The sequence below is a fragment of the Meriones unguiculatus genome, chromosome 9 (assembly GCF_030254825.1).
Source record: "Meriones unguiculatus strain TT.TT164.6M chromosome 9, Bangor_MerUng_6.1, whole genome shotgun sequence".
In the NCBI taxonomy this organism is placed as follows: domain Eukaryota; kingdom Metazoa; phylum Chordata; class Mammalia; order Rodentia; family Muridae; genus Meriones; species Meriones unguiculatus.
In genome coordinates, this window is record NC_083357.1 from 75,165,003 (window position 1) to 75,695,383 (window position 530,381).

The 530,381-nt window shown below is 42.7% G+C and overlaps 2 protein-coding genes, 1 long non-coding RNA gene and 4 pseudogenes across 3 annotated transcripts; 3 read left to right on the plus strand and 4 right to left on the minus strand.

Moving 5' to 3' along the window:
- Positions 1–25,132: 25,132 nt before the first annotated feature.
- On the minus strand, positions 25,133–27,725 carry LOC132656645 (uncharacterized). Its single transcript, XR_009594363.1, has 3 exons — positions 27,636–27,725; positions 25,848–25,902; positions 25,133–25,472 (listed from the first exon to the last, which is right to left on the minus strand). It is a non-coding gene; the product is annotated as an uncharacterized LOC132656645 (long non-coding RNA).
- A 1,765-nt stretch (positions 27,726–29,490) lies between these two features.
- LOC110565924 (retinal guanylyl cyclase 2-like) lies at positions 29,491–89,863 on the minus strand (annotated as a pseudogene).
- Vwa8 (von Willebrand factor A domain containing 8) lies at positions 89,724–422,564 on the plus strand. Its single transcript, XM_060391483.1, has 45 exons — positions 89,724–90,021; positions 108,641–108,718; positions 139,231–139,361; positions 142,973–143,083; positions 158,464–158,631; positions 164,336–164,500; positions 164,955–165,004; positions 165,558–165,666; positions 167,512–167,616; positions 181,661–181,792; positions 184,101–184,235; positions 184,320–184,397; positions 215,899–216,059; positions 219,833–219,946; positions 228,602–228,770; positions 230,309–230,386; positions 237,072–237,187; positions 245,679–245,785; positions 247,654–247,760; positions 253,061–253,132; positions 270,046–270,122; positions 288,627–288,702; positions 290,436–290,571; positions 292,510–292,629; positions 295,877–296,082; positions 298,144–298,295; positions 316,341–316,449; positions 318,049–318,187; positions 322,452–322,651; positions 330,502–330,612; positions 331,740–331,804; positions 332,231–332,356; positions 333,507–333,610; positions 334,259–334,413; positions 337,209–337,404; positions 343,557–343,638; positions 346,891–347,095; positions 394,147–394,255; positions 397,384–397,540; positions 401,761–401,869; positions 406,875–407,000; positions 409,112–409,270; positions 417,542–417,640; positions 418,690–418,928; positions 421,341–422,564. The coding sequence occupies exons 1-45, from the start codon at positions 89,862–89,864 to the stop codon at positions 421,447–421,449; spliced, it is 5,712 nt and encodes a 1,903-aa protein (XP_060247466.1). The 5' UTR covers positions 89,724–89,861; the 3' UTR covers positions 421,450–422,564.
- On the plus strand, positions 222,550–224,169 carry LOC132656516 (heterogeneous nuclear ribonucleoprotein A3-like; annotated as a pseudogene).
- LOC110566965 (ribosome biogenesis protein NSA2 homolog) lies at positions 225,235–225,879 on the plus strand (annotated as a pseudogene).
- LOC110564546 (small ribosomal subunit protein eS24-like) lies at positions 281,178–281,551 on the minus strand (annotated as a pseudogene).
- Positions 422,565–505,591: 83,027 nt separating the features above from the next.
- On the minus strand, positions 505,592–517,805 carry Rgcc (regulator of cell cycle). The gene is made up of 5 exons (XM_021642808.2): positions 517,634–517,805; positions 516,861–517,046; positions 508,800–508,907; positions 507,177–507,239; positions 505,592–505,955 (listed from the first exon to the last, which is right to left on the minus strand). The coding sequence occupies exons 1-5, from the start codon at positions 517,680–517,682 to the stop codon at positions 505,948–505,950; spliced, it is 414 nt and encodes a 137-aa protein (XP_021498483.1). The 5' UTR covers positions 517,683–517,805; the 3' UTR covers positions 505,592–505,947.
- Positions 517,806–530,381: the final 12,576 nt, after the last annotated feature.

Sequence of the window (530,381 nt, forward strand, 5' to 3'; positions counted from 1 at the left end):
TTTCTTTGCTAGTCTTAGATAATTCCCTCTGATAGATTACCAAGTTCCCTAATTTTATCTGCAGCTATGTCTAGTGGTCTGTTACCAGTGTTGCTCCTTTGTCTTTCTTGAGGTAAGGTTTTGCTATGTAGCTCTGGTGGTTGGCCCACCACTCTCTCCTTAGCTCAGCATGGCTTCAAACTTGCCTCTGCCTCTCAAGTGCTCATTTTAGCCTGCTTCTTAATATGACTGTTGAGTTTTCATTTGTTTATTTTCCTAGAATCTCATTTCATCCTTTTTTTAAGTTGTTGGTTCTTTTTTTTTCATATTTTTTTTTCCTTTTTTGGCCTCAAATTCACAGATTATCCACCTGCCTCTGCCTCCCAAATGCTGGGACTAAAGGCACGTGCCACCACGCCCAACATCTCATTGAATGTTTTAAGCACATTTATTTAGACATGTTTCATTTATTTATAGCCGCCTGAATAAACTCTCCCATTTGTGCACATATGGGCCCCATTTGTGTCAGCATTTGTGTGCTTGCTTCCTTGCACGCTCTGTCGTGTTTTGCTGGGCAGTTCTCTTCAGAGGAACTCGTTTGCTTTAGGTTTTGGTTTTGGGTGTTTGGGTTTTTTTATTTGTTTATTTATTTATTTTGCAGGGGGCGGGGTTGGGGGAGTAGATCGTACACTATGGAGATGCTGACCCTCACAATGAAAATTTTTACACGGAAGGTCAGGTGTTCCAAAGTCTATGTTGAGAGAAAGAGAGGCAGGCCCAAACTGTATCCTTTCTATGAATTCTCCTCAAGTCACATAGGATCACTGTCACCAAATGAGTTGGCTGGGCCTGTCACAATACCCTTCCCAGACTAAAGGGGCCAGGACACACACCCTTCTATAAAAATTGTAAAATGAACATGTATATAACACACACAACACGTTTTTTTAGAACAATCTGCCACAACGCTCTCTGTATCGATACGTACTGATACCCATTCTTTGCACAGATTACAATGTGGGCTATTTCTTCCCTCTGAAGCAGCACCTGGAGAGCATGATAAGTGTCACCCTCCAGGATAGAGGCATGTGCATCTCACATCAGAAGAACAAAGAACAGCAGTTTCCGACTGCTCCAGCCAAACCTCAGTGCACGCTGGAGACTAACACTTTCCCATAGGAAGAATCTGATAAAGAACTTCACATGCCCTTTTAGGAAGCTCATCAGCAGATCGCATCTCAGTAATGATACATCCGAAGCAAGAAATGAGGATTCTGGTGTAGGTCCCACTTTACGAACCTCCTGGGGAGCACACGAAGAGGATCAGCAATGCTTCAGCTATATAGGCTGAGATCAGTCCTGTGGCCTTCCTGAGAGTGGTGCTTTTCCTATGTCTTTCTCTCTTCCTATGTACTGAGACTACATGTATGTTACCACACCATACCAGATCCACCGTGTTGCTTACGGCTCACAACTCAATGTGCAAAATTCTACAAAGTATCTTATTTTTCTCTACTGTCCTCATCTCACATAATAACCAAGAGAAAAAAACTTAAATGTCACTTTTTAAAAATTAACCTTGGCTATTTCCTAGTAGGGATGCTTGAGTGAAAGGCAGATTTACAAACAAATAAACAAAAAAAACCCACAATATAAGGTTGCTTAGATTGCTCAGCAGGTAAAGGCACTTGCCACACAAGCCTGGGGACATCAGTTAGTTACATCCCTAAATCCACATGAAGGTGGAAAGAGAAAACTAATTCTACAAAATTGTCCCCTGACCTTCACATGTATATGGCATGTACACTCACACACACACACACACACACACATGCACATGTATTAATAATAGGAAAAAACTATTATTAAAAATAATAAAATGATGAGTGCTCTCTGTCATGAACAATTCCACATTTGGCTAAGGCTGAGGATCTGGCTTGCTTCCATGTATGTGGACCTATCTGCATTGCCCCCGTGGCACGCCTGGGTTGGCTACCCAGAGGCTATTTAAGCTGTGGGCTGGCTTTCCCCGGGGTCCGAGGATTGTTCAATGTTCCTGAATAAACTGCATTGAAAAAAAAAAAAATAATAATAATAAAATGAAATATTTTAACTATGTAAATCCAAATGTGTAAAAATATGATAAAATAAAAAATTTTTATTTGTAGTTACTGGTTATTAATATGCAACAGTCAGGATTCCCTGACTGTATGTATTTTTTTTGTTGTTGTTTGATGTATGGTAAGATCATGCTTTTTTTTTTTTTTTTTTCCTCTGCACAGTGTTTGGGGCTTGTGAGAGAAGAAAATGATTAATAACTTCCCAGGATTAGGCTAACAGAGAGATTAGTATAGAGAAAATACATTTCAGGACTGCGGCGTGTGACTGTTCATGACGCAGAGGAAAGAATGAACTAACATGAGGTCTGCTCTCTACAGAAAAAGGATAAACGATTGAGTCCGAGATTGATATAAAATGCGGCTGATTTAGTTGTTCTTCTAGAAACGGCCCATTCAGGGCTGGAGGGATGGTTAATGGTTAAGAGCCGGCTGTCTTCCAGGGGACCCACCATGGGATTCCAGCACTCACCCAATGGCTAACACCTGTCTGTAACTCCAATTCCAGAGGATCTGACATCCTCTTCCGGCCTCCGTGTACACTGTACATAGGCAAAGACACATATTGTGGGCAAAACCCTCATACACATAAAATAAACTTAAAAATAAATAGTGCGTGTTTGTTTTTTTAATGAAAAGTGTGAGGTGCCCGCCACATGTGTAGGAGAAACATGGGAAGGCTAGATTCCCTGAGGGTACTTTTAGCAGAACTCTAGACTGTGGTGGGACCCAGCCACTTCAGACTGCAGCTTAGGGCTCTAGATCTAAGAGACAGAGCTGCCAAGAACTGAGGAGAAACAATCAACCCACGTCCAGGTGCTGGGACTCAGAATAGTCACAGAAGGAGACCTGAAGGTAGGCGTAGGTGGCTCAGGAGCCAGCACGACAGCCGCCAGGAAGATAGGAGTCCAGGAGGTTAGAGAGGACATTTGAGACCTGAGGCCTGAGGAAGACACTTCAGCAAATGCCCCCAGGGCCACCCTGTCCTACATAGTAATGGCAGTCGCAATGGAAGACATACATTGGCAACTGTGCCACCTCCAAGAACTTCTACTGGAGTGAAAATGAAAGTCTTCTCTTCTCTTCTCTCTCTCTCTCTCTCTCTCTCTCTCTCTCTCTCTCTCTCTCTGTGTGTGTGTGTGTGTGTGTGTGTGTGTGTGTGTGTGTGTTTTCCAGACAGGGTTTCTCTGCGTGTAGCTCTGGCTGTCCTGGAACTCACTTTGTAGACCAAGCTAGCCTTGAACACACAGAGATCCACCTGCCTCTGCCTCCCAGGTGCTGGGATTAAAGGTATGCTGTGCATGACCACACTTGGAGGAAACTGGGACTCTTATACCACAGAAAAGAGTATGAATCTGTATGAAGCAAAATTGGAGTTTATTGAGAATTGGGGTTTCTTTTAGCGGGGAATAGTTGTACACATGGCTATCTTAGTTACTTTTCCATTGCTGTGAAGAGACACCATGACCAATAAAACTTATTAAAAAATTTTTACTGAGGCTCATGGTTGCAGAGGGCAAGTCCATAACCGTCACGGTGAGGGGAGCATGGCTCAGGCAGGCAGGCATGGTGCGGGAGCAAGAGCTGAGAGCTTACATCGGATCCACAAGCAGGAGGCAGGAAGGGCTAACTAGGAATGTCGTGGGCTTTTGAAACCTTAAAGCCTAACCCAGGTGACGACCCCCACCCCACAAAGGGCCACACCTCTTAATCCTTCCCAAACTAGGAACCAAGTTCTCAAACATGTGAGGGGCATTCCCATTCGAACTACCACAGTGCCCATGGGCCGCTCAAGGGAGAAGGTATCAAAGTCACATCCAAATGTCTTAACAATAAACAGACCACACCACGCACATGCACACACGCATGCGGACACACACGGTATTAGTGACTTTTGAAACAGGGTTTCCTGTAGCTCAGACTGGTCTTGAACTTGCTCTGAAGCTGAGGATGTTGAACTTCTGCCTCCTTCTCCCTTGTTCATGCCAGGAAAGTACTCTACAACTGAACAAATGCCCATATACCAAACATTTTTTGTCTTCTATTTATTTATTTATTTATTTATTTCTTGAGATGGTCTCATGTAGCCCAGGCTGTCATTGGACTTGCAATCTTCCTGCCTCTCTTCTCTGACTCCTGGGATATCAGGCATGCTCTCTCACATCTGACTTGAAGAACTTTTCTTTAGCAAATGAGATCATAAAGTGGTTTGTGAGGTAGATTGTTCATGTTTAAAGGCTGATAAGAGAGACATAGGCCAGAAAAGGTCAAAGGAATTGATATTCTCCTTAGGGTTACAACGTCAAAGCCTGTTTGGTGTGCGTGTGTAACTCTGTGTGTATGCATGTGTACAAGTGTTTGAACTTCTGCAGAGGCCAGAAGACATCCTTGGGTATCATGCCTCAGGTACCATCATCCTTTTTTTTTTTTTACAGAATCTCTCACTGGCCTGGACCTTGCAGAGCAGGCTAGGCTGGCCAGCAAGTCCCAGGAATCTACTTGCCTAAGGATCTCCAGTGCAGATTCTGGGTATCCATCTCTGATCCTTGTGTTTTTGAGACCAGGATTCTGGGGACTAAACTAGCTCCCCAGTCCAAGGCAGGTGTTTCAGCTGTAAACATGGGTCATAATCTTGTTTGTGAACTTTTTCTCAGAAAATGAGTTATAGTTCTTTGCAAGCAATTTGGTCTCAGCCACCAGAGGATATAAAATGGTCCCAAGGCTGAAGGGCTTCTTTTCTGTCTCATGTGCCTTTAATATCCTTAGTCTTTCTATCCTGCCTCAATGACACTTGTTGGAGAATCAGAACAGAATAAATAATGTGCTAAAAATAAAAGTACCTGGTCCAGGGTATGTGCTTTTTCCAGACTAAGGGCTCCAGAAGAAAAGAAAAGAGATTGTGTTTTAGTTGGGGTTTCTATTGATGCAAGAAGAAGCACCGTGACCACTTACATGGCCACATCACTGAAGGAAGTCAGGACAGCAACTCAAACAGGCCAGGAACCTGGAGGCAGGGGCTGATGCAGAGGCACCGGAGGGGTGCTGCTCACTGCCTTTCTCCCCATGGTTTTCTCAGTCTGCTCTCTTACAGAACCCAGGATAGGAAGGGAGAGCACCACCCACAATGGACTGGGCCCTCGCCCATCAATCACTGATTCAAAAAATACCTTACAGCCTTGCCTTCAGCCTGATCTTATGGAGGCATTTTCTTAATTGAGGTTTCCTCCTGTCAGATGGCTTCAGGTTGTGTCAAGTTGACATGAAACTCACCAGCACTGATTTTCTATTTTTTTGTCCCACAGATAAGCAGAGAGCAGTGTTCCTCATGATAAACGAAGGAAGCCATATACATTTTAAAATTGGAAAAAAAATGGACTGACATGTTTGACATAAAGCTCCGTTTTGAAGGACACCAGTTTGGAATCATCACAGCAGCCAGGTGAGGTTATCATTATTATCCCCTCTTACAGGAGAGGATGTTAAAGTTTGGGGATCAGGTAGGGAGCCCCCACAGCACGTAAGACACAGTGCTGGTTTGTAGAACTTTCAGCACGCCAAAAGAGAAAAGGACCAGGAAAGAAGCCTGGTCTAGCAGGTATATGACTAATCTCAGCACTGGGAAGACTGAGGCAGGAAGATCACAAGTTCAAGCCCAGCCGGGGTTATGTAACTAGACAGTGAGACCCTTCCTCAAAACACGTTTCCAGAAAGGACCAGGAATGTCCTCTGCACAGGTTAACTTAAAGAAAACTTAAAAAAAAAAAAAATGTTTCTTGGGAGCCAAGAATAAAAAGACAAGAAAGACACACCCACCATGCTGTCAATGTCAACTGTTGTCAGGACTGGAATCCAGGACCAATGTGTGTTTTCTCTGCTGTAGCCCCAGGATACAGCAGCTGCCTTCAGTACAAAGGTCTCAAACTGGCCAAGTCCAGTCAGTTCCACCCTTCTCCCGGCTTCCTGCACAAGGCACCCCATTTCCAAGACTGTCTGTCCTTCATGCTGGCCTTTGACTCTACCTCCTGGGCTGCTGTTTTCCTATGCACAGGGCCCTGGCAGGTCCCCATGGTGGTTTTCTCTCTCTCCCTTACCTCTTTGCCTGCTTAACCTGGAAGGGAACCTGGGAGGCCATCATGTGATGGGCAGATGGACAATAGCACGACCTGATCCGGTTGGCATTCCTTCTCACCTCTGCTACAGGTGGGTTGGGTTCCTCTGCTTTTCTGTGACATCAAGGAAGTGTCTCAACACCTTAAAGTATGACGTCTTCACTAGTAAAAAGCCATCGAACGGCTGCGTTGTGGGAATCATTAAGTTTGCCTTGCTCAGAACTTGCGCTCAACAGTTTTCATAGCTTGTCCCGCGTCACAGGATGAGAAGCCTTGAGAACGCGACTAACTGAGACACCAAACCTAATGTGGTCATTCATTTAGTGTCCCCTTTCCGTGGTTTATTTTATCATGTTATTATTTTAATGGCTGCATTCCCTGCATGTCTGTCTGGGCACCACATGTGTGCTTGGTACCCTGGGATTTTCTGGAACTACAGTTGGAGACAGTTGTGAGCTGCCATGTGGGTGCTGGGACTTGAACCTAGGTCCTCTGGAAGAACATCCAGTGCTCTTACCCTCTGAGCCAACTCTCTAACCTCATTCTTTCCATAATTTTAAAAAACTGTGCTAAAGGATCTGGGTGTGGTATCATGTATCTTTAATCCCAACACTCAAGGGGCAGAGGCAGGTAGATAGATCTCTGTGAGTTTGAGGCCAGTCTGCTCTACATACTGAGTTTCAAGCCAGCTAAGGCTCCATAGTGAGAACCCATCTCAAGAAGAAGAGGAGAAGGGGAGATGGGAGAAGAAGAGGAGGGTGACAGAAGGTAGTGTTGGTAGTGTTTTGGGACAAGGTCTCATGAAGCACCTAGGTTGGCCTTGAACCTGTGATCCTCCTGGCTCAGCCTCCTTGCCAATCAGTCTTGGCAGCTATAGAGTTCTGTGGTACAATGGGTAACAGGACATGGAGAAAGGATGCTTCAGGGGCAAAAACACCTAATTATTTGTAAATACCAAGAAGTAAAAGAGAACTCTTCTATTTCTTTCAAGTGATACATGAAAAAATATATACAAATTTTTTTTATTTGTTTTTTGAGATATGGTTTCCCTGTGTAGCCCTGGCCATCCTGGAACCTACTGTGTAGACCAGGCTGTGCAGTCTCGAACCCTCTGCCTCCCAAGAGCTGGGGTTAAAGGCATGTGCCACCACTGCACAGCTTAAAAATTGTTTATATATAATTTACATTATATCATATATAATATACTTATTATATATACATATATAATATGTAATATGATTATTAACCACAGCATGAAGGGGTGAGTGTAAGCAAGGGCACAATGAAACCACCAAATTGAACCATTCTGAGGGTAGAAAGAAAGGTTTATTAGGGATCAAACTGCTAAGATCAAACTGCTCAGGGTTGGGAAAAGAGAGAAGCAAAATGACATGAAAACAAGCAGCTATTGTATGAGAGTCAGTAGGGTGGGGGAATATGAGCTGATAAAGGCTGTTCGGACTGACAACTAGATGCCTTTGCCCAAGATGGTTGCCCTTTAAGGGTGTAAATCAAAGCCTACAGGGATGGTTCAAGGGAGGTTCCTGGGAAAACAGAAAACAGGCTTCTGTTTCTCCAGCCAGAGTACTTCTGTTTAGGACATGGTCATCAGCACTGCCATTTTGGTGGAGTGAAGGACCACTTTAACTTTTAACAGTGAGGAAGAACTAAGCCTCAAGGAAAGAAAATGTGTGTGTTTGGGGAGGGGGCCTTCACAAAGCAGCAAACACTGTTCCCATCTTCAATTAAATTATCATAGAGAGCAGTGAACTCATCATCGGATCTTTATCAATTCCTGCAGCCAAGTGAAGTTCATGACAACTTATTCTTTTCCATCCTCAATATTATGTCTCCAAAACCCAAGTCATGTAGACACCATTTTATTTTATTTTATTTTTATTAATTACAGTTTATTCACTTTGTATCCTCCTTGTACCTCTCTCCCCCCCCTCCCCTCCCAATCCCACCCTCCCCCTTCTTCACCTGTGTCCCTCTCCCAGTCCACTGATAAGAGAGGTCCTCCTCCCCTTCCCTCCGATCCTAGTCTATCAGGTCTCATCAGGAGTGGCTGCATTGTAGACACCATTCTTAAAGGATCTACTTTTCTCTCTTTCTCTCTCTCTCCCTTCCCCTTCCCCACCTCCTCTCAGCGGTGGGGAATCACAGAAATGATGTTGAAGAGGGGAGACATTTTGAATGAACTTGAGGTCTCTGAGTAACCAGTTTAGCCTCTAAAATGGTAGAGTGCAGAAGGCAAGGTACAGGCTTCAACATTTGGGGAGAATTTGGAGGATGAGGCTGGAAACTGAATTCAAACACATTGTTTTTGTTCTTTGGTTTTTAAGGAACTGCTTTGCCTAAGGAAATGAAAGGAACTAAACAATTGCAGACTCAACTAGCTCATTGTTAGAAAAGGATATTCTTGCCTCACAGCCCATAAATTATATTATCTATAACTAGACATCAAATGAATGTGCATACCAAATGAGCTTTTCCTAAAGAGAAATTTCTTGTTGGAATTGGTGACTAGACCACAGAATTAGTCATGTTGTTAAATTGGTTTAAGCATCTCATTAACAAGATTAGAGCTTTCCAAAATCTTGGGGTGAAAGTAAAGGGCCATTGACATTAAATAACCATGTAAAAATGATTTATAAAATGAGTATATTGATTACTTCTTGTTGGTATTAAAATAGTCCAGGTTGGGTTTCTAGATAAACATAAACATAACATATAGATAAACACCTAAATTGCAACAGATTGGATTGCGCCTGCTATGGGCAGCCTTTCCCAAAGTTCTCCCCAAGGAGCTGTGAAGTAAGCCTCTGGATTGTCTTATGGGGATGGCAGTGCTTTGATGCCGTCTCTGACTGAGCTGGGCTGAGGTGGTCTCTTAAGAATGACTACCCTTGTTCTCTCTGTCTTGGAAGTAGAAAAGGTTTTCCTTTGATCCTTCCCTTTATTATTCCAGTCTCAAAAGAGCAGCACAAAAGGCCATAGTCACCAGTCTTCCCCCGAAGTCTCTGAATCTCATCCATCACCAAGTCTTTATGTCTTCCCAACCATAGCAGGCAGGCTCCCGAAAGGTCACGAGCATCTTCCTGGTTGTCAGCCTGGCGACACTTTTCTGTCCTCAACCGACTTAACTTTTCCACAATAGCTGACAGGGTTGCCTTTGACCACGCCTTCCCCTTTGAAATACTTTCTTCTCTTGAGCTCTCTGTTTACAAAGAAGAGTGAGCCTGTAGCCATCTCTTCTTCCTTCCTCACTGGTTCCTTCTCTGATCCCTCAGCTCAGTGTTGGACTGTTGCTGTGACCCGGGACCTCTTCTCTGTCTACTCTTCAGGGTTCTCTCATTGCCTGCAGTTGTACTCCAGGCTAACTCTAGTGTGACCTGAGTTTCTAATCCTGTCTTCCTTCACTCAGAGTCCTCAGGTATTTGATGAGAACAAGAGATAGAAACTGGTCTGGCAGTTCAGCGATAAGAAGCAGGAAATGTCCTTGGTTTTGTCTTGGTCAGAAGCCAAAAATACCAGAAAGGGGCTTTGGTTCCTGCCCTGAGGGCTTGTTATCTCTACTCTCCTTTCATTCGCCCAGATGAGCAACACTATCTAGGATCTGTATGTAGGGATGTGACTGAAATTGAGAGGCAGGTGGACACAGCATTGGTGAGCCAACCGGACTGGCCAGCTCACCTTCCCATGCCCCTAGACTAGCAGTTAAATGGGAACCCACTTCCAGGAACCCCCACCCACCACTCAGGAGCTCTGTTTGCCAGCAGTGCTCACCCGAGGGCCTATGATACTCTGTCCTAACATTTGTTGAGCTTCAGACCCACGACAAGGTGCCTTTTTTTTAACCAGGTTCTCCCAACATCCGTCAGTCCCTACCTGCACAGAGCGTGCTGATATATCCTGTCCTCTACCCTGAACTTTCTAGCCCAGGGCCTGAGGTGGGGGCTTCTCCTCCCCCCAGAGGTTCTTCATTATATACCCCAGACATTTTGGTTCCCTTCTCTCTCTCTTTCTCCATCTCATTTCCTCTCTGTCTGTCTGTCTGTCTCTCTCTCCATGCATACTTTCTTCTCTTGGCTCCCCCTCTCTGCTTTTCTAACTCCCCCCTGCATGGCAGCTTCCCTGGCCCTAGTGAACTTGATGACAACAGCCCCCCTAAACTTCCATTTAAATATTTAACCTCTCTTGGATTAGCTCATTTCACAGGCAGAAGAATGCTTATCAATATTCCCCCTCTGTGCTCTGTGAATTTCATTCTTCTCACTGTGAGTTCTGTGTACCTAGAGGAGAGAGCCCCTGTTGCTCTCTTCCCTTGTATGCTTGACCCCACTAGTAACATGACAAACAGGGGTATTAAATTTAGCACGCTTTAAGAAGATAGCCACACAACTTGTTTCTCAGTTTCTCCATAGTAGTAAAAGAGTTATCAGGCTGGCGAGGTGACTCAGCAAGGCAAGGCACTTGCTGTCAAGCCTGCGTATACAATGCTCTGTCTGCCTGTACACCTGCAGGCCAGAAGAAGGCCCCAGATCTCATTGTAGATGGTTGTGAGCCACCATGTGGTTGCTGGGAATTGAACTCAGGTCCTTCTGGAAGAGGCGCCAGTGCTCCTAACCTCTGAGCCATCTCTCCATCCCCGAATCAGTGTCCTTTTATCTTCTATCCCTACATCCACTCTGAGGTGGGTTACACATGTATAGGGAAGGAGGGAAAAAAACATAACGGCTTGAGGCTGATGCAGCCCCAGGGCCGGTGCAGCAGAGGCTTCCAAACCCAGCTGGGAGCAACTCGGTTAACCAGACAAAACCCAATATGCTTTACTTCAGTATAATGGGGTCTCCGTATCATTCACTTTGCAAAATTGCCTGCTCCCAAGGCTCATCCCATCTGAAAAAATCCTATATGAGGACAGATCCCAGGGACACCTTTCAGAACGCCACTGACCTGACTTTTCCAAGAGAGCTGACATACTTCCAGGAAAATCAGATCTCTTCTGGGAATTCCTTGTCTTGCCCTGCCTGCAACCTTAGCTCATTAATCATCCTCCTTCCATTAAAGTTTGTCCCCAGATTCCTGGCAGCCACCATGCTCTTGAGATGTTCCTTGAGTGTGTATTTCATCGCATTATAAAACTTCCTCCTGATTCCTTACTTTGTGTTGTTTCTGAGTTTTTTTTTATCCCATAGTGATAAAAATCTGGAATCCCAGGTTGGAGCTTTAGTCTGAGCTCCCTGGGCCCCTCCCTCTCCCCTTCCATCTTCCCTATTGGCAACAAAATAATAGCAAATGTTGCCAACTTGATCTCCAAGTAGTGTCTAACCACTCCAGTGCTCTCAAACGCCACTAAGGTGGGAGTCTCCATTTCTATTCTAGGAACTAATATTTCTGTTTCCTCACTGGGCTTCTGCTCTCACTATTGTCCACCCCCCCCCCCCATAAACTTCATGGTCCACGAGGCAGTCTGTCTTAGTCTTCTGTTGTCGTGAAGAGACTCCATGGCCACTGCAGCTCTTACAAAGAAAACCCTTTAGTTGGGACTGGCTCACAGGTTCAGACATTTAGTCCACTATCATTAGGAGGGTAAGCACGTTGGCACACAGGCAGATATGGTGCTGAGAGTTCTGCGTCTGGATCTTCAGGCAGCAGGAAGAGAGAGAGAAAAAAGTGAGCTATGGGGCCTGGCTTGGGAATCTGAAACCTCAAAGCCCACCCCCAGGGACGCACTTCCCCCAAGGCCACGCCTCCCAATAGTGCCACTCTCTATGAACCTATGGGGGGCCATTTTCATTCAAACCAGCATACAGTCAGAGCAAGATGTCAAAAGCATAAGTCAGATCATTGTCCGTTATCTCATTAACATTTACTAACCACTCAATGTGTTTCTGAGGTTATCTGAAATTCTTCCATTACAAAATTCTCCAGGTCTGTCAGGCTCTGTCCTTACCTACTCCGACCTTATTACACACACTCTATTTCCTGGGCTCTAATCACAATGGCCTTTATGTTCTGCTGATGTGCCAAGCATCTCCCTGGCCTGCATACGGTACAGGCTGTTCCCCTTGCCGGTGAGGCTCCTTTCCCAGCTCAGGGGGTTGCCCGCTTCCATTCAGCACATCTCCCCAAGAGGCTGTCTCGACCATTCAAACGAAACCAGCCGTTCTCCACCACTCATCCCTTACTTCTACTCTCCATACTATCTAATCCTATGCTGTCTTCTTGCTTATTCATTACGTTAACAGCGTCTTCTGGTGCAGAACATAAGCACCACATCAACAAATGCCTGGCTTTGTTTGCTGCCTAATTCTCAGTGAGAAAAACAAGCTTACGGCAGGGTCTGGGGAAGGGCCTGCTGTGGTCTCCCAGCACACAGGTAGTGGAACCATCGCCAGGCTAGAATGCTCAGCTGCTGCCAGCCTTCTGGACAGATACCAGGTTGCCAATTCCTTTCCTTGAAGGAACAACCCCATGTGCTGACATTCCAGGTTCCCCTAGTGCTTACGTGTGAGCACAGGAACCTCCATGCCTGCCCAACAGCGCATCCCTGTAAACTCAGCACTTAGGAGGTTTGAACAAGAAGGATCCCCATGAATTTGAGGCCAGCTTGGGTTACATCATTCTGGCTGTGCTTTTTTTTAAAAAGAAAAAAAAAAAAAAAAAACCTCAAGTGCACAGGACAGTGTTTGCACAGCCCTGCCACTCTCCATCCCTGATGGGGACGGAGAATAAGCGCCAGCTCCCTGCGGCACTCCTGCATATTGATCCCAGGTGTGTCCCCCAGGACCTGTGATGGATTGGCTGTCTGAGTCTTTGCAAGCTGTTACAACAAAACAGCATGGACTAGGGGTTTACAGACAGTAGGAATTGGTTTCTTGCCCAACCAAAGGCTGAAGAGTCCAAGGTCAAGGTGGTCTGGTAGTTAGCAGGGGATAGCCCGCTCCTGCAGACAGGGTTACAGAGCAGAAGGGCTACAGAGCATCCTTGAGCCTCTGACAGTGTAAAGGAGCTAATCCCATCATGACGACTGTTTGTTTGTTTTTTTTTCCCTAAGGGCCCTGTCTCCTCATACATCACATTGAAGATTGTAGGTCAACATATGAGTTTGGATTGGGCACAGATTTTCAGATCCTAGCAGGGAGACTTACTCAAGTCTCTTAGGGGACTAAGTCCCAGGTGACTTTGTTTTTTCTTTCTGGATTCAGTGTTCAAGCGCTTCTCATCTATTTGGGGAGCAGGGTCCCTGTCAGCAGGGATTCTACACAATCTGTTCTCTGAGCTCTTTTGTCTGCTTCTAACCAGTCCTGAACTTGCAGCAAACTTTCTCACCTGCCCAGCCCCATGCGCGACACTAATTACATCTTTGCTCCTTTCCTGTGGCCCTTCTCTGACCTCTTCGACCTTTTTCATGGCCTTTCCTCTTTCGGCATGTGGAATCATATAGATCTAAGACTGGACAACATCTGTAATCACCTGGGTTGCTCTTTTGGGCCACCAAATGTCACAAGTTTCCGAGTCAACCTGACAGATCAAAGCCCTTCAGGCACAGGTGTGTGTGAGTGTGTGTGTATGTGTATGTATGTGTAGTGTATGTGTATATGTATGTAATTGCGTGTGTGTGTATGTTCAGCACTGCTGATGTTTGGATTTTGGTTGTTTAATTTATTCTTTCCTCTGCCAGAGGAGAAATTTTGGCTAGATCTGTTTCCTGTCCAACTTCAGCACCCCAGTGTAAGAAATATCAAATAAAAGCCTTTCCTCTCAAATCCTATAAAACTTGTGTTTAGGACAAAGAATTCAAATCTTCGTATCCCCTCCCTACCTTGCAAATGTTTTAGTCTCTCCATCACTCCACACAGTACAACATTTGTTTACATAAAAGTCCACTAGTGTATTCCAGAAATTTGATGGCCTAGATCAGCGACCCTTTTCTTTTCAGAGCAGAGCCCCCTTTCCCCTTCCTTCATTTCCTGTACACTAATTTCTTTTCAGGCTAGCCAGTTAAGCTAAGACTGTGAAGTCAGTTACCAACCAACAGAAAAAAGACACAGTTATCACCTGAGTTCGAACAAAAACCAAACTCGTTTCCTGTCTGTCTCTGTGTTCATTTCCCAGGACACACTCTTGATCAAGAGTAAAGTTTTCCTGACTCTCCAGGTGGAATCGCATTCTCTTTCTTTGCAATCGGACCCTTGGAGTTCTAGCTACATCTAGGTTTATGTAACACACCTGGGACTGTCCAGGAGTCCTGTCGTCAAACCACACACAGACCGCTGTGCCTGGTCACTGTGCTTCCTTCTCTGACTACCTTCCCACAAAATTATAGGGAGCAGAAATCTGTGACTGCAATCAACCTGGCGAATGTAGTCAAGAATCCAGAGAGGCTGCTGGTGGCCCACAGACCGGCCCACAGACCTTCCCACAGTGGAACGGCACCCTGGCTCCTGTCTGAAGCCTGGATCTGCTCATGTTGCTGCCAATGGTAGGAGGGGTATTTATAGAAAGGAGCGTGGCCCGGGGCAACTAGGCTACAGCTAACAATTAAAAAGCCACAATTCTCATACACACGGACATCTGAGGGAAGCTCTTGTCAGTCAACTTTCAGTTAGCGTAAAATAAAAATACCCAAGGTAATTAACTTAGAAAGAGAAAATGTTTATTTTGGCCTGTAGTTTGGAAGATTCTAGGTCATCACCAAAAGGCGCTATTGCTCTGGGCCTGTGGCAGTACCGTGATGGTAGAGCAAGCCTACTCCCCTCAAGGCTGGAATGAACAGAGAAGGGAAGAGACTGGGATCCCACAGCTCTCACAGGGACACCCACAGACGTTTGTGCCTCCCAGTGGGCCCAGCAACCTAGAATGTCCCTAATGTTACAATGTTATCTTGTTTTATTTTGGATTTGGGGGCTTTGTTTTGTTTTGTTTTGTTTTGTTTGTTTGTTTTTTCAAAAAAAAACAAAGTAGCCTTGGCTGTCCAAGAACTCACTGTGTAGACCAGGCTGGCCTCAAACTCAGAGATCCAGCCGCATCTTCTTCCTGAGTGCTGGGATTAAAGGTGCACAGCACAATCCTTGGCTCCAACACTGCCATTCTAAGGAGCAAGATTTCAGTGCATAGGCCTTCTGGTAGCAAGGAGGACCAAACTGTAGTGTCCCCTTCAGTAGCCATGTTTACTATCACCATTTTTTCATTGTGGCTGCTATTTCCTCCTTATTCACGGCATTCTTTCTGACATGGTTTTCTCATATGTCATAGGCCACCAGCAGTACATAAAGCTCAAGGAGAAAAGGAAAACTTGGAGGGAAAAAAAAACGCTCCAAAAAACTAGAAGTCAGTTTAATTCTGCCTGTGGGAACAGATATCAACATTTCTCACCTGTTCTGCACAGGGGCAGTGTCTTTGGCATTGGTATGTATCTGGTGACATTTCCTTCTTCCACTAGAATGCACCATCACCTACAGAATAGAGTTCAAGCACATTGCATGTAGTGTACAAGACCCTCAGCAATTGAACTCGACTTGTTCCTTTCCCCATGTGTGCATTCATGTGTGTGCATGTATGTAGAGACCATCAGTCAACTTTGACATCTTCCTCAATCGCTCTCTACCTTAGTTTTTGTTACCTTTTCCAGACAGTGCCTCTCAAAGAGTCTGGAGTTCCCAAATCATGTACATTAGTGAGCCCCGGGGACCAGTCTGCCTCCATCCCCTCAGCACTGGGATTACAGCCTGTGCAGCCTGCCTAGCTTTCTATGTGGGTTCTGGGAATCTAAACGCAGATCCTCATGCTGGTGTAACGTGGCGGCTTGGAGGAGAAATGCTCCCAATAGGCTCACATGTTTGAACAGTTGGTCTTCAGTTGGTGGAGGAAGGGCATTACTGGAAACAGGGCTTTGAGAATTCATAGCCTTACCCCACAACCTGTGTGGGTGAACTGTGATTTCTCAGCTGCCTGCCACCATGGCTTGCTTGCCATGATGGGCTCTCCCTTTAGAACCAGAAGGCAGAATAAGCTTCCCTTCTTAAGTTGCTTCAGTTGTGGAATTCTATCACAGCAACAAAACATAACTTACACATATGGCAAGCCCTTCACCAAATGAGCCAGATCCCCAGCTCTTTTTAAGGATTTGTTCATGTAGTTTCTAGACCCAGAGGGCTCCAGTAGTGTTGGGGGCGTGGGATGGCTTTATCACGGGTATTTAGAGGCAACAATTTTAGTCCCTATTACTTTTCATAGATGCTGTAACTTTTGTCCCAATGATATTGTTTTCATTTACTGCTTGTTTGACTATCAATACTTGTGTTCTAAGAACCAAGTGTAACATGTATACATGGATTTCTTTTAATAGCACACCCTCCTGGAATTGTTTACTTAGCTTTTCTTCCTCATGTAGAAATTTGTAATTTATTCTTTCATTTTGTTGTGAGGTATCAACCAGAGAAGACTGCTTGGACATGGGTGTGAGCCAAAAGGAAGTCTTTTTAGCCAGACAGTGACAACGTTGCTGTTCGGGATCCTAGGGTAGGCTCAGCCTTTCTCAGGGTGAACTTTTAAGAAAAGAAGAAGAGGAAGAAGAAGAAGAAGAGGAGGAGGAGGAGGAGGAGGAGGAGGAGGAGGAGGAGGGGAAAAGGAAAAGGAAAGGAAAAGAAAAGAAAAGAAAAGAAAAGGAAAATGTGTGGGTTGCTATACTTCAGTTAACAAGAACAGTGAGCCAGAAACAGAACTACAGAAACAAAAAAGCAAGGTTGGTACATTTAGAGACTTTCCCAGCACTATGGACTTTGATGAATTAGGTCTTTGTTTTCATTTTGGCAGGTGGTGCTGTGTACGTGCAGAGTTTCATGGCCTGAATGGTATTTCCATCATGGACACAGTTCTGCTAAGGTCTGGGCCTCTGCTAAGGTCTGCAATCTTGAGGAAGACATGATAATTGCATACATTTTGGGTGTACAATGTGATGTGTCCCCTTTTTTACACATTCTGTAATGATCCAGTCAAAGTAATTCATCCCTCTGCCACCTCAAACATTCATCATTTCTTGGCTAATCAAGGAGGTCTCCTTTTATCTGACCCTCCCTGAGGGTTAGACAGAAGTTGGAACTTTACATCCAGCTTGGGAGACTTTAAACACCCTGAAAGATATCTCATCTTTCTCTGCTATTGTGAGTAGATGTATTTTGCAATATGATGTCAAAGTTGACTTGAGATATTTATAATTTATATTGATAGATGTTCTATAAAGATCATAAAACTCTTCTTTGTGCATATACTTGTAAGTGGCTTTACCATTTGTTAGCAGAGATGAAAATATTGCCCAGAATAACTTTAAAGGCCTTCCTCAACAAATATAATCTCATATAACTGATGATTCCACACTACTAATAAGATCCAGTGTTAGGTGAGGTAGTGCCTGCCTATGCTGTCAGCACTCAGGAAAATGAGGGGGGGGGGGAAGATGCAGTTTGAGCCAGCGTGAGCCTCATAGTAAATTGGAGCCTTGCCCTGGCTCTTTGACGAGAACTCATCTTAGAAAAACAAAAGCAAACAAGAAGACACCCGAGATCATGACTGAATCGGTGTTAGATCCTCGCGGTCCAGCTTCGTTAGAGGCCAGCGCCGGGACTGGCTCAACAAAAACCCTCACAGAACATTGATTCAACCCGTTGCTCAAAAGCACCCAACTTAGAAAAGGTGGTTTCCTGCTTGCGGATGGCATCAGAGCCAATAATGGAAAGGATTGGGAGCCTGCAGAAAAACTGCTGGGCAGGGGTTATTAATCAAAGAAAAGTTCTAAATACACTTTCTTAACTTTTTTTTTTTTTACTTTAGGGACTGGAAAGACAGCCCAGAAGTTAAAAGCGCTTCCTGCTCTTTCAGAGGACCAGCGTTTGGTTCCCAGACCCGTATCAACACCTCACAGCTGCCTATACACCAGCTGCAGGGCACCGGACACTGACACCCTCTTCTTGCCCCTGAAGGCATCTACACATGGGGCACACATTCACATGCGTGTGCCAGAAATTAGAAATAAGTCTTTACATTTTTCACATAAATTTAGTTACGTGTGCCCACGTATGTGTGTGTGTGTGTGTGTATGTGTGTGTGTGTTTGAAAGAAAGAGGGCGAGAAAAAGAGAAGAGAGGACAACTTACAGGAATTGACTCTCTCCTTCTACCATTAGGTCAGGCTTGGCAGCAAATGTGTGAGAGAGATTTTATATTACCTATCTTCTTGTGTCTCTTTTATTTATTTATTTATTTATTTATTTATTTAGACTCATAATATTTTTTTAGGTTAATCCACCTTGTCACAAATGCCAGAATCGCATTTTCATGGTTGGATACTATTCTATGCCAGAGGATATCGTGTTTTCTTTATCCATTCATCTGCTGACGGGCTCAGTTGTTTGTTTGTTGTCCTAATTTGCATTCTATTGCTATGATAAACAACAGGACCGAGAGCAGGCTCACGTTTGAACGCTTGGTCCGCACCCCTACCCCTTTAGAGGAACTGTTTGGGAAGGATTAGAGGTGTGGCTTTGTGGGAGGAAGTGTGTCAAGGGGAGTGGGGGGATCAGTTTTAAAGTTTCAAAAGTCCAAGTCTGGCTCAATCTCATTCTTTTTCTGCCTGAAGATCAGCATGTTTTTAAGCTCTTAGCTACTGCTCTAACACTGTGTCTGTCTGTCACCTGCCATCATGTGCTCCCCATCACGATGATCATGGACTCTATGATCAAGCCCCTAATTCAATACTTTATTATATAAGTTGCCTCATTTATGGTGTTTTGTTGCCTTGTTTACAGTGTTTGATCATAGCAGTAGAACAGTACCCAAGATAAAAGGAACCAGTTTACTTCAGACTATAGTTATAGACCATAGTGAATTGAATTAGGGCCATAGAAGGATGCTGCTTACAGGCTTGCCCCTCATGGCTTGCTTCACCTGCTTTCTTCTACCACCCAGGACCATCTGCCCAGGGATGGCACCTCTCCTCGTGACCTGACCCCACCACATCACTCCTTAATCAAGAAAATGCTCCACAGATTCTCCTATAGGCCAATCTGATGGAGACAATTTCTCTTCACTTTCTTGTTTGTATCAAGCTAACAACAGCAACAACAACAAAATAACCAGAGCCAGGTGCGGTGGTGCACACCTATAAACTCAGTACTCAGTGAGACAGAGGCAGGCAGATCTCTGTGAATTCAAGGCCAGCCTGGTCTACAAGTGAAGTCTAGAAGAGCCAAGGCTACACAGAGAAACTCTTGTCTCGAAAAACTGAAAACCAAACCAAACTAAACAAACAAAAAGACAAACAAACAAAAAACGTGACCAGAATACATAGCACAGCTGCTGTGACTGGTGTTGTAATCAACATGGCAGTACAGATGTCTCATTAAGATGCTGATTCCAATTCTTTTCTATATGTGTCCAGAAGTCGTTAACGCACCACTCAGGGAGGCAAGTGGATCTCTGTGGATTCAAGGCCAACAAACACCTCGTAAGCTAGCTAGCTCTATTTTTTATTCTCTTGAGGAACCACCCTGTTGTTTTGCACAATGGCTCGACCATTCTACACTCTCACCCAGAGTGCACAAAGGCTCCCCTTGCTACACACTGCCGCCAGCGCTTGATCCCTCTTCTCTGTGCTCACAGGGGTGAGGCAGTATGTCACTCTGGGTGATTTGCACTTCCTTGGAGCTTAGTGCTATCAAACATCTTTTCATATAAATGAACATTTAGAGTCCTACTTACAAATCATGTGCAAACATACATCCCATTAGAGTTACTAGTTGGATATGTGAAATGAAAAAAAAATTTTTTTAATTGGAATTTGTCAGTTAGGGTTTCTATTGCTGCAATAAAACACCGTGACCAAAATAACCTGGGGGAGGAAAGGGTTTGTTTGGCTTATGCCTCCACATAACTGTTCATCATCTAAGGAAGTCAGGGCAGAAACTCAAACAGGGAAAGAACCTGGAGGCAGGAGCTCCTGCAGAGGTCGTAGAAGGGTGCTGCTTCCTGGCTTGCTCCTCGGGACTTGCTCAGCCTGCTTTCTTACAGAACTCAGGACCACTAGCCCAGGCTGGGCCCTCCCCCATCAACCACTAATTAAGAAAATGCCATGTAGTCTTACCTACACCCTGATCTTATGGAGGCATTTTTTTTTCAATTGAGGTTCCCCCCTCAGATGACTTGAGGTTGTGTCAAGCTGACATAAAACCAGCCAACACAGAATTGCTCTGGCCAAGAAGCTAATTTCATAACAAAAGCAGTGTGATTCAATGTGCTCATGTCCCTAGAGTTCACTGAGATTAGCAAATGCCATCATCCAAAACCCCTTAGCAAATGCCAGGTAAGAGAGCTCTCCTAACAGTACACTCTCTGAATTAATAGTTACCGATGTGACCAATATCTGCTGGTGTTTTCCTAACACCTAAGACAGAAGACCAGGCCCACAGAACTGATCTATGGTGGGAGTCAGTCCCTAACCCACTTGCAAATGTCTGCAACTTCATAGCTCTCAGCGCAGCAGTATTTCCTTAGAGACCTACAAACCCACTGTGAGAACAAAGCTGGGAGTGGAGATTGCACCTGGTCATCCTGAGCGTCGCTGAATTCTCTGGTGGAGGAGAAACAAACAGTATGAAGTGCTTCCTCCACATCTGGTCCACAAAGAGATCAGCAAGCATCTTTAAAAGTGAACGACAATGCAAAATGAAATTTCCCAGGAAAGAAATCGCTGGAAACAATTTGTCCTTAGCCAAGAACAAGAGCTCTCCCTTGAATGTCTGGAGGACTATTGGGGATGTCTGCTTGTCACTTTCTTCAGCTTCAGAGACATGTGATAGTTAATGGAAGTAGATGATAGAAGAGAGGTGTCATTCAAAGCTTTAAAGAGCAAAAGGATTTTAATCTCACAGATGAGAATATAAGCAAACGCAAAGGATGAAAGGATGGATCCTTTAAACTGATTCTCCATTAAGTGTCATTCGTTTTGCTTGTGGCTGTGTGTAGCACAGGTGTGTCTTCTGCAAATATAAAAGCCGAAAGACCTTTTTCAGTACAATTTACAGATCCAAAAACCTTCAGCAAAGGGGCTGGAAGCTCAGTGGTAGAGCACCTGCTTGTCTAGCATAACAAGGCCCTGGGCTCCACCCTCAACACCACAGACAACATCAATAACAGCAAACCGACAACAAACGAGCAGGAAAACTACGAAGTCTAAGGCTTTAAAGTGAGACCATACATTTAGATAATTTACTGTCACAGAAAAGGCAAGTAAGCACCTTAGGTAGATATTACTGTCATGAAATCCACAGCACACAAAGATAACAATATTAAAACTGTTTATGAATAAAATTTAATATTTGTTATAATATTAACCAACACATAATATACAAATTTGCTACATAGCAAGGACCTTAATAAATGCTCATTTCTTTCCTTCTATCTACCAAAAGAATTTGGAAAAGAAAGAAAACATTATCTTTTTTTTTTTATGCACTGTTCATATAGGTCACTATGACCTCAAGCTCACTGTGCACTGAGAAGGACCTTGAACTTCTAAACCTTCTGTGTGTACTTCTGGAGTTCTGGGATTACAGGCATGAGTCATCATACCTACTTTACCAAGTACTGGGGATTGAAATGAGGGCTTTGTGTATGCTAGGAAAGAACTCTTCCAAATGAGCTACATCCCAGCCCTGGAAACACCACATTTTACTTAAAAGAAACAGAAGAAGATAGGTACATATCTAATTAGTAGGCAGCAACTTTATTACTAAGGTGAGACACGGGTTGGTTTCTTGGTTTTATTACCAAAACTGTTACCACACGAGGAAAAAAAAAAAAAAAAAAACAAGTCAAAGCTAAAGTAAAGAAGCATCTATTTTAAATAACATGGAAAAATGAAACAAGTTCAAAACAGAGTCTTAGGAAGGAAGTGTCTGGTTTGGACTCAGGAAAAAGCTTACCCAGGTACAGCCCCTTGAGTCAGCTTGGGCAAAGGAGACCTTGGTGAGTGGAGGGAGAAGAGCCTCTGAGACTCTCCCTGCAGACTCGACAGGAGAGCAGAAAAGAAATGCCTGCGTTCTGGGTCCCCGAGTTCTTGAAGAATACCAGGCCTGCAAAGGAAAACTTGGAGCCTGAACGTACAGCTCAAAGTGACAAGGCTTGCTATGATGCTGTGACAGCTGATCAAGACCCCAGTACTCATAAAAGACCACCATCTGCCTTCTTCCTGTTTTGCTCTGAATGTGGTCCAAAGATGAAGAGTGGACACTCAGGCTTGTCTGCTGGGAACGCAGCAAGGAAACTGGGTGAGATGTGGTCTATGCTGACAGCTGAAGATAAGCCTCTGTATGAGCAGAAGCAGCTGAGCCGAGGGAAATACGAAGGGCAGGATGTTGCGGGCCTCGCGGGCCTCGCACAGGGCAAAGGTGATGCAAGAAAGAAGGGCCCTGGTAGGGCAGCAGGCTCAAAGAAGAACGAAGAGAAGATGAGGAGGAGGAGGAAGAGGAAGATGAGAAAGAGGAAGAACAAATGGCTGTTCCGTGATGCCTGGGAGTGTGGGAAGGCCCAGTCAGCTGTTTCATTACAAATGTGAAATTTTAAGTACAGCTCAACACTGCCTTCTGTATAAATATTGTACAGATTTTTGTTTAGTTTATAAGATTCTTTATAGAGAAAATACACTTTTTTAAAAAATCCACATTGTTCAAAATGCTGCGAATTATAGGCTGTGAGCGTTGAGGTACAGAGGACACCTCTGTATGATCCCTATCCACTACAAGGCTCAGGGAACAGTAGTGCGGAGGTTGTGGAAAGAATGAATGTAAAACTCTGAAGCTTTGGGTGGTTTTGTTTGTTTTGTTTGTTTGTTTGTTTGTTTGTTTGAAGCAGAGTCTCCCTGTGCAGATCAAGCTGGCCTTAGACTCTCACAGACCCACCTGCCTCTGCCTCCTCAGTGAAGGATTACTGGAGTATTCCACCGTGGTCTACAGGCTGCAGCTTCTTGAGGGGCTACTGTGTAGTTAGATTTTAAAGCTTTTGACCCTGACCTTTCACAGACATTTAACAGTCTCCTTAATGTCTTGTGCGTGGTAACGCAGCAAACTTCATAGAAATTCATACTTACAAGTATTTTCTTTTTAAGGGTACTTCAGGGTTTTTAATTTGTAATAAAAATGGGCATATTAAAAATATAAAGAAATAATAAGGGACTGTCACGTATGATTTGTATACCAGTTTTTGAACTCAAATGAAAATGCCAGGTATGGAACTGACACAATAAGAAATAGAAAGCAACATGTGAGACCCCTTCTACTTTAATCTCCAAACAGTCTCTCCCTCTCTGCACACGTGAGGCCTGGTCAGTGCCTCTGTCTTTTCCCTGTGTCCTTCACTAGTTATTTTGAAGGCTCCATCCAAATCACCAGAAACTCAGTCTCTTCCCAAGAAAGGAGCTTGGCTCTCCCAGGGTTTCTGAGGTTCCTGGAAGATACTCAAGGAAGGCACAGTCCACCCAATGTGCTGACACCCTCACTCTCCAGCTCCTTAGCCCGAGCAGCTGCACATCTTGCCAAGCTGAGACTACTGATGGCCATGCTCTTTGTCCTCCTAAAGTTGAAATCTTGTCAAAACTCGTGACATGGTGACAAATCGCCTTAGAATAGTAAATGACACACTCGGCTATTTCCAGAGTTGATCAACGTCCTTGTTTCGGTTCACACGCGGGGTTCAAACCCTCAGTTACAAACCGTCTGATGTGACTGAGGCTTCTTCATATACGGGGGTTACCACACTGTGACTGCACCTTGGAGTCTCCTTGCACTCTGAGCCCCTCATTATGTTTGACTCCTTGTTAGTATGCCAGCGGCCCATATTCTTATAGTAAGCTTTCATCTCTCAGCTTAACTCCTACCCTTAAAATTTCATATCCAACAGCTCTTCATAAGGTGCGGATAGACACCCCCCCCCGGGCCCCAACTCAGCTGGAAGAAAGATGCCTCCTACACCCCATTTGAGTAACTCACCTATGAGTCAGTGGCTTCAGGCCTGAGAGATATATAAGCCACCCATTGTCTTCTATCCAAAGAATCCAAATGTCAGCTGGGATCTCGCTGATATGCCCTGTGTGCTAGTGAGGGCCCAAGTAGGAACAGAGAGCTCAGCCTGGGTACTTCAACAAGAACTGCATGGGCAGTACTATGTTCATGCAATTCTCTATAAGCCGAAAATATCACACATCACGGAAGCCATCATTAATCAAATCACCATTGAACTCCTCAAACCCGTTCTATTTCACTCAGCCAATTTCTTTGCACTATTCCAAGCTTTTGGGACAATTGCTTCTTCCTGAAGTTAATTTTGTTTAACCCCCCTCCCTTGTCACAAGTGTTTCTTTATCTCTTCAGCCACACTCTCGGGCCCATCTACTTCCACCTAACTTATCATTTAGTAAATATCAAATAAATTAAATCACCATAAGGACGGGTGGGGACACTTACAGCTTGAGAGCCACAGTACGTATTTCTTACTTGTGTTAGATTTTTTTTCATTAAAATATTTTTTAGAATATGGTGTTTAAGCACTTTATTCCAGATGGTTCACACCATATTTCTGTTCTTATTTTTAATTAAGAGGAACCCAAAAATGGGAAGTGAACTCATGCAGCATTTAAATCTATTGAGTGAGCAAATGCTGCAGCATCCTTGAGACAGACCTGACTCCTACCTCTAAGTTCTGGTTGGAATTACTAAGATTCACATGGAGGTTATAAGCCAGCAAGTACTATTTTTCATCACCTACTGTTTCTGCTTTAACAAGCTAAAGCAGAAGTGAAGAAGAAAAAGCCATACCCAGTTTATGTCATCATTTTGTTTTTAATTTGCAAACGGTTATTCCCCAGTTTTGTTTTTTTTTTTTTCAACTAGATGAAACATACATGTACAAGTAGGACAGTTTCAAAGCTGGGCAGTGATGGACTCGCCTTAAAACCCCAGGACTCAGGAGGCAGAGGCAGGCAGATTTCTAAGTTGGAGCCCAGCTTGGTCTACAGAGTGAGTTCCAGGATGGCCAGGGCTACACAGTGAAATCGTGGGTATGTGTGTAGAAGGGTGGAGGGCAGTGTCAAATTTCTTCCATGTTTCCTTTAAGATGGATGTCCTGGCTGGATTTGTGTGTCAACTTGACACAAGCTAGCGTCATCAGAGAGGAAGGAGCCTCAGTTGAAGAAATGCCTCCATGAGATTCATCTGTAAGGCAGTTTTTCAATTAGTGATTGATGGGGAAGGGCCAGTCTGTTGGAGGTGGTGCCATCCTGGGTTCTATCAGAAAGCAGGTTGATCAAGCCATGGGAAGCAGGCCAGTAAACAGCACCCCTCCAGGGCTTCTGCATCAGCTCCTGCCTCCAGGCTCCTGCCCTGTTCGAGCTCCTGTCCTGACTTTCTCCAGTAAAGGACTATGATCTCGAAGCGTAAGCCAAATAAACCTGTTCCTCCCCAGATTGCTTTTTTGTCATGGTGTTTTCACTGAAGCAGGAGAAAGCCTAAGTAAGACAGTAGGCATGAGAAATACAGTCTCTCTAGACTTTGGAGAGTAAAAGTTGCAATGAAAATGTTCAGACTCACTCTCTCTTAAGAATAAGCATAAGGAGGCATCTTGTCCAGTGGCTGCTGCCTGCTTCTAAACCAAAAGAAGAAAGGTAACTCATGGCACGAATAGTTAAGCTGTCACCTAACCTTTGCAGAGTTTGTAACTCTCATCATTTTGGACATTTTAGGAAGTGAGGTAATAGTTCCACCATGGCTATCACCCAAATACAAAACTGTTGTCTTATTTATAGGTACAGGATCCTACAAATATCTATAGGAAGGCCATGTAGCATTCGTGCTATCCGTGTAGATATTTGAATATCAATTATCTACAGTTTGTATCAAACAAAACCAAGGTATTCACAGGAAGTGACAGAGAAACCCATGCTAATAAAGGCTGAAATCCATACATTAAAAAAAAAAAAAATACTGAGCCAGGCATGGTAGCACATACCTGTGATCCCAGCACTCAGGGAGGCAGAGGTAGGTGGATCTCTGTGAGATTAAAGCCAATCTAGTCTACAAAGAGAGTCCAGGACAGCCAGGGCTATACAGAGAAACCTTGTCTCGAAGAAAAAACAAAACAAAACAAAACACTGCCATCTGTTTAGGTACCAGTCTCATGGCTGTGACAAAACACCTGACAAAAGTAGCTCAAGAAGGAAAGGTTTATTTTGGCTTACAGCCGGATGGTACAGTCCATCGTGACGAGCAAGTCACGGTGGCAGGAGCTTGAGACAGCTGGTTACAATGCATCTGAGGTGAAGAGGCAAAGAAAGATGAATGCTCCGTGCTCAGCTTGCTTTCTGTTTTCTATCCAGTCCAAGGGCCAACCTGTGGAACGGTGCCACCTGCAGCTGCGGTATTCACACCTCTGTCAACTTAATTAAGGTGATTAAGGCTTGTCTCCTAGTGATTCTAGACCTTGTCAAGCTGACAGTATTATCTATCACACTATCTCTGCAAACACCTTCAGACATTACAAATACGAGTACTTTCTGAAGATATAAACACCTCCATCAGTTGAGCAAAGTTCAAACTGAACATTTTAGCCTCACTTGAAGTATTTTACAATACGTTCATTGTAAAAATACATGTTTGCTTAAGAAAGTCCGAAGAAGATATATATGTTTCTACTTCTGTTTTCAAGTCTCATACATGTAAATTTCTTGAAAGCTATGTAAATAGTCAAGAATGTGAGGGGGGTCTTAACTAACGAACTTACAACTTATAATAGTTCATTTCAGAATTTGGAATTTTATCAACTCTGTAAAAAGGGGGCAGGTGAGATGGCTCAGTGCATAAAAGCATTCTGCCAAGCCAGAGAGCATTAACTTGATCTAGGACCCACAAGGTGGGAAGGGAGGCTCAGCTCCTAAAACTCACCCCTTCACCTCCACCTATGGGCATAAACACACACAACAAATAAGCGTAAGGGAAATCAGAAATTAAAAAAAACAAAACAAAACAAAACTTGGTAAAAAGATTTTGCTTTTAAGTGATTAGTATTTCAGAGCTTGTTCTATCAACCGAGAAACCTGGTAACATTTTCAATGCTTCAGTTCTCTTCTAAGTATTCCTTCTTTCTGCCCTCCCTTCCTCTCTTCTTCCTCTTTCTCTCTACCTCTGCTTCTCGTTGTCGTTATAGACATCTGCCATCAAGCCAGTGCTCTTATGCCAGTGCTCTTTGGATTGTTGGTAGTATTTAGTCATTTGGACCATGAATAGAAAGTAAATAAAAAAAAAAAAAAAAGAGGTGAGATGGCTCCACAATTTGATAGCAGGCCTTTGAGGCCTCTGATCAGTCCCCACCCAGCTCCTTACCTTTTTGGCTTGTCTTCCCCCGCCCCACCCTCGACCCCCTCCAGTCACAGACGCTCAAGCTGCCGTCCTCTTAGCTCTTCTCACGAGTGCCCGGCACATGGCCTTTAGACCTTCACAGGGTGATTCCTTTGCCTGGAATGTTTTGCTCAGAAAACCTCCTGACTCATGTCCTTGCCGTCGCCAAACCTTTGGGTAAAGGTCACCTCCTAGTGGAGGCCTCATCTGACTGCCTGACTAGGAGGTGACCCTTGTGACCTCCCAGGCACCTCAGCTCTACGTCTTCTGCAGCACGTCTCGTCTTCAGGTATTCAGGTAGCACTTAAGTTATTTATCTGTTTGCGTGTGTGTGTGTGTGTGTGTATGTGTGTGTGTGTGTGTGTGTGTGTGTGCGTGCACGGCGCATGTATGCACATATGGAAGTCAGTTCCTACTGTCGGGCTTTCCTAAGCCACCTCGCAGGCCCCTCATACAGCATTTATTAGATTTGTGTCAACTTTGTGGGTGTGGATAATTTGCCAAAGGACTTTAGGTTGGCCTTGGGGTGTACTGCTGGTTTTGAGGACTATGGTGAGCCCAGCCTCCTGGGGAGTATGCATTCTGTCACTCCAAGGAACTCCCAACCTTTGGGAAGAAGGAAAGACAGCTGTTATATCTGCTCCTCCTCATCCCATCACACCCACCTAAGGACCAGCACGTGCTTGTCTACATCATACAAGAAATGACAATAAAGGTAAAAGAAAAGGAAGAGAAGTCTCCGGGTAATCCTTAAATCAATAATGCTGGATATTCTTAGTCCCACTAGGCAAGAATAAGATCAGCGCCACAGTTTTGAACCAAATTCGAAGCAAGCTTTAATTAAATACTAGCCACAATGATGGACTCCAGCCAGGTCCTTGCAAGGGGTTCCCAGAAAATGGCCACAAGCTATGTGGGCCAGGTGCCTTTAAAGACAAACCCACAGGCGATGTGTTTCCAGCCTTCCTCCAATCGGAGTCAAGCATATGCCCTGACATACTTTCTGCCTACGTGGTCAAACATATCCTGTGCAGTTGGATCAACCAATCAGGATGCACAGCTTGTTACCTTATCTGAACAACAGCCTCCAGGATCTCAGGAATTATCTGTCCTTGGGCAATGGGCTTACAGGTTAAAGGCATTTTTGTTTTGTGGATCTCTTCGGCACATTAATTTAAACTTAAACCATAATTTTGGCTCTCACAGACCTTATGGTGCAATGCAGTACCTGAAAAGTATAGCAGGGGAGAGACAGTATTCAATAACAGGCATTGAAACATACAGAAAAAATAACATGTCTCAACCTTCCACCCAAACAAATTCTAGCAATTAAAATGTAAAACAGGGAACCCAAAATGTGCCTGGGGTGGTAGCATATGCCTTTTTTCTCCCCTCTCCTCCATTCTCTATATATTCCAGACAACTAAGGTCACAGTGGAAAGGGAAAACAAAGTGGCTTCTACTTTAATTGTGAAAATAGAGACCTCCTTTTCTTTATCCAAGTTGACCCTGCGGCTTTGCAATGACTAAACTTGGAGGGGGCTCCACAATCTTCCTTGGTGTTCACATTTATTTCAGCTTGCACTCAAATTGTTTTGGGGGTTTTGTTTTGTTTTTGTTTGGTTTTGGTGATAGCTTGGTAATGGACAAAGCCTGTGGGCAAAGATCCTTCCCAGGAAACCCCATACACTGGAATTGGGCTTGACTTAACCATGGAGATTTGACAACCTTGGAGAAATAATCATTCACTAATATCTTGCTCAGGCAGAACACTCTGTCTGGAATGAACTTCTCCATTGCTTTGTCAGGAGTAGATTCAAATGCTGGGGCTCTTCCTATGTTACAGTTTAACTCCCACAATCTGCCTTTCTGCTTTTCTTCTTTGGGATGCTGCAGCTTCTGCTGGTTGCAAGCCATGGCCCACTTGTTCATCTTTGCCCTCTGGTAGGGGTACAAAAAGAGGTCAGGTGAACCCTTTCTTTCCAATAAGCCAGAAGTTCTCCTCTATGCCTTTGCCTTTAAGCTCTGTTCTTCCACGAAGCTCTACTTCATAGCCTTCACTCAGAGTTCGAAGAATTGTTACTGTGCTGAGACCGACATGAATTTGGTATGGCAGCCCTGTGGATTCCAATCAAGAAGCTGTGTTCACAGTGTCTCCAAACAAGCAATATCTGGGCCCGGGGACGCTCACCACTAAAGCAACAACCAGCCCTGAGTGCAGGCCTGTTCAAATTCAGACTGGCATCTCTGGCATGTGTCACATCTTAAAGGTGCCCACAGAGCTCAGGATAGCCAGGGACATGTTGGAAATCTCAGCAGCAGGCCTACTGCCATTCCTCTTTGGGAGGCCTGAGGCCACCATGTAGGCATCTCCAATGGACTCCGCCTTATAGACGTCATGACTACCAACGATGGCATCAGAGTGTGCACAGGTCATGCAGAGGATCCACCACTTCAATGGGCTGACTCATGGCTGAGATGGTGGCGAAGCCCACACTGTCACCAAAGCACAAGGTGACCAAGTCAAATCCCTCAGGTTCAACAGTGCAGCCCTTTCTGAGGGATTCGGCAACTGATGGTGGTAGCATCTGTGTTAGGAGCTTTTCCGTTTTCTCACTTTCAATTTCCAGTTCTTCAGTTCATTCCTGGATCAGCTCTTCCAGATTGCTAGACTACTGCTCCAACATCCGAAGCACAGAATCAATAATATTAGTCTTTTCCCCATTGTTGAACATTTTAAACTGGTTAAATATTTCATCGAATGTTGGTGGTTGTTCTGCAGCCTAAACCCAGCAGTGCACCATCAGCTGGAAACACTCTGGAGGGGCACACTCAGGAGAAACCAATGGTCCTTACACAGGAGGAGGCTTTCTAAGTCCGTCGATGATTTCTTTGGCAGGCAGATCCATCATGCAGAAATGAGCACCCCGGACCACCATTTGCCATTATCCATCAGATAATGGCAAAGCTATTGACGTCTCCTGCAAATGAACCTAACCTGATGCCCCCAGGGCTCTCAACAGTTCAGGGGCCATCCACAGCAGCTAAGTCTGTTGCTCTGTCTGAAGCCATACACACAACCCACGGAGCACTCATCTGCTGGGGGCTGCCTCCTTGTTTCTTTCTCTCTGAAAGACACAGGACTGATATGAGCATATGCCTTTAATACTAGCATTCGGGAGGTTGATGTAGGCAGGTCTCTGTGGATTTAAGGCCAGCCAGGGCTGCACAGTGAGATCCTGACTCAAAACAAAAACAAAAACAAAAACAAAACAAAACAAAAAAACCAACTGACTAGCAGAAACTCAAAATGTTTACAAGATATAGATATTAACCTAATATTAGAATGGAGTAGTTCTTTATTGTGTAACATTAAAGGCAGAAAGGAATATATTTCATAAACTTATCCCATAGAATATTTAAGTTTTTATATAAAAAGACAAAGTTTAATATATGGCAAATTAGGAGGAATAGCTAAAGATCTATTTTCCTTTGCATTAGAAAGACCCTTTATAAATTAAGTAATGCAAATGTTCAATAGAAAAAGTAGTCTGAGGAAACAAATAAGCAATTTATACAAGAAGTCCTGCCTAGCATGGTGGCACACACCTTTAATTTTAGCTTTGGGAAGGCAGAGGCAGGAGGAGCACCAAGAGTTTGAGTCCAGGTCTATACAGCAGGTTCCAGGCCAGCCAAAAACACAAAAGGAGATCCTGTCTTTAATGAAACAACTCCCAAGAAACAAGAATTCTCCAGCTTGATAAATGCTCATGTTTGGTGGAAATTGGTGGACACAGCTGTCTTTATTGACTTCTTGCGAGGTATATATAAATTGATATATATTTGTAGGGATCGTGTGACCAGAAGAAACAAAACCAAAACTGGTGTATTCTGAGATGCAACATGGCTGTTCCTAGCAGAGTGTATTGTGGACAGTCTCCTTGATAAGGAAATACCTACTCTGGAGGATGTTCACTGTGGATACTTGTTTCAGAAGCAGAAACCTGACACTGCCTAAAAAAAAAAAAAAAAAAAAATGCTCATTACAGTGGATGAACTAAAACTACATTTGGAGACAATAGCCTTTATGCCACCATGGACAGGTATGAAAGACAGATGTACTGATTCTGAAAGACTGATTCTGAAAGACGACCATGTTGGTTTTTAAGCAGTAGAAAGAGAGGATTATAATTGGGGAAAAAAGGAAGAGGAAGGGGCCTGGAAAGATAGCTCAGCCGTTAAGATCACTGGCTGCTCTTCCAAAGGAGCCACATGGCAGCTCTGTATAACTGTAGTTATACAACCATGTATAACTACAGTTTCAGGGGATCCAATGCCCTCTTCTAACTTTGAAGGGCCATAGGTACACACATGGCGCACATATATACAGACAGGCAATACACTTATACATATAAAATAAAAATTAGTTTTTAAATTAAAAAATAGAAAAGGGTAGATCTAACAATACAGTGACATCAGATCCAGTGAAACGGATTTTGTTGTTTTATTTTAATTTTTTTTTTCTGAGACAGAGTCTCGAGTCCAGGTTGACCTTGAACTCACTATGTAGCTGAGGATGAACTTGAACTCTTGATCGTCCTGCACATATCGCCTGAGTGCTGGGATTAAAACCGTGTGGACCATGCGCAGTTTAATCTGAGACTAAGCAAGCACTCTGCCACTTAGCTATATTCCTAGCCCGTTTCTTTGATTTTTAAGGAGTTCTGTTACCATGGGGGAAGTCTTTGGAGTGTTTGCTAAGTAGTCTCCTCCCCTCTTCCTGCTTCCCTGCTGAGGATGTTTCTCTTTCTCTTCCACCATGGGTGGTCCTAACTGGGGCATCCAAGGCTTCAGAGGAAAGAGCAGTAATGGAACAGAGCACAAAAGGAAAAAAAAAAAATTTCTCAACCTTTTAGCTTCAAAATAGACTTTTGAAACTTCTGGCAAAGACAATAATACCTTAAACAATGGCTTTGAAAGGAGTGACTGTGGACCTGATGGCGTATTTCCTACGTGGAACAAGATGAACATTTTTGACGGGGAAGATAGGAAGAGCAGAGAGAGGGGAAATGGTGGGAGCAATATGGTGGCCGCTTTAGGCTGATCCTCTGAACAAAGCGAAGGGTTTTGAGAGCACAGAACTGTGCCCTGTTTCCTATGAGAGGCCTCTCCACAAAGCTCCTCTCGCTGTCATATGCTGGTAGAGAAGACGGACAAAGAAAGCTGGACCAGGGCCCTTAAGCTCAGCACCAGGAAGCAGGGTCTCTGAACCCAAGGCCAGCCTGGTTTACAGAGCGAGCGCCAGCACGGCCAGGAACACCCAAAGAGGAACCCTGTTTCGGAGTGTGGGAGCAGGGAACCCAACAACAACAAACAAAAACCTGACTAAGAGAATGTGGCTGGTTTTGTTTTGTTTCTCTGTCAACACTACTGGGGATGGAAAAAAAAGAAAAAAAAAAAAACCCACCACCAACAAAAACCCTGGTCCGGGCAGATGGACTTCACTGGCTGGAGCCCAGGGAACACCCTCCAGTTTCAAGTAAAAACCAACAGCTGGTTAGAACCCCTGGGCCAGGGTGAGGCAATACCTCCATCAACAGTTCGAATGTGAGCCACGTTGTCTGTGTTAATTATGTTTCTCACTGCTAGGACAAAATATCTGACCGCGGCGATTTATGGAAGAAAGGGTTGGTTTTTGCTCAGTTTGAGGGTGAAGTCCATCACCACGGAGACATGAGGAAAGATGGCCTCTGAGGCATCTGGTCCCAGCATGCGATTGTGAAGGAGAGAGAGAGAAGCAAGCTGGTGTTTGGCTCACTGTCCTCTTTTTATCCCGCCTTGGATCCCAGCTCATGAACAAAGCCATCCACATCCAAGATAGGGCACCTCACCTCAGTTAACCCAAACTGTAAACTACCTCGCAGACAGGATCCAAGGCTTGGCTCCTGGGAGATTCTAGATCCTGTCAGGTTGATCCTCAGTATCAGCCATCACCAGGCCTGTGGGAGATGCCAGTGTTGAGGTCAGTGAGAAGCGGTAGCTGCTCAGGGTAGTGGCAGTGGCACTGTAGTCAGAGACAATGTGTATCCATTTCTGCCAGGCAAGGCAGAAGAGAGGAGAGGGAGTTCCCAGCTGACTGAGAACTCTGAAATGCCTCCTTTGCATTGACAAATGCCACATTTCTGCTGTTGACAACCCTAGCCCCCAAAATAGAGATTAAGATTAATGTTACATTTGAAACTAAGAAGATAGCTCTGATCTTCACTCAGAGGTACAAACTCACACAGAGACACATGGTTACCAAAGAAAATAAAATGAATCCCTAACGTGCTACATTTTTTGCAGTCCTGAATATACCTCTTAACAATTATCATGCCTGATAGATGGAACTAGAAGAAAATCATCCTGAGTAAGGTAACTCAGACACAGAAAGAGAAATATGGTATGTACTCACTTGTAAGTGGAGATTAGCCATTAAATAAATGATAACCAAGCCACGGTCCACAGACTCAGAGAGGTTAGATAAAAAGAAAGGGTCTAGGGATGGATGCAGGGATCTCTTTCAGAAGGGGAAATAAAATAGGTTTTATAGGCAGACTGGGGTTGGGTGGGGATAGGAACCAGGGATCATGTGTGTGGGGAAAGACAGGGTGAGAGAAATGGTATTGGGGGGCATTGTGGAGTGGGGTGGAAACCTAGACAATGGAAACTTCCTGGAATCTATGAAGGTGATGGTAATGAGGATGCTTAGTAATGGGGGATACAGAACCTCAACTGACCATCTTTTGTAGCCAGGTAAGGCTTCCAGTGGTGGGACTAGGTTACATTCAATTGAGTTATGTTGAGGGTTGGTCTGGTGCTATACATTCTGATGCTGATTATTGGCCCCCAAGACCAAATGAGGAGACACTCGTATACCTTGAATGATGTTTGTAATCTCATCTAAAAACTTATTCTTGTTTGACCAATAAAAAGCTGACATACCTGGGCAGGGTGAATGGGGTAGGCATAGTTAAGGTTTGAGGGCTTGGAGGACAAGGAGAATCTTGGGAAAGAAAGAGAGGAGGAAGAAGGAAGGAGGAAACCATGACAGGTTATCATGGAAAAGGAGCCACGTGGGCTAAGAGGAAGGACTCTGAGAATGGCATAGAAAGGGAACGGACCCAGATGAAGAACACAAACAAGTATCTTGGGATTGTGGAAGGAAGGTAGCCCAGGCAGGAATGGTTAAAGCAGATGGCATGGGAGGAGGGATAGGAGATATGAGATAGCATAGGTGGAATCATCTGCCCAGCCCAAGGTGTTAAAGGCAGTTATAAAAATCTATCAGGAGTCTGTGTCCTTTATTGATTATACTAGCCAGTTAGATAACACCGCCGTAATAATCACAGGACTGGCAATAAACATTATTAGATCCCACTTATAAATTATCAGCAGCAGAGTTGTCGGCCGAGAGGTCCCAGGGAAAACCCCAGGCAACCGAAGTTGTTGCTAAGACAAAAGGTTGCGCTCTACAAACTGACAGCAGGACCTCATGGCTGAGGACAACATTCCCACAACTCATTGATCATGGAGAAGTCCAGTTGCTGTCTACATGGCGCCTTCTGCCCTACATGCTAGTGTCTTTGGTGTGGAAAGGTACTCTACAGGCTATCAAAAGAAAAACTTAGACACCAACCCAGGTCCACAGTCTGTCCTGCCTGGATAATATACTAAGGCAATGGTGCCCCAGAACTTGTGGGAATAGCCAACCAATGTCTAATTTGAACTAAGGCCTGCTCTGCTAGAAGGAACCCACTCCCAACACTGCTTGGGTAACCAAGAAACCAAGAGTCAAAGACTAGATAGCCCAGAGTCCTAGGGTAAAACCAAACACACTGATCTAAAAAAAAAAAAAAAAGTTTCCTAACAATCCTAACAATATTTTGCTATGCTCATAGGTCAGTGCCTTATCCAGCCATCATCAGAGATGCTTCCTCTGGCAGCAGATGGGAACACAGGCAGAGACCCACAGCTAGACATTAAGTGGAGAGAGAGTCTGAACTGGAGGCCTACATCAAGTCCCTCCTCTAAGAGCTCAGGGAACCCCACAGAAGAGGAGGTAGAAAGATTGCAAGAGTCAGAGGGGATGGGGGACTCCAGGAGAACAAGGCCCACTGAATCAGGTAAGGACAGTGCGTATGAGTTCACGTAGACTGAAACAGCAAGCACAGGCCTACCTGCACCTACTGCAGGTCCCCTGCGCATTGCTACCTGCATCTACTGCAGGTCCCCTGCGCATTACTACCTGCATCTACTGCAGGTCCCCTGCGCATTACAGCTGTTAACTTAGTATTCTTACAGAACTCCTGAGTGTGAGAACAAGTGGGTCTCTGACTCTTGTGCCTGCTCTTGGGACTCTTTTCCTCCTATTAGGATGCCGTGTCAAACACCACTATGATAGTTTTTGCTTCGTTTTATTATATTTTAGTTTTTATGTTTGGCTGTTAGCTCTTAGAAGTCTGTTCTTTTATATTGAGAGAGAAAGAGAATGGTTTTGGAAGGGAGGAGAGATGGGGAGAAACTGAGAGGAGTAGAGGGAGAGAAAACTGTAATCAGGATATATTGTATGAGAAAAGAATCTATTTTCAATATAAGGAAAGAAGTAAAAAAAAATCATGTAAAGATGCAAACTCTTGATGAATAGTTGATAAATAATAGAGAAATCCAGAAATTTGGCAGGAGACATCCCTGGGAGTAGGATTTAAAGAAGGAAGGCTGAAGGAGCCTTTCATTTGAGCAGTTTGTCCTTCTCTGCATGTTTCAGTTTGTAATAATTATGAATGACCTTGTTTTTAGAAAGCTCGGAGGACGTGAAGTAAGGCCTATACGACTTGTGATACAAGCCTGAGATAGCCCCATCAGTACAGTGGGAGCCTTACAAGAGTGAGGACTCGGACTTGATATCCATACAGAAATGCCAACTTGGTGGTACTCTTGTGTAATTCCAGCACTGGTGAAGCAGAGATGGGTGGATCTTTCCGCGTGGCAGCCAGCCAGTCTGTCCAGACCAATGAGTTCTAGGCCAATGAGAGAGTGTCTCAAAGAATGTGGATACCGTTACTGAGGCTGACTCTTGAGGTTGTCCTCTGACCTCAAATGCTTGTTCACACACAAGTACGCACACACACACATACACACACGTTTGAAGAAAAAACCTGAAACATAATGAGCCTCACCAGGAGCAGAGGTAAGCACAGGAGCCCAGCCTTTGAAGCCCCACGACAATTCATCATACATTGTCCCTGAGGGAACCACACTCCCACCCCCACTCCCCGACCCTGTTAGGACTGTTGCAGATAACTTCTGAAAACGTGGGGTACGTGGCAAGGATGACTCTGGAATAGAAATGACCATTTTTTTCTGGAGAGAAACCAGAAAGCCAGAAGAATTCCAGTTTTTAATCTAAATCTGGGAAAAGCAAGGGGTCCTGTGCAATTCATTTGTCTAGGTCACTTCCCCCTTTATGCTAATCCACGCAAAAACCTTCAAGTAAAACTTTTCCGAAAATCTGGTTGGAACTCGCTTTAAAAGGGGAGCAACCAAAAGAAATGATTAATGTTCTTTAAATAGTCTTCAGCATTTCAGAGCTCCATGGCAGTAGGTGTAGAGTGAAGCAGGGTGTCTGTGTCCCCAGTTTCTGAACCTACGATGTTTCATTTCTCTCTCTTTCCAGTGCTGAACAGAGTCCCCAGTTGAAACAGTGACCAGAAGGACAAAGTTTCATCCTGGTTTTTGTTGTCAGTGTTATTGTCATCCATGTTTTTCTTATTATTGGTGGGCCTGAAAAAGGGTCGTGATGGTCTTCTTGGTTTGTCAACTTGACTACATCTAGAATTAACTAAAACCCAAGAAGGTAGGTGCACCTGTGAGGGATTTTTAGTAATTAAATTACCTGAAGTGGGAAGATTTACCTCTAACCGAGACTCTTCGAGGTGGGAAGACCCCACCTTTAATCTCAGCCACACCCGCTAGCATCCCATAAAGGATGTCATAGACAGCCACTGAGTATGCGTATTCATTCTATCGGTTCTGTTCCTGTAGAGAATGCTGACTAATGCAAGGGTGACCGGAAAGATAAAAACGCCACTTGAGCAAGGTTCAGGCAGAGAAAATGAATTCCCAGATGAGGGAGTAACAGGGCCAGGCACAGGGTGAGTCTGGGGGACTGGAGGTCAGCCGGAAGTTGCTGAGGCGGGAGCCGGGAGAGTTCTCTGGTACCTAAGTTACTTGCAATCAATCCTTCCTGGCTACTGGAGTGTAGAGTGGGAAGATGGGGGAGGTGGAGGGACTATGCAAATATTTAATTTAAATCACCACTATGCTGTTATGATTGAGTGTGGAACCTTGCTAGGAAGCAGAGCTCAAAGGATTGTGCTCTCCGCGTGGGGTTTCTAAACTGCCCTGGGTGTCTCGTTCCCTCTTGTAAAAGGCAGGCTTATTGTTAAGTATAATTTAATCTCACCAAATAAAAATGTCAGGTTGGTGACAGGTGAGTGATTAGCCCATAGTATGTTTTACCCCTCCAGTGTTCGTCGTGAAGTGGCGGCTTTCTGCTGGTAATTACAGAAAGTACAGGCAGGAAATGGGCAAGGTGGCAGGCAAGGCCACTTGGATTCAGAGGACAAAGGGAACAGTTGATGGATGTGCTGGCCACAGGGGAGTCTGGGTTTAGCGAAAAAGAGAGTTGCTGCCTGGACACTGGGTTACTTGGGTCCACTCCTACCAGCTTGATTCTGCAAGCCGTGGTGGCCTTCTGTGGCGGTTCCTGGCACCAGCATGATGTTTCCAGCTACAAGATGGAATCCCAGCACACAGCAAATGATGCAGGTACTCAAGAGACTAGGAAGCTGGGCTCCCTTACAAGGAGCCCAAGGCCAGACCAACCCTTGGAAGGAATGGAACAGAAAGAGATCTCTTTCGTGATCCTCTCAGAAGGCCACCGGTGGGTGGCTTAAACAACTTCCATTCCCTCCGAGGGATGAAAATATAAACAGAGTCAGTTTCTCTCCAGGTCTGTGACTTGAGGATGGCAACCTTCTCATGTTCCCACATGGCCTTTCCTCCAACGTACTCATCTCTTTAAAAACCACATCTCCAAACCCAGTTGTATTCTGAAATATTAGAGGTCGGGTCTTCAAACATACGAAGTTTGGGGTATGTAACTAAACCTATTGCACAATAATTCTACATGTTTTTAATATCTACAAATACACACAACAGGAAACGAACTAGTATTTCAGGGGACAAGCGTAGAGAAAGATGATAGAGATGAAATTTCAGTGAAAAAAAATACATTAAAAAGGAGGGGAAATGTTTAAATAGCAAACTGAAGAAAGGCATTTCCCAAAAGAGTTAAATGATTGTCAAATCATTTCAAGCTGGTGGTAAGCTGGATTAATTGTCAAATGCTTCAGCAAGACTAGTGGGGGAGTTAACTGCAGTTATTATCTTAAAAAGAACACATTTCTTTGAAATGCCATTATGTTTCAGAAGTGCAGAAAAGGTTTCCTAGGAGAGACCCTTTTGTGTGGCAATGCAAATTGAGCCGAGAGTGGTATGCGTCATTTCTGGGTGACATCTGCGGCTGAAATCAGGAAAAAGCCAGAGGCTACCTGTGGTGGAGGAAAATGTTCTTTAGCTGGAGGAATTGAGGCAGCTTCTAAGAAGGGGGGCACATGCAGTTCAGTAAAACAGAGGTAATGAGAGAGTCTCTGGGCTTAGAGTCTTGTGTGTTCCCTGCTGTTCATAGCTCACAGATCCAAATATAGCTGGGTCTTAAGTTTTTAAAACATTCAATTTGTGTGAAAATCCTTCTCTAGAGATAGCTGAAGCCTTAGTGAAATTTGCTGGTGCAGCAGCCACTACCCAGATCTCTTTCAAAGGGAGCCATTTGCAACTAGTATCCCTGGCTAGCTGGATTTCCTGAATGTAAACAAAAGACCTTCTTAGGGGAAAGAATAGTCATAATGAAAATAATAAAACTAAAGCAGGAGGAAGAAGGGGGGAAAAGTATAATAGTCTGCTCTAATTTTTACTTCTCCTAAATTGCTGTTTATTTCCCAGAACTAATTCCCTTCGGAGACGGCGCTTCCACCTCCGTTATTCATGCTCTGTTAAAGTGATTTCTCCTGAGATTGGCATTCAGGGAGCCTGAAACAATCGAACATGTGCAGATGCCTCGGCAGTGCTTGGCTTTTTGTTTTTCATCTCTGCAAATCCATTAGGCATCTGTCTGCATTGCATTTATGAACGCGCCCTGCGTTTAATCAAGCCCCGGGTGCATCTAGCCCAGGCTGCAACCATCTGAACTACATGGGTGTCATCGGGACAGAACTTCATAATGATTATGCAACAGGATGTCATATCATTCACCAGGGAAGCATGCTCGCATTTGAAGTTGGTTTTGAAGGAATTGCTTAGGAAATTCTACTAAAAGATTCAAAAGACCTTTGAGCACCCACTCAGCCTCAGACTGCTTTGACACCCATATGGGATCCTCCATCCTCCTGAGGGAGCTGAAAGTGCCAAGAGCAGTGACTCTGCTAATGCCATTGTCATCGACGTTTCCACCTCAGGTATTTCGTCTTAATGGCGTCCTCTGAAGGACCACTGCTCTGTTGGCATGGCTGCCATTTGTTCAGTTGGAGCCTGAGCCAGTGCACCACAGTGTCTGTCAACACGGCGGCATCCAGAATTACGTGGGAGATGAGCATCTGGCCATGCCCAGGGAGATGATCATTCTTTGTTGTTTCATGTAGGGAGACCCATCCTAACTGTGATCAAGGTCATCCCCTGGCTGGGATCAGGACTGTATCGGTCAGTGGATCTCAAGCTTCCTAACACTGTTGACCCTTTAATATAGTCCCGCCTGTTGTGGTGACCCCCGACCATAAAATTACTTTCATTGCTACTGCATAACTGTAATCTTTTTCTTGTTATGAATCATAATGTAAATATCTGTGTTTTCTGATGGTGCTGGGTGACTCCTGTGAAAGGGTCATTCTACCTCCCAAAGGGGTTCCCACTCCCATGTTGAGAACTGATTGTGGCTGCAGTGCGACTCCCCTCTTCAAGTTCCTGCTGCCTTGACCTCCCTGCCACGATGCACCGGACCTTGTACTATGGGCTGAAATAGACACTTTCTCCCGTCAGTTGCTTTGAGCAGAGTACTTTATCACAGTAGGAAGGAAAAAAATTAACACAATTAAGAAGGTGATATAATTTACAAAACAATGTAACAGAGGTTGGAGAGTTGGCTCAGAGGTTAAGAGTACTGGCTCCTATTTCAGAAGACCGGGGTTCCAGTCCCAGCACCCACATGACAGTTCACAACCACCTATGACTCTAATACTAAATAAATTGACGCCATCTTCTAGGCTTTGAGGGCAACAGGCATGCACATTGCACAAAGATACGTGTGCAGGCACAACACCCATACACATAAAATAATAAAAACAAACAAAAATGTAACATGGTGTAGCTTAGCCTCATATCTCATAATCACCTTAAAATGAACTCACAAGCAAGAGTTCACTTTATGTCTTACTGTGCATATCATTTTCCAATAACATTGTGCATTTGTATAACATTATGCAAATATTATGCCTCCTCGAGTGAAAGCCACACAGTGGGAATCAGTGCACTTAGGAAATCGACGTTGGCCAAGTACCTCTCCTCTGGTCTCCTCTCTCTGTCTGTGTGATCCTGTTTTATCTACATTTACGTATTTTACACAGTATTTACCTCGATCAAATCCTGCGACAGGACACTAGGTATTAAGGAAACAACGATGAATAAATGAAACAGTCATACTAACTCACGTCAATACACGCTGACCGTGGTGTGGACTAGAGACTGTCTGAAGATGCCTTGATGTCAGCATCCCACCTAGGAAATTGAAGTCTTAAGAAAACCGTTTAGGGACGGGGAGTTTCTTTGGGTGTTCATCTAGGGAGCAGAGATGAGAAAGTGTAGAGAGTGACAAAAAGGAGAGAAAAAGTAGTGAAGGGTGGCGGTGAGCTCCTGTGGGTCTGAGGGCGTAATCCTCTTAAAGGTGCAACGAGAAACTGTGAAAGGTGACCCTTGGGGTCCAGAGGAGGAATGGTCCCCTGGAATTTAGGAGTTGCCTCTAGGGCGTTAGCTTCCTCGGAGCTTCCATGTTACTTGTGTAAGCAAGGAGATCAGCTTCCTGTGTGTTGGGGGACACTTGAGAGAGGACTTGAAGTGGGAGTGGCTAAGGCACATGGGACTTTCCTCAGGTTGCTCTAGAAAGCTGTGGCCCAAAGCAGGGGGAAACAAACCCTAGCCCAAAGTTCTAAGAAAGGAACAGGCTGCGGAGACAGGCATTCTGATATGATAGAATCACGACAGAGAACGATAAAGGGCGAGTTGGGATAATGAAAGAGAACAGAGAAAGAGAAATAAATCTAAGAAGGATTGAGGCAAGAGAAAGAAGCTTTGCATTAAGGTATAAAACTTGGTGAACATAGGAGGAAGGAGAAATAATTCTTTTATGGGGGAAATATTGTGCCCAGAAAAATCCAAAATGCCATGCTTGGACAGATGGTACAAATCCCATCAATAATTGGATGTCTAATGCATGAGCCATTAGGTCCCTAGTTTTGTTGTATTTATAAAAATCATTCTACGCCATCTGTTTAAAGCATTGGGTACATCTGGCCATGCATGAAGTGTCTCCAGGCTTGGGGTTGAGGCCAGGTCTAGATGCATAGATTTACATAAGCCCATCCTAGGGGTTACTCAAGGCACATGTAGAGGTGATGTGCTGGCTAGTTTTATTTCAACTTGATGCAAATTGGAGTTACCAGAAAGGAGGGTAACTCCAGAAAGGTGACCAGAAAGGAGGGAGCCTCAACCAAGAAAATGCCTCCATAAAAATCCGGCTGTAAGCAAACCTGTAGAACACTGTCTTAATTAGTCACTGCTAGGAGATGGCCCAGCCTATTGTGGGTGGTGCCATCCCAAAGCTGGTGGTCTTGGGTTCTGTACAAAAGCAGGCTGAACAAGCTGTAAGGATTAAGCCAGTAAGTAGCACCCCCTCCATGGCCTTTGAATCAGCCTCCAGATCTTTCCATGTTTGACTTCCTGACTTCCTTTCTGATGGAAGATGATATGGACTCATAAACCAAATAAACCCTTTCCTTCCCAAGTTGCTTTGGTCATGATGTTTCATCACAGTGTTACAGAGTTCCTAACCCCTGGAAAAAGACTATAGACTCAGTCCAGTTATAATTAAAAGATTTATTGATTACTGCTAGCAACAGTCTCTGAGCCAAACGTAAGAATTCTCTGCAAAGCAAAGAGAGGGAGAGACTTGTAAAGGCAAAACCCACGAGAAGATATTGAGTGTCTGCACAGCCAAGTCAGGAGCTGATCTGTTCTGTCAGGATTACGTCGTCAAGGTGACCTCAAATGAATCCTTGACTGCCTGCATAATCAGGCTGTAGAAGCCAAAAAAGTAGTTAGAAGATGATCATGGCTGGGTTGGGGGTCACTCAGTCAGGGTTCCTGGGAACTTATCTTCCAGGGACTGGAACCAGAGACAAATGGCTAGTGAGTACCAAGATAGATGTCTACAACCAAATGGATTTATTCAGCCATAGTAATCCTAATTAAGACATGAGAATGGGATATTGCTGTGACAGACCTTGCCATGTTTGTGGAAGGATATGGAAGGACTTTAGAATTTTGGGCTAGAGAAGCCATTGAGTGTTCAAAGCTATGTGAGCTTTGGTTCTGCAGGAGCTTAGATGACAAGAGTATTGAGAGAAATGTAGACAATGCAGGCCTGGCTGATAACGTTCCAGAGCAAAGTTTTGAGAGCCACTTTAAGACTCTACCAGGGCCATTTCGTATTTTGAGTGGCTCTGGTTAGCTGGGGCTGAGGAATCAGCTGTGATTAACAAGGGACCAGAACTGCTAAAGTGAAATTTTTGCTTTCCTTTAGCAGTAAATGCTTGTCAGCTGGAACTGAGAATTAATGGTGACTGAGAGATCCCAGGAGAGGCTGATGGTGAATGTGCAGCAGTGAGAACAGGGACTCCAGCACTTTGGAGATGCCGGTACCACAGAATTGTAGCAGGGTCGCAAATTTAGTAGGCCTTGAGACCATAGCACAACTAACTCCATGATAAAAATACCATTCAGACTGTAAAGCTCAGCATGTACATAGCATCACCTCCCAAAATGAAAACAAAGGCCTAGTCCATCAGAGCCTATAATTCTGGGAAAGTCTCTAAATGTACTAATCTTGCTTTTTAGCTTCAGTAGTTCTGCTTCTGGCTCACTGTTCTTGTTAAGTGAAGTATGTCAACCCAGAACATGGGTTTTGTGCTTAAGAGCTTGCTCTGAAAAAGGATCAGGGCTACCCTGGGATCCTGGGTACCCAGTACAGTCACCAGATAGACAATAAAGACTTTATATTGGCTTAAATCCATGTCCAAGCAGTCTTCTTTGGATGATCACCAAGAACAGTAGCTGATGGAGCAGAGCCAGCCTGAGCCTAGAAGATGAGCTCTGTGTGTGTGTGTTGCAGAAGATGGAGACTGAGAAGTAATGCAGGCCCTTTGGGGAAGCCCAGAAGACTGTGAGTGAATCCCAGATATTGGACATTGAGTGATTTACAGTGTCGGAGTCTGGCTTTGCTTTGATATGATCTCGACTGTGCCCTGGTTCTTCTCTCTTAAAGGAAAAAAGTGTCTAATGTATATATATTTTTAATTTTATAGGAGCCCATAGTTGTAGACCTTGGATTTTTGTTGTTGTTGTTGCTGGTTTTTGAGACAGGGTCTCTCTAGATCTGGCTGTCCTGTAACTCACTGTAGACCAGGCTGGTCTTGCAATCACAGAGATCGGCCTGCCTCTGCCCCTTGAGTGTTGGGATTTAAGGCGGTGTTGCTCAGCAACTTTGGATTTTAAGACTTTGAATTTTTAAGAGACTGAACTTTAAAGTGTATGAAGTCATAAAGTCTACTGTAACCTTACTTTTGGCTACTTTATTGGGTTCTTTTTGCTACCTTCCTACACTACCCCGTCCCTTCCAATGCCCAATACTAGGTAGGAGAGAAAGAAGGTTAGAGGAGAAAGGGGGCTTTGATACTGTTAGACTACTCCCTGCTGATTATGGGCATTGAGTTCCTTAGGGCAAATTTGATATTTTTTGTCAGGATATCTCCAACCAGCAATCCAGAAAACAGCAAACAGCAACAGGAACAGGAGCTGCAATAACAGGGGAGCAGCAGCCGCCACCTCTCCTGGGGCTTTGGCATCTATGTACACTTTGAAGAGTCCCCAGAATTTCAAATGTAAACTGTCCACATCTGGCAAAATCATGCCTCTGCCATGGCACGAGGCAAATCATAATCAGCTGCTTGTGGACAATTTGAAGCAGCCCCATATCCCACATCTGGGATTAAAACAAAAACATATTCATGTAACACTCCTATGTTTTCCTGAAAAAAAAAAAACAAAAAACAAAAAAAAAAACCAATCAAACAAAACCTCCAAAATTCTCACTAAACACTGTGGGACTTTCTAAGTTTGTAAAACTTTTTATATTAGGATGTTTATATTAGTGTGTGATCTTGGGGATGTGCAAGGAAGGAAAGGTTGTGGCTTTACAGTAATGTGTTTGTGCGTCAAGTTGGCAAGGTTTCTGCTGTGCTGGCTAGATTTATGTCGGTTTGACACAAGCTAGAGTCGTTAGACAGGAGGAGCCTCAGCTGAGAAAATGCCTCCATAAGGTCAGGCTGTAAGGTAAGCCTGTGGTGTATTTTATTAATTAGTGACTGATGGGCTGGTGGTCATGGGTTCTATAAGAAAGAAGTCAGAGAGACGCTTTGTTGGTGGTGGTATTCTTCTATCAGTGAGATGGCTGTCCTTTGTTCATCCTACCTTTGGCTTGGCGGCCAAAGCCGTTTTATGCCTAGGACTCATAAAAATCAAATCAAATCATCCAGGCAGTGCGATGTGGAAGGAGGAAGACAGACAGAGACCTGAGGACTGCCATGCCACCCACAGACCTGCCCTTCAGTGCACAACACAGACGGGCCATAGACACATGCTTCCTGACATGCCCTGTGTCCTGGATGGCCATCCAGGGGCCTGGCAGCCCGGCGGCCAGCCTGCAGCCGGAGCCACCAGAGTGTGCAAGTCTGCGGTGGTCAGGTGGGAGAGAAAGAGCACTTGAGCCCTATGAAGAAAGACAGAACTGGAGACTCAGGGGTTGAGAGGAGCAGCCTGTTGTGAGTGGACAGCTCTGCCACCTGGGGCCATGGCGAGGTCCCAGCCTGAGCTGCCGCCGAGGGCCATGTCTGAGTTCATGGCTACAGCACTGGCAGGGGCTGGAATTGATGTCTGTGTCTCATATTACCACTAGAGAACACAGGAATGTCCCCAATGGGGCAGCTGCCTGTGACAACCTGGATGTGCAGGGGCTGTGCAGAACTGGGGCCTCATGCAGGCAGCATAGTGGAGCTGGCCCCGATGGTGGGGGTGGTGGTGAACTGGCTCCAAGGGTGTTAGTGTGGGAGAGTTGACCCCACCACTCACCCGCCGTGGTGTAGCACAGACGCAGAGCTGATGTCTCACCACCACCACCACCTCCACCTCTGGCGGTCGGGAAAGCTGCCTACAGGGTCGTGAGCTTGGGAGAGCTAGTCCTTCTCCCCACCAGTTGCAGCACTCAGGAGAGAGGGTCCTGCACCTCACCTTGAAACACATCAGAGCTGAGCCTAGATAGATAATCGGGGGGCTGGGTGGGTGGGAAGATAGGGGAGCTGGCATGAGTGTGGGGGTGATGCTGTTCCCCGCCTCCCACCAGACGCAGCAGTTGGGAGAAGTGACCCTGGAGTCACGAGAGCCAGTTAGCTGGTCCTGTCCCTCCTGGCCCTCCACGCCTACCCCATTCTGCCCTGCCCAGGTATAGGCTACTTGATGAACCAGTCAGGCATAATGTTTTAGGCAGGTTTACACACACAAGATGGGTGTATCCGGCAGTCAGTAACCAGATCTTGAGCACTAGTAATTAGCACTAGACCAACCTCCAACACAGTGCAGTAATGGCAGTAATGGTGGCAAGGCTCAGCAAACTATGAGGAGCAAGCCAGTAAGCAGCACCCCTCCGTGGCCAGCATGCCTCCAGGAGTATCAGCTCCTGCCTCCATGTCTTGACCTGTTTGAGTTCCGACTTCCTTTGATGATGAACAATGATATGGAAGCATAATCCAAATAAACCCTTTCCTCCCCATGCTTTGGTCATGGTGTTTCAACACAACAATAGTCAACCCTAATTGTGACAGGTGAAATCAAGTAGGAGTACAGTGAAGCATATGAAGAGAGTAGAGAGCAAAGCTCTGAAGCCTGAATGGCAGGCATGGGGAGGAAGGCTGGGTCAGACGCTGAGACCTATGGTTAGAATAGAGTGAATACTGAGAAAGTAAGCTAATGAAGGCCAAGGAAAGACTGTCCGATAGCTCAGCAGGTTGCTCTTCCAGAGGACCCAGGTTTGATTCCCAGCGCCCACGTGGCATCCTCTTCAGACCTTCTCAGGCACTTCACACACACAGTACACAAACATACACGCAGGCAAAACATCCATACACGTGAAGTAAAATGAAACAGTAGCAACCATACACACACAAACTGTCAAAGAGAGGCAAATGTTAGCTGAGGCATACAGGTCAAGGAAGATAATGGTGACTAGTGTCTCTTGTGTTCAGCGACAGGAAGTTCACTGGTGAACAAACACAATGAGAAGTTGCTGTTACTCTCCCACAGCATCTCTGAGCTCTGGGCTTATTGTGTTTGCTCTCTTTTAGTTGCTCTGTGTTGAGGGATAGAGGTCTCTAGGGCAGTGGTTCTCAAATTCCCTGATGCTGAGACCCTTAAATACTGTTCCTCGTGCCGTGGTGAACCCCAACCATAAAATTATTTTTGTTGCTACTTCATAACTGTGATTTTGCTACTGTTATGAATCATAATGTAAATATCTGATATGCAGACTAAGGCTGGTGGCTGTGTGCTAAGACATGCCATGTTAAGAATTAGCTTAAGTCACTGACCGCAGATATTTGGTCCATCAGTGAATACCAAGTTTAGTGACAGTATTATAGTGTTTTGTTTCTTCTCCTTCTCCTTCTCTTTCTCCTTCTCCTTCTCCTTCTCCTTCTCCTTCTCCTTCTCCTTCTCCTTCTCCTTCTCCTTCTCCTTCTCCTTCTCCTTCTCCTTCTCCTTCTCCTTCTCCTTCTCCTTCTCCTTCTTCTTCTTCTTCTTCTTCTTCTTCTTTGGAGGGGTATATAGGGTCTCATATCCCAAGCTGGCCCTGAACTTGCTATGCAGTGTATGATGACCTTGAACTTCTAATCCTCCTGCTTCCACCTTCCCAGTGCTGTGGTTACAGTTATGCCAAACCACGCCTGGTTTATACAGTGCTAGGGACTGAACCCCTGGGCCTCAGGCATGTAAGGCAAACACTCTACCAACTGAACCACATCCTCAGCTGCTTTCTTGTTTCTTTAGAAAAAGTGTATTCAGTGCTAATGGGAATCTTTTCCTAGGAGTTTTAGAAAAGGAAATGAAAAGAATCTCTCCTTGGGCATAAGGATGCTAAGAAAGCCTGGAGCCCCCCCCCCCCCTTGGGTTAGTATAGAAAATGACCATTGCACTCATTAGAATGCAGTCAATGATCTGTATCTGTTGGGCTTCTTTCCAAGACACATCAGATGCCAGAATTTATAGAATGCTCAAGTTCCTTGTATAAAATGGTACCACAGTTCGTATAACCTCTACTATTGTCATGTTTTAAATCACTTCTAGAGTACTTATAATATGTAATCTTATGTAAATACTATATTCCTATCATTATTATATGTTTTTAAGAGAAGAATGATAAACAAAGAAAACCTAGACATATTCGGTATAGATATAATCACTTTAAAATATATTTTTTTTACTCATGGCTGAATTTATGATGCAGGAATTGTATATACAGGGGATCAAACTTAAACAATGTAAAGTATACATGCAATCCTAGAGCAAACGGGGAAATAGATACAGGACACAAATGATAGGCGATGGAGATGTCATATTTATCACTGATCAGAGCCTGTGTGCAACGCGATAATGTAGCTGGATTGTATTGCGCTCTGGACAGAAAGGGAATGACCCAACCCAGTCTTGGCTTCATGGCAGTGTTAGCTTTCTCCAGTTAGAATCTGCAAGTTACTGCCTAGAGACATAGAAAATCTGTTTCCCGAAGGCAGACCTGGTCCCGAAATGAAAAGAGGAAGAATGTAGTAGAGTCATTTAGATTCAGCCTCTTGCTCAAAACCCATAGATCTTCCTTTGTGGAGGAGCCGGCGATCCTGGCTGCAGAGGAAGCAGAGGCTTTCCTTAAAGGACGTGTTTCCATGGGAAACGTGAGGAGGGAGGGTCCCCACAGCAGCGTCAACACTCGGTTTGCTCGTCATCTATAGAAGACGAAGCTCAGCAGAGGAGAAAGAGAAGCAGAAAAACAGAAATGAGGCTGATGAGGGACTGGGAGGAGACGTGGTGTTGAGGCCTTTTCTCCAACTCTTTCTCCAGTGCAGAGTCCTGCCCATGCTGTATTTTGTGGAAACGGAAGCAAATGGAGCTCTGTTCTCAACCTTGTAATACTTGATGACCTTCTTTTCAGTCTATCTTTCCTCTAAATTGTACCTTCGTTAGAGCCGCAGTGTTCTATAATGCAGGTAGTCTTAGCCTGTGTTCTCTGCAGTGCAGTTCCTGAAGCGCACGCTTCGGTACCCGGAGTGTGACTCGGAGGTGTGTCTGAGAGGGGAGTGAAGCAGGAAAGGGATACAGGCATATCGCATCCTCTCCTAGCATGCCTGAACTACCTTCTTTTTTCTTTCTTTTTTTTTTATTTTTATTTTTTGCATTGTATTTTTTAAATTATTTTTTATCTGTTACACTTTTTTATTTTTTTAAATTTATGTATTATTTATTATAATTTATTCACTTTGTATCCCGGCTGTAGCCCCCTCCCTCATCTCCTCCTATGCCCCTCCCCTAGTCCACTGAGAGTGGAGGGCCAGTCCCATTCTCCCTTCCTCCCTCTTCTCCTCCTATGTCCCTCCCCTAGTCCACTGAGAGTGGAGGGCCTCCTTCCATTCCACTTGACCCTAAGGCTAGGGTCAGGTCTCATCAGGCCTGGATGCATTGTCTTCTTCGGTGGCCTGGCAAGGCTGCACCCTTTGGGCGAGGTGATCAGAGAGCCAGCCACTGAGTTCATGTCAGAGACAGCCCAGCTCCCCTTACTAGGGAGCCCACTTGGAGACTGAGCTGCCTGCCCCATGCTGGAAGCATTGGGCATAGCTCCAGTCCATCAAGAGTCTGGCCCTGTGCCCGCAGGTGGGTTTTTTCGCCAGAGCGTTTCCACTAACACTCTGCCTCCAAATCAACAAATAAGCCTGAGACCGCCGTGTTCCAAGGACAGATGCTGCCAGATCGTGTTTGCAGGAAACTGTAGCCTGCACACACAGAGTTGCCATGGAGGGAGCTGGACTACGAGGCAGGTGAGGCCGGGACAATCTGAATGATGCCCAAGAAACGCTGGCAGCAGGCCCTTCCCACTGTTGGAAGTAAACCGACTCCGCTGGCTCCTGCTGAAGTTCTATGCGTCTTTTTCTTTTCTTTTTTTTTTTTTAACATGCTACAGTTTGCCTTGAACATTCACCGAAGAAGAAGATGAAGAAGAAGAAGAAGAAGAAGAAGAAGAAGAAGAAGAAGAAGAAGAAGAAGAAGAAGAAGAAGAAGAAGAAGAAACCCACCCAATCCTTCCTCATTCAATTTTAAATAGACTCTCCAAAATTAAGGCATTCTTAGAGTATTTCTGGAAGTATGGTTACAGAGCTCCATCTTATGCAGGGTTTACAAAACAGGAGAGCATCGAAAAGCAGCGCAACACTGGAAAGGATTGGCAAGCGATCCCTCGCCTGGAAACACTTCGTTGTCTGATAAAATGTTTGCTAAGATGCCCACAAACTACTGTCTGTTGACCCAGTGAGAGCTCAGAAAGAGTCTAAGAGTCTAAGAGTCCAAGAGTCCTGGTTAGATCCTGGGAACTCAGGGTTAGTCTGAGGTGGTTCTTCAGCCCAGTGCTCTCTTGTCTGAACACTCTTTTTTTTTTTTCTTTTGCTTCCGTAGATGTTACTGATTTCCTAACATTGATTGCTTTTGGGTATAGATACCTTCTCCTTTAGGCTCTGCACCAGTTTTTAATCAATAGGTGTGCTATATTTATTTGAGATCCTTAGAATGGTGTCTGTTTTTTTTTTTAATCATGCAAATGAGAATTTTGCTTCCATGAATGTCTGTGCATCACCTTCATGCCTGGTGCTTGAGGAAATCAGAGGAGGATGTGCTATCCTAGGGAGCTGGGGTTACAAATCTTTGTGAACTGAACCTTAGTTGTCTGCAAAAGCTGCGTATTCTCTTATCCTCTGAAACGTCCTCCAGGTTGTTTCTGTTTTCCTAAATAGTTACTACCTAATATACAGATACTACAGGGTAGAAATGCACGTGTTCTCTCTCCTTCACCCCTCCTCTGTGTGTGTGTGTATCTGTCTGTCTGTCTGTCTCTGCACCAGGGTATTCAATCCTTTCAGATTATCAGGTTTCCCTGTTCCTTTCAAGTAACAGGATACTTTGCAGATTCACTCTATATGCTTGTCTTCAGTTACGTGATCAGAACCCAAGCAGGGATCATTCATTTGTTTCTACGTCTGTCAATCGTCCACAGTACTGCGGTTAACAGGCTGCATGCACATTTGCACGCTTGTTGAGATGGATAGGTAGGATGACATGGAATTTCTGGATTGCTCTAGAGTCACCATTTGTATTAAGGACCCCGCCTCTGCCTTGTGGCCTACTTCTGGTAACTGGGTCAGAGTTGTTATTTTCCATGTGGAAATCCTTGTCTTTCTCTCACCGATGCTCTAATCGCCAAAGAACTGAGACTGACCTTTGCTGCGATCACAGCCATACACACACAGACACACAGACCCAGATTGATAGACGAAATTAAATTATATTTAAATTTCTTTCCAGGTTCATTGCCATCTTGCCCCTTCCCAACAGATTGTACTGATGTCTGTTTAGGTCTTGAAGTGGTTTCTGTACCTCCATGCCAATTCCATGGTTTGTGTGCCTATTGGGATGTCTGGTTGTAAGCAACAAATCTCATTGTTCTTACTTGCATCTGTTGCCTGGATGTGTACACTGCCTCTTCTATGAAACGGCATTTTTTTTTATGCCTGCAGGTGACTTTCTAGAAAGTAGAGACAAGATTGCAAATGAGTTTTCATTGCAGCTTCTGCTCCCTGCCCTGTGATGAGGGCTTGATGTATGCTGTGAAGTACTTGTGTATCTGAAGACTAGGGAGGATATGGGCATTCGTATTGTCCTGGCTAGTTTTATGTCAACTTGACACAAGCTGGAGTCATCTGAAAGGAGGGAACCTCAACTGAGAAAGTGTCTCTGTAAGAATGGGCCACAGGCAGGCAAGCCTTTAGGACATTAAAAAAAAAAAAAAGTGATAGTTTGGGGAGGACCCAGCCCATGGTGGGTGGGGACACCCCTGAGCTTGTGGTCCTGGGTTCTGTAAGAAAGCAGGCTGAGAACTGCTGTAGTGGAATACACCTTTATTCTCAGCACTTGGGAGATAGGGGTAGGTGAAACTCTGAGTCCATCCTGGTCTTCATGGTGAGTTCCAGAACAGCCAGAGCTACATAGTGAGATTCTGTCTCAAAAACAAAAACAAAAAACCAACCAAACAAACAAAAAAAGGAAAACAACAAGAAAGGAAGGAAGGTTGAGCAAGCCAGTAAGCAGCACTCCTCCATGGCCTTTGCATCAGCTCCTGTCTCCAGGTTCCTGCCCTGTTTGAATTCCTATCCTGACCTCTTTCAGTGATAAGCTGTGATGTGGAAGTATAAGCTGAAATAAACCCTTTCCTCCCCAAGTTGCTTTGGTCACAGTGTTCTGTTACAGCAACAGAAACTCTAACTAAGACAAATGATTTACTAAAATTAGAAAAGAGACTTAGGATTAGGTTGGGAAAAGAGGTGACAAAGAATAAAGAAGCAGATGCTGGCAGTGTTCATATCCAATTTCATATTAAACAAAGCAGAAAGGGGGTACTTAGGCGCTGGAAGGTCATGGAGGCCAATGGTTTCATGTGAAGAAGCAGGAAATTCCCAACATCTTGGTCCTGAGGAAAGACTCAAGAAATGGCTCCTGTAACATACTGAGATCAGATCTTCATCTCCATGATGGAATCCATGTTAGGCGATCTCAGAATCCAGATAGTAAGAGGAAGACGAGCAGGGGTGGAGTATACCTGGAATCCTGTCTCTCAGGAGGCCAAGAAGGGAGTGTGTGTTCCAGGCCAGCCTGGCCCACATACTGAGAACAAAAAAAGACAGGGTTAAATGTTATTAAAAAGCCATTATATTTATCTAAGGCTACACACAGCACTTATGTATATACATGCAATTCATACATGTACATATATAAACACACAGATGTCTCTGGAAAAAAAACAGGACCCTTAGAATTATATTAATAAAGTTTCCCCCCAAAGTGAAATTCTTTTTCTTTTCTTCTTTTTTTTTTTTTTTTTAAGACAGAGTTTGTATAGCCCAGGCTGTCCTGGAACTCATTTTGTAAACCAGGCTGGCCTCCAGCTCAGAGATCCATCTGCCTCTGTCTCCTGAATGCTGATATAGGCTTGTCCCAACATGCCTGGATTTTTAAAAAACAACAACAACAAAACATGAAATTCAAGGTATATATTGAGTAAGGACTTCGGAATTTATTTTAAAACACACTATGAATTGTTGCCAATATCTTGTCCAAAATGTCATTGCTGTAAACATTTTTTGCTTGTTTTATAAACCACTGTGCCCTCTGCATGGGGCAGATCCTTTCTACGGAGAGGGAGAATTAAGAAAGTCCAAGCTAGCTGCCTCCTTGTTGCAAGCTCAATGATAGAAAGATCTTGTTTCCAGCTCCCTTGGATTGGAACTATAACAGACCCCCAGACCTTAGTATAACTGACTCCATGATGGAAGTAACACTTGGGTCATAAAACTCAGCATGTAGATATCACCTCCTGCCAAAATGAAGACAAAGGCCGAAGCCATCAAAATCCATAGTTCCGGGAAAGTCTCTAAAGCATGAAGTAACTATGATTTTTGGCTTCTGTAGTTCTGCTTCTGGCTTACTATTCTTGCTAACTGAACTGTGTCAACCGAGGATGTGTGTGTGTGTGTGTGTGTGTGTGTGTGTGTGTGGTGTGTGTGTGCTTTAGAGCTCACCCTGAGAAAGTCTCAGTGCTATATCAGGATCCTAAACACCCACTGTACATATATCTTACAGGGGACTCATATCATACGCCAGGCAAACTCTAAAGTCTAAGATATTTGGTATGAAATACATGGATACTAAGATAAAACAGCTTATAAACAGAAAACGGTGAAGCAACTGCTAAAATGGGAGGTTGCAGACATCTGCTACCATGTGACTGAAATTTTCGGACATTTTGCTAAGTGAAAGAAGCCAGCCAGACTCACTTGAGATAGTTGGAACAGTCAAAGCTGTAAACAGGAGAACAGAACTGTTAGTTGCCAGGGGGAGAGCAGAGCAGAGAGTGGATTGGCTAATGGTTAGTAGTTCACACTTAATGGCTATGGGTATCAGTTTAGGAAGATGAAGAGCTCTAAAGACAGAGAGTGGTAGCAGTTTCCATGCTGGCACACTATCATAAACACTCTTAAAACGTTACATGTTGTGGTGGTTTGACTAAGAATGGTCCCGTCGGCTTACATATTTGAATGCTTGGTCATTAGGGAATGGCACTACTTGAGAGAAATTAGGAAGTGTGGCCTTGCTAAAGGAAGTGTGTCATTGTGGGTGGGCTTTGGGGTTTCATAAGCCTGAGCCAGGCCCAGTGTCTCTTTCTTTTTCCTGCTACCTGTGGATCCAGCTCCTCTCCAGTACCATGTCTGCCTACATGCCACCATGCTTCCCACCATGATGGCAATAGGCTAAGCCTCTTAATTGGGGCAGCCCCAATTAAATCTTCTTTTTTTTTTATAAGAGTTGCTGTGGTCATGGTGTTTCTTCATAACAATAGGACACTGACTAAAAAACATTTTAGGTATCTTTTATCACAATAATAGTAATAATACTAAAAGATTTTCAAGGAGGAATGCATGAATGGAAAGTACAAGAAGTCTTCCTCGGGAGATTCTTACTGTGTCCTCATATAACTGAAGTACTTCTGAGGGAATAGAGTGTGTGTGAAAATGACTACAACTTACTATATACATGTATGAAAATGTCAAGGAATAAAATGGGGGGGGCACTCAGAGTACATTCCTAAAGAAAAAGAAAAAAACAATCTGAGTTCTTAGTTATCTTAAGAACTCAAGTCAAGTAGGAATGCAAGCACACATGTAACCCCTGAACTTGGAAAATGGAGGCAGGAAGGTCAAAAGTTCAAGCCCTTGGGGAGGAACAGGAGCCCCTCAAAGGTTTACTTTTAGGCTTCAGGTTAGAACTTAGTATTTTTGTAGTATATTTTAATAAATTTGATGATGTGTATTTTATTTTGAAATTTATTTTGGGGAAATATATTTATTTTGGGGAAAGGGTGTACCCAATGGTTTAAGTGTGGAAGTCAAAGGATAACTTTCCAGAGTCAGTTTTTTCCTCCCATCACATGGGACCCAAGTGTCAAATCAATAAGTACAACATTAGAGTGTAGAGGAATGTTAAACTAGCAACATGGCTGTTCTAGTAAGGGATCATATCCAAAGACCAAGGTCTGTGCGATCCAGCTGGAATATAGACACACCCTTAGTATATATCTTTAATCCCTCTGGCTGGACTATAATACACACTTTAATCCCAAACAATGACATATAATTGAGGGGCAGACAAAGTGGTGAATCAGAGAAAGATTTGACAAAATGGGTCAGGGATAGGATATGTCCAACTCTCAGAAACAGACAGGAAGGAGAAGCTACTTAAGGGCAGTGCAGGGAGATACCAAAGTTCATTGCGATGCAGTTTAGTTGAGTGCTGTTGAATTCATGCAGTTCAGCTTGAGGAGCTCAAGGATGGTTTTTCCAAGCAGAGCAATTCAGTGAGAAGGTGAAAGAAGCCAGTTGGAATCAGTCAGCTTGGAGAGCAGTTTTGAGCCTAAAAGGCTGAGTTGAACCAGCCAGCTAGAGTTCAATAAGAGCTAGAAAGGATGAGCTCCCTCAGTAAGTCTCAGAAGCTGAAGACAGTCTCGGCCTAGGTTAGCAGATGGAGGCTGGAAGCTAAAGCCTTTGAAATCTGGGCTTGCAAAAGATTAGATTTCACAGAGGCTAGAGACTTCCAGGCCTATGCATAGGGAAAGATAGAATAGAGGCAGAAACCCTCAGGGCTCAACACTAGCTGTGTATTATCTGTAGAGCTTGGATACGGCTTTCATCTCGTCCCCTCGTGTGCCACCACCATTACACTTTTGTCTAGGTGCCGAGTTTGCCTTGTTCCAGGTTTAAACTGGTAAGGGCTGAGTGTAGCTTATGACTGGGGTCTTCAGGAAAGAAACACTATTGGGCTTACAGCGTTCTCCATTGTTTCCTGTCTGGAAGAGCTCCAGTCACTCGTGTTAATCTCTGGCTTTCCAAAACCATCTTCCTTAAATTCTCGTGTGTACTCTTAGATTTATCAGGCTTTACTTCTGAAGCAGTTTAACCATCCCACCGCATGCTGTCTTGTTCCTTCGTAAGTCAAGTTCTCTTACCGAGCTCCACATACCATTTCCCAAACCCATCTTTGCAACACCAAGGTTTTCAGCAAAGGATCACATTTCACTGAATTACTTTTCTATAATTAAGGTGTGTAAGTGCATTTGTGTGTGTGTGTGTGTGTGTGTGTGTATGTGTGTATGTGTGTGTGTAAAAGCAGCGATAGGTTGACAGCAACCTGAAAGGAAGTATCCACCATAAATGTGAGAAGTAACAAATGTGTATAGGTTGATAATGTCTGCCTGTGGTTTTGAGGATTATTCAGCAAAATATGTTCTTCTGTTGTAAAACTATGTTCAATTTTTCTGTAAAAAAAATTACTCATTCTTTTCCCGTATCATATTTTCTGTGCTGTTCGATAAATACCTAGCCATGTCTTGTATTAGAAATGACAGAGAGCTGGGTGGTGGTAACACACACCTTTAATCCCAGCACTCTAGAGGTAGAGGCAGGTGGATCTCTGAGTTCGAGGCCAGTCTTGTCCACAGGGTGGGTTCCAACCCTGTCTGGGGTGGGGCGTAGAGCTCAACAACAACAATATTAGAAAGAAACAACAGACATCAGACACACACAACAGAGAAATGACAAACAGAATATAGGCCATAGATAATAGGCACAGACAGAAGATACAGGGAGACAAGTGGAGTATTCAAACTGAGGCTCATTCTTGGTATAAAGTACTTCAAGAGGAAAGTTCACTTTTTAATTCTATAACGCAACGTGAACATGTAATATCACAAACCTGCATGTGTTTGTGGTAAGAATTAGCCACATGCTTTCTGATTCACCATGTAGGCACATGTGGAGTCCTGGCTTGGGAGCTACTGAGCCTTACATCAGAAAGACTGCCTCTCTGAGTTAAAGTCACAGTGTGGCTGGGAGTAAAACACACACATCACTACCGCTGGTGTGCCCACCCTGTGCTCACTTTGTCACCTCCCTGAAAATACTTTATCGGTTTCAAGGCCACATTCCAAAGTATTTGATATTTCATCACACTGACTCTGCCATGACTGAAATCTCAGCTGGGCTGGTAGCCCCTTGAGACCATTGTGTTCACTGACCACGAATCCTAATAATGCAGATAATCAGAACTCAGACTCTAATTCAATTAATTGACTCCTCAAAATTATTTACCCTGTAGAATATTGTCCACAGTTACAACCCAATGATTTCTGTTGTGACTTTTTTTGCTTGGCTAAGTACCTAAGCTCCTGATTTTTGTTGTTGTTCTATAGGTGACCATGATGGTATTGTCGTATTAATTCCTGTCCAATTGTGCCGTTAAAAACAACAACAGCAACTTTGGGCTAGAGAGAAAGCTCAGTGCTTAAGAGCACTGGCTGCTCTTCCAAAGAAGCCAGGTTCAATTCCCAGCACCTCACATTAGCAGCTCACAACTGCCTGTAACTCCAGTTCTAGAGTCCCTGACACCCTCACACAGACATACAAGCAAACATCAACGCATATGAAATAAAATAAATTTTAAAAACAACTTTCTTTTTTAATGTCTTCTACAGACTGGTGTTTAATGTTTTCTTTTTTTCATGGTATGGTTTTTTTCCCTTTAAATGTGTACGGTTAATTTAAAAGGGAGAAGGGATTTCTTAAAGGCACGGGGAACGGCTAATAGGAGAGCGTGCATGTTACCGACATTTCATGCTTGACAGCTCACTTGATGTGCTTGGCTGGATAGCAGAGCTGCTGCCCTAAGAAGGGCAGCAGGTCAATGCCCTCCAAAATGTGTTCCACAGAACTCAGGTTTCATAAAATGTTCCTACTTGCTATGCCTCAAAGGGTTTCTTTATCCAAAGAGCTTGGGAAGGAGGGAGATAAAGAGAGTAAATGAGTCTATTTATAGTCTGACTGTTTTTATGTGTGTAGCAAGCAAAGAGAGGAGATTTTATCAACTCAGGCACTGGGTGTGGGAACAGATAAACATACCCTCAAGTTCATCTTCAGGATATAGACATGAGCTTTGAGTTTGGGAGGATTTGGGGCTGGTGGGGAGGAAGCATAATTAAGCAGTCTTGATCAAAGTCAAAGTTTGTTTTCATCTCCCTCCCCATCCTCCATCATCATTTTGGCTCTGGTCCTGGAAGGTGATTGGCTAAGAAACTGCTATCACTGTCATCTGTTTCCAATAAGAAGATCACTTCTGTTCCCAGGCTATCATATGGCTTATTTTTAAAAAGTGTGTGTGTGTGTGTGCATGTGTGTTGTATGTACACATATGGGAGCAGGTGCTTATGACCATATATATGAATGTCAGGGAAGACATCAATGTCCTGATCTGTGATTCTCTCACTGAACCTGGAGCTAGCTAGCCTAGCTCTTTCCTCTGACTCCCACAGCATTGGGTTTGCAGGCATTTAAGGCCATGCCTGACTTTTGAATTATTTTTATGTGTGTGCTGGAGATTTGAACTCAGGTCCTCGGGCTTGTACTGCCATCACCCCAGTCCCTATAGTATTACTCTGTAGAACCTTTACTTCAGTGCTAGCATGCATCACATAGCTCTGAAGGTCAGAAATGGCATGTGGTGTTTCCAGCATGTGCTGTGCCTCTTTCTAAGTGTCAGAGAGGAGCGGGATTGTACAAAACATACTTTGAGAAATATCCATTGGGATAGCAGGCGAGCACTTGACCCAGAAAGCATGGTATACAGTTAGGTGAGGTCATGACCTAAAATAGTTTCATGGGTTTTTCAGGTGCCACACTGAGAATCTTCATTAAAGTTTTTAATGTGTTAAACTGTCACTTTTAAATAGTATATCATTGTAGTTTGAATTGTAAACAGGCGTTAATTATGTAAATTAATCCGATTCGGCATATTTGTGTAGCTGCGTGTATGGTACATTGGGGTCCGGCCACACATCTTACACTCTCACCCCTGCTGTCCTTTCTAGACCCTAGAAGTCCCTCAGTTCCCTCCTGCCCCCTCCCCTTTAACGCTGTCATGTCTAGAGACTGCTATCCCATTCCTTACTTCCATAAATGTCAGCACATGTCATTTTTTTCCTCCTGAGACCATTTTCATGTAACACAATCAGCTTCACTTCCTTGCATGTTGTTGCAAAAAAGAGGATTTCATTCTCTTCTTTAAAATTTTTGCTGTTCTTACAAAGGGTGAGCGTGGGGAATGTGGCTGTGCATACGCCAGGGTGCCGCTGTAGAGGTCAGAGGACGATGTCCGAGAGTTGTTTCTCCTTCTCCCAGGGATGCTGGGACTTGAACTCGGGTCATCATCAGGCTTGTACAGCAAGTGTTTCATCCACTGATGGGCATTTAGGCCAACTCTATATTTTGACTGTTGTGAATGGTGCTGTAATCAACACGGAAGTTCAAGGATCTTTTGGTGTAAAAGTCATGTCTTCCTGGGTATAGCAAAGGCTGCAATTACTGGTTCACACCGCAGCCCTAGTTTATTCGATTCTTGACATGTTGAGATAGGGTCTTTCTATGTAGTCCTAGGTGATCAGGCTGGCTCCAAACTTACAATGAATGATCACCTTTCCCCTGTTTCTTGAGTGATGGATTATTAAAGTGAGTCAACACACTTGGCCAAATTTTCTATTTAGTTAGTTAAATCCATGCTGCTATTTAGACAAAGATCATGAAGGTGTGGCCCCTTCTAGAGCTTGGCTGCAAAGTGCCTACAAGTCCAAAACATGAGAGCCGCTGCTGCATGAGACCGTTTAATGAGATACACAGCAGGTGCCATTGCCAAGCTTAGTCATACACAATGGTGGGAGTGCTGACTTCCCTCGGGCCATACACAACACACATCCCAGTTGTGGCAGTGTGACTGCTAAGTGCCTGAAGTCTGGTAAAAGAGTTGGAAGTGCAAGTCTGGGGCCCCTTCTCCATCTTCCTCTGCACACACGGCTGACCTGTGTGTATGTACGGGTGATGACAGCAGCTATATGTAAATCATGAAGCAAGCAGGAAAGCAAAACCTGGCAAGCTAAGGATGGCAGGGAAAAAAGATGAAGAGCCGGGCTGGGCTTCTTTGAGCCATGCACAAGCCCTGGACTGCTTTCCTGTCAATGTTTTGTTATGAGACATAAACTATTTGCTTAAGCTATCATTCATCAGGCCTCTGGTGGTTTGCAGCTGGAGCCCAATGCTTTGTCTTGATTAGAAAAGGGCAAACCTTGATAATTTGTAGGAGGCAGGTAGACTGAAAAGCCTCGTGTCCTAACAAAGCAGTAGGATTAGCTTCCCAGAGGACTATTTTCTCTGAGCCCTGAGAAGCCTGTTGTAGTTTACAATGGACCTGTGCTGTGATAAAACTCCTTAACCAAAAGCAATTTGGGACGGAAAGAACTCGTTTCATTTTCCTGGGAAGCCAGAGCAGGACTGGAGCTTGAAACAGAAACCATGGAGGGACAGTGCTTTACTGCCTTGCTCCTGCTGGCTTTCTCAGCCACCTTTCTTACACAGCCCAGGCCCACAGCCTGCTGCGTGTGGTGTCATTACTTTATCAATTAACAAGCAAGAAAATGCTCCACAGAGACGGCCATTGGCCACGTAGTAGAGTGAGTTCTTCAAATGAGGTCCCCTTTTCCCAGGTGCATCGAGTTGGTCTGGGTCCAACCTGCAGGAAGCTGTGTTCAAAAACTAAAGCTTTGGTAGTTCCAAGAAGGTCCGTTATAGAAACAGCACTTATATATTCAAATGGTAAGAGGGTTTCTGATGTTCTTGGATTTTTTGGATTTTTTTTCGAGACAGAGTCTCTGACTGTACTGAAACTCACTCTGTAGACCAGGTTGGCCTCTAACCTGGTGTGCAACACCACTGTTCATCTTGTTTGGTTTTTGAGACAGGGTCTTATGTATTCCAGGCTAGCCCCGAACTCCCTGTGGAGCCAAAGCATTAGAAATTTCTCCTGCCTCTATCTTTCAGGTTGGGATTACAGGCAGGGGCCACCACATCCGGTTGATGCTGGGTTAGAACTCAGAACTTTGTGCATGCTAGGCACAACGGCCTAGCAGGCACCGTACCAACCGAACTGCGTCCCCAGCCCCCTTAGATCTTAATCTGAAATGTTAAACTCTGTGCTATTCAAATTTCTTTCCTGACTGAAAACCCATATGTTGTATTTTGTGCAAGTCAGACTAGGAGAAAAAAGAAAAAAGAAAAAAAAAAACGACAGAAGGTACTTAGCTTTCGCTAACGCTGAGTTCAAGCTCACCTCCCCACCCCCCCTACGAAGCGTGTCGCCCAAGAGGAGGCTCTTCCCCTATTAGTAATGCCACCGTTGCAGCACCTGGGCTTCTCAGCTCCATGGGTAGGCTGCATTAGAGGTCCTGGTGTTCTAGGAAGTTGACGGATACCAGGTGTGAGAGGCTGGTCCCTTCGGGAAAAGGGAGATTTCTTTGCAAGGGTGCATAAGGTGTTCCTGGAGGAACGCCTGGAGCATTTGTAGAAGTCTATGCAGAGAGCCGGACAGGGTAAAGTCCGTGTGTCTGAAGAAACCCGGGTAACTTAATCCCGTGTGTTTACACAATTCTATCTCTAGTTACATACCTGGACCCTCTGGAGAAGGATCAGTGCACATGGAGTCCTGCATGTTGCCTCCCCCAGGAAGGGCTCCATAGAGCTGATGGCCAAACCAGCTGTGTGGAAAGGTGGCCGGATTAGGAAAGTTGCTTTCTGCTTTCCTGTGGTTTTTCTCTTGCAGAAGGAGGCATGGCAGTGTGCGCCATCTTAGGCAACACTTGTAAAAATACAACATGTTTTTAATTCTTTGAGAATTTATACATGCATATGGTATATTTTGATCATATTCATGCCCCACTGCTCTCCCTATCTCCTCTCACATCAGCCTCCCACCCACTCTCTCCCAATGTCTTGTGTTTTCTCTCTCTCTCTCTCTCTCTCTCTCTCTCTCCATGTATGTGTGTGTCCCTGCCCCTCCCTTTTATGGTCCACTGATTCCAGTTTGGGCTTATGGGTGTGGGGCCTTCCACTGGAGCAAGGTAGACTTCCCAGGGGCCACACCTTAAAGAAAAATGAGTCTTTCCCTCCCTGCTGGAAGCCATCAGTGGTCAATAGTTCTGGAGCTAGGGGTGGTAAAGAGAGTGATATTAAGAAATTGACTGCTCAGAGCAGGCCCCAGGCTTAGAAATAGGAGAATTCCTGACTGTTAAGCTATCAAGTTCTCTAATCGTGCTCAGTAGGATAGAAAGCAGGTAAAGACACAGGATAGAAACGAGGAAAGTGTTTGTTTCCCTGCCATTTATTCTCATAAACTGCAGTGTAACAAGGGACAATCTGCTGGGCGTAGACTCATCGGAATGGATTTACTGGAGAAATAAAAAATATAAATCTAAAACCTAAATGGGAGCAAAATTGAGCTTGATTGATTTATTCTCCCCTACCAACCCTTTCCTAACATATTCATGCACACACACACACACACACACATATTTATGTGCACACATTTACTGGGCATTTCTCAACCCCACCCAGTAATACAGCTTCTTAGAAAGGAGTGGAGGGGGCAAAGTTGGGGAAAGGACAGAAAGTTTTATAGTGTGGCCTAGCAATTCTAGCCTTATGGCCTTAGTCACCTGAATGTGGGCAAGTCACTCCAGCTTCCATTTTTAGTTTTCTTACATAGAAAACACTGTCTCATACATGTGTTTTGATGGACAACTAAGATACAAGCATGTGCTGCCTAGTTCCATGTCAAGTTGACACAAGCTAGAGTTATCTGAAAGGAGGATCCTGGAGTTACAGATGGTTGTGAGCCATCTTGTGGGTGCTGGGACTCGAATTCCTGGCCCTTTGCAAGAACACCCATCTTAGCATCATCTCTTCATCTCCTGTGAATTGTTTTCCTCTTTCCGTAGTACAGATCTAGTCCCTTCTCTTCCTGTGATTGTAGCAGGTAGAAGGCCAGCACTAAACTGTGCAGCCGAACATCCAGGCAGCACCAGCTAACATATTTTTAGGGGATTACAAGCCCAACCTTTTTCTAATAAGAAACCAGCTCAGTATGCACCTGGGGAATTCCTGGAAACACCCACCTTCTGCTAATGAGATGTCTGTGTGTCTTGGCTTCTCAACCAATGACCTTTAACGGTACTTGGAGTTCTTCCCCCACCCACGGGATAATTAAGTACTGTGCTCTCCCTCTTTTGATAGGGCTGTGCTGTTCCATGTAAATGAAGTATCCCTGGTGCTCCTAGCCTCCATGAATCAAACACGTTCACCCTCAAAACCCCTCCCACTGCCCAAGGTTTATAAGTCCCCATTTCACAGAAAATAAACGCGTCAGCATCATCTATTTCACCATGACCAGTGGAGACTCGACATTTATTCTGGGGAAGGACAGGCTCCCCTTCTCCTTGAAGAATTAATCGCTGGACCCTCGAGGCATGGCTTGGTCAGTCAGCCACATGCTGCTGGCTGTCAAAAGCTTCCGCCATTCACCAGTGAGTCAGCACAGATAGCTGCTGCCATCTTTCTAGCGCTACTCTGCCCACCGAGGTGCCAGTTTGAGGGAGCAAGTGTCTGGCTGATCTAAAAGCAGCCGTTTTGTCTACTTAGACAAAACTGGGCTCCCACCTCTGCCTCTCTCAGTTTTGGAGCTCTGAGCAAGCCTCTGTTACTTGCCCAGGCGGGGCCCTCATTGCTGCCTGGCTCTGGTTCTGGAGCTCAGAGAGGCAGAGAAAGCACCAAGTTGACATTCTTACTCAGCTCACATCCCAGAAGGAAAAAGCCCTTTCTCCCTTTCCATGCTGTTTTAAATACCCTTCAAACTGAATGGCCCTGCTTACTTCTTCCTGTGCATCTCTCTCTCCATCCTCCAAACTTCCTCTCACACTTTATGGTTTGGTTTTGTTTTGTTTTTCCCATGTTCACTTTTTGTCAACTGGTTGCTTGCTCGGCCTCTTGACCTAGGGTTAACTTTATTTAATCCTGTTTATAGAAAGCTCTTGGATTAAAGGTCTGTGCTATGGCTGAGCCACACCAAAACAAGAAACAGGTTTTTCCAGGTCACAATCTCTGGGTTCACAATGTGATCAAATATCCTGCCACCGTAGGTCTTACCTGTCCTCAAAGAAATATCTCTCTGCAACAGTGGAAAACCAAAATGGATCTCTACCTAGAAAAAGTATGGTACGCAGCCCCAAGTGATATATCTACAACACATCTCCTGCACTCGGGGCTCAGAGAACAGAGTGGAAAGAGGGGTGGAAAGATTCTAAAAGCCAGAGGAATAGGAAGTCTGATGTGAAGTTGCATCTCATAGAAATAACGGAGACACGACAGCAATTATCTTACTTACTATTTTATTGCTGTAACAAAACACCATGACCAAGGTCACTTATGAAGGAAAGCTTCTCTCTCTCCATTCTGACCCTGTGTCTATTGTTTGAGTCTGAAGCTGTGCCTCCCTGTCTTGTGTATTTGTCCCATGTCTGCGTTTGTTCTTGTGTGTCTCCGTGTTTGTCCCTAACAAAGGGCTTTGTTCTCTCTTTTATTGAACAGCACAGAACAGCACAGAAAGCACCACATCAGAAAGGAATGAGGGATATTTTACAGAAACTTTTAAAGGAGTTTTAAAAAAGGGATGAAGTCACTGGTTCTGACTGACCCAGATAACAAAGAAACACACCATCCAGTACTATTGGAATGCCACTTTCAGCATTTATGATGGATGTTCACTTTTATAAGGCCACTTTCGGCCCATTTTCTATTTCTAGCAGATGCTTATCATAACACACACACAAGCACACATGCATTACTCTAGGTCAGGGGTATGGAGGAGCACATGACTTTAGATGGCAGCTATGGGTTAGCTTAGGGTGTAGAAGTTGATTACATGGGAAATCTAAGGCGGGTAAAGTTTGATGTTGCATTGTTCTCTTAACGACAGGTGAAATGGTTTGGGTACACAGCAGGATAGCAATCTTAGGTGTATTATTAACTCTGGCTGAGAGGTTTAGCAAAAGTTTCTGTCTCTTAGAATATAACAGATATATTTATCATAATGCATCTCTGCAACCACCAATAAGAGCATGGCCTGTCCTGTGTCTATTCTGACAGTCCCTCCCAAGTCCAGTACCAACATATTGCCTGAATATTGGTTATTCTATTTGCAAAGTACCACAAATCACCATTGAATCCAAATGGCCCTTTGCCAAACTCTGTATAAGCTCTGATTAGTCTTTTTTTTTTTTTTTCCTCAGAGGAGCTATAACTGAAGGATCTAGTTACATTGGTGGGCACCTTATTCAAAGAATAACTGTGTGTGAGAGGGCTTTGAGATTTACTTTCTATGTAAACACAAGAAATTCTCTTTATGGTGCCAAATATTTATGGATGAATGAGAGCATTCTTGACTGACCTCACTTTTGATTAAATGTTAACTCTCACGTGACTTCAAACAGTAATCAGTAGGAACAAAGTTTAACAGAACATTTCAAGAATTGTCTGACACACCCCCTCTCTTCTGTCTTTTGTCTTTTCCTGTTTCTCTCTCTCTTTCTGAGAAAGGCTCTGGTTATGTAGCCTGGTGCCTCAGACTCACAGACCTCTTGCCTGAATGTCCCAAACACTCGCATTACACATGCTCAGTAACATGCCAAGTCTAACTTTGTCCCAATCTGTGCTTGATATTGTTAGCCTTGAACTCAAAACAATCCTCCCCCCACCATAAAAAAAAAAAAAAAAAACTAGTTGTGAGATTTTATTTGAAGCGCAAAATCTGCTTTTAGATGGAACAATGGTATTTGCTTTCCTGGGCAAACTCACAAAAGATAAAGGTATTTCTTCTATTATAATATATACTTATTGATAATATGCATATCAAAAACACTTTCAAGTTAGCAGCTTAGTCACCTGTCTTCATAATACAATTCAATATGACTAATTAAGTATAAGAATCTCCAACTGGAAACATAAATAGTTCAAAAGAAGGAAGGATTAGGGGCTAGAGGGTGACTTGGAAGGAATAGGCTAGAGGAAGTTCTCCAGCTTTCTTTTCCAATTTTAATCCCTCCCTCTTTAATTATCTAGTCCCTTCCAGTTACCTGTTAATCCGAAACTCAGGCCGGCAGGCAAGGTGAAAAGGCAGCAACGGGAAGCTCCCCCATTCTGCCCCACCCCTTGTTCCCTCTGGTTCCACCTCTCATCTCCATTTTCTTTCTCTGTATTCCCTTCCATGCTAATCTATTAAATAACTCCTCTGGCCTTCCCTGAGGTGCATCTTCCTTCTGCGTGCGCGTGCACGCGAACAAACACACGCACACACACACACACACACGCACGCACGCACGCACGCACGCACGCACGCACGCACATGCACAAGTGTGCGCATGTATCTTCATGCGCGCTTACCCTCTATCTTGTTTTGAGGCAGGGTTCTTTTTGTTGTTTACCACTGTGTACAAAAGCAAGCTTCCGAGGATCCTCCATCCTCTGCCTTCCATCTTGCCGTAGGAGCACTGGGATTACAGACACAATTGCCTGAACCCAGTTTTCCGTGGTTTCTAGAGATTCAGACTCAGGTCCTCATGTTTGATGGAAAAGTGCCTTATCCACTAGGACACCGCCTAGTCTCTTTCTCTACGCCAGAGTGGCCATGTATTCATCACAATCCACAAGCCTCAGCCTCACCAGTGTTGGAATTACAGCTGTGAGCCACTATGTTGACTATCCATCATCTCTTATGTCATACTATTCCCATGTATACATGACTTTCACAGTTATTTCACATTTACTTGTATGAGACAAATCTGATCTCTTTACTTTCCTAACTGAATTCCCTAGTACTTTGAAGATTGAATCTAAACACCTTATGTCATGCTCTGCGTACCTCTTCAGCTCCATCTCCATCAGTTCATCTGATTTTTTTTCCTAGACTGTGGATGGTTTTAGTTATTCCAGTCTTCTTCAGATCTCTTCAGTGTCTGTCTCTCATTTAACATTTGCCATGCTTTCTCCCCTGTGTAGTACCAGACTACGAACACTTTGAAGGCAGACATTAGGTCTAATCTGTAGTAGAGATTAAATTCTTAATTCTGCTACAGAGTTAAGTCTACTGGCCAGTTTGGGATACAATGATAAGTAGAGAAAGGCAATGTTGGAATAAGTAAAGATCAGTGAGTGATCTGGGATGAGGAGCAGCTGCAGGTGTCTGAGGTGGGGTGCTCAGAGGACAGTTGATTTGCAACATCAAGGGGATCCTGCAAGGAGGGATATTCTCTGCAGCTGATGCAATGCTGGGGGGGTGCACTTTATAGTAGCCTCATGTCATACAGGACTGTCCTCGAGGCCAAACTGCTGTCATCTTTAGAAGTATGAGTTGTTTGGGTCTGCTTGCCCAAGATCATCACAGCTGGGCCCCTTGACTCTTGACAGTACCTCTTGAAAGGAGGGACCAGTAGCAATCATCAGACTCTTGCCTGAGGATTCATCTACTCTTCTCCACAAGTTGTATGCAATTCTATCCTAATATCTGGTGAACTTGGGGTCTCTGGGAAGGACTGGAGAATGTAGGTGGGGAAGGATTAGGGTAGGGACCCTATCTACAAAGCCACGGAGGAGTTTTTATCCGTGTTGGGTGGAGACCGTTTTCCAGCCTTTTGTTGTTCATGAGGGGCAACACAATCTCTTCTGTAACTGCTTTTCAGCTGAAATTAGGAAGTCGTTGTCAGTGTCTAAGAAGGCTGAAATGCCTCTGAAAGGCCAGGATAGGGAAGTTTGTCAGAAGCCTCTGGATGGCTGATCCAGCCTGAAGAGACAGGGAGCAATTACATTGACTGGACTGGTTTACATAAGCTGCAGGACCACTGGGGCTGGCGTGTTGGAAGCAGTTGTGAAGCAGTTTGCAGGTTGAAGTTGATCCCTAGATGGTGTCTGTCAGCCTAGTGGAAACCTGCTGGGACGGATATACCCTAGGGATAGAAGGTGAAGTTAAGGAGCTTAGGGGGATCTTTATCTTGGGTGTATACTTGAAACTTCTGGCTGTGGTCCTGGTTGTTGGAGCTGGTGGTAGAAAGGAGTGCCAATACCAGGGGAAGAAAAGAGCCAGCCCTCATGCAGTCAGCAGGAAAGCTGAAGCTGCTGGCTCCCAGCTGCACTCCTCTGGCGTCCATTTGACCTGTGAGAGGTGGGTCCAAATCAAGACACGCTGAAGCTTACATGAATTTTGTTAAGTTTACAAAGAGAGATGAACGTTTAAGATGTACTAGTGTGACCACTGTCTGGAATCTGCACTGACGGCCTCACTGTAGAAAAAGCTGTTAACAATGGTTTGTAAACAGCTGGACTAGATCCATGCCTTTGAGCCATAGCAAAAGCTTGAGGACTCAAAGGGATGGTTCTGAGTTTAAAAATATGAACAGTCTTTCCTCTGTCCAGAGGGATGGATATATATAGATTGGATAGAGAAGCACTTTTAAGTCTATATTTAGAAAACAACCAAAGGAAATTTACATTTTGAGCCTGTAATTACCATAACAGTAGCCAGTTTTTAAAACAAGGCTGGATTAATAGCTTATCAGAACCTCAGTGATTAATATGTTAAAATTCTGAACTTTTGAAGTCTTAACATCACGTATTATCTGTAAGTCTTATTTTTCACATATCTTAAATCACTTTCTCAGACCTTTAAAACTTGCTTTTACTTTTTTTATATCTCTTCCTTAGACCCTCACAACTTACACAAGCTTTAAACCTTCCCGCCTGATCCAATCATTTACCGGGAGACAGAGGTTGCTGGTTACTGTGTTGGTCTGAATGAGAATGGTTTGCATAGGCTCATATATTTGAACGCTTAGTCACCAGGGAGTGGGACTACTTAGGGGGACTCAGGGACTACTTAGTGTGGCCCTGTTGGAGTAGGTGTGGCCTTGAGTAGGTGTGGCCTTGTGGGGAAAAATATGTGTCACTGGGTGGGCTTTGGGATTAAAGAAGCCCATGCCAGGCCAAGCTGTTCTCTCTCTTTTGCCGATGCCTGAACATCAACCTGGTTTCCTGGGACAGTGTGGGTCACGGACATAAACATGCTTTCTGGCGGCAGCACAGACCACTGACAGCAACACAGATCGTAGACATCAAGATGGCCTCTGGTGCCAGCATGGACTACAGACATCTACAGTGCCTCCTGCAGCAGCATGCACCATGGACACCAACACTGCCACTGTGATTCCCATAGACCATGGAAGTCTTTCAAAACGAGGCTTAGTTAAGAAAATGAGCCATTGTTCATCTTGGATATCTTCTTGCTCAGAGTCAGGATAATGCTGTAGTTAGGAAGCATATCTGGGGACAGGACCAGCATAAGCTCTGGAATGCTGTGATCTCCTCTGCCCTCAGCGTCTGCTGCCCTGCTGGCACAACCAGGCATGCCCATGTTTGCATTCAGAGGGCAGCACCACAGCAGGGTGATCAGCAGCTCCATGCATGCAGGCAGGGCAGACCTGAGGGTCGAGTGGCAGCAGCAATGGCCTAGTGGGCAGAGATGGGGCAAGGCATCTTTGTGGTGACCTGCGCCTCCTGGTCTAAGGACCAGCCCTTCTTGGCAATGACATGCTCCTTTGACCATTGTGGCCACGCTCCCATATCTGTGGCTGCTGCCACTGCCTCTCTAGTTCTGCTCCTCTCTGCCGTGTGCCTGCTCCCTTCTGCCATCTTTCTCTTCTCCCTATCCATGAATTACATTTTTACTTAGCATGGCTGTAAGCACAGTTCCAAGCACACTGAAGAATCTGATCATTTATAAGGTGCCTGACCATTAACTTGTATGTCTTCCTTAGTTTACAAGTTATTAGCTTTTATAAAATTAAGATTTTTACAGTTTTGTCTTTGTTAAGTTTGAGTCTTAAAGTTTGAATTGAAGATTTAATTGAAGACACCATTTAACATCAATATAAAACCTTGAACCATAAGTACAGATTACAGAAAGATAGTGAACCTTACTTTACTGATCCTTTCATTGGGTTTCTTTACAGAATATCACAGTTTCTTGTATGACTCAGTTTATCCAAATCTCTAAAGGTTAACAAAATCAGCAAAGACAAAGAGGATAGATATACACTTTCAAGTCAGTTTCTGTTAGGAATTTATACCTTATTTATCAAACATTGTTTTGTTCATTTGTCTGTTTAAAACTTGGTATTATACTCCGTAAATCCATGCAGCCCACAGTTTGTAGTAATTTTCTGAATGAGTTCACACTGGACCACACCCTCATTAATGCAGTTCTCAGTCTCCCCCCAGGACTCTCCAGGGGCAGATGGAGTGGGCACAGCAATGCCATTCTGCACATAAGCATTAGTGAGTCTTTCAAATGAGATTAGGGGGGCCCATACCCATGGTCTTTTACTAATTAATTCACCTGAAAACAACTTCTCTAGGATTCTGGTTGTTCTTGTTTCCCAAGAAATGTACAAGAACGGGTCATCAGGAAAGACTAAAGCCTTGTACTGCTAGACAGGTGACTTGTATACTATAACTGACAGTCACTCTCTACATGTGCCTTTTACGCATCTATGGTCTCTGTAATGTCAGCTAGGACATATGCCAGGGGCTTGTCTAACACACTGACCTCATTCCTGCAGCAGTAGAGCCCCTGGTTAAAGTGATTTTGCTGTTTCCAAGGTCGTTGACTTACCATTAGAATGGAAGGGCTGTTTCCATGCACCTCAGCCCCCAGCATAGCAGAAACTCCATGGCCTAGCTTGCCAATAGTAGAGATCCATGTCCCTATCTCCTAGCCCCTCCCACACACAGACCTTGACAAAGACATCACAATATTCCTGAAGCTGGAGGAGTTTCAGGAATCTATATGGTACATTAAAGACCCTGAAATGGCCAAACTTGGTCTCTCCTATCTGTAACCCTAGCTTTCAGGGTACTGAAGCAGATTTACTGAGTTCAAGGCCAGCCTTGGCTCTCTCATCCCAACAAAACAAAACAAAACTAAGCTAAAAACAAATATATAATTTTAAGTTTCTTATTTAAAAAATCCTAGATTAAAAAAAATGATTTGAAATATTTCCAGTCTTTCTTGTTCTAATATCTCCATTTTCTCACGAATCCTTGTCCAATGTTTTCCTTTTTCAAGTTTATTATCCAAATCTTGGAAAGAATTAGTTTATAGCAGAAGTTCGAAAAAATCTGAGGCATAATAATTGAATGGTATTAAATTTTTTTTATAGTAAATGCCTTTGGGAATGTTAATTACAAATAACAGCTCAGCTTTGCTGATAACTTACTACGAATCTGGAGTTGTACTAAGGGCTTTAAAGTATTGTTCGTATGGCCTAGAAGTCCGGCCAACAAACATTTACTCTGCAGCTCAGGCAGTCCTGGAACTGAGGTCCTCCTGCCTCAGGGTCAGGAATAGCAGGGGTTTTAGACCTTCACCAGCAGACCAACTCAATAACCATATACCGAGTTTCTACTCTGAAGAAGTCGCCTTTACCATTGCTGGGACCAACACAAGGCAAAACACAGGAAGATGGAGCTTCCACCCGGAGGTCATGCCTCAGTGGAAAGACAGCTGTCGTTCAACTAATCTCACCAATGCAGACTACAGTGTTGCTTAAACTCCTCCTCTTCCTTCTTCTGCTCCTCTTCTTCCTCCTCCTCCTCCTTCTTTTGTTTTTTCGAGGCAGGGTTTCCCTGTGTAGCCTTGGCTGTGCTGGACTTGCTTTATAGACCAGGCTGGCCTCAAACTCACAGAGATCTGCTAGTCTCTGCCTCCCTGAGTGCTAGGATTACAGGCATACACCACCGCACCCAGCGCTGTTTTAATATTCTAAAGGAAAAACATCTGGTATTCTAAGATAATACAACTGGGAAGTTGACTTAGAAAAAGTCATGAATGGCTTCCCTAGGGTTGGGAGTTGGCCTGGTGTAAGAATAATGACTATGAGAGGAATATATTAATATAATGTATGTGCATAGATATCATATATGTAGATATATAAACCAAATCTATATCTTTAGTTTCTAAACCCCAGATTTCCTATATCTGAATTTTTAAAATCAATTTAGTAATTTATTATTATTTATTACAATTTATTCACTTTGTATCCCAGCTGTTGCCCTTTTCATCTCTGCCCAGTCCCACCTACCCTCCATCTTCTCCCCCTAAGCCCTTCCCCTAGTCTACTGATAGGAGAGGAATTTTCTTCTATCTGATCCTCACCTGTCAGGTCTCATCAGGGCTGGCTGCCTCATCTTCTTTTGTGGCCTGGCAAAACTGTACCCGCCAGCGGGAGGTGATCAAAGAGCTGGCCACTGAGTTCATGTCAGAGACAGCCCCTGATCCCCTTAAGGAAGGGGGAACCCACTTGGAAACTGAGCAGCCAATGGGCTTCATCTGAGCAGGGGTTCTAGGTCTTCTTCATGAATGGTCCTTGGTTGGAGTATCAATCTCTGCAGACTCCCCTGGGCCCAGGTTTTTTGGCTCCGTTGGTCTCCTTGTGACACTCCTGTTCCCTCCAGGTCTTTCTATCTCCCCCTTCTTCTATAAGGTTCCCTGTATTCTGCCCAAAGTTTGGCTATGAGTCTCAGTATCTCCTTCAATACCCTTCTGGGTAGAGTCTTTCAGAGGCCCCCTGTGGAAGGTTCCTGTCCTGTTCCCTGACTTCTCCTACTTCCTATGTCTATCCTGTTTGCCCTTCTGAATGAGGTTTCAGCCTTTTCCCTAGGGTCCTCCTTGTTGTTTATCTTCTTTAGGACTATAGATTTTAGTATGTTTATCCTATATTATATGGCTAATATCCACTTATAAATGAATATATACCATATGTGTCTTTCTGCTTCTGGGTTACCTCACTCAGGATGATTTTTTTCTAGTTCCATCCATTTGCCTGCAAATTTCATGATTTCCTTGTTTTTAATTGCTGAGTAGTATTTCATTGTGAAAATGTACCACAATTTCTGTATCCATTCTTCAGCTGAGGGACATCTAGGTTTTTTTTCCAGACTCTAGCTATTACAAATAAAGCTGCTATAAACATAGTTGAGCAAATGTCCTTATTGAATGGTGGAGCATCTTTTGGGTATATGCCCAGGAGTGATATAGCTGGATCTTGAGATAGCGCTATTCCTAATTTCCTAAAAAAGCACCAGATTGCTTTCCAGAGTGGTTGTACAGGTTTACATTCGCACCAGCAGTGGAGGAGGGTTCCCCTTTCTCCACATCCTCTCCAGCATGTGTCATCGCTTGAGTTTTTGATCTTAGCCATTCTGAGCGGTGTGAGGTGGACTCTCAGGGTCGTTTTGATTTGCATTTTCCTGATGACTAAGGACCTTGAGCATTTCTTTAAGTGTTTCTCAGCCACTCGCCATCGAGTCAGGGTTTCTCTGTGTAGCCTTGGCTGTCCTGAGAGCTCACTTTGTAGACCAGGCTGGCCTCGAACTCAGAGATCTGCCTGCCTCTGCCTCCCAAGTGGTGGGATTAAAGGCGTGCACTACCACTGCCCCACTAATCTTATGGGCATGAGGGGGAAAAAAGTGAATTATTTCATGCAATAAAAGCATAAGATTCACACTTTAGGAAGATTCTACTGAAACACATAACAGAGAATTTTTTTTTAAAAAAAAAGTCACCAGGAGTCTTCTGCAGGAAAACGAGCCCTAAACTAAGGTTTTAGCAGGGGAAGTGATTATGTGGATGTGAAAGTATTACATCTGACGGAATTTGGATGCGAGAAGTATGAACGCTGAAGGAGGGCCAAAGATTTCTAATTTGCCGAAAAAATTAAAATGGATGCTTTTGTTTTGAGATAAAAAGTCTCACTGTTTAGTGCATTTGGCTGGCCTGACACTATGTATCCAGGGTAGCTTAGGACCCAGCCACTCTTTAGACTCACAATCCTTTGGTCTCAGTCTCCTGAGTGCTAGGATTTCACATACGTGTCAGCACACTCAGTATAGCATAAGTTGCTATTGAGAAGAAAGGGAGCATTTGGAGAAAAATGAAAGAGTATGATTTGAAGGAGAACGGACGAGCTGAGTTTCCTCTTTGAGTTGGCTATACTTCCTTTAGGTTGGCATTATTCAGTGTAGAGACGCCTGACATGGTAGGTCTGCTAATTACCTTTTGAGTGGTTCAAGGCTTGTCCTCCTCACTGCAGGTTGTCTGACAGCATCTCTGACTTCATCTGCTGAGATGCCAAAAACAGCACATCCCTAGTCAGGGGCATCAAAGATGCCCGCAGATGCTGCCACATGTGCCCAAGGGTAAAATCCCCGCTCCATGTTTCAACTGTCACACTAATGACATGAGTATTTGCATCTCAGCCCACACTTTCTCCAGAGCTCTAGACTCATGCAACAAACAGCCAGATGGCTGAACAGGATGAGGATTGAGTCAATCCAGGGTGATATTTATATTCCATCTGCACTCATTCTTTTCAGGATCAGAGTCAAGGTTCTTTCAACGCATCTGGGTACACATTTCTCTCAAATTCTTATATTTGTAGAGAAGTTTCTTATAAGAAAAAGAAAAACAAGAAGAGTCAGGAAGTAGAATTGTTCCCCTTTCTACATACTGTCTTTTTGTTTTTTTCTTCCTTTTTTTTTTTTTTTTTAAAGATAGGGTCTCTTCATTAGATTCACCTGTCTCTGCCTCCCCAGTGCTGGGGTTAGAGGAATGGGCCATCACATCTGGCAGAAAATAGAATCTGTTTCTTTGGGAGTTACTTATTTTTCCCAGTAACTAACTTGGTACATCTTTTAGGATGTACGAATTCAGAAACAGACTATTCAGGTATCTGGCATTGCTCAGATAATAGATTCTCCTCAATTCATGAATTTAGAACTCAACAATTCCCTCTGTGTGGAAGTAAAACTAATGGTGTCCCTCTTGTTTTCTTATCTCCCACCCCAAAAAAAAAAAAAATCTAATAAGTGCATGCTTATAGTAGAAAAAGTCATTTTTTTTTTCATGCATGTAGGTGTGTGGTGTGTTTGTGTCCCCATGAAGGCCAGAAGAAGGTGTTAGGCCTGCTTGTTCTGGCATTACAGAGAGTTGGGAGCTACCCAGCACAGGTGCTATGAAAGAAACTGGAGACAGCAAAGTATCCTAACACAGAGCCATCTTTCCAACCCCGTAATAGAAACATTTTGAAACATCAAAAGATTTCAACAGATATTTATTCATGAATTGGCCACCCAGATGATTTTATTTTTCTGTTACATATCCTTATACATTTAAAAATTTAGAATCATGCTAGCTGTATAATTTTGTCTTTGAATACCTCAGTCATACTATTGCAAAGATTTTATGACTGAAGGAAGAATTATAAATTTACTTCAGTTAATTATTCCTATTGAACAATTTTTGGCATTTTAATGTTATAAATAATTTTGTATAAAACATTCTCATCCCAAACTTTTTAGGACATCTTTATTTCCTCTAGCTAGAGTCATAAAAGAGTATAAAATACTTCTAGGTCACTGACGACATAGGTTGTTACAGAGCATCCAAGAGTAACTACACCACTTTCCACATCCATCCTCCGCAATGTATAAGCCAATCCTCTTAGCTTGCTCTCATCTTTATTACAAAGGCATTTTATTTTTATTACGTTCTTGCTGGGGCTGCTGAGATGGCTCAGCAGGTGAAGAAGCTCGCTCTGCAGTCTTGGTAATCCCTGTAAGGAAAGGGGGAGAATCCCTCTGGTCTCTCTCTCTCACATACACCCATAACAATAACAACAGTAAAGATTGTCTGTCTGAGTGTAACAATTTTTTTGTCTTATGTTAAGCAATACAATTTGTGCTGTTAGGCATTTTCTAAGCGGTCTGCTGTTCACAGCTGTATTGGGAAAGAAAAAGTATGGGTTGATATGGTACTCAAGGAGGCCCAGACTGGGTTCTCATAGGCAAGACTTTGATAAGAGTTTGTATCTCTACCTTTTTCATGCTCAAGGGCCTCCTACAACCCTCCCTCAGAGGTCTTAAGATCTATATTATTATTATTGTTATTATTATTATTATTATTATTTTGCTACATCAAATTTTCTCTTAAGAACAAATTTGATAGATGTCGGGCATGGTTGAGTTCCTTAATTGCTGATGGACATTTAAATTTTGATTTGGTTTTACTTATTGATTCCAATGATCCGTTCTGTAAGTCTTTGAAGGGTAATGGAAGACCTTCATGTTGTGGGAGCCTGGTCTCCAGTACAGTGACATAAGAGGGATCTTTCAGAGGTATGTGTGTGTGTGTGCGTGTGTGTGTGTGTGTGTGTGTGTGTGTGTGTGTGTGTGTATTTTATTTTATGTGCATGAATGTGTACCTGCATGTGTGTATAGGTACCATGTGTGTTTCTGGTTATGGATTGTCACCATATGGGTGTTGGGAACCAAACCCGGGTCCTTTGCAAGAGCAGCTAGGGCTCTTAACCACGGAGGCACCTCTTCAGCATGTAAATCCTGTTCTTTACAAAGTGAAAAAGAGATGGGGGAGGGTGGAGGGGCAGAGATCACCGATTTAAATGGTGTTGTCTGTTTCTGAAATGGGAACACGAGAACAAAGAGGATGAATAAAGCACCTGCCACCCACAGGTGTTCAGACCTGTTTATGGAGCTGCAAATTTGTAGATTTGCTTTGTTGGGACTGTGAGTGTGGGTATGACGGTACAAGACATTCTTCCTTTTCTTCCACTTTTCTCTCTTTTCTCTTTTGAATTACAAAATTAGCACATGTTCGTTTGAACTTGTCAGTTTTGGGCTTTAATAAGATAATACTAAAGGAAAAAATGCTTTGCTTTTACCCCACCATTTACTTTTCTGAGTTACTCGTGTGAACAGTATATGGCCCTCTTACACCTTTAAATTAAAAACATTTTTTCAGAGTTTTTACATTCTAAATTTACTGATCATAATTGGGGTCTCGTGAGCATCAAGGTGACGATAAGTGATGTACTAGCACCTGGAATATGACCATCATGGAGCACTTTTTGGTTTATCATCACTGGCCACAGGGCTTGGGTGTTGCCCCCTTGTCAAGTCTTTGGCTATGTGAGGAACGCCCTTCTTCTTCTTTTTTTTTTTTTCAATGCAGTTTATTCAGGAACCTTGAACAATCATCTGGCCCTGGGGAAAGCCAGCCCACAGCTTAAATAGCCTCTGGGTAGCCAACCCCAGCATGCCACATGGGCAATGCAGATAGGTCCACATACATGGAAGCAAGCCAGATCCTCGGCCTTAGCCAAATGTGGAGTTGTTCGTGACAGAGAGCACTCACCATCAGGAAGGTGGAAGGCAGAAACCAGCTCCATCTTTAAGGCGTGGCATTACGCAGCTCTCTACAGTTCCCCCTTTTTGTTTTAGACGCATCAGGCAAGAGTAGAGGTCTGATCTCTGATATTAGAAATAAATTGGGACTTTGTACTGATGTTCATTTAGGTGTCATCCACCCAAAGAGCATCAGACCCGTCTGATACCTTTTTCTCAGAGGTGGGACCTGGGGCATCAACCCGCATGCAATCAGACATGCTCTTCTCTGGGTCCAAAGCGGCTGACCCTGAGTGCAGTGCTTAGCTTAGAATCCTGAGCGTAACATTTTAGCTTTTTATGGTAGCCAACCATGCTTGGGGAGACTGTCCTGCTTCAATGGCTGTAAAGGCCTGAATGGTCATGGCTGCATCACACTGTTGTGAGACTCTAATCTTGCATATATACCACAGGCAAACCAAGGAGACCAACACCAGAAGGCCTGCTAACGCTCCCATGCCCGCCCATTCCTTCAGATGATTCATGGCTGCAGCAATCCATGATGATAATCCTGTGGCTAGTCCTGCCTCCACTCTGGTAGAATTTACCGTGACAATGGCCACTCTCAGCTGCTCCATCGTAGTATCGAATTCTCCAGTCCAATTACCTAAAATATAGCTAGACAATTGTTTAGACAGATTTGCAGCACAGGGAAAATTCTCATGTTGTATGCTAGTGACTCAAAGTCCAGCATACTTTCATTGACAGCCAAGTTGAGCGATTTGCCATAGGGTATCAGTTTGCTCCTGCACGAGGTCAATCCTCTGATTGAACACCATCAAGCCTCCTTTTAGTTGAGCATTAATTCCTTTTTGTACATCTAAGGCATGAGCTACATTGGCTAAAAGGTTATTCAGGGTCTGAGCAGTCTGCACAGTATGACTCCTGGCTAATGCCGCGGTGGTAGCTCCAACAGCCGCCAATGAGATGGCAGTAACAATGGTGGCTGTAATTCCAAGATCCCTTTTCTGTCTGAAGAGAATCATAGTGTGAGGGGCATCAAACGGACACAGGCACCCAGCGAGGCATGCGAGTAACCAGCTAGTAAATTTACTAGCATTCCAGCATTGGGCAAAAAAGCAAGTATCATTACCACAATTACTTGGCTCTATCTGGCTAATAATGAATAAAAATGGGGGATATAAACAAACAGGTGTGGGCTTATAGGAAATATTATGGGAAGTCTTAACCCCCTCGTTGGAACATCCTGCATCAGTTCTAGAACTAGCAGTGGTGGTGTCCGAGGTCTGAGTAGGTTCAGGAGACCATTGCCCCCAGGGGCGAGACGTGCTCCATGTAAATTGACTAACTCCATGTTTTGCTCCACTTTTGAAAGTCATTTAAGGTTCTTAAATTATTTTTTTCCCTTTTTTTTAAAATTTTTCATCAATTACACTTTATTCATTCTGCATCCCCCCATAAGCTCCTCTCTCCTCCCCTCCCAATCCTACCCTCCCTCCTCCCTCTGCATGCATGCCACTCCCCAAGTCCACTGATAGGGGAGGCTCTCCTCTCCTTTCTGATCTTAGTCCATCAGTTCACATCAAAAGTGGCTGCACTGAGGAACCCCCTTCTTAGGTAGCAATTTTATTCTTGGCTCATCCTCAACAATTAAAAAGTTCACAAAAGGCCAGGTGGTGGTGGCGATTACTTTTCATCTCAGCACTCAGGAGGCAGAAGCAGAGCCAGGGGCAGGTGAATCTCTGAGTTTGAGGGCAGCCTGGTCTACAGAGTGAGTTCCAGAACAGTCAGGACTGCATAAACAGACTCTGCCAAAAAAAAAAAAAAAAAAAAAAATCATAAAAGACTATTTGCAAGAAAATATCAAAATGGATAAGATTTTAATTTCTTTGTAGTGTTTTAGAGTCAAAAAGGAAATCAGGGAGGAGGAAGAAAAATATGTCATGGGCCTTTCTTCCCCAGGACATTTTCACTGAAAGGAAGTGCATGAGGCTGTGACTGCTGTTTGGAGATGGGCTGCGTCTTTCTGATGGGCCACTGGGGAGTTTCCTGGTGTCCCATTTCTGTAACTTCCTTTGCCGGCACACTCCTGCAGGTCAGGCGATGACTGCTGAGCCAGGCAAGCCCTTTTGTCTATAAATGAACCCACACCTATCAGTTTGTTCTATATTACAACCAAAATTAGAGGTTCAAAGATCAGTTTCCTTGGTTATTTTAATTATACCTAGTTTTGACAGGAACCATCAGAATGCGTTCTTGGAGAGGATCCTGGAACTGATCTTCATTATATCCCAGTTTATCAATGATAATCATGCCAGCTTCCCAGGGCTCATTGGAAGATGCTTTGTAACAGATGCTGCAAGGACCTTTATGAACACTAACAAGGAAACAAATCAAACTATAACCTGTTACATGATTGTAATCTAGGCCACAATCTTACAAGAATATTATGAGCAGAGGAGTCTAGGATGTTCTACTTGAAAAACAACCATACTCACAACATGTGGGCTTTGAAGACATGTTTGAAGCATTTGGTCTCAGACCACAGAGATCACAAAATTTAAGGTCTGTGGCCTGGCAAGGCTGCACCCCCCAGGGGGAGGTGATCAAAGAGCTGGCCACTGAGTTCATGTCAGAGACAGCCCCTGTACCCCTTACTAGGACACCCACTTGGAAACTGAGCAGCCAATGGGCTTCATCTGAGCAGGGAGTCTAGGTCCTTTCCATGGATGGTCCTTGGAGTATCAGTCTCTCCAGGCAGCGCTGGGCCCAGGTTTTTTGGCTCTGTTGTTCTCCTTGTGGAGTTCCTGTCCCCTCCAGGAACACTTTCTATCTCCCTCTTCTTCCATAAGGATACCAACACCCTGCCCAAAGTTTGGCTATGCCAGCCTTGATGAGAGACTGATAAGGGTCTAGGGTCAGATAGAAAGGGAGGGGGTCTTCCCCTATCAGGGGGTTAAGGGAAAGGGCATAGGGGGAGAAGAGAAAGTGAGGGTGGGTGAGACTGGGAAGAAAGGAGGCAGGGGGCTGCAGAGGGGACACAAAGTGAATAAATTGTAATAAATAAATAAATAGAATTTAAGGTCTGGGTTCCATCTGTGGTTCCATCTTATATTGAGCACTCAAGTCAATGTGATACACCTTGTCTAGGGGCACGGTCCTATTAACACATAGTGAATAATGACACTGTTGGTGCCATGTTGGAAACCACTGGGTAGCTCAGGACTACAAAGTCATTCTGTTGTCTGCAACATTCCTCAGCCTTGTCAGCAGCTCAGACCTTGGTCACATCACCTTGGAGAACCTCTTTCTCCCATTAGTTGAAGAATTCACAGCATGTGACAGCATCTTTAATATAAAGTTCTCCGGATGCCTTATGAATCAGCTGCATTCTTCACGGCTTTGGCCACACAGACAGGTACTTAGGGCGTGCAGCAGTGATGAGCCTGGGGGAGGGCTTCACAGTAGTGCCGACCTCATCACCGATGCTCACTTTCTCCCTTGCGGAGTGGTTGCCATTCAGGGCATTGAGCTCTGCTCAGGAAGGGCATGTAAGGAAGCACCTGCCTCCTGGGTTCTGCCTCCAGACTTGACTCAAGAGGCAGGCGGCTGCCCCTTCACTTTAGGACTGTATAGATGGAGCCGTCGATGGCTGTAGAGGAGAAAGACACTGGGCTTTGCTCCCCATGTGGTCCTTGGAGATCACCCAGGGCAGTGATCACAGCCCACATGATGTTCTTCCTCTCGGCCATTTCTGCCTGAAGGTCCGCAACCTTCTCCTTCTTGGTAATCTGGGCACAGTATAAAGGGGGCTTGCAGAAGCATGCAGGCCAGTTTATCCAGGTTTTATCAAACATTTCTCCTTCCCGGGCATGAAGTGGTGGCTGGCACTTTCCCAGAACTTGACTCTTTTCCTCTGTGAGAGTGATCGGTGGGTCCACCCCCACCCTTCATCCTTCCTCAAGCGCATTCACCATCCAGTCCTCTTGGCTTGGTGTGTCCTCGCGTTCCGTCTTCATGAGCATCAGCTGATGTCTCTCTGCTTAGGAGCTTGGAGAGTAGAGAACATTTCAGTCTGAATGCTCCCATGCTTTTCTACAATAATTATGGTTGGCGCCTGCAGAGCCATCAGATCTGGAGACAAAGCCCACTGACAGCCACACTGAGCAAAAGAAGATGACAGCAGCCTGGGTTAGCTCTGCCACATACTCCGAGTTCCTCATGGCTCATCTTAGTTGCCAAGGCAGCACCAAAGTCACCCTTTAAGCCACTCTGCTGTCTCTTTTCACACCTTCGTCTCCTGAGGGTGTCATCTTGTCAGGTTCAATTTATTCTTAAAGTTGTCAGCTGAAAATCTTGGAGATTTGTTCTGATTCACGGTGGCTTTCTGGAGGCTGCCATTCCCAGTTATATGCCCCAGTCCATTTCAGGGAAGCATAGCCCTTCTTCCGTGCCTTTTCTCCCATTCATGTAACACATTCAACATGAGCACGGAGAGTGCAATCGTGCCGTTCCTGTCCATTGTCCTGTGTGTTCTCATTGGTGCTGTCACACCCAATACTCTGCTGCTTGCTCTGCCTTAGCCCATACCTCACTTCAAGTGATCACACATGGACTAGCTTATTCCTCTTCTCTTTAAAAATAGGCACACACACACACACACACACATACACACACCACATGACACCTCATTATTATGTACGCTGTTTGTGCTTTGTACTTAACCTTAGCTGAAATGTCAAAAGCTACCAATTTTTATGTCCTCATGTATCAGCTAGTGGCTATACTTTATTTATTTATTTATTTATTTATTCATTTTTGTGGATATTCTTTGAACAGTAAGAATAGACAACTCTCAGTAGAATAAAGAATTATTCAGCAGAGTGCAGGGAATCATATGAAAGAAGGGGGAGTTAGTATGACCTGGAGAGGACAGGAGCAACACAAGGACCAAATATATCTGGGCACAGGTGTCTTTCCTGAGACTGATTCTCCAACCAAGGATCATGCATGGATATAACCTAGAACCTCTGCTCAGATGTAGCCCATGGCAGCTCAGTATCCAAGTGGATTTTCCTAGTAAGGGGAACAGGGACTGTTTCTGACATGAACTCAATGGCTGGCTCTTTGACACCCCCCACCCCCCGAGGGAGGAGCAGCCTTGCTAGGCCACAGAGGAGGACTTTGCAGCCAGTCCTGATGAGACCTGATAAAACAGGGTCAGATGGAAGGGGAGTAGGGCCTCTCCTATCAATGGACTTAGAGAGAGGCAGGGAGGAGATGAGGGAGGGAGGGTGGGATTGGGAGAGAAAAAAAAAAAGATTGTATTTCCATGAATTAGAAGAAGAACAAGAAGAAGAAGAAGAAGAAGAAGAAGAAGAAGAAGAAGAAGAAGAAGAAGAAGAATTCACATGATACAATGGCAAACAGTCCAAGAAGCAACAGCCTATGGTAACATGATGTTAAGAAGGGTTTTTTCTCTCACTAGACTTAGAAAGTAGGATCCAGATCTGTCTAAAAAGACACCGCTAATCCTGCCAGTGTCTTGGCTAGCAGTGTCAACAGCTTCTAGTTCCCTAAAACATCAGGAGGAGGGCTGGGGACGTGAGATAAAAAAGAACAGAACAATGCCCTGGGCAAAGGCAGCTCTCTCAGGTATGCTGCCCTGACCATCCCCAAGGCCAAGATAAGGGAGTTCCCAGGGGGAGCCCAAGGAGTTGGATTGGCAATGAGTGCTGCTATAGTCACTTCCTCTTGACTGGCCAAGGATGCTAGAGTGTCCTATTAGGGTCCTGTGGTTGCATGCACCTAAACTAGAGTTCTGTGGCTATTCAGGCTGAGAAAATTCCAGCAGCAAAGGCTATGAGATGTGCCACAGATGGCAGGAACTTACAGGGGAAGAAGGCTGATAACAGCACAGTGAATCCTCATTTTAACATGGTCCATAAGGAAAGTAACGATGATCACAATTTATTAACTAGAAATAATGGCAAGCAACAGGGAGTGGATCATAACTGTACCCAGGCAAGTAAAGAGACCCATTCTCTTTGCCCCAGGAAAAACCTTATAATTTAGGGAAGGTTTGCTGTGATAGTTACTGGTCTACTGACTCCTACTGTAATGCAGTTTATACATTTTGGGGAATTTACTTCTGACACTTAATGGTCAGAGATCAGGGATGCTAGAAGACCTGCAGTATATAAGTGGCAACTCATGTCAAGACTTTTTCCATGCAACTCTTCAGTGTTCTTCCACCCATTCATACAATGGAGTAACATGTGTGTAGCTATCTGAGTCTATGACCTGTGTTTGCCATTCTATGTAGTCCAGGTTCCCCTCTGCCTACCCCTCCTGAAATATTGGGATGATGGGTGTGTCACCACTTACACATCAGTAATATTCATTAGGTAATATTATTGATCTTTAATTATTTATAAATATAATTATAACATTTACAATTAATTAGTATTAGTTAATATTCATTGTCAACTTGACTGGACTGAAAAGATGCCTAGGGGATTTGTAAGTGTATCTCTGTGTGCGACTTTGATGGTTTTCCAGAGACAACTAGATACACAGGAGCTCTGAACTAATGAAGGGGTCAACTATTTGATGGATTCCTATTATTGTGAGGTAAAAAAAATTAGGATCTGGGGCCAAGTCAGAGAAAGTATGTCACTGAGGGAGTATCCTTAGAAGCAGTACCTTGTCCCACCTCTTCCTGTATCTCTCTGGGCTCCCTGGGCTGCTCTGTTCCACTACACCGTCCCTGCCAGCATGGAGGGCTACCTCTGAAATCATGAGCTAAAAAAAAAAAAATCCTCTTTAATTTTTTCTTACATGTCAGGTATTCATTCCTAGGAAAAATAACTAACACACCTAGGCCGGCTTTCAACTTTGGGTGTTCCTTCCTCTGCCTCCTGAGTGGCAAAATTACAGATGTGTGCCACCAGGCCTGGCTTTAAGTAGAAACAGCTGAAGAGTTTCACTTAGTATTTATATGTGTACGTTAAATCTGAGGACTAAGACTTTCGTGCAGTGCTTTAACAGGTATTTAGATGTACAGTGACGAGCGGTTGTGACTTAGCATCAGTCTTCTCCAGCAAGCCTCAACTTTCAGGTAGAGAATATGAAACTCATTGTGGTATTTCTTCTGGGTTTGCAGGATTCCACTGAGTTTGTGAAATAATCTTAAGAAGTGGGATACAGGGTTAAAGAGATGGCTCGGCAGTTAGGAGCACTAGCTGCTCTGCCAGAGGATGTGGGTTCAATTTCCAGCACTTACAGGGAAGCTCACAATGGTTTGATTTTCCAGCTCCAGCGGGATCTGATGTCCTCTTCTGGCCTTTGCAGACATCAAGTATGCATGGTGCACAGCATGGAGGCAACATGCCTATACACATAAAAATAAAATAAAAATAAAAAAGAAGTGTCAGTTGTGAGCAAAGAGATATATGCTTCAGTTTCTATTTTGAGCCTTGATCATATTTCTTCTAAGTCCATCAGTAAGAAGGAAAGGGAACTATCTTGTGTTAAGAACCTGAAATAACTAATCATGCCCTTGGAGAGCCAACTTGGAGTTCTCATACTCATCCATGTCTGGAAGCTCCGTTTTCTCGATGATGAAACTGACCACCTTGACTTATCCTTCCTTCTCTGTTTCTATTCCACTCACACTTTTAGCTGCAAATGTTTTTGTTTCCAAATCAACTTTTCTCAAAGTGACATCCCTCCTCTTTGACATCTGGTTTGCTTTGAACCACAACCTTTAAATTAGCTTTGATTTTTCTTTTCATTTTTCACTTATCATCAACCACTTGATAATTTTTCATCTGTATGGCTCTTGGATTTAAACTTGTTTTCATAAAAATTGAGGCTTTAAACATCTTGGCAGCAGGTACATATGTAAATCATTTATTCCCCACAATCCTAGGTTTCCCCATATACAAAAGTATAAGACAATAAAAATAGTTTTAGCAGCTGGACAAGGTGGAGCACAACTTTAATCCCAACAATAAGGAGGCAGGCAGATCTCTGTGAGTTCAAAGCTAGCCTGGGCTACAAAGTGAGCTCCAGGACAGCCAGGACTGTTACACAGAGAAACCCTGTTTCAAACAACAACAACAAAAATAATAATAATAATAATAATTTTTTAAACAATATCTGATATATGGCTATGTAACTCCATTGATGTTGAAATCATGCTTGCAACTTGCTTTCTATATATATCCGAACCATTTTCTCTTAACTTGTATGACATTTCCTCTTACTTCATATATCATAACTTCCTGTAAACTGGCATGATGTCTTGCTTTCAGTGTTTTAACTATATTTATTTGTGTGTGTGTCTGTGTGTGTCTGTGTGTGTGTGTCTGTGTGTGTGTACATATGCTGTGGCTTATGTATAGAGATCAGAGGACAACTTGGAGGAGTCTGTTCTTTCACCATGTGTGCTCTGGGGATAAAACTTGGGCTATCATGATTGGCAACAAGTATGTTTACCTGCAGAGCCATTTCATAGGTCCTCGGTATGTTTTAGAAATTCAGCTTTAGAGACCTGGAGAGAACAGGAGTTCCACAAGGACCAAATATTTCTGGGCACAGGGGTCTTTTCTGAGAATGATTCTCCAACCAAGGACCATGCATGGATATAACCTAGAACCTATGCTCAGATGTAGCCAAGTGGGTTCCCTAGTAAAGGGATCAGGAACTGTCTCTGACATGAACTCAGTGGCTAGTTCTTTGACCTCTCCCCTCCCCCTGGAGGGAGGAGCAGTCTTGCTAGGCCACAGAGGAAGACAATGCAGCCAACCTTGATAAGACCTGATAAACTAGTGTCAGATGGAAGAGGAAGACCTCCCCTATGGCAGGGAGGAGATGAGGGAGGGTGGATGGAAATTGGGAGGGAATACAGCTGCAGCTGGGATACAAAGTGAATAAACTGTAATTAATATAAAAAAATAAAAATTTAATTAAAAAATTCAGCTTTAGTACATACTATGTCTTTTGTGTTTTTATATAAATAACCAGCAACAAATTCTCTGACTGAATATTCTGGAAAGACAGATCTATTCATGCATATTTTTGAAGAATGATTTCAAACATTTCATTCTTTGTGAAACCTGACCAGCCTTTCCAAGGTATAGCTTTGCTTGAGTGCTTTGAGCCTAATTCTTGCACACATCACTCTGTGTAAGTCTGTTGGCGTGTTTGCTTTCTATACTTGATAGGAACTCATTGTTTGACAGTACCTAGCAAGGGGCTGCTTAGAAAACAGTTACTGAATAAATGTTGCTAGACTGTCTCAATCTCTCCATTGCCTTAACTCTAAGAGCACACAGAACATTCATTTTTGTTGAACTGCTTAGGATTGTACACACATTCTGTCTGGTGTGAGCTGAGACCTTCTGAGGTTAAATCATGATGTTTTCCCTGTACTATTTAACAGACCCTCAATTTCTTCATCTCTAAAATGTAGGTGTGCTGGATAGTTTTGCATCAATTTAAGTCTCAATTGAGAAAAGCTTTAATATCATGCCGTTGGCAAGCCAGTGAAGCATTTTCTTAATTAGTGATTGATGTAAGAGAGACAACCCCATGTGGGTGAGGCCACCCCTGGTTTATAAGAAAGGCTGAGGAAGCCAGAGGAAGCTAAACAATAAATGGCATCCTTCCATGGCCTCTGTACCAGCTCCTGCCTCCAGGTTCCTGGAGTTTCTGCTCTGACTTCCCTCCGTGATGGACTGCTACCTGGAAGTAGGAGCTGAGATAAATCCTTTCCCTGAAAGTTGCATTTGGCTGTGGTGTTTCATCACAGCAATAATAACCCTAACAAAAACAGTAAGTAACAGCACCTCATATTCGTGAAACTGTGTGAAATAAGACTTAGTTAAAATGTTTTGCACAATTCTTGACATAGAGTATGTGCTCTGTACTAGTCGTGATTCTCCAGAAGAATAGAATGGATATATATTTAAGAAAGGAGATTAGACTAGTTTGTACAACAGGAACCGGGCAATCCAACAGCGGTTGTCTGCACATTGCAGAGGCTGAGAAGCTGGAAGCTGCCCAGGGTGGATTCTTCAGCATTCCCACGCTGGAGGTGAAGGCCTGGAGCATTCCTGTCAAGCCACTTGGACTTCAGTCTATGTTGGAGGACAAGAAGCCGGGTTCTGATGGCGGTGAAGTACGGCACTCGCCAGCACGAGTGAGAGGGGGAGGCAGGCAAACAAGAGCACTGCTTTTCCTTCGAACTCTTTATGCCTAAGTTTTCTTGGGAAGGTAGTTCACGCTCTGTGTGGGAGGGTCTGCCCATTTCAGTAAATCCTTCCTTGAGATGCCCTCATAGACAGCACAGAATTGTGTCTCTTTGCTGAGTCCAGATCCAGTCTAGTTGAGCATAATAAAGATCAACTATCTCAGACTCAAAGTGAGAGAAGCATTTTGTAAGTTTATATGCTGCTTACATATGTGTCATTTTCCAAAGCCACATAGGGTTTGAGTAAAAAAAAAAAAAAAAAAAAAAAAAAAAAGGAGATGACCACACCTAGGTATGATGGAGAAAGTATGAGGGAGAAAACAGGCAGTGGCAGAGGTACCTGGCAGGGTCCAGAATGGACATGACCAACTGAATGAGCCGTGTGAGGAGAGTAGGGAGGGCAGAGGGTAGAGCCAGGAGCCAAGAGCCAGGATACCCAAAGAAATCCCTAGAGTAGTCAAAATAGCTGGATTATAAAGGGAAGAGCAGCTGAGGGAAGGGAAGCTCAGCCCTTGGGTTGGAGAGTTCATAGTAGAGGGCAGGGCACCCTAGCCAGGATGATCCCATAACTGAGAGGGACTATGGTGAACTATGGTGAGCTTTGATGTGTTAATAGGCACCTCAGCCATTTGTACCGGGTTTATGACTCAACAAGAGTGGTTGTGAATAAATAGTAAACGAGAATGTATCCTCGGAATAATGTTGCTTTGACGACTTAAATACTTACTACCTTTATTTTCACTTTCTCCAAACTAAGACTTGGAAGGCCAACCCTCCATTTAAGTTCAAGTTCAACTTCCTCAGCAGGAGGCACAAAGCGCTGTTTACTCAGCCTGAATTCTGTCTCACAATATCCTCCTGGTTGCTTTCTTCTCAGCACTTAATCCAAGTTTTGGTACTTGGGAGGTGGGTGTTCAATAGAAATATAAGATACTGGTAGGTCTAGAATTGGCAAGGCCATTTTTTCAGAGTGAGGCCTGCATCCGATTTGCTTGATTTCATCATGCAGAACTTCACTGAAACTTTTTTGCTTTGGTTAGTTCACTCTTGACATTTTGGGGATGCAGTATAATCACATCAGGCTCCTTTTGCTTTATGAAAGACTGCCTCTGCTTTTGGAATGCAGGGAAGGGAGGGAGCCTTAGCCAGCGTCCTACTTTTCGCTCACTAAAGACATAAATTATGTTTATATAACTCTTGCCTTGTAGCCCGACTGTAAAGCGGTTGTTTCTGATAGTTAAACGTTTTCATGCACCATTATAATGTAAAGTTTCCATTTACAGTCTAGAAGATGATAAAACAGGAGCAACAAAGGAAGGCTAAAAAGACACAGATGGAGGCTTTCAAAGCCTGCTGTATGGAAACCCTGGGAAGATGACAACGAATTAAAACAGGTGGAATTCTATAATCTCCCGTGTACTTTCTCAATTCCAAAAAAATAAAAAATAAAAAGATTTGAAGCAGCAGCGAGGGAAAGCCCACAGTACACCATAACATACTGGGCTAGCAGCCAAGAGAGGATCAGGGAGAGCGCTGAAGTGTGCTAAAGGTCTTTGGCATCTAACCAGCTCGGGACTGTCCGGGAGGTGACCACGCCTGGGGCGGCGCGCTGGGCCCGGGTGGCCGATCCTACCGGCTGGAGCTCGACCTGCCCTCCGCCCCGGGCCGGGCCCACACCGCGGAGCCCGGCGCGCCGGGGGAAGGAGTTTCTGGCGCACCCGCCTCCCTGCCGCTTCCTGTCCCGCTCGGGGAACCGCCTCCAGCCGCGTCCCGGGACAGCGCTCGGCGCCGCAGCCCCTGGAGGTCCCCCGCAGTGCCACCTGCACCATGCAGTCCCGCCTCCTCCTCCTCGGAGCCCCGGGGGGCCTCGGCGAGGTGGCCTCGCGGCGCGTGCGGCTGCTCCTGCGGCAGGTGGTGCGCGGCAGGCCGGGCGGGGACCGGCAGCGGCTGGAGGTCAGACTGATGCACGCCGGGGTGACCGACTCAGGTAACTGGGCCTGCCGGCTTCGCTGCTGCCGCCTCCCCTCGCTGCTGTATGATGTGGGGCAAAGCGCTGGCGCCCCCTGGGCTCCACTCTGAAACCTGAGGGGTCTGGAATAAGGTCTCTGGTGTCTAGAACACTGCTTTCTTCTACCACTGGAGATTTTACCACAAGAATCCCAACTTAGATTGGAGGGCACTCAGAGGGTCTATGCAGCAGCCTTTGGGGGGCTGTTAAACTCGGTGCTTGACCTTGATCTCTGACTCCCAAGGGCTCGGTAGCCGGTTTTGTGTCATGAGCCAACTAGGGCTTGTGATGGCATAGACACGTGTACAGTCTTGTTGGAGAATCTGTGTCCATGGACCTTCCCAAGTTTAACAGAAGACGCAGTTTCAAGCATTCTTAGAGCTGAAAGTCGTAAATTAAGTTAAAACCTTAGACTATAGTTGGAGTGAATGAGTCCCAGAAAGAAAAAAAGAAAAAAAGCGCCTTGCTGACTATCACACAGTGACATTGCAATTCAAAACCTGCCTTTCCCCAATTATAACTTCAGAGTATTTACTTGTTTTCCATTCTTTTACTCACTTTTCGATTGTGTGACAGAATACAAAAATATCCTGAAACAAGGAAGGATTTCTTTTGGCTCACAGTTTCAGATGTTTCGGTATATGCTTGCTGCCTCCATTGCAATGGCCTTTGTTAACTCAGAAAATCATGGCTGCAAGCAGGCTTAGCGGTGAAGCTGTCCTCTCAGGGACGCATAGACAGGCATCAGGGATACAACCTACTTTTCAAAGACAGGTTCTACGTTGACTAACCTCCTTGTGCGTCATCTCCAGATAATGTCATCTCACCAGTTTTGAATCCATTAATCCACCAGTTTGTGGATCTACGAGGTTTTGGAGTTATATGTCCTTAAGGGCAGAAGTCAAGGGTAGAATGTGGCATAATCGAGGGTTTGGAATTGAACAGTTTTGGGTGGCATCCATTTTTGTACTCTCTAGCTATCAGAGCCAAGAGTAAGCATATAGAACATTTAAATTGAAAAAAAAAAGCATTTAAAAACTTTTTATGAAGATTGTTCTCCTTACTGTACTACATGCTGGTTGTGAAAACATTAGAAACACTATGGGTATAGATCTGAAAACTCTGTTATATAGGTAGTACAGGGTAGTTTTAAATGTCCTCAGTTTTGTGTTATATCCAACAAAGGATAGGTTTGGTTTCATGCGTGAGGCATGGGCATGCTGTGGACGGCATACCAACCTCTTAGACTCAGTGGTTGACTCTGGCAGGCCAGGCCAGAAGAAGTGCAATGTGCTAACCTGACTTGTCTTGCTATAACAAAGATTGTAACACTGAGGCTATGAGAACTCTGGGTAAATGAAGTTGTGAGTTTACCAGAGATCTGGGCATAAGGGCATAAGCCCTTATGACAAAATAAAAGGCAAACTGTTGGCTCTCCAGGTTAAGGCTTTCAAGGTTAGAGTGGCACGTCTGGAATCAGGTCATAAGCAGACAGATGTAATAGCACAGAAAGCAGCAGCCTATGATGGATTAGCGTGGATGCTGGGAAGACTGTCAGCTGTGCTCCCGCATGTGACCACACTCACAGTGTTCTCTGCTTGTAAGCTGGTAGTTGCTTCCTAGCAGTGTGACAGAACAACAAAGTGCATGAAAGACAGATGCAGGTCATATGCTTTTCTTCTCTTGCACTGTATGCCTGATGGTCTTGGTGCCTGTTAAGACTTTGTACCTAACAAGCATTAGGTGGCTTACTAGGTTAAAGTTCATGGAGAGTGTATTTGTGAGAGGTTGCAACTGCTTTGCTGGCTTTCAAGATAGCACCTTTACTAGGCCTGATAGAAAGGAGAAGAGGTCATTTATGTCAAAAAGTAGCTGGGCAAGGTGTCTCACACCTTTAATCCTGGCATTGTGAGTTCAAGGCCAGCCTGGTCTATTAGAGAGTTCCAGGCTAGCCAAGAACAACCAGTAAAATAGTTGTCTGAACCCCTCCCCACAAACCCAAACCAAAAAACAAACAAACAAACAAAAAACAAATAAAAACAAGTTGGGTGTGGTGGCCCATACCTTTAATGCCAGCACTAAAGGTTGAGGCAGAGGAAGGAGGTTCTCAGTGAGTTCAAAGACAGCCTGGTCTACATAACAATTCCAATTCCTGCCTATGTAGCTCTATGTAGAAAGATAACGTCTCAAAAAAGCTCAAACCAAACCAAACCCAAAACAAACCCAAAGCACCCCAATTAAACCCACAACCTCTTAAGCCTCCTGCTTTTTATCCTTTTCTATCATATGGTATGGACTCTATAACTTGTAAATTCTTTCTCTCTGTGGTTTCATTCGAAGCAGTGATATCTCAAGGTTTTAGAAACAAATTGTCAGTCAGCAAGGAGGTTATCACTTCACAGAGTAGACCACTCAGATCACTGTGACATCATCACGGAGCCAGCAAGCTGGTTCAGGAGGACTGGATCTTGCAAAATTATGAGCTTGGAAACCCATGGCCTTTTCTGCTTTCCTTTACCACCACTCACTGTTATGTAGATGTCGCTGCTTTTTTCCCTTATGATGTCTCGTGTGTGAAATAGATCTGCTTATAGAAACACTAACATGTTCCTGCATAAGCTATTTTTCATTTAGAAAATTGAAATATATGGACAAATCCTATCAAACGGTTCTCCCATCACTTTAATAACCATCAACTTTTTGATTTTCATTCTGTCAGGTTATAAATGTCTAACTGTACAAGTAATTATTTGTACAAATATGTGTTTGTACAAATTGGATCATATTTTTTTTGTAATTTATCATCATCACGATTCAGAACTTTAAAAAATATTGCCCTATATGCTTAAATTAGCTATTAATTTGAGACTATTCTATCATTCATCAGTTTCTCATTCTTGAACATATAAAATATTTATTTTAAATATTTTTATATAAAAGTAGTAAAAAAGATATTCATGCTTATATATGTTTTGTGACTTAAAGATTGTGTCCTTGGGCCATAATAGAAATAATTGTGTGACTTTGGAGAGTTAAAATTCAGAACTTTGGTTTCAGCTGAGAACAACTGTCATGGTTTAGTCTTATCTCTGTAATTACCAGCTATTGAACCTTGTGGAATTCATTGGCTACTTTGATCTAGAACAGTATATTTGACTCAGAGGATCTTCTGTGTATTAAGGCTTCATTGTGTGTTAAGGACTTTAAGATCTCAAACACTTGTAATCTTATGAATCATTAAGATCCATATCAGGAACACACAGACTTTAGATGAATACTGTTGATCATTTAGTTTTTTTTTTTTTTATCTGCTCTAAGTTTTGTATACTTCTTAAAAACTGGTGTGGGCTGGGGCTAGCTCGGTGAGAGAGTGCTTGCCTACCATGCGCAAGGTCCTAGCTCCAGTCTCCAGTACAAAAAGAACAAAAGGCAAAAATGACTGCACTAGACTAAACTCTTGGCCTGATGTGATTCCCCTCACCCTGAGGATTTTGGCAATACCCGAGATGAGCCGAGGGAAAGGGGTGCTACGGCAGCAGCGGGTCCAGGCTGCCCGTGCTGCTAACAGTCTATAGCACAAGATGACAATTCAAAATAAAGAAATTGTGAATTCCAAAATGTCAGTAGTATCATTGTTGAGAACCCTGAGCTGAGTCAGTTTGTTTGCTCAGCTCCTGCTAAAATAAAATCTCAAAACAATTTGAGTTTAATAGAATCGGCAGCTCAAAGCTAAGATGCTCAGACCTGCTGGACAATGTGGGCAAGCAGCTCACAGACCACAGACATAAGCTGTGGAAACAGCTCAGTTTTGTCCAGTCTTTGCTTTATTTGGGCCTGTTCTGATCAATTGACAGCTGGTGATTGAGTGTAATTAAGCTGCTGGGACTGGCTCAGATTCACGTGTTGCAAAAGTCAAGTGGCGTGGGCTTTCATTAGTGTAGAACTCAAAGTACAAAGGATCCTCAGTCCAAGTTGTTCTTAACATTACAGTTGTATCCTGAGGACGGTTCACAGAACTGAGTGCCAAGTGTGGTCAAAGTTAGCGTGCTCATTAATGGAATCGTAGTCTGTAATCTGTACAACATGCAGATTTGAGAAGGGCTACCACACAATTCCTTAAACAGCAGTTTTGAGATTGGTGAAGATCTTGAAATATTTGGGCAAAATATCCAGTTTTTTTCAGAGGTTATCAAACAATTAAATTAAAATTATCAGTTGTAGCAAGATGTTATTTATTTATTTTTGAGTCAGGGTCTCTTTATATAGTCCTGGCTGTCCTAGAGCTCCTTCTATAGACCAGAGTAGGCTTGAAGTCACAGAGAATATCCTGCCTCTGCCTCTGAGTCCTATGTAGCAACATTTTAAGGAAGCCCTTCCCCCCCCCCCAATGTATCGGTTGAAAAGTAATTATCAAAGCCGGGTACAACTTTAATAGAAGCTCTTGAGAGGCAGAGGCCCTATGGATAGCTATGAATTCTAGGTCAGCCTGATCTACAAAGTGAGTTCCAGGATAGCTAGGACTATGTAGAGAGGCCCAATCTCAAATACCAACAATAAAACAACAGCAACACCAACAAAAAGGGAGATTGTCAGTTTAAAATAAAACTGACAGCTATTCAGTGTAAAATTTTATATTGATTAAACATTGAGTAAAAGATTTCTGGAACTGGCTGGTGTTAACAGGCCAGAGCCATGGAGGACAGAAACTGGCCAAATTCTAGAGGTGGAAACATGTGACAGCTCAAATTTTTCCTCTGATATTTAATGTAAAGGGAAAAAGTATGCTATATAAAGATTAGGGAATCTTTTGCTTTAATAAATTTTGCTCTGAGATCAACTCACTGATGGAACATTTGTGAGTTATTGTATTATTTTTATTGGAATGTTTGTTTTCTGAATGTCCTCAAGGGTAACCTGGGCTCTTTTCCTTTCTGAGCATCTCTCTCTCTGTCTCTCTCCTTTTTTGAGACAGGGTCTCTCTTTGTAGCCCTGACTGTCCTGGAACTCTCTCTGTAGACCTCAGAACTCCCAGAGATCTGCCCACCTCTGTCTCCCAAGCATGGGACAAAAGGCATGTGCCACCACAGCCCTGCTTCTGAGCCATCTCTTGTCTGTAAGATGACATTGTTATGCGTTCTGGACCTGCCTTTGCCTTCCTAGAATGACAGTGACACTCAACAGCCATTGGCTTTAAGGGAAAGCAGTATACACTGAGAAGCATGTTAACTGATAGGCTTCAAGGTTGTGCTCTTTTTTTTTCTGGCCAGACTGGATACTTGGCGCTCAAATTCCATCTTTGGGCTTGTGTGCTCCCTGCGTTTCCCTTGGTTCCTGTACTTCACAGTTTCTCTTCACTAGACTCAGTTTTGCTGTATTAGTTTCAGTGTCTAGCAGGATTTCTTCCAGAAGGAACAGTGATAGCCTTACTATATTCTAGAATTGCATTGTTTTATTTTTGTTTGTTTTTAGACAAGGACTCACTAGGTTGCCCTGGCTGGCCTGGAACTCCTAGAGATCTGTCTGCCTCTGCCTTCCAGACACTGGGATCCAAGGTGTGCCACTGTGCCAGACCTGCACTGTCCTTGTATTTCAGTGTCAAAGAAACTGCCAACTATGGACAAAATTTCCAGGCTATGACAAGACGTCAGTTACCTGCTCATCTTTGAAGCATCATCTGTGGCCTGAGGGTGGGTTGTTCTGCCTATCCTTTGCAGAGACCTCATCCCTAGGGATGTAGGGTAAGGGTCAGTGTTAGGCTCTCTGTTGGAGACAGGAATTCTGATATCAAAGAATGGGTAAAAAATTTAAACACAATAGTTGTCTACTGAATAATTGGCAAAGGGATTTGTATAAGAATAATTACTTTTTATTATCTTAAACATGTAAAATAAACCTTTAAGAAATCCTTTTAAAGAAAAAATATTCTAAGAAGTAAAATTAAAAAGTCCTACTTTAAATATTTTCTAAATTTAAAACCCTTTTTGGAAGGTTTTACATTTTGGAATCTTTTAAATTAAAAATTTCAAGCATATTTCTTCCATGTCTGAATGAGACATGATAATTGACTATAGTTATCTGTGACAATATTGTTTAATACATGGATTTAGCTTCTATATGCTTTATTTGCTTTATGTATTATATAAGTGCAATTAAATACTCAGCAATTGTACTTGCACTTTTTAAACGGGCTTATTCTGGGCACTCGAATTTTTCTAGTATTTGTCACTGAGTATCATATTTAAGGCCACACCTACCCCCAAGGTTTTGTTTTTTGTTTTTGTTTTTTTGAGGCAAGTCTCATGTAGTCTAGGCTAGCTTCAAGCTTTGTATATTGCCAAGGATGTCCTTGAACTTTTGGTCCTTCAGCCTCCCTCCTTTCTTCTGTGCAGGGATGTGTCGTGATGCCTACTCTGGCTCTCTTTATTCTTGACAGGGTCTTACATAGTGATGGCTGGTCTGGAACTCATTATGCAGACCAGCCTGGCCTCAAACTCACTCAGAACTGGTTGCCTGGGACTGCAGGGATAAAAGGTGTGGCTTTCTTTTTAATTACTTGATTTTTTGATGTAAAGTTGCCTTGGGCAGCCTGGAATTTGTGGCACCCTCTAGGATTACACGAATGTGTGACTGAATCTGACTTTAAAATTTTTAACTTAGAATTAACAAAAAAGATTATTCTCAAGAGAAGCTTGCATTGGTTTCTTCTATATAAATTGTTACCCGTTGATTTTCACATTGCCCCTTAAACTGCCTCATTTAAATAAATCTGTTACAAATGGCTTGACTTGTGAGCATGTCTGTATATAGTATATATACAGATATATACACATATATATATATCACTATATCAAAAGCTGTGGAGAAACTACTATTCAGTGCTTAAAAACAATTATGTCAGAGGACAGTAGTTAATTTAAAACTAATCATTTGTTCACTTGTCAAGCATTTGTTGAATAGCTAGAGTTTGAAATACTGTATTTGGCACAGGATATAGTGATGATTGAAACATCCACCCTCTAACAAGAACAACACTCCCGAAAACTAAACAGTAGTCTCAAGTCCTTAAACATTTTTCTCATCTGTTAAAAGAATTCGCAAATATGTGTGTTTTGTATATTTTTAGGTTGCTCCCTGGAAGTTTCTTGATTGGTATGAACAGCAGCAAAGGCTGTTGTTTCCAGTGTACTGTGAACACTGACAGTTAAGAAGAACTCTGCTTCACTTTCATCTCAACAGATCTTAGTGGGAGTGGGTTACCCCCATAGCTTGTTTGCCACAGTGTTTTGAAAGACTAGAGGCTCTTGGCCATCAGATGTTTCTTACTCCTTCATCTTCTTGAGTCTGTATTTCAGCTTTACTTGTACTTTATGGTTTTATCTGAATATGCCTTTTCTTTTAAAAGTTTTATTCATATTATTTTTCTGCAACAAAAAAATCAGAATGTTTCTTTAAACTTTTTTTTTTTAGTGTATAGTTGTTCAATATGACATCGGTGTTACAAAATTTGATAACTCTTTGGAAAGGTACATTTTAATGACTTGAGCCATTCTCTCAGCTAAATATTTCTTAATACTAATTCACTAATTAATACAACTACTCTTCCTCAGTTGAATGTTAATTATTCTTAGAATGTAAGCAATTCTGTTGTAGCAATGTCAATTAGGCCTTTCCAGACTTTCTAAATTATATGTCAATAATAATATGTTGATCTGTATATTAATTGGCAGCTTGCTCAGGGCCTTATTCAATTTTGTTGGTACCAGACATCGAGCTGGTTAGATTCTGTCAAGTTGGCACAAACGAGTCACTTGGGAAGCAGCAACCTCAACTGAGAAGTTACCTTCATCAGATTGGCCTGTGGCGTTTTTTTTCTTGGTTAGTGATTGAGGGACAGCCCAGCCCATGGTGGACCCAGCCAATTGTGGACCCAATCCATTGTGCATGGTGCCACTCCTGAGCTGGTGGTCCTGTGTTCTTTAAGGAAGCAAGCTGAGAAGCCGTGGAGAGCAGGCCAGTAAGCTGTGCTCCTCCATGACCTGTGCTTGAATTTCTGCCTCAGGTTCCTGCTTGAATCTCTGCTCTTGCTTATTTCAATGATGGCCTCCAACGGGGGAGAGGCAATAAGCCCTTTTCCCCCAAGTTCCTTTTGGTCGTGGTCTTTATCACAGCGACAGGAAGCAAGCTGGGACAGACAGAAACCGCTGGCTTGCGGAAGGATGGTGTGCCTGCCTAGTGATGTCGTTTGTATCTTAATTCCTGGGAGAGTCATTAAAATCATCTCACTAAGATTTATCAAATGGCTTTATCATTCTTTTTTTGGTGGCTCCTTGTTTAGTGTGTTTTAAAAGGATTTTAAGTTCAAAATACTTTCGCTAGTACAATATTTTTTAATTTTGAGAAAATACTTTAGTCTATGACATGTTTACATACATTTTGTCAAATTCTTTAAGTTTTCACTATTAATAAAGATACCTGTCAAACCAATCACTCAAGTTAGCTTTTCTGACAGAAAAAGCTGTTACACCTTTTAGTTAAAATGAATTTATTTTGAATGAAAATTTCAAAAGATATTGAGAAATAAGTTTTGGGACATCTGTGAACTGGTTTACTAAAACCAGTAAGGGAATCTTTTGGTTATATTTGTGACTCTTTTCTCTTTTCTGCATTCATTACATTGATAACATATTTAATAATAAGTGAATTTATACCTTTGATCTTTTTAAAAAGTTGGTAAAAAGAATGCAGTATTAAGATAAGGTTTTCATGAACTAAGGATTATGGTAGAGGCATGGTGTTCTGTTAAATGTGTAGTAATGTATATTGATTGTGTTTGAGGAATAATTAGATAAAAATCACTTATAAGCATTGGAAATAAATTTGTTAATTTTTAAAGCTTCAGTGCCCGTACTTTTGATGTATTTAGTGAAGCAGAAATCTAATTGTTTCTGTGGCTGGAGTTCAACATTGTCATAATAAAAGCATGAAAATAGAATTTTATACAATGGGGAATAACTAATGGGGTTAAATATTTCATGATGTTATTTGAGAATAAGTTCTTGCCTATCTGGTTGAAAGGCACATATTTGTTCTGAAACACTTAAGTTCCCTCTGATATTTAGCCAGAGTCTTGTGAGCACTTTCTAGTGCTCTACCAGGAACTATTTGTTACATTAAATGGATCAGCATCTGTTATCAGTTATATGAAATATTTAAGTTGTTCAGTAGTACTCTTAAAAATGTATCTTATTATTACTCTTTGTGTGACTGTGAACATGTGCAAGGAGGTCAGGCCAACTTTCAGGAGTTGGCTCTCTCCGTCCACCATATAGGTCCAGGGATTGGCGTCGGTGTCAGGCTTAGCGGCAAGCACTCTCGCCACACCATGACATCTTGCTGGCCCTCAGCTGTGGTTTTATAAAAAAGAAGCAGCATGTTTTCAAGAGAAGAATTGAGACAAGCTGAACATTTAGCGTATCTTCAAGTGTGTAAAAAAAAGCTGTGTTTGAAGTTCTCTATGCTTTGCTGTCTGACATTACCCAGCTTGGTTTATTGATAATACTCACTTCTCCACTCTATAATATGCTTTATTTGACAGAAGCCAGCACAGACCAAAATAGCTCGAAAGCAAATCTTTACTTTTAGTACGAACATTAATATCTTGAGACAGTTTTATTTACATTGACTTGAGTAGTGTTATAGTGTTCAAAAAGGATGCTGGTTTTTAACCATACACATACATGTCCCTTTAGCTGATGCCCTGGCACAGGGCACTGTAGTAAAATAAGTCAGAGAAGGAACTATTTGGAACACTTGGAAGTTTGAAAATTGATTCTGAAAGACTGCTGTGTTCTGAACCTTGGAAAGTCCTCAGATAGCTTCATCCCAAGAGCGTTGTCAAATAGGAAAGCCAATAAGTACTTAATATTATATTTAACATTAATTAATTAATGTGTATTGCCTGCATATATGTATGTGTACCACTTCTGTGCCTAGTGCCCATGAAGGCCAGAAGAGGGCATTGAAGATCATGGAACTGGAGTTTAAGACAATTGTGAGCTGCCAAATGGGTACTGGGGATGAAACTTAGGGCCTCTGGAAGAGCAGCAAGTGCCAAGCTAACTCTTCAGTTTCCACTGTCAGTAATTATAATACAACTTGAGAAATGCTTCCATAAAGAAACAGGATGCTATGATCTTGAGGGAAGAGGAGATTGTGTCAGAGGAAAAGTTGGAGAAGAGTCAGTGGAGGAGATAATGCTATTTGAGGAGCAGCTGAGTACAGGAGTGTGCATGAGAGGTGTAGAAGGCAGAAGGTTCAGGTCAGTCAGCCGGAGCAGGAGTGCAAAGGCAGAGCTGGTTGGAGATGGTAGGCAGGTGAGAGTAGAGTTCCTTTCTTTTTTGTCAGATGAAGTAAAGGTGTTTCTGCTGTGCACTAGTCCACTGGCAGCTGTGCTACTCAGGAAAGTGTTGATCCAAGACAGGCATTTAGGAATTGTGTAAAGGGCAGAGCTATTGGTATGGGTTAGATGGCTCCCAAGTCTAGCACTATAGCTAAAGATGGACAAGCTCATGATTTTTAAGGCAGAAATGATTAAATACCCAGTTCACTCAATGTCATGCCTCCTCCTCTTCATTTGCAGGAGAGTTAATCTGTCCCATTTCTCAACAATTTCCACTGTAGTTTCTTCCTTTGTGTTTTAAAAAAGCCTCTATCTAGTTTGATGGTTAAATGTTTGGGGATTGTCCATTTCCTTTTTTTGTCACTGATTTCAAGTTCAATTTCATTATGGTCAAGAAGCATACTTCAGGGTTTTAACCCTTGGAAACTTACTGAGGCTTGCTTTATGCCTGTACCATATTTTGGCTAATGTTATGGATGCATTAAAAATACGAATCTCGCTGTTATTTGTATTTAGGGTTAGTACTATGAATGGGCTCAGGGCATCTCTGTCCTCAGCTCTACCCTTGGTTTGGTCAAAGGACCAGGAAGTAGCTCCTAGGTTCTGTAACCGTTTATCTTCTGCTTCTTTCTTAATTTATGGAGATGAGAATTTAAATTATCTAGGCATATTTTGGGTTTATCTGATTTCTACCTTCAGTTCTGTTGAAGTTATTAGTCCATAATAGTTATTCTCTACCTCCCTCCTTGCTATTTTCCTTCCAGAAATTTGCTGTGTTTATCCACGAAATGACACAACTGTGCCTAATTTAGGTCTGATCTGCTTGCTCTCTCCAAAGTCCCTTGGGCAGAGGGTTGGTCATGACTTTCTGTTAGTTTCAGAGTACTACATTCCCCTTGTTTTTCTTGAATTCTGCTCTCACCTTCATGTGGTTGCTTATCATAGAATGAAATTCAATAAATTGACATTTTACTGAGTGTGAGGCTCGAACTGGACAGGCTTAAAAAATAAGAGTGGAGAAGGATTTCTTATGTGCAGCAGGTGAGAACTGCATGGAGTCCCTCCCAAAGCAATGTTCTTGAGCAAAGGAAAGGAAGCATGGAGGGATTTTTTTTTCCTGGCAGTCCATTTAGTCATATAGGGAAGTATTTTGTGGATACATTCCTGAGCATGCTCACTTCATAGCTCAAGAAGGGAAGGTGGCTACAGTTTTGGGGCATTCTTAGGTTAAGGTCATGAAACACATATATGTTTGATAAGTTAAAATGGAGGACTGTTCATGCTGTAACAATGGTGGTCAAGAAGGCCTCTGGGCATGCTCACCTTGCATTCCTAAAGATGGCAGGTAGGTGTGGTGGCACAAGCCTATAGTCCCAGCACTGGAGAAATAGAGCATACGTGGTACTAGCCTCATCACAAGTTCAAGGCCAGCCTGAGCTACATAGCATGGTAAAGGCCAGCCTCAGTACCCTCCTGTCCTGGAAAGCTGGAGCTACAGTATGATGGCAGACAAATCCTGGTGAGCATGTTCGGTTTTCTCCAGAAAGTTAAAGAGCAGTTTGAAAGTATGTTAATACAGGATTTTGCCCAGAATTGTGCGTGTGACTAATGATTATGTTCTTTCAGTTCCTCATTTTGAATATAAACAGTATTCCATTTGCTCCTTGCTTGCACTCGCACAAACAGCTCTGTTTAGGGAAAGGGTTTCATTCAGTAGGAAAATTCAGTGCAAAGGCCTGAAACTGGTATAAAATGTTCAGTGTGCTGGTAGCTTTATGTCAACTTGACACAAATCATTTGGGGAGAGGGAGCCTCAGTTGAAAAAGTGCCCCCACCAGACTGGCCTGCGGTGTATTTTCTTGATTGCTGATGAAGGTGAGAGGGTGGGTGTGGGTGACCACCTCTGGTCCAGTTGTCCTAGGTACTATAAGAAAGCAGGCTGAGCAAATCGTGGGGAACGAGCCAGTGAGCAGCACTCCTCCATGGCCTCTGCTTCAGCTCCTGCCCTCAGGTTCGTGCCTGGTCTGAGTTGTTGTCCTGACTTCCTTCAGTGATGGACTAAGATGTGGACACGTAAGCCAAATGAACCCTTTCCTCCCAGGCTGGTTTTGGTCATGGAGTTTTATCATAGCAATAGAAACCCTAACAGACTTTCAGTATCCAGTGAGACCAGTGTGTCTGAAGTTGAATGTGTGTGAATCATTCAACTCCAGGTGAGATCAGAGAGGAAATGCAGGAGTCAGATTGAAAACACCCTCTCTAGGTCATTATAAAGCCCGGAGGGCTAACGAGAAGCCCAGCATGACTTGTCTCTGATTATATGTGGTTGTTCTAGTCGTTGTGTAGATGCTAGCTTGTGAAGAACCAAGCAGAAACAACAGGTCTGTGGGGATGTATGAGAGAAGGCTGCCTGGGACTATTATGAATTGGGTTGTAAGGGGGAATAGATGATACTACCACCATGGCCAACTTTATGTGGGGAAGGATGAGAGAGAGATAGAGAGGAGATGAATCCCTGGGACTTGCTGCAATGAAGGCCATTATGCGACATGCAGCACTTCAGAACTTCAGTGGTCTGCATGGAGATGCTGATTCTGCAGGTTCCACATGGTGCTGTGGATACTTCAAGAAGCCCTGTGATGAGAAGGAAGAAAAAGTTACCTGTGGAGAAGGCCTGGTGGATTATGGAGGGAGTTTGCAACCCTTACACTTTTGTTTTCGGTGTGTTTTATTTTGGCTCCTTCTGGCAGCTAATAGTAAACCTAACAAGGATTTAGCATTATGTAGAATGCTTTTCTTCTCTCAATTTATCATGTGTCTTTAATAAATTCTTTCCTCTATTAAAAAAAAAAAAAAAAAAAAACCTTTCTCAGAGTCACAGCATTTTCCCCTTTGAAAGTCTCTGCCATAGAGGGCTAGTTTGAGACTATATAAAGAATTTAGAAGGTAGTAATCATTCAGCAAGTGTTAGCTGTCTTTGTCATCACCACGGCATCAGGTCTTACTGTTCAGTGCACCTCAGCATCTCTGAGCTAGCTAGACTGAAGAATGAGCTTGAGCAGTTACTTTTGCATGCCTTTGAGACCTTTCTAGATGATGGTCTAAGATGCCAGTGGCGTCACCTGGCCAGTTTTGCTGTTGAGGAGAAAAGTAAAGGGAGATTGGGTATGGCCAGCACTGCAGAACAGTCAGATTAACCTACCCTTACAAAATAGAGTTCTGTAGAGGTTGTTGAGCACTTTCTCCACCTCTCACTTGCTTTCTCTAGAAATTCTCAGCACTTACGCCATTTGGTTTGACTTCTTTTATGACCTAGACATGTTGAATTTTGAGGGTGAGCTGCTAGAAACTGTCTTTGTAAAAATCTGAAGGATGTGAGATTCTGCCCTGCCGATGGTTTGGATGATTTCATTAGTTAATTTTTCTCTTCAATGTGATCCAGATGCCTGACCTGGGCAACCTGAGGGAGGAAAGATTTATTTCTGCTTATGACTTCGGAGGGTTCAGTCAGTCATGGTGTGGAGGCCATTAGCCCACATTGTGGTGGGTGGGAAAATAACCAGGGAAAAACACCTCATGGATGCACCAAGTAACCTATTTTCTTCTGTAAGGATTCACCTCCTACAGTTTCTAGAACTTCCCCCAAATAAGGCTATTAATTGGGGACCAAATGTTCAAATCATGAACCATGGTGAACTGTTGCAGTATATTTGATAACACTCTGAACCCTGAGATTGTGATATTTACTGGGAAAACCAGTTTCTAGTTGTGGTGTGGCTCAGCCCTAGAGCTTTCAGCCAAGAGCTTTCTGCTGAATTAAATAAAACCAGCTATAGCTCTAGAGGTGGAACAAGCAACCAATGGACAGGGAGTGAACGTAGGAAACAAGCATGAAGAGTAAGAGGAAGTCAGGAGGATGGACACACAGGAAGTAGAAGGGAGGGACTTTCCGTTTGAGGGAGAGCTTCCTTTTTCCTTCTGGAATGTTGGTTGAGGAGGAAAGTCAGCTGGGTGCTTTCTCTGCTTCTCTGAACTAGTAGGCTTTCACCCCAACATCTGGCTCCCAAATCTTTGTTGGTAAATTGAATGTTTGAGATTTTGTTGAAAACAAGTTAGCATTCCATAAGGCACTCAAACCTACAACCCTGAGATTAAGAGTTTCGGGCTCTATCAATTAAGCAAGCTGTGCTTTCACCCCAGCATCTGGCTCCCAAGTTTTTTTTTTTAATTTTTTATTTTTGTAAATGTTATTGTTAAAGTTGAATATTTGAGATTCTGTTAAAAACAACAGAGAACATTATAAGATTTCATAAAATTCAGCCTTTGGTACCCAAAAGCTTATTGCCATCTCCTGAGCACGATGTATTTAGTTAATATCCAAGAGTCCCTTCAATCTTGATGGTTGCAATATTATTCCAAATTCAAAGTCTCCTCTGATGCCCAGGGCAAACTCAGCTGTGAGTCTATAAAATGGAAAGGAAAATCATTTGCTTTTAGTATACAATGGCATATCCCAAAAGGGAGGAATAGGAGACTACCAGTGGAAGGTCAAACCATAAGTAAGATCATGTAAGTCACTTGGTGCTTACGGCAAACTCCAGTGTACTTGAGCAGCTCAACCCCGGTGGTGTCGCTGTGTGCAGCCCACTGACACATGTGGCTCAAGTGGCTCTGCTCATTGCCTGCAGGATTCCTCAGCAGACATTCCACTCCCCTGACGTCTCCAATATCCTATAGTCTTTATGACAAATAAGCTTTATCCTCATAGTTTTGTGTATTTCCTCTCAGAGAATCCCTGTGGGAAATCTTACCCTAATGCACATTGCCTAACCTTTCAGACCTAACTTAAAAATCTGGGTGGAACCTGGGTGTCCTGGCTCACGCTTGAGATCCCAATGCTCAGAGAGGTAGAAGCAGGCAGATCTCTGTGAGTTCGAGGCCAGCGTGGTCTCTAAAGTGAGTGCAGGACAGCTAAGGCTACACAGAGAATCCCTGTCTCAAAAAAATAAATCTGGGTGGAAGCCTTCAAGACCTCATAACGCTTGCATTCTGTATTTTTACAAAACAAGCACTGCCTGGGTAATGCCAAGAGCTCCCACAAGCTCAAGGAATAGCCAGGTCCATTGACTCACAGCACATTGGCTTCTGGTAACTGACCCCAGTAGTGGCTGAACCCAGAAAAACACTTCCCTAGAGTTCTGTTTAAAAATATTTTTAGGGGACTGGAGAGATGCCTCAGAGGTTATGAGCACTGGCTGCTCTTCCAGAGGACCTGAGTTCAGTTGCCAGCAACCACATGGTGTCTCACAACCATCTAGAATGAGATCTATATACATAGTAAATAAATAAATCTTAAAACAATTTTTTTAAATTAATTTTTATTTTATGTGAATAGGTGTTTTTCTTCCATGCATGTCTGTCTATGACATGCCTGGTGCCCTTGGAGACCAGAAGGGTATGTTGCATCCCCTGGAACTGGAGTTACAGATGGTTGTGAGCAGCCATGTGGGTGCTGGGAATTGAACCCAGGCCCTCTGCAAGAAGCCAGTACTCTTAGCTGCTGAGCTATATCGTCTCAGCAGCCCTGTGCCTCTACCCCCAGGTTGCTTTGTATAACCTGAGTGTCCTAGCAGCTCCATCTTCTTTAGGGAAAATCTTTCAAATGAGTTTATAGTTTAACACAGTGTAATTTAGAGAAGTTTCTCTAATTCCTGAAATGCCCTCAAGGCACTTTGGCTTTAGGTTCTTTTTAATTGTCTAAATTTCTTTAACTACTGTATTCCTGGATTGGGATAAAGCTTATTATATTCAATGCCTGGTATGAGTCCCACCTCCCTCTCCCCCCCCCGCCCCATGCTCTCTTTTGACCTATTGCAGATACCAGTATGAATGTTATACACAGGCATACATGCAAGCAAAATATCCATACACATTTTTGAGGTTATTTTTCTTTTTTTTAATTTATTTTTATTTATTAAAATTTATTTACTTGGTATTCCTCTTGTAGCCTCTACCCCTCCTCCGTTCCCAATCCAGCCCTTCCTCCCTCTTCTCCTCCCATGCCCCTCCCCAGTCCTCTGATATGGGAGGTACTCCTCCTCTTCCACCTGATCCTAGTCCATCAGATCTCATCAGGACTGTTGCATTGTCTTCATCTATGGCCTAGTAAGGCTGCACCTCCTCAGAGGGAGGTGATCAAAGAGCCAGCCACTGAGCTGGAAATACAGCTGTGTGGTAGAGTTCTTGCCCAGGTCCTGGGTTCCATCCCCAGTAGTGTTTATAGAAAGAAACAAAGCCAGCCACATTCTCCTTGTTAACATTTTTTTCCCGATACAAGATTTCACTGTGTAAAGCCCTTGTTCCTGAACTCACTCTGTAGACCAGGCTGTCCTTGAACTCACAGAGATCTGCCTGCCTCTGCCTCTCAAGTGCTGGAGTCAAAGGCATGCATCATGACTGCCTGGCTTCCTTATCAACTTTCAATATGTTCCTTTCTTGAATAAACTGCATAGTTTTGAAATCCTTACACTCTGCTTTTTCCTTCTTATTTTCAATAAAAGACTGGCTAAAGCAGATAACAATAACCGTGCCATGGCTCAAATGCTATATAACGTTTTAAAATTTCCTCTGTCAAATTAGTCTTATTTTGAACTCAGCCTCATTCAGCTTCACATTAATGCACAGAATATAGAAAACTCTTTTGCTAGTGTATAGCATGAAAACCTTGTAATCTGTTCTTGATAACGTCCTTTTCTCCATCTGAAACCTCGTGAGTGCAGTCTTTACTACGTGACTTCCTGTTGGTATTCCGGTCACCTGTGCACCCATTAGAGTTAACTGCTGAGCTCTGCTTAGAGCATCCTTGGACTTCTCTAGCCTGCATCTCCAAACTTCCTGCCCACAAACTAGTTCCAGTGACCTAAGAACTGCAAGGTCAGGTTCAGTTACCTTAGTGACCCCTCTTTTTATTACCCATTTCCTGGATCCAAGGTAAATTTTTTTTTTTCCCACAGTCTTGAAGGATTATGGGCACAGACAACAGAAGGATTGTAAGCAAACAAGATTGCTTAAAACAGCCAGGAAAATGGGTTGCCAAATAGAGTTTTGGAACAGGCATCAAAATGTCCTAGCAAATTTGGTTCCACCTATATGTAAATTAGTTATCTGGGTGGGATTATTTTGGCTGGTTAATTTGAGTGTGTGTGTATGTGTATATTCTGATTGGTTGATGGGCCAGGTGCAAGAGCACAGGTTCAGGATAGCCTGCTGGTGGGAAAAAGGTCTACCAAGAAGTGCTAAGGGGGAGGAAGAACCAAGAAGGCAAAAGAACAAAGGTTGGTGGTTGGTGGACATCTTGCTAGTCTAACTAAGGCTTTTGGGTATATGCTCATGAATTCACCAATTTTATAAAGTTAGCCATAAAACATCAGTGTTCTTGGAGCGACAGTGGATTCTAATGGGGCATGTAGACAAGTTTTTTGGGGGTCCTGTAACCTCAAGTGACTATAGAATGGGGCTGCCTTCCTCCCATCATTTTGGTGTCAATTTTGGTATCAATTACCCAACACAGACAGTTTAGAGGGGAAAACATTTATTTGTCTCATAGTTTCAGAGGGTTCAGTCCATTATGGTTGGGAAGGTATGGCACAGGGCAGTAATGTTCACAGTGGGTTTGGACCAGAGGAAGAAAGGGTCCAACCCCAGTGACCTAGTCTTCTCATCTAGGTTCCACCTACTAATGTTCCCAGAAGCTCTTAAAACACCAGCTAAGGATTGTGTGTTCACATCATGAGCCTGTGGGGGACATAGAGTCAGATCATAAAAGTAGCTGGAAATAAAATATGCTCAGGGTTAGAAAGATGGCCTTCTCACCTCCATGTGTGTACACCCTCCTCATGTAGGTGCATATATATAAAACCTTTAAAAAATGTATCTTCTGTAATGTTGTTGCCTATATTAGTATTGCTATTACCATAAAATAAGAGTTAATATGGTTTATTTGATGTGGCGGCCCAGCTCCTGAACTGTGCAGTTTCTTAGTAGTCACTTCTCTGATATAACTTACACTATTGATAGGATGTTAGACACGTGCCTGGTGCATTTGTGTGACATCCTCCTTGAAGGTCAAGAGCATCTTTGTTATCAGAGTGTTGTGGGTGTCACCTGTCTGTTGTAATGATTGCATTCCTTCTTTTTTAGGTGAAACAGTTAATATTGGAGATGTGTCCTACAAGCTGAAAACTCCCAAGAATCCAGAACTTGTCCCACAGAACTACAGTAAGAAATATTATTTGTAAATGAATACATTTTAAAATTTCATTAAAAAAACGCTGGTCTGTACTGTACACTGTTTTTCTTGGTTTCTATCCTTGGCTTTGGAATGGTAAAGCCTGGCTGAGGCATCCCCTCTCCTGTTCACCAAGTACTGTGGCTTGAGCTGGATATTAGATATAATAAAATGCACAGAATAAAAGGGAAGGTTTGTTTTTTTTGGTTTTTTTTTTGGTCAGTTTTGCTCATCTTACGAAGTTGCATGGACATCAAGATCACTCTCATCACCTCTAAATAACTCGTGTCTTTGCTTTTTCCTGCCCTAGAAACCATTGTTCTCTTTTCTGTCATAATAATCAGCTGTATTTTTTTAGCTTTATGAAAATAGAACCATTATCGTGTGTGTATGGTATTTGTGTGTGTCCGTGCGTGTTTGTGTATATATGTGTATATATGTATATGTATTGTGTGTATGTATGTATGATGTGTGTTTATGTGTGTGTGTATGTATGTGTCTGGCTTCTTTCTATTAAGAAGATGAATTTGAAATTCATCTATATTGCCGAATCTATCCATTGGTTTAAATTTTGTTTTATTGAGATTTAATTCATACACTATAAAGTTCTCATTTAAAAAGATTTATTTCATCTTATGTGTGTACCTGAATGTATGTGTGTGCACCTCATGTGAGCATGTGTCTGGAGAGGCCAGAAGGGTGTCAGATGCCCTGGACCTGGAGTTATAAATGGTTGTGTGCCATGTGATGTCTGTGTTGGGTCTGAATCTGGGTCTTCTACAAGAGCAGCAAGTGCTCTTTACTGCTGAGCCACCCCTCCAGCCTTGAAGTCCACCTTTGAAATTTAAAACCATTGCTTCCTAGTTGTTCTGAGGTGTGCAGTCCTCACCATTCTCTCACCTCAGAGCAATTTCATCACTCCTGAAAAATGAGACCATTTGACCACGAGTGGCCACTCCTTCTACTCTCTCATTTCTCCTCCTGTGTGGCTCTACAGCCGCCTGTCCTGGATGGGTCATTGGCGGTGGGGTCACATACCATATGCTTTCTCTGTCTGGCATATTAGTGGTATGTTTTACTTGTAATGTTTGATGTTGTAGCATGTGTTACCTCATTGCTATTTGTGACTGAATAATATTCCACTGTTTGGATAGTTTGCATTCATTTTACTCATTCATCAGTTGATGGGCATTTGGATGGGCAATTTTTCTATTTTGGTCTATTGTGAATAATGTTATAAAATTTTATATAAGAATGTTTTCTTTTTTGTTGTGGTTGTTGCAAGCATTCATAGGAGAGGAGTTGCTGGTCATATTGTAACCCTGTTTAACGTTTTGAGAACTTTAAACATGATTTTCCAAAGCCGTTTCACCATTATATTGTCATGAGCAGTGTATCATGGTTCCCGTTTCTCCGTGCCCTCATTAATACTTGTCCTTGTCGCTTTTGTTTGTTTGAGATGCTAGGATTGGGAGCCTGCTATGTAAGCATTGGCCATTGTGCTGCACCCCGAGCTGCCTTTAGCTGTTTAATATTTCAGTTAGTGTCTCACTAAGTTGCCCAGATGGCTTTGAACTGGCTGTGTCACTCAGCTCGCCTTTGATCTCTCTGTCTTAGTCTCTTGTATATCTGGGATTACAGGTCTTTGCCACCAGGCTCTACCTTTTTAACTATAGTCATTCACTGACATGTGGTGTGGTAGCTGTGGCTTTTTTTGTTTGTTTGTTTGCTTAAAAGATTTATTTATTATGTATACAATTTCTGCCTGTATGTATACCCGCATGCCAGAAAAGGGCACCAGATCTCATTATAGATGGTTGGGAGCCACCATGTGGTTGCTGGGAATTGAACTCAGGACCTCTGGAATAGCAGCCAATGCTCTTAACCTCTGAGCCATCTCTCCAGCCTGCTATCTGTGGTTTTGGTTGGCATTTCTCAAATGACTTTCAGTCACTTCAGTGATCAAAATAATTTCACTTTGTCTCTCAAGAATTCAGAGTAACTTTTAATAACCTGGGAAATTAAGTTGACCTTGGGAAGGTTAGTCCTTAGTTGTTTTGATCTGGCCTTAGGCTCAGTTCATGTTACCCTCATATTCTATTCTGTGTTCCAGTCTTTGTATATGATATCTGACCCTTTAAAGCAATGCTGTTCAGATTTATGCTTACTTACATAAATATACATATATGTGTTAAATATAGCCCCAATATCCAAAATACTGTCAGTCTCTTCCTTCCTACCTCTTTTGTGCTGTTACTGTCATGTGTATTACCCCCTTATCCATAAGTTTGGATGAGATGAGAACCTAGATTGTTTCTCAGAACCCACATAAAAAAGCTGGGTGTAGTGTCACGTGCTTTTGATTTCAGCACTGGGGAGGCAGAGACAAGCTGCTTCCTGGGATTGAAAGCAAGCAACCCTTACCTAACTGGTGAGTTTTAGACCAAGTCAGAGGCAGTGTTTCATAAACGAAGGACAAAAATGCTTGAGGCATGATGCCCAAGGTTGACCTCTGGCTTCCTTCCTCACACACACACACACACACACACACACACACACACACGTGTACAGAGACAGAGAGAGAAGTGTGGGTGCATACACTTCTTCCCACAGCACCCCAGAAAGTCCACAGTTTTGTCATTATTGTTTTATGAAGTTGTCTTTTGAGGCAATAGAAGGAAAGCACAGACAAAAGCATGTTTATATTGTCTTCATATTTACCCATGCAGTTTCCTTTACTAATTGTCTTTTCTTTGGATGAATTTGAATTGCTGTCTAGTGAGCTTTTATATCAGTGTGATTTTTCTTGTACCACAATTCAGCTATGGATGAATGCTCTGTTTTTGTTATCTAGAAATGTCTTAATTTCTTCTTTATGCTTTCAACAATTGTTTCACCAGATACAGATTCCTCAGTTGACAGTTTCTTTTGGGATTTTGAATATGTTATCTTGGTGCTTCCAGCCTCCCTGGTTTCTGGGGAGGTGAAGGTTACTAATCTCATCAGTAACCCTCCTTCCACCATAAGTCATTTGTCATTTTTATTAGAAAGATTCTTCATGGCTTTTGATCTTTTGACTCGGATCATCTGTCCGGCAGAGGTTCCTGCTCTAGAAGCCTGGCCTCCAGTGTGAGTGTATTGATGGGATATTGGAACCTTTAGGAGATGGGGCCTTGGCCCTGACAGTGATTCATTTTTAAAAGATCAAGACTCCTAGATCAGCTGTGGTATGGCAACTGGGGACCATGTTGTTGGCATCTTCCGTGGGTCCCCTTCTCTGTTACCTGTCAGCTGATGTAGGAGGTAACTACAGCCAGTCCCGAGCTCATGTTATAAGCTAAATTGTGTCCTCCCACCTACTCATCAATGCTGAAGTGAAATCATTGGAACAGCCTTTGATCCAGAGTGACTGGCATCCTTACCAGAAGAAATCTGGAGACAGACATAATCAGAGAGAAGACAGAACAACAATCCAGGAAGAAGACATCCTCTCCAAGCCCATGAAAGAGGGCTGCACTACCTCTCCCTTAAAGCCCTTAGCAGCAATCAACAGTGCTGACACCTTTGTTCTTGGGCTTCTAGCCTGAAGAAACAGAAGCTAGTTAGTTTCTTTTGAGTAGGTCATCTATTCTGGTACTTCATTACCAGCCTCAGTAAGCTCACACACACAGCCTCTGACAATGCTGTTATACCTCACAGCTACTTGGTGACACTTTCTGTCTTGGAAGGCTGTGCTAGCTAGTTTTATGTCAACTTGACACAAGCTAGAGACATCAGAGAAGGAGCCTCAATTGAGAAAATGGCTCCATGAGATCTAGCTGTAAGGCATTTTCTTAATTAGTGGTCAGTGGGAGAGGGCCCAGCCCATGGTGGGTGATGCCATTCCTGGGTGGTTAGACCTGGGTTCTATAAGAAATCAGGCTGAGCAAGTCATGGAGAGCAAGCCAGTATGCAGCACCCCTTCATGGCCTCTGCCTCCAGGTTTCTGCCCTCCTTGAGTTCCTGTTCTGACAGCTTTTAATGATGAATGGTTTTATGGATCTGTGAATGAAATAAACCCTTCCCCCTATACACACATACAGGATCAAGACTTGCCGTTCCCCCCAGTTTGTCTTCTCCCTATCATTGATTTCTTTCTCTTATATACTCCTACCATGATGCTTCAGGTATTTGGTTCTTTTTTTTTATTTTTATTTATTTATTTATTTATTTATTTATTTATTTTTTAAAAGCAAGCTTTATTTTCTGAGCACACAGGGAGGCTGTCAGCTCGGGTCTGAACCATGTCCCGAGGGGAAACCGTATTGCATTTTTTTTTTTAAAGATTTATTTATTTTATGTATATAAGTGTTCTATCTGAATTTACACTTGCCAGAAGAGGGAATCAGTTCACACTATAGATGGTTGTGAGCCACCATGTGGTTGCTGGGAATTGAACTCATGACCTTTGGAAGAGCAGACAGTGCTCTCACTGAGCCATCTCTCCAGCCCCCCAGGTATTTGGTTCTAACAGTGGAAAAATGACATAATACAATGTTTATGTAGTGCTAATTTCTGAGTTTATCAATTTTCAATTTGTCAAGATTTTGGTCATTTTTTTCCTGTTAATCTTCTTTTCTTCCTCCCTCCTTTCCTCCTCTGTTGTTTCTTCTCTAGAATTCTTATTATTGATATGTTGATAGACTATAATCTTTATAATTCCAATCAGCATCTGGGACTGTCCCCCTTTTTCATTTCTGTTTTGTAGGCTGGATTATAGCAGTTCGTCTGTCTTCAGGTTTGACTTGTTCCTCATCCATTCAGCACTCTTTCTTCACACCAGATGATTCTATTACTTGCTCACATCTTCTTAGCCTGTCTAGTGAATCTTTCCTTTTACTTACTGTAGCTTTCAAGTTCATAGTTTCTTTTGGGAGGTTTAAAAATAATTTTGTCTATTGACATTGTTTGTTGATGACACTTTCATGTCATGCTCTCCTTTAGTTCCTTACACAGTTTCTTTTAATTCTTAGAACGTATTTATAATGGTCAGTTGCTGGGTTTTCTTTCTATTGCTGTGATAAACACCATGAGCAAAAGCAGCTTGGAGAAGTAAGTATTTGTTTTGTCTTCCAACTTTCAGGTCACAGTCAATCTGAGGGAAGTCAGAGCAGCATCTCAGGGCAAGAATCTAGAGGCCAGAGCTGAAGCAGAGGACATGGATGTATGCTGCTCACTAGCTTGCTCAGCCTGGTTTCTTTTAACACTCAGAACCACCTGCCTAGAGCACTGCCAACATTGAACTGGTCTCCCTATTATCAACCATGAATCAAGAAAATGCCCCACAGTCTTGCCAACCTGAGGGAGGCAGTTCTCAAGGTTCTGTCTTCCCAGATGACTATAGTAGGTGTCAAGTTGACAAAAAATAGCCAGCACACATCTACAAAGTGTCTGTCTGTCTGTCTCTGTCTATCACTGAGAACAATTTCAGCCCCTCAGACAGCTTTCATTAACTTTGTATGCACATCTGAGCCATACTTTCTCATTTCTTTGTTCTAGTAGCTTCTGATTTTGAAAGTATACACTTAAAGCTGTGGAAAACAGTCATTTTTGTAGGATTTGTTGTTGCTGCTCCTTTAAGCGATTTTACTTAGCTATTTCTCTAAATTGTGTATTCTTTGCCCAAGGTTTCCCTTTAGTTTATAGTTTGGTGGTCACCTTATGGCCACACAGGTTTCTTAAATGCCCTGAAGTAGTAATTGTGTTGGTCTTTACTGAGGAGCTTTTGTTGTGAGCATGCCATTTTAGAAACAGGTTGACATGTTTGTATTGTTCCACAAAGTCAGAACATATTAACAGAAAACTCACAAGCTGTACATCAGTCTCATCAGTCTCTCCCAAGTGCTACTAAATTCACTTGATGGTCAGTCATTGGCACTCATGGGTTCTTTTGCTTCAGTATTAAGTGTATTAATTCTGAAATTATGTATTATATTTCGTATATTTGTGTATGCAAATTTCTGTGTGTGTGTCAAAATGGCTAGTAAGGGGAAGGGGATGGGGGAAAAGGGAGGGAGGGTGGGACCGAGATGAGAGGGAGGGGGCTACGATTGGGTTGTAAAGTGAATAAATTATTTTAAAAAAAAGAAAGAAAGGAAGGAAGAAAGGACTAAGGAGGCTACAGAGTTCAAACTGCCTGACTTGAAAACAGAGGCTGAGAGCTCAGACTTAGGCAAAGAAAGTGTCTGGATAAGAAATTTCACAACTTGCAGACACAAACCTGTTCAGAGCAGAGTTGCCAAATGCAGGGGCAAGGCAGGTTTGAAAGTCGGTTTCAAGTAGTCTGTGCGCCATTGGGAGGAGAAAGTGTTGGAGCCTGGGGACAGAGGTTCTTTGCTGTGGCAACTCTGTTGCGCCTTGTGAGAGCAACCAGATGAGGAGGTGTGTGCTGCTGTATCTCAGACTTCCAGGGCCAGGTGGGATGGGACTTTGCAGCACCAGGTGTGGGAGGTACACCTGGTGCAGTTGATAAGCACATGTGTTTCAGATGTTATTTGGTTGTCCATGAGTTCCTGATCTAACCCGGTAAGTCCATATTTATTCATGTGTTCGCCATCAGTCTGTGCCGTGGCGGAGCCAGACAGATGGTGGTTGTGTACTCACACAAACAAGATGCTGAGTCACTCTGCCTCAAGTTTTGTTCTCAGAATCTAGTCAATTGCTTGTGCTGATTAGTTTTTTCAACACGACACAAGACACAAAGTGGAGTCCCCTGGGAAGAGGCAACCTCAATTAAGGACTTGTCTCCATTAGACTGGCCTGTGGGCATGGTTGTGGAGTTTTGTTCTTAAATTAATGGCTCGTGTAGGAGGGGCCAGCCCACTATTCATGATGGGCAGTGGTCCTGCATTATATCAGAAAGCAGGCTGAGCAAGCCACGGACAGCAAGCCAGTAAGCAGCGTGCCTTCAAGGTTTCTGCTTCAGTTCCTGCCCTGACTTTCCTAGTGATGGAGTTGGATGTGAAAGTGTAGGCTGAAGTAAACCCTTCCTTCTGCAGGTTGGTTTGCTAACATTGTTGGTCACAGCAACAGAAAACAAACCTGGACACTGCTGTTTGAAAAGTGGAGCTACTCAAGACTAGGCTCAGCTTATAGCTGCTGCCTCAGAACAGAAGGAACGGCTTAGGTTAGTGCAGGGCTGCGCTCCACACCTTTGCTGAGCCTGGCCATGGCCTTTGCTGAGCCTGGCCATGCACCCACCCTGTGTGTTCCTCACCCTCCTGGTAAACGTGTCTTTACCTTCTGCCTACGCAGACCCTCAGGGCCAGCCAAAAGGAAGATATTAGATGTTCCTGGTGTTTGACTGGGTGTATGCTTGGCTTTCTAAGTTCTTACATATATATTGGAGCCTTGGGTGAGCATCTACTTCTTAGTTTTTAACGGTTTTTGATCATCCCCCTTTTAACTCTAATTGGTTTCTTTGCTGCAGGCAGCTGTAATGCTAAATAATTGTACTTGATTTTTTTGGGGGGAGGGTGGGGCACAGTGCTCTTTTTACACAATGAGCTTTGAGTAGGCTAAATAAGGACAAATTCTGAGAATGAACATTGTGGAGTGCTCTGCCAGACCAGCCTGAGGGATAATTCTCTGGGAATGGGCTTTTGGGGACACTCCAACCTCTTTTGTCCCCTTCAGTGACTGCTAGGTACTGGTGTTCACTGTGATGTGATGGGGCGTGGCTGGTTTACTAGATAACCATAGAGTCTGGGATGGAATAAGGGCAAGTTGAAAACACCACCAAACTCAGTTTTACTGGGGCTGTCCTATTTTCCTTGGGTTAATGTCTGTCAGACAATTGGAACCTTTTGTTAATTTCTAGAGTTTTGGAAAAAATTTACTTGAACAATTTTTTGCCAGTGTTCTCATTTGTTTTTTAAGTGGAGAGATGAATTTTCAGAGGTCCTTTCTCTGTTCTTCTAGTAGTAGACTTTTTACCAGAATTGAGCTCTCTTAGGGTTTGTTGGCTTTTCTCTGAAGAGTAATGCTGTACATGGTATTTTCTTTTACTTACTAGCCATTTTCATATTTCCACTTATGAAATGCATACCAAAGCCATTTCCCATTTGAGGATATTGAGTTGTTTGCTTTTGAAAATTAATTTCCATGAGGTTTTCGTATATTATGGCTACGTAAGTGTTAGGGTCCAGAAGACACTGAAAGAATGACCCCAGACTCAAGTAGCACGCAAGCCACAAAAGCCGTTTATTTTGCAGAAGGCAGCATGCTGGGGCCACCATCCAGGCAGAATGGCAACCCTAGACAAAGGCATGTAGGCCTTTATTGGAAATGAGGGGAATTTCAGGGGCAGTTAGGTCACCTTTATTGCGATTGGCGCAGGTCAAAACCAAGTGTGTCGATGATTGGGTAGGGCTAGCTAGGGCTTGATTAGGGTTTGGGGGCTCTCTAAACTGGTTCAAATCAGCCCAAACTGGTTGGGTGCCAGAGAAGTTACAAGGGTCAACTCCTGACTGGCTTGAATCCAGGTAGTCAATGGGCTGCATTCCTGAATATAAGGCTGTCCAGCACAGATGCCCCACCCTGAGAGAAGATACCTTCTCTTTGTGGTTATCTGCAGGCTATTCCTTGGGCAGGGAAAGTTAAGGTCTTGTTTCTGGAATTGGTGACCTATGGCATAGTTCCTGGAACTGGTGACTTTTTCTGGTGGGGTCAGGCCTGGTCCTCTCAACAGATCCCATCAATTGTGGGGGGGTGGAGAGGGAGAGAGAGGGTGAGGAACAGAGAGAGGGAAAGGAACAGGCGGAGGGAGAGGGACCTTACTTTTTTCTTAGTTACTTTGCTTAGTCATGGTTTTCATTGTTATCTTGGGTGGTAGTTTTTTTTTTTTATATTAGGTTCATTTTTGTTTGTTTTGATTTCTGCTCTTTGTGTTTCTGATGATATTTGTGCCTTTTTCTAAGAAATTTATAGTTCTGCTTTATTTCATCTTCATTTGGAAATTTGTCTTGTGCTGTCATTTTGTTATGTTGCCCAGGCTTTGAACTCTTAAACTCAGGTGATCCACCTACTTCAGTCTCCTGGCATGTGAAGACTGCAAGTGTCCCACTACCCAGGTGGCATAGAGTCTTTCAGAAGACAGTCTTCATTGTTCTTTAAATACCACAGAACATCTGTAGAGTTTAGAGAATAATTTGTGGGAGGTGGCCTTTTTCTACTGTGTGGGTCCCGGGGATTGGACTCAAATTGTCAGCCTTGTGGTAAGCCTTTACTTACTGAGCCCAGAAACAGCTTCAAAAATTAATTAATTAAAAAACAAAAATTAATTAATATGTATGGGTTGTTGTGGAAAATAAAAGGTATTGGGCTAATAATGTTTATTTTTAGCCCTATAATTATTAGGGCAGTATTATCTAACCCACTCTCATAATCAGTAAAAGACACAGATACCTGTTAGATTTTAGATTTGCCTTATTTCACCTAGGGCTAGGAAGATAATTCCACCTATGCTATCTCATTATCTTCCACTCCACATTGGATGCCATCTGCTTTAACCATTCCTATCTGGACTACTTTCCATTCACAGTCTCAAAATATTGGTTTATATTGTTCATCTGGGCCTTCCTTTCCCCACAATTCTCTGAGTCTTTTCTCCAGTACCATGTGGTTCTTTTTCTTTTTTTTTCATCTCATGGCAGCTCTGCTTCTTTCTCTTCCATCTTTCTTCTCCTTCCCATGATCCTCAGTCCTCCTGCCCCTCCACCTTAGCTCCTCCCACCTCACCTTTGCCCTGCCCAGTTGTAGGGAGTTTTATTTAGCTAATGAGGAGTGTGTGAGGGATTATTTGCACAACAGTAAGAATCTGGGGTGTGTGTGTGTGTAGGGGTAATTAATACAAAGCACCAGGCCATGCCACGCCACTTAGTGTTTTTTTTTTTTATTTTACTTTCTCTTTTCTTTTTTATTCATTCAATTTATGTCTTGGTAATAGGCGAATCCCTCCTCTCCTCTCAGCCCCATACTCCCTCCTACACCCCCTGCCCTATTCCTCAGTTTAGGGGAGCCCCTCTACCAAGACACCCCAGCTCATTTATTCATATGAGGACTGAGTTCATTTCTTCCCCTGTGGCCTGGTGGGGTACAGGGAAAGTGATCAAAAAGCAGGCAACATAGTCCATTTCAGAGATACTCCCTGCTCCTCTAACTAGTGGGCCCACACGAAGCCTACATTGCCCACTGGCTACTTATATATAGAGGACCTGGGTCCAGACCATGCATTGTCCTTGGTTGGTGCTTCAGACTCCATAGGCTCCTCTGAGCCCTGCTTGATTGGCTCTGATGGTCTTCTTTTTTTTTGTTTTCTTTATTAATTACACTTTATTCACTTTGTATCTTTCCCCTCCCCCCGTGGTTTCCCTCTCTCCTCCCAGCCCAATCCCTCCCTTCCTCCACCCTCTGCATGCATGCCCCTCCCCAAGTCCACTGATAGGGGAGGACTTCTTTTCTTTCCTTCTGATCCTAGTCAGTCTCATCAGGAGTGTCTGAGTTGAGTTGTCGTCTTCTAATTTGCAGGTAAATAGTGGGATCTGGAAAAGATCATCCTGAGTGAGCTATCCCAGAAGCAGAAAGATGCACACGGTATATACTCACTCATATAGACATATAATATAGGATAAACCTACTAAAATCTGTACACCTAAAGAAACTAATTGAGAGGGAGGACTCTTGCTAAAATGCTCAATTCCTATCCAGAAAGGCAAAGAGGCTGGACATCAGAAGAAGGAGAAAAGAGGGATCAAGTCAGGAGCCTGACACAGAGGACTTATGGGCAACCTTTGGGCAGAGTGCAGGGAATCTTAGGAAAGAAATGGGAAACAGTTAAGATCTGAAGAGGACAGGAACTCCACAAGGAGAGCAACAGAACCAAAAAATCTGAGCACAGGGGTCTTTTCCTGAGACTGCTATTCCAACCAAGGACTATGCATGGAGATAACCTAAGACCCCTGCACAGATGTAGCCCATGGCAGTTCAGTATCCAAGTGGGTTCCATCGTAATAGGAACAGGGACTGTCTCTGACATGAACTGATTGGTCTGCTCTTTAATTACCTCCCCCTGAGGGGGAAGCAGCATTACCAGGCCACTTAGTGGGTTTTGTCTGCATGTATGCTTGTGCTCTGTGCCTGTGTCTGCTGTGTGCAGACACCAGAGAAAGGCTTTGGAGCCCCAAGGCTTTGCCAGAGCTTGTTGCAGCTGATTGTGAGCCATGCTGTGGGGGTAAAAAAAAAGAAACAAAAACAAAACAAAACAAAAACTTAGGTCCTCTGAGGAGTGTCTGGTGCACTTAACCACAGAACCATCTCTCCAGCCTCCAGAAACAGCTTAGCACTGCTGATGTTTTTTCTCCATTTCTTGTGCATTTGTTATTTCATTTTTTCAAGCATTACTATTTCTTTCTTCTTACTTCAGTTTCTCTTCTTACTCCAGCTCCACAAACCATGGCTCGCCACGGTTGTTTTATAGCTTTATAGCTACCGAAGTTTGGTATTGCTGAGGACTTGTGTTTGCCCTTCATTATTGTATTCTGTGCACTGTAGCTTCTCTCTCACTTTATCCTGCTAGTACTCTGCTTCTGGAGGCCATTTCAGTGAAGGCCAAGAGGCCTCAAAGGGACTTTCACTCTCTTATTGATAAATTAATAGTTATGCTATGCATTGTCTTTAGATTTGATTTTGGTTTGCTACAGCTTTTTTGAAGAATTATAAATGGCCATGGGCCTTTCAGTTAAGCTTCCATTTAAGGAACTGTTTCTGTGTACTGTATAAAAACTCGAGTGCCTGGAGTTTCTTTGTCCTGTTGTCTGTCCCATCTCTAACATTCATGACTTGCACCAAGAAGAGGTCTTGCATGCTCCTAGAGGGGCACCCTCACCTCATGCCCAGCCTCTGTTCTTGGTGAACATCCCTTGTGCTTGGGTGTCTGGTGGGAGGGGTCAGTGGGCAGCAGACTGCCCACTCTCTGGCTGGGAGGCTTTAGTGTGTGCATTTATCTTGCCAGCTCTGGTGTGGCTATTTGTAAATTCTTAGAAATCCACATAGTTTTTCCTGACATGTCCATGGTAAATCATTTCTTCTATTATTCCAACAGGGATAAAAGTTAGCTGTGGGTCTCCCCTGTTCCTAAAACGACTTTCTTTCTTCCAGAATTTAGTTCATTTGGGTTTCTTTTTCTTTTTTCTTTTTAAGAAAACAGAGGCCAGAGAGGGCATTTTTATCCCCCAGATCTTGAGTTATAGGCAGTTGTGAGCTCCCTACATGAATGCTGGGAACTAATTTGGGTCCTATGGAAGATCAGCAAGTGCTCTTAACCACCGAGCTATCTCTCTCTCCATCTCTTTGTATTCTTAACTGTGTGATGAGTTTCAAGAAACTGATTTTTTTTTTTTTTTTAAATAGGTGAACTGTTTTGTTCTGGTTGTTAGGTTGATGTGAATTTCCCTTGCATCTCTTCATCCTAGCAGTGGGAGTCAGGAACATTTATTTTTAATGTTCATTGTTTAATGGCTGTGTCTGAGTGCATTATTGTAACAGACAGTTTTTCTTTTCTAAGAGTAAAACCAGTGACATAAATTCTTAAACAAATTGTTATACATGTCTGCAGAAAAATTAAGAAAATAGACCTGTAATACCTTACATGCCATGAGTACAAGATTATGTGAAAAAAAGGTCATTTTCTTTAATTTCTGGGTCTTTCCTTATTATGAATATAGTTCATTTTTCGTAATAAATTTGAGAGCTGAGGAATAATACGGCTTCATAATAGAAAACAGGAAAACTTATTTAGTTTCAGGTCTCAGGGAAATGCTTACTGAGGGTGAAAATTGTGTTGAAAAACTTGGCTGTGCCACTTTTCACTGTGTGAGAGTCGAGATGGTGGTTTCAGATAAGGTTTACTTGGAATGCAGTCAGATCGCAGAAGGTGAACATGTGGGATAGGGCCTGCTATTTAATGTGGTGCCTGAAGAGTCTGTGGCAGGTGCAGGTCCCTCTGTGGATGCTCAGGGCTCAAATTCTTAGAAGCCCCGTGCGGCCATCTCTAAGTTGGGTGAAAATCCTAATCTTCTGACAGCTAGTCCCTGGAGTCTGATTCTTTTCTTTTTTAATGAAATTTTTATTTTTTTATATTTATTACAGTTTATTCACTTTGTATCCCAGCTGTAGCCCCCTCCCTCCTTACCTCCCTCCCTCCCTCATCTCTTCTCATTCCCTTCTCCAAGTCAACTGGTAGGAGGGGTTCTCCTCCCCTTCCATCTGACCCTAGTTTATCAGGTCTCATCAGGACTGGCTGCATTGTCCTCTGTGGCCTGGCTAGTCTACTCCCCCTCAGTGGTCAAAGAGCCTGCCACTGAGTTCATGTCAGAGACAGTCCCTGTTCCCCTTACTAGGAAACACTTGGATACTGAGCTGCAATGGGCTACAGCTGAGCAGGGGTTCTAGGTTATCTCCATGCATGGTCCTTGTTTGGAGTATCAGTCTCAGGAAAGACCCCTGTGCCCAGATATTTTGGTTCTGTTGCTCTCCTTGTGGAGCTCCTGTTCTATCCAGGTCCCACCATCTCCCCCTTCTTTAATAGGATTCCCTGCACTCTGCCCGAAGTTTGGTTAAGAATCTCAGCATCTGCTCTTATACACTGATTCTTGTACCCTGACATTTCCTGCCTTGTGAGTGGCACTGTTGAATATGAGGATTAGTAAGGATTATTCATCTTGTTAAGATGCACGCTATAAATACTGTTGTCTTCATTTAGTCTTCCTTTAAAAAGTAAAGCTGGGCAGGGCTAATTGTAACTAAGCTCCAAAGTGTAAGTTTTCCTACATACAACAAAGTCCTCATGGTTGCTAGCTCAGAAAACCCAACACTGCAGGAGAACAGCCACCATAATATTCTTCCGTATAGCCTCCAGATTTCACCACCTCACAGAACCCTTATGGAATCATTTTTTAAAAGCTTGTTTATTTGTTGCTTGCTTTTTGAAATTTACCTGAAGCCTTTGCGGAGGCAGTAAATAGGAAGCATTTAGACCTGTTTGCATTTGCTTGTGTTTGCTGTCTCTCTGTCACTGTTCTTCATGCACAGTACCCTCACCTGGCACCTTTTGTATGTCCAGAAGGTGGTAACATATGTTTCACCCAGCAGTAAACTGCTCTATGTCTCTACTACTTCAGTTGTGTCCATTAGTCAGATAAAGATGATTAGGTGTTGGAATCAGAAAGGGAGGCGTGGCCAGGCCAACCCAATCTTAAGAAGAGTCTTCACAGGCAGAATGCAACAGCTGCAAGATGATCAGCGAAAGGGTATATTTTTGTGTGCTTGTTTATTGTATTCAAATACTGTGTTTATGAGCTTTCTCTCCCTTTCTAAGGAACGGTTCCAAAATGGGAAAATTACGGTTCTTTAGTTTCACTGCTACATAATTGATGAGAGATTATGGCTTTAGGTTTTGAGGGAATTTGGAAGTGTCCCCCCTCCCCCGGAGTTTAAAAAACATAGTCTTGGGGGCAATAGCTCTTTTGGTCAAGTGCCTGCAAGACAAACCTGAGAACCTGAGTTTGATCCCAGTACCCACATAAAAGGCAGGTGTGGTCTGAGGCCCAGTGCTGGAGAGTGTGGTGGCTGGGGATGGGTGATGCTCTTGAGCTCAGAGGCCAGCCAGTGAAGCCAGGTGCTGAGGTTCAGCTTCTCAGAGACCCTGCCTTCAAAATATAAGACAGCATCAGCCTCCAGCCTCACCTGTGCGTGTGTACACATGTACATGCTCATGCACACACGCTAATAAATACGGTGCTTTGCAAATGGCGGATGTTTTGATAGTTTCATACCTTTTTTCCCCTCCCTGTATTTGTGCATCAGTTTAGCTCATTCTAAGAATATTTGTTAACTTTTGGATAGCTAATATTTAAAATGAAGCATGGAACAGTGGGCCTTTGTTGTAGAAAGATGCCTTACCAATTATTATTCCCTCTACAGCTTTATTTAACAGCTGGGAAGTCATCAGAGGACTTGCTAATGAGCAGCAAAGCCCCGAGTTTCTGACTTCAGCTTAATTTCCCTTTTTATTCTCTTAGAATGTCTCCAATCCTCTGAAGGCACACCTGCTTTTCCTTGGAATTAATCCTGTAATGGAAGGAGGCATGATATATTGGAAAATGCATTTGGAACCAAGTAGTAGGAATGATGATGAGGAATGCTGACTTAGTGGAGTGGCAGCGCTTATTATCTCTAGAGTCCTGAGAAATGGACACACAGCAGGAGGAAGCGGAAGAAGTGCACAGAGATGTAAAAAAGCCCTGTACTGCCAGGTGGTGTAGGCCACAAGGATTCTCAATCAGAAGCCTAAAATCCCAGGGCAGTCTACAGGAAGGCAGTGTTACCTCCTCACAGTGCAATCGCTCACCTGTTGACTTCTCATCTGAGCTGTTGTGTCTTCACAGGGTGGGGCACCGCAGGACGCCTTTCTAGTTCAGCAGCTAGCCCGGGGCCTGGCCTAGCACACAGCAGTGGGAGGCTCTGCAGTGTTTTATTATGTAGGTTCTGTGGGTTCCTGCCTTTACCAGTATAACTTCCACACAGCATTTTAGTCCCTTTCTCTCACCTTTGGTGTAGGAGTTGGTAATTGAAGCCTTTTTGCTGTTTTGTGTGAAAACTGAATCTCAAGGCTTAGGTGAAGTTAGCAGTTTTTTTTTTTCTTTTTTTAAGACATTCTTTCATATTTTGTGTTTGAAGTTAAAATATTTTGTATCAAAGAAAGTGTTTCTTCCAGATCCTTTGAGGTGTGCTCCAAGGTAACAGACCTTCAAGAGATAACTCTAACCTCTGTCTGAGGTACATCCTAATTCCTTGCATAATCTTGTTACCACCTGCAGACAGTGATAGCTGATGTTTAAGGTCACTGGACACACCAAACTTTAATTCAAGCAATTAGGCCCCACAGAGATTTTCTGTAGGAGTTACATACAACATTATGCTCGCAGAATGGATCACAGGATTGAAGAGTACTTTTCCCTTTATAAATAATTCAAATGTTTGAGAAATTCATCAACGTCATAAATGACAGAATAACATGGAGAAATGATGTGATTTTTGTGTCAGTGTAAATATTGTAGAGCAATTGTTCAATTATTTGCCACCTTTAATAAACTAGTACAAAGGCTGCACACAGGACCTCTGGGGAACCATTACCTGAGCTTCTTTCTCTTAGTAGAGGCAGAGCTTGGGGGAAATGTAGAAGAAGCAAGAGAGCCGGTGCTTCAGATCTTTGTTCACTTACACTTTTAATTTATTCTTCCACAATTTCACACATGTATGAAAGACATTCCTGGTCACACTCATCATCCCACCCTCTCATATCCCCCTCCCCCCTCCTCCCACCCAACCCCCCTCCTCCCACCAAGCCCCTCTTCCTCCACCAAGCCCCCCTCCTTCCTTTTTTTTTTTTTTTTTTGTTCTGAGGCCCACAGAGTTTAACTAGGGCCACTGTTAGATTTATTATTAAAAGATAAAAAGATGAGCCTGGGAACCGATCTTCTATGCAAGAGTTTTATTACCTCTTGGGTATGGAGAAAAGGGGGGAACAGGACATGATGGGGAGAGAGAGAGAGAAAAGGGGAGGGGCCTCCCCAAAAGAGAGAGAGAGAGAGAGAGAGAGAGAAAGAGTGAGTAAGAAAGAGTAAGACAGGGAGTAAGAGAGAGAGAATAAGAGAGCGACCAATATCGGGATGTCCTTTTAAGGGGCAAGGTAGCCACACCTTCCAGGTGTGGACACATGATGACATCATAAATTGCTAGGTAACCCAGAAGCAGGTTGTGTTCCAAGATACTAACAGCCACCCCCTTGGGCAGTATTGAAGAGCTATCACCTGGAGAACAGGCAAGTCACCAGCGGCCACACTACTGAATACAAGGACTCTGCCTCTCCATCAGCCATCAGTTGCCATTAGTGGGACTAAGTCTCATGAGACCCTCCTCCATCCTGAATGTTGACAAGTCTTGCCAAGCAGCTCCTTGGGTGATAACAACAGTTATTGTCAGTTTGTGAATGTGACAACCATGTCATGAGGAGAAGACAGCACTTCATGACCCTGTTCCCATTGTTAGGCTCTACATTCTTTCTACCTCCTCCTGCATGGTGTTTCTTGAGCCTTGGAAAAGGCGATTATGGCTGCCCCATGGGGGCTGAGCACCTCAACTATATATGTTTCTCCATCAATTGCGTTTGCCCTAAGAAGGAGCTTTTGTGGCCAGGGCTGGGGCAGATGCTTTACTTTAATATTGCACAATTGCCTCTTACATAATAATTTGTTAAGCCTCTGAGGTTTTTTTTTTTTTTTTTTTAATTAGATTATTTTATTTTTGAGAAAGAGTCTCACTATGTAGCTATGGATGGCCTGGAACTTGCTTCATGCATATATCAGGCTGCCCTTGAACTCAGAGCCTCCTACCTTCTAATGAGTGGGATTAAAGGCATGTGGCACCGTTCTCAGTTATATGTATTTTTAAAAATTATTTTGTTTTTATTTTTAATTATGTGAATATGCTTGCATATATTTTTAATTGATAATTGAAATGATATGGTATTCAACATATATTTTCTTCTTTGAGTATATTGGAGAATGATTAAGTTAAACTAATTAATACATCCATTACATCATATACATTTCTTTCTTTCTTTCTCTTTCTTTCTTTCTTTCTTTCTTTCTTTCTTTCTTTCTTTTGTGAAAATATTTAAGATTTACTCTCACAGCCACAGCCATTTTCAAATATATGGTGCTGTGCTGGCTAGTTTCATGACTAGTGTTTTTTGTTTTGTTTTGTTTTTTGACAGAGGGTGGAGTAATTTGAGAGGAGGGAGCTTCAACTGAGAATTCAGAGATTGTCTTCCTAAAATGGGGCTGTAGTGAACTTGTAGGGCATCTTAAGTAGTGATTGATGTGGGCCATCCTAGCCCATCGTGGGAAGAGCCGCCCCTGGGCTGGTGGTCCTGGGTAGTATAAGAAAACAGGCTGAGCAAACCATGAGGATCAAGACAGTAAGTAGCACTCCCTTTCATCAGTGCCTGCCTCCAGGGTCCCACACAGTTTGAATTCCTTCTTTGATTTCCAACAATGTGATTCAAGATATGCAAGCTAAATAAACCCTTTCTTTCCCGAGTTACTTTTGGCATGGTGTTTCATTACAGTAACAGAAGCCCCAACTAAGACTTAATACATTGTCATCAATTATAGTTAGCATGTTTTATAACATATCTGAACTTGTCCCTCCTTATAGTTTGTACTCTTTGACCAACATGTCTCCAATGCTCTGTACCATTTTTGCCAATGCAATAGGTTAAATTGGTTTCTCTGGATCTGCCTGGCAATTTGGCCATGGGCTTAATGACCATGTTTAAATGAGAAAATGAACTCAAATAGTAAACCTTTAATTTAAAACTAGCATTTTAAATCCATATATGTGTAAGAGGATTACATATTTAGCACTCAAATATTCCTACAAATTGGTGAGAAAAGTCATGTGACCAGTAGACAGTAAGCCAAGGATTCCAGTAGGCACAACAAAGAAGAGGAATAAATGGCCAGTAGGCATGAGGACAGTGTTCTAACTCTGTGACAGCTAGTGAGCTACAAGTTTCCTTGTAAGGTGCCAGTTTTCATATATCACCTTGGCCAGAGTTGAAAACTCTGTACAGAGTGTCTAGGAAATGGCCTTCTGATATATCCCTGGCAGAAGTATTAGTTCCTGTGACTTTCCAGGCAAGTGAGATGATAGCTGTGATTAAAGTAAAAAGACAGTGCCTCTCAGACTTTCAGAGTGAGAGTAGTATCTGTTGTTACCATTTACTGAAAATGGAGCTGGGTATGGTGGTACATGCCTGTCATTACACTTACTTGGGAGTAAGAGATAGGACTAAGAGTTTGAGTTCAGGCTAGAGCCAATAATGTGGGTCTGTAATCTTAGCCAATCAGGGGGTTGAGGCATGAGGGTTCCAAGTTCAAGTCCACCTGGTCAACAGAACAACTTCAAAGACCAGCCTGGGCAACGGATGTCAACCTTGCATCAAAATAAAAAGATAAGATAGGGTTGATAGATTTGGACAGCCCTTAATGCTCATCAGAGAAGTTATTTTGTGTTGAATGATGGATAATGCAGAAACTCAGCAAGCCATCACAGTGCTATGAATAGTCATCAGTGGGATGATCAGCTACAAATGGGGTGTCTGCATCATTTCATCCCAAGGCTCAGGGGCCATCTTAGAAGAGGGGGCAGAAAGATTGTAAGGCCCAGAGATTGGAGCAAACAGTGTCTTTTGCAACACACACTTAGGAAATAGGACTCAGATGATCAGAGCTGAATCTAATCTGAAAGCTTTCTTCCTGTAGTCTCCCTTCTATTGTATAAGAAGATACTATACAAGCTGCCAAGGGAGGGAAGTAATTAACAGCCTTGCTTAGCTGCAGCACTCATGAACCACAACAATGACCACCATGGCAAGATAGTCCTAAAAGTGAAATAAGTGATACTCGCGTGTTAGTGGTAACCCATAGCCATTTAATTGGACCTTGGGCCCACTCAACAGGAGGAAAATCATGTTTGGTACTAGAAACCTAGCCAACTTTCTGGAACTACAGAGGTCATGGACTTTATGAAAGAATTTACTGTGGTTATTTTACTAAAGCAGCATAATTCCCAATTGCATTCAACATCTTATCCTTATACGACAGGTTAAGTGTAGCTATCACCCTTTATAGAACAAATGGAGACCATCACAGAAAGCCACAGCTGAACACAGTAGATCATGGGGAGCCTAGCCTGAATAGCTACAGCTCCTGCAACTTTGGGAACATTGAGAAAGAGAGGGCAGAAAGACTCTTAAGAGCCATAATGCCAACAATCTCTCAAAAATGGCTGCACAATTAAGACTGGAGCAATGCCAATATCAATAGACATGCCACCATAGAAAAGGGAGAGTTTTATGGGTTCTACAACTATAGGAAGAACCAAGAAAACTGATGATTGCTGGGAGAGGGAGAATTAGCCTCTTCCACAGATCCTCTTATTGGTTATCCAATACAGAGTGGTCATAATTGAAACCATATACACACAAACAACAACAAAAAAGACTCAGCAGGTTGTGTTTATATATTTGGGCACACACGTATGTTGTAGCAATAATAATCAGAAAAAAGCTTTCAACTTGGGAGTGGTGGGGTATAAGAGGACTGGAGGGAGGAAAGGAAAGGGGAAAGTGATGTACTGAAAAGAAAAACCAGTGTCTTCTGGACCCGACAGTAACACACACGAACTCAGAGTAGCTTTGGTAGCCAGCACAGACCTGTGCAAGATTAAGTCAACAAACCCTCTAGTGTGAGGGCTGAGAGACCAGGGGCTCTTGAACTTCAGCTTCTGAGGCTCTGTTGACAGTTGATGGCTTTTAGAGTAGGGACAGTCAGTTTTTTTTTTTTTTTCAAGGCTCCTGCCAGATCAGCAGTGCCTCAGTGGACAGCCTCACATACATGAATTTATGTTCTTGGTGGATCATGAAAAACAACAACAACAACAACAACAAAAAAAAAAACAACAACACAGGGCTGGGGAGATGGCTCAGTGATTAAGTCACTGTCTGCTCTTCCAAAGGACCCAGGTCCAATTCACAGCACCCACATGGTGGCTTACAACTGTCTGTAACTCTAGTTCCTAGGGATCTGACACCTAATAATACTTATCCACATAAAATAAAAGTTATTTAAAAAACCACATAATTGAGAAGGGATGGAAAAAAGAAGGTGGGTCTAGAAGGAGTTAGTAGTGAGGATGATTTTTTTTAAAATTCAGTTTACTTACTTTACATCGCAAGGATGCTCCTTCTTCTCCTCCCAGTTCCCCACCTTCCCTTCTGTCTCCCTTCCTTTTTCTCTTTCCCCAAGAAAAGGGGAGCCCCTCTCACCATATCAACCCTCCCCAGCACATCAGTCACATCAGGATTGAGCATATCCTCATCTCCTGGGGCCAGGTAAGGCAGTGATGCCAGGGGAGAGTGATGCAAAAGCAGACAATAAAATCCACATTAGAAACACTCCCCTCCACTTGCCAGGTGACCCACATGAAGACCAAGCTGCCCATCAGCCACATATGTGCAGGGTGCCTAGGTCCAGACTATGAATGCTCATGCTCCTTAGTTGCTGTCTCAGTCTCTGAAAGCCCCCATGGGCCTGGGTTAGTTGTCTCTGTTGGTCTTCTTGTGAGGTTCCTGTTTCCCCCAGGTTCTTCCAACTTTCCCCCAACACTTCCACAGGACCCCCAGAGCTCTGTCCCATGTTTGGCTACAAGTTCCAGCATCTGTCTCCATCTGTTGCTGTCTGGAGCCTCCCAGATGACAGCCACATATGTGCAGGGGGCCTAGGTCCAGAGGTTTTTTTGTTTGTTTTTGAGACAGGGTTTCTCTGTTTAATAGCTCTGGCTGTCCTGTCCTTTGTAGGCCAGGCTGGCCTCATACTCACGAAGATCTGCTTGTCTCTGCCTCCCGAGTGCTAGGATTAAAGGCTTGTGCCACCATGCCCGGCCCATCCTTTCATTCTTGATGTTCAACATATAATCCATCCTTGCCAAATAGGGCTGTGTGAGTGATTGTATTCTCATTTAACCACATAGCCTATGCTGTAAGTAATGAGGACTTGGGTTTGAACACATTGATTTGCATTCCCCACCTCCATGTCCTCACCTTTATTGTCACTACCTCCATGGACAGATTGACACAAGTAGGTAGGTTTTGTTTTGGTAGAGTCGACAGTTGCAGTGAGGAGGTTCTTTGTACTTCCTTTAAAATCTCTAAATATATTGGAAAATGATTGGACTCCTGGTAGGCCTGGGTTTAGGTCTTTCTGAGTAAATTTTTAAAAATATGAACGGGTGTTTTGCCTGAATGAGTGTGTGTACTACATGCATGTCTGGTCCTCATAAAAAGGCATTGGAGCTCATAGAGCTATATTTACTGATAGTTGTTAGGCACCATGTGGGTGCTGGGAACTGAATCCTGATCAAATACTTTCTTTGGAAAATGAGGAAAAGTTAGTTCCCAAAGAGTGCAAGTACCTGTCCAAGGACAGGATGAATAGCCACAACTAGGTTTGCTTGGCTCCAAATGTTTTTTTCTTTTCACTGTATTATATTGTTTCTTAAATCCCAAAAATCATCAAGAGTTTTCAAGAATTTATTGTGAGGAATTTTGATTTAATTTTAATTTTAAGTCTTTACACAGATAACAAATTGAAGTTTACATGGGGAAATTGTAATTTAGAGTGCGCTAATAAAATTAGTTTAAAGCTCTTGAATATGACAAAAAAATAATCAAAGGTAGTTAAGGTTTTTTTTTTTTTAAAGAAAAATATTAGCTAAAACTTTAGTTAGAAATGCAACTCAGTGGGCTAGAGAAATGGCTCAGCTGTTAGAGGCTAGGCTCACAACCAAAAATATAAGAAATGTAACTCAGCGTGACCCAGATGTTTTATCTTTACAGAGAGAGGACAGTAGAGCAAACCCCCCGATAGATACTGTTTTGACACTGAGCTATTCTTCTTTTTTTTTTTTTTTACATTTTAAAATTATTATCATTTATCACAATTTATTCAGTTTGTATCCCAGCTGTGTCGCCCTCCCAATCTCCTCCCAATCTGTATACTCCCCTTCTTCTTCCCTCCCCCCCCATACCCCTCTCCTAGTTCACTGATAGGTGAGGTCCTCCTCTTCCATCCACCTGACCCTAGCCTATTAGGTCTCATCAGGACTAGTTATATTGTCTTCCTCTGTGAACTGGCAAGGCTGCATCCCCCCCAGAGGGAGGAGATCAGAGAGCCTGTCACTGAGTTCATGCCAGAGAAAGTCCCAGCTTCCCTTATTAGGGAACCTACTTGGAGACTGAGTCTATGGGCTACATCTGAGTTGGGGGTTTTAGGTCCTCTCCATACATTGTCTTTGGTTGGGGTATCAGTCTCTGCAGGGCCCTCAGGGCTCAGTTTTTGTTTTTTGTTTGTTTGTTTTTGGCTCTGTTGGTCTCCTTTTGGAGATCCTGTCCCCTCCAGGTCTTTCTATCTCCCCCTTCCTTCATAAGATTACCTGCACTCTGCCCATGATTCTCAGCCTCTGCTTCCGTACCTTCATCAGTAGAGTCTTTCAGAAGCCATCTGGTAGGCTCCTGTCCTGTTCCCTATCTTCTCCTGCTTCTAATGTCTATTGCATTTGTCCTTCTGAATGAGGATGGAGCATTTTCCCTAGGGTCTTGCTTGTTGTTTAGCTTCTTTAAGAGTATAGATTTTAGTGTGTTTCTCCTATATTATATGGCTAAAATCCACTTTTAAGTGGAGTATATGCCATGTGTGGCTTTCTGCTTCACTGGGCTATTCTTAATGGACTCCTAGAAGGAAGTGGCACCTTGTGCCTGAAGGCGAAGCTAGGGGTTTCTCCCGTCACAAGCCCTGTTTATATTGTGTTGTACATGGCAGTTTGGCAGTTTATTTTTCAGATTCATAATGTGCAGTCTTAAATCTTGCTTCTATTTCTGTCATGCTTTTAAGTATGACTCATGTTTTCTTGAGGCTGTCCTAAAAATACTGCTGGTCTGAAGCATTAATGTGAAATACACCACAGGCATCACAGAAGCACTGCAGAGTACTTGCTTTCTATAGGGTAATGCAGCTCCCAACCAATTAAATGTGGAGGTGCTGTTAAGAGTGTGCTGCACTAAAAATATGAGGAAGGAAAGTAGGAATTTTATGGAAATATAATGTGCAGAAATAACAGTGACTTTCAAATTCTAATAAAGGACGAAACATATCATTAATGTCATAAAATATAACAGAAACAGGACTAATGGCCAGAACAGCATTTGTTGTAAATGCCAAATTTGATGTAACTCTGTAGTAGGAAAAGTCTTGAGCCTAATGGTGTCAAAAGCTTTTGGAGGTAGCTGGTGAGATGGCTCAGTAGGTAAAGTGCTCACTGCTGACCCTGGCAACCTGAGCTCGATTTCCTGAACCCACATAGTGGAAGTAGAGAACCTAGTCATGCAAGGAGCCCTTGGACCTCCACATGTGTGCTGTGGCATACACGCGCACACACACACACACACACACACACACACACACTCACACTCACTCTCTCTAAATAAATGTAAAAAGCTTCTGGTGGGATACATGAGATGTGTTGCCTGAGATGTAACACATCTCATTTGGACTTGAACAACTTAAGTCTAATTCAGCTCTGACTTAACCAACCTTACACAAGTGGTGCAGCTCTAACTGTGATTTTCTTTTTGCAGAAATGGAGCAAGAACATGCATAGCATTTACTTTACACACCCTCAGTCTGTGAGCTTCATTTAATTCTTACAACTCTATAAGTACAATTATATATATCTATTAAAAAGGCAGGCACACTAAGTGCATGGAGCTTAAATGATTTGATTAAGATTACACAGCTAATAAATATCAGCACTGGGAGGTGAACCCAGAAAACATGGCTCAAATCTGTTCTTACATAATGAATGCGGCCTGCTGCCTCTCAGGGCTGTTGTGAGATCTAAATGAGATAGAGTGAAGAAAAATTCTTTGTGTACTTATTTGGCACATGATGGGCAAGTAATACATTATTACTCATACATTTTGACACAAAGTTTCACACCACAGAAAATAGGGCCCTGGGAATTGCATATGCTCCTGTGAGTGCTTTTGGGAGTGTTTTCCTGGTCAGCATGATGCTTCTGTGTTGAGGACCACTGGCTTGAGAGGCAACTGCCATCTCAGTAACACTTTTATGTACTCTTGGACTCTCCAGTGGTTCTTGACACTGACTGTGCTGGCCAGAATTAACTGGCATCAAATTAACTAAGGAGGCCAGGTTACTTTTTAGCTCTTGCCTCTTTTTCCAAGTGTTGGGGAGACACAAGTATAAGCGAGCACATCAAGCCCCGTTAAAAGTAGTTATCAGGGGAAAGATAAAGGTATGTAATCATATCTTTGAGAAGATGTGCTGTTGACTAACAGTCAGACACTAGATTTAGAAGCCACTTAGGATGAGGTGAGTGATGAGAGCCCCAGTCTCAAGTCTACTGTAGCACAATACTGTGGAAGAATTTATTCACTAATAACTTGCTTCCGTAGTTGTTTCAACCTGTAGAAGGACAGGGAGACTGAGAGCAAATATATCTCAGGGCTTAATTATGATTAATTACTGAGTGGCCATTAGCAGTGCTTAAGCAAAAATAATTTTATATATATATGTGTGTGTGTGTGTGTGTATGTGTGTGTATGTGTATGTACGTAAGAGTGTCATTGGTCTCTTGGGGAGGACAGACTGTCTTGGACGTCACAGGTAGCATCACTGTGATAGTGTCCCCCCACTCCTGAAAACCTTGCAGCAGCATAAAGCATTTCCAAATGCTCTCTGGCCAGCATGGGTGATGGCAGCACAGTCAGTTTCAAGAACTGTTGGTAGTCCAAGAGTACATGAAGGTGTTGCTGAGATGCCAACTGCCATTCAAGCCAGTGGTCCTCAACACATAAGCATCGTGCTGACATGGAATACACTCACAAGCACTCACAGGAGTATATGCAATTCCCAGGGCTCTAGCTTAAATGCGTTCATGCCTTGCTTCCTTAATTAAGAGAGGACATTGGCATACAGCTTTGATTCTGCTCTAATTTAGTTTTTTTTTTTAAGAATAAAATAAATTATTCCTAAACTTGAGCAATTTAAAATAACAACTTTTAAGAGGTAAACCCTATTGATTGGTTACTTGAAAATGATTGTAGTGTCCGGACTCCAGCGGCCTGCTTTGATATTTAAATCTCAGCGGAGAGACTGCTTTTACAGGACCTTCTCTAAAGGCAGGGTAGAATTTGCAAGTCCATCTCCTTTTGTTTGTGACAGCAGGTCAGGCTCCTTATACAAATTAACCATTGTTCTGAGATGTTTCTACTCTGGCTCAGAAACTCTACAATAAAAAGACAGGCCTTGACAGGTACTGCAGAAGAAGGCTGAAAATGATGCTCCAAGCATCCTGTCTCAACTCTTGTGTAAACAGGACACAAATAAAGCAACTAGATACAATGTTGTGCAATGGGAGGAGCCAGAGGACAGGAAAGAGGGGAGGAGCCAGAAGGCAGGAGACGAGTGGGAGAAGGGGTGAGAGCAGAGTATGAGAAGAGACCATGAGGAGAGCAGAGCTGGAGGAGAGAGCTTGGAGGACGTGGAGCATGAACCAGACCTAAGATTTCACAAAAAGCAAGTATAATGTGGGAAATCTAAATGTTTAGGAAACAGAGAGGAGGAGGCAGAGACTTGAGACTTGCTGCTGGCACTGCTTGCTGCAGCAGCCTGCCTTTTGCTGTGGCTGTCGAGTCTGGACCTTTAAAAGTTTCCTGTGTGCTGTGTGTTTATTTTATTAATTTTAATCCTCACTCCCAACTCAAGAACCATTCGACTCTGCTGGCTGGCTCCGGCATTGTAGTCCCAAGATCAAGGCATTTAAAATGGATTATAACTATATAGGACACATTACAGGCCATTATACCCATTTTTGTTGTTGTTTGTTCAGGTGTGGTGCTGGGGAAGGAACCCACAGTCTCACATAAGCTACACAGTATGGTTCCCCTGAGCTACATTTTCAGCAGGAACCATGTCTGTCTGTCTGCCTGCCTGTCTGCCTATCTGTCTTCTTGCCTTCCTTCCTCTTTCTGTCTCTGTCTGTGTCTCTGTTTCTCTGTGTCTCTGTCTTTCTCTCTCTGTCTCTCTCAATTTCTCTCTCTCCCCTGCCCCACTTTATTCTTTATTCTTTCTCTACTCTTGAACATGAGACCAGCCCTGGAGTGGTTGATAAACCCAGTGTCATTCTATTGGAGAAAACCTTTTTTTTTTCCTTCTCCCAGCAGGTATGAATGACAGTTCATTTGTTAATTCTCTTACCCCAAGTTTGTTTGTTTGTTTGTTTGTTTCTTCCTCTCTTTCTTTAAATAACAAAACATGATAAAACGAGCTATCATCACGTCGATATTGAACAACTCAAACCAACAGAAGGAAAAGAACCCAAGAGAAGGCACAAGAATCAGAGACCTATTCATTCACATACTCAGGAGTCCCGTAATTACATTAAATTGGAATCCATAATATAAATTCAGAGGACCTGGTGCAGACCCATGTAGGCCCTGTGCCTACATGAACTCTCTGTGAGTTCATATTTGCTTTGCTCACGTTGATTTCGAGGGCCTTGTATTCTTGGTGTCCTCCATCCCCTCTGGCTCTTACATTCTTTCCTCCTTTTCTTTCAAGGGGTTTCTTGAGCTCTTAGGGGAGGGATTAGATGGAGATATCTATTTAGGGATGAGTGAGGTATCATGTTTTCAACCAGGTCATCATTGTTGTTTTCCTGAGGCCATTCTTCTTCATTCCACTGTTCCTCTCCATCCTCATATAAAACTTTATGCCACAGTCTAATGCTATGCTTAATGCTATGTCTGTCTATGTAGTGTCATTTTAGAGGTCTACACACCATTGTAATACCTTGGAGTTTTTCTCAAGCCCTAGTTTTTGTCCCTTTGGGAGTGTTATGCCTCCATGCATATATTAGAGAATTTGTAAAACCAAAGAGAAACCAGCACCTGTATGTGGGCAGACTCTTGGTTTTCAGACATAGGGACATTTGCTTTGGGGAAATAATAAGATGATTTAGTATGGCTCCGTTGACATGAAAAAACAATCAGTTTGCTCAGAACCTTTCCCTTGATTTACCTGCCAACATAAAGAACTTCAGAAAGCTGCTAACTTCGTTAGGGTGAGACTTCCTTAGTGAGTGTATATATGTGTGTATATAGTGAGTGTGTGCATGAATGTACATGGCAGGGTGTGTGCACGTGCCTTTGTGTGGTATGTAATATACCTTTAGTCTTAGGTAATTATTATTACTTGGATCTCTGAATTCTTCCATGACCTTGCTTAATGATTCAACAAAAATCTATGAATATGGAATATTTAGTACATGCAAAAGACTTTATGTAATGTATATCTTTTTCAGTATAAAAGGTAATGTAAGGAAACAAACACCATAACCCATGTCCATTAATAGTTATAGGTTGTGAGATGGATTGTGAGGGGCTCATGGGAGCCTACCCTTCTGTATTAGTCAGACTTCTGTAGAGTAATGGAACTTATAGAATGAATATTTCTCTACACGTAGAAAGGTGATTTATTAGAATGGCTTACACTCTGTGATCCAGCTAATTCGACAACGGCTGGCTATAAATGGAAGGGCCAAGAATCCCAAAGTTGCTCAGTCCATGAGGCTGGATGTCTCAGCTGGACTTCAGTATATGCTGAGATCCCAAAGAAGTAGACTCAAATGCTAGAGAAGGCATGGACTTGCAAGCAGGCAAAGAACAAAAGCTTCCTTCTCCTACGTTCTTAAATAGGCTTCCAGCTGAGTCCTTCATACCCATAGTACAGATTTGGGGTGAGGTTTCCCAGCTCAAAAGGCTTGCTTTAAAGGTAAGTCTTCCTGCCTCAAGATGGGGATTAGAAGTAGATCTTTTCACTTCAGATTAAGCAAAATTCCTCACAACTGTGCCTCATTTTGGGGGCACAAATTTAGTTAATTTCAGATGTAGTCATGTTGACAATCAAAAATAGCCATTATGCCTTCTGTGCTCAACTCTTGGCTACTGAAGGATTCTGGGTGATGGGGAGTATCCATTGGCTGCATTGGATATTTCCATACCCATAGGCAAATGTATGTTTTCAGTTGAATTCGTTGGTTCACAAGACAAAACAAAACAAAATGTGACATGTGGGAAAGGAACCTTTAGGAAGGATAGGAATTGGCAGGGGTGGGAAGGAGACAGAAGAAGGCTCAGGGGGTAAGAAAATCATAATGCATTACGTACTTGTATGAAATTGTCAAAGAACAAATTTAATTAATAAAGAACTAGAGTATCATTACTGCTGTTGATACTATTCATGAGACGATCTTATCCATCTCATGCCTCATTCCCAGATACCTAGTTATCTTGAATAATATCATTCCCTTGCTTTTTTGAGTACCATTTTATTACATATTTATTATATTTTATTACATATTTATTGCATATTATTACATTTATTACATATAATAAAATACATATTTTATTACATATGTATGTATTTCTAAACCATTTGCTGATGGTTTGAGCTTTATCACTACAGTAATTGATTTTTTTTTCACTCAATTACATATCTTTAAGAGTTTGGCATATTGTTAGAAATAACCATTAAATAAATTTTGCTTAAAATTTTTTTTGAGTTTTTGGTTGTGTTATAAGATATTTTGGGGGTGAGACCTGGGTCTAAGGATGAAGGTTTTATATACCCCGTATACATACAGCTTGAAGATAGTTTCAAGAGATATTTTTAGCACCTTTGCATTTGACATTGACTTGTTACATGAGGTTGGGTATGGAATTTCCCACTGTGGTGTGATTTGGTCACTTAGAAAGTTTCACATTTTGGAGCATTTACAAAAGTCTTCACGTTAAGGATCCTCAACCTTATGTGATAGTTTTTTCAGTTTTTGTTGTTATACAACTAAGCATTATGTTCCGTTTATCGGTTCTCTTGTCTTCTGTGTTGTTTAGAACTTTCTGCCTCCCCTCCCATGCCTTCCCTATCCCTCCCTTCCCCTCTCCTCTCCTCCTTTCCTGTCCCCTCCTCCACATTCTTCTCTCCTCCCCACTCACCTTACTGTGAGTAACGTTGCACCCATCACTAGTAATAAGCCTAATAGAATCATTAGTTCACCAAACCAAACTTGGATGGATCTATTCTTTTGGTCTGTTTGTTCTGTTCTATGTACTTTGGATAGACATTGTTTCCATCTTCCTGGGAAAAGCTCAAGTAATGGTGTAGAAGATGTAGAAGAATGGTGTAGAAGAATAGACGTGAATTATAGGTTTTATTGGGGTCTTCCAACCATTGGCATTTGAGATTAGAACAGACTCCAGCTTTTCATGTCTGTAACAATCTTTAGTTTTCTGGGATCATTTGGCCATGTCTCCCTTTGGAATAAAAAGGGTAGGCTTTGAAACTGATAAAATAATGACACTAGTTCTTCATTCATCCATAAAAAGCATTTTTATTCCTTTAAGGTCACCTACAGATGAGTATCCCAGTGTTCTCATGTGCTTTGAAATGTAGGGTATATGACCCTTTGATGTCTGTTTGATATTTTTTCTGTTTTAGCATTGACAATAATTCTAATATGAAACTGAATTTTGCCATCTCTCTCTCTCTCTCTGTCTCTCTCTGTCTCTCTATCATTTCTCTATCTATTCTAAACAAATACATATTTTCAATACATAGTTATATTATTTGGGATTTATATAGTTATATAGCTGAGTTATAATAGTTAAATTTGCATTTCACTGCCTTTCTTTTTCTCAAAGTTTCAGAATCTCCAGCTCAGTCCATAGTCCAGCACCTGAGATGGATAATGCAGAAGGACCTGTTGGGGCAAGATGTCTTTCTCATAGGACCTCCTGGGCCTCTGCGGCGTTCTCTTGCAATGCAGTACTTGGTGAGCAAGCAGTTCTTGTCACTTCCTAAGGGTCTTAACTTTGATGAAGGATATGATAAAATAAATGAAAGTGAAGAATTATAAAGATATCAGAAATAGCTTTGTTGGGATATGCACTGTCACCATGCAATGGCTGGTTTATAAAGGGCTTGCAGACAAGCTTGGGAAGCCCAGGTAAGCTATAATACTAGAACTTCCTACCTTTAATAGAAAAGAAATATGAATCCAGGCTGTAAGTAGTGGGTGCATAGAATCAGCAACTCTGAGATTGTAAAACCCAACACCTCTGCCCCCTTCCCATGCCCTTACTTTTACTCAGTGAACTTTTCCTTATCTCAGGTTTACAACTTAAAAACCAAAGCAGCTTCTTTGACCTTTTGAAGTTGTGTGGTTTTTAGAAGGAGCCCAAGGTATAGGGCATTTTTAATGTCATAGCTACATACTGCTTTTCCTTCTGTTTAAACAGATGACAAAACAAATGAACAAAGATTGAATAACCTATTCAGTCTTTATCTAGCTAGAAGATTATACAGTTAGACTTGAAATCCCTCTTTTATCTTTTTGACATGGTGTTCTCGAATAATTCTAGTTTTTGAGAACTGTTGTTAAGTGGATTGAAATCTTCAGCTTTCAATGGCAGTATGGATGCTTACAATCCTTTCTGCTATCCTGTAGTATTAATAGGCATTGCGCTATTGATCCAGGCAAGAATGGCCTCAGGTGAGGTTGTCTTCTGAAGACAGCTTTTTAGAATGGAGGAAAATACCCTTGCTGAAGTTTGCTTGTGTTATTTATTATCAAATAATTGACTTTTATGCTGTTGAAATATTCTTTATATATTTTATCTCAGTGGCACGTTTAGTTTATTTTTAAAAACATTTATTTTTGTGTGTTTGAGTGTGTATTTGTGTGTGTGCACACATATGTTCATCTGTGTGGATGCTACCAGCCGAAAAAAGATGCCTCAAACCTCCTAGAGCTGGGGTTATAGTAGGTTGTTAAACAACCTCATTCCTCCGTCAGAGCAGAGTGCTCTTAACTGCTGAGCCCCATCTCTGGCCCTAAATTTGCTTTAGAATTTCAGCATGTGTGAGGCAGGAATAACAAATGTGCAGTGACAAATCAGAAACGTAACTCTCACTAGCCCATAGCTTTTGCATCTTTTATTCACGTCCAGAGTCAGCTTGTGAGGTACAACTGGCCACTGTAGCAGTAGGCTTAGTTAGTGCACAAGGTGAGTGTGTCTTGTCTAGGAGTGAGGGACCAGCTACTCGGGATTCTTTGCCTTGCTCATTTCAAAGACTGTGATATCTTAGTGAGATTTTGGGGTTGGCCAGGCTTTGAAGTTGTTAGAATTGTGGAATGAGAGGAGCTCAGAGATTTGGTTAAAAAATGCAATATAAATCTACAAGTGTGAAGCTACATGACCACTACGAGCAAACTTTAAATGTAAAATAAACCTGAGTTAGCAGACATACGAAAACTCAATACCACCTTGCCATGTAAATACACAAGGACTCAACACTACCCTGCCACCAGGCAGACTCTACTGTGAGCACTATTGTCACTGGGTATAAGAAACTTTACTTGGTAATAAAGTAAAGTTATATACCTGAGTAGATATTTTTAAGAATTAAACAATGTGATAGTTTTTTTTTTTGTGATACTTAACTACATTAAAGGAGATTGTAGATTGTTTAAAACAACTCAGCTGATGTCTGCTGCCTTTTTTTGTTGCTGTATGTGAGCTTGTTCACTTTTTTTTTTCTCTCATGAAGTAGTGCTGAAGGAGGCTGTCAAGACTCAGGATAGTGACAGCATTGTCCTTAGTGTGCAGTTCAAGATTAAACAGTGGTGCTCTTTGAACATAAGGGGGCCAGGCATGGTGGTGCACAGCTTTTATTCCAGACTCAGAAGTCAGAGGCTGGAGGATCTCTGAGTCTGAAGCCAGCCTGCTCTATAGAGTGAGCAGGATAGCCACGGCCACACAGAAAAACCCTGTTTTGAAAGACCAAAAAAACAAATATAAAAAAGGCACATACAGTTTTGGCAATCATTGTAAATGAAAAGGGGTTCAGGAAGGGAAACTCCCCCAATGAAAGAAGCAGACATGACATTATTAGTGATTTGTTCTGAAAGCGGTACATGGGTATCTGCTAAAAGGAGAAAATTACTTTACCCTAGAATTGCCTCTTGCAGACAGATAATTCATTTATATTTAGGAAAACATCATTTGAAATTATCGCATTTTTTATGACTGTGCATCTTCTCTATTTAAAACTTTGACCTCTTTTTCATTGTACTCAAAACTGTGGCAATCTGGAACAAAGAAATTTCAAAGAACTGAATGACAATAAAGTATTTGTTCATCAACTTAAGACTGATAAGTTGCAAGGAAACACAGTCACCTTAAAAAAGTCTCCACCTCCAGTAATGCCATGCTCTGTTAACTTTTTTTCTTTATCCTTGATTAAATTAATTTCTGTAATTAGTAAAAGTTTATTATACCCCTTATTTGATTGGAGAATGTCACTGTTCTTAGCTCATCATTGTAAAAGCAAGAGTAATGTATCTAGCTGTTAGATTTGGGCAAAATGATTTTATTCCTAGGTAAATTGTTTTGAGATGGTATGGCTTTTGGATATGCCCCCTTTTTCTCTCATGTCACATAATGTTTTGAGGGAACTAGATAGTTTTTCCTTCTCTCTCTCCCTTTTCAGCTTCCTCCTTCTCTTTCTCTTGCTCCTTTTCATCTCCTTCAGCTGTTGGTTTTTATTCTTGGCTTCACACTTGGAAGAGTATCTAACAATGATACAGTATTCAATTGCTAGACGTTGGTCAATAGAGTAATGAATTGAAACCACACTTTTTTTAAAAAAGATAAACATTATTTACAGAAATTTACTATGACTTATAGGAAAATTGCCCAATTATTATTCATGATATTTGAAAAGGAATTCAACAGGATACATTAAGGTTTGTAGGATTCAATTTTTATTCTTATTACTTAAGTAGTAGGATAGAATGTAGTAAAAATGAAGGTCTAAGGATGTGAGTGTACATAAATCTAAGGATGTGTGAGCACAATGTGTGTGCTTGTGTGTGCGTGTCTGTGTGCGCAAATGTGTTCATGTATGTGTATGTATTTGTGTACAACTATCTGGGCATGTGTGAGCACGTGTGTTTGCATATGTGTATTTATGTGTGCAGGTATGTATGCATGTGTGTTCGTATACATGTGTGTATGTATGTGTATGCATATGTATATGTGTCTTGTTATTGTCTTGAGGGGGATGTTTTGAGACAGTGTCTCCTATGTACCCCTGAGTGACCTGCAACTTGCTATGTAGACCAGGTTGGCTTTCAATTCACAAAGATCCACCTACTTCTGTCTCCTAAGTGCTAGGATTATAGGCGTGTGCCACCATTCTTGGCATGTATATGTTTTAGTATCTAATTTACTGAATTTTCTCAAAGACAACATATTTTGAACCCATAATTACAGTTATAGTGGTCTTCTCTAGGCAGTGGTTTTGTTGAAGATGTTGTTCAAAATTGTAGGCTGGTAGTTTGATTTTAGCTCTGGAGTAACTTTACTTTGTGCTCTACAGGAACTGACCAAACGAGAGGTGGAATACATCGCCCTGTCAAGGGACACCACCGAGAGTGACCTCAAACAGCGCCGGGAGATCCGAGCTGGCACAGCTTTTTATATCGACCAGGCAAGCTCTTTCCTTCCGGTCCAGGGCTATGTGAAATGGACTTAAAATGGAAAAAAGAGTATGTCATGTGTCAGTGAAAGAAAGATGTTGTGTACTCTCTCTAGACAGAGTTGGTTCAGGGTTTGATGCCCTTATTCCTTAGAAACGTCCTGATCCAGCTCTGAACGAGAAAACTTGAACTGACTGGGGCCCATCAGCTAAGCATTAGCTGTCTCACAGTTTCCGCTCCTGTCTTGCTTATAGACATTTCATTTTCTAAAGGAGAGGTATTACGGCTGCTTGGACATAGCTTCCCTAGCATGTGAACACGAGTATTTGCAATCTAACCGAGTTATGAAAATGAGGATTAAAGCACATGAAATAAAATACTTCCAGGTGTTACCACTTTTTTAGGTGGGGATGTTGGTGGGGGAATGTCGTAGAAACTACTCATCAACTGAAATAATGTTTTATGGATATTATAAGGAAGCATATTATTTCTTTCTTAAAACATATTGCATAAATGACTAAATGTTGTTCTTTCAAATATATATGTATGCTTCATAGCACATAGTATGAAGACTATAAATATTTGTAGTGATCATTGAGTTTATGGGCTATACTTGACTTCTTCATTTACAAATCCTGCAAGATAAAACGTAAAATATTTCACTTCAAAGAATTTACTGATGTCCATTGTTAATGAGGAAGAAGTGGTGAGTAATCAGCTTTGCTCCTGGAGGCAGCAGAAATTATACAGGTCTAGATAATTTAACCCTCTCTCTCAACAAAACAAAACCCAGGAACACTGAATATATATTTAGATTCAACAGTTACATTTCCAGTATTCTATTTCTTCCAAATGTGTGAAGGCTCTCTGCAACTTCGGGAGCAGCAGAGAAAGAAGCTGTGGGAAGCAAGAAGGCACAGTATGACTCAGTAGGCAATGCTGGTTCAAACTTAAGAAGTCTGACCCCAGGCTTTTATTTTGCCATATGTAAACACAGCACAATCTGGTGAAACTATTCTTGTGATGACTAACTCCATCTTTTACGCACAACAGAGCATACCTAAGTCTCTGAGGAACAAAGTAAGTTAAGACAAAGTATTAGACATGACTACATTGAGACTCTTTGTAAAGTCCGTGTGACACCTTCCAAAATGATAGGTTCTGTAGTTTGACCGAGAAAAACAAGTTTACAGGGAGGGTCTGGAGGAGGGTCAGGCTCTGGAAAATATCCAGCCACACAGATTGCACAAAAGTCAGCAGGCTAGAATGCACATCTGTTCCAGCCTTCTGTGCAGACAACAGGTTTTGCATTCCTTCTCTTGAAGGAACAACCCAGTGTGCTTAAACATTCGGTTTCTCTAGCACATGTCTGTGAGCACAAAGACTTCTATGCCACTTACACAGATGTATTCACAAAAAACAAAGCCCAGTGATATTAGTTGTATTATTTTCAAAATCAGAAAACTAACTCAAAATAGTAATGATGCTTATTGAAGAGGTTAATGAAGTAAACCATTATAAATACTATGCTCCATAGCCATTAAAAAGAATGAAATGATGCTGAGGTGCAGCTTCATGAGAGTCATTGCCTAGCGGATCTGAGGGCCTGGGTTCAAGTCCCAGTGCACACGTGCGCATGCACAGCATAGGGTGGGGGCATCAGTCTATACTAATCAGAAGTCCAGAGTATGAGAGGAAAAAAGTGGTAGGATAGTGTGTGATCTCATCTGTGATACAAAAAAGTGTCTGTGCTTTTGTGCATATTGAGATCTTCCAGAAGGCTTTACAAGAAGCAGTTATACGTGTGAGATTAGATACCTGGACTGAGAAGAATGTGCTTCTGTGACCATGGTTTCTGAGGGTTTTCTGCCAGCCTGGCAGGGAAATCAGTGGAAACTCTCAGTCCTTGTGGTGGGAGTAGGTCCCAGAGACTGTTCCTGTGCAGACAGACCAGGAAGCAGAGAAGACAGTGGGCTGTAGTCAGGGCCTGGAGTAGAACCTTCAATTCCATGGGCCAGGCCTCATCTCCTAGAAGTTCCAGTTTCCTGAAACAGTACCACCAGCTGGGGAGAAGTGTTCAAAACATGACTTGTAGAGTCATAGCTGCTGGAAACCATAAGAGCTGGTGTGTGTGTGTGTGTGTGTGTGTGTGTGTGTGTGAGCGTGTACCCAAGTATCTGGGTTCATAAGTGCACCCACCCCAGCAGGCTCTTTGTGAAGGTTAGTTTGTTTATTTGTTTTCTAAATGGGCACATTCTTTATAATTAAGAGTGTAATGCTGAGTGGAAGATTTTTGTGGAACAGAATACTCACACCTCTTGAATTAGTTGTCCATTAATTACCAGACTAAAAATGAAAAGTGAAGCTACTTGGTAGTCACATCAAGTGATGGCAACCAAGCTTAGTAGCACTAGTGGGAAAACCCGAGACCTTCCGCTTTTTCACAATTAGGACACAACCCTTCATGGATGATGTGCATGACTGCATTTTAAAGGACTCTCTTCTGAGAACTGCCTGTGTCCTTTTATGCTATGTACAAATGCTGGTAGCTGACAGCTGTGGCTTGTGATTTCCTGCTTGACCTTCCAGTCTTAATGGTGGGTTTTAATGTTTGTTATTTTAAACGTGGATTGAAGCTTTGGTTTTTCAGACATGGAATTATTTTAGGTAGCTAAATTTACTGATTAGCTGAAGATTTTTTTTGTAAATTTTAATTATTTTTTAAAAATTGTTTCATTTGGGGCTGGGTAGATGGCTTAGTGGTTAACAGTGCTGACTTTTCTTTCAAAGGTTCAATTATGAGGACTCACAGGGCAGCTCACAATTGTCTCTAACTCCAGTCCCAGGAGATCTGACACCCTTTTCTAGCCTGTGACGGCTTCTAGCATGCATGAGGTCCACAGACATTCTAGCAGACAAAATACCTATACACATAAAATGAAATGCAAACAATTGTTTATTGATGCATATCCATTGGAAAACGTTTTATTTTCTTTTTAAATTTAAATTTATTTTATGTATGTGGGTGTTTTGTTTTGCTTGTGTGTATGACTCTGTGCCACATCAAAATAATGCCCCCAAAGGCCAAAAAAGGGTCCAGATCCCCTGGAGCTGGAGCTACAGATAGTCTGTGTTCTTTATTCTTGAATCATCTCTCCAGCCTAAAGATTTATTTCTTATGGCATAAATATAAATTATTTTCATGAAACTTTCTGCCATTCTAAAGTATGTATTTATAGACAATGCATATTTCACAGCTGCTGTATAAATGTATGTATAAATGTATGGTGTATTTTATACTCCCTATTTCATGATGCACCTTTATCATGATGCACCGTGGTTCTTAGCATTATGTAGCACATTGATACGTTCAGAGCCTGTCCTGGTCCTTTTACTCAATTGCCTCAGACTTTTGAGGTTTAAGCTATTTATTTTCTGGTAGTTAACAGGTTCTTCCTTAAAGGCATGAGATGACTTCATAATAAAAGAAATAAAACCTAAACCCTGTAACACAGCCTAACATGGCATGAGCATATGAGCTTACTGTGGCCTCCACATTTATTGTCTGTTTTTTTTTCTATTAGAATATATCTGTTTTATTCATCTCTGGCACTCAAAACTGGACTATAACTGGCACTTATATTTGATGGTAGATTATGCCTTTAAATTATGAACGTTGGTAAAATTTTAAGTAAGTTGACAAGAAAATGGCATGACTAAGAGCAGGTGGCTTTCCTGTGGATAAGTGATTGATCCTTAAGAAAAGACTTATTTTTCTCTTATGTGTATGTGTATGTGTATGCCATCTTTCTGTTTATGTGTATGATCCTCACAGAGAAGAGGATGTCAGGGCTTCTGGATCTGGAGTTACAGGTAGTTGTGAGTGTAGGTGCTGGGAACTAAGCTCAGAGCCTCTGCAATTGCAGCAAGTTCTCTTAAGTGTAGAACTGCCTCTCCATCCAAATATTGACTTTTTAAATGTCTATTTTTAAATTGTCACAAGGTATAATTTTCATTTGAATTCTAGGTAGACAAAGTTACTCACTGATTGCCTCCTAGTCACATTTATGAGACCCAAAGTCCTTTAAGAAATTTCTTTTATTTCTTTACTATTTTTAACAATTGAATTTTATTCTGGGCTGTAAAGATAGTAGCTTTAATCACCATCAAGTAATATATGTAACATGGATCCACAGATGAAGTAAAACCTGTAGCTATACATGGGTAATGGGAGAACATTTGTGGTTTTCGGTGTGGTTAACATGTTACTGATGTCCATGTTAGTACCAAGAATTTTAAGTTAATTGTTTTTTACACAACATTTTGAATACTTTCTATAGTTTTCTGCTACATGCATATGTGTTTATCAAGTAGAATGAATCATTTTTACAAAAATGGAATAACTTATATAAAATTTACAGCATTCCTTATTATACATGGTATCTTTTAAATGAGGAGACATTGGGTATTCCTTTAAAATCCTTTTTTTTTTTTAATGACTGTACAGTGTTGCCATTTTGTGTACCCTTTCATCTTGCCAGCCATTAAATTTGTTGTGGTTTTTCTGTAAAAGTAGCTTTTATTCACCTGATTAATGGTCATCTCTGAGGCTTACTGTCTCTGTCTGCTAACCTAGGTCTAGTCCTGGAAGCTCTTGGTCTCTGGGTCTCTGTATAAGCTAATCTAGGCCTAGAGTGCTCTCAACCTCTGAGACTTAGTCCTGAATATGCTCACCTTTCTAGTTCTTTCTGAACTCTTTCTGGTTGGTTCAACTTAGCTGTTGTCTCAAACACCTCTCCAAGCTGACTGATTCAATCTGTCTTCTCTCAGCTTCTGACTGAATTGTTCTGTTTGGCCTCAAAGTAACTCTAGCAATATCTCTGTTCTAATCTTTTGGCTCCTCACACAGACCTAGGTCTTCAGACATGATTTCTTGCCAAAGCAGCCATATTGCTAGATTAGAATTCCTCTCCACTTTTCAGTATTACACATGACATTTGTTAATATTTTTGTACTTAAATCTTGTTTTGATCTGATGAGATTTTAGATGTGGATCCTAGAAGTATGATTATTAATGAGTAGAGTTTCAAATTTAAACTTAAATTTTAGATTTAACTTATTTTACATCCAAGCCAGGGAGTGAGACTTAGGAGCCTTGCTAATTCATAGCCAGTTTACATTCCCACTTATGCTCTAAACAGTGCCCCGTTGCTTCATGTGGGATCATTGTCTCACAGTCTTGTCAGCTTAAGCGTTTATATGTGTTTTGCCAAACTGATAGGCTTCAATTTGCATTTTCAAGTTTTGCATGGGGTAAAATTTTTAGCATTCATTGGCTATCACTTTTATAAGCTCCCAGTCAGTGAAAAGGGAGAGTGGTCCCAACAAAGGAGGTTATAACATCTCAAGAAAGTGCTCAGCTCTGCCTCTAGGATCACCGTAAAGCATCATTTGCCCTAGTCACCTGGTCACCATGAAGCTCCTTTTATTATTTTATGGGAATCTTTTGTGATGCAATTGTAGATAAGATTGTTTCCAGTGAGAAAAGATTGTTTCCAGTAAGAAACCATTAGTTTATTTTGTTTGTTTGTTTTTACCTGTGAAGCAATAAGAAGACCATGGTCAATATTTTGTCCACAGTTTAACTTTCATTCACCTAGAAGGTAAACTAATCTTAAACAAAACAAACCCTACCCCCCAAACCCGCTCCAATTATTGTCGTAATCTTGCCAGAATTTTCTTCTGAACTTGTTAGTGTTGTCAATATTGTGATTGTCACATGACTCCAAAGAGCTGGGGGAAAAAGGCTTTTTAAGTTAGGTATGTAATTGCTTATGTTACTCAAGTACAAAGAAATATATTGTAGCCATATTACCAATAGTTTACATTTATATTTTTACCCTGGTCAAGAGGAGAGATCGCCCTTTAAGCCTTAAATAGTTTGGGTAGTAGAGGATAAGGTACAAAAGACTGAATGGCTTTTCTTTCTAAGTCAAGCACTCATTATATTGTAATTTTGTTAATTTCCTTTATGTGATGATGTGAAGTTTGATAATGTATACAATATGTATTTAGTATGAAGCACAGATTAAACAATTATATACAATTTTAATGTATTCACTTCTATTTTAGATTACTTTTGATCTTCATTGTTAATACAAAAAATACCCCAAGACTTAAAAACAAAACAAAACCCAAATCACATCACTTAAGTGGTACAGGTCATGAAAGCAACTTTTAATAAATTGAGCAACATCATTCCATCGATCAGACAATAAGTTTTATCTTGTCTAAATGACTTATATTGATTGGAGCAGATAAGGAAGCATAAACTACATCTCATTTGGGGATTCTGGAGGCATTTTCTACATATAATGATATCAAAATTATAAGGTTGTATTCTGGAGCCTCACTAACGAGTGAAATACTTGGAAATGGAAAACATCTCCACATGGAAAGAAGGTTATGAAGAGTGGCTAGGTTCTGGCACTTTTACCAGACCATTTCCAACTATAGTGTTTTGTGCTATAATTATCACAGTTTGGAAAAAATCTGTTTGGTTTTGATTCTGGCATCTGTGGCAGTCAGAGCTCAGGCCTTGGCTCCTAATTGTACAGCTCTTCCCTATCTATAGAATACAAACTGTTCGGGAGATTTGTTAAATTAAGTTTGGAAGGATCAAGGGAGATGATGATGAGGTGTTTGACTAAGGTACCTCCCTTGTGCTAGGTGCTTTATATCAGTGTTATTTAATCTTCAAAACTTCCTTAGGGAGAGATGACTTACCTGTCTTACAGATGAGATAACAGGCTTCCATGGTAAGGGTCATATAATTGACTAATAATAGAGGGGGGATTTGATTCTGTTGCTTTTCCCCAAAAGTAATGACGGTGACGATGGTGATCCCAGTGACAATTTCAGGGACTACATGCTACTGTTCATAATCTTGGCTTTAATTTTTTTATTAATAACTGAATGCCAGTGCCATGTAATTATATATTCACAGTTTATTTGGGTCGGATATTATAATCAAGGCAAATGAAATATACTCTGTGTTTGTAAAAATAGGTCATTTAGCTTGCTTGATTGGTTGTAACGAGGCCAAGGCCACAGATTTCATGGATGTGCAGACTAAGACAGTTCCTAAGGGTCTTCATGTACAAACAAGCCCTGGCCTTGTCCAGTTATCTTTTTTTTTTTTTTTTTGACAAAAGGAGGACTTTGTTTGGTAAACAGATATTAATATTAGGTATACAGACTTGTTCTAGACCCTGAAATAGAGCCATGCAGTCTATAGAAATGACAACAAACAGAATCCCCCTGGTTAGGCCCTTAGAGTCCTTCCCACTAGCTCTTTGAAACATGAAGTACAGCATCATCTGTTGTCATCCTACTGCCTGAACTGCGCTCCTTCCCAGCATATCCAGTACTTAGTGATCATCCCCTTCCTGTGCACTCCTTCCTGCTCTCTTCCCTTTGAAAACCACCAGTCAAAGATTTTAGGTTCCATGTGTAACTAAGATCTTGTGGAACCTGTCGTTCTGTGTCTGGGTTATTTAATTCAGTGATTTCTAATTCTTCCCATGTTCTTTCACTGATTGTCTGTTTTTCTGAGACAGGATCTCACTATGTAGCCCTGGCTGTTTTGGAACTCACTGTGTAGACCAGGCTAGCCTTGAACTCACAGAGATTTGCCTGCCTCTTTGTCCCAAGTGCTAGGATTAAAGGTGTGTGCCACAATGCCTAGTCACTGATTGTTTCTTAGAAACTGCCTATGTTCTAGGGATTATCTCATGTGATTTTTAAGTCCATTAGAAACAAAGGGAGACTCAAAGATGAACCTGACTAAGCTAACTCCCTCATGGCAAGGAAGTAGGAGAGTAAGTTACTGCAGTTTTGTGTTATTGTTAGCAGAATGCCGGAGGTTGCTATAATGACCAGAAACTTATTAGGCTCTGGAGGCTGGGAAGTCCAAGATTGCAATGTTCTTATTGAAGAAAAGTTTTCTTAGCAGAAAGATAGAAGGACAAAGAGCATGGAGAAGGGTCAGGAAGTAAGGAGAGGAACATAAGAGAGAGAGAAGATACAGGCCAGATTCAGCCTTTGCACAATAACTAATCCACTTTCAAGGTAATAGCATTAATGCATTCATGGTAAGTAGCTGCCATAATCTAATTACCTTCTAAAGACCCCACATCTTAACACTGTTGCACTGAGCATTAAGTATCGAATGCTAATCTTTGAGAGACACATTCACACTAGAGTAGCAAACCAAAAACCAGTATCTCCTATTTTGATATTTATTTATTTCATTCAGAAGAGAAAGGTTTTGTTCTTCAGACATTATAAAATAAAGCTTTGGGCTGGGGCGATGGTTGAGTCCTGTAAGTGCCTACTACATAAGCAGGAGGACCTCAGTTTGGTTCTCAGCACCATGTAAAGGCCAGGCAAGGTTACATGTGTGTGACCCTAGTGCTGTGGGGTGAATGGGGATGGGGCAGGACAGATGCAGGCCGAGCTCTTGAACTTGCTGGCCAGCTAGTCTAGTAGAATTTGTGAGCGCAGGGTTCACTGAGGGCCCTGTCGCAAAAAATAAAATGGAGAGCAACTGAAGAAGTCACTCAGCATTGACCGTGGGCTTCTGTCCTAGGTGTGTACTTCCATAATAGTGATGCACACACACACGTACACTCACAGAGTAAAGACCTTCAAATGTAACTTTTTCACTTTTCTACCCCCACCGCAGTACTTTTATACACCGTGGTTTTTTGAGTAAGTGAAGCTTTTTGGAATCTATTTTCATCAGTAATGATTGTATTAGCAATGATTTTCATTTTAATAATAGTATTATCTTTTCACTCTAGTCCTGCTTTGATATTTAAATTGTTAAGTTCTGGATACCCTTTGAGGATATTCTCATTTAGTAAATGAGAACACAGACATCTAGATTAATTACTTGCCTCAGGTCTTATCAAATTGGAACCAAATCTAGAACAAACTTAGTTTTTTATTTCAGGTCATGCACCTGTTTTCTTCAGACTCCTTTATGTCCACGTGTTGGGCTATTAAAGTTGAGATGTGAGACAGCTGGGTCAGCAGGATCTTGCTGTATTTTTTTTTCTGATTTTTATTTGAAAGAATTAGGTCTCTGAAGTTCTGTCACCTGATAGACAAGAAGGACTCTTTAAAGTTGGTCTAATTTCTCCTCTGAGGGACTACCACAACTTGTCAGGCCACATACCAAATGTGCGTGTACTGTTCTTTTATAGGTCTTAAGATTTCAAGAGAAACTTTGCACAGTGTTTACCAGTCTACATAGAAAAGCTTCAGAGTGTCTAGAGTAATTTTCTCAAGCTCATACTTAACCTTGTTTTGTTCTCACAGCAAGTGTAGGCATAGATAGGTGAGTCCTTCCTATATTCCCAGGCTTATGTAAGAGTTGGGTTGTTACTCCATAACTGTGAGTGGCCTGCTGCAGGCCAGCTCTGTAGCAGCTGTAGAGGGTAGGCAGGGAGATGCAGTGTGCATGAGAGAACAGGGAAGGACAGCATTGCACCTTCTCCCTTCAGCAGTGAGCAGGCATGGACGGGGGCACCAGTGAGGCGAGATGCTTGCCCTGTATTAGGCATGACATTTGTAGCATTTTATTATTCTTTCTAGCCAACTAAGTTGAAGCTTATATATGGTCTGAAACCTCGTTGATGTGTTAGAGTGCTTACTTATTGTTAAATTTTATTTACCCCTGCAGTAAATCTGATTATAGTAACAGTAGATGAAAGTACGGATGAAAGCACTTAAGTAAGTTCAAAGGTGTTTAAAGGAGGAGTCAGGAAGCAGTTTGATAACCGAGGCAGTGACTGGTACTCGATCTTTCAGTTGAGTGCTTCGGAGTCCCTTACTACAGAGGATCTGCCCAAGACCTTTTCCTGTCATCTAATATTCTTGTCTACTACCTCCAAAAGTTTTAATATGGGCCATGACTCATGAGGCTCAGGGACTTGACCTGTCTGGGGACGCAAGGGAATAAAGAAAGGACAGACACACAGACACATGTATAGAAGAGCTGGGGTCAGTGGGCTGTGCTCACTGCAGTGGAGCAGTACCCCAGTCTCAGGCTGCGTATTATGTTCAGCCCGGCGGGAGGGACCAGCTAGTCACTGGAAGTCTGTAGGCAGCAGTCTCAGGCTGCCGTCAGTCACTAGCAGGAAGCTGCAGTTGCTGGTTTTTGGACAGACAGGTCAGTCATTTATAAACATTTGTGCTTGTACACACTGTCAACATTTGTGCGTGGACCAGAGAAAGCACCATCCCTCTAAGCTTGGGGTAGAGGGAGGCTTTGCCAGTTCCGATGGGTCTGAGGTCTTTGATATGGTTATGCCCATGTCAACAAAACTTATTTGCTCAGGGCATCCTTGAGATGTGTTTAGATAAGATCTGAATGCTTCTGGTTTATAACCATATCACCCAAGGGTGCATGAGAAGTGAAAATCTTTCATGATATTTTACTTGTTGTTATTTTCTTTCTCTTCCCTTTATAGAATTCATCATTTTTAAAGATTATAATTGTGCTGGTTCATTTTTGTCACAAACTAGGGTCCCTCCACTAGATTGCCCAGTGAGCCATATTCTTGATTGCTAATCCTGTAGGAGAGCCCAAGTACCATGAATAGTACGAACCCTGTACACTTGGGTCTGTGCTATATAAGAAAGGCAGCTGAGCATGCAAGGAGAAGCAGCCAGTGAGCAGCATCCCTCTATGGCTTCTGCTCCAGTTCCTGCCTCCTGGCTCCTCTTTCAAGTTCCGGCCAGGGCTTCTGATGTTGGATGGTAAACTGTGAGCCAAACAAACCATTCCTCCTCAAGTTGATTTTTATCCTGAGGTTTATCATGCCAACAAAAAGCAAATAGAGCAGTAATTCTCTTTTTATATCCTCATGTTTGGATTCAACTATGATGTGAAGCATCCAATTAATTGCCATTTAGTAAGTAAAATTAATAAACAGCATATGAAATTAGAGAAAAGTTGGAGAGAGTTAGTATTTTTAAGTCTTGGTTGGACTATGGTCTCATAGAGATCTTACATATGCTTGCTCCAGCGCCATCAACAACCTAATCAAGTTTCATTTCAGTAATCAATTACTCTTTTTTTTTTATTATTCACAATTTCTTCCCCTCATTTCAATACACCCACATTTTGAATGATTCAATGAATGACTGCTACTACCTATGTGATGCCTAGTCATGTTCTTGCAGCAGGATTTGTCCTTCTCAACATGGCTAGTGATTTTGGAGAATGTTGCTTAGTTTTGGTTTGTCTGGTGTTTCCTTATGTTCAAAGTGATGCAGCCTCCTTAAAAATATGTAGAAGTGGGGGGCTGGAGAGATGGCTCAGAGGTTAAGAGCACTGGCTGCTCTTCCAGAGGTCCTGAGTTCAATTCCCAGCAACCACATGGTGGCTCATTTCAATCTAGAGTGAGATCTGGCATTCCCTTCTGGTGTGCAGGTACACATGCAGGCAGAATGCTGTATAAATAATAAATAAATAAATATCTTTAAAAAAAATGTAGAAGTGATGCGTCTATCCTAGCACCGTATCAGAAGCCTATTGTGTGGGCCTGGCAAAGCTCATTGCTGACAACATTGATTTTAACCACATAGTTGAGTGCGCTCTTGCAGGTCCGCAGTGTTTTGTTTTGTTTTTGTCATTTATGATTTCTCTTGGGAAGATATTTGAGTGTATAATGCCTCCTCTGTTATGATTGTTGCCCGTCACACTTACTGCTGTGATGTCTTCTGGATTTCTTTTCTATTCTTCAGCAGTGTTCCTAACTTGAGGTCCCTACCACATGATATTTGCTCTGGAGAGGTGCAGCGTAGGTGAGATTTTTCACATAAACACAGGGCACTATGTTTTCATTCACCGCTTTCACTGGCACCACCCATCCATTAGCGTGTGTGTGGCACATGTTTCTGGTCTCTGTGTGTGTTCTCTGGATCTCGTGGATGCACGGTGGGCCGTGTCTATGAGGTGAAGGAAGGTAGAGCTGCACTTTCCCCAGACGCGTGTTGTCAGATGTTGCTTTTCCTGCCCACAGTTGGTAAACTATGAAATTTGATTTGTGCGTTTCTAATTTTTTTTCTCAGCAAACAGGAATTTTTATCTCTGTGAGGCTTTTAAAAGTCAAGTACAGTACTTAATCTTATAATAAAGGCTGATAAAGATTTAGCTTAAAAAATCTTGCTACTTGTGATAGTTTATTTTTGTGAGCTTGCATTCTTGAGAAGCTAGGTCTCTTGTGAAAGCAAGCTTAATTGAAATCTCACCTGAGATTTGTTTTCATGACAGAGCACCCCAGGCCTTCTGTGCCAATTTATTGTTTTGAGCTCTGATATCCCAGAAACTATGGCTTAGTTTTGTCTTTACATTTTTAGAAGAGGTAAGATCCCTTATATCCTATTTCTTGGGGCCCCTGAAGTCACTTTGATTCATTCAATAATAATAAATACCATGAGATGATGGTCAGTTCATAGAAGAGAATAAAAAATACCTGCAATAACGATAGATTTGAAGATTATTCATGAGCTGAGCTTGTTCTTAAAATGGTATTATTATATTTAGTCTATCATAGATACCTGAAGGAAATTAACCCTTTGTTGTACAGTGAAAATTCAACAATTTATTGAGAGAAAATCCTGATTAAAAGTTTCCTATTTTTTCTTTGGTATTTTGAAAATAGATTTCTCTGGGTGTTGGGTGTGGCAGGAAGTAGAATGTGGTTAGCTCTTCTTTTGTGTTAATCACTAAAGGGAAAATTAAATTCGAGTTAAAAAGGTCATTGTAAGTAAAGACTGAGATTTTCTAGCAGAGTAGTTTGGTATGTGCACGGGAAACCACAGGAAGTTCATTGTCACTAAAGGACTGCATGAGGCAACTGACAGCAGATGTTGCAGAGGTCATATTTTTATATAGTAAATGGAGCAGCGTGGATTCTTTTTTTATTTTTTTATTAATATTTTTTATTTTTAAATAATTTTATACATTCACTTGTATCTCAGCTGTAGCCCTCTCACTCTTTCCCTCCCAGTCCTCCCCTCTCTCCCTCATCTCCTCCCTGCCCCCTTCCGAGTCTACTGGGAGGGGGTGTCCTCCTCTCCTTCCGTCTGGCCCTAGCTTATCAGGTATCTTCAGGATGGTTGCAATTCCTTATCTGTGGCCTAACAAGGCTGCTCCTCCCTCAGGGGGGAGGGGAAGCTCATGAGTTCATGTCATGAACAGTTCCTGTCCCCCTTACTAAGGAACCCACTTGGATACTGAGCTACTATGGACTATGTCTGAGCAGGGGTTGTAGGTTATATCCATGCATGGTCCTTGGTTGGATAAACAGTCTCATAGAAGACCCTTGTGCTCAGATATATTTGGACCTTGTGGGGCTCCCTGTCCCCTCTAGGATATACTAATTCCTCCTTTCTTCATATGATTCCCTACACTCTGCCGAAGGCTTGGTTATGGGTCTCAGCATCTGCTTTGATACACTGCTAGGTAGAGTCTTTCAGGTCCTTCTGTGGTAGCTCCTGTCCTGTTACTTGTCTTCTCCTACTTCCAATGTCCATCCCCTTTGTCTTTCTAGATGAGGATTGATCATCTTACCCCTGGACCTCTTTCTTGTTTATCTTCTTTAGTTGCACATTTTTTAGTATGTTTATCCTATCTTATAGGGCTATATAAGTGAGGATATACCATGTGTGTCTTTCGAGCAGTGTGGACTCTTAGGGAAGAGATCTGAGGGATAAAGAGGGCCTGAAGTAGGGTAGGGGTAGAAAGGGATGAGATAAGAAATATTCTGGCCAATCATTGTTTTTTGTGGCAGAGCAGACCCAGGCTGGCCTTCAGCTTCCTTCCTCTTGCCTCAGGTTCCTTTGTTCTTGGTTCAATTAAGGATGTTAGATAATCAGAATATGGAGATAAACTGAATGTAGAAGATGAGATACAACTTAATATGAATGGTAGTATAAGATATGTTGGTTAGTTTCTGTCAACACAATAAAAACTTCATTACTCCATTGCTACAGTCACCTGGGAAGAGGGAACCACAGTTGAGGAGTTGCTGTGTAGACATTTTCTTGCTTAATGATTGACGTGGGAGGGCCCAGCCCACTGCAGGCAGTAACTCCCTGACCTCCCCCCGCCCCCGGTAGTGGAGAAGCTGTGGAGTGGAAATCTGTGAGCATCAGTCTTCTGTGGCTTCCTCTTCGTGCCTTGAGTATCCACCTTACATTTTCTCACTGTCGTTTACCTGGAGTTGTAAGATGAGACAAACCTTTCTGTCTCAGTTGCTTTTTGTCACTGTGTTCATCACTGCTTGAAAATCAAACTAGGATGGAAATGAAGCAGATTTGGGGGAAATGGGATGTGCTCAGTATTATACGGGGAGCCTGGGGTGCTGAGGGGTCTGCTTGCCGGTGTCCATGCAGTGCAACCATGTGGATCTGAAGCTTGGGAGAGCTGGGGATTGGAAACCTGTTAGCATAGAAAAGGTACCTGGAACCGAACAATGGTGGTTACCTGGAAGCACTGTGAGCAGTTGTGAGTAGAAGCCGTGGGCGAGAGTGTAATTCTGGACCCATGTTTAATGAATAGACAGGAAGGGAGAGGTTATTGTTCTAAGAGACTCCAGTGTCGTGAAGCCACAGATGACTTGAGTGGTGATGGATTCTGTCTGTGTTGATGCAGAAAAATGTGAATTACATTTTTCTCTAAAGCTGATTTTCAGGAACTTTGATGTGAATGTTGGTGCTTAAGACCTGTCAGTTAAAGGAGACGCTTCACAGTTTTCTGGGCCATTATTATTTACTAATTTTCTTAAATCTGTGGTGATACAGTACTCATCAATTCAGCCAGCCAAATGTGTAATGTTTTCAGTATGGAACTTCACACAAAAACGGAATTTGTTTTAACAACTCATTTGCAAATGCCATAGTCTTCAAGCTTTCCTACCCAGTGTTTTGGTTCTCAAAAGCCAGGCTCTGGTACCTCCCTTTCTCTTCTCTAATTAAGGAATCTGTTTTCCTGTTTAATTATGTTACCCATTCATAGATAACTGTTAGTTTTCTATTTCATTGGCTGTAATCTAAAATGTAGTGTTTAAAAAAAAAAAAAAACCCTAGAGATCATCTCTGACTGTCTTCATTTAACAGATGAATAAGCAGGCACAAAGAGATAAAAATCATCTGCCTGAGAGCATATAGGCAGAGAAAACAAAATTAAGATTGAATTCACTTGTCCTGATTCTCAGTCTCTGTAACAGAGAGCACGTTTAGTTTCAGCGCAAGTCCCATTAGGCCAGGCTCTTCCATCCTCACTTCATTTTGCCTTTGTTTTTCTTGGAAATAGTGTGCTGTTCGGGCTGCCACAGAAGGCAGGACGCTGGTTTTGGAAGGCTTGGAAAAGGCAGAGAGAAACGTGCTTCCAGTATTGAACAACTTGCTGGAGAACCGCGAGATGCAGCTGGAAGATGGCCGCTTCCTGATGTCTGCAGAGCGCTATGACAAGCTTCTCCAAGTAAGAAAAGGAAAGCTGGCCTGCTGCTGGCTTTGCCTCCCGAGTATGGCTGTGACTTAGGACAGTGCTCAGGCGGCCCTTCTTTTTGGCAAAGTGCCTGAGTAAATCACAAGTTTATGCAGTTTTAAAAGACCTCCTGATTACTAGGGTTTCCCTTTTTCTTTGCTCACTATAAGAGCTATTCTCCTCTTACCCATGTTTCTCCTTTCTTCTTTCTTTTAACAGCTCTAAAGGCAATGACTTTAGACACAACTGAATAAAGTCCAGCTCTTAAACTCAGAAAATGCAGGGACTGACAGACGTGAATAGGATGTTAAAAAGATACTCTGGGGCTGGAGAGATGGCTCAGTGGTTAAGAGCAGGTCCTGCTTTTCCAGAGGATCTCGGTTTGACTCACAGCATCCACTTGACAGCTCACAACTGTCTCTAACTCCATTCAGTCTCAGGAGATCTGATGTTCTCTTCTGGCTTCATATGTTCACCAAGTGCACATATGGAGCACAGACAAACTTGCAGGGAAAACCGTCACACTCATAAAATAAAAAATAAATATGTAAGAAATAAACAATGATCTAAGCTACCAGCGTTTCCTGCCTGCCACCAAAGTTAACTCTGTGTCCATCCCTGTTCTCCACCTCATCCTCAACTCCCTAGTCAGTGATTGATTTAAAATGGGTCCCATACCTGTGATCCCAGCATTTTGGCAGTTGAGGCAGGAGAGTCAGAAGCTCACGGCTATTCTTCAATACCTAGTGAGCTGTAGGTCCATAGGGCTACTTATGACCTTGTTGCAAAAAAACAAAACACCCCCCCAACTCAACCAAAACAAAATAAATGAATCAGCCCCGTGCTTGTGCTCTGACCCCAGTAGCTTTCTGTTTCAGAGTAGAGCTAGGGTTCTTCCAGTGCTACAGGAGACCCACAGAATCAGGCCCTTGCCACCTCTTGCCTCAGGCCTATCGGTCTGCCTCCTTTTTGACTCTTCTCAGCCGACTAGGCACTCTTAGGTTAGACCTGCTTAGTAGGCTTCTCCCTGGTCTAGACTTTCCACTAATATTTTTTTGGCCCAGGTATTTGCTTGGCTCATTCCTACAGCCCCTTCAAGTCTTTGTATAAATGTTACATTATCGATGAAACTTACCTTGATGCTCTCACTAACTTGCAGTGTGTCCTCTAGGTCCATAGCCTCAGGATGCTTCAGTTTTTCCTGTGCTGTCTTCTAAAACAGTATATGGCTTACTTATGGTTTTGTTTAGCTGTCTACTCCCTCTATTAGTTTACAAATTTTAAGTGGGCAGGGATTTTTTCACACTCTTTGAAGAATGTTAGGCATTCTTTGTTGAATGAATAGTAAATGCGATAAATGATGTGACACAAATATGTACAAAGAAGGCAACACTTACGGACAGTTGTGAGCCATCACAGCATCATCATGCTGGGAATTAAACTGGGATCCTCTGAGAAGGCATCCCCTACTCTACCTAGCCAAGGAGGGCTCCTCAGAGGCTTTAGCAGTGAGGCAAGAAATGATGAGAAGGTTCACCCTTGGTCATTGAGCTTGAGCTGCACTGGATCTCGCTGTAGCTGCTGCAGCCAATTCTTATACATCAACACTCTGGAACTTGAAAAACTTGTATCTTTCTCATACTTTTATTTACAGATACACATGTGCTAATCTGCTACAAATTGCTCGAGGAAAGCACCATATACTGCTTATTGCATGAGTGCATGCATGCATGCATTCATGTGCATTAATGTAGGCATATACATGCTGCGGTGCATGTATGGAGGTCAGAGATCAACCTTGGGTGTTTGTTGGTCCTCGCCTTCCATGTCATTTGAGAAAGGATCTCTACAAAGAATAGCTTCATATGCCAGGCTAGTAACCTTGGCAGCCTCTAGGGACTCTTTTCTCTTTACCTCCCATCTCCCTGAAGGAGCTCTGGGGTTACAGATGCTATATGTCTGGTTTTCACATGGGTTCTGGAGATTCAAACCCAGGTCCTCAAACACTTCAAATAGTTTCATCCACTGAGCCATCTCTCTAGTCCTATGTTTTATACTTCTTGATCTCGCTCTGATACTGTTAACGTAGGCCTAGAACACACTGGGTACTAGATAATAGATGTTGATGTGGGAGGGTCTCTAGTTGAACTGATGCTCTGTCCAATTCCTTTCTTGGCAGTCTGTTTTCCTGTAACCTACCTTGCAGTGTCTATTGAAGTGCCTACATGGCGTTGTTCTAGCTCGGTAGTCATTTTCTTCTAGATAACTGTAAAAATGATCACATCCTACTATAATTAAATGATTGTGGATTTAATCAATAAAAAGGTTAAATTTATATCTTCAAGTTATTACAGTTTATTTAGTGAAATAAAGGTAAACTTTTTAGTTTGTCTTTAAGAAAAAGTGGATATCATGTAGAATACTTTCCTTTTAGCCACTTTCCAGTTGTAACTTTACACAACTACAGATTATATTACTTACATACCAGTTTAATGATTTAAAAAATTACTAAAGCACGGAATTATTTTTATAACAACAGCTTGGTATATTCGTTATTCTTATAGTAGAATTCTGTGCCGAATTACTGCATATTGTATTGCTTTGCATAGAAATGTAGGATGTGAGAGATACAAGGGTGTGCTTATCATTAAATGGGAAGGATATGATCTTCATTTTTTTTTCCCAAGTAGACGCTAACATAAGCACATACTTGTCATTCTGAGTTCTCAGGACCTCATGAATATAGACATGTGTAGGAATATATCCCTTCTAACACTTGCATCTTACGGCACTTCCTATGTATAAAAAAAAAACATTCTAATTACTGAAACTGAAGCCCCACTTTCTTTTTGCTAGGTTCAATCACTAAATTTTCATGTCTCAAGAAACTTGTGGCTAGAGAGATGGCTCAGTGGATAAGAGGGCTTGCTCTGCACATGAAGTTCAAATTCCCAGCACCCACGAAAAACTTGATCATGGCTGCATGCACCTGTAACTCAAGCATTGGATCACAGAGCTCCCTGGCCAGCCAGCCTGCCAAAAGGCTGAGCTTCTGAGTCACCAAGACATCCTGTCTCACAGCAATAAAATGAAAGTGAGGGAGGAAGATGGCAGGTGCTCTCTTCTCACCTTTCCTTCCATGCACCTGTGTGCAGGTGTTACCCAATTGTGGGTCACCACCTGTGCCCCAAGCCCCAATAAGCCACTCAAAAGAACCAAAGAGTAGAACCAGAAAAGGTACTTTATTCATGTGGCTGCATTGGGACAAACAGCTCCCCGAAACCCTTCTTCATTTTTGAGGTTCTGAGATGAACTCCAAGTTTAGATAGAGGGCCAAGGATTGAGTCCATCTGAGCAGTCCTGTCAAGGTGTTGTCCTAACCGCCATTGTCCACGGTCTCATGCTGTAAGGTGGTCTGACAAGTTTTTAGAATGGTTTGAAATCCCTTCCATGGAGACAGTTTGCCTCTCAGGCTGGTGAAACTTTACATCTCCCAGCCTGAGATCCCTGTTGAAATTATTATTTTTTTTAAAGATGTATGTATGAACATATACTTTGTTTTCATGCACACCAGAAGAGGGAATTAGATTCTACTACAGATGGTTGTGAGCCACCATGTGATTGCTGGGGATTGAACTCAGGACCTCTGGAACAGCACTCAGTGCTCTTAACTGCTAAGCCATCTCTCAAGCCCCGTGCTGAAATGATTTGTTTCGGGGTCCATTGTTTCAATAATCTTTTCGGCAGATTGAAAGATACAAGTATCTTACTAGAGTGTCCTAATTTAGTGATGCATGCATGTACCCTCAAACTCACACTACATGTACCATACATCTCCATCTCTCTTATATCTCTATCTCTGTCTCTCACTCTCTTACTGGCTTCATTTAAATGATGCTAGTAGAGTTTTATTATTGTAGAAATAACTAGTTTGTATAAACGTCATGTTTGATTATCCGTGTTTTGAGGATTTCAGACAAGTATGGATCCAAACATTTGCTTTCTAGTGTATGTGGCCTAGTGTCTTGGGGCTACTCTAGTAATGTGTGATTTGTGATTTCAGTTATGAATTATTTTAAAATTTATTCATGCAGTCAGTCCTTATGTATTGGAAAGGTAAGTTCTTTAGAGCTTGCGGTTAGCATGAAACAATCTTTTAAGGGGTAAAGGCACAAGTACAGAATGGTAAAGCTTGCAAAAGGGCCCCTAATGAGCAGGGCTCAGAAAAGAACCCATTTTTATGAAGTTGTTCTGTTGTGCCTGGAAAGTTTGTGCTTATCCTGTGCAAATGGAAGGCCATACCATTGCAGATGCATCTGCATTGGTAATGCATGCTGTTTTTGCAGAACTGCAGTTGTCAGATAAGATTGAAGCCACTGGCTCATAGAAGGTGGGGGCTGCTGAGACTGGGAGAATCAGATACAAATGGTGACAAAGAAGGTGCTGAATATCACGTTAAATATTTCTGCACTCTTACATTGCTGTACCCTCAGAAGATCCACTCTAAGCTGTGGACTTTAACCCTTAAAAGAGCAGTTCTCAACCTTCCGAGTGCTGTAACCCTTTAATACAGTTCCTCATGTTGTAGTGACCTCCAACCCTAAAATTATTTTCCTGTTACCCCATAACTGTGGTTCTGCTACTGCTGTGAATTGTAATGTAATTATCTAAGTTTTCTGATTGTCTTAGGCGACTGTGTGATTCAATATCCCCAAAGGGGTCATGACTCACAGGTTGAGAACTACTGTCTTTATACACACACACGCACACTATAAAGTGCATATATATGTGCACATTTCTGTGGATTTTGTTTACCACCAAGAGTCTTTGTATGGTTGGTGAGCCATTGATAGAGTTAGATAGGAAGAAAGGCACATTTACCAGGTATGTGCCTGGTGGATCCATGTCGACATTCACATGCATTCTCATATTTGGTTTTTGTGGCACTCAGAATCATGCAGGTTATATGACTTGTCACATTATATGTGAGAGAATTGAGGCTCCTAGGGTAGTGTTTTAGCTAGAACTTGTATCAGCTGGCTGAGTCAGGGTCTATTATGACTCCAAATTTTAGCCTGTTGCTGCGCTCTTAGCTCTGTCTTACACAGGACCATGGGTATGTCTCCGAACTCCTTTGACCTCTATCTTGTTCATTCATATAGTACTGTCTGATTGTGGCTAATTACATGAAAAATTTGTGGAATGTAGATGTGAAATTCTGGAAAGTAAAATGAGAAAATTGAGTTTTTAAAAAACTGATATTATTAGCCATTTGCCTATAGAAATATACCTCTAAGTGTAGTCTGTGTTTAATGACTCTGGGGAGCCTGACTCTGGTGATAGTCTGTGAGTCTGTTCCAGCTCCTGCTTTTTTATAATAATCTGCGGTTGGCCTCTCCTTCCGCATTATGGACTAGAGCGTGGCAGTCTGTCTTAGGCTCTTTTGTTCCTGAGTGTGTGGGCTACACTTCCCTCCTAACACAAGTCTTCAGGCTGTGAGCTTTTCTTGGCCTCTGGAGCCTCATTTATTTTGCTACGTTCCTCAATGGCTTGATTTTGAGAGAGTTCCTAAATAGTCTCAGCAGTCAGGGTATGATTCCTCCCTGGCAGCTCTTGCCTTTGAAATCTGTGTCACTTGCTCTGGCAGCTGTAGTCTGCATCACTTATGCTGTAGTGTTTTGATCTCCTGCTTTCCTAGGATCACACTAAAGAGGAATTGGATGCTTGGAAGATTGTCCGAGTTAGTGAAAATTTCCGAGTGATTGCATTGGGCTTGCCAGTGCCCAGATACTCTGGGAATCCATTAGATCCTCCTCTCCGTTCTCGATTTCAAGCCAGAGATATTTATTTTCTACCCTTCCAGGTAAGTGTGTCAAAGCCAAAGTCCTTGAAATGGTTTCTACCTATAACAAGACATTAAATTCTCTATCAATGTTAGTATGTTTTTATTTTTTATTTTGTGTGTATGAACGTTTTGCCTACATGTATATCTGTGTGCTTAGTATCTGTGGAGGCCAGAAGAAGGCATCATCTGATCCCCCAGAACTGGAGTTATAGACAGTTGTGAGCTACAGTGTTGGTGCTGGGAATTGAACTTGGGTCCTCCAGAAGAGCAGCTGGTGCTCTTAACTGTAGATCTCTCTCCTGCCCCCTGACTGTTTTTAAAGGCTGCCTTTGCCTTTATAAATAGAGTGTATCACGAAATACTGTAAATTGCAATGTCTACTTAATTAAAAGTTTGGTTGATACTCATAAAACATTTTTGTTTCATCTGTTGTTTTCATTATTAATAGGTTGTATATGTTTCTGTTATTTAGGACCAACTAAAACTATTATATTCAGTTGGAGCCAATGTTTCTGCTGAGAAGTAAGTATACTTTATAAATATTGGATGATTAAACATTTAATTTGTTTAAAAATTAAATTTGTTGTTGTTAAACTACAAGATTGTTTAATAGTTTAATTTGTTGCGTCTTTATGGAAGCTTCACAAAGGCAGGCATGTTGAAATGAATCCAAAAGCATGAGCATGCCTTTCCCAGGCAGAGAGTGAAGCAAGGATCCTCAGGATTGCTGCAGTAGAGCAGGAGCTCGTGCTGTTTCCTTAGCGCCCAGACCACTTTCAGCTCCAAGACCTTAGGTTTGAGCTTTAGGAAAGGGATGAGGCTCACTGGATAAAGCTGGACCAGGTTCTGAAGACCTCACACACTGTGATAGATTAGAGGAAATGTCTAGGTTGCTCATCAGCTTCTGAATCTTTAATGGATGATTAATTTATTGGCATGAACCATTGTTCTTTAAAAATTCATAGTATATTTTATCTTTCTTAGGCTAAAGAAATCAGCCCAACTGTTTTATACTTAACATACATTATATATGTTAAATTTAGTCAAGCAAAATTTAAAACCTGTTTCTCTCTAGGGTTTCTCAGCTCTTGTCCTTTGCTACAACTCTCTGCTCCCAAGAATCCTCTACACTTGGACTTCCAGACTTTCCCTTAGATAGTTTACCAGCGGCAGTTCAAATCCTGGTAAGCATAAAATAAATGAATGGTGGATACGTATACTGAGATGTGGCAAAGACGAATTCAAAGTTCATCATTGGAGATTAGTCACTAGAGCTGTCTTGTCATTCTTCTATAAAAGGCCTGAGATGGATGTGTGCACTGCAACAAACTGTGCGGAGACCAGTGACATGCTCAGTCTTTGGGGCTTGCAGCTTTAAAGGGTGAGGTAGGAAAGCAGCCACCTGGAGGAAAGGCAGCTTCAGGCTGATCAAATAAAAGATGCACTGTAGGGAAATAGATGCAGTGCTGACCCAGCCTGAGGCAGGGGTGCTGAGGTTTCCCATCCGAGCACCCAGCCCTCATTGGTTAGTGGTTACCCTAAAGGACTAGGTTCCTAGGTCCTGGCAGGTCTCCACACTTATGAAGAAAGATGGCTGCAGGAGCCTAACGGCAGCCTGTATCCACAAGACTGCTAGTAACTGTGGGAAGGGGAGGATGCTGGGCCACCTGTAGAGAGCATATGAGCAGATCTGAGTACATTTGCGGGGAATGCAGTTTCTTTCCCATGTGATGTCCCTTCTAGAGTGGCGGGAGAGCCTTCAGGGCAGAGGGCACATACACGATGTTCAGCCACAGATGGGCCGGAATGTTTGCAGAACGAGAACAAGTCGTATCCTTAGAACTAAGTGTTTGCGGTAGAGACAGAGGTTAGAACCCAGCCATGAGTTACTTTGTTGATGAGTAAGGCTGCCTGGATTTTTATGATGAGGGAGGAATGGCCCACCAGAGGTTGTGAAGTAGGTGGAGGGTGAAGTGATCATTTTTATGTTAGACGAAGATGCCCTTGTTAGGAGCTAGGAGAGTAGGGAGAGCCTGGTTGCATGGCAGTGAATGGGAGGAGGCTGTTGAAAGAGTGAGACTCTGCCAAGGAAGGCATCATCAGAAAGAAGACTCTTAGTTTTAAACATTTATTGCTTTCCTCCAGTGTTTGCAGTTAGTGTAGTCAGATAGCTTTCTTGCATAATGTTTACATTATTATATACATCTGGAATACTTCTTGTTTACTAAATTCTGTATATCTCTTAAATTTTCCTCTGTAGTTTTTAATTTAAAAATTCTCTAATCTGAAAAAAAAGTTTAAAAATAGGAAAACAAACATGCACAATGTCTTCAGTAAGAAGCCCCTGTGTTAACGTAATGCCACCCCTGCTTGCACATGTACCCCTCCACCCCCAGTTTTTTCTGAGCTACTTGAAGGTAAACACAGCACTTTTTAAAAGTGCAACTACTAAGAATTGGAGCACCCTGTCTGTCCTGAGCACTGTTACCACACTCCATAATGTGTTCACAGCAGTTCAGTTAAATTGTCTAATCGACAGGCCAGATGGGAATCTTCTGTTTGCTCTTGGCAGTAGCTCTTTGAATGGTTTGAATAGACTTAAGTGTGATAAGATTTGGGTGAAGAATTTGAGGCTAATGTACACTTTCTATCTTTGTAGTTATAATTGTGAGACTTGATGGCTATAGATGAGATTAACTCAGATTAGGAATAAAGGATGGAAGTGTGGTGTTTTGGGTGACTAGAGTGGGGAAATGTGTCATATCTGTATACTTCAGGGTCATGTAATAGAAAACTGAGGACTTTGATAGATAAAGATGCATACGGGCCAGCAATATAGATGAAAGATGGGAGTAAGTGCTGTTGTTCAGGGATGTGGTATAGGGTAGGAAGAAAAGAAGAAATCTCTGCCTTTTTATGTTGCTGGAAGATTTTTTTTATGCTACTGGAAAATAAAGCTTTAGCCACATTAAGATACATTTTCTGTGATTGAGATGTTGCTGACCTCTTGTATGTCTGCTTCTAAATAGGATTCCTTTCCTATGATGTCAATTGAACATGCCATCCAGTGGGTGTATCCTTACACTATTTTACTAGGACACGAAGGGAAGATGGCTGTGGAAGGTGTTTTAAAAGTAAGTGTCTGGTTTCCCTTCTTTACCATCTTCATTTCACTTTCCTTTCCACCTTTTCGTTTTTCCTGTTTCCCTCACTCTTATTTTTCTTTACTTCTCTTTTTTCCTTCCTTTGTCTTCCCTTTGTCCTCTTCCAAGATAGGAAGCACTCGGTGAAGGTTACAAGAAAGCAGTGGTGGGAACCAAGGCCTCAGGAGTGGGCATGGCTGGGTAGTTGTTATATGGGCAAATAAAGAAATACAACTGAACAAAAGAAGGAATATATGGATTGTAGTGGGAGTTAAGCATCTCACTGTGATTATGAACATGCAAGGGGAACACATGAAAGAACCCTGAGGTACTGGATTGGAAAAATGGAGATATGATGATGAATCATGTTTCTGTCATTGCATGTATATCAGCATTGTCTTTTTTTGAGAAGGTATGAGCAAATGTCTTCTTGCCCCAGATAGAGCACAAATAGCATACTAAAGAACGGATTCCAACCAAGTCTAGCTTGCTGAACCAGGGAGTTTAATCTAGGTTACTTACTGGAGAATTTACAGTTGGCAACACTGTGTACTCAGGCGTGGGTCCTGTGGGTCTAGTGCAGGGCCTTGTGAGCATCTCATACACTGCTTTGTGAGTGAGATGCCTATACACTGCCCTGTGAACTGCATTCACGAGGCAATGTTAATAAGAATTCTTATGAAAGTCTCATGTTGGTCAACACAGCCACTCTGATTTCAGTATGGCAGTGGCTATGTCAGGCTGGAAGATAACATTATGCAACATGTATGAAACATTTTTTTTTTTGTGTGGGTGTATGTGTATATATACACATATTTTCTAGTCTAACAGAGCCTAGAAACCGTGATCACACCATGTGCCTGGATGTCTAAATTCCATGTCCACTAATTTCTGAGAATTAGTGCTGAGCAGAAGATTGGACCAAGAATCAGACCAAGATTTGGACCAAGAGACTTTCAATAAATGATATTGGCACATTAAAACCACAGAAGACAGGGACTATTTCTGACATGAACTCAATGGCAGGCTCTTTCACCTCTTCTCCCCCCTGCCCCCCGAGGGAGGAACAACCCTGCTAGGCCACAGAGGAGGACTTTGCAGCCAGTCCTGAAGATACCTGATAAAACAGGATCAGATGAAAGGGGAGGAGGTCCTCCCCTATCAGTAGACTTAGAAAGGGGCAGGGTGGAGATGAGGGAGGGGAGGTTGGGATTGGGAAGGAATGAGGGAGTAGGCTATAGCTGGGATACAAAGTTAATAAACTGTAACTAATAATAAAAATTATAAAGAAAGAAAAAAAAAACCCACAGATAAGAATTATAAAGAAAGAAAGAAAGAAAAAAAAAACCCACAGAAGAGCTTGCTGATTTGAACTTAAAAATAAACAGCAATTGATGATAATCCACTGTATGAAATAGGGATCCATAAGTCCATACTGATTGAGAAAAAATTTTAAACATGTAGAACCAGGAACTCTACATGTTAATGTAGAAAGTTTACCAACAAATATAGAAGAAACCATATAAATTGAAAAATTACTGCTGGTGTGGTGGTGGCGCACGCCTGTAATCCCAGCAGGTGGATCTCTAAATTCCAGGCCAGCCTGATCTACAAAGTTAGTCCAGGACAGCCAAGGCTACACAGAGAAACCTTGTCTTGAAAAACAAAATTAAAAACAAAACAAATTACTACTAGTCTGTTGTTAGATTGATGATTGACTTAGAAAGGTATAAAGCTGGGATGTGTGTGTGTCTCTGTATGTATATGTATACTTTCATAACTGGATATTAATGTCATCTCTGAATATCTCCTTGCAAAATACTCAATTGACTAGAAAATAGGAAAGTGAAATTTTTATAGTCACCATCAACGTGACCAGGCAGAACCAACTGACACTGGCATTGTGTGCCTCTCAAGTATTGTGCTAGGAGGAGAGCATCATTCATCAGCAATCCTGCTCAGAGTTGATACAAGTTGGAATAAGAAGAAAACAGTATAGTCCTGGGTTAAGGGACACTTTATAGAAGAAAGGCAGGTCAAAAAGACAACTGAAAAACTGCCCTAGGTTGAAGGAGACTGAAGAGTGACAGTAGCTAAATGCAGTGTTTTTTTTCTTGCATTGGTTTTTTGTCACATAGAAAAAAAAGTGATGTTGTGGACACAGTTGAGAATACTGGCTATGAATTGGATAACAAGGTTGTATGAAATTGTTATTTGGCAATTTAGGCAGTGATTAAATTTGCCTCGGGTTTTTGTTTTCAAGGGAATGGTGAACTGTTAGGTTTAACATTATAGACTATCATATCTCCAGCTTGCTCTCAAATTGTTGAGGGAAGAAAGTCAGTTGATTGTGTGTATGCATGTATTAGAGTAGTAGGGAGGCCACAATACGCTAGAATGGTATTAAGGAATTTGGATGAAGGTGAAATAGATTTTTTTGGTGCAATTGTGTACTGTGATTTTTCTATGTTTGAATTTACTTCAAAATAAAAAATTTAAAATACATAGCATTTGAAATTTTAGGAACAAATATGTAATAAGAAGTTAAAATATACAACTTATTCATATCCTGGAAAGCATTTACACAATTATGAAGAGTTTTGAAATAGTCTTTAATATCTTGTTTTATCTCTGGCATAGTGTTACCATTTAAGTTTGTTTTTATTTTTTCTGAGTTGCTAATAATACTTGGGACATGCTTTTCTTTTAAAATATTTACAGCATATTTTCTCCTTATATGCCTTGCAATGGTGAGTTCTGAAGGCCAAAGATTCCCTGTGATGTTTTGTTGGTGTATATTTGTGTGTTGATCTTCAGTAGAAACTTACTGGCTTCCTGAATAGCCCCTCTTAGGAAGGATGGTTTTTCCTTCTCTTGCACAGTCTGGCTAAAGATGTAGACTTTTCTATAATAGTTAAAATGTGAATACTGTGTGGGACCTCCATTTTCTGGAGGCCAGGATTTGACAGCCTTAAGGACTGAGCAAGACTAGTATGTGCTGCTCCTTTGTTCTCTGTTCTTTATCTACTAATAGTGACAACTTCCAGGTGTGCAGCCTTATGTGGTTCACTGTGAGTTTTATGACAGTAGCTGTTCAAAGAACCCAAAGAAATATCATTTTCACTTATCAATGATAGCAGTAATAATAGTAAAATTAGAAACTCAGTTGTTTCTTATAGGTAATGAGTAGTGTAGCTATGGATAGAATTTATTTATTTATTTTTAATTTTTATTAATTACACTTGTCTGAGAAAGCTCCAGATTGATTTCCAGAGAGGTTGTACAAGTTTACATTCTCACCAGCGGGGGTTCCCCTTTCTCCCAACCTCTCCAGCATGTGTTGTCACTTGAGTTTTTCATCTTGGCCATTCTGATGGGTGTAAGGTGATATCTCAGGGTCGTTTGGATTTGCATTTCCATAATGGCTAATGAGGTTGGGCATTTCTTTAAGTGTTTCTCTGCCATTCGATATTCCTCTACAGAGAATTCTCTCTTTAGCTCTGTTCCCCATTTTTTAACTGGATTACTTGGTTTGCTGCTTTTCAGCTTCTTTAGTTCCTTATATATACTGGATACTAGCCCTCAGTCAGAAAAGGGTTGGTGAAGATTCTTTCCCAATCTGTAGGCGGTCGCTTTGTTTCAATGACGGTGTCCTTTGCTTTACAGAAGCTTTTCAGTTTCATGAGATCCCATTTATTGATTGTTGCTCTTAGAGCCTGTGTTGTTGGTGTTCTGTTTAGGAAGTTGTCTTCTGTATCAATGAGTTCTAGGGTCTTCCCCACTTTTTCTTCTAACCAATTTAATGTCTCTGGTTTTATGTTGAGGTTTTTGATCCACTTAGACTTTAGTTTTCTGCAGGGTGATAAGTATGGATCTATTTGTATTTTTCTACATGTAGACATCCAGTTAGACCAGCACTATTTGTTGAAGATGCTATCTTTTTTCCATTGTATGGTTTTGGCATCTTTGTCAAAGATCAGATGTCCATAAGTGTGTGGGTTTATTTCTGGGTCTTCTGTTCGGTTCCATTGATCCACCATTCTGTTTCTATGCCAGTACCATGCCGTTTTTATAACTGTTGCTCTATAGTACAGCTTGAGATCAGGGATGGAGATACCTCCAGAAGATCTTTTATTGTAGTGGATTGATTTAGCAATTCTGGGTTTCTTGTTATTCCAAATGAAGTTGATAATTTTTCTTTCCAGGTCTGTATAGAATTGTGTTGGTAATTTGATGGGAATTGCATTGAATCTGTAGATTGCTTTTGGTAAGATGGCCATTTTTACTGTGTTAATCCTGCCAAGCCATGAGCATGGGAGATCTTTCCATCTTCTGATATCTTCTTCTAATTCTTTCTTCAGAGACTTGAAATTTTTTTCATACAAGTTTTTGACAAGGTACTTTATGTCATTTGTGGCTATTGTGAAGGGTGTTGTTTCCCTAATCTCTTTCTCATCCCTTTTGTCTTTTGTATACAGGAGGGCTACTGATTTTTTTGAGTTAATTTTGTATTTGGCCACTTTGCTGAATGTGTTTATCAGATATAAGAGTTCCCTGGTAGAGTTTTTGGGGATCACTCACGTATACTATCATATCATCTGCAAATAGTGATAATTTGACGTCTTCCTTTCCTATTTGTATCCCCTTGATCTCCTTTAACTGTCTTATTGCTCTAGCAAAGACTTCCAGAACTATGTTGAAGAGATATGGAGAGAGTGGGCAGCCTTGCCTTGTCCCTGACTTCAGTGGGATTGCGTTACGTTTCTCTCCGTTCAGTTTGCTGTTGGCTATAGGCTTGCTGTATATTGCCTTTACTATGTTTAGATATGTGCCTTGTATCCCTGATCTCTCCAAGACTTTAAACATGAATGGATGTTGGATTTTGTCAAATGCTTTTTCAGCATCTAAGGAGATTATCATGTAGTTTTTTTTTTCTTTCAGTTTGTTTATGGATAGAATTTTTATTTTTTAATTTGAATTATTTGAGACTTCAATAAATGAGTAGTGTATTTACATCATTTTTAGTTTATCCCCTTCCAACTCTGTGTGTCCCCAACTACCCCATTAGTTAGATCTTCTGGAGTTATCTCCATTAGTTATTATTATGGTTATATAATAATAACTTTTATTATTGTTAGCTATTATACTGACTCCTTTTAGTGTTTCTTGTATATACATGTATTTATAGCTTATTCTCTACTTGGTATTGGATACCTATCAGGGGGCTCAGTATCTGGAGAAAACTGTTCCTTCCTAACTCAGCAGCTGTAGATTGCCTGTAGCTCTTCATGTGGAGGGAACCCCATTCACAATGGCATGTTGTCATTGTGCAGGTCTTGTTTAAGTTGCCATATTTGTTGAAATTTCATGGTTGCAGCAACCAAGTTATGTCTTCTGGCTCTTACAGTCTACCCCCCCCCCCCATCTCTCATGAGGATCTCTGAGCCTTAGATGTAGGGGTTGCATTGTAGATGTACTGGTTGGGGTTGGGTTGGCACCCTAAAGTTACTTATTCTCTGCATTTTGACCAGTCTTGGATCTCTGTATTAAGCCTTCATACATTGCAAAAAGGATAGTTGGTCTCTAGCTAGTGGAACTGTTTGTAAGGATTATGAAGTGTGGTCTTGTCAAAAGAAGTGTTTCACTGGGGTTTCAGAAGACTCAAGCCATTCCCATTAGCTCTCCTCCTCCTCTTGTGGATCCAGATGTGAGCTCTGAGCTGTCCGCTGCCCTTGCTCTCTTGTCATAGACTCTCAGTCTTTGGAACTGTAAGCCCCAAGTGAACCCTTCCTTCCTTCTCTAAGTGCCTTGGACATGATGTTTTATCATAGCAATATAAAACTAAGACACCCTGTTTGTAGATTTCCGTCTCCTTGCTCCTGTGGTTCCTTTCCACTTTCCTGGTTTCTATGTCTACTTCAGGTTCTGTAATCAATTCTGAAAATTCAGAGCTAGAATCCACAAGTAAGAGAACATGCAGCATGTGTCTCTCTGGGCCTTGGCTACCTCACTCAGAATATTTTCCAGTTCCAGTGGATGATTTTTTTTTTTTTGAGACAATCTTACTGTACAGCCCTGGCTGGCCTGGAAGTTGTTATTTAGACTAGGCTGGCCTCAAGCCCACAGAGATGTGCCTGCCTCTGTCTCCCAAGTGCTGAGATTAAAGTCATGTATCACCATGAACAGTTATTGATAGAGGTTTTTAAAAATGTGAAGAAATAGAAAGAAAATAAAGAGGCCAAGTGCAATAGAAGAGGTGTCAGAAAAGAAGCAGGTCACTGACCAAGCCAGGTGTAGTAGTGTACACCTTTAACTCCAGCACTGAGGAGGTAAATGCAGGTGAATCTCTGAGTTTGAGGCCAGCCTGGTCTACTTAGTGAGTTCCAGGACAGGCACGACTATATAGTGAGATGCTGTTTCAAACAAACAAACAAAGAAACAAACAGCCACTGACCAAGTGTTGCAATCCTAGAAGGTATAGGAAAATTCAGTGCCTTCTGCATACCTAGAGACAATGGGAAAATATTAAAGTGTCAAAGTTAAAAAGAAAGTATCCACAGAAAGAAGGAATGATGAGGGTTATTGTGCGAGGAGGAAGAAAGCAGAGGTGGCAGTGGCAGAGAGGGTGAAACTACTCGAAACTGTGAAAGTAGGGAAAGGTTTTGATTGGTTGAGTCAGGAAGCCGCCATGTTTGGCTATGTAGTTCGGTCACTTCACGGTTTACACTTTGAACTGGGAGAAGAAGGAGAGCTTGCCTTTGAATCAACACGTGAACATGATGGACACTGATTCAGTGATGTCACATGAGGAGCTGGTGCTTGTCATCACAGGCTTCAGCTCCACAGAGCTGCCTGAGGTCCCCAGTGCAGTGTGCATGCCATGGGAACAAGGGAACATATCGGGGAAGAAGAGGAGGAGAGTGGCACCAGGCATTCCAGTGGAATAAAGCAATGCCACGTATTTGTGTCACAACTGGGGGAAATCTTCACTGTGTAGATAATTCAGTCAGGGCAATGTTGTTCATTTTTACAGAGAAACTCCACTAAGTGTTTCTAGTCTCTAGAAACAAATTGCACAAATGATATACAATATCTAAAATACTTCTTTTCTTTTTGAAACAGGGTCTAACTGTGTAGCCCTGGGTGGCCATGAATAGGATCTGCCTGCCTCTGTCTCTAGAAAATGTTCCCATTAAAGGAGCCCCCCCCAAAGCTGTTTAAGGAGTTGGATTTCTCAAGAAAGTACTAAAGCTACTTCACTTAGCTTTACCCATGCTTTTGGCCTTCATGATAAGGGAAGCAGAAATCTACTACAAACAGAAAAATTCTAACCTTGATAGTAGGTTTGACAGTTTTGGTCACCTTAATTATCTCAAGTGTGAGTTAAATTACAGCCTTAGTGTAGCTCATCTGAACCTAAAGAGCTCTTGCTCACACTGGTGTTCTCTACACACATGAGAGCATTAAGTCCTGTCTTAGCAGTGGATCGGGCTGCACATCGCTGAAGATCTTTTATCTGCTTGCTGGTATTCTGACTTAATTGCTGCTTTAAATTTCTCTCATTTCTTCAAGGCTAATCTTAACTAATGTTCATAGCTGAATGGTATCCTCAAATAGTTTTGATAAGAAATGTGGAAGTTCGTGAACTTTGTTAAATTCAAAAAGGAGTATAATAAAGAAGTGGACATATCTGTTCTAATAGAACAAATCAAGTAGGGGTGTATTTTCTTTCATATATATCATAGAAAATAATGAGCAGATGCTTTTGAAATATATATGCATTTGAATTTTAATGTAATCATTTAATTAGACTGCACTTTAAAGGAAAACCTATTACCCACTGAAAATGCAGTCAGCTAAAACTCAGAATACGTTCCCTTTTTCTGAACCAGCTATAGAAATGGCTGGAATGACCTCATTGCCCAGATGGTGCTTGTCACATGATGCTCCTATTCTTAAAACATCTCTGTAGCCATGGAATCACTTCTAGCTTTAGTTAAGGCTTCTGAAAGAAAATGCTTTCATTCTCATTGTGCCATGCTTTGAGAATGGTATGTTTGCTCGCAGTTTAGTAACAGATGCATCCAAGCTTCTTATATCGTGACTTGGCACTCAGTCCTACTTAGGCAGGGCTCCGTTATGACAATGGCTGAATTAGAATGTTCCCTTGGAGATTTAGAAAGTGTGTGTCACTCTTGTTCATTGATAATATAGTCTGAACCGTATCTCTCTGTGTGAAACTTGGAAAAAATCTTGTGTTTAGTGTTTATTTTTTTCCAACTCAACAAACATTAATTGAACATTCATTATTTGTCAAATGATTGTCTACATAGTGCATTCTAGAGATGCAGAAACAGATGCTATCTGATTACTCCTCTTGGAAATTTACAGTCTGGTTCGGGCAACAGACACTCTAATAACATTTTATTACAGTGGCTAAAAGAGGAATGGCTCTGGTAAAAGCAATGGTTCAGTGGCAAATAGGAATAAAATAGGCATGAGAAATGCTTCAGAGGTGGAAGGAAAGATGTTACTAGTTGATAAAAATTAGTCTGAGTTCTAGGACTGAGAGCAAAAGTGAGGGATCAAAGAGAAATGAATCCCACCTTGGACAAGTAAGCTGATGGAAGGAAAGAGAAGGAAAGTTTGTGAGCAAGATGGACAGTTCTTTACAGGTGGACCTTTCTGACTTGGAGGTTTCTAGATGGATTTGTCTGGCAGTTTTTAAATTGTAAGTCAGGACTATTTTAAGAGCTATTTTGATATTAAAGGTAAATGCTTGGGGCCAGTGTGCAGGTGCAGAGTATGGGGCAAGGGTGGCCGGAGGGCTTCTTGGCAGGTGATTCCCAGGTGGCAAATGTATTTTGCTGTTTTGGGATCCCATGGCTGTCCTTCCTGGGCTTTGGGGCCCCTTGCCCATGTCAGCAGAGCAATTGAGGAAAAAAAAATACTCGGGAATCATTGCTGTATGAGTGTTAGTTGAGTTCATCCATAGGGAATTGTCCAATAAGCTCTGGGAACAAAAAGAAAAACTGGATACTGAATCCTGGAAACATCGATACTTAAGGATTAAGATGAGAAATGTGTGGAGTGTTGGAGAGAACGCAGAGAAAGGTCGGTCAATAGGTTTTATTAATCCAGTTGAGTCATTCTGGAGCTTTGTCCAGCCATGAGGTTGGTAAGAGGTAAGTGTAGGTAGGGCCAATATGATCTGCTAGTGACCTGGATACAGAGCTCAGTCGAGCAATCAAGGAATCAAGGTTTTTTGGATTGTGGAATTTTATTGATGAAGTTGAGGAGAGAAAGACGGTAGGAAATCCAGATCCCATGGTCGAGCAGATTTGATTAAGGTGCATGTTAGATATCAACATGGAGATGTCAAAGGGGCCGTAGCACAGATCAGCATTTTATAGATTGGAAAGAGAAAAGCAGGAATCATGAAATAGATCATTTATAAAATTATGTATCTGGATAAGGTAGAATTGTGTGGGTTTTTTTGTTTTGTTTTGTTTTGTTTTTTAGAATTGTTTTTTAAAATAAGAAAGGAAATGTACATATGTCCTCCTGGAAACATCAAATTTAAAAGGACCCCATTCCATGGAGGTTTTGGTATCCAAACAAACATGACCTTATCACTTTCCCATGTTAACAGATGTTAGCTCTGTACTTTTTCAATCTTGAATTAATGAACGCTTTTGCTGTCTTTTTCTCACTGCCCCAATGTAGCCTATATTCTGCTATGTTGGTAGCATTGAACACATTAATAATAAAGTCAGAGTTAACAGTAATATATTGGTGTCAAATTAGGAAAAGGAATCAAATTGCTTCCCCTTGGTATCATTTAATCAAGAGCAAGCCCAGCTTTGAATTCTCTCTGCCTGTGTGTTCCACCGTTCCTTTCTGTCTGTTGTATGAGTCTGAATCTGTCCCTGACTCAATGCTGCTTTGTGAATCTGTCCCTGTCCCTGTGTGTGTCTGTGCCACATGTGTCTCTAACAAAGGACTTTGTGCTTCTCTGCCCCCACCCCCCGCCATTGACCAGTACAGTGAGCATCACATCAGGGGAGGAATGAAGGTTGTTTTACAGAAATCTTTAACAGTTTTACAATGGACGAAGTCATTGACTCCAACTGACCCCAGCTCACCCAGATAACAGTCTTACAAACATTATTGTAAACATCATAGACTTAGCATCCTATGTCCATGTTGTATTCAGCGTTTGTGGTGGATATTCATTTTATAAGGCGACTTTCAGTCTATTTTCTGTTTCTAGCAGATGGTTATCATAACACATGTACAAACACACATATATTACCTTGGGCCGGGAACATGGAAGAGTTCATAGTTTATAGATTATAGCAATGCAGTAGCTTAGGCTGTGGAAGTTAATTACATGGGAAATCCAAAGCAAGTGAGGTTGGTTGTTCTCTTATTCTCAATGTGTGGTTTTTAACACTTGGCTATGAGGTTCATTAAAAGTTCCAGTCTCTTAGACTATAAGAAAGATCTTTGCCATAATGAATGCCATATTCTTTTAGTTCATAACTTTTGTTAAATGATCTCTTCCTCATGTGCCTTAAAGTGAAGTTGTTGGGGAAATTGAGGAGAACTTTCAGAGTAGACGGAGAAGGGAGAGATGGTAAAATAGGAACAAAATAAGTTTATAAAATTTGGTAGTTGTTTGTGGATTTGCCAGGAGCAATGTTAGTGGAGAGGGAATATAAGCCAAAATCAGAGCCAAATATTTAAGCCAAAAATAAGAGCACCAAGGAGAGAGGAAGATGGGGCAGGACGTCCTGCTAGTAAAGTGTGTTTGGGGGTGATTGAAGCAAAAGGTGGTGGGGCTCTGCAGTGATGTGAATTCAAGAAATTCTTGTTTCTTGTAACAGGACAAACATCTTTTAGGAACAAAGGTCAAAGTTCATGAGGTATATGGACTGTAAGGCTTGGGTAATGAGAGGACATTTCTAGAGCATCACTGTATCTTGCTTTGGAGTGATATAAACACCCTTTCACCCAGAGTTAGAATGTGATTTTCTTAACTTTTAATGACTTAAAATAGAAATCTTTTTTTTTTTTTTATTGAACAAGTAGGAAAAGAAGATTTTGATGAAAAAAAATACATGGATTTTAAAAAAAAGGGTTTATTTTTTAATTTTAGGTGCATGGATATTTTGCTTGCATGTATGACTATATACCACAAGCATGTCTAGTCCCTGTGGAAGCCAGAAAAGGGAACTGGAGTTAGATGATTGCTAGCTGTCATGTGGGTGCTGGAAACTGAATTTGAGTCCTCTCAATCAGATAGATGTGTATGATATTTTCCCAAAGGGTTGATGTTTTCGTAAGGCCTGTGTGTTTATCTGAAGGCTCTGTTGTGAGAGGACAGTGCCAGCTAGATTGCCTGCTGATGCACACTAGATGGGCTCCCATTGTTGACTCCTTGGGAGAGTAGCAGTTGTTTGAGTAGCTGCAGACAGGAAAAGCACCCCTTGGGAACAGGGACAGTATAAACTTGTTTGGTGGCTGATGAACATGCTCTGTGGAGCTCCTTTTTTTGTGCTCCGTAGCCCAGAAACAGGCAGGAAGAAAGAGGATCATTTAGTGCTGTGGTTCTCAGCCTTTCTGGTGCTGTGACTCTGCTGCAGTTCCTCAAACCATAACATTATTTTCATTTGCACTGCATAACTATAATTTTGCTACTGTTATGAATCTTAATGTAAATATTTGAATGTAGGAGATATGCAACCCATATGAATGGGTCTTTTGATTCCCAAAGCGGTCACTATTCACAGGTTGAGAACCACTGATTTAGTGGGTCAGGATTGGGTGTTAGGGATTAGTTTTATAGACCAACATCAGTGTAATGTATCTTATTACAGATCAGAGTGCAGTTAATGGACGCTAAGTGTTTTAGAAAATGGTATTTCTGCTTGTTTAAGTGAAATTCAGAGTTCGTAGAAAAATTATAAAGTATGATGGCAGGTATCCCTTTCTAAGATGGTAATGAATCATATCGCTTCTTCTCCGGGATTAATTCAGATTAGCAGTCCTGAGTGGCAGCTCCATGCAAGGTGAGCTTCGCTGCTATCTGAAGTGTGATCTGGCCTATGTTTCTTACTCTATTGAAACGTTTCACCTGGAATTACTTATAAGGGTATAACCAGTGTAGCAAATGGTTGAATGCATTTGTGATCGTTTCTGGACTATGCAAACTCTGACTTACACCCTTTATCACTTTGAAAACATACCACACCTGGGAGAACACACCTTTGGTTTCACCTGTTTTTTTGGAGACAATGGCTGTTTGGTTGTTGATCCAGATGAATTTCATTCCTTGGCTATGCCTTGCTCCTTTCTCTTAAGTCTCCCTTGAAATATAGTGTCACTCCCTGAAATCCATGTGTCACTTGTTCAATACGGAAGCAGTTCTCACCACACTGTTGTGTGCTATGTGGATTATGTAAAGCGTTCAACGTTGATTTTTATGGTTGCACTAATTTTTTTTTTTTTTATTTCTGGAAAGGAGTGATTGCCTGTGGGATTAGTCTCCAGAATGAAGATTTAGCTGGGCTGTTGTGTTTGAATATTGAGTTTGAACATGATTTTCTTCTGAAAGCTATTTTCTGGAGTTCCGTCATTTTTTTCAGTATCAGATGGTTGTTTGTTCATTGGTCTGTATATCTTTCATCACAGTGTTCTAAAATGAGTGTAGTTTACTTCTCTTTTTAATATTTTAAAAGCACTTTGTTTTTCATATTGAACACACTTTGAGCACAGGTTTTAATTTTCAATTAATATTTTTTGTTTTCACATATGTATCTACTCTCTGTATGGATTTTTTTATTTTTTATTTTTTTATTAGTTACATTTTATTAACTCTGTATCCCAGCTGCATCCCGCTCCCTCATTCCCTCCCAATCCCACTTTCCCTCCCTCATCTCCTCCCTGCCCCTTTCCAAGTCCACTGATAGGGGAGGACCTCCTCCCCTTTCATCTGACCCTGTTTTATCAGGAATCTTCAGGACTGGCTGCAGAGTCCTCCTCTGTGGCCTAGCAGGGCTGCTTCTCCCTCGGGGTTCGGGGGGAGAGGTCAAAAAGCCTGCTATTGAGTTCATGTCAGAAATAGTTCCTGTTCCCCTTACTAGGGTACCCACTTGGATACTGAGCTACCATAGGCTACATCCGAGCAGAGGTTCTAGGTTATATCCAAAATATATTTTTTTAAGATTTATTTATTTATTTAATGTATTGGTGCTCTATCTGCATGTATACCTGCATGCCAGAAGAGGGCATTAGATTCCGATATACATGGTTGTGAGCCACCATGTGGTTACTGGGAATTGAACTCAGGACCTGGGGAAGAGCAGACAGTGCTTGCTCTTAACCACTGAGCCATCTCTCCAGCCTCTGTATGGATTTTTAATATGGTAGCTCACATAAGGAAATGTAGTCAGTGTTAGAATGTTAAAAACTGGCTCACATCAAGAAACAAGCAGTGGTTCTGACTTTTTAATCCCAATTCACAAAACTGGGAACTGTACAGTGCTGATGGCACCATGCCAGGTGCTTTGCAAGACTGATTGCTGCAATGTGCTTTAGTCAGTTAAACTGTCTACACAAAGGGACTGCTGAATGGTGTCTGAGTTCTGTTTTCCTGAGTTTAGGGAACACAATAGCAGCAGTTGCCTGACACAGGCCTGCTGCATTTAAGTGTTGTCTAAAGTAGAATCATCCCTTTCTAGTAAACTGCAATGTTATATTATTGAGAAATGTGGATTATGAACTTGTACCAGCTCAGGAATGGAGAATTTCCACCTTTTGTTAGTAGACATTAGGGACTATTTTTGTGTCATCATTAATTAATGTTCAAGCAGAAAGGTATTACTAGAAAGTAAAATATTCTCATTAACTTCTAACCTTTGCATGTGTAAATAATATAGAATGGTTTCAGTTCTGATTAAATAGAATTTCAGCTATTTAACATTAATTCTGAAATGAAAGGTGAATTATATATCTTTCTGTTAACTTACAGCGCTTTGAGCTCCAAGGTTCTGGGAACTCCCTGCTTCCTAAAGAGATTTTAAGAGTGGAGAGGATGACTGACAACCACATTTCCCAAGCGCATGTGACAATCCAGGTCGCAGGAAAAGAGGTGACCATTAAGGTACTTCATCACTGCTTGATTCATCCTAAATCTATTGTATTCTGGCTACCTCTTTGGCCTCAGAGAAGCTTTTGATCCCCTGGTAAGTCTTGGGCTCTGCTGCCCCTCTCTAGAGCCATCATTTTGTGACTGCATCTATGTTGTAACCTGAGCTGTGTGAGAATGAAGATGGGGGCTGGAGAGATGGCTCAGAGGTTAAGAACACTGGCTGTTCTTCCAAAGGTCCTGAGTTCAATTTCCAGCAACTACCTGGGAGCTCAGAACCATCTATAATGAGGTCTGGTATACAGGCAGAGTGCTGTATAAATAACAAATAAATAAATCTTAAAAAACAAAACAAGGAAAGCCTTCCTTCACAAATGTGACGTGTACCTCTGAGAAAATCAACTGTTGTTTAGTAACAATGTTTTGTGCTTTGAGGAATAGTGCTTTCAAATGGATGCCCACTTGCAAAGGGAAAACCAGTTTCTCCAAAGCAATATCACTAGGTACATCAACCACACTCAATCAGGGGCAGGGCCCATGTCCAAAAGTAGTGGGCCAACACAAAATAAACTCTTGTGTTGTTTGTTTGTTTGTTTTGTGAGTCTTTTTTTGTTTGTTCTGGCATTTTCAAATTTTATTGTTTTTTTTTTTTTGTTTATGTTGATTTTTGTTTGTTTGAGAGAGAGAAAGAATGTGAAATTGGATGGGGAAGATCTGGGAGAAATTGGGAGAGATGCAAAACATGATAAAATATTGTATAAAAAATGAGTAAATATAAAGAAAAAAGAAATATTGCTTTCAAACATTTTTCCTAGTAGAGAACCCTGTTTTGAAGTTAAGTTTTTGCCAGCTGCAGGCACCAGTTTGAACAGGAGCTGTGCTCTTGAACAGTGCTTAGAGAGGGGATGATGTTGGTCCTAGTGCTCCAGCTGCTGCCTCTGCTGTGTTCTCTTCTTCTAACCATCGCTGTAAGGGTCTAGGGGCCCAGGAAGCAGAGCTTGACAATGCTGAGTGTAAGAAAGTAGGAAATGCTTGCTTTCTTATGTGTGACCTAGCAAAAGTCTGTTATGATAATTTACTTTAATATATTAATATTTATTATTTTATTATAACAAATATATTTATTTCATAATATTATTTTAAGTATAGCTGAACTTATCCATTCCTTGAACTAAATATCAGTCATTCTATCATGATTCAGACTTTAGTGAGTATTTTTTGTACACTAGATATTTTATTTTGTATATTAGGCTCTTATATACTAGATATAGGAAGACTGTCCTGAAAAAAACAAAAACAAAAAAAAAAAAAAACACAAAAAATGAGAAGCGTTGGAAGAAGCACACTTAATCTATGTTTATATATACACATGATGTTTATACATTCTAATGTTTAATTTATACTCTATAATGTCAGATCATCTTGGTAAAGATCCTGCAAGTTCATTGCCTCCTGCGTTCTCCAGCTAGCCCTTAGTTGGTACCAGACAATCTTATCCAAACATTACCCAACATATACGTAATATAGAAACATCACATAGTATCCTACTTATACACATGGTTTTTAAGTTTATGTATAAGTTAAAAATTAAGTTAATTTTAAAAATACCCCATAGAGCGGTAGAAGAGATAGCTCAGCAGTTGAGAGAGCTTGCTGCTGTTCCAGAGGACAGAGTTCAGTTTCTATTACCCTGGTCAGGTGGCTCAGAGCCACCTGGAGCTCCAGCTCCAGAAGATTAGACATTCTGTCTGCTCTCTGCAGCTACCTACACATGTGGTGTAGACTCACACACACATACATACACATAAGTGAAAAGTATCTCCAGAGAAGAAAGGTCCAAAGCCCAGTGAAGCTGGGGAAAAAGAAAAAAAAACAAAAACAAAAACAAAACTAAAATGAAAAAGTAGGTGAATGGGAGGAAAGATTTTTTACTTTAGAGGGAAACTAAGAAAAGTGGAGAGAATCTGGTTATGGCTTTTAAGAAAGGAATTCATTGTTGTGTGATAACTGAATTTTGTTCTATAACTGGAGTTTAAGAAAAAAATAATGTCGTACACTAGTAGTAGGTTTTTTAATGACAAGTTAAAAAGAATGAAAATGACATGTTCTAAACATGCTTGGTAGTGTGGGACTTAATTTTAGAGGGGTGACTAATGTGAACATTAGATAAGGATCATCTTGTTTGGAATGGAGAAACAATTGCATAGAGTCGAATTAAATAAGATGGTAGTAAGGGACTTCAGTCAAAATTATGTGCTGCTTCTTACTTCTATTTTGAAAAAAAATGTGTATTTTTTTTTTTTTTACCTTATTAAAACAACAGGTGCCAGCAGGAACTAGAGCACTAAATCAGCCTTGTGCACCTGACCGCTTCATCCAGACTCAGAGTCATAAGCAGCTGCTGGCTGAGATGATGCAGTCTCATATGGTGAAGGACATATGTTTAATTGGAGGAAAGGTAAGAATGGCAGCTTCACTGTAAGCCCTTGCTCGTCAGCTTTGAGTGCCCCCAGCCCTCACACAATGGTGTTTCTGTTTGTAGGGCTGTGGGAAAACAGTCATCGCTAAGAACTTCGCTGATATCTTAGGATACCACATAGAACCCATCATGCTGTATCAGGTACGCCATGGCTTTCTCAGTTTTTCAGTTTGCATACAAAGTAATGTTTTTCTGTGTAACATTTTTTGTGCATGTGTGTCACACTTCACTTTAAATTAGCCCCTTCTTCCTGACTTCACTCATCGCCTCTGACTTCATCCATTCTTTCTCTGAGTGTTCCCCTTGCTTCTCCCCTCCCCCAAATAATCCCTCCTTCTGCTTTCATGTCACAAGTATTCAGTTGCTTTTTATCCTCTTTCCTTAAGATCTTTTCTTGCCTTTCTTGATCTCATTTCTAGTTTCATGCCTACACACACAAACACACACCACACACACCATACACAACACAGAGACACCCCTTACCCCTCCCAAATAAAACACACACACACACACACACACACACACATATTTTAAAAACAAGTTAAAATGCTTATGGAAAAAATGTGGTATTTGTTTCTTGAATCTGACGTTTTTCTTAATACAATGATTTCTAGTTGCATTCATTTTCTTGAAAATGTCATGATATCATTTTTATTTATGGTGACGGTCTTAGTGGAGAGACCACGACCACTTCAACTCTTATAAAGAAAAACATTTAATTGGGACTGGCTTACAGTTTCAGAGATTTAATCCATTGTCAGCACAGTATGGTGGTGTGCAGGCAGACATGGCACTGGAGAGGGAGTCAAGAGTTCTACATCTGGATCTGTAGCCAGCTGGAAGAGAGGGACACTTGGCCTGCCTTGAACTTTTGAAACCCAGAGGCCACCCCCAGTGACACAGTTGCTATAGCAAGCCACATCTACTCCAGCAAGGCCACATGTCCTAATTCTTTCAAATAATGACACTGTCGGTTAGCCTATGGGGGTTATTTTCATTCAAGTCACCACAGTGGCACAAAGTACCACTGTGTATATGTACTACATTTTCAGTATCTGGTCATCTTTGAGTGGATGTGTAGAATGGTTCTATTTTGTAGCTGTTTTGAACAGTACACCAGTAAGCATGGATGTGTAAACAGTTCCATGGTATGTTAATTTAGATATATACCCAGCAGTGATATACCTAGGCCATGTCTCTCTCTCTTTTTTTTTTTTTCATTAACTAATTACTCTGCATCCTGATAGGAACCACCCCCATCCTTTCCTCCCAGTCCTGTCTTCACTCTCTTTACGCTCCCCTCCCTTTCTTCTCAGAGAAGGGGAGACTTGCCATGGATAACACCTGCCTTGGCATATCAAGTAGGACTGGGCCAATCTTCTTCTGTTGAGGCTAGACAAGGTTGTGCAGTTAGGGGCAAGAGATACAAAGACAGACAACAGAGTCAGAGACAGTCCCTGCTCCTGCTGTAAAAAGTCCCACATGAGGAACAAGCTGCACATCTGTTACATATGTGTGGGAGGCCTAAGTCTCACCCATGCATGCTTTCTGGTTGGTGATCCAATTTCTTTGAGAACCTATGGGCCCAAGTTACTTGATTTTGTAGGTTTTCTTCTGGTGTCCTTGAATCCTTTGAATCCTTCTTACTCCTCTTCTATAAGATTACCCCAGCTCTGACTAATGTTTGGCTGTGGTCTCTGCATCTGTTTCCATCAGCTGTTGGATGAGGCCACTCAGATGACTGTTATGCTAGCCTCCTGTCTGCAAGCATAATAGAATATTAGTGATAGTAGCAGATGTGGGCTCTCTCTTACAGAATGCTGCTCAAGTTGGGCCAATCATTGATTGGCTGGGTCGAAGGTTTTGTGAGTAGATTGGTGTAATCCTCTCTCTGCTGGAAGTCGTACCTGGCTACAGGAGGTGTCCACTTCAGGCTCCATATCCCTGCTGCTAGAAGTCTCAGCGAGGGTCACTACCATAGACTCTCAGGAACCTTCCCCATTACCCCCTACCGATTTCCATTCCCTCTCCTAGCCCTGTCTTCCCCTCCCCATATATGATCCCCACCTCCATTCCCCTCCTCACCCTATGTCCTACCTCGTTCCCTCCCTCCATCTACTTCAGATATCTATTTTATTTCCTGTTCTGAGTGAGATTCAAGCATCCTCCCTTGGGCTTTTGTTGTTACTTAGCTTTTTTGGGTCTGTGGATTATAGGATGGCTATCCTGTACTTTATGGCTAATATCCACTTATAAGTGAGTACATCCCATGTGTGTCTCTGGTTCTGGGTTACCTCACTCAGGATGATCTTTTCCATCCATTGGCCTGCAAATTTCATTATGTCCTTGTTTTTAATAGCTGAGTACTCCATTGTATAAATGTACCACAATTTCTTTATTCATTCTTCCATTGAGGGACATCTAGGTTGTTTCCACTTTTTGGATATTATGAATAAAGCTGTATGAACATGGATGAGCAAGTGTCCCTGTGTTGCAGTGCAGCATCTTTTGGGTCTATGTCTGGATTATATCTTAGTTCTACATTCAGTGTTTTTTGTTTTTCTATTAACAGTTCCTAATGGTCAAGTTAACTTGGGAGTGAAGTTTCTTTCATTATTTAAATACATAATTTTAATAGAAACAGAATTATATCACTCTCCCCTGCCCTTCACTCCTACGTCACTACAGCTGCACTCCTCCCAGCTACCCTGCTTTGACCTCCCCATGCTTCCTTCAAGCTTATTTTTTCTTTGATTATAATTGTTGCATACATATGTATCTATACACACGAATATGCATATAAATACAACCTGCTGACTATGTTTTTGTTTTTGTATATATGGTTTCAGTGCTCACCATTCTGCATTACATGATCAATAATGGGGCTCATCCCTGGGAGAGGCTCATTTTCCTCCTCCCAGCCGCTGTTAGTTGATCATAGTTCTTTGTCTGGGTATGGGTCCCCCTTCCACATTAACATGGCCATTGATATTGTCATTGTTCCAGTCTTATTTATGCAGCTCTTTCTAGGAGATGCTGTTGCAGACTTCCTCTTCTGGTCTTTCTGTCCCCCCTTCCTCAATGTTCCCTGAGCCAGAGATGTAGGAGCTGTGAGGCAGACATATCCATTGTGACTGGGCTTCCCACAGTCTTTGTCCAGTTGTGCTTTTCTGTGGTAGTCTCCATTTGCTGTAAAGATAAGATTGAAAATGTAGCAAGGGATTATTATAGTCTAGCTAAGTGGTAGTAGATTGTTTTTAGGTCTGACTTCACTGGCCCCTGCTTAGGCTTCCAGTACTAGACTAGATTTTCTTTCTGTTGAATTGGGCCACTTTTTGCACCTTTTTTCGCATCTTGCCATAGTGGTAGTTGTCATAGTTCATAGGTGTTCCAGTTGGGTAGGACTGTTTAATTGCTTCCCCTTCTGGAACCATCAGAGCTAGACCACAGAAAAGGGGCTGTAAGCTTAAATCCAGCTGAAGTCATCCAAGTTATGTGCCTTAAGTGTGTGGTGTTTCATCCGTAGGGACCCACCCTCAACACCTGGTACCATTGGTGCTACTCCTCTGTAAAGAAAAATGAAATCATGAAATTTGCAAGTATATAGATGGATCTAGAAAAGGTTATATTGAGCAAGGTGACCCAGGCCCAGAAACACAAATGTCACATGTTCTCTCTTATCTGTGGTGCAAAGCTCAAAATCTTCAGATGTTCATATACAACATGGAGTTAGCACAGAAAAGCATAAAGTAACCTTAGGTAATAGTGGGGGTTGGGAGGAAAAGAGTGGAATGTGGGAGATGGGAAGTAAAAAATGGGAATAATGGGAAAGGGAGGGAAAATAACACCAACATTGTTTGATAAGGCGTCAAGGAATGATATTAGTTTATATTTACCTAAAATTTACATACTAAATGTAAATGTGTGTGTATGTACACATATATGCACATATATATGTTTACACAATATATATTTATAATAGTACATATGTTTTAAAGGAGGTTAAGCCACTTGGAGTGACAGTGTTTCCCGTAGAACCATAGATAACCCTCAGTACTGGACATGAGAAACCTCATTTCAAAGATTTGGCCATTGTAGACCTCAGGACTCCAAAACAATATAGATATTTTCAGTTTTTTGAAGAGGCATCATACTTATCACAACTGTGGCTGGACTAATTTACATCCCACCAGCTGTGAGGAAGGGTTTTTTGTTGTTGTTATTGTTTTTCCCACTGCCTTGTCAGCATTTGTCATTACTTGTCTTGATGACAACCTATGAGAGTGACATGGAATAATGAAACAGTTTTTTTTTAATTTTAATTATTCACTGTTTATTAACTATAGATTTATGTCTGCAGTTAATCAATAATTTGTCCCTTTATTGGGTAGTAAAATAAATTTTTTTTTATTTTTATTTTTTTCTTATCAGTTACATTTTATAAATGAAACAGTTTTAATTTTCATTTATCTGATGGCCAAAAATGTTTTGGTATACTTTTCAGGTATTTGTTGGCTTTTTGTATTTCATATTTTGAGAACTGTCTGCTGAATTCATTAACCTATTTGTTGATTAGATGATTTTTGATGTGAATTTTTGCTCTTCTTCATATATTCTAGATAGTGATACCTTGTCTGGTGAGCAGTTGGGAAGGCTCCCATCCCCCAGTCTGCATGCTGTCCTTTAACTCTAGGATATATTTCTTTGCTATGCTGTGATTTTTAATTTTGCATGATTCCATTTGTCGTGTCTTAAGATCATTTCCCATGCCAACAGAAAGATCTTACTGTGTGTATTCCTGAAGTGCCCTAGAAATTTCAATGATTCAGGTACTGTATTAAAGTCTTTGACCCATTTTGAATTAATTTTTGTACAGGGTGAGTGATATCAATCTGATGTAATTCTTCTACAGGGGAATCTAATTTCCCCAGTATTATTTGTGAAGAGGCCATATTTGTTCTGGTGTCTGACTTTTTTTTTTTTTTTTTTATTAGAAATTGGGTGCTGTAACCATGCAGGTTTTTCTGGATTCTACTGGTCTACGTGTCTTTTTGAGTATGCCGTACCATGCTGGTTTGTTACTGTGGCTGGTAATGCAGTCTGAGGTTAGACTCATGATACCTTCAGCACTGCTCTTTCTGCTTAGGGTTGCTTTAGCTGTTAGTGATAGTTTGTGTTTTCATGTGAACAGTAGGATTCTTTCCTCTAGTTCTGTGAAGAGTTTATTCGAGGGTTTTTGTTTTAATTTCATTGAACAGATTTTTTTATTCTTTAGTGTTAATTTCAGTTTCCTCTGATTGGCTGATTTTTAGGTTTAGAATCTTGATCTTAAGTCAGAGTTCTTGCATGATTGTGGTCATGCTCATTGTTATTAATTTTTCCTTATCACTTGCCCTCTGTTGCTGGTATTTTTTCTTCTGCTTGTTCAAGTCATTTGTGATGTAATGTTTTTGTTGTTTGTTTGTATTTTTGTGTAGTGTGTGTACATGTTCATGTGGGTGTGTGAAAGTGTTCATTGGTATGTGTGTGCATTACTTGTGTGTATGTTGTGCCTGCCTGCTGATGGAGACCAGAGGTCACTGTCAGCTGTTATCTTCCATCTCACTCACCTTTACAGAGAAGCATCTTTTACTGAACTTGCTAGTGAGGCTTCCTAGGAAGCCCCCATGGCATCTCTTGTGTCCTCCCTTGCTACGCGTGGGGTTACGGCCTGTGCCACCATGCCTAGAGTTTTATATGGTTTCTGAGGGATTGAATTTACCTTTTCATGATTTTACAGCAGACACTCACCCACTGAGCCTCTTAGCAGCCTTTTGTCATGGTTTATGCTGTTGTCCTGTCTGTGCTGTCTTCCTTTGGCCAGCTTTCCTTATTTGCACACAGATAACCTCTGCTGGCCACAGTTAGCTCTGCACTCTGTGGGCTGACTGGGTCTCCCACCCCCTGAGACCTTTCTACATTATCCCTTCTCCAGCCAGGGAAATGGGCATAATAAACTGGGTTTATTGAACTGTATGCATTGTTTGTACATTCTCGATATAGAACCTCTTTTCAATTTGAGGATTGGCAGATGTTTTTCTCATGCTGTGGATTTTCTTTTTACTTTCTTGGTTGTGTTCATTCGTGTGCAACAGTCCTTGAATATACTGAAGTTCAATTATCATTTTCTTTTATTGCTTATGCTTTTGGTGTTATATCCAATAAAAAACTGTCAAGTCCAATGATGTGATTTTTTTTCCTAAGAATTTTACTATTTTAGGTCCTAAATTTGGGCCTCTAATCCATTGAGTTTTTAAAAATATCTTATAAGGTAGGGTAAGTTGTATCCTACCTTAAAGATACCTACCTACCTACCTTTCCCAGGTAGGTACTGCATTTTCCAGCATCAACATTTAAAAGCCCATTTTTCCTCTGTTGAACGGTTGTGGCGTTGTTATTTAGGATCAATTAATTGGATGCACAAGAGTTTTCTTCCAGGATCTCTGTTCATAGTCTTGTCTGTGAGCTTCTCTGTGCCGCATTACCACACTGCCGGATTACTTGCAGTTTCAGAGTTGAATTTTGAAATAAAGAACTGTGGGCCCTTTATCTGCTTTTTCTTTCCTTGGTCATTTGATTATTCAAGGTCCCTTAAGATTTCATTTAAGTTTTAGGATGGATTTTCTGTTTCTGTTTCTCAAGTGAGACTGAGATTCTGAGAGAAGTATTTATTCTTTTATCAAGTGGGTTAGTTTGGTTAGTATTTCATCTTGTCCAGTCCTCCAGGCAATTGAACAAAATTTCTTTTTCATTTATTTATATTTCCTTTTATTTCAGTCAGGGAAATTTTATAGTTTTGTGTATAAATCTTTTATCTCACTTAAGAGTTATTCCAAACCATTTTTAAATGGGTTATTTAAGTAGATGTACATATTGTACATTTTTATTTTTTATTTTAAAAAAATGTGCATAGCTGATTTCAGAGTGAGATCCCCTCTTAATTTTGTATTTTGTTTTGCTTTTGGAAACAGGATCTCATTAGTTTTGGTAGTTCTTAAACTCACAGAGATCCACCTGTCTCTGCCTCCCAAGTGCAGGCATTAAAGGCCATTTTGCCCAGCTTTTTAAATTTGTGTAATGCTCTCCCCAACACATTTTTATCCTGATGTTTTTTGATGATACATGTCAGTCTTTTTTTTTTTTTTTTTTTTAACTATTGTTGGTGGTGTCCTGTATATGGAAGAGTTTTTATTTTCATTCCAGGTTAGGAAGAAAATGGGATACTATTTACATTCATTTTAGGATAGCACTTGAGTTTTTCTGTTTGTTTTTTTTCTTATATAATTGTCTTTCATAATTATTTATTGTTTTTAATTTTTATTTTATGAGTATAGGTGTTTTGTCTTCATGTGTGGCTGTGTACTGCAAGTGTACGTAGGGCTGGCAGAGGCCAGAAGAGAGCATCAGATCTCCTGGAACTCAGTTATAGATAGTTGGTTGCCATGTAAGTGGTGGGGATCAAACTTGGGTCCTCTGGAAAGCATCAGGTGCTCCTAACTACTGAACCATTTCTCCAGCCCTGTAATTCAATTATTTCTCATACTAAGTATATTTATATTAAACTGTTCTTGGGCTTGGAAGATGGCTCAGGAGGTGAAAATGCTTGTCTCACAAACCCAACTGCCTGAGTTCACTCCCTGGAGCCTGCCTGAAAAGTTGGTTGTTGTGAGCCAGCATGGAGTAATCCTCACAGTGGCAGAGAACAGAGACCCTGCTTCAGCAAGGAGGAAGAGGAGAACTGACTTCCGAAGCCATTGTCTAAATGCCATATGTACACTGTGGAATGTACATGCAGCTATGCAGGCATGCATTCTATGCTCACAGTCACTTATAAAACATTCTTTATCTGAAAAGTGACATTTAAAGTAGTTAGTAGTGATGTTTGATAGAATATTTTGTGAGATACTCCCAATACAGTGCTAGTGTTAAAGATTCCTTTCATGTGCTTTAAAGTACTTCGTCCCTGTCCTCTGAATTTTATATAGTTCTCATTTTCATATTTCAAGGGCAAGAGTTAAAGGTAGGTTGGTAAAATAGGAGATGAAGGTCATTAAGATAATCTGATGGAAGAATTTAAAAGATTTAAATATTTGCTGAGAGATGAAATAAGAAATGAAGAATGAGTTAAGGTGAAGCGATTAATAGGGATAACAATGTGCTGCTTCAGTATGCTTGTTCATCTGGTCCTATTCATTCACAACTCAGAGAGTCTGAGAACAGTGCCTCACTGTCTCATCACCCAGGTCCCATCACCCTTCTAATTAATTCACAATAGAAACAACCCTCTACCAGATACCAAGGGGACACTGTTAATTGATACACTCTGCGATACATGATTTTAAATATAGAACAGTTAGTCTTCTCAAGTGTTACAAGACAATTTTAGGAAGACAGATCTTTTCTTGCTTTGGAAAAAATATTTTTATTTTTTGAGTTTATAATATAACTACATCATTTTTGCCTTCTCTTTTCTCCCTCCAAACTCTCCCATATATATCCCTTCTTGCCTTCTTTCAAATTCCTGCCCTCTTTTTTCATTACTTGTTTTACACAGAAATATGTATATGTTTATATACATACATATTTCTAAATATAACTTCAGTCTGTTATAACATTATGTTTTTGTGTGTTTTTGGGGCTGACCATTTGGTATCAGTTAACTAATTGGTTTGTTCTTCCCTGGGAAAGACTATTTCCCCAACTCTCAGCATTCCTTAGTTGCCTGTAGTTGTGCTGTGTATGGTTGAGATGTGCTAGGCTTTCCCGTCCACTTTAGCATGTCTGTTGTTGGCATCTTGTTCAGCTCATGCTGTCATATTAGCAAGACTTTGTGTGTGTAGTGTCTGACATACTAGGAGACAGAGTCACACAGCAAACTCTTGATCCTCTGGCACTTTACAGCCTTTCAAACTTAATAATATTTATAAAAGTGTCAACAATTTTTAACTTTAAAAATAAAACTCCTGTTCTAATAAAGCCGGAAATACTTTTCAGACCACATGGGTTTTTCCAAACAGTGCTTCATGTATCTGTTGTCTGCAGTCAGTTTTCACTGATAGTTTTACACTCTCTTGTTTGGTTTTTTCTGCTGTCCATTAGAAAAAGAATCAAGCAACACATAACATGTATGACTTCTCGTAATTTAGGTCTCTTAAGTATACTGGAAAACCACTCAAAGTACCCTATTATTGAAGTATTACCTTAACATAAGAAATAACTAGTTTTAGAATCTGAGAGCACATTTTTTGTATATTTTTGGAGAGTGACAGTAATCTCATAAAGATATGATATTAATGTTATTTGCTTTCCTGTTCTGTTTGTTGATAGATAGGAAGGTTCAACTTTTAACGTGGATAGCAGGCTATTCTGTTTCTTGATACACTTCTTGTACTGATAGTTTCATGTCAACTTGACCCAAGCAAAAGTAATTTTGTAGGAGGCAACTTCATGTTTCATCAGTCCTTTTTCTCTGAAAATCAATGGTGATCATAACTGAAAGGCATATAAGTTTCTCCCGATGAATGTTTGGCCTATGCTGTGCATACACTTTGCTGACTTTAGATGTTTGTTTTAGAGATGAACAAACCAGTCATACATTTTTAAAACTCTTTTCAGTTCTGTTCATTAATATTTAGAGAAAATACATGGAACAGAGCAGTTGCTACAAGTATAGAACTTGGGAAGGAATAGAAAAATTGAAGCCTGTTTTGAACTTCCTTCTTTGTCTTTGTATTGGTGCTTTCTGTGAACTGTACCAAAGCCTGTGTTGAGAATTGTATTGACATCTGTGGGTTTTGCTAATTGCTAATCAAGTGATTTTCATGGTAGAAATTAAGCTCCTGAGATCAAGCATAAAACTTTGTTTTCACTTTCATATTTTTAATAAAATTTATTGATCTTTTGGGGCAGACAAATGAATCTAAGAAAATAAAAAATCAATTTGTTTTCATAATTAATGGAAACATTTCAGGGCCCTGACCCCATGTGGAGAGCTGACTAAGAGCAACTGATGAATCCCTATAGACAGAGATGTCCTGTTCTCTGTGTCTGCGTAAAGGCGCGTTTCATCCACGTGTTTTACTGTACTTTAGATGACTATTTTTTACAACTGTCTCATAAGAAACTAAAGGAAAATTGGGTTTAGCATCAATGTGGCAGTACATAAATTATATTTTATACTTAGCTGTAAAATCTCCAATCATTTAGCTTCTGTGCAAGAGCAGAATGTTTTCTATTCTTATTCTTTGTCAGTGTTGAGGTAGTGAGTTCAGCATTGAAGAAATGTTTGTTCTTTTCCTTCCCAGCCAGAAAACTAGAATTCTCTTGACACTGTCGTTATTTGCACTGGATTTGAGATGTCCTTCTCCTAGGTGCCAGCTCGATTAAAGCAATTGTAAATTCAGTTAGAATTTTAAGAGTGTTTAGATCTATGGCCCTTGAGTGAAAATAATCATTGTATATGGCATGATCAGATTTTAGGGTGACCATCGATGCCTTAGTTAAGCTCTTCTTCCTGCACCTAAGTTGAGCTGCATCTATTCTTGTTCCTTCTTCCTTCTCTGCTGCAGTTCTTGCTTGTATTTATACAAACAGTAATTGTTGGCTTTGAACTGCTGAGGACCTTGTCATCTATTGTTAGCTGTGCTTGTGCAGCTCAGCCTTCCTAACCAACAGTGCCTTCCCGGGACTTCCATTTTTCAGCCCATGTTTTACCCAATTTTTTTCTAATACTTAATTTTGCTCTTTCTCATTCCATTTTATAACTCGTGACCACTTTTTATAGTTACCAAGGTGATATTAAACTTCTCTTACTTAGGAAAACAATCTTTTGCTTGCCTGTCCCCTCCAAGGCCTCAACCCGTGCACTGAGAGCAGCGACACTGGCTCTCACTGTTCCCTTCATGACTGTCCAAGAAGGTGGCACTGTCAGTGTCCATGTCTTCAGTCCTTTTTGTAATAGGAATGACAAGCTAAAGGCAGTTAAATTACATTTTCACTTTTGTAAATATTGTCTTTGTCCTTTTTCCCAGCTGCAGGTGATTCAGTCATAAATGAACTAGAACATACTCATTCTTTTATACATTGACTATTGAGTTAATTTATAAGGTGTGATTAAAAACTAAGTTTGGTCATGTGTATTTCCTGTTGTTGGAAGTGTGTTTTCAGGATATTGCTGCAAGTGAGATTCCTAAGTAAATCGATATGCCTTTTTGGATAAGCGTACTCTAATTTTCCTCTGTAAGAACTGTGCCGTTTTACATTTCACCAACAGCACCAAGCTAGAAAGCTGTGAGGATGCTCAGTATTCACCCATCTGACAGAATTGCATCTTAGTACAGCTTTAATTTTCTTAGCACAGAAGTTAAGTTTTCTCGCTCTCTTTTTTAATGTAAGAGCTTTATTAAGATACATTTGTTAATAAATAATCTCATATTTTAAGGGCCATTTTGATATCTTCTTTTGCCAGAGCCCACCAGTAGAATTGAACAGTTCTTGAGTCGGGAGCGAGGATTGAAAGACAAATTAATAAACCAATACACTACACATGGGATTTTTCTGAGAGGGCTCTAGTAGGAACTGGTCTCCTGTTTTATTCCAGTAATCCCTTTTTAAGTAAGAGCAAAAGCACCTCAGTACAATGAATGAATTCACAGGGAAGTCAAAACTTCTTTACCTTAACAACCTGTCTGTGTGATCTTCACACAAACAAAAGGTGTGAACTTGACAAGACATCCCACCTGCTGTCTCAAACCAAAGGAGACAGACTTGGTAGCTTATCACTGACTCCAGTGAAGGCCAGGGTGAAAACATGTCTTTCCTCTGAGATCAAAATAACAAAGCAGCCTGGCAGACCAGCGGCTCCCCACATTCCTTATAATTCATTTTATTTTGCTATTTTCTGTATCAAGTCTTTCATTAAAAAATAAATCTAAGCTTTAAAAAAGGTTTATTTTTATTAAATGTGTATAAATGTTTTGCTTGCATGGATCAGTGCTCATGGGGCCAATGAGAGTGCCAGGTCTCTAGGAATTGGAGTGCGGATGGTTGTGAGCCACAGTGTGGTACTGAGAACTGAATCCAGGCTCTCTGGAAGAGCAGCCAGTACTCTTAACAGCTGAGCCATCTATCTAGCCCCAGTTCCTGAATTTTTAATGTATTAGACATATTGGCTTCTTATATTTTCTCTTGATTTTTCACTTGTCTTCTGATTTTATGATTACTATTTTTTTTTTTTTTTTGCATGTAAAGGTTAAAAACAAACTGGTAGTTAGATTTACCATTTTTTTCTTAGTTAAAGCTGTGTTTAAATTCTGGTTTAATAAAAATCTTTATTATATTTCAAGTTATGGAGAAATTGAACTGTCTTTTTGACAGCCTCTCTATCAATTTCTTTCAAGAGAAGAGGCCTCCAAATTCTTCTTACTCTGTTTCTTTTTCTTGTCCATGAATGAGAAAAAAAATCTTCATTTTTAAAGACACAATTTATAATATAGGTTTCACTCAGATTGTCCTTCACTGAATTCAGTCTTCAGAGTTCCTTTTGATTGATGTGAGGCAGCATATTCCTAGGCTGTAGGACCTAAGTCATAGGCGTCATTCACGGTGGGAGAATAGCTGTGTGCTGATTGGGAAGAGGGAACGCCAGTTGATTTGTCTGTAGTGACATCTTCTTGGTCAGTGATAGATGCAGGAAGGCCCACATCTGCTCTGTGTAATGCCCTCGGGCAGGTGGTCCTGGGTTATAAAACAGAATTGAGCAAGTCATGGAGAGCAAGAAAGGAAGCACTGGTCCTCCATGGCCTTTGCTTCAATTCCTGCCCTAACTTCCCCACTATTGGCTTCTGACCTGAGATGTATAAGGTAAAATAAACCGTTCCTCCCCAAGCTGCTTTCGGTCATGGTGAATTAGAAAGCAAACTAGGAAGGACAATTTGCCTGCTATCTTAATTACGGTTTTAAAAGAAAGTGTTTAATTGTGTCCTTGCTTACAGTTTCAGAGGATTAGTCCATGATCATTATGGAAGGCAGCAAGGAGGCATGGAGCTGGAAGAGTAGCTGAGAGCTTTACATACTGATTGCCAGGCAGCAGGCAGAGAAAGACAGAGACAGGACAGGGTTTGTTGTTAACATTAGAAACCATACATTCTGTCCACAGTGCCATACCTTCTTCTACAAGAGCACACCTTCTCTAATAAGTCCACGCCTCTTCATCCTGCTAATCTCTTTTAAACAGTTCTCCCTGGTGACTAAGCATTCAAATATATGCACCTGTGGAGCATTCTTATTCAAACCACTATACATGTTGACCATTTTGCAAGATAACATATGACTGAGACTGTTACCATACCAAATATTTGACTTACAGACATGTATCATGTATCCATCTTTATAGTTACCATATTTATAGTAATTCTACACTTAGCTGCAAGTATCTGTCTTTATCATCATCTTTTTGTGATAGAGTTGTGTCAATATATTTGTTAAAGGATGTGTTTAACCAATGATTTTGTTTATATACAAACAAATAAGTTAGACATTGTTTTGATTTTTTTCCTTTGAAATTATATGTGTAGACTCATTGAAGTCTTGGCTTTTAAAAAGTTATAAAGCAGATGGTACAGAATAAAATAAGATTATTTGATAGAACAGAATTAAGAACCAGTGGACCAGATCAGCATGGCATACAGAGTTCAATTTGCTGAAGAATATACTTCCTTCCAAAGAGTGAGGCAGTCTAAAAATTTTGTTTTGTTTTAAATTATTTATATTTTTATAAATTACAGTTTATTCACTTTGTATCCCCGCTGTAACCTCCTCCCTCATCTCCTCCCATGCCCCTTTCCAAGTCCACTGATAGGGGAGCTCCTCCTCCCCTCCCCTCTGATCCTAGCCTATCAGGTCTCATCAGGACTGGCTGCATTGTTTTCCTCTGTGACTTGATAAGGCTGTTCCCCCAATTTTTTAAGTAGAAGAACATCTGTTTTGGTGTTTATCAGGTAGACAAATGTGCTTATTCAATTGTTATTGTCATCTTCTCATCAAACATTGACACAGTTCATTGTTCTCTAATGAGAAAAGCAGACTTATTTTGTTTAGCTGACTTCTGATCAAACACATTCATGTTTGGATAAGGCAAGCCACCCAGTTTTGAGATAATTTCATCACAAATACTACAATTTTGTTTCTGATATTTTTCAACAATAGTTTTTCAAGGTTTAATAAATTTTAAAATTTCTTTGAAGTGATAGAAGTTATTTGCCAGAATTTAAGCCTACTGGTTATTAAAGGTTAGGACAGCAAAGTGGTATTTCCTGTCTTTCAACTCTGAGGATAAGAAAATGAGGCTCTCCCTGAGAGACTCTACCTAGCAGTGTGTCAAAGCAGATACTAAGACTCATAACCAAGCCTGCGGCAGAGTGCAGGGAAACATATGAAAGAAGGGGGAGTTTGTATGATGTGGAAAGGATAGGAGCTCCACAAGGACCAAATATATCTGGGCACAGGGGTCTTTTCTGAGACTGACACTCCACCAACGACCATGTATGGATATAACCTAGAATCTCCCCGCTCAGATGAAGCCCGTGGTAGCTCAGTAACCAACTGGTTTCCCATAGGAAGGGGAACAGGGAATATTTCTGACAGGAACTCAATGGCAGGCTCTTTGACCTCCCCAACCCCCAAGGGAGGAGCAGTTCTGCTAGGCCACAGAGGAGGACTTTGTAGCCAGTTCTGAAGATACCTGATAAAACAGAATCAGATGAAAGGGGAGGAGGTCCTCCCCAATCAGTGGACTTGGAAAGGGGCAGAGAGGAGATGAGGGAGGGAGGGAGGGTTTGGGAGAGAATGAGGGAGCAGATACAGCTGGGATACAGAGTTAATAATTTGTAACTAATAATAAGAAAATAAAATTAATTTAAAAAAAGAAAAAAAGTAAAAAAAAAAAGAAAATTAGGCTCAAAGTAGAAGAGAAAATAGTTGATTAATTCATAAGCCATTTTCTCTCTCTCTAGATTGTGCATCTTTATAACAATAAGCAGCAGCCAGGTTCATTGTATGATAAGTGAGTGGGTTGAGCCCTCCCAAGTACCACACATTTGATAGGGAATATTCTTCACAGTGGCTTGATTTACCTTAGAACGCTGGTGTCTTGTGCCTCACACCTACACTTCCATTATGTTCTGATTTTGTACTTGCTTGGGTACTTGCTTGGTTTTAATAAACAAACAGTAGAATAAAGGAATGTAATTTCTTATTGGTGATCATTTTCAAATAAAGTCCATTTCAAGAATGCCTCATTTTTTTTATTTTCGGGATGTTGTATGACAGTTTGGCCTCTCATCTTGATAAAGAGAGAGACTCAAAAATTGGATGCAATGACATTTAAAGTTCTTCACTGCAACGACTTGGATCATTGATACGACAATATATATATCACATATATATGATAGTATGTAGTTATAGTGATATATTAAAAAGGAAAGATACTGGATAATGCAGCATGATTATCTTTTAAACTCTTACATACTATGTTTTCTAGAGGTGAGAGATGTCCGTTAAAGTTTAACCTCTGTAGTATTAATTTTGAGTTAACTGGCTTGTGTTGTCTTCGTTAAATGTTGTTGTTAAAAATGCTTCAAGAGGATGGAGACATGACACCATGGCTACGTGTACCTACTGCTCTTGGAGAGGACCTCAGCACCCACATCGTGCAGCTTCCCACTATCTGTAACTTCATCTTGAGAGGATGTGACGCCCTCTGTGGAGTCCTGCACCCATGATGCATGTACACACACACACACACACACACACACACACACATAAATTTTTAAAAATTTATTATTTAAAAAAACTCTTCAGATTTGGGGCTAGAGAGGTGGTTTAGCACTTAAGAAAACTTACTGCTCTTTCAGAAGACCTGGGTTAAGTTCTCAGAACTCACATGGCAGCTCACATCCCCCCTGTTCCAAGGGGATGTGACACTTTCTTCTGGCTTCCGTAGGCACCAGGCATGCATGTAGCATACAGACTTATATACAGGCAAAATACCCATATACATAAAAAATAAAGAGGAAGCAAGCTTTCTGTTTTCCAATAAAGATATAATGTGATAGTAAAATCTCATGTATATAAAACAGCTTTTAAAAAATTAAGTATACTTGTTTATATGATTAGCCATTTTGCTTAATTTCATTATTTTTATATTTTTTATTTCCCCATCTTTGAGATTTAATTAACAACAAAAATTGTCAGTTTTTATTTTAATATATGTATACATTGTGGAATGATTACCACAACCAAGCTAGCTAGCATACATATTACTTTACATAGCTGTATGTTTGGTTAGTGGAAACATTTGTCTTACTCTCTTAGTAATTTAAAGTATGATGTAAAATAGGGTTATCTGTCCTCACATGTTGTACCTTAGCTCTCCCCAACATGTTTGTCATGCCTAGCTGAGACTTTGTACCCTCTGACCAGCACTTCTCATTTCTCCATCTCCAAAGGTTGTTGACCTTAGCAAAAACCGTTATACTCTTGATGTTTTTAGCTTCTACCTATGAGTGAGATCATGTTGTATGTCTGGGCTTTTAAAAAAGAGATATTTCCTTGTTTGTTCAGTTGTCTGGTTGTTAGCCTGGATGTATGTCTGTGTCCTGTGTACCTACCTGATGGGTGTAGAGGTAGAAGAGGCTATTAGATTTCCTGTGGCTGGAGTTACAATTGTGAGCCATTATGGGAGTCTGGGAACCTCTGTCCTCTGGAAGAGCAGAAAGTGCTCTTGCCTGCTGAGCCATCTCTTCAGCCCTTCTTTCACATGTGTGCTTCTGTGATTGAAACTTACTTTACTTAGCATATTTTCTCAGCTCATCCTCGTTACATCGCCTCTTTTTAAAGGCTACATACTATTTAGTGGTGTATATACCACATTTTCTTTATTCATGTCTTGGTGGATGAGGTTTCTTACACATCCTGACTATTATGAATAAAACTGTAGTGATTATGGGACATGGAAATTATTTTGAGTTGCTGATTTCACTTCCTTTGGGTACATACTCAGAAGTGAGATTGCTGAATCATGTGGTAATTCTATTTTTATCCCTTTGAGGAACTTCCATTTTTTCCATAGGCACTGTATTAATTTACTTTTCTAACTGCAATGCACAAGAATTTCTTTTTTCTCTGTTTTAACCAACACATTTTCTTCTCCCCCTCCATCCCTGTTCCTCCATCCCTCCTCTCTTTTTATATATTAGTCATTCCTACAAGTGGGGCAGTATTTTCTTGGGGCTTTGATTTGCATTTTCTTCAGAGTTTATGATGTTGACCATTGTGTATCTTTTTTTTTTTTTTTTCCGAGAAATGACCATAACCATTGCTTTTTTAAATTTATGTTCTCTGGTATTGGTTTTAATTTTTTTTTATAAATTTGGGTATTTGATTCCTTATTATGGTATATAGTTTTAAAATATTTTTCCCTTTTGGTAGGTTGTTTCTTGAATCTATTGTTCTCATTGCTGGACAGAATTGTTTTTTAGTTTGATGTCATCCCATTTATCTAGCTTAATTCTAGTTGCCTTTGCTTTTGGTGTCTTTTAAAAAAGAATTTCCTTGTCCAGGTTAATAGAAAGAAGAGTTTGCTCTGTGATTTCAGGTCTTGGATGTGTGTTTTCAGTTCGTTTTGCTTTTCTCCGGGGTGTGAGATAAGACCGCAGTATTCCGCACCTGCATATGGACCCATGATTTCCCCAGGACTGTTGGTTGGAGAAACTGTCTGCTTCCCGCTTTGCGGGAGGCCAACTGGCCACACATGGGGATGTTTCTAGGTGTCGGATCTAATAGGCCTTTATGTTTGATTATTAAACCCTTGTAGTATATTTTGAAATCAGAGAGTGTGTTTGTTTTAGCTTTTTGTTTTGTTCAGGATTGTTTTGGATGCTTCAGGTCTTTTCTGATTTCACATGACTATTAGGACTGTTCTATTAGTTTATAAAAAGTATTCCTGGAATATTTCACTTGATCTTAGCCAAAAGGCCAAGAAGCTATATTCCTGGAATATTTATAGGTCTTGCATTGGATCTGTAGGTCATTTCGAGTAGCACGGCATTTTAATTCTTCTAATCATTGAATATATTTTTGCATTTATTTGTGTCTCTAATTTCTTTTATGGATGTTTTTACAGTTTTCAGTTTATTGATCTTTTACCTCCTTGTTTAAATTTATTCATACTTGTCTTCTGAAGATACTGTTATTTATAAGTGATACTTTTGCATATAGTTCATTGTTGATAAACAGAAATGCTGGCTTTGTGTATGGAGTTGGAATGAAGAAGTCTGTGATTTTATTCTGATAGTTAGGGAAGGTGAAATCTTAGGGTTTTCTGTACATGCATCATGTCATCCAGAAACAGACAATTGTTCCTCTTTAGATGTAGATGTTTATTATTCTTGCCTAATAAGGGTGATGGTTTTGCCAGAAATTAGTGAGGGCAATGTAGTTGTTTATCTAGAGAATCCATCTTAAGCCAATCTGTGATATATGGTGAAACACTATCTCAAAAATACGAATAAATAAAAAAATCATCCTTGTGGGAAATATAATGAAAAAGAAAATGACCAGTGGTTTTAAAAAGTATAGTTCTTTATTATTGGAGGATGCCAAACACAGGTGGAGGCCAGAGAACACTGTGTGGACTCAGTTTTCCATTTCTACTGGGACTGAACTCAGGCTGTCAGGCTTGGTGCTGAGCTCTTTTCCCACTGAGCCATCATCTCGCTGGCTTGGCTACAGCTTCAACATTCTTACGCCCTTTGTACACATCATCAGTTGTTTGAATGCGCTCCATTTGTTAGAATAAGAGGCAAAGGCATTCATCCCAGTTTTACCCTCCAGCTCTTCTAAGATTCTTAAACACCTTTCTTTTTTCTTTTTGTCCCAATTTCAATAACTATTAGGCTTTATAGCACTTTCTGAATACAGTTACTGCTGATTTACAGTTAGTCTTTTAGTCAAAATAGGATTTCTAAGATGTCTGAAATGGCATCTTTTTATTGGAACCATCATGGCAGAGCCAAAAAAAGACACAGACAGGAAAGTGCAATGCTTAATAGAACTTCCCTCATGTCTCCAGGAACTTGGAAGTGAAGACTCTTGGGACCTGAGGTGGTAGCTGCTGTCAGAATAGGTTCTGCTTCACACTCTGTTGGCTACTATTTAAAGACCCGAGTGAAGAAGGATTTTGGGCAGCTCTTTTGATGGATGCTTCCTGCTCATTTCCCGTGGTTTCCCTAAGCTTGCTCATATTCAGGAAGCCGTGGTCAGGGAGCTTCTGCACAGAGGAATTGATGCCCATGATGCTGAGGGTGGGAAGGTGGGCAGCTGGGAAAAATTGCTCTTAGTTCATCCAGCTCATTTTTCAAGGCTTCTTTCTGTGCTTATTCAGGCGGAGTCCTCACTTTCCTCCTCAACAACTCCCTGAATCCATCAGTGCTTTTCAACCCAGTAAACAGATGTTTAGCTTCCTACTAGCTCTCCCATGTTTGAGAAATTCAGGGACAGCAGCTTTAGTTTTGTGAGGAAGTTGTCAAAAGGGATACATTAAGCCAGTGAGAAAAGTTGTCAAGTGTTGAAGCTGTGGCACAAAGCTTAGATTTCCCTTCACTCCCTTCACGGCCAACAGCTGCTTGCCAATCTTCTGCCTTTATGCAGAATTTTGTGTAGGCAACAGAAATGGCCTGTAATTCAGTGCCGTCCCTGGACCCAATGAGGCCTGATGCATTTGGCAGATGGAATTTTACTTTATAATTTTGAAGAGCACATAATTTATGTCACTTGAGCATTTGTAGATATTTAATTAGAATATATTGCACTCCACAACCATTCACTATGGAGTTATGACCTTTTTAGAATGTAAATCAGACTGTTGTTTCCCTGCTTATGACTGCCAATGGTTTTCCCATGTAGTTAGAATTTTTTTAAAGAAGCCTTTTTTTCTCTGGTTTATGAGCTCTCCTCCAGTGAGGTTGCCTGTTAGAACCAGAACAAATCCTCAGAGGGACTTGAAGTAACTGATGTGAGGTGAGGTCTGACTAGAGTATTTTAAATTCTAGAAGCAACCAGGGTTGAGAAGCCCTGGTCTACCTGCCCTGCCCCTCAGTGGTCTCTCCAGCTTTTCCCCAGAGGCCCTCCACTTATTATGCTTCAGGCTCACTAGCTTACATTTGTCTGGCTTTTTTTTGTGTGTGTCAAGGCCCTGTTTACAGCCTTTTCTGTTCCCTTTCCTGGAACACCCTCTCTCTGATGTACGCTTTCTCTTGACGGTTAGATTCAATGTGAATATCCTTAGAAAAGTGTCCGTGATGCACCAGGCATTTGCTGTTGTCACCTTTTCTTATGTTGGCACTAACCATTATGTGCTGTTTTGTTATTCATGTCCTACATCCCTTGCCTGTGTTTTACCCTAACCCCTGGAATGTGAGCTACATGGTTATCTTTTTAACTGTTTTAATTGTACTCTTGGCACCTACAGTAGTGGCCTGTGTGCATAGGCTTTCAAACTGTTATATGCATATCTTTGAATGAATGAAAAATTTTCACTACTTTTATATGATCAGCTAGCCCAAATCATCCTTCTTTCATTAATATCATGGGGTGTCACAAGATACTAAACTAAATTCCTATTCCTTGGTGACATCATAACCCTCATGACATCATAGCAACATGTGTTTGTGGTGATGCTAGTGTAATCACACTGTTTATGCTTTCAGTCATTCAAGCTGTTAAACACACAGTTTTGTTCATAGTACTTGATAACAAATGGCTGTTCATTTCATGTTGATTGAACACCATGCCCTAGGAGTACATGTACCATGTATATAATAACATACAGCCTAGTTGTATGATAAGGTATCTGATTGAAGTTTGTGTAAGCACACTGGATGATATTTGTTCAATGAAATTGCTAAAGGACACAATTCTCAGAACATATATCCCTGTTGTTAAACTATACTGTAATATGTTCAAATTATAATAACATATAAGTGTTGTTTTTATGTGTTGATTCTCATTTGGCTATTTAAAAAATTCCTGTCAGTGCCAGGCATGGTCTCATTTAATTCTAAGGGTATTTTATGACACTAATAACAAGAAAGCTACAATACTAGATTGAAGCCCTACCCTAAATAGCATAATTAAAAGTCATCATTCATTCAAAGATGCTGCTTTTCACACTGGCAGACTACAGGGATGTTGGTAATATTGAGTTTGGTCAAATGATCTTTGCTGAAAACCAAACAAGCAATCACCTACTTGCATAAGTCTTAATCTTGGTTATTAGTTGACTTTGAAAACCAATCTTGTATAAAGCATCTGGTACAGATGTCTAAGCTAGAATTTGCTGGTACTTTTCCTACTTGTCTCTCTGTAAAGTTTGTAGGTGGGGCAAAGTCTGGTTCTTTAATAATTGGTCTTTCTCTTTAATGCCATCCTTAAGTTGTGGTTTTCTCTGTAGACAGAAGTAGTCATTTAGGCTGTTGCCAGAAGACATTTATCACAGTGTGTTAAGTAGGTTACACTTTAGGGAAAGACAGTTTACCCAGTCTAGAATAAGAGATGCAGGAAAGTTTCAGCAACAGCTGCCCTTAGAAGAGCAGCTGTCTCTTTGCTGGCTGCTACCTTACCTGTTCTGTAGAGCATGGCTTTCTTACCAGCTGCAAAGAAGGTAAGAAGGCGTTTTTAAGAAGGTGTTCTAGCCAGTGGAGTATAGAAAGGTTAGCAGGAGACAATTTAATTGTACATTTTCATTTAACTTGTTAAATTATTTATACCCACTCTGCCCTTGGCTGTCTACTTTATTTTGAGGCTTTAGTAATATTTGCTTTAGATAAATCCATCATTAATAAGACAGCAGACTTGATTAGCTGTAAGAAGAGAAATTTAAATTTCAATTTACTGTATATTTGCTGAGTATGCTTGTGTCACAGTGTGCCTGCATGCGTGCAACCTGTATGTGTGTGTGGCGGGGAGGGGGGAGACAATGTGAGGGAATCAGGTTTGTTTTCCCCACAGTAAGTTCTAGGTATCAAGCTCTACTTGTCAGGCTTGTAAAGCAGGTACTTTTACCCACGGAACCATATCACCAGCCCAAGAAGTTTGTCTTCATAAAGTGAATCTGCAACTACAGCAGATCATCTCCAAATAGATCTAGTGGTTTCAATGGATAGAGTTCTATGTTTCAAAATCCAATGACCACCCACAGAAGAGTAGCTGAAGCAGTCATTGCAGGCTCGTGATGCCAAGATCTCATCATGCACATAAAAGTGGACATTTACTTAATGTGACAGATGATAAGGTCTTTAGAAGAAGAACTTAAGGGAGGAGCTTGGGGAAGTTTACCAGAACTTCATAATAGATGGAAAACTAATGTTGGTGTGCCCTGTGTTCTGTTCACTGAGCTTGTTGTGTTTACACAGTCCTTGTGTAGTCTTCCATGATCATGGACATAATCAATCCCTATTGTAAAGTTTGGAGGTTTGAAGTATCAGCTAATCTTGATGTATGCCTTTATTCACTGAATCCCAAAGTTGCTTAGTATTTATATGTGTCTATAGCAGTATCTCTATCTATATTGACCTCTATGTTTATATCTAGCTATATCACTTATACTTATCTATATATCTTTATCTGTCTATACATCTATATATCTTAATGTATGACTATATATCATCTACATCTACTTCTATATCTGTATCTATCTATATCTCTATCTGTATCTATATTAAGTAGACATAGCCTACAGAATTCTAGCTAGTTTCTTTTAAAACCAAAATAGTTGGAAGCATTTACTTACCAAAATACCAAATTAAGAAATAGCAAATGCCCATTGTTAATATTTTAAGTGAATAAAAAATTATATTCACTTAAAGATATTTTTACTTTAACTAGGACATTTTAAAAGGATTCCTATATTTTTATTTTATGTGTATGAGTGTTTGCCTTCATGTGTGAGGGTATACCATATGGTATCCTGTTGCCTATGGAGGCCAGACACAGCATCAGATTCTCTGGAACTGGAGTTACAGGTGGTCATGAGCCACCATATGAGTGCTTAGAATTGAACCTGAATTCCCTGCAAGAGCTGAGAATGTTCTTAATCACTGAGTCATTTCTCCAGCTCCTAACTAGGATGGTTTTATTTCCTTGTGTATATTTAAAGAGAATCTGCAGAAGCTATGCCAAATAGATATAATTTTTTTCATTTATTTTTATTAATTCAATTTACATCTTGATCATAGGCCCCTTACTTCTTTCTTCCCGGTCCCAGCCTCCCTCCTGCATCCCCTCTCTCTTATTCTTCAGAATAGGGAAGCTCTCCTACCCAGACACCCCAGCTCATCTGTTCATGTGAGGACTGAGTTCATCTTCCTCCACTGTGGCCTAGTAGGGAAGTCCCATCAGGGTGAAGTGATCAAAAAGCAGGCAACATAGTCCATGTCAGAAATATTCCCCACTCCCCTAACTATTAGGCCCACATGAAGCCTAAGATGCCCATTGGGCTTATTTTCTTGGGCTCTCTGCATTGTAGTATAACTATCCTGTACTACATGACTAAAATCTGCTTATAAGCGAGTGTATACCATATGTGTCTTTCTGGGTCTGTGTTATCTCACTCAGGATGATCTCTTCTAGTTCCAGCCATTTGCCTGCAAATTTCATGATTTTCTTGTTTTTAGTGGTTGAGTAGTATTCCATTGTGTAAATGTACCACAATTTCTGTATACATTCTTCAGTTGAGGGACATCTGGGTTGTTTCCAATTTCTGGCCATTACGGATAAAGATGCTATAACATAGTTGAGCAAATGTCCTTGTTTTATAGTGGAGCATTTCTCAGATAAATGCCCAGGGGTGGTAGAGCTGGGTCTTGAGGTATTTCTAGTCCCATTTTCCTAAGAAAGCACCAGATTGATTTCCAAAGTGGTTGTACAAGTTTGTACTCACACAGCAATGGAGGAGGGTTCCCCTTTCTCTACATCCTTGCCAGCACACATCCTCATGTGTTGTCACTTGAGTTTTTGCTCTTAGCCATTTTGACAGCTGTAAGATGGAATCTCAGAGTCGTTTTGATTTGCATTTCCCTGATGACCAAGGACATGGAGCATTTTTTTAAGTGCTTCTCCACCATATGATATTTCTGCTGAGAATTCTGTTTAGCTCTGTACTCCATTTTTAAATTGGATTATTTGGTTTGTTGGTGTTTAATTTCTGGAGTTCTTTGTATATTCTAGATATTAGCCTTTGTCAAATATAGGGTTGGTGAAGATCCTGTCCCAGTCTGCAGGCAGTCATTTTGTCCTGATGACAGAGTTCTTTGTTTTAGAGAAGCTTTTCAGTTTCAAGAGGTCTCTTTTATTAATTGTTGATCATAGAGCCTGAGCTGTTGGTGTTCTGTTCAGGAAGTTGTCTCCTGTGCCAATGAGTTCAAGGTTCTTACCTCTTTCTCCTCTAGCAGACTTAGTGTGTCTGGTATTATATTGAGGTCTTTGGTCCACCTGGACTTTAGTTTTGTGCAGGGTGATAAATATGGATCTGTTTGCATTTTTCTTCATGTAGCCATGCAATTAGACCAGCACCATTTGTTGAACATCACAGACACTACTTTGAAATTGAGGATTTGGCTCATCAAGTGAGCCTAGGACATGTGTAGCTGGCGGCTCTTCCCTCTGAAATCTACCTGTGGGTTGATTCAAGGAGACCAGCTCTTACTGTGGAATCTCTTCTCCTAAAATCTGTTGCTGCCTTTGTGTGATATACATTTTTCTCCACAAGGTTCTAATGTATGCCTAGACTGATCTCAAACTCTAGATTCTCTGCCTCTACCACCTGATTTTGGAATCATAGGCATGTGTCAGTGTATCACCACACAAAATCTTCTGAAAGTTTTTATGTTGGATATTACACAGCTTACATTCAAATGGAATTGTTCTTGCAAGATACATTTTGTATACTTTCTTTTTCTTTTCTTAGTTTCACAGACCTATGACTAATTTTTTTTAATTTCTTGCATTTAATCTTTAGTTGTTAGACAAATATTTGGAAGTCAATTTAAACGCTTTCTGTCAGTTTCTGAGTTCATACATATGGTAAAGATATGTATTGTTTTGGTGCCAGATATGTTGGTGCACACATTTAATGCCAGTACTTGGGAGACAGAGGCAGGTGGATCTCTGACCTGAGTTCAGGGATAGCCTGAACTACATAATTGAGTTCTTTTTCAGCTGTACAGTGAGACCCTGTTGCCCCACCCCACAAAGATACTGTCTTAAACCTGATTAAGGTCCTATACTGTATGTACTTTGATATCCTACTTTTGCCAAAGTCATTTTAGTTCTTTACCAAAAATATATATATGTATGGTACTGTAAAATTTTAGTTCTGGTGTCAGTGTTTATATTTAAAGACAGGTAGTTAATTTTCCTTTATACACTAAAATACATTGTCAGTTTTTTTATGATGACATTATAACTTGCAATTAATTCTAATCTAATTTCATCTTCTCTGTAAACAGCCACGATTATCATATTGAGATAATGAATTATATCTGGACCTTTTAAGAACATGCTAGAAAAATTAGCTTAGACTATAAAAAAATTCTGAAAAGTCCGAAGCGTATTGTTACTTTAAAGTTCAAATACATGTTCTCACATACATGTAATGCAGTTACGCTTCTTAATAAGATGGATGTCATTTTCAGCAGGCTTTCCCTGCTTGAAAAGCATAGTGTAATTCCATACCTGACCTAATGATAAGGTGTTGGTGTTTCCATGAAATTTGAATGCAAGTGCTATCTTGAAGTTAGACAGTGGAAGTGTTGGACAGTGAATCTAGCTCTGAATTAGTTAGATTTCATGTCCTTCTCTAAAGCTTTTGAAGAAACTCAGAAGAAAAAAATGGCTGGTCTTTATGATATAATTAGTGCTATTTTTAGTTCAAAGGTTTCAGGGACAGTAAAAATATATGCAAAAATGGGGGCATTAATTCTTCTAATTATTTTCTTAATGTGCTTCCAAGCTTATAAAAAGCTGGTTTAAGAAATCTTCACTTTTTAACTTATTGATGTGCATTTAGGTAGGGAAAATAAAAACTTTATGTTCATATGTATATATAAATCTGTAATTCTATCCTTGAATATGTTAGGTAAAAATATTAAAACAATTACAGGGAATTAAAAGCCAAATAGACTATACATAAAAACACTTGAGGGACTCGAGAGATGGCTCAGCAGTTACGACAACTTGCTGTTCTTGAGAGGACCTATGTTTGATTCCCTGCACCCACATGGTGGCTTCTAACCATTTAGAATGCAATATGGTGCCCTCTTCTGGTTTACAGATTACAGGCAAACAAAGTGCTCATATACATGAAATACATGAACAAATAAATAGTTTTTAGAAAGAACAAGCATGTTTTTAAAAAGACACTTGAAAATTGCGTGTTTTACTGATGAGTGTATTACCTGAAATTAATTCTTATCCCAAAGCATTCAGGCTTTGCTGTTGATTAGTCATGTCCAATTCAACGGGGATTTAGTTTTCTGCCCTTGAATTTTCATGTATTTGGAAATAACACACACACACACACACACACACACACACACACACACGAATGTAACTTCTTATATTAACTATTATGGGGGAAATGGGGCCAACTATTTCCTTGAACGGCTATACTTTTGTCTTTTAATGCAGGGACTTATGAAAGTCAGCAGTACATATTAAAGGGAATATGGAGTTCTTCTTTGGAGTTTTCATTTTAAATTAATGAACAATAAGCTAGAAGTGAATGACCATGAAGGTACCCAGGAAGTTGAGATGATCAAATGAACTGAGCTATTCTGTAAACACCATTCATTCTCTGTTCTGAAGACTAAATAGAGGAAGGTTGTTTCTGGTCCATATATGTGGTTAGCAGTAAAAGCACTGAGCAATATTGATTTGTGACAACTCGTTTTGCTGTGTAGCAGGAAAGAATTACTCCATTTTTCTCCACCCACTGGAAGGGACCCACCAGCTGCCAGGTTGGAAATGGATGGTCTGTTGTGCTGCCCCTCTTCCATCTCTCGGTGAATGTTCCCTTGCATTAGTGAGGGGGCATTGTGAACAGTGTGTGAGCAACTTGATAGTAAAGTACCTTTGGATGCAGACTATATGGGAGATTTTAATATCATGCACAGGGTTCTTGGAATGTTTTAATATCATGAATAGTCATGAATAGGGTTCTGATTCAGGATATGCTTTGTTGAGAATGAAGAATTATCTCTACTGACAAAACAAATAATAATAAAGCCCCCAAGAAAAACAGTATCAGGAGTTTCTAGCTAGCTTTAATTTCTTGGGTCCCTGATCTTTTCATGCCAGTGGCATGACATTACTTGTCTCATTTTGGGGGACAAAAACAAGATTAGAGCTGAGTTGTGCCAATGTGTTACCAATTTTCAGTGTGGGCCTGGGATTTTGAAAATTGGCATCTCTTCATTTCTTTTGCAAACATGGTGCTAGGCTGCTTCCTTTCAGCTACTACCTCTCTGAAGCCAGTAGGAGTGCTTTCTGTTGTTTGTTTAGTTGTTTTCCATTCTCAAGGCAGGACCTTACAGCCCAGGCAGTGCTGGCGTCATGCATGTGTGCTTTCTGCTTCTGGGGCAAGCATTCTACCCTTTCAGCTAGCAGACTGCCAGCCAGGCCATAAGCAATGTTGAAAGGAGACAAAGCTTACTTGTTTATTTCCCTGTCTTTTAATTTATGCTATTTTCTTGTGCATTTTGTATGTCCTTGTATAACCTCTTATGTACTATTAGCAAAAGGAGGGGTTTAAGTAAATGAAGTACAGGTTCACATTAACTTGATTTTAAAAATATATATAAAAGGTTGTGTTGCCTAGGAGACATAGCAGAGCTACAAATGTAATGTTAATAAAAACAGAGGTTAGACCTACTCAGCCTGACTCTTCAGGGAGACTGGGCCTAAGCTTACATGTTTTTTTCAGAATTTTCTTAACTATTTCTGAACTATCGCCTAGGTTTTGAATCATTGGGCTAAGGCATGTGTTTATGTTGTATCTCTGGGACAGTATATCATGTAGTGAGTACACTGCAGTGAGTATTTTGTCTGGAATAACTAATGTTTAAGTTAGCTTCTGGTAATATTAAAATTTAAAATAGTTCATGAAAGTATATATTTCATATGTGTATATAGACTCATGTTTCACTTTTTAAATAATTTGAATATGAAAATGGTCTGCTGATACATTTTTGATTTATGTCTAACTTTTCCTAAACAAGAACAACTTAGCAGCCCTGAGGAGAGTCCCCTATCCCACCATGCACCATCTCACTGACAATACGGATAAGCTTAGACCTGACTGTTGTTAGCTGTCACAGACAGTATAAAGTGATACTGATCACACAGCTTGTATAAACATTTAAATTTAAAGTTAAATTAAAAAGCACTTTTACTCCTCTTCCTTTGGAAGAGGAGACACAAAGAATATAAGAGATAGGAGGGATGGAGGACACCAGGAGAACAGGCCCTCTGAATCAACTGAGCAAGAGTCATAAGAACCCACAGAGACTACTGCAGCAAGCACAGACGAGTCTGCAGCAAATCTTCTGTGAATATATTATAGTTTTCAGATTCGTACTCTGATGGTACTGCTGAGTATGTGAACAAGTGCCAGATTCTTGTGCCTGTACTTGGGGCTCTTTTCTTTCTGTTGGGTTGCCTTGCTCAGCCTTGATGTGGCAGTTTTTGTTTTATCTTACTACATTTTAGTAAACAAGAAAAAAGAAAAAAAACACTATTAACGTGCCTTTGTTTCTTTATATTGCAATGACAAAAATACTGTGACCAAGGCAATTTATAAAAGAAAGCACTCAATTAGGGGCTTCCTTATAGCTTCAGAGGGTGAGCCATGACCATCAGGGGGGTCTCAGACATATTGGGGGAGCAGTAGCTGAGAGCTTACATCTGAGCCACAAACAAGTGGAGGGGGAGGAATGGAGGGAGGGAGGGAGAGAGGGAGAGAGGGAGGGAAGGAGAACAAAAGCACAAACTGGGAATGCCTTAGGCTTTTGAATCTCCATGCTCACTCCCAGCATCACACCTCCTCCAACATAGCCACACCTCCTAATCCTTCCAAAATAATACTGCCAACTCAGAACCAAGCATTCAAATGTATGAACCTATGGAGGCCAGTCTCACTTAAACCACCACAAAGAGTAACGCCAAATGTTGATACCATGTCCAAAATAGCCTTTTAATGTTATAGGGCTTGACTGAATTTGAATGTTATGTGTAAGAATATTTTTGTGGGGCTGGAGAGATGGCTCAGTGGTTAAGAGTACTTGCTGATATTGGAGAGGACCCAGTGCCCACATAACGAGCTATGCATCATCCCACTTCCAGAGGGTCTGATGTCTTCTTTGGACATGTGAAGACATCAGGCATTCATGTGCTGACATACATACATACATGCAGACAAGACATTCATACACATAAAATACATCTATCTAAAAAAGAAATAGTCCTCACCATTTAATCCAATCCTACTAACGTTTCTGAAGCCATTTTCCTTCTTATAATAATTTTATTTATGTTTTTATTTTATTATCACGTGTAACAGTGCGTTTCACTATGACATTTTCATGTATGTATATAATTCATTTGATCACTGCCCTTGTTATCCTTTCTTGTCCCCTTCTGTCTTATGCTGATTGATTTCGTCTTCCTGACTAGACTCACTTCCACTTCTCTCTCTCTTTTGTGGGGGGTGGGAAATGACCCAAGTGAATTTCAATATGCTTTCTCCCAGGAGCATGGACATTTTAACAGTGGCTACACGACTGAAGAAAAAGTTTCTGCTTCTTGCGGCCAGGGTATATATCTTCAGGGAAGTGCGGGGTTCCATGAGAGCCCCTCCCCTAAAGCAAGATGCTAGTGGGCCTGCTCTTGTGAAGACTTTGTAAAGATGTTGTACATTGTCATCATCACAACAGCGTCATACATGGAAGTTAGCATCCCAGACCTCTTTCTTCCCACCACCCTTAATTTTTTTCTATTTTTCCTTCTGAAGTATTCCTTGAGCCTTCAATGAGTTCTGTTTATGACTGAGCAGTCAACAGTCACTTATTCTCAACACTTCAGCCAGTTATGAGTCTGCAGTCACATTGGCCACTGCAAAAAGAAACCTCTGTGACCAAGGCTCACAGATTCACTACTCAGGGCATAAGCATAGTTATTTAAGAGGCAGTTTGATGGGAGCATCATGTTTTCCCCTAAACAAACAACAGAAGTAGTTTCCCTACTATAGCCTTTAACCTCCCCAGGCTTTACAGTACCAGTTGTGAATTCTCTTATATGTAAAAGGCCCCAAGTCCGATGATGATGATGATGATGATGATGATGATGATGATAATGGTGATGATGATATAAAAGCAGTTGTTTTCCCCATAACAGACTTGCCAGTACTGCACCGGTGTCTACATCTTGCTTGGTAATCAGTAGTGTAGCATTCAGGATCTACAGCTGAGTAAGACTGCAGGTGACAATTCTCCTCCAGTAGCCTCGCAGTACCTTCTAGCTATGTGAGGGCTAGTTTCAGGGATGACGTTTCCAGCCCAGTTCCAGCTTGATTTCTCTATGTCCTGTGACCAGGCAATGAAGTGTTGAAGGCAGTACTATTTTGATAGTGAGAACATTGAAAAAAATAAGACTCACATCTTAATTTTGGTTTTGTTGTTGTTGTAAATATAATTAGTTTTCTACTTTAAGTGTTTACAATTGAACTTACAAAAGAGTATAAAAGTTTGAATAAAAGTGATGGTAATGGTTTAATTTTTGTTGGATACAGTGGCACTAAATAACCTCTGAAACTGCTAAGACATTCTCTTCAACATTAGCACATATCAGGCAATTCTATTCCTAATAAGGCACCACATTGTTTCACTATAATTTTATACAGTATAGCTCTCACTGGCTTGCTTGAGTTTGCTGCACTGTTTCAGTGCTGGTGTGTCGTATGTGGGCTCTTAATTTGCTTGTTAAGTGCTATGCTGCTGTTTTTCAGTTCCTGCACCTTACCTGGCCTCCTTCATGACTGAACCTCTGTAAATCCAAGAAGTCAATGCAGTGGCCCTCTGAGGGCTTTTTAAAGGGAAATGCATGTTCAGGATAAATTAGTCTCTGAGTGTTGCATTTGTATGGCTTCTCAGTGTGCAAAAAATACTGACATTGCGATCTCTCCAGGAGTCCCGTGATTGAGTTTGATTCCATTAAAGTCAGGTGGTGATTACTGCCTCATCCTTTTGAAGGCACAGGAGAGTACTAAATAAAAGGAGAAGAGGGGAAACCCCCTCATCCTTATAGCATGTGAATATGTAGTGTTGGGCATATTTCCCTTTGGATTTGAAAAGACTTTTTGTTTGTTATTTTAAATATGCTTTACAAAAAAAAATGCTGTATGGAGAGAAAATGTCATAAGGCTAAATAAGCATTACATAATTCTTTAACATTACGCCTACATTCTCTTTGCTGGGTGTATGTTGACCGGTTTTAGGATATGACAGCACGAGACCTGCTCCAGCAGCGGTACACTCTCCCCAATGGTGACACAGCCTGGAGATCCTCACCCCTTGTAAGTGCTGCTCGGGAAGGCAAGCTGGTCCTGTTGGATGGCATCCACCGGGTCAATGCTGGTACGCTGGCTGTATTGCAAAGGTTTGTGTCACATACTGTCTCCATGCCAACCTAAGCACTGGCTTGTGCAGATCCTGGGGAATTTACAATTCTACATCCAAGTTGAATAAAATATCACTAATATTTGTTGTTATAAACATATGACTAAAAGGCTCCCAACCCCATTTCTGTGGCAGAACTTGTTATGTAAGAGCAGAAAGATGAAGGCCTGTCAGCAGTGGTTTTAAAAGGCTTACATACATAGATTAATATGAGCAACAAGCCACACAGCCAGAGTGTCTGCAGTTCTGTCTTAACTCTACTGCTTAGAAGTTATCCCAGATCCACACTGGGGGCTGAGCTTGTTGGCATCTTTTTTTTTTTTTTTTTAAGAGAGAAAAGAACAGTATAATATGTATAAAATATAAAATGAATATTTATTTGTTTATTTCACTCGGCACAGATATGAGCATTTCTGTAACGATTTTCTTATCTTGGGTGAGAAAAAGTCATCCACACATTTCAAAAACTCTAGAATTCAAGAATTTAATGTTGGAATTTTCTCTATGTATAATTTCTGTGGAAAATATTCATAGCCTGTGTCATTTAAAAGGTTATTGATGCTTTTCATCCCTTCTCTGCTACATGACTTTTTAAATCTGACTTACGGGAAGTGTCAAATAAACGAAATAAGCCATTTCTTCAACTAGCTAACCACAGTTTTTATCCCTGACAAGATGCAGATACTGCGTGTAATGAAAGATTCCAAATGTGTTGTATTAATCTTGTTTCAGTTTGTGTGGGTTTAAAAATAGCAGTCACAAATTTTAGTGATTTACCACATTTCATAGACTTGCAATTTAATTTTTTTCTGCCAAACACATTTGTGGATACAAAATAAGAAAAGCCTTAGCCCCCTCTTGTCAGCTGCCTCTCAGACACCCGATCAGGGGAAAAGAGCAGCAGTAGCGACATATCTGCACCATGCCAGCTAAGTCTCTAGTTGTCAGCCGCAGGCCACCTGGCAGGACAGCTTTAAAAATACAAGCCTGCCTGACTTAGGACTCCACCTTGTCAGAGATACCCCCTCCCTCACTTTCTCTCTTCTCCACAGGTCTCATCTCCACCCTCTTTAAAAAAAAAACAAACAAACAACAAACCAACTTTTTAAAAAACAGTTTTTAAATTGTTACCATTTATTACAATTTATTCAGTTTTTTAATCCGGCTGTGGCCCCTTCCCTTGTCTCTTTCCATCCTACCCTTCCATTTCTCCCCCTATGCCCCTTCCTTAGTCCACTGATAGGGGAGGTCCTCCTCCCCTTCTATCTGATCCTAGCTTATCAGGTCTCATCAGGACTGATTGCATTGTCTTCCTCTGTGGCCTGGCAAGGCTGCTCCCCCCCAGGGGGAGGTGATCAGAGAGCCTCTGAAAGACTCTACTGATTGAGGTATGGGAGCAAAGGCTGGTGAGACAGCCAATCTTTGGACAGAGGGCATAGAATTCTTTTGAAAGAAGGGTGAGATAGAAAGCCTGGATTTGGGCAGGTGCTCCAAAAGGAGACAGACAGAGCCAAAACAAAGAACAAGAAAACAACAACAACAAAACTGAGCCCTGCTGAGACTGATACCCCAACCAAAGACCAAAATACATAGAGAGGACCTAAAATCCTGGCTCAGATGTAGCCCATAGATCTCCACCCTCTAAACTCTCCCTGCCCCATCTCCTACCTTGTTCCCTCTCTTCAGCCATTACCTCTGTCTATTTATCTCCCCTTCCAAGGAGATTTATGCATCCTCCCTTGGATCCTCTATGTTACTTATCTTCCTTTGGGTCTGTGCCTCATAGTATGCTTATTCTGTACTGTATGGTTAATATCTGCTTATAAGTGAGTACATAGTATGTTTGTCTTTCTGGCCTGCAAATTTCATGATTTCTTTGTTTTTGATAGTTGAGTAGTATTTCATTGTATAAATGTACCACAGTTTCTTTATCTATTCTTTGATTGAGGGACATTTAAGTTGTTTCCAGATTCTGGCTAGTGTGAATAAAGCTTCTGTGAACATAGTTGAGCAAGTGTCCTTGTTGTACAGTGGAGCATCTTTTGGATATCTACCCAGGAGTGTTATAGCTGGGTCTTGAGGTAAAGCTATTCTCAATTTTCTGAGAAAGTGCCAGATTGATTTCCAAAGAGACTCCTAGTAGCAGAGGCCATAGAGACCGAAGAGGACACCCACTAACTAACTAGACTTACCTCCTAGCAGAGAGAGGAGAATACCAACCTACCCACAAAAACTTCACCCTGCCTACAAGATGTGCAGGGATAAAGATGGAGCAGATACAGCAGAGATTGAAGGAATGCCCAACCAATGTGGGGCCCAACCCAAGACCTGCACTATTAGATAATGCCAACCCCTTACACTATGAACGATATTCCACTCAACTTGCAGATAGGAGCCTGACAGAGTTGTCCTCTGAGAGGTGCAACCTAGCAGCACCTCAAAACAGATGCGGAGACTCACTGCCAAACACTGGTTGATGCATAGGGCATCTTGTGGGAAAGTAGGGAGAAAGAGGATAGGACCTAGAAGTTACAGGAGCTCCATAAGAAGACCAACAGAGCCAACTAACCAAGGCCCAGAGTAGCTTGCTGAGACTGAAGCATCAACTAAGGACCATGCCCGAACTGGACCTACGCCCCCTACAAAGATACAGCAGATGGGCATCATAGGCCTCGTGTGGGTCCTCTAGTAAGGGAAGTGGGGACTGCATCGGACACGGACTGACTTGCCAGCCTTTGATCACTTGCCAGCTCTTTGATGGCTGGGACTGGGAGGGGAGGAGGGTTGGGGCTACAACAAGGATGTAAAATGAATAATAATAATAAAAAAGAAATGTATATAAGAAAAATACAATGCCTGGCTTCCATCTTACCACTTCTTGAAGTCATTGATCCAGGCCAGAGATTTGAACATGGACATTTTAAAATGCTGCCTAGAGATCCTGCCTTACAGTCAAGGCTGAGAGCAATGATGTTAAGCATCTATTTCATATTAATTGTTCAATTTTCACACCAACTCTATGAAGTTGGCATTGTTGTCTTAAGTATTTTTGCCTTAATTTTATGTACCCACCAGCAATGATAGGCATGGTTAAATATTTACTGAGTAATTAATTCTGTCTCTCATAATGTCATAATGACTATTCAGCAAGTAAGTGCATATTTGGAATTGAACCCAGGTCTGCCAGACTGTATCCCTGTGCCCCTAGCTTCTGAATTAGTCTTTGATCTTAGACCTTTGCAGTACCTAACGGTAGTGTCTTATGTTGTGTGGGAAGCTAGGTTACTTCAGGGCTGTCATGTGGAATGGCAACGGGGTTATTTATTTTAGAGGATTTTGATATTTTAAAACCTGAAATTACAACAGTAGACATATTTTTATAATGCATTCCCTTAAAAAGTTACAATGGATTCAGGAGTGTATGCGGACTAGCTTGCTCATGAGAGGGTACCCCGTGGTTGACCTGAGACACTCATTCAGAATTTCTTTTTGTCTCCAACCTCCTCCTTCCCTTCTTCATGCCTCTTCTCCTTCATACCCATCTCTGGCACTTGGGACCACTCTGCAGACAAAGTCCAACATGTCTGCCAGGGATAACATAATGGTACTGACCAAGTTATAGTTATGAAAAGCACCTAAAAACTGTTGGGCCCACCCACTAGCGATGATAGCCATGGTTAAATATTGACTGAGCAATTCTGCCTCTCATAATGTCATTGATTAATTTTTTCCCCCACTTCTCTTTCCCATCAGACTAATCCATGACCGGGAGCTCAGCCTGTATGATGGGTCTCGGCTGCTGAGGGAAGACAGGTACCTGTGCCTGAAGGAGGGGCTACAACTAACTGATGAGCAGCTACAGGACAGGTAATTTGTAGTACATTACTGTCAGGTTTTTTCTTTATTGTGTGTGCATGAGTATGTGGGTAAATACACGAAAACTCACATACATAAGTCAGAAGACAACTTGCGGGAGTCAGCTCTCTTCTTCCTCCACTTGGTTCTTGGGAATCGAACTCATATCCTCAGGCTTGGCAGTAAGTGCCTTTACCCTTGGAGCCATCTGGCTGGCCCTTGAGTACATTATTCTTACCATTATCATTCTGCTAAGTTGAAAGTAATGTAACATTCCTTATTTTTAGCTGAACTAGAGTCAAGCAAAACAATAACTGAATAGCTTAGTTTGGTGTCCTGGGCATGGAATAACCTGACATTTCCTAAAACCTAAGATTTTGTCCTAGCGGTACTCTATAGTCTTAGCCTGCTTTCAAATAGTTGACTCGACTGTACTTTTAAGAAGATAAACCAACCTTACTAGGAAGTCATGAGCATAACTGTAGGTGTCCCTGAGGCAGCCCTGATTTCTCTGGCTTCTTCATAGGTCTTTTTGTAGATAAAACAGTCAAATGCAATGTGTGAGATTTGTGGAGCAGGAAACAAAGTGAAATCATTTACAAAAGGCAAATAGGAAAGGTCAGGGTGGGAAAATGGCTCCATTGGTAAAGAACCAGCTGCACAGGCTGGCAGTCCTAAGTTTGGACCCCCCAAACCCACATAAAAATGCCAGGTACCATGTTTGTAGTGACTGCAACCTGGCATGAAGGGGAAGTTTGAGAACTGAGACCGGCAGATCTCTGAGGCTGATGGGCTAACTGGCAGAGGCAAGTCGGTAAGTTTCAGTTCAGTTAGAGACTCTGGCTCAAACATAAAGGTAAAAGCCTGGTGCAGATGTGCCAGGGAGGCAGGTGGAGATGAGCTCTCTGTGCTGGAGATCAACCTTATGTTTCATAGTCAATTCCATGCAGTGAGGCCTACACAGCGAGACGTTGTCTCAGAAAATACAACAAAACACTAAAAAGAAGGGATCTCTCATCATGCACTGCACTAACAAGTACACATACGCAGTACACAGCACAGGCCCAGCCCTCTCGAAAAGATTCCCATGCACTCTGCACATAGTCCCTGCCATCGAATCAATATTACTTTTCTTAAGTAGCATGATGTGTTATGACTATGAAAGGAAACCATGTGTTTGCAGGCACCGTTTATTGAGATGGAAGGGATAGATAAGCTTGTGAATGTGTCAATGAAAAAAGCACCAGAGGAAGAGAAGAGCCACTGTGAGCAAGAATGTAAACTCTCAACACTGGGAGAAATCTGAATGAAGAGTGCACGTGTTTACATATAGGCCTTTACATTTGAAGAAACATACTTTTCAGCTGCACGCCACTGTTTTCCTTAGACTAGGCTTCCTTGATATCCTTATGTCAGTACCTTCTGTCGGGGCTTCACATTTCTGGAGATTGGGACCTTGCAGGTAGGGGAAAGCCGCTACAACCATGATGACTCTTTCCTTCTTAATCTGAGTGGTGCAGCCAAAGCTTCACCTTTCCCATGCTGAAAACAAGAAAGGCCTCCAAAATCAGTGAAGTGTATGAATTATTGAGTGGACCTTTTCTTTTTGTCTTGGGAAGGAAATGTTAACTTTTGTTACCTAGACTGTTCAGAAGTTACAGTGGATTTCAGAAGTGCTTCCTGAGGTGTGCCTATCAAAGTGAGATTTGTGAAGGAGTGAATTGTCACAATTTAGTGTTTCTTTCACTAAGCCAGGGAGAACCCTCTCATTCCATCCCTTTATGCACAGCACTCAGTGTTTGTACGTTGCTTGCATGTGAATCACGGCCTTGGAAGAATACAGATTTTCAGATGAATCAAAGCAATTGAGCAAGAGCTCTAGAGCTTGCCTGGAAGTTTCCCTTAGGATGTTGGGAGCCCTGTATTTCTGCCAAATATCCAGGAAATGACAACTCTTTTTTTTTTTTTTTTTTTTTTTGTGGAAAGTACCTATGTTCTCTCTAATAGTCATACAAAGTTTTGCAAATAAAAAAACACTGAGAAACAGAGTGACCTTCAACTTCATATTGAGGGTTTGGCCCACAGTTGTCATTAGCACTTCCTTCTCAAAGGTTTCCATTATAACCTCATCAGTTTGTCTCCCACAATCATCTCTGTTTCCCAATGTCATGCTGAGAAAGTGGAGAGGTTGTGTTGGTACTTACTTTCCCTCACAGACTTAAAACAAAACAAAACAAAACAAAAAAACAAACAAAAAAAACCTTCACTATTTCCTAAGGTCAAACATACATGAGACTTGAGCCAGTTAGAAATTTCAAAGCATTTTACGAAAAACACTACTCCCCTGTCATAAATTCTCTGACTACCCCTACATGTCCCACTTCCCATTTCAATAGCTTTTTACTTTTAATACCTAGCAGGCTCTTCTGATGTTTGCCTCATATCACCAGGCAGCATGCTTCATAGATGGTCCTTGACTTGTCAGTATTAAGAATTGCCTTTCAATCCTGTACATAAAATGAGAAAGCTGGACTTTGTCTACCTTGCTTCTCATTGCACATACTTATTTCCTTCCCTTTATTCTTTTGTTGTTATTCCATTTGTTGGGAATTTTGTTGAACTTTAATTTTGTCAGGACTGTGTAGAGACTACAGCTGAGTTATTCAATATATTAAAATAGATTTCTCTTATACACCCATCTTGTTTTCCCTAATGCTAGTAATTGCCTCATATGAACGATAGAGATATTGAATTTGAGTTGGAAGAGGCAAATTCAGCTTCAAAATGGAAGGCCATGATCCAAAGGAACCAGGACAGCTAAGGAAGCTGTTTATTGATGGTCTGAGCAACCACAGATGATAGCTTAAGAGAACATTTTGAGAAATCTGAGGTAATGAGAGACCCCCAAATAAAATGTTCCCAGGGGCTTTGGTTTGTGACCTACTCTTGTGAAGAGTTCGACCTGCAATGTGTGCTCGGCCACACAAAGTGGATGGGCGTGTGGTGGAGCCAAAGAAAGCCGTGTGTAGAGAAGATTCTGTGAAGCCTGGTGCCCATTTAACAATGAAGAAAATTTTTGTTGGTGGTACCAAAGAAGATGAGAAGAATATAATCTGAGAGACTACTTTGAAAAGTGTGGCAAGATTGAAATCATAGAAGTTACAGAAGACAGGCAGAGTAGAAAAAAAGAGAAGATTTGCTCATGTAACTTTTGATGATCATGATACCGTTGATGAAATTGTTGTTCAGAAATACCACACTAGGCCTGCAGAGACTGATGCATCTACCAAGGACCATGCATGAAGAGCCCCCTGCTCAGATGCAGCCCATGGGGAACTCAGTCTCCATGTGGGTTTCCTAGTAAGGGGAGCAGGGGGCAGTCCCAGGCATAAACTTGGTTGCTTGCTCTTTGATCACCTCTTCCTGGTGAGGTAGCCTTATGAGGCCACAGGTAAAGAGGATCCAAATAGTCCTGATGAGACCTGATAGGCTAGGGTCAGATAGTAGGGGAGAAAGACCTCCCTATCAGGGAAGAGACATACGGGGGGAGAGTTGGGGAGGGTGGAACCAGAAGGAGATGAGGGAGGCGTTAAAGCCAGGACACAAAGTGAATAAATTATAATAAATAATAATAATAAAAAGGAAATAGAAATTAAAAAAAGAAATACCACACTATTAGTGAGCATAATTGTGAAGTGAAAAGGGCACTTTCTAGGCAAGAGATGCAGTCTGCTGGATCACAGAGAGGTCATGGAGGTGGGTCTGGCAACTCTGTGGTCATGGTAGAAACCTTGGAGGTGGTGGAGGTAACTTTGGTCATGGTGTAAACTTTGGTGGAAGAGGAGGTGGTAATGGTGGATATAATGGATTTGGAGGTGACGGTGGCAACTGTGGTGGTGGTGGACCAGGATATGGAAACCAGGTGGTGGATATGGTGGAAAGGAGGAGGATAGGATGGTTACAGTGAAGGAGGAAATTTTGGTAGAGGTAACTGTGGTGGTGGGAACCATGAGGACTTTGGAGTTTATAGTGAACAATGGCAATGAAATCATGGCTCCACGAAGGGAGGCAGTGTCGGCGGACGAAGCTCAGGCAGTCCCTATGGTGGTGGCTATGAATCTGGTCGGGGAAGTGGTGGATATGGTAGCAGAAGGTTTTTAAAAAACAGCAGAAAAGGCTGCAGTTCTAGCAGGAGAGAGAGCGAGGAGTTGTCAGGAAAGTACAGGTTGCTTTGAGACTGTTGTCCCAGTTACGTTAGATGAACTGTAAAAATCTGCCACAGGAGGAATGATGATCTGTAGGTAGAAAACTTACTGTAGCTTAAAAGGAAACCCTTCTTGTTCAGGACTGTCATAGCCACAGTTTGCAACAAGTACAGCTGTTGATTAATGCAGTGTAGTGTCAATTAGATGTACATTCCTGAGGTCTTTTATCTGTTGTAGCTTTTTCTTTTCATTACATCAGGCGTTTTGTCCTATAAATTGTGGTAGTGGTACCAGGAAAAAAAATTAAGGAATTTTTAACTTAAAAAAAGAAAGAACTGTAAGTAAAGACAGTGTGGTAAAACATCAGAGTGGAAATCTGTACAATAATGATGTGAAAACACTGAGGGGTAAGGGGCTCTCTTTTCTATATATACATCACTTTCTTACTCCTGTCACTTCTCTCGGTGAAATTTCTTCTCCTTGGGCACACCCTAATTCATGATTCCATGTTCTGTCAATCAGTTTCATATTCCTTACATGGCACATTCTGGACTTGTGCCTATGGAGCCCCCATAGACCTTAATCTCACTAGTTTCCCGTGCTCTCCCTTCTCTGTACTTTTCATTATTTAGATGTAGGTTGAACCTCCTGGCAAGAACTAATATTTTTCTTTTCTCTTTTATGCTCTGTCATCCATTTGTTTTGTCATTAAATTTTCAGAAGGAGGATGTTCTAACAATGATCTTTTTAAAAATCCTTCTACTGCTGAGGGGCTGGAAGGATGGCTCGGCAGAGAGGAGCATGCACTGCGAGGGCCTGAGTTGACTGGCTCACAACCACCTCTCACTCCAGTTCTAGGGGATCTGACATCCTCATTTGGCCAGGGAGGACACTGTACTAAAGTGTACAAGCCCACACTTAAAAACATACATACACATAGCTAAAAAAAATAAAATAAAATGCATCATTAAAATACTTCTTGTCGTTTTTCCCATTCTGGCCTGGACGAACTAGGCTCGTGGGCCAGTGAGACCCTGAAGTGAAGAGGTTTTCAGTACCCGGAAGGTCGTGGACAGCTGCCCCACGGCAGTCATCATGCCACAAAATGAATATATTGAATTACACCGTAAACGATATGGCTATCAATGGATTACCATGAGAAAAAGAGAAAGAAAGAAAGCCGGGAGGCCCATGAACATTCAAAGAAGGCAAAAAAAAAAAAAAGCATATATATATTGGCCTGAAGGCTAAGCTCTACTATAAACAGCACCATGCCGAGAAAATACAAATGAAAAAGCCTATCAAGATGCATGAAAAGAGAAACAACAAACAGAAGAATGATGAGAAGACTCTTCAGGGAGCAGTACCTGCCTACCTGCTTGACAGAGAGGGACAGCAAAAGTGCTTTCCAGCAGGATTAACCAGAAACGGAAAGAAAAAGTGGGAAAATGGGAAGTCCCTCTACCCAAAGTCCATGCCCAAGGAGAAACAGAAGTATTGAAAGTTATTTGAACAGGAAAGAGAAAAAAGAAGGCATGGAGAGGGATGGTTACTAAAGTCTGCTTTTTTGGTGATGGTTTTACAAGAAAACCACCTGAATATGAAAGGTTCATCAGACCAATGGGCGTGCGTTTCAAAAAAACTCACATCACACGTCCTGAGCTGAAAGCTACTTTATGCCTGCCAGTACTTGGTGTGAAAAAGAATCCATTATCTCCATTATATACAACTCTGGTGTAATCACCCAAGATATAGTTATTGAAGTGAATGTGAGCTAGTTGGGCCTTGTGACACAAAGAGGCAAGGTTATTTGGGGAAAGTATGCCCTAGTTACCAACAATCCTAGAAACGATGTGTGCATAAATGTAGTTGTGCTGGTTTGACAGCGACATCTTCCAAGTCACTCCAGCCACTATCAAAGACTACACACCAGGCAAACACCATCGCTGTGATCCTTCTGAACCATCAAGCAGCCTTATCCCATATGCAGCCATCAAGAAGTAGTTACTAAATAGTAAAGAAAAATAAAACCTGCCCAGTTAAAAAAACAAAACAAAACAAAAAACTACTTGTCAAGTCCAGAGGAATTTGGATTTAATTCTTGTTTATGAAAAATGGGACTTACTAACAGCAAACGTTATATTACAGTTATAAATTCTTGTGGCTGCAAAGGGTCTATTCAGGCTAGCAAAAACTGACTTGAAGATGTGTCTAGCCTGTTTGTCTTCACTAGCTTTAGTCTGATAAGCTGAGTCACACAAGAAGCTGTGATAGTCTATAAAAGTACAGTGAAAAGGTAGGAAAGTAATGCTCCCAGTCTCTCTGTGGACTTTATTTATGGTCTAAAGTTTTATTTTGATGCTAAAGGATCTTCAATCAGTATTTTATAACTTATTTTATTTTATGTTTGTTGGTGTTTTGCCTGCATGCATGTCTGTGAGGGTGTCAGAAGCTCTGCAGGCTGAGTTACAGGTGTGAGCTGCCATGTGGGTGCTGGAAATTGAACCTTGGTCCTCTGGTAGAGCAGCCAGTGCTGGTAATCACTGAGCCACCTCTCCAGCCCCCTTCAGTTTAAATTTTAGGGCTCAAATTTTGCAGGGATAAAACTGTAAAATTGTATTCTGATAAAAGCTACTAACTTGTTATAAACTGTTAAAAATAAAGACATGCAAGTTAATGGTCAGTCACCTTGTAAATGATCGAAGTCTTTAATGTTCTCAGAACTGTGCTTGTAGTCACTCTAAGCACAAATGTAATTATTTACAGGGACAAGCTTTAGCCTTCTGTATGTGCTGTCAAGGTTGAGCCTGAAATAAGTAACTAAAGCCATGTAAAGTTTGCTTAAAATCAGGTATACTTAATAGATGAGATGATAGCCTTTTTATCTCTAGAGTGATCTGCTTTTCCAGTAAGCATAAACATTTAGACTTGTTTACCCAGCAGCAATCCTGTTTAAGCCATTCTGTTTAGGACAGTGTCACCAGCATAGGCATTTGGGGATGGGGTTGGCCCTGACATGTCTGCACATTGAGAGTCCTTTTCCCCTTGTTTTCCCTTATCCTCCTTTGTACCCAGCAGCAGTACTTTCCTCTGATTGAAGCAGACTGGCTGGTACTGTTAACATCACAGACCGTGCTGCACACTATATAGTGTGGTCAAGTTCTGTGCCCTTTCCTGGTTCTCCTTCATTTACTGTGGCAACTCATTCCTGTCTTTCACAGTTAGGATGAGCTAGGTTCGTCGAAGTCAGTTGGCAGTATTTCTTCCAGTGCTGTGCTTCTTGAGTAACAGCATGTTTCTGTGTTTATTGTCAACAGCCTGACTCATAGGACATCAGAGTAGAAAAAGCCAGAAATTTGTACTGAGTGAGGAAAGTCAGTTGTTTCATGAGTTGCGCTTGTGAATAACTATGACTCAGTATCTAGCATGAATTGATCCTTCATGTTGTTCACATCTACCAGGCCACTCTGGGCATTATTAGCGTGTAAAGTACAAGTTCATGGTCCAAATAACCTGACTGAAATTAGATGACTGGCAGTCACAAAGCTTTTATTTGTAGCATTTAAACAACCTCAGCTTTTGTTTTATTTATACCTTACTTCCTTCTGGGAGATTTTTTTAAAGAGAAAACTATCACAGAATCAGTGAGGGAGGTTTTTCTTTTTTAATAGGAAGTATTTTGGAGGGAGGTTAGAGGTAGTGTCTCATGATAGGCAGTAGAGGAGCCACATAGCTGCATAGCAATGCACCAATAGATAAATCTATTCTGAGAACGGCGTCTACCAGTGCGGGGAGCAGTGCCTCCCAAGGAGTGGCTGTGGAGCTTCTGGTGTTGTTCAGTGTGAATGGCTTAACCCTAATGTAGATCTAACAGTATCTTTGCCTTTCAATCCAGTTCTGAAAATGCAGATAACATGTTTATAGCAAAGATGAAAGAGTAGTTAGTGTATGCCTTCAACTTTCTTTACCTTTTTAATTACTAAATATTCTCTTGCTGATCTAAGAATAAATTTAATATGACCTCGTATGCCTTACTTAAGTTGTCTATGTTTTTGAAAGTTTCTCCATCCAAATGATACTTTTTAGTTTCTCTATGATTCACACAGAGTGAGCTCCTTGAAAAGCAGGAGATTCTGAGAAGGCTTTAAGTGACCGCAAAAACAAGGACTATCTACATAATGAATATAAACTTGGTGTGGTTTCATTTGAAGGGATTTTGGAGCTCATGCATTACAGCAATGAGAACATATCAAAGCCGTGACTGGGAGAGCTAGGGTTTCACAAGGGCATGCTGTACATTTATCACTAATTATTTCATTCTCTTACTCTTAATTTCAGTCCATTCTTTGGATAATAACTTTGCCATTATTAATGGAATGACAGTTTTATTGCTAAGCTCCACATCTCATGACAGTTTTTATTGTGAATGTTTATGTTTTGTTTTTCTCCCTCCCTTCTTTAGATCCATTTTTCCTATCCACCCTTCCTTCAGAATCATCGCTTTGGCAGAGCCTCCAGTTGTCGGAAGCACAACACAGCAGTGGCTGGGGCCAGAATTCTTAACCATGTTCTTTTTCCATCACATGAAGCCACTTGTGAAAAGTGAAGAAATGCAAGTGATAAAGGAAATGGTGAGAGTGCGGCCTGCTCTAGGCTGGTGTCCATTACTGTTCTCATTTGAAGCTACCCAGACCCCTGAGGACTGTAATCCTGAGAGGACTGTAATCCTGAGTGGTCACTGGGGCTCTGTAATTTTTGTGACAGCCGTGATTTCAATGTCTGCCTTAGCCATTTGGTTTAGCCCTTAGGGAGCTCTCGAAGTATACTCTTCATTGGGGTAGCACTGCCCCTGCAAAATAAATCACTTCAAAGTTCAGTTTCTCAGCATACTTCCAGTGTTCAGTAGCTATTTGCAACTCATTTGGCTAATGTGTTAGGTGGCAAATAATAATAACTTTTTTATTATTATTATTATTATTCCGTTATTCTAGAAAGGTCTGTGCTATTCTGTATCACTACTAAGTAACATTTTACATAACTGAAACCATTGCTTGAAATACTAGAATTATGGTTTGGTTTGAAGGTCTATGCAAGCACAGTTATGAATGAAGTTATAGCATTTAAGTTTCCATACCTTACTTCTAACTGTCAAATTCTCACTGTATATTAGCTTCCAGAGCTCAAGTAGATTAGTCATGGTTTCTTCATTTGAAAATGAGAATAATTTCACTTCCTACTCTGCAAGGTTTATTTTTAAAGTAAACAGTGTAAGGTATGTATAAAATAGAATTAGAAATTTTAAAAATCCAGTTACTTAAATGGGTAAATCCATTACTTAAATGGAACCAGTACAGTTTAAAAATGCTTACATCCTGCTAGTAATATTTTTCTTTTAAAATTAAAAATATTAATTATTACTTTAATTAATTTTTTAAAAGAAAGTATTCACATTTATTAAATTTATTTATTTGCATTAAAGTTTAGTATAATTTAAAGAAATGTGTGTTATTTGTGCAAATACTCTTCAGAGTTCATTGAGGTGATCATGGCCATCAGATGTTTTATGTTTAGTTTTGTATGGAGACAGATTCTTACTTTGTAGACCATACTGGACTTGAACTCTTGGCAATCCTCTGGCCTCAGCTTCCCAAGGCATGAGACACGATATCTAACAAGTATGTGTTTCAAAAGTGTTTGAGAAAGATAAACAACTTGAACATCTGTTTTGCACACAGGAATTTTTAGGCCACTTAGTAGTTGGATGTATGCATATATATGCATGAAATTACAACAATAATTAAATAACTTGTATAAACTGGTATTCTGCTGTACACGTTTGGCTTCAGTAAGAAAATGCCTAACTTGGGTCTGAAGAATCGTGTTGAAGCTCACAAAGCAGGGACTGGTGCTCACAGCTCTGCTAGATGCCAGTTTCTTGTCTGTGATCCCATTGCAGGCAGAGAAGTCAGCTTGGTTTTACTCGCCTGCCTGTTTAATAGAATGCTGGGTCTCAGGTGTTCGCTGAAAAAATGAAGTGGCGACTTCATTTATGACCTCAACATGGACCCAATACTCAGAGACTCTCTAAAAACATTCTTCTAATATTACTTGCTGACTTGTCCTCATATCTTCCTATTTTGCTTTTTTTTGTTACTTTCCCCACAAATAGGTCCCAAATGTACCACAGGAAGCTTTGGAGAAATTGCTGTCACTTACACACAAACTCAGGGAGACTCAGGATCCCACAGTAAGTCTGGGCTTTCCCTACATGTCTTCTGTTGCTGGTTGCTGACTGCTCAGATTTTGGCTGCTGCTTTATCCATATGTGTGCTTTGCCCTGTGCACAGTGTCACCCTGCTATCAGTGCCTTGAGCACTGTTGTAACTCTTCCTGACACAGCCACGGAGAATGACAGCATCGGAGGAGTCCTTGAGGTGTATCGCTCCATCTTATTTGCTGAGGAGCACCCTCTATTCTTACAGCTTTAAGTTCTGACTTTAAGCTACTCTCTGGGCCTTCAGCTTCAGCTTCTAATTTATCACTGCTAATAGCCTGCTCCTATTTCTGTTTCAGGAAAAAGACAATTCTCTATAAAAATTAGATGTGTGTGTGTGCATATGTGGGTCAGAGGACAACATATAGGAATCCTTTCCTCCTACCATGTGGGGTTCAGGGATAGCTCTCAGGTTGTCATGCTTGGTGGCAGGCACTTTCCCACTGAGCCATCTTGCTCACCCAAGGGCAGTAATTCTGTCTTTGTTTTTAATCTGTCAAATGGGAACACTGCCATCTACTTCATAAACACGGGTGCAGTGATTAAACATAAAAGCATATATAACCATTTATATAATTCAACATATATAACCATCTATTAAATAACTATCTTCAAATATGCTTATGCACCAGAGCTAATTTACTGATAATAATATGCTGAATTGCCTGAATTTGAAACCTTTATCATTGCTGGTCCTGTGCTTTCCTGATATTATCACTTAATCTGGAAGCAGTGTAGCATCTCCAGTGTAGCATCATGGGGTTGAGTTTTCTGTTATCTGCAGTCAACAACTGTCCTGTGTCTGATTTTTATAAACTTTGTCCTGAAATATTACTTTCTCTTTATTGACCCTTCACCAGTAACTCTCTCACTCCATGGCTTTCTGTTAGTTTCCTGCAGATGTTTAGCAAATTGCTGTTACTATTTTAACAGATCATGGCTTAATAAAATAAGTTTTTGGTCTGGACAATACAATTTTGAAATCTTTATCACTGAGCCCAGTGGAAGAGTCAGCATAGCTGCACTCCTGGGAGGCTCCAGGGATAATCTACTCTTAGTTCCTTCTAATCTGGGGCGACTGCTCCCATCCTTCCTTCATTTGTGATCTCATTGTGTAACCCTTCCTCTGTATGCCCATTACCTCTGGTGTATCTGTGTTGCCCCTTTTACAGAGAAATACATGATTGCATCTAGGGCTCACCAAATTAATCCAAGATAATGTCCTTCTTTTAAAAATGCTTAATCTCATTTGCAAAGACATCTTTGCTATAGCAAGTAACATTCATAAGCTCAAGTAGTTGTAGTGTGTATGGGATGTATGGGGGGGGTCCTGGATGATTTTCCAATTGCCACAATTCTGCTAATTACCTCTGGGGCCTCATCTCACCTATCCCATTGCTCTTTTCAGCTTTGTTATTTTCTTGGCTGCTGCTAAATTTTAAAATTTATGCGTAGGCAGTTTCTTATACAATTAGTGTGTTCATATTATATCCACCTCACCCCACCCTGTACCCCCACTTACTCTCCCTTTACTCCCAATTCTTATTCCAACTTCATGTCTTTGTAATTTTTTCTCTCTTCTTCCTCTCCGCCAACTTTATAACCCAGTGAATTTAGCTAGTGCTTCCCATGTACACATGGTTTTAGGGTGTCGCCCACTGGAGCATGGGCAACCTACCTCAGGCCCCACCAATGAAGAAGAGATGTACTCTCTCTCCCAAGTGGCTATCAGTTGCCAATAGCTCCTCAGCTAGGGATAGAGCTTCATGAACCTCTTCCCTCTCTATACTGGAGTGCTGACTAGCTTGATCTTACGAAGTTCTTTTGCTTCTAGTTCAGAAATGCAAAGGTCCTTCAGACCCAGAAGACGTTATTTTTCAGCAGTCTTCATCCATTCCTGCCTCTTTCAATCTTTTTGTCTTCTCTTCTACAGTATTCCCTGAGCCTTGGGCACTGTGTGTGAGTGTGTGTGTGTGTGCGCGCATGCGCGAGTGTGTGTGAGTGTGTGTGTATGTGTGAGAGAGAGATGAGATGTCTCATTTATGGCTGAGTAATCCACAGTTACCTATTCTGTATGCCTCAAACAGTTGTGAGTTCCTATATTAACCACCATCTACTACATGAAGTTTATCTGATTCGGGATGAGGGCTGCACTTGTCTATAAATATAAGAATAAATATTTAGAAGTCAGGTTGACACTACATCCTTTTAACAAAATGGTACTAGTAGGTAGGACTTGTGACCTTTACAGTCATGAGTTCTGGCCAGCGCTACAGTACCAGGTCTGAGCTCCCTCCTGTGGAACAGGCCTTAAGTTCAATTACAACATTGTTGGTTATCCCCATAATAGCCATGCCACTACTGTATCCTTGGACATAGCTTACTCATCTGGGCATTGTAGCTTTCAGGGGTCACAGCTGGGTAAGACTGTTAATGGCTTTTCTGCTCAGTCTTCAGAGCACCTTCTGGCACTATGAAAGTAGGCAATCTTTCCTGTTCTTAAACAGACTAGTGCCTGTCTTGGGGCATTTACCTTTGTGTTTTTCTCTCCTCAGTGGCTTCAGGTGTGTTTCATTGCCCCCTTTAGATTTGCTCAGATGTCCTATTTCCAGTCGTTCTTTTCCAAGTCAGTATGATTTGGAGGCAGTTTTCTTGTCATTTCATTTTTATGTTATCTTCCTGCCTCAAGACTCTTCATAAGGCTTATGATTCTGGACATAATAGACATGCTTAGTTACTTTTTATTGTCGATTTGTCCCTTGGGGTTTTGTTTGTTCTGTGCGAATCTACAGAATTAGGATCTTTGCTTGTAATACAGTAGTTATTCAGAAAATATGTTAGGAGAATGAATACTTGAGTCTTCTGTATTGTCGTTGGAGTGATCTTTCTCAGTGAGTTTCCGAGTTCCTCCTGTTATTTTACACTATTTAAGGGATCCATTGCATTTGTCTAAGAAATGAGGACAGCATGCTAAGTGGTCGCTCGTTCAGTGACTTGGCTGTTTTGCCAACCTCGTTGCCTCAGCTCTGCCGAAGCCCATAGCTCTCCTCATACTTATTGGTGCTAGCACACATTAAAATGTGTCTGCTTTAGAAATGCCTAGAATGTGTTTTCTCTCCATTGGTTTGCTCCTCTGGGCCCCATTCTGCTAAGCTGTTTTTGTGGCCCTCTAAGCTGAAGTTGCTTGCGCCTCCCAGTCTGCTTCCATGACACTAGCAAATACTCAAGACGCTGACCTGTCACAGTTGCCTTGCAGTTTATTTTTAGCTTTCCAATTAGTGCTCAAACTCTGTAAGTCAGGGACTTGTTCAGTCTTCTACTCTAACTTCCTAACCTGGAACCTGACAGATAATAGATACTTTAATTCACGAGGAATGAATGGAAAATTAATTAGTTATGAATTTATTAAGAGATCACCTCTAGGCTCTTCTCTCCTAACATGGCTACATTTTTATACATATATGTGTGTATATATACATATATATATATATTATATACACTCATATATATATGTGTGTGTATATATATATACATATATATATATTTTATATATATATATATATAAGAAATCTTTAAGAGGGAGGAAAACATTATTTTTGTTCATTTCTTGTGAGATCTTTTGTATTTTAAGCAGTTGAAGTACTAATAATTATGCTTATATGAAAAACCTTTTAAGTATGCTTTTAACTTGCATAACCATGGTAACCAAGGGAATGTACTTCACATTCTCACCCTCCTTTCTGCAAGATAAAATTGCAGTTAAAATCTTGATATTACAATGTTAAATACACTAGTACTTTTTAAATTAAAGTATATTCTGAATTTTTAACTGACAGTCTCAGAGCAGGAGTTATTGAGCCCTTTATTGAATACAAAAATTGCTCAACATATAACTTAGTTCTGGTGTTTTTAATCACTAGATATTGTAAAGAATTTGGTGCTGTCCAGTGAAGGAATTTCTTCTTCAAACCTATGAGGAACCTTCAGGTTTTGCTGGAAGGAAGTGGGAAGCCCAATTAATACTGGCTTCCAAGACTGAGATGCGTTCTAGAAGGTTACCTCAGTTTATTGGGACTGTTAGAATAATCATGTTGGGCTGGAGAGATGGCTCAGCAGTTAAGAGCACTGTCTGAGTGCTGAGTTCAATTCCCAGATTGTGGTGCCTCACAACCATTTATACTAGAATCTGAGATGCCCTCTTCTGACAAGCAGGTGTACATGCAGATAGAGCACTCATACAGAAAATCAGTCTGTCTTTAAAAACAAATTAAAAAAAAATTTAAAAAAAGAAGAATCATGTTAGGGTCCATTTGTCAGACCTTCTGTGATTAAAATAGGAACTTTTCGGAGTCTGAGATACTAAGGATGGGGATTCCTGAATTCTCTGCTTTCTGGCATAGTTACGAGTAAATACTTAGCACAGTTCCACCTTCTTTCTTGTATGCCATTTAGCAAGTATTCATGTCATTTGCTGCCACCTTTTTCTTCCACCTTGGTGTCATAACCTTGCAGTAGAACTTTGTCTTTGGGGGAAGACTGATGAAGTAGCTTCTGTTTCTGGTCTCCGTTGTGTCTCTGTCCTTCTTTTCTGTACTATTGCAAATCGGGTTAGACCTCAGGATGGTGAAATTCTAGTTGTAAAATCCTACGACAACTTTGCACCTAACAGTGCTCTCACCTTTAAAAATGAGCCCAAAGTCACTGATGGAGTCTTTTGTGGTCCATGGTTGTTTGAGAGCAGGCCTGTTGAAGGAAAGCTTAGAGTGAGGCCTCTCACACCTCACATTCAACATGGGTTTATATTTCTTTTGCTTTCATGCCTTTGTCCATTTTCTCCTGCTCATGTGACCACTTTAAGTCATGGTATCATTTGTCAGTGCGTTTTTTAAAATTTTAGCATTAAATTACACGGTTATTTTTAATTGAAATTTATGGTTCTTTATAGTTAAATATTCTCTATGTCGAGAATGCATATTTATTGAAACAAGGAGTCACCAAATGTTTGCGTGGAAATGAGTTCTTTGAAAGTTGTTAAACAGGAAAAAAAAGTCTATGCTGTAGATGTTGGTCATATTCGTGACCTAGTCTTGAAAGGGCTGTATAACTCATATTGTAGCTGAAGCATGACACTAGTAACAGCAGACCATCACCTCATGGAGCTATAAAATGTTTGAGGATGAGGTTGTTAATGCTCTTTTTGGGGGACTCACAGAGTACTCCTCATGTCTTAGACATGTTCCCTCATCCATTTTGAATCCTTTGTTATTGCCTATGCTTCCTCTTGCCCCCAAGGTGTTCAGGATCAAGTTGCCTCATCCCTCTTTGTAACAGTTTACTCTGCCTTTCAGTGCTTTCTCAGAGGTCAGATAGCTTCAAGGGCTTCATTCCTCTGGCTTTGCTAAACAATGCTGTTGATAGGAGTTGTGAACTAGGTCAGGAATAATTTGATTCATTAAAATTGTGTTAATGACTCTGTGAGTGTGTGGCTGTGTGGGGGCTACTTTTATTGCGAGGAAGCCTCTGGCTCATGTGTCACTTTTTGACACCCTCGTCATCTCTGTCATATATGGGGCATCCTCATCACCTCTGTCATTTGTGTGGCACCCTTATTATCTCAGCCATTTGGGGAACACCCCCTTCATCTGTTTTTTGTGGGGCACCTCTATCTTGTCTGTCATTTGTAGAGTATCTTCATTATCCCTGTCACTTGTTGGATACCCCTGTCTCAGTCATTTGTGGGCTACCCCATCATCTCTGTCATTTGTGGGGTACCCCAATCATCTCTGTCACTTGCTGCGTACCCTACCATGTCTATAATTTGGGGGGGGTAGACAGAGTCCTATTTTTCTGGCCTGTGCTAAGTGCTGTAGAATCATTTTAGAATTTAATCCTCAGAACAGTTTTTGAGGGGAGAGTGCTGTTAGTGTCATCTTAAGGGAATGATGAGGAAACGGATTTGAGAAAATAATTAGTCAGTGTAACATGGCTAGTAACAACCTGACTTGTCTAACTCTACAACTAGTAAGTATTGATGTTTTACTCTGCTGCCTGCCAAGAGACTTTGAAATTCAAGTCAGCTCTGTGTTAGCAAGTGTGTTGGTGAGATTTGGTTGGCAAGTGTAAAGAAAACAAAAGGAAAGTATTCTAACAGTATTAAGGAAAGGGTTCCAAAAGCAGTCTACCTCTGAGATAATAAACTAGTTGACATCTCTGTGGTCAGCAACCTAAACTGCCCACAATTCCTTTTTTCTATTTCAGAAACCAGAGATTTGCATAGAGCTCTAAGCATATTCAGAATATCCTAACAAGTCAGCTGTGTGAAGAAGAAAAGCGAGAATAGTCAATTGTACGTAAGGGCTATTTGTGAGGCAGGTGTGACCTGCAGTTAGAACAGCCTTCCCTACCCTACCTCCCACCCCATCAAAGTCTTCAATTAAATTTAATTGATAAATGATTTCTATAGATTAGAAAAACTATCTTAAGGCTATTTTAAGTATAAATTGGATTCTGTTCATTTTTATTCATAACTCATTCCTTGCGCATATTTAAGTGTGGCCTTGGTCCCTCAGGAATAGTGAATTGTGCTGTGACATCCACCTACAGGGACATTAACAAGTTGAAGTGAGACTCTTAGCAGGCTGTTTTTGCCTTTTCATAGGCACAGTCCTTGGCAGCCTCGCTTTCCACCCGTCAGCTGTTGCGGATCTCTCGCCGGTTGTCGCAGTATCCCAGTGAAAATCTTCATGATGCCATTACTAAAGCCTGCCTTTCCAGGTAATCCTTTTCCCCTTTTGCCGGAGTCAAAATCTCTGATCCTTTGCTAGAATGGTACATGAGCTTAATTGATCGTCTCTGTTCATAGTCTGTAAGAAGTATTGTATTAACCACATAGGTGTTTCAGCCTGCTGTCAGTTATTAGAACATACTTCATATAATATATTTATTCTGGCATAAGAACAATTATTATTTCTTCTTCTTCTTCTTATTATTATTATTGTTGTTGTTGTTGTTGTTGTTGAGACTGGGATTCTCTGTGTAGCCTTGGCTGTCCTGGACATACTTTATTGACCAGGCTGTTCGTGAACTCACAGAGAACCATCCGCCTGCCTCTGCCTCCCCGAGTGCTGGGATTAAAGGTGTACGCCACCATGTTCAGCTTACAAAAGAATTTTGGTATGGCTTAGTGACAGACAATTTCCTGAGTTCAGTCATTAGTACCAAAACATAAAATAAGCATGAATTAAACATATTTCCCAAGTATTTTATAAATGAGAAAACTGTTATAGTCACTTACTTGTGTCACCCAGTAATAAGTACTGTGTCTGGTGTTTGCATGCTCATTCATGGGTCTTCTGAGCTAAGTTCTCTAAGCATTGTGGTTGCTACTTCTCTAATTTCTTCTAGAACTTTTTGTCTTGATCTGATCTTATAGCTAATTTTATAAAACTAACATCTTTTCAGTGTATACTAATAGTTTACATACCAGTTGGGAAGTGATTATAAAACATCAGTTTGCAGAATTTTCATATAAAATCATGTTTGGCTGAAATTATTTTAAAAGATTAATAAGTGCTGGAAAGATAGCTCAGTGGTTACGAGCACTAAATGTTCTTACAGAGGACTCAGCTTCAATTCCCAGTTGCAGGAGATCTAGTGTTCTTTTCTGGTTTCCTTGGACACAGTGCACACATGTGGTACATAGACAAAGACATCCAAACACATAAAATGAATAAAATTTTTAAAAGAATGATTTGCCTAAAAAATTCAAAGATTAATGACAAAAGATTAATAGTTCCCAATAGGCATAGAGAATTTTTTCTTAGATTTTTTTATATACTTTAATATTTTCATATTTTAGACTCTTGATAAGATTATTTTTAATGATATTAGTTATGCTTTTTGTTCATTTGATCCTTGATAAGAATTAAAGGAGACTCTGACCTGGCTTAGGAAAATTTGTAATTGTCCTTTGTAATTCTTCAATGTACTAGGCAACTTTTTTTTGTAAATGCTTTGTGCTTTGGCTTGAATTTTCTCTCCCTGTAGTGCATCCAACTAAGCTAAGATTCTGTCTGCATTATAATTCCTTGAATAACTCAGTTATAAGAGATACTGTTTTTGTGTTTTAAACAGAATATTAGACTTCTAAATAACTTTGAAGAAAAAAAGCCTCAACTGCATATTTTAAAGTCATAAGTTGCAGAAAGTGCAGACAGTCATCCTTGTTACTTTTAGCATATTTTGTTTTGAGCAGGATTTGAGAGCAGAGATGCGAATATAACTTCAGATAAGTTAAGAAAAGTAGGCAGTTTAGAAAACCAGGGAAAACAGTATATATAAAGAACTAAAGAAGCTGAAAAGCAGCAAACCAAGTAATCCACTTAAAAAATGGGGAACAGAGCTAAACAGAGAATTCTCTGTAGAGGAATACCGAATGGCAGAGAAGCACTTAAAGAAATGCTCAACCTCACTAGCCATTAGGGAAATGCAAATCAAAACAACCCTGAGATTTCACCTTACACCCATGAGAATGGCCAAGATCAAAAACTCAAGTGACAACACATGCTGGAGAGGTTGTGGAGAAAGGGGAACCCTTCTCCACTGCTGGTGGGAATGTAAACTTGTACAACCACTCTGGAAATCAATCTGGCGCTTTCTCAGACAACTAGGAATAGCGCTTCCTCAAGATCCAGCCATACCACTCCTGGGTATATATCCAAAAGAGGCTCAAGTACACAAAAAGGACATTTGCTCAACCATGTTTGTAGCAGCTTTATTTGTAATAGCAAGAATCTGGAAACAACCCAGATGCCCCTCAACTGAAGAATGGATGCAGAAATTGTGGTACATCTACACAATGGAATATTACTCAGCAATGAAAAATAAGGAAATCATGAAATTTGCAGGTAAATGGTGGGATCTGCAAAGGATCATCCTGAGTGAGTTGTCCCAGAAGCAAAAAGACACACATGGTATATACTCACTCATATAGACATACAACATAGGACAAACCCACTAAAACCTGTGCATCTAAAGAAACTAAGCAAGAGAGAGGACCTTAACTAAAATGTCCAATCCCCATCCGGAAAGGCAAAGAGGATGGACATCAGAAGAAGAAGAAAACAGGAAACAACCTAGGAACCTACCACAGAGGGCCTCTGAAAGCCTCTGCCCTTCAGACTATCAAAGCAGATGCTGAGCCTGATGGGCAACTGTTGGGCAGGTGAACGGAATTTTAGGTAAGAACTGGGAAATAGTAAGAGTTGGAGAGGACAGGGTCTCCACAAGGAGAGCAACAGAGCAAGAAAATTTGAACACAGGGAACTTCCCAGAGACTCATACTCCAACCAAGGACTATTCATGGAGATAACCCAGAACCCCTGCACAGATGTAGCCCAGGGCAGTTCAGAGTCCAATTGGGTTACATAGTAATGTGAAGAGGGACTGCCTCTGACATAATCTGATTGGCCTGCTCTTTGATCACCTCCCTCTGGGGGGGGAGAAGCCTTACCAGGCCATAGTAGAGGACAATGCAGCCACTTTTGATGTGAACTGACAGACTAAGATCAGAAAGGAGAGGAGAACCTCCCCTATCAGTGGACTTGGGGAGTGGCATGCAAGCAGAGGGAGGAGGGAGGGGCTTATGGGAGGATGCAGAATGAATAAAGTGTAATTGATGAAAAATTAAAAAAAAAAAAAAAGAAAACCAGGGAAAATAATACAGTGGATATGTTAGAGGAAAATAATCACTACAACCTGTAAGACAGATGTTGACTGTTGAGCCAACTTTCAGATTTTTGTTTAAGAAAGTAATTGTGTATCAAGAAATAAAAATTAATTGAAGAAATGAAGGATCTAAGTCAGGAGAATAAATATAAAGCAGATTCAAGTAGTGAGAATGTGGAAAGATAAAAATCAAATTAACCCAAATGTCCATCAACTATTAAATAAATGAATTAAATGTGAGGTATTTGAGATATGATTCTGCAGTAACACAGATAAACTAAAAATACATTGAAAACATGAACTGTCTAGAGTAGGGCAAAATATTCTGATGGTTTTCTAAAGCTCGGGGTACTGGGAAATAGAGTGCCTATGGATTTGCCTTTGAGTAAGCAAAATATTCTAAAATTGTTTGAGACAATGGTTGCATAACTGTGAACATAATTAAAACGATTGAATCATACACTTTAGGCAAATTGTGTAGGTGGAAATTTTACATCAATAGATCATCTATTAAAATAAAATCAAAGAAAGTAAAAGCAGAATAAGAAACGGCTGTCATTATGGCTGCCAAGAGGACTTTTAAATGGGATAGGGCCTAAGTGCTAGATTTTAATACCTGCTTAAGCAGATCCACGGGTCTGGATCCGTGTGAGACAGAGTACCTTCAGCAGGGCCCCTGGTGTAAAAAGTAAAGTAGAAATGTTTGCTGCCCTTTTTGACTGACGTAGTTTTGCTCATGTGACCAGAGAATGATGAGAAAGCTTGCCATCTCTTTGGAGCTTTGTGTGGGAAAGAAAGTCTTCTGTAGGAAATGCAGTACCATGTGTTGCATGATGCAAGTATGAGGTCTGTGGTGACACTGCCTGTGAGGGTGGTAACCACAGGATGCTATTTTAAGTTAACTCACTCAGAGTTCTGAATTACCTGTAGGCGTATATAGCCTAGCAACCCTAAACTCAATATACATCAATACTTTTACTATCCAAGGTACTAAGCAATCTGTCTGAATACAAGATCACAATTAAAAATGATAAGCTAGGGGCTGAAGAGATGGCTCAGCAATTAAGAGCACTAGCTGCTTTTGCTGAGGATCTGTGTTGCATTCCTAGGACCCACATGTAGGTAGCTCACAGCCATCTGTAAGTCTAGTTCCAAGGGATCCAGTACTGTATTCTGGTCTCTGTGGGCACTGGTCACATAAGGAGTAAACAGACATATAAGCAGGCAAAACACTTAGACACAATAATGTTTTAATTAAACTGTAATTGAGAAACAAATATGAAGAGAGGACTTTCAGTAACAATTCAGAAACCCAAAGTAGAACATTTAAAATTTCCCAATGGACTTACTTCAGATAGTGTAAAAAATTAGGAAGTTTAAAACTACCATAAAGGACACCTGGAGTTGGTAGATTTGAAAGAAAAACTAAACAACAAATTGTAAAAAAAAAAAAAAAATTGAACTGAAAGATTTCTACTGGGCTAATAAACAGTATTGATAGAGTTTTAGAGGCATCTAAGTGGATAGAAGCTAGCACAGCAGGTTAAAGAGACTGCAGATATGAAGGACTGTTATAAACAAAAGATAGTATGAGAAAGACTGAAATCTGCCTAATAGACCTGCTGTGGGGTTTTCTAGCAGTTGAATCTAAGGCCCTTGCTTGCTAACCTATACCCCAGACTTCTGATAGAATAAGAGGCAGGAATTATTCCATCAGATTTTAGCTAAGATTGTTCTAGAACTGTGAAATACATGTTTATAGGTTGAAATGTGTCAGTTCCCAAATGGGACAAATTAAAGCAGTTTCCTGTGGTGTGACAATACTACACAGCAATGAGGACAATCCTAAACATTTCAAAAGGAAAAACCGAAAAGGAAACAAGGATTAGACTGACTACTTGAGAACAGCAACAGTAAACTCCAGAAGAATTAGGTATTCTATTTTTAAATTACTGTGGTATAAGTGAGAAAAAGGATTTGGTGAAACCCAGTTTCCCAACCATAACCACACTCTTAGTAAGCCTAAAATACTCTTATTAAACCATGGATAAAAACAAAGTTCTTCAACGTGGTTAAGACTGCTGACTTTAAATTTACAGCAAACATTTTTCACAATAAAATACTTGGCATATTTCCTTTAGTTTTAGGGGAAATTGAATATAGCATCTTCCACACTTTTATCCAGTGCATCTGCCCAAGATTACATGCTCAGTCACAGTGAACATATTCAAGAGACAATCATGAAAATTACTAGAACAAAGGGAGTCTAATGAAGTTCTTATGTGCACAGATCTATGACATTCTTGTACTCTCCCAGCTGTGACTCAAAAGACATGCTATTATTCTGTGGAGAAGAGAATCGATCTATTGATGGTTGTCAGAGGGAAGCTGCCCTACGGTTATATAGAAGAAGAGATTTCTTGTTATAAAAATTCCCTCACAACAGTCTACATGTGTGTAGTCAGAATCCCACAAGGTAATAGTGAATCTGACAAATTCTCAGGTTACCATGGAAATAGAAAGTTCCAAAGATAGCCCCGGAAAATCTGAGGAAAGTGTATGTAATCAGATAGTGTCTGTTGTGTAGCTTCATTCCTCATAACCACGCTATTGCAAGGAGACTGAAACTATAGAAGGCTCTGTGCAGCTTTCTGTGTGTGTGACAAGTGTCGTTATTAATGTGGAAAAGGATGGACACACCAACAAAGGGTTAATTAACATGTTTTACATTGTCTTAGAAAAAAAAGACAATCTGGTTATGTGCCCAAAGACTGTAAGCTACTGTGGAAGTTAAAAGCCACCCACTAGGAACATGCTAGACGGAACTGATAATCTAAGTACAAATTAGAAAGGAAAGCAAGTCTGGCCCAGGTAGGCGAACGATTGACCAGGCATATATGCAGAGCAGGAAGATTCTAATATCCAGTTAACACTTGGCAAGATGCTGACCTCATTACTGATCAGGGAAGTGGAACTTGAAAGAAGACCCAGTTACCATTCACACTTAGCTTTTTTTTGTAATATTTTCTGGAATGTTGACCTATTTCAGTTGTTAAATGCTTGTTTTTTTACTCTCTTAAGTAGATCATAGCATGAGATAACTAATTTCCCAGTGTTATCAGAGGACCACAGTAAAGGTCTGTTTTCTTACCGCCTTGGGGTCCTTTGGAAGTGGAAGTGAACACTCAAGCAGCTGTCTTTTTCATGCATCATCTGTTGCCCTTAGCAAAGCTACAGTGGGGGCCCCTCCTGCCAGCCTCAGGGAAACACAGAGGCAGCCAGGAACCAAAAAGATTATTGGTGCATGAAGTGTTTTTTTTTTTTCTTTTTAATAACCTCTTTTCATATTGAAGCACTGAAGGAACTGAATTTCATTGGGACTTTAAGACAAAAATGAAAAGCTTCATAAGATTCCCATGATGTCTTTCATTAAGCAGATGAAATCAGGAGAAGCCAACTCAATGCTGGGCTGTCTTCTGTTCATGCTTCCCATCTGAAATACTGAGTAGCCCTTCACCCTCTGCTCTGCATACAACCCCAAGGGCTGCATCATCTGGTGTCTAGATAATCAAAACACAGGGCTGGAGCAAGGATATAGAGGCTTGGGGCATACTCAGTTTGAATTCTAAGAGTCCTCTTTTATAGGACTGAAGGCCCGTAAGAGTTCTAGTCCATTCTGTTATTTTCTACTACTTTGACTCAAGCACTTCTGAATAATTTTGGAGGAAATTATCCTTTACTGGTAAATTTTGGACAGAGCGATAGGAATCCAATCAGAAATGAAGATTAAGTGTCTCAGAAGGTAGAGAAATGAGGAAATTATTCTAGTCACCAAAAACTGAGTTATACATATATTTAAAATTTTTAAATGATATAAAATTAATACTGCACGTATGAGATTTTTACTTTGTAAACTTTTGTATAGTTAATTTTAAAAACCACAGCCTGATAACTAATTATGCCCAGCATTTCACAGTCATCAGCATGGAATTTTTATTGTCCCCAGGAACATTTTGCTTCCAGAGACTGACTCTCTAGAAACAGCTTGGTCTTAAAGACTGATTCCATTTTTTAAGGCTGTGATTAAAAATATTGAGACTTCTTAGGCTTCTCTCTTAGTTACAGTCATTAACTGTAAGCCTACTGGATCTTAATAATTGCATCTAAAGACTTTTGGGAAAAAATACCAAGTTCTGTTTGTCGAACTGCCTAAACTAAATACCTTCAAGCTTTGAACCCATATAAGTAAATTTTACATATAATAAATAGCCACATAGTACAAACTACATTTATCAGATAGGCCTTACTGTCTTAAGTCTTCTAGTACCGTTTGTAAATTTAAGAATTCTACTCACAAGTACAAATTAATTCCTTACACATTGTAAGTAAAGATTCCTCCATATGCTCTGTACCACTAAGGTGTGCTCTCTTGGGCTTTCAGCAGTGTTTCCCTTTGAAGCACTGATTAGCCTTAACTGCTGCCTTTCTGCCTCAGCCCTCCCACTGCCGGTACTACTGTATACTTCCTCATCTTTCAAACCTAGTATTAATATCTCTCTTCCGTTGTCCTCTATCCTCTAGGCTTTAGACAGAAGACCAGGAGTCATATAGGGCCACCCTGGGATGTGTTGGTAGACAATGTGGATATCAGGGCTGCCGAGAATAGCGCACAAGTCAAAACAAGTCTCATCAATCCAGGTGATCTAACAGTAGCAGCAGAAATGCCTGCGGGGGCCTGATATTCCTAGACTCTGGGCAACTGTGAGAGGAGGTTGGGCATGACGCTAGGACAAAAGCTTAAGAAACAGGACAGGCATGGTGGCACACCTTCAATCCCAGCCCCAGGGAAGCAGAGGCAGGTGCATCTCTGAGTTTGAGGCTGGCCTTGTCTACAAAAAAAGTCCAGGACATCCAAGACTACACAGAGAACTTTTGTCTCGAAAAAACAAACAAACAAACAAACAGCAACAACAAAAAGAAGAAGAAGAAGAAGGAGAAGAAGAAGAAGACAATGACGACGACGACGACGACGACAGTACACAAACCCAGTAGGGCTTTAGGAGATAAGGTGGGACTTTGGTTTTGAACAGAAAAGCAGTGATCTAAGAACTGTGATGGCATGCTCAACTGATAAGACATAATTTATGTTTAAAAAGTAAGGAAAACCTCATTAACCCACTTCTGCTGATTTAAATTTGTAATTGCCAACTTAGAGCAGGTTAGAATGTTGCTGTTTTATCTACTTAAGAAAAGTTTGAAACACCAATTACACAATAAGCATGAAATATGAGGTATGCTAAATCTACTTATGAAAGCAAAAGATTTCATCGTAATCTGCAGAATATACATAAATGAATATTGTTAATTACATATAAGCTTAGTTATTAAAGATTACACAAACATAGACTCTACAAATTCATATTTATTTACACGGTTTCTCTTTTTGGCTGTAATTAGTGAAGGTATATATGTTAAAAGATACTTAAGAACCAAAGAAAGCGTTGGGTTAATCACCCTGCCCCTCTGTTCCTCTTACTAGATTCTTACCAAGCCTTGCTCAGTCAGCGCTGGAGAAGAATCTGGCAGATGCATCAATAGAAATAAAGACTGATGGTAGCCTGGAACCAGAACTGGAGAATTACAAGTGTAAGTACTTGATTTGGCTATTTTTAGGTGACATATCAATGATTAAACATTTTCTTCTTTTAGTTTCAATAAAACTCTTTTTTAATCCATTTTGTTTTATGTATTGTACTGAACAAGTGAATCTATTCCTTTCTTCAAAAAATAGTCTGGGGCCAGACATAGTGATGCATGTGAGTCCAAGCCCGGCCTGGTCTACAAAGTGAGTTTTAAGACAGCCAGGGCTGTTACACAGAGAAACCCTGTCTCCAGGAACCAAAACCCAAAGCCAGACAGACAAACACACACCAGTCTGGAAGCCATTTTACAACTCTGCTTTTGCTGGCACTTCTTTCAGTGACTGTTAGAGAACCCCTCGCTCCCACCTTGCGGTTACACCAAGCGTCAGTCTGTTACTAAGGTTTTGAGAGATTTTATTGTACATTAGCTTGTCTGATTTTGACAAGTATATGTTTTTTTCCAAGTGTGTTTCACCACATAGACTAGAAGTTATACAACATTTGCATTTTGAGGGCTACCAGATTTCCTATGGGGCATGTCAGGGAACGTTTTCTAGAGTGACATAGACTATAATGAGAGCAGGCTTCATGCCCTCTCCCTCCAGTCCCTCTAGTCACCCGCAGTGCCAGCTCTCCTGCACAGCCAGAAGCATCAACTGGGAAGACTGAGCTTGCCTGGTCTTCGCTCAGCGCATAGGGAAATTTTCCATCTTTACTCTAAGTACTTGTCTTTCAAAGCACCAGCAAGTGACTCTTCTCCAGCAGGACTGGAATGGCTGCTTTTGTGACTGGTATTTTGCTGAACCAAGAATTTAGTATTAAACAAATTGAATGACTTTTTAAAAATAAAACTATAAATTTGATATTGATGAGTCTGAGCAGATGTGCAGAGGCCCCTTGCAGGAGGACATAATCACCCTGGGACGTGTAGAATCTTAATGTCATGTGACTGGAGCTGGTAACATTTCCAAGACAGGCAGTATCTTCAGGATGGTAGATTGCTCAGGATGGGAAAGGTCAGCGCCAGAAGCTTCCTGTAGGGGATAAGGGACCTAAATGAAGAGATTGTTCACTGGGCTGGTTTCATTCATCTTAAAAGCTACCAGTCTTGTGGAGAGTGCATTTAATTTCCTCTCCTTGTCAAGAGCGGAGGCCTGCTGAAGGATCATCTCATGAGGGCTTGGCTCTCCACGCAGGTCTCACTCTAAGTAACATGTGATGGCAATCGGAGTAGCATGGTCATAAGAAAGCAGCCTCTATACGTCAATGCCATATTCTTCAATTCAGAATCTATGTTTAATGTTTTTTTTTTTATCAGAATCTATGTTTAATGTTCTCCTGAAATTATTTTTACACTAGATTTTGATGGCAAAACCAGGCTTTGAGCCTACAAGTCTAACAGCCTTGGCAGATATACACAAAGAGTAGAACCCTATAGGACTTCTTGAAAAAGTCCTAGCCTGTTTTCTCCCAGTGAGTCCCCTTTATAGTTGAAATGTTATCACTAAACATTGATTGTGTGAACAAATTGATCTTAAAGGCCTCTATCCACTGAATGGCCATGTTCTGTAAACTGAACCCTGATGGGTGTTGTTTGACCTGCCATTGTATGTGCAAACTCAGCAGATGGGTATAGACGTTGGTTCACTGTCACACTCTTGCTCTTTTCGTTTGTGTGCTTATACTGGGTCTACAGTATAAGTTGGTGAGCTAGGTTGTTTTGGTTTATTCTCGAGATGTTTAATTAAAATCCTGAAGACCTCTCACAGGTTACAAGAGCTGCCTTGCATTGCTTGCTGGCCAGACTATGCTTCTCTGGATATTTGCAAGACATTGCTGTGACTAATCCTCTGTCCTGTATGAACTGTTCAGGTGAAGTAGTAGCCGGGTCTCTGAGGATTGGCACTGTCAGCGCACCAGTACACAATGCCCATGAGAAGATGAAAGTGCCTGATGTTCTCTTCTATGACAATGTTCAGGTAAGGGCATTGCTCTGTGGGCTTGGGCTAATCACGTCATAGTAGTCAACTCTGATCCACATGATACTGATGTTTCATTATAGTCATGATTTCCTAAGTTTAGTTCAGGTGAGGCAAAGTGAAGTGCTGAAATATTTTTAATTACAGTGATGTAAGACTTAAAATTCTTTCCAATGGTTAAAATTAGAGGAGTTACTGCTATGGATTTAAATATGTGCATGTTGTGTGCACACTTGTGTTTCATGACTGTGCATGAGGCTAGGTAAATATTTTATTGAATTAAAACAAATGGCTCTACTGGCTCTCACTTTGCCATCTAGTTAAGCCATTTCGGAAGCTCACAGACATATCCTATACATGCTTCCACCTTCTTTCCTCTACTTGCTGCGTATTCCTAGGATTCCCCCTTATTTGCTTTTCCTTTTTCTTTGGAGGGTGGACCAGAGCAGAGACTTTGCCTTCAAACCTTACCAGTGACTGTGGCCTGTTTCCAAAGAAATAAGTTTGAATTTAGGAAGCTTTATTGTGATAAGATTCATTTCTGTAAGGTTTGATTTTAGTAAAAATTTCTGAAAATGTTTCTTTTTCTATTTCTTTTAATTGCATATTTCTTTTATAATAAAAACATTTAATTTTTTAAATAGTTCTTGTTTCCTAATCTGCATGTAAATAATGGTATTTACAAATTATGTTACAACTTGCTTTTTCTTTTTTAAGGAGTTAGCAAAATTATAGTACAAATTTTCACTAATTTTATTTGTTCTTCATTGGGTATCATAATTTATGTCTCTAAGTGGGATTAATAGTGTAAAGGCATCCAGACAGATTTTTCTTAATGAAATATTTTAGTTTAAACATTTTTATATCAAAGCTATAATTATTTTTTGTTTCATTCTATAATCAGTTAACTGCTTTTTCTTTAGGACCACTGCATAATTAATACACAAAGAAGCAGAAAATGAAATTATATAGGTAGAAGGAAAATAACCTGAATAAAAGGAACAATAGTATTTCTGAGCACTGCCTTCTACATTTCACATTCTGTCCACATAGCAGAAGTGAGAACAGAAAAAAAAAAAAAGTGAGATTGTTATAACAGTGGAAAACCTCCAAAATAGTTAAGGTTGAAGAGACTTCGCAGCATATCTGAACACAGCAAGTTCAGGAGGAAGGAAACCATTGTGTCCTCAAACAGTGTCTGTTGCCATGGCATCAGTGACACAGACACTGAGGACTGCAGGTCTGCAGTGAACTTTCCACAGGCGCCCTGAGGGGCTGTGTGTAACCCATCTCCAAAGGCCCCTCCTACCCCAGAGCATAATGAATCAGCTGCTAATGAGGATTTCAGTTGCCGCAGTTCTGGGACATTGGCTTGGGCAGGTCCCTTCTGTAGTAGGCGTCACTGCTTCACATGCTGCACGTCATCTTAGACGCAGGAATCTTCAGTGTCACTGACAGATAGAGGGTACATCCAGCCCGTCTTTTCTGTGATGTCCTGTTGTTCCCTTACCACGGTACTTTGAAAATCATCTTTAAAATGTCTTTCCCCTGGTGTTTTTTTTTTGTTTTGTTTTTGTTTTTTTTAATCTGCTGTCTCCATTGAATAGCAACATTTCTAGCACATGGTAAATAAGTGTTGAGGGAATTAAAAGGGATTAATAAGATTTTGAACATTCATTCTAAGGAGTATTGTTTCATTAACTCCTTTATTATGGAATATGACACTTGGAACAGTAAGTTGGAGAAATTGTGGAATAGCGAGACTAATGGCTTTTTAATAAATCTAAGGCGCTTTAGACGTGAGAAATTATACACCACAAAGCCAGGCTTGACCCTAGGTATTGGGGTACAGAGATTAAAATATTCACATACAAGCAGGCACACCTCTAGGACTCAAATTGCTTTTTATCGATGGAAATTGCAGGATAGTAAGTATATATGGTTACTACCTAATGTGATGGAGGTACATGTAGGTTACTATGGTAACACCAATGAGGTGATTGGTGTTCACTGACTGGAAAGATCTCAGAAAATTGGTTTACTAGGCAAAGTTAGGAAAGTTATTCAGGCTGAGATGGGCATTTTCAGAGCCTTGGCTATGCATGAGAGGAACAGTCTCTCAGAAAGCCACAGGCCCTTGAACAGGTGGCAGGTTTTAAGCACATTTGTAATTTTGCTTCACCCTCCCATGTTGCTCAGGAGTCAGAAACCAGACAGAGATCATAAGGCAGTGCTTAGTAAATAGTCCAGGTCACAGTTAAGAAGGATCTGAATGATGTGAGGACATGGTGGGGGGGACACCTTACGGGGTTCCTTAGGTGGCAGAAATGGGGACTTTATATCAGAATGTCTCAGGGAGCACATCAGAGAGTGAACAGAAAGTCACCCCTGCTTATGCCCCCACTGGAAGGAGTAGGGAGTCAGGTTGGGGGAGAGCAGAGGCCAGCCTTGCAGGGAACACGAGAACTCACCACTCCCAAAGCATTCAGAGTCATCTAAGGAACTTTGAAAAAGGACTGGCAAGCCTGTGAACAAAGAAGCGGCCGTGTCTGTGCTGTGGAGAACACATTTGCCCTGAGAGAAACACAAGTTTCAGAAGCTAAACTGGCCAGTGAAATCTAGGCTGGAAATTGCAAACACCCTGAATCCCAGCTGTGGCAATAGAAAAGAAAGAATGCACTATGTGTGTCTTAGTCGCTAAGACAAGATCCCAGTAAGAGAGTAACAAGATGGGCAGAGTGGCCATGGATGTCACAGTTTGATCAAGAGAAAGAAAAGGATCCTTATTAATGGGCTGCGGGGCATAGGAGGAAGAAGAAAGTGAAGTTGAGGAAGCAAGGGCCAAGTTTTGGTTGTGTTTAGAAAACTGGGGAATGACAGTCCTCACAGAGAAAGCTTGTATACCACCTGTTTCGTGTCATAATCACCTACAGTTAAAAAAAAAAATCGTGTTTCATTTTGTTTTTACATTCTGTGAGCTTGTGTACGTATGTGGTCACACACCTACCATTCACATGTGGAAGAAAGAGGGCAGCCTGTGGGAGTCAGTTATGACCTTCTACTGTGTCCTGGGGACTGAACGTGGGTCCTCAGGCTTATAGGAGCTTTTACCTGCTGAGCTGTCTCACCAGCCTTGAAAATTATTTTATCTACACAAGAACATAACAGCTCACAAAATAAAACCTGTCTTCCGTTTGGAAGGTTTGCTCGGAGAGGGGGAGGCCCTGAGCTTTTGGAGGCCCAGCTTGCACCTTTGCTCACATCCCTTACCTGACTGTCAGGCACTAACCCGTGCTGTCATACCCTGGGCATGCAAAAGAAAGCAGCTAGGAAGACAGGGAGAAAAAGCAGGAGAAAGCCGTAGGAGAAAGGGTAGAAGGAAGAACCTGTCTGCGGTGCTACAAAGACCAAGAGACTCTTTGTTGGCCGTGACCTTAGTCTTGGCTGATGCTTGTTGGCTCGAGTTAGGCAGGCAGATGCAATGAAGGATGTGAGAGCAGTGAGGAAACAGAGTGGAGACAGAGTCGATGGTCTTCAGTGTCAGCTGTGCGTGCCCTTCTGGGGACACTTCATTCCATTCCTGGAGCTGATTTGCGCATTTGTTTCAGGAAGTACTAGTGTCTTGAATTTACCACTGAGTTTTCACTTAGTTAAAAGGAAGCAGGCTCCAGACTTTCTTAGCATCAAGACCCAGTGTAAGTGATGTCCTAGGTCTTCCTTCTAGAGCAGTGGTTGTCAACCTTCCTAATGCCGCGGCCCTTTAATGTAGCTCCTCATGTTGTGGTGACCCCCAACCATAACATTATTTTCATTGCTACTTTATAACTATAATTTTGCTACTGTATAAACTGTACTATAAATAGCTGTGTTTTACAATGGTTTTGGTGACCCCTGTTAAAGTAGTTCAACCCCAAAGTAATCAGGACCACAGGTTGAGAACCACTGTTGTAGAAGGTAGTCATATCTGTTTGCTTTTAGGATATCCCTTATTTATGCTGTTAAGACAATAACTTTTATTTTTTAGTGTTTCAGAAAGACAATAAATGAATATACTCACTTTAAGCCTTATTAAAACTTTAGTCCCCCAGTGTCTCCAACTAAGAAAACTGAGAACTACCAAAATACTTACTATTCTTGAAGGAAGGGAAAAAATAACTTTCTTAGTTTTTATTTCTAAAAGAAAAAAATGAAGGAAAATATTGCAGAATTTGACAAATTTTGAGAGTTAAAAAGTCAGTTCAAGAAAAGCAACAAGTAAAATTCTGGAAAATATCTGTAGCATGTCTGTGTTATAAAATATTAATGTGCTTTTTTTAAAAAATAGAGAATTTGAGTAACCTGAGCACTTTTGGTTGTTGACTTGATCCAGAAACCAAGAAGATGGACTTGGGGCTCAGACTGTGCTAGGACACACACAGCTCTTCCTTCAGTCCCACGAGCCTTTGTAACCTCCTTACGGGTGTCCTATTCTCAGTACACAAAGAACAGTGCAGCCCCTCTGTGGCGGCTGTGAGCAGTGGCAGACTGCTCTTTCATTGTATTGTATCATACTCCAAATGACCAGTAATGGAAGATAGAAAATGCCCATCGATTCTAAGACTACATAGTTTGGAGGTAAATGGTTGAGCTAACTGTGCAAACGAGTGGGTCTCTGTTTCTTGTGCCTTCTCCTGGGATCATTTCCTTTTCTTTGTTTTGTCCAATTAAGATGTGTTAGTTTTCATTTTATCTTATTATTATACACACACAGACACTTTTTTTTTAAATCAAAAGTGGAGTTATTTGGTTGTTTTTGATAGCATTTGTTTACTTAGGATTACAAGCATCAATTTAAATAGTACATTAAATTATAAGTCAAGTCTACAGAGTTTAAATAAAAATATTTGAGTTGAATTATAAAAGTTCTTTGAAATACTACTTGAAGTTTTCAGTATTGGTGGCTTAACTGATTACTGAACTTACTTATATCCACATCATTAAACACATTCTTAGTTATAATCAGGTGTGGTGGTGCATAACTTTAACCCCAGTACTAGACAGGCAGAGGTAGGTGGACCTCTGTGTTTGCACCTACACAGGTCTACATAGACTGCTCTGGATAGGCAGAGCTACATAGTGATACCCTGTGTTAAACAGCAAGAGCAATAATGCAATTTATTGTAATTGAATTTTAATTTATCAATATTAATTGATAAATTGTAATTTATCGCTTACTTATTTTATGATAATGTATGTTCTGTGTTCTTAGATAACACTTGTAACCTCTCCTATTTTATTTTGATTGTCCTTTTTTGTTCTAGCACATGATCGTGATGGAAGACATGCTCAAAGACTTTGTCCTTGGAGAGCACTTGCTCTTGGTCGGTAACCAGGTGAGGTATGGCTGGGGGCCAAGTGAATGCAAATGCTTTGAAGGCAGTAAGTTTCTTCTTTTGGGAACAAGAATAAGCCCTCTTACCCCTAATAAAGTGAAATATTTAAGTTTACAACATGAAACTCTTTGCTGTTGAAAAAGGAATGTATACCACCTAAGCCTTAGATTTACCCCAAGGTTAAACACCTTCACTCATCTCCCATAATGCTGACCAGTTGCCCCAAGAGTGTCTGTACCTTCCCAGCTCTGCTGCCCTGGTCCTGTTTTTCATCACCTGTCACCAGGAGTGCAGAAAAGATTTCAGACTGTAGTCACACTTCCTGAGCATGCTCAGATCCACCCAGCCAGGTCGGTCATTGTACAGCTCAAGTGTTTCCACATCTTTTTGCTGTTGCCAGCCCTTCATGGCTCCCAGATGCAGCCCATATCTTCAGCCTGCCACACAGTGTTGTGGCTTGCCACCTGTGCCCACCTCTCCAGCCCAGGCTGCTGTGTCTTTCTTTGGCTGTGCTGTTTTGAACCACCCTCACCTTCCTTCTAGGTTCTTGTCTCTTTGATGTGTGGTGCATGCCTATCCCTCTACCTGGAGTTTCCCTCCCCAGCGCCTAGGAGGGAGACTTTGCCTTGTCCCTAGGTGAGCTAGGTTCCCTTTCATCTCTTCTCCACCAGTCCTTCTTTTCAAATTAGTTTTGAGGAGCTGTAGTTCCCTTATAGTAACCGTCCTCTGAACTTGTATGTTCCACAAAAACAAGAACCATGTGTCTCTTGTCCATTTCTGTCCTGGGTTTCTAGCACATTACTACTACATTGTAGAGATCTGCATATGCTTGTGTAAGGGATGGATGGACACTCAATATTTAGAACATTCTGATAGTTTTCCTCAGTTTAACTACCAGACCCAAAGTGAGTAGCACTTTGTTTGTTTGTTTGTTTGTTTATTTGTTTTTTAAGTTGGTCTTAAGGGCAACCAGACGCTTGGCCCTCTTCTGTGTGTTTCTTGTTTTATACTTATATAATAATATAGATTCGTTAATGTCTAGCTTCTCAATCCTACTGTTAAAATTTTGTTTTATTTGCTATTATTGTGTGCATGCGTATGTCTCAGTCATGTTTGGAAGTCTGACGACAGCTTTCTCTCCTTTTACCTGCCTTTTGAGGCAGGGTCTCTCTTTAGACTCCAGGCTGCCTGCCAGCCTCTGGGTGACTCTCCACCTCCATGAAGTGAAGGAGTGCTAGGTTTACAGATGCACACTGTTTCTGCATCACTGTTTTGCACACTTGCCAGGGATCAGGCTCTGATCGTCAGACCTACTCAGCAAGCACTTGTACCTCCTGAGCCTACTCACTGGCTCAGATTTTTTAAGCACAGGTACAAATGGATTTCTAGTTGAAGGCATGAATCTGGAATTGAGTGGCAGAAGGTCTAGCAGCAGCTCTCCCACGGGAGTGGACCGTGGCAAACTGCTCAGCTTCCTGAGGTCCCACGTGGCAGTGTGAAGAGTCTGCCGTCAGCTGAGCTAATGTAAAGATGACGTGTGGTAAAGCCTTAGAAGATATCCACACAGCGCTTAGCGCCAGCTAAAAATAAAGCCCATGCATCACGGGGAAGTTTTAAAAGCATTTTTGTGTCCTCTTGGTTCATTTTTTCTAAACAAGAGTTAAACATAAAATATATAATTCATGGTTGACTTTCCCCATTTGGACTGTGCTACCTACGTCTGTTCACTGAGAGCCATTTTTCTGGTGAGTTTTTATAGGGTGATGAAGAGTGGCTGACAAGTGGCTCGGAGTCTATGGCAGTCTCATCTCACTGAAAAAACGATGGCTTAAGTCTTATAAATGTATGAAGCCCATAGTTCCTTTTTTTTTTAAGTATGGAAGTATGCCTTCATTAGTCTTTAATTTTCATTTTTTTGGAACTTTAAACGTGTGCATTACATCAGCATCCCCCCTCCTCCCTCCCTCTCACCCCAAGCTCATGAACCCAGAGGAGTTTGGGATTTTGTTTTTGAAAGAGAATCCCATTACATATCTCTGCCTAGGGTGGAATCTCTTATATAGACGAGGGTAGCCTTGAATGCTCACAGGTCCACCCACCTCTGACTGCTAGGATTATAGGTATGTATAGGTATGTATGTAGCCTGGCTCAAATCCAGAGTTTTTGTTAAACTTTGTCACTTAAATCCTGGTGCACTGGGTCCTTTGAAAATTCCTGCTGTCGAGTGAATAGCCCTAGAAACAGGCATGGCTGGCAACTCAGCAACAGATCATAATGACAAGGAGAGTAGACTGAGAATACATGGAGCTGGAGGTTGGGGGATAGTTTCTTATAGATACAAGACTATAAAACGCAGGTCTCTAGTGGTCAAAGCATGCCTGATGTACCAGCCCTTTTCATATCAGGAGGATTTTTGGTTCTTTGATTGTAAACCTAAAAGTTTATAATCACCAGCATGCATATGTATGTATATATATTTATACAGGTTTTGTGTGTGTGCGTGTGTGTGTGTGTGTAGCCTTGGCCATCCTGAAACTTGTTCTGTAGATCAGCTGGCCTTGAACTCACAGAGAAATACTTGCCTCTGCCTCCCAAAATCTGGGATTATAGGCATGTGCCTCTGTCACCATCACCACCACTACCACCTGGCTGCCTGTCTTTTAAATATTCTAAGTAGTCTGACTCCTTCAGACTGCTTTTTGATATCTCCATGTCTGATCCCACTCTTTCCAGCCTGGCATCTCATTCCTCACCTTGAAATTTGTTTTCAGATCTAAGTTAGAGTTCATTTCCTGAGTGCATCTTTTTTTTGGTTCTGTATTCCAGCCTCTGGTCTTTGCCAGTGCCTCTCCCCTTGCCAACCCCCACCCTACCTCATCCCCTTGTCTTTGGGTTTGCTTGTGCTTTTTTCCCCTTGCAATAACAATGTGTTGTCATCAGAATAAGGTAAGCAGGGAACACAGAAACCTATTGAAAGCCCGGATTTTTAGCAGTCTGAGACACTGAGTAATTTATTATCATGGCTCAGTTCCCTGTAGTGATGAAATGGCAATTTTCAAGTTTATGTCAGTCTCTGCTTATATTCACAGATTTGCCTGCCCTCTCTAACAATGCAAGTGAGCCATTGAGGGCCCTGGTTATACTGGCTTCCTCTCTGATGCTTTGTGTGCAATGTGTATTAGATATTCGAAATAGTGTCAGGTATTTGAAAAGTATCTTTGAGGACTCCGCAATTCCTACTTAGAAGACAAAGAATAACTATCAATAATTCGCAAAATATTAGAAGTAATTTGAATTTAACATTTAGATAGATTTTTCAGGAGATCTGAAAACAGTGGACTGAATTCTTCTATAAACTTGCCCCTGCTGGGTCAGTCAGAATCTAGGCAAGCACATGGCTCAGTGGCCCTTTTGCCTGAGCTATCTCAGGATCTGAGACAGGACCCCTATGACCAGAGCTGGGTGATCTTCGTATTCTGAACAGTTGCTAGCTAGCATTTAGCTATGAAGAGTGGCACCTCGTGCATGTATTAACCAATTAGAAGGTGGGAGTTGGACCAATGTGGATGGCTAAAAACCCAAATGGAACAGGGTGAACACTTGAGCCAACTGAGTTCCATTCAAACTTGTTTTCAAGAGCTAACATCTGTGTATAGAAAAGGCAAGACTCTGGTTAGCCATTCTCTGTTGCCTCCTGAGGAGCACCGAGTACTTAGTGGGTCCTTAGCAAATGGAGGACAAGGTGAGTGGCATGTACCCTTTCTCTGCTCTTTTACAGGAAGGTATCCCTTTGCAGTCTTGGTAACTAGGTCCTTTTTCAGTAGCTTTGAGCAACACCCTGTTTGTCAATCAGTGGGTTTTTGGCCTCCCAGTATTTTACATTCCTTCTCATCTGCACTGATTACTGCCTTGTAAAGCATCACCATGAGAAAAAGGCAAGCAAGTGAGAGTGCAGGCCGCAGGCTGAGGACTTTTGACTCTTAGCTCCTAGGGATGGTATAGCTACTGCTATCACTGAAACAATTGAGAAAATGCTGATTTCATCATGTTTTATTTTGAAACTAAGCAAACCATCTGTGTCAGTGATCTATCTCCTTTTCTCTAAAACAATGATGACAACTTAGGGAACAAAAAGAGTGAAGTGAAGCATTGAGGATTAAAAAGGACAGAGAAGTCAACAGTAGGATGATATAAGTATAAATATAACCAGTGTCTTTATTTGAAGGGATTATCCTTAGAAGCAGGCTGCCCAGACGTCTGATTACAAACTGGCACTGGCTGCAGTCCATGAGAACGTTTAAGTTGGGTTGGAACTTGAGGCATTTCAGAAGATTGTTGGATTACCAGCTGCATCTTTTAAGCAAGGGGAAATTAGAGGAAGTGAGTGTTGATTTTGAGGTAGCACAAAGATTTATACCTTCATTAAATCCAGTCTTACCTTTCCCCTTGTATGTAATACCTTTCCTAAGTATCTACAGTATTGGACAAAATTCCACACGTATCTGCTAGGAGGCTGAAAAGGTCCAAATACAACACTTGCCAAAATAAATGAGAATAAAGTAGCTTACATTTTATTTGACAGAGTAAGTTATTAAATTTTTGTGTTTGGTTTAGGATTCTTCTGCCAGAGTGATCTTTCTAGTAAGTGAGGCAGGATTGCCACCTTTGAACCAAAGGGGACAGGACTTACACACTTGATGGTCACTTAGGAGCCTTTGCTGCAGATGTGGGAGCTCTGCAGAACGCTGCCATGTGTCCTCCCCATTGTAACAACAGATCGCCACCGCCCCTTGAAATTAGGGGTTTTTATTTTTTCATTACTATGTAAGCAGGACATTTCACCTAACACAGAGGGTGGTCTGTTCATTTCTTAACTGGTGATGCTTTTGGAGGAGGGGAAGGGGATTCCCCAGCCCTAGGAATACAAAGAAGAAACTTATCAATGATAACTCCATTTTCTGAAAAACTAGACCATATGACACACAAATATTTATAGAAATTGAGTTAGAGAATCAGCCTACAGGTGTGCCATATCTTTTTTATTACAAAGTCCTTATACATAAATGTTTTGGGATAAGAATGCTTGGGTTTTGAGAACAGTTGCATTTAATAGATATTTGATGGGAACATATTTTTTTAATACCATCTAAAATGCTGGCTACTCTGGCATAAGAATTATTTTAAGATACTATGTTTTATTTTACAAATGAAAGTTTAATCAGCTACATAACCCGTATCATTTGGTTTTGGTATTAGGCAAAACTTTGCAGCAAGTCACCAGCATTTGGCCCATGCTTAATGGGGTGCAATTAATTATGCATAGTCACTGCTACCTGAGCAATCTGTTAAAATCATTTGTCAACATTTTTTTTCATTTTAAGCCATTTTTTATATCTTGCCAAATAATAGCTTAACATGTTTGTGTTTTATGATTCATACGTATCTTTTCCTTGTCAGGATTCCAGTGCATAAGCTGGGTATGGTGGTGTACACCTTTAATTCCAGCACTTTTGGGATGTGAGTTCAAGGTCAGCCTGGTCTACAAAGCGAGTCCAGGATAGCCCAGGCTACACAGAGAAACCCTGTCTCAGGAAAAAAAAAAAAAAAAGATTCACGTGCCTGTCATCGACCTTGTCCCACGGGACTTTTACAGAGGATGCTTCTCTCTGCCTTGTGTTCTTTATGTCTTAATATGACTCGTTCTTTGCATACCCTGTTCAGCTCCACAGCAATGTTGGATCTGTCTGCAGTAAGACAGATCTTACTTTTATTTTTCTGCTAAAACTTAACACTTAGCCTACTTACATACCAGCTAGAGTCTTCTTTATAGGGAGATACTCCAAACTCCTTTTATAGTTCCAGATTTTCCAGGTATAGCATGCCCACTTGTCCCCTCAGCCCTTTTCTGTGGGGGGGAGGGGTGCGATTTTTTTTGTACATGTTGCTGCTGTGAACATCCTCAGGCGCTTACCTCTCTAGAAACTTTCTTAGTTGGTGTCACAGAGAAATGCAAAATTACTATCCTTTGAACATCCAGGCCATTTCCTATTCCAATTCAACTTTGTGCTGTATGTTTAATTTCATCTGTAGTTGAATTATACTCATGAACAAGGACTAAAGGCAGTGATAATTGTGTGCTTTACAGTTTTTAACACTTTTAGTCATTTACTTAGTTCTACAACATTGGAGTAAGATAAAAGTTGTACTTTCTATATCTTTCCAGTAAACAGACAAGCTTAAAAAGATTCAGGTATTTGTCGGAGATCAGGTAGCTAGTTAGTGGCTGACTTAGATCTCCTGGGTCTCTATTTTACCACAATATCCCATGAGATCTAGTCTATTGATTCTAATATAGCAGCAGCAGCAGCAGTACAATGGCTGACTTTATTGAGTGATTATGATAGTCTAGATACAGATTGTACTGATACCCAGAGACATTCACGTTTTTCTTTTACATAGGAATACATATTTATTGCAGTCACCAGACAGCAACATCTTGAAAGTCTTCTATTTCGCCAGCACTTCTGTGGGTGGGGTGTGGACAGGAGATTCATGTGTTAATGTGCATGTGCACTTGTGTGAACATGCAGTGTCAGGCAACTTTCTCAACCACTTTCCACTGTAGGTTTTGAGACAGTCTCTTACTGGACCTCACTGGTTCTATTTGGCTAGCCTGTCTGACCAGCAAGCTCCAGAGATCTCTGGTCTACCTCTGCAGTCCTGGGATTGTAGGCATGTGCTGCCATGCCCTGGCTGTGACATGAGTGCTGGGAATCTGAGATCAGATTGTCATGTCTGCAAGGCAAACACTTTACTCACACCCATTTTGTATGTTATCTTGTAGTGCAGTCCCCTTCTTGCAGGTTTCTTAGTATTCGTGGGTGCAATAACTGAAATTCCATTATCATAACCTAAAAAGGCAACTTTAACCATTAATATAATCCGAAGTGGTCTCTTTCCAGTGTTCTGCAGTGGCTGCAATAGTGTTACTTCACAGTTGGTTTGTTCCAGTCAATGTTGATCAAAGTCTGGCCATTGCATTTGAGGTTCCTTCCAAGTCTGTTTGAGAAACTGTCCAATTCCATGTTTTGTCACTGAGAGAAAAGATCTAACAGGAAAGAAGAGTCCCTGTGGCTCCATATCAGAGGTCTCAGCCTTGGCCAACTGGGTCCACTTCACTGGGCCTGCAGTCAGCCTAAAACCTCATGTTGAGAAGACAAGGCAGAGGGAAAGAAGATACGCATCTCACAATGAAGGGGCTGGGGCTACATAAACCCTTCAGAGGCACCTCCCACTGACCTTCCTCCATCAGCTAGACCTGACCTTCACATCACCCATTCCACTACATCAGTTCCCTCAGTATCCAGTCACCTCAATAGTACCACCAACTAGTAACCAGCCACGTGAGCCTGGGGCCGTGTTTTATATTTCACATCATAACAGACAGGATGTTTTCTCCTGTCATCTTATCTTGAGAGATACTGGCCCACTCTTATATAAACATTCTGTATAGAATTATACTAATCTGGTGAATTTCTATTGAGGGAAATGTTTTTAGAGTTAACTTTATTAAATCAATTTAAATTCTTAATTTGCATGACAAAATTAAATTCTATTCATTTATTCTAAGCTAGACATAACCTTTTATTAATTTTGTAGCATTTTATTTATTTATTTTGCATTTACAGCCAAGTAGGCATCTGCAACCATTGTTATTATACTGTTTTCTGTATCTTCTTCCCTCTCTTAATTCAAGGTTACTGTGATCAGTTTTTCTGTGCACAGAGATTTCACAAATGCTTGTTGAGTTAATATTAAACTGCTTTACATATTATGCTGCCAAAATTAAAGAATGTGTGAATTTTGCTAACTAATTGGAAGCAGGCCTGAGCAGGTTGCTTCTGTGTCACTATGCCAATGTAATTGCCTAATATCTGAAGAGGGACTGAACAATTTGTCCAGAAATGTTCTTGTCTGTGTTTCCCAGCTGGTGGTGACAGCGGGAAACTAGATAACTAAGTGTGCCGCCTTTTCAGCAACTCCAGCAGCCTAGGGACTCCAAAGCTAGGGAATACTAGATTTCATCAAATATGCTGATGCTAACCTTTCCATTAGTATTTGGCACCTTTCCAAGCTTTTTTCGTTAGTGAAGTTGCCTGATTTATAGTCTGGAAAAAAATGCCATTCTTTCACATTCTCTCCACCAGTGTAGTTTTTTTCTGTTTTCTTAGTAAACCATTTTTTTCATATTTATTTTGTATTTGTATTTTCTTAAGGTTGATCCCCTTCCATTCATACCTCCATGGTGGTATTAATGGCTGACTACAATACCAAACTATCTTTGCTGTTCATGGTAGCAATGTATTTCCTAAGCTTATTGAAGGGATATAGATTTTATTCCTGTAAGAAAAGGATATTGGCCTCTGGCAGGAAGCTTTGTAATCATTTCTGTGGGAGCCATATATTTGAATTCTTTGTTTTATTTTGGCTGTAACAAGATCCATCTTTGTGACTATTTAGGATTATTTACTATTAATTTTCAGTAAAGTTGTTTTTCTGGTTATGTAGTCTGCTTTTGTTGAGAGCACTTGGAAAAATAAGAAATTGCCACTGATTATATAGCAGCAATCTCCTTCTTAGTCATAAGATTAACGAATACAGTAATATTTAGAAACCAATCAGTTTAAGACTTTCTATTCAGATGAGAAAACCTAGGCCCAAAGAGTGGTTAAGAAACCTCTGTGTTGAGAGCTGCTGAGGCCCAGTGTCCTGACTCCCAGTATGATATAATTTTAAGACAACTTAAGAATTTGAAGCTTCATCATTAAAGGAAAAATTTCAATTAAAAAAATACCAGGTAGAATTTTTTTTTCTGTTTATTTAGTTACTTCCCTTAAAATGGACTTAAGGTGCTATTGAAAGAAAATTTCTAAATTTCACAAAAATGGAAGCAACCTTGCACAAGTTTTTCAAGAATTAAGGGAAACTGGAAAGAAGGACAATGCAGGGCCATTGTAGAGTTGTGCCTTGCCAACAGCAAGCACTGTACCAGAACCCACTCAAAGCACCGTGGCAGAGGACAGGTCCAGGTTACCTCCTCACTGGCCACCCTCCTGACTCTTCCACTCTGACTCTGATTCCACTCAAGACATCCCCAGATACTTGTTCTGCTCAATTTTAGAATGTTAGATTGACTGAATTTTATTTGACTCCATGGCATTTTTGGCACACATCCTCCAGTAAAGCAGTTGAGGAAGCTGCCTCTTGATGTCTGTTTTGTGTGAGGAAATATAAAGTATAGCTCAAGATATTACACCAGAATGAGTTTGACTTCAAGTTCCCTTGTGCTCCAGGTTCTTCACTGCCTAGAACACAATTGAACTTGCCTTCCTCCAGAACAGACACATTATTACCTCTTTGTACATGGCTGGTATAAGCATGCGAACCATTTTGCACTGAAGGGGCATTTGTGGATGAGCAGGAACTCTGTAAGTGTTAATCTCTTCACTTTCTATACTAAGAGCATCACAAAGAATTCATCCTGGAAAATGGAAGGCACCTACAAGAGGTATCTGTCCCCTTAAGAAGAGTGAAGAGTGGAACTGGAAAGCACCTATAAGAGGTGTCAGTCGCTTTAGGAAGAGTGAAGTGCAGGGCTTCAACTTCTTCCTTTTTCCCTCCCTCTTTTTCTTCAAATTTAGTGGTTCTTTTTTAAATAATTTTTATTTTTTTATATTAATCATGGGTTATTTACTTTGTATCCCAGCCATAGCCCCCTCCCTCATTCCCTCCCAATCCCACCTTCCCTCCCTCTCTCATCTCCTCCCTGCCTCTTTCCAAGTCCACTGATAGGGGAGGTCCTCTTCCATCTGACCCCTAGCTTATCAGGTATCTTTAGTACTGGCTGCAATGTCCTCCTTTGTGGCCTAGCAAGGCTGCTCTTCCCTCGGGGGTGGGGAGGAGGTCAAAGAGCCAGCCATTGAGTTCATGTCCCTGTTCCCCTTACTAGGAAACCATGTTTTGTAGCAGCTTTGTTTGTAATAGCCAGAACCTGCAAAGAACTCAGATGTCCATCAGTGGAGGAATGGATATAGAAATTGTAGTACTTTTACACAATGGAATACTACTCAGCAATTAAAAACAAGGAAATCATGAAATTTGTAGGCAAATGATGGGATTTAGAAAACATCATCCTGAGTGAGGTATCCCAGGAGCAGAAAGACACACATGGTATATACTCACTTATAAGTGGGTATTAGACCTATAAGATAGGATAAACATACTAAAATCTGTACACCTAAAGAAGATAAAAACGAAAGAGGACCTGGGGTGAGATGATCAGTCCTCACTTAGAGAGACAAATGGGATGGACATTGGAAGTAGGAGAAAACAAGTAACAGGACAGGAGCCTACCACAGAGGGCCTCCGAAAGACTCTACCTAGCAGTGTATCAAAGCAGATACCGAGACTCATAACCAAACCTTGGGCAGAGTGCAGGGAATCATATTAAAGAAGGGGGAGTTAATATGACCTGGAGAGGACAGTAGCTCCACAAGGCCCAAATATATCTGGGCACAGGTCTTTTCTGAGATTGATACTCCAATCAAGGACCATGCATGGATATAACCTAAACCCCTGCTCTGATGTAGCCCATGGTAGCTCAGTTTTAGTGGTTCTTACCTGAAGGTTACACGTGCATCATGAGCAATAGACACCTAATGAGAGGGATGCCCACTTGCTGAGGCACCTGACGTATTACTGGTATCCTCTGTGTGGTGGCGATGTTCTAGGGAGACGGGATTGAAGGAGAGAAACGACAGAGTGGTCAGGCTAAGCTGCAGAGAAGGGAAGACATCTCACTGGAAAGCCAAGGGGTGGCTGGAAGATGGCAGATAAGACAGGATGGGCCATGTGCTTAGAAGAAATGGCATAAGCAAAGAATTAGAGGTGGTAGTCATTTTGAAGACAGGAGGCTGATACGAGCATGCACCAGTGAGACTGAGCATCAGCCTCTGGGTTTGCTTGTGTGCTGTGCAGCTTCTTCAAAGCCTGTTTGTCACTGATGCTCACATTTCAGTCTCAGGACCCAAAGCCATTTCCAGATGAATTTCCATCTGCCTGTTTTCCATTCTCTTTAGACCTTTCTTCTCTTGTCCTTTTCCCTCTGTGATAGTGTCCAGGAAGACAGCCTTAGATCCCTTTCTTCTATAAATGACTTAATTGCCCAAGGATGATAGGGACTAGCCTCAGCCAACTGTGGGTCTCAAGATTGGGAGGGATAGATCGGTGTGAGAGAAAATCAGTTCACACACACGGGCAGGTACAAGCTGACAGATGACCCATTTCAAGAGACTGTTCTTGGGAGGTAGTCTCTCTGGTGTCTGCTCATTTTTTTTCTTCTCTTTCTTCTTCTCTTCCTTTGAGCAGAGAGTCAATCCCAGTCTTTTATTGTTAAATCATTTCCTTATGCATTTTTTTCCTACATGATCAAAACCCTTTTTGTCTTTCTGCAGAATATTGGCTTTTCCCCAAAGACCCACAGATGAGAATAAACAGAATATAGCAAGTTATACTCTACATACATGGTACAGTGATTGCACCCAACAACTCAAAGAACAGAACATAGCAAGCTTTACTCCACACACACGGCACAGTGATTACATTGCAAGCAAGCAAGCATATTTAATTATTAAGTCAGTGCTTTTCTTAGGCAAACCTTCACATCATAGGTCATCTAGGCAAAATCTTGTGGTTACAATAAGTGTCATAAAAACAAAGAGATGCTAAACAAACTAGACTATTCTTAATTCTCAACTGCTGCTTGTATCTGAGCAAGATCTTTCTAAATATCTTTTGTAATAGGAGTGATCATTCAGAGGGTCTCTGGCCCCGTCGTCATAAACTATACAAAGCTCCTGTAATCTCCCTGTCATATCCCAAGAAGTCATGTCCGTATGACGAGGATTTTCTAGAAAAGGAAGTCACTATGAGTCCAGTAGTAGCTCTAGGGTCTAATTTCTTTCTGACTGCAGCAATCTGGGGGCTGAGTGTGGAAACGCACATAATTCCTGATATCGTTTGATAGCCATGAGCTGACTAAAGTTTTTCAGGAACAATTAGCACAAAAGGCCTTTATGAGTTCAATTTCTGTTCAGATAATTCAGGCTTCACTGCCTTTACAGCCGAGAGGGATGTTTCTTCCATAGTGGTTGTTTCTGAGGCATTTCCTTATCTCCCAGTCCCCCTAGAAATCTTACTAGTTGCATTGACTTGGGTTGAATTAGAGGAAAAAGATGGAGTCACAGTAAGAAACAAAGCAGGTGGACATGGAGAAAAAAGCAACCCCCTTTGTGGGCTGGTAATCCAGAGATGTTTTCTCCAGGGCGGCAGTGCTCCAGCAGCCGGAGCTGTGTCAAGCCGCTGCTTCCACAACAATGTCGTACCTGACACAAGGACACAGATTACTTTAGAGTGATAAACCTTGTAAGTTTCTGTGGTCCCCGAATGTCTCAAGAGTTTTTAAAGTCATAACCCCAGCTCTTCTCTCACAGTAACTGGAGGTGTGGGCTTCCTGCCTTTAGCTTGCTTTCTACCTACAGGCTTCACATCCTCTCTGTTACTTCCAACCCTGGAGTTAATAGAGCTTTTGACTCCTGCCCTCCTTCTAGTATGCTGTTATGAAGTGCTCAACAGGGCAGTGATTGAAAGGAAATGGCTAGTTTTATGAGATTTCCAATTCCTTCTCCTTTTAAAAAAGATTCACTCACTAAATATAATCTCGATAAATATGTAAGAGTTTATTTATGTTAATTTTATTAAAAAGAGACAAGTTGCATTTATAGAATAGTGGCTCATATGTAAAGATAAATATGCTCACGGATAAGATGAAAATATTAACAGGTAATTTTTTAACAGTTACACATTGAATACTATCTTATATTCTACATTTCCCAGTGAGGAAAGGGAGTACATGTAATTTTTATAAAAGAAAAATTAGACCTTATTTATGTACTTATCCAATTAAAGTAATCCTGAGGATTTTCTGTGCTAGACTATGATTAGAAGGAACAAATAGCTGTAATTGTTTCGTTTTGCTCAGGATATTTACAGAAATTCCTTCCTAGATTATTCTTTCAGCATTTCCTCGAAGGAACTGTGAGAGCGTCTTGAAGTGATGTAGGAAGTGACCCAATGAGATCTCTGGTTTAGAAAAGAAGCTAAACCAATTGAGGACTATCCTCTGGTGAGGGTGGAGGTGGGAAGGCAAGTGGGACCTTTTCCAGCAGCTCAGGAGGATGTGCAGCTCCAGGGCCGAGACGGGGAACTGAAGAGGAAGAAACAGATGTGGGAAACAGGCACTTCAAAATAAACATGTCCAAAATTAAACTGGCTTTGTAAACTTCCCTCCACTACCCAGCGAACCCGCAGCTCCTCCCCCATCTCTTCCTCAGTAAATGGCCTGACCTTATCACTCTCAGCCCAGGACGAAGATTGATTTCTTCATCTCCTTATCCTCCATCACACAGTGATCTTTCCTTTCTTAACTGTCTTTTAAATCTGTTGATTTCTCTTTGCTCCTTGGCTTAAGCCATCATCATTATTGAATTCATTAAAGAGTTTCTAAACTGTTTCCCTTTGCTGTCACTTCTTTCTCTCTGCCATTGCATCAGACTGGTTTTCCAGGACTGAAAATCCGATCCTATCACTCCCTAGCCTCAGTGGCTGCTTTTGGAAATAGTGCAACTCTTGGCTGCCAAGGCTCTGCCACAGTTAGAAACACCTCCCTAGATAGCCTGTTTCTGACAACTCCTTCCTCACTTACGTGGTGATCTTTGACTTCCTGCAGACCTCTGTGGATCACTAGACCTACAAATCTTCCCTAGTGCCCTCTCTACCAAAGCACCCCATTCCTCCATTTTCCATACCTCCTAATTTCATGTTATTTTAAATTAAATCTTACATGTGATAGGCCTTCCCAAGCCTTGGGTTAACTCTCAAAGCATCTTGGATGCCTCATAGAGCTACATTGACATGGAACCTTAATAATGTTCCCTTGAGTTCTGTGCTGTCTAGGAAATGACCTGTGAGAACCGAGCTTTCAGCTTTCAGTGAGTTTGTAAGTTTATAGCAAACAAAAGTAGAAGACTAAAGATAAAGTAGTGGCAAGAAGCAGCAGATAGATATCAAACCATTATCAGATCTCTCAGCCGTCTTCTCAACCTCCAGCAGAGACAACTGGAGTAGCACAATCAAGAGGGCAAACAGAAAAGATCAAAGGCAGGAGCTTACAACCACCCTCCAAAAACTGCCTAGAGAAGTGCCACTGAGGCAACCCATTGGATGCCTTGATTGAGAAAGTACCGCCTTCTGGTGAGGTTTCTTGGGAAATTTTTCAGCATATAGACTATGTCTTCACAGAACACTCTCAGTCATCTAGCAGAAACGGATCAGGGAGCCCTGAAACACAGTCATTCTGAGGTTCTGCAGAAACCAAAGGGGAAGCCCTGAGACAGTCAAGCTGGGGTTCTGGATTGAAGGTGGGCAGAGCAGTTTCTCCATGAATGAGCTTAGCCTTCTTTCTTCCGCAGAGGCATTCTGTACTGTGGGATAACCAACAACAACCCCTTTGGGGAATGGTCTACCCTCTAGCTGTTCTCAAGGACATGGTGCTTTGCCTTTGAGCCTGTTTTATTTTTCTTTTGTTACAGAGTGAGGAGTCCAGCTGTCCTCACTGGACAAGGAGGCAAAAAAGGGCCTCCTTGCTCCACCTACTTTTTAAATTTATTTATTTGCTTTGGTGTTTTTGACTTTTGAAACAGGGTCTTTCTTTCTAGCCCTGTCTGTCTGTCCTACAACTAGTTATGTAGACAAGATTGGCCTCGATCTCACAGAGATATGCCCACTTCTGCCTCTCTAGTTATAGAACTAAAGACATTCTCCACCACAATCTACTTTAAATGAGCTTACCAATAATATATTCAGCCTGTATATAATTCCCGGTAAGCTGGAAGCTGACGCATGGACAGGGGCTATATCGTAGATAGCGTCATATCTAGCTCTTCCAGGACAGTACTGTCAGCCTGTGCTCATGGATGAGAAAGGAAGAAGGAAAGGGAAATACGTGTTTTATACTAATATGCTTGTATTGAGTGCTGGAGGACATAGCGGTGCTTCATGCTGGGCATGAAAAGAAACACAGGTAGATGTGCATGGGAGTCTGATGAGTGCAGCCTCGACATCCCTTTCAGTTGGCAGGGGTGGAGGTGTCTAGCATAGTCTAGCAAAGAAGTACGAACAGCATGAAGTGATGGAGGGCGTGGGATTGAGTAGGACACCCTAGAGTGTGTAGAGCAAAATGGGAGAGGTCAGGGTTCTAGAGACCCCAAGGTTAAAGGACCCAGCAAAAAGCTGCTCTGGAGCAACTGGCCATCCCCGCTGGCCTCTGCAGCTGCACTGTAGGCTCTCCAGGCTCCGTGTTGTGGTGGCCAATGAGGAGGAAGAGGTGCTCCTGACACTTTTCAGGACTCACCGCTTTTAGGTCTTCGCCATCTCTGCTGCTACCTTGTGGCTGTGATGTTTGCTTTTCTCTGTGATTACTGAATTTAAAGAGCTGAAAATTTTAACATAGACATTTTCATCATGTGATTTTTATCTATTTTAAGTTGTATGTTTATTCCAGCCTGCCATTTAAAGCTTCCGTGGCTGTTATAATTGACATGCAAATTTGCCAATGTAATTTTTCATTGTTTGTGCTGCTGTGCTAGGCTTAAAATGTTGTAGGTGAAACCCAGCTAGATACTAAGCCAATTCCTAAAAGATGAAATAACCCCTTATTCTGGCTTCAGAGAAGTTGTCATTCTGGTTGTTCAGCTTTGATAACTTGGGGAGCTTGGGGGATGGCTTCTAGGAATGATTAAGGAAGTAACTTGAGGTTCAGATTGCCTACATGAATTTCATACTCAAAAATACAACTCATACACAGAACTAATCACACAAGCATCAGGATCAAATGCACCAAAATTGAGTCCTGGCTCTGTCATTGACTGTGACTATTGCCACCTGGCTTAACTTTCTGGGTTTGTGAGATTCGGACAATCTTATTTCCTAACTGACGATTCCACATCTATTTGGTGATTAAATGACACATGAAAACACTGAAGACAGACCCCTGAGAGTATAAGAAGTTAATGCTGTTACTGATATTTTCCACAATATCGAACTCAGCTTTTTAACTTTGGTCTTCACACACAACCCAGTGGTTAGGTTTGCGTGCCTTTATTTGTATTGAGGCGCTCAGTGAAAACTTCCAGGTAGGCAAATGACAAGGGAGCATGGTCTGCCTTACATAAAAGGTCAGTACCTCCAGCATGAGTAAGAGGGCAGGAAATGAGGGTACCTTTAAGAAGAGTGCATACCATTGGGTTATATTAATGTGACCAATGCCAGAGTTCCAGAGTTTTAAAAGATTGTAAAAAGTGCAATAAAGAAGAAAAGAGTACAGGTTTAAATCAAGAAAACAGTACAGTATTCTATTTATCTTTCTATGACTGAAAAATATATTTCTGAGGAACTGAAGAAAGACCATTATCTTTATATGTACATGATTGTGTGTGACACCATTTTGTAACTGGAAGTCCTCAGTGTCCTGTGGTGATGTGAGACTTAACTGTGAAACTTAAAGGTCAGGAGGCAGGCACTGGCATCCGGACTTCATCTCGCAAGAACAGCATGTGGTGCCATGCTGAGGAGTCAGATCCTTCAGTGGCCCCTGTGTCGCAGGAGGTGTGCTGTACTTGTGTGCAGGTTCAGTTTTTCTTACCAACAGAAGTAGTAGAACTGTGAAGAAATGGCTGCCAGAAAGTTACCTCCAGACCAAAGCTGCCATGTGCTTAATGTTGTTTATGTAATTGCAGGGTGTAGGGAAGAACAAGATCGTGGACCGCTTCCTCCACCTACTCAACAGACCACGAGAGTATATCCAGCTGCACAGGTAGGAAAGTCACAGCCCTGTGCCCGTAAGCTCTGACCAAATTCTTCCTCTCTCTCCTCCTGTGAGTTAAATATACTTCCTTAAAAGCCTGCTTCATAAATCAGCTTCTTCCCATACCTCCTACTCATGGCTTTCCTTTCCTTAGACGGTGGTGAAGAGCAATGATGGCTCAGGGGTAAGAACACTGGCTGCTCTTCCAGAAGACCCGGGTTCAGTTCCCAGCACTCACACGGTGGCTCATATAGCCACCTGGCACTCCAGTTCTAGAGGGCTTGCCATCCTCTTCTGGCCCCTGCACATGCATGGTGCCCATTCTCAGGCATACATGTGCGTGCACATGCCACACACACACACACACACACACATACACACACACACACACACAATAAATCTTTTTAAAAAGGTAATAAAACAGCACAAGATTTATTTTGTGGAGAAAGGGATGAAGCAGATCTCATTAACATCAAGATACTCAAGTGAGAAGAAATTCCCAAGGCCCTGCTCGGGTTCAGAAGCTAAGCCAGCTGGCAGCGCCACAGTGTGGGATGAGGAGCAAAGACCATGGAGGGGACATAATATCTCTTGCCTTTCTTATGACATTGTGTGGATGATTTAGTTTTGTGTGGTTGGAGTATTGATTCAGGGACAACTTTGAAGCACATGAAGTTTCCCGACATGAGTTAGTTTGAGCTTTAGAAGTGCACTGGTTCTCATTGTAGAAATAAGATGCAGGTAGTAGGTCCACCAGAAGCTAAGTACCGGACTAAATCAGGACACAAGAAATATACCAAGTACTGAGCAGTTTAAAACCAGTGTCGAGAGTTGTCGTTTTGATCCCGGTGGATAACAGACACTGTTTCCTGGAAAGAGCACTGGACTGGGTTAAAAGAATGAATATCTGGTTTGAGTTCTTCGCTAAGTAATTGTGAGTTCCTGAGAGAAAGTTTTAGGAGAGTAGAAACAGTTAGCAGGTCAAAGGACAAAGAGAAAGGACTAAAAGTTGAGGAAGGACTAAAGGAAAGTATGGTAAAAACAATAAAAACAAAGAAACCAAAACAAAAAAATCCCTCTTGGGATTTATGCCCCTGACTGGTCCTAGGCTGGGAAGAGCAGTTGACCTGGACAGACTACAAGTCCTGGGAACTGAACAGCCCTTTGGAATCTGCAAGCTCTGTGACGTCACCTGAGCCTGCTGTGGGTGCTGTGGAGATTAGACCGTAGCCTATATAGCCATATGCCTTAGAAGCAGGATTCTTTCATCCTTTCCTGAGCCACTCTGGACCCATCCTGAGGTTAACAAGAGACCATGGAGAACACAAGCTTGCTGCTGGTGGAGGTGGCGCACACCTGTTACCCGGAACTGGGAGGCTGATGCAGGAGGAGTGAGGTTGGACAACAGCCTGTTCTGCATTGTGACTGTACTCTCCAACCAGAGGAAAGAACAGAGGCATAAAAAGCAAAATGGGAAGAACCTAACTCATCATTTATATAATTTTGGAGCTTCTTTCTCATGCAAGATAACTTTAGAAATAAAAAAGATGGATATTTGGGAGGCAGTGAGGAATGCCTTGAAAAGATTGATCTTTCAACAAGTAGTTGCTGGCCATAGAAGCAAGAAAATTAATAAATGTGTTCTCACAATGATGAAATTAGCATGAAGCAATTATAAAATAGCTGCTGTAAGTATTTTCAAGTATTCTAAAAGGGAACTGAGCAAAACAAAACAGTGATTAGGAATTTTCAGCCCAGAATGACAACCTTGAAAAAGAGCAACATCATGTATCAGCAACCAGAGTCTGAGAAGTGGGAAGAGAGTAAAACAGAAAAATATTTGAAGAGATGACAGCAGCAACACCCCCAAATTTAATGTAATAGCATGAAACCACCAATGGCCCAATGAATCCCAAGCATGATAAACAGAAAATCAAAACATACCATGTCTTAATCAGAGAGCTAAAAACAAAGTAGAAATATTGAAAACCATTGAAGTTGAAAAAAAGGCACATTTCATATTGGACAACAATAATAAAAGTATTATTGACTGTTGACTGGAGCAATAAATATGAAACAGTTCAGTAAAATGATTGCTTTGTGCTAAATGAACAAAGTTTTGAATAGCACATTAAAAATACTCTTTAATATAAAGGAAAATACATTGTTGGAACAGGCTTATTTTTTTGTCAACAAACCTGCATAATGAAAGAAAATTTTAAAAGTTTATTATTTTCTATGAATAGGGATACAGAAAATTATCTTTTTTGTTTATTTGCTATTTGCTTTTTGAAACCAAGTTTCTCATGTAGCCCTGGCTGTCCTGGACTCACTCTGTAGACCAGGCTGGCCTCGAACTTACAGAGATCTGTCTGCCTCTGCCTCCCAAGTGCTGGGATTAAAGGCATGCAACACTACTGCCCAGCGCGCGGGTGCGCGCGCCCACACACACACATACACACACACACACACACACACACACACAAACCCATAATACAAAATTTAGTAGCAAATAGTAACAAATGAAATCCAATGACAGGGTCAAGAGGGTGGCTTAGTAAAGTGTTCACACTGTGAGAGCTGGAACCTGAGTCAGCCGCTGGAATCCATAAGAAACCTGGGTATAGTGGTCTGTGCTTGTTATCCAGTAGTTGGAGATGGGCAGGCAGATCACTGGGACTTCCTAGCCAGCCATCCTACTTTACAAGGCAAGCTTCATGCCAGTGAGAGCCCCGTGTTAATTAATAATAATAATAATAATAATAAAATAAAAAGCGTAAATATGTGTCAGCACACACAGATACTTTTACGCTGGCATGCACACACACACACACACATCCAACAACATGTAAAAAAGATAGCATGGATAGTATGGAGTTAAGGAGATGGCTCAGTGATTACATCATTTTATACAAGCATGAGAAGCAGAGTTGAGATCCTTGCATTCCCCAGCACCTACATAGGTGCCAGATGTGGTAGCCTACCTGTAATTCTATCCCTTGAAAGCCAGAGGCAAGAGGTGTAAATTTTCAGCTCAGTTGAGAGACCTGCCTCAATGAATAAGGTGGAGAGGAACCTAGGAAGACTACCACCATCAACCTTGGACCTCAACCAGCACATGCACAAACATACGCAACCGCAGAGTTGTGTAAACATGCACACAAAAATATGCACAAAAGGGATGGAGTGCAGCCATATGGATGTAATCCCAGGAATTTAAAGTAAATGATGGTCTCACTTTTATTCCTGTTTGTTTTGTGTTTTGAGACAAAGTAGGTCTCTGTAGCCCTGGCTCTCCGAGGACTGGCTATGTATGTAGATTAGGCTCATCTCAAACTCAGAGATCTGCCTGCCTCAGCCTCCCAGTGCACAGATTAAAGATATGTACCACCATATACAGCTAATAATCTTGTTCTACTCAACTATTTTTATTATGTTTTTCTTTCATTTTAGTAATTCCTGATTTTTTCTTTAATATTTTGTTCTTGTACTTACTTTGGGCTTGATTTATTAGTTTTTAAACTTCTGAATGCCTAAATCATTGTTTTTCAGCCTTTACATTGTAGCATGTGCATTTAAAACTTTGAGTGTACTTGGGTCTCAGGTCTCTCCCCTCTAAGTGAAGAGTATAGACACAGTATTTATGATGTCTATTTTGTCTGGTATTTCAGTATCTTCAGGGAACAAGTTGGTACTCAGGATGCTTTCAGAATCTTAAAGGAGTAGAGATAGCATTCCATACTTTCTTCCTAGGGTGCCTTTATTATCAACATTTTGTTATGAAGTAACAAATGGCCTATAAAATGGTGAAGCCTTCTGCTAGTATGTAATCTGTGGTAATTCTGACACTGGCTAACTGAATGTGTAAATATATGCTCTATGAGGAGTTTTCTAAATTCAAAATAATAAAAATTTCAAAGCTAAAGTTTATATTTTATTGCACCCATTGCTGTATAATTGATGTATGATAGTGTTGCAAACAAAATGGCTATTCATTTTATCAGGGCCTAAGTATCTACTCAACCATATTAAATGTTTTACTGACTATATAATGTAGAAGATAAAAAGGTTCAATTTAAAGTATAAATATCATAGAGTTCTCACTAGTTAGACTGCTATTCCCAATAATTTCAACATAGGGAATTTCCCCTTATATTTTCCATAGAATTTATTGTATGCAGTTGCTTTAAGAGAAACATATGTTTAAAGGATCTAAAACTAACCATCTGAAAGAATATTTAGGATTTCCTTGATGTGTGGATGATCACAGAAGCGCTCTGTTGTGCTTACTGTGGAATCCTTTTAATGGATTTCTGACAATGCCATGTAATCAGTTCCTCTTAGTTTGGTGTATGGATGTCATTTGAAGAGGTTAGTTAAAAGACCCATTCAAAACAGTTGTGATAAGTGAAGACAGGACACAGCTCTCAGTATGCTTCTGAATGTGCTCTTACGAGCTTAGATGCATTAGGTGAACAAACTAGGGAATTCATGTATTTGGTTAAAATCAAGATGTCTGAAGAATGTGACTTAAGAGATTTACAAGATTGATACATGTTATCACATTGAATGATATACATTTCAAGTGAAGAGTATAGGAGTCATATTTATGCAAAGACTTGTGATTTACCTAAGTTTATGATTTTATGTTAATTTGACATGAAAGAAGACACTTGAATATTTAACTTCTATAGTTCTTGAATAAAAGTACATATCTTTATAAAAATCAGGATTATCTAATTTTTAGGTAGGGTAAATTGTCATATTGTATTTCATTTGCTCTTTTTCAGATACAAAGATGAAGGTACAAGTCTGTGTTTGTTTGGCTTTGGCCCTTGGCTATTTTCCTCAGAGTTGTATCATAAGAAATATTTTGTGCCTCCCTGCATAGGTCTTAACCTTCTATTTCAGGAGGTCTGTACCAAGTTATGATCAACTGATTTCAGATTAGGTGATTCTATGTCCCGCTCACAAGTTTTCAACTTGAATCTATTTTCTAAAATTCCTTCATGCATTTCTGTGATCCCAGCACTCAGGAAGGCAAAGGCAAGTAGATCTCTGTAAGTTCAAGGCCAGTCTGGTCTACAAAACTAGTCTAAGACAAGGCTACACAAAGAAACCCTGTCTCAAAAAACAAAAACAAACAGACAAAAAAAATTTTCTTTATTCAGGTCCATTGGTAACTTCTTGGTTAACGTCATCTTTCGCGATGTTTTATATTGAGTATAATTGCTCCTTTGAATGCCCGTGGTAGTGAATTTGTATCATTTGATGGAAAGGATATGAGTTCTAGAGAGCAAGTCCTGTCCTTTGAAATTTTTGTGTGATCTTAAACTCCCTAAGTCCTGATTTCCCTATCAAATTATCTATCAAAATAAGATAATTTGTTTCGAAGTAAGAAGATTAAATAAGAATATGTGCAGCAGGCATACCATGGGAGTCAGGCACTTGCAAATGTTTTAACACTGAGCATTTATGCTAAACTAATACATATGGGTATTAGGTTATTGTGTAATTCAAATGGTGATTTCTGTACCCCCCCCATATCTGGTTGCAGTCCTTGTTCTGAGAATCTCACCTCTCAATGTTGTGTAAACACTGCTCCCCAGTTATCCCCTGATGGGCCATCAAAGCTGCATACAGCCAATCCATGAGCAGGGTAGAGAAGAGGGCTGGACTTCCTGCCTGCCAGGGAAGGAGTAGTTAGAAGAGGAAGTAGGGGTTTGAACTTCTGGAGAGATCCTGGAAACTTCAGGAGAGAGGAACTGGAGCAGGAAATCTACAAAGTGCAAGTGTAGTGTGTCCCTGGGTTGTGCCCTGTGAGGAAGCCAGATTAGAGAGTTAAGAGTAGAGTAATAACTGCTCAGTATGCTGTGAAGCTATCAACATAATGTAATGGAGTCTTGATTATTTGTACAAGAGCCAGGTTAGAGAGAAACTGAGCGACAAACACACTTTTATAAAATTAACTGTAACAAATAAATGTTAAGCTCTGGTTTGTATCATTCAGGTAGAATATTCCTAGTCCACAAGTCTAAAATTTGAAATGCTCCAAACTCCAGACGTTTTGAAATCAGACATGACATGACACAGTGGAGAGATTTGGAAAAGATGTCATTCACACTGAGTCTTAAGGAATAATGGGAAGTTTTCTAATTAGAAAAAGAAACAGGACATTGTGGTTATTGAAGAGAAAGCTGTCTGTGAATCTCAGAAGGACACAGCTTGGAGGAGAGAGAGAGGGTGGGGTAGGGCGGAATGTACATGAATAAATGAGTGAATATATGCGCGTACAAAAATACTGGCAGAATAGTGACCACTTACAAGGCTAGGTGGAATCTTCAGTGTGATGTGGTGAAGTTAAAGCAAGATCATTTTGACATAGTCTGTCCTTGAAAAGTCAGATAGGGATTGAGTTACAGGGAACACTGGTGGTTGATTTTGGAAATCTGGATAAAATTACTGGGACTAACCAGCCCTATTGGTGAAGAGGATAAAAAGAAGGGGCATACTGAAATAGGTTTAAGTGGCTGATTTTAGAATCCTTGATGTCTATGTAGAAGGAAATGGAAAAAGTATTTGAATGAGACTCCTTGACATGTGACCTGTGATCAAGAGGCGGACACTTCATAGAGCTCTCTATACAGAGTGGATGCAGCAAATGTTTATTAAATTCCTTAGTTTGTGCTCGTCTCATCTGAATCTTCAAGCCCCCTCTTGCCCATGATCAGCCTTCATTAACTTGAGGCACCATGGCTGTTTTAGAATTGAGTAAGAGTCAGGCATCTCCAGCAAGGGCCCTGTGACTGTGTTCTATAGATGCTGTAGCCAGCCTAGCTAATTAAAATATTGTGGCTGGTTATTTTTAAACCATTAGCCTTTCTTCCATGTGTCTTTAAATATGTCCTTTTGAAAACCAAATGAAGTTTACTTTGTAGCAAGTAGGTGTCAAATATTCCTTTTTTAATGATTTATTTATTAATGTGCATTGGCGTTTTCCCTTTGTATACGTTTGTGTGAGGGTATCAGATCCCCTGGAACTGGAGTTACAGATAGGTATGAGCTGCCATATGGATGCTGGGAACCGATCTGGGTCTTCTAGAAGAAGAGGCAGTGCTCTTAATTGCTGAGCCATCTGTCCAGCCCCCAGTAGAAGGTATTTCAACCAACAGATTTGGTATATGTTTCTGGGATCGCTCAGTGCACAGCTCTGTGAAGAACTTCCAATGAACCAGGGTATATCTATAATGTTTTGTGCTGGAAGAATCAATGGCATTGCTGAAAATCTAAAAATTACTGCTACTTTTAAACAGTCAACAACACCTAAGGTCAGGTTCTCTTAAACCAGAGATAAGATTGTTTTTGTAAGTGATTTCTGAAGGATGGTTTTTGTATGAAACCTGCAGGGAAGTGGAAAATACTGTAGAAATTTAAATAAAGGATCATGTGATAGGGAATAAATAGAAACTAATTAAGTGGAACTTAAACACTGAATTTAAACACTTCATAAATACAGTGGGATTATTCTGCATTTTGATAACTTTGTCTACGCTAGGGACTTAGTGGGTGTTGGGAATTATTCTGATGCTGGCCCTCAAGATCTGGTTACTCCTTGGATATACCTGTCCTTGTTGTGTAAACCTGCCTAAGACATACCTGATTGGATGATTAAATGGCCTGTACCTGGGCAGGGCAGAGTGGGGTAGGCATGGCTAAGGTTCCCAGGCTTTGGAGAACAGGAGAATCGTGGGGAAAAGATGGACGGGAAAGAGAGGAGGCAGGAAGACACCAGGATGGGTTAGCGTGGAGAAGGAATCACATGGGCTGGAAGAAAGGGCTCCAAGGATGGAAAAAAACACGAAGATGAAAAATATAAGCAAGTATATTGGGATTATGGTTGGAAGGGAGACCAGATGAGATTGATTAAGGTGGATGGCATTGGATGGGGGCTAGGAGATGGATAGTGGGGTTATTGAGATAGGATAGGTAGAAATATCTCCCCAGCCCAAGATAAATAAGGCAATTATAAAATCTAGCAGGTGTCTTTGTCTTATTATTTGTGATAGCAAGTTAGGTAATACCGCCACAATAATTGTAGGGCTAATACTAAATAACATTACATAGCCCAACACTTTTTATTTGCTACAAGTGGGTAAATTGATTGAATGTAGGATGGATCTTTAAGAGAATCCCTTGCCCTCTTAGTCTCAATGAAGACACAGGTTTGCCTTTGATCCCAGCACTTAGGAGGCAAAGGCAGAGGCAGGTGGATCTCTCAGAGTTTGAGGCCAGGCTGCTCTATGTAGTGAGTTCCAGGACAGCCAGGGCTATGTTAGAAAGATGCTGTCTGAAAACAAAACAAATACTTGGGCTAGTGACTGCTTAGGCTAAAGGAAAAAGGTGTGCTGCTGACATAGTAGACATTAGTTTGTTCTGTATCTCTGCCCTGGTCTGCTGGAGCCTCCTGGTTAAAAAACAGTCTCTATCCTGTCCTCCTTATACCTCCCTCACACTCTTCCAGCCAACGAAGCTGATCACTCTCTGTCCTGGCCAGAACTTTTGTGATTCTTATTCCCAGCAACAAGTCCACAAAACACCATACTTTGCTAGAGAAAAGTTCTTAATGCTTTCCTGCCCCTAGACTTTTGTGAGCAGATGCTGTTTGTATTCTCTATTCCACCATAGGCAAAGCACTTAACGTGGAGAGCAGAGCAAGCCTTGAAGAACAAGGGAGACTAAAGTGTGCATTCCCTCTCTGCACTTCTGTGCGACCTGTTCTTCAGCTGCTGATATAAACTGAATCTAAGGCTAGACTTTTAAATCACAAATAACTAAGTGTATCAGTCACATTGTACCAAAATAGCTTTCTTTAACTTTTAATGAGAACAAGACGTCTTTTTAAATTATCAACAAATAAAAGTGAAGATTATTTTAAGGTATTTTTCAGTTTTAGCTTGTGGGGTTTTTTTTTTTTGCTTCTATTTTTGTATATTTCAGAATGTGTCTTTTTTTTTAAACAACTTTTATTGATGGTAAGTTTAGGGCCACTGATCTAGGACAGGCTCCTATCGTACCTGTCATTCTTCATCACAGTTGGTTGTCCCTGTCCTGACAATCTACCCCAGCAGACAGTGAGCCCTCCTAAGGGCAGGGCTACATCAGCTGTCTGTTTCCAGCATAAAAGCCACACAACAACTAGTGTTCTGGAAATTTTTCTTCAGTGATGAGTCAGTGAGTGTCTCTTCCCACCCACTCATCTTTGTGATATCCACTTGGAGAGTCTTTCCTCTGAAATAGGTAGACATGAGACCACCTGTGAGCAGATTCTGGAATGATGTTGGAGCTGTAATCACACTGAGGATCACCCCGGCTGGCCAGCTTTCCTTCCTCCACACAGCTGCCTGCTACATGTCCGGGGCACCTAGGCATCCCCTGACTTCTCTCCCATCTTAGATGCCTGTATGTTTGTCTAGTGAACTTCCTGAAGCTTCTTCTACCCATCCCTGCCAGTACAGTCATATTCCTTATCAAGGAACTGTCTCCACCAGAATTAATGATTCTTCTAGTCTGCAATGAGCTCTGTTGTTTTTCTACTTACCTGTCCTCTTCCTCCCTCCCTTCCTCTCTCTCTTTCTTTTCTTTTCTTTTCTTTTCTTTTCTTTTCTTTTCTTTTCTTTTCTCTTCTTTTCCTTTTCCTTTTCCTTTTCCTATTCCTTTTCCTTTTCCTTTCCTTCTTTCTCAATCCTATCATAGTTGACTGGAAGTCTTGGAGAGACTCCCAGGGAGGTCAGAGAACTCAGTCCTAGGATGACACAGCTATGTAACATCATGCAAAGGAGCTGCTGTGCCTACCAGCAAAACTAGCAAATGCTGTATGCAGTCCCTTCTCAGCCTTACTCTGGACCTCCCCAAAGTGCTGACCCTCACACTGAATCGCATTGCTGATTAAGCCATTCATTTTCTTTATCTGGGGTCTAAGAAATGATATGAGAATTACTAGCAAATACACTCAGATAGTGCAGTTTTAAGATAAAACGTGACATGAAAAACAACTCACATGAATGTTGTCAGAGAACCTCTGCTTCTTTGCTCCATGATCTCCCAGAGTATTTGTACTTCTCCCTCTGCACTGAAATGCCCCAGGAACAGTGGGGCTGGAGTAGATGCTGATTTTTTGCTGCTGAAAGCAATGTCTCATCAGATCATCAAACATCAGGTAAATAAACTGGAAAACTCCACAGTGTACACTTATTTGCACACTGTCCTCTGCCTTCAGGTGGCTTTAGCCTGGTCACTTGAGACTAGCAAATGTAGAACTAGATCCATGGAATGTTTTCCAGTTCATAAACCACCAGGAGTTACGATAATAAATAATTGATGGGTTACATAGTATGTAACCAAATAATATATAAAAACACAACTGATGTAGTTATTTTAGGTACTATGTACTACATAAAATCCGTACTTCAGGTTACTAACCCAAGGAGACCCTAGCTGGCTCCACAGAGAGCATGCTAGTCTAGGAAAGCGCAGCAGGCATGTTGATCAGAGTATCTTCCCTGATGAGCAAAAGTGCTTTTTAAACTTTATTTTTATGACTGGCACATGGCAAAATCTTTTAATACTTACTGTCACATTAGACCTAGTTCATACCACCCTCAGGGAGACATAGTATTTACTATATCATTTCATTTAAAAGTACATGAAGCAAAGGAAGGAGTTTTTAACCTGGTGTGTGTGTGTGTGTGTGTGTGTGTGTGTGTGTGTGTGTGTGTGTGTGTGTCAGTGTCATGCATGTGCATTCAAGTGTAGAAGTGAGTCATCCTTTGGTGTCAACTCCTATGGTATCATCCCCCTTGCTTTTGGAGATGGGGTCCTTGTTGGCTGGAAAGTTGGCAGTTAGGCTAGGCTAGTTGGCTAGCAAGTCCTGGGGATATTCCTGCCTCTGATTCTCCAGTGCTGGGAGTATAAATGCATGCCACTTTACCAACCTTTTTGTTTTGGTTTTTGAAATTGTTATAATTTGGCTTCTCCTCAGAAATTTGCACCATCACAGAGATCAAGTCACTGCGGAATGTCTCCTCCTCTTGCTCTTACCCATTCTCTAGCTCTCTTTTTGCCAGTGCCAGTGTTGGCCTTTGCAGCCCTGCCCCCACCTTCATTCTGTTCTTATCTTCCTTTTGCTGTTTCCTAAAGGTCTTTCCCCCCTCTCTTAAAGGCCATGTCTTGTAAGTCTGTGTTTAGGGCCATTCTTCTTTCCAAAGAGTCATAAACCACGCTGAAGCCATTTATCTTACCACCACCAAAGTGGGTTCTGAAATCAAATGGCTTCTGGTGTCATCTTTATACACTGCTGCTAGCTTTTCTCAAATTTCTGTCTTTGGTACTGTTGCCTTTCTAGAGTGAAGGACATCAGTGATCATTTGTTTCCTCTGAAGAAGACATTAGTCATGAACTTCCTGGTTAGCATACTTACTGATGCCAGCCCTTGAGCAGCCATGGAGGGTGTGTGTGAGGGTTCTGTGTTATAGAACTCAGGTACTTCTGCTTGTTTGGCAAGCGCTTACCAAATGAGTCATCTACCCAGCCCACTACCTCTTTTTGTTAAAATATTCCTATACTAAAGCTACATCTACATTTACACCAATGCAGTAAATATTTTTCAAATGAAAGACTACAGAATATTATGACATGAAAATATGCTCATTTTCCCTCTTAAACTTGTAAATTAGTATATACCATATTTTCTGTTGGAGACTGTTAGGGAACAAAGCAGTCATCAGTCTTAGCCCCTGGTGCACAGCTAATCTTTGTTCTTACCCCAGCCTGTTATACGGCCTTTCTGCAGTGACTAGAAAGTAACTGTACAGTGTCTTTCATTTTTATCTGGAAAAGAGAAGTGAAGTGCCATCCAAGAGGTAAAATTGTTTTGAATTCTTAAAATTTCTCAACCAAGAAACTAGTTTTCAGAGAAAAGATCCAATTATCTACGCACCATTTGAGCCGAGTTTTTAGTTCCAAAGACTGAACAACTTGCAAAATTTTCTGAGTTTGTGGCAATACTTGTGGCTTCAGTTGAGGGGAGGATTCATTTTGGAGTAGTGTGAGTCTAAAGGACAAGGAGACATGGGAGAGGTAAACTAGGCCAATTTGAGGCGATTGACACCAGCACGTGACTGGTTTTTGTTTTGTTTTGTTTTGGCCTTTTGGTTTTTGTTTTTATTGATTGGTTGTTTATTTGTTTTATGTCTTGATGAAAACTTCCCTCTGTCCTTTCCTTCCTGTCTCCTCCACCACCCCCTCCCCATCCACTCTTCCTCCTCTTCTCCTCAGAAAAAAGGGAGGCCTCCCATGGATGTCAAACAGCCTTGGCATATCAAGTTGCCTTAAGTGTAGGCCATCTTCTTCTATTGAGGCTAGTCAAGGCCATCCATCCAGTTAGCGGAAAGGGATCCAAGGGCAGGCAATATAGTCAGAGACAACCTCTGTTCCCACTTTAGGCGTCCCACTTGAAGACCTAGCTGCACAACTGTTAAATAAGTGTAGAGGGCCTATGTCTGTCCCATGCATGCTCTCTGGTTGACAGTTCAGTCTTTATGAGCCCCTGTGGGCCCAGGTTAGTTGATTCTGTAGGTTTTCTTGCAGTGTCCTTGACTCCTCTGGCTCCTTCAATCCTTCCTCGCTCTCCTCTGCAGTGTTTTCCAAGCTCCACGTAATGTTTGGCTGTGGGACTGTGTATCAGTTTCAATCAGTTGCTGGGTGAAGCCTCTCTGATGACATTTATGCTAGGTGACTATTTTCATTTACTTTCTTCTTGCTGTTTCCAGCAAGCACCTACCAAAGAGCTGCAAAGCATTATATTCCAGGAACTTCTTTGAGAAAAATATTATCCTGCCCCACTCTTACTCCAGTCATGGTTTGTTAGGACTTTGTTTTGCATGTAGCTATTAATAAAGACTGAGTGACACTAGGTAAACTATGTATCCTCTAAGAGACTATTTTAAGAGCAAGAGTCTTTTTCAGTGTCTGGCAGGAATAATAATTAAGTTTGTTTTCTAAGGAAGTTTGTTTTCTAAGGCACTTTGCTTTTTAAGCCTTGAAAAGGCTCAAGTACTGTGGAAGTTCCCATCCCCAACCCCTACACTCATTCCTTTGTTTTCCTCTCAAATTTCATTGTTTTCTGTATTATATTTTCTCATGTATGTTAATTACTTTCTAGAGATGAACTGCCTTTAGGTGTCTGAATGGGTGACCAAGCTTGATGTGTTCAGATGAAGCCTCATTCTGTTTTTAAAATTTACATTGCAGTCATCATAGTCTTTGTTTGTTTGTTTGTTTTGTTGTTGTTTGTTTTTTCTGAGACAGGGTTTTTCTGTGTAGTCTTGGCTGTCCTGGACTTGCTTTGCAGCCTAGGCTGGCCTTGAACTCACAGCTGTGTGCCTGCCCCTGATCTGCCTGCTGCTGCGTCCCTGAGTGCTGGGATTAAAGGCATGCACTACCATGTCAGGCTCATATTCTTGCTCTTAGTTGTTGTTGTTGTTTTTTTTTTTAATTGGTTGGCAACATCGCTTTCAAAAGGACTGTATCTATTTGAAAGCCGGAGGGAATTGCTTTCCCAGTGTAGCAAGATAAATTTGCATATTACAAAGAGGCCATGTGCTTCTACTTATTTAGTAGAAGGCCAGGGTATCTCTAAATGGTTATTCCTTAAACTTATTAACATCATCTCCATACAAGTACCTCACTGTTTCGTTAATAGTTATTACTGCTTTAGTATTTGACTACTTATTTTAAAATAAGGCGGGATTTTACAAGACTAGGCCTGTCAACAGCCAGGCATGGATCAAGGAGAGACTCCCAGGGCCCTTCCTATCTCCCCTTGAACTATTGGCTACTGAAGGATTTGCAGAAGGGAAAATGGTTTCCTTCCATTGTTGTTGTATATCCACTAATGATCCTACCAGGCTCCAGTGGGCATTCCAAACCTGTAGCCACACAGATAGCTTGGTCAAAATCAGTACATCACAAAACAACTGGGGAAAGGGACCTGTAGGAAGGAGGTGAGGATGACAGAGGATGATCAGCAATGAAAGAAAACAGAATGTATCACGTGTGGAAATGATAATGAAGTCTAGTCGAAACAAAAATTATGTTCTTGCCGTCAAGACTTCACTTGAAAAATATTTAATCTCAGCTAGGCATTGTGACCCACACCTTTAATCTCAGGACTGGGGGAGAAGGGGGAAGAGAGGCAGGTGGATCTCTTGGGATTTGGGGTTTCTAGGGCAGCAAAGACTGCATACTGAGACCCTGTCTTTTGAAATAGAAAATTTTTACTCAGTAAATATATCTTATTGATAAAAATTACCATTTAGTCCTACTTCTAACTCACTCTCCTGTTTACAATGCCAAGGAAATCTGTGTTCATTGTCTCCTGAGCCTTTTGTTTTCTGTTCTTATGTTTGGCTCACATTCTCAGAGTTCTGTAGACGGTTTGGTTTCAGGAAATACCAGTTACTAAAGGAGGAGGTATCAACTTTTAAAGCTCTTATGTCTTCTCTTTTTCTTTCACCCTCAGCTTTTACTGTATTTTTCTAAGAAAAAAACTATCCTAACTCTATAGAAATGCAGCTCATTAAAATATCCACAAAATAAATACCTGCATTTTAATATTTTTTGCTCCTAGGTGAATTAGAAAACATTTTAATGTACCTGTATAAACAGCATTTCAAAACAAATTGTATTTGCTGTCCTGACCCCCTTCCCATTGTCACCCATACCCCAACAGCCCTGCCTCCTCAGAAATCCAAAATGACCCCACACACACCCCCTGCTGGCCTCATTTTAACAAAAAAACCTGTTCTGTGCATAACTTAATTGTTTTTACTGTATCTGGAGTCATTTTTAAGTTAACTACTGCATATTAACAAGTTCAACTTCAGAAAAGGATTTAAATTGCAGTTAAAAGAAAACTAGTTTAGCATACAGTTTGTTTGTGCCACCCACCTACTGACATAAACTCTGGTAGAAAACTACTTCATAAACTAGTAAGAGGCAGGGACAATTGTTAATAGCATAAGCGCCAGCAATTAGCTGAGCATTCATTAACTCAAGCATTACCAGTAACTGGAAAGCCATCTCTTAAAATTTGGGTTAAAGGAACTGAAGTTGAGATGTGGTTTAGCTTTTCTTCTCCCTAGTGTTGTTAAATTGTTGACTCTAAACTTTTATTAGCAAATATTTCAAAGCTGTTTTTGAAAGGAACAAGTCAAAACAATTATGAAATTGTTGTATTCTCTTCAGGCATTGTTTTGTATGTGCAGAATTAATATGTTTGACCCAAGATGCTCTTAAATGTGAAGCAATGATTTAAATCTAATACTCTGAAAAAAAAATCATTGTATCATTAGGAATCTGTTTCATGTGCTGTCTGTGGCCACAGTAAGTGCCTTGTTATTTACTGACGTTAAGTTTATAATAAGACATCATAGAAATCCGCCTCTTTTCTCACTGAATTACATACATGCAGAGCAGAGTGCATTGTGCTACCCCTGCCCCCAGCACACAGTGTATCAGCCACATGACTGGCCAGAATACAAGCCAAGCAGAGGTTAGGGCTCACTCTCACTGTACATGTTTTACTGGCTTCTACTTTCCCTTTGGTGTTCCAGATCAAAGTTATCAGTAGCACAATGGAGCAGGCTCTAGCTTTATCCTATAATAATTTTCTTTCTCTCATAGCCATCTTCATTGAAAGTCATGTTTCTCATTTGCATTTATCATCATTGTAGTTGCCTTTGGAGATCATCTGATTCATGTTTATTTTCTCAAAAACAAAGCAATCAAAAAAAAAAAACTTAAATGTTCTTGGAGCACCACATCTTTAATGAAATCTAATTTGACAAGTTGTTTGCTATCAGATTTCAAGCATTATAGAGCAGCTTCATCTGCCTTTTTAAAATTAGAATTCTTCTTAAATGTACTGATCCTAAGGTGCTATGAAGCACTGTCATTGTTGCAGAAACTGACTTCCCTTCCCACTGACAATGATGCAAGAGTCTCTGGTTCCTTTTTGGTGCTGGAAGGTGTCAAGTTGTTGCCCTTAAAATATGTGAGAGCTGAGGTGAGAAATCCATTATGGTGCTATAAAAATCTCTGTGAACAAGTATTTTTCCTTTCCCCACCCACCGTCTTCTCTACTGCTAGAATATTAACAGTGAATCTAAGTCAGCTAATGAAACTTTGTTCTTAATTTATTCAAAACTGAAAATTAATGTGTCATCAAAAGATAGTATAAAGTATGACTGACTGAATATATAAGACCTGTGAATACAGAAAATAGATAAAGAACCACATACCATAATGTCACACACACATACATACACACACACAGCTATTGAAAAGCACCAGTAAATTGCCAGAATGTGTTTTCACAGTTCATTACATTTCCTGGGGCATTTTAGTTTGATTTTAGTAAAGACAAACCATGATTCTTTGGGATATATTCTTTCTGAAGTGAAGTGGAGGAAACCAAGGCCATGGTCGTGATCTTAGGAGGTTGGACGATGGTCAGAATAGTGATGGGCTGGACCCAAGGGGTTAATTCAAGAAACCCATCACCTCTCAAATTAGAGAATTCTTCCTAACAAGGTGAAATGAGACAGGAAGTCTAGAAACTGTCCAGATTCGTGATTTTATTACCCATGTATCTCTTCCAGCCCTGGGTACATGGAGACTTGGGGAAGAGTTACCCAGTGCAACAGGAAATCTAAAGTGAGCTCACCTGGAAAAAAAGATGAACGTAGGGAGGATGCTTAAATCTCATTCAGAGTGGCAAACAGGATAGACACCAGAAGCGGTGGAAGAGAGGAAACAGGATCGGAGTCTACTATAAAGGGTCCTCTGAAATGATGCACCCAACAGGGGATTGAAGCAGATGCTGAGACTCACAGCCAGTCTTTAGGTAGAGTGCAGGGAGTCTTATGGAGGAAGAGAGGGTTGGGATTAGAGGTGCATGGCGGGTGGGGATAGGAGCACTATAAGGAGACCAACAAAACTAAAAGATCTGAGCCCAAGGGGTTCTGCAGAGACTGATGCAGCAACAGAAGATCTTGCATGGAGAGGACCTAGACTCCCTGCTCAGATGTGGCCGATTGACAGCTCAGTCTCCATGAGGATCTCTGAGTGAGGGGAGCAAGGGCTGCCTCTGTCATGAACTCAGTTGACTGCTCTTTGATCACTCCCCCCTGGTGATGCAGCCTTGCCAAGCCATGGAGGAAGAGGATCCAGGCATTCCTGATGATACTTAACAAGCTATGGGCAGATGGCAATAGTGGAGAACTTCCCCTTTCAGTGGACTAGAAGAAGGGGATGGGGGAAGAGGGAGGAAGGGTGGGCCTAGGGGATTTAAGAGAGGGGGCTTCAATCAGGGTATATAATGAATAAATAGTGAAGAAGAAAAAAATTAAAATTGAAAAAAAAAAGATGGACATAAACCATCAATTTTGAGTGCTATTGCTAGACAGCCTCCAGTGTACCTTGCTGATATCACTGTGCTTTCTAAGACAAACTTAAAGTCTAAGACAAACTCAAAGATCCTCAGGACCGTACCTTACCTCTGATATGCACATTGAGAATTTTTCATTTTGTAGGAAAGTACAGAGTCAAGGTGTGACGTTTACAGTACAGGCAGAGCCTTAAACACAGTAGGTGCTCAAGACTGTACAGCTGGAGCTTCGTTGTTTATTTTGAATAAGTATTAGGGTCTTTTGAAAGGTAACTTTGTATGCTAAAATATATTTTATTTTGCCTGATCCCATTGTGGAGTCAGGCTGGCCATAGGGTTTTTCATTTTTAAAAATGAAGTGTGCATAGAAAGTAAACACATAGAATTGCTTGCAATGCCGCACCCAGGTTTGGCAAAAATACCAACAGGTGACGGGAACTTCACAGCTCATCAGAAAAGAGGCTCAGAACATAGATAAGCCACGGTTGACACTTTTCAAGACCCTGACTTAAAGAAAAGCTGGATAAATGGTAAAGAGTATCTTCAAATAAAAAATAACATGGTCCAAGGCCCTGGATTTCATCTCCAAGTCTTGGAGTAATTGTGTTCTTCAAGTCGCATGATAGTCGGGGCGCTGTCCTGGACGGCAGACTGGGTGGGTAGCAAGCGTAATCACACAAGGGTTCTTTACACTATGTATTGTATAAACATCTTTGAGTAGTCTAATCATCCTCAGGAGATTCTTTTGAGTGGTGAAACCACTACAAATAAAGTTGCGGGGACAGAGGGAGAGACTGATTTGGCAACTATATTAATTTCTAAACCCGTAAGATTTACATTGTCAACAGAATGCTGTTGCTGACTGCACTTTTATTCATTACTTTGTTTTTTCCTTGGGAAAATCGGGATGATGAAGAAATGTAAAGACTTACTCATTGATTTATTTATTCATGCTCAGACTCCAGTTTATTTCCCCACTGACTGTGGCGTGTTTGGTTTGACTGTAGGGACACCACGGTGCAGGCTCTGACTCTTCAGCCCTCGGTTAAAGATGGACTGATTGTGTATGAAGACTCACCTCTGGTCAGTAAGCCAGCGATAAAGTGTTCTGAAGTGTGCTTTCATTTTACAGTTAATGAAAATGAACTGGGTTAACTGTCTGATTGGAGCACATACATGTATCACATGGATGAAAGGAAATTATTGGGAAAATAACATATTCTCTTACTGAGCTCGCTCTCCTGAGTGAGCGATTCATGGACTGACACGAATTCTCTACTTATTTTCTGAGATTTTTTTTTAATTCTGCTGCTGTTCTAAACTAACGGAACATTAACTCAGTGCCTTGGGAAGCTGAGAGGAGCCAGCCCCCACTCCAGATTCAAGTCTAAGCCTGGCCACAGAGCTTTTCAGGCAGCCAGAGTAGAGCTGCTGTGGGCCAGGCCCAAGGCTGGGGACTTCGTGATCTGTCCTTCGTGATCAAGTCCCCACGGTTGAGCAAACCCTTCTCTGAACACAGATATGTTGGGAGGTAGACATCACATCTTTTCTTTCTTTAATTTAGTTTATTTTTATCATAAATTTATTTTTAAAGTCTGTATCAAGTCTTTGAGAATACAGTATGAAATATTGTGATGAAAGGAAGCATCCTAGAGGGGAGGTGGTGTTGCACACCGTTAGTCCCAGCACTGAGGAGGCAGAGGCGGGTCTATCTCTTGAGTTTGAGGCCAGCCTGGTCTACAGAGTGAGTTCCAGAACAACCAGAGCTACACAGAGAAGCCCAGTCTCAAAAAAAAAAAAAAAAGAAAGAAAAGAAAGGAAGCGTCCTTTATCAACTTACGCTTCCTGAAAATCATTAGTTAACACTGTGCCGTCAGAATAATTTATGATATGGTCCACTACATTATGGGTTTTATGTATATTTTAGAAAGAAATTTTAGATTCATGTTGAAATGTATAGAGTATCTCCTGCCTGCCTGCTTAAAAGCATGAGGAGAAGCATGGCAAGGTAAGAGGTAAGTCCTATTTTCAGCTTCCATTTTTCTCCTCATGGCACCGTTTACATGGTTACCCAAGACCTCGTGTGCTTACATCCCTTTTCTCCCTTCCAATGCAAACCATCTATAGACTGCGCCTCTCCACAGGACCAGTCTAATACTTTCCCCCTATGTTTTTCCATACCCACTTCAGTTTTCCACACTAAGTCTATTCTGTGTATTCTGCCAAGTTGAGTAGCCCAGTGCCCCGTTTGTAATGTCAGAACTCAAACATGGGGACTTAGGTCTCATTATGTGGTGAGGTAAAGTGCATATTTCCTAGTCTGGCAACCTATTCCTTAGCAGCAGAAACCCAGCCTCCCTTCCTGCGCCTTTTCTTCCATTTACTATCCTACAGACAACGTAGGCTCTCCATGTTCACTCCTCCACAAATGCAGTTTGACCATTGATTCACTTTGCCATGAAAACCTGCCTCTTCTGATCTATTAAACTATAATAGTATTTGAAGATTCAAGTTTTCTAAAACACACAGTGGCTGTTGTGTCTAACTCCTCCCATCTTCTGTGGCACTTCATCTACTTGTCATATTCCTTTAAGTCCCCCCTATTCTAGGATGTGAACTGTTGTTGGGAATGACTCTAACACAGTGGAAAATGCAGAAATTGCTGTTATGTTTTAGTGACTCTATGATGGTTCTATGTGGTCATGTTCCTGTAACTTACAACCAGCTTGGAAAAACCAAAGCAGTGAGAGATGAGCTTTTTAATAGTGCTTACTTCAGTTCTTTTGTTGCTTATGATAAATTTTCTTTCTTCAAAGGTTAAAGCAGTAAAGTTGGGTCACATTCTAGTAGTAGATGAGGCAGACAAAGCCCCAACAAATGTCACCTGTATTTTGAAAACTCTAGTAGAAAATGGAGAAATGATTCTAGCAGATGGAAGACGTATTGTTGCACGTGAGTACTAAAAAGCAAAATTATCCTTATTATGTTTTTGCATCTTTAGTGTGTTTTGTTTGGTTGTTTTGTTTGTTTGGTGCTGAGTAGAATTGGAGCTTCAATCATGGAATTGCATGCTCTGTCACCAACCTACACCCCCAGCCCCCAGTTTTTCTTTTTGTTTGTTTTGTTTTGTTTTGTTTTGAGACAGCGTTTCTCTGTGTAGCCTTAGCTGCCCTAGCCTCACTTTGTAGACCAGGCTGGCCTCCAATTCACAGAGATCGGTCTGCCTCCTGCATGCTGGGATTACAGATGTATCCAGCTTAGTTTCCCTTTTCTATAATCAGTCTTTGAAAATTTCAATAGTACAAGTAAGACAAATTGGCTTTATACTGTTCTACTCTGAAAATGTCAATCTTGATTCTATTATTGAATTGATATCTAGAAATCTTAGAAACTCTGGGCTGTTTCTCTTGCTCATAAAACATATTTTATTATTGGCTTAGTTAAAAATCACCAATGTGAGCTGGAGAGATGGCTCGGTGGTTAAGAGTACTTGCTGCTCTTCTAGAGACTCCAGATTCCATTCCAAGCACCCCCATGTTGGCTCACAACTATCTGTAACTCTAGTTCCAGGGAATCCAATGATGTTTTCTGACTTCCATTGGCAGCAGGCACACATGGAATACATACATGCAGGCAAAATGCTGTATACATTTGAAAAATAATTGGAAGTTTTATTTAACGTGTATGTTTGTATGTATATGTACATTTTTGTGTATATATGTCTGTATGTATATCTCACTCAGGAAGAGGTATATTCTCTGCTTTGGATTTTCTTGTCTTCCTCCCCAAACACACATTCTTTTTCCAGTATTTACTAACAAAAAAAAAAAGAAAAGAAAATCTCATCAGTCTTGTCTTAGTTAGGATTTCTATTGCTGTGATAAAACAGCATAAACTCAAGCAGCTTTGGAAGAAAAGATTTATTTCAGCTTATAGCTTACTGCTTACAATGCTCCATCACTGTGGGAAGTCAGGGCAGGAACTCAAAGCAGAAATCTGGAGGCAGGAGCTGAGATAGAAATCATGGAGGAACAGTGCAGACTGTTTTGTTCCTCAGAGCCTTCTTCTTTTGCTTTTTTATATATCCCAGGACCCCGTGAGTAGGGGTGACATTCCCCACAGTGGGCTGGGCCTTCCCACATCAATCACTAAGGGAGAAAATGCTGCACAGACTTGCCTCTTCCCAGGTGACTCCACCTTGTGTCAAGCTGACCAACAAAACAAAACAAAACCTAGCCAGTGCAAGTAAATTTAGCTGCAAGGCAACTTAAGTTTGGCAAATATAATGCAAGATGTTGATTTCAGTTTTTGTCTCCTGAAACACTTGAAAAATGTATAACCACAGAAAATAGACAGCCAGTACTGTTAAAATCAGTATGGCAGAGCGCTCTGTTAGGATGGTCAGTGCCATAGATATGCTGCTCTCTGATGTTGTAGCCAGGCCCCTACTTAGCACCAGTAACAGCATTCTGTCATTCCACTCTCACAGTTTATGAAAAATGAGAATGAGCCTCAGCCTGAAGTATTGTCCCTTAACAGGATCCCTGAGCCTCTCAAGGGTCAGACCTTAGCCTGCTCCTTTGCTCTGGACATGATAGCACCACAAAGCTGGTGTAGCAAGAGGGAAGACACCAAGCTGTGACCAAGCCTGGCTGTATCTGGCCCTCTGTGTCTTCTCCTGTGATTTTGAAGGCTAGCGTAGAAGTAGAAGAACATAATAATTTTCAAACTCAAGTGTGATTTTTAAGTGGCTTTCTTTCCTGGGAGTTGAACCAGTGCCTCGTTGATACTGCTCATTTGCTCTAGCACAGCCTTGTAGATGAGGTTTGAATCAGGAACACCTGAAGCTGTTTGAGCTAAGTCTCACAAAGGACCCATTTTGTTTTTCAGATGCTGCTAATGTGGATGGAAGAGAAAACGCTATTGTGATTCATCCTGACTTCAGGATGGTGGTTCTGGCCAACAGGCCTGGCTTCCCTTTCTTGGGCAATGACTTCTTTGGAACTTTAGGTAAAAACAGCTACTGTGAAAATAGCTAATCATTTCAACAGCAATGCTGTCGTGGCCACTATTACTCAACCGTGGATGTGTCTCATTTTGACCACCTGGGGGAAAGAGAGCTTTTGACACTCACAGGGCATTTTCTGTGATCGCTTAGCTAATGAGTGGAGGAGCTGGGCTGTGTGTACCAGACTGACTTAGCACCTTTCTTCTTAAGCAGTTGTACTGTACGTCACCAGTGTTTAATACTCCATAATGATTGGCTGTTAGTGACTACTTCTATCACTTCCTCTAAAGAAAAAGACTGAGGCCAGCTGTTCGGAGTCTGGTTCATACTGAGAGGTTCTAGGAGATTCAGTGTCATCATCATCATCATAATCCGTAAAGGAGTATTCCTCTATTTTGGAATCTCATACATAGTACAAAGCAGGCCCATGTTCTTATTAGGATCATGATCTGGCCATTTCATATAAGGGATTTGTTCCAGCAGTTTACCGACATAACCATTTTAGTTCAAGGGCAGTCAGTACATTTTGTGTAACTAGAATGAAACCAACCCACTGTCCCTCCAGAGGAGACTAGATAAAGAAATTCTTCCATATCTACCCAATAGAGTAATATGCCACTATGAAGAGAAATATAAGTAACACCAGCATGCTGAAATGAAAATCAGTTGCCAGAACATTAATTGAAACACTAGGCATGGAAAGGATGGTAGTCTATATATTTGAGAAGGGACTGGTGTATACTATACAGTCACTCATGTTGTTTCTGCAGTTTTTATTTCAGATTCTTGCATTACTGCTGCTCTTACAAATGTGCTCATGTGAGCACTCCAGAGCAAGCCTGTAGTTTTCTCTATATAACAAGGTATAAGTTCTCTCCAGGCCCAGGTTCTTCATAGCTCTCACATTCATTCTAAGGCCTGCAAGGGTGCTCATTGTCTCTTCCTTCTTGGTCTGCCATTGCCATGTACCATGTAGTCACTCTCATTCCCAGCTGATTGTCTCTTTGTTCCTTGTCACCCACTCCAACCTCCCCCTCTTTTCCATCCTCTTCCCCTTCCCACTCCACTTCCCTACTTCCTCCATGTCCCTGCTCCACGGTCCCTCCCCCAGTCTTGGGTCTTCTGAATCCCTGGCCTCTTGGCACCTTAAAGTTTTTGTTTTGTTTTGTTTTGTTTTGTTTGAAACAGGATCTCTATTTATTTATTTATTTATTTATTTATTTATTGCCAACTGCTATTATTTGTTCTGCTTGCTTTGTAGTAAAACTCTGAACGTTGTTTTTGTTCAGAAGTTGCAGTTCCAATCTCTATTTCTTGTTCACTCTTCTCAAGTCTGTTCTAATCACATCTTTTCCTGAATGACCCCACAGAAGCAATTCTTGACTAAGCCATCGCCATGACTAAACCCAGGATGGGTACCCTGGCTGTGTTTTATCATCAACAGCACTTAGTACAACTTTCACTGTCCTCTCCTTACCTGACTTCTGGTCCTTCCTCAAGTGCTTTCTGGGCTTCTTCCCACACTGTTGACCATTCTTTCTCAGTTTCTTCATTGACTCCTTCCTAGAATGTTCTAACGTTTTGTCTATCTACATTCATTCCCTTGGCAAAATCAAAGTATGTCATATTACAGTACCAATTAAATGATTGTTATTGCCATGAATTTCTCTCCAGCCAGGCTCTCCAGTTCCCTGTTGAACACACTTATTTCCAACTTGCCTGTTATTAGCACCTTACTTTGGATCTAGTATTTCCACAGTATGAAATTGAATTGTTGAATGGATTTTTTTTTCTTCTTAATCCCTTGATTTAAGATAATAACTCCATCCTTCTTGACAGCAAAATCTTTCTTGACTTTTCTTTCCCTTCTTTCTCACCTACCACGAAATCTTACTGGCTCTTAAAATAGGTTTCAAATTATCTCAGCATCACCAACACTGGCCATCACTTTAGTTGGAGCCACCACCCTCTCTCACCTTGACTATTTGTAATAATAATAGGCCAATTAATGGGTTTCTTGCTTCGGATTATTTGTAATAATAATAATAATACACTAATTAATGGGTTTCTTGCTTCGGATTATTTGTAATAATAATAATAATAATACACTAATTAATGGGTTTCTTGCTTCCACTCTTTCCTGTTGTCATGATCTGTGAATGTTTTACCTTTCTTTTTTGCCCAATAAGTTAGCCTGCACGATTTCATGTCAGTTAAAAAAACTGAGCACTTTGTGCTGCACACCAGCACCAGGAGATGACCAGAGGTTTGGGAGTTCATGGTGAGCCTGGGTTAATGTCAGACCCTATTTCAAAACACTTTTTTAAAAATCAATAGTCGGTGCTCCCAAAATGCTGAGATTTCTAATATCCTATGTGATGTTTCTTACATCCTGTCTCTCCAACTCTCCTGCCTCACCCTTCTGTATGCCACATATACTTGCTTTGGCTGTACCAGCCACCTAGAATGTTCTTCCACATAGCCTCATTTTCTCAGGCTTCACCTCCTCGGTGAAGCCCACTCTCACAATCACTTGTACTGTCATGTACCATACCAGCTTATCTCCCTGTAACAGAAGGTAAACTCCACAGGGATGGAAGCTTTCTAAATCATTGATCTATCTTACCCAGGGCTGTACTTAGTGTTTGGAAGATGTTTAGTAATTATTTGATGACTGCATGGTAGGGGGACCAAGTACATTTTTACATTGAGGATAACTTTCATTTTCAATGAAAAAAAAAAAAAAACCAAAGCTACCCTGCATGTTTATATTTGAAAATGTCAGTCTGTGAGATGAAGCTTAAAGTTCTGATGCTGTCTGTTTTGTTACTTTTAAATATACACAGGCACTCTGACATATGCACACAAACAATAACTGTTTATCTAAATGGTTCCTAAATCAAAATAAGGTCTTGTTGCTGCTGGTCTAGGCTGACACATTACAACTGAGTGTTTTGCAAAGGAAAAAGGAGTCTGCCCCAGCAGGTTTTAATATCTCCCAAGAAGCATGTATTCAGGTATCACATACCTTTTAATAGAAATAAACTCATGCAGAAGAAAGCACACACCATTTAGTTTTCTTCTGGTTCAGGCATTTTCTTTTTTCTCTGGATAGTCCTGTTGTTAAATGGGCTTTCTGGGATTTTCTGAGCAGCTCCTAGCTTTTTAAACCAGCACTGCAGTTTGCTCTGCACCATTACAATGAATTGATTGCTTACTGGATATTATTCTTCTCCTGCTTTTCTGTAGGGGACATTTTTAGCTGTCATGCCATTGACAACCCCAAGCCCCATTCGGAGCTTGAGATGCTCAAGCAGTATGGCCCAAGTGTGCCTGAACCCGTCCTTGAGAAGCTTGTGGCAGCCTTTGGGGAGCTGAGGAACTTGGCTGACCAAGGGGTTATCAACTATCCTTATTCTACCAGAGAAGTTGTCAACATTGTCAAGCATTTACAGGTGAGTAGACACCTGTGCGCAGGTGTCTAGGAAAACCATTGTGTCTTCTAGACTGTACAGTCTATAACTGATGTCTCCGTTCTGTGATTGGTCAGCCAGGCAGCCTGATGTGAAGGATGCACAATGCAGGTAGTAAATCTGGAAGACCAACAGGCATTCTCACGTTAGTCTTTGAGTTGGCCTTGGCAAGGTTTTGTGCCGTGGTTATTACCAATCAGATAAAAAAATTTGATGGACTGGTTTTGGTTTGGTTTGGTTTTTGATACGTGGGCTGCATGTATGCGTGTGTACGTGTGTGTGTGTGTGTGTGTGTGTGTGTGTGTATGTGTGTGAGAGAGAGAGAGAGAGAGAGAGAAATTAAACAACAAAGAAATGTTTCCATTGTTTGGCTTTTTACAACCAGCATATGATATCTGGGTAGGAAATATTACAAGTGACATGAAGGAAAAAAGCAGAACAAGAGCTAACTGATAATATACTAATGCAACATTTGTCAGAATAAGATAAATGGTCAAGAGAATAAAGTTTCTGTGGTTGTATACAGTGTATAGTCCACTTGATAAAGAAAAGAACATGTAAACTCTGTATAGCAAATAATGATCCCCAGCCAATCCCCACAGCCTTATGACTCTTGAATTCTCTCTTCTGTGTCTAACCCTCCAAGAAAACCTTACTGAAAAAATAGGTTGCTGGAAGGTAAAAGGGAGAGAGATTTTAAATGGAGAAAAGCTTCAGTTGCAGAGGAAGACATGCTATTACACAGTACAGTGACTGAAGAGCAATTAATAATAATGGAGCAGTCATTTCAAAGCTGCTAAGAAAGCAAATTTTAAATAATTACCCCTATTTAAAGATAATTCACAAAGTGACAAAGAGGTCAGTTCACATGCTTTAATTACACTACAACATATACACATACAGGAATATCACGTTCTATCCTGAAGTCTGAGAACTGATTTGAAAAATATTTTATTATATTAAATATGTTTATTATATAATTTTATATGTATATGTTTTATATATAATATATAATATTATATATATAATAGATATATAATTATATGGGAAGGAAAAGGAGAACTTATTCTGTGTATGAGGTCTTGCTAAGTCTAGGATACCAGCTTGGGTGCTAGCACCAAAAGACAATGAAAACAGTCAGTGCAGAAACTATCAGTATATGTCTAGCTGTGCTGGCTCGTGCGTTCTTTACTTCCATGCTCTAGAGAGCAGAAGGCAGCCACCATTCTCCACTTCCTATACTTAATTTCTTCCTTCCCTCATTCATAGACTGTGAATTTTCTAGACATGTGTGCTAACATTCAACATTTTATTTAGCTGGTATGTTTAAGTTGTTTGGGCTTTATTATGAGACACTTGTGCATATACGGCATGGTGTTTGCTCTGTTCCATCCTCCCTTACTGCCCTTCCCAGTTGTTCCTCTTCTCCTCAAACTGATTCCATTCCACCCACTTGTTCCCCCTGCTTTCTTGCCATATTAAACCTCTTCCTTGTCACCTATTATCCCCCTTCCACTCTCATGTCCTCTGTGTGTTTTTTCAAAATAGATTTCACATATGAGAGAAAACACAGAATGCATGTCTCTCTGCTTCTGGCTTCCATCATGTCACATGATCTCCAGTTTCATGCATTTTCCTGCATTTTTTTTTTTTGTAGCTGCATAAAATCCTGATATATGTACACGCCCCATATTAATTCATTCGTCTCTCTGTGGGCATCTAGTTCATTTCGTGTCTTGGCAGTTGTGAATAGTGCAACAGTAAGTAGGTTTAAGAAGCCAACAAAGGATCTAAGCAGGTCCTGACACCTGAGAGGAAGAGCTGCGCCTCCACCATTTCTGTTGTATATCTCAAAAGAAAAATAAGCTGTCTCAGTCACTGCTAAACCTGAGTGTGTGTGTGTGTGTACTTCTGTCCTGCTATCAAACACAGTGCATTTGTGCTGAAGCTCATTAGCACACTGTTGTTCTGTCAGCTTTATAGACCTCTTTAATGTTGTATGCTTTATCTCATGTATAATGAGGAAATTTTTTTTCTACACAGAAATTTCCCACCGAAGGTCTCGCCAGTGTGGTTCGGAATGTATTTGACTTTGATTCCTACAACAGCGACATGAGGGAGATTTTAATGAACACTTTGCACAAATATGGGATCCCCATCGGAGCAAAGCCTACAAATGTGCAGCTGGCAAAGGAGTAAGGAAACCCACTGTTGATAACTAGTCTTGAGCATTATTCTTCTGACTCTTAGAAGCTGATGGTTTCTAATCTACTGGAGACACTACTAAGCTGAGCTGGTATGGGAAACCCTCCATGAGTAGTGTTCTTCAGGTGCTACTGTCTGCTGGCTGGTTCTCAGCTAGGTAGCGTCGGGTATAGTCCTATAAATTAAGGATTTCAGTTATTATGAACATCCCACAGTAGCTGTAACACACTCAAATAAAGGGAAATATTTGTTTCCTTATCAGTCTCTGTCCTTTTGTTGAACGACTGTGGGTCTGGTTATTTCATAATCCAATGCGAATCAATGTACAGATGTGAAAATTTCACAGAGTGATGTTCCTTCACCAAACTGCTCTGACTTCAGTCACCGTATAACTGTTTTTATGATAGGCTTCTTAACTGAGCAGATTAATGAAGATCAGAAGGTACTTATTTTAACTCTATAGATGAGAGAGGTAGTGAGAAAAATGATATTCCTAGCACACCTTTTATATGCTGAAACCAAATATGTTGTTGACCAGAAGGTAATTGGCAGAGTTTATTAACTGAAAAATGATGTCAGTGATAATGCATCTTATGCCATCTTTGTCTACAAAATGTAGATGATCATAAATTCACATAAAACAATTACAATTCTTAAAGAAAATTACTAGATAGACCTTCTTCTCTTATGGGAGGCACGATAAAGAATGAGGTTAAGTTTAAGTCAGTCATTAGTTTGGCAGTATATATTTTCCTAAGTATACATATTATCATTCTTTGAAATCATTATAAAAACATCATAATAAAAGCCAAGAAAAACAAATTACTAACATACCAAAAATTTCTCAAAGAGAAACAAATATTTCCCTTCTGTGATAAAAGCACAAGATCGTGTTACGCTAGACATTCTGAATGTACTGATTTGTCTTATTGATGAGTAATTTTCTTTCAAGAAGTACGAGTGGGAGTCAATTGCTTATGCTTGCATTTTTATATACAATATTACTTTAGTGATTGGTTAGCAGTCCTTATGGGCATTTTTGAACAAATTAATTTATTGGGTGTAACATCTCCTATATTCGGGGATGCTTCTGTCACTAACACTTTTAATATCTCTCTTACAAATGCTTATCTCTCACTTGGAGATGCGATGGTTTTATCACTGTTAACAAGTGTATGCAATTAGGATTCTAGCTCTGTGGAAAGTAGGCTTGTGAATTACAGCTAATTTCTTAATGTTTGTGTATAATCTAAAGATTAAAACATTCATTAGTTTGCCGCATCAATTGTAAGAAAACTGTTGGCAGGTTCCTCTTGGAAGGAAGGCAGAATAGTGGTTTGGCTTCCTTGTTGTCATGCTTGTTGTAAACTGCAGCTCTTGGCACAGCCTATTCAAAACTGCCAGGGAAGCGACTGTTATGTGTGGTGCGCCCGAGTGGAGGCCTGGAAACAAGAGGGTTGAACGTGACCTTAAGGTTGGGGTAGAAGCAGCCAGCCATCCACCACTGCATAGAGCTGAATATAAGCTGAGAGCAGATGTGGAGAGAAAGTCAATCTTTCTGGGGTAGAGGTGACTGTATTGTGTATATTTTGCATGGTCATTCAAAGAGGGGTTTTTATCTGTAAATTGCACTGACTTCAGTAGGTCAGTGGCGGTGGTGATGTTTTTTGGGTCCTTCCATAAAACCCATGGGTGCCAGAAGACTGTTCCTTTCAGGTTACCAGCCTTATGCTTGAGAAGACAAGTGATACAGTCAGCAAGATAATGGCTGGGAATTCAGTAGTCTGTCATCTAGTCATCCTGCATGCGTAGATCTGACACAGCTGCCCTGGGAGAGCTCCGAGTCTCACTTCAGGCATTTGAATTTGGAGAAGTTTCTTAGCTGCATGGGATCCATGCTGGGAAAAGTGAGAGGGTTTTATTATTGAAAACGTAAGAACAGAATTTGCTATTCAAATCAGGGCATTTTTGAGAATGGAAGAGGAAGTATTGGTAGCAGCTGCAAAAAGAGATCTGACTTCAGACTGGTCCAGGCTGCAATACACGCTTATCCTCACACAGCTCATCACTAGGCCTTCTGCTTGTCTAACAGCCTTTGCCCTCTAGCATATATTACTATTTCTCTTGTCTGCAAAAGCAAACAGAAACTTTGTAACAAGTAATACACATTGAGCATCCCAATCTGAAAATCCCAAATCTGAGACTTGTGAGTGTCAAAATAATGCCACAGACAGGCATGGTGGCCCACACCTTTAATCCCAGCACTCGGGAGGCAGAGAAAGTGGACACTGTGTGTTGAGAGACCCCATTTCAAACACTAAAGATACTGACATGGAAACAGTGCACACCTGAACTTAAATGGCAAGCTTCATTTGTACATCTGTGGCACACAGATGTACCACAAATGTCTAAAACGGTCTAGGCCATGTGAATAAATTATGTGTAAAGAAAATTAATGTTTGTATTAGGGCCTCATCTCTATATTGTATGTACATGCAAATATTCAAATATCTAAGTCCCCAGCTCTGTTGTCAGACCTTCACATGAAAGCTAGCCTTGGTCAATACAGCGCTTCTCCAGTTGCATAGACTTCTGAAGGCATTGTATTTCCACTTTTAAGGTAGAAGGGTAAAAATGCTCCGAATACTTTAGTATCTTTTTTCCATGAATAAACTTTCCTGTTATAACCTGTTAATTCTCTTGTTATGTAATTAACCATCATCCTGATTGGATGGGAGCTAAAGTCACACTGAGTTTAAACAAGGTGGTCATAGCTACACTGAAGATGAGGGTGGGAAGATACTTTAGCCACCTTCTCATATAGCTCAAAAGAGACAGATGCTGGAGCAGAGGAAGGTTTTTACATGGTATTGACACCCAGCCACAGCTGTCTTCCTTCCTCAATCCAAATCAGAAGACAGATGGTATGTTTAAGAGTGGTGTTGTCAAGCCAGACATTTAATAGCAGCACGTGGGAAGCAGAGGCATGTAGATCTCTCAGTTCAAGGCCAACCCTATCTATACATGAGTTCTAGGACAGCCAAGACTGCATAGTAAGAACCTATCTAAAAACAGAAACAAAGAAAAAAAAAGCTTTGTTACTTAGTGCCCTGTGGTGAAATGGTGAAATACTCAAAAGAAAAGTGCTGTCTCCCTCCTTTTTTTTTTTTTTTCCTCTTAAATAGTACAGAGTCTTTATATCCAGGCCTCTCTGTACAGCTTTTGTAAGACTAGTGTGATAAGAAGAATTTAACTGCCTTGCTTAATAAAACTTTACAAACCTGTTAGGTTTAGCTTGGGGTTTTTTTTTTTTTTTTTTTTTTGTCTTGTTTCATTACATTTTGTTTGTTCTGGTCACAATAGTCACAAATAGCCCTTTTTCTTGATCCACAAACACATTCCCAGATCCTGGCATTGGGTTAGGACTGATGCTCAGACTTCCATTTGCCCTTACCCCTTTCCACTGTGACCTTCTCAGCATGGTTTTGTTTTGGTTTTATCTGTCTCTTTTGCAGTTTCTAATACATGAGAAATGACATGTCAAAGAAATGATAAATATGATCAAATCAGTCACATTGGGAAAATTTCTTCAAAACAGAAATATGCTTCATAGGGAATTTAAATTTCATTATTTTATTTGTTCTACAGTGAAACAGTTAGTTAAGGGTAATCAGGGGTGTGTGCCATATGGAACCATACAAATTTGAGTGCTTTAGGGTCATGTGCAGACATGGGAGTATTTGGATTAAAACTAAATGCCTTAGTTTTAATTACCATTGTTTTTATGTGTTATGTGTATGTGTTGCTACTTAATTATATATGTATACAATGTATTACATACATGACAGAATTAGTTCTAAACATCCAAAGACATTCCATACCATCTGCTATAAACATAGGTACCTATGCATATAGTTACACATTTTCTAAGCATAGATTGCTTGTTTGTTCCTCAACTGAGCTCTTACTCCGAAGTCCCTTTTAAGAGTAAATAGTCTGCTACCATATCAATGCTTTCAAATTAAAGGTCTATTTTTAGATAATTTATGGTATTTCTCATGGTGGAGACATTTTTAAATGAAGGAGGGAGTCCATTTTTCAACCTCCATTTTAAATGACACACATTATTTTATACGTAAGAGTAATTAAAATGAAAGAACTGCCATTTCACAAATCTAAAATAAAATTCAAATACTGTAGAATGCAATGAGTATAGCCTTTTTATTGTCATGCTAATGTGATAATGATAATGGGATATTAGATGGTGGCCACAGATAATTGTAGATAACTGGATGCCATGTACTCCTCTAGGCAGTTTTTTCTACACGATTTAAAAGTAATTTTCATAATAAGCCTATTATACACACATACGCATATATCCACATACTATGCACAAAATTGCATTTGTAGATAAGGAACTTGAGACAGAGACTCTTAGAACAGGGACGGGGTTGCTGTCTGTGTGTGTGAGAGTGTCTGCCTGCGCCTGCATGCTGTGTATGTTTCAACTGTAATGATAATATGAAAAAAATAGTTATTAGAGGCTGAAAATTATTTATTTTTGTTTGTTTGTTAAAAAAAGGATCTTACAAAGTAAAAGCAAAGAAACATGAATTTCAAGTATTCAACTGGGAAATCACCATTGTCCAAGTTTCATATTCTTGTACTATGTACACACAGGCATATACTCATAAGTTTTTTTCTGTTCATGACATGATGGAAGATCTTAGAATAAAACCCTGAACGATAATCTCTGATCTTCTCTCTCTCCTGACTCAGAACACAAGATGGCCATGGTCATTGTGAAAAGCATAAACAGGTTACCCCAGCTCCCAGACCTAGCTTCTGCTTCTTGCCCTACCTGTGATACACAACCTTGAAACCTTAGTGGTCACTCTCTTTGATCCAGATTCATTGCCCTTGATTCAGTTTCTCTTTCCATGCCTCTTCACTTATTGTAAAGCCACTTTTCCTCTTACTAGTTTGTAGACAAATAAAATCAGAGACCGCCTTAATTTTGCCCTATAGAAATAGCTGCTTGAACCTTGTTTTCTTGTATCCCAGGCTGGCCTACTCTGGGCCATGAGCATGTGTCGCCTTGCATGGTCTATGCCATACAGGGAAGCATTCTGCCAACTGAGCTGTTTCACCAGCACCCAGAAATAACTGCACCCATGGGACCTTCTATAATCACATATGCTGTGTCATGTTACTGAGCCATCATTGTTTCCAGTCATTTTTAATCTCTCTGAGGCTTTTCTCTTAGGAGTACACATGCTCCTAAAAGATATTCCTTCTAAAACACTTCATTCTCAAGTGTCTTTGTTGAAAAATAAAAATAACACCTGGCCACGGTGGTGCAGGCCTGTAATTCCAGCACCTGGGGAGGCAGAAGCAGGCAGATCTCTGTGAGTTCAAGACCAGCCTGGTCTACAAAGTGAGTCCAGAATAGCCAAGGCTACAAAGAGAATTCCTGCCTTGAAAAAAAATTAAAAAATAAAAATAACTAAATTGAGAGATTTAATTATGTATAATATTTCCCTCCTTTTTCTTCATTTCCTTCCCTTGGCTTTTAAGCTTAAGATACTCATTCCAACCACAATGAACAGATTTGTAGGAAATGCGAGAGACTCTCCAAAGAAAAAGAAAGCCAGTTATATCAGTCCTTTGTGACTTTTTGCTTATGGCTAAATGTCATTTTTGCTTCCAGACATACACAAATGTTCTCACTAGACAGCCTGCACATCTAAAAATGACTGTTCTGTGTGACTACACTTTAGAAGTGCCCATGGCTGCTGAAGAAGCCCTATTAGAGCCTTTCAGTGACCATTCAGATGCCTTGTTGCTAGGCATTCTCCTACTACTTTCAAATGCTTTATTTAAAATATTATAAGATCTCTTTTAAGCAAAATAATATAACTTTGAGTTGGTGAGTTACAGGAGCATATTAATCCATGGTTTTATTAGGAGTTTTTGATGCTCTACACTTTAAACAATTTAAAATGCCATGGTAGCTACCTTTGATTTGAGCATGGCTTTATGTACTGTTTTAGTTTTAGAAAATATATATAATATGTATGTGATATATATTTATATTTTGTTTTTAAAGCATCTACTCTGTTAACACTAAAATTTTTCATTTTGGTTTTTTTGTTTTAAAAGTTAAGTAAAGGTCTGTTTAGAAATTGTTATTTTGGGGGACTTTCGCTTCTGTTGTATAAAACGTTGGTCAAACTACATCACCTCCTCTGAGGACAGAGTACTGACACATTGGTCTGTGGCAGAGGAGAGACCAAGCCAGCCAGGCCCTCTGTGGTGTTTCAGTAGGTTTGGGATCAGTCTGCATTGACATAGACATGTCAACTGAGGACACACAGAATCCCCCCCCAACCCTCATCCACCACCCAGAGCCTGAACCCAGGGCCTCTTGCATGCAAGGCATAAGGTCTACCACTGAGCTGCCCCACCCCAACCCCATACCACTCATCTTTAAAGCATCAAAAATGATAGCAGTAGGTATCTTTCAACTCCTGACCACATTTCCTAAGAACATTGCCAATCTCAACTCCCTCAAGCTACGTAGTGTGCATGCGTGTGGAATTTGTCTCACACATTAAGGAACCAGGGCTCAGTTCCTTAAGTAATGTGAGAATTTATGTAGCTAATAAATAGCAGGATAGGGCATTCAAACACACCCTGTCTACTTCTCAGTATCCTTTGGTTATCAAGATTTCAGAGATTTTGGAAATTTTATACTTGCCTTTCAGAATCTATTTCCGTTCACTCTGGAATGTATTCCAAGATATATGTGCATATGAATTAATATATTTTAATCAACTTCATGTTGTTTGTCATCACTTCTAGAAGTAAATAAAAGCGCCCTTTCAATAAGATACCATCAAATTCCCTTAGGTCAGGATTTTTTTTTTAACTGGCCAAGCCCACCAATTCTTCAAAATGAAGACAAAAGTTTCCTCAACATAGAATCCATTCCTCGGTACTCTGTCTTCAAAGCTACAATTAGTAAAGTAGTCATCTTTAACTGGTCAGTCTACATCACTGCCTATCATCTCTGCCTCTATGACTTGTTTCTAAGTCATTGCAGCTCAGAGAGGTAGCCTCTCTCTTGAGGCCGGGAGCGCCTGTGTGGGCCGGGGACTACCCAGGAAAGCTTCTGCCGCTTGGGTTCTGGGCAGACTTCTTTGGGGAGATACTTGAGGTTACTCAAACAGGGAGCACTAAATGAAGTAATCTTTCTGAGTCATCCAAGTCCGAGTTTTATGATTTGCTATCCCTAATTAAATGGGAAACTGAAGGGCAGAAACTCTTTGCTCTGGATCAGTCACCATAGGTCACTTTCCCACTCTAGCAGATATTAGCAATGCTTCCAGGAAAGCTTGCTCAAAGTGTCCTGTCACAAAGCCGTCTGTGTGCCATTGTGGTGTGCACTTCTGGATTGTGTTTGGTGTTTATTTCGCTTTGCAGAGCAGAGCCAGGTGTATGTACCTGCTGACAGACAGCTCCATTTCCTTTGAAGTTTTTCTTTGATAGGATATTGGTTCCCTTTGAAAGGCTGTCTGAAATTGATTTTCTGCTTTGAAGACTTATTCTGTGTAGTTGAGCTAGCAACAGCAAGTGCTGTTTCTCTAACAGAGCAGCGGCGGAGTCTTGAAAGTCCCAGAAGCATCAGAAAGAGCATCCCAGCCATGTCTGCTTTTGCAGTAGTTTGCTTTCTACTTAAGAGTTAGAATGACTGTTAACTCACTGTTTATCTCCTTTGAGGAAACCGTTCTCTGCCTACAGTTTTGAGTCCCTTTTCTTTCCACAAAGTATTAGGTAATATGTTTCTTTTATATAAGAATAGGTTTATTTGGGGGAGGGGGAAGGAGTGTTTTAAAAATAAGATCACAGTATTGACAATGGAGTTCTAATATAAGCATCTCTGCCCTCTGTGTCTGTTTTCACTCCATAGAAGAGTTGGTTAGGTTTGGTTTGGTTTTTTGGTTTGTTTGTGGGGTTTTGTTTGTGGGGTTTTTTGTTTGTTTGTTTTGTTTTTGGTTGTTTGAGACAGGATTTCTCTCTGTAGCCTTGGCTGTTCTGGACTTGCTTTGTAGACCAAGCTGACCTAGAATTCACAGTGATCTCTCTGCCTTTGCCTTCTCAAGTGCTGAGATTAAAGGTGTGCACCACCACACCTCACCATAGGAGAGTTTTTAGTTTTCAGAAAGTATAAGGTCTTACATGATGGCTTAACTTTAAAAAATTATTTTGAGATTGTAATTTATGATTTGCTCCTTCCTTTTCCTTTTTCCAACCTCCCTACCCTCCCTTCTGTCATTCAAATTCATGGCCTCTTTTTTTTTTTCTTTAATTGCTATATGTATAATATATATAATGTATATTTTATACAATATTATATATTCCAGAATACATAAATACAATCTGCTCAATCCACACGTTACTTGTATATATGTTTTCAGGGCTGGTCATTTGGTATTGGGTAACCAATTGGTGTGCTCTTCCCTGGGGAAGACTTTCTCCCACCCTAGGCATTCCTTAGCTGCCTGTAGTTCTTCGTGTAGGGTCGAGGCCTCATGAACTTTCCCCCATCCATGTTAGCATGTCTTGTTCAGCAAATGTTTAGGCAGTCATGTTGGTGAGACTCAGTAGCCAAAGCTTCTGGCATTTCTAGAAGACAGTCTCATAGCAACCTCCCTGTTTCTCTGGCTCTTACTGTTTCGCCCTCTCTTTCTGCACTGACCACTGATTTCTGTGCTGCAGGTATTATGCTGTGTGTTCACCCATAGGCACTGGGCTCCACAATAATTCATTTTGGTTGGTGTGGTTTTCTGTAATGGTCCCAATCTGATGCAATGATGAGGGGTGAGAATTAAGCATCTATCTGAGGATTTGGAGCTGAAAAGAAAAGCTTCAAATAAGAAAGAAGGTTCAGCATTTGTCTTTCTGAGTCTGGATTATCTCATTCAATGTGATCTTTTCTAGTTCTATGTATTTACCATCCAATTTCATGATTTTAGTGTCTTGACTGTTGAACAGTATTCTATAGTGTAGAGGTATCATGTTTTCGTTATCCATTCATCAGCTGAAGGACATTTAGGTTGTTGCCATTTCATAGCTATTGGGAAAAGAGAAGTAATGAGCTGAGCAAGTATCTGTAAAGCAGGATGTCAGGTCCTTAGGGTGTATGCAAGGGATGGTGTAACAGGTCACATGGTAGATTTATTTTTAGGTTTTTGAGGATTTCCTAACTGATTTTCAGAGTAGTTGGGCCAGGGAATGGAACTAGCAACAGTGAATGAGTGTTCCCTTTTCCCCAAATCCTTCCACCATTTGTTCATTTTTGTCATTGTTGTTCTTTTTTTTTTTAATTGATCTCTGCCATTCTGACTGGGATAAGATGAAATTTCAAAGTTGTTCAAAGAAATTTCCCTAATTGCTAAGGACAATGAAAATTTTTTTGAGATATTTCTTGGCCTTTGTCCCTCCCCCCCTTTTGAGATTTCTTTGTTCAAATCCCAGGCACATTTTTCTATTTTGAATGAATCGACTGCTTGATTTGTTGTTTTTGTTTTTTACCCCTTTTTATGTTAGATGTTAATACTCTGTCAGATGTATAGCCAACAAAGACTTCCTTCCGTTCTGTGGACTTCCTGTTTCCAGATTGTTTCCTTAGCTGTGCAGGTGCTGCTTAGGTTCATGAAGCCCACTGGCAGTTGTTGGCCTTCATTCTTGGGCAAACGAGTCCTACTCAGGAAGCCCATTCCCTCATCTATGTCAGGGCTACTGCCTGTTTTCTTCCAGCAGTTTCATTGGTTCAGGTTTCACATTCGCATTAAGGTTTTTTATTCACTTGGAGTTAGGTTTTGTGCAAAGTGATAGATACAGGTCTTAATTTCATTCTTCTGCATGCGGACATGCAGTTTTTCCAATACCAGTTTTTGAAGGTACTTTGGTTTTCAGTGGTTATTTTTGGCATCTTTGTCAAATATTAAATGGCTGTAACTATCTGTACTCATGTTTGGATCTTTAATTTTGTTCCATTGGTCTACATGTCTGTTTTTGTGCCAGTGTTTTTATTACTGTGGTTCTGTAATATATCTGTGATCAGGAATGGTAATCATTCCAGTATTGTTCTTTTTTTCTCAAGATTGTTTTTGCTATCTGGAGCCTTTTGTGGTTCCATATGAATTATAGAATTTTTTTTCTATTTTCTTCCAGACCTTAGAAAAGGATGTGGAGGACCTGGCTTGGTAGAGAAGTTGGATGTAGGAAGTCTAAAAGTTTTCATTCCTTGAGAACATCATGCATATATACAATGAAATGAGCATATCTGTCCTTGTGTCCTCCTTAAGCACCCCCAAGTCCCTCTAATACATGCCCCTTCTGACCTCATACATCCCTATGAGACAGGGTCTCCCCATTTAGCCCTGGAAAGCCTGGAACTCACTGTGTAAAAAGGCTGGCTTCAGACTCAGAGAGATGTGCCTGTCTGTGCTACTCAGCTGCTGATATTGAAGGCCCTACATCCAGCTGTCCCTCTTCTTTTTGAACAACCTAATAAATCCAGTCAGTGTTATCCGTCTATTTATAAATGTGAAACCAGCCACTGGAATATGGGCAACCTACCAGTAGCTAGAGAAGAATTCCTCCCTCCACCCCTCAGCTGCTGTCTGCTGCTAATTGCTCCTCAGGTAGGGGTGAGGCTTTGTGGGTTCCTACCCCATCCACGCTGGTGTTTCAGCTGTCTTGATATTGTGCAGGTAACCATAGCTACAGTTTCATGGGTACAAAAGCCATGGCATGTCCAGAAGACAGCATTGTACAGCACTCTTCCATGTCTTTTAACTTTTCTATTCTTTTCACCTCTTCTTCTGTGGTATTCCCGAGCTGGGGTGGAGTGGGGTGGGGGTGGGGGGTGTTGGTGAAGACTGCAGTCATGGCAGAGCGCTGACTGTCACTTATTCTCTCAGCACTTTTACCAGTCACATTTCCAAGGACTTTGCTTTATATTCTCTTGCTATACTATTAAAAAAAAGCTGCAGTTTTGATTCCTTTATTGGAATGGGGGAAAGAGTTAAATGTGACCAGACTCCAGAGAAATTCTGAGATGTATGCATCTTAAGTAGTGTTACATAATTACCTTTAATCCTTTAAGCTTTGTAAGTGAGGCTTTATAAAGGCCTGTCACCTGGCCAGATACAAATATTTTACAAAAAAAAGCCTGTTGTAGCCCCTTTCACATTTGATTGCAAGTGGACTGCATCCTTTGCTGAAATTCTTCCAAATGAAGGAAATGTTGAGACATCTCTTCAGAACACTGGGGAAGATTTGTCAATTGAAATCTGCCTCTGAGAAGAGAAAACAAACAGGTCAAAATAGTGGTAGCCTTAATGTATCCCTCTATTCCCTCATTTAACAGACACTTTCCAAGCTTTGCGTGGGGGTGCGGAATGGGGGTATGTGGGAGCAGGAGCTTCCAAAGTGAAGAGGACTCAATATTGTCTTCAAGGAGGTCACAGGTCACCGAGAAAGTAGTCAAGGAACGAGTGCTGTGTGTTGTGTTGTAGGTGTCTACATATCAGTGGGAAAAGGCGTGTGCCCTTCAGGCGAGTCCATGAGGGTAAGGAAGTTGAAGCTATGCAGTGTTATTCTGTGTTCTTGGATACATGCAGGCGGGGAGAACAACTCAAGCAGAGAAATTTAATAGGTTTTAAAATCACATTTTATTTCTCACACAGCTGCTGCAGAGTGTGTGTGAGTGACAGGGCGAAGTGATGGGATGCAGGGTGGTGACCCAAGACAGAAGAGCCAGTAGTAAGTTATGGCAGAAAAGGGCTCTCTTCAACTTCTGAACATGATCAGACTGGTTGGCCGTGAACCTGAGCATAGAACATCTCATTCGGAAGCAGCTGCAGGAATGCCTTCGTTAATGAAGGGCGACCTAGTTATACGTGGCAATGGAAAAGAAAGGACAGCATTGAGAGAGTGAGGTGGCAAGTCAGTGGACCCTAAATGAACTCTTCCTAATTGAATAAAGCCTATACCCTATTCAATGAATAAATCAGAAACACGTGCTATTGGCAATGTTACTTTCGGTGGGCTTCATTCTCAGTAGGGTTGTCCCTCCGTGAGTCTTTCCTGTGGGACAATCAGGAAGTTTCTACACTCCCAGTGAAGATGGCTGGAGCTTCATGCCCAGGCGTTCTCAGAGATGATTAGGAAAGAAAAGAACACGGGATTTGAAACTGCTAAGATGTAGTAAGTAGAACAGATGACAGAGGAAGGGAAAGCATTTTCTTCCCAGTGGAACTTGAAGAAAGATGAAGGAAAGTTTTTCTTATAATTTATTTTTTTTAATTTTATGTGCATTGGTGTTTTGAGTGCCAGTGTGTCTGTATGAGAGTGTCAGATCCCCTGAGAGTTTAAGGCTGCTGTAGCTTGGCAGCATCTTTGAGGAGGGAGAGAGCCAGAGAGTGTGGCTCAAGCTGTCAGCATCTGCTTTGGCTCCAGGAAGGCAGGGTCTCAGTGACCCTGAGAGCAGGAGGTGTATTAGGAAGTGCCAGCCAAAAATAGCAGCTTTACCCAAATCTTTCCATCTCGTGAAGTAAGATGACTGCACTTCTGTGACCTCAGCAGGCTCTGGGTGGCAGAGGTCCACATCATAAATGAAACTAATGACTGAATATAGAATCAGGAACAGAGAAGGAAATACACAAGCATGCTCACGTACATACTGTGTTTAGCAAAACAATGTAAACTTGCCCGAGACTTGTAGGCTGTGAGGGAAGGAGATTTTAAAGTTCTTGGCAAAGGAGGGAATTAGTACCATTACTACTATTTTATGTTTAAATAGGCTTTCTTTCTGTTGAGCATGTGACTGGAATGTGTGTGTGTGTGTGTGTATGTGTGTGTGTGCATGCAAGAGAGAGAGAGAGAGAGAGAGAGAGAGAAACTTACAATATAATATAACCCAGGCTTATCTGTAAGACTCCAGGTAGCCTGACCTAGCTCAGATTCCTGCCTTAACTTTCTCAGTGCTGAGATTGTAGGCATAGGCTACCGTACTCAGCCTTGTGTTGACTTTTTTTATTTTATTAAGTGAAAAAATATGAAAGATCTCCTAGATGTATTTCTAATCTATTCTCTCCAAAACTGTATTCTCTCTACTCCCTTAAATTAGAAAGTTAGAGACTCTATAAAGCTCTTCAGAGTTTCATATGTATAAATTTGTATAGAAACCCAGAAAGGCAAAAGGTTGGTCTCCTCACCCCACCCCCCACCCCCGCTCTGGAATGAAATATGAGGACGGACAATGCTATTTGGGTTGCGGCATAAGGAGAAGACCCTCCAAGCTGAGTGTTGGAGATACATGCTGCAACTCCAATACTTGGGAAGTAGAGGCAGTAAGATTAGGACTCAGGGTCAGCCTCTGCTCCACAGTGAGTTCAAAACTAGCTCCCTGAGACCCCATCTCAAAGGAGGAAGGGACACAGCTCACTGAAGAGGCATCTGCAGAATGGAATTCTAGAGGGAGGAGATGGCCTTGAGGAAGCGTTAAAATGCACATGTTGAGGGAATAGCAAAAAATGGTTGAAGGTAAGGCCGAGTTACAGGTTGGCCTAGAGCGAGAGGAAGGGATGAGAGCCAAGTGGGAAGTGTTTGTCAGGAATGGTCTGTGAAAGCGTGCAGTGCAGTCCTCTGAGATTTTCAGATGGTAGGGATGAGTGAGGCCACTATCATTGGAGTCGCTCTCTTTCTCCCCAAAGATGGTAATAATTGTTGAGTTTCTGAGCTGGGGGAACTACCCTGAAGGGGTCCATTATTCCCATAAACCTTGGTAGTTCTTGTGGTAAGGAAATGTCTTCGGAGTTGTTGGTAATAGGTCTGTCAACAACTCCCAATTGCATAATGGCCTTAGAAAGATCCAAATCTTTTTCATGTGTTTTCTTTCAGACTCCAGAAATAGTGTTGGCAGCGGTTCAGAGAAAGCAGACATTTGCCAAAGCATGTGCTTTTAAAACGCAGCCCCTCTCCTTTTGGAAGTTTTTCTGAGACAGCACACTCCCATCTCCTTCAGACACGGTTACCTAACTGGTGTCCATATGTATCGTGTTACGGATTGTCTGTGTGTTTAAAAACAGCAAATCCTTTTCCTTTCTCTACCATGCTCAAAGGACTATAATTTGACCCAAGTCATAATTTTGATATGCACCTTTCTCTTACTTAAAACTCTTTGTCTCTGATCTTTGTCACCGCTTCCACAAGGGATTAGGAAATATCACAACACGAGTACTAAAATACAGCATTGTTTTAAAACACATAAATTCATGAATGACACTGAAAATAAAAAGTGGTTCTATTTATAGGCCTTGAGTTCATGCTCCTCCCACTTAAAATCAAACCCAGACATCATTCCAGCCAGGACTTTAACACAGTTCAACATCACAGTGACAGAATCTTCAAATCATGGAAAATGTCATTATTGTGTCAATCAAATCAAACATAAAAACTTAAGTGTGGTTGGAATTGGATGCTGCATTTCAGTAACAGAAAAGAAGGCCGTTTTGCTAACTACTTATCAGGGTAATACCCCTGACCCCCACCCCTGCAGCCACCATTTTGTCAATTATTCCAAAGCTTGCTCATAAATCCCAAGCACAGTGCTCCCCCGTCCTCTGACTGCTAACTTACCGAAGGGAAGAAAGTTAGTATGGTCTTAGCCACATACACACAGCTTCTGAGAGCCTTCATGGGAAATAAATGAGGGGCTATGGTTTCCCAGCTATTGTCAGGGTCCAGGAACAACCAGGGAACAGGATGGTGTGTGCATGTGCAACCCCAGGACATCTGCCAATGCGACCTTCAGCTGTAGTTGACATTGCCAATAGACGATTACCATGGTTACGTGTTTCTAGATGCAGCCTTTGTGGGTTATCTAAGGGGCCATCCCATACTCTGCCAGCCAAGCAGACAGAGCTCTTTTTTTTTTTTCAGATAGCTGGGTAGGCTATGAGCTCCATGACTATTATTTAGAATGAGTTGGCAACTTCTAAGCAGACTTATGAACATCTTTGGAATTGTCTGTAGGAACTGGAATCTGAGAAAGGTCACTTTTTCTCAAATGGATTCATTTTTTTTTCTTTCTTGGCATCTGAGTATCATTTTTTAAATTATTAATGACTACATTAGTGTTTTTTTTTTTTCTTTCAAGTGCTGGATATCAAGCCAAGAGCCTTGCTTGTGTTAGGCAAACTTCTGCAATTTAGATGTAGCCCCAGCCCGGTGTGCATTTCTTATGCTGGGATACCAGTGGTTATTTTTATTAAGTAGTTCTCCAGCTATAACTATATCAAGATGTGAAACACTGTCCTCAAACAAGTGGGACTATTTAGAGACTCTTTATTTTTTGAGAAAGCAAGCCTATTGACCAAGGGACCCATCTGATTGATGGGTACAAACATTTTCATTCTGAGGGATCACTTTCACTCAAGAGTACTAAGTTAATGCAAGCCCTTTAAACTACACTGACAGTTCTGGCTTCTGGCTTCCATGATTGTCACAAATTTTCCAAGCCATAAAGACTGTATAGATCAGTCCCTTCATTATAAATGAAAACAATTAATACTGAGACATTAGCTGGGATCCATTTTCAATTTTGCATAGGTAGTTAATAAGAGAACCAGGAACAAAACCCAGATAGCTTTACATTCACCAATACTGTGCTAAGAAAAAAAACTTAATGTGTCCTTATGTTTTACCTTCTGCATTTGGAGACCGGTGAACTTCGGAGGACAATTGAAGAATATAGTTTGTTCCCTAAACTAGAAGAGATAGAAGATTCCACCCTAGGTCTGCCCTATTAGTGCAGAAATATATTTTATTACTTTATTTAAAAGAGCACAACAGTCTTCTTATTCAACTTGGCCCCTGCCACCTTCTACTCTCAATCAAGGTTTATGGTCTGGGTACTTAAAATCTATTTTATTATGTTGTTAAGATTTAGCTGCATATTTTCATTGATGTGTATGGGGACGGAGTAGCCATGGAGGTTAGAAAGGGCATTGGATCCCCTGGAGCTGAAGTTTGAGGTGACTGTGAACCAAGGTGGATGAAGTGTAACTCAGGTCCTTTGTAAGAACAGCAAGTGCTTTGAACATCTGAGTCATCTCAGTCCCTTAAAATGTATTTTAGATAACTTATTCCAATGTGTTCTTTTAAGCCAGGCATTACAGTGTCATATGCCTTAGAAAACACTCACTGTAAAGTCCCTTTCTTCCTCTCATGTTTCAAAGGGAAAAAAAGCATACTCAGCCAGAGTGCTTAGCTCCTTGTTTTATGCAAAGAGTAATCAAAGCTATATGGTTTTACTAAGCTTATGGAAATGCATATGATACTGAAAACTAAGTAACTTGTCAATACAATATGTGCTCTGCTAATGTTCGCCATTCTCATTCTAAACATAGTTTGCTTTATGGCCACATAAAGAACTTTGAACTCTTTGAGTCTTGTTTTGTTTTGTTTTACCATATCATGAATAAGAAATATGGTTAAATGAAAAGGACAGATCAGTGGTCCTGTTTTTAAAGGTTCAGGTAAAAAGGTGTGTGATTAAGAAGTGGAAGCTCTGTTCTCAAGTTCGCCTGACATTCACTTCTTTATTGCTGTCATATTCGCTTTAGCATATGAATCACTTTACTTAAATATTGCCTAAGCCAGATGTTGTATTGCATGCCTGTAAGTCCAGTACTTGGGTGGCAGAGTAGAAGGAATACCACAAGTTAGGAACAAGCTTGGTTCTAGATAGTGTAATCTAGGTCAGTCAGTGCTATTCAAGATCCTATCACAAAAAGGAAATGAAAAGTTGCTATAACAGGGCAGGGTGTCACATGCCTGTAGTATTAGTACTTGGAAGACTGAGGGAATCAAGGCCAAGCTGGACTATATAGTGAGATCCTGTCTCAAAACAAACAAAAAGTTGTATTTCTTTAAATAAAATAAAGCAGATACAAAGTATTTCCATCAGAAGTCAGGGTGTAGTTTCCATGGTAGCAGTGAAATGTGGTCTCCAGGGACTTCTGGATCCTGGTTTTTGATTATTGATTACATGGGTGTTTTCAGCACTAGGTAACACATTTATGTATCTATTTCTGTGTATATACTACATATTATCACCAAACTACAGTCTGTGGGGCTTTTCCTCTACAACATTCCAACAAGGATCTAGCGCTAGTGTACCCTGGTTGCTACTTGATTCAAAATTTAAAAGAACAGACTAAAAAAAATGAAAATAAAATGAATTGCTTCAATTTCTTTTAAGCCTTCCTGTACTCTATCAGGAATCTGCATGTAAGGTTACTACACATTTCTCAACTCCAGTGGAAAATACACTCGCCTTAACTATGGTTGTCATAAAGGTGAAATAGGTAGGGTCTCATCTTCTGAGTGTCTAAAGTGGAGTGTCTTTCTCATCCTAATGTGCATCCTAAACGTGATGTTATAGACTGCATTCTAAACAAAATGGAGCAGAACTCACTACTAAATAAAGCATTCTTCATACATGTGTGTGTTGCTGGTGATAGATGGTGAACATGTCCCCCGCGACTTGGTGTGCTGGCTGGTTTTATGTCAACTTGACACAAGCTGAAGTCACCTGAGAGGAGGGAACCTCCATTGAGAAAATGCCTCCGTAAGATGAGGCGGTAGGCAAGCCTGTAGGGCATTAAAATTAGGGATTGGTGGGGGAGGACCCAGCCCGCTGTGGATGGTACCATTCCTTGGCTGGTGGTCCTGGGTTCTATAAGAAAGCATCACCCCTCCATATCCTCTGCAGCAGCTCCTGCCTCAAAGTTCCTGTCCTGATTTCATCTAATGATGAACGGTAATGTGGAAGCCTATGCCAAATACACCCTTCTCTCTCCAAGTTGCTTTGGTCATGGTTTTTCAGCAGTAGTAACTCTAACTAAGACACTTGATGATAGGAAAAAATGCTTACTCTTTAAAATCATCTTTCACAGGTTTCCTCTACCAGAGCAGACATTCATGGGCTACTGGATAATTGGTCAGGCGGGAAATGGAATGCAAAAGATCTTGTGTCCAGCTGAAACGAATCACGTTGACATAAAGGTTGTTATCCTTATTATTTCCTCTTAACATTGAATCTTACAGGCTTTTCAAATCTTCTGTAGAAATGCTCTATACAGTCTGAGAAATGGCTTAGTGGTTGGCTGGCCCTTTAGCTTCTTTGCCAACTTAGAGTTCAATCTGACCTCCTAGGAATTCAATGTGTGCAGTTGCTACCCGCCAAACAGAACTTCCAAGAGCCGGTCTTGTGTTTCAGAACAATGAGTCGGGTATATTGTTTATTTTCCTTGCAAAGTTACTTTGTGGTATTTGTCTTTACTTAGGTTTACTAAGGAGATTAAACTGTTTTGCTTTTTTTTTTTTTTAATACCATGCATTGTTGACACTGCCTTCCTGTGGAAGGGAAAGAGTTCCTATTCATTAGTTACCATCAAAATCATTCTAAGCATTTGAGGTAGAAAGAGCCGCCCTCTAGGTAGTTAGGAACAGAAGTCAGGGACAACACTGAACTCACTGTTTTAAAATAGATGTTTTTCTATCTGCTGGCATCTACACAGACAGCAGCATCAGCAGACCTAATCTGTAAATGGCCAAAGAGTATATATAGTAGATTTTGTGGTCAATAAAGATTCTGTTGCGACTATGAAATTGTTATTGTAACACAATAACAGTCATGGCAGTACATAAACAAAAAGATGTTTTCTTCCACTAAAGTAGTATTTAGAGAATCAGGGAGCAAGTCCTAGTCAGCCAGTCCCTCCCGGGAGCATAGACTCTTCGCATTTGTCAGAGGCCCTTGTCAGAGCGGCCGCCCCTCTGCCTCCCAAATGCACCCCTCCAAGTGGGTGATCACAGAGTCTAAACCACTTCCAGAAGTGGATTTTCAAGGTTTTGAGAGGGACACTGTTTGACTTCTGTTCCCTAGGTACGATCTAGATAGGAGGGGACATGATCACCAATATCTAGCCCAAATACCCTAGGTTAAGGGCACAGACACCATTGAAAGCTTCGCTGTGCCTGTAGGATTTTCCAGGGAGCTACCCAGCACGGATACTCACAGGTTGATCAAGTTAGTTCCTTTGCTTATGTTTATGTTGAAGAGCCACAAGTGAAATATTCTACCCTTTATAAGTAGCACTAATGATTATCAGTCATTTGAGGAGCTTTTTTTGGTTTGTCTTAAAAGCACATATATATTTCTTTTAACATTTCATTTAAAAGACCAACTTCAGCCATTATATTTCAGTATAAAGATTTCACAATCTTTCTTCACAATGGAAATATATTAGTCTCTGGTTCATTAACTTATTTTATTCTACTGGTTTAGATCGCTCAGGGTCTTTTTCTTTGGAGGTCAGAATGGGTTCTTGGTTTAGGAAGAGGTTTAGGCATGAAAAATCTTATAGTGCATTATGCATGGGGTACTTCATTAAAAGGAAGTGACAAATAGAGTGAGCTACAACACATGAACGCACTCAATGACAGTGAGTATATAGTATTATTATTGTTTTAAGTTCTATGCCAAGTGACAAAGTAGAGTATGTTGAGATATTAAATATTAACGAACACGTTTTGATGTTTTGGAAGAACTGTTTTGGTTACCACCCAGACATCATCACTAAGACTGTTATTTTGTTGTAGGGTCCAGTGCTTGTGAACATTGAAGAGTACCCAATAGAAAAACATGATGCAAGATTCCTAAACTTTACTGAAGAATATACCTCTTGGAGGGTTCCAATAGATGAAGTTAATTTAATCTGTGATGTTGCTGTATCACATGGTATGTCAAATTTTTTTAGTCTTCTCTTTCTGTACTGATTTTAAAACAGGGGGATTAAAATAATCCTGAGCCATCACGAACTCTGTGAGAGTCTTGGCCAGTGACTTGGTAGATCCAGATAGCAATTATATATAATTTAGAACTAATTTTCTCTAACAACCCCACAAAATGCTATTGTGAACCCTAAGCATTGCCGAGTTGGTATGCATATGTCTGTTTCTCATTACAGTCGTAGCACAAAGTTAAACACACCCAGACGTGTGCTAAAAATAGAAGGGAAAAAGAAAAAAGGAAAAACGTTGGATTTGGGGGAGGGAGGGTGGGATTCCAGTTTCGTGACTGCGTCAACCACAGCAGTGAGGCTTAGAGAGACTTGCCATCATTAGGCCTTTCATTGTCAAGGATGCAGGTAAAGTATGGTAGTTGTCAGCTTCTGTTCTTCTGGCTGGGTGCCATTATTGCCTCCTCTGTACAGTGGACCCTGGGCCGCTTTGGACAGAAGTTCCTCCATTGATGTCAGTTACTAAACCGATATGAAGTAGCAGCTAGGGAGAAGAAAGGGGGAGCCACTAATTTGACTGAGCTGGAAATTACTGAGGGGAATGACTCAGTGTCTTGCTTCTGTTCCTGTAAATTCTGTGGATGTTATTTATTCCTTATGTCAGCTACTCTGAATAATGTAAAAGATCATATGATTGTTTGTTCGTGGTAAGGTATGGGTGCTCTCATCAGGACACACTGCGTTCAACAGGAAAGAGAGCATTTGAGGGTCCACAGATGAAGCTTAAACTTCGGCACTTGTGAGTGCACGGTGACACTCTGCCACATGTGGGAAGGACAGCAAATCACCTGTGACACTTCAAAATTTGCTCTTGGCCCCTCTGTTCTGCACACAGCACTTGAGGTTGCTCCAGCAGGCAGTCACAGTTTGCCTTGGAAAAGATGCTCTTTTGCTTTCCCAGAAAAAATGTAACCCTTTCCTCTCAGAGTGAAATCATATTTGCGACTGTTTTGTTTTATTACAATTTATTCACTTTGTATTCCAGCTGTAGCCCCTCCTTCATCCCCTCTCAATCCTGCCCTCCCTCCCTCTTCTCCTCCCATGCCCCTCTCCTAGTCCACTGATAGGGGAGTTCCTCCTCCCCTTCTATCTGACCTGAATTTATCAGGTCTCATCAGGACTGGCTGCATTGTCTTCCTCTGTGGTCTAGTAAGGTTGCCCCCTTCCCAGGGGGAGGTGATCAAAGAGCCAGCCACTGAGTTCATGTCAGAGAAAGTCCCTGTTCCCCTTACTAGGGAACCCACTTGGACACTGAGCTGCCATGGGCTACATCTATGCAGGGATTCTAGTTTATCTCCATGAATGGTCCTTGGTTGGAGTATCAGTCTCAGAAAAGACCCCTGGGCCTAGACATTTTGGTTCTGTTGCTCTCCTTGTGAAGTTCCTGTTTCCTTCAGGTCTTTCTATCTCTCCCTTCTTTCATAAGATTCCCTGCACTCTGCCCAAAGTTTGTGTATGAGTCTCAGCATCTGGTTTAATACCCCGCCGGGTAGAGTCTTTCAGAGGCCCTCTGTGGTAGGTTCCTGTCTTGTTTCCTGTTTTCTCCCTCTTCTGATGTCTATTCCATTTGCCTTTCTGAATGAGGATTGAGCATCTTACTCAGGGTCCTCCTTCTTGCTTAGCTTCTTTAGGTATACAGATTTTGGTATGATTTTTCTATATTATAGGTCTAATATCCACTTATAAGTGAGTATATACTCCAGAATATATAAGGAACTCAAGAAGCTAAACAGCAACAAACCAAGTAATCCAATTTTAAAAATAGGGTACAGAGCTAAACAGAAAATTCTCAATAGAGAATGGCAGACTAATACTTAAAAAAATGCTCAACATCCTTAATCATCAGTGAAATGCAAATCAAAACGACCCTGAGATTTTACCTTACACCTATCAGAATGGCTAAGATCAAAAACTCAAGTGACAACACTTGCTGGAGAGGATGTACAGAAAGGGGAACCCTCCTCCATTGCTGGTGAGAATGTAAACTTCTACAACCACTTTGGAAATCAATCTGGTGCTTTCTCAGACAATTAGGAATAATTCTACCTGAAGATCCAGCTATACCACTCCTAGGCATATATCCAAAATATGTTCAAGTACACAACAAGGACATTTACTCAACCATGTTCATAGCAGCTTTATTCATAATAGCCAGAATCTGGAAACAACCCAGATGTCCCTCAATTGAGGAATGAATACAGAAATTCTGGTACATTTACACAATGGAATACTATGCAGCAATTAAAAACAAGGAAATCATGAAATTTGCAGGCAAATGGTGGGAACTAGAAAAGATCATCCTGAGTGAGGTATCCCAGAAGCAGAAAGACATACTTGGTATATACTTCCCCTTTGTTTTAATTGCTCTCTTTTTAAAAATCTATTCTTCATTTTTTTCAGAGGGGGGAAAAACCCACTTTCTTGGAAGGGAGTTGGAGTTAATTATATATCTATGTATTTGAGCCAGTGACCAGACAGCACTTAATACCTGTAATATGAGAACAATTGATAATACTGTTGTTTGCATTTTTGCCAGTGTTCCTCCTGTATCCCTTCCACCCTCTCATTTGCAGGAAAGTGCTCATGAAATGTTAAATTGGACTTCTTTTTGTTCATAATGGATACATTTAAAAGGCCCACCAGTTACAAATTCTACTATTCTGTCTGGTATTTGGAGCTGCTACAGCCTAGGTTATATCATCTCTTGAACAACAGGCCAGTTATGGTGGCACACATCTTTAATCCCAGCATTCATGAGACCGAGGCAGGTGGATCTCTGTGAGTTCAAAACCAGCTTAGTCTCCATAGTGAGTTCCAGGACAGCCAGCATTATATCCTGAGACCCTATCTCAAAAGAATTAATAATAATAATAATAATACATCTTCATCTCTCTCCCTCCTCCTTCTCTTTCTCCTCCTTTTCTTTCTCTTTATTCTCTTCTTTCAGATAGGATCTTACTATTTTGTCCTGGTTAGCCTGGTATTTGTTATGTAGGCCAGGCTGGCCTCAAACTCAAATGCAAGTGCTGAGATTAAAGGCCCTGCCTGGTGTCTATGTTCTTTATTGATATTAGCTTATTTATTTAAATTAAAGATATCTTTTTATCTACTATTTATAGTGTATATCTATGTATTATATATCTGATATTTTAGGCATATTTGTATAAATATTTTAGAAATGACTCATACACATATATGATCCAGATTTTCTTGGATTGTCCCAAACTTCGATATATGTCACTGTCTTCCTTTTTATCTCAATTTGAGGTTAAGGAAATATGATTGCTGTAAAATGAATAACCGATAGACAGGCAATGCTTAAAGCACTCATCAGGCAAAAGCAGCTGTACTCTTGCCTCACGGTGTACCAAGGACTGTGGCCCAGTTAGCTCAAGGGGGAGGGGCGCTCAAACCAGCAGCCTTGGCATCCTTTTGAACTTGCTAAAAGCACAGAATGTGACAGCCTACTTGAGCTCCACTATTTCAGTGTATGTGTTTTCATTAGCTCTGCAGGTGAATGGAGTGAATAAAAGCATTGCTATATACTTTAGAAGCCAGATGTAGGCAAGTGCCTAGATTTAAGAGAGATTGCATAAGAAATTTTCAGATCTGAACATCAGTTTGGAAGCTAAAATCCATAGTGCTAGGCTATGAGGGTTTAGCTCAGTGGTAGAATTCTTCCTTAGCATGTTTATTGCCTTAAGTTAAATCTTAATAACCATATCTGGGGAAGGAGAGATGCACAGAGCTCAGATTTTTTTTAAAAATCAAATTTCTTATTTATAGCAAGAAAATCCTATAACCTAATAACTATTGAAAAGAGGAAAGCTTAGCAGATAGAAGATGCTGGCAAAGTGTCCTGAAAGAACAATAGCATGATACAGGAAAATACTGGATCATAGAACCCTTTGCTACCATATGGTGAAAATTTTCCTGACATCACAGACTGTCAAATATCTAATGGGGTTATCATGAGACATTGTGGAATTCTTTGGGAGCCCACATAGGTGCATCTTTGCTACATACATGAGTGTCACTCTATCTACATTTAGGCTAGAAGCAGAGTTTTTCAGTCATAAACCTAAAAACCATGTGCTGAGCTTCTGTCCTGAGCTCAGGCTCAAGATTCAGTTGTGCTGGAACCCTTAGCCAACCAGAAAACTGTTCGCAAACTGCACAATGAATATATTTTTGTCATTTCAGAAAATGGTGAACATATGCTGTATGTAGCTGCATGCAATCCCGTTTCTTTGTACTTTATGGATATGACTGGGAAAAACGGGTTCTCCATGGACTTCTTTGATATCTTCCCGAGAATGGCCAGTGGAGCCTGGCGTCCATTTGTGACAGTAGCACCACTGGGAAGTCCACTCAAGGGTCAAGTTGTTCTGCATGAGGAGCAGGTAAGGCACTCTAGGCATTCACAAGGTGCCATGAGAAGAGTCAACGCTATGAAGGAAACATCAAAAGTAATGTCAGCTATGATAAAAAACCTATGCTTTCATAAAGATCCCGGACAGGGCCTGGCAAAGGCCAAGGACCATACTGTACCAATATCACAAAGGTTGGCTACTGTCTTCTTAACCTGCAAGTCTGAAAACAGGTCACTGGTCAGTTTTCCACCTTAGTGCCATTGACAGTTTAGAAACTCTCCGTCTCTTTAAAGTGATAGACAAAAAACTAGTAAACAACACAATACAGCACTTCCAGGTTGTGTAGAAGCAGGGCGAGGTCAGAGAGTGTGTTGGAGATGAAGTAGGTAATGGTTCTTAAAAGAGGCAAGTTATCTCCTCTGAGGGGGACATTTTATCTGAACTCTAAGTGACATTATCCAGAGATAGCCACAGACATCCACTGGATGGAATGCACTGGGATCATTGTGTGTCTAGTAATGCTCAGGGTCTAGCCATCATGTTTACGGGTTGGTAAATTAAGCTCTCCTTAATGAGAAGCACAAATGCCTAGCTAGCTAGCGTCAGGCTAAAAGTCATTCCAAACAGAGGACATAGATAAAAGATGAGTTCTGCTTCAATTAGTGGAAATTCAAAGCTCTAATTAAGCTGCACTATACCAACAGAAAGTGCTCTGGTTTTATGTGCCTATTTTGTACCTACCGTCTGCCAGGTGTTGTACGAGGCATAGTATTCATTTTACAAATCTCATGCCTACTGCTGGGAATACCGCGAGAAACACCAAAGATGGCTTCATGGTTAAGAGCACTTACTACTCTTGCAGAGGATCCAGTTTTCCAATATGGCATCTCATAGTTGCCTGTAACTCTTGTTCCAGGGGATCCAGTGTCCTCTCCTGACCTCTAGAGGCTTGAGCATTATACACATAAACTCATGCAAGTGCACACACATGCACATAAAAGCAATAAATAAATCTTTTCTAAAAAGAGATGACAGATATTTTTGTTCTCAGTTCATGGTCTGGTCCAGGATGGACAATTAGAAACATAAATCACTAATTAAATTATATCTTGGCTTAGAGGGCAAGAAACAAGAGAAAGAGAATGAAGTTTAAAATAAAGCAGACTGAATGGCTTTACTGGCTGATGGAGGTAGACAGAGCATAGAAACCAAGAAGAAAAGAGTAGGCAAAGGGAATGATGAGTTCTAAGTCCAGAGGCTAGATCATTCCCTCTTCCTTTGTTGTTTTTAAGCTGCTGCCGCCGCCTTGGCTGTCCTGGACTTGCTTTGTAGACCAGACTGGCCTCTAACTCACAGAGATCCACTTGCCTGTGTCTCCTCAAGTGCTGGGATTATAGGTGCATGCCACCGCAAACAGCTATTCAATCTTCCCTTTAAAGATTGAATGAGGGTGAGAATGAGAAGAGGTGAAGTAGAAAGGTTATTCATCCAGTGAGTGGGAGCAGAGGAAAGGTAGAGGAGTCAGTGGGTAGCAGATTGCTTAGAGCCTTGTAGGCAATGGAAGGTTCTGGGCCCTAAGAATAAAGGGGAAGCATTGGAGAGGGCGAGCAGGGGTGTGGTCTGCCATGGTAGAAAGGGACTTCTTTGGTTGCTCTGTGTTATCTGTGAGTGATGGGGCAGAATGAAAGAGCCAGTTAAGAGCTTCTTGCAGTGAGCCATCCAAAAGATACTGGTGACTTGGAGGATGATGAAGGTCATAAGTGATCGTAGACCCTAGATGAATTTTGAAAGAAAAGGCTGCAGGACTTCCCAACAGAGCAGACATATGGGGTAAAGGAAGTTATAGCAGGCAATGCCAAAATTTAGGGGGTTAGCAATCTGGATAGAGTTCCCATCAACTAAGATGAGGACGGGAACCTTGGAAAATACTGTGCTAGACTTGAAGTGTGAGTTAAGCAACCAGGCAGAAATGAGCATAGAGTTCAGTGAAGTGGTAAGGACAGGAGATCTGAACTTGCAAGCCACTGGCATATTGGCATGTTATTTAAAGTCAGAAGACTGGACAAGGCCACCAAGGAACAGAATGTCTGTAGAGACCCTGGGAGACTGAAATACTAAGATATTGTAGAGATGAGAATGCATCACCAGCAGGAACTGAGACAGGTGGCTGGGGAAGCAGGGGACTGGAAGACAATGAGACATCCTGTAAGGCAAGTGTTCATCCCGTCCAGAAGAGGAGCCATCGCACCTGCCATCTTACACTGTTCTTCAAGCTGCCCAGTGAGTTTCTGTTCACTACATTTGTGTTGAAGAAAACCAGACTTTGAGAGTTTATTCTTGCCAATAAACATATAATAGGACTGATACCCAACCAAATTGCATCAACCCTGGCCGAATTAAACTTCATCCACTCACTCACTACACTTATAAGTTTTCTTATGACCAGTGCCCTCAACACACTAGACAAGCACTTTGCTTTAGGAGAAAAGAGTATTAGAAGCTGAAAAGTCTAAATAATTCATAACATGGCTAGCAAGATGGCTTGGTGCATAAAGATCCTTGCTGCCAGGCTTGATGACCTGAGTTTTGTCCTTAGGACCCACATAGTAGAAAGGGAGAAACAATTCCTACAGATTTTCCTCTCTCTGACTTCCATACACACATGTGTTGTGGCACACCATATGTGCGTGCATACAAACCCAATGTGCACACACTAAATGAATGTAATTTTAAAAATAATTCAGAACAGAAAATGTTAACAAAATGCAGTGCCAGTAACTGTGCTTAAAGAACCTGCTCCAAAGAAACAAAGCATTCAGGGCTGGGAAGATGGCTCAGTCAATGAAGTGTTTGTTGCATAAGTGTGAAGGCATAGTGGCACACACCTTTAATCCCAGCATTCCAGGGGCAGAGGAAGTGCATCTCTGAGTTTGAGACCGCCCTGGTCTACATAAAAAGTTCCAGGACAGCCTGAGCTACATAATAAGACCCTGCCTAAAAACAAACAAACTAAGAAACAAAATAACCCCAGTTATAGAACTGTGCATGTCTGTAATCCCAGCACTGATCAGGATAAGGAAGGATCGCTGAAGCTTGCTGGCCAGCCAGTGTAGTAAGTCAGATTGATGAGCTTGATGTCAGTGAGAGACTCTACCTCAAAAAATAAGGTGGAGAGAAATAAAAGAGAACACCCAACATCAACCTCCCCCACCCTCTCACACATCCCTACCTTCACACATGTGCACGAACACTTACACACATACATGTGCCATATATACATGTAGAAACAGTACTTCTATAGTATATCTAATCAAGAGAAACATTAAATAACATGTCCATAGTCCACTGAAGACGTCAACACGAGCTCTTACCGAAACAATTCTAAATCCTGTTTTTGTCTCACTTAGTTTTCAGGCTTTGGTTCCGCTGCTGTCTACTGGAAGCACAGTTCATCCCAAACCAGATGTTTATACAAGTTTCTCCCCAGCAAATTGGAATGAGGCTCTTACTTTGTAGATTTCCTATAAAATATCAATGCTGCCATTGATCTTGCATTTACAACCTGAAGAATCCATCATAAAAATCACCTGTCAGGGTAGATTTGAATTTAATAAGCTAATCAAATTTGGGTGAGACTCAAAATTAGAAGTATTTATTCAAACAGTCTCACCAGATTTTCAGCTTGTCACATTAACAGAAATTTACACATACAAATTCTGTAAAACTATTGGAGTATTTGGATACTAAGCGCATGTTTTATTTCTCAAAAGAGCCAATTGTTTGGCAACATTGTAAACTAAATCTCTGTTCAGCGACAATGACTTTCATTGAGGAAATGAGGTCTTCATTGTAGAGCTGAGCTTTATTCCTGTGCCTTACGGCTAGGCATTCTCAGATCCCACCTGACTTTTTTCGTCCTGAGCAGACATTCGCAGTATCCATATGCTTCCTCAAGCTGCTCTCCTCCCCTCCTCACAGAAATTATTCCAGCTGTCTCTTATAGAAGAGTCAGTCAGTCCAGGCGATGGTGATACATGCCTTTAATTCCAGCATGCTGGAGGCAAGGGCAGGCGGATCTCTGAGTGTGAGGGCAGCCTAGTCTACAGAGTGAGTTCCAGAACAGCCAGCCAGGACTACACAGAGAAAACCTGTCTTAAAAAATAAAAAAGAAAAGAAAAGAAAAAAGCTGGGGCAGTCAGGGTGATAGACATGTGGATTCATTACCAGCACTGCAAAGCTCTGCAATTTAACAAGTGGTATAAACATGTGGGCTGCCCTTTCTTCCTTCTTCCTGGTTCTGGTAGAACTGAAGACAAAGTTGAAAGGGACAGAGTGCAGCCACAAATAAATCTGTCCCTTATCATTTTAAAATAAAGTTTTGTGGTAGATGTATCCTCCTGGTTAGTTGGAAAGTTGTTCAAAAATTCCTTGCTAAAATAAAATCTTAAGTGAGGACAGGAAAACTAAAAATAAAGCCCTCCCTCTCCCCAGCCCCTTGTTCTCATGGGCTTATTTATTACATCTGCACAGCATTTAGTGTTTCAGACTTGGGGCGTAGAGGTCATCCAGAGGTTACTCTTCTCCCAGTCAGATACAAGCATAATAAAATGGCTCGGTTGCTTCTCCACCCTGCCCCCACCCCAGGCAGTGCCAAAGCCACAGTTTCTTGTACTCATGTGTGACGTGAGATTCTATTTTTAAGCACAGGCAGAATATATCATTAGTCATTTACAGAAGGAACCCATTAACATCTAAAAGGATGGAGCCACAGAGCTCCTTCCTGCTGCCAAGGGTCAGGAGAGCCCAGTCTCAGCCCATAGGGCAGTGTACTTGGGCCATGGACTATGTGTGCGTGTGTGCGTGTGTGTGAGACTCAGTGGGATGCTGCTCAGGTCACGTATGCCCCGTTAGGAGAATACACGTTTTAGAACCTAGAAAAGGAAGATAAAAGAGGACTACACTGAATTGTCTGTGTGATCATCTGTTTATTCTTCATTTTTTTAGGGGAGAGCACTATCTTAGGACTTCCTTTAATCACAGATTACTTAGGAGCTGAGGATTTATGACAGTTGAATGTATTTATATTGAGGCAGTGTCTCTCACGTGATCCAAACATGTTCATCAGGTCTAGCTGGCTAGATTGCCTGGCGAATCCAGACTCTAGCTCCTTGTGCCTGTTGACCAAGCACTCTTCCCACAGACCTGTCTCCTCAGGTTTTCACTTTTACAGAAGGAAAAGCTCTATGCTCTCACCACCGTCTTCAAAACATTCAAATACCAGTAAACAAAACTTCTTGTGCTAGATGTTTTTCTAAAGAAGATACTGAACATATATTCTTAACACAGAGTCGGAAAATGATGTGATTTTAGGCTATGCCAAGGTAAAACTATAGTTCCCATCTTAAAGAGAATAAGCGAGTTTATTCTGGAGGCATTATGGGTGACTGTGACTTGGGAACACAGATGTGGTTTTTCCAAGATTCCATGTTCCAGCATGGAAGCAGTTTCGTGACTTTTTATAGTTTTACAGAACAAAGAAAGTCATAAATCAAGACATGTTTGAAAAGCATTGGTGGGTGCAGCAGGGAAACAGGGACAGCAAGGTGCTACCTGATGATGCTCATAGCTCTTGGATGGTAGAAGCTAGTGTTCTGCTAAGTTCATAGCTTCTAAGAGATTTTTATTAATTGTTACGAGATGTTAGTCTAGAGATAGAGTGGGGCAGGGAATGGCTATTCCAGAAGCTAAAACTAGCCCAAGATAAATTAGCCTCTGAACCTGTAAAATTCCAATCTTTCCACAATTCCAATCACTCCATAAGTCTCTGCAGACACAGACTCCTTCCAGGAGGTTTATGTTCACAGCCAGACACAGTTTCTTTTCAGGAAGTTTTATTCAGAGATGTTATTTGTGAAGTGGTTAGATTTTTATCAGCATGTTTACTAAAAAATAATAACACTACAAAAAAAAAAAAAGACTGTGGTGTTCAGTAAGCTCTGAGGTAAAATTTTTGTTTTACCTCTGGGGTGCTTTAATTAAATTATCTAAATATATTTTTCTATTATTTTAAATTTCTCTGACTAGACTGCATTGTAGAGGACAGAAGCCACAACTAAATCAGAATTGTATTTTCCTTTGCTTTAAATATAAACCATCTAACTGATACTGTGGAGTAATGGAGCAAACATACCATATTTCATTATTTCTGCATCTTTTATGGTGTCTGTTGTTGTTGGGTGCTTGGTGCCTTTTTCTAAGAACTTTCAGGGACGAGGACAACTAGACCATAACTAAAACAAGGAAACTGCACTGTTATGAAACAATGAGGCCTAACTTGTAGATGTCCTTTTTACTCAGTGGCTTGCTTTTATATTTTAACTAGAAAAAACAGCTTTTTTGCAGTTCTTGAAAATATTTAATCCTTTCTAGCTTTCTCAATTTTAAATCCTTATTTTATGTGCCCAGTTCGTAAGTTCAATACTTAGGGTTCATTTCTTTTCTTGAAAAAAAAAAAATTAGTGAGAGATTGCTGCTTCATTGTGATGCCATTGGGATGGGTTCCAGGAATCCCACCCCCCACCCTCTAATTCAGAGTAAAGGGTAAGAAAAGCAGGATCTCAGCACTTGGGCAAGTTTTACTGGAAGCCTCGGCATGGTCTGCGTGCACACAGAGCAAAGCATGTAAAAGGACAGGGCCTGCTCCCCAGGGTGGCGAGGGGTCCTGAGGATGTGTCCCAGTCTCCTTAGATGTGCAGGGGAGTATGTGTGGGATGAGCTCCCACTCTCCTTTAGAATTAACGGCTCGGGTGATCACAGGTAAAACTGGGTAATACAAAGAAAGAAACATAAGCTTATAGGTTCTACCATAGGGGCCTCCAGTGCGAGATTTGCAAGTTCCTCACTCCTAATAGTTCCCTTCAGAGGGGAGAAAAAAGCCCACCAAGGCTTTGCCATACAGAGGGAGAAGAACCCAGAAGTTGGGCATCTTAAATGTTTAAGTGGAGAGTACATGAGTCTTCTTAGAGCCTCTTTTCCCTGTCTACCTGTCCACCAGGGAACTCCCTGACTTCTGTCCCTCTGTTGCCCAGCTCTTAGTGATGCTACAGAAACCTTGCTTGCATGTTATTGTAATAACAATAGTGGAAGTTCGTGAGTGGCAGGGGCAGAGATGTAGCTCTACAGGGCCCTTCCCTACAACCTGAGTTCTTGCTAAGGATCACCACTCAGACAATGCACATCCTTGGCTTCACCACAGAAAAGCATTTCAGGCCAATCCAATATTAATCAAAGCCTGGGGAGGTATGCTGGTGGTGGTGGTTTGGTTTGGTTTTAAAATTTGTGTGTGTGTGTGTGTGTGTGTTTGTACACGCACATGTGTGCACGGGCAATTCTGCATGGAGGTTTGTGTGCTGTGTGTATGGCTGGTACTCATGGAGCCCAGGTGCGGGTGTTGGACCCCTGTAACTGGAGCTGCAGGCAGTGTACACCACGAAGTGGGTGCTGGAGATCAAACCCAGGGTTTGAACCTCAGCCAGGGTTCTAATGCAGAGCCATCTCTCCAGCCCCAAGTGCAGTCTTAACTCCCTTCTGACTATAAAATAAACAGAACTGCAGAGCAGGTACCTTTGATAGGACACTCTTCAAAGAGAAGATGACATAATTACCAAATTAGAAAATCTTTAGTAAATTAACCAAAATTTTATTCTGTGTATTAACGTCACTGAGTTGCCTCGTGATACCTCCCATTTTAGCATCATTGTCTTCCCTTTAGTGTATCACAGTAACCTTCATTCTTAGATTCCTAGGCGCTGTGCGTTTTGTGGGAGGGGGTAGGAGAGTGGAACATGTCTTGACTCTCACACCGTTTTCTGTATTTCCAGAGTAACACCATCCTCTTGATAGACACCACTGGCCGCGCCATTCGCCGTCTCATCCTTCCTGGAGAAGAGTTTACATCTAAGAAATCTTCCTGGTGGAGCAAGGAGGAAGGTGTAAGGCATAACAAATTTGCCTGGCAAATTGACTGCCAGGGACTTTCCCAACTGCAAAGATGAGTGCCTGTGTATTCTTCCCAGCGCCAAACAACAACAGAAACTATAAGGCACAAAAGTTATTACGCAATTTTAGATTTTAACATGTTAAGTCTATATAGCTAGATGTACAGATAAATATCAGGAGGTCCCTTTAGTAGCCAGCATATTAACATGAAGATTGCCAGGACTGAATGATTAAGGAACGTTAGAGCTATTTGAGTGTGACAGTCATAGCAAATTCTTATTATGCGGTCAGCTTCATTATTTTCTAATCACATAGTTACACTTCGGATTTATATGTTAAAATCTTTAAGTGCAGCAACTGATTTGCCACTATTAGATAAATGTTTCAATCTATTAACTGAATTAAACCATGTAGCCTAACTCAAGGAAATATTTTTCTGCCATTTAGATATAAAGTAAAGCTTATCCAGGGCTTTGCAAATTAGCATACATAGTTCATAAAAGACTGAGGAAGTATTTTTAACTGTCATAATTGAATTAAGAGCTAAGAAACAAAGTATTTCCTGTATACTTATATTATGATATAAATTCAACAATTAACCGATAATTAGCATATTTATTTTTATCAGCATTTGGCACTTTTTGAAAGATTTATTTTTAAATGTTGGGTGTTTTGCCTGCATGCATGTCTGTACTATGTGAGTGCCTGGTGCAGAGGCCAGAAGAGGGTGTGGGAGCCCCAGGAATGGGAGTTGTAGATGGTTGTGAACAAACATGTAGGTGGTGGGAACTGAACCAAGCCCTCTGTAAGAGTGCAGGTGTGCTGCTGAGCCATCTCTCCAGCCTTGTTTGGCACTATTTAAAAATTATTCTAAAGAGGTTTTAGTAGCTTAGTGATAGACTGTTTGCCTACCAAGCACAAGGCCCTGAGTCCAAGCCTCCGTACTCAGAACAAAACCCCAAAATTGCCTAAAGAGCTTCCATATATAACATGGTATATTTTAAAATATAGTTTAATCTACCATCTCCTGAAAGTCTTGGCATGGATAAATGCCTTCTCTGCGAGTTGCATGGGTTACATAAGAGATCACTGATGTGTTTGTTTTATTTTTTTCCTTTAGGAACCTTACAGAATGTGTAAAGAATTTTCACATAAAAACTGGGTAGTATTCTACAAAGAAACAGGGTAAGCTATAGGAGATTTACTATAGAAGATTCTAAACTGGGATTCTTATTTTGTTCATTCTGTTACCTGCTGTAATTATACTTGTTTAGGATAAATGTAACAAACGAAATAATATCTTATTCTAAAAATAACCCTTTGAAAATCATAGAGTGCTGAGAAACAGGTATAAGAAATGATGTGTGATTATGTAGCAGCCCCTGCTACATGGCAGGTGTCTCTTGCTGTTTGTCTCATGCCTACCTCATACATATTGAGAATTTTGTACATTGGTTTTCTAAACTAACATGTTCCTTTATTATTGCTTAGTCTAAAATACGTTCATCTTAGGGTTGTGTATTATTGATGATTACACCACATGATTACACCACAACTACTTAGCCATTATCCTCATCATTTCCTCTCAGATATAATTTTCTTCTTTTTCAGGAATAGTTTGACTGTCCTGGATGTCTTAGAAGGACTAACTCACACCATCTCACTTCCCATCAGCCTCAACAGTGTTTTCCTTGTAGCGGAGGACAGATGGCTTCTCGTGGAGAACAAAACAAATCAGTGGGTAAACCTATATTGTCTACTAGCTCATGCAGTATGCCGAAGACCAGCTTCAGTTACTGTTGGTCTCCCTTATCTTTTAGGTTTCTTTGTTTGTCAGCCTCTCTGAATGAGGGTAGAAGAACACAGTGAGGGAAAAGTTAAAGCAGATTCTGTGTTTCTTCTCAGAGTGTGACATGGAAATTAACAATAAAAAAAGATGGCTTTTATGAATGACCCACTTGTGTTTGGGGTTTTCAGAGTAACACCTTGAGTGTTCAGTCTGTTCTTACCAGAGTCACACTTTCAGTTCATCCTCTCCCCTGAGAAGCGAAAACACCATCCTGGAGATGTTGCCATTTTGTCACAGGACCCACACCCTTGGACATGCCTTCTTTTCATCTTGTGTACTTACTGGGTATAGTTACGGTGCTGTCTGCTTCTTGGCTACACACTTCCTATGGAAGGCAGTATTCGGCACCTGCCTTATAAAGGCTGCATGGTAAATTTCACGTTCTTCTTTTATGTGCTACATTCACTAGCCAAGTGTAGTCTCTTTCTGCTGATAAGCAAAGTGGTTTCCAGAAAACGGTTTCTGGATACTGATAGATCTATGTTTTAGAAATCTTAAAAGCAAATAAAAACTCCAATAATTACACAAGCACTTCTGTTTCTCAGCTGGTCACAAATCCAAGGTCATACCCCTATTAGCCACCCAATCCAAGACTCATATCCAAAGGGAGCTCTGTTTCTGGGTATATCATTGCATACCTGAAGTCCTAGCACTCAGAATATGGAGGCAGGAAAATAAGGGGTTCATGGTCAGCCTGAGCTAATAATGTTACCAAAAACACCACAAGAACCAAAACAGAGGGGGTTCCATGGTAGTAGGTCTGTGCCTCATCACAGCTGGGTGTGCCTGGACTAGGAAATGTGATTTTTTAAAATGTGTATTTACTATGTAAGCATTTGGTATTCCTCTTTATAGTATTGTTGAAAATATTTTTTATAATTTTGGATGAAATATTTAAGGTACAAATTATGCTCATGCCTTTTTTTAAAGGTTTTGAGAGAAAAAAAAGCTAATTTTCCTCAATATGTCGTAATGATTGTTAGAAAACTTTTAACATAAATTAGATTTAATTCAGCTAGGCATCTTGTTTGTTCACAGGAAGTACATCTTGACTAAGCCTGCCCGCACTGAAGACACTGGGGCTTGCCAGCTGTATAAGTTGCAAGAAGAACTGCCTAGCACAGGATTTGGGGTCACACAAGGTAGCTGCTGTGTTGCCTGGGCTGCGGGGGTGCATACTGTAAGAGATCAGACAGATACACAGCCCTCCAGACTGACAGGGCAGGAGCATCTATCTGTGTGATAGCTAACACCAAATGAAACCTCTTAGACACTATGCCAGAAGGAGGAAATCAGACTCTTCCACTTTTAAACCTCCATCAGGAAGCCACACTCTGAAACTCTGTGTGAGATTTATGTAACTGCTAAATAGTTTTTTGTTTGTTTGTTTGTTTGTTTTCTATTTACTGTAGTTAGGTCCCATGTCTAGCCTGGGTTAGCATATTTTCCCCGTTGAGCTGCCATTTTCCCATTCATCACAGTCTGCCAAGCCTGGGTTGTGTCGGTGTCACAGCCTCGGTGCAGGGAGCTCTGGATGCAGGAGGATAGCTCCTGTTGGCAAGTGTTGGGTTGCATAAATGCTTAGAATCATGTTGGGAAGATGCTCTGATGATTAAAACCATTTTTTTGGACAAAAGTTGGCAGATGTAGTTTAAAGTATTTTTTTAAACTTTGTCCATTGTTCTTTGAGCTGTTGAGAATGAAATATTGGAAAAAAGAATAACCATGATAATAATTTCTGGAGTGTATTAGGATTATATCATGTCTAAAGTATATCTGACGTTTTTCAGAAACAGAATTGTGCATACCTCACAAAGTTTCAAGTGACCAGCTATCATCTGAAAACCTGACTTCTGCTTTGGGCCAGAAGATTGCCTCTCCAAATCGTATTCTCTCAGATGAAAAGAACCATGCTACCATAGTTGTTGGCTTCCCGGATCTCATGGTAAACACCAGCTTGTGAAATTCCTTGCCTGAACATTTCTTCTCAGTGAAGCCTAGTATATTTCAGCCCGTCTAAAGGGTAACCGAAAGTAATGTTCTGGTAAACAGTTTCAGTTAAGTCTACATTTGAAGTCAGTCACCAAAACCTTGTTCTACTTATAGCGCTTCATTTACTTTAAAAATAGCATTTAAACTGTGACGTGATATAATCTAGTAAGGGAAATGGTTGTCCACATCTGGGAGCTCACGTGACACAGTGCTTAACATAGGGAGTTTCTTATCACACCATCTTAATGTGTGCTCATGAACTCTGACAAGAGGAACAAGTTGAGACTGATCCAAGTACTGTGGCTTCTAGAATTTCTGTTTAAATTGATTTTTAGTTGTCTTTAAGTAAAAGTAGGCCCCATCTTCCCCTGGTGTAGATGTAGGGCATGAAAAGGAAAGAGTATTCCAGGACAAGTTGCAATAAGATAGTCTAAAATGTGGCTTTGTGTTGTGAGTAAACATTTAATTTAAATAATTTCCTTTGTGGCTCCAAGTTCAGCTGATAGAATCAGTTAAAGATACACATGGATGGATGGATAGATAGATAGATAGATAGATAGATAGATAGATAGATAGATAGATAGATATGGGTTCTCCTTGATGCACCAATCTCACGTGTTTCAAAGTTTTAGTTCAGCTAACAAGAGTACCTAAGAATATAAGGCATTTGAAATCCAAAACTGAGCAGATAGTATGTAGCTTAGGAGTTTGCCATATGCTTTACTAATTGTTGAGTAAAAAGCATTTGCTCCCACGTTGTGTAATTCAGACTTCAGTGTGTTGCTGCAGTGAGTGTCTACAGCAGCCTTGAGTAATAATAGAGAATAATAGAGACAAGTTGATAAGCTTTCTGCTACGCTCACTACATAAGCAGAAAAGCAGTAGAGCTTTTCTGTGAAACTGGAACTGTCTAAACACTGACTTCACCAATTTTCTCTGCTTCAAGATGTCAGTGTTAAAGTCCAGTGCAGTGCTATGGTGAAAAGGGCTAGAATGTAAAATCTGAGTATAGGTGAGGCCAGGGGGTACCCATGGATACGCGCATCCTCCTGTGGGCTGCTGCCGCCCAAGGAATAAAAGCAGGGCCTTGGCCTCAGAGGTGAGTTTACTGGTGGAGGTGGGAGACTGGCCACATACTATGGACTTGAGGAAGAAATTAAATATTGGTAGATTAATGAACTATATCAAAAATAGTTGACTGATGTATTAAGGACAAAGAAAATAGATTTCTCGCCATCAGGAAAGGGAATTGCAGATCCTGTAAAGACAGCCTGTAGATGTTGGGTTGGAATGTTATGTATTTATGTTGTAGTTTCAGTATATTTTTGTAAATTTAAAAATAAAACTAATGGTAAGTGTGAAAAGGGGGCAAAAAATCATGAAATATACTAGGTCAAAGAGGATATAGAGATAGAAAGTAAGTTTATGAAAGATTCCCGGAGTCATTATCGATTGGTAAGGAACTTGAAACCATGAAGAGATGCTACTCCAGAGCCATTGGAATAGAAATACTGACAACAGTGAGTAGGGAGTACTGGGTACCTGGTACTGAGTACGAAGGAGGCTCAGAGCCGTGCATCTCTTGTAGTCTCATAGAGTGCAAGGACAAATAGCGAAGCATGAGTGTGAAAAGCAGTTAACCAAGGCTGAGAGTATGTGTTGGCCCAGGATATAAAACACACAGCACAGTAGAATGCAGTTTCCAAACCAGGTGCATATGTTGGACTATGTTTCATGGTGGCAAGTCAGTGGGCAATGGTGTGTGGACAGTAAGTAGTCCATATGAGAAAAGGTTAAACACGAGTCCTTTCCCCACACATGTGAGTGACAGTAAATTCTTCATGAGTTCTGGACTTCAGTGCAAAGATAATACCTTAAAACCTTTAGAGAAAACAGAGGCCAAAGATAGTTTATAATCTTGGAAAGGATAAATGCATAAAGAAAAACTGTTAAGTAAAACAATGAGGGGAAAACCCCACAAAATCCCAGAGGAGCTAAATCTGGACCAGGAAGGACACTCCAGGGGCTTCAAGAGTCTAAACATACTTCTTACTTTCTGCAAAAAGTAGAGGTATAGATCTTAGTACCTCGACTTTAGATTTTCAGTTACATTGATAGTGTTCATGCATGCGCATGTGTGCACTCTAGCCTGTATGTACATGCACTGTGGACCTTCTGGCACGTGGACATCATAGGGCAACTTGCAAGACTCAGTTCTTACACCCTGAGAGTTCCCGAGATCAAACTCAGGTCATCAGGCTTGGCAACAGCTGCCTTTACCTGTAGTATAGTTATTTTTAAAAATAACTATATTGCTACATTTCCTATCAATTATAATCTAAAAAGTATCTTAAAATTTTTGTACTTGCATAGACAGTTGCAATTATTGGTAAAATACACATTCCCTCTGCCATATTTAAAAAGATTAGGGAAACCGGGCAGTGATGGCACATGCCTTTAATCCCAGCACTTGGGAGGCAGAGGCAGGCAGATCTCTGTGAGTTTGAGGCCAGTCTGGTCTACAAAGGGAGTCCAGGACAGCCAGAGCTGTTACACAGAGAAACCCTGTCTTGAAAAAAAATAGGGACTATCTTAATTTCATACCTGAAAATCATAATGTGCATAATTTACCAGCACTAGCTTAAATGACAGAAGAATTTAAGTGTTGTGCTGAATGTAATAGATGTGATTTTAGCTCTGCTTCTCCTTTTTCTTGTAATTTCTTTCTTTCTTTTTTTTTTTTTTAAGTCACCCAGTGAGGTTTATTCATGGAAGAGGTCTTCGTCTTTGGGAAAACCAAGTGTCATCAACAAAGGAATCTATGGCGGGAAGCAAACAAGTGTTACCCCAAGGCACAGCAACTGTGTGACTCTCACACACACCAACCAGGTGGTCAGGATCCTGCCTCCAGGAGAAGTCCCTCTAAAAGACATCTACCCGAAAGGTGGGCAGCCATTTCAGCTTGCCAACATGCTCAAAGGTAGCTCGCTTTTGTAGGGAGATGTTTAGCTTATCGTCATGTGCAAACCAATCTGGCAGCTAACGGAGCTAAAACCACCTCTGCATGTTGAAAGTTTGCGGACTCCACGTTGCTGCTACTTGTGGGCTTTGCAGCTGAAGCTCTGCAGCCACAGTCTTTCTGCGCCATGACCTGCATAGCGCTCGGCCTCTGAGAGCTTGCGTGCAGGGACTCAGTATGCAGACTGTGCCCTCCAAGTCACTCACGTTGAGGACCATGTAAGAAGTGTGGCACTGGTCATTTCTTGTGTCCGTCCAGTCATCTTCACCACCTTAGTGGTTTCTTCTTCACTTAGCTCGTGTTGAGACTCAGGTGTAGGAGAGAAAGTAACTAATCGGGGATCACCCAGCGGTGGCCTCGAGAGTACAGATGTGTGCCAAGGTCTCCTACGACCTATTCTACAGACTGCACTAGCATTCAGCAGGCCATTATAAGAACCATCATTTGCATGTGGTAATATTGTTATCCTGTACCCATATTTGTTTATGTTAATGTGGCCTTTCTGTATATAATGCTAAATGTATTATAACTGTTACTGAGTTTGAAAGTCCTGTTCATGCTTAGAATTTGTTTTTTCCAAACTGAAGCTCATGGAAAATAATCAACATTTCCTTAACATAGTTTGCATGGCGAAGAGGCAGCTGAATGACGTGGCAGCTGCAGTGTGTCACAGCATGTGCTATGGTAGGAATATTCACAAGGTGATATATAAACACAGAAACAGCTTATGGCCCAGGTTTGTGACAACTAAGTGATTCCTGAAAGATGTGTGAGAGCTAATGAAATGAAGGAATAATGACAGGAGAGGGGCCCTGAGTGAAAAGGGAACTATAAAGTGTTCTATACCAGAGCACAGTGCTCTTCTATCCACCCAGAAACATGTGACTCACCCTGATCCCCGCCCCCCACTGCCCATTACCCATATCTAGCCCTCCTTCATCCATCTTGTTTCTTTGACATAGTTCAGTAGTGCTTGCTATATTAGATCCTATTGACTCACCCTGATTCCGTCTTTCCCCCGCCGAGTCCTGTTGCCAGCATCCTATCCTGGATACCCCTCAAGTACTGGCATGGCCCCATCAGAACTGCTTCTTTCATTTTTGCCCTCCAAGCCTTTAGCAGAGTGATAGTTTGAATATTTGCATTCGTTCTGATTGAAGACAATAAGGCTCACAGTTTTTACTATATTGTTTTCTACAGCTGATGAATGCAAACCGTTGCTTAGCCATCGTCAACAGTTAGTAAAGAAAAATCTTCCTGGCCCACAAACCTCCATATCAGTAGTCAACCCCTCCAGCTACCTCCAGTCCCTACTGACCTAATTTCTGTCCTTAAAAATTTGCCCTTAACAGGACAGTACACTAATGGATTCATACAAATGTAGTCTTTTGAATCTGGCTTCGTTCGCTTAATAATGCCTTCAAGAATCATTTATGCTGTCTGCCCTAGTTTGGCTTTCCATTGCTGTGATAAAACATCATAAGCAAAAACAAGTAGGGAAGGAAATGATTTGTTTCACTCCACAGCGTATAGACCATCACGAAGGGAAGCAAAGGCAAAAATACAAGGCAGGAACCCAAAGTGGAGGCCATGAAGGAGTGCTGCTTACTGGCTTGCTCGGCCTGCTTCCTTATGTAACTCAGGACCAGCTGGTTAGGAATGTACTGTCTACAGTGGTCTGGGCCCTTCCACAATTGATCATTAATCAAAACAATGCCCCAGAGGATTTCTTACAAAGGCATTTTCTCAGTTGAGGTTCCCTCTTCCAAAGTGACTTGAGCTGTGTTAAGTGAAAACAACAACAACAAAAAAACAAAAAAAGCAGTATACTCTGTCTCCTTATTACAGTGTGGTAATCTATCTATCTATCTATCTATCTATCTATCTATCTATCTATCTACCTACCTACCTACCTACCTACCTACCTAATCTATTCTATCTACCACTATCATGTGAGTATGCTACCATTTGGTATCCATCCATAAATTGATAGATATTTAGATTATTTCCAGTTTTTATACAGTAATGTAATGAATAAGGCCTCTATGAACATTTGTACATATTTTTTTCAGTGGGCCGAAGTTTTTGCTTTACTTGGGTAACTACTTAGGAATGTTATTTTTGTCTTTTGTTTGTTTGATTTGGTTTTTGGTTTTTATATATATATATATATATCATACAGTAAAACTGCTACACTATTTTCTGAAATGGCCAGACCCATTCGCATTTCTCTCAGTAATAAGTGAGAGCTCCAGTTCTTCCACATCCTTGCCAGGACATGGTGCTGTCAGTTTTTCATCCCTGTGATAGATGGATAGTCATTGTTGTTATGGCTTTTAAGTTCTGTTGCACTTTTGTTCAGTGTGTGGAGGGGGCATGCGTTGTCCTTGTTGTTTATGAAGAGATCAGAGGACAGCTTGCAGGAACTTGTTCTCTCCTTCCAGACATGGGGTCTGGAAATTGAATTCAGATTTTCAGGCTTGGCAAGAAGTGTCTTTACCCACTGAACCAACTTGCCAACCCTCATTATGCTTTTAATTTTTGTTTTTTTGTTTTGTTTTGTTTTTACCACCCAACCACATTCATAAGTGTCCAGAATTTAATGTGCTCTTTATAAATGCTGGAAACAAGTCCAGTGTTAGATAAATACTTGACATATTTTCTCCTATTATAATGAAAGGCAGATGACCTATTTCCTCTGGGATTTTTGTAGCTTTGGGTTGTTTATTTAGATTTATGGTCCCTTTTGACTTAATTTTTGGTTTTTATGCAAAATGACATAAGAGAAAACACAGAAGCTCGAGTCAGGGCCCATTTGGGACCCATTTAGACAAGACTCAAAAGAAAGAACCTCAGTAGGTCCTCTCAGTCAAGGGAAGAAACTCATTGCCAGCCTGAATTTCCCTTTTATTTTCACTGCTTTGTGTGCCACAATTTAGTCATCATTTCTTTGCAAGTTCACTTTCAGTGTTTGCACTTGTTTGCTATCATACAGCGTGGTGTTGCGTAGACACTGTTTCTGCCTTTTGTGCATAGACAAGAGTGTTGGCGTACTGAAGGAGGAAATTACTGAAGTTGTTCTGTCAGCATAAAGGAGGCTCCTGGAAGCCTGGAAGGGGTGGCTCAGCCAATAAAGCCCGTGTGCAAACATGTGACCTAGTTCAGATTTCACAGCCTACACAGAGAAGCCAAACATGGTGGGACATACTCATAATCCCATACAAGGGAGGTAGATAAAGGCAGATCCCTGGGGCTCGGTTGCCAGTCAGCCTACCAGATCAGTGAACCCTAGCCAGTAAGAGATCATTTCTCAAAAGACAAGGTGGACGGGTTCTTGCCGATGACCTCCACATGCATCTGCACACGCATGCACACACACCTGTGCGCCCACACACATGAACATGCACATACACATACATACATAAAGAAGGTTACTGGAAAACATCATTCAATCAAACTTTTCACTACAGCACATAGCACTTTTAATCTGTGAATACAGATGGAAGAGCCTTAATGCTACTGGCCAACAGGTGTACCTCTAATTACATTTCCAAAAGGAGTGAATTTTGTGAAGTAACTTCTTTTGCCTTTGCAGACTCTCTTGGTTGTTTTACAGGACAGTTTTTATTTCTGTCCCTAACCTTGGCCCTGAGCATATAAACTCTCCACTCTTCGTGGGAACTCAGGGATAAACACTGTAGCAATGACTTCCCTTTAATGGTTAATGGACTAATCCCTAAACACGGTTTGTACCTATCTTTGAAATCCACCTGGGCTCTAACCACAGTGAAAATATACTGAGCCTCCATCCTCTTAAGTATGGACGTGTTTAAAATGGATGGATAAGGCTAAGTTTGGAGAGAAACCTGGCCACAGATACATTTCCTTAATCCATCCATGAATTCCACTCAGGGATAACCATAAGGCTCTTTCTGTAAATGTTTTTGTCTTCTGGTTTATTTTTAGGTCAGTAAATTTTACTCTTGATTCTTTTTAAGTGCTTATTAGCACGATTGCCACAACACTGCCAGGTACCTGTGTAACCATGGAGTCCTTTTGCTGATGCACGAAATGTCCTAATATCAGTATCAATTCTTGCTTTCTCCTTACTGAAGAGCAGACACAACCACTGCTATATTTTTATCCTCCTCTGCCTGTGGAATTAATTGCAAAGTGGACAAAAAGAAAGAGTGATGTAGAAAAATATTTTAAAACGAGTAAACATGTTGTTCTTACAGTGTTCTGCCATCAATGCTGTGTGCATTTAGTCACAGACCAAAATGTTTAGATTAGTTAGATAAGCAGCTCTAGCTTCAATAACTTGTCAGGGTCAGCCGCTTTGGACCCAGAGAAGAGCATGTCTGATTGCATGCTGGTTGATACCCCAGGTCCCGCCTCTGAGAAAAAGGTATCGGACAGGTCTGATGCTCTTTGGGTGGATGACACCTAAATGAACATCGGTACAAAGTCCCAATTTATTTCTAATATCAGAGATCAGACCTCTATTCTTGCCTGATGCGTCTAAAACAAAAAGGGGGAACTGTAGAGAGCTGCGGAATGCTGTGCCTTAAAGATGGAGCTGGTTTCCGCCTTCCACCTTCCTGATGGTGAGTGCTCTCTGTCACGAACAATTCCACATTTGGCTAAGGCTGAGGATCAGGCTTGCTTTCATGTATGTGGACCTATCTGCATTGCCCACGTGGCACGCCTGGGTTGGCTACCCAGAGGCTATTTAAGCTGTGGGCTGGCTTTCCCCAGGGTCAGATGATTGTTCAAGGTTCCTGAATAAACTGCATTGAAAAAAAAAAAAAGAAAGAAAAAAAAAACAAAAAAACGAGTAGACATGTTGTTCTTACAGTGTTCTGCCATCAATGCTGTGTGCGTTTAGTCACAGACCAAAATGTTTAGATTAGTTAGATAAGCAGCTCTAGCTTCAATAACTTGTCCTTTTTAGAAAACTAAAACAAAACAAAACAAACAAACAAACAAACAAACAAAAAAAAACTTGGTCGATAAATACGTATTTGTAGACCAAGTGTAAATTCAACTCATTTGAGCTAGCAGCAGACATTGTCAAAAATTTTCTATATAGTGCACAACTTTATCAAAGATAGGCTTTATTCCGTGGAAGTACAAGACAGACAGCCTGACTTGCGGTAAGCATGTGTGACTTGTGCAAGTGCCCCCCCCAGGACAGCTGCTCGCTGGGTGGGCAGAGTACATGTTACCCCCTTTCCTTGACCCTCCTGTCCCTGCCCCGCCTCTTCCTTTCTCTCGAGGCTTTTGCCCTAGCCCTGGCACTGTCCTCCACTCCCCACCTCTGGAATCTTCTCAGTTCCCAGAGGTCCACAGTGGCTCAAAAAGAAAAAGAAAAGACAAAGGGAAGAACTTTGCTCTTCACGCTGTGAGCTCCAGAAGCATGCCCTGCCATGCAAGTCAGCGTGTCTGCTGCAAAGTGAGCGCCCGCTTACCCTTGCAGAGTACGAAGAGGTGCGCTGAGGATTTTAGACAGCCCATTGTAGAAAAACCCTTCAACTTGAGTTTTTTAGAAAGCCTGTTTCTTTTGGTTTGTTTGTTTGTTTTTTAATTCTTCAACTGCAGACATAAACAACTGCTGTTTCTTGTTTTTGTTTGTTTTTTGTTATTGTTTTGTGAACTATACTCAATGGACACAGTGTGGACATGCTGGACATTTGGTTCTAGTCCAAACTGTAATAAAAATGATGAATGATAGGAAGATAGAAGCTAAACATGTAGTTAGACAGGCAGACAAAAATCTTTAAAAAAAAAAAAAAACACGTCTAATACAGGTGAGTTTTGCTTCACTGTGCTTTTGGGGTGTTTTGATGGCCAAGGCTTTGTTCAGTGGGGCTGTAGTTATCAAGCTCTCGAGTTTGCTGGAAGGCTAACCCCAGAATTGCAGAGACCTCGTGGCTTTTTTTCTGCTGCTACCCTGAGCCCTTCACTGTCTAGTCATGACCAGTTCTTTGCCAGGCAGTTGCCAGAGTTCCACCCTCGGGGCCACTTTGGCATCTGCACCCCTTTAACACTTGGCTTGTGTTGTGATTTCTTTACAGGGGTTACCCCACCACAGACAGCTGGCTACATAGAGGTCACTGATCTCCAAGCAAAGAAACTCCGATACCTCCCTGTCCCCAGGTAATCTATCTCACTGCTCTCCTTACCTTGGTTGGCTGTGTGAAAACAAGAGAGTTCTTCCTGTGCACTCTGAATAAATGCACGGTTTCTGCGTCTCAAAGTAGCAAGTTTTCTCCCCTCCCACTTAGAGTTGGTTTGAATTTCACCACTCTTATGCATGTGTTAATGACATTTTCATTTTGAAAAATGCTCAAATGTTTGTAAACACAGTGTGTAGGCATGAGCCCTTGGCCTCTGGCCCCCTGCTCTGCTTTGAGTACTCTGTTCTGATTCTTACTTTCTGTACCAGGGACAACACTGTCAGTACTGCAAAAATTTTAATTTAATACTGAATTAACTTCACTCATTTCCTGAAATAACAGATTCAAAATGCCCAAGGCTTCAGCCAGCATTATTATTACATTGTTTCTAAAGATGATACTGTATATTTACAGTCCTGTCAGCCCTGTGGTGGAACAATTCCCAGAGACTTAGGGTGGGACTTGTTACCACCCACGGCATCCATCGTTGTTCAGCCCTGCCAGCAAAGCCTGGAAAGCAGGGAGATGTGTGCTCTAAGCACGCATACTCTCTTCTCCACTGTGAGAACACCCGTGTGCCCGCTCGCCTGCAGCCCCGGAGGCTCTGCCTAGTCTCCCGTGTTCTAGCTGAGGCCTTGGTCCACTGTGACTATGTTCCTCTTCTGTCCTTTCTTCACTGCCAGCCCAAAGCCGCCTCCTAGTCTTTCTCCTCTACTTTAACCTAGATTAAGATCACATTCCCTCCCTCGATGTGCCTTGACACATGTGACTGACCCCTTCACAACACAGTGGGTAGAGCCTTGCCGGAAGTCCCAGTGAGAAGAATCTGGAGCCTTCTCTAGCATTAGATGGGGGTCAGGCAGGCGTGGCAGAATCTGTAGGCTACCCAGTGCAGCGCTGGGCCATGTCCCTTTACCCTCCTCCAACCCCTAAAAGAAAACAGCGAGGCATGGCAATGCAGCACTCAGCAAACGCTTCCTTTCTCGTGACCTTTAATCAGACTTGACAGCTATGAGAAATGAAATTATTATCCAGAGAGGTAATTTTACTTTCTCTAATCATATGGCTTCTTAGAATACCTTGATATTTTGGCTTAGTGGGAATTGTCTTTTAATCATTTAAGAAAATTTCTTATTCTATCTTAGTCATACTTCCGCTAAAATACACAATTAGTTCAAGAATCAAAGCAAACAATGCCCTGTAGTGTCTAGTTAGGGTTTATATTGCTGTGACAAACACTGTGACCAAAAACAAGTCTTGGGCCAATGCTCTCTCTGAGGGAAGTTGGGGCAAGAACCTGGAAGCAGGAATTGAAACAGAATCCATGAATGCTGCTTACTGGCTTGCTCTCCATGGTTTGTTCAACCTGCTTTCTTATAGAACCCAGAACCACCTACCCATGGGTGTCATCACCCACAATGGGCTGCCCCCTCCCCTTATCAATCATGAATCAACAAAATGCCCTACGGCCTTCTCTACAGGTAATCTAATGAAAGCATTTTTCTCAGTTAAGGTTTCTCTTCCCAAATGGGTCTAGGTTTGTGTCACATTGTCAAAATCAACGTTAACTACTGTTAGCATTTCGAAAGCAATGGTCATTTTTCCACTGTTCCCCATGAGCTGCATGTGTCTGTGTTCATTACATTCTGTATGAGCTTTTCATTCTACTAGCCAAGGAAGGAGGTCCTGGAAGGGCATCAGAGTGCTCAGCAAGTGCTAGCTGGGCACACAGGGCATTCCTCCCAACTGAAGCTGTCTGACCAGTGCAGTCCAGCTGATTTGATATAGTCAGAGCCACACAAAGAACATAAGCAAGGGAGTGGGGTGTACTCAGAGGCTGAGTACACGCCCTGTAATGTGCAGTGCCCAGGGTTTGGTCCCCATTACCAGGAAATAAAAAGAACGAGGTAAACTGAACTTTAATGATATATTTTGTTTAACCAATATCTCGAAGACAATATTTTTGAGATATTATTAATATAAAAATTTTAACGTAGGTTAGACATGATTGTGTGTGTCTTTAATACCAGCACTCAGAACAGAGAGGCAAGTGGGTATCTGTAAGTTTCAGGCCAGCGAGGGGTACATAGTGAGACCCTATCTCAAAAAGAAAAAAAAGGGAAAAAAGATCCTTTCTTCCTAGTACATATTTTACACCTGCAAAACATTTCACGTGTCACATAATTGAGATCATTGTTCTTACATTCTGACTTTCTGTTGAAATTAGCCATTGCTGTATTTGGTACACATTAGAGAAGAATGAACCATCTAAATTTAAGGTGATGGGTGTGTGTGTGTGTGTGTGTGTGTGTGTGTGTGTGTGTTGAATGTTCTACATGCCTTTCTTGGTTACTGTGTTTTTGCTGTGATAAAACAGCACAACCAAGACAGCTTTTGAAAGGAAGCTTTTGATTGGGGGTTTGCTTCCATTTGTACAGGGGTCAGTTCACTATCCTCATGGCAGAGAGCACGGTGACAGGCAGGCATGGCACTGAAGCTTTAGCTGAGAGCCTACGTCCTGATCTTCAGGCAGGAGGCAAAGAGAGAATGTGACTGGACTTGGCATGGGCTTTTGAAACCTCAAAGCCCACTCCCAGGGCTGCATGTCCTCCCACAAGGCCACACCTCCTAGTCCTTCCCAAACAGTTCCTCTAACCAGGACCAAGCATTCAAACACACGAGCCTACAGGGCCATTCTCATCCAAACCACCACAGCTAACGTCAAATAATACAAAACGTAGCAGAGTTGCGTAACTGCAGAGCCAAAATGAATGCATTTTTTTCCTCAAGTTTTTGTCTCATATATTTGAGTTTGATTAGGTTTTTATTTTGGGGTGCTGAGGGTTGAATATGCAGTGCTCTACCAGTAAGCCCTGCCTCCCCACAGTACTGACATGTTCTCTGCAGCTGGAATTGCGCAGGCTGCCAGCCCAGCCCACTGAAGCCCCTCCCATACCCATGCTTGCACAGCAAGCACTTTAACCACTGAGCTATCTCCTCGGCTTGTAAACTGTGTCTGTTCTTCTACCTTCATTGCATGTGTCCTTGGGATGTTCTTGTGCTGTGAGACGGGTTAGAGCAGACAGTAAACAACCATGCATTGGAGAAGAGCAGGTGCCGCTCACCAAGGCCGAAAGGACAGACTTCTGGTGGGGAGCAGCATTACACATGTTAAGGTGTCACCTGCCTGCTTTGCATGGTTTCTGATCTCTACTTTGGGCTCCTTTTTTAGTGCAGAATCTCTCTCGCCATACACCGCATGGATATCTGCTATTTCGGACACAGATGCTCTGCTGGCTGAGTGGGACAAAAATGGCGTTGTGACTGTTGATATGGGAGGGCGTGTCAGGCTTTGGGAGACTGGACTTGAACGTCTACAGCAGTCGCTCGTGGAATGGAGAAACATGATTGGACAAGACAGTGACAAACATATGCAGGTATCACTTGAATTGACCTTTCCTCTCACAAATTAATTTAGTTTTAAATGCCGCCGTTGAGGAAACTTCTGGTTTAGCTACTCCAATAGCTGCTTAAATGGCTAAAAATTATTTTTAGACTCGTAACAGAAAAAAGACAGTCTTGAGGGTGGCAAATTACGACTGTGCCTTAGTTTTCTGCCAATGCTTAAATGTCTAGGTTACCAACATCACAATATGCAAATATAATCAACTTGCAGTTTTTAGCCATAAGCATCTCTGGTTTTCTGCATCTTTCTTTCTTGTATCAGCATGGTTGTTAACATCTGTGCATGCTGCCTAGAAAAGTTAAAAAAAAACAAAAAACTGGGCCTATTGTGTACAACATATCCCTTTAAGGTCTAAGGCTCTGGACGGGAGAAAGTCAGTGAAATGTGCCTCTCATGGAGTTTGTGCCAGCACCTATTTGCCAACAGTGGAAAGCCAGCAGGCACTATGAGCAGGTGCAGCTCTGACTGAGCGATAAAGGAACAGCCCTTCTGAGCGCAAGGAAGCCCAGCTGCAGAGATGAAGCAGTCAGTGTCTGTTCTTGGTGCTGTCTAGGACTAACTAGAGGAACAAGGCAGGCTGCAGACTCATGTATGCATAAATTAACACCGTCAGCTTGCAGTTTTCAGAGCAAATCTTTTCTTGTCAAATATCATTGTTATATAGCAAAAAGAAAGGTAGGCTCCAAAATTAATTGGAGGAAGAGCAGGTTGCTACCAGCCCCATCACTCTGCAAACAGCCATTAACAAGGTAAGGCATTACCACTTATTATTCTATCAGTCATTGATTAGTTATTACTATTTTATGTGATTTTTCCTTAAAAGAGATTTAAGTATATTTGTAAATGAATAATATATAATATACCTTTCTCGTAGATTTTTTTAAAGCTTGCAGGAATCTCTTGAAAATCTCAAACCAAAATCGGCTAGTGACTTCCAGTGCTTTTGAAGAGACATAAATGTATTAATTTAGTTAGGTTGAAGCAAGTGCATTGCTCTAAACAGATGTTGGTAAGCTGGTTGCTCCACCGCAGCAGCAGAGTGACCCCTGTCCATCCGCTGTGCTTAACGATATTTAGGGAACTCATGACCTATGGTTCTGTTCAGAATTACTCTAAACGTTAGTTTGCACTCTATTTGAACTAAATTTCTTTCACTTCTGTTTTCACTGGTGCCTAACAGTTGTGTTTGAACGTCAAATGTGTTTTCTTTTGTATTTCTCACTTAATGTGGAAATCAAAGCTCATGCTTTCCCTATGGTCAAGATGTGGAGTCTAGCTGGGTATGATGAGGCATGCATGGTCACCTCGGCACTGGTGATGTGAAATCCCAACAAGGTTGAACCATATGCTGTGTTCAAGGATAATCCAGGCTCTGGAGCAAGACACTGTCTCAAATAAGAAAGAAAAGGGGGCCAGGTGTGACAGTGCAGACCCTAAACCCCAGCACTTGGGAGGCAGAAGCAGGCAGATCTCTGAGTTTGAGGCCAGCCTGGTCTACAAAGTAAGTTCCCAGGACAGCCAGAACTATACAGAGAAGCCCTGTCTTGTAAAACAAAAGCAAAAAAATAGAGAGAGAGAAGGAAGGGAAAGAAAATATTTGTGAATATAAATATTTTAATTATTTAGAATATTAAATATTAAGAATATTTAGAATATTTAGAATATTTAGAATAATTAAATATTTAGAATATTTAATACTAAATTAAGCCTCTTAGTTCTTTTTCGGAAAGAACTTTGAAAAAATGTTTACTTATCATTTTCTAATGGTTCTTGGCTGTTTAAATCTTTAACCCCTCTTTATTTGTGTCTTTATCCTGTAGCTTTTCTCTTCCCGGCACTTGTCTGAATATACTGCAGATCTTTGCTTTTCTAGCTCCCTAGTTAAGTAATGGGTACACAACAATTACTGTCTTCCTTTATGCTCAAGCTTGTATCAAGTAAATGACACTGGCAACTGAAGCTAAATAGTGACGCTAGAAATAATCAAAATTATCTCAAGAATAACCAAAATATTATCTGAACTTCCTCTAATCACACTATTTTCTCAGAAATGTACAACTCTGTCCTCAGCTCAAAGTTCAGAGCGCAGAACTAGGCAAACAGTAATAAAATAATATAAATCGAATTAAAAGGTGTTTTATTGTGTTTTATTGGGAAAACTATGTTAGTCAGCATGCTCCTTTTGCTCTGTTGTTTCTCAGTCTGTATGGTTGACACTAAGCATGGTTACTTGGATACACAGTTAGAAAAACAAATTGTGAGTATGCATCCTTATGCCAGTGGCCAGAATGAATAATCCAGATAACCTGCCATTGTTTGAACTTTTGGTCAGATCTCTTGGTAAATAACGAGGTGGAATACTGCCTACTCTATTTAGGCCTACTCATGTTGTAATTCAAGAGTAGATTGTACAGCCAAATCTTTGCAGGAGTCACTGCCAGTAACAGGAAGTGATACTTGTCCTCTGGTCAACCCTTTCTAGTCAACACTCAGTCCACCTCATTTGTGAACGCTTTACTCAGCAGTGCTCAGAAGAGTGCTGCTCCTGATTCTGGAGCTTAGGAAATCTCTCTTACAGAAGTGAGGAAAGACACCTAGTTCTTGATGCCTTATTCACATCCTGGATGCCAGCTCCTTTCACAGACTCTGGTGGAGGGGTCTGATCGCCATCTAGTGGCCATTGTGTGTACTACACATTATTGAAATGAAAGCTCACCTTTGCACCCCAGCACTTGGGGAGTCAACCCTCTGCTTGGGAGATTTCTGCAGTCTTTTATGTGGTTTCTGTTGGGTAGTGGATGCTCCTTTAGGTCAGTAGTGAAGGCTTGGGAAATAATCTTTCAAACTGTCTGCTTCATCCCTGATTCTTCTGAGTATAGCAGGCGGACTGTCCTTACACTCACGGACAAACTATGGTGTCCTTGCTGCCTTCCGCCATCTAGCAGCATTAGCATGGAAGCCATACTTACTTGAAATTTTGTTAGTGAATTCTTTGCTATGTTTTCAAATGAGAACCCAAAGGAGTACTTCCCAACTCTTCATCTAGCATACATTCATTAATTCTGACAAGAATTTGTGTTTTCCTATAGTGATCAGCCATATGAAAGTATTACCACAACTGCAGTGCCTAGAATCACTTGTTTTTACATTTAGACTATATTTTCAGAAGCACGGATTAATTATAATCCCAAACTCATCCAGTTACATTTTACAGTGTTACTTGTTTTTTTATTTTATTATTTTTATTCCTCCAAACAGTTTTTTTTTTAAGTCTGCACCCTTTTCTTCAAAACTGAAATCATCATCTCTGCAAAGCTGTCCGTGTTGTTCTCATGAGGCAAGGTTTTCTACTTACAGCAGGGGACTCAGACAGCAGATCTCCAGATGGCACTAAGAGGGGCTCTGTGGCCTGTGCGGAGCACTCCTTTAACCACATATGATGATGGACGTTCTGAATCACAGTGTGGGACTGGAACCACGTGTCCTTGCAGTGAGGGAGGCACATGGTCAGTGTAGACAGAGAGATGCATGGAAGGAGGTGCAGGTGAAAGATAACTGAGCTGCATGAAAGCACCACTGGTCCACTGTCCCTCTGAAGAAAACACTCTGGGATCATGTAGTTTACTCATAGGTACACTGATGTAGCTGTGGCACAACACCGCAACCAGGACAACTTATCAAAGAGAGGTGTTTAATTGAGCTTATGGCTCCAGAGAATTAGAGTCCATGATGCTGGAGTGAAGGCACGGTGGCAGGTACAGCTGAGAGCTCACAACTCAGACTGCAAGCCAGAGGCAGAGAGAGCGCTGCGGATGGCTGGAAGCCTTTGAAACTTCAAAGCCCAGCCCCATAACACACCTCCCCCAACTAAGCCTCACCTCCTCGTCCTTCCCAAACAGTATGTATGAGCCTCTTGCACCACTCTCATTCAAACCCCAGTCGCTAACTATGGTTGCCAGTTTGGTTTTTTTTTTGTTTGTTTTGTGAAAAAAATTAATAAAAGTTACTTTTGTATACTTTTATTATTAAAAACCATTTTAATTTAAATTTATTTTGATCATATTCTTCCCCTTCCCACGTCATTCCAGATCTTCTCCCCCTCCCTACCCACCCAACTATACTATAGCTTTTTTCTCAAAACAAACAAAAAACAATACCTCCAAAACCAAGAGAACAAAATAAAACAACACTCAAACAGAAAAATAATGCCAATAAAGTGTAACCAAATAAAAAGTACTCAAGCGCGCGCGCACACACACACACACACACACACCTGTGGACTCTACTATATGTTGTTCAACCACTCCTGAACATGAGGTCTGCCCATGTGTCCCAGAAAACAAAAACAAACTGATTTTCCCTTCCTAGCACGTATAAATGACAGTTCTGTTGTTAATGGTTGGCCTTTTCTAGCCACTAGCTCAGTCACTTTGCAGTTTTAAGATTTCAGTTGGATGATAAGGCCTATTTCAGAGTAATGCTACTCTTATATTAAACTTATTTTTTTTTCCTCCAGCATACAAGCTCTGAAGATGTTTTAGTGTTACACAGTTCTTTGTTCAGTTTTCCAAGGAAGCCTAGTCTACTTTTATGCTTTGTTCTTTGCTTTGGCCAATAACTCTGGAAACAACCTGATTCCGTGTGTCATTGTTACAGAGGAGTCAAGGCTTGTAGGATTGTTAAACATGTTATATCTTTGGGGATCTCTTTTTCCCAGAAACCCAATGCCTTTCATGAACTTTTGCAATTCCCTGCTGTATCTCTAGTCATGTACAAACACACTTGGCTTTTACTGACATGACCAGCTGTTTGCCCGTGTGATAACCCCTGGGCTATGCCTAGAATTCTTTTTCTATTGTTTATTCCCACTAGAGAAATCCACAGAAATTAATTTTGACTCTGTAAGGTTTTCAGTAGTTAACTTCTAAAAATGTAAGGCCTCCTGGCAAGTGTACCCAGGATATGCTGATAAGGCAGCTGTCATGCCGATAATTGGCAAACGGTGCTAACAATGTATACCAAGTTCTGTGGTGTAAATATTTTCTCCCTGCTGGTTTCAAGCTACCAGAGGTTAATGGTCTGCTTACAAAATTCTGGAATATTTTGCAGTGATCTCTGACAAGCTGGTAAGGTTTGGTTCCAGTGTGCCACTTGCTGAACTATCGTTATGCTCAACCCTTTGAGAACTGTGATTTTTTATTTTTAAAAAGTACAAGACTGAAAGCGTGGTGTAATGCTCTCTCCGAAAAATATAGAAACCACAGTGTGCCAGCTACAGAGAGCAATGTCTTTGGGAGGGGGAAAAGCTTTTTTTTTTTTTTTTTTTTTTTTTAATTTAGTGCTGGGGATTGAACCCAGGTCCTCAAACATGCCAGGCAACACTCTGAACTTCATCCCCAGACTATTCATGTTGTTGAAGCAACATCTGGGTTTGAGGAAAGAACTAGAAAGCAGTCTGCCTTCAGGTGACACTCCACACATTGTAGTTCAGAAACAGTTGCTACTCAAGTTTTCCATCCTTCCATCCATCATAGCATCAGAATTAGTTAAGTAGTTAAATTTAGCAGTTAGATCAACAACCACTTCTCTAAGAAAAAGAAGTAGGAAGTTGATGTTTTTGAGGGGCTCTGAGTTTTCAGTTACCCTTGTGCGTATGGATACAGCAACAGTGACAGCCATATAAGCTGTGCATATACAGTGAGAGAGAGGCAGCCATATAAACTGCATATCCAGTGAGAGAGACAGCCATATAAACTGAAAATTATGGCTGTAACAATTCTAAAGAATTATCAAAAATTGAAATCCTGTCTTGCCTCCAGACTCTGGAAAAAGCCTAAGGAAGTCTTCCTTATTTTCTCCTCAAATCACCATCAGTACTATTTCAACTCCCTTCTCTCATGCCAAGCTTTAAGACATTGTTTTATGTTGTTGCTCCCACAGTGCATATTGTTTATATTGGTAAATAAGGGAACAGTGTTAGCAGTGTTTATTAAAAGTATGAGGAAGCAGATCTAAAACATGCCTGTGATGTATTAAGGTGTCACGTAGCCTGACAGTATCCACTCTAGAAGTGTTCTGGCTGGGCATTTTTAGTATGTAGTTAATGTGGCCAGTGCATCACAGGGGCTTCAGAAATAAACTTTCTTACCATTACATTTCTAATAAAATTATTTTCTCCCATAAGTAGTATAGCCAGGTTTTTAAGAGCGTGATATTTGGAGTAGTCAAACCTGACTTAAGGTCTGTGTCTCATGTTGTGTGTGATCTTTGGCAAGTTCCCTGTGCTTTTCAAGTTTCCCCTCCTACTTGTGACAGGCTGATAATGCTGTTTGTGCATTACAAAGTTCCTGTGAGAATGAAATACTTTATTCCTGGCACAGAGTAAGTCCTCAGTAAACAGTAAGAATTAGAAACTTAGCATTTAAGTAATATTGGGCTACAGAATTGTTGAATGTTTATGTGGAGACACAGCCACTGTAAAATGAAGTGCTATTACCCAGATGCCCACTAGTGAATCACGACCCAGTGAGCTCTATAAGTCATCGTCTGCCCTGGTATTAAATGTAAGCTTTGTTTATAATCCTGCTTAGAAAAAGTTTTGTCAGGCCCAAAAAAGGAATTGAAAAAATAGTCTTTGCTTAAACCTGTCAGCTTGAAGAAGAGCAGAAAATCAATGACAGGACAATGGTCAGTAGAGGATTATACTTGTTTAGTTATTCAAGAGACGAGCTAGAGCAAGGCCAAAATGCACAGCAAAATATACAGCATGTGCCTGAGCCCAAGTGCAGGGGACAGAGAGTGAGATGGGTTCAGAACTGTGTTTTCTCAGCCCCCACCCCCTTTTTATTTAGCATTTGTCAGCTTTAGGACTTGAAGGCACTGCATAAACCTGAAGGTTGGAGTAAAAATTCGCAGCCTATACAGGGGCATTTAGTTGTAGTCCTCTTCCTCCATCTGATGCTCCCCAAAGCTGGCTCTCTGCTACCTTACAAAAGGTAGGAGTGGTCAGAGACTGGCACAGACTAAGAGAGGAATACAGGAGAATCCACCTTCTACCGGGGTCCTCAGAAGTCAGCTTCCATGCTTACATTCCTCAGACAGGAAACAGGAGAAACCCTGTCTGAAGTTGGCAGGACTGAGGAAGAATATTTGCGATGCAAAGATCTAGCAGCCCCTCCCAGAATACTGTACAAAGACCCACATGTTGGTAAATGCTAGCTTTATACAATCAAACAGACACACAGTCTCTCTCTCCCCCCTCTGTCCCTCCCTCCCTTCTTCCTCTCCTTCCCCCTTTTCCTTCTTTTCCTCCCTCCCTTTCTCCCTATTCTTCTCCCTCTCTCTCTACCTCCTTACTGTTTTACCAATGCTTTATCAATGGATCCCTCTTATCTAAAACTGGGAAATAAAACACATAAGCAAAGAAAAATAAACTTTGAAAAAAAGAGGTGCTATATACAGTGAAAAAACATATTATAGAGTGAAACCAGGAAAGTGACTCAACTCCCTTGGACCTAGGGAGGTAAGAAAAATTATGTAACAAAACAAAACTGTATCCCTGATTAACCTAGGAATCTTCAAAGACTGAGGTGATCTCTTGTGGGGGGTGTTGGCAGAAATAAAAACAGTAGAAGAGAATAGACATTAGTATCCCAGAAGAAGCTTACCATGCACACATATATACACTGAAAATAAGAAGAAAGTCAGGCGTGATGGCACACTACTTTAGTCCTTATGCTCAGAAGGCAGAGGTAGTTGTATCTAACTGGGACAGAGACAGTCAGGGCTACACAGAGAAACCCTAGCTCAAAAAAATAAAAAAACATCAAAAAATACATAACAAAACAAAGATAAGTTTTTTTCTAATATAAATTACAGAAACAGAAAATGAAAGAGCAGAAAATCACACCAAAAAGTAACTGAAGTAACTGAATATTGGCAAGTATTCAGAATAACAAATAGAAAGCACAAACTTATGTATTATCTACCTGGATGTTCAGAACCCCACGGATAATGAAACTCCTCAAAGGTTATAAATTGAGAGGAGTGGTGAGCAGAGTACATGTTTTCAAATGTGGTAGGAATCATAATGGCACTTGGCATTGAATCATCAAAGGGGAAAATTATTTCCAGTCCAGAATTTTATATCCAGCCACACTAGGAAGTAGTGGGTACTCTAAAGATATTAGCAAATGTGCAAACCTCAGAAGGTGAATTTTCAGGAAGTTACTGTGTTGTGTGTTCTCACCAAAAAGAGGGAGTGAACCTTGAAAGACTGGGTAGAAGAGACAAAGGTCACTAATGCTGGAAGTGACAATGAAGGAATGCATCAAGATAGTACTATGTAGGAGACCTGAACACAGCTAATCCAAGAGGACGTGAGAAGACAGAAAAGTATAGGAGGAATGAGAGGGAGGGAGGGAAAGAGAGGCTGATTAGTAATATGAAATGTGTAAATAGGTGCTGAAATGAATGAGCAGGTCTGATGGAGAGTCTATGGATTCATTAGTGACATACATAAAATGGCTATTTAGTAGAACAGTGGTTAGTGGGGATAGAAAAAGCAGAGTAGTAATTACACACTAGCAGTGTAGCAATACTTGTCACATTGGGACACTTGGTGAAACTGACTCCCACACAGCAATAAAAAGGTTAGCAGTGCTGCCCTCCCATAGTTCTCTCTGAGGAGAGAGATGGGGACAGTAAAACAGTCCTCAGCTGCCCTAGCAGGGAGTCAGTAGATAATGTCAGAAATTAGGAACATTAGTATGAGAATGTGGAGAAAGGGCCAGCAAGATGGCTCATCCAGTTAAGAAGGCACTTCCAGCAAGCCTCATGAACTGAGCCGGATCCCCAGGACCCACATGGTGGAAGAAGAATCAGTTCTCACAAGTTATCCTCTGGCATGTGTTCTCATGGGTGGGTGCTGACGTAACTCATGGGCTGGCGAGTTGACTCAGCCAGTAAAGGTGCTTCCCACACAAGTCTAGTGGCCTAAGTTTGATTCCCCAGGACCCACAGAAAGGAGGAAGGCTCCAGAAAAGAACAGATTCCACAGGGTTGTCCTGACCTCCACAGTAGTGCCATGGCACGTGCGCGCACACACACACACACACACACACACACACACACACACACACATGTGTACACAAAGAAATAATAGGCTGATTTTTAAAAATAATCTATCTGTCCTAGTTGTAGATGAAACACATTATACCCTGTCTTTACCGTCAAATGCAGACAGAAACCCCATACAGGTGCATACACAGCTAGTAAAGCCCCGAAAACATTACAAAAAACATTACAGGAAAGAGGCTAGGACTGAGGAGGAGAACCAGAATTTGAGCTACCACTGAGTCAGCTCTGGCCTTCCTCAAAACCCCTCCAGACCTGGCCGTGACTCAAGGCAGACTGTAAAGCTAAGGCTGCCCTCAGAAAGCTGTGAAAAGAAAGGCTCCTCTGCCCAGTAGGAGTCCGACTAGCACCAACTGTGGACAGCCAGCCCCACACTCAGTGGCAGATGGCTGAGTGCCTCTCCCCTAAGGGGGAGTACGGCACAGATGAACGTGCTCACCAAACTATCCAGTACCACACTGGAAGTGTTAGCGCCAGGAGGAAATAAACATAAGTAAAAGCCGAACTGCCTGCCTGGAAAATCCATTTTTCAATAAAAGACTTAGAACTACTAAGTTTGACAAAATTAGTTATACATGCCTGTGTCAGCAACCATCATAACAGTGCTAATCACACAACACATTTTCTAAGTGGCTGCTCTTGAGAAGGACATGCTGAGGTAAGAGTTTAACAAGGCTTGTGTATGATGTGTGTGGCAACTACTGCAAAGCAGAAAGACGAACTGAGTACGTGAAGAGATAGACGGAGTTCATGGGTCAGAATGGACATGAGGGAGGTTTCCACGTTTCTGCACGGACCTATAGATTTATGCAACTCCAAGCGCCTTTCTGCAGGACTTTTTCTAACAGCTGAAAACAAGCCAATTCTAAAATTTTTATGTAATTAACATAGCCCAGACAGACATTCTAAAGATGAATAAAACTGGGAGATCCTGTTGCCAGTTTTAAGGTTTACTGCAAAACTATGATAATGAAGGTGGTGTGATGTTGGCAAAAGGATGAGAGAACAAATCGATAGGACAGAATAGAAAGTCCAGGAATAGACCAGAGACATAACACCAATTAGTAACAGGCCCCCAAAGCACCCTAATGGAGAAAAGATGGTCAGCAAGTGCAGCCACAACTGGACAGCCTTATGCAGAACAACAGCAACTAAAAATAAATAAAGAAAGCCTGTTTTAAAAAAATTGATTTAAGGGGCTAGAAAAATAGCTCAGCAGTTAAGAGCACATGCTGCCCTTGCAGAGGACCTAGGTTCAGCTCCAGCACCCACATAAAGCAGCTCACAAATGCCTGCAAACCAGCTCTCAGGGACCTGACACCATCTTCTGGCCTCTATGGGCATCACACACTCAGATACACATACATTCATTATTTGAATGAGTAATAAAATCTTTGGGGCTGGAAAGATGGCTCTGTGATTAAAAGCAGTTACTATTCTCGCAGAGAACGTTGGTTTAGTTCCCAGTACCTACACAGCAGCTCACAAAGACCCATAATTTCAGTTCCAGGAAGGTCACTTTGAGCCTCCACAGGCACCAAGCACATAGGTGATACACATGCATGTATTCAAGCAAACACTCATACACATAAAAATAATAAAAAATTAAAACATTTTAAAATGTAGAAATAAAATTGATAGCTGCCATCTCAAAATAGCCTAGCATTGTTATCTGAAGAATATGAAGGTGGGTAGAGTCACTTGCCACCAAGCTTGACCACATGCATTCCATCCCTGCACCTGCATGCTGGAAGGGGCGAGCCAACGCCCAAGTTATCTTCTAGCTGCCACAAACCACATAAGCATCTCTGCCCCATCTCACCCCTCAGCCATGATGCTCCGCATTCCCGCACCCCAAGCACCAGAGCTAGCCAAGCACAGCTAAAACTTCCAGAGGTATGAGCTAAATAAATGCTCCTGTAAATCATTTCCCTCCACTATCCAGTCAGTGACAAAATCTCAGACTAACAGAGTTCAACATGGCACCTCAAACTTCCTGTGGCAAAGACACCAAAGGGATCGGCATTCAACCTTTAAGAGCAGTATTGATTCTCCCTCCCTTCCCAGACCCCTCGGGGCCTATCATCCCTCAGGTGCCTCACTCCCTAATACTGTTACTCCTCAAGATTGCTGTTACAGAGGAATTTAAGCCGTAACAAGTCCAGACCTGACCAGGGTTAAACTGATTTCCTAGCCATGCTTTCATGAGAGCTCAGTTTCTTCATGGTAACTCTGGAGAAGAGTTACCGGGAAGAAAATAGAAATGTGATCACTTTCAAGGTAGATGTAGCCCATGTCTCTTTAGGATCTAGAGCCAGTAGCTAAGCCACCACTGTTCTTTGCTTTCACCAAAAATCCTGCTGAAGGTGGTGGATGAGGCAGCATGAGAAGAAGAGTACGCCATGACTGGAGTGACACCCTGAGCTGCTAGATAGAGCGGGGGCCTGGCTCTGCCTCATTCTGCCTCACAGCATCTGGCCTCTCAGTCACCGGGAAGAGCTATCCTTTTCCAGAGTGCCCTGTTCTCATGATTCACTCCGATTGGTCAAGTATGGTCTTTATGCTATGCCTGTATACTCATGAAGTAGCTGACATTTAAAAGGTGGTCAACTTGTAATTATTGTCATGTGGATATAGTGAAAACTCTTGAGTACAGCTTTAGTGAAAATTGTGTGTTAATAAGTAGCTACTAGTACTCCAAACAACAGTTCATGCCAGAGATCCAAATGCGCTTATATGTAATCAGATTTTAAAAATATATATATATAGGTTCATTGTCAAAGCACCTTCTATAGGAAGTTTATTCTACATGGCTGCTAATCATAAAACAGAAGCAAGGATTTAATCCTCAGCACTTATCTTCCCCCCCCCAAAAAAAAAAAACCCAAATTATGTATTTATCACCATAAATCAGTTTTTGCTGGATAAGATGACTTCTTGTCACACCGTCACATCTGCAGTCTTAAGAGCTTAATCGTTGGACTCTCATCCTTAACCTTCTGTTAGTTTGCCCCGCCCCTGTCATGTTTCTAGTTTATTAATAACCAGACAACAACAGGGCTTGTCATCAAATCTGTCTTCAGGAAGCTCAACAAACCAGTTTCCTAAGTAGATGAATGTGATCCAAGCTGTGCCATTGGCAGGCTGTCATCCATTGACTTACAAACAATAGGTATGTGGGGCCTTTGAAACTCATTTAGCCAGCTGGTTCTGGTGAAGCACTTCCTGGGGACCCACCTTCTCTAGGAGCTTGTTCCGCACGGCCACTAATCATGGCACGGAAGCCAGGAGCCAGCTGATGCCAAACAGTACATAGTTCAGCAGTAGCTGAGGACTGCAAGTCCCGTGCGGTGTACTTCAGAGGAAAATCGTCTGTGACAGTGAGGTGTAAAAGCCAACGAGCTGACAGTTAGGCTGGGCATTTCTTGCTGCTGCTTATGGTGCTGGGATCTCAGATAAATATGCCCAGGGCCTCCTGCATGAGAGGCAAGCACTCTCTCTACCCCTGAGCTAAGGCTTGGCTTTTTAAATGGATGTGTTTGAGTAACTAGACAGAACAGTTCACTCCAGGCCTGTAAACCCCACAGGTGCAGGCATAGCTGTAAAAATTAGTATGGAGTTTTCTCTCAGCAAGAGGAAGAGCTGTGCCACAAAGCCAGGGATGGCCAGGCACAGAAGCTATGGAAGCAGAGAGCCAATGCCACAGCCAAGCACAAGGCCCAGAGAGCAAGCCCAGGTTCAGAACCAGCAATCCCGAGGAGGGATGGGAGTGTGCTGTGCACATGAGCTGAGGGATTTTAGGAAACAGTGTGGGTTAGGTTACATACAGTCTGACAAACACAGAATGTTTTTCAAAACAGTTTAAAGGAAATTCACCCTCCCAGCAGCCATTGGTTATCATTGTCTGCTTTAAGGCAAGCCTGACTCGAGCAAATGATTCCCTAACAAGTGGAGTCCAGGGCTAAGGAGAAACCAGACTGTGTGAAAGCCCTGTGAGGTTCTCAGATTCACTGAGATTGGGGTTGCAGCAGATTACTGGGTAGAGGCTGAGTGGGAAGGTGGCTTAGGTAGCAAATGGCAATGTGGGAGCAACCCCATCCAGTGAAGCCAGGCAGTCTTGAGGCCCAGGTAATGGTCAGGTGTGGGCTGATGAAGGCTGGCTGGTGAGGGTTGGGCAGAAATTACAGTTGCAGTTTGGTGTCTGACAAAATGGTACACACTGAAGCAGTGTGGATGCTGGAAATGGGGATTGAGCATTTTGAATACACTGTTTATGATGGCGAGGCTCAGGTGACAGTGTTTTGCTGTTTGAAATTAGGAGCCAGGACAGGAGCCTGTTAGAGTCTTCTAGGAGGTTGTACCCAGCAGCATCTCAAAACAGATGCTGAGACTCACAGCAAACCATTGGTTGATACTTTGGGAGTCTTGAGGAATAGTGGGGGGAAAGAGAAAAGGACCCAAAAGTGACAGGAGCTCCACAAAAGAAACAGCAGAGCCAATTAACCAGGGCCCAGAGGGACTTGCTGAGACTGAAGCATCAACCAAGGACCATGCGTGAACTGGACCTAGGCCCCCTACGAAGATGTAGCAGATGGCTTCATATGGGTCCTCTAGTAAGGGAATCGGGGACTGCATTAGACAAGGACTCACTTGCCAGCTCTTTGATCACTTTTCCCTGGCAGGACTGCCTTTCCAGGCCACAGGGGAAGAGGACATGCTCAGTTTTGATGCAGCTTGATGAGCTGGGGTGAATGGCAAAGGGAACTCCCCTTTCCTGAGGAGTAGGTGAGGGGGGGAGGGAGAGAGGGTGAGACTGGGAGGGGAAGAGGGTAGGGGTTACAAGGATGTAAAGTGAATAAAGTAAATGAGGGGGAAAATGAAAAAAAGAGAAGGATGGAAAGAAGGAAGGAAGGAAGGAAGGAAGGAAGGAAGGAAGGAAAGAGAGAGAGAGAGAGAAAGAAAGAAAGAAAGAAAGAAAGAAAGAAAGAAAGAAAGAAAGAAGAAAAGAAAGAAAGAAAGGAAAATTGGCAGCCAGAGCTTCAAGCTAGTGTGAGTTATGATCCTGACCAGGGACGTGCATTTAAAGCCACAGGGTTGTTAGGGGTTGTTAGATGCAGGGGGAGAGGCAGAGCAGGATGTGCAGGCAGTGGGAAGCTGCAGATCTGAAAGTGCCCAGTCAGCTGTTTCCAAACACGCTTCACAGGAACTGTGTCCTCTAGGGAGTCTGTGTTCCAGCCATTGCAGGACACGACAACTGAGAAAACACTCAGCGATTAAATTACAGTTAGCATATCTGCCACTGGGAATCCCCACTGCAAAGAAAACTGTTTTATTTAACCCAGCAGCCCTCAAATTTTATTTTTATTTAAAAAAATATTTTATTAAATAGCCAATTCTAGAAGGACTCTTAGAATGAGCCCTTTATGTTGGTTGTAATTATGGTTCATGATAGAGCTATGTTACATGCCACTTAGGATTTCATAGGATAAAAAAAATAGGTTTCAGCTGCTGGTTAAAACAGTTACTTGTCCTTATACATTTGAAGAGAAAAGCTATTCTCCATTGTTTCCAGGTTCACTGTGGAATCAAAAGATGAGCAAGGTGAAGGTATGGAAGCAGACACCTACATATCAGTGAGGCCAGCCTGGGCTACAGAGGGAGACCCTGTCTTACCAAAAACAAAAACAACAACAAAAGCAGAGCTGGGTGTGCTGGCATGCCTCTACTCTAGGATTTAGAGGTAGAAGAATGATCTGGAATTCCAGGCCAGACACAGTTTGAGGCTAGCCTGGACTACATGAGATCATTTCTCAGAAGGAAAAAAGGCTGAATGTAAGATGATATTTAACAGAAGCACTAGTTCAGTTCACACTAGTTTAAGTTAAAAATGGTAATTTCCTGTCTCATAGTACCAAGAAATCCCAGAGTGTGTGTATGCAGCTCTAGGGGTAAACATGATGAGTGCTGTTCCCCCTCCAGGGTAGCCCCCATGGGAAATCTCATACTTACATAGGCCTTGTGTTAACCCAAATGGAAAGCACTGTGTTCAATTGCAAGCCATCCCCTCAGCCACACTGAATTCCTTCTGGTGAAGATGTAACACCAGAAACAAACCGCTGTGTCCTACACTAGAGAGGCCCAGGGTGGAAGAACTGCCTCATGGCTACAGTAGGATCCATCATTGCAACTGTGGCTCTCTTCCTCTTTGCCTGTAGCCCAGGATTATTTAGCTGTTTAAAAAACAACAGCATGTCTCCCTTGTGCCTCCGGCTTGGTGGTAGGCATAAGCTTGGGTTTGCTGTAAAAGTATGACAGGAGCTAGCTTACCCATTCTGAAAATAGCTCATTTCTCACCAATGCCCGGCTCCAGGACAGATGGCTAATGCATGTATTCATGCGTGGATGGATGGGTGAATTGCAGCATATTTGAGTGTATTTTGATATTTATTTATATATGTGATTTTTTTTCTAAAACTCCAATAGAATTTCCTTTAAAAAATAGATCTTGAGCTTTTACCTCCAAGTTTATCACTACGTGTTCTGATCTTTGTTAAATATGAGGGGAGTCTGTGTTCATAAGACACTTCTCTAATGAAAGTGGGGCAGGGGTAGGGGTGACGCAAGCATTAGGTCGTTAGAATCTTACGTTCAAACTGTTCATGATTTCTGCCCCGTAGTAATTTAACCTTCATAAACTCTGTGTGTCTAACTCTAACTTTTTGTCTCTGTGTGTGTTGTATGTGATGCATGTGCCTTTATGTATCTTTTTAATGAACTGCTTGAGAGTAAGCTGTACATCTTCTGTTATCTCCAAGCACTCAAGTTTAGAGTGTGCCATAGGCACATGGTCCTGCGTGACCTCCATCCAGGCCTCAAACTGAGGAGCGTGAGGTTAATACAGTATGGAAGCTGCAAGCCTTGTCGCTCAGATCCGATACCCCAGTAAGAAAAGGAAGCAAGTGAAGAGTGTGCCTCTTTGGTGTCTGCCTGTCTCACCAATTCCTCATTTTTCTGACTTCCATAATTGTTTCTCCGTGGCATTTTGAAGAAGATCAAAGCCCATTGTTCAGTAAAACATCCCTTGATTTGGGGGCCAGAGTATGAACTTTCAGCAGGAATATCACAGCGTTCTTTTCCTTGTGCCCTGTCTGGCACCGACAGCTGAAGGTGAGGTGGGGGCATTCTTTCCACCTGAAGCTGCTGCTGTGTCCCTTTATGATCAGCACATACATGTGGTTGCATATTAAAAACTATCAGTGTCTTATTTGTCAATACTCACCTTTTAGTCTCGTCATCCTCGGCTTGTGCTAATCGTTACTGCAGTGGCTGCTGAGTGGCGCCATCTTATTCCGTCATTCCTCCTGTTCACCTTGGTTCACACGCTAACTTAGGAAACCCTTCTTTCCTTCTCTCTCTGTGTTATATGGCCCCTTGGCTGTCAGCTTCGGTTGACAGGCTGAGGTGTATGACTACCCTTCCTTGCTTTGAGTTATCCCTGACTTTTTACTTAAGTCAGCATTTGAGTACAAAAGAGGCATCTTAAAATTATTTTCACCGAACTGCAGGTTCACAGCTTCTCCCATAGGTGTCCTCACACCTTCATTCCAGGGCTTCTGTGTTTGGTAAGCTTCTGGTAACTCACTCTCCCCAGATAGGAATCTTATCCTTCCACGAACCAGACATGCAGAGAGTCTCAGAATGGTCTTTCTGAGAAAAGCCTAAAGTACTGGAGAACTGAAAGTACTGGAGAAAAGCCAGTGATGGTGAGGTGACTACCACACATGTTGAGTATTATTCTTAATTATGACAGAAAAGACCCAAGAAAAGCATCCATTAGCACCTCGCTGTCTCACCAAAGAGTTGAGAGATATGTTTGCCTCTAAGCACAGGCTAGAGCCTAAAATAATATGACCTCTTAAAATGTTATTTGACACTTATTTATCTTGTTATATTTAAGCATTAACTTTCAGATTTTCACTTGACTAAAGTTATTACTACTGCCGACCACATGGGGGTGTCAGTGAGCTTGGAACAGGACTATCTCAGCCAAGTCAATGTTAGGATTCCAACCGTGAGCAGTTCTTGTCATTTTAGTCTCTGAAGAACTGGACTTGGGAGAGGCTCAGCAGTCTGTCACTCCTCCCAGTGCAGCCACACTGAACAAATGCCTTTTTCTGCTTTCACGGATATCTAGGCCCCTTAGCTGTGTTATCAGGAGGGGTGCCTGAAACTGGCTTGTCGGGGCACACCTGAGGATGGTAATAATATGGCAACCGCAAAGGATTAAAAAGGGCACACTGTGGGGCTTTCTGTCACCTACAGTCAGTCGACTCCAGACACAGGGGGAGGCTCCAACAGCTTCTAGAGTTATTTTACTCTCCCGACGTTTTCCTTAGCTGGACTACGTGCACACCTCTTGCCTCCTGTTTAAGCTGCCCTTTATCAGGATCCCTGAAGACAGACTTTTGGAAGTCGTGTATCCCACCGTCCCACATCCCAGGGTGGCCACATTGAATAATGCCTTTTTTCTGCTTTTGCTATTAGTCTGGCTTCTTTAGTTGGCCAAGCATGGCTTGTTGGGTGCACAAGCCACGACCCCTAAATCCAATAACGCTTTTCCTTTGTAGCTGGGCCATTTTGAGCTGCTCACCTGCTCTAACCTGCTTCTGTCCCTTGGAAATGAGCTGTCTTTTTTGTGGGAGGTGCATATGCAAGTGTGTGCGTGTAGAAGTCAAGGTTGGATGACACAGAGAAACTGTCTTGAAAAAACAACCACAAAAATCATGACAGCCACTGCTTCAGGTGTGAGCATTTTCATTCCGACATTGGGCTTCAGTAACTTGCTCTACTAGCAAAGGACAAAGCTGTGCTTTCAGCCTGGTTCTCGCTCTACTGTAGAAGCCTGTGTGTCAGTCATGTTCCTCGTTCCTATGGCAAAATGTCTGACTTCTTAAGAAGCACCTTTAAGGAGAAGGATTTTTTGTGCTTACAGTTCAAGGGGATACAGTTGTTTGGGGGGGGGGTCATAGCAACAAGAGCATGAAGCAACTGATCACATTCAGCCCCCAGTCTGGAAGAAGAGAGAGAGAAAGAGAAGCTGTACTCAGCTTGCTTTCTCCTGTTTACTCAGTCTAGGACCTCAGCCCATGGGGTGCTGCTGCTCATGTTAAGGATAGGTCTTTCCACTTCACTTAACCAAACCTAACCAACCCCTCACAGACACACCAGAAGAGGTTTCTTCCTTGGTGAGTCTAGATCAGTGGTTCACAACCTCTGGGTCATGACCCTTTGGGGGGGTCGCATATTAAATATCCAGCATATTATATATTTATATTATATTCATAACAGTAGCAACATTACAGTTATAAAATAATTTTATGGTTGGGGTCACCACAACATGAGGAACTATGTTAAAGGGTCGCAGCACTGGGAAGGTTGGGAACCACTGGCCCAGATCCTATTGATGGTTCTAAGCATCACACCTTGTTTTTATTCCTCTCCCACCACATAGCTTCCCTAAGGCCCAAAGACTAGTGTAAGTAGAGGTGGTGCTCTCAGAGAAGACTGCAAAAGAGTCTGAGTGCGTGCACACACATTGGAATTGGTGAGATAAGTGTGGGGTACAGGCTGGGAGGGTCTCAGGCCAGCAAGACACATGTACCACCTGGAAAGAAGGAGTACTTTGGTGTTGCCATCTGAAAATGAATATCCAGTTTGTCCTTACTATTTCAAGAGAAGACTTCTCAAGAAGAATCCAGACTTTAAATGAAATTCTTTTAGATTTTGGAATGTCTGTGTAAATGATGAAGTTTCTTTGGAATGGTACTCAAATCCAAACATGAGCTTCAATTCCTGAAGGCAACTTCATACAGTAATTTTAGTGTATTGACTGTGCCCATCAATTGATTATAGCATGGAATTTTCTACCCACAGCAGCAAGCAAGTCAACGCACCAAAAAAAAAAAAAAAAAATCAGATTTGGTATTTCAGAGTTCCAGATTAGGGGTGCTAAGGTTCCCAAATACATAGATAAAAGTAGTTTTCTATGAATGGTGGAATAGCTAAGCCTTGATTGACAAGGGAAATCTGCCAAGTTTAGAGTTTCCCTCCTCTACTCTGGTCTATTAAATTGCCCAGTTCAATAACAGTAACTAGCAGCCTAAACATGCCCTTCTTCACAGGAAACCTTCAGGAACTTTATGCTGTGATCTCATGTAGCCATCAGCCTATATTACGTAGGTCTTATGGCAAACTTCATTCACTTAGGTTTTAAGGTGTGTCCATGCTATACTGCTCCAGTTTCTCTCATTTGTGAATAATGTGCCATTGCACAGGTATACCTCATTTTAGCTGTTCATTAACAGATATATGTGCTGTTTCTCCTTTGGGCCTTGTGAACATTTGTGTGCATGCTTTTGTATGCACATAGGCATTCAGTTATTTTGCATATGCACATGGGTGCTTGTAGCTGCATCATAAGGAAATTTCATGTGTAACTCTTGAAGGAGGTTGCAGACTGTCTTTCAAAACAGACATCCTGTTTTCTCTTCCCTCCACGGTATACACAGGTTCCTGTTTTTCCACATCTTGGATTGCAGTTGTTACTGTCTGTCTCATCCTTGTGTCTGAGCAGTAGTATCTCATGGTTTTGACTTGCCCTTCACAATAGCTAATGGTGTTGCACATCTTTCTTTTTGTGTATCTGTTGACTGTTTGTGTATCTTTGGAGAAATAACTGTTCAAATCCCTTGCCCATTTTTCGTTTGGTATGTCTTTTTGTTGTTCTGTTATTGAAACTCTTTATATAAAAGCTCCTATCCAGTCATGACTTGCAATACGTGTTCTCCTTCTGTGGGCTTAGTCTCACTTTCTTAGTAGTACTACAGAAGCTTAAAAGCCTCCAGTTGGATATACGCAATAGTACCTATTTTCCTTTGGTAACTGTCATAGTTAGGGCTTCTGTTGCTGCCACAAAACACCGTGACTAAAAAGCAAGTCGTGGGAGGAAATGGTTTGTTTGGCTTATGCCTCCACATCACTGTTCATCATCGAAGGAAGTCAGGACAGGAACTCAAACTGGGCCAGAACCTAGAGGCAGGAGCTGCTGCAGGGGCCCTTGGGGGATGCTTACTGGCCTGCTTCACATGGCTTGCTCATCCTGCTTTCTTATAGAACCCAGGACACCAGCCCAGGGATGGCTCCACTCACAATGGGCTGTGGTCTCCCTCATCAGTCACTAATTAAGAAAATGCTCTACAGGCCTGCCTGTAGCCTGATCTTTTGGAGGTATTTTCTTAATTGAGGTTTTCTCCTCTCAGATGACTATGGTTTGTGTCAAGTTGACATAAATTTAGCTAGCACAGTTACTTATACTTTGGGTGTCATGTTTAAAAAGCCATTGCCTCATCCCAAATTACAAATATCTATCTCTGTTTCTTCTAAGAGCTGTATAGACTTAGGACTTAGATCTACGCCTTCGACCCATTTTGAGTTAATTTTTTTTTTTTTGGTATGGTATAAGATAGGTATCCTAACTTAATTTGTTGTCTGTGGAGATCCAGTTGTCATAGCAGGTTTTGTTTTTTGTTTTTTTACCCTGTAAAAACAATTGAATTGTCTTGGTATATGTAGATGTGCAAAGCCATCTGACAATGCAGTCAAGGGGCTCTCCGCTCCATTCGGTCACTGTCTAGCCTATGTCAGTAGCACACCACGTTGATTACGGTGACTTCGTAGTAAGTTTTTAAACGAGAAAGCATGAGTCCTCAACAGTTTGGGCTGTCCTGGTTCCCTTACATTTGCATACACATTTTAGAACTGGATTATCAGTTTCTACCAGGAAGCCAGGCAGGATACTAGTAAAGATTACACGAAATCTTTAGGTCAAAGTAGAGAATATTGCTACCTTAACAACATTAACTCTTCTGATTCATGAATATGCATCTTCTTTTGCTTATTGAGGTGCTTACATTTCTTTCAAGAATGTTTGGTAGTTTTCAGAGCACAGGTTTTGTTTTATTCTTTTTAACACTGTTGGAAATGAATTCTTAAAGTTTTTATCTTTGAATGTTCATTACTAGCATATGAAAATAATGTTCCGTTTTCAGTCTTCTGTTCTGCAACAATGCTGTTCTGATAACGTGTTCTAATAGCTTTTAGTGGCTACCGTGGGATTTCTTATGTATTTGTGGTTGGTTAGTTGGTTACCTGGTTGACTATTTTGAAGGAGAATCTCACTGAAGACCAGACTGGTCTAGAACTCACAGCGGCCTTCTGCCCCAGCCTCCTGAAGGCTGGGATTACAAGCACAAGGTGCCACACACAGTGGGGACGTTCTGTTTATACCAGACTGTGCTGTGTACCTTTCTTTCCAGTCTGAACACCTCTTCTGTTTCTGCCTGGTCCTGTAAGACTCTCTAGTACCATGCTGAGTGGCCATGGTGGGAAGAGCCTCACCTTTTTCTTTGTTTTGTTTTGGTTTTAGTTTTGGTTTTTAAGACAGGGTTTTCTGTAGCAGAGCCCTGGCTGTCCTGGACTCACTTTCTAGATCAGGCTGGCTTTGCACTCATAGAGATCAACCTGCTGCTGCCTCTTCCTTTGCCTCCCCAGTGCTGGGATTAAAGGTGTGCACCACCACACCTGGTGGGAATACCCTCATCTCGTTCTTTCTCGGCAGGGGGAAGCCCTTACGCTGTGATATGGCAGCTGTTAAGTGTTATCTTTACGTTTTTCATACCTGACTTTTATTGGGTTGCTGGATTCTCTCTCATTTCTCATTTGTTGAACAGTTTCGTCAAGAATTTCTCAGATGCAATTTTTGCATCTGTTAAGATAAGCATGTATTTTTATTCTTTATTCTATTAATGTGAATTATGTTAATATATTTTTATGTATAAGCTCATCCTTTCATTCCAAGCTTAAAGCCCACTTGGTCATTATACATAATTCTGTTTTGATATATAGTGCTGGGTTCAGTTCTGTTGAAAGATTTTCATGCCTACGCTAAAAAAATGGATATTGGTCTATAGAGTTTGTTTAGTATAATGTCTTTTTCTGGTTTCAGCATCTGAGTCATATTAGCCTCATAGTTGACAAGTGCCCTCTTTCTGCTTTTTGGAACGGTTTTTAAAGACTTGTTTCTTGAATGTTTGAGAGACCTTAGAGGTGACATTATCTGGTCTTGAGTTTTCTTTGAGGAATAGGGTTTTAAACTGTGTGTGCGTGTGCGTGTGCGTGTGCGTGTGTGTGTGCGCGCGCGCGCGCGTGCACGTGTGTAAGTGCAGCTCAGGGACAGCTTGGAAATTTGGTTCTCTCCTTCTGTCACATGTGTTCTGGGGATCAAACTCAGGTTGTTAGGCCTGGCTGCAGGCACCTCTCCTCTCTGAGCAATCTCACTGACCTCTTGAAAAAGGCTTTCAGGTTGCTAGTACAGTCTCTTACGTTGTCTAGACAATTTGAGGTGTTAGGGATATATGGTGTAGGCTACGACCTAGAGCTTACCCTTTATTAATACTTTCTCTACTCAAGGAAACCGTTAAAAAAAAATAGATGATTAATCAGATGCCACTCAAAATACCAATATACTTGAATGTGTGTATTCGTAAATGAACCAGTCCTCAGTTTCTGTTAATGAAAGAGTAGAAACTGAGAAGGGGTTGGAGGGACCTAGACCGGAGAGGGCAGAGCAGGAGGAAGCATGTCTGAGTCTTCTTTATGGAGATGCGTGAGACACCTGGCTGCTCCCTTAGCCAAGGTAGACACTACCCAGGCCACGCAGTGTATGTAATACTCAGTGGTCCTGTCCTCTTGAACTGTGGAGGACAGTGGGTACTCTTGTCTTTTCACAGCCAGGCTGGCAAATCTTCCCTTCCAGATGAAGGGAGATTGGTAGACAGACTCTGAGGCCACACCTGTTCTCTCACATAGGGCACAAAGCTATACTTAGCATATGGTTTATTCTTCTAAAATCAAACCAGTCGCTCATTGTATGTCATGCCTGCTTATTACCATGAAAATCGTGACAGAGGTAGCCCATACCTCTTGAAAGACCCAGCTGTAACTGGACAGAGGGGAGTGAATCCTGGCCTTGCTGCATGCACTGTGTGGTCACAGCAGCTCACAGTACAAGCCTCAGTATTCTTCAGATGAAATGAGAAGTGATGAGACATGAAATATGCATAGGATACATTTCACTGAGTGGATAACACTGATATTTGGTTGCCACCCGTTTTAGGAACGTAGATGCCTCCAGTGTCCATTGTGATCTGAGAAAAGCTGACCCTGTTCACACCCTGGGATAGAGGCACAAAAGAGAATGTCACAGAAGCTGACTTCAGAGACACAGAAACCCTGACTGTCTCCTCTTATTGCCCCCTACCCCAACACACACACACACACACACACACACACACACACACACATCACCTAATGGAGGCCATAGAACATCTCCTAATTTGATATACATTATTTGAAAATAGAAAATGTGACATAAAATCTAAACTACTGCAGGGCTTAGGCAGATCCCACTAACAGTTTAAATAAGATGCTAAGACTTCTATATAGTTTAAAGCTTTTGACCTTTCCCTGGTCAGCCTCTTAGCTAGCTTCTAACTTAACCCAACTTCCTGGCTGGTGTCCCAGCCATGTACTACCTCTTCTGTGCTCGCTCACTCGCTTACTCTTTCTCTCTGTGTCTCTCTCTCTCTCATTGCTCCCTAGTGTGTATTTAGCTCTCTGCCAGTACAGTAACCAACATTTGAAAATACAGAGACACACCTTCTCAATGAGAAGGAAGGTCACCCCAACACTAAACAATCTCTGACACTGTTGTTAAACCCTATAGAGAATTCCCTAGGAATATACACTAGAGAAGAACCCCAAGGTTGCCTGTGTAGGATTTGAGCTGACTTAGTGGTAGTAAGATGTCTGCAGAATCTGATGGATAAAGAAAGACCTTTGGTGTTTCTGTAATGATGTAATTTGGTTCATTGACATATAGCTCCATTAAATATGATTAGTGCCCATTTTAATTTACAACAAAAAGATATATAAATAATAGGAAATATTTCATTTAACTGCTATCATTCCTTTTGGTTTAAAATGTTAATGTTCCTCGCATGTAATGATGACAGTTGAGCCATATGCTCTGTGGGCCATAAACTCAGACTGAGTGGAAAGCATCAGGCCACCTCTCAGCTTTCCTGATCCCTGAAGTCTGTCCTTCGCTGTCCATCACTGGTCACTCAGTTTGGGTGCGTTCTCATCTACAGGCTGTGACTGCCCCTCTGCAAGCAGTTAGAACTGCTCCTCTCCTGGGCCAGTTAAACTCTGCAGGTCTGTGGGCAGAGCATTTGAGGAAAAGGTTGTTTTACTGTGTGCTAAATGTAGCTTCAAGCAAGAACTATTGTTTGAGAACTTTTATAGGCATAGATGAAATTCCTTTTGCCATTTGAACAGTGTTTACATTCAGGAAAGTCCACAGTTAAGTCTTTGACATACTGTGAAAGAATCTTTTGTTCTCTAGAAAAACATACTTCCTCATCCTTTGAGTCACCTTGTTTTTATTCCCTTGTTTACTTTTCTGGGGGAAATAATGCTCACCTCCCCAGTAATGTCAAGGGAAGAGCTATTTCAGAAACACCATTACTGTCCAGGGGAAAAGAAAGCTTAGTTTTAAGGGGGGTAGGGGAGTGGGGGGGTTGGCGGGGAGAACACAGGACAGAAATATTTTAAAACCTGAACCAGATAATTATCATAAGCTCAAGCTTCCAAAAGTCTTTAGGTTGTGGTTTGTTTTGTTTTCAAAGACTAAAAAAGGGGGAATCTTTTTTTATCTCTCTAATTAGCAGCCATCAGGCTCAGGAAACCTGAGGCTGGGCTGCACAGGGGGTGCTACGCAGGGACCCAGGCCTTCCTCCCCTCCCCCCGTTGTGCTGAGAGCCCTTTGCTGCTAACTATGCAGATCTCTAAGAAAGACAGCAGTCAGCATCTGCCCAGGTTTCATAATGAGCTTCTCCTCAGCCAGCTGAACCTAAAGTCTTTGATTAACACTTGTTTAATACCGAAATCGCCAGTTTGTTCCTCACCACAAGTCCAGGGCCAGCACAATCCCCAAACTGATTTTACACCCACTCAACATCTATTAAGAGAATGTCTGAAGTAAGGTCAGGTGACAGCTTCAAATGACAGTTTGGGGGTTAAAAAAAATCTTTTAAAAAAGAACCTTTTTAATGCGCATATTCTGATGTATTTAAGAAGAGCTTATTGTCTGGTGTTTGAGTGGCTTCTATTCTCTATTCGTTTACCCTTACTGAATTTGCAGAAGTGGGTTACCTGTGCCTTGGAGATCATTTATCCAAATCCTTCTCCAGTTACCTGAAAGCTGGCTTACATTTTTTTAAGTAAAAGCTTGTCATGTGCAGTTAGGTCCAGGTTTTATGGCAAGCAGGACGTCAGTCAGTGACCCATCTGCTCTGAGGTATTTCTATGGGACTATTTTTCTCCGTAATTGAGAAGCGCTGGGTGCCTTGCTGCCCTTGTCAGGAATCCTAGGCGTGGGGAAGGAAAGAGACCTTTCCTTGGCAGCGTTGTTCCTCCTTGTAACACGCTCATGACCCAGGCCGGTGGTCCCATCTACATATGAGAAAATACTTCCTGTGAGGGATTATATAATATTCCCGGTGTCCTATGACAAAGAAATCACCTTCTCAGAGCTGAGCCACAGGGAGGTGGTGAGTCTGCTCATGGTTCTGCTCATGGCTATCTGATAAACAGCTAGTTCAGCCTGTGTGTAAGCAGCACCTGCTCCTGGGCTTCTGGGGGCTGTGGTGGCCCTCTGCAAAGCCTCCTCACTGATGTATGTAGATCCTGGAGGTCTGACACCTAAGTTGAAAGGGCAGACATTAGCGCTTCTTAGGCACATTTCTTGCTTTTCCTAAACTACAGTGCACTCTAGAAAACATGAATTCCAGGACTTTCAAGAACATATTCTCTACCAAATTCTCTACATAGTCTCTACCAGTATAGTGCAGCATAATGGATCTGCTCTTCCTGGCTCTTAGGGTGGCAAGAAGTGGCCTTATCATTAGCAGCTCAGGTGAGTAAGCTGTTTTCTTCTCTGAGTTCTACTTTCCTGCCCTGCAAAGCAGAAATAACAAGGCTCAATATGGGGAATTGTGAATCTTAGAAATGTTATTTGTAAAAAGGGTGCTGTGCTATGCATGGCCCAGGCCTGTGGCCAGCACTGAGCAGCAGGCCCTATGGGCTAAGTGAGCTAACATATGAGCCTGTGGCCAGCACTGAGCAGCAGGCCCTATGGGCTAAGTGAGCTAACACAGGACTGCATGCTCCTCAGCAGCCAGATTCATTCTCATTTCCAGCTCTACAAATGAAAAACAAGAAACTTCTCCTAAGAGTGTTTATGAGAGGGAAAACAGTGCAATTCTCTTCTTTACAGCTTGGGTAACATGTTTTCTTTCTTTTAGATGCATCCCAGGAATATATAAATAAATAAGAAATTTTGCATCTGTTATTATCTAACTTAAAATATTTTTAAGTTGACAAGCAAACAAGTCAAAGATATTAAAGTACAGTCTGGGCCTAGCTGCCCAAGTTAGGAGTGTCAGCTTCATGTTTATAATACCTGCAGTAACATTGAACTTCCCAAGGAAAGCCATGAGTGTTAAAGGATTTTGATTGAGCATGTAATTTTATATAACACAAATTTCACAAAAATTTTTTTATTAAAATCATGACTTATATATGGTGCTAATATTACCATGATACATGTCTAATACATGTCTACTTAAAAAACGAACGATTTTGACTATGACATACTTTCCACTCTCAGAAATAACAGAATAATAATGGACAGCCCAGATCATCCTTGGTGTGGCCAAGCACTAGTCCAAGTGATTCTGTGTAGTTTGCTCTAGTCCCTACAGTGACCCTGGGGGACAAGTGCCTTCCAATGATTCTCCCACGGCCTATACCTCTATTCCTTGGTGAAATCTTGCTTTAAAATAATGCACAGCAACACACAGTCATCAATTTTTGATTGTGTCTATCTATATGGACTTACAGAAGGGAGATGTTCAGTTTTGCCTGCAGTAAGAAGTAGAAAGGTACATGTAGATTTATTCGTCTCCAGATGATTGATTCTTTAGAGTTACATGTGGCAAAATTTTATTCATAATGTGTGGGAGTGCCAGCCTCTAGAGCCCCTCCCAGCACACATGAGCACTACATAGAATTAGAAAAAGGACTTCCAGTAGAAGGATGGATTACAAATGCAACCCTCCCTAGACAAACCAGCTGGAAGGAGAATAGAAACTAAAAAATAAAAGCCTCTTTCTCTCTCTGTGCATGCTATGTCCATGCATTTGTTTACATATGTTCACATGTGTACATCCTTTGGTACAGAGTCCAGAGGTTAATGTTGGGTGTCAGCTTTGATCACTCTGAGGCACGGCCTCTCAGTTGAACCCACAGTCCACCAGTTTGGCTAGTCTGGCTAGCACTTTGTCCCAGCGATCTTCTGTCTCTGCCTCCCACATACCGGAATTACAAAGGAGCCACCATACTTGCCCAACTATATGTGGGTGCCGAGATGAGATCTGCACCCCGGCTCTCATGCTCACATAACAAGCACTTTAGGAACTGAGCCATCCCAGCAGTCCTGAAAGCTGCTTCCTTTAGGATGCTTCTACAAGCATGATCATCCTGCAGTGTGTGGACTTCAGCACACACTTACACACAAACACACACACAGAACTAGGGTGGAAGCAGTACTTGGAAGGAAACAGAGCTGGAGCTGAAGAGGAGGAAGCTTCAGTCTCTGCATTAACGATTCACTTAATGGCCATTTGTTGGAAACCTACTGCCTACCAGACATTTTACTAGGAGCTAGCTATTCAAAGAGGAGAAGCCCTTGGTGTCTTTCCTCACTGTTGAGAACGTAAGCAACATGGAGTCAGGAGTCTGGTGCCTGACAGTAGACGGGCTCAGCATCAGGGAAAGGGTGGACCTACACTTCACAAAAAGAATCAAAATGTAGATCCATTTGCTAAAAGAGGAATATGAGGCCACTGACTTGATCTCAAGAGAAAGGGCAAGGCATTGGTGAAGACAAAATTGTGCAGAGGATGATGGGAACAGTAAGGATTCATGGACGCTTGCTGGGCAGCCAGCCTAGCTAAATCACCAAGACCCACCTGTCTTTCTGCTTCTCTCTAAGAGAGCCTGGGCAGTGTGGTCGCTCAGACTCACACACCGAGACCCTGTGTCAAAGAAACTAGGAGGGAGGAATAACTCCAGAAGGCACCTGGCATTGACCTATGGCCTCTACTTATGTACACTCTTGCAAACACACGTGCATGCACGTTCACACACACAAACTCAAGATCTTAATTTTTTTCCTAAATTTAAAAGAAAGAACATTGAAGAAACATGGTTTGGGTTTGGAATAGACACATTTTCTAAGTAAACCTGGATGCCTCTGATACAGTCCTGGGTTCGTTTTCTCTGTTAGTTAAGGAACTAACAGAGAAAAGCAGGACAGATCTCAAGCGTAACATACAGAAGTAGGGAAATCTCAGACACTACCAACAGGAGCACACAGAATCAACAGTTGAAGACAGTGATCATTGGGGCGAGGAAACAACACACATGGAGAAGACACACAGAGAAAAGGGCCTCTGAAGAGCAGAGGCCAAAAACTCCAGTCTCTTCTCTGGGGTTAGGGTATATTTCCTCCCCTAATTGAGGGTTGGATAGTTTGAATGGGACATTTGATTGGCCCACAGCTGCTGTGTAACAAGTCCCAATTCAGCCTTGAACTTGTTGAACCAGTCCATCTTGGGGATGGGGAGGGGGGGTGCTGCTGCTGGTAGGAGAGCAAAGTCTACAAGGCCTTTGTTTTAAAATGTCAGGTTTATGTTTCAAGTCAGGAGGCTACAGAAGAAGCCAGCCATCTAGAAGTTCACCGTTCACCGTCTCTCTTCCCTAGCCTTGGCCCCTCCCCGTCTGCCTGCCTTCCAGGGAGTCTCACTCTTAGTCTCTCAACAAATGTGAGTGTTGCTCCTGTTGATTGTTGCTAAGAAACAAGGTTTAATTCAATGCCCAAATAGCACAGTTCCCTCCTCCAAAGGGCTAAGCTGTGTGCACATGTTCAGCCATGACAGAGTTAGCATGCAGTTATGTTAGGGCTGAAAGCAGAGTTTTTAATCAACTGATGGGATTATTAGTGATAGGAACAGGAAGCTCTGCCCTGCCAAGTATATCAGATCTTACTGACCTCTTCAGCCTCTGAATAAAATGGTTGGATGACAAATAATGATAATTTTTACAATACCGAGACAACCAGCACTAACTGGGGATGCCTAGGCACAGAGAGACATAGGATTGAATGGTGATTATGAGTAATCTTCTGTCACATAGCAGTGCTGGTACCCTAATACATGCCAGGAAGGTCAGAATTCCATCCAGTTCCAAAAATACTATGTGTGAGCTGAAACAGATGCCCCAAATATTACATTTCTAAACATATCTGAAAGCTGTTTATCTGAAACATCAGTTACAAAGGGAGAGAGAGTTTCTAACTGCTTTGGACTCAATTATCTTTATAGAATTAATACTCCAGGTCTTTTTTTCATTAGCTTTTAAGATTTGAAGGAGCTGGGGAGATGGTTCAATTGTTAACAGTGCTTGCTACTCTTCCGGAGGACCTGAGTTCAGGTCCCAGCATCTTTGTCAGGTGACACACAACCACTTATAATTCCAGCTCAAGGACGTAATGTCCTCTTCTGGCCCCTGCATACAGGTGGGGCGTGTGTGTGTGTTGGGGGTCAAGGGAGGTGAAAAATAAACTTTTTTTTTTTAAGTTTACTGTACTGTCTAAAAGCTACTGCTCTTACTTCAGGTACTCACTGTACGTCTTCCCTCCCTGAAAGTGCCCCGACCCTGTTTTCCACCTGCATCTTGCCTACAAACAACACTATTGCTTCCTGCATGCACTCCATGAAGTCAGGTGCTAAAGGCCAAGACCTCCCAGCCAGGGTGGAGGAGCAGGGGGCTTGGGAAAGGAAAGTGGCCTCTGTTAGCAGACTGTGGACAGGGCATGGATAGAGTGGATGGAGTCCTCACACGATGCCCCAGTCTCTTCCCCTGGTCCAGGCTCTAACGTCTTCTTTGATTGTTTTTCTTCCTCTCAAGTAAAATAAAGCAATCAATTCTTTGGGCATTTTGATTCAACAAGCTCAAAATGTCATTTCTCAAAAACTCCTGTAAGTTTTCATTTGTCACTGGGGTACTCCCCTGGGTTGAATGGCTTTTCTTTGCTGTCACCAGGAGACAATGGGTGGGCCTGAAGAAAGCCTCACAGTGCTGTTACTTTTCTTTGATTATTTTTCTTAACTCTATGCATATGAGTGCTCTGTTTTCATGCATACCAGAAGACGCACTCAGCTTCCATGACAGATGGTTATGACCCACCATGTGGTTGCTGGGAATTGAACTCAGGACCTCTGGAAGAATAGCCAAGGCTCTTAGCCACTGAGCCATCTTTCCAGCCCCCAGCTTTTCTTTTCAATACAAACAGGTGAGACAGAAGCTGGAGCTGCTGGGCAGCATTAAGTAGCCCCGGCAGCCGCACAGTGCTTCATGTGCTTTTTAGCAGTATATATTATTGTGCAAAATAATAATTTATTGACATTTTCATCCATGCATATAATATACATAGATCATATTCAAAGCATCATTAACCTTTCTTACCCCAAATGTACATTTTATAAATGGCATAAAGCTAGAAGTGGGGATTTTCAGCTGGCAAGCATGTGATTTCTAAATCACTGAATTCAGTGCCCTGTACATTGAGGGTAATCTACCAACACTCCAAATGATTGCTTTTTCTTGCCAGATTGATTTATTTGCCTTCTTAGGCTAGCCATCCTTCAGGCTTAAAACATTCAGGGTTATTGAGCACAGGGAATATCTTTTTAAAAAAATGTCATTGCAGCTCAGTTTATGTAAGTCTACCAGCAGGAGCATTTATCACTCCCTAGGGGTGATGGTGAACCATCTAGGTCTGGCTGCCTGTTAAACTAGTTCTCTGTATTCATGGCATTTGTGACGGGCTGGGAAGCTACAGGCTCCCTGAGTGTTCCCCAAGCCTGGCCATCGCCTGGCCGCTGCTGAGATCACTGCAGTGAATAGGCACAGATGAAAAGGTCACTTTTCCATTTTGTTCATATTGAGAAACACTTTAGATAAGTATCTGTCTTTTGTTATCTAAGAAGAATAGGAGCACGGGAAGGGGTGCTGTTTCATTTCCTTGAATTTTCTTTACTGGGCTCCCTAAAACAGAATGGCTGTGTCCACTCCAGAGGTGACCCGCCCATTTGTTAGGATCTGAGAGTCTTTGTTCTCAAGGAGATACCTCAATGTATGCCAGTCTTCCTCAGGATCTGGAAGGCCTCTGTCCTTTAAGCAACCTTTCCAAAGGTTATGTTCATGAAAGGCCACAGTGTGCAGCTTGGCTGTGGGCTGTGGCCATGGTTTCACATGCCCCCTCCCCCAGACACACATACACACACTAGGGAGGACAGGTTAGCAATGGATAAAGTGCCTGGATTGAGGGGACAGTGGGGACAGGATGCTGGGAGACATAGAGGAGCAAAAGCATATGCTGTGTGGAAACCAGGCCCACTCTTGGGAAGGCCACTCACATGGTGGCTTCCCTCGCCTCCACATTCTTGGACTTCATCCAGAATGCAGGCTGTGTTGCTCTAACCTCACCTGATCTTTTCAAACCCAGCAAACTATCTCTACCTCTAAACAGACAGCCATGTTCTGCAAACCTTCGTTTAAAAGTACGTATGCAGATTTTCAGCAATCCTTTTGAGATTGAAAATGCCTTTTAAGCCCAGTCTCTCTAAGGAGTTCTGTGAGGTCTACATGTTCTTAAGACCTGAAACCCCCCCTCCCCAAACGCACAGATTTTTCAGGCAGTATTCTTTGTGTTCCCACATAACAAAGAAGTTACTAGAAAGAAGGCCCTTCGGCTTGTCCAGTTAGAGCACCAGGGCCTCCTACAGCTGTCTGGACTTCCTGTCCACCTCCACCCTGACAGGCACCCCACTGTACCCAGCGACTCCTTTTCCAGTTCTTCATTCTCTCTTCTATTGGATCATTCCAGCAGCGTTTAACAAACTCTGAAAGCTCGCAGAACTCCACAGATCAGGCTCCTCTTACCCTAACTTTGCGTGGTTTCTAGCCTATTGCTTTAAAATCACTGTCTTCGAGGCTGGTTAAGAATACTTACTAATGAGGCTGGGGAGATGGCTGCATGATTAAGAGCACTGGCTTTTTCCACGAGTTCAGTTGCCAGCACCCACATGGCAGCTCACAACCATCTGTAACTTCAATTTTAGGGGACCAATAACCATTTCTGGCCTCTGCAGGTGCCGGGCACACATGTGGTGCACATACACACACAGAGAGACGAACACTCAGACATATAAAGTCAGAAAAAAAATCTTTTTAAGAATTAAAAAACATGAGTCCTTATCTGCCTGTACTGGCTCTACTTCCAGATCTCCATCCCCTTGCCCCCTTTCTGGCTCATTCCCTCCTCCCTGCAATTTCAAAGTCAGTTGGCCTTTAGTTTGTCCTCTTGCTCCGTGCTGACCAAATTCCTCACTCTGCACTGTTATTCAGCCTTCTCAGCTCTGCAAGAACCTCAGCCCCCAACTCTCTTTTGCCTATCTTGTCCGTTTCTTTCTGGGCTCCTTCATGGCACATTATTCACTTGGGTGACTCTCCTGCATGCTTTCCAATTAAAGTATTTACTCTCATGCTTTCAGCTGGTCAAAAAAAAAAAATACACACCCAAATAAAATAGTCATATAAATTGTAGGAATTTACAAAAATGCACTAAAAAAAATCAAACCAGTTCTCTCCTATTTCATATTGTAGCTTACATTTGGATGGTGCTTCAAATGTGGCAAGATACCATCACATAAATAGAAAAGGTTTAAGTATGGAAACAATGCAAAACAGTATGTCAGAGTGCAGCCTCTTCACTGTAGACTCAGAAGCTGACATCCAGAGAGTTCATGCATTTTCTCCCGAGTCACAGCTTGTCAGTTTGTTCAGACACCCACAACTCCCTAAGGGCATATGCCTTTACTTTTACTTATCAGGTGAGTAAACCAGGAGTGGGAAGCAAGGAGTAATCATTATCAAATACATTACGCACATGCACGAAAATGTCATAACAAACTCATTATCTTGTGCAATTAGTACAGACTAATATTAAGAAGTGCTAAAGGGTGAGATATATATATAAAAAAAAAAGGTTCCAGGAGTTGCTAGGCTGCTGGCATGTGAGCGCTTCTTGGCAACTTTGAAGTTACTGTATCTAAATTATACAAATTGTATTTTGTATGCAAGGACTGAGTTGGGTTGTTTGGGTGAGCAGAGTGGATGCTAAGGTGCCTCATCTCCTCGTGAACCTCTGTGGGTACCTAGTTTGCAGGTAGACTGTGCTAGGTGCCAGAGCCGGTCTGCGTGATCCCAGGCAAAAGGCTCTCATGCTCTCAGTCAACTTCAGGCCTGTTTGCAGCTCAGCATTTGCCTGCTCCTTCTGCCTGAATTGTCACCCTCTGTACTCCCTTCTTACAAAATCACCTTTTGTATTGCCTGTTCCAGTCCTGACCTCTTGCCAATTGGCTCCACCTCCCTCTGTATATTATGCTGGCTTCTGGACTGGCACTCTTCCCCACCCTCCACACTAGATATTGAATACAGTTCCCTCCTGCTCCTGGCTGAAACTTCACAAAGTACAGAACCAGATCTCACTGAGCTTTACATCCTTAAGTCCATAGCAGAGTGTCTGACTCGTAGCCAATGCTTAGTAAATAAATTGCAGTGGTACCCTTAGGTCTTACCCAGGGCTTCATTTGCCAGAGTTTCCCGTGATCCAAGAATAGCTAATAAAAGACTCTAGATGTAAATGCTTCATAACTTTTAAACTCTCGTTCTGCCCCAGGTAGCACCATGAATTCTTGCACTGTCCCACTGTGTCCCATTGAGGACATGAGTCTGTGCTACCCATAGGTCACTTGGTCATCTTGTCAGCTGTGGTATCACAGTGCTCGTTTTCAGGGAACCTTTAATTATGGTCTTTAAGTGCAAGAGTGATAGTACTGGAAACTTGACTGCAGCCTCTTGTTACAGTTATTCTCTTTGTTTTTGGTTCTTATCGTTCATCTTTTACTAATTTACCAGCCTTATTGTAGTTCTGTGTGATATAGGCCAGTTCTGTCTGTGATTGCAGGGACCGTCAGGGGCACAGCTCTGTGGTTCAGGGCAGACCACTATACCTGCTGGCAAGGAACAAAGAGGCACATAACGCTTTACCTCAGCATGACTACGTTATGTAGTTTAAACTGAAGTCTGTGGGGCCCGTCATGTCGCAGAGCTCAGGAGAAAGCCCCTTTCTGTGGTCACTGAATTGTCTTTTCCCAGATTGCTTGCTTATATGTTTCTGTACAGTCATGGTTTTTTTCTTTACAGCATCCTCTTCTGCCTTCCCTCATGGAAGCTCATCATTTGGCTCTTACCTCCACTGCATGAACCACACATTCCCTGTAACTTTACTAAAGTTGACCCCTGCACCTGATTCACACTGTATAACCACGGGAAACAAGATCACTCAGCAAAGCTGCACCTGACGTACATGCTGGCGGCCAGCCTTCTCACTTTCCACTCCAAGAACACTAAGGGAAGATAAGGAAATTCAGCCAAAACCAACTCTCCAGTTAGTGCCAGAAATACTATGAAAGGGCAGTTTTCTAACTCCTGCTAAGCATTCTTTGCCAAGACATCAAGCTGCCACGGGGGAAAAACTGTAAACCCAAGTGAGCCATTCTGGAGTAAAGCTGCTTGTTTAAGTAACAATCCCATGCCGTTCTGTAAGCTCAGCTTTGTTTTACTCACTTGGCTCCTGGGACCATGACCTAGAAATGAAGTGCTAGAGCTGAGGACCCACATCAAGAGTCTGCAGCTAGAAAGGACATAGTCTGAGTTTCTATTTGGAAAAAGAGAACACCAAGGCCCAGAAGGGTAAAGCGAGCCCAGAGTCACTCAGCAGGTTCGGAGCCGTAAGAGGCTGTCGGGTTTCACCTTCAGCCCCTTTACTGTCTGCTGTGACCGCCTGCTTTAATACTACTAGGACTTGTCAGCCCCCTCCCTGGCTAGCATCTGTGCTTACGATGCCCACCCTAGTTCTCCATGCCTCACCTAGGAAAACGGCAGTAAATCATGCCAAAATGATACAGGAGTGGCTTAGAGGCTGTGTTTCTGTTAAACTGCCTCATGGGGCAACACAGCCCTGATACGATGGAACATTCGTTCCTGGAGTACCACAGTATCCATAGGAGACAGACAGGAAGATATCCCTAAGTGTCATGAAGAATTGCTGGGCAGGATAGACCCTGGAAGGATACAGAAGAAGGAAGGTCTGTGCTAGCCTACTCACCCCATTTAGACCAAGCCCCTGTCTGTGTTCTGTCTCTTCAGTATGACCCACGCCATGGAACCCTCAGCCCAGACCCACCCAGTGCCATTTTCCAAAGGCTGTGCTGCCTAAAGCCCAGAACCTCCCAAGACCAGTGCTGCTGAAGGAACTCAGAGACATGCAGGAGGCAGAGAAAAGCAGAAGGGCTCTAGTCTTCTTAGGAAAAGAAACAGTCTGGGGTATAAGTGAGAAGTGGCAAACATACACTTTTCACGATACTTTAGAACTGAATGAAAGAGAAGATAACCTACTCACCTGCTTACTTATTCAAGCCCGTGGTTAGTTTTGGCCATTGTACTGACTGTTTCTGATCACTGGGTAGCTCATACCAATGATACTTTACACAAGTTTGTATCTTATTAACAATGCTCTAACTGTAACTGGAGAGCTTTACTTGCTGATATGTAGAGTTCTGAACTTATTCACATAGTAAGGGGCCTTCAAATAAGAACTAAAGTGTATTTTCATTGAGTCTGGTAATACTCCCTTCCTACTAAAAAGTCCCCAGCACTGCAGCCATTCTGTAGCCTTGACATGGCTCTAATGGCAGTGCCTGTCCCTCAGTCATCATCCTGGCTTCTAAGTACTCACCCAGAATCAATACAAGGGTAGGACCCAAGTCATATCCTCCTTCATGTCCTGTAGCACTGGCTGGTGCTAGAGCTAGTTTATCAAAAAATAGTTTCTTTTAAGAATATGTATGTTGCCAGGCATGGTGATACATACCTTTAATCCCAGCACTTGGAGAAGGCAGAAGCAGGTGGATCTCTGTGTGTTAGAGGCTAGCCAGGTCAACAAAGCAAGTCCAGGATAGCCACAGAGAAACCCTGTCTTGGAAAAAAAGAAAGAGAGAAAGAGAAAGAGAAAGAGAAAGAGAAAGAAAGAAAGAAAGAAAGAAAGAAAGAAAGAAAGAAAGAAGAAGGAAAGAAGGAAGGAAGGAGAGAGAAAGTGAGAGAAAGAAAGAGAAAGAAAGAAAGAAAGAAAGAAAGAAAGAAAGAAAGAAAGAAAGAAAGAAAGAAAGAAAGAAAGAAAGAAAGGGTATGTTTAGAGACAGAGTTATGACTCAGCACTTAGGAGTACTTGAGATGATCTGGCTTCAGTTCCTAGCACCCATATGATGGCTCACTACTATCCATACCTTCACTTTCAGGGAATGTGACACTTTCTTCTGACCTCTACAGAAGCGAGGCATGTAAACAGTACACATGCATACACAAAAGCAAAAGACTTACCTACAGTAAATAAATAAATCTTCTTTTAAAAAATATATATGTAGAAAGTGTTGTTGGTAAAGTGCTTGCTGTGCATGTGTGAGGCCCTGAGTCTGATTTTCAGAACCTCTGTCAAAAAGGACAGGAGTGGTGGCATGTTATCCCAGCACTGGGGAGGCAGAGACAAGTGGCTAACTGGACATAGACAAAACAGCCTAGCCTAGTTAGTGAGGTTCAGACCAAGGAGGAAAAAAACAAGGTAGATTGCACATAAGGAATGACACCCAAAGCTATAACCTCTGGCCTCCAAGCACACATGAACACATACAAAAGTATGTGTGGATCTCTGTACTAAATACTGCATATGTAAGTATGCTATAATAAAGGTGTCTATGCTATTACTTAATCTGTTGCTTTTGCACATGCCTGGGTGCTGCTTTGAACCAGGGAGCAGCGTGGAAGATTCCTCACCCCGAGAGCACTGAGCTCCAAACCGCAGATGCTCTCCACCCCTGAGCTGTGCAGTGGGCTTAGTCCTGCTGCTGCCTTTCCTACTGGGATGTTAGATGCTGATGGATCGTCCTGACCCAGAGTGGCTGTGAAAGAGTGCGCAAGTCACCATGCTGAGCCTGTGGGGAAGGGGAAGATTGTTATCTCTGAGCGTCACCATGTGGTTTCTTCATAAGGACTCCCGGTACCTAGGGGAAACTGGGGGGAAGTCAGGGGTAAGCACAGTAGGCAGGGGTTTTGTAAACATGCTTACAGCTGGAGATGGTGAGCCATCATGGTGTACCTACAAGAAATGATGGTTAGCCTGGCTCCAGCAGAAACATCAAAAAGAGAAAGTCGGTTGCCAAGTTTGTCACTAGAAATACCTCCCCACAGGGACCAGATCTGCAGCAATGACCTGCCTGTTCTGGTTTACTTAGTGACCCTGTTTTCATAAATGAATTCCCCATGCTAAATGCTTTTGCACATAGTTGTGATGGTCGCTTCCAAGTTTTCTAGACACTGGGGCATATCAAAACCACCTTGTGCTTGTGGTGATAGGAATGGCTTTTCCACTCACCCTTCTCTTTCCTGGCTGCCCTTGGCACCTCACAAAGCTGTACCTGTGGAGAGTGGAGAAGCTATACATTTTGCTTTCTGTTCTAAAATAAACCTAATCATAAACTCCATTTAGCTTCAATAACAATGCAGGTCATTAAGGGCCTACTGCCAGGGCCACCTTTCATATTGCAGAGCAAAACATTATCACGTTTGAGGTGACCTTACATCACTACTCTTCCCCTTGACTTTGGAGACCAGTGGTGTTGAACGTCAACTTTTTGAAGGCTCTTAAAAATACCAGGCAAAAATAGAAGAGGTGGGATATAGAAAGGAGTGACCGTCTGCCCTGCCCCTCCTGCCTCAGAATTTAGCTAGCATGTTGTTTCTGTGGCTGTTTAGAATGCTGGCTGTCCTCTTACATGGTGGCAGCAGGATGGAAGCATTTCTATGCAAGTAAACTGCAGCTGTGCCAGTTTTTGTTACATACTCATGTTTGGGTTTTGTTTTTTTGTTTTTTGGCACTCACCTGCACTCAATGACAAAAACATCTAGTTCCCCTCAAAGGTTTATTTTTAAGTAAGGCCCCCACAAAAAATAATAATAATAATAATAATAATAATCACCTTGATTCCATCACATTTCATTCTGTATTTCCAGATTTTCTGAAAATCTTCTCCATCTCTTACTCCTATTTGAATTTAGGAGAACAAGCAGGGTACTCAAAGTTCAGTGAGAAATAGCTTTGGGCAGAGGATTTTGCAACCCTGTCTTATTTTGGGCAGCCACTCAGATCATTTGTTTGGGCCTGGTAGCAAGTGTAGAGACCATCTCCATGGACTCATAAAGCTGTGGCTGGCAGCCTTTCCAGTGCTTCATGGGAAGCTGGGCCAGAGGGATGAGAGTCAAGCTGAGGATATACAGGATCTGAATCTAAGGACCACTGAGAGCCAACAGGCAGGAGTGTTTCTTGCCTATTAGAAGGTATCTGCTGGCCAGTGGCCCTGCCATGTTCCAGTTATGGGCTGGCCCACAGGACTGGACAAGGCCCATCATCTACTTACTTGAGAAGTTAAAAAAAATTAATTTGAAATTATATGCAGAACGTTAACTCTTATAAGTCTGTCTCTGAGCAGCTCGGATGCGTGTTCATTAGGTACCTATTACATACAAGGACAGTTTGGCTACACTGTCGGGGAATGAAAGATACAGAAACCTTAGCAAGGTAATCCTTCTCCTCACCTTTGAGTTCAACTCTGTGAGATCTGTAAAATACTACTCGTTTTACTTTGAATGATTATTTTTGTTGCACAGAAATGGCTCCTGGAGAAGAGGCCCAGGGACAAAGTTCTTTGCCAAAGATTCTGTAAACTGAGATACTGAAATAGCATAGGGTATATTCCAAACATCTAGGTGGAGAAAGGGTGTTTAGGTCTATAATTTCCAACATTTTAAAATATGTACCAAGCACATCACTTGAGCCCCAAATGAAAATTGCAAAAGCCCCTAGGGGTGCTTAGCAGGAAAAAGAAAGAATGTGAAGCTGAGGTGGAATGCATTTGGGGAAGTAAACAAAGGGGTCCCGCCCAGAATCAAGAGGAAAGTGCCAGGTGATCATCTGGAAAATCCCACAGGAAAAGGACAGAATTCTTTCACACCAGAACATAGGGCTCTGTGGGACAGAAGAGGGCCCAGGCACACTGCCGCTCACCCAGAATGTCACAGCCAAGCATGTCAGCCTCCTGCACACACACACACACACCCCATCCTCTTCCTGTATCTCTGCTTGATTTTTTTATTCCAGAACCTTAAATCAAAGGATGAAAAAAAAAGACCCGAACTATCATTAATCACAGTACTTAAAGTGTGGCTGCCTTGTGGTGTTCTTAAAGAGCAGACAACTGGAGTAATTGGGATTGCTGTGCCAATGCCATCATGGATTTGGTGGGAGGCTGTCCAGAGGCGGTGAACCTAGGGCCTCCAGCATGCTAGGCAAGCATACTACAGCAGCAGTGAAAGTCGTGGTTACTAGTGATCAGAAGTTGAGAGTCTACTTTTAGGAAAGCTGAGAGGTAACAGAACAGAAGGTCACTGTGTATGTGTGAAAACAGATGTACCTCCAAATCAGACAAGGACTAAACACAAACTGCAAACTTGACAGCGTTGCCAGAGATGGAAATCTGGACACACAGAAGTTACTGGTGAGAGAGGGGCAGTCTTTTTTTTTTTTTTTAATATAAATATTTTTTTGTCCTTTATAATTTTTTATTTATTAAAATTTATTCACTTTGTATCCCAGCTGTAGCCCCACTCTCATCCCCTCTCCCAATCTCACCCTCCATCCCTCATCTCCTCCCATACCCCTTCCCCAGTCCACTGATAGTGGAGGACCTCCTCCCCTTCCATCTGACTCTAGCCTATCAGGTCTCATCAGGACTGGCTGCATTGTCTTCCTCTGTGGCCTGGTCAGGCTGCTCCCCTGTCAGGGGGAGGTGATCAAAGAGCCAGCCACTGAGTTCATGCCTGAGACAGCCCCTGCTCCCCTTACTAGGGTGTCAATTTGGAGATTGAGCTGCCATGGGCTGCCTCCGTGCAGAGATTATTTCCATGAATGGTCCTTTAGTTGGAGTGTCAGTCTCTGAAAAAGACCCCTGGGCCCAGATTTTTTGGTTCTGTTGTTCTCCTTGTGGCTCCAGACCCTTCCAAGTCTTTCTATCTCCCCTTTCTTTCATAAGATTCCCTGCACTTTGCCCAAAGTTTGCCTGAGTCTCAGCATCTACTTTAATACCCTGCTGGGCTGAATCTTTCAGAGGCCTTCTGTGTTGGGCTCCTGTCTTGTTCCTTATTTTCACCTTCTTCTGACGTCTATCCCATTTGCCTTTCTGAATGAAGATTGAACATCTTACCCAGGGTCCTCCTTCTTGCTTAGCTTCTCTACGTATACAGATTTTAGTATGATTATCCTATATTATTTGTATGGCTAAGATCAAGAACTCAAGTAACAAAACATGCTGGAAAGGATGTGGAGAAAGGGGAACCCTCCTCCTCCATTGCTGGTGGGAATGTAAACTTGTACAGCCATTTTGGAAATCAATTTGGCACTTTCTCAGACAATTAGGAATAGTGCTTCCTCAAGATCCAGCTATACCAATCCTGGGCATATATCCAAAATATGCTCAAGTACACAACAAGGACATTTGCTCAACCATGTTCATAGCAGCTTTAGTTGTAATAGCCAGAAGCTGGAAACAGCCCAGATGTCCCTCAACGGAGGAATGGATACAGAAATTGTGGTACATCTACACAATGGAATACTACTCAGCAATTAAAAACAAGGAAATCATGTAGAAGATCAGGGCTAAGTAACTAGGTCAGAGCTAGATAATGACCTGAGTGCTGTGGTCTCCTCTCTACTGCCGCCCTCTGTAGTCATGTAGTACATAGGCAGAGGCCACAGCACTTAGCCATCATGTCTCCAATGAACTGTGGGTCTGATGGCAGGAAGAAAAAGAGAATGCATGTGTGTCTCTGTGTGCATGCATGTGTGCTGAGGGATGGTGAGGATAATGCATTACCAAGTAGTGGAAGGATTTCCGCACCACCCTTGTTTACTTGGGAGGAAACTCTTTCAGTAGCCTCCTGCTACTTTCTCTGACATCTCAGGTCCCATCTCTAGTCCAGTCAATGGTATGGCCAAATGAAAAGGCTGTGGCTTAATTCTGCTGCCCATAACTCAGCTGGCTTCTGCCGAAAGGAAGAAAGGGAAGGACTATTGGGAAGAGACCTAGAAGTGTCTGCCGTGCCATACCTCATCTCCATATGGAAAGGATAATCAACTGTGTGGTCCAGTCATCCCTCCAGGAGTCACCCTTCATAGAGAATTATGATCTGGCTATTCATATCATCTTACTGAATTTTTTTTTTTAATTATGAACTCAAGGAGGAGCCTAAAATATATGGGCCTTTCCCAGAATTATAGGGCTTTGGTGAGTCATGTCCCTTCTCGAGTCTGGCTTCTCATTACTTCACTCTGGAACATTTTATGTGTCGCAGTTTAAAACATCCATGTTTTCTTCCATTTAATTCATATGTAGGAGGATAATGGTTCTTAGGATTATATCACACTTCCCTAGTAGGAATTAAAGTACATCCACTGTGAGAAATATGTCAAGGGATTTAACACGTGTTGAGTTACACCAAAAATTATGAGGGACTGTTTTCTGGTTTGGGGAAAATGGTCCCCCCTCCCCCGCCCTTGTATGACTTCAGCAGTGTGTATTTCACTCATTGGAGTGACTTGCTTGTGCTTCTGGTAGATGCGCCCAGTTCTCTGGGGACACGCCTTTCAGCTGCACTCTAGCATATTCATGAAAGACGGCAGAAGGCAGAAGCTTATCTGCTTTCTCAGCAGCCAGTGCCCCTTGGCATACCTCTGTCTGCAGGAGCAGCTGGCTGCCCTGTTCCACCTACAGAAATAGGCTCCTGTGAGTGAGACTACTGGCATTTATAACATGATTCCAAGTTAGATAAACTCCCCAGATGCCCTGCTTCTAATTAAATATCCCTGGAATTTCACGGTATGTGTTTCTGTGAAATAAATCAGGTTTGGTGGCTGGTTCTATGGAGAATTGGCCTATTTTGAAATGTCTCCTTTTGAGTTGGTATGAGGCTTGCTTGTGGGCGGTGTGAACAGATCCCCTTCCTTGATAACACTTGGCGGTGGCAAAGAACATGCTACTCCTTTCTGCCCAAAGCAATTAGCCCACTATCTGCCTCACTGATAGCCATTAGAAGTGTCCTTGGAATATCAAAAACATGACTTGGGGGTTCCTAAGCAGGCTGTTAGAGGGGCCTCTTTTGCCTTGCCATCTTTTTAGCACTTAATTCTCAGCAGACTGTCTAAATTGTATGTATTGTATGCAGGAGAGAGCGAATGTTGGATCAAAGTGAAGCCTCTTGTCACATAGAAATTTGTTTTTCTTGCTTCCTCCTTTATTTTAAAATGAACAACAAACCAGAAAGGACACAAACAATCCAAAGTGAAGGCCAGTGTCAGAAACAGTTCTTCCACTAGACCTGTGCCTGTTTTGAGTTCCTGCCTTAAATTCCTACACTGGAGTGTGACCTGGAAATAAGCCATCCCTCCCCAAATTGCTTTTTTCATGTTGTCACAGCAGCAGAAACGTTACTAGGAGAGAAATCAGTAGCAGGTTCATGGGGTGTTGCTATGACAGATCTGAAAATGTTGTTTTTGGCAGGATTGTAGAATGAGTTTAGAACGTTGGGCTGGAATAGCCGTTGAGTGAAAGAGCTTAATATGCTGTCATAGAACTAGAAAAATAATGCTGAGAGCATTGCAGGTGATGGGGGCCTTGCTTAAGAAATTCTGAGAGGAATTTGTGAATCCTTCAAAGATTGTTATTAGACTCTTCACGTGATGTATTTTGAATTGAGAATCAGTGGTGTCTGGTACAGAAGAATCAGCTGGATTAACAAGAGATCTGTGGAGCTGTCTCTGACATGGACTTTGTTGCCTGCTTGTTGATCACTCCTACCCTGGTGGGGCTCTCTAGCCAGGCCACAGTGAAAAAGGATGCACTCAGTCTTGATGCTACTGAATGAGCTGGTGTGGGTGAGTATAGAGGGCACACCTTTTCTGGGGAATAAGGGAAGTGGAGGAGTAAGAGAGAGAGAGGATAGGAACAGGAAGAGAGGAAGGAGGGGCTGCTACAAGGATGTAAAGTGATTAAGTTAATTAATTAGAAAAGAAGTAACACTGTTATATCTGTCTGTCTGTCTGTCCACCAATTTAAATACTATAAGTAAAATGTACTATGGTCAATTCAATAGAATATTTTCAGCCACAAAAATGAACTGATTCATATTACATATTGGAAAGCATTACACTAAGTATAGGGAACCAATAACAAAAGCAGATAGACACACAGGGTATATACTCACTCATAAGTGAATATTAGACATATAATATAGGATAAACATATTAAAATCTGTACACCTAAAGAAGCTAAGCAAGGAGGAGGACTCTGGATAAGAAACTCAATCCTCATTCAGAAAAGCAAAGAGGATGGACATCAGAAGAGGGGGAAAACAGGGAACAGGACAGGAACATAACACAGAGGGCCTCTGAAAGACTCTACCCTTCAGAGTATCAAAGAAGATGGTGAGACTCGTAGCCAAACTTTGGGCAGAGTGCAGGGAATCTTATGAAAGAAGGGGAAGATAGTAAGACCTGGAGAGGACAGGAGCTCCACAAGGAGAGCAACAGAACCAAAAAAATCTGGACACAGGGGTGTTTTCTGAGATAGATACTCCAACCAAGGACCATTTATGAAGATAACCTAGAACCCCTGCACTGATGTAGCCCATGGCAGCTCAATGTCCAAGTGGGTTCCCAAGTAATAGGAACAAGGACTGATTCTGACATAAACTGACTGGCCTGCTCTTTGATCATCTCCCTGGGGGGGAGGGGGGCAGCCTTATCAGGCCACAGAAGAAGATAATGCAGCCACTCCTGATGAGATCTAATAGACTAGGATCAGATGGAAGGGGAGGAAGACCTCTCCTATCAGTGAACTGGGGGAGGGGCATGAGTGGAGAAGAGGGAGGGAGGGAAGGAAGAAGGATGGCGCTAGAGGTGGGATACAAAGGGAATAAACTGTAATTAACAACAACAACAAAAAAAAAACCCACAAGAGACCTGTACCACTGAAGTGAAAGCTTTACTGGGACAGTTGATGGTGGTCAGCTGGGGATGAAAAGACACCAGCCTCATTGAGGTGCAGCCTCTTGAGAACGTTTCCCCAGAGTTAGCACACAGAAGGTATGGTCTAGAGAGGAGAGAGGAGGGCTGGCTGCCTTGCTTGCAGGCAGCTGAACCCGGTCATGTAAGCAAGTCTCCCAGGTGGTACTGGTTTTGTAGCTGTGAAGGAGTCATAGAAAGCAGCTGAGACTTGGCACTGTAAAAGGCCAAGAGAAGCCGTTGGTGAAGGTTCAGCCTCAGTTGCAGAGGAGACCGAATGATCGAAGGGATCGTGGAGAGGGGCTAAGGCATAGCACCATGTAACAGGCCAGAGTCCCTAAAGAGAGGCCAGGAGGCCATTGGTGAAGGTGAAGCCCGTGGAGACCCCAGCATATCTGAGATGCCAGGACCACCAAGAATGGCAGTAGGTGTGGAGTGGTGGAGAAGAGCTGGCCTGAGCCAAACTTTTCATGTGCTGTGCAGGGCAGGGCAGAGAAGTGGAACTACCCAAGCCCTTTGGAGCCCATAGGATCCTGACCCAGTGGACACTGAGCTCTTTACAGATTTTTGTTGTTGTTGTTGTTTTTCTTTGACTGGGCTGTAAATGTGCGTATTCTTCCCTCTTAGAAGAAGAAGTGTGTAGCCTGTTTTTATTTTACAGGAGCATACAGTTGAGAGATTTTCAACCTTCCAACAGACTTTTCAGGCGTTTGCAATTTTTAAAAAACTGGGAGCTTTTGAAGTTATACTGTATTTTATATTGTGATACTAAGATGAGATCTTGGGGAGAAACAAGAAAAGTTACAACTGAATAGCGTTGTATTGATGTGTCACATTGATGAGGGATAAATTATCCTGGTTAGTTTTTTGTTGTTGTTTTATCAACTTTGCACAAGCTAGAGTTACCTGGGATAGAAACCTTAATTGATAAAATGCCTGCATCAGACTGCTTACAGGCCAGTCTGTAGAGCACTTTCTTGATTTGTGATTGATGTGGAAGGATCCTCTGCAGGTGCTGCCTGCCGTGAGGCAGGTGGGCCTGGGTGGGAACAGAAAGTAGGCTGAGTCAGCCATGGGGAGCAAACCAGCAAGCATCATCCCTCCAGAGTCTCTGCTTCAGTTCCTGCCTCGAATCCCTGCCCCCACTTCTTTCCCTGATGGCCTAAGCTGAAAGATGAAGTAAAGCCCTTCCTCCCCAAGGTGTCTCAGCAGCAGACACCTCCACTAGGACAACCCTTCAGCTTTTTCTTTTTTTTGAAACGAGGTCCCCCACTGAGCCTGAAGTCCAGCCATTGGCTAAAGTGGCTGGCAAGAGTGAGATCTGAATGGAGTGCTCGTGCAAGCACACATGGTAAGCCGTACCCCAGTCCCAGAACTGTGCTTCCAGAGTGAGCTGCTGGAAGGCTCAAAGTCCCTATAAGCAAACTGGTGTCTCTCTTGTTTAGCCATACCTGGGTTGGACTGAAACACCACCCCGTTGGCTTATTTACCACATTGGGACTCCTTGAATCAGTCACAGCTGTCGGTGCTGGCCAAGATGGCCACGAAAGTTTAAGAAATGGTCTGTAGTTTATTGGGTGAACAGTTCTGATCACCATTCCTCATTTGGGCAGGAATGCGCACGTGCATGTCCTGGCATGTCATTTTAAAACAACGAAAGAACTTTGGAGGGCATATGAAAAGCAAAGGCAGACAGTAACAGGTAGAGCTGAGACGTCACTTATTTGAATCCCACAAATCATAAATACAGTCCGAAAAAACAGGTTAATTAGGAAACAATATGATAACATTTCAGCTATCTAAAAAATAAAAGCAATTTTTTATATGTATATGTGTGTGTGTGAAACATAGATCTATTGCATGTGTCTGTATATATTTTCTGAGTTTTGTTTTTCAGATTTCATTTTTATAAAGTGACATTGCTCAAATAATCTTTGAGAAGGAAATGGGTTGATGTGTATGTGGTGACTTGGCTAGATCAGTGAGGCGGCTCCGGTTCCTTTAACCCATTGGGAAAATGGTTGGATCCGCGTTCCTGTTTCTGGTGGATCGCAGGCCTTCCATAAATGTTCAGAGCATGTTCTGCGTCAGAACTCTATAGCTGGAAACAGCTCAGCTCCTGCTCTGCTCTTTTCGAAGAACTTCTTTTTAATAAACTAATTTTCCTTCCCAACCAAATGGATGTTGGCTGTGATGACCCATCCTCTCGTGAGCTGAGAGGGACACAGTTCTGTCAGTCACGCAGCACCTGATGCTCGCAGGATAGTGATGGTGGTTCAACTCTTCCTTTTCAGATAACGATTGAAAGAGACAGTGACGAAGACGTGAGCGCCCCTAAGCACGGCAAGGAGGACCCAGACAACATACCCCATGTGGGTGGCAACACATGGGCCGGCGGAACAGGTTGGTAGCACAGACATTTTCCTGGGTCTTCACAAGTTTTCTTGAGTCCATCGGGCCGACATGCCACCTCTGAGATAGCCCAGGCACTAGCTGTCCTTCTCAGCCTCTCCCTCTGCCGCTGCATGACATTAAGACATACAGAAAGCCCGGCATTGGGAACCCCACAGACTCTGCCACTATGACCTAAAACTCACCCCCTGCTTCACGAGGCTATGCTAAAGATTAACTTGGTTTGTATTTGAGCATGGAGCACAGTGGATGGGCCAAAGAACAGAGTCGTTGGTGCGTTGATCCCTTCTTTTCCATTCCTTGCCTTTGGAATTGTGCCAGAAATCTATAGCGAGTTCTTGAACAACTAAGCCAGGGAAGAAATAGCCCTTGTCCACATCTGAGAAGGGGGAGTGTGGAGGTACGCAGTTTGGAGATAAGGTTGGTGTGGTTTGCACTGATGGCTGGGTGCCATTCCTTCCTCTTGGCTGCCCTCCTAGACCATTGTTCCCGAGCTGCCGTCTTCCTTTTTCCTCCCAGCAGCTGCAGCAGACACATGTGCTGGCCCACAGGAACAGGGCCAGACTGCGCACTGTCTGGCTCTCTCAGCCAGGAGAAGTGCTGGCACAGCTCAGGCCCTCACCTTCCCCCAGGATGGTCTAAGCCTCCTGGCCTTGAAGACCTCAGCAGGAAATGGGTTTCTGTGCTGAGACAATATGCTATCAAATAAGCCCGGGACTTCTTGCCTATTCTGTTTATTCATCAAGCACCAGCTTTAAAGAAAGGCTATTTTTAGAAGTGTCCTTTGATCTGGAAGTTAGTGTCAAGCCAACAATATTTAATCCATATGGAATGTGTCGTGGAACGAGCTGGCCAGATGTTGGCTTCCCAGTTGTGCCTCCACAGAGGCAGAGTTTCACTTGTTAAATGCGAGTCTACTAGTTCCAGCACCTACTGAGACCAAACGTCCTGTCTGCGTCCCAGCCTTGGATCTTCCAGCTGATCACAGCTCTGGACTTCAACTTGTCTTTTCCTGCCTGTCATTTGTGCCCTTCGGAATTCTCTACTTTAAACCTTGCTCTGGGCCGGCAAGTCATCTGGTCATTTACATCATCACAGTGTTTTCTTCCCACTGTGCTCCCACCACTGTCTTATGGAGAGGTTGGTGTGAGTCCAAGTTCAGCTGTAAGCCTTTTTCATTTAAATAATATGAATTTAGAACTGTGGATCAGAGAAAAGAAGTCTTCTCTCCTCATGCCCTCTCCATCCCAGCTGACACTCCTGAGGAGCCATGCCACCCATTCTGACCACACTCACACTATCTCTGACAGTTGTGGATCCCTCGTTCCTTCTCTCCCCAAAATGTTGACTCTGGGTGGTTGGAAACAGTATGCACAGGTCACATTCCACCCATGCTCAAGGAGAACCTCCAGCCTGGAGTGGGTCAGGCCACAGCTCTCTACCCTCAGCACCCTGTCACTGCCTGCCAGCGCTCCTCTCCACCACACACCTGCTGGCAGTGCAGACCAGGAGTCACGCACACTGTAGAAGCAATTTTCCACCCTCTACTTCTAAATGAAGTAAGACATGCTCAATCAAAAGACTAAGATTCTGTGGTTAATAGATATTACTAGTCTCGTGATGTTTGCCCAAAGGAAATGACCTCCCTGGACTTTTATAAGGCAAGGAGTTCATGCCAAGTTCTCATTTTTCGTTTATTAGACAAATCAAAGCTCTAATGGTGGAGAGTAACATAATTTATCCAAAGTCTAAAAGCTTTCCAATTTTCCACCATATGAATCTAGAAATGACCTCACTCTCTGTGTCACTGAACCAAATAGTTATCCAAGGGCAGTCACTTACATAGTGCCTACTGCACGCCAGATATATCCCCAAACAGCCCAGCTCTGTGGAACTCTCATGAGGCAGGAATTGCCATCCCGTGCTATAGATGAGCACCAAGACACAGAACAGTTAAGTTCTCCGATGACCCAGCTATTGAGTCAAAACCAGATTCAAACTCAGGCATTCTGTCCTAATTATGCAGCTGGCTTGCAATTCTGTGCTCAGCTGTGCAGTGTCACTGCTTCCCATGTTACATGTGGGTAAACAAAGGGACCTAGTTGCTAGTTATCTAAGAACAAAGATAATAAACCATTCTTTCAAAAGCTAGATGTAGCCAGTAAGGTATACATATTTTCTTTGGTCAATACAGTGCTTTAAAATAATTTAAATTTGAACATATATTAAGCATTCCTCTGTAACTTGCCAACGTCTCTATCACTTTATAAGACTATGTACCTAGCATCATAGGCATCTAACTTTCATTTTAGTATAAATAGCTCATGCAGCATTCCATGACATGTGCTTACAGGCATGTAAGGTTGGGCTTATATTGAAAAAAGCATCTGAAGCTAATGATGTTTATGTGTTGTGCATTATTCAAAGCTGAAAGCCAAAATCTACACAGTAACTGACTTTGACTCTTGGCTAAGTAAGTGATATGAGGTCACAGAGAAGTAATTTAATCTCTGTGAATTAAATATATATGTTGTTGTTGAGACAGGGTTTCTCTATGTAGCCTTGGCTGTCCTGGACTCACTTTCTAGACCATGCTGGCCTCACAGAGATCTGCCTGCCTCTGCCTCCCCAAGTGCTGAGATTACAGGCATGCGCCACCGTGCCCAGCTTTAGTATTTTCAAAACAAAAGAAATTTCATCTGTAACTTAAGTGTCTTGGTGCTCTAGGGAAAGCAGGTAACTAGAAGAAGAGCTGCCCCTTTAATTAGTATCTGCAGTCACTGTGGTAAAGCCACTCCTCTAGTGTAGAAAAACAAAGCTATCCCAGCTGTTGTACAACTGATAAGAAAAATATTAAAGGGCTGCAAACAGTACACAAAACCATTGATCCCTGCGAGGCAGACGCCAGATAAAGTCCTAGTTGAATTTGGACTGAACCTTAACATACAGGAAAAGTTACCCTAAACAGGAGTATCTTTGTGTTCGGGCAAAGGTGGTGTGAAGTGGTCATTACTAGTTAGTTCAATTAATATTCCTCACAGAACCATCTTAGAGCCATGGTCTGACTTTTGTGGCCAGGTTCTACACATACGTGACTATGTTCCTTGTCTTCTTTCCAGGGGGAAGAGACACAGCAGGTCTTGGTGGCAAAGGAGGCCCTTATCGCTTGGATGCAGGCCACCCCGTGTACCAGGTGTCTGAGGTTGAGAAAGATGCAGTTCCTGAGCATGTCAAGAGAGCTGCAAGAGAGATGGCACAGAGAGCATTTCAGCAGAGGTGAGTGTGCCTTGTGCATCTAGAGCAGCACAGGTGACTAGTGTGTGTGTGCGACCACCCACCCCCTGGTCACAACACACAACACACACACACACACAAAGCTAAATTCACAAGGACTATGTCCTAGGATGAAACTGAGAAAAGCAGATATCTGGGCCAACATGAGACAAAGCCTGTAGTCATTTGGGATTTGGCAATAAGGGCTAGAACACTCCAGAAAAGAAAACGTACGAGGAATCACCCGGGCAGACAGCAGTGACAGAAAGGCAGGTTTCAGTGGCGGAGAGCACCAGTTTGTCTGCCTGGAACAGCTGGAGAGAGAAATGGACCTGGGTGGAGAGGCTTGTCATCAGGGTGAGCCTGGAAACTCAAGCCCGGTGAGCCTTCAGGCTTCAGGTGCACCCCGGCCGCTTTGGACTTCTCTGATTGGCCCCCACAGAATATTCCACTAGATGTCCACATGCGCTCTTCAGCAAAAGTGAAAAGATGACAAAGCCGCTTCTAACAGCCTTTCAAACTGAGGGACTTTGAAGGTGTGGGGAGCAGGTTTGCATTTCTGTGCTCGGTGGAGGAGCTGGGACAGCTAGAGGAAAACGTGCTCAAGTGTGTGTGTGAGCTACGAAATTCCTCCCACGTAGAACATCTGGTATGTTACTACATGCCGTGCTTTCACGTCCTACAAGTAAACAGCAGAGAACAATAGAGACAGAATGCAGGTCCAGCCTGCCACACCCGCAGGCTGGGACGTCCTGCAAGCCTCGGGACGGGACGCACGTGGGTACAGCAGGTAAACAACGCGTGCCTGCCGCTCGTGGGCGTTGCCCTCTGCCTGGTCCCTGGCCTGCCTCGGACTTCGGGCACCTGCTCTGTCCTCACTATGCTACACTGCACTCCGTGGAGGCGGAGGGGGGGGCTTCCCCCACCCTTCTAAGAGAGGTGGGGAAGGTGGCTAACTCTTTCGGGATCAAAGTAGCAGTAATTTCTCAAAAACTGTGGGAGGGACGTTATGTCATAACAGAGTCTTATTAGAACTAAAATATTGCTCAACGTTTCATATGAATAATAAAGCTTCCTTTAAGAAAAAAATAATTAGGCATGCATCATTCTCCTCTTCAATTAGTGAATGGCTGTTAATGCCCCGGCCCTTGCATGTGATTATCCAGTCTGAGTTTGCCTGCAGGGATATAGAGTGGCCTGGCACACGAGTGTGCCTTCACCGTGGCACTGAACCACAGTTAAGCCACCTCTTCTCTGATTGCCACTAGAATAAAAGCTGAGTGGGACACTATTAAGAACCTACAGGAAAAGGGACCAAGGGTCACCTATGATCCCAAGACAACTGAACGTACTGACTACAGGAGAGGGGAAACCTCCAGGCCTGAAGAGAAGAGCTCAGCCAAAGAGAAGACCTGAAGGTGTGAAAGGGAGGGCACAGCAGGGAATGAAAGGGAAGAAATAAAACACAGAGATCCTGGCAAAGACAACACAGCAAAAGGAGACAATGCTCCTTTAGAAACGGGTCTTGCAGCCCATGTGACGAGTTATCTGCTTAGTACTACCAGAAATTTGTCTTTAACTTTTTACTATGGACCTCTGCCCCCAATACCATTCCCATTCTCTGCTCTTCATTCTTTTGAAGCTAATGCAAGCTATTATCTGATCTTGTCATAAGCATTGCAGACTGTATCTCTACACATAAGAACGAAAATAAGACAAAAATCACACCAACGCACATTTAAGCCTTATACATAAACTTACTTTTATAGCAATAGGTTTTTACTGTCATCAGATTACTTTTGATTACAGAATGAGACATAGGCACAATGAGGTCAGGTCCTGATGCTTTTACAGCAGCTATACCTTGTCTCCATCATGGTGACCACGCTCTCCCATCTTAGCACTGGTGTGAGTAGTTGCTTCTCCCCTCTGGCTGTAAGCCCCATGAGGACAGAACCTGGAGGTGGAGCAAACACTCACAGAGAATAAAATAACGTGTGCATGCAGGGACTGGTTATCACCTGTAAGTACTTGTCCTGGTGTCTATGGTGGACTGGTTCATGTCCCGCTATATACTCAGTTCTCTTCTGTTTGTTTCGTAGAGAAGCAGTTCTACAGCGATGAAAGCTATGGATCTGGGGGTTGCCTGTCTGGCATCCCCTGTCAGTCCTGGTTGAAACTCAGCAGTCCTCACATTCCTTAAAAGTATTCCCTGGTACAAAGGACCTAATGTGGCCAATGGGTTCCTCGCATCATTCACAGCATTCAGTTAGCGTTGATTTAAGTCAGGTATTAGCCCTGCACATCAGGAACTGATCAGTTTAAGGCCAACTTACAGAGGGACACTTGTAGATCACATCCTGAAATGTCACGTCGAGTGTGTGTTTGTGCAAATGTGGAAAAGCCGTCCAGTGAACAACAGCTGTGGAAGCTATACCCACCGTCACTTGCCTAACTAGTGAGCTGCACACAGTAGATCTCAGCTTGTGTTTGTTTTCCTCATACTTGGATCCAAATTATAGTATTTAAGTCTAACGTATAGAAAAAGTAAAATAAGGACTCGGATTCCCAGACTCTTACATAATGATAAATACACCCTTCAAACATGTCCCGGGCCTACAACATGCACTTTGTCCACAGTGATTCCAGGAGGTGGGGCAGCTGCACCCCACAGCTTTGCTCAGGGGAAAGGAAGCAGAAAAATGTATGTTCAGATAGTTGGAGGGGTCCTGAGAATATCAGCAAGGGGAGGCTTAGAGTTCCCCGCTTCAGTCTTCAAAGCTCAGGACATAGCCACTGTGAGTGTCCTCTGAGTCTTCTAGTGAAGGCTGACATAACCTGAAATACGGCTTCCAGATTTCCTCATAATTAAGTCCACATGTGATGTTTAGGGGTGCAAGACGATCACCCCAGAGATAGCTGTATAGTTAAAGCTGATTCTGATCTCTCCAAAGGCCACTGTGCTCTGAGTCCTCTTCTCTGTGTGTATTCATTCCCTCTTCTGGCTCCTTTCCCATCAACCCTGCTCCAGGACAAGTTCGGTCCACTTTCGCAGTCAGTACTCATCTGAGTTCTTAGAGAAGGCCCATGGAGTGGGCATGTGGCATATCTAGCACAGTTCACTGTGCCCAAATTCTGCTTCAGGTATAACCTAACCTAAGGAAATTTATAGAGAAGTCAGAGGTTATCAAAACTAAGCAGAAGTGACATTGTTAGGAGGAGAAATCTCATGCACACATTCCTTTTTGTTCTTGAGAACAGGGAGTTAATAGGATACAGAAGGGCATCTTGGTGTGTCACCTTGAGGGGGTGGCATTTGGCTGTTAGCGTGGCCTTGTCTGTATTTACCTTTTGATAGCCAGTGCTTTCAGAGCATCACACAACAGCATGCATTGTTGTCAGCCTGGTGTACCAGGCACCGTGCTGAGTATTGAGGACTCAAAAGCAGGATGTGCTCTTACTGCATACATACCTACATGAGCCTCCACCATTCTGAGTGTGTGTTTCCCAGCGAAGGAAAAATAGAAACCATTCATGTTCTCTCATTTGAGGTTCTTCTCAAATATAAATATACTTTATATATAATTTCGGCTACACATATAGGTTCTATGTCTACACATGCACAAAAAATATTAACAAGATTGTGTTATGCTTAGGCTTTTGAGATATGTGTTCCTTCTTTTTTTGTCCTGGTATCAGCACCTTTATTATTTATAGACATCCATGAAAATGTGTGTTAAATTAGTGCACTATGGCTATCACATTGGAAAGCCCAAGGACATTCACTCAGGAAAAGAACCCCCTACTTAGGAGTAGCTTTAAGTGGCTGTGCTTTGTTTTGTACTTTTATTTGTAATTAAGTCCCTCTGAGGCCAGAAGGCATCAGGTCTCCTGGAGCTGGAGTTACAGGTAGTTGTGAACCGCCTGGCGAGACTGTTAGCCTGAGAGAAGCCATCACATATGGATATAAAGATAAACGCCAGGGCTTTTTCCTTTGTCCCGGGGGACAGTTTTTTCATCAGTTACCTGTAGTGCACTTTGGGCATTACTGTCCTTTGACTCTAGGGACATCACTAATGATGTCATCTCTCTCTCTTTTTTTTTCTCAATATCAGTATAAGTCACCAAGAAGTTGTTACAGTTGTGTCAGTATATAAGCAAGTGTAAAAGGCTGACATAAACCTGGCGTAAGCTGGTGTCATCTGTCACCCCTCTGGTTTCAGGCTAAAGGAGATCCAAATGAGTGACTATGACGCTGCAACCTATGAAAGGTTTTCAAAAGCTGTCCAGCGGCAGGTGCACGCCCTCCGAATCATCCTGGATAACCTACAGGTAACTTTTCTTTGTGGACAAACAGGCAATTAGGTAAAATCTGGACTTAAACCAAAACTTCTGGAGAAAGTTATTTGAGCCCTAATCGGCCAATTAGAAAAAGTCATTTCATGGTTGACACATAAACTATGGACTCATCCTGTGATTTTCTTAGTGAAGTTCTCCAAGAGAGAACCATCTGATCTAACCTTTCTTCCTCTCCAGGAAGCAGTAATTTACCAGTAACCCTGCCAGACAGTGACTTCCTGACTCCCCTTAGGAAGATCTGTGTACATCTCACCTCTGCTGGTAGTTCACAAATAGAACTCTCTCCCTACAAATCATTTTCCTGCCACCGAAGGAGCAAAGGAACAGATTCGGTCAGGCAAAGTGTGCTTTCTCTATATCCTCTGTCACCACCTCTTCCTGTCTTCCCCTTACCCTGTATTGCCCCTGCTTTTTGCTGTTTCACAATACCCTCGATGCCTCAGGACCAATGGGCACCAGTACAGCTTTTTTAAATGTTAAGATACTTCAGTATCTCCTAAGTAGACATTATTATTTCTACTCAGCATATTCCCTAAATGACACATGAAATCAGATTATTTTGTCCAAAAAGAGCAAAGCCTCACCTCAGGGAAGGGGTCGGGGATGTGGAGCCCTGTCCAGCTCTGCAGGCTTACATTTTCTTCTCATGAGCTTTTGGCTTTTGTTGCCTTCAATTCACTCTTTGGTATTCACAAATGTTCTTTTCAAGGAGTGTTTATCATGTTTTCCTAGATATTAGAGTGTGTGGTGCCGTTTTAATCCTCTGTCTTAACCCAAAACGGATTGTTCTGGACTCCCTTTGTAGACTAGGATGGCCTAGAACTCATAGAGACCTGCCTCTGCCTCCCCAAGTGAGATTACAGGCGTGCACCACTGCAACCGGCATGAGACTTCATTGTTATTATCATTTTATTATCGTGTATGCGTGTATGTCTGTCTGAATGAATGCCATGGGCATGCAGTGGCCAGCGAGACCAGAAGAGGGCGTTGGATCCCTTGGGACAGTGGTGTGTCGCTTGGAACTGGACTCGGTCTTCTGGGAAAGCATCAGCAGCTCTTAGCTGCTGAGCCATCTCCCCAGCCTGAGTCTTCATTTTTTTAAAAAGATCTAATTAAACTGTGCCAAGGCCTGAGGGAAAGTTCACTGTCCAGATGAAAGAGATCTGCACCTTATTAACCAGATACCGAATTTCAAAACCTACAGGATGTGAGAGTTGGTCAGCAGTCATCACAGGCCCATGGAATGTGGATATTTTGTCCCCATTTTATAACTAAGGAAACTGAAGACTGCACTGGTAGTGTGGTTTCCGGGGTGGTATGACCAATGAAGCAGGTGTCTGAGCCCAAGGCAGGATCCTATTATCTGCCAGGTCCCTGTTACCTTCTTCCAACTCCGTTAGTTCATCCTATGTGTAACTTTTAACATATGACTACAAGACATTTGTACCATCCGCCTGATGCTAACACAGCATTTGCACATGTTCCCTTGCTGAATCTTTATGTAAGCCACAGGGGAATTGTTCTCAGGCAGGTCTTCTAATCCCCAAGTCACAGTCATGAGGCTGCTTAAAAAACATAGCTACTGGCCAAGGATGGATGAGGCCTTGTATAAACTATAAAACTGCAGATTGTGACTAAAGCAAGAAGACTCTAATTGGCTCTTTCCTGGGATCTTTGGCCAATCCTGTGTGACTGAGTAATAAAACCCTCTAGTTGTTTGGACAGTTCTGTGTAATCCCAGTAACCATGGTGTTTCCTTGGTGAGTGAACAAAGTATGGCTGGAAACTGGCAAGATGGCCCACCACATACATTTGGTTCCATTCAGCACAGACTCGTGCTTTTATAATATCCAATAGAAATGAAGTTACTAGGAAATTTTTATTAAAATTGAATACAGGTGGAGGGGGGATGGAGGCAGAGTCTTTTTGAGGCTCTGGCTGCCCTCAAACCTGCCATCTTCCCACTTCTGCTTCCTAAATCCTGAGATTATAGGCATGCATAGCTCCTAGCTTCAGGCTCCTGTTTTTTTCTTAACTTATAAGCATCATTGCTGGGTGGAGATGAGGCACACCTTTAATCTCAGCACTCAGGAGGCAGAGGCAGGCGGATCTCTGTGAGTTCAAGTCCAGCCTGGTCTACAGAGCAAGTTCCAAGACAACTAGGGCTGTTAAAGAAACCCTGTTGTGAAGAAAGAGGCAGAAAGAGAGAATGAAAGAGAGAGAAAGAAAAAGAAAAAGAAAGAAAAAGAAAGGGAAAGATTCAAACACCAAATTCTTTGTCCAAATGCTATGCTAGTTTCTAAATGCTGTCACTCCCTGTGACCTGTCACATCACTGACAGTCACAAACAGAAGCAGTCATTTAGACAGAAGAAACACCGAGAGCAGGACTCACTTGGCCCCCAGGCCACATGGAGAAGAGAGCACAGTCCAGCATGACTAACGCTCAATGTTTGGGTAGGCCTGGAGGCTGAGGACAATGGGAGAAGACACTACAGAGATAGCAAGACTACCTGTATTGTCACCTCTGAGGAGCTAGGAAGGTGCCTGCAAAAGGAGTGATACTTTTCCATTGTCAGGATGTAGCAAGCACAGCCATGAGGAAAAGAATGCCAGCACAAGAAAATTAAGACTAAACCTGCCACACTCTTATGGGATGACCAACCCAGAGAAACCAATTACAATATTCTAAGAGGAAAACACCCTCTCTATCAAGGGCAGTAACAGTAGTCTTTGTCTAAGCGGGAACCCTTTATCATGTTTAAAAAGAATTGTCATAATCGTTAGCATGAAAGGAAAATTCCTCACACTGCTGTGTATCAAGCCTCTGGAATCACGTGACTCTACAGGACTTCCTCTCAATATCGGAGATCCATGGCACCTATGATTAGTAATTTCCTTCTTGTCCCTGTTGTAAATTCTAGGTTCTAATTCTGTTGGAAATTGATTTCACATCACTCACGTAAGAGTTAACATTGGGGGCTGGAAAGATGGCTCAGTGGTTAAAAGCACTGTCTGCTCCTCCAAAGGACCTGGGTTCAATTCCCAGCACCCACATGGCAGCTCACAACTGTAACACCAATTCCAAGGGATCTGACTCCTTCACACTAATACACATAAAATAAAATTAAATTTAAAAAAAGTTAACTTTGGTTCACTTTGTGGTCTTGAGGGGAGCCTCATAGTAAATGTCTTTTTAAATTTTTCTTAAATGAGGTAGCCCTGTAGCACAGACTGGCCTCCCCAGCCTGTCCAAATGTTGACGCACCATACATAAATTCATTTTGTAAGATCACTAAGGCAAATAAGATTTCTTTCTCACAGTCCTACTAAAGAGAATTTTTAAGATCTTGGTCCTGGTAAGTAAATATCTTTATATTATTTAATCAAGTATAATCACACTATACTAATTTTTTTTCTTTTAATTATATGTGTGTTTGTGGGTTTATGCATGTGAGTACAGTTCGTGTAGAGGCCAGAAGTGGGCATCCCCTGGAGCTGGAGTTTCAGGTGGTTGTATACATCTGACGTGGGTGCTGGAAACTAAACTTGACTCCTCTGCAGGAGTGTTAGGTACTCTAGCCACAGAACCATCTTTCCAGCCCCGTATAGTAATATATAAAATAAGAAACCATGTTGCTCTGGTCACTTTTTACAGCAAGATCACTACAAATTTTCTGGTTCATTTACTTATTTATTTATGCTGAATAATATTCCATTGCCAGAATATACCACAGTTTATCCATTTACATCTTGGTTGCTTCCAAGGTTTTGCAGTTACGCATAAGACATGATGTACAAATTTTTGCAACATGCAAGTTTCTTACTTACTGTGTACATACTAAGGCGGGCCGTTGCTGGATTGTGAGAGTGAGTTTTGTTTTGCAACAAACAGCCAAGCTGTCTTCACAAGTTGCTGTAGCATTTCCACGAGCAGCGAGCTTTCCTCTCCTCCCATTCTCGCCCACACTTGGTGTTGTCAGGGTTTTGGATTCTGGCCATATCTAGGCATAGAGTGGTATCTCATAGCTGTTTTAATCTGCAGCTCCCGAATGATGTAGAATGTTGGGCATGTTTTCACATGTACAGTTGACCAGGTACCTCGATAAAGGAGGCATACAGATACTAAGATTTTACCCTTTAAAAATATTTATCCTTTGACAGTCTGATCATGTGCATAATGTATTTTGATCATATCACCACCTCCCCCACCACCTTCCTGCTTCCCCACTCCGTCTGAACTCCTTTTCTCTCAACAAGTTCTCCTCCAGCTTTGAGTCTAGTCTTAAGGACCCAGTGTGTTTCCATGGACATAAAACCATCCAGCAGAGTCCTTTGTCTCTTAACTCTTTTCTTGGGCCACCTGGCATAGTTGTACATTACTATGGAAAAGCATGCTGTGGAAATAGCTTTCGAAAATTTGGATTTCCAGATCTTGAGAGGCAGAGAAAGAACCATGCATGTGTGGCACAGAATGCTCCCACAGTCCTCAGCTGTTTCAGCTTGCACATTAAGGCTCAGGAATTTGGCTGCAGAATTCCTGTCCAGAGGGAGACCGCTGAAGATTGGCTCAGACTCTGTTACTGTTAACAAGTTCAAGCTGATTATTTTGTTACCTAATAAATTTTCTAGGTTCACTGTGACAGAAAATCCATAAGAAATATGTTATCATTACATTTCCAGACATCTTTTTTCCAGAACGTTTCCCCTGGGGCTCATTTGCATACTGTCTTCCTGCTCATATGTCCTTTGTGCAATTCTTTTGTATTGTTTTGGGTGCTAAAACAATTATAACTGACAAACACACTCAGTAAGCCTTTCTTGTAAGGCGAGCAGAGAGCATGTGATTACACCCTTGCAGAGTTGTGGCTTACTGCTAGGATCCTAGGGTGTTTCCTGTTATTCATGCAAAAAGTGTGTCAGAGAACTACAGCACTAGGTGCACAAAGACTCACATGCATTTGTTTGTGCCATTGCAGGCCAAAGGTAAAGAGAGACAGTGGCTAAGACACCAAGCTACTGGAGAACTAGACGATGCTAAGATCATTGACGGGCTGGCCGGAGAAAAAGCCATCTACAAACGTCGGGGTGACCTGGAGCCCCAGGTAAATAATGAGGAACCCTGAGCCTCAGAGCCACGCACTTCAGCCTTCTGTTGACTTCATGAGCTGTGTCAAAACACTATTAATTTAAAATATGCAGCTACAGAAAGCATTATGTAAGACAGATAAATGAAAAAAAAAAAAATAGTCTCACTAAGACATGGACCACACTCACAAAATAGGATAATATTAAAAACAGTCAATACAAGGGCCAGGCATGGTGGTGCGTTCTGTTAATCCCAGTACTCAGAAGGCAGAGACTCTGAGAGATGGAGGCCAGCCTGATCTACATAACAAGTTCCAGGACAGCCAGGGCAACCGAAAGACACCCTGTCTTAAAACAAAAACAAAATCAGCACAAAGCTCATTTGCAAAGGTGGGGTAAGCTTTAAGCAAATCTAGAGAACTTGACAGCAGGGTTCTGACTGTGACCTGAGGTCCAACCAAGCAGATCAACAGAGTAAACACTAAAACCTGAAGATGCTAGTTTATAATAGAGCTAGAAAAAGTGGTTCATGGAGCTATAGTCTTTAGTGGAAGGGAAGCCAACCTTCCCAGCGCAGCCCACCTCAGAGAAGAAAATAGAGAGCAAATACTGACCACCAGCCCCCATCATCAGAACCTTCAGAAAACCAAGAGCCAGCTCTGTGGCCACCTGTAGGTCCACTGCCCGGATGCAGCATGGGTACTCTGTGCGTTGGGGGATGGGAGACACTGCTGTTCAAGGAAACCCAAGAGCGATCTCAGTGGTTCCCTACTCTCCTGGACCTTTAGGAGCCTTCAGTTTCTAGGACACAAGGAACTCTCCCTTAAGCCATACTGATTGTAGACTAGCATTCCCCTTACTGTGGCAACATGGTCAAATACTAAGTCTTGTGAACTTTGAGAGGCCGCTAAGAGCAGGGGTACAATGAGAGAGAGCATGAGTGTCACACTCTTTAAACGTTTACCCCGAGTGGAGCTGGTGGTCATTTGGAAGTTCTTGTTTCTGGGTCGCTGCCATGAGTCAACAGCTGCTTTCTTTACTGACTCACTGTGGTCAGCGAGGGTTTGGACTCATCTGTGAGTTAGTCATGGAGGCATGTGTGCCTTACTGCTCTTAATTGGGGCAGACTTACCAGGTTTTAAAGGAATATATAAAACTGACTTCCTGCCGTTATCCTCTAAACATCTATGGCACTTTACATTTTTATTTATTTATCTTATATATGTGTGGGGGCTGTGGATGCCACAGCAGGCACGTGGCAGTCAGAGGGCGACTTGTGGGAGTCAGTGCTCTCCTTCCACCATGTAGTCCTGGGAATTGAACTCAGGTTGTCAGGCTTGATGGTGAGTACCTTACCCACCAAGCCATCTCCCCAGCCCCCTACAGTATTTTCTTGAAACTATTAGTTCTGCCCATTATTTTGCATGCGTGTCAGCAAGCATATAATCATAGAATAATCTGGAGTTTTTCTTATTTATCGTTACTGACAAACTTTTTTAAAAAAATTTTGCACATTGACAGATCTGGGCCCCAAACTGATCTCATAAGATTTCACATTTTAATCCATATTTCTTGCCAGATAGCAGCTCAGTGCCACTTTAATTGCCAAGAAAAGAAAAAAGAAACACTAGTTCATCGACCAGAAGAAAACCCAAAAGCTCTAAAGAACCGAGACATTCTGAAAATGCTTTCTTAAGTTCTTGGCCAGACTCCCTTTCACATAACCGTGTTTTAGCCATCTGGCCTTTCTTCATCCTAGGTGGAAAATGATCCTCAAGCGGCTGCCTAACAGTGTGAGGCTGACGCGGGCTCCCCTCCAACTATCGTGCTCTCTTGGGGGTTGGGGGAGCGCTGAGGCAGAGAGCGAATAACACGGGCTTCTATCCTTCCAGATTATTACTTTTCAGGTTGTCAGCCTCCAGAAGGCAGTTTTTACTGTATTCCAGAGGAAGCCGTTGGCCCGGGCTCCTGCAGCCAGTCTGACACGTACTTACTGGGGCACAGTCATCCCCTCCACCTGCTGGAACAGCCCTGTGCAGATCTGCGCACCTTGGGCTGGCCCTGCAGAGCCCGGTCGAGAACCCAGGATGGCAGCTGACCGTAGTTTTCTTGCCATTCTCTCCCTCAGCTGGGTAGCCCACAGCAGAAGCCCAAGCGCCTGCGTCTGGTGGTAGATGTTTCCGGCAGCATGTACCGCTTCAACGGGGTGGATGGCCGGCTGGAGCGCTCCATGGAGGCGGTGTGCATGGTCATGGAAGCCTTTGAGAACTACGAGGAGAAGTTCAAGGTAATGGCACGACTTAGGGATCTAGAGCTCCATTGATCCTCTAGGGTCAGCAGCCGAGAGGTGGGTGCAGAGTCCACGGCACCATCCTCCGCCAACAGGGAAAGTGGTCCACTGCTCTCCTGTTCTAATAGTAACGTAATGGAAGTGGTAACCTCTGGTTCCATGGAGAAAAGCTCCCAGTGTGCCAGTTGGGTGAGGGTAAACCCCAGCGTCTCCTAGAACCACTGAAGTCTGTTGTCATTTCCCTGGGCATCCTCACCCTTGTGTCTCTAGCATTGACACCCTGTCACCCAGGGTCTGTGCCCAACCTGGCAACAGTCTGTCCACTGCTCCACTTTCCCTTCCCACCTTCAGTGTCTACATGACAATAGGAGTCTCCAGCTGACAAAGACCTGCACCCCTGGGAGAAGGCTGCCTTCTGTTTAAACCATTTCCAGCTTGTTATTGTCCATTTTTCTGTTAAGTCCCCCATCTCAGAGGTTTGAGTACGGCGAGGGCATCTGCACGATGCTGTGTTGCCAGCCAATGCGAGCTGACTCATCTGCTTGTGACAGGACTGGCATCGCAGTGGATAGTCTGAACATCAGCTTATGCTGGGAGAGGCGTGTTGTGCGGACGCTGGGAAGGACACACAGCCTATGCCTAGGAACTCCAGTTCTGTGCTGCATGAACCCTTGAGGAACACACAATCTCAAGCCAGTTGTCACGCAGCCTGGCACCCTACCTGTACCTTAAGATTGCATCACATGCCACGACTCTGTATTATGCCACAAACAAATTGACTTGTCATTTTACTTAGGCTCCCCGTGAAGCACATAGCCCACTGGGAGAAAGGCCTTGAGAGCTACGTGGTGAGGAATGAACAGCCTCCAGCAGTTGAATACTGTGGGGCTGCAAGACTGTTCACAGTACAGGGGTTCAGATGGATGTAACACATGGCTTAGGTGAGAAGGAGCTCTGCTTCCCTTCACAACAGGAGGGCCAACCCCTGTAGCCACTGAGAACCATGGAACTGTTAAAGAGTTCCCCTTGGCTCTGTTAGAGTTGCCAGGAACCCCAGAGCCCAAATCAAAGGTTCCCCCTAACAGGATGAGGATGGGGCACGTGGAGAGATCTGGGAAGAGACTTTCTGCTCTTGACTAGCATGTGGCTTGTAAGACAAAGAATTTCCTTCTGTGGAGTGAGAGATCAGCCCTTTAAAGCATACTCCTGTTGGAGCAAATGAAGCAGAACCTGCTTTGTCTGCACTGAGGATTGTCAACCTTCCCATCTCTTGACATATATCGAATATGTGATTGCATCTTGATTTTTTTTTATAGAAAATGCCTATTTATAGTACTCAGAGAGGCAGAGGCAGGCAGATCTCTATGAGCTTGAGGCCACTTTAGTCTACAAAGCAAGTCTAGGACAGCCAAGGCTACACAGAGAAACCCTGTCTTGAAAAAATGTTCAAGTCATTTGATCACTGATGGCCAATGGGTAGTCAAGACAGCCATAAATAACCACATCTCACCTAATGTTCAAAAACCTTTGGGTTTGAACCTGCCCCATCACCACCCCCCTTGTTTCATATACCCTTGCCAGGTCTTCCCTCCATGCTTGCATATAGCCACCACCCTGCCTGAGATTCGATTGGCCACAGGCCACCCAGTCTCTGCAAGGGCTTTCCAGGGCCCTCTGTAGAGGCCAAAAGAGGAATGCGTCCAATATGCTGTGAGAGCCTTTTCTAATTAGGTGCTTGAGGGTACATGAGGATGAGGTACACGTAGTCCAAAGGAGCAAGGGTGAGGAATTGAAAGTCCATCTGTTCCCTCTCGATTCCAACTGCATCATCGAACTTTTGATCTTTTTAGAAACATTTGATATTTCATAATTATTCATCATAATGTCATCATTTTTCCCAGCCACTTAATCTGTCTGTGCTTTCAATTTCTTGTTTATGAAAGAAGAGTAAGGTCCACTCACAGGAACTCCTGAGGGGCCATAACTTGCTTGGAAAATATAAACTAATGACTCGTGAGCAGATGATGGTGCATGGGGTACCCAGGATGACATCACGCGGTGTCTTCGGGAATGAATGTGCTCTAACGCTCCTACCCCAGTTCCAGACAGTCCTGCATTCAGTCTTCCCGCAGCTAGCCCTGGGCTGTGAGGGTATCCCCTCTGCTTTGCAGCGTGCAGAAGAGCCCCCTGGTGAGGTGGTCCGCATGCTGCCCATCCCTCTTGGCATCTGCTTGTGTTGTGTTTGGCTAGAGCTCCATGCTGCCTTGTGGGTCATTACAGTCTGTTCTGGTAGCCTCGCATGGAGTCCGCCTCTGCTTTTATTCCACATTAGCACAATGCATGCCAAACCACAGGGACCTTCAAGCATGAGAGTTACTGAGACGGAAAGGTAATTCAGCAGCATGACATTTGCTAAGCCGCTTGGAGTCTTTCAAGCCCCTGAAAGTGTTCAGCCGCCTGCCTGCACATACTCCCAAACAGCACAAGTTACTGGCAGTCATCTCTCTCATCCCCACTGTACACACAGCAAATGGTTACATGAACCGTTTTGTTTTGGCAGGAAGCTTCTTCTCCTTTACCTTCATTCCAGTTTGCTCTCTTCTCCAAGCTCCTGGGCGTTCTCATTGTCATCTTAATAGACTTTCTTCTCAAAAGCTTTTAATGCCCTGAGGTTTCTTCAAAGTAACACCAAAGAGTTTGGTGACCATCTTTCCACTAAGCATTCAAACAATGGTGCCAGAAAATGGGTTTCTTCTCATTCAGAAACTGGGCTTTGGAGAGACAAGAACGTAAAATATATTACTTTATTTCTATGAAGGCATGTAAGTTATGCTCTGAGATGAGCCGTGGAAAAGGAAGCCTGTGGGGAGTGGGTGAGGTTAGGGGAGTAGGCAGGCTCTGCCCTGACTCTCTCAGCACTAGTAAAACAGCAGCCCCTTCCAGTGCTGCTGCACAGTGCTGCATAACATGGCCTTCATACAGATTCATTTGGAGAAAGGATTCCGTTGCTTTAAAAAATATTTTTTTTTTAATGCAAGAAAGAGTTAGAAAAGCACTGTGATGGACTAGGGATGCGGCTTTGGCAGTAAAGAGAATGCCCAGTGTTCTAGTTTCCTCTTGATGCTGTAACAAACACCATGTCCAGGAGCACTTTAGGAAGTAGAAGCTTACTCGGCTTACATTTCCAGGTCCCTCTCCACTCAGGGAAGTCAGGGCAGAAACCAGGGAGTAACACTGCTCACTGGCCCATGCTCAGCTTCCCTATAGAGCCCAGGTCCACCCATCTAGGTATGGAGTCATCTACAGTGGGCTGGGTCCTCTCTCATCAGTCAGGACAATCTCTTACAGACCAGGCTGAGCTACAGAGGTTCTGTCTTCCTAGGATAATGATAAACTCTAACCAGACCTCAGGGCCTGTACAAGGCCCTACGTTCTAGCCCTAACACGACAAAAGAAGATGTGCGGGGGTGGGGGGGGATGTTGAAAAAGAAACCCACTGTTCTAGAACCATACTGGACTCTTGCTTCTTACCAACTCAGAAGTCCTTCCCTCTGTAGAAGGTGTCCTTGGTCCTCACTTCAAGTGTATAAATCACTCCCCCCTCGACAGGAGACTGCAAGACACGTGTGCCCCTCAAATAAGGAGAAGCCAGCTTTTCATTCCATTTCTTGAGTATTAAATTGTCATAGAACCTTGTGGCTGGCAATAATCTTCACCAACCTCTTTCTACAGAAAACTAAGACTCAAAGAGGTTAAATACTTGACCCAAGGTCACACTGCTAGACAGTGAAATGCCAGGACTTCTAGCCCCACATTGGGGATATTTATTTCTTACTTGTTTTATATCTTATTTCTTGGATCTGCTTTATTTATGCCTGAACTTATGCCAAATCAGTATTTTCAAAAATTCATTCAAAAGTAAACATATTCTGTAATCTTGTTCTGTAGTCTTTGTATCCCACCATGTAAAGGTGGTATGATAGATAGGATGGTTTCTTTGAAGGTATCTTCGTGAGGAAGGCTCCATTACTTCCCAGAAGGCTATAGAAAGGCATGACTCAGAGAGAGACACTTAGCTGAGTATCTGTAATTACCACTTTCCCAATGCCTTAAGAATGTTCCTTGAGTTTAAATATGGAGACCAGTCATTCTATCGGTCTTAGGCTTTGAATATATTCATACTATTACTCAGAGATAGGACTCCCAAAAAAAGTACACAAAATTTGCTGAGTCCATTCAGAATTGGCTCAGTAGTTGATGTAGAATTATTAGCCATGAAAACAAAAAGCTTAAGAGATGGAGGAATAGCTTGAGGACTCACCTTTCTCTGTAGTAACATGAAGAGTCAGACACAAGAATAGAGAGCCAGTGATAACGTCTGCCTCAGCAAAGGCTGATGGTCCTTCCCAGCATCAGTGTTAGCACCTCCAGCAAAGCTAGTTCACAGAATCAGAGATGAGCTTATGAAGATGCTGTGCGTGTGAGGACAAAGTAAGATTGACCATCGTCATCACTAAATGGATTGTGCTGTCCTTCCATGACTCTGGGACATGGTCAGACAGGACAAGTGATTTACAAGCATGTGCCATCAGAGGTCATCTACATTAGCATCACTTCCAAGGTAGCAGAAGGTTTGGAAAGGCTAAGCACCTTGCCCTAAATCAAAAGGCTTGTTATGTCCAAGCCATGTCTTCACCTTGACTTTAAGAGCACTCTTTATGCTGACTTCCATGACAGGAAGAGGGCTAACTGGGTACAGTAGATTAGTAACTCACCTATGCCCTAGGGCTCTGCTAGCACCTCCCTAGACCTTTGCTATCACTCATTCATCTAACTCCTTGCTGGCCACAGTAGTGCCATTTTAGAATGGTGCATTTAGATTTTAGAACACAGAATTCATATGTCATGTTCACAACAGCCTGGGAAGATTTCCACATACCAACTTACAATCAGAAGCCTAATAAAGCATAACCTATCCCCAAACCAGCACATGATACTCCTTCCTAATAGAAGGTGAAGCCTCCGTCGTATTCATAAATGTGCCAATAGCTCTGTATTTTGAGAAGCTTCTTTTACATTCTGCTTTAAATTCCTACTGGATGGTAAATTCCTGTCTTGATTGAGACTCTTTTTGTTATGCCTTCCTCTAAAGGAGTGAGGTTTTCAAAACAAACCAGCTAAGGGGAATCTAACCAAATTGTAGAGCAGAGAAGCATTAGAGAAGGCTCTTTCTCTGTTTGGGGGTTTCTGAACAGCTGTCATTTAATATTTATGCTGAATGCTAAAATCAAAACTCCACAGAGATTTCCAGGATACTTTGTAAGCCCCATAGAAAAATTGCAGCCTAAATGTCGGTGGTTGGCAGGGACAATGAGGCTGTTGTTAAAGTCCTGTGCCGCTCTGTGGAAGCGTGTGTGGCCTCTCCCAGCTGATTACATGATGGTCCCTGCAGGGCCCAGCCTGGGTGAATGGCAGGGTCAAGAGTTAGAAAATAAAAACAAATGAGACCAGCTAGTTGTAATACCACACTCCTGTTGTCCTAGAACTGCATGGCTGATGGATCATGAGTTTGAAGCAAGCCTGGGCTATATAACCTCACACAGATAGTAACAGAGTTCTTTCATGTATGTTTCCCGTGAACTCAGACAGTTTTAAGGATAAGCGTATTACTGTTTTTAAACATGTTAAGATACAAGGGCAAAGGCCTACTCAGTTGTGTCCATTATTATCTGATAGGATTCCCAGACATCCCTTAAAAGGGAGGAAAAGGCTGAGTCATTCAGTCCTCTTAACTCAGTGCACATGGGAATCTGCTTTGTCCTCTGTGTAGGTGCCTCTTTTATAGCTACTTCAGCAGCCCATCATGAAAGCAGCCTGGTGGGACAGGCCTGCGTCCACCTACTGAGGCAGGAGCTTTGCAGGTTCAAGAGCCACCTTGGATACACAGTGAGTTCAAGGCTAACCTGGAAGACTTAGTAAGACCCTTTTTCAAAATAAAAAGAGGACTGGAGATAGAAAAGTACTTGCCTAGTGTACTTGAGGCCCTGGGTTCAGTCGCCAGTACTACAAAAGGAGGGCAGGCATACAGTAACCTCTCAGCCCTGCTCTAGTGCTCCTCTGTCCAAGCCCTCCCAGGGGAGGTGCACATGGACCAAGGGGCCAGGTCTTCTCACAGTGCCTAACGACACTGATGAATGATCCACCTCTGCTCTCTAGTCCTGTGTGGGCCTTTCTTAGGTCTGCCTTCCTAGCAGTTTGAGGAGCAGCCAGGCTGGACCAGAGGCAAGAACTCTCCCCACATTGCGATGTTCCAAAAGCTTTAAGGAAGCCACATACTCATAATTTGTTCCTGGCTCACAGATCATTAAGATGTAACATCAAAGTAGGATAGAAGAGCATGTTTAATCTGGAAATTTGTAGCCGGATTTATAGTTTTTCAAGGTGTAGACATAACTATATAGAGCCCCGGTTATGTCCTCCTCCTGGGGATGAGTGCTAGGTCTTTCCTGCAAGCCTCGTCTCCTCAGTACACAATGTGGGCCCCTCCAAAGTGGAGTTCATCTTTCCCAGATAACTCCATCCACTTCCTGTTTTTAATGGAGGGAGCCAGACACTTTCACCAGTAATCTTTCTACTTCCCATTTCAGACATGGCCACCAGCCTCAATATGTTAGATTGCATTTGTCATCTGGCTTAGGGGAAAATGGCCTTCTGCTTTCTAGATTGTTTATAAAATAACGTAGCCCAACAAAAGGCAAGCTGCCTCTTGCTCCAAGTTGATCGCAAGGTCTCTGAGAGCCTTTCTCCGGTATCTACGCACAGAAACTAACTGAGCAGAGATGAAGCACGTAAGGACTTACCACCGGCAAAGGCACAGATGGGCAAAGGTTTGATTTACAGGAGCCAGTCCCCTGTAACAGCTAGTACAGGGTGGACAGGAGTGTGGAGAACAGCTATTGATCAACACCGGATTAGCAGACATCCCAAATGTTCCCTGAAGTTTTCCTCCCCAGATGCACACCATTTTCCTTGCAGATACCTCCGTTGCCCCAGTGTCCTGACTTTCATGTCATCACAAAATGTCTCAAGTAGAGGTGGGAGGGTTGAGAGGGATAGTAGGAGAGACAGACCTCACCCAGTTTACCTCTGGCTTCTTTGCAAATTTTGTAGAGGGGCACCAGACTTCCAACTCTGGCCTCTTCTCAACAGTCAGGACTGTCTTGTGTGCCCAAAAAATACAGAATTACAAAGAGCTTCCTACATCGAAAGATACATGACATATTAATAAGTGGAAAAGCAGATTGTGTGGTCACATGGTCAATATCAGCCAAAAGTCATGCTGATGCTGGTGTGTTTGTGACTGTGCAGCTTGGTGTGTCTGTTAGAAAGAACTAAATGGCCAAGAGCATCTATCATACAATATCTTCAGAGGTTAACTTGAACATGACTGTAGATAGTGTTGGCCTTCTGTACTTTAACTTCTGCAAGTATGTTTTACCTTTAGAAATAGAAGAAAACTAGACATGTATACTTGTTCTCTGTGGGGCTCTGGGGAAGGGTCTGCTTCAGGGTGACCTTGTTGGTAGACTTGAGTTGCTCAGAATCATGGACAGAGGTCCCCAATTTCCTGCAGGCTCCCAGCCTCTGGAGACCACTGATGGTCCCCCCTCCAGCTCCATCACAGTTAACGCCTTCATGTCAGATCCCCCTAATGCTTTTTTTCTAACTCTCCAGGAAAAGGCTGCTTTGAAAGAGCACTGTGTGACTAGGCTAGACCCACTAGGTAACTTCTTTTTATTAACTCAGACTCGAGTAAACTTAATTACATCAGCTGAGTCCCCTTTATCATGAAAGTTAATGTGATCATAGGTGCTATCCTGTTAATGCTTAGCAGACATGACCACAGTTATGGGGATTGTGTAGAGAGCCTGCACATGAAGGCTGGAATACTGAGAGCCCTTTGAATTCTGTCTAATATCGTGTGTGTGCTTCTTACAAAGTGTCCCTTGAAATGTCCACATAAAGTTTGGGGTAGTCTCTGAGTTCTCCATCATACTTTCTACCTCTTTCAGAAGGTAGTGGATCCAAACAGAATGAGTCCAAAATTTGTTTACCTTTGTTGCTAGCATACATCTTCCTCTTTTGTCTCTCTGTGTCGCTTTATGGACACATGTGGAACATGGAACAGTCCAGAGTTGGGAATCCATAGGACCAATGATCATTCTGTTCCTCACCGACTTCCTAACTCTCCAACTCTCCTGCATGCAGTACGACATCGCTGGACACTCGGGAGATGGCTACAACATCAAGATTGTTCCGGTTAACAAAATCCCCAAGGACAATAAGCAGAGACTAGAAGTTCTGAAGGTAAATAAATACATTGCTCCTTCTCCATTGTGAGAATTTCTATCAGATTAGATAGAAGCTAGGATTCACTGACGAAGCAGTGAATCTCATATTCTTTCAAGCACTGAATAGAAACCACCTTTCCTGCTTAAAATCCCTTTTCTATCATCTAAATCCATGTTTTCCCTGCGTGTGTTCAGAGCACTCAGTGTTCTGTTGGGTTTGAGCATCTATGATCAGAATTCTTTATACTAAGACATGCTCAGTAGAAAGGAAAGAATGACCTTTTTCTTGGGTACTCTGTATTCCAAATTGTATATTCTTCTTGTAATTTTGAATGATAAATTCACTTTCACAAACTTAAATCTACAGTAGACATCATGATCTTAAAACAGATTTTCTCTTTTACCACTGGAAACAGTGTTCTGCATCACCAATTGACTTGTTTACTGGAAATTCAACCCATTCCTTATTTTTCTCCTGCATCTTGCTTCTCTCTGGGATGACGCCAACTTACATATTTTCTTATTTTAAATAGAAAGCTGAGTTGTAAAAGTGTCAGTTGGGAACATTGCCCATTTCTTTTTTTCTTTTTTTTTTTTTTTTGGCTTTTCAATACAGGGTTTCTCCGTGTAGGCTTGGCTGTCCTGGGCTTGCTTTTGTAGACTAGGCTGGCTTTGAACTCAAAACCGTCCACCTGCCTCTGCCTCTCTGAGTGCTGGGATTAAAGTCTTGTGCCACCATGCTCAGCTGATATAAAGGTTTACTTATTTATTTTATTCATTTGAGTGCTCTACCTGCATGTAGAAGAGAGCATCAGATCACATTATAGGTGGTTGTGAGCAACCATGTGGTTGCTGGGAATTGAACTGAGGACCTCTGAAAGAGAAGCCATCTCTCCAGCCCAACATTGCCTATTCTAAGGAAAGTCAACTCCACACACCTATCACTGTGTGCTGCTGTCACTCAGTCTGTAGATCAAAAGGCAGGCAGTCTGTCATAGAACAATCATCATGTATGCTGAAAGGAGTTGCTCACCATGGCTTTTGTGCCCCGACTCTTACCTCCAGACAATGCATGCCCACTCTCAGTTTTGCATGAGTGGGGACCACACGCTAGAGGGGGCGGAACACGCCATCAAGGACATCACCAAAGAAGACGCTGATGAGTACTTTGTCATCATCTTGAGTGATGCAAATCTATCCCGATACGGGATAAACCCAGCCCGCTTTGCCCAGATCCTGACAAGCGACCCTCAAGTAAATGCCTTCGCCATCTTCATCGGCTCTTTGGGGGATCAGGCAGCCAGGTAAGCGTTGTCACGAGAGAGGCTGGATATGATACTATCTGGCATGTCATTCTTCAGACCTCACCCTGAGGGCTGGCAAGGGCAGGTACAGCAGGGTTAGCGTGTCTGCCCCCAAGCAGCTAATGTCACATTTCGCATGCACAATGCCCTGGCTGGTTTGGGCAAGAAGTTGTAGTTTTGAGGGAGCATGATGCTCTACAGTTTTTTGGACCAGAATTTGTCATTTTAATTGTTCTTATAAAATAAATAATTACCAAATTGATTTATCCACTAATAGGTTAGATAGTATTTTATACATTAGGTACTTTACAGAGACCCTCCCAAGCTCACTCTCATCAGTTTGTGTTCAAATCATACTCAAAAATAATAAATATAGAGTTGGTGCTGTAGCTGAGGGGTAGGTGGAACACTTGCCTAGCATGTGTGAAGCCCCAGGATCAATCCCAAGCAGTGCCAAAAATAAAAAATAAAGGAAACCAGCAATAATAAATCCCTAGCAATAATAGAAACTGTACTCGTCTGCATGCAATGCGTGTCTATGTCCACAGACATATGAAGAGTGTCTATTGGGTGTGTAAAAAGACATTGTCTCAGGCACTGTTCTGTCACTATGAAGAGACAGTATGACCAAGGGAGCTTCTAAATAAAGAAAGCATTGAACTGGGGGCTTGTGTACAGTGTCAGTGTTAATCTGTGATCTCCAGGGTAGGAAGCAGACAGGCATTGCACTGGAGCAGTAAGAGTTTTACATCATGATCTACTGGCAGTGGGCGGAGAGAGACGCCCTGGGCCTGGCATGGATTTTTGAAACTTCAAAGCCCACCCCCATTGGCACACTTCCTCCAACAAGGCCACACCTCCTAATCCTTCCCAAACAGTTCACCCACTGAGGACTAAGCCTGTAAACATATGAGCCTATGGGGGCCAGCCTCACTCAAACTACCACAGACATATGAAGAGTCACATACGCATATTCACATGCATGCACACAGACATACATATCCCTATAAACAAACTCTCATAAGTGACAGTGTGTACAGACATGTGTATATATGCAAGCATATATGTATATGCCTGCATATAGACACGTGTGTATGTATGTATAGTTACCATGCAGTCTGCTCACTGTAGCATGTAGCTGTATGAGTTTATAGTCAGACAATAAGTGCCTCTGGAATGACCCAAGAGGAGAAGCCAGGAAACACTCTCCATAACTTAAACACACTGACAGAAAGCATTCATGTTCTTCTTCTCTGCCTAAAATACTCATAAAAGGCAGAAAACACAACTGAAAGTGCATCTCAAGAGAAAATATACAACTGGATGGCCTGCCTTTGCTTCCGCCTCTTCCGCCTCTTCCGCATGCTTTGCTGTGTGGCACAAACTCGCAGAAAGGAGTTTTCAGCCCCGTGGGTCTGCAGCTTCCACAGTGGGCTTGAGAACAGATTTGGTATTGTGGGCGCGTGGTCACTTAGTGCAGCTGACCACATGCACGTCTCGTTTTCTGGGACCTTCCGTTCTTGAAGCCTTTTCTATCCACATTTCCCCAGCACCAGCGCTAGGCAGACGGCAAGCTCAACATTGCTGGCTGAACTGAAAGGAGCAATTTTTTTTTTCCCTTTCTAGTGAACAGATCCTGTTGGAATACTTAAGAAAGCACAATAATACCCTTGTGGTTTCCTGGGGAAAAGGTCCAACATTCACTGGCAAAAAGCTGCCCTGCCCAGCATGCCAAATACACGATACTGCACAGAACGCCTGATTTTTATTAAATGTCATTCCAAAACCAAACTTTGTTGGCACAATGAAAGGCACCGTTCTTTTCAATACATCTGTGAATTGCCTTCTTATTGCCTTCAAAGATGGCCTTTTGTTCCAAATGATAAATTGACTTTTTTTTTTTTAAGTTACCGTAAGTCTGTTCAACCTCAGTATCGTCAAAGTGGCCGTCGGATAATGCAGATTGCATTTCACATTGTGTGATGGGGAGGAGCGAGAGAGCCACTTGGGGACTTGGCGGTGCAGTGGGTTGGAGGTCTGTTCTCTAAAAAAGGGGGGAGGCTTTTACAAGTACGCTCTGAGGCCAGCACACTTGGCCAGATGCAGGTGAGCTAATTCCAGATGGGGCCCTCGGGCACTGTCCTGTCAAGGGAATATAACATTTCAGGAAACATAGAACTTCAAAAGCACTCGTTTTCTCACTGAAAAGCTCTTCCTCTCGCCTCCCTGCTTTCCCCTGATGCTTTCCCAGGCCTTCCATTACTCAGTGACAGCCAATTCAAGTTCAGGCAAGGTATGAGAAAGTGAAAACGTCCTAAGAACACATTCTGACACTGCGCTGGCCAGGGGCAGCCACTGGAATAGAGCCTTGGTTTGCAGTGGTGACTTCCTTCCTTCCCTTCCCTCTGGCAGGCTTCAGAGAACGCTGCCAGCTGGCCGCTCTTTCATTGCTATGGACACCAAGAAGATACCTCAGATTTTACAACAGATCTTCACCTCCACCATGCTGTCCAGTATCTAAGAAGGGCCCTTTCCCATCCCGGGACTGGAAGCAAGATGAGAGCAGAGAGAACTCTGAAAAGACACCAGCCGAGCTGAGCTGTGTGGTGGCCGGACGCTCCCATCCAGCAGCCAGCAGACTTGTGAATGGAAATGTACTCTGGATGGGTTGGAGGAAACGGGTTGACCTGCATTTCTTAAAAGGTCAGGGTTGAAGGAAGTAGGTGCAGGAACTGGAGGGCTTGGTCTGGTTTCAAACTCAAAGGATTAAAAAAAAAAAAAAATACCCACTTTTGCCTTAATATGTCATCTGCCACCAGATGCCATTCCAGAAAACGGAGCCTCTAAGCCCGTAGCCTGCCACGAAGGGACAGGCCTGCCAGCCCCGCCCAACATGCTCCTGTCTATCGTTATTTTTACTCTCTCCGCAATGTGTCTTGCCCAGCAAACAATTTTACAGCAGTTAACCCACAGGAAAGTATTTGGACAGCAGTCTTTATAAAGTGTTTGATTCTCTCACTAGCCCATTCTCTTGACCGAAAAATCCTTGGGGCGCTTGCTCTCCCACATGGCCTCTGAACAGTTCTTGAGATGGTAAAGAACAGATGTCCTGCCCGCCCTGAAGGGTGAGGCTGTCCTGCCTCAGGTTCCCTGCAGCTTGCCTTCTGCCCTTCTCCAGAGTTGCACAGTGGAACATACTTTGCTGTCCAAATCACAGCGCTGAAAGTGGCAAATGCTACTTGGACAAGTTACACAAAGTTCAAAGAAGTGTGTTTGACTGAATGCTGCCTGGAGATCTCTTTAGGTTTAACTAAGGAAAAGCATACTTTTCTTCTCAGCCCAATTCTCTTGTCTTTCCGAGAATACCTCCTCACATCCTTAAAAATCTCATATTCCAACAGAACTCTCTCTCAACTGATCTAATAAACTGCTCCCCTTCTCAGCTGGCAGTGGAATCAGAAGTGCTGAGGCAACCGTTATGTGTGTGCTTACTGTAAGCTGAAAACCCAGTCTTGATATTACCCTAGCCATGTGTCACCATACAGGCCTGTAGATTCATTTTATTTAGTTATAGGACAGAGAAAATGTCATCCATTTCTTACTGTCAAATAAAAGCTTCCCAATCTGATGTCACCATCCAAGGAATTCGAGTGGTTTGTTTTTCTAGTCATGTGCTTACTCTGGGTGCTTGACTATCCCCAAATACACCAAGTTCCAACTCAGTAAGCACCTTCAAAAAATGTAATCGCATGACTAATTATCAGCATCCACAGTTGCTGGTGATTCCCTGCACATTGGGAGTACATGAAATGGTTCTGTGCAGTGTGTCAGTTCAGTCCTCACGGCCTGTAAGATGGGCACAAGCTCACAAAGTGCCATTCAGAGGACTCGTCACCAGAGTCCTGACCACAGACGTTACATTATTCATCCAACTCTTACTTTACACATGAAGACATGGAGCCTTAGAGAGGTCCACAGGCACAGGCAGGTGGGCAAAGCCAGAGGCCCTCCTCACCTGCAAGTGCTTTGGTGAGCCCCTCACCCACACTGCTACTCCCTGGCATCAGTGGACGGCTCCCACCGCCTCCCTTCCTTTCTTCCAGTACTTTTTGCAGTTTGTCTTTGCTTCATAGAGCCATCTTCTTCACTCTGATTTATCCTCCCTGACTGGGTGTTTTCAGGCACTCAGAGGTGTGGGGACTAGGGCCTGGGACACTGCTGGGAAGAATCGTCAAACAGCGCCTTTCTTCCTGGGAACAGCAGTGACCTGAGGAAACACCCATCAAGGGGCAGCTTGGCCCCAAGGTCACTGGCAGCCTTTGGAAAGAGCATACAAAAGTAGCTCAAGGAGGCGGCCCTTCACAGACCCTGCACACAGAACAACCTGAGTAAGCAGAGCCATTCTTTTTGAAACATGGAAAGAATGTTCTCCAGTAATTAAGTTTCCCTTTCCCGCTAGCCAGACATCCTCTGTGATTGTTATTTGAAAGAGAAAATAGACTTCTGTGTTTTCTTATTTGTAAAAGGGGAAGATGATGAAGGAGGCGAAAGCAGCCTTGTTTTCACTTCTCACACTACCTAAGAAGGGTGTGCATTTATTATTAAATGTACGTAATTCCAGGCCGCCGAGAGCTGTTCCCAGGCCCTCATTAGAGCCAGGAACGTAATAATAGCTGCAGTGTGTGCCTGTGGGGTCTGCGCTGAAAGACATCTAACCCTAGAAAGTCTCCCTTGAAAGCACATGAACTGCTGAGAAGGTTCATTGTTAGTCTGGAGCAGCCGGGAGGAAGGAGCGCTGTGAATAGCCACAGTCTGTGGTGGGTGCTCCCCCTGGAATCCTGTGTGCCCCCAAGAAGATGACCTCATCGCAGATGGGGTGGCTTGCGCACAGCCACAGAAGTGGGTCAGAGCGGGAGGATTTGAAAGGAGGATCAGATGTCAGGAATGAATCACTTAATTCTCCCCCCCCCCCGCCCCCGTTCTTGGGAACCCTCCGAGGAGGAGAAATCCCCGATCACCAGCAGGATTTTCTCAAAGCCGACCCTGAGGCTTTGAAGGCCCCCCCTAGAAGTGGGTTTCTCAACATAGCTGAGTCAGAGTGCCCCAAAGGCCTGCTCTGGAGAGCCCACCTTCCCCACACCTGGCCCCTTCCTGGGTCTGCCAGGTCAGCCAGCATGCGCTGCCCCAGTGAGCCCAGCACAGAGCTGCAGGGCGAGGGAAACGGCAAACGGTTGCTTTATCCTCCGTCCATCCGTCCATCCGTATTCGCTTCCAACAAATGCAGCAGAAGTCCCCCGAATTCTAAGCCCATCCCCCACACATGAGCACCTGATCCTGAAACCAAGTGTCTGGAGTGTCGCAGTCCACTTTAAAAGCCAACCAGTAACATAGACAGTGTACACATGTTGGACGGGGATGTGGGGTAAAGATCTAAGAGAATTTATAACTCTAGTTAGAACTAGTCTGTAAAGAGGTTCTAGATCCGCACTGGCGTTACATACCTGTGTAAAACTTGAGCTAGCCATCCTGGGTCCCGTGTGAGTTAATGTCTTAAAATGTTCAAAAACAAGCCTGGCTCAATGGCGCACGCCTGTAATCCCAGCACTCAGGGAGGCAGAGGCAGGTGGATCTCTTGAGTTTGAGGCCAGCCTGGTCTACAAAGCAAGTCCAGGACAGCCAGGGCTACACAGAGAAATCCTGTCTGGGAGGGTGGGGGGGCGAAGAAAAGAATGACTGAAACGACAGTCGTGTGTTCCAGAAACTCGTTTACAGAACTAGGTGACTCGCTGCCGGTTTCTGGGAAGAGCCTCATCACTTCAGTAACCTGTGAGCATAGTTGGCAAATGGCAGCCCGTGTCCCAGCACACAGGATTTTGGCGTCTGTATCAACTGCCCCTTCACAGCGTTGCTGACTGAACGTGAATAGTCCCTTGCATAAGCACCATTAAAATAAAAAAGGCCCTTTCCCTCCATCTATGCGAGTTCTGCCTGTGTTGAAACCTGCAAACGGTTTGCTATGGAGGGGAGACATGCTTGCCAAACACCTCAGGTGGAGGAGGAGCCCGAGCAGCGTCTGTTCACACGCGCGTGGCCTTTGGCGTGCCCGGGTTACGTAGCACTGAACTTGAGCAGCGCTTGTGGTATTTGGGCACTCAGCGCAGAGTGCAGCACTCTTAAAAAGTATTTTAGCTCCTGGGGGTGGCGAGAACATCATGTTCTGCTTCGAGAAATCTTACCCAGGGGACGTGCGGCTCTTTGTAAGGCCCGCCCTCCCCTGTGGCCCACAGGCACCGACACCACAGGCTCCCGTGAAAGTCCCAGGGAGTGGCCAGAGTGTGTCAGTAAGCTCAGACTCCAAAGACGGGGATGTGATCTCGGAAGAGTCCCAGCACAGGGGATTTATTGGCATTGAGCCCAGACGAAGCTGGGCACAGTAACGGGCATTGACCTGGGAGGACTGGAAGGGAACGATGACATTCTGGAGCAGGTGTGCTTTTGTAGGTCTGAATATGCGAGATCATATGAACCATAGGACCGTATGGGATACTCCGAGTAGCTGGTCTCTTACTATGACACCAGACCATTCATGGAGTCTTTCTGACCAAAAAACTTGAGGGAAAAATAGTGTGTTTATCTAGAGGGTGTTCAAGCTGGGCTTTCCTGCCTGGATATTTATGTGTATAAATGCAGGTGCCCGTTACTTTTTTCGAGCACTAGAAGCTGTTTTATGGTGGGAACTCCAGAAACAGAGTGGATCTCAACAAGACTGGCTGGTCCATGCCTTTTACAAAAAATCTTACAGACCACATGACACTGAGCCCTGGAAACAGCAATACTGTGAGTGCTTCTACACCATCCTGACAGAAACCACGTGTGGCAAAGCTGGGAAACAGCCTGGCTAGACAGCCTTGGCCTCACCTCCTGGGAGTGAGCTTCACCAAGCCTGCCACTCCTGAGGAGCCTGCATCCAAGCCAGGGTGCACAGATTACACACACTCACAGAGAGAGAGAGAGAGAGAGAGAGAGAGAGAGAGAGAGAGAGAGAGAGAGAGAGAGAGAGAACTCGCAGATGATACACAGGGAAGGCAAGAGGATAGTTAATGTATGTTCTAGGTTAAATGATAACGATGCTTATTATGAAGTTGATAGAGAAGGGGTCCCCATTGGGCAGATTTCCTTTAGGGTTCTGTTCTGAGACTTTTGAACAAGGCTGATGGAGGAAGCAGGCACAGTCCATTAAGGCTCTCGCCCAAAGATTTGGTACCAAATGTGGAATGCTAGAACTAAAGAATCTTTCTCCCAGTGACCTTTCTTAGACACTGGAGGAGAAGGGCAGGCCCTCGGCAGCAGAGGCGGAGGACTGTAACAGTTCCTCAGACTGCCTGAAAGCCGACATTCAGTTGCTTGGCTGGCGTACAGCTCCACGCAGCTGGCCTGGCTCTGTGCCCCAGCGTCTGAAGCCCATCCTCGGACTGGTGGATCTTAGCAGGAGGGGATGCTCCTTCTGAATGCAGAGCCCCCTGCACAGCCATCCATCATACACTTCTTGCTTGGAATTCTTTCATCCACATGCTCTCCTCTAGCACCAGCTGGGAACTGAAAGCCCTCAAGGCAGAGGGGCTGTGGTTGGGGTGTAGACAGAACGGGGGGGTGTCTCAGTTATTTTTGTGTCATAGTGGCCAAAATACCTGACAGCAACAGTTTAACAGAGGAAAGGTGTGTCTGGACTCATGGCTCCAGAGGGTTTCAGCCCATCACGATAAGAGATCAGCTCAGACTGTGGCCTCAGGACAGTGTGGTAGACCAGGAAGCCAGGAGGCAGTAGGAGTCAACATGCCTCCTGACCCACTTCCTCCAGGCCACATTGGGTTGTCATGGAGAAGAGCCAAAATAGTTTCAGGTGGGGAAATGACACTGTCGCTTTGTAGCTTTGCATTTGTACCTGGGAGGGGTAGTAACCAGGAAGGAGGTAGCCAAGTGAGCAAGGAAGAGAAAAGTTAACTATTTCTGCATGCACATAGCGTATTCACCTGTGTGTGTGCGGGTGTTGAGGAGGGTCACGGGCCGGAAGCCAGCGAGTCAATGGCAGGTGTCTTTCTTCATTGCTCCCTTTTGTTTTTGAAGCAGGATCTCTCAGTGGAGCTAGCTAGCACTCATAAATAAGCTGGACTCTACAGCCAGTCGGCAGCAGTCGCTACCTCTGTCATTGGTTTCCTGTGGGTGTGCCACCATGTCTGGCTTTTTTCACGGGTGCTGGGATAGGCTTGTGTCCTCATGCTTGCCTGATACCCAGTATACCACTTCCACAACCCAGGAACTATTTTTTTTTAAAGCTGATGTTAATTTTTTGGAGGTGTCTGATCTTTTTAATTGTCCAGCTATCATAAAACCATGTTTTTGTAAAGGCTGGATACTTCCAAAATTTTTCTAGTAAGTCAGATATGACACCAGATGCCTGAGATCCCCAAGGCAGAAAGGAATATGAATTCATGGTCAGCCTGGGCTATGTAGTAAGTTCCAGGTCTGCTTAGGCTGTGAAGCAAACCCGTCTCAACAAGACAGCAGCCAACCTCACTAAACAAAACAAAACAGGGGTGTGGTAGCAGACTACACTCAAAATGTAAGATACAAAATTTAAGTTATGAAAATATCCTTATCCATATTCATGTAAAATGAATATGCACAATGAAGATTTAAAACCCCAAACCCAAAGGTATTTCCATGTAGAGGAGGTGCCATCAAGCATCCCGCTTCCTTTCACTGGAACAGGAAGAGCGTGCTCTAATTTTAACAGGCTCGAATTATTTCAGATCAGTCCTCACCAGGCTAGAGCTTGGGAATCCCAAAGCTCTTTCCACAAGATCCCCATAGACCATGGTGCCAGGGTGCCCATCGGGGCTGGCATGGCCCTGCTTCTGCCAGGGAGGCTTCACCGGAGGGTAGATCCATCTAGGGAATATGAGGTGTCTTGCATAGGCCCACACAAGTCTTCTGTGAATGGACTGTGTGGTACGTTCTTTAAGGCAGCTTCTCCAAGGGTTGAACCATGGGAGAAAGAGAGCCGTGATGTGTTGGGTTGAGAAGACTCCCAGTTTCTTAGTCTGCCCAGCCCCTGCCAGCGATGGCCACCTGAGACACCCCACACAGAGTTCTTCACAGACCAGGTTCCTCACCCCTGAGATGAGGACAATAGCCCTATCTGTTGTTTATCAGAGGGCTGAAAATACCAAAAGGACTTCTTCATAAACCCCTGGGCAAAGAGGTATTTGGAGTTTGTCCCCAAAATATTTTCATGCACACCTCGGTCCCGGCACTGTGACTGAGCTGTGGAACGCCCTTTCAGATGCGTTGCGTTTCTTCCTAGAACCACAGGACCGTGGAGCAGCCAACACCCGATATCAGCGCATGTGCCATTGGCCCAACACTGCCATCACAGCATGCTAACATACCTCAGGCATGTACTAGGGACCAGGCCTCTGCGCCCAGATCAGCGCTTGTGCCCAGCTGTCACCCCAACATTACAGCACCCTGGCATCGCTCGTCCATTCTCTGGAGACCAAGACTCTGCATCCGATGCTGTGCTTTGTTTCTCTTCACTTCTGGAGAGAAGACGACCATCCTTGGAGAGTCTTGCTCTTGTGGGAAGGCCGTTGACAGGCCTGGGGCGAGACTTATTTTAATTTAGGCCTCTGGTGCAAGGTAACCCCTGGTATGTGAGCGTCTCTTCGTCAGTTTTGTTTGGGAACCATGACATCCTGATCAAACAGCTCAGAGCGAGTTCAAAGCCCAGAATGGCCTCTTCTCCCAGGGTGAGTGAGGTACAGGACCAAAGAAAAGCTGCAGGAGGGGGGAGGGTGTCTGGACAGGTACCTGAGGCCAGCCAGATCCTGGGACTTCACTTCTCTCCAGGACACAGTGGTGGCCTACCCTGGGTAGGGTCAAATTGTCTGTCTTGGATATGGCTCGGATGTGGCTCCAGGCAGTTTGCACTGTAAGCTCGGGCCTCCTCAGGAGGCTGAGAGAATTGGACCATCTTAAAGACTATAATCAACGCCATTCCACATGACCTCCCAGCCATTCTCTTCTCAGCCCAGCAGGAGCGCCCCTGACTCAGCTAGATAATCATTTAGATACGCTGCAAAGAATTGGTCTCATTAGTCAAACCTTTCTGGCAGGAACTGAGGGAAAAAAAATATATGAATATTATATATATGAATATTATATATGCGAATATTACATATGAATATTATATATATATGAAGACTAAGCATAGGATGCCATGTAGGCAGAGAACATGTAGCATCATTATTAAAATAATAGCTAACTCTTGCCTGGAAACTACATAACTCACTTCACCCAAATTTCAATGAAACTGGTATTTATATTCTAATCATAATGGAAGCCCATTCTATTAACTTGATGTCTGGAGGGTGAAGCAATGATCTTAGCGTGGGCCATGGTTTCTGTCTCCAATGTCTGATGTGGTCCTTCCAGGGACTCAGGCACACCACCCGCCTTCGTGGAAACTCACAATGCCTTGGCATTCTCCCAGGTCCCCCTGCGCCTAGCCAGCTTGGGAAGTGTAGCAGTAGCACGCTCTTCACTAAAGGCCCTACTACAGCCCCCTCCCCTGCATTCAGGGGACACAATCTGTGGACCGATGCAGCCCTAATAGCTGTGCCTCCATGAGCCTCATTTCCTGGATGCTGTAAGTCGTTATACCCTCCAAACTCCTATGTTGGGATGCACCCCCCTGTGATTAATTATATTGGGAAATGGAGCGTTTGGGGATTGATTGGGACACGAAGGTCCAGCCCTCATGGATGGGCTTGCTCCCTCTCTGAGTCATAACAATACCACAACTGATCATTTATAAAGCACACCAACTTTTTTGCTCACAGTTCCAGAGGCTTGAAAGTCCAAGCTCAAGCTAGTGACGTCTGTTGAGGGCCTTCCTGCTACACCAGCCCCTGGCAGAAGGTAAGAAGCCGAATTTAATCTTCTTACCAGAAACACTGTTTCAGTAATTCACCCAATCATAATAACCAGCACAGTCTTATGAGAACAGCACTAATCTAACTCTCGAGAGACCAGCAAGGTCATCACTTTATAAAAGTCCCACTCCTTGATACTGTCATAGTGGGTATTAAATTTCAACATGAGGTTTGGAAAAGACAGGTAAACTACAACAAGACCTTCCTTTTACGACCAGCTGGGGAGAGAGGACACATCATCAAGGAAATGTGCAGAAATGGTGTTCAGCAGTGCCCCAGCCCAGCCTCTATGGGCAGCAGTCATGTGTGCTCAGCATGCCCCCCAACAGGGTCCACATCTCTCTTCCCATCCTGGGGAATAAAGGCAGGTGCCATCGCTCGTCTGTCTTTAGCTTGACCAGAAAAAGGTGCTGAATGTGTTTTGAGTGAATGGATAGCTGTGGGATGCAAAGGTGTCATGGTCCCAGGAGACAGAAGTTGTGCTGCCTCTGGAAGAAGAAAACAAACAGAACCAGGAAGATTTGGATGAACCAGGAAGATTCAGGGAATCTCATAGGAAGGTAGAGGGGGAAGGGTAGTGTGTTCAGAAGCCTGCACTTGGCATGCTCTTGGAGTCAGCTGGGTGGGCAGCCCTGACATTACAGTTCTCCCTCTCTGGCGGCCACTCCATGGCCAAGAATGTCTAGGCAGCCTGCTCAGAGGCTCCAGGCCAGCCTCCTGGATTGCGCTGCTGCTAACCCTGGCCAGTCAGGGGTGAGGTGGGAGGCAGCAGGGAGCTCCGGCCTGCCTGGAGCCCAGAGTAATGAGAGCACAACACAGCAAGCCTTAGGGATGCCTCATGCTGTGGCCATTGTGTTTTGCTTGCATTTTTCTGTCTCAAAAGTAAGTGGAGAACTTTCTTCCCCCAAATTACAAGTTAGATTGGTGATGAAAGGGTCTGTGTTGTGCAGAGGAACCCTCAGGGAAGAGCTTGCACATTTGCACGTTCTTTTGGAGAAAATGGCTTGCTTCATAGCAAAGAAAAGAAAAGAGAAAGAAAGGAAATTAGTGGGGAAGCTCAGCCTTTGTGAAACTGCCTGGGAATCCTTGACTGAGTCATCATGGCTCTCAAATATTTCCACCCTCTATACCTCCCAGTAAGATTACAAAATAATCAATTCCTACAAGACTTGGAAAAAATAATTACTTGGCTCATTTTCTAAAACTCAGGTTTATAAAGAGCCTCACATACAGGTAATAATGAATTGGAAGGAATGAACAAAACAGAATAACGATGAATGGCTGTGTGACTGTATAGATGGGTGAATGAATGTATATTATGAATGGATGGATGGATGCAGTATGAATGGATAGATGATGATTCGACCTGTGGGTGGATATATGGAACATGAATAAATAAGACTATGGTTAGACATGTGAGCGGTTGTATGGATAAATAGATGAGTGAATAAATGTGTATGTGAAAGGATGAATGGATGGATGGATGGATAGATGGATGTGTGGGTGTATGGATGAGTTAATGTTTACAAATAGATGAGTAGATGCTAAATGACTGAGTAGCTGCTCGGCAAGTAAATGGAGAGATGAACTGAAGAGTAAAGTCTACCCTATTTTAGAACTCAGGGGAAGGATATTCCTGAGACTCCTACTAACACCAGTGATAAGATACTAGTCAGGAAGCATAAGTAGAGTTACACTTTTAGCCCAAGCAATAATGCTACTGTATTTTTCTCAAGTGGCCCCACAGGCCACCCCAAGTGCAGCCATGGGAGAGCTGACTAACCACCTGGAAATGATTCCACCCAAGAGAAACAGAGCCAGGCACACAAGCTTGAGACTGTGACAAAACCTTCTTTGTAACAGGGTCAGAGATGGTTGGGTCTCTGAGAGGAATGAATGTCCAGCTCACTGTCCTCAAAGCACCCCCAGAAGAAGCCATTCTTCTGTGAATACCTGTGATAGTTCCCAGAGAGCATGTTGCCTAGCTAGGCCTAATGGCATGTGTCCTCAAGAGCATAGTCACTGAATCCACATCATAACTCCTGTATTAACTGGGGAAGTCTTTCCCCAATATTTTGTGTTAAAACACCATTAAATTCATTCCTTTCAAGTATACAATACTGTGGTCTGACATATATTCAAAAATATGTATCACTGCAGTCTAATTCCAGAATATTGTTATTATCTCCAGTGGAAACTCCATACTGCCTAGAAACCACTTTCCCTTGCTCCCTCTCCAGTCCCTGGCACCACAAGTCTAGTGTCTGTGGGTTTTCCTGTCTGGACATTTCATATAAATGACTTCATACAATATAAGCTGCTTTCATCTATCATAATGTTTTCATATCATTCATGTTATATTTATTATTCTTTTTATGGGCAAGTAATATTTAATTGTATGAAAGGATCACATTTTGTTTATTCGCTCTTACGGGTGGATCTTTGGCTGACACAAAGAACACTCGTGTGTGAGCTTATGTGCACATGTGTTTTCAGTTATCCTGGGTATAGTACTGGGAGTGGGATTTCGAGTTAGATGGCGACTCTGGTTAATGTTCTGAGGAGAGGACCTGTCCAACTGTTTCCCGAAGGAGGTGGACCACCCTGCGCTCCCACAAGTGATCTGTAGGACGTTTCAGTCTCTTTGACCATCGTCTTCTTCACTACAATCATCCTAATAGATGATCAGCGTAGTTCGCTGCCATTTTAATTTGTTATTTCCCTAGTGGCCAGCAATACGGAATATCATTTCATATGTCTATTGGCCGCTTGTGTATCTTCTGGGGATATGGCTCAGTGGTAAAGACTTGCTTGGCACACAGATAATCCTGGGTTTTTTAGTTCCCAGCAACACAGACAGGAGGGTATTTTTCTTTGGAGAAATGTCTATTAAGATACTTTCCCTGACTATTTCTGACAGGAACTCAATGGCTGGCTCTTTGACCTCCCCACCCCCCAAGGGAGGAGCAGCCCTGCTAGGCCACAGAGGAGGACTTTGCAGCCAGTCCTGAAGATACCTGATAAAACAGGGTCAGATAAAAGGGGAGGAGGTCTTCCCTATCAATGGACTTGGAAAGGGACAGGGAGGAGATGAGGGAGGGAGGGTGAGTGAGATTGGGAGGGAGTGAGGGAAGGGAATACAGCTGGAATACAGAGTTAATGAATGTAACTAATAATAAAAATAAAATTAAAATTAAAAAAAAAAGATACTTTGGCGGGGGGCTGAAGAGATGACTCAGCAGTTAAAAGCACTGACTGGTCTTCCAGAGGACCCCGGTTGAATTCCCAGCACCCACATGGCAAATGACAACAGTCTCTAATTCTAAGATCTGACACCTTCACACAGACATACATGCAGGCAAAACAACAATGCAAAACAAATAAAATATACTTTGCCTGTGTCTAAGTTGTTATGTGTCTGTTATTAAACTGTGAGAATTCTATTCACAATCTTTTATACTAGAGCATACTAGACCATTATAAATGATTTGCAGATACATTTCTCATTCTTTGGGTTGTGTTCCATATTCTTTGATACAGACAGGGTCTCAGACTATGGCCAAAGCTGGCCTGAAATTCATTATTGTGGTCCTGGCTGGGCTTGAAATTATAGAAATTCTCCTGCCTCAGTCTCCTGAGTGATGGAATTACAGGTGTAAATCACTTCATCCAGCTTGCTCTCTTGATAATGTTTTTAGCGCTTTTGTTTGTTTGGTTTTTTTTTTTTTTTTTTCAAGACAGAATCTCAGGATGTAATTCTCTCCACCCTGGAACTCACTCTGTGGACCAGGTTAGTCAGAGAGCTTAACCTGCCTTTCAAGGGCTGAGATTAAAGGCGTGTACCATCACACCCAGCTTGGTGCATATTTTTAAATTTGAATTTAAAATAAAATTAAAAGTTTGGATTTGAGTTTTAAAATGATTGAACGTGTCTATTTTGCTGGCCACTTGTGCTTTTAGTTTATCCAAGAAAGCATGGCTCAGTACAAGACCATAATATTCTAGTTTACATGCTAATCTGTGCTCAATGATCTCCAAAGCATTAAGAAACGTTCAAAATAGTGGCCAAATAATGTTATTTTTCCTAAATGGAAATAACTCTGACATAATTTTTTCCGGGAAAAGACAGAAAAAAATCATAATGCAGAAAGGATTCCCCGCCCCCCAATAAAACACATAGATCCTAAAAACCTACAAAAGAGGTTTTTAAATTTTTCTTCTAATAAGAGTGTAGTGTTAGTGCTTATGTTTATATCTTTGATTACTTTGAGTTGAGTTTTGTACATGGGATGGCGTATTGATCAAATTCCATTCTCTTACATATGGCTATCCACTTTTCCCAGCACCACTTATTGAAGAGATGGTTCCCAGTTTAATTGTCTTGGCCCGCCTTCTAACTATTTGTGTTTCTATCTGTAGACCATGCTGCCGTGTCTTGCCTGGAAAAACTTCTTTTGCTGTGGGCAAGGGCCTATGAATGCAAAGACTCACAGTTAGCCAGAGTGCTGGAAATGTCACTGTTGAGTGCTCATCCCTATATGGAACATTTCTATCACCTCTTTGAACACTCAAGGAACACACTACAGAAAGGGGGGATTAAAAAAAAAAAAAGTAAGAGCCAAAGGATACTGAGGAAATGGACAGGATATAGCTGCTGCATCCATGAACTCGGAGGAGCTATAACCTTCACATGACTGAGCCTGTCAATAGCCCAGCATGGGTGAGGGAGGGGCTGAGGAGTTCTTGGCAGTGAATCCTGCTGAGGGAGGCAGAGTCGTTTTCTTCATGGTGTAATCACTGGTCAACTGCCCATCCTTCGGTATATGACCCCCAGCCAAGCTCATGCAAGCTACCGCAGTCAGCTCAGAGGGGCATACACATAAGCTTGAATTTCCATTTACTATCAGGCTCTGTCTTTTCTGTGTGTGGGGGTGAGACAGTCAGAGTGGTTCTGAGAAACTTTGAGAACGTCTTGCATTGACCCTGGATCACTGCAGAGAGGACCACCATCTGATACAAAACATCTTAAAAGACCTAAACATGTGGGAGGAAAATTGCATTCTTCAGTGTTTGATAGTTTTCCATCTATGAGGCGTGCAGGTCTTTTAAATTTTATTCCTAATTTGTTTTCCTTCGATGCTATTATGTATGTGATGGTTTCTCAATTTTATTATTTCACTGTTCATTGCTCATGTGCAACAATGCAGTTTACTTTGTGTATTAATTCTGTGTCTTGTAACTTCATTGAACTTGCTTATTTCACAGCAGTCAGGATTGAACCTACAGCCTCAATCATGCTGGCATTATCCTGCTGAGCTATAGTCTCAACATATTACCTTTCTTTCTTTTTTAAAAAGGTCTCTTATGTAGCACTGGAACCCACTCTGCAGACCAGGCTGACCTTGAACTCAGAGGTACACCTGCCTCTCCCTCCCAGATACTTGGATTAAAGCTATGCACTATCACACCTGGCTTGTTTTTAAATTTTTCTGAGACAAGGTTTCTAATCTACCTCAGCTGTCCTCGAACTTTCTCTAGAGAACCGGAAAGCTTTGAACTTGCAATCCTCCTGCCTCAGTATTTCAAGTAGCTATGATCCACCAGGCCATACTAAACTGGCCCACTTCCAACAAAACACCATACAGCTCACAGCTCTTACTGAAGATGGCAGGGGGAGGGAGGTTGATGGTTTTAGTTAATGTTCTACAGATTTCTGAAAGTCTTTGATTTCCAAGGTTTAGAAGAAATTGAATATTGAATCTGATCACTTTTGCCAGTGTTCTTTCGCATAAGTAGACTGAGGTATTTGGGAGGCCTTAGATTCACCATCTGTCTCTCTCATACATATACACATACACTCATGTATACACACACACACACACACACCTCCTTGCAAAGTAAAATGAAGCAGACAGGACTGTGGGGGCATTCTGGACAGAACTTCTAAGTGTCCAAGGAAATAATGCGGCCTCACTTCCTGTCTCTCCATCTCCAGCCCTGCACATATTTCAAAGGCTTTTAAAAACTACAATCTGGCCAGGCTCTGGGTCTGCCCTGTGTGGGGAATGTAGTAAAAGGGTGAGAGGACAGGCTGAACCCAGTGTTCAGGTGTTTGAGTGATCCTTTCCCCAGGTTGGCGGGGTGGGTGGTTGAACCAGAGGGGGACAGAGAATGATCTTCTGAGGCAAATTGTCCAGAAAACAGCTTCAGTTTCGATTCCAAACAGCGTAGCCTGTGACACAGCCTCCTGGGCCCCTGGTTAATACCTGTGAGGCAGCCGGAACATGTCCGGAAGTCATAAGCATCCACTGTTCGGTAGCTACCTCCAGACCTGCCATGCTGTGACCTCTTCCTTTGCCACTCCTCCTCCCCAGACACTTTTGCAGAGAGAATCTAAATAACTTGATTCAGGTAAAATAGGAGAAATGTTTGCCAGGCGTGTGCTCAGACACCCTCCAAAGGAGAGCCGAACCTGGCAGCTCCGAGAGCCAGGCACGGCTTCTAACTCTTCACAGGGACTGATAACATAAAGGCCTGCAGACCGTCATTCGGGACTCTGAGCAGGCCTGATGCTATCATCTCCGCTCTGTCTCCTCGCACCCACCCTCCGGAATACTCTCAAGTCCCAAGCATCTTTTCTTTTCATCCGCAAGTTATTTCCAAATTTGACCGTAGAGGTTTCTTCTCTTCAATGATGATATCATTGTTCGCAGACTGAGAAATCTAACCCAAGAGCCCCCTCCCCCACCTCCCACGGCAAAGCCACTGAGCGGAACGTGGCAGAGATGGGAGCGCATCAGACTGGCCCAGAGGTGTGAGTTCCCAGGAACATGAAGGGACAGGAAGTCAGGGAAGAAACAATCACAGGCACCCGGAAGACGATTCCCAAAGGTGCCGGCTTGGGAGCGGCCGATGGCTGGTCTGTGCTCCATTGCCCTCCGGTCACCTCTTCCCAACCAGAACCACAATCACTGCCAGGTATCCCTGAAGGTACCCCAAGACGGCACAGATTTCAAGCTAACCACTGAAGGGTTAGCCACCCGCGGCCGCAGCCACGGTTTCACTGTACCTCCTGCTTTGTCACTGCCCACGACGCCCGGCTCAGGAGAGGAGAACTGCTGATTTCCCACAAATCTGAAACAACCCGGGTAGGAGCAAGGTGAAGCCGTGTGGAAGATTAAAGGGTGACACAGTATTTTGTAAATGACCCAGCTTACAGCTGGCGATTGTGACTCAATGGCACAGCACTTGCCAGGCATGCACAGGGCCCTGGGATTGATCCCAGCAATGAAGGAAAAGCCCCTGGAAAAAATAGCTTATGAATTCCTAAAGGACAACAACCGTGCTTTAATCCCTCTCCGACCGCACAGGCCAGGGCTTCTCAACCTCAGCACTGCTCACTCAAACAGAAAGCAGGTAGTTCTTTCTTACAGGGGCAATTAGGAAGCTACAGAAACCCCTGGTTGCCATGGCAGCAAAGATGACTGCAAACACTGCCAACTGTCCCTTGGGGACAAAGTCACCCGTCCCAAAATCAGCCTCTATATTACAGTAAGTACATAAGTAAGTATATTATGAGTATATAAGTAAGCTAGTGTATTTGTAGCTTTTTAAAAAAATCACTTTATTCTACATGGAGAATATATTCATACTTAAAATATATTACATAGAGAATAAAGATTCTAATTAACTCACCCATAAAACCATGACACAGCTAGATTACAGCCACACTCAAACACACTCCCAGCCCCCAATTGTTGATCTCAGTGACCATCTCTACAGTCAGAAGGGCATTCTGAAGCCATGGAGCTTTTTGTGGTGTTTTACCAGCAAAGAGCCTTGAGGTGCCCAGCCTTCCAGGAGAAGCCGGAGTCCCCTCTGCTCAGTAGGACATGGTCCTCTCCTCGTGTCCTGCTGTGTGCTTCTTCCCTCTAATGAAAATTGTTTTCACCTGCTGATTCTGCTGCTGCATCTCAGACTTTCCCTGCTGCTACCTGTTGTGCTCAAGATTTTTTTTCCCCTGCCCTTTAATTTGTTAACTGGCAGAGAAAATAGACCTCCTCCAGACCCCTAGCTGGTAATGTGTTTAAGGGCTGCTGTTCAGGATTTCTTCAGAAGACCAACCATTCACTCAAGGTCAGTGGACACCACACCAAACCCTGAAAGGATGGGAAGGTGTGGCCATCTGGAAAGGGGAGGGAACCCCCACATTCTAGGAATGCTGGAGTCCCAGGTTCTGACAAGGACCGTCCTGTTAGACACCGAGGCTTCTCTCGATAATGCCTTCCTGATGTTCTGACCTTTTAATATGATCCCTCATGTTGTGGTGACCCCAACCATAACATTATCTTCATTGCTATTTCATAGCTGTAATTTTGCTACTGTTATGCATCAAGATGTAAATCTCTCTTCTGATGGTCTTAGGTGACCCTGTGAAAGGAGGGTCTCTCTCTCTCTCTCTCTCTCTCTCTCTCTCTCACACACACACACACACAGAGGGAGGGAGGGAAGGAGAGAGAGAAGGGTGTGGTAAGCCACAGGTTGAGAATCACTGCTCTAATGTTTGTTATCATAGGAAGTTAAAGTGTTCCCGTGACTTAAGATCTGTGCACAGAGAGAAACTGCCCTGTTAAGGCAGGTTCCACAGTGATGTTACCTCACCACGCTCAAGGTGAAACCAGATCCCAGACGCTTGAAGAAGGGACACCCCTTAAGGAGATTTGGGGAGTCACTTTCCACCATGAGGCACACAAACCTTTTGGTTTTAAGTGCTTGTATCTCCCATCCTTCTACTGTGTCTTCTCTAATCCTAAGAGACAGGCTCACTATTGTTTTTAGCCTAAAAATTGGATGGTGATTAAATTTGTTTTCTTCCTCTCTAGAAGCCAGGCAGGATTCTAGCCAGTCTCACGGCTTCCTTGAGCCGAGACCATGGAATTCCTTCCTCTGTTTCTTTACTTTGCTACCCTGCTCTCCACACCCGTGGGTAATTTCTTCTGCTATATCCATGCCAATCTAACTCGGATGTTTGTTTGAAAAAGAAAGGCGGTGACTGTCCACATTTAATCTGTGAGATGCTGGCATCTCGGGGTACTTCATGTCCTGGGACAGGATGGGCTCATTTTATCAGGGAGCTGAGCTCATTACAGGCAGGAAGTAACCAAGGCGCTTTACTGACGTTACCAGACCAGAGGTTATGGCAGACCTTCCTTGCTGATTCCTTGAATGTTGACACATTGTGTTTCATGATGTAGTTACGGGATCATAAGGAGGACTTAATGAGGTTTCCCAGCTGTGTGCCCCAATACCAACTTACTAACAATAAGCTGACGCTCTTTGAGATTTGCAGCTGCCCAGGGCCAGATATTGGTGAAGCACAGATCCCAGCTGGGACCCAGAGGATAAATTTTCCTGGTGCTAGAAAAGCTACCGTTGTGATCAAATGCTTCCCCGCAGGCAGGAGGCTGCAAATGCCAGCTCCACTCGGTCTTTCTGCCTGTCATCTCCAGCCCCAGTTTTTTATTTGTTTTCTGACGCACAATGGTCTTCCTTTCCCACTCAAGGCTCCATGGCTCCAAATTTGGTTTTGTTTCTATCCCCGCTACACACTGGATGCCTTTGCTTTTGCTTTTCAGTGACAGTAACATAGAACGTTTAAAATAAATAAATGAGTAACAGCCTGATGCCATGCCTTTTGAGGTCTTTCAGATGTCCGGTTTTGTTTTCTGCGTTTAGTGCTCTCTGGCTCACAGTGATTTGAGTCCAGGTTACATTTGGTGGGTAGCAAGGATGACCTCCCACTCCAGACAGCCCTCTTTCAGCAAGAACAAAGTCGCCAGGCCTCCTTATCATGCTTGCTTCTATCTGACGTAATATGGGCTGACAGATTAAGAGAAGAGACATGAGATCAGGGAGGCGAGAAGGCAGAGGGATCTCTTCCCTTTCTATTTCACCTGGAATGGCACAAACCTCCCCACTTACCTCCAAGCCGGGAAGCGTATGTCGGGCCTAGCAATATCACGTTTGCCGTCCCTGCCTTTCTTAGGCTACCGTTTGAGATGTGCTGTGGTCCCACCCACTCTCCTACAGGAGAGAGAGGTTACTCTAGTTTATATCACCCTAAACAACAGGTCCTTAAGCCATTTTATAGCTTGGGGGTGGGGAATTCTCTCAGACTGTAGGCTTCTTCCCTTCGTGGGTGGAGGGAATGGTGTCCTTCCAGGAATGAAAGCATCAGAGATCCCTGGAACCAAAGAGAAAAGTGGTGGAGACAAGGACCACAGGCGTAGAATGAACCAGCCACACACTGGGCACTGATCCTGGGATGTTTTGTCAGGTCAAACTGACCGCCTCGCCCCTTCAGTTGGTTACAGTATGCCTCTCCGGATGCTGGGTTGGAGATTTAGGAGTATGGGGGGACTTCTGTCTCTCCTAATCAGGTTTTCGCTCCCCAGATGGGGGTGGAAGCCACTGAGATTTCTTCAGGTTCCCACTTGCTGACCTGGACAGCTGGGGCAAATTAAACCCCCAAGGGCTTAGGAAGAAAACTTTAGACTTTCTTTCAGCTTGTGTGAGGCCTAAATGCCCTCTGGAGGATGGTGAAAGCTGGCCCCCTGGGGTGGGGGAGGGCTCTTAATTATAATGCCATCATTTAATTAGAACCAAAAGCAAGAGGGAAATTCCCTATGTCCACCCAGAACTCATTAAAAACAGCAAAACCTTGTAGGGCAGACATGCAGACTCTAGCAACCCTAAGGCCAAATGGCTCCAGCTATGTGGCTATGGGAAAGACATCGTTTACACTGATAAAGGCTTTCCAGAATGACTGCTTTGAGCGCATCCATCCTCTGTAAGTGAGGCTTGAAAATTCACTGGTCCCCTACTTTGGTTTGTCACTGGGACCTTATGGCTTAATCTCTCTGGGAGAAAAATTCTCACAACAGGCAGTAGACATATTTGTTGGCATTATTATGTTGTCATGGTATTAAGAAGCCAGTAAGATATTAGGATGTACAAATGAAAATATTTTTAGTAAATAAAGATCTATATATGAAAATTAAGATGGCTGGATTTTTTTTTTCCAGAATAGGAAAGGAAGCTGGAAAGCTTATGTAAGGTACAGGGTCTAAGTAAATAATTAAAGTTATGTAGAAGATGGCACAGAGATTTTATGATAATATGATAGTAAAAATTCTAAGGTCAAAGTTTGGAACATTAATATCAGGACTGTGCTTAAATAAGTATAGAGTTGTCTTAAGTTATCTACTCTTGCTAACAGCTGTGGGTACTGACTTTAGAAAATGTATGTCTAATCAAGATTTATTTTAAAATGTTTCTCTCTAAATATTACACCGTAGTTAAAAGTAGCAGACTGTTGCAAGGACCTTTTGGGCATCCAGCCACCAGGCTTGGAGGTCTGTACTGATGTGGTCATGGAGAGAAAAGGGGAGAATAATTTTACCCACTCACTTTTTGAGCTCAAACAGTAAGCCCAGGAGACTGTGAGCACCTCTAGAGCACCCTGAAACTGTGGGCAGTCACCTGCTCTCTCATTCAGGATGGCCATGGCGATTCCACTCTAACTAGTTGTCAACACAGAAGCCATATTTTCACCCTACTTCCAAGTGAAGGATTGGTCAGCCAAGCCCTTTGCTTTACCCTCACATGGAGGTAAAAGGCAGGCTAGAGGAGCCAGGAGTTGTCTCTAGCCCTAGGGACCCCCTGAGGACCAGATCCTAAACTGGCCTTGACAGTAACAAGAGAGTGATTAATTTTGGCAGCCCGAATGGTCTTAAAACACCCCTTCCCACCGCACCCTCCTCTCGTGTTGAAGGATTTAGAACAGAGCACACCCCTGAAGCCCTAACACAAGTTAGGGTGACCTCTGGGAGGAGGAAATCAGAGACAAGGAGTTAGAGCGGTGGTTCTCAACTTGTGAGTCATGACCCTTCAGGGGTCACACGTCAGATTCCCTGCATATCAAATATTTACATCACCATTCATAGCAGTAGCAAAATTACAGGCATGAAGCAGGAACAAAGTAATTTTATGGCTGGGGGTCACCACCACAGGAGGCGCTGTATTAAAGGGTCACGGCCTTAGGAAGGTTGGGAAGCATTTGTTTCAGACAGATCCCCGATAGTCAGCTGGGAACCACAGACAGATGACAGAGATGACAGTCTTCCTCTTTCTTCCTCACCCTTCCATCCTAGCAGGCTTTGTCTCCCGACCAGTCAGGCCCCCTGACGGTGGACAGTCCCACAAGTCTGAGGCCAACCAGGACACAGCACACCTTTATCCGAAGTTGCGGGCTCATCAGCTTCCCTTTCTTGGCTTAAACTAAGCAGCCCCAAATTAAGGTAGGAAGAACCCAATTCCAGCCCGTGAGAGCCCCGTAAAACCAGGTGTTGGCTTCCCAAGTTTCCCTTTCTGCTGTGCAGGGGAAGCTTTCTCTCAGAGTCCCTTCCTGTATGTATGCATACATGCACATGTGCACTCTACATGTATGTATGCATAGGCGTATGTGTGCGTGTACATGCATGCTTCTTCACCTTCCAGAACAGTATTTTTTTCATCTGTTGAGTCTAGTGATGCACCTATAATTTTCCCTTTGCTACCTTTTGTACTTGAAATTTTGTTCCTGCCTTTTAATTCTTCAACGGGTGGAGAAAACGAACTCACTGAATGGTAACACTTTTTTTGTTCTGCTCTTCAGTGGGAATTTAGAATGTTGCCTCTGAACCCACAATTGCTGGGTCCAGGAAAGGTGCCCAGGAGTGATTCATGACTGCCAGGAGGATGACAGAATGGCCCACGTTGCTATAGAGATGAACATCATCGTGCTGCAATTCTAGGAAGTGAAAGTGGTGCTGTGGAGGCCAAAGGGCATGCTGAGGAGTCATCTTCACCTTTCTCCAGTTACAAGGGAACTATACAAATAAATGGTCGCTTTGGAAAACAAAGTGCAGGACCATTGGGTACTGAACTGAGAACCACCAGGCTGATGAGAAAATAGGGCAGGGTGGGGAGTGTCTGCAGCCTTCAAAACACCTCAGGGGAGGAGGCTGGATCACAGATGCTGGCCAGCCTCCCCAAACTACCTGACATCAATCTTTTCCCCAGTAGAAAGGGGACCAGACATCCCCATAGCTATGTTGAGATGGGGCGGCAAGAATGGCTCTCTGAATCCCAAGCTGCTTCCTCATGGTCAGCCTCTCTGTGTGAGGGATTCAGGAAAGACAGACTCATCCATTGAACACCTTGTGTTCAGGTCTCTGGCTCCAACAGGACCAGAAATCACCTGGTGACCGGGCTTCCAGATCCCAGGGCACCAGAGGGCACTGGGCAATCAGGAGACCACTAGCTTTTCTGGAACTACAGAGCACTTTGAGACCAGGACTCCATCCCATTGCCCCAGAGGTCATTTCAGGGCCTAAGCTTTGGCTCTTGTATGCCCAGGGTTCCCCAAAAGGCTGGAACTTTGGTTCCTCTGGCCTCTAGGAATGGTGTGGGGGTTTGTAGCTCTGAGCTTTCAGTGATCGCTGCAGGATCTGGTGTCTGTAGTGCCATGGCTCTAGCCACAGTCACCAGCTAGAAGACAGGCTTCAGTGGGATTCATGTATCCCACCTTCAGGAGGCTCATAGAGTCTGAGAGTGACTAGGGTTTGGACTGTGTCTTGTCGCCATGGTGCCCTGTGCACAGCCCTACCCTTGGTCCTGTTGGCACATGGCCATGATGGATCTGCTAACATTTTCGTGGTCCACACAGCTGAACTTCATGGAGGCATCCCTCCAGGAAGAATCAGAAAACAAAACTGCCATCAGTCAAAACTGATGGCAAGCCCACTCTAACAGATATGCAGAGCATGACAAACACAAAGAACATGACATAAGCATCACCTGTGACCTCCCTCCAACCAACCATCCAACCAGTTCCTCATAAGGGCAATCCAAGACTACAGAGACACCTGAAATGTCTGAAAAATAATTCAGTTTTGGCTTTTAATCTTCTATAGAAGATCCAGACAAACACATACAAATAGAGGAATTTATCCTTTGACTTTGACAAGAAAGTGAATGTAAAAGTTAGGAAATTGGAGCCCAAGACTGAAATATGGAGGAAAAATTTAGCAAGGAGATTGAAACATTGAAAAACAATCAAATGGAAATACTTGAAATGAGGGAGATGGTCACTCAAATAAAAACACGACAAATATCAACAGACAAAACACTGCACAACAACAAATTTCAGGGGCAGAGGACAAAATCAGGACAATGATACAAACATAAGAAAAAATAAAGAGCATGAATGTATCCCAGTCTTTCTGAGAAAGTCTGGGATACATTCATGAGACTGAACCTGAGAATTCATGGTATAGAAGGAGCAGAAGAAAAATCAAATGGAGGAAACAGACTATTCAGTGAAATTTTAGCAGAAAACTTCCCAAGTTGCAGAAAGATGTAGGCATCTTAAAGCAAGAGGTAGTTAGAACTGTGAACAGACATGACCAGAGAAGAAGCTCTCCATGACATTTTATTATCACTATGTCAAAGCAAAATAAAGAATCCTAAAACCAGGAGAAAAACATCAGCTTACATACAAGCACAAATTAAGGCAATTTCTTTAACTGCAGCAAGTACTTGATAGAATAAAAGGAGGGGAAAAAGGATAGCCTTCTTCATATGAATACATCAAAGTGGACACTTCATGAAAACAACGGATAAACTAGGTTTGGAAAAGTCATGTCATGTTGGGTATGACAACCATGTCCAACACAGCAATTCAGCAAAATTTCAAAACTAACACAAGAGAAGAGAATGAAAAACCAATAATCAGCAAAACAAAACATTGCCTAACTTAGAGAAAATAGAACACTCCTTTCTATGATAACCTTAAATGGCTCCAACTCACCACTGAAAAGACAAAAGACTAGCAGACTGGACTAAAAACTGAGAATCACTGCTATTTTGTTTCCAAGAAACACACTTAGGTAGCAAAGATACTGAACAACTCGATACCAAAGATAGGAAACAAACTACTAAGAGAATACATGTAAACAAGCAGGCATGCTGGTCTTACATATATGGTTGTGAGCCCAGCCTTTAACGGTGAACCATCTCTCCAGCACATGGCTATTCTTATATCAGACAAAGTAAACATCAAAGCAAAACTATGTAGAAGATTTTAAAAGAAGGACACTGTGTGATAATAAAAGAAACAATTTGGAGCTGGAGAGATAGCTCAGCAGTTAAAAGAACTGGGTGCTCTTCCACGGGACCTAAATTCAATCCCCAGCACCCACATGGCATCGCACAACTATCTGTAACCCCAGTTCCAGAGGACCCAACACTCTCCCACAGACATGAACACCAAAAACAAGCAAAAAGGGAAAAACACCAATAAAATGTAAAATAAAATTTTAAAAATTAAAAAATGAGCCATTTCTTAAGAAGATATAACAATATTGTCATACAACAATAAGAATATATCTTTAAGAAGATAGTAAAAATAATTGTACATATTTAGACACCAAATATTGGAGTCCCCAGTTTCATAAAACACACATTAAAAGTTCTCTAATCAGGAATGTGACCAATTTGTCTACTTGCCCCGCTCTTATTTGATCTAGGCTCAAGATCTTAGTTACTGCAGTTAAGCAAGAAAATGACATAAGAGGGATAAAAATAGGAAAGGAAGGAGTTAAACTACCCCTATTTGCTGAAGACACAAAAAGAGCCTACTAGAAAACTCTTGTACCTAATAACACTTAAGAGTTACAAAATTCAAAATAAATTATTAGGGAAAAAAATCAAAACAGTAGCTTTCATATATAACAACAACTCTCAAAGAAAAAACTATCGCCAGTCAGTGGCAGTGCACGCCTTTACTTATTATTATAATTTATTCACTTTATATCCCAATTGTAGCTCCTGTTCTCCTCTCTCCCCTCTCTCCCTCCCATAGTCTGAAAGGAAGAGTCCTCCTCCCCTACCATCTGATCCCAGCCTATCAAGTCTCAGCAGGACTTCCTGGATCCTCTTCCTCTGTGTCCTGGTAAGACAGCCCTTCTAGGGGGAAGTGATCAGAGAGCTGGCAACAGAGTCCTTGCCAGAGAGCCCCTGCTCCCCTTACTAGGGAACCCACATGGAGGCTGAGCTGGGTTACATCTGAGCAGGGTATACGCCTTTAATCCCAGCAAAGGCAAGCAGATCTCTGTGAGTTTGAGACCAGCCTGGTTTACAGAGTGAGTTCCAGGACAGCCAGGTCTACATAGAGAAGCCCTACTTGAAAAACCAAAAAAATAAAATAAGAAAGAAACTATCAACTATCAAAATAACAACAAACAAGCAAAAAAAAATCCCAAGGGTGGGTGGAGGCCAGGGATGATGTTGCACCTTTATTTGAGAGTCCAAGATAGGTAACTCTCACAATATGAAGCCAGTCTGGTCTACACAGCAAGTTTCAAGACTACCAGGGTTACATAGAGAAACCTTGCCTAAAAATAAATAAATAAATAAATAAATAAATAAATAAGAAAAGAAAGAAAGAAATTCATCTAACCGAACAACAGAAAAACTTCAACAAAACCTTCAGATATTAAAAGAGGCAATCTAAGACAACACTAGATAATGGAAAGACCTTCCATACTCCTGAATTGGATTGGCAAACTTGTTAAAAATGCTGTACTCTCATCACTTGAGGGAGGCAGAAGCAGGTAGATCTCTCTGAGTTTAAGGCAACCCTGGTATACAAAGTGAGATCAGGAGAATCAAGGTGACAGAGAAACCCTGTCTCAAAAAAACAAAAAGAAAAATCAAACAAAATATTGTTAAAAATGCCTATGATGCGTGATTCCAGGCGTGATGGTACATGCTTGTAATTCCAGTACTCTAAGAGGCAGAGGCAGGTGGAGTTCTGTAAGTTCAAGGCTAGCCTGGGCTACAAAGCAAGTCCAGGACAGCCAAGGCTGAACAGAAAAGCCACCCCCACACACACAAAAAAAGACTATGCTATCAAAACTAAACTACAAATTTAATTTACTACAGTACCTACCAAAGTCCCAATGCCATACTTCACATATTAGGGGGGGAAAAAAAAGCAATTTTGATTTATACTACAAAGCTGGCACAAAAGTAGACGTGTGTGTGTGTGTGTGTGTGTGTGTGTGTGTGTAACACCTACTCAGTCTATATAACGCTATACTTGTATATGATTTGGGTGCTGACAACAATAAAAGAAATAGAAGCCAAAAATTAGAGAGAGCAAGTAGGGCAGAGTGGTACATTGGAACAGAGAGAGGGATAAAAGAGAAGGGGAAAGTTATATAAATATAGAATTTTATAAAATAACAACAATGGGGTTTTTAAAAAATAAGCAGTTCAGTGAACTAGAATAGAGGATCCAGAAACAAAACTACAAAGCTATGCCCGCTTCACCTTGACAAAGGCAAAACTATACAATGGAAAAGGGGTAAATACACCCAACAAATGGTGCTGGCAAAACTGGGCCATATGCCCGAAAAAAATGAAATCTGATTCTTATCTTTCACCTTGTCCAAAAAAAAAAAAAAAAAGTCAAAATGGATCAAAGATTTTAATCTAACACCTGGAAGTTCTAGAAGAAAACATAGACAGTATTCAAGACACTGGGGTAGGCGTGAGCTTTCTGAATTAAATACCAACAGCACAGGAACCAGCCATTGGTGGACACTCTCAGGAGAACACACAGGCGGAATGGGAGAACGTCTTTACCAGCTACACTTCAAAGGGCTGATACCCAGATTTACAAAGAACTGCAGAAATTAAGCACAACTGCCAGTCAAAAAGTGGGCTAATGGATTGCAGTCTTCAAAACGGAAATACCAATGGCCAATAATTTTTTTTTTAAGTATTTAATGGGGGCTGGAGAGATGGCTCAGTGATCAGAAATACTTGTTGCTCTTGCAGAGAGCCCAGGTTCAGTTCCCAGGACTCCTATGGTGGCCCACAGCCAACTATAACTCCAGTTGCAGGGGATCTGACATGAACTTCGGACTCCACTGGTGCCAAGCATGCGTGTGGTGCACATACATACACACAGGCAAAACACGCATACGCACAAAATTTTAAAAGCCTAATTTTTTAAAAGGATTCCACATCTCTAGTCACCAGAAAAATGCAAATTAAAACTACTTTCAGATTATCACCTCGCTCCAACGACAACGGCTATCATCAAGAAATCTGACCACAGGGCCAGGCTTGATGGCACACATCTTTAATCCCAACACTGGGGAGGCGGAGGCAGGCGGAACTCTGTGAGACTGAGAGAAGCCTGGTCTACAAAGCGAGTCCAGGGCTACACAGCCAAACCCTGTCTCAAAAAAAGGAATAATAATTAATTAAAAAAGAGAAGAAACTTGACTGCAAATGTTGAAGAGGATATGAAGAAATATCCTCTTTTTACTGCTTTTTACTGCTGGTGAGGTGCAAATTAATACAACCATTGTGGAAATGACTTTGGAGATTCTTCACAGAGTTAAAAACAGAGCTACGGAACAACCCAGCTAATTCACTCCCGAGCATATGCCCAGAGAACTCCACACTCTACCACAGAGAAATTTGCACCCCCAGTGTTTCTTAGTGTGTTGTTCAGGGAAAGGAAACTAACCTAGCTGTCCATCAACAGATAGAGAGACAATGAAAACCTGGTTCATGTGTGTGAAATGGAATACTATTCAGCTCTGAAAAAAGTGAAATCCCAAAACATGCAAGAAAATGGATAGATTTAGAATATATAATATTTAACAAGATCGCATAATCTCAGCAAGGAAAACAAGGCCTTCTCCCTCGTGTGTCAAGCCCACCCTGCAATCTATGTATGCAAACATGTAAAGAAGAGTGCGTGTGGGAACAGAGTACCGCGTAAAAAGAAGGATAAATAAGGTGCTCAGGAAGAACAGAATGCAAATAATGGACAGGTGATTCGTGAAGAGAATATAAAGCTAATTGTTCTTCTGGTTTCAACACTATCATGGATGTTTTGGGTCTTTGTGGTGAGAGAGAGCATTAAAAAATGCATTTGACAATGAAAGTGTGACTCCAGTGTGGAGCTCCATGGCTTCAGAATGGCTATTATAACTGCAGGGAGGTCCACTGGCATGTGTTGGTGCCCGCCACCCTCCGTCCCCGAGACAGGGTTTCTGTGTCTCGCCTTGGCTGTCCTGGAACTCTGTAGACTAGGCTGGTCTTGAACTCCCAGACAACTGCCTGCCTCTGCCTCCCAAGCGCTGGGATTAAAGGCATGCACAGGAAGGGAGGTAGGGAAGGAAAGAGCAGAGAGTACGATAGAGGAGAGAGGGGGAAAAGAGGAAGAGGGAGGAGAGGAGGACTAGATGGAGGGATGATGAAGAACAGAGGGACAGAGGGACAGAGGGATGAGAACACAAGGGAGAGCCCTCCTGGCAGGAGGAGTCTCTTTGAGACAAGGATAGAAACTTTAACTTTCGGGCCTCCTGAATGAAAGAGGCTGTTCTGAGAGGCTCTGGGAACAGCCGGCCTTCAGCAGTGCCGTTGACCAGGGTGCCAGGGACAAAGGTTAGAAGGCTGGTCCTCAGGCGCCCTGGGTTCCCACAGAGAGGTTACCCCAACCCCCACACCCAGTGCCCAGCAGGGCCAGGAGCTGCCCTCAGCTGCCTTCTCCCACAGGGCTGGACTTGGGGGCTGGGTGGGGAAGGCCCACCCCAGGGGGCCTGGCCTGGGCCCCCTGCTGAGCTCCATCCCTTCCAAGATTCTGGGATTCAGCCGCATGTGCTGACAGAGGGGGCTTTGTTCCAGCTGGTGGGGGTGGGTTGCCCTCTTCACAGGGGCAGGACTGCTGAGGCGGGTTTATGTTACTGTTATTTTCAGCTTTGCAAAAATGTGATTGTCAAAGTTCGCACTGGCTGGAGTGGTAAACAGCACCCTGGGCTGTCACCGGGTGGTCAGGGGCCGCCCACAGCCCGCAGCCCTCCTCAATGGGTGGAGAGGCTAGACGTGGGACCCTTCCTACTCCACCCTGAGGTCACCTGGGAAGCCCAGACCCTCAGATTCTGCACACACAAAGGTCTGAATTAAAGACTTTCCTGCCACCAGGAAGGGAACATAGAGGAGCACTCTTTTAATCCCAGGCATAGGTAGGCTGAGGAAGAAGGTTTCTGAGGTGGAGGCCAGCCTGATCCACGTAGCCAGAGTATCTCAAAAGAAAGGAGGAACAGTGTGGGAGTGGAGGTTCCTCCTGCTTCCAGAATGCTGCTACAGAAGCAGATCCTGGCCTGCTGCCCCACACCCAAACCTGGGCCTTTTTCTTAAAAAAAGAACAACAATAATAATATATATAATATGTATACTTAAATTATATGTGTATACATCATGAAATGTTCAGGCAAATGGGAAAAAAAATCATCCTAAGTGAGGTGATCCAGACCCAGAAAAAAAATATGGTATGTATTCATTTATATCTGGATATTAACCATTAAATAAATGATAACCAGGCCACAATCTATAGGCCTAGAGGGGGTGGGCATAGAGAGAGGAACTGGGTGCAGGGGGGTAGGGGAAATACATAGATCTCCATGGAAAGGGAAAATGGATTCTATGGGTGGGCTGGAGTGGGGATGGGAAGAATAAGAGCGGGAGAATCAGGTAGGAAGGGGTTGAGGAGATGAGATTGGGGGGGTGGGGAATGAGGGGAAAGACAGCTAGAATTGGAGAGCTTTGGGACTACAGGACGGAAGCCTAGCATAGCAGAAACTTTGTGTAATACATGAAGGCGAACCTAACGAAGTCTCCAAATAATGAGAGCGGCAGAACCCCTACTGGCCATCTCCTGTTACCAAGCTAAACTTCCAGTGCGGGGACTGGGTTTCACCCAACTGAGCTGTTGGCCAAAGGGTCCCATGGAAACCCCAAAACAACCCAGGCTGTTGCCAAGACAATAGGTTGCTCTCCACAAACTGACAGCAAGGCCCCTCTGGTGAATATAACAGCCATGAAACTCACTCAATATGAAGAGGACGAACTGCTATGCACCGAGAACCTTCACCCCCACGTTCTAGTGTCTGTGACGTGGAAAAGTACACTGCAGGCTACCAAGATAAACACCAACCCGGCCACAAACCCTTTGCCCTACAATCTGTCCTGCCTTCAAAACATGCTAGGGCAATGTTGGCACAAAGCAGTGGGAGTAGCCAACTGAGGTCTGATTTGACTCCTGAATATGTGAAAGAGTGGGTTTCTGATTCTTGTGCCTTCTCTTGGGACTCTTATTTTTCTGTTCGCTTATCTTGTCCAGCTACAATGTTGTTGTTTCCATTGTATCTTGTTATGCTTTATTGTGTTATATTCGGTTATCTCCTAAAAGCTTGTTCTTTTCTAACGACTGAAAGGGAGTAGATCCAGATAGGGCAGGAGGTAAGAAGGAACTAGAAGGAGTAGAGGGAGGGGAAACTGGACTCAGTTTTTCTCATACTGTATGAAAAAAAGAGTCTATGCTTAAGAAAAGGGGAAAACCATTCCATACATGTAATGCAATGAATTTTGGTCATTACCACTCCTGTTATGCCATGCTCTCTTATCCCCTCCGTCTTCCTCTGAAACCCTTCTTTTCTCAACTAGGTCCCCTCCCATTTTCAGTTTTTATTTAGTTATTTAGTGTGTAGGAGTGTTTTGCATGCATGCTTGTTGCCCTTGCAAGTCAGAAGATGACACTGGATCCCCGAGAATTTACAGGATCACCTGGAGTTATGAGTGTGAGTTACCATGTGGGTGCTAGGAATCATACCCAGGCCATCCGCAAGGGCAACAGACGCTGTAAACCACTCAGGCAGCTCGCTGGCCTGTTTTTAGGTATTTTTGACAGTCATGTTGGTGTGTGTGTGTGTGTGTGTGTGTGTGTGTGTGTGTGTCCCACTGAGTTGAATTAGATTACTTGCTCAAGCTTTGTTATTTACTGGATTATGAGCAAATATCAGTAGCAACACCACTGAAAGAAATGGCTGCCTCTCACCTAGCAACCATTAACTGCTAGCATCACCTCAGGGAGGGATGGGGACACATGAGCCCTTCCACCACTGGTGATGAAATGGTTACTGGTCCAATCTTGTGCAGGTAACCACAACTTATGTGAGTTCGTGGATCCAAAGACCCAAGTGTGCAGAAAACATGTTCTTGAGGTACTCCTGCCTAGCCTCTGGCTCTTATATTCTTTTTGTCCCCTCTTTCACAATGTTCCCTGATTCTTGGGGCGGGGGGAGGGGGGTAGATACAGTTGTCCTGTTTAGGACTAAACAGTCACCTCTTCTCAACACTGTGACAAGAAGCTTCTATACGGGAGGCTGAACACAGCCTTATATGTGCATATGGGTGAGTATTTAGAAGGTGTTTTGATATTATATTTATTTAGCAAGACAACAGTAGTAGGCTCCTCCCTAAGACCTATGTCTTCTTCAGCTATTACACTTAACCAAGTTTACAGTACAGTATGGTTCCCTCCTATGGAATGGGCCTCGAATGCAGTCAGAAAGCTGCTAGTTACCCCCATAATAGCCATGCCACTATTTCACAAGTGGGCACATCTTTCCTGGCAGGTTATTATTGTAGCCCTCAGAAACCTGACACTTTTGATCATGCCCTGGGCAGCCCAAGCTGCTGAGGGCTAGCCACAGTCTCTCTGTTCTTGGAGCTTTCACTGTATCACTTTCAATTGTATATCATTCATTCATTCATCTAACCAGTCCCAGGGAGGGGCGAGAGAGGTGGCCAGCACAGGTATGGGGTGAGAGTGATGAAGAAAGTAAACACACAGTTACAATACTGGATGGATGAGTGGTGTCCACAGCCAGAAGTGGCTTAGAATATGTCTCTCCTAGATAATGGAAGCTCGTTTAATTCCTCCAGCTCTGGGACAGGACTATGGAACCATAATCTTCTGGAGAATATTAAGCAAACCGACCAATATCCCTAAGTTAGTAGGTGGTCGAGCTGAGGTGATGTGCCCAAAAGGCCAGGCACAGAGCCACATACTTTGTAGTTCTAGCAGTGAGGAAACTGAGGCAGGAGCATCAAGAGTTCAAGGTCAGCCTGAGCTGCATAGTAAGACTTTGTCACATGCCCATCTCCCAATAGGGGAATGACCAAAAGCTAGTCCCTAGAGTAAGCCCTCAATTTTCAGAGGCCATGGGCCTCAGCCAGCCTCAGATGGAGGGTGGATCTTGCAGCAGAAAGGCACTAAATGCAGATGAGTTTGAGCCCCTGAAGCCTTGCTTGCAGCCAAGATCGGTCACAAAATCCCTAGGCTGCCAGCTCAAAGCTAATCTGGCCGCAAATTTAAGTTAATCTTATTAAAGAGAGGCAGCCACTGCTGACTATTTTTAACCCTCCTACTTCACACTGACGCCCTCAAACTCCATCCTGCTAGAGAAAGACTATGATGGTCCGGTGAGCCAGTAGAATAAAAAAAACATTACATAAGCCCTGCAAAGTCTAGCATATGAAACAAGGGTAACACCGTAAGAAGAATGAAAGTTTGAAAGGATCCAAAAGGGGAATGGGCCTGCTGCTGTTGCTATCCACCCCTCTTGCCCATGCCCTGGGAGCCAGGAGGCCTAGCTGGCACTAGCAGCCTATGATGCAGCCCCTCCTCCTCTTGTAATGCAGCTCAGGTAAGCGCCTCAGCCAGGAGTGTTTGGGGAATTGTGTTGAGGACATTTCCCCATGTCTCAAGCTCTCCCCTTCTGCTTGCCAGACAAAGCCAGGCTGGAAACCGAGGCCTGCTCAGTGGCCGAGCCTTACAAAACGTCCTCCCCTCAGTGGTTACTGTGGGATCCAAGTGTGGGAAGGTGGTCCCTTGGGCGGTAGCAATTGTCCAGTTTTTCAAGCAACAATTCAGCAATTGAGCAATGGGGGGAGGGGGAGAAAAAAAAACAATGTAAAAATATCCCTGTGCTCTAGAGTCCTATTGCCCAATATCTTTGGAACCAGGCAAGGCAAGGCAGGAGCTGTTGCTCTATGCACTTGGGTCCCCAGGGATGTGACATCTACACTCCACTTGTGGGCTTAGGGGAGCTAGGAGAAGGACCTTGGGTTCTTCTCTCCTCAACACTCTGATTTCTGCCTTTCCGTACTTCTGTCCCCACAGCAGTTGCTTCTTTGTCCTAGGGTGCACACCCAAGGAAGAGGCTCTCTGAAGGGAATGAAGCCACAGAAATCACCAAAGAGGCCATTGCACGCTCAAGACAGGCTTGGGATGCCTTAGGCAGAGCAGCTGAGAATGCTGACACTGGATATGGTCAGAAGGGGCAGCTTAGTCTCCAGTGAGAACATTCCCTTAGCCTTCCAGTGTTCTTGTCATGGGGTTGGAGTGCTTTTGAAGGAAAGGCAAGTTGTCTTTCTCAAAAACAGGACACTCAGCCAGGCCTAGGGAATACACAGCTATAAGCTAGAAGACGGAGGCAGGAGGGTATCAAGTGCGTGTCAACCTGGGTTCCATAATAATGTGAAGCCAACCCCAGTACACACAGATAAGGGGACTGGATCTCAAAAGCAAACAACCAGGACTACACACTAGGTCCCCTGTGGTAACCCCAAAAGGAACGCCATTATGTATGAAGATTGGGTAATGTTTGGGAGGCAGGTGTGTGGGTATTAATATACACACAATCACTCACAATCTCTTTGTCTGTCTCTCTGTATTGGTCTCTGCCTATCTCTGTCTGCCTCTCTGGGTATGTCTCTCTCCCTCTCTGAATAGCCAGGAGCCAAAAGACAAATTCCTCCTTAGACAGAACTCTGCTTAGGCAGATGGGTTTTCTGTCCTCACTCAAGTGCTTCCTCTCAGTGGGACTTTCTATCTCAAGACATCAATTGAGGCCAAAGAGGGGCTCAACTTTATGACAGAATTTTACTTGCCTGCCGGATCTCTGCTACAAAAACAAAACCACCACCATGGGGCAGGACGTGGGTCAGGAATCAGTCACCCCGCAACCTGGGGCTGGAGAGAAAGAGGGTGCTGCCTGACGGGGAGCAGGTATGGGCAGAGGCGGAGGCCGACACTGAGGAAAGAGGTCAGCCACCTCGCTGTGTTCCTTCGGGCGCGCTCAGTCAGGTATGGCAGAGCTGACTCTGGGAAACTCCAGTTCATTACCGTCCCAGACCTCAGCGAGCCACAGGAAAGAGGAGAGAGCAGCAGACGGAAAAGCAAGAGGAGGGGGTGTTGACATGACCAGTGGCTTTATTGGAATCTCCTGGGGAAAAGCAAGGAGCCTGAATGGGGCTAGTTTAAATAATGTCCACGCACTTTCAGCTACTTGGCTCCTGGGATGGTTATGACAGACACTTGTGCCTCCAAGGGTAGATAGGCCAGAGACAAGAAGCAAGCTGCAGGGCTGCTTTGCATCTCAAAGGCATGCTTCAGTCTGAGCCTTTTGTTGTCTTCAAGAACTGGCTAGCTCAGAGGGCTACCAGAACAAGTCTTTAGAAGATGTCAAATATCCTGCTATGCAGATTTTTTTTAAAAAAAACTTAAATACAAAACAATATCGTGGTTCTCGGCCCCAGTGTTTCAATGATTAGCCCTGGAGGGGAGGGGAGAGGTTCTCTCTGGAAGTAACCCTACGCTGACCCCTCTGAAGCCATCAGAGAGACTCAAAGACAACCCTGCAACACACAGAAGCATATAACTCGATGTACTGTGAGCTGAGGCATGCCTGCTGCAAGACACTTGATCCCAGCAGCTTTGTGGGGCAGGTTAAGCCTGGTGCCCCCTCCACTCCGCCCCAGCAAGTCCTCAGACAGAACAGCCAAGACACTGCTCGAACTTGGCTCAGGGGTACCAAGCGGCACACACAGCCTTCTGCAAAGTCCAGAGCGGCTGGAGGGAAGAAACCTTTCCCCAGCCGAGACCCTGCTGGCCTCTCAGGCCTGTCCACCTGGGAGAGGAGTTGGCCCATTAGTGCCAATAAAACAAACCAACCAAAAAAAACGGGTGACAAGCAGGGACAGGCACGGCAGCTTCCAGAGCACATTCCGAAAGCTGTCACCCACATCCAGATCATCCCGTAAACACCTGGTGACATCATTCAGTTGACCTGGAGACAGTTGACCTGCGTTGGGTGGCAGGTGGGACAATGAGAAGGCAGTCAGCCTTGCCGGCCATCCGTGCACCTTCCGGACCATACCTGTCCCCTCCCCCCACCCCTTGCAGGGTAAGGATGGCTGGAGACTGGGGTACAGGCCTGCTGTGGAAAAATCACTGTACTGCAGCCACAGCTTTCTCCCATATTGTAGCTCATAGTGCACGCCTCCCCACAAGATGGAATCGTTGGCAGTTGAAAGGAGAGGAAATGAAAAAAAAAATTGATAATTGTGGCAATCCTGATTTTGTGTAGCTACTCTGCTACTGAATGATTTTCTCCATAATACAAACCCCTGACCGTGTACACGGCAAGGTTTTCTCGTTTGCTCGACCACACTGAATGTGATAATGTCTCACTCAGCATTTAGAACATACTCCTTAGAGGAAAACCTGCTCTCCTCCCTGAGCAACACTAAGAGCCCCCAAACTCCTAAGGAACCTGGCAGGGCTGAGAGCCTGCGTGGGTTTAAGAATTAAGGCCCTTTAAGAGCTGATTAGATTTCTTTTTCTTCAAACGATCTGTTCCTCTTTTACTATACCTTTATTTTATAGCTTTATTCTTACTTTACATATCTGAGTGTTTGCCCGCCTGTGCACAGGTGCTCTGTGAGAATTTTTTTTAATTTTATTTTTTTCTTATCAGTTACATTTTATTAACTCTGTATCCCAGCCGTGTCCCGCTCCCTCATTCCCTCCCAGTCCCTCCCTCCCTCCCTCATCTCCACCCTGCCCCTTTCCAAGTCTACTGATGGGGGGGGACCTCCTCCCCATTCATCTGATCCTGTTTTATCAGGTATCTTCAGGACTGGCTGCAAAGCCCTCCTCTGTGGCCTAGCAGGACTGCTCCTCCCTTGGGGGGTGGGGAGGCCAAAGAGCCAGCCATTGAGTTCCTGTTAGAAATAGTCCTTGTTCCGCTCACTTTGGGAAACCAATTGGTTACTGAGCTACCACAGGCTACATCTGAGCAGAGGTTCTAGGTTATATCCATACATGGTCCTTGGTTGAATGTCAGTCTCAGAAAAGACCCTGTGCCCAGATATATTTGGTCCTTGTGGAGCTCCTATCCTTTCCCCATCAGACTAACTCCCCTTTTTTCTTATGATTCCCTGTACTCTGCCAAAGGTTTGGTCATGAGTCTTTGCTTTGAAAACACTGCTAGTTAGAGTCTTTCGGATGCGCTCAGTAGACTCCTGTCACACGTTCAATGCACATCCCAACTGTCTTTCTAAACGAGGATTGATCATCTTACCCCATGTCCACTCTCTTGATTATCTTTTTTAGGTGTATAGATTTCATTATGTTTATCATATCTTATAGGTCTATATAAGTGAGTATATACCGTGTTTGTCTTTCTCCTTCTGGGATATTTCACTCAGAATGATCTTTTCTAGATTCCACCATTTGCCTGCAAATTTCATGATTTCCTCCTTTTTGATTGCTGAGTAGTATTCCATTGTGTAGAAGTACCACAATTTCTGTACCCATTCCTCCGTTGATGGACATCTGGGTTGTTTCCAGGTTCTGGCTATTACAAATAAAGCTGCTATAAACATGGTTGAGCAAGTATCCCTTTTGTGTACTTGAGCAAACTTTGGGTATATACCTAACAGTGGTATAGCTGGCTCTTGAGGAAGCACTATTCCTAATTGTCTTAGAAAGCGCCAGATAGCTTTCCAGAGTGGCTGTACCAGTTTACATTCCTACCAGCAGTGGAGGAGGGTTCCCCTCTCTCCACAACCTCTCCAGCATGTGTTGTCACTTGAGTTTTTCATCTTGGCCATGAGTGTAAGGTGATATCTCAGGGTCGTTTTGATTTGCATTTCCCTGATGGCTAATGAGGATGAGCATTTCTTTAAGTGTTTCTCTGCCATTTGATATTCCTCTGTTGAGAATTCTCTGTTTAGCTCTGTTCCCCATTTTTTAATTGGATTACTTGGTTTGCTGCTTTTCAGCTTCTTTAGTTCTTTGTATATACTGGATATTAGTCCTCTGTCAGATAAAGGGTTAGTGAAGATTCTTTCCCGATCTGTAGGCAGTCGTTTTGTTTTGATGACAGTGTCCTTTGCTTTACAGAAGCTTTTCAGTTTCATGAGGTCCCATTTATTGATTGTTGCTCTTAGAGCCTATGCTGTTGGTGTTCTGTTCAGGAAGTTGTCTCCTGTGCCAATGAGTTCTAGGCTGTTCCCCACTTTTTTTTCTAATTGATTTAAAGTATCTGGTTTTATGTTGAGGTCCTTGATCCACTTTGACTTTAGTTTTGTGCAGGGTGATAAATATGGATCTGTTTTCATTTTTCTGCATCTAGACATCCAGTTGGTCCAGCACCATTTGTTGAAGATGCTGTCTTTTTTCCATTGAATGGATTTGGCTTCTTTGTCAAATATCGAGTATTCATAGGTGTGTGGGTTTATTTCTGGGTCTTCTATGTGGTTCCATTGATCCTCCTTTCTGTTTCTATGCCAATACCATGCAGTTTTTATTACTGTTGCCCTGTAGTACAGCTTGAGATCAGGGATGGAGATACCTCCAGATGATCTGTTGTTGTACAGGATCGTTTTGGAGATTCTGGGTTTTTTGTTTCTCCATACAAAGCTGAGAATCTTTTTTTCAAGGTCTGTAAAGAATTGAGTTGGTATTTTGATGGGAATTGCATTGAATCTGTAGATTTCTTTTGGCAGGATGGCCATTTTCACAATGTTAATCCTACCAATCCATGAGCACGGGAGATCTTTCCATCTTCTGATATCTTCTTCAATTTCTTTCTTCAGAGACTTGAAGTTTTTCTCAAACAGGTCTTTCACTTGCTTGGTTAGAGTCACACCAAGGTACTTTATGTTATTAGTGGCTATTGTGAAGGGTGTTGTTTCCCTAATTTATTTCTCAGCCTTTTTGTCTTTGGTATACAGGAGGGCTTCTGATTTTTTTGAGTTGATTTTGTATCCTGCCACTTTGCTGAAGGTGTTTATCAGCTGGAGGAGTTCTCTGGTTGAATTTTTGGGGTCGCTCATATATACTATCATATCATCTGTGAATAGTGATACTTTGACCTCTTCCTTTCCGATTTGTATCTCCTTGATCTCCTTTAGTTGTCTTATTGCTCTGGCTAGGACTTCAAGTACTATGTTGAAGAGATATGGAGACAATGGGCAGCCTTGTCTTGTCCCTGATTTCAGTGGGATTGATTTAAGTTTCTCTCCATTGAGTTTGATGTTAGCTATAGGCTTGCTGTATATTGCCTTTACTATCTTTAGGTATGTGCCTTGTATCCCTGATCTCTCCAAGACTTTAAACATGAATGGGTGTTGGACTTTGTCAAATGCTTTTTCGGCATCTAAGGAGATGATCATGTGGTTTTTCTCCTTCAGTTTGTTTATGTGGTGGATTATATTGATGGATTCCATATATTGAACCACCCTTGCATGCCTGGGATGAAGCCTACTTGGTCATGGTGGATGATATCTTTGATATGTTCTTGGATTCGGTTTGCAAGTATTTTATTGAGTATTTTTGCGTCAGTGTTCATAAGAGAGATAGGTCTGAAGTTCTCTTTTTTTGTTGGATCTTTGTGTGGTTTAGGTATCAAGGTGACTGTGGCTTCATAGAATGAGTTTGGTAGTGTTCCTTCTGTTTCTATTTTGTGGAATAGTTTGAGGAGAATTGGAGTTAGCACTTCTTTGAAGTTCTTATAGAATTCTGCGCTGAAGCCATCTGGTCCAGGGCTTTTTTTGGAGGGGAGACGGTTAATGACCACTTCAATTTCCTTGGGAGATATAGGGCTATTCAGCCTTTCTAGCTGATCTTGGCTTAGTTTTGGTAGATGGAATCTTTCAAGAAAATTATCCATTTCATTTAGATTTTCAAATTTTGTGGCATATAGGCTTTTGTAGTATGACCTAATAATTGTTTGGATTTCCTCAGTGTCTGTGGTTATGTTCCCATTTTCATTTCTGATTTTGCTGATCTGGATAGTTTCTGCTTTTTAGTTAGTTTGGCTAAGGGTTTGTCTATCTTGTTGATTTTCTCAAAGAACCAGCTTTTTGTTTCATTGATTCTTTGGATAGTTTTATTTGTTTCTAATTGATTGATTTCAGCCCTTAGTTTGATTATTTCCAGCCATCTGCTCCTCTTGGGTGTATCTGCTTCTTTTTTTTCTAGGTTTTTCAGTTGGGCCATTAAGTTGTTTGTATGTGATGTTACGAATTTCTTCTTCAGGCACTTAGTGCTATAAGTTTTCCTCTGAGCACTGCTTTCAATGTGTCCCATAAATTTGGCTATGTTGTGCCTTCATTTTCATTGAATTCTAGGAAGTCTTTAATTTCTTTCTGTATTTCTTCCTTAACCCAGCTGTCATTGAGTAGTAAGTTGTTCAGTTTCCATGTGCGTGTCGGCTTTTTGTTGTTTCTGTTGTTGTTGATGTCTAGCTTTAGTCCATGGTGGTCAGATAGTATACAAGGGATTATTTCAATCCTTTTGTATCTGTTGAGGCTTGCTTTGTGACCCACTATATGGTCTATTTTGGAAAAGGTTCCATGTGGTGCTGAAAAGAAGGTGTACTCTTTTGCATTTGGGTGAAACGATCTGTAGACGTCTATTAGGTCCATTTGCTTTAGGGATTCTGTGAGTGCTTTTATTTCCCTATTTGGTGTCTAGTTGATCTGTCCCTTGGTGACAGTGGAGTATTGAAGTCTCCCACTATTAAGGTATTAGGATCAATGGATGATTTAAGCTTTAATAATGTTTCATTTACAAATGTCGGTGCTCTTGTATTTGGGGCATAGATATTCAAGATTGTGATGTCCTCTTGGTGGATTTTTCCTTTGATGAGAATATACTGGCCCTCCTTATCTTTTTTTATTAACTTGGGTTGAAAGTCTATTTTATTAGATATTAGGATGGCTACTCCAGCTTGTTTTCTGGAACCATTTGCTTGAAAAACAGTTTTCTAGCCCTTTACTCTGAGGTAGTGTTTATCTTTGTTGCATAGGTGTGTTTCTTGGATGCAACAGAATGTTGGATCCTGTTTCCGTAACCATTCTGTTAGCCTGTGTCTTTTTATTGGTGAGTTGAGTCCATTGATATTGATAGATAATAGTGACCAATGCATGTTAGTTCCTTTTGTAATGGAGTCGGTGATCTAACCCTGTTTCATTGCTTGTTTTCTTTTCATTTTTGTTGGGATATTATCTGTATGGCCTGTTTTCTTGGGTGAATTTGTTTTCGCTGGACTGGAGTTTTCCTTCTAGTATCTTCTGTAGGGTTGGTTTGCTGTGTAGATATTGCATAAATTTAGTTTTGTCATAGAAAAATTTGTTTTCTCCATCTATGTTGATTGAAAGCTTTGCAGGGTATAGTAGTCTGGGTTGACATTTGTGATCTCTTAGAGTCTCCATGATACTTGCCCAGGCCCTTCTGGCTTTCATAGTTTCTGATGAGAAGTCCGGTGTGATTCTGATAGGTCTACCTTCATATGTTACTTGGCCTTTTTCCCTTGCTGCTTTTAATATCTTTTCTTTGTTCTGTAGATTTAGTGTTTTGACTATGATGTGATGTGATGTGATGTGATGTGTTTCTTTTCTGGTCTAGTCTATTTGGAGTTTTGTAGGCCTCTTGTATATTTATGGACATCTCTTTCTTTAAGTTGGGAAAATTTTCTTCTATGATTTTCTTGAAAATATTTTCTGGACCTTGGAGCCTGGAGTCTTCTTTTTCATCAATTCCTATTATTCTTAGCTTTTGTCTTTTCATAGCATCCTTGATTTCTTGGATATTTTGTGATTGGAACTTTTCTGATTTTACTTTTTCTTTGAGAGAAGTATCAATTTCTGCAAGTGTGTCTTCAGCTCCAGAGATTCTCTCTTCCATCTCTTGTATTCTGTTGGTGATGCTTACTTTTGTGGTTCCTGATCTTTTCTCCAAGTTCTCTAGCTCAAGGGTTTTCTCATTTTGTGTTTTCTTTATTGATTCTAATTCTGTTTTCATGCCTTGCACCATTTCTTTCATGTGTTTGAATTTGGATTCCTGTCTCTCTACGATGGCCTCTATTTTTTTGTTCATTTCCTTTTTATATGCCACTAATTTTTCCTCTACTTGTGTATCTATTTGTTTGGCTATGTTTGCCTGTGTTTCTTTAAGGATTTTTGTCTATTTCTTCTTTCTTTACCTCCAATTGACTGGCCAGCTCTTTGAAAGATTTGTTCATTTCCTCCTTATGAGCCTCAAATAATTGGGCAAGCATGGCTTTAAAATCATTTTCCTGTGCTTCTGCTGAATTGGAGTATCCATCGATTTTGGGGTTTGCTGGTGAAGTCATGATGTCCTGATTTATGTTGGAAGTGTTCTTTCGCCTACCCCTGGCCATTGGCTTATCTGAAACCTTCTCTGTTTGTTTTTGGATTCTGCAGATCAAACTGGTACTGTCTCTCTCTGGCATCTGGAGAGTTCTTCAGGAAGCTGAGAACTCTCAGCGTGTGCTGAGGACTAGCTGTACCTGTGGGAGGAAAGTACGCAGGCCCAAACGGGGCAAACGCAAGCGCGCGTGCGTGCGTGCGTGCGTGTGTGTAAGTGTGCGTGGATGTGTGTCTCGAGGGACAGAGTGATGGCTAATGTTGAACCCTTGAGTGTGTGGGAGGGACTCTGCACTGTATATGTCACAGGCACTGGTGATGATCGTAGCACAATTTCTGGCATTAACTGCCTTAACTCCTCAATTAGACCCACAGAGCAGGAACTTCAATGTCCTTAGTGCCCCTCTGTTTCCCAAAGTGGGTATGTGGGTGGGAGGGGGTTCGATGCCTGGCTTCTGTTTTAGAAAGACCCAGGATCTGGGGATCCGCAGATTCTCAAGGGTACACTCACTTACAGGCAGGTCACTTGGCAGAGATCGTGGTATCCAGGCTCTCTGCTCTCTGATTTGGCTCTGCTTCTTTGATGTGCTCCGCCAGTTCTGTGCTGCTGTCACTGCCAGGTTCTGAGGTCTTGCTGCAGCTGGAGATTTCAGGGTGGTCACATCAGTAGAGATCGGTGTAACCAGGCTCTCTGTTCTCTGGTTTGGCCCTGGTTAGTCTTAAACTGGAGGGCTGTTGTGCCCTGCCAGCTCAGTGCTGCTCTGCCGCCAGGTTAGAAAGTCCTGCTGTAACTGGAGACTGGGTCACTAGTCCAGATGCTTTCTGGGAAGTCCTGGGGTCTCTTCACTGTGCTCTCTAAGTTTGGGAGGCCCAGCGCCTGGTGTGTCTAGGTTGTATGGCGTTTCTGCCTGGTTTTGGTGAGTATATAGCGTATTCTCTGTCACTGTGGGATTGGGCGGGCCGTACCGTCAGTGATGGCGATCCTGTGGAGCTAGTATGGCATCTAGCAGACTCGGGCCCTGGGAGGATGGTACAACCGCCGCGCGAATCTGGGACTCCGGGACACATACTGCTTGCTTTTGCCTGCCACTAAAGGGCTTGGAGCTCCGCCTCAGCAGCTGAAGTCCCCAGGCAGTTAGGTCTGCGCTGAAAAGGACAGTCCGCTGTGCCACTGTGCTGAGGAAGGAGGTCTGGGGGAAGGGAGTGCCACGAGATCAAAGGATCGTTTCTCTCCTTCCCCAAACAAGTCCCCGGGTGACCCGAGACCAAAGTTTTCACCTCCTGCGATGTTCATTGTTTTCCTGGGTTAGAGGTCCTTCCATTCACCAACTCAGAAAATTTAGGTATTCCACCGCTCAGAAACTGTGTGTGCTAGTCGCCGCTCTGTGAGAATTTATGGGACCCACACAGGCCAGAAGTTCCAGGTTAATCCCCTGGAACTGAAGTTACAGGCAGCTGTGGGCTGTCTCATGGGTTAAATACTGGTTCTACCCAGAATTCATTCACAGAGGAAGCGAGGAAGGGACTTAGTCTGTTTAGACTGCCGTTCCAGCGTACTCTAGACCTGGTGGCTTAAACTATACCTTCTTAAACTGTGTCACCAGCCATGTAGGGTCACATTAAATGAATGTGGGGATCACAAAACTTTGGCGATTGTAAAAGGCTTCTGAACGCATACCCAAACAAAATTCAATTCAAAATCAGTTGTGTAATGACCCCGAATGTTTCCAGCAGCATCAAAGACTGCCCTGCAGCCTGGGCTCACAGCATGCCCACCCTGCCCACAGCCACCCTGCCCACAGCCACCCTGCCCCAGCAAACACTTCCTGCTGGTGCCTCAGAATTGAGACTCCTTTACACTATGAGCTGTGGCAGCTTATATTAACTGTCTATGCAAAGTTTCTGACTTTGATAGAAACAAAATAATTGGATTACACCATGGAAGATATCAAATCAGGTTAAAATGTTTAATTTTAGAAGTTGCTATTTGACTGGTTGGCTTGATTTTTTTTTTTAAATCACTCATTGAATTTAGGCTTCAGATTGGGACAGAATTGCCAATGATTTCTGAAATGGTCTTAACACCCTTCTGCCATTTTATTTTATGTATTTATGCACAATGGCATTCTTCTCATTGGCAATTTACAAAATCTAAACATCAGTCAACTCTGAAAATTTTGTTGACAATGCTCTATGTCCTGCAGTATAAAATGTTTAGCCAAGGTTTAATCTCTACATAAAAGAAGCACATCCATCTTAGTAGTATGCAAATTGTCTTTCATCTTTAATAAGTAAATATATGTATAAGAAAGAATTTGTAAAGTAAACTTTATGATATGTTATCAGTAATATGTCATTTGTAGATCTATTTTATATACCTGGGGTCAATTAATATGTCTCCTGTGAAAACATTTTAAAGGGCCTGGCTTAAACAGCCAACATATACTCCTAAAAATTCTTGGACTTAGGAGTTCAAGAACAAGAGGGTGGGACCAGGAGGAGAGGAGGGAGGGGGCTGCGACTGAGATGTAAAGTGAATAAACTAATTAATTAATGAGAAAAAAAAGAAGTCCAAGTTGAAGGTGCTGACAGATCTCTCTCATGGAGTCCTGTTTCCCAGCTGTAAATAGCTGTCTTCTCAATGAGGAAGAGGGTGCAGCAAGGAGGGGAGAGAATGAAAGAATAAGTATAATTTTTTATGAAATTGAGTATGCAAGTTGGACAGACCTAGACTGGAGACAAAGACGTAGATGCTATCAGGACACAGGTGATGCTCAAGATCATGAGAATGGATGAGGTAATGGAGTTGATACAGAGGAGGAGAAGGAGCCAGGAGTGCATGCAGAAAAGTAATGCTCAGGGATTAAGCCAAGGAAGAGAAGCCAGCGCAGCAGACAGAGTGGGAAGCCACAGGGAAGGTGGAGGACAGCAGAGAGGAGAGTTGTCATGGAAACAACACCGTGATTCAAGAAGTGGCTAACCAATGTCATTTACCAAGATGGAAGGCTGGCCAGTACAATAAGAATTTCCATGGAATCGTGCTGAATCCAACAGAAAAGAAAGAATCCAAGTTCCTAGAGTTAAGGGCAAAGAGATGAAAATGGCTAATCCTCAAGAAATGTGACTGTAGCCAGGCGTCATGGCATATACTTTTTTAATTCTAACACTTGGGAGGCAGAGGTGGTAGGAACTCTGAGTTCCAGGACAGCCAGGGCTACACAGAGACACCTAAACAAACAAACAAACAAACAAGAAAATGAAAGGAAAGGAGACAATGAAGACATAAATGAAGGATGGCGTTCTCTTACTATACCGCATGAGCTCTGTCTGCTTGGGTTTCAGGGACTTGCCCAATTATTTGGGTCAGGTGATGGCACCCTTTCCTCTAACACAATTAAAAGCCTGTCACTTTTAAACTACCTTTCTAAGCTATCAGTGGGGTTCTCAGCGGAAGGAGGAGCTAAGCCTATCAACTCTATCGTTAAGTTCTCATCACAACCTTGTGAGCAAAATATCATCCCTATATTACAGATGTGAAACGGAGGCCCAGAGGGACAACAGGACAACGCCATTCGCTCGGCTGATCAGCGATGCAGCTTGGACTCACACCCAAATGTGTGCACTTACAAAGCACAGACCCCTTTCGGCACTCCCTCCCCCCAACCAGAATACAGAATGCAACATGAAAGAGTTGGGAAAAGCAAGAGAAAAAGGAGCTTAAAGGAAAAACCCATGCCGCCTGCACTTCTTACACATGATTCCCAAGTTTCCCTTCCTGGAGTAAAACTACTCAAGTGTTTTGCCTGGTCCACACAGGTTCTGTTAAGCATGCAGAATGCCTGGAAAAGGCCTGGGGTTTTCTGATGCTGGCACAGGAAGACATCACAGTGTCCCCTTCTGAGGGGACTGATTTTTTCTGTTTCTCAGGAAACAAAATACAATAGCTCAATAACCTTCCTGAAACCTGGGCACACCTTGTTACCTGGACACTCCATGAAGCACCCCCCATCCCCTTAATTTTCTTTCACTTGGCTCACACTTCTACATCACAGCCCATCGTCGGTAGAAGCCAGGCCTTGTACTCAAGTGGGAACCTGGAGGCAGGAATTGAAGTAGAGACCATGGAGGAATGCTGTTTACTGGCCTGCCCGCCACTGCTTGTTTAGCTTTTTATTTTTATTTTTTTTAACAAACCAGGACCACCTGCTCTGCTCAGGGCAGGCCTTCCACATCAGTCATTAATTAAGAAAATGCACCACAGGCTTGCCTACAGACCAACTTGATGCAGGCAATTCCTTTGCCTAGGAGACTCTAGCCTGTGACAAAAACTAACCTGCACAATTAATGACTGATGCTTGTCAACTTGACCCACAGACACATCACTATTAAAGCATAAACTTTCTTTTTTTTTGCCCTCAAGATCACATGAATATTAATACCGCAACATAAAAATACAGTACAGCTTTAAAGTTTAATGTCTTTTTTAAATGTTTAACTCTTAACTGCGAGGGTAACCTGTAAAATAAAAAACAAGGAGTTCTTATTTCAAGAGGGAAGAACCAGGGTATAGTTATAGTCAGATCAAAGCAAAACCAAAACCCAACAGTGTGAATAACTCAGCGTCCGATGTCTGGACTTACCATCTTCTGGACTTCAAAGATTTAGGCAGCTCCTTCAGCCATCTGTTTGTCTTCCAGGCTAGGACCCATCTGCTGCTGTCCTTGGCAGATATCCCACAGCATTTCCAGCGTCTTGGGGTTTCCACTGCAACTTAGGTTGCACCTTCAGCAATGGCCTCTCCTGACCTCTCACAGCACCAAGCCTCAGTTGCCCTCCATGGCCTTAAAGCCAGGACCATGTGCTAAACTTTGCACATTATTTGCCAAGTTCTGCTGCCAGCTAAAGGCACAGCTGTGGCCACCTCTGAACCACAGCTTCTGAGTGCTGACCCTGAGGAAACACTTCACCTCAGCGATGGGGCCTCTTATTAATCACAGCTGATTCTTCAGCCCCAGCTGGCCAGCATCTATTGTCCCAGGGAAACACACATTTCACTTCCAATAATTCCAAATTCAAAGAGCACATGGATGGCTCCCATAGAGCCGTTGCTTTCCTCTCAAAACTTCACAAGTCAGGCCTCCACCATCAGCATTTCTCTCATTTTTTTTCCAGAGGGAGTTGGATTTGAGACAGGGTTTCTCTGTGTAACTTTGGTTGTCCTAAAACTTGATCAATAGACCAGACTGGCCTCGAACTCATAAAGATCAGCTGCCTCTGCCTCCTGAGTGCTGGGATTAAAGGCATGCGCCACCACTGCCCGCCTCTCATTCTTATAGCATTCTTATCATTCAAGTTCCTACACCCACTCATTAAACCCTAGGTAATTTCAGCCCCAAAGTTCCAAAACCACATGGCAAGTCCATCACAGCAGTACTCCATACTCTGACATACTCTGCTGTCTATCACTGTGATAAGAACGCCATGACCAAAACCAGCTTGGGATGGGAGGAGGAGCTTTTTTGGCTTACACTTCCAACTTATAGTCCGTCAGCAGAAGCAGGGACAGGAACCTGGAGAGTCGAACACAGACCACAGAGGAGTACTCTCTACTGACCTCCTCCCCATGGCTTGCTCAGCTTGCTTTCTTATGCCACCCAGGACTACCTGCCGAGGGTTGGCACTGCCCACAGTGGGCTGGGCCCTCCCACATCAATTGTTAATCAAGAAAATGCCCCACAGATGTGCCCACAGGCCCATCTGATGGAAGTAATTTCTCAGCTGAAGTTCCCTCTTCCCAGATGACTCTGTTTTGTGCCCAGTTTGCAAAAACCAACCAGCACAAACATGTTGATTAATAATGCCTTAATGTGTTTTATTCCCTTTTTATTAGACAAGATCTCTTTCTGTGTAGCTCTGGCTGTCCTGGAACTTGCTGTGTAGACTAGGATGGCCTTGAAGATCACCTGCCTCTACCTCCTAAGTGCTGGATGTAAAGGCACATGATATCACACCTGGCTTCTTAACGCATGTTTTAACTATATCCAACATGGCAGTTATTACTTTTATATACAAGTTTTACCGTGCTCAATTAAATTTAGGGAACTGACCACAAGTGTGTATGTTAAGAATTTTCTTAGGATAACAGGACTGTTATTTTAATAAGAACATTTTAATAAACAAGAAAGTTAGTTTCTAACATATAAGGGGGTTATTAACTTGAAGTTTGCTGTAAGTTGGACTTTTTTGGGTAGTGCTAGAGATCAAATCCAAGGTTTTCTGCATGCTAGGCAACTGCCCCACCACTGAGCTACACCCCCAACCTCCAGGGGATCCCCAACATCTTGTGCCCACACGATGAGCACACACATGTACAACAACTGAGTGGCAGACGGGTTAACTCATTTGATTGTAGCAATCATTTTGTAATGTATGTGTGTGTGCAATCATTTCATTGTGCACATTTAGTCTTTATAAAACTGCACCATATAAATTCTACCAGAGTGGACGCAGGACTAGCCACAGGATTATCATCATGGATTGCTGCAGCCATGAATCATCTGAAGGAATGGGCGGGCATGGGAGCGTTAGCAGGCCTTCTGGTGTTGGTCTCCTTGGTTTCCTGTGGTATATATGCAAGATTAGAGTCTCACAACAGCGTGATGCAGCCATGACCATTCAGGCCTTTATAGCCATTGAAGCAGGACAGTCTCCCCAAGCATGGTTGGCTACCATAAAAAGCTAAAATGTTACGCTCAGGATGCGAGGCTAAGCACTGCACTCAGGGTCAGCCGCTTTGGACCCAGAGAAGAGCATGTCTGATTGCATGCGGGTTGATGCCCCAGGTCCCGCCTCTGAGAAAAAGGTATCTGACGGGTCTGATGCTCTTTGGGTGGATGACACCTAAATGAACATCGGTACAAAGTCCCAATTTATTTCTAATATCAGAGATCAGACCTCTACTCTTGCCTGATGCGTCTAAAACAAAAAGGGGGAACTGTAGAGAGCTGCGGAATGCTATGCCTTAAAGATGGAGCTGGTTTCCGCCTTCCACCTTCCCGATGGTGAGTGCTCTCTGTCACGAACAACTCCACATTTGGCTAAGGCTGAGGATCTGGCTTGCTTTCATGTATGTGGACCTATCTGCATTGCCCACGTGGCACGCTGGGGTTGGCTACCCAGAGGCTATTTAAGCTGTGGGCTGGCTTTCCCCAGGGTCAGATGATTGTTCAAGGTTCCTGAATAAACTGCATTGAAAAAAAAAAACAACTGCACCATACATCCTCAATTTTATATCTTAGGTTATACTTCAATTATAGACTTATACTTTGATTTAAGCCTGGAAAAAAAAGTAAAACAAAACACCAGAAATTGATTCATGGTTAGTACTCCTCTGATACGTAAGCAGGAAAGTCCTAAGCAAATGGGTGCTGTGTACCTCACTCTGGAGGATAGAGGGCATAGGGAGAAGGTCACGACCTACAGCAGCAGGATCATATGACCTGTTAGTATTTCTGTCACCTCTACCTTTAGGGCCCAGTTATATCTCTTCACCAAAGATCTTCAGCTCCTTCTAATCTTGTCTTCCCACTGTGAGACTCTGGCTTGCTCGAAACCCCAAACCCACCATCCCTTGGCTTCTCTGGTCTCTTCAGTGGGAAGGCCAGTGAAGTGTTCCTGCCCCTTATAAGAAGCACCCCTCCTCCATCCCCTTTCCCACACACACTGTCCCAGGGAGAGACAGTTGCAGCCATAGCAGCGGAGAGGCCTGTGTCTAGGGAGTGCCACAGTGGTGACTACAACAGAGGGATGGTGCCCTCCCTATGTGGGTTTAGTGTCAGGAGTTAGGGTGCTCTACCTGGCTGTGTAACTTCTGGAAAGGTACAGAGTGGCCCTGGGACACTGAGCAGCCCGCTGTCCTGCTCATTAGTCCCATCCTGTTCCATGAGCTGTGGTCCATTGCTTATGCCTGCAGCTAGGAACTCTGACTGATAAAACGATTTTGTATTTTCTTGGCTAGAAAGGCATTCCTTTAGGCCTTCATATCCTCAGTTCTTACCAGTATATCAAGTATCCAGCATCCCTGGCCAGTGGAAAGTGTGAACACCATGGCCTCCTGCTGAGCTCTGACATCTGATACTCCCAGCTTCCATTTACAGAGCTCCAGAAGTTGGCGGCCTCTCCAGCTGCCATGACTGTAAAGTCTCTCTGTGGATGTGTGTGCCTGCTACCCACCTTGTCTTGGCTGAGGGAAAAAAACCCAGCTGTCCCTCAGCACTGCCTACTCTTCAGAGCTGCTTGCTGCATTGAGGGAAAGCAAGTAGAGAACGGAGGTGCTCGCTGTTGAAACTTTACCGAAGCATCTCACAGGCTGTGTCTTGTTTGCTGTTTGCTGTACTCTGCCTGATATTGGACAAAACTGCTGTCACCTTGGGCTGACACTGGATGAATCAAACCTTTTCGCCCTGAGAACTCTTCAGTGGTTCCCCAAATCACCCTTGATGAGGACACTCCGTGTGACCTACACAGAAACCTGGGGTAATTTCTAACCATCAACACTGACAAATACTCAAAACTGTGCCTCCAGATTGTGTTTCTTTATGTGTGGCTATGCCTTCCTGGAAGCCTCCTCACACTAATAACAGGTGTGGTGAACTGAAGAGACCCTGCTGTGCTTGGAGGCTGAGGTTCCTGGTCAACAGTCACATCTTTTCCAAAAAGTTCTTTTGCCACATCACCTGCCATGGCTTCCGTTAAAGTAGGAGAGGACACAAACTCTGCAGCCTCAGAAATGTGAGCGTTGGTGCTAGTACAGTGGAGGAGTTCATAAGCCAGAATCATCTCCGGTCAGGGCCATTGATGCCAGCTGTGGTGATCTGTCCGTATCAGCTGTCACCACCCACGAAGCTTATTCTCTCCTGAATAGAAAAGGCACTCTCACTGTTTCCCTTCAGCTCTTCCTCTGTCAGCTACGAAATGTTCTGACCACCAGAATCTGGGAGGAAAAAGGATGCTAAAGCTTTCCTTCTAAGAAGTGGCCTGTTTTACAGATTTAGGGTACTGTGTTCTTCACTTCCTAGTCACAGACTGGTGTGTCTTGGTGGGATGACATCTCCTCACCCAGGGGCTTAACACTAGAGGAAAGAGCATAGGTGGGAGCCAGGATAATGTGGGGTTTGCTGAGGCCTCCGTGGCAGGGAGCAACAGATCCCAGCTGGGATGGAGAAGAGCTGTCCCCAGAGGCAACAGCAGTGCATTCTCCATCTGTATCCTGTTCTGGGGTCAGGAGTCATGATGGCAATCTCCAGAATGTATGTGCTTCGTTGCTTCTGACTCTAAAGATTTATTTCCTATACGCCTATTCCAACCACAAGCTATACCAGCTGAAGCCACAGGACCTCAAAGACTGGCCTCAAGCCCTCATCTTACCGTCAAGGCGCCCCTGCTTTGCACCTGATGCAGAGACAAATGAGAGGATGCAGGGATGCGACGGGGTAAGCACACTTGAGCTTCATCTATGAGGTCCTTTGGCCACGCCTTAAAGCCCAGCATGTGGCCCAGAGAAGGAAACTAGCGCAACTCTGAATTAATTCTTCACAGCCCAAATCTAGCGGAAGACCAGAACGGATGAGAAACAGGTCAGTGACCCACCAATCTTAGAGGTCAACTCCAGCGCTCCACCTCCCTGAGAGACTCCAGGCACTTACTGGAGCTCTGACGTCAGTGAAGGGCCTCCAAGCAGTGAGCTTCAGAGGAAAACCTAACCCCATCTAAAGCATCCGGGACCTCCGTCCACAACATCTTTTTTCGACTTCCCTAGTACTGAGAAAACACAAGGCCCCCATTTCTCTCGACGACTTTGAAGTACTTCATTCTGGTGCACAGCCTCTGTGTCCATCCACCCCCGCCGCAGCTGGGGAAGAGCAGACACGAGACCCACACCCCACACAGTGGTCCCCAAAGCTTATTGATGGGAAACACGAGTGTGCTGGGGCTGGCTGGGACTCACATAAGTTACACCACAAAAACTACCATCCTTTATTATGGAGCCAGGTGGGGACATGAGGATCACTTTGGATTAAGGAGATCATAAACTGAAAGGTAGCCTACAAAGACACCAGCCCTCAGTCCCTAACGCCTGTGGATACCCTCCCTGCCCCACTTGGAAAGGGGCTCTTCGAATGACTAAGCGAACGAGTTTGAGAGATTATGCTGCATGACCTGGGTGGGTGGGCCCTGTGCAGTCACAAGGGCCTCGCAGAAGGAAAAGGGAATACAGATGAAAAGGAGAAGCAATCAGGTTTTCCAGAGGCTTCCAGAAAGCCTTTGCCAGCACATTGAGTTTCAGATTTTTTTTTAACCTCCAAAATGGTTAGAGAATAAATGTGCTTGGGTTTAAGCCACTGAAGGTTTTTTTTTTTTTTTTTAATGGCTGCATTGAAATAGGAAACTAATACAGAGATCTCAGAGATGAGTCAGGACCAGGAGGGGACCCAGCATGGTGCTGTGGGGTTCAGATTCCCAGGCCACAGGTCTTCTGGCACTGAGGAACTCACAATGATGATGATGATGATGATGATGATGATGATGATGATGATGATGATGATGAAGATGAAGATGAATTTAGTTATTTAGTTTACATCTCAATCACAGCTTCCTCTCCCTCCACTCTCCCAGTCCCTCCCTTTCACCTCTCCTCCCTCCCATACCCTACCCCTCTTTCTCCTCAGAAAAGAGGAGGCTTCCCATAGATATCAACCCACCCTGAATAGCAATCTCCTATTGAGGTTGTACAAGACATCCCAGTTAGGAGAAAGGGATCCCAAGGCTGGCAACAGAGTCAGAGACAGTCCCTGCTCCTGCTGTTAGGAGTCCAAGCAGCACAACTGTTACATAGGGCACCGAGGGACTCTTAGCCTCAAGTAACAGAAAACCCGGCTACACCGGCACATACACAAATCCAAAGGCAGGTGACGCCACACTCCGTTGCCTAGGTGACTACTGGTGTCATGGAAGACCTTGGTCCTTCCATGTTTCTGTGTCTGTTTTTATTCACGATGTGGATGCCAAAGCTCTGGACAGCGCATTTGGTGCATTGTTGCCCATCAGTTAAAGGAGTCATTTCGTCTTTGAGTCCCGTGTTGAGAGTGATGAGTGCTGAATCAGAGCATCTGCTGCTGCTCCTTGCTCAGGCTGCATTCCCCTTCCGTTTTCTCCTGCCTATGCCTAAGCCAGTCACTGCCGAGGAAAACCAGGGCACTTCAATGATGTGCTTGATGGGGTCCTGCCCCAGAAGCTAGACTCTCCGAAGTATTTGCCTATTGAGTAAAGGGTGTGCACAGGGCTTAAATGTTTTAGCCAAGAAGTAGAAAATCCATTCACCAGAGTATCTACTCCACTGGTGTGCGGCTGGGCCTCACAGCCCAGGTATATCCTCGCTGGGCTCCAGACAGCTGGGGCATGTGGGACTATTCTTCCCCTAAGGAGGGACAGCCTCTGTTGGCTTGCTTCCATCACCGTGGAGCATGGAGCCACCTTGGAGATCAAGTTTCCTCTTGCCTGGCCCTTTGCTTTGACTGCCCTTGTGGGGCCTGGTAAAGCCATATGGGGTTTGGAGGACAGCACTGGGTGTCACTGTGTGCTACCTCAACTCCTCTGGCACCCACAGTTGAGATGGAAAAGAACTTGAATTACTTTCCCCAGGAGGAAGCTGTGGATGTGGCATGCCCCTTGGGCTTCTGGGTTGCCTTGTAAGCCCATCTTGTTATTACTGAGCTACAGTGCTCTGCTTTCACAACCCACAAGCCAACAGCTTCCTCAGCTTCCTCATGAATTAACCCAAAGTGAGGAAACTGGTGAACTTGAAATCCTATACTTGGGTGCTCAAATGCACTCGGACATAGGTGAGTATGCATATAGAGAACAGAAAACAGCTTTCAATGTTACTTTTGAGGCACCATCCACCTTGGTTTTGGGACAGGATCTCTCACTGAGGATGGACCCCCCCCCCAACACCCAAAAGTATGGGACATATGTATACTGGCAGTCCCAGCACTGGTAAGGTAAAGACAAAAGAATGCAGGAGCCTGCTGCCCGGCCAGTCTAGCCAACTGATGAGTTCTAGGTTCAGGGAGAGACTCTGTCTCAAAATAAAATGAAGAAGCAATTGAGGAAGACTTTCAACACTGACCTCTGGCCTCTGTGTTGTGTGTGTGTTGTGTGTGTGTGTGTGTGTGTGTGTAGGCACACTATGACATATACATATGAACACACACACATACACACACAGGTTTGTGGTACATATAGTTCCTAGGAATGCTAATAAGTATTTGGAAAGGGGGAAAGTAAGAATGAAAATAAGTGGGATTACATTGCTTGATGGAAGTTCTCAAAACTGAAAGGATCTTATGTAATATCTATTCAAGAAAGAGAAATCATGAGATCTTTGCTGCAATACTTTTAACAAAGTACCTCTCTTACTCAAGTCACCTGAGGGACTAGTTTCAGTTGAGACACCAAGAACCCAGCCTGACCTGATTCTGCTGCTGGTTTGTTTTTATTTTTGAGAGAGAGAGAGGTTTCTAGCCTCATCTAGAAGCCCAGTCTTCACCATAGAACGTTCTTTAGGCCACACACAGCATCCTGTCCATTTGAGAAATGGATCTTCATCATGCTGCACTAGCAGCCTGTCTGAAGAGCACAGGCCCAGATATCCTCCAAGTTACCTCATTTAAAATTGTAATCCCAGTCATGGAGGAAGCACAGAATATCTTCCCTTTTGACAGATGAGGATACTGAGAGAATCAATTCTCACCCCAGAGCACCCACCTGTCAGTCATAGAAGATATGGTTCAGTCACCAATGTCCACTTCCCATACCCGATGGCCTGACCTGCTTCCTGAGGAAGTCCCAAGCTCTTTCCCACCTTGATGCTTGTACATATCACCTGACCCACCATTTCACCGTCCTTCCAGCTGGATGCCACAGAAGCTGCCTGGCTATGCCCATTGCCACTGCTGCCACCTTTGTACTTTGTGTTCCTGCTCCCGTGGGCAGACCTGTTCCACCCGAAATGTCCTAGCACTACCGTCTTCTGGACACCCCCACCACTGTAATTTGATGCCCTCTCCCATAGCGGGTGGTGACCAGGCATAGCTGAAGAGGAAGGAGGGGAGGAGACTCCTGGGATGGGTCCTGTTACAGCTTGGACATAAAAGGGCCCCCACAAGCTCTCTTTCGGCTGCTGAGGAAGGTTTAGGGAACAATTCCTCTGATTTTGGGGAAGTCGTGGAAGGTTCAGGAGGCAGAGCCTAGCTGGAGGAAGTAGGCCAACTGATGCAGGTGGGTTATCTAACCGCTGGCTGCTTTCCATTCTCTCTGCTTCCTGATTAGCTGTGCGGCGAGCAACTCTCCTCAGACACACACATCCACAGCCATGATGCCATGCCCAAGCACCTGGACTACATGACTACAGGCTCAACCCTCTGAAATGATGAGCCGTAATCACTGTTTCCTCTTCTAGGCTGCTTCTCTAAGGTACATCGTCGGGCACAACAGCAATAGCAACACCCAATTCCAGGCCCAGAGGAGAGTAGAGAACGCAACATCCGCCTGACACCCAGGCCTCCTCCCTGCCCTGAGCCACTGGAGGCTGCTTCAGCTGCAGTGCTCAGTACCTAAGCCCACCTGCCCTGCTCTTCACTCTCTTGCAACTGACCCCACTATTAAGAGCAAGTTATGGGGAACTGGCTAGGGAGATGGCTTAGCAGGTGAGAGTATTTGCTTCTCTTGCAGAGGTCCTGAGTTCAGTTTCCAGCACCCACAAAAGATGGCTCACAACCACCTATAACTTCAGCTCCACGGGCTCTATGTGACACTCCCTCTGGGCTGCTGTGGGCACTCAAGCTCATACATATACAAAAGAGAGCAACGCATACTCGTACGGATGCACAAGAATAATTGAAAATAGAAATCTTTTTTTAAGTGAGTTATGGAGGTTAGGGAGCTAGCTCTGCCTGTGGAGTGCTTGCCACGCTAGTGTCAGGACCTAAATTCACTTCCTAGAACCCACATTTTAAAAATCCAAACAACACTTGTGATCCCAGTGTTGAGGAGGTAGAGACAGTTGGAGCCTTGGGGCTTGCTGGCCAGCCAGTCTAGCTGAATTGGTGAGCACTAAATAGACCAAGGCAGACAATATCTGAGGAACTAGACTGCCTCCCAATGCGTGAACACCAGACACACACAGACACAGACACAGACACACACAGACACACACACACACACACACACACACACACACACACACACACACACTGAGCTATGTCTGAATTCAGTCCTGCAGATTTTCAAGCCCCTAGGAACACAGGCTTACAACCTAATGGGTCGGCCTGTGAGAATTCCATATACTTACTTGAAAAAGGGAGGTCCCATGCAAAGGCCTGATACTTACTTTGAACAGCATTAACGTGGTGATATTTCTTCTGTTTGTTCACAGCCCATACCCAGAGGATAAACATTTCAATAAAAGCCCAAGTTTTAAGATGAGGAAATTTTCCAACCGAAACATTGAGTCTTTGTTCTTAAAGATCTCTCTTCAAGTGTGAGTATAATGTTAAACAAATACATGATAAAGAGTCCCAGAGTTTTAAAACAAAAACTCCTTTTTTTTTTTTTTTTTTTGCATTGAACTCCGGGACTGCACAGCTGGCTCTTCCATCTACAGCAGCTAAACCCGTGTAAAGGAAATTACCTCAAAGCTGCCATCTCTCCACATCTGTAAAGGCAAGGGTGCCCTGATGCAGCTTCTGAAAACAAATAAATGATCATATCCAGACATCACTACCTCCCCTCCAACTCCCCCAGTGCCCTCCACCCATCCCCAGCTCAACTTTTTCTTTTTATTACTGTTATTAATAAGTACACGCTCCATCAGCTCTGCCCAAATATGCACTATGGGTATGTGGCCATCCACTCAGGCATTAGCAACTTAGCACAGGCCATGTTCCAAGAGGAGAGTGACTCTTTCTTCCCCAGAGGCCATCAGGGTTAATTTTAGCCTCTTAGATTCCTGCTGATCTCCACCCCTCAACTGCTCACCCAGTGATTCTGTTAGTATCTGGTCCCTGTTACAAATCCCTGAGAAAAACAGCTTTTAAAGGAGGAAATTTTTAATTTTGACTCCAGTTTTGGATTTGGGCCCAAGGTCAGCTGCTGCATTGCTCTGAGCCTAAGGCAAGGTGAACTGTCCCAGCAGCAGGAATAGGAGGCAGGGATTACTCTTATGGCAGCCCAGAAACAGAGAGTGGGACAGGGAGGAGCCACAGACAAGAAGCGCTTCAAAGGCTCATGCCACAGACCCACCCGCCCCCATTACCTCCATAGAATTATGAATCCATCAATGGGTAAGCCATTCGTGAGGTCTGAACCCCCTGATCCAATCACTTCTCAGGGACTGCAGCAACCAAACTTCAAGACATGGGCACCTCCTACCCAAACCATGGCAGTCATTCATCACTAAGCCACTTTCCTTTCTGTCACCTTGTCCTGTTTTAATTTTCCCCATAGCATTTGGATTTTTTTTTTAATTGCTTATTTTCTAATCTGTCTCCCCATCAGAACGTGAGCCCCAGGCAAGCAGGAATCGTGCTGTGCTTGTTCTCTGCGGAGTCAGGGCCTTTGCTGCTGCATCACCACCCTGTATACTGTCCCCTCTGCTGCGTGTCCTCTCCCAGCCATCACACCGCCTTCAGCCTCCTTTCCTCCAGCTCAGGCCTGGGTCCTGTCCCAGGGAAGGCCGCTTTGACAAAGGGGAAGAAAAGAGACAAGCAGATGACACGATTTGACACGGAGTTAAATCAAACCCTTTATCTCCCAAGATGCTTCTTTCAGAGTATTTTATCATAGAAGGGAACTTAGGACAACACTTGTGACAAGAAACTGTCTCTCCCTCAGGACCTCTGAGGCTCCTTTCTCCTGACTGCCTCTTCTCTACAGCCAGTAGCTGCCCCGAGAGGCAGCTAGATATCTGTAAGCCCAAGGCCAGACTGCTACACAGAGAGTCCCCATCTCAAAAGGGGGAGGATGTGTGTGTCCCAGGATGGGAGGCACAGCACCCTGGAAGTAGAGGGGGTCAAGAGTAGCTGCCCATCTCCCAGCCTTCTTAGATGAGGCTTAAAGGGAGCTTCTTACTCATTAGTCTTTGCCTCAGTTTCCCTCTGCCACTCCCAGCATGTGATGATGTGAAGCCCATTCCAGCTGACTCAGCTTGCAGGGCCCAGTATGCAGGCCCTCATTCCTGAGCCAGGTTCATTCCAACTTCCCTGCCAGGAAAGCTCCCAGCTAGGGTTAACCTCAGGAAAGCCAGAAAAGGACACAAGAAGCCTCGGTGATACTATCAGAGACAGGCAAAGACAAGGCGAAACATATTTCAGTGACAATCACTATGACCTATTAAAAGATGACATACACGCTGTAAAAATATAGATAAAAGCTGGGGTAGGGGTGTGGTGGTGCATGCCTTTAGTTCTAGCACATGACAGAGATAGGCAGCTCTTTCAGTTTGAGGCCAGCCTGGTCTGTAAAGTGAGTTCTAGTACAGCCAGGGCTACATAGTGAGACCCTATCTAAGGAAGGAGGAAAAGGGAGAATGATGGAGAAGGGAGAATGACAAATAGCACAGAAAGGATTTAGGGGAATAATTCTTTTCTCAGTAAAGACTTGAGTTCTTTCTAAGATCCTTCAAATATGGGATGCATTGTCGTCTATGTTTTCATTATATTAATAGACTTTTACATCTTAAATGGTGAAATAAATGTTCGTTTTTTTAAAGTGTTCATTGTTATTTAATATTTAGAATATTAATATTCTTGATACTTATTAAAACATTTTTTTTTTCATTTTTGTGGTACTGTGGATTGAAGCCAAGGCCTTATGTATATTAGGCAAATACTCTACCAACTGAACGAAATCTCCATCCAAGATTTAAAATTAAAAAAACTGACAAAAATTGAAATAAAAAAGCAAAATCTATATACCTTTTCAAAAAGTTTTCATCATAAATGTATAGCATTTACACCGCGTGAAAGAACCACTTTTGAACTAGTTTGAGGTGTAGTCGGCACACAATAAACTATACACACTTGTGTTTACAGTTTGATAACCCATCACCACGCCAAGATAAAGAACTTCCCTCCCCAACTTAAAACAACTAACTGAAAGGAGAACAAAGACTTGAGGGAAAAAGATAAAACCATAAAACACTTGGAAAAAAATGCACGTAAATCTTTATGACTTTGGGTTAAATAGCAATTTCTTATTATATATGACATCAAGAGTCCAAAAATCAATGAAAGGTAAGTCGGACTTCATTTAGATTCAAAGCTTCAAAGGACGTTATCAAGACATCACCAACATCCGTTTCAAACCACTTAAGATGAATAAAATCAAAGAGACCGACATAACACCTGTGGGCTTTTGGCTAGTTTTGTGTCATTATCAATAACATGCTCATTTCAAAATGTTGAGGATCTTACCGCCAGTAATGTAGCTAAGAGAACTTAGCCTACCTCAAGATCAAACAGAGGCCGCGTTTTCTTCTCATAGGATAACATCACAATTTGGTTTTGTTCACATTAGTTGGCAACCTAGTGATTTGGGGAATTTTTTAAGGTTATTTTTTTATTTCTTTTTTTTTTATGTGCAGGAAGTGACTGTATGATGCATGTTTGTGTGGGGGAGACCACAAAGGCCAGAAGAGGACTTTGGACACCCTGGAGAAGGAGTTATACATGGTATGAGCCACCCCGTATGGGAGCTGGGAACTGAGTCCTCTGGAAGAGCAGCAAGTGCTCTTAACCACTGGACCATCTCTCCAACCCCAAGGACAACTAACGGGCTGTTGGGGAATGTCCCCCTGCAGCCCTCTTGGGTGGGTCTTTCCCCGGCCCTAGCTAGTTTCCTCACACACCTGCTTTGTTACCCAGAGACAGGTACTTGCCTTAATCTACAGCCTCTCTGCTGACCTCTCTCCCACACAGCCTCCCTTCCTTAAACTCTCAGATCCAGCTTCCTAACTCAGGGACTGTTGAGTCTGCCTCAGTTTACCCACCTCCAATGCAGTGCAATAAAAAACAACAAAAGAGACCATGCAGGACTGTGTCTCAGGGACCTCAGTCCTTCATCGCCTCATCTATGAGCCAGTATCTTAAAAATAATAGTGTCAGCAGGTGCAGTGGCATACACCAATAATCCCAGCAGAGATAGAGGCAGGTGAATCTTTGTGAGTTTGAGGCCATCCTGGTCTACAAAGTGAGTCTAGAACAGCCAAGACTACACAGAGAAATCCCAACTTGAAAAAAAAAATTTTTTTAAAAAGTGTCTGCTCTTTTTTATTACACCTTCTAGGTGGTCAGCCTTGTCAAGATGAAGCTGCGTATCTCCTTCCTGGCCACCAACTGTCGGAAACTCACTGGAGTGGACAATGACCACAGACTTCACACTCGCTATGATAATCACATCGGCCACAGCAGTAGCTGCTGACGCTCTCGGTGAAGAGTGGAAGGGTTATGTGGTGTGAGTCAGTAGGAATGGCAAATAAGGTTTCTCTATTGAAGCAAAGTCTCTTAACCCATGGCAGAGCGCGCCTACCGAGTTCTTGTTATAGACCAAGGAGAACTGGAGAGCGGAAGCATGAGCCTGTTTGCAGATACACCATGGATGCTGGTCAGAGCGTTCTCGATTTGGTTATTGTTAAAGGGAGAGGGGAAGTACAGTGGAACTGACAGATACTACTGTTCTTGACAGTTGGGGCCCAAAAGAGCTAGCAGAATCCAAAAGCTTTTAGGTCTCTCTAGAGATGACAGTGTACACCAATATGTCGTCAAAAAGCCCATAAACAAAGAAGCTAAGAAGGCCAGGACCAAAGCACCTGAGATTCAGCATCTTGTCACTCCATGTGCCCTGCAACACAAATGCTCATTGATTTATCTCTCTGAAGAAATAATGCACTGGGGGTCAGGTGTGGTGGCACGCACCTTTAATCCCAGCTCTTCAGAGGCAGGGACAGGGGGATCTCTCAGGCAGCCTAGTCTACATAGTGAGCTTCAGAAGACCCCATCTCAAAACACACACACACACACACACACACACACACCAGGAACAGGTCAGCAAGAGACATCAGCTGTCCTCACTAAGAGCTACTTCTAAGTCTCGGTCCAGTCAAAAATAAATCTTGAAGAGGAACAAATAAATGATCACTCGAAAAAATAAGTTAATAATAATAATATATATTTTGTCATCCACTTATCTGTTTCCACGGGCACGTGAAAGCTGATCTGTCTGTCCTACTTCATCTGTGAGAAAGCAGAAGTTAAAGTGTGCTGTTGAATTTTTTTAATTGACTGTTGATTTGGGGTAATAATTATAGAGGACAGAATGCTAAGCAAATATGAAGTCTAGAATGCCTAGGACAGGCAGGAAAGAGTTACTGAAGCCACTGGGGTCATACAGCTCCCTATTTCCCAGGAACATGACCTCATCTTACAATGGCATTCACTTAGTGCTGTCGGGCTCATTCCTCTGATGTCCCAGGACTGATCTGATGGTTTCCTCCCCCAGAGTCCTCCTCAGGTTCCAATAAAATAAACAGACTCCTCAGAACTGCAGTTGCTAAGATGGCTCTTACTCCTGTGCCTCCATCTAGCACCTGCAGAGTTCTCCGCTCTACAAGTCTAGACAAAATAATAACGACAAGTAACCATTGTCATCAAATAATGCACACATAGAATGAGTAAACAAAGCAGGCATTTGAAAAGACCTTCCCTCTGTGCTTTCTTTCATAGCCTAGACAGTCACTCTTCTCAGCTTGTGTTCTTTCACGGATTTGTCTCTTCCCTTTCTTTATTCTGGGTTTTTTCCTCTCTCTTGACTCTGAGTTAATGCACGAGATTCTTTTCTTTTCAGGCTTGACGATTTTGACTCCCCCTTAGAATCCAGAACAAAAGCAAAGAAGGTTAAAACTCATCTTTGGCTGGATTGCTGGCTGGTTCTTCCACCATGAAGACTCAAGGGGGCACAGGCTCTTCAATGCACTGCTGGGAAAGACAAGAACTCCCAGGAGGAAATTAAACTGTGATGTCCCTTGATTGCTAATACCAAAGTATAAAGCTCCAGTTAGCAGCCTCCCCACTTCTCCCACTTCAGGCTCATGGCAGGCAGAAAACCTGGGGCAAAGAAAAGAGACTTGAATGCTTTCACCCAGTTCCTCACTCTTTTCACAAAAGTATTGTTCTTATGTCTCCATCATCTTGCTAACCATTATTTCTGTCCCTTTCTGGGCCAGCAGGAGGAGGGGAAGTAGCTGTTGAAGGGATAGAAAATTATCCTGTCATGTGTCTCAGCTAGCGTTGGTCTCTGTGGGCCACAGCGGAGAAAGCTGTGTGCTTCTCCCCTGAGTTTTAGCAGATCCATTCAATCTGGCTCTCCATTCCAAGGCTCTCAATGACCCTATTTTACCTAGTTGGTTGTTCTTTCTCCTCTGCCAAGGCTTCTCCAAGACATCACTCCCTGGAATAGAACCCAAGCAGGCTGAAGGACGTGTAACAGCTGGCAGAGGGCACCAGCTGTGGGCACAATGCACATCGCAAAGGCCCTCAAGTACAAGCCTGTTCTGTAGAGAGCAATAGTGAAGAATCCTGGGGGCTGGAGACCAATAAGCGAGGGAGCAGTGGCCAGGAGTCTCAAGCGCCAGGGTCTTAGCTTTATTTTGGAATGGGTGGGGAATCATAGGAGGGTGATTTGAGAATTATATATTGTCAGTTTAGCATCTACATGGAAGAAAAATTTGGGAGAGGAAAGTGTGGCGGATTAGCTTGAAGGTTTTGTAAAAATCCACATGAGGGAGATGACGGTATGAACCAGGTTGGTAGTGCTGTGGCTAGAGAGAGGTGGAGCCAACAGAACCCTGGACAGTTTGGGTTAGGAGTACCAAAGGAGTATCAAAGTCGATACCAAGGATTTAGCCTTACCAAGTAGAAGGAAGGAATTAACCCAAGGATGGCTGCAAGTTTTGGGCAGGGACTAAATCAGGTGTTTGTTGAGACATGTTTGCCTAGAGATCCTGTGAGAGCCAAATGGCAAGGCAAGACTGTGAAGTTTAGGGGAAGGGTCAAGTGGGAGATATCAGCAAACCTACAGACAGCCTTGAATATCATAAGACTAAGAAGAGTGAGTGTGTGGAAAGCGGAGCAGAGGTCCAGGGGCCAAGTCACACGGCTTCTAGCCTTGAGATACAGAGATATGGAGGACAGTAAAGACTGGAAATGACCCAGAGTAAGCAGGATGTAAATCTACAGTGTTTCAGAAACCAAGGCGAAGTCAGCACACAGGAACGTGTCAAGTGTGGGGTTGAGAATATGCACAGACCCTTGGAAACCCCGGGGCCTCACCAGTGACCTTGGTGTCTATTCTGGCAGTGAAGACAATTAGGTTTGGTAGAGAGAATTGGAACAGAGGAAACAGGGATAGTGAGTGGGAGAAATCTTCTGAGGACTTTTGCTGTAAAGGGGTAAATATAGACACTGATAGATGTAGAAGCGATGAAGAAAGAGCCTTCTGTTTTGAAAGCTGGGAGGTAACTGAATGTGGTGAAAAACACTTGTGGTCCCAACGATTCTGGAGGATGAGGCAAGAAAACCACTTGAAGCAGGAGCCTGAGAGGACCCTGAGCAACACAGCAATACCCTGCCCTGAAACAAAGCGAAACAGTGTTCGAACATGTTTGTGTGTGCATGGGTACACTGAAGAAAGACCCCCAAGTCTTTCTTAGGTGGAAGAGAGATAACGGGATGTAGCCAACACCACACAACAGTCATAGGAAGGGTAGACGAAATGGACACATATAAGCCAGATAGTGAAGAGGGGTTGTAAAAGTTATATTCTGTTTGATCTTCCTTCTCAATGAAAATTGGACTAAGAGGATTGGCAGAAACTGAAGAGGGAAAAGAAATTTGTAGTCAAAGCCCAAGGCCCCTTCAGCTGAATGAAACCAGCTTCCGTGGCTGCCCATCCCATACCCAACTCACAGCTTAGTCTCTGGACTTCTGTTCCTCTTCTGGCTGCTTTAGCCATCCCTGAGAGGCATAGGCTAGATACAGAACCCAAAAGCAAACAAATCAGGGCAATGTTGTTTTTCTGAAAAGTTTGCTTTATCACCCAGTTCTCAAGTAATAAGTACCAAGGAGAACTGAAATACAAATTGTCCTCAGTCCCTGGCAAGAAAGCAAGATGAAGCTGGCCATGGTGGCACACACCTTTGGTCCAAGCATTCAGGAGGCAGAGGCAGGCAGATCTTTGATTTAAATGCCAGCACAGAGCAAGTTCCAGGACAGCCAGGGCTATACAGAGAAACCCTGTCTCACAAACAAAACACAAACAAACAAACAAAAACCTACATGCAAGAGCACAACTAAGTACAGAAACTCTACCCAGGAACTTCACAGTATTCATTTTGCAATTTCAGGAATCTATGCTAAGATTTGAAAGTTTGAAGGCATTAACAACACTTTTTTACTTTAAAAAAAATGTGGTTAGACAAACGGCTTTGTGGTTAAGAGCACTGACTCCTCTTCCAGAGGATCCAGGTTCAATTCCCAGCACCCACATGGTGCCTCACAGCTGTCTGTAACTCCAATTCCAGGGGCTCTAATGCCCTCTTCTAGCTTCTGACTTGACCAGGAACATACATGGTGTACAGACAAACAGGCAGACAGACATGTAGGCAAAGCATTCATATGCACGTTTAAAAAAATTTTAACCTGGCTGGGCTTGGTGGCACATGCCTTTAATTCTAGCACTCAGGAGACAGAGGTAAATGGATCTCTGTTAGAGGCCAGCCTGGTCCACAAAGCAAGTTCTAGGACAGCCAGGGCTATACAGAGATACCCTGTATAGAAAAAGAAAGACAAAATTAACCAGGATCTGGTCTGATAGCACATAACAATAAAGACAAGTAGACGAAGGAGGATCGTGGGTTCAAATCCAATCTGAGCTACATAGTGAGATCCAGGTCAGTCTGCGCTGTCCTCCCAAAAGCAAGTAGGTAAAATTAGAAATGTAAATGTCTAACATTAAATGATTGAGTGATTATACAGATATGAAGATAGCCAGCCAATGAAAGAGTAGCACTGAAGGAGACTCATTTTCAAAGTTTTTAACAATATGGAAAAATTATTAAGATATACTATGCAAAGAAAAATTTAAAAAAGTATAATATGCACTGTTTTAAAGATGGGATAAAATGCATTAAAAAATTTAGGGAAAATTCTAAATGCCAATTGTAACCATCTTAGATGATTCCCACTTCCTTTTTTGTTTTCTGTATTTTCCATATGTATGCATAGCTGTCATAATGCAGATAATCTGTGGCCCTTCCTGAAAGGGCTTGATGGTTTCTGTGTCATCTCTGGTTTCAGGAATCACATGCAGCCAGCCTCCAGCATCTCACATTTTAGATTGCATGAATTCCTGGCACATCCTAAAAGTCCCACCCACAGGGTCCCTGTATATCCCATAAGGGTTGAACACCCAGATGCTTTAACCTAATGATCAAATAGTCATTCATTTCACAACCACCTCTTTCTTCAGTAAGGGATTCTTATCCCACAATGCTTCCCATCTCCTAACTCCTCCTTCCTGTCTACACTTGCCACAGCTCCCATCCTCACCCTCAAGACTTGGAGGTAGCCTTCTGGACTAAAAACAAATAGATTCAAACATGGATTCTAACCAAGGTTTGGGAAACTCTTTGGCTCACAGCTTCAGCAAAGAGAATGTTGGCGTGCATTAGAAGGAACTTACTGGGTCATCAATCAGCTGTTTTAATTAGACTCACAGGAGTATGCACGCGTTTTACCCACTCATTTATATAGTGTCTGGACACAATCTGCTGCAAACCGAGTGTGGCCAACTGCGATCTGATTGGCCCCGTGTGTCTTTTGTTCTCTTTAGGCCAGTGTGCTAGCCTGATGTATGCTGGAAAAAAAACATGGCAAATCAGCTCAGTCGTAAGAAACTATGTCAGGGCCTTGCCTGCATGTCTGTTCCAGCGCACTGACAGGGCAAATGCAGAAACAAGGGCTAAGGCAGAACTGCATAGCTGCATGAGAGAATGTGTGATTACAAGAGGTAGTGGGGAGCCGGAGGCCAAAGTCAGAATACGCGGCCAATAAAGACTGAGAAGTAAGCCAAAATGGAAAGGGGATATGATGTGCAAAGGGCACATTCTTGTAGGCAGCTCCTAATCTGAGTTGCTTTCTCAATACTTCGGTTGAAAACCAACGCTCAAAGCCCCAAGAGACAGTCAGTGGGCACGTCTCCTACCAATGTCCTCCAGCGGAGACCTTTGGGGTCAGGTTGGTCTAGATGGGTCAGTTGTAATGAACATGGTTTCAGGAAAGAGACAAAATCCTTGGCTTTCTTCTATCCTGAGAATTCCGGAGGCTGAAATCTCACTTCGCCTTCTAAAGCTATTCCATAAGCCTCTCAGTTGCCCATCTGCCCTGCACTCCCAATCCCTGTCAAGGAGAGAGAAAACAGGCCCACAGGGTCACTTCTCTAGTTGAAACTGAGCTATACCAAGTTAAATTGCATCTATCTGAAAAATTTGAAGATTCTGCTATCATTGCAAGGAACTGAAATACACATATACAAACCTCCTCACACACACAGACACACACACACCCCAAAAATTTTATTAGTGGCATTAGAATATGCTAAATATGTGGCTAGAGTTGTCTCATCAGTTAAGAGCACTAAACTGATCTTCCAGAGGACCTGGGGTTCATTCCCAGCACACACACGATGGCTCACAACTATCTGTAACTTCAGTCCCAAGGGATCCAATGCCTCCTTCCAGTCTCCAGAGGCACCGCATGCATATGGCCCACAGACATACTTGCAGGCAAAACACCCACACACATTAAGAAAAGAAAGCCAGACAGTGGTGGCACACACGTTTAATTCCAGAACCCAGGAGGCAGAGGCAGGCGAAGCTCTTGAGTTCTAGGCCAGTCTGGTCTACAGAGCTAGTTTCAGGACAGCCAGGGTTACACAAAGAATCCCTATCTTGAAAACAAGCAAGCAAACAGACAAAAAAGAAGAAGAAAGGAAAGAAAGGAAAGGAAGAAAAAGAAAGAGAGAGAGAGAAAGAAAGAAAGAGAAAGAAAGAAAGAAAGAAAGAAAGAAAGAAAGAAAGAAAGAAAGAAAGAAAGAAAGAAAGAAAGAAGGAAGGAAGAGGAAAATGCTAAGGGCAGTTATAACGAGAGATGTGATCTAAGCAAGAACATGAAGAAGTGCGGTGTCTGTGCACTTACATAGGAAACACGTTCCCACAGCAGGAAGCCAGAAACATCTGTTGCAGGCACCTGCTGCTATTTGCTGGCTACACCACATGGCAAACAGCCTTCCCTCTATGCCTGCTAAATCATGTGGGGTTTGGCTTCAGTTTTTGTTTGAATCAGGTTCTTTCTTAGTAGCCCAGACTGGCCTGAAATGCACTTTGTAGCCCAGTCTCTGCATCCCAAGTACTGATATTACAGGTTTGCAGCACCATGTCTGATTCAATTTAAACCCACTGAGAGGTGAAGATGCTAGCTGCCATCACAGACATTTATTTTCAGACTAACTTGTGCCTCCTTCTGGTAAATTCAGTGTTTCTAATGGATTTCCAAGCACTCTTGATTCAAATTCATACAGATGTACGGAATACTTAGACTATAGCAGATGTTTCAGACACATAAAAGGCAGAAAACAGCCATGATGTGAATGTCCAGGACAGACTCTGTCATGGCTCTTTATAAATCTCCTTTGCTTTAAGGACAGTAGATCAAGAGAAGATTGCGCGTGTGATGGTGACTATGGTTTACAGAGGAACAGGTGGAAGTGTCACTTCTAAGACTCCAAACTTGGGAGAGGGCTAGAAAAAAAATCCCTGAAAATGGGAGGAAGAGTTAAGGTAGTACCAGGGAAGGAGGGGGTGAAGGGGGAACCCAGAGAAGATGTGGGAAAAGTGATCCCTGGGCAGCATTCTTCCCAGTATTTGTGCATATGGGCTTACTGGTTCAGGCAGTGGCAGTTGTACAATGTGCAGAGGCTGGCTTTGGGAGAACAGGTGCCTTACAAAGATTTCTGCCAGATAGTTTTTGAAAGTTCTAGAACTACAGAATAGGAAATGTCTGCAAACAGACACAGAACCATGTGATTGGCGGGGAGGCTTGGGGAGTGGTATGAAAGGATTATTAATATAACTAATATAATATGCAGATGTCCTCCTCTCTTCCCCGCCCCCTAATGTCAGTGATCCTTCTCAGCATGCTTTGGGAAACACTCTGATGAGGAGAAAAAAAAAAAACTGTGGAGAAAGGGTTGGCTTAGAGGATCCTGACACAAAAGACACAAAACAGGAAGTAAATGTCAGAGTCTATTAGATGTTTCTAGGAAATAGGAACCTGGGGAGTATAACTGATGGGGAAGTCCTCCCAATTTTGATATTATTAGGAAAATGCAAGCTGCTTCAAGAAGTGACCCCCAACATTTCAGTGGCCATCCACTGGCAGTTAGCTTGCTTCTCCATGTCACTGTGGCATTCCAGCGGCTTCTTGCATATTGTGGACCTGACATTCCTTAGGGTCTCAACACTCCCTGTACCCAAAATGCAAGGGAACAAAGAGTCTGAAGAAAGCACACCTATTTCTTAAAAGCCTCTTCTACTCACATCTCACTGATAAAGACTGATCACACATGACCACAGCTGGGAAGGGAGAGAACGGAAAATGTGACCTTGGTGCCTGCTGAGACAGGCATACTTCCATAGTGGCTAAGGAAGCAGTTTTGGTAGATAGCCAGCTATACACGTATGTGCCTATGAATTGAATTGTAGTGGTGTGCCTGTTTCCTCCCACTGTAATTCAAGTTCCACAAGAGCAGGGGGTTTGCTTTTTTCACTAAAGAGTTCCTAGTTGTTTGAGGAGAGCTTGGGTGAATTGTCTTCATTCATAAGTTACATGCTGGCTGGGCCAGGGGGTGGATTGCAGGAGGTGTCCAGGTATGATGTGATCCAAGAGGGAGGAGGGAGCTTTGGGACTCTACAGGAGACCTTTATAGAAGCCAGATGTGTAAGACCCTTGACCCTTATCCACTCCTGAAACGCCAAATGCCTAGGAATTCCATTCATAAGTACACAAATAACTGAAAACACTTGCTCACACAACTGTATACTGACAGTATATTTCAAACTTTCCAGAAGGAGAAACAACTGAAATAGTCATCAAGAGATAAATGAATTAAAGCAAATCCACACACTGAAATATTGTTTGGCCATAAAGAAGGATTGTCTACAGATGTAGCTACATGAATGAACCTTGAAAACATTGTGCTAGTAAAAGAAGCTAGCCACAAAAGGCCACATAATGCGTGATCCCATCTAGATGCAAAGTACAGAATGGGAGAATCCAGAGGAGAAGCAGCCAGGGCACTTTCAGGGCATGGGGAAGAGGGGGTGTATGGGTTTCCTTGCTGGAACCAGTGGTGAGGGGAGCTAAGCCCTGTGGCTGTCCTAGAGAACAGACCCCCACACAAGGCGAACTCTGTGGTATATGAGCTTCACTCAATGAAACAGTGTGTGAAAGTCTGTCTTTGAGCAAGGTGAGAAGCATGGACGGGTTCTGAGCAAGCAGTGTGACATAATGAGACATCAGCACAGTGGAAGGGTCTTCAGTTTAACAGTGAGGACAACAGAAACAAACATACATACATACATACATACACACATACATACATACATACATACATAAAAACCACAAGCCCACTGAGTCCTAACCAGGAGTTGACTAAAGTTGGAGGCATGTGCTGGTTTGAAAGAAAACGGCCCCCATAGGCTCAAAGGAAGTGGCACTATTAGGAGGTGTGGCCTTCAGCGGATTGTCTGCCTGCTATGCCACCATGGTGTTCCCGGCTATGACAATAATGGACTAAACGACTGAATCGTAAGCCAGCCCTAATTAAATGCTTTCCTTTATAAGAGTCTCAGCGGTCATGGTGTCTCTCCACAGCAATAGAAACTCTATTGCTACATAGAACGGAGGTGCTAGCTGCCTATTCAGAGCCCCGCCCAGTCAGGGACCACTCCAGGAGTCTCTGAGCGATCTTTGCCATTGATGAGCCATGAGATGGGTCAAAATGGTAGCTCAGAGAGTCACCTCCAAGGAGTCTGTCCTTTCATCACTAAAACATGAAGTGAATTCTTGTCCCAGCACACCAGTGCCTCCCCTGCCAATCTGAGTTGAGCAATGCTGATCACTGGCTCCGGACTCCCTGACTTTTCTTTGTTTTTCTTTCACAATATCAATAAGCACACAGTCAAAAAGCTATTTCTGTACACTTGGAACAACTCCCACCAAAGCAGAAGGTGATTGTGAGTTATTGGATGACTGATTCAGGCCATGGATTTAACACTTGGCAGATTCACAGCCTGTCCTATACCCAAGTCTATAAACTCAATTGTGTTCTTGAACACTTACTGTGTGCCTGGGATCTTGGCATGATCCCAGGATGGATGAGAGAGAGGTCAATGTCTTTAGAGAGCCCACAGGATGGTGGAAGAAAAGGCCCTTGAGGCAGATGAGAAAAGAGCGTCAAATGCAGTGACAGAGGCAGGAAGGGTACAGCCTGGAGGTGACGTGAGGCCAGCAGCCTGGGCTTCCTCAGGCTGGATGACCTCAGGCTGGCCTTGTAGCCATCAGATATCAGTGAGCCTTCTCCTGGGAGAAACAGCCTATTATCCCTTGCAGGCTAAAAGTCTCAAGGAAGATGAACTAAGGCATTAGAGAGAGCCCAAACCAGGAAGATTTTTCAGGTCCTCCCAAGTCTGTAAATAAGTATATACAGGATGGAGTTGCTTTTACAGGGTTTTAACCATGAACGGTCCCCGCAAGAGGGCTTTCTGGAGGATTGATAGCATTCAAAATTTAAAGCCAGACCTTAGGCCTGGGTGATAACTTACTCATTACAATTTTTTCAATAACACAAATTCTCTCCTTTGTTTTTCTTTATGGAAGAGTTCTATGTGCTTCTATGTGCTTTCATTTCTCTCTTCTCTCTTAATGAGTCTAAGGTGGCTTATGACATTTAAGCCAAAAACTCAAGTTTCAATATGGGTTAAAGCCTTGCCCCAACTCTCCAACTCAAGAGCAGCAGGGCCAAGATTTCAATCAATTCTCAGGCTCCTATTTCAGCTTTCTTATTACTCCAAGCTAATTTTAAAATAGGGGAGGCATTGATTTTTCTCTGACTGAAGGATCTTACAGCCATCGTTTGTGCCAAGACAGGTCAAAAAGCACGTGCAGTTGCTTCTAACTTGAAAGCATTTCAACTCAGGTCGGCCAGGCTGCACCTACCTCATGTTCATGGGGACCTGGTGGAAGAAACAGCCATAGCTCCCGATAGCTCATGGTTGAATGGAAGAGAATGTACAAAGCTGCCCCTGGGATAAGTAAGGTGATATGCAGGAGACTCCAAGGACAGAGAACGCAGGAGCGAGGCAGCCAGAGGGTTTGTTAGTCTCATGCCCAGGACTAGGGCTGTAGCTCAGTCAGTGGGTAGGATGCTCTCTTGGCACGCACACAAGCCCTGGGTTGCGTCTCCAGCCCAGTATACACTGTGGTGATACACAGTGGTAACCCCAGCACTCGGGAAGTAGAGGCAGGAGGATTAGAAAATTAAGGTCATCCTTAGCTACATAGCAAATCCAAATCCAGCCTGGGCTACATTAAGACCCTGTCTCAAAAACAAAAAACAAAAAATTTATTCTCAATATATTTAGTTGTCTTGGGGACCAAGCTAGGCGGCTTCCAGATTAAATGTCCCTATCGCTTAATGTCTAAAGAAATGTATTTTACACATTTCTCTTTTTTTTCTCTTTTTCACAGAACCTCTGGACACAGCAGCCTGTGGTGCCAAAGAGAACCCTGGGGCTTTACCTATCAACTCCCTCCCTCCAAGTCACATGGTAACCATGGCAACACTGACCCAGGTTACTTCTGTCAGGTTGTGGCAAGATGATGAAGGGGAAAGCTGAACTTCATTGCCAAGGGGCAAAGTTTATGAGATTTTTTTTTTCATTGGCTCAAAGTCCCGAGGTAGCCGACTTCTGAGCCTTGAATGGCAGGAAGCCTTGAGTGGAAACGAGATCTCTCCTCGGGGTGCATCTGGCAGGACAGAAGGAGTGTGGACCAGCCCTGCCTCTCTGCACTGTCGTGACTGAAGCCCTTCCTGTCTGCACACTGGAGATGACCACTGCTCTGAGAACAAATGAGTCAAACGCTGTGCACACAGGACGATCGCACTTGAGTCCCGCTCTCAAAGAGCCCCTCCAGAGCGTGGACTCTCCCGCTCTCACATCCGCATAAACATCCCTCCGCAAGCCGCCCTCCGAAGGTGACTTCACACTTCTTAAATGCTACATTGGTCTATTTAAATCCCAGAACAGGATGTCTTTGTCCCCAGAAACCCCGGAGTGACTTCTGAAGCTTCCGTGCCACGCTAGAACAGGTATTATTTCATGTGACAGTGACCTCCTCCTCTACTGCCTAGAAAAGCGACTAGGTAGGCTCAGTCCAGGCTCCCTGTAGACTGCCCAGTGGGTGCTACACAGCTCCAGGGAGGACCTGCCATTCAGTTTGCCAAAGTCCAACAGCACGAGGGGCCCATGGTGACGAGCAAAACCCTGGGAGGACAGCCACAGTGCAAAACAGCCTCAGCGGGGAGGGTACCCCTCCTGCCCTGGGGAAGGGGCTTCCCAGCATCCATTTGAGGACATAATAATCTATGGTTTAAAAGGGGAAAGGGGGATGGAGAGATGGCTCAGCAATTAAGAGCACTGACTGCTCTTCCATAGGACCGGGGTTCAATTCCCAGCACCCCACTCACTCAACCGCTCACAACTGTCTGAAACTCCAAGATCTAACACCCTCACACATGCATACATGCAGGCAAAACACCAACGCACATAAAATAAAAATAAGTAAATTATCAAAAATTTAAAAGAAAGAAGAAGCCAGGGTTAGGGGCAAGCAAAGACCCCCATACACACCTCCTCCTCTGAGTGTTAGCAGGAAGCTGGGGCTTCTTTCAGTAGATTCTTAGCTCCATTTATAAAAGTATTCAGGCAGGTATGGTAGCGGGCAACTTTAAACCCAGCACTGAGTAGGCAGAGACAGGTGGATGTCTGTGAGTTCTAGGCCAGCCTTGGTTCCAGGTCAACCAAGGCTACATAGTGATATCCTGTCTATTTTTTGTGGGGGGGAAAGAGGGAGGCCAATCCCTATACCCCACCCCTGGCGTCCTCATCCCCTACCCCAGGATAGGATTTGTCTTTGTATAGCCCTGGCTGTTGGCTGTCCCGGAACTCACTCTGTAGACTAGGCATGCTCAGAGTTCCACCTGCCTCTGCCTCTGGAGTGCTGGGATTAAAGGCCTGCACTACCACTGCCCCAGTGAGAACCTGTTTTAAAAAGATAAAACTAAATAAATTAAAGACTGAGGAGAAACCTTGAATAGATTTGAAGCAATAGCAGGGTAAGTGTTAATAGTGCCCAGGACACTTTGAAAAGTTGCTCCATTTCAGTTAACTGCTAACATTTTCCAATAATTGGCACTGCAGAGTAGTTTCCTGACACTGCCCTCTGCAGACCCCTGATGGTGGCATTCTTTCATTCATGACTCACCTCCCTTAGGTCACTGCTAGCCAAGTCAGTCCCCAGCCAAAAGGGGAATCCCCCCTCCGGCTTCCCTTCCTCTTCTCCCCCATACACAAAACACACATACACACACACTGATTCTCCCCCATAACTACCGAGAGACCAAAAGATAAATTAGCAGCTATTAAGACCTGAAGTTTAGTAATGCCCTGAGGGGAAGAGCCACCTCACTGCATTCTTTCCCCACCCACTAGAGATACAGTTGCTAGGAAACTGGGCCCTCCCCCTAGGGAGGGACACCTGGTCTGGGTCAATGGTCTGGGAACCTTCCTATAGCCAATCGATTCAAAATGCAGCATCTTGACCAACAGATGCTTGCCAGGCAGGAATTGTCCCTGCCTTGGGCATGCTGGGAGGGACCAGAATCTATATATCACCCAACTAACCTGGGGACAGCACGCTCAGCTCCCACCGCTTCGGTGGTGGGTGTTGTGGGCCCAAGCTACAGCTTGTAATTTACAATAAAAAGACCCTCATGTGTTTTGCAATGGAGTCGATTCCTGTAGATCTTTTGGGGGCTTGCGAAATGGGTATAACACTACCTCAGCCTGTAAATGACTGGAAGGATCTGATATTCTTACAGACCCCTCTCTGCAGGTTTTACAGCATAATAAAGAGCTCAATTGTCTGGAGTCCCGTCTTTCCTTCTGGATGACCTTTCAGTAGGCAAACTGCATCTCACCAGCTGAGGGCAGAAGGGGGAATGGCTAAGAGGACTTGAGTTTTGTGTCAAGACTTCTGAGTCTGGGGCTAAAAGAGCAGGCCACATTCAGTACCTTGGGCTAAGAATCACATTTAGGATTGTGACTGGATCCAAAGAAGGGATAGGAGGGGAAGGGAGAAAAAAAAAAAAAAAAAACAAGTTGTGATTTATGAATTATAACTCAGAAAGCTAGGCAAATTTAGCCAGGAAGATCTGCAAGAAACTAAGCACGTGGCTCTAGGGGCTCCTGGGTATGGAACTGAGGGACCAGGAGCCAGACAGATTCCCTAAGAGAGAGACAGATAGGGAGAGGGGCCATAACTAGATAATAAAGCTCATCAGCTTCCAAGATGGCTTCCTTCTTCTCTACCCTCTTGACCTGGGGCCAGAGGTAAAACCACATCCCATTCTTTTGAGAAGGAACAGCTTCCCCTTCGTGGGCCTCAAAGAAGGCCAGAAACTTCTACCTTTCCATGTGATATTTTAAACCCTAAGGAGGGGGAAAGCTGACTGTGAAGGAGGAGGATTCATCCTCCGTGGCCTCCTAACCTCCTAGTGTCCATCTAGCTATTTCAGAAGTGTGTCTGGCTTGAATGCCCACACTGTCACTTAACTCTGGGTCTCTTGCTGGGTCCTTGGCAATAAAAAAAAGTTACTGACACTGACACAAGTGGTTTTAAATTGTACAGACTGCAGGACAGGCCCTTCGGAAGCAAGGCTTTATTTCCCAACCCCCATTCCCATCCCTTCCACCCCCATTCTATGTCTCTGTGTCTCTCCTATATTATGCAACCCAAAGCACCAGAAAGCAAGAGCCCAGACTCCAAGGAAGGAAACAAGCCAGGCATCCGCCATCTTAAAAGAAATGACACAGTGGCCTTGAGTATCTGGAGGAAATGCTAATCTGACCTTTTAGAGAAGGAGGACCTTGATGATAGGCTCTTTATTCTCACTGACAACAGTTTTGCCTTTCAAAACGGACTTTAGCATAACCAGGGATGGATTCTAGACTTGAGGACAGACAAGACAAAAAAACAGCACGTCTGGCAGGCAGCAAGAGCCTACCAGTACAGAAGCCTGGTGACTCTTGGTGACTGTTGTATAGTCTCAGCCACCTCCACTGAACTAGCAGCCCACCTGTGAAGAGCTTTTCCTTCACTTTCTCTGACAGGAATTTTTTCCTTTCTAAAGTTTTTTAAAGGACCCAAATTTTGTTTTCCTTTGTACCTTGGGTCTCCAGGGGCCAGGCATAACCTGTTTCATAACCTCCCCCTGGCTCTAAACTTAGCACAATAGGGCTTCCTCTCAAGGTGACCTCCCTCCCCAAATATTTTCCTTCTCTGAGCTTCAGGCTCCCTGGCCTTTTGCCCTAGGCAACCTTTCTTATCTGCACCCAAGCAACTGGTAAATAAATGTCCTTCAGGGCAGTTAATAGCCCGTCTGCCCAGATCCCCTAAGATTACACTGTTTCCTTCTGTTGCATCTGCAGAGCTCAGGCCCCCCACATTCCTGTTGGATTTCATCCTCTTGGATTTTTATTTGTGGCTTCTTTGTTGTCGCTATTTTATTATTATTTTTCTTTCCTTTTTTTTTTTTAAAGACAAGGTTTCTCTGTGTAGCCTTGGCTATCCTGAACTTGATATGTAGCCCAGGCTGGCCTCAAACTCACAGAGATCCACCTGCCTCTGCCTTCCCAGTGCTGGGACTAAAGGTGTGTGCCACTACCCCTGGCTGTTGCTTTGGTTTCTGCTTGTGTTTTGTTTTGTTTGTTTGTTCATTTTTTGTCTAAGAGATACAATGTCTGATAGACACCTGACTCTTAGGTCAAGGTATTCGGGTCTCCAAAATGAGGAAAGTGGATTAATTCCATTTTGTTCGCTTGCTTATTTTGTTTATGGATCAGCTCAAAGAAACCCAGCTAGTCAAGGTAAGAGTGGCCACGAACCAGACACTAACAACTAATATGTTCAGAAAAGGTACTGCCTGCCCACCTTCCAGAATAGCCTCGCCCACCATTTGCCCAGAAACAGTCTGCTGACCTCAGACCATGTCACTCTTGTTCTTAGTCACAGTGGCCACGGATGGCCATTTTCAGTTATCTGCTGTGACCCTTCTCATTCTGTCTATACAACCTCCCCCTTACCTCAGCCTCCTCCTCCCACGTGGTCAAAGGTCATTGCCGTGAGCATGCTCTGGCTGCTGGCTTCTGCTGTTCCTAGCTATTCTCAAAGAAATGCTACTGTTGTTTGAGTTTTGTTTTTTGTTTCTTTTTAAGGTTAGGTTGGGAGTTTTCTTTCCTTTTAGTCTGTTTATGTTTCAGAAGCTTCACTGAGTAATCCACTCAGTTTCTAAATTTCTCTCTAGCCGCCTGAGACATCCCAGGAACTTTCTCTGCCCTCCCAATGTCCTGAGCTGAGCAGGAAGGGCCCCTCACGTCCCTCCTGGAGTGGCTGGTGACCCTGCCATTACCTTCCCCTGGACTCTCGGGTTCTTCCTGCAATTCCTGCCCTCACTCCTAAGACATCCATGACAAGAGAAGGGTCACACTCTGGTCCTGCCCTTTTCCAAACCTGTTCTTGGGCGGGTGGGGGCTTCCTTTGGCTCAGAAGCCACAGCCAAGCCCTGACTTTTCTGGTTCCAGAACACACTTTGGCTTCTGGCCTAGAACAGCAGGTCACAGACTTCCAGGGTGCACGTGGGAATGGGCCCTTCCCATGTGATGTGTGAAACCCTAGTTATGGATTTGGTTCTGTGAGGTGAGGTGACAAGCCAAGGCAAGCCTGCAGGAGGTGGGGCCGCCCAGTGCCAGTTCTGGGCACTGTCACCACCCTCTAGGCCAGCCCAGTGAGCTACTACAGGCAGTCGGTCCTTCAAGGCCCAGGTCTTCCAAATCAGAGCCCACATCCTGCTCTCCTATTCCTTTATTCTTTTAGCTTCATAATTTACAAGTACATAAACATCTGGGCGTAATTGTTCATGCGCAGGTACGTATATATGTGTTACAAACACAAACATAAACACATAACCACATAATAGTCTACATACAGGAAGGTTCCAAAACGGAAGGCTGACTTTAGAATCTCTATTCAATGAGAAAATATATCAACACCGTTGAGATCAAGTGCGGTCTCTTCGCTGCCACTTCTAAGGGCCCTGAAGTCCCACCCCTAGGAATTCATTTCTTTGGGCCTCCAAGGTCCCTCAGTCTTCAGGGGCTGCTTCTTCTGTGAATTAGAAGTAGCTGGAAAAGAAACAGTAGAGGGCTTCAGTGTCAGGGTTGGTTCTGAATTGATGTCTCATAAGCAATGGTAGGATGTGAGAGGGGCCTGGAGAAGTTGGAGCACTGAAATCTGTGTAAGAAGAATGGGCAGAGGCAGAGGCAGAGGCAGAGGCAGAGGCAGAGGCAGAGGCAGAGGCAGAGGCAGAGGCAGAGGCAGAGGCAGAGGCAGAGGCAGAGGCAGAGGCAGAGGCAGAGGCAGAGGCAGAGGCAGAGGCAGAGGCAGAGGCAGAGGCAGGTGGATCTCTGTGAGTCTGAGGCCAGCCTGGTCTACAAAGTGAGTCTAGGACAGCCAAGGAGCCAAGGCTACACAAAGAAAAACAAAAGCGTTGTCCAGTGAGGAGGCAAGACTAGTATGCATCCAATGGAAGCTGCCATATCCAGCTGCCCTAGGCTGCGGAGGAGAGGAAAGAAGCCATCCACTCAATGGACATGGACTATGCTCAGATCCCCCCATGGCAGTCAGTGAGGCTGAGCCACATAAACTCCTTGCTCTCCTGGAGCCTGTCCAGCTTCAGGGACAGGCATAGAAAGCTGCTCTAGATTGGTTACTTTCTCACAGATGTGACAAAGGACCCAACAGGAATAACCTGGGGTAAGAGAAGAGGTTTAAGGCTCACAGCCTCAGAGGGACTTCAGTCCTGCATGGCGGGGAAGTTAAGGTGGGGTTGGGGTGACAGCAATCCGTGGTAGAGCCTCCTCCCATCCTGCTGGACCAGGGGGCATAGAGAGACTGACGTAACTCTCCGTGTCTTCATCCAGCCAGCCATCTCCACCAGAAGATCCCCAAGATTCCAGTTTCCCAAACTAGTGCCACGAGCTGAGGATCAATGCTAAACCACAGCAGCCTGTGGGGAGGGTTTCTGACACAAACCATAACAGACACAAATGAGCATTTCATCCCAAAATGAGATGCCTGAACCTAAGGAAAGTTCTAGAAGAAGATAGCACCAATGAACCAGCCTAGACCAGGGAGCGAGGGAGGTCTAGATGAGCAGTACTAGAACTGACCCCACAGAACCATTACAGAATTATCTGGAAATGGGGCAGGAGATTCATGTTGGACTTTGGGAACCATGTGCACAGAGGTTCTGTGAGGGAAGGAAACTCTAGCATGATCAAGGTGGCTAGTTTTAATCCTTAAGCTTCAGTGAACTTTGAACTTGAAGAAAAACCTTCCCTTCTTAAACAATGTGCTTTTCTTTTCCTTCCACTTACCCCTGCAATTACTACCAAACCATTCAGAGAAGGGGAAAGCCATTAAAAATAAGGCTTGTGCGTAGCAGCTATGACAGCCTTTTTTTTTTTTTTTTTTTCATTTTCTCTCACCACAAACCTTCTTAGCCAGATATATTAACACAGGAAAATATTTTGGGATGTGGGTGTGGATGAAACACATCCTGGGGGAACAAGAAACAGCTCATCTGCCCTGCAGGGGAGAACAGCAAGTGTGGGGCCAGCACATATCAACCGTGAAGCTCTTCCAGACTCAGGACTGAGCATAATGCTCTTCTCCTGGAGGGACAGAAGGCCTACGGAGGGAGGAGGCTCAGTCAGCAACAGCTCTTGGGCTCTAAGCCCTTTCCTAGCTCTCTGAGCTTTACAGACGCTGTCCTGTGTCATCCACCAAATATGAAGCAGTGGCTTTGGACCCATCTATGGTACACACTGTAGCTGAAGCTCTACTGTGCCTCAGGCATAGGAGGAGTCCATCGTGCCTGTGATATGAAGAAGAAGCATGCTGGACACAAGTCATTGGCTCTGAGTTTTGAGTTTTGTCATGACCCTGGGAGACAAGAAGTCACCTTTCTGCTTCACAAATAAAGCCATAGGGATGCCAGATGTGGACTAGCTTGTTCACGGTCACACAGCTCTTTTACAGTATCCGTGAAAGCTGAACCTGGTCTAGATTCAAAATCTCCCCCCCTTCATTCTCACCACAGACTCATGAGGAAGTTTCATCAAAGCCCAGCCTTGACTGTCAGTGGCCAATCATCAGCACCGTCTCCCTTCAGCTCAGATATGATTTCTCATACCCGAGGCAAATGTGAGGTAGACTCCCTTAAGTCCTGATTCCTGAGGAAGAGACACGTGCTGGGTTCCTCCACCCCATTCCAGAGGTGGGGTTGCTGCATGAATACTTGGGCTGGCGCTAAACGGTCTCACTTGTGGGTGTGTACCATATTTTTTGTTTTGTTTTTCTCTAGCCACTCCTCTCAGAAATTAGAACAGAATATTTCCACTCAAAAACACACCCTCATTGCCTGCGCACTATCCAGTCTTGCTATAGCTCAGAAAAGCCAGGTCACAATCAAATGGTTTTCCAGGGGCATCCTATCAACTCATTCGGGTCTTAGAGAAGATTAATTTTAGCCTGTGATTAAGACTTGAACAAGGGATGCCATGTGAGCAGAGGTGACGTGTGTGCGTGTGTGTGTGTGTGTGTGTGTGTGTGTGTGTGTGTGTGTCTGTGTAACTCATGTTGTGGGAAGGGACAGGCCTTTTCAACTTCCCCTGGCTCACAGATGAATGTAAGGACTAGAGGCAGAGCCATCCTTCTGACCAGGAGACAACCCTGCCCTGCTCATCTCTGGAAAGTTGGTGAGAAAGAAACCTCCAGCTCTTAATCTCTGATCCAACAACTTAGAACAACGCCCAAGAAACGCATTCACAAATGTATGTGACAAATCTCTAGGTGGGGCAAAGCATTCATGCTTTTCAAAGATAAATGGCATAACATGTTTTTCCAAAACAGATGAGGACCTTGCTAGCTCCTTGAAACACAGCTTTGGGAGCTCTAAAAACACTTAACATTCCCAGAACCTCAAGCCGTGACTCAGGCCACTTGTCCCTAAGTCACCATCCAACCAAGGCCTATAGGGCACAGGCCACCCCTGCCATCCACTTACAGGTAAGAACCCATTCCTCTTCCCCAAGCCCATCACTCCCACCAGGCTGCAAAACCTCATGCCGTGTCAAGCTCGGAACCCCAGGTCTCAGGAGCCCCAAAAGAAAGAATTGCAGTGCAGCCCCTCAGCTCCAGCATCAAAACATATGGAGAAAGCAAAGAGGTGCCAGTGTCCTACTGAGAAAAATAAGATTTACAGTCATGAACCACTATGCGCAGTTTTAAACTATGAAATTATTCAAAAAAGAAAGAATAGAAACTGCTGCTTATGAGCTTGGAGGACTGACTTCTTAAGTACAACAACACAACTGCCAGCAACAAGAAGAAAAAAAAATACTGGATTTCAACAAAACTAAATTTTATGCTTCAAGGACAGAACGTGGAAATATAGCTCTGTTGCTAAAACTCCTTAAAACACAATCTTCCCCTCTTCCTAAAGCCCCAGCAACAAGCCCCAGTTCTACCTAAGTTTACCAGGGGTAACCTATGGGTTTATGGGCTTACTTCCAGAGAGATGGGTGAGAGGTTATGGGAAGGAGCTGGGTGACTAACTGGGGCAGCTGCCCTGGAGGCCTGCACCCAGCAGGGATAATGGCTGCCCGCTGGCTATGCAGATGAAGTCCCCCTCCCTTCAGCCTTCTACACTAACACCCTCCACTCCTCTCCCAGTACCCTAAGGTCATTTGCAATTAGGCGGATTGCACACAGCTGGCTTGGAGGGCGTGGCTGGATACCAGGTGAGGGTCCCCTGACCCTCCCTGCCCCTTCTCTCGGAGGGAAGTAAAAGTCAGCAGGCCCAGAGGTGAGGATGCTTTGTGAGAGGACCTCCTGAAGATGGTGGAAGGACGGCCCAGTACAACGAGCGCACAAGAGAGACCATTGTTCAAGTCATGTAGCTGGTGAGGAACCTGTACCCAGAATGCAACGTAATTTCCTACAGCTAGTAGGCACGTTCGAAAACATCAGACAGGAGCTGCAAGACAGGACTCCTCACCCAGTGGGCCAGTCTTCAAATAGAGACAACATCACACCGGATCAGGACTCGGGGCAGTGGGAGGCCCCAGCTGGGAAATGTGGCACCCACACAAATATTTGCCCATGGATGCTAATGAGAGTGTTACCCATCAGGTGAAAAGTAGAAGCCCCAGTGGCATCCATTAACAGTTGTACAAACAGAAGGTGACATATCCACGTGGTGGAATATTATTTTGCTACGAAAAGGAATGCCACGTGAGTTAACCTTGAAAACATGCTAACAGAAGAACACTATAATTTCATTTAATGGGTCTAGGATAGGCAGATTCATGCAGAGAATGAACAGCGATGATGGCTGTAATATCTGTGGATATGCTAAAAGCCACGAAGCTAGAGTTTTAGCCTGTGAGTCATATTAAAAGAGAGAGAGAGAGAGCCAGTGAGATGGTTCAGCAAGTAAAAGGCATTTGTTGCACAAGCCAATGTAATCCTGACTTGAATGTAATCCCTGAAATCCATGGAAAAGTGGAGTGAGAGAGACCTGACAAGCATGCATTCCGACTGCCCACACACACACTGTGGTACTTGTGTGCGTATCACATACACACACACATAAAAATAAAGGTTTGTTGTTTTTTTTTTTTTTAATTAAGAGAGAGAAAATGTTTGCATTGAACACAAAGCTTTCCTGGAAGAGTGAGGAAAAGAAAAAGGAATCTTTTCACAATACCCTAAAAAAAATAACAAATCTTTTTTTTGTTGTGGTTTGGTTTTTTTTTTTTTTTTTTTTTTTTTTCGAGACAGGGTTTCTCTGTGTAGCCTTGGCTGCCTTGGACTCGCTTTGTAGACCAGGCTGGCCTCCAATTCACAGCGATCTGCCTGCCCCTGCCTCCCTGAGTGCTACGATTAAAGGCGTGTATCCCCACGGCCAGCATTTTTTTTTTTTTTTTTTTTTTTTTTGCGGGGTCGGGGGGGGGAAGGAGCAAAGATCAAATCTTAATAGTTTCCAAACATGCATTGCTAAGTGATTTTTACCACTGTAGGGGCATCAGAGAAAAGACTCAACAGCACACGTTGATCAAGGGTGGCCTCTCCGTACTAGCCTAGAAAAACGGTGACTGAAAGTGTGAATCGGCTGGCAGTACAACACAGAGAGAAAACTCGAACACCTAACTCTTAACAGAGAAAAGAACACAACAGATGCATGAGCCGGTACGCCGCAGAGCGACTGTGTCTGTCCTTATCAAGTCTTAGGACTGTACCTTACACTTTGGGTTACGCTATACATGACCTGAAGCACCGTAGGCTCGCACCAGCGTCCACACCGTGGCGGCTGTGACATCACGAGAGGTGCGGGTCCTCTTCCTGCTCTGTTGTGATCCATGGGACTGTCATCCGCACCCTGTGACTATGTTTGTGGCCCTACCTTCTTTTCCGCTGCTTCGATAAAATCGTGACCAAAAGCAACGCGAGGAGGAAGAGGATTTGTGTGTCTCACGTGTCCTGATGACTCGGGGGAACTCAGGGCAGGACCGCAAGCAGGAGAGGCAGGAGCCACGGGAGGGACGCTGCTTACTGGCTTACCCTCCGTGGCTTCCTCAGTTTGCTTTCATATACCTCCCAGGATCCCCTACTCAGTGGTAGCCCTGCCCAGAATGGGCCGGGCCCTCCCACAGCAGTCGCTAATCAAGCAAATGCCCCAAAGATGTGCCCACAGGCCAACCTGATGGGGGCAGCGCCTCACCTGTGGTTCCCTTCTCTCAGGTCACGCCAGGTTTACAGAACCAACCAGCGCAAGGAATGTAGAGTGGCACTCGTGTCCGCAGCACCTACGCCAAGACAGGAACGAACAGAGCTCAGCACAGGCTCTGGGTGAGGAGGATGACCCGCAAATTTGTGAACCGCTCCACGCTTTTCATTTTCCTCAGTGGTGTAGCCACTGAGACGTTGCTCTCCCCTCTGGAGTAAGCAACCTCCCACCCACACGCGGGCAAGAAACTAATCAAACTCTGGACCGCACAAAAAGAAGACATGAAGGGTGTTATAGCGGGAGAGGAGAACGATGGAGGAATTGGGGTGTGTGAAAATGACTAAAATTTATTATATAAATATAGGAAACGATCAAACAATAAAAGGAAAAATAAGTCAAAGTGGTTTTTTGTTTGTCTGTTTTTGTTTTTTTTTTTATTCTTGTGTGTTTGAGTGTTTTTTCTGCAGCTATGTCCGGGCAGCATATGTGTGTCTGGTGCCTGAGAATGACAGGGGATGGCTTTAGATTCGCAGAACTAGAGTTGCAGATAGTGTTGTGCAACCTTATGGGTGCTGAGAATTCAACCTGGGCCCTCTGGAAGATCAACCAGTGTTCTCAACTGCTGAGCCATCTCTCCAGCCCCTGTAGGTATGTTTGCCTAAATGTTTGTGCACCAATCCATGCAGTGCCATAGGAGACCAGAAGAGGATGTCCTGTGCCCTGAGACTGGAGTTTATGGAGTTTGTGAGTGGCATGTGGGTGCTGGCCATTGAACCCAAATCCTCTAGAAGAGCAGCCAGTGCTCTTAACCACTGAGGCATCTCTCCAGGAACATTCCCACAAAGGAATGTTTTATTTTTCAAGTATTTTAAAAACTATTTATTTATTCATTTCCCATCCCAATTGTAGCCCCTTCCCTTCTCTCCTCCCAGTCCCACCCTTCCTTCCTCTTCCACTTTCCCTCCCTATCCCCGCTTCCCTACCCCTCAGAAAACAAAAACCACCCACCACCAACCCTCTCCAGCACACCAAGTCACATCAGAACTGAGCACATCCTCTTTCTTGGTGGCCTGGCAAAGCAGGCAGCAGAGTCCATGTTAGGGACAGCCCCTACTTCCCTTACTAGGGAGCCCACATGGAAACCAGGCTCCTCATCTGTGTAAGGGGCTGAGGTCCAGCCCATGCATGGTCCTTGGTTGGTGCTTCAGTTTCCACATCCCTACCCCCTAACCCCTGCCCGACCCAGGTTAGTTGGCTCTGCTGGTCTTCTTGTGGATTTCCCGTCCCCTCCAGGTCCATCTACCTTTCCCCTCACTCTTCCACAACACCCCCTGAGCTCTGCCCAATGTTTGCCTGTGAGTCTCAGCCTGTTTCCATCCACTGCTGGGTGGAGCCTCTCAAAGGACAGCTATGCTAGGCTCCGGTCTGCAAGCACAGCAGAATGTTGAAAATAAGTGTCAGGGTTGGCTTGCTCCCTTGGTGTGGGTCTCAGGTTGGGCCAGGCATTGGTTGGACATTCCCTTAGTCCCTGCTGTTTTTATTCCTGTACATCTTGTAGGCAGGGTAGCAGAGTAAATTTTGGGTAGAAGTTTTTGTGGGTGGGTTGGTGTCCCCCTTAAGAATGTGAGGGTTAGACTGCAGGGAGTTTCACAAAGCTGAGCAACCCCAGCCAGGGTAACCACAGCACATGGGATTCTCACTAGAAAACTACCGAATGGAAACACGCTGACAGAAATTAGACAGCTTCCAAAGCACAGATTCCAGTTTAAATTTTATTTGTATACAAAAATATATTATGATGGGAAAGCTTATTATGACCTCCAACTATATATAAGTAATTACAAAATCTCCATAAAAGCACTTTGAATTATAGACAAGCTATGTTTAAGGAGTATAAACACACTAGATAGATCATCTGTTGGACATGCTGCAGGCAGGTTAGCAAAGTCAGTGCCACTGTCTGAATTGCCCGGAGATAGGCCCAACGGCTAATGTTAGGGTTAGCCTCAGCTCTGTCCCCTCCCTCAAGAGATTCTAGTAGCCGACTTTGCCAGGTCCTCGGAGTGCTCCAGAATTTCAACTCTTGTGGCATATGGCTCCCCAAACTCCTTGCTTCACATACCTGAAGAGAAGAGACAGAGTGAGTTAGCCCTGCCAGAGGATCACAACCCCCACGCTTAACCACATCACATAGGCTCAGACGGGCATCAAAAACAAAGCTAATGGCAGGTTCCCCCCATGCAGTGTATGTCTGGGTAACTGGGATGGCTAGGAGGCAGGCTGCAATTTGCATAAAGCAGACAGGCTTGTTACGTGGACCTAATACAAATTGTGCTGCAATTAGAATAATCTCTGTCAAAACAGGCCTAGGTCTGATGTAGGTGGTGATGCAACAGTAAGAAAAAAGGGGGCAATAAAACCATCAAGCAAATACAGAGTGAGAGAGTGTTAAGAACATGGCTATTTCATGCTCATGACGGTTTTTAAATTAACCTTTGGGCTTAAATTTTTAGATTTTTACCTATCCAACAGAGTACAGACACGAGAGTACTTACTTCCTACTGAAAAATGATCACTTTCATTAATTAAGAAGCCAGAACAAAAATTCTTCAAGGCTCAGCAAGTCCCCCATGAGGGGAAACGCTGACACCAGCAACCCTGTAGGCTAGGGCTGGGGTCTGGGCTGGGGTCTGGGCTGGGGCAACCCTGTCCTTCTGAAGTAACGCTTACAGACAGTGTGTCACGCCCTTCTTCTAACACTCCACCTCCCCATCGCAATTTTTACTTGATGTCTTCGGTTTGGGGCCACACAAAATAGCTATCGACAGTGCAATTCCCAAACTCCAAGCACATATCTGCGGAGTGAATCTGGGTCACTGGTGAGGTGGCACGAGTTTCCCAGGGCACGTTGTCTCTTTGGCACTCAACTCTTACAAAAAGTCAGACCTCCCTCTCTCACCAGGCTCTTGATCAAACCTGGGCAAATTACCCTGAGTAGTAGACCCCTCTGGCTTGCTGGAAGAATGCATGTGTGACCAATCCACTCTCTTCCCCCAGGACTGGCAAGCCATCACCTCAGCAAAGCTCTCACTCTCCACTTTCTAAACAGGTCAATGTACGCTGACCTGTTCGAACAGTTGGACTGTGTTGCACATTCTAGCTACAACTCTGGCTACTTTCTTGCAAGCTTATCTGAGCCACTGGGGTCCTATTTCTATACATAGAGCAACCTTATGATGCAGCTTCCTGCCTGTAGGCAAGCTGGGAAACATCATAGCACATTATCAAAAGGTGTGGCTCAGTGTTCTTTGGTGGATGTTTTAAACACCCAGCATGTACTCACTTGCTAATGTTCTGTCCAGATCGGCAATGAAGTCTTCAAGCTCTTTTGTGTCACCTAATTTGGCTGCAAAAGAGAAAAGAGTTGAGCTTGGGACACAGTTGATAGGGGATTTTCTCAGGGATTACGGAGTCTCTGGATAATGGAAACCTGTTGTCTTCAGAGGGCTCCTGGGAGTGTGCCCTTAGCTCCGCATTTACTTTCATTTCAGCAACTGACCCGGAGGCTGGCTTCAGCGTTACCATCCTACCCACCTTCCTACACTGGAAGATGGGTCTCTCAGTGTCTTAAAAATCTGGGAGACAGTAAAGGGGAGGAATTTGTGTGGTCCTCCAATGTGGCATGTGGGGAAAGCTACAGTTTTGTGTCAAAGTAGAACAGGGACCAGGACAGTCTTACTTGACTCATCACAGAGCTTTTGTCTAGGCGTTGCTGTCTCTGCAGCCAGAGGAATACATTTCCCTTCTACATTTTATTTTCTTCTGTATGGTTTGTCATTCATGCTTTCCTTGAAACGCATTGCTAAATATTTTCTTAGTCTTATAGCCTTTGCTGGCTACAAACAGCTCATTGTTCTTAGCTTTCAGGTCCACTCACCACAAGGGGCTTTTTTTTTTTTTTTTCTCCTTCAGTAATTTCCACCTCTGGAGGATCAGGTAGCAGATCTGAGCACTGTTTAAGCCTGTCTCTAGAGTGCTCTATCCGTGAGTCCACAGATCCATTACAGAGCGGAGGCTGGACAATGGCTGGGTCCCCTGTGGCTGCTAACATTTACATTGAGAAGGGAATTTAAAAATATCTCTTTCAAGAAAGAGGGAAGTTCTGTTTGAATGCCAGATGGAGACAAGTGATGGAATCTTCACATTTCTTTTAGCGCTGGCTCCATTTTTACTGCGCTTTGCAACTATTTTCAGCAAGTTCAACTTTCCTTGGAGGGGGGACCTCCTTTTGTCCTCAAAAGGGCATCTGTCCAATATAACAGAACATTCAGCTCTCTAGCTGGTGAGGCTTGGCCAGTTCCAAAAACTAAGAACTGGTCCATGAATCTTTAAACCCTCTTTCGTCTATTAATATCTAAGCAGAGACAGGGTGGAGCTGTTGTTTTGAATCTTGTTCATTTTAATCTTGTTTTTTTAAAAAAAATCTATTTATTTATTTGATATGTGTATATGTGTATGTATGCATACATGTACCCATGTGGGGATCAGAGGACATCCACCAAGTAGGTTCCAGAGATCAAACTCAGCTTGTCAGGCTGAGCAGCAAGCACCCTTCCTCACTGAGCCATTGCAGTGACCCCATGTTAGATCATTCTTGTCCCATAATGACAGCTGCTAAATTGGTCTCCCAAAGGCACTGGAGTAAACAGATAATGAAATTAAAAAAGAATCAGGATTGCTGAGTTCTACATTCTGAAACCAAGCTAGTATGGGAGGAAAATGAGAAGCACTCCCCTCTGCCACAAGACATGTGGTCCAAATCCCACGAAACAACACATTTCCATCTGCCCGCCCCAAACCCTTTCTCCTGTCTATTTGCTTTGTATGCTGTGAGAGCCTAGGTGAGAATAAAGGGAAAGGGGGAAAGAATAAAAGAGAAGAGAAACGGTCCAATCCGTGAGCTCACCTTTCCGAGGAGTGACAGTGGAGGACAGCAGGGCGGGAGTGGAGTCGGTTGGAGAATTCAGCTTCTCATCACTGAAGGTGAAGCTGTTCCTGTAGAGCGAGTCTGCACCTTGAAGGAAGGAAGCCATATTTATCAAGGGCTGTACTCACCAACACACACTTGCCAGTGTAGGTTCACAGTACCCAGAAGTGAATTTCCCAAAGAACCAGATGCTACAGGTATATATTAAAGAAAGCGAACCAGTTTCCCATCTAGGACCCCCAACGATCTAAGGCAGGGAAGTGTGTGTGTGTGTGTGTGTGTGTGTGTGTGTGTGTGTATTTGTGTGTATGTCTAGTACAGTGGCAACTCTTGTTCTTCTAAAAAAGTAGGATGGATCAGTAGGCCCTGACCTCTGCTACACAGGAGTCCACTGGCCAGCTCTCAAGCCAGGTCCTGGCTGATGGGACGAGGGTTGGAATATGATGTAGCTTAGTTGGCGGGGTGCTTGTCCAAAAAGCATGAATCCCCAGTACCACATAAATTAGGCACAGTGGCGAAAGACTAGGAGTTAGACAGACTCCCTGGTAGGCAGACGAATAGGCAGAGGGCTCACGGTTAGGTAACAAAGGTGATGAACTTCTAAGATGGCTGGCTTCTTCCTCAGCCTCCTGGCTTGAGACAAAAACCTGGCAACTTAAACCAGAAGGCCCTGCAGGCTTGTCTCCCACTGGCAGGCACCCTGCTGGACTGGCTCAACAAGTTCAAGGCTGGATCACGACTTGTTACCCAAGAGTTGTGGGCCAATCCACCATTCTATCTTTCTTCAAACTGACCAACCCAAAATCAGGGGACGAAAACTCTGCAGTGTTAAAAAACAAACAAAAAACCCAGCCCTCATGAAGAAACTGAATTTTGGGGCTTCTGCTTTAGAGAGGGTCTTTTCTTGCTGTGTGTCTGCTGCCTATGTGTTCCCTCACCTCCAGGGACCACCATTTTTCAACTGCTAACGCCGTCTGCTCTGGTCTCAGATCTCTACACCATTCCTGTCGCACTCGAGATTTTTTTTCCTGCCTTTTGATTCTTTAACTGGCAGAGAAAACAAACCCGAGCAAGACCCCTGGACTGGACCAGGAGCACACCAGTCAGGAGCACACCAGTTATCCCAGCGCTCTGGAGGTAGAGACGAGGGGATTCAGCTACATACTGAGTTTGAGGCCATCCTGACACCTGAAATACACAAGACTCTGTCTTCAATAGAGAAAAAGGGATGTGGATGGGGCCGGGGTGGGGGGGCAGGCAGGGGAGATCAGAGATGACTCAACAGTAAGAGCCAGCTGCTTTTCCAGAAGACATGAGTTCAGTTCCCACCTAGCAGCTCACAACAATCTGTAACTACAGTTAGAGGGATCGAATGCCCTTTTCTGGCCTCCGTGGGCACCAGGCACTCAAGTTGTGCACAGATGTGCACATAGGCAAAACACTCATACACACACACACACACACACACACACACACACACATACAAATCAAATTTAAACACTCAAAATACAGCATTTTTTTTTCATGAAAAATGTTCTCTTCCTTCTAAACACCTTTCAAATATAAACACAATGTTGGGCCCATGTCTAATAATTTTTTTTTCCTTCCCTGCTCATAAAGTCTTGATCACACAGTTCCCCAAGATTCTGAACGCTTCTTGTCTCTGAGAGACGGGAGTCAGAAACAAAGATTGTTTTTGTTCTTGGCTGTTCATCCACTACAATCAAGGGGCAGCACAGCTTCTTCTGTTCTTATGCCCCAAATGTCAGAGCAGTAGGCCAAGTCCCAGCCAGGCCGGGCTGCGCCAGAGCCAGCAACAGCTCAGCGACTGAGTGTTCAAGGGCGCTTAAAAGAAACCATATTCTGGGCCTCTGTTTATCTCAATAAGACAGAAAGGTGGACTGGACAATCGTTCCAATTCCTCCCCGTTCTGAGATTCTGAGTCCTGCCGAGGAGGAAGGAGCCAGCCCTGCAGAGAGCTAACAGGAGGCTCAGAGAGAGAGAGAGAGAGGTTAGCGGAAGCAGGATGTGGTCCCTGAGGTGGTTAAAATGGAAAGCAAAGCCAGCCAGGGTGCAGGAGGAGCTCAGGAAAGGCCCTTCAGGTGAGCAGCTGAATAATGAGCTGGCCCGGTCCCTGCTCCCCCTGGAAGCCTCCTGTCCTTCAAGCCATTTCCCTTTAGTTTAGGGAGAAGAAAAACATCTTGCTTTAGTGCCATTAACTCCAAATAAACTTGTTTATAAATTTTTTTTTTTACAGAATAAAAGGAAATCGGGTTTCCAAAAGACGTTTCTAGTCATGTGAGAATTGTTCTCTATCCCTAAAAGGCTGCCACATCTCAAGTTACCTTGTCAGGCTCCCCTTCCTCTGCCTTCTGACCAAAGGGACCCAGCTGCCCTCTTGTCATCTTTTCTGGCCTAAATGTCCATCTAGCCCATTTTTTCAAACATGCCCAGAAGATCCTTATGAGAGCCTCACAGTCTTTCCTTCCTTCCTTCAAGAGTTCCAGTCCAGGTCACCTTAAAGGACTACAGTGAGTTTTCAGGGCTTTGATGAGGTCCTCAACGCTGAACTTTAAACCCATACTTCTCCTCCAAAAATATCCTAACTCAGACCCACCGGCCCCTAGAATGCTGGTCCTTAAAATATGTGGCCAGCTATGTTCCAGCAACACCAAGAACACCATTGATCACTCCCACTGTCACTGCCCTGAGAAGTCTTATGATGAAGAAACAGGTCTGGCCTTAGCCCTACCTCCCAAGTGTACTTGACCAAGGGACACTCTGTGGCCCTCCTGTCAATATCTATTAGGACGCTGGAACTCTCTAAAGCTTGGCTTGGAAGCCCTTCTGCTTTTTTTTTTTTTTTTTTTCAGCCAAGTCTGCCTGCAGAATAACAGTAAGCAGCAGTAATGCCCCGCATGCAGAAAAGTACGCCACGCATAACTGTTACAGCCCCCCGGAGAAGCATCACTGTTTACCACTGTCACTAACCAGGGAGGCTCACCATAGACACAGGCTGAGAAACATATGGAGAGAAGATAGAATCATCTTCAGGGGAAAGAAAACCACAGAGAGACCCAGGGGAGCAGGCTAGGAGCCAGGAGGGAATACCAAAGCCCTTGGCACCTTATCCTTGTCTTTGAAAGACATCCAAAATGACCGTCCTATCATCAGAGAGTTGCCGCTCTGAGACTCGCCAGTCTGTGGAGCTTAAAGGTCTCCCCGCTCTCTATCTCTCAGAGCAGCTGGCACTTAAGAGCCAGTCGCTTTCCATGCCACACCTCCTTCCACCCCACCCTGACTACACCACGGTCCCTAACTCTGAACTTCATTTCTGTTCCGCTCCAAATCTCCAGAACGTTTACATCCACATATAATCATGCTTCAGGATTAGGGATGGGGACATAGCAGGTTGGTTCACCTTCTAAGCAATCGGACCAACTATTTATTGCCGGCTGCTTAAAGAAGCGATAGCTTCGACATGGAAAAGGCCATTACAAACGAGAATGACAGAGAAAAGAACATCCAAAGTGAAGGAGAGCTCAAGGCAGAAAGCACGGAGAGACTGTGGGGAGGAAGCCACAGGCTCAGGGGACCATCCTGGCTTGCCTTTGAGCCTTCAAAATCGAATCCATATGATAAATTTCTTAACTCAAGCATTTTTCTCAAGGTCAGAAAATACAGACAGAATCCAATTTTTACGTGACAAATAAATTCAGTAAGCCAGACAGTTCCATCAGTAGTTAGTTGCCTCATTGCTAATGAACTCACAGTGCTCTCACAACTGCTTTCACAAAAAGGGGATAAAATAAAGCATCTATATAAACATACAGACACAGAGGCAGGTTGCCGTAACCTGTGCTCACTTCCTTTCTCCTGGCTCCCCCACCACACACACACACACACACACACACACACACACACACACACAATCTCACATCCTGTCAGTTCATTACCACACCATGGTTCTACCCTCTTTCTATGTCTTCACCCACCCTAGGCCAACTCCAGCCTCTAGTCTGCTTGACCCCAAGTGGCTGAAGCTGTGCCACTGTGGAGAGGGCAGGGGAGAAGAAGCAGTTACAACCTAGGTGTTCTGTTTCACACTGTGGCTTCAAAACGATTTAATTTTCGAGTTCCTAGCAAAATGAAGAACAGCAAGCCCAGGAAGACGGGCATTATCATTGAGCCCAAAAAGAATCAAGAGACTCTGAGCCCTGGCTTCCTGCTGTTTTCAGATTGTAATAACTTTTTTTTTTTAAAGTTTCCCTTCAGAGGTAAGCAAGAACAAACCCACAACACAGAGATACCCAAACTCTGAACTTTTTTACCCAGTATTTGCTTGCCCTCCACAGGCTTCTACTAAGAGCCCGCGTGAACAGAATCTCACACTGGAGGCAGATGAAGAGGTAAGCAAGGCCCAAGCTCCTCTTCTGTTCACTCTCTTAGAACTCTTGTTCTTGTAAAAATAATATTCAGCCAGGCTGATAAAATGACAGCAGCGTGTCGTGTCTCTGGTTGATAATGCATACATGATTGCTGCCCCTCCCTGCTGTCTGGGGTTGTTATTAATTGTTGATCAAGAAACTCAGCAGTGATGGTTTGGAACCATTATGTGTGGTAGAATACACCTTAAAACATCAACTTTAGACTGCTTCGAAAGCCCATCTCACTTGTACCAAATTCCCACTACAAATGTCCTTTAGATTCCTGGTCCCTTGAATGAACTGAAGTCTCAAGATTCTGAGACTGAGTCCAAGGGAGCATCAAAAGAAACAAAAGCATATTACATACACAAACCTCTAAATTTAGGCATACCTAACAAGTGTATAAAACTCCATAGCACAAACAGAAGCTTTGTTTAAAAGAAAGGCATAGATACATACATTTTTTAAATTTTAGTTTGGGGGGTTGGGAGGAAGGTAATTTAGGGTTAGAGCTAGCATGTGCTACTCCAGAGAAGAGTAAAACCACAGACCCTGAGCCTTGCCCAGAGCGCCTGTAAATATAGAACAATCCCACACATCTACAGCCAGCGAACTATAGTAATTAACCAAGAAAAAGAAAGCCCTGTGTGTCTGTGTCACTGTTTCCCACAGGGAAAGGCAGAGATGTGGGGTCTTTCTTTTCCTCCAATTCCAAGTTATGACAGTCTCAGTGAAGTGTGGCACAGCGAGAAAGTCCTGGGTTTCAGTTTGATCATTGTGGCCCAGCTCCCCTCTGGGATGTCCCCGACCCTCTGAGATAGTTTGCCAGGTATTGGAATATAAGACCTGTCGCTCCCTCGGTTCCTAATGTGGTACCAGGTGTCCAGAGAGCCTCTACCTGGCCTCATCCACCCACATCTCAACAAGTTCAAGTTCCTGGCTCCTCAGTTCAATTAGCCACTGGCTTGGTAACTATCATTCTGGTTTCTGGGGTCCCTAAGTTCTCCTCTCTCAGGGCCAGACCAGACTATTCTAAACAGAAATGTGTAGATATTCTAAGTCTCGCTACACTAAAAAAACCCCAGCTCATTGTTCGTCCTATATACCTACAACACCATCATAGCCACAGCATGCACAGTAGACTCCAGACCTCTCCTGTTAAACAGCAGAACACTTCCCCTCTCAAGGGGAAAGTTTATGTGAAACCCCAATATTTAAGAAACACACGTGGTTTCATCTCTTAAAGCTTAAGTCAATATAATAAACTGTTTATAAAGTCAACCAGTACAAGCATAAAATGGGTTAAAATTTGGAATCTAATGAGTGAAAATTTTATTAAACCCACTTAAGAACTCATGCTGTACTTTCAAAGTAAAAATCACTGAAAGAACTGGGTCTACCGCAGCATGCCTTTAATCTCAGCACTCAGGAGGCAGAAGCAGGAGGATCTCTGTGAGCCTAAGGCCAGCCTGCTTTACATAGTGAGTTCTCAGACAACCAGAGCTACATAAGACCCTGTTTGGAAAGAAGGTAAATAAATAATATATACAGATAGATAGATGATAGATGATAGATAGATGGCCTGTCTGTGCTCTGTTACTTTATCAACAAAATTAATGAAGATAAAAGTGCTTAGCTTGTAGGACTGTGTAAAGATTATGTGTGATAACATTCAGAGGACAGCAAGAGATGACTGATAACAAGAGCTAACAAGTTATGCTCATAGCAACCCAGTGAGGACTTGGTAAAAGTAAGTTGCTGCTGCTGCCATTATAGGCCCTGTTGGCCTCTCTGGAGAGCTAAGTTTTAGTGGGTTGCGCCTCTGCCAGGCATTCTCTCCCAAACAGATAAGTACATATAACAAATGCCTGCACTCCAATCCTGGAGACTGTTAAAACACACACTGTGTGTCCTTAAAAAAGCATTAAGATATACACAAATCCCCACCAAGACTATTTCTAAGCAGTCGTGCAGGGAACACACTACACTGACAGCAAAGGCCAAGATCAGCTGCGCTTTCTTAGGTCCTTCCCATTGCTTCTCTAACAGCCAAACCAAAAGCTTAAGTCAATGACAAAAGCAGAGATGGAAATACGCAGAGATGTACCTTAAGAAAAACTACAAATCCTGTCAACCATCTCCCAAACCTATCTCCCAAGAATGTCTCTTGCGCATCCTCCCTTTAATTCAGCCAGAGGCAGTCCTTGGCCACAGAGCAGCAGTGGCAGACCCAGCCTTCTCCTCAGTGGAGGAGAGAATTTATCCATGATGAGTAATTTGTTCCCCTACCCAGTGGAAGGAGATACATCCAAGTTACGCCACAGTCATAAAGACAAATTTAAGGCTTCACTTGAAGGCTGAGAATAAGCCACCAGGCCATTAGCATCAAAATGCAAAAGTTCTGAATGGGAATGAACCGCTCACCCACCCTCTTCCAGCCCCCTCCGCCTCCTGAGTCACGTGGTGGTCTCCCCAAGCTGCTGAGGAAAATCAAACCGGAGCTCGGATTTCTGACTCAAGTCCTGACCAGGATGTCAGGTTTTCATCGTTGTCAGGAGAGGATGCTCTACCTTCTCAGGAGGTCGGCTCAGGTCTCACACTGATAATCTTCATTCAGTAACAAGGAAGAACTGTCTAGACTTCAAAACAATAACATGTCTTTTACTCCCAGAATCAGGGAGAGCACAGTTGGCGATGTCTGAGCCTGTAGCCTGTCTTAGGAACTAAGGGCTCACGAACAAACTGAATGTAAAGCTCACATTGAAAAGCCGTGAATATTCAAGCCGGGATTTGAAAACAATTGTGTAATAAGAAAAGCCAGGTGTTGTGGACAGAGGTATCGTGGAAAAGGTTATCAGGATCAACCTGGAGGGTGGGCCTGCCTGAAACCCTGTACTTGAACTCAGCAGCCCAGAGGGGGTTGTTTCAAAACTGCCCGGAGGTCAGCAGCAAGTGAACGAAGTTATTTCAAAAATTCCAAAAACAGCAGCTTATGAAATCATTTTGGTTTCACAAATGTTTCATTATTGTGCTCACCCGTGTCCCCAAGTCCCCCAACACCCATTCTGGAAAAGGAAAGGGAGCCGGAGCCTGCTGTTCGTTTACTGTCTGACTAGCACTCAAGAAGCCCTACCTCTGCTCCCCTCCCCGCCCACCCACCCGGCACTGCCTAAACTAAACTCCACTCTAATTCCAGAGCCCTGAAGCCCAAGGAAGGAGGATCAGGGGTTCAAGGTCATCCTCAGCTACATAGATGGTCCCGGGAGGGTCTCAATAAAATAAAAAATGAAGAGCAGGGAGAAAGGCGGGAAAACTGTTGGAAGGCCTGGCCGGGCTCCCGGGAGTTCTGGCTGGCTGCACCAACCCTCCGGGCCTCATGACACACACCTGCCGTAAAGGTAGACCCACAGTCCCCAGCAGGATGGCCTTCATGGCTCCGGCACACCCGGGCATTCGGTCTCAGAAAGATGACTCTCCAGCCACCCCAGAGGAGGTGCAGATCCTCGGGGCCCTGGACCCCGTGCCTCAGTTTACAGATCTACAGATAACCCGGCTGACCCTAGAGCCCCCGGGTGGAGGGGGAGGCCACTGACTCCCACGGGGCTTCACTTACTCTCGGAGTCGCTGAAGCCGCTGCTGTCACTGACGCTGGCGCTGCTGCGCCGCTTCATGCGCTCCAGGTGCTCCTCGTAGTGGAAGTGGCGCTCGTGGAAGGGCGACGCGAAGTCGGCCAGCACGGCGTCGAACTCGCAAAGCACGTCCGTCAGGTCTGCGGCGGCCGCGGAGTCCATGGCCGGGGCTGGGGGGTGGGGATGGGGGGGGGGACAGGGCGCTCAGAGGCTGGGAGAGGAGCGTGGGGTGGGGGCAGGGCATCAGGAGGCGCGACCACCTCTCCCCGGGATGGCTCACTCCATCCCGTGACCTCTCAGTCACCCTCCGGGGCAAAGCGCCCGCCAACAGACGCGGACGAGACAGGCGGCCTCCGTGGGTGGAGAAGTCACCTCGCCCACCCCACGCGCTTCCCCCCTGGTGCCCACGCTCGCTCCCTGGAGCGCGTGGCGGCGGGAAGTCTGAGTCACGAGCACCCGTTACGTGTCAGACTCCGGTCCCTTGTCCCGCGTGGGAGCCTAAGCTGAACTCGCCTCGGACGAGGGGTCCGGGGATGGGGTGGCCAGGGTGACGGATGGAGACGGAGGGTGGGCGGTGGGAAGGGGCCACCGCGACCCCTATCCGCTTGCCCCAACCTGCAGGCTCGGGCTCTAGGGGCGGGGAGGGGCTCCGGGACTGGGCGGAGGGGGGGGGGGGCTGTAGCTTAGCGTGGACGCGGTCCCTGGGTTCGATCCCAGGGCGCAGCGGCGAAGGGGGCGCCCCCAAACCGGCACTCACCTGCGGCCGCGGCCGCCGCGGGGCTGCTCTGCGCCGAGGGCGGCTTCATGGGGCGGCTGCTCGGCGACACGCGTGGCGGAGATGCTGCGAGCTGCGGGCCCCGGTGGCTGCTGCCTTCGCTCCGGGCCGAGCCTGAGCGCCAGCTCCTCGCCTGCGCCGCCACCCGCCGGCTGCGCCGTCTTATAGGCACGGTCAGGGGCGGGGCGGGGCGGGGCGGCTGAGTCAGTCCCAGACGACCTAGGGGACGCCCCTGTCCCCCCCTTCCTCCGTGACCCCCGGCACCGCCCTCGCCACGCGCCCGCCGCCGGAGAACCGCAGTGACGACTTGTGTCGCTGGGGCCCCGGTTACCGCCCCAAATATTTACCCGCCGCTCTCTCCGCCACCCTGACAACCCGGCCCACGGAAGTGCTTGGCCGGCATCACAGCCCTCCAAGAAGTCTCTACCCTGCTTCCCGCCTTCTGGCCGAGCCTCCTGGAGCCTCAGTTTCCTCATCTACGAGAAGGAACTGCAAACGCAGAGCCTCCTTCCTTGCTGCAAAAAATACAGGAGCCCAGGGCCTCAGCAGGTTGTACGACGAGGCCAGAGTCCCCACCTGATTTTCTCAAGGAATTTACAGGGTTGTGGGTGGACAGAATGGACAGCTGAGGGCCGTGGGCCGAGGTGATCTCAGAGCGCCTGGATGGATGCATTCTACACAGGGTCCGCATGAACGAGCTATCCGTCCATCTAGCGCAGCCCAGGGTAATTCCTGCCCCGGGTGGCCATTTAGAAGCAAAATGAGGCCCGCCGGTGGCCTGCGCCTACAGTCCGAGCCCTAACGAGGATGGTAATAGGAGAGGCCGAGGCAAAAGGATGGAGCTCAGAGGACCTCAGTGTGTGAACTATACTCAGCGGGATCCTGTCTGAAAGGTGTTTATTGTGGAGCATGAAGACCTGAGTTCTGGACCCCAAACCACACTAAAATAAAAAGAGCCTGGATGGCCACTCACTCAAAATCCCAGCCTTGAGACGCAGAGGCTGATAAATCCCCGGGGCTTCCCCCCACCCCCAGCCCAAAGTGAAAAACTACAAGCCAATGAAAAGCCTTTTCTTAAAAAAAAAAAATCGAGTGGGCAGTGCCCAAAATATTATAAGTCACATTTGAGGCTGACTTCTGGCCTTGGCAGGCACAACATCCACACACGCACTCGTGCACACACACACACACACACACACACACACACACAATTAATGAAATGTAAAGTAAAGGGCTAGTGGCATCTGGGAATCTGACTAAGTGATAAAGTGCTTGCCTAGCACGGGTGAGCCCTGGGTTGGAGGGATCATCCTCCGAACGGCAAATTTTAAATATCTTCGTAAGTGAATCAACACTAGACCCTTCCAAGTGATCGATGGCCATCGCCACAGAGTCTTTGGACAACGCTATCCGAGGACATCTTCCCCCTGGTGACTCCCTGTCTGGATGTGGCCGAGCACCGGGTCTCCTCCCCGCCCCCAAGGCCACCTTGAGTGGTATAATCACTGCAGGTGAGAAAACTGAGGCAAGGCAGCCGAGCAGCCAGCCTGAGGTTTCATGGGAGGCGGCAGGTCTGTCTCTGTTCAGAGCCACTCTGAGGTTAGCCACACCCTACTTCCCTCGTGTGGAGAAGAACTGAGCAGTCCTGGGGAGGCCCTAAGCCCCAGAACGGACAACCCAGGTCCCAGAAGCCTCAGGCAAGGTACCTCCTTCCTTCCCCCATCTGCCCCCACCCCACCCTCTTTCTTCTCTCTCCTGAAGCACTGTTTTTGATTTGCCCTCGGTACCCACTGCTCTTGCCCTGAGCTTAAAGCAGCAGCCAGCCTGAGAGCTGCAGCCAAACTTGCCAATTACAAATTCGTTGGGTGCTTGGAGCGCAGTTGCTGTTGTTTTGTTTTTGTCCACCGCCCGGCCCCTCCTTGTACACATGTTAGTGCCCATGTGCTGATCTTAATTTCTTCCCTAGAATCAGGGAAAGGTTTAAACCCTTAATCCCCAGGGCTGACCTCCACATCCTATCCTAGGACCTTTTATGGTGACACCTCTGACAGTGGTGACAGAGATAGTAAATGACCTCAGTGTTCAGGTGTGACCTGGTCCCTCAGGAGGGGTGGGCCGATGTACCCTTCACCTCCTCACACTGAGATCACCGCTTACAATGGCCTCAAGAAAAAGACTTGATGTCTCCTTTGGTTTGCTGTGGACACTGGTAAACAAGTCTCTCCCTTGGTCCCGCTTTGCTGTCCTGTAATAAAATATCACAGGCTGGGTAATGTGCGCATCACAGAAATGCCTCCCTTGCTCTTCTGAAGACTAGGGAGCCCAAGGTCAGGACCCCAGCGCTGTCGGGTGAGGACTTGCTGATTCCTCCTCAGGTGACACAAGGAAGGAGAGAGAATGAACCGCCCCCACAACAAGCCTTGTGACACTCCCTGATCCATCCTCGAAGGCTCTAATCTGACGACAGCCAGTTCAGAAAGACCCCGCTGTTTGACAGGACCAAATTTGCAATTAGATTGCAATGTTCAGACTTCACCCCAGGCCTGTCACATTCAGACCAGTAGCCACCTCTTTTCCAAACGCTGTGGGCCACTCTTTTCTTGTCCAGAGCATCACCTCAGAGCCTCATCTTTCTGCATCCTCTGGATTATCATGGCTGAACTCCAGCTCCCTACCTGTCTTCCTTAGACCCTTTGTTCTTGCTCTTCACTTTCTCTCAGCCATCTTGCCCTCTTCCCTGGAAATGTATAACTGAAATTCATCCACTTAGCTTTTTTTTTAATGTTCAGAACTGATCCCCACCCTCAAATGTCTTATATGCAATTACCTGTAGGACTTCTGTACTTTTTATTCCTCCACAAAAACTCCATGGAAGAAACTTCTAGTTAAATCTGTAAATAAACAGGCGGACTCATGTATTCCTGAAATAGTGTATTCCCAGTCTACCGTAAGTTAAAATTGGTGATGTGACTAAATCCTGGACAGCAGACAGAGATACCCTGTGTGGCCTCCTGGGTAAGTGCCCCTCACTTCACTTTCTCTTCCTGGATGATATGCAGCCATGAAGCTGGGTTTGGGCCATGAGGGAGAGGTCACTTCCCCAGAACGCCAGCAGAAACATAAAAATGTCTCAGGACTCTGATGTCATGAAGTGGCTATGTCAACCAACCCTAGGTAACCAACATCTACAGGAGACAAAAATAAAGTAAAACGTCAGAGGCAGGAGATGTAGCTCAGTGGACAGTCATGTGGACAGACAGGCACACATGAGGTTTTGGGTTCGAGCCTCAAAACCACCGAAAATAAATAAGTAAACCAAATTAGCCATTTTGTGTAAGCTCCTGTAGGGGAGGGGTATGTTTTGATCTTTACAATTGAACTTTAGCCTTAATGCCTCCAGCGTCAAATCAGTATCACCCGGAGCCGCCTCAGTTCTGGTGCTGTAAGTCTAAGAGCCAGACTCTCCTTCTTCCTTGGGCTAGCCTGAGTCACGATTCAGCATCTGTCCATAGCTCAGCTGCTGGGTGACTTAGAACAACAAACTTGTATTCTCTCCCAGAGCGCTCAAGACTGGAAGTCTGCAGTCATGTGCTGGCTGGGCTGGCTTCCTCTGAAGGTCCTCAGGGAGGTTCTGCTCCACTCCTCTGCTTGATTCCTGGGGGTGTGCAGGCTATCCTTGGTGTCTCATGCTTGTCACACGTGAGGTCCTGGGTTCGAGCCTCAAAGCCACCTTGATTGTCACATGCTATCCCCTGTATGTCTGCTTGGGTCTCTTCTTTTCAGGGTAGCAACTGCTGCCTTCTATGAATTAGGTCTGCCCTAACTTACGATCTCACCCTAACTCCATCCTGTCTCCAAAGAAAGACCCTATTTCCAAGTTAGATGGTATCCATAGGTACTCGAGCAAATCTGAAAGTATGACACAATTTAACCCATGCCAGTTACCTAAGCCCCCTTAATGAAGATCATATTAATGAAGATGTGGCGTCAAGACTTGATGTAAAGCTATGATAATGAAAACTGGTTTGAGATGTAGCTCAGTGGCAGAGTGCTTGCACAAGTCCCAGCACCAGAGGAAAGAAGAAAAGATGAATCTGGCAAAGGATGGTAGTACTGGAGGCTGAGGCAGGAGGATTATTATCAGTTCAAGGCCTTGCCTGGGTACTGGCCTTGAAACCAGTAGGACTATGTTTTAAAATGAAAGAGTAAGCAAATGAACCAAGAGAAGAGAATAGTCTCCCAAGATGGATACAAACATGTTTGGCAAATTGGCTTCTAAGAAGTATCAACACAATGAGAAAAGTTCTTTCAACAATGATCCTGGGATAACTATCCACCACAGAACAGACCCCAAAAAATTATAGAATATAGACCTAAGTGGATGGGCTAAAACTATTGTGGTTTCAGAAGGACACAGGAAAATATCCTCATGACTCAGGGAAGAGGAAGGATGATTTCAGACAAAGTGCAAAAACAACTTTTCCTTTCTTTGTTATTCAGTACTGGGGATCGAACCTAGACTCTCATGCATGGTAGGATAGTGTTCTTCCACTGAGCTATTTCTTCAGCTGTCTTGACCTAAACAGGCTGTCCCTTTATAGTGTTGGCTGGCTTGGAATATTCCAGCCTTCTGCCTCCACTCTCTAAGTGGCTGGGATTATATGGAAGGCACTATTTTTTTTAATTGTTAGATCAGACCTCATAAAATTAAAAATGTTTATTGAGCAAAGACATGTGACAAAAAAAATGAAACCTAGAAGAAACCCCTCCCCACATACATACATAGGCATTGCATGTCTATGACAATTTGTTTTTAAAACATAGAACCACCTCCTACAAATTAATAATAAAATAACAACCTGACAAAAATGTAAAGGGCAAGACACTGGAAGATACACCTCACAAATGGAGAGATGTCAATGGCCAATGAACACATACAGTCAATTGAGCCTTCAATCTTCTCATGGGTTAGCAACTCTCCTACAAGTGAAATGAAACAATGTAAGAATAAGTTTTTACTTGTAATAGCCCCATCTGCTAACAGCCTGAACATCTATCCTTCAAAGGCAGGAACACAGAAACAAGGTATACCACAGAACACCACTCAGCAGCAGGACGCTATAACAAAGTGGGAAGTGCTGTGGTAGGCAACAACCCCCCCCCCCAAAATCTGCACCCCATCATCCTAAGTGAATGCACAGGCTCATGGCATGGCAAAGGGACTCCTATGATAAAGGCTAATGGTCTTGTTATAGGAGATAATTGTGGATCATCTGACTGGGCCTGTGTGAGGTTTGAAAGAAAATGGCCTCCATAGGCAGAGCAGCAGTACTAGGAGGTGTGGCTTTGCTGGGGGAGGTGTGGCTTTGCTGGAGAAGGTGTGGCTTTGCTGGAGGAAGTATGTCACGGGTTTTGAGTCTCAGAAGCTCAAGCCAGACTTACTATGTTTTCAGTCTCTTCCTGCTGCTTGCCAATCTGGATGTAGAACTCTCAGCTCCTTTTCCAGAACCATGCCTTCTTGCAAGCTGCCAAGATTCCTGCCATGATGATAATGGACTAAACTTCTGAAACTATACACCAACCCCAAATAAATGTTTTGTTTTCTTTTTAAGAGTTGCAGTGGTCATGGTGTCTCTTCACAGCAATAGAAACTCTAAGACAGCCTGCACTGATTCATTTTCTACGGCTTTAACAGAATACTTGGTTCTAGGTTCCTTACAAGTAAAAGGCAGGTATTGAGCTCACAGCTTCAGAAGCTAGAGGTTCAACACTTGCCACCTTCACAGTTTCCACCCCTGGTGAGCGTCCTAGCCTGTTTCACACCATGCAGATAACACTGTGGTGGGACACATTCAACAGAGAACATGGAGAGACAAAAAGTCAGTAAAATGCAGGGTGATCTTTTGCTTCTTTTTAAATTATTATTATTATTATAACAATTGATCTTGGGAACTAACCACACTCACCACAGAACTACTTAGTCCCTTCCTAGGACAGGACCCCCAGTGACTTAACTACTTCCCACTAAATCTCACCTCTTCAAGATCACACCACCTCTCAATATCACCACAGCAGGAACAAAGATCCCAATACATGAGTCTACAGGGACCAGCACATTGAAGCCATACAGGGCCCAGTCTGATAACATGAAGCTCTAATAGCAGTGAACCCTTCCTGGCCATGGCCAGTGGAGGACGTGGAAGTAGAGAATAGGGATAAAGGATAGGTTGCTGCTAATTTTGAAGACTGGAGAAGAAGTCATAGGCCAAGAAATGTTGGGGTGGTGGCTGGGATGGGAGTGGGAGAGAGGGTGTCTCAAGTTAGAGAGACAAGGGAACAGCTTCCCTGCTAGGGATCTAGAAAAGAACGCAACCTTGCCAACACATTGACTCCAGCCTAGCAAAATCTTTGATGGATTTCTTTTATGCTTTTGTTTTGTTTCATAGTTTGGTAGCTTAGGCTAGCTGGGACTCACAGTCTTCTCTCTTTTGCCTTCTGAGTGCTGGAATTTCAGAAGTGTATCACCATACCTAGCTCCTTGTTGGACTTCTAACACAAAAGCTATAAGATACACATTTGTGTGGTCAGTTATTGAAATAAAGGAATGAGCTAAAAGCAAGACGAAGTTATAGATAAATAAATGCATATTTATTGGGGGGAGCAGGAGAAGGAGAGGGAGTGAGAAGGGAGAAGTGTGAGCGGGTTGGGGGAGATACTGAAAGAGAGGAGATCGAGAGAAGAGAGAAAGAGAGGAGGAGAGGAACCAAATGTCTGGATTGTACAGTGAAGGGCCTCTGGGAAAGGGGAAGCCTTGCCCCTGGGCTAGGGAATTCTGGGTAGAGGGCATGGCATGCCAGCCACCCTTTGCAGCAGGGAAGGAACCAAACAATCACTTGTTACAGCAATAGCGAGAATGCCGATAGGACTATACACTCCATCTGCAGGATTCTAAGTTCAAATAAGACAAAGATAATCGGTGAAGATCCGAGTCAGATCTACAGGGATAGCACATCACAGTGGAAAGGAGACCAAGGGAACTTCTAGGAAATGCTCTGTATCTCCATTTGGGTGTTTAATGCTTAGTGTCTACATTGGACTGAGAATTAGAATGCACTTGACTAGATGTAAAATATACACTTGAAAACGGAAGCAGTTCTGCACTTACTTTTCTTCAGTATATGGATCTTCAGCTCATAAGCACCATTCTGTTTCTCTTCCAAGAGTAAACACACACCCTTCATCACAGACTCCCAAATCACCGTCTTCAAGCCACAAACAACACTTCTCTAATTATCCTTATAAAACCGCAGAAGAGCCTGAGAATTTCTATGGCAAGTTGGTGCCCCTGACGGGACACCTCACCCTTGATACTTATCAGACAGACCCTTGACATTTCAATTCTTGGGTCCTGGTGACAAATTCACGAAGTTAGTATTAGGGTCTTTATTTTACAAGTGCAAGAACAGTCCTAAAGCATCCTGCCCATGTGTTCCAGTTAATGAAGTCAGTGCTCAGCTCCGCATCAGTTCACACTCCAGTGCATCCTTCTCATGACCCTGCAATGAAGTTACGTAGAGTACCTCAGAGGTTAATGTTTTCCATCAGCATGGCAAAGAAAGTAACAGATTGTTTTCTGTGTTTGTTGCTTTTATGGGGGTAGTGTCTTGTTCATAGTGCTGGGTAGCAAACCCAGGGCCTCTTGCATGCTAGGCACCTACCACTGAGCTCCCCTCAGCCCTCATCAGCCTGTTTTTAAGCCAAGGTCTTGCTCTTAGTCTAGGCTGGTCTTGAACTTATATTTCTCCAGCAACCACCTCCTACGTGCTGAGATCACAAGTACCTACCATCATGCCCACCACAAAAGGAACTTTTAAAGGCAGAAAAAGACATCACTGTTTTTTTTTCCACAATTTTCTCTCAGTACAATTTACATACAATTAGCTGCGCAAATTTAGAGGATCACAAATCCACAAATGTTGGCACACACTCGAAAGATATTGAATATAGACACACACACACACACACACACACACACACACAAAGGCCTTATTTCCTTTTGCATTGTGATCCCTTCTTAACCTCTTCCATTTCCCCCGCCTCGCCCAACCCCTGCAACCCTGATTCACTTTGTCACTTTCAACTAGTTACATAAGTGGAACCAAACATAAGGACTCTTCTATAATTATGTTAGAACTTACCCATGATGCTATGCGATTCACTCCTTTTTACCGATGGGTATTCCACTACGTGGATCTACCATGATTTACTTTGATCTGTGGATGGATTTTTGCATTGTTCCTACTTTGATCTATTGCAAATAAATCCAGGATGTGAGTGAGGGTATCTGCTTTTCTTCAGCAAATCTAAGTGTGGAAAGACTGGATCATATGGCAGGTTTGTGGCTAGTTTTTTTTTTATGATTTATTTATTTTTATATGTATTGGTGTTTTACTTGACTGTATGTCTGTGTAAGGGTATCAGTTCACTCAGAGCTGGGTTACAGACAGTTGTGAGCTGCCATGTGGGTGTTGGGAATTGAATCCAGGTTCTCTGGAAGAGCAGCCAGTGCTCTTAACAGCTGAGCCATCTTTCCAGCTACCCCCCCTCCTTTTTTTTGACAGTGTCTTGCTATGTGAGGCTGCCCTCAAACTCATGCCCTTCTATCTCAGCCTTTTACACACTGACATTATAGTTGTGTGCCACCAAAATTGCACACAGCGCTTTTCCAGCAGCCTTCAAGCTGGAGATGGCCAGAGGTGGACTCTATCAACTCTCCACTGCAGTGACTGGGAAACAAAAAGAAGAGAGAGTTGTCCCAGGAGTCCAGCACCACACAGGATCTGTCCAGCCTCTCTGCTCTCTCCAGCTGTCCCCACCTCACTGTATCTACAACTATAGCCCATTCAGAATTCCACCTAGCAATCTAAAGCAGTGGTGTGTGTGTGTGTGTGTGTGTGTGTGTGTGTGTGTGTGTGTTGCTTTTGTACCCTGCTGGCTCATGATAAATACAAAATTTTCATTTGTTGAATGTGCTAATTTTATGTTAACTTGACATAAAGCTAGAGCTGTCTGAAAGGAGGAAACCTTAATTGAGAAAATGCCCCCATAAGATCCAGCTTTGGGGCATTTTTAAAATTAGTGGTTGAGGGGGAAAGCCCAGCCTATTGTGGGTGGTGTCACCCCTGGGCAGGTGGGCCTGTGTTCTGTAAGAAAACAAGCTGAGCAAGCCACGAGGAGAAAGCCAGTAAGAAGCCCTTAGTGAGAGTTTTCAGTTTCTTTAAAGACCTAGTTATGTTATGTGAATATGTTTTTTATTTTAATCCCAGCTGTGAGATCAGAGGCTGTTTCACAGCAGGTGATTATGATTTGCCTCATGCACTAGCAGGGGCAGGATCTTTGCCAGCTACAGGTAGTTTAATTCTGGGGACTCTGGAGAGGGTATAAATGGGAGACCTGAGAGGGCCTGAGGCAGCAGCAGCAGCAGCAGCAGCTGACAGCGTGGCCCGCTGCTCCATCCTGCTGCTGGTTCATTCTGCTGCTGCTGAATTTGCTATTGCTGGGTTACTGGACTGCTGGATATTCTGATGAAGAAGATTGGACTTGCCTCAAGGAACTCTTCATTCCTAATCAGCAGGAAGTAGCCCATAGAGATAGATCTATGCCCCTTTCCCCTCTAACCTTCTTTCTCTCCTGCCCAGTGTTGGGGGTTTGGAAGGGATTAGGGTGGACTAAGTATTGAAAGGGAAGTAGAGGTATAAGAACCCAAATAAAGCAGGATAGAAAAAAAAAGGCACCTACACAGCATCCCTTCACGGCCTCTGTTTCAGCTCCTGCCTCCAGTTTCCTTCCTGCTTCAGTTCCTGTCCTGATGAACTTTGGGTGTGAAAGGGAAAGCCAAACAAACCCTTTCCTCCCTGTGGTGTTTCACCACAGCAATAGTACCCTTAACTAAGTCAGTGAATGAATGAAGAATTGCCACACACTCCTGACACAGGCATCCACAGGAGTGGAACCAGCCAAGCCAGTAGCTTGAAGAGAAGCAGAGAGAAGAATGCGGCCAGGCATAGTGACATAAACCCATAATCCCCAGCAGGCAGGCAGGAGTCAGTCAGGAGGTGAGCTCCGGGCAAGCCTATGCTACATAGTTAGACCCTGTCTCCAAAACAAAAGAGAACGACAACAAACACGTTGTGGTGGTTTAGAATGTAGGTCAATGGTAAAGCATGGACCTGGAATTGCAGGGATGGGGGGGGCGGGCGGGCGGTTGTGGGAGGCATGAAAAGAATGCAGAATTCCCTCCTGAGGAACATCCTGTTTCAGAATCCTCCGATAGAGAAAACTTCAAGATGACCATATAATTCCAATGAAAAATGAGCAAGGCAGAGCTTTTCAGTAATAAAAACCAGACTGGCTGCAGGAGGTCCAACAGTGTGGAAGCAACCCCCAACACACACACACACACACACACACACACACACACACACATACACACGCACACGCACACGCACACACACACAAACTATTCCCCCGTTCTGTCACACTCTGCAAGGAGAGAGGAGTTCACTGAAAGCTCCTCTTGTCTCTCCACTTGAAAGGCTCTTCAAAAGAATGACCTTTGGAGAAGGAAACATACTCTAACTTAACTTCTTAAACACTAAGGGCAGTTTGGGTAATTTCACTTGGAAGAGAAACAGAGACAGGAAGGCCTGGGTGGTCAATGCAGAAAATGTTAAAGCTGCATTAGGCCTCATACATAAGGGAAGCTGAGAGTAACCTGTGCCAACTGGGCAGGGGCTGCTGAAGAAGACACTGTGAAGGAGAGAAGCCGACTGAATGTCTCAGGGAAGGAAAAATCGCTTTTAATATGGAGTTTTGTATTGTTCCCAAAAAGCGAAGATGCTTTTAAAAAATGCTTCATGTGAGAGCTAGGGAGAAGACAGCACAGATAAAGTGTCCAGCCCATCTTCATGAAGTTCTCAGGCTCAAGTGTGCATTGGTAAAAACTACAGGTGTGAAATCAAACTACCCGCCCCTTCTCCAGAGTTCTAGATTTAGCAAGTCTGCAGTGGGACTTATGAGTCCGAATTTCTGGCCAGGTATTGGGGTGTGGGCCTTCGATCCCATCACTCGGGAGACAGAGCAGGCAGATCTCTATGAGTTTGAGGCCAGCCTGGTTGGTCTCTGTCTCAAAGAAAACAAAAAAAGAAAGAAAAGAAAAGAACCAGAGAAAAGACATGTCTAATGTGTCCCAGTGAACACAAATTACAAACTACAGGTAGAAACTGTAAGTCAACCGGAAGAGTCTCATCAGGGGGCTTAACCTGATTCTCAGAAAAGACAAATACAAAGTATACAGAAAGGCGATTGTGAAACGCCATTACAGCTACATTAATAACAGTAAGGAGGGTTAGCTTTCTTTTGAAGTATGTGTTGGCTTAGAAAGCACAGTTCATTTACAATCCATATAATCAATAAGTGAACACACGTGAAAAACCCACAAGTTAGTGAAACGACTCCAAAAATGCAGAAAGTGTCCCCAAAGCAGATAAGACTAAACAGCACCAGCTGGGACTGGGACAGGGCTGCAGAGAGCGGGCCGGATGTCAGTCAACACCACCAATGTACTGTCACCAACCCAAAACCACCAACTAGGCAACCAGCCCGAAGGAGGGACTTACTGCCTTCCCTGCTTCCTGAGAGGCAAAACACAGACACCAAGACTAAAAAGTTAAAATGATTCACTGCAATAAATATTCATAAGAATGTATGTTTTCAGTTAAAAAGCAAACCAAAAGGCTGGAGGCGCCGCTCCGTAGCAGAGGGCTTGCTAACGTGTTCGATCCCGGCACCAGTAGAGAAAAACGAAGGAGCCGGATTAACACTGCTCTTCTAGAGGTCCTGCGTTCAATTCCCAACAATCACACAGTGTCTCGCGACCTATATGGATACCTTCCTCTGGCATGCATTCGTACATGCAGATAGAACACTCAGATAAAATAAATAAATAAAATCTTGCAAGCAAGCAAAAAAAAAATGCTTTTTCGTCTCACTCCATTGGTTTATACTGTTTTTGAGATTCATCTCTACCATGGCATGTGTCAATAATTCATTCTCTCTACCGTTGAAATTTGCTTGTTTGTTCCTGCTCATAGGCTTCGGGCTGGTTTCCAGTCTACAGCTCTTATGAATCAGACCATTACAAGCTAGGCAGGCTTTCCTAGCTCCTGTGCTAGTATTCTGTTTTTGTTTGTGGGAAAAACAGCCTTTGTCCTGATCATGTTCCCCCTCCAGCTCTAGTGACCTTACGGATTCTAAATGAGAAAAAAAAAAAAAAAAATCAGGTCAGACCCGGCGAGGTTTCAGAATCTCTGTAGCAGACTGACTGATTCCAGATTTGAGAGCCCAACTCAAACTGTCAGGGAAACACACCTCCGGCCACAGCTGGGTGCCTGAGAGAGATTCAAGCCCCAGTCTGTTTTATCCGTGGCAGTGCTCAGCCTTGTTTGCTCATGGGTTTTAGTTTGTCTTCCCCAGAAAGGGTATCCATTTCGGCTTCATCTGGTGGGCGCTGCCGAACTTGAACTCATCGCCCGACCGACCATTGCAGCCCATGAAAGTAGCTCTTTAAGTACATTTCCTTTCGCTTGTCTATTGAACTAGCTAGTGTCCTGATCGAATGTTTAGGAAATATTGATAGGAATTTGTTACTGTGGAGAAGACTACATCAAAT

Coding starts and splice junctions, on each gene's coding strand:
- Vwa8 (XM_060391483.1), top strand. CDS start 89,862: ATGCAGTCCCGCCTCCTCCTCCTCGGAGCCCCGGGGGGCCTCGGCGAG. Junction 164,501..164,954: donor TTTATTTTCTACCCTTCCAG/GTAAGTGTGTCA, acceptor TCTGTTATTTAG/GACCAACTAAAACTATTATA. Junction 237,188..245,678: donor ACTAAAGCCTGCCTTTCCAG/GTAATCCTTTTC, acceptor TCCTCTTACTAG/ATTCTTACCAAGCCTTGCTC.
- Rgcc (XM_021642808.2), bottom strand. CDS start 517,682: ATGAAGCCGCCCTCGGCGCAGAGCAGCCCCGCGGCGGCCGCGGCCGCA. Junction 517,047..517,633: donor CGCGGCGGCCGCGGCCGCAG/GTGAGTGCCGGT, acceptor CCCACCCCCCAG/CCCCGGCCATGGACTCCGCG. Junction 507,240..508,799: donor CACTGTCACTCCTCGGAAAG/GTGAGCTCACGG, acceptor TCTCTTTTGCAG/CCAAATTAGGTGACACAAAA.